The 540,501-nt window shown below is 39.1% G+C and overlaps 4 protein-coding genes and 1 long non-coding RNA gene across 14 annotated transcripts; 2 read left to right on the top strand and 3 right to left on the bottom strand.

The window, feature by feature from the left end:
• Positions 1 to 93,688: 93,688 nt before the first annotated feature.
• Positions 93,689 to 94,761, bottom strand: LOC116793225. The gene is made up of 2 exons (XR_004359406.1): positions 94,697 to 94,761; positions 93,689 to 94,472 (listed from the first exon to the last, which is right to left on the bottom strand). It is a non-coding gene; the product is annotated as an uncharacterized LOC116793225 (long non-coding RNA).
• Positions 94,762 to 94,901: 140 nt separating this feature from the next.
• On the top strand, positions 94,902 to 423,219 carry RARB (retinoic acid receptor beta). Of its 7 annotated transcripts, XM_032678227.1 has the most exons (12): positions 94,902 to 94,950; positions 98,583 to 98,624; positions 103,648 to 103,743; positions 228,636 to 229,131; positions 328,853 to 328,939; positions 355,008 to 355,156; positions 376,312 to 376,453; positions 401,727 to 401,887; positions 409,403 to 409,579; positions 416,710 to 416,914; positions 418,131 to 418,289; positions 421,797 to 423,219. In XM_032678227.1, exons 4-12 carry the CDS (start codon positions 228,954 to 228,956, stop codon positions 421,991 to 421,993), a joined length of 1,455 nt encoding a protein of 484 aa, XP_032534118.1. In that variant the 5' UTR covers positions 94,902 to 94,950; positions 98,583 to 98,624; positions 103,648 to 103,743; positions 228,636 to 228,953; the 3' UTR covers positions 421,994 to 423,219. The 7 variants fall into 7 exon arrangements, with proteins under 7 accessions (XP_032534118.1, XP_032534120.1, XP_032534149.1 ...); XM_032678229.1 differs by lacking the exons at positions 98,583 to 98,624; positions 328,853 to 328,939; XM_032678258.1 differs by lacking the exons at positions 94,902 to 94,950; positions 98,583 to 98,624; positions 103,648 to 103,743; positions 228,636 to 229,131; positions 328,853 to 328,939 and adding exons at positions 330,477 to 330,598; positions 331,156 to 331,287.
• Positions 423,220 to 423,273: 54 nt separating this feature from the next.
• TOP2B (DNA topoisomerase II beta) lies at positions 423,274 to 487,429 on the bottom strand. Of its 4 annotated transcripts, none has more exons than XR_004355114.1 (36): positions 487,033 to 487,429; positions 469,120 to 469,293; positions 468,347 to 468,437; positions 466,337 to 466,400; positions 464,988 to 465,133; positions 464,501 to 464,598; positions 462,876 to 463,088; positions 462,621 to 462,794; positions 458,200 to 458,301; positions 457,980 to 458,117; positions 456,250 to 456,388; positions 452,220 to 452,377; positions 451,378 to 451,503; positions 450,523 to 450,633; positions 450,310 to 450,415; positions 450,008 to 450,117; positions 446,606 to 446,698; positions 446,397 to 446,511; positions 443,340 to 443,461; positions 442,349 to 442,497; positions 440,902 to 441,133; positions 439,361 to 439,495; positions 438,716 to 438,916; positions 436,899 to 437,094; positions 436,650 to 436,741; positions 435,339 to 435,494; positions 435,126 to 435,209; positions 433,854 to 434,051; positions 433,386 to 433,530; positions 431,987 to 432,145; positions 430,937 to 431,144; positions 430,368 to 430,450; positions 429,957 to 430,065; positions 424,829 to 424,945; positions 423,970 to 424,067; positions 423,274 to 423,759 (listed from the first exon to the last, which is right to left on the bottom strand). XR_004355114.1 is itself a non-coding variant. In XM_032678197.1 (35 exons), the coding sequence occupies exons 1-35, from the start codon at positions 487,093 to 487,095 to the stop codon at positions 423,598 to 423,600; spliced, it is 4,758 nt and encodes a 1,585-aa protein (XP_032534088.1). In that variant the 5' UTR covers positions 487,096 to 487,428; the 3' UTR covers positions 423,274 to 423,597. The 4 variants fall into 4 exon arrangements, 2 of the variants coding, with proteins under 2 accessions (XP_032534088.1, XP_032534097.1); XR_004355115.1 differs by having other exon boundaries at positions 430,368 to 430,447; XM_032678197.1 differs by lacking the exon at positions 429,957 to 430,065 and having other exon boundaries at positions 487,033 to 487,428.
• A 6,101-nt stretch (positions 487,430 to 493,530) lies between these two features.
• On the bottom strand, positions 493,531 to 527,851 carry NGLY1 (N-glycanase 1). The gene is made up of 13 exons (XM_032688303.1): positions 527,614 to 527,851; positions 526,385 to 526,499; positions 524,092 to 524,334; positions 520,479 to 520,638; positions 517,053 to 517,275; positions 516,220 to 516,341; positions 515,654 to 515,799; positions 515,358 to 515,468; positions 511,265 to 511,429; positions 509,787 to 509,975; positions 506,250 to 506,427; positions 495,194 to 505,171; positions 493,531 to 494,613 (listed from the first exon to the last, which is right to left on the bottom strand). The coding sequence occupies exons 1-12, from the start codon at positions 527,739 to 527,741 to the stop codon at positions 504,996 to 504,998; spliced, it is 1,956 nt and encodes a 651-aa protein (XP_032544194.1). The 5' UTR covers positions 527,742 to 527,851; the 3' UTR covers positions 493,531 to 494,613; positions 495,194 to 504,995.
• Positions 527,852 to 530,680: 2,829 nt separating this feature from the next.
• On the top strand, positions 530,681 to 537,094 carry OXSM (3-oxoacyl-ACP synthase, mitochondrial). The gene is made up of 3 exons (XM_032709312.1): positions 530,681 to 530,866; positions 532,686 to 533,702; positions 536,127 to 537,094. Exons 2-3 carry the CDS (start codon positions 532,720 to 532,722, stop codon positions 536,527 to 536,529), a joined length of 1,386 nt encoding a protein of 461 aa, XP_032565203.1. The 5' UTR covers positions 530,681 to 530,866; positions 532,686 to 532,719; the 3' UTR covers positions 536,530 to 537,094.
• Positions 537,095 to 540,501: the final 3,407 nt, after the last annotated feature.

Raw genomic sequence — 540,501 nt, 5'->3', positions numbered from 1 at the left:
TTCTAGTTTTAACTGCCATCCACATAGCAAAACAAGCTCACAGTTCCCTTGGACAGCAGCTTTGCATCCCTCCCTCCCAGAGGAAAGTCTCCAGAAATGCCTGTAGCAGTTCAGCTGCCTACTTATGCTCTGTTTCCCACTCTCTTTTCTTGATCCTTTTCCCCAACTTTTCTACTAGCTACCTCACTTTTTGTGTCTTTCTCAGGCTGATCTCCAGATTGTGACAATTTGTGTAATGAAAAAAAATGTAATTTATCTCCTGCATCTCGACTTCTTTCTGGTTAATACTATCCTACGTCTTTTTTGTTTGATTCTCTTGAGCTGGTCAATTAACTCCAATATTACATTCTGAAAATGTTTGTGTTACCTGGAGCATTTCAGCTTCTTTTTAATAAGAGGTTTCCATCATTATGAAAAACATTTTTTTTGATTTCCCTTTTTTCCCCTGCCTTTTTGCACAAAACTTTTCATTCCAGCTTTTTCTATGAAAACAAAGCATTGCTGTATTGGCAGGTTCCCTTTCTTTCTTTCTGCTAGGCCTCATTTTTTAAGAGATTTCCTTTTTACATCTGAGACAATATGACTTTCTTCATTTCCCTAATAAATCCTGATACCATATCCCTAGCCTTTTTTACTAACAATGCCTTCTCATTTATCCTGTTCAAGTTTTATCTCAACTGCTCATATAAGTTTATATTAGAAGCTGTATATTTTTGGTCTATGTTTATTGATTCAATGAAAAAGACCAAGACTTTAAACTTTTGCAGACCAACATGCTGTTGTGCTTTAAATTCTTAACCAAGTCTTACTCCTTTTGGCAATCTTGCTTGTGCAGATTGACTTTACTAACTTTTTTTTAATGATACACAGTATCTTTCTGTTTTCCTTTGCCTCTGGTTTAGTGCTGCAGTCCCCTGCAGTATTTTCTTTCAGGTATAATTTCTGGGTAAAAAAAATAATCTTTAACGAGTCAAAGAACTGTGAATTGATTATCCTTTATGTTCTGCAAGTGCTTTCTTTTCATTGAGGCTCTTTTTGCTTTTCACTGCCTCCTGACTGCTCCAGAGCACAACTGCTCCATACTGCGTGACCTAGGAGAGCATCCTCCTCTGATGGCAGTGGTCACCTCACAACATATGCCTTCAGGAGAGCCTCAATTTCCTCACCAGAACACTGCTTTTCTGGTCATACAGTCTGAGCACAACTTACAGGGACATTTTTTTTTTTGCTCAGAGTTGCTTTCCCTGTCTAATAATAATAAAAAATTAATTTTAGTTCTTTATCACAGTTTTGGTAAGCAAGAGCTCATCCTGCCTTCCTTGCAGCTGATGGTATTTTGTCACTGTTTTGGTGAGAGGAAGCTCTACCCTTTATGGGAGGAAAACTGTGCTACGACAGATGCAAGACAGAGAGCCAGGACATGCACTCTCTTCTCCTCAGCTCTGCCACCTGTTGCTGCAGGACTTAAGCTACTCCATATTCCTGTGCCTTGCATTTTTCACATTGTGTATTCTGTGTTAGTTTGTTTACATCTCTCCTGCAGAAGTGTCCTGCAGTACACCCTATGAAACTCCCAAGTTTATTCCCATGAGGTATTGACTTCACTCGACTAGGAGGCCAGTAGTGTCCATTTTTTAAAAAATATTGGTTTGTGATCCTTCGTAGTCACAAGTACGGTTAACAGTGTTACTATATTTGCAGTGAGGTTCTTACAACTTGTCTCAATTCGTCAGTTGGTCACAGAGTGCAGTCTGGAATGATAACACACGGCCACTGCCATCTGTGGCCCGAACTCCCCAGCGTTTCCCAGCCATCTCCCATGCTGCCATCCCAGCTGAGCTCAGCGCTCCCACACGCGCCGCGCAGGGAAAGTGGCTGAATTCCCTGGGGAGCAGCCTGGACCCTCCTGCGAGGTCTGCGCAGCTCCTAGGAGTGGGAGGAACTCTGCAGAAGCAGCAAACGCGTCGTAGCCCTTCCTGGAGCCTATATTCTTTCCGTGTAACCAGTAAATACGTCTGGCAAACCGTAGGGCCGGGGACACTCGGTAGCTGACGCTGCCCTTGCATCTCCAGCCCAGCCCTCGCACGGCCAGCGCGGGGAGCCCGGGGCCACGAGGGGAGCCCCGGCACGGCCGGGAAGGGGAGGGAGCCTCGTTCCCCGGGCGGCGGCACACCAGGGCCTCCCCGCCCCGGCGGCAGGCCGGGCCCCGGGCTGCGGGGGCGGCCGGCGGCGCCGCTCCCGCCCGGACGCCTCTCCATCCCCGCCCATGCGGGCCGCCCCAGCCCAGCACCGGAGAGCGGCCCCGGGCCCCCGGCCGCGGAACCCTCGCTCGGGCTTCCCGCCCCACACGCCGGCCCAGGGGCGCTCCCCCCGGCCCCGGCCCCTTGGTCGGGGACCGGCGGGGACACCGTGCGGAGCGGCCGCCGGGGGAGCGGGGAGGGACGCGGGGAGTCTCACCTGCCACAGGAGAGCGCCGAGCGGGAGGCGCCGGGGCGGCTGCGGCGCTTCCTGCGGCGGGAGGCGGGAGCTGTCCCTGGGTGACCCCGCGGGGGGGCGGCGGGACGCGGGGCCGGGGGGGGCCGGGCAGGCGGGCGGGCGGAGGGAGGCGGGCGCGGGGAGCGGCGGGGCCGAGCGGCGCGGTGGCGGCGAGCGCTGCGGGCGCTGATGGCGCGGAGCGCTGGGCACAGCCGCGGGGACAGCGGAGGCTCTCGCAGCTCCTCACGCCTCTCCTGGGCGCTTCTGCCAGCTGGGCCGGGGATGGCACCCGCAGTTTCCCCGTCGCTCGGCGGAGAGAGGCCCCGCCGCTGGAACGCTTGCTTTCTGCACCGCTAAAACTGCCGGCGAGTGAACTGTGCTAATTCCAGCGAGCTGGAGAGGTGCAGGCAGTTCTGCGGTTGCTAGCGAAGTGCCAAGGCAGCGCTCAGGGCTATCGCCGCCCGGCGCCGAGCCCCGCTCCGCAGAGCCGCCCAGCAGGACAGCAGCGGGTTGCGTAAGAGGAGCCGCTGCGCCCGGGCTCGGCGGAGGTGGTTTGCAAACATCTCGTGGACACTGAGCACCGTGTTTCTTCCAGATTGCAAAGAAGTTTGTTTGTTGATTTGTTTGTTTTTTGTGGGTTTTTTTTGTTTTTTTGAAGGGTGTGGGTTTTTTTCCTTCACACCTCCGTTCATCAGTGGCCAGGTGTGGAGGCTGATCTACGGGGCTGCCAAAATACACACCTATTTGGCTTAAATGTCTTACTTCTTTCTGTTTTCAGCTTCTCTACCAGCAATTTTTACATGTGATGAGGTATAAAGGGAAAGAAAAAGGTACAATGACGAAGCACAGTTTAGTTATCACAGTGCTGCCTGCATTAGAAATATAGAAATAAGATAGGCACCTACATGACTCCTACAAGGGGATGCAATTAATTTGACTAGACAGCCTCATAATATCACAGCTGAGACAGGAGTGTGGTTCAAAGGCAGTAAAAGGATTAAAGCTCCAACCCAGTTAGCATTTAAGCTTCTTGAACATGGCTCCTCTATAACGTGATTCAGCTCTCAACATGGGATAGCACGTACTAACTGTGTCTCAGTGCTTTCTGCATCATGTTTCTGCTCAGTTTACATATAGATGTTGCTGCTGAATAACAATCCTACAAGGCCAACTGAGATCTTCAAGGAACAGAATAATTATTTAAGTATAGCCTGCTGAAATGGGTTAAAAATCTAACTTCTGTACACAACACAATACCTACAAGCCTTCACTAAAATTACTCAAAAAAAAGTATGACTTCTCATAATCCATATGAAACATGCTACGTCTTTAAATTAATTCAGTCACGTGGCTCGACAAATGACAGCAAAATGCAACAAACATATTGGCCTGAGCAGGAAATAGTGCAGGTGAGCAAACAAGCTTCTCTATTCAGATCATCTAATACTTTGGCCCCAACTCCTGACAGCACACTGCAGAGGACCGCTCTGTATTATGCTTGTGGATATATCAAATTAGAAACTGACTGTAATGATCAATGATCTAGAGAAGTTTTAATGTATTCTAAAGACCTGAAGAAGGACTGCTCTTACTCTAGAGGGAAAAAAAAGCTATGTGCTCTAAAATATCTAGGGGCGATGAACTGGATTATATTTATTAATTTTTATACAAACTTAACATTTTTCCAGCTAGTGCAGATACACAAGGTGTGATTGAACCACCTTTGTCCCCTAAGTCTAGTTGCTTTATATAGAAGGAAGTCTGTAGACTAGGACTATAATAAACCGGGAAACAGATGCTGTTGCACACATTATTAGTGACAGAAGGTGAGGAGACTGATGACAGTGAAATCAAAAAATCAATGACAAAGGAGCAAGGTGAAGGCAAGTAAAGACAAACTTCACCTTAATGTAGCAGGGCAAGGGAAGTGAGCTGGATGTTCATAGGGGTGTTGTAACCAGCAGCGCAGGAAAGGATGGTGACCAGCAGGAAAGAAGAGTGTTTTCAAGACCTTTCCTGAGATATATTTTAAGGATTTTGTTTTCTTAGGATTCCCCATAGTTCCATCCAACAGCAAAAAAAATGGATCTAACCTATAAAGGACTTTACTATTGATGCAGTTTCATTTTTTTTCTGTGCTAAAGGACTAGATAGGAAGACACAACTGGCTGGAGCTGGGAAGAACTGAGAAACATGTTGAAGTAGACAAAGCCCAGTGTAATGAAAAACAATGTCTGGAGTAGGGTCTGAAACTTTGCTATTCATGCTTCCTACTAGACTGTCACACTGTTTTCTAGAATGATGATTTTTTTTTGAAAGTATAGAAATAAAAATGGCCAGAATTGTGTTTCTGTATTTGCTTACAAAAAAGGCATATCTTCTCCCACAGACTTTGCCTTTAAAATCTTAAGTGGAATGAATCTACTGGAAAACTCCCAGCCATACAGTGCAACCAGATGAAGCAGCTGTTTGATGCATACAGCCACTATTTGAGTCTATTTGAGCCACTACAGTATTTTTACCCTTCCATACAGACAACACATGGTAGCACTTGGTTAGCTGTGTTGTACAAACTAGAAGGAATTCACATACACTCTCAGTTCTCATGACTTGGTTTTCATAAAACTCCATTTAAAAGATACTTATTTTCTGAGATTGTTCCTCAGTTTGGAAACAGCAGCCCAGAGCTCCCCCATGCTCCAGGAGCTCCTGCAGTGGGAGGGGGCAGGGAAGGTTAGCCTGAGCTGTCCTTGGTGGGGGCCACCAGGAGCATCTTAGCAGCAGCCACATGGGCTCCACACACAGCAAGTTTTATGATCTTCATGGTAGGGAGTCCTGTAAGCATTGCCCTTTACAGTGTTCAGCAGAAGGTGTATTTTTAGCTCTCCCCTTTTGCACATACTTCTGTATATACTTTTACCCAGTAGATTCTTCATTTTTATTACCAACATATATCTCAGGTACAACTTTCTTTTTTTTTTTTTTGGTTGATATCTGACAGATACTGTTAAATTTTGAAAATCTTGTTAGAAATTCACTTATTTTAAAAAATACTATTTTTTCTAAGTTTAAGTTTTCTGAAGTCTTTTATCAGGCTTCTTAGATGACTGCCTATACTTTGGGTAGACTTTCAGCTTTCTCATCCATCTGTCAAGTTGAAAATAACAGGAGTTGAATATTCAGTTTGTTCTTTAAGTTGTAGATTTTCAAGGATTGAATCTTATTTAAGCGGATAAATGCAGCTGCTGCCTTGCCAATTTGTGACATGATTTCATTCTGGATATCCCCACTGGCTTGCATATTACTGCCAAGGTATTGAGACTGACTCATCTCTTGCACTCCTTTGCATTCTAAAGCAATACTTGAATTTTAGGTTTCTTGTTCGAACTATTATTTTTCATAATATTGTCATTAGCCCTGTGTTTACTATCATGCTTTCAGCTCACCTTTTTGGATGGTTTTACATGACTGAGTGGACGCTGAAGACCTAAGTCACCAGCCGAATAAAATTTCAGCATGTTGCTATTAAGCCATTTGTTATCTAATAAGCTGGCTGCCTCAGCATTTCTGACAGTAAATCAGTAGCAACCCCAAAACATTTAATAGTTTACACTGTCATTTTTTGTTGATGTGTATTCATATAAAAACTTTGGCATCTCTTTTTTTCAATACAATCTTGTTCAGTTCAGTGTTAATCATCAAGCAGAATATTTTATCTCATTTCACTTATGCTTTATCTGTGCATGCTGCCCCTGGATATAAAGCTGTGTTGATATTAGTTACTTTCCTTGATAAAACACATTGTATCAAGACACAACAAAATAAAACAGGATAGAGACTGTCAAATGCTTCTGTAAAATGTGTGTGGTTTTGTATTAGTATTTTTTTTGTCATTCAGTCTTCCTCTGATGATTGTTTTTAGGCTGTGCTGATACACACTCTGAGAAGTTAGAGTAACACAATTAGTAGAAAAATTATGCATGACAGAAACTGAACATAAGGTAAATGCCCTCTGTACACTACCAAAAAAAAAGCAGCCAGAGTTTATATGGAGAAAGAGGCGTTTTGGCATACTTGGTCATGCACTGACCACTTGGCTTGCTCACTACTGTGAGCACTACACAGTATATACTGGAGCTATGTGTAAACTATTTATCTCTAAACCAGCAATAATCCTCTGAAGGAAATATCTAGTAAAGTTAGTCTGGGCGAAAGTTTCTGCCATGAGCTTTGCCTCAGGCAGCTCACCATATGAAAAGATTTATCCACCAAGAAGAAATAAAGGAACAGACAAATTCTGTGCAGATTAGTCAATGGACTCTCCTGGCATTGTTACTCAGAGAACATAGGCTTGATAGTTGAAAAATTTCAGAAAGAGAAAAGCCCTGAACTATGTAGTGGTTCTCATCCAGTGAAGGAAACATGGGCTGTCTTCACAGCTCCTGTCCTCACGCAGCTCTGTCTTGGCCATCCCTTCTCTCTCCAGCCCAGTAACTCCCTGTCACTTTTCTAGTTAACTTTCTCATCGTGTGATCCTTCCTTCCTACAAGAAGTGGTATTAAGAGACTAACTAAGCCCCTAAGTGATCTTCTGTTTTTTGCATCTATAGGAAAGCGTGGCTGGTCATGTGTTAAAGTATGGATTTCGGATAGTAAAGAAATGTGGGTTGTTGATGTTTCTAGTAAGAGCATATAAAGCAATTTCATTACTTTGTTCTGACCCAAAGTGCATTGAAAATTTCCATTGCTATCATTCTGCTAGGGGGCCCCATTGGCTTAAAATCAATATTAAACATGCAGTTGAAATGGCAACTTTATTCAAGATTTCTTCTGTAGTAATATGCTGTCATACATGTTCTGAGAGGACGTATGACAGACATCCACATACTGTCTCCTTTTAAGCAAAGTACATATAGATATATTTCTTACAAATCCCTGTAGGAACAGTAAGGAGGAAAGCCTTTCAGCAGAAACTTATTCTAAACTCCAGGGTTTTGCTAGTGGGTAAGGAATCTACTTCCCTTAAGTGAAGGCATCATTTGTTCATTCCCCAATAGGGAACAGAATTCTCTGTAATTGGAAGAGAGAGAGAAAGCACAGCCACTCCTTGTGTTTGGTTCTATTTTCTGCCCATGTTAAATGACCCATGTAATGAGTAAAGAATTGTTTAGATCGAGTAGTACACAAGCATGCTGGATCAATGACTACTCAGCTGCTAGCTGGAGTCTGAACTGACAATGATCAGAATTGGTGCTGTCATTTCACAACTTTTTTAAACCGATGCAGCTACAGAAATACTTTCTAGAACAGACAGATTTCTTTGCAACATGGTGATTCACACCAAGACCTGAAAGATGCAGAGAGGCCCAATGTGTTTTTTTTAAGAGCCCAGATGTCTCTTGGTTTGGCCAATGACAGCCCTACTGGTGAATATAAGATTCTTACAATAGTCCTTCAAGAATGTCTAATAAATAAATAAATAAACAAACAAAACTCCCCAGACAACAACCAACTATTGAGGCTTCTCAAGATGTACTTTTGAACAACCTAGTTTTACATGAATGTGTTTTTTTTATCCTACCTCTCCTACTTACTGCACTGATTTGCTGTGAGCTTTTAAATTACCTTGCAAATTCCACAGGATAAGAGCTATAAGTGGGTTTGCAAGACACCTAGCCCAGAAGAGACAAACCTAGAACTGGAAAATAGCATTTTTACAGAGAGGGAAAAAGAAATTATATAAAAAGAAAAAAAAAAGTGAGAAATGTGACTACTCAAATCTTTCAAACTATGGACATCCTGACTTTTGACTGAAGTCACAGTCCAGCAGCCTCTGTGTTTTGAAAGATGGGTTGTAAACAGACATCAGGGTGACACTACTGTTATTCAATGGGAACGTGTGTCTCATTAGGGGAAATACCACAGTGGTCTCAGTGTGCAAGAGAGTATCAGGAGAAGAAAAGGCTTTGCTATACCACACCATGTCTGTTCAGAATCTTCTGGTTCAGGTCACCTCTTATAAAGTGTCGTTTCTTGACAAATCTTACCTTTTTTTTTGTTAATATTTTTTTAGGCTACATGGACAATTAACAGATGTTTCCATGGCAATCATTGACAGCTTCTCATGGATGAAGATAGATTTTAGCATTCATAGACAAAGACTCCATTCTTCCTTTCTGGTTATAAAGTATTTTTAAGACTAACCAAGGAGGATCATGTAGGAGTGTGCTCTATTACAGTAACAATATCACTGTGAGGATATTTAGGGAGGTCCAAGTTAAAAGTAGTCTATTAATAACTTAAACATCCATGTTAAAAACAGATTCAGATGAGATCAGAGTGTATGCAAGTCAGTGAGTTTTCTTCTGTAGAGAGGGAAATGTCTTACGTTCTTCTTTCCTCAATTGAAGCTGTAACCAGAATAAAGTCAAGGAAGGGCTCCCCTGCCCAGTTCTCCCTGTACCCTGATGCCTGTTGGGACCAACCAAAATCTATGACAAGGTAACCCAGTAAGGGGGCAAAACCACATCAGCAAATTATGTTAGGGTAAGGGACACTGTGAAAATATAAATTTAATTGGCTCAGTTGTTTCAGAAAAACCATAAACTGTTCATATTCTGGGATAGGAAGGCTGACACTGGTCTGACAAGAAAAACTAGCACCTCACAGTTAGTATCTTCTTGTCTGGGCCAAGATCAGTGCTCTACTGGGAAAGAGATCTGGGATGAGGAAAAAACCCCACCTCAGCCCTCCAAAATAGGGTTAAATTTTGAAGCTTCAAAGAAGACTAACAGTGTGAACCCTGGTACAGTTATGGATGGATTAAACTAGTTTAAGAGTCAGTCATTTCATTTATTTCATTTCAGACAGACAACATGCAGTGAGACAATGCGCAAGTATACTTAGTTCTCACTCTTGAAGTGCATTTGGAACAGTCCACAGGATATGTCTTGGAAATGAGAACTGTAGAAACAAACAAAGGAAAAGCATGTCAAGTTGCTAAACAAGTGTCAGACAGAAAAAGCCTGCTTATTCCTCTTCCACAGGAAAGTCACTTGATAAGAGCAACCCTTTGTGAGGAGGAGAAAAGGAGGAACTGCTGTCACTCGCTGCAAAGTGGAATTCTGATCGCCTAACCTATGGCTATGCCTCCATTAGTACTTTTGCATGTGAGCAACTGAATGAAGACAAGCAAACAGTGGGGGAGGGGGGTGAGGGAAGGGCAGGCATAATAAACTAACCCAAACTCAGAATTTTAACTGAAGTGTCAATCATATCTATAAATTATTTGACTATTTATGTCTAAAAGTATAAGGTTAGTTTACCTTCTTGCCTTTCTAACCACCTTATTAACTTAGCTCTTTCTTTTTTTTTTTTCATTTCTTATAAATAAGAGATAATTTTTTGCAACTACCGTATGTTATAAATAGTCCTCTTTGAGCATCCAGCCCATATTCAGCATATAATCGGAAGGGAAGCATGAATTATTTCCAAACTTGTGGTATGGTGGGTTTTCCAGAACTACTGCATTTTTCACGATTCTGCAGGCTCTAGGAACATTCAGGAGAGGCATTTTGTCTCCCATGTCATGGGTGTGTTACACCTTTATGTACAATCAGTTCATGCTGGTTCCATAGGCACCAGTGTTTGCTGCTCAGGGAAGCTGAAGCAGTATAAATTTTCTTACAAGCAGCTTTGTGGTAGAGACTGGTGTTTCTAAAAACACTAATTTTGTTTATTCTTAAAAGTAACTTAAATGCAGATGAACCATGCCACATTTTTTAAAAATCAAATTTTTTTTTCTCTGTGAGATAATGGCTTTTTATTAAGGTTGCAAAACTAGTGAAACCGCTTCTTCTTATAGGAACTGCATAGACTGCTGTGTAATCATGAGCATCCACCTGAAGCCTTACAACAAAAACTGAAGAGTCTTAGATTTGGTTGCACAGACTGTTTGGCTTCTCAGACCAGTTTGTTTCCTTGATCAAAGCTGAGTTTTGGAACTAAGCCTTTATATACATGTGTATATATTTATATTACTTTAAAAAAAATCACATAAAACTCCCTAAAGTAGACTAAATATATATATATTTGTGTTTTTCATGAAAAGCAAATAAGTTTAATCTTCTTCCCAAAGCAGTTTACACAGTTTACAGGTGGACTTCTGTATTGAGAGAGATTTAATACTTTACCCTTCTAGAAATAGAAATGAATGGATGTTGCAGAAAATTTACTGTGGAGCAGAATATAAGCCTCTACAAGCATGTTAAAATAAAACTGTGCATCTATGGTCCAGCATCCTTCCCATTCGTGTACTGGAAAGTTTTCCTTGAAAGCTAGATCTTCAAACCTGCATCACTGCTAGCCCATCTTACAGTAGGAGGTACCGTTGGTTCTTTTCAGGTGATGCCAAATAGCATCACGATCAAGGGCAGTGGCACAAGACTGAGCGCCAAGGGACTTAAGTGATACTACTAGGACTGCTACTACCTTCCTCTGTGTTCTTATACAGGCTTTTAGTTCCTTCTGTTTCTTGTTTTCCCTGAGAAAGGAAGTGAAACCTTTTAAAAGCAACAAAAAAAAAAGACAAGACAATAAGTATACCTATTTAATAAATTTAGGTGCATCTTCAGTCTGGTGCTCAAGTCTGATAAGCAGGTAAATCAGTGAATTTAAAGAGCGAATGAATGCACTGCATTATCTACACAGCAAAGACCACAGAAACAATTAAAATTTCCTGAAATTCAAACCTACTCATAGCACAACATGATGGTGAGGAACTGAGGTAAAGTCAGTTCTGGTATCTAGTACCTCGCTACACAATAATCAAACAAAGCCTTGTAAACAGTCTTATAAACTCTTCAAAACAAAATACACATTAATAGTCATAGAGCATCTGAACAGGGTGGAAACAAAAGAAATTATGTAATAATTTTCACACATAATTTTCAAATTAGATCTGCATGACATGCTACTGTGGTTTTTTTCACAGTAATAAACAAAGGTTAATACTGACAGCAGATGCTTTTCCTTCATACTCAAAATAGTATTATAATACACTGCTGCTGCATTTTCAACTCATTGAGAGTATTACTGCAAAGACTTCTATAGAGAAAAGAGAAAAAATCAAAAAGTATAATATTATTTCTATGCTATGCCATTCTGGAGGCAGCTTTTATAGTTGTGACCAAGAATACAAACAATTTTGTAGTTTCCACCATCAATTCCTTCAACTGATGTTTATTCTAAATAAATTATTCCTCAATGTCTGTATGTGTTTTCTTCTCAAGTGTGGGCTAAACAGAGACGTAGTGAAAAAAATAGCTACCACATTGACTGCAATGGGCTTGAATTTCACCGAAGTGATCTTAACCCAAGGATGCATCTCTCTCTGTAAAAGCACTGCTGAAATTCCTGTTCTTTCACTTAAGGTTAAAAGCAGAAGTGTAGCGGGTTAAATTTCAATCCCACTGAAGTTAGCAGCAATCCTCCTGCTAGCTTCACTTACATGGACAAAACACAAACATATGGCTGAATTAGGAGCAAAGGAAAATAAGGAGGAACAGAGGAAATGTTGTCACTGACAAAAAGCAGGGTGGGTGGGCAGTACCCAACCTTGTCCACACAGGTTTCCACTGTAATTTTCCGATGGACTGGAAGAGCTATTCCTTCTTCCACCAAAAGCAATGGTTTGTGCCTAACAGAGTTAAGTACAATTACTAGCTGCCAACGTGTCAGGAGAGCAAGGAGATGAACAGCTGAAGGATACTCAGGCATGTACTGAAGGCTGTGGGAGAGCATAAGAAGGTGAGGTGAAGAAAAAACAAGACAGTTCTTGTCTAGAATGAGACATCTCAAAAGGACAAAGCTCAGCTGACTTCCATGTTGCTGTATGTGCCTGCCACAGCAATTGCATTATCCGTAAATTTGCCCATATCTTTGACAGTTAGGAGAGGAGTAGCCTCTTCTTCTGCAGGCTTGTAAGACACATAACTATGCTAGAAGGAGTCCAGTTGGAGAAATGGATGGATAGTTTTTTAATATTGCTATTTTTCGATTACATAAAAACTAGGACTTCTGGGGAGTCTGTTATTTTAAACAAAATGGTAGATTGCTTCTTTCTCTTGCATGCATAAAGCTGTGTCACGATGGAAAAATAAACACATGGTTGAGAGATTTCTTGAACTCTTGTATGGTGGTTAATTTTTCAACAGTTCTTTTAATGGCTTCGAGAGCTTTATACAGCAGAATCCACCAAGAGTCAACTCTCACTGTCAGTTCTTCATCACACTGTTGAAGAAAATCCAATCTGTCTTCCAATGTTTTAATTTTTAACTATGTTATTTCCCCATCTCTCTCTGGTCAGCTTTTGAATGAATTGCAAATTTTGAATCTGGTTTTTGAAGCAGTCTACAAAAGCATGGCTTTTTTAGCCATCTTTGCCTAACTCTCCATCTGACTAACTTGCTAAATTCCTTGTCCCAACGGACATACAGAAATGACCCAATTTCAGTGGTGTGCTGACTGTATACTTAAGGACTGCGTAAGTTTGCCACGAACAATGAACTACCTCTTGATAACCCCTGGAGTTTTTTTATTGTCCTGGAATGAAGCCTTTTTTTTTTTTCTCTTCCAGAGCAATGGAAAGAAAAAAATTGAATTAGATTGGAAGACTTGATGTCTTAGGATTTAAAATCCAAAACCAGCTCAGTTACATGTGGTGAATCATTTTCGGTTTATGATAGGCTATGGAAGACAATAAAGTTCTCATACTGTTCCCAGTGGCCAGCTATTCATATCCCAGCCCCACCAGTGTATCTGAATTACTAGCATGCTTTTTGGCAATCAGGGAAGAAAGACTGCAGGCTGAATGGGTGCCAAGATGGATGTATATTATGGACCAGTTCTCCAGGAAAAGTCTGATCCAGCCTTGCTGAGTGGACCAGACATTCAGCAGAGCAATTTGAGAAGCAATGAGGGGGTTAGGGGGAGACTGCCTGTGCCTTAGGAACAGCTTCCCGTTGCTTTCAGAGGCAGGGCAGCTTCCCATAGGATCCTTCAGAAGTTTGGTCATTATTACTGCAGCCTTGGTCCATGTGTGTTCATGTTGATTTGTTTGCCTGGAGGTTAGGGAGTTTATTTTTAACTCCCGTTAGCTCTGCATAAACCAGAAGTAGTGAAATGGTTTCTGTTATTTCTCTTGTACAATGTCAGAATCCACTGTATGTGTTCAAAGCTACTGAAGACAATCTGATTGCCAAATGTTTCTGGTGGCAGAACTGGCCTGTTCATTGCAACACACTGGAAAAACAAGAGAAGGAATCCAAAAGTGACATTCAGCTTCTAAGCAAGCTGATTGAGCCAAGTATTGGCAAGTTAATACATTAGGACTTAGAAGGGAGATAGCTTTCCTTTCCACTTGTAAATTTGATATGTTTTGTCTGGAACAAATCGGAACAATATAAAAGTATAACTTGGTTGTATCATTTTTCTAGCATCATTTTTTTGGGAAATAGATTTGTAATTTAAGGTTCTATGTAGTGTCTGGGACCTGCTCCATCTGAAGCACCAGGAGCTTGCTAGTTCACCGTAGCTGACCATGGACTTGCTTCACCACAACCAAAAGCTGAGGAGTACAAAGTCTTATCGATCTGGCTACCTTTTGAAGCTTTATTTATTAATCTCATTATGCAGACTTGTGAGAACATGGTGGGAGAAGATTTAGATGGGAAGGAAGCTTTTATCTGTGTAGTAAATACAAATAAGAAGATAACATTAAGCCTCTCAATGGGTCCTGCTGAGCAGGAGGGATGCTGCACCACCCCTCTCTAATAGAGCAAGCTGTGGTTGTTCTTGTGAATAGAACCTTTGCATCCAAAGAAAAATTGACTTTAAAAGTAATTAGTCAGACCTAAACAAATTATTTTAGTAAACTGAGTTGTTTTGTCCTTTGTGTTCTGAGGCAAATGCATCCACAGTGACTGGTTTTCATAAACCTGTTTCTCAATTAAAAAAAAAAAAGTGTAATTCCACAAATGTTATGATTTCATCATCTTCCCTGCTAAAGTACTCTTCCGGACACTGGATCCTTCTGTCTGCCAGCGGCTCAGTGAGCTGGACAAACTACTGGACAATGACCCAAAGGAGAAATTTAACTGAGTTAATAGAGGCAGTGACTGAGAAGTTATGGCAATAATTGATCTGGGAAGAATGAATTAATGGAAATACAAACTACATCATCAAGGTCTCCTGACACTATTTTCCAATAAGAAGATATCAGTATTATATCAGGTGAAAGACAAACAAAACGTAAATTAAAACTTAGGACTTTAAATTTCTTTGAAACTAATATTTCCTACACAGATTAAGTCTCTTGGGTTTAATGAATTTAATGGTGAAGAAGGAGCATCATTCTTGTTAATGGATTTTACAACATAACAGATTCAGAAACAGACAGTGTAAGGGTAGTTAGTACAATAGGGAGCATCAGAGAACATTTTGTAGCAGAAAGAAATTTACTAGTCAGAGTCAAGCTGAAAAAAAAACCCACACAAAATCCAAGTCACTCTCTGTTCCGAAGTGGAAATACAATTAAAGATATGAAGTGCCATAATGTGTTGCATGTCATCCTTCACAGCTGTTGTGCATCCAATACTGGGCATCTAGAAAAAAATATTTTAGTTGCCTGTTAAAAGTTTTAGGGGGGCTTTTTATTGTTTTACTTTTTCATTTGTAGTGGCTTGTGAGGTTTCTTTCTTTTACTTTAAAAGCTTGGGAAAGTTTGGGGTTATATTGGGATTTTTTTTCTACAGGAGCAGACTGACAGCTGTACACAATGGCCATACCTGCACTGATTTCAGCAGCGGGTGGCAAAAGCTGGGTGCACTTCTCCACCCAGCTCTGCAATGCAGCTTGCCACCCCATGGGATGCTGGTAGCCAGGACTACTAAATTCTGTTCCTGTTTGTAGCAGACAGCATAGGGGAGAGATGAAAGATTCCCTAGTAGCTTGATGTCATCACCTCAGCAGATTAACTGACGTGGTGCCATTGCATCAAGACTGGGGGTAGTTACATGGTTATCCTTGGAACACAGACCTGTCTGGTCTATCACGATAGAGCACGGGCATACAGCTTCCAGCAGGGATATGCATAAGAGCATTGGCTCCAGAGAGATATTTCTAAAATAAGGCACCACTTAAACTTAGCAAAAGTAGCAGATTATGGACTTCTGTCACTTTCCTCAATTATTTAGGGCAGGTTTGGACAGCCTATTCTATATGGCATATACTGTAAGAAATTAGAGGTCTCACAATTACAATGTGATTGTTGAATTAGATACCAAGTACTATCAAAGGACTGAACATTTCCAGTACTCCCCAGTTATTTGCAGGAGAAGGCCTCAAAATTGGAATATAGTCAGGCTGTGTTCCTCATTTCCATCTGAAGCTTTGCTGTACAAGGGGCTTTATTTCCTTAAAAATGCTACAAATAGGATTTGCCTCTGTTTTCTTCTGAGCTAGTACTAAATTTGCAAATTAAGAGAAATCCAATGGTAATTGCTGACAATTCTTTTAATTTGGTTATAGTGTTTATATTTGCTCAGTCATATATTTATTTATGTTTCACACATCAGAGCAGATAAAAAGAAAACCCCTGAATGAAGTCAACAATCAAAGGATCTGCAGGAAAATATTTCAATACATGCTTTTTTCCTTTGTGAATTTTGCAAAATGGATCTACCCTAAGCTTAATTGTATCAAGTGCTTTAAAATTGTTTTTTTAACATTGTTTTATCCTTCCTGCTTCTGAAGCAAGAAATCTTTGTGACACTGCAGTGAATCTGTGCCTAGGGACACAAAGAATGACTTGGAAATCATCCAAAACAGGACCTCCTTCCACAAGAGATGGGTCACTATTAATTATATATTGCGTTTGTCATATAATGGCTTAGCATGGGCTATGGTTGTTATTATCTGTGTCATGCTACATTTGTGTTATTCCTACATTTTGTATACAGGACAGGTTGCAGAAATCATGTGCTCAAATTCATTAAACAGCAAACTTTTATTCTGATGTATTATTTTTTGGCATTTACAGCTATATGTGTTTAAGTCCTAACAACATCTGATTCCCCAGAAGCATGATTCATTTGACAGATCTAATAACTAAGAAGGGTAAGATTTCACCAGACCTTGTAATTTTGTTTGTGGGACTTGGCAGGGAGGTTTCATGCACTGTATTTGGAATGTGTCGGTTATTCCACTTTAAGTCCTAATATGACAGAGGAGAAATAAAAAGGAAAAAGTGCAGATCAAGACACTGACCAAGGAAGATCATGGTGGATTTGTCAGGGAGATTATAGCCTTCTTTGTACTGCCCCACACAAAAATCCATCTGGAATTGTTTACGGAGGGACCATCCCTCACAGCTTCCCCCTCTGCTGGAGTGCAGTCAATCTTAACCAACCTCTCACAGGCAGCAGCTTGGGCCTCTTCACAGCCATCCTACTGCCCTGAAGGATAAACCCTGGACACTAAGGTATTCACAGGAGAAGCTAAGGAATAGTGCTTATTGCTTTTCTTTAACGGAAAAGCAAAATATATCAGGGCTTTGTTTGATTTGTGTTTTTTTCCCTCCTTTATTAAAAAAAGCCAGTAGGTCTTATACTGACACACCTACTCATGGGAAATTTGCATAAATAAAGTTTAAATATTGGCAAATACTTTGGTCTTACGGAAGGGCAGCAAAACACATACTTTGCTAGGGAAAAAAAGTAAAACAAACTTTTCTCAGTATCATAAAGAGCTCATCTCTGTCCAAGGGGAATTAAAAGTTATTCTATTGATTTAAATAGAAGCAGGATCATGTCCTTTTTATCAGGGACTGATTCACAGCCTAGGAAAAGAACTAGAGAATCTTATGAATATTTTAAGATTTCTGCTGATCTATGTACCTATGCATAAAATGAAATGCCTCAGTGTAGAAGGAACTGCATTACCTAAACTAAAAATAGATGGATCATTTATAAATGCAAAAGTAAATATAAAGCAATCAAATTATTACATAAGAAAATCCTGCAAGGAATACTTGAACAACAAAGAACATATTTCAAACGACTTGGCAGTAGCATGCGAATTTAAAGAGATGGGGGAAAGGAGAGAGATAAGTTTCTCACACAGCACTTTGCCCAAACCCCACAATTCTGGTTCTGCAACCACTCAAATCAGAGGTGGGACTTAGGACTACAGAAGCACTTTTCCATGTGGTGAACATTCATTCTGTTTCCACAAAAACCTGGACACTTAGGCCAAGGACCATGTGGCTGCATATCAACAACTTTTCTGAGAACTGGTCATGAATTCGTCTACCAAGCCTCAGGAGACTGAAAGTTTTCAACTAGTATGGACAAACCAAAGAGAAGATCCTAAAATTCTTTTTTGATTCACTGACCGCTGTGAATTTTGTTCTGTGGACATCAATGACTGATCCAGCTCCCCACATAATGGAAAATGAAAAATGACACTCAAGTTTGGACTTGATGTCCAAGTTTGCACTCAGCTGGACTTGATGATCTTAAGAATCTATAGATGATCTTAAGATCTATAGAATGATTCTATCATTCTATAATTCTGTTCTAAGAGATTTCCCCAATAACATAGTCTTAGATTACTTTGTAAAAACCAGAATCAGCACAAAGTTTGTGAGATTTGATTTCAAATATTCCTGTGGAGGCAACACAAAGTCTCTGAACTGAACTCATGAATCAAATACCAATTTGATTTAGGGATTTTAAGTATACAGATGTATTTATTACTAAATGTTTCAATCACATTGATAGTGACCTATTATTTCAATATTTACAAACTCTTCTTGCAAAGCTGAGTAATATGATATTTAAAATACTTACTACATAAGAAGTCAAGATGGTTACTATTTTTATTTAATTATGGGTAATATCTAGTCCCCATTGGAGCTGATAGAAATTACTTCATAGAACTAATCTTAAATGATGTGTTCAACAGCATGTTTAATGCTGAGGATGGACAGTAGCTGCTGAGAAATTTTGAGAGCTGGCAGTGATTCAGTGCTCCACAAAATCTCGCCTCATGCTCATCAAGGAAGGAAGTTACTCTCTGGGTTACTTCTTCACATGTGATGTAGTGGAAGAAACTGCTGTTTCTGAGTCTGCTTCAAACTCCTTCCAGGATAACTCTCTTTCAAGCATATGAAACAAATGATTCTATGAAACAAAGCTTCTTTTTATTCCAACGGTCCAAAGCATTCACTGCAAACAACTAAAATTATGAAATTCTGAATTGTAATGAGAAAATCTGAGAAAAGACTAAGCTAGGTATAATGGTATTAGAAGGATCTCCTCAAGAGTTGGCACAATGTGGATATATTTTACAGGCTGGAATGGGAACTGTTGAAATCCAGTAGGTTTAGTGTAGGAGTACAGTGTTATGATGGGTTGTTTAAATCAACAACTTCAGAAGCTGTTATAGCCTTAGTCATTCTGAAGAGGACACTTATTTTTCACTCTTGAAGGTTTAATCCTATCAGTTGCCAAGAATTTCCTATTTAATGTACTTAGAGATATTGTTTCTGGTTTCTACCTTTGTAAGTTTTAATTAAAGGGGAAGAATAGGAATAAATGTAGCTTGCAATTATACCATGTTCAAATATATGAAATTTCACTAAAAGATCAGTGAAGAAAGCAATCTTTCTATACCCCTTCACAGTCCTTCAGAAATGCCATGCATTTATTCAATGATGGGCTATCACATAATCTGGAGTTATAACTACTGGGTAGCAAATATTACTACATCTTCATTGGCCCACATTTGCAGATGGTAAATTAAAGGTTCAATTCAGCAAATCTTACTGATGTGAGTAATTCCTATTTTCACGTGTCTTCTCACTTCGAACACTTATTTATATAGATCTTTCCATTGCCCTCAATAGTACTAACTGGGAGAATAAGCATCAGTTTTTAAATTATTTGTGAGGGGGTTTTCATGAACATATGTCATAAATTCTACTGATTAAATTAGCAGTTATAGATTGTTTAAAGGACATGTGTTAAACGATTCTTTGTTGGTGCCAGAATTATTCCTTATTGTTTTTTGTTTGGAGGTTGGCTTTTTTTTCTGGAGGGATGGGTAAACCCTATGGACTTCTCCATGTTGCCACTCTGAAGAGCTTAAAATTTATATGTAGGATTAAAAAACCCCCAAACCAGAACATGTCAACAATAAACAAGGTATTATAATGTTACAGATAAGATAAAATAGCAAAGAAACAGTAAGACTATTTCAGAAAAGTAAGGAAATTGAATGCAAACACCAGAAGTGGGATTTAGGTCACCTAACTTTAGCTGTGTAAAAGTAAGGCATTTGGTCTTAGACACCTCAGCTGCTGCCATAGTCCATGGAGAGTGACAGATCCATGAAATGGGCCATTCATCCAACATATTTTAGAATATGATGAATCATTTTCTGCACATGGTTGTGTCCATTGGCTGCAGTAGGCAACTAGGTAACTAGTCTATATTTAGTGCTTAAATGCCATTTAGATGACTAAATTAGGTAAGAGAACCCAACTCAGCTGCCTCGCAAAGGTCAGTGTATACATCAGGGTGGAGGTGACTTCTAAGGAAGGATTTACAGGCAATAAATTCAGTTAGGTCATCAGCACAAGAAACAAGTCATTAAATGAAAATGTTCCATCTTGGGTCAATAGATCAGAGATTAAATATATCAAGTATTCCCACACTACCTGCTTCCCCATCCATTCTTGACATTTCAAACATTTATTTAGGCTTTTAAAACTGTTTTACTTCCTCTTGTTGCCACGTACAAGGAAATAGAAACTAGACTTTATACTGAGACAGTGAAGGTGCTGCCTTATGCTCAGAGCAGAAAGCTGAAAATGAGTAGTTTTCTTTTTAGGTACAGTTTTATAGAAGACAGCATGCAACAACAGTTGCATACCTAACCCATAGATAACTTACAAAAAGATAACTTTCAAAAATGTTTCAAGTGGAAGTGAAAATCAGATAGTGCGAGAATGGTGAGAGGTAGAAAATACCAGAAGTATGCTAGATACAGACATCAATGAAATGATGGCCATTGATTTCACAGGTCTCCATGCAGCTAACAAAATTATCACTAGTTGTTAGTGAAATTTTTGGTAAAAAATAATTCTTGCATGAGGTCTGCAAGTCCTTGTAGTCATAGGTTTTATGGAAGAAAAGTCTAGATAAACACAGGAAAGGTATGTGAAATCTGTTTTATATTTAGAGGAAGAGAAAATAATGGCCTAAGTTATATGTTCTTTTGTCAGAATATATTTATTTATATTTCCATTGTTTTGCTTAGTCTTTTTGTAGTTGATGCAGTTAAAAAAATTTCTAGAAATGGTAATTTAAAAAAAAAATAAATTAAAGATTTTATGTCATTTAAAGGAAATAGTTATTAATAAATACTCTTAGAATTCATATTATATAAACAATAAATGAATAATAAAATCATGTTTTATGAAAACATTATATAAATTGTTCTCCCATTTACAGCAAGTGAAATCCATAATGCTATGATAGCCAGCAAGGAGCCAGTCTTAGAGACTACAGACTCAGCAAGAGAGCAGATAAATCAAATCAAAGAGGACTGCCAAATTTGCACATGACATTGAAATAAGCCTGGATATCCTTTGGGTCTGAAATCTATTTTTGTGTTTGCAGAAGCATCTTGATATTAGAACAGTTCCAATAAATCTCTCTCTTGATGTCAGCCCCTTAATATTGCTAAACAGTAATAAACCTTATGTCAATCCATAAAATGCTACAGACACAAGCCTCATAATTTTTTCCACTTTGACTTTTCCCCAAGTGCTGATAAAAACATCTATCACACAAGCAGTAAAGCCTGGATCCCTGGTAACAAACTTTCAGACAAAAGTTGATGAGGAAAAAAACTTTGGTAGTCTAATGCTTTCTTGATCTAGTGACACATTCAATTCACTTTCTAGATATAACTTCAAATTAGACATAACAACCAAATCCATTATTCACAGCATTTGTTTAGTCTCTGAAAATATATGGACTATTATTACAGTCAAGTTTGCCTAAGCCAGTAGTGAAGGACTTCATCATGAAGTCCTGCTGTAGTCTCAGAACAGGGCTGGCACAGATTAGAAAAATTTACTATAATGATCCTTGAAAAAAAGCCCATTTTCTTGCAGTTTAATTCTAGTCTGTGTGCTTGTGGCTCGAATGGGGAATTTGGGATCCTTCCCCATACTGGCAGTGTTGCAAAACTAAAGAGCTCAGACCTTAGAGGAAGGATGCCTTGGTCAGTTATGTATACAGTCACCTACAAAAGAAAATGGGAAGAAGGCAAATTCTGTCCTTTTTCCCCACAAATTCATCAATCCAGGGAAAAAAAATAATATCTCTCTCTTTTTTTTTTTTTTTTGTTCAGATAAAAATACTCGGAAATAACTAACTTCATAAGCAGTACTCTGATTTTAGCTCCCCCCTGTAGTAGCCTTGGACACAGCCACTTCAAGGAACAGACTGGAAAACACCCTGGTCCAAGCCTAGCTCTGCTGAATGCTGTGACTTGTGAACATCTGTCCTGCAGATTGGAGAGTTCAGTTGAGATACTCAAGGTAGCTTTACACAAACTAGATCAGGCATCAGATATAGTCTGGCATAATGCAGAGCTCGTCAGCAGAGGCTAATTTCACGTGGCAGTGGCTCTCACTGTGTAAGCCGCATGTGTGGCTCCTCACTCAAGGGACACTAGACCCTTGGCACTGGACCCTGCCTGCCTTGTTTTCACCCTCAACACAGCCAGTTCTCACCATGTCGTGACATCAGCAGCCCTCTCTATGTCTTCGCTTGCTCCTCAGCTGGAAAGCAAAAATGTTTTGCTGGGGTAGGTGGGCAGCTGCATAAGGCGTACAAGGAGAGGAACCCCAACCACAGCAGGAGAAGGCTGAGGTAGCCCACTGCCTGGAACAGGCACAAGGACATAGGAGCAGGACAGAGAGAGAAAGAGGAAGAAAGAACGGAGAGAGAAGAGAAAGGCAAACACCACCTAGAAGATGAGTGTAGATGAATGACGTAGCAAAAGATCAGTTTCTTCCTAACCACTTGGGGCAGTTAGCACATGAGGTGCAACCTACTGCCTGAAAATTCGTGCTGAAAAATCCAGAGGAAAGAGAATAGACGGAGTCCTGTGCACCACAGAACTTCCGTGTGTGCTTTCACTCTTGGCAAGCAGATAAAGTCTGCGATGGCTTCTAAAAGTGCATGGATTCGACAGTTGTTTGTTAGTACTTTGTTTTGTCTGTGCTATATATTGCTATGTAAATACATGAGAAAGAATAAAGAGTAATAACATTGCATGCAAAGTTGTTAACATTATCAAAATATTGTAATTACATAACACCAACAGGAAATAGACTGCAACAGTGCAAATTATCATTTCTTTCCCCTGATGGTGACAGTACATTTCCTCAAGAACCTCTTTCTGTATGGTGCAAGGGTATGAGCATGGCAGATGTGCCTTATTTCCTTTTGCTTGAGTGCTGAGTGATACATTTTCTAGGTGCTATCCAGAAGTATGTCTATTGAGGCAGCAATTCCCATCCATGTCCCAGATCTCTCAGTTCCAGTTAGCATTTCAGCAGGATTGCTAACCTCCTCTTTCCTCTCTTCCCTTCCATCCCAGACCTTTGGTAGGAAGTGCCTTAGAGATCTCTGCTACCAAAGCATGGGCAGCTGATGGATCAGTGACAGATGGTCTAGCCATTAACCTGACAGCTGGAAGAAAAGTTGTTCCTTTCTGGGTTTTACTCAGCTGCAGGTACCCTGGCAACCCTGAAGAACAGGACTGAAATGCAACAGGGCTTCACGAACTTCCCCTGTGTTACAAGAGTAGAGTCAGTCTAGCTGATTGGAACCCTAGATGGAGGTATGTCCAGAGAGATTTTCTTCTTTCCTAGCCAGCCTTCCAGGACATAGGCTCTGTATCACAGAGATGATCTCTACAGTTTTATATCCTTGTCATGTTAGATATTTTTAAGGGCCTTCTTTTTCTTGAGGTTCCCACAGACCTGTACACATAATCTGAGAGGCTCTTCAGGGGCAGACCTTGGTACCCTGTGTGCTTGTGGCATTACCAAGTGTTAAAGAAATACCAAAACCGTAGCAGCACCAAAGCAATGATGCTAAAACTTGGGCTCCATTCACACTGTACAGTTTATATTAGCATCCAAGTAAAAAAGAAGAAAATAACTTCCTCTTTAGGGGTTCATGACTTAGTAACTCATGCATAAGTAATTATAAAGCCATAGTTTATTGAGATGCATGAGAAGAAATTAAATACAAGTCTTAACATATGCCAAACATACTAGTTCCTGCCTACATATAGATAATGAATAAAAATGTAATTTAGCTTTACTTAATTCCTTTTCAGCAAACTCTTAGAGAGTCCCTAAGATGTTTTCTATACACTAAATCAGATTTTTCCTAAACAAAAATACAGGACTGAGTTATCTAGTCCAGTTCTCTGTTGTCACAGGCAACTACATTTTAAATGGCAAATCAATCTTCATTCTTCAAAACAGCCTGAAGTTTTTACTCTTTTTCCTCCTAGGGGAAAAAGTAATAATTAAAAAATATATATGATAGCAAAGTTCTGATTTCCCTGCATAAGCAAAGTACTACTTTTTTTGTATCTGGGCTTGTTGCCACAATATCTGATTGCTCTGGAATACTGTGGGTTAGGTACAAGTGTTCAGAGAAAATATGAGTAAAAACCATATGCACTCATTAGCGAAAAAGATCATCATGACAGATTGCTCTCCATATGTGGAATTTCTGTACAGTAACCTTGCTATTTACATGACACATGAAAAATGTATCATTTTCTAATGAAAATCTTTGCTTTATATAATATCTTATTAATCATAAGACATGAAAAAGGTTATTTCATTAGAAATGGCCAGCCATAAATTTATTGTGTTATATTTGTTGCTTTAGCCTTAATGTATTTATTGATACCATTACAAAACATGGACATTACGATACTAGTTAAAGTCAACCAAAATTAAACAGGCCTATATAATTAGCCTATAACCGATGCCATGAAGCTCAGACACTTCTTCATATTTCAGAAGTTTACCTCCAGCAGTTTTCTGATCTACTGTATGTGAGAAAAGGGAAGTATTTATTAGTCAAAGAAGTCAATTAAATCTTGCAATGCAAATGCCAGAATTTACTTATACTTAATTAAACCTTACTGAATAATTTTAATTAAATTAATCATTTGCAAAATATTAGCAATATTGAAATATTAGTCAAATAATTCCATCAGTTTTCTTCCTTGACATTTGAATGTTTTTAGATGTTAAATATTTATGAAGAAAAATGTCATTTAGGAGAATAAAATAATAAGAAGATAGAGCAGAAAAGTATGCCATCCGGTAAGCAGATTACTCTTTCTTTATCTCCACTTTTTTTTTTTAGTTTTGTTTAAGTACTCAGTTACTCACTTGTCCAGCAAAAAAATGTTAAATGGAAATCTCTTAAAATAGGCATTTTCTTAAATTCTCAAAATAGAATCGTATTCCTGTAATCTTTCCTTAGGCAGAACCTTAACCAACTTGAACACAAGCTGTTCCAAAACCCATGTAATCAGTGGAAACATTTCCACTTACTTCAGTGAATTTTGGAAAAGGGAATATCACAAATATCTGGCTGCTATTTCATGTTTTCAGACAGTAAGTACATGACATTTTTGTAACTGTGTCTGAACTATTTTAAACTACAGCACAGACTATTGCACATGGTGTTCAGACACTTAAACTTTCTTTTTTGGAGGAAATTGAGGTAGACTTAAAAATCAATATTTTTTTTCAGATACTTTTGGATGAAAAAGGGAAAAATGAAGTTTTATTACTTTGTGGAACTGCCATGTACAACTGCTTGTCTTATGTGATTTTCCTTCATGGTGATTGAAATATACCATAGGGACATGGAGAAATACATCTGTTTCCACATTGAAACTGTTGGCAATGACTAATTATTTAGTATTTTGGGAAAAACCGTAGAATATAATGGTCATATTACAGTATTTTTCCATAATGATGAAATCAGAAATCTAACTGACCAACAACTAATAACTAACTAATAATAAATAACAATAATTAATCAATGTATTTGATTATCAATTGAACTCTTTTAAAGATTAAATGTAACTTTCTCTAAATGGACAGCAGTTTTGTGAAGTTTGCACCTTTTTAGTTTTCTTACCTTTGTATTTATTGTATCCAGACAAATACATAAAAAAGCAACTGCACCAAAAGGTGATTTCATGTGAGTTTCATTAAGGTTCTCAGATAGACACCTGAAGAGCATCAAGGATATTTTTTTTGCCACATTACTTCATCTAGCACATCCAGTATAAGACTGTTTTGTTTTCTGGATAAATGTGTATATCCGCTATAATAAATCATTTTCTGATATTAGAGAATAAGATTTTATGGTGCCATTAATTATATACTTCAGCTGGAGGCACTTTTGCATGAGTTGTGGAGAGATCTGTGACAACAGTGAGAAACTCTATTAATCATATGCAGATATTATTTGTAAGGAACCTGCTAGCAATTCCAGATTTTATATGTAGCACTCCAAAAAGACCTGACATGTACTTTTACTTTCCGCCTCTTTTTTTTTTTTTTTTTTAAATTAAAACTCCCTGACAATAGCAAGAGCTCACTGCATGAAACAAAGCCAAAGGAACTGTCTGTTTGGGAATTACTACATCCCATTCATCACTATTCTATCAACGTACCTTAACCAGTATTTACTGATTTAGAAACAGGGCTGGTTCTTAGTAAAAACATCTTTGTTGAGCACAGTGATGACAACAACTACAGAAGCAGAAAACAAAAGTGATATCATAGTTCACTTGCAGAAATCTCAAAATACCTCATCAGATTTTGTAAATTTAAAGAGTTGAGTCTTGTTTTTTTGTTTGGTTGGTTGTTTTTTTAATTTTATTTCTGAGCTGTTAATACTTTAAAGATATGAAGACCCCCTATCTTTCATGCTCAGATATCTGGCTCTACCATGCAGCAGCCTGGTCCACGTTGGCCTTGAGGAGCTTTTGCTGTCTTACCATTTGCTAACAACAAATTACCAATTAAATGTATTCAAAAGGCTTTTTGATCTTATTAGTTATGAAATAATATTAAAGTTTTTTATGCAGCCTCACGAGTTTATTGGGATTTTATTTGAACGTGGACATTGATTTCTACATTGATATCTACATTGATTTCTCCAATGGAGAAAGAAATAGATTGGGGTGTTACATGAAATTTCATCTGTATTGCCCTAAGAAATGCACTTATTTTGAGAGGACAATACTGAAACCGTACTCAGAATGACTTTTGGGCACAGAAATCAGAGCAAATAATCAAAAAAAAAACCCAAACCACAAAACCCAAAAAAACAAACAACAGAAATAACTCTTGTAGATTAATTCTTTTCCATACACACAAAAAAAAAAAAAGACAAAGAGTTAAGTGTCAGAGAGTCCTTGAAGCCATCCAGAGTTTCCACTTCTGCTGCTATTTAAAGGAGGAAAGGGCTGCTTGGATGAGAGGTGACTAAAACAGTGGTTCTACCCGGGAGGGGTCACCATTACTAATCACTGCGACTCATATTCCTCCACAGCATGGGCAGCCCATGTAATATTACCCTGGGAAAGCAGGCAGGCAGGAAGGGTAGGAGTATTTCACACAAGCTGGCTGCTTTTGCATGTCTTTTATCTTGTCCATGATCAGCTCTTAAGTGCCTGATACGTACGTGTGGTTTCTTAAACATCCTATTTTGTTGCTAGTACTAATTCAGTCTTAGTAATGTTTTGTTTGGCTGTGATTCTCTTTGAACAAGGCCTTTCAGGAAACCCCTCCAAGCAGCTGCTCTGCTCTAAGGCCTTCTGCTAACAGACTCAAAATTCCAGACAAATTTTCAATAATTAAATTCTATTTAATTATTGAAAAATAATTATGAAAAGCTGGCATCTGACTAAGTTGGATATAATGTAGGCTTGAGATAAATCGTGACTCGATGCATCTGATGCCATTCAACAGTTAAATTTTTACTGAGAATTGAATTCCTTGGGTAATTCCAAAGCTATAAAATACAAGGATTCTGTCTGTAATCTCTTTTACTTGGTACCACTGAAGTCAAGAGATAAAATTCTTGCCTTACTTGGCTCTACATGTTACAACGAAGACCCATGCGATATTTAGAGTTTCTCACATATTTCTGTGCGTTTGAATGATCCAGGGCTCAAAGCTTCTATTCTGACTCTGAGCTATTGTCTTTTTCTATTCAGTCCAGATCCCTGGACTCTCTGAAGGAACTCATTATTTTAAAGAAGTTTGTTTTCCACTAACAAATGTGTATATTCATCTAAACAAATGTACCTACTGATGAATATGTGTCAGCACATAACACAGAAAGTACAGTGGGTGTCACTCAGTGATAAGATTCAGTATAGACAATATTTCTCACACAGACCCCCTGACAAAGGAAAGTGTCTGTCTAACAGTGTCAAGCTTATATGAACTAGAGGAAATACATGGATTTAGATTTGCTTTAAGTACAATTAGAACAGATTTGTTTTAAAAGCTACAAGGTATGCATTACAAAAAGCAAGATGTTGGCATATAGGCGTTAGAAATGTCCCTTGAATGTTAAGAAGGTCTTTCTCTGGGCAATGGTGTCTTGCAGCTTGTACAGTTACCACAGTAACTTTTTAGTTTTGCTCAGAGAGTCTCAGGAGAGTATCATCAGGGAAAAAATAAAATTGACTTTTTCCCATGTCAGGTTTTTTTTCATGAAAAGGAGACCTTTCAGACCCTAACCAGATTTCTCAAAATTCAATGGAATTATTTTTGGAAAACCAGCAGGATTTTTTCATTGCTTTCAGACAAGGGGCAAAACAGAAATTGTATTTTCTTATTAATATCAACTACTCTGTAGATTTGTAACAACAAAGACCTTATATTCTTTTGAAAACATGAGACATTGAACAAAACTTGTGCATTGACAACAGTCACTATCAATTGCCATCAATTACACTTATGATTGAATTAATTTACCATATTAATGTGACCATTATGGAGAAATACAAGTTATTCCTCCAGACTAGACTGAAGCAACTTTCCACTATTGGCTTGAAAAATTCCCCCCATATCCCTCTCCCTAAATTTTGAATTTTTGGCTGCTTTGTTTTATTGAAGTAATAGGGCTAGTATTTTAGGGCAAAAGTAATAGCTGTCTGCCTGGAAAAATTCAGACAAGGACCAGATCTTCATCTGGTGTTAATGAATCTAGGGGTTTCAATTTCATAGGAAAAAAAGTTACATTAACCAGATGAGGATTTGGCTCATGGAATTTTGTACATTAATTTGTCATCCATTTTCTGAAACTTTCCCAAATGTTTCTGTCAATCCATGAGATCCCCACAATGGCTTCTTCAAGCCTATTCAAATTTACTTCTTTGGCTTTACTTAAGAGAAGAATCTGTAATGTGTTAGGGACATTACTCCTAGATCTAATGGTGTCACGAACTTAAGAATCATGAAAAACATCATCAGACAACTTTGTGAGAGAATACCCTCCTCTCTTACCAACCCTCACTTAATGCTCATGCAGAAAGGAAAAGAGAAAATAGATGTGCAGCTCCTTTGTTCCTCCTTTTTTTCTCCCCCTGACTCTGCTGAAGGCTCTCTCACCAAAGCCAAAGCTGTTACAGACTTCCAATGTGTTTTGACTGCAGCAATTCCCAGCAGATCTCTCAGGCAGCCAAAGCATAAGTAGAGCACAGTAATGCTCCAACCTCATGTGTTTGCACTGTGTTCCTAAGCAAGGGGGTAGAAGAGATGCTGCAAACCCATTAAGCTGCTCTGTTCCTCTGTGGATCTCTCTGAAATCAAGTGAAGTCCCCATTACCATTTCATTCTAAACTTTATGCTTCTGAAGTAACATAAAGACTATGTATGAATCTCAGATCCAGTTCACAAAGGCTACAGTGATGACAAATGGTAAACATCAGCAAAGAATCATGACTCCGCCTACCAATTTTTAGATAGTTATGAAACAATTTCTTGGTGAATTATCTTTGATTTACAAGCTCAGTATCAAAGTTTTCAAGCTAGTGGCACAAACTGGATGGCAGTGATGAATTTCAGAGATTATGTGCAGGTTAGTGCAATGTTTATTCAGATAATTTGAAAAATAGATGAAAACTTGAAATAGTTGTAGAAATCAAAACCAGTAAGTGTATCATTTTCCAACTGTAAGATTCTAAAAAGCAGATGTACTCAGGGTTTACAAGGTCCTTATGGATTTTCTCTATCATGTATTCTTGATATCTTTATTAAATACCTTCAGAGCCATATTTTATATGTTCCTGGAGGAATATACTGTGTCCACAGAGTTTCTATGCAAAGCACAATTGGGTAAACTTTTAAAGTACTGACATTTTTAATGCTATAAACAATTTGCAACCCATGCCAAAGCATAATGTCGCTTACAAGAAGATGGAGAAAAGTCTACATTTGTACATGTCAAGATACAGATAATTAATTTTAATCTCTCACAAACCACGGCACAGAAATATATATGCTGGCAGTTACTTTTTGGCTGGAAAGTACTGAAGAATTAGGAAAAAGAAAGCAAAATGCAAATGTCTGGAGACTCGGGGAAAAAAAAAGCCTTCAATCTTCCTACTGAAAAATGGAATAGCCACAGACAGAAACCATCTGAGAGGAAGTAGGCATTTTCCTTTAAGTGGCAAAAGAAAATCAGATTGTTGAATGAAACAAACTGGCAAGAAGTTGTGTTCATGCCTTCCACTGGAGGCTTGTGTCAGACACAACAAAGCCCTTTCCCAGGGACCATTTGTGTGAGTAAAAACAGATTTCCACAGCACACATTGAAAAATCTGGTGGTCTACTGCTTTGTAACATTGATTATAGCAGCGGAGTTGGCCCAGTAGCTCCTGCACGAGGGTGGTGATGTGGACCACAGCCAGCTCCTGTGGGAGTTCCTCTGCCATCTGTGAGTGAGGGCTCTACCCTCCTTCCCATCAGCAGGGGTCATGCAGCCTCATGGGCATCACTTCCCAGCCTGTGGGGCTGCTAAACTCATAACAGATACCTCATGACTGCACACACCTACCCATAGCCCGAGTGTCTTAATAAAATAAACAGCTAATGTGACAAAAAAGTTGCAAGCAAAACAAACACAAATGCCTTTTGATTATACTCGACAGCATTATTTTATCAGTGTTTTTTTGGTATCTCCTACAGTTCTTTTGAGTGTCCTGTGTATACAAGTCAGAGGCCCAGATCTTACAGCAAAATGAGATGCTCTCCACCTACCCTGTACTTTGAGTTACTTCTCTTTTCGTTGACTTCCATTTGTATTCCATTGAACACAGTCTTTGAGATACCAATGCAGATTTTTCTCTCTGGACAGCATCTTGACCACATTAGCGTTATTCCTCTTTTCTGCACCAAAACCACCAGTGGCTGTGTGAACCATCTATGTGGTTATCTAATTGCTATTGCCTGTTTTTCCTGAGTCCTTGCACTGCGTGAAAACAACTCCCTCTCTTCCTCTTTGACCAACTAACTGCTGGGTGGCTCCCCTCTCATTTTTTAGCACCGAAGATCAGTCAGGGCTGCTAGTACACTGAAAAGATTGCATAAAGCAATTGTTACATACATGTTTTCTTGGGAATGCTTTCTGGTGTCTCAGTGGAAAATATGGCATTAAGACAAATGACAGACTTTGTCAGAAGGGCCAGTTGAAGGCCAAAGACTCCAGTAGCTCTCGAGTCACTGCTCATCCTGACACTGAAGACAGCTACAGCCCCAACATACCCATGGTGGCTGAGCACGTGCAGTTAAACAGGATAACTTCAGGTCTTGTTTCTCAGCCTACACGTCTACATCAGCAACTTCTTCCTCTCCAGTTTTTACCAGTATTTCTGTTGGACCATAGAGATCTCAAAACATGTTACAAAACCTTTTATGGCAGGAACACTATTTTAGAGAGAAAACTGCAGCAAAAGGTGAACTATGAAATCATGCAAAGGGTCTCTCTCCCAGTCCCATGTCTTACACCAAGGTTCAACCCTCTTTGCTTCACCCAAGAAGCACATGAGACTCCAAAAGAGATGACCATCCCCTCTTCCACAAGGGCTATCCAGAGTGGGGAACATGCACACTACAGTCTGTGTTGGGCTTTCCTCCTCTCACCAGGGGAAACACACCTTACCTTTAACCTTTACTTTGTCTTGTGCACAGATGTCACACAAATGGCATCTCAGCCTATCTGCCTGAAAATGCCACATCATCTGGGAGGACACTTGCACTGAGGAATAGGGGAGACCCAATGTTTTGGGTCTGTTAGGTGAAGGACTGGCTTAGTTCTGGCAACAGAGAATATTAGAAACTGTGTCTTATTCTGACCACTAAACATCATTGGTTTTGGCTAAGTGCTTAAAGCAGCTAGAATCTTTAACCAAATCCCTTATTTCTTCCCAAAGTTTCCATCAAAGGGATTTACACGTCTTTTGCTCATTTTGAAGGGTGGGGTAAATTCCTCACTAAAGTCAGCAGTCCCACTAGCACAGACTGGTGCCATTTGCATGGGGTATTGCCAACAGCAAGCCCTGAGAGTGATGAACATGAGCCCAAACATCACAAGACTGCCTAAAAAAATATAAAATAACAATAAAATTTAAAACAACATTTTAAAATAACAAAGGGAGGCTCTTTTCATTATGGCTCAGATGCTGGAAATTTAGGTTCCTTTTTTTCTGCTCCTTTTGCACTGTCTTGCAGACTGGAAGTATTATGTAGACATGAAAGCTGAGATTTACACACTTCTGAGTGCCAGTACATTGCAGTTTCTACCAAATTTCATTATAAGACCCTGGAAACTGATAATATTATGCAAATTTCACTCAAATAATTACTTTGAATTGGCAAATAAAGTTAAGGAAATGAACTCAACAGAGCATTTCTTGCTATTTTAAAATAATTTAAATATTTGACATATATAATAGACCACACTTTAAGTGATGCAAGGCTTAAAATGATTCCTACAGTATCTGAAAGTGAAAACGTGGTTGATTTGACTCTGAATCTCTTGCCATGCATGTGCTTACAAGTGACTAATAGATATGCAAACCCTGTTTTCATGTGAAAAATAAATTGTATGCCCATAAAAATGCAGTAGCAAAGCATGAGACTGTTTTAGAAAAGGCAGTTTGTTTCCTTGGTATTGTAAATGCAGCAATTGGACCCTTTTTCACTTCCTAGCTAATATATTCACATTTTTAATCAGTTTTTCATACAGAAAAATTTTATTTTTCTATATAACTCTATAACTGAAAACTGTTGTTCATATTAGTACTTTTAGTGCCTAAATTTGACTATGTATTTTTCTCTTCTCTTTATTCACACCTTCCACAGACACAGATTTCCCATAAACACTTCAAATTTGCTTTATTTTTACCAATTTTTTGGACTGTGTTTTGTACCACTACATTAGATTGAAAAAAACCCTAAAACACTGAATTTTTTTCAATTCTGGTCTTGAAAAGTCCCAGAAAATCTTGTTACCACCTTCTTAATTTTTAACAGTCTGGTTCAGGGTTGGTCCAAAACAAGCAAGCTTCCATTAAGTGGCACCAAGTTCTATTAAAATGCCATTAGCAGCGCTGAATCTTCATGCCTTTTTCACTGGAAGACTTGTCAGTTTTAAAAAATTCCTCTGAATTTCACTTTTCCAGTTCTAAATGGTTTCGTTGAGGTTCTCATTTGAATCTTTGTCACCCTCTAGTGTCATGACAATGGAAGCCATAAGCAAAAAAGCCAAGTTACAGTGTATAGAGATCATCTGAAAACTGTCCACACTCGACCGAGGATTACAGAAATAACCAGGATACAGACAATAGATGTAGCGAGTGCAGTCATGCGATTGCACGATGCATAACAAAGAATCGAGAGTCAGCTGTTGGTGCGGATTAGGGGGAGATAATCATCTGTCCCTACCGAGGCCACGGGGACTTGCTGCAAGCTTTGTGCAGCTGTGTCACAACACGGGTGTGCTGTTGCCAAGCACAAGCGGCTGTGACACTTTGCAAAGTGCCTGTCAAATCTCTTTGCCTGGGCTTATCAGTGGCTCATAAAGACAATTTTGAAAAGCAAATGTTTTTGTGTTTGAAAGGCAGTGGCATCATATCCAGCAGACTCCTGTGATGGTGTCTAACACTGGATCTGCTGGATGCCACAGACTGCAACTTTTGTCTGTGGCCAAACACATTCCCCTTTTCCAGCACAGGAGAATGCTGTTCAGTCTATTTTAGATGGAAGCAAACAAAACATGGGTCCTAACTTTCCCTCACAATTTTCCGCAATTACAAGAATGAAACAACTTTCCTGATGTGCATCAGCAAATTTGTTTCCCTCCCTCCAATTCTTACCTTTGTCTCTGTCCTCATCAAAATCCCCTAAGCTCTCTGTCTTTGGCACCAACACTATCTTCTCTCGGGTCTTGAAACTCCATCTTTCTCCTCCCCATGCTCACTAGATACATATTCTTTGTGGTAGATAGATAACATGCATAGATGGCCATGACAGTCAGGAAGAGGGTAAGGGAGTGTAATAGGTAGGGGACTAACAGGGCTGGGTGGCCAGAGCAGGAGGAGTATCAGGCTAAGATGGGAGTTCTGGCAGGGAAGTCAGGAAGGGGCAGGTTAAAGGCTACACAGAGCAGGAGGCTCCTCACTGGGAGCTGTGGCTGTTGCAGGGTTGCAGGATGAGAGTTGGGAAGTGAGAAGGAATGGAAGACTTTACAGTGGAGAAGAAAGTTGGAGGTAAAAGCCTTTGGATGAAAGGAGCAGAGGGTTATGCAGTATTTACAGGCTTTGTCAATGGGATCCAGAAGAATGGAAAGCTCAGAAAACTTCATCAGGAAGCAAAGAGGTTACCATCAGCATTGTCCCCTGGGAGCGCACCTACTCAGGCTCTTAGTTCAGAAACAGAGACATACCTAAGGTTGTCTTCAGGTGCAACCAGAAATGTGATAGACATGCTGTACTGCTGTGTTAGGAGCCATTCCAGTGTCTTGTCCACACCACTGCTCTTTCCTCCCTGAAAACCTTTCTTAAAGTAGATGTCAAATGGAAGACAGCCCCAGAAAGACACAGGCTGCTTTCATCACAGTTAGATCCATTTGATTTTGAGAGCCTGTGTGGCAATGAATATATTTCAATTTGTATTTTGTAAAGGTCCATTAAACCAAGAATAATTAATAATTAGAGAGAATAATAATAATGCTGTTTTCTGCAGGGTGATTATGCACATTGCAAAACTACTCAGAACTGAGCTTGCCTGGCGGCATCTGCCATAAATAGTCAGCACCAAGGGGCACAAGCAGAGCTTGTAGGGAACCAGGATTGCCCAGTGCTACCCTGTCCTTTTTGCAATCAAAATTAATTCTTCAGCTATAACATTATAACAGCACAAGCTGAGTCAGAGTTTCACATCCAGGGAGATAACCATCCCAATAGTTTCAACGTGATCCTGAGTTGGGGTGTGGGGTTTTTTTGTTCCTGTTTTTTTTAAATCTGTCTTTAAATGGTACACAGATTTCCTCTTTGTCACTATTTGTCACATTTCATTGTAGAAATGTTCTACTGCTCAATGCTATAGTTATCTAGCATTTTGTGATCCTCCAGGTGAAAGAAAAAAATTGAAAAACCTTATGCCATTAAAAATAAGCACATTGGGAAATGTGAAAAATACAGATTATCTCATGCAGAATAATTTACCATATAAAACCCATGTTTCCCTGATCTGGAAAATGATCAGTTAAATAGATCCGATGGTTAAATTGTTTAATGGTTGATTAAATATGAATTTCAGGATTATACACAAGTATATTTTTGGATCTTGATATCTAGGAACACAAAAGCACCATTTAGTTAATCCACATCTGGTATTAAGTGCATAATTCTGCATGTTTTATCCAGCATCATGACAAAGTTTTAAGAGATCAACAGAAACAGTGTCTGCAAACTGAATATACAAGGACATAAATTATAATGACAAAAGACTGGACTTTTAAGAGACCAAACACAGCGACCAGATAAAATTGATGTATTGAAACTCAGTGCTCCAGGAGCTGAGTACCTGATTTGCAAGGTTTTGACAGATTTGGGGGCTGCTTCATAGAAGGTAATTGATACTTTGCAGACTCAGGCCAACAGAGAAAGAAGTGTCAATGATATTAAAGATGTAGCTGAAGCTCCTGCATTTAGAAATCTGAGGAAACCTTGGCACATGAATGGGTTAGAACTTCCCAGAATATATTAATTCCTCTGTTGTTTACACAGCACTAATTTTAAAATGGTAAACTGATAATGTAAAACACAAGGATCAACTGCAAGATTTTTTTTGTCATAAGCATTCGAGAAAAATATCACCCTACGATGTGTTTCAGAAACATAAAATCCAGCTATGACAGAAAAAGTACAGAATTCACTATGTGTGAATTGCAGTAAGAGGTGGTACTGATAGCATCAGCTATGAGTATGTTTGCCTGACACTTTCTATGATAATACCCTATATTGTCTTGCTATAACTTATCAGTGCTTTAACAGTTTGCTATTTTACCATTACCATGGGTTTGTGTCTGTTCACAACCTTTTCTCTGAACAGCTGCAGCACTTCACAACTTAGAAAAGTGATCTGAAATTTGTAAGGGGACAATTTCTGTGCAATGAATATGTCCATTCTCATGTTCAGTGAAAAGCCTACTAAGCTTGACCAGGGTCTAAGCATTAGTGCTCGGGAGGGACTCACTTGCACTTTGCACCTGCAATTCCACAGATTATTCAGAATGCAACAATCCTGTCAGCTTTCCCTAACCACAGTTGGAGCTTTGGGATTTTACCAGTTAGGACCAAGAGATTGTTTTTCCAGAGGTTTTATCCTCCCCTTTTTTCCTTTTTGTTACAGGTAGAGGACAAAACTGCCTGATAGAAATGTGGGGTACAAATGAGTGTGGAGCTAATGCATAAAGAAACTACTGAGAAAACCTGGTAGAAAAAGGAACTGTAATCTTGTGGAAAGGGAGAAAAACTGGGTCAAGAATTTATAATAGGGAGGAGAGATGGAAGAAGGAAAGACTAAACAAGGAACTTAGTGGGGATATCGGGACTGGAGTCAGAGGTCATGATGGGATGTGCCATGAAAATCACTGAACAAATTATAAATCTCTGGAAAATAATTATTTGCAAGTGCATAGCAGTCCTTACTAGTCACTTCCTAACTTTTCAGAATGTGTTAGTATTTATCACATTCTCCTAAAATCCTCTGCATGCCTGCAGTTACATATATGCTCGGTCATGTATTCAACTCTGAAATTCAAGTAACATGGACATGTTTAAACTTTTTATTTCTGTTTTACTTGAATTTACCCTTTGTACAAAGAAAAAGTACACTGGGTCAGGGTCCAGGAACTCTTAGTTCTAGCTTCATCTGTGACTAATGCATGACTTTTTACACTTCACGATCTTTGTTACTGTGTCCTTTCCTCAGCAACTCAATCACAGTAAAGCTAATATTGTTTTGTATATTTATCTTGTGCAAATACACCCTGAAGAGATGTGTCACAGGATTTATGTTACTGCAGCATATATTACCATTCAAAAAAGGCAATATGGCAATGTATCTTATTGGAACCAGGCTCTCAAATAATTACTTCTACAACTTCTGCATACATAATGCTTTTAACCTAGAAACAATGACACAGCAAAACCTCTAGCTTGCAAGACAAGAGCATTTTGAATTGCATTTGTAGTGTGTTTGGCTAAAGCAGGTGAATATAGAAAAGCTACACAGCAATATGCTAAATAGACAAGAACCTAAGTGAGAAGACATTTAGTACCCGGCAAGACTATGTTCTCAATGCAGAATTTGGACAACACTATAAATCAAGGCATTCTGGTTCCCATTCCTCTACTTTAACAGCTAATTACAACACACTGCCCTCTCCATTTTTTTTGTGATGCAACCCCTTAATAGTTAGTTAAACTAATTTCTGGTTTATGCAAATAGAGTTGCCGGTTTCACTTGTCATTCTACCACCTTTGCACCACAGCCAAGTATTTCTCCCCCCCACCAAGCATCACAGTAGTGCATGAGGTAGACATGGCTGTGCTGCTTGGTCTTCCAGCTTTCTCTGTACTAGGTGGGAAATTTATGTGTTTAAAATCTACCATGTTTAAAATCCCACTAGCATTGCCTGAATCCTTTTTTTTCAGTAGCAGACTACGTTTAGAACAAGACAAGTAAATTCATTTTTACTGGTTAAATTAAAAATAGTGGCTATGCTGTGACAATAGCAGCAGGGGAAATCCCAATTGGTCCTTTGGAACATTTCAGGCTTCCTTCTTCACTGCCTGTGCTGCAGTATCCCCCCTTACATAACCGAGCAAGCAGCACTGACACACTCATCTGAGCAGGCACATTGCCAAGAATATTTGGTCTATTGAATACTTGTGGTACACAGACTGAAGACTTTTGTGACTCTCCTCCACATGAACTTCAACTTTAAGTGGCGAAGAAGTGTTTGCACTCTTCTCCCTTGAGAAACCCAGATTTACTTTTATGAGGCCATCAATATTAATGTTCATGTAGTATTCCAAAAAGCTATTTTTCCCTTCCTCTTACTCTGCCAAACATGAACAATGAAGCAACTTCGTAATCAATGTCCTATTTAAACTATTTATTGTTTCTTTCTCCTCCTCCCCTCTTCTCTTTTCCTATTTCTTTGAAGGGTGTATTTTTTTAATTTTTTTTTGGCTACTGAACTCTATCTTTACTTTTTTTTCTAATGTTTCCCTTGTTCAAGTGGTCTTCTTTGCTTTGGGCTTGCATGAAGTTCCTCTGTAGCATGTAATCCCATAGTTTCACAATGTCCCCATGATGTTGAAATTGTTACATACATGCCAGATGTCAAATCCAAAATGCTATGGGTTTTGAGAAGAAAGACGGGAGGAGCACAACAGACTGAAGCATCTGAAGGGAATTTGGGAAGGTGCACATTCCCTGTGACGCCTTCCAGAACCACAATACTTACTGAGTGCAACACAGCCACTCACTAGAGCGGAGTTTCTGCTGGATGGTCCTTCTCTTCTGAACTATAGATGCTCCTCAGGCAAAGATGTGTTTTTCAGAGAAGAGTTCCTAGATTTTATCCTAGATTTTATCCAGGCACAGTTTGTGTTGCACTGGAGATTGATCAATCCATAGGAATGACAGGAACTATTGCCTTTTATCTTTCTTCCATTCTAACTGCAGTCATTTTCCAGACAATCTTTATTTTAAGGCGATAAGCAAACAGAGAAAAACTTTTTAAGGAACCTACAAAATTCAGAAACTACGCTGTGTGTTCCTGAGTGCTCATCTAATGCCCATCTAATGACTTTCATGTAAATATAGATATCCAACTCATCCTGCTGCAACTGCTTTACACCAACTGGGAAGTAAGAGTAGTTGACAACCAACTAGTGTCAGCAAGTTGAGGAAGGGCCTTGGTCCAAGCTATACTATGAAGGCATGTCTATGTAGTCAAGGGGACACAGTTGTGGAACAGCTTAGCTCATTTTCTAAGGTACAAAATGGAAGATATATTCAATCCAAAAGCTGTTTGGACATGCTGCTGTGGAACTGTGCCCAAGTTAATAAGTTCTGTTCAGAGGCAGGTTATTCTTTTACGTTAGTTGGCTGGTCCCTTATTTGGGGAGGTATATATGCTAAGGCTTGAAATAACACAGTTTGGCCTTTAATATGAATGTTGGTTGCCAGAAAAAGGCTGCTCAAAATGACAGACTTTCTTTTAGTTTTTCGTATTCATCTTCCTGAAGATCCCAGCAAACTAGTATAGGATATATTATGCTTGCATGGCAGAAGTAAAGCAAAAGTTAAGAGGCTAAACCTTTTAATGGCCAGTTTCTTTTTCATATTCACAATATCTTTCAGTCTGTAGGAAGAAGTGAAATGGAACTACTACCGTTCCATTTGTCAAAAAATGCCCCTTTTTCTCTTGTAGCTATCTAATGCATACATTCATTTTAATTTATGGGGTAATATAAGTCACAATACATTTGTGGGTTATAATTTTTAAAGTTAAATATTTTTTTCAATTGAAAGTCTCATTATAGTTATCAAATGTATTTATTATAAGACCTTAATCTTATATTAAGATGCTTGGTGTCAGCATATCAAGACCTTATAAATGTCTTTTTAAAGAATTTGATGATATTGCACTTCTATTTCCCATTCTACACAGACTACAATTTAACAGATTCACATGTAATAAGGTTTATTGCTTTACTATGTCATTAACAAAACTAGGTGACCTCTCTGTGTCAGAGGGAAGCCATTTCATGTACCATCCTACTCTTACTTCTGCTGTAATAACTAAGTACTTAATTAGCTAGGAGTCTCAGCAATAACTTAGTAATCCTTTACTTGAAATTGCTAAAAGATCTGTAAAAATATAAGTAAACTCCAGGACTTACCTTGGACATAATCCTGAACTACTCATCTAAAATGTTGTTTTGGACTGCACAGAACTTCACAACCTCCTTGCACTGCTTGTGCACACATTTATCTTAATTAGTCATTCAGGCTGTATCTCACAGTGCCTAGCATTTTGTTTTCCACAGAATATGTTCACTCTGATTAAGAGGAAATGCTATGCAGAGACACACATTGGAAAAACACTGATACTCAGGTTGTAGGAGCTGTTTTCACTGAAAAGTTAAATTGTAATAAACATTGCATTAACTCCTCTCATGTTGTTTTGAACAAAAGCATCTGCATAAAAACTGAATGAAGATATCACTTTAACTCAAGTTAACTCTGCAGCAAAAACAACAACAGGACTGTGGTGCTGTTAAGAACTGAATGCTCCCTGTCTCTAGTGGGACTCCCATGCAAAGAGTCAGGTACCGTTGGAAGTTGGTAAGTCACACATCTGGCTTATACTTTAGGGCAGGAGAAATCCTGTGGCAGGACCTATTTCTGTGTACAAAAGGAATGTTGTTCTGTCTGTTGGGTATTGAAACTACCTTAGACTAGATCCACCTAGTTACAAATTACAAAACCTAGGTGGGATACATCCCATCCAATAGTAACAGTTAACATTTTGGTGAAAAAATTCTCCACATTTTCTTAGGATAATGGCAACTTTTGACTGAGATTTGACTATTGTAAAAGAGAGAGGTAAAACTGAACTGGGCAACTTACAGACTTCTTCCTTAGATGAACACAACACACCATTTCCTCAAACCTATGGATTTCAGTCCCCTTTCACAACACAGCTCCCTGAGCTGGTGTCTATCTTTCATAAACAGTTGATAACCACATTTGTTTATACTTGACTGAGGTACAGTTTAGCTGTTTATCTAATGTCCTTTTGTCTCTGTGGGCTTTTTCAAATCTCTGTAGAGCAGGAGTTGCTGCTGACACAACTAAAAATAAAAAAATACACGCTTCTTTTGATTTCAAACATACTATCCTCAAATGGCATTTCAGGCAGCCCAGTTCTTATGCTGTGAGAGAAAGAGAAGAATCCCTCCCTATTAATTTTTTCCATGCCACTAATGATTTTATAACTTCTGTTAATTTATATCCCAAATAGATGTTTCTCATGCAAATTAAAGTATGCCTTCTCTATTAAGTTTCATCTTGTGTTGCCATACCTTATCTCTGGTCACACTTACTACCATCATTACTATCTTTCCTAGCTCTACAATATTGTTTTAATAAGCACAACCAGAACAATGCACAGTTTTAAAAATGTCGGTCAAATTTATAACTCTGGATCTGTAAATTGTATCATGATTATAACTGCATCCTAGTTTCTGTTTTATTCACCAATTCCTTCTCCAAATACTTTGGGGTTTTCTTGGTTTGCCATTGCTGAATTTGCCATTGCTGAATTTGCCATTGCAAATCTGATATTTGCATACAGCATCTCTTGAAGAACTCAGACACTTCCTTCTATAGCTGTTATAACTTATTTAAAGCTGCACGTATACAACTATAGTGAGCCTTTTTTGTCCCCATGGATATTCCTCTGTATTTAACATCGAATTTCTTCCACCATTTATTGCCAATTCCTCTGTCTTGAGAGAACATTCTGCATCCCATCACAAGGGGGATCTTGGTTTGCGTTATCTTCTCATCTTATGACCTCACCATTTACTTCTTTTCCGAATGTAAAGTAGCACAGGAGTGAACATCAAACCTTGAAGAACACATATGAGTAAACTCCTGCTATTGTGAAAATGGAATGTTACCATTTCATTTCCTATGTTGATTTCTGAAGTTTTTCTTTCAATTGCATATGGACACCTGAGAAAACATGCTTTATCCATGCTTGCCTTTTTCAGCATGTTTTGTTGAAGGATCTTTGCTGAAAGATTTAGGAAATCCATCTATAATGTATCATCCAAATCATTCTCCTTCACTTGCAAGCTGAATCTTTCAATAAACTAATAGTTTGTGCCTTATACCCTTCTTTAAAAAAGCTTTATGAACTTCCCCTTTTCATGTAATGGTTAGCTCTAAGTCTGTCTATATTTCATCACAGTTGGTATCAGCTTGCTTGGTGCAGGAAGTCAGGCTTGTAATTCCAGGTCTGTAATTCCTGAGATGCCCCTGAATTTAAAAACAAAAGCAATGTCACATTTGGCACATTCCATTCCTTTGGACCAGAGGCCAATCTGCATGTTTAGTTACATCGCAGTTAATAATTTGTCACATATATCAGACTTCCTTTAGAAGTGTTTTGAAAACCTGATCTAATCTAGTTGATTTGTTACCATTTGGTTCTATCTAATCTGAAATTTCTTCTCTGATACTCCAATTTTAGATAATTTCTTTAACTTGGACCCATAAAAGAGATTCTACTGTGGAAACTTGCCTAAGCTTGTCCATGTAGAACATTAATGTGAAAAATTCATTTAGCATTTCTGCTCTGGGCTTATCTTCTTTAAATACTCCTTTAATAGCCCAAACATTATAGAATGCCTATAACTGTCTGGAACAATTCATGCTTCTGATGTGTTTAGAAAAAGTTTTATTATTCATTCTTTTGCTTATCACAAGGTATTCCTCAAAATATTTTTGGCCCACTTTATAAAGGGTTTATATTAAATGTGTAAGAGTTTATGTTCTTTTCTGTTTTCCTCATTCAACATAATTTCCACTTTTTGAAGACTGTTATTTCTAACAGCTGCTTTCACATTTCTGTTTAGTCATGCCAGCTTTCTGTGTGCGTGTGGTCCTTTTAAAGTCTTTTTTGATAAGCAGTAAATGTTTGCTGTTAGTCTCTGGTATAGCATCTTTAAACAATCAGCATGCCACCTGCAAACTTTTTACTCCTTTGGCTACTCCTTTGAATTTCTCCTTAATAGTCATGATTTGCATATTTCAATAATACATAATAGCCTAATGAGATACAGCAGACATATGCTTTGATATTGCCTTTTTGTTCCTAGGCAAATCCTCATAACATTGGAATTTTTTTAAATTACAATTTCTAATGACATCTGTGCATTGTTAGTTTCTCTCAGAATCCTACTTTCTTTCTTACAGAATTTGACCAGCTTGTCAATGAAATGAGAATCAATCAGATATCAGATAAGACAGCACAGAGTGAATCTCTCTCCAGCTGGTCTGAATAGTACTGAGTAGGTCAGCAGTTCTAGGACTGATGGGCTTCCCCTCCTAGTCTGGGCTTGCTTTTAGGGTTCACACAGTTAGCTGCAAATGATTTTATGAATGTGAGGAAAAATGTAAAAATATTAGGAGAATCAGTAGTGAAGCCAGGTGCAATGTAGAGAAGTTAATTTTGAAAGTAATACTAATTAAAGCAAACAAATCAAAAGAATGTGAGATCTGAACTCACCACAGAGATTTAACTATCATAGAATTGCATAGTGAAGTTTGTGGATTTTCTAAGCAAAATGGAATAGTTTCAGTCCATCAGCTCTTGCATTACCCTTCTGCTGAATGTGAGCCACACACAGATTTCAAGACACTACTTTCTGTCCCCAGTAACATTCAGGAGCAGTAAAATTAATAGCTCACGATATAGAAGTTTAATACAAGAAAGCTGCATGTGTCGTAGGAAGGAAAAGACTATTTCAGCAAGGTGCAAGTGCCCAAAGAATGAAAATGAATGTTTCTTTTACTTGCCAAGGCCCTCGAAAACGTTTTCTTTCTCTCTCCTGCAGCACCACCTGGTGGTACCATTTAGAAAGAGACGAGGCTGGTGCAGCCATGAAGCACCGATTGGAGCAGCCATGAAGGATTCTAACTCCATTCTGTCTTTCTCAAGCTCTCTGTGGCTGCATTACCTGAGTAATTTGGCTGCTATAGACATAGATGTTTTTTCGTTTTAGTGCACAGTACGTCTTACCTGTGTTTATTTTCAAGGGCTTTGAGTCCCATGGCTTAATCTTTAGACACATGCAAGTACAATGTTAAATAATTAAGTTATTTTAGAAGAATAAGTGAAATCTTTTTTTCCCCCAGTAGTAATGTAATTTTTTTTCATCTAACAAAACAAAAAAGCAAGCAAACAAAAAAGTTTCATATTTCAAATTGTAGGAGGAAATCCTAGTCACGTTTGAACTTTTGGGGGAAATAATTTGGCTTTTGGAGGCAAGAGCATGGCTCAAAGTTGGAGGGTTTTCTTAATAATTCTGGTGGAAATAGCAAAGGAAGTGTTTGTCTTGCATGCTGTGGAGGAAAATGTACTATGTCTCCAAGAGCAACTTACACCTGCCATCTTGTCTCTGGCTGCCTCTCACTACAGATGTACAGCGGCAATCAAGAAGAGAGCTTGAAGAAGTCTCAGGAGACCTATAAAGTCAACAAAATGGCTTATGACCTCTTTTTTGTTCAATATTTCATGACGTATAAAAAACCCAAAGCGTTGAGATTTTCCATTTGATTTTCCATTTAAAAGACAGATCTTGTAGGAGTGTAAGGTTTATCACATCAGGGAAATGGGAAAAGTGTAATTCAGTTGAGATTTTTTTTTAGCTTGGCTGTTTTCGTCTGTTTTCAGCTGTTTGGTTTGTTACTTTATTTTTGAACCACTAATTCCCATACCTGGAAAGGAAAGTTCGATATCCCCATTTCTCTCGAATGAAAGAATAATCAATACTCTCACCTCAGATTTCTGAGTAATCCAGATGTGAAAACAAAGTAAAACAAGCCTTGAAATTTCTGATATTCAATGTAAACAATTGGGTAGGTAAGAGCATACAAATAAAATTATGTCATTTAAACTAAAGCTTTAGTTGTTTTGGTTCAAATCTGAGTGATCAAACTAATCACGTTATCTCTTACTCTTCTCACATTTAGGGTCCCATTTTTACTGTCAGTCAAACTGCTGCAGGGAAATAAGGGGTTTGCATAGCCTCAGCCTAAATCAACTTCTCTTTCAGATGGAGGAGGTGAGCTGCTTCATCCTCTCTTTAGTTTAATTCCTTTCATTTCCATTCCTTTAGTTCCATTCAACATATACTCTGAACAGGATGTTCTGCTTCTGCCTCTTGTATTTGTAATGCTTTTGTATTCCTAATCCTTTTGTGGGAACTGTTCTGCGTGTCTCTTCTGCCTAATTTAACCACAGTTTATATGGCTATAAGATAAAGATGTTTTATACCTCACTGGTCAAGTGTAAACTATTACAGTAAATCGTGTTATTTTCACAAGTTTGGTAACAAGTGCTAGCTGGCATTATAAGTGTGGAAGTAACACTTTTATTTCCACATTCCAGCTTTCATCATTCACATTTATTTCTTCAGGGGAAGAACGATACTTGATGTCACATTGAGGAGTGTCTCTCTCTACTGTATTTAATTCCTGGGCTGGGAAAAAACATTGCCTAAATACGAAAGGTCACAATTAAACTCTGAAGTGTAAATGTGCTCCTTCCAATTTCTCTTTTTTCTTAAGCTTTAACAGCATCTGACCATAACAGAACAGTGTCCTGAGGCCACAGAGAACGTTTTTTTCAAGCACTGCTTTACTCCTGTTTTTCTTTGTTTTTCCTCGGTTGTTTTCTGAGCTGCTACAGCAACCAGGAGAGGAGCTGTTGTGCCTGTGCTTAGCTCTCCCTTGCGTTGAGGCTATGTTCTAGTTCTGCAATGATTCCGGTGGAAGTTGTGTAATTGCTACCCACACTTAGACCTAGCTGTGTTTCCAGGCCAGAGAGGTGTCTTTAAGTACAGAAAAATCAAACTGCAGTTTTTAATAAGGAAGAGAAACAGAAGAGACTCCGCAAAAGGAAAAGGAATGATTTTTAATGTTTTCTTCCCCATTCATGATATAATTTCTGCAGCAAAGATCTGTGACACTTACTGTAACACAAAATATTTGTGGACAAATAATATTTGCTACCTAAAACCTGCTTTGCCAAACATCGATGAGCTTTTTCATATCTGTGCCCTAGGGTCTTTTTCCTACAAGAAACCAAGAGCTGATCACTCTTCAAGTGGAATAGTCCCTCATTTTTGGGATGTTTCAGTATTGCTCAGCACAAAAGTTCTGCATGTATTTATGGGAATACCTGAAAATTAATAAACAGTGCCAACAGGACTTGTTTCAGTGGAATATGGAGTACAGATGCTGCAGCTAGAGTGGAGGATAAATGGAACACAGACTGTTGTCTCACAACAGTGTTTTTGTTCTTGAAATAGTCTTTTAAGGTTCAGACTTTGCTGTATAAATATAATTCAGAAAAGTATCTTAAATACATTCTGGGAAAACCATTCATTAGATTAATATCCATCTATTACTAAATTTCAAACACTGTGCTCCATCTTTTCAAAGGCTCCACAGCTCTGTTTTTCTCCAAACACAAAGAGAATGCAATGACTAAAAAGCTATCAGACCGAAGCACAGACAGTGAATGCAGCATATTTGCAGAGTGCTTGGAGACAAATGAGATTTTGGCATAGTGGTGACTCATTTAATTGCACAGCTATCACAAGATAATGTGATAGTATTAACATAAGTAACTATGTGCTGCAATTATTCCTCTCAGAGTGCTATATGCTAGCATTTATAACAGTGTTCACTGCTTCTAGCTTATAAAAAATATCCTGAAAGTATTCTTATCAAGATTACTTTGCAAGTGTTCTGAATAAGCTATTAGATTCTGTGTGTCTACGGCACCATTAGTACTTCTACCCAGCATAAGTGGCACTGGATCTGACAATTACTCTCAAAAGCATGAGTGGACAGTTTGGTGCTCAGGGCTGAAGAGCTGTCACTAAAGGCAGTGCCAGTCCAGCAAGTGGGAAGCCTTAAACCAAGCGTTCCCGAACTACAGCACACGCCACTAGTGAAGCACAAACACTGCCAGTATGGCAAAATGTCTCCCTCTATGCACACAGCCCTGAAAAGCCAGGAGAGACTACTGAAAACTAAATTTAGGAACACACTTCATAGACCAGTTAACTGAGGACAAGTGGCCAAACTGAACCGAGCAGAACTACTTGGTAGTGGAAAGAAAATGGGTAAGAGAAATGGGTGCCTACAATGACATTTGCTAAATTCTAATGGTCTGCTGATATTCATTATTTCTGACCCTAAAATTGCCAAGGGTACACCAAAAAAGGCACAGTAAATGACACCCAGGCAAATAATTTCTTAGTCAAAGCAGTAGGCAAAGGACCCTGGAAGATGATTTGTTATGAAAGTGATCATGGATAGGGTCAGCCTTATTTTGACAATGTATGCTTTCAAATAATGTTTATTAAACTGTGTTCATTTACTCCTTGAATTATGGTAGGCCCTAAACCAGGTCTTCACCTTTCAAAAATTCCATCTGAATATTACATTACATCTGAATATCTGTGATATTACAAATTTAAACAAGCAGTCATATGTAAATCAGAGTTAATAGAGCATCCCCTTTGGTAGTTGGACATGCATTATTCAGGTCTGGGTATCTTCTTTTTCCCCTGCAGGCTGAAACCGTGATTAAAATGTTACTTTAAAATAAATGTCTCCACAGAGACAAAGACAGATTTAAAACATAATGGATTCTCTCCCACCACGCTATTAAGGAAGAAAGTTACCTCAGCATGAAGATTTCATTACATGTCACCGAAAGACTTCAGATACTCCACTGCAATCTCAAAGATTTCACAAGGCCAAAATGAATTAAAGCACAGGATCTCTTTGAAGAAGACATATATTTTTTCTTTTTTAATATAGAGATGTAAGATGATGTAAGATGTCCTGTGACAATAGCTGTCAATGTACATGCATGACAAATTTTTTTTAAAAACACAGTCTATTATTTTTATAAAAGAGGCCTGGTGTTGTGTGAAGCCTGGAAGGCCATAATACATGGTACAGTTCAACACTGAGTTTTCTACTGTATTGTTTGTTTGGGAGGTCATTGTGATTTGCTGGGCACAGAATCAGATTCCCTTTAAGAGCATTAGATGATTCAAAGCCTTTGTGGTCACCACCATACAGTGTTTGGAAGAAGCAGGATTTGGCCCAGATAGCTTCGGATCAGCACTTGTATTTCAGTACCTTCTATACAAACAATAAAGTAAGTTCCAGCTCCCCATGGACACTGCCTAGAGAGATGTTCCAAATAGACTATGATACAATTAACTAAGATCCAAGCAGTGGGAGTCTGAGGTTAAATAGAAATGACATCTCTATACATGTAGAGCCTTTCAGGTTTATGCACAGTTATTTTCCTAATCTAACCAACAGAAAAGTAGGTCCATGGTCATGTTCCTTCCATTCCGTAGAGCTTAGCTGCCCTGATGCACTGCTAGACAACCACAAATAAGGCAACCTGCAAGCCCTAGGAATTGTCTATCCCAAATGGCAGGCGCTCCTCATCTCTTTCCTCTCTGAAGAAGCTCATGCCTGCCCTACCACTTGAGTCTGCACTTCACAGAAACTGATTTTTCCTCAGTATCAGTAGAAGTCAAAGCCTTTCTCTCCAGATATCATCACTTCAAACAGGCCTAGATTAGAGCAAGAAAATGCAAGTATGACTGTCTGCTCAAGATTAATTCCTTGAAATCCAAGCTGCTGCCTGACTCTTCCAGTAATTCTTGCTGCAGTGTAATCATAGCAAATTCACAGTGTCTGCAGTTTCAATATGAAATTATAACACAGCTGATTACTTAAAATACAGGGGGGTTTGTGATATGGTCACACAGTAATTCCCTGGGACTGAGCTTTAAAAACTTTAGTCTATGTCAGAATTGCTGGAGTCTGTAGAGCTCATATGTAAGCTATCAAAAATTGCACAAAACCAAAGCAGTACTAAAATAACTTACTTGAATTTGTCTTCACATCCTGAAACATGAACACTCCGAAGAAAAATATCGAATTATTTTGGGGGAAGTTCTTACTTTATGCTTTTAGTATATGGGATCAAAGGATTTTATTGTGTTTTTGTTGAGCAGAAAACTATGTAAGAAAAATTATCAACCTCCAAAATAGCAAAGTTAAATAATAAAAGGTTTAGGATGTTTTGCAACTATAGATAATTGTCAAATAAACGCTATGGAATACAGCTGTGTTTGTTTTTGGTTTTCATTCTATATTAATTATGAGACTTTTCTGTCTTATATTTGAAGTTAAAAGGGTGTTAGTGGAGCCAAACTAATACCCGAAATAATTTTCTTAACTACTGAATATGCTTTATCTGGGTGTGCTTTCTATTGGCTTCTGCCAGTGCCCTGGTAAACAAATGTACTGGCAGATCACAGAGGAACATTTGACCTCAGAATGGTAGAATTTGCAGTTGTGTCTCAGATCCACTTAGAAGAGACAAATAAAAGACCACGTGAATGATGCTGTCAATCAAAATAAGCAAATCAGAATTAAAAAATGTAAAACTTGCAGTGATCTGCAGATGAGGATGCAATGAAAGCACCAGTACATGGTTCTGCTCTACAACCACTGACTTATATACAGCGAATATGTACAGGAATGAAGACAAGAGCGATGTAAAGCATTGTAGAGTTATAGAAACAGATCTGCAAAGAAAATGCATTAGTCAAAAAAGTTCAGCTTCTGATGAAACACAGCTCAATCATTTACCCACAGTTTTACTGCAAGTGATGTTACAGAGGCCTGTGAGCAGACCAGAAGGAGCCCTCCTCTACCCCAAATGAGCGGCAGACCCAGATTAGTTAGCCACCATGCAATTAGCAAACAGCATGCATGACATGACTGAAAGATGAGCAACGCGTGAGACCAGAACAAATGGCCTGTGGGACAATATGGGGCAGCTGTAGGGAAGTAAGCCAGGGTCTCTGGGTCTGAGGCAGGTTGTGAGATTTCTCCTTCTAGGAGGGAAAAATGGATGAATTATAAAGGAAACTGTGATATATAGGGTTTACAGAGCTCTCCGGGTTACTGTGGTGAATACACATAGATATCTAAATATCAATGCATTCTTTATTCATTTTGTTTAGATGTAAGAGAATAGTATGTCTAGAAATAAACGAGTACTGTTGTTATAATTTTTTTCTGACATACATTCTCTACCATGCCCAGAGGGAAAACAGATTGATAACCTTAAGTACTAATTTCCGGACCTCCAACAACATGGTCCTTTCAGATCAGTAAAAAATGTAACCAGGGTTCTTGCACACTACCTAGAAATAGTTTGCAGTAGTTTGATGCCTCTTAAAAATGATAAGTTCCATTTCCACCTACAAAGCATGAATTCTGCCTGTTTTGAGCTAATGTGATTGACCAGCAATGCCCTAATTCTCATCATGTTTTGTTTTGCTGTAAATGTTGAAAAAAAAAAATGAAAAAATCAAGTAGTCTTTATCTGAAATTGTATTAAAAACAAAATCTTCCATGTGTCAAAATTACTAACAACACCAGCAACCCAGCTGGATTCCGTCTGCTCCCAGAGGAAGATCAGAATTAGGATGAATTAGATCCCTTCCATACCATTATACCACTTTGCTTGTCTGAAAATGTGGGAGGAAAACTGTTAACGCTGAGGCCAATTTGTTGTTTATATCATCTATTTGCATACTTAATTATGTAAATTGCCAGCCGCTACTGAAGTTTCAGACAATGACAATAGTTACGCTCCAGTTTTTCAAGTAAAAATCTCCAGGAGGAAAACATGACCAGTTTGTGTTTTCCCTACATCAGTGACAGCAATTTCCAGGTTTTATTATTTGATTTTACTTTTGGAATTAAGAGACAAGCAATAATTACTTAAATAGTGGAAAAGATATTATAATGAGACTTAGGATTGGGAAGATTAGAGTTACCAATGGGAAACGGTCCTTGTTTCCATAGAGCAAAACAAGTAATAGTAGTTCTGGGTATATCTTGGAAAACAATATTGCACTGTGCAAAGAAGCTGTTTCTGTGGTGTTGGCTTTTTTTTTTAATGCTCCTTTTCTGAAAACAGTATGATGTGAAAGAATTTTGTAGTACTAAAAGGATAATGGAAGTCACGAGAGGGCTTTGCAAAACAAGCTCAGTGTGAGTGCTGCTAGAATAAAGCCTACAATGATTAGACTTCTGAATAATCAGGCAAACAGCCCACATTGTAACAAGCACTGTTTATGGGGCTGAAGCAAACAGACAAGTTTGATTCACATGCCTCAGTAAGCGCAAAAACACTTGTAACAAGGAGCCTTGCAACCCGAGCAATTAGGGCTATGGCAACAGTCTCTGCCCTACCAAGATCACAAGCCGAGTGAGAGGCGGGAAGTGCTCAGACAAGCTGGGATGTTCCGGGGGGATGGGGTGTCAGCTCCCAGATAGGCGACAATGGCAAAACCAGACCCTAACTGGGGCCATGTTCCCTATACAGTTGCAAAACATTGCCAAAGAATGTCTGAGCAGAATTACATTAAAATCAAGCAAGAGAAAGCCCTACAAAAAGCAGCTCTAAATTTTTGAGAATTTCTAAAACCGTTGCAGAAGGTATAATTTTTGTGAGGGGCACTTTGTTGGCTTTATTACTAAATTGTTATATAAACAATCCCAGCTGCAGCAGCTGAGGCAGTTTTCTGCTTGCCATAAACATGAATGCACAGCATTACGTGGGTCTAGAAGTACCTCACAGATATATTTACTCTACACAAAGTCAGTAGTCTACTACAGTGCTTCAGAGACTGTTTTAGGAACAAAATTCTCACAAGCACAGCCTCCTAGGGGGTTTGTTTTGCGGACAGCCACCTACATAATGCTGACAGCCATCGATTAACAAGGCTGTAGCCATGAAGGTATAATCAAGGTGCGGTTGCTAACATCTTTCCCGTGTCCTGGGGATATTCCAAATGCGTGGGTCTCTTCAAAGACCCCCAGTGCTTTCATGCTGTGATTTGGGCCAGCTGCAGTTACTATCATCATTCTCCAAGGGAGAGGCTCACCCTGGTTCCAGTACAGATCACCAGGGCTTTGTGCTGTCCTGTAACAAAGCACATGTAGGGGTAGGAGTGCTCAGCTGTCAGAGGTGACAGTTTTCCTATCCAGAAACGCACCCTACTCCTGGGTGCAGCTAAAGGTAACCCTTTAGCCACTACTGCTTCAGTATCTGACTGCTACTGCCAAGGCTGACCACAGCAAGAATTTCCTCTTCTAGGCCACAGAATTCATGGGTTGCATATGATGTAGGATTCTCTTTCAGCATCAACATTTTTTAATCACCTCCTTTCTTATCCTTTAACAGAAGAAACAACAGCAATGTGTTGTGTAAAATACAGTGGAGAAGCTTCAGCAAGATTAAACTCACTGTCCTAAAATATGTGTAGCCATTAGTTTTCTCCTTGTCTACACTGTAGTAATGTTGACCTGGGACAGTGTCAGCTTTTTTCTACCAATTCCTTCTTTTCCTGAAGCCTCAGTGGCCCTGACATCATAAAATCACTTTGCACTTGTTTCTGATCTCCTTAATGTACTGATTAGGTGTCTTGTGCGAATTTGGTTGTATTAGAAATTACAAAGCACAGAATGGTACAGAGAGACACCTCCTCTTAGTTCCTTATTTTAACATTACTAAGTCCAACAGGACTTGAAAATACAAAATAAACACAGAATACAGTTAACTGGAAGAATCATCACTGTTGTTTTTGTTTCAGCTTTGTGAAAGCAGCAGCGCCACAGATCTCATGATGATGCTCTGCAGAGAGCCAGGCAATCTGTTCATGTAATAAAGCAGATCACTGGATGTCAGAAGTTGCAGACCTCATTTCCATGAGCTTGTTGTGTGGCCTCATCATACTTGTTTGTCACTTGGGGATGCTACTAAAATTCAATAATTGTTTGTGAAATGTCATCAAATATTCTATACACATCCAGGTCAAAACAAACTGGTTTGCATTTTATCCAGTTTAATTCTGTTATATTTCCATGTTACTGTACTAGATTTCTCTGCTAGTCAAGACGTGTCTCTCTTGAAAATCATTACACTTTGACTCTTGTTTCTCCTGTTTCTCCTGTTTCTTTTCTATAATTAGAAAAGAATTTGAAGATAAGTTTACAAACCCCCTTTTGAGTCCCAAAGCTTGTTCTCTTCTTCCAATGGCATTGGATAGTCCAAGAAAAAATTTAACCCCTACCTGTAAACTTAGCCATTTTAATAATTCTAAAATATTTTAAATATGTATTTAAATATATTTAATATGTTTAAACTTTTAACATACAGTTCTTTACTAGAAGACTACTAGGAACTGTCAAGTGAAAAGCAGAATGTTTAGCTACTGTCTCTGAACTGTTAATGATTTCCATTAAACTCCAAGGACATAACAGTTTTCTTTCACATTACTCATATTTCAAGAATAGTTAAAAATCAGTTCCTCATAGCTTGTTGCATGAAGGTTGTGTAAGATTAGGACTAATTTCCAAAAATAACATTGCCAGAAGATGGCATCTGCTATACATATTTGATGCTGCTGAAACAACAAAGATGTACAGGCTGCTCCAGAAGAAAGCGGATACATAATTGATTTCGCCCACTCTGAGTTCCAGGGTCTAGAGACTGGAGGATATATTCATTATATAATGACACTCAGTGACTTCAATAAAAGCAACCTCAATCTTAAATACAAACACAAGAAAAAACACTGTTTGTTGCACAGTGAATGTGTATTACAGAACTACCATTTCCTCTAACCCATGATAACTTAGAATTTCCATGGCTCCACTTAAATTTTATGTTTGTAGCCTTTTTCTCACAAACTGAACTGATGTGTCTGTTTTCAACACCAAAAACTTAGACAGGAATATTTTGCCTTCTCAAGTAAAGCAGGTGTTTTATTTAAAACTGAAACTTTGAATTCTTAAATATTAGGATTTTACCTTTTCCTCTTCTGTTCCCTTTCTGCTCATTTTATAAGACAGAAATCTCCAGTTTTCCCCTTCTCTGTAGCATCTTGAAGCATTTTTTTTTTCATAGGAATCATAGTGACAAAATGAGATGGAAATTATTAACAATGTCAGAAATCCAGGCACTATTTGTTTTATTTCTAAGAAGTGAAGGTTTCTCTAGAAAGGATCTTTCTGTTGGTACCTAGTGCCCATAGATTCGATTATCCCCGCAGACTGGTGGTGATCATGGAAATTCGTAAAAACATTCCTGTCTTAGCAACCATTTTTTTACAAGTGTTCAGGATATCCTTAACTTTGAGACAGAAGCTTTTCTCTGGAGAACTCTGAGTTAGCAGTGGGGCAGAGGTTTCAGGACATCAGCATCTGTGAAACCTGAAGTGAAGCAACAGGAATTAACAATGTCCCTGTTTGCTTGCATATGTCCTGCACACTGGCAAGAGCTTTCAGTAAAAGAGAGCCATGGGGAGGTCTGAAGGCTTTGGAAAATAGGATTCTTGCTAAGTGGTACTGGGAGGAAAAGAGGAAAAAAAAGTAAGTGCTTTGGGAATACCTTCAGAACTGTGAGGTTTTTCTTGATTCAAATGCTTGAAGGATTAAGTTTGTTATTCCATTTCTGGGAAGTAGACACTGTCCACTTCTAATATTTTGTAACCTATTCTTTTCTAAATACAGATGTTTCATACATTATTATTTGGAGTAAAGATTACAAAATACCATTGGGGAGCAAGAAAACTTTTACGGACCTCTTTGGACGGTATGGTTTAAATGATGTTCCAAGATGTGTAAGGACCTGTGTAAGGTTCTGTAAGGACCTGTTAAACTGAAGGCTCCAGAATACAGGCATCTTTACCTCTTTGCATCTTGCAAACTTAAAATGAGAGGAAGCTACAAGAAATGATCATTTACTCTTTTCTACTGTTGCTCTCCAAAATCGGTAACTCCATCTCCTTGCTTTCAAACCATTGCTCTCCCAAATCCAGAGGCTAGGTTTTGCCCTCTAGATTACTGTTCTTTCCAGGACTCTGAAATCTCCACCTATATTCTTGATTTCTGTCTATAGTCTAAGACTTGATGTGATATCTTAGATTTGCTGGGTTTTTGCACTACTGTTTCAAAAGGTTCTATAAAGTCAGAATTAGTACCTTGTATTATTTTCTTTCCTTTTAAGTCACTACTTCTAGATGCTGGCATTTTCTCACCATATTAGGACAGTGACTTCAATGGAAAAACCTCAGGCTCTTTTTAATGCAAGGAAAATCTGTGAACTAACAGTCAAAAGAGTTTTCATTAAAATCCATGTAGATTAAAAGGCTAAAACATTCAAATTAGTAGACAAGGCAATCTTCCTGGGGGAAAACAACAAGGCAAACATTGATGCTCTGAACAGCACACAAAAATGAGAAAACATTGGGGGTTTAATTTTGACAATATACTGAAAATAAACTAGCTCAAAATGTCAAATGGTGAACATACTTCACTTTTAAGCACTTCAGTAAAACATCTTATGAGATACAGCATGAGAAGAGCATGGAGAACCAAGCAGTGTGGTTTAACACCCTATTAGGAAGGTCTCATGTGCAATTCCTATCTGACACTATCCGAGAACACCAGCCAAACAGCGATAAGGCTAGAAAAATAGTTTAGTTATTTTGATTTCCTGCCCCCCAAGCTGTTAAATCACAGTTACATCTCAGCCTAGTGGTATTTTGTGTTTATCTCTTCCATTTACATGCCTTCAAGCATCTTTTTACAGTACCTATAGTAGTACCTGTTTGTTATTTCCACTTAGCTCATTGGGAAATTGAAGATATTTGTCTCAAACAATGTAACTGCTCATGAACAGTTCAAGAAGTAACACTGAATCCCCATTCACAGTCTACAACTAGGTGCAGAATAAATGATCATGGATATAGGTAAGAATCTTGACACAGATTTGCAATCTTCTATTGTGGCAACAAGTGCAAATATTGCAGCAAATTTCTTCACTTTTTTTGAGCATAGATCTGCACCCAGGTATTCTTTCTTTGGGTTTGAGGCTCAATCTCCTTAAGAAAAGCAGTTCCTGAAGACCCCATATAAAGGAATATTTAATCAGTAACTTAATTTCAACTGCTAATCAGGATACTTATGTGATAACTGATAATTAAAACTATAACTACATCTTTATTGTCATTATAATTGAGGGTTTCATTCTATACCAAACAGACATACAATTTGCATATTCATAAAACTCAGTGGGTGTTCTTTTAAAAGTCAACCAAATTTAATAAACTTAACAAAAACTAGCTTATTAAATACAAATTAAAGCTTGAGACACATGATCTGTAATGTCACTCTGTTTTATGTTCTTGGGTTACTGCATCAAGGATTATTTTTCAAAACAAGTTCACAAGGCTTTTAAACAACAATCCCAGCATGTGATGGGAAAATAGGAAAACCAGAGTGATAATCATTGTGCAACTTAGTAAATCTCTGTGGAGTAGCTCACATATTTATAACAAGCCAAATTTGATTCTTGGAGACATCATTGCAACTAGCTCCATATTTCAGGAATTCCCTATAGAAATTACAGATTTTTAAATAAAGAAAATCTACATATATTTGGAATATTACAGTTTATTAATTGATAAGAGGGAAGATCATCTCATGGATTAATGTCAAACTAAATATTAATACCTAAAAAACACCAGAAATAAATTACACATACCCAGTGGAAGAAGCCTACATGTGGGAGTTTCCTAAAGATCTGTAGTATACTAAATTGTTTGGAACACAGTGTGAACCTTGAATGAATAAAGTTGCAGGTGATACTACATTATTTAAAGTAATTAAACCTAAAGGTGAGCATGAAAGTTACAGAAAGGTTTTCGCAGTCCTGAGTGACTGGACAGCAAAAGTGCTGAAGGATCATTTCATTTCTGACAAGGTCAGAACTAGCAGTCATGGAATTAAATTATTAGGTAACAAACAGAAAATGAGGTGAAGTATTTTTCACAAAGGATGAAAGAAAAATATGGAATACCATGCTACAGTAAAATATAGACAGCAAAAATACAAAAGGTATTGAAGAGGAGTTTGTTAAATTATGGAGGATAAGAACTTTGGTAGATAATAGATGTGATGCTTCAACACAATCCTGAATTGTTTATGCAAGTAGGAAGTAGCAGGATTTTTGTGAAATACTAGATTATGAAATAGACTGAATAAACCTCAGATACACACTCAAAGTATCTATCAAACAGCTTTGATGAAGCTGTTTGAGCCAAGCACCATATGTACCATGGACCAAATTCTCCACAATATTACATGATGAACATGCCTTTTGCTTAAAATGCAAAATGAATCAGCAGTAGTACTCGTCATCTTAGACTGTAAAAAAGGAAAAGGCAAAACAGCCATGAATCTCCTACACCCCAAAATCCCCATATTCTTCTTATACCTTGCAGATGAAGTGAAGGTAGATGCTCTAGAATACAATGCTGCAATCTAGAGGCTGCAACAACACATCCTATTTAACATTGTAGGTTAGAGACCAAGCAACACAGGAGCTAAAGCAGATTAACTCACATTAGGCTCCTAAATCTAGGAGCCTAAAAATAACATTCTGTATGTTTGGTTTTCACAGTCGCATAAAATACGCTTTGGCTTTCATTCACTGGCGCTTGGGTAGGATTTTATGCTAAGAGGCTGCTTACTTTCTGAAACAGGCCCTAGCTGGAATCACAGGGGCCTTTTTCTTTCTCTCAATTGATGTTTTTGGAGCCTCTGTTATTGTTTTCATTACATTCTCAGATGTACTGCAGAAAAGTAGGTTGCAGTGTACTGTTTGTTGTGCAAGGGGTTGTATGGAGCAGTCTCTGCGGTAGAGTTGTCCCATGAGCTCATCTCCTGAGAGGATGCCTGTCCTGGGACCATGACCTGGACTCTCTGCCTGTCACACAGCTGCACGTATGTCATGCTGTCCTCTGAGCCATCACACTGGCCTGTGGGGCAGCTTTTAAAGCAAGAGCATTGCATAAGCTTGACATGTGACACACTTAGAAAGCTATAATTTTCATATTGTATCTCCTTACCAATTGTAAATCAGTCATTTTAAGGATGTTTTCCATTCTTGCTTCCCTTCAGGCGTCTCTTATTTCTCTCTGGAAAAAGAAAAGATGTAGTTTATAGCTAACTGCAGGACTGAAATGACATATATAATAGCAACAGCAGGCAACAAATGTGTCCCTAAAGTGGCAATATGGTGCCTTTTGTTTTGTTTTAAGACTTTGGAGTGATAGGCAATTTGTCTTTTCGAGCTGCTATTTGAATAGTTACAGGAAATTTAGAAAGCAGTGTTATACATGTTCAGTAATGAGGACTGCATAGTCTGACCTAGGCCTTTTGAAAATTAGATGATAGGAAAAGACAATCCAGACAAAATACTGATTATTAGGCACAGGGTTATTAATGATAAAGTTTAATAGTAGTGGAGTTTTTTTATTTCCTTGCAGTCTTCTTTTATTTTCAGTTAAAAAAGACAAAACAAGCCCATTCTGATCACCAGATATTTTTACATAAAACTGAACTCTGGCACATTTTGTGGGAACAAACAAAGCCTGCATGGCACACTTTTGCTATTAGAAAAAGAGGTGTTTTATGACTAAATATAATGGTTTACATATATGAGAAAATAAAACTCCCCAAGTAGCTATTTAAAGGACTGGTATTGTCACTCTATCCACATGACTAATCCAGCTCACATCTCTCTGAAGGGATGCCAAAGACAGAGTAAGTCCCTGACAATGTCCCAGTGCCCAGACACAGACAAGTACAGCATAACCCCCTCATCACACACAGGACAAACCCCATTCCAGGTGCAGGAATGCAGATAGGAGATATGGAAGCCACAATATGTTTGCAGCTTTGCAGTTCTCTTTCCTTTCCCTCTGAATTCTGAGAGCACCTCATAGAGACAGGTGCATGGAAAAGGAAAGGGATAGGGGATGAGACAGCTGAGCACCTGCAGCAGTCACTGACTTCAGCTGCAGTTGTATGAGCTCATATTTCTAAAACCACTGTGCCAGGAAAACTGATGCCATGGTGCAGATCTCAGTGTCGGCTGATCTGAAGAAGGGATCTCTGTCTGAATATTACCTTGTTAAGAATTTACGGGGGAGAAACAACAGGCACCCAGCAGACATCCCCTGGCATGGGGATGGGGCAAGAGGTGCTCTGAGAAGCATCAGTAAATGCTAGCTGAGAGCTACCCACCCGTGCCTTTTTGCCTCTAGCTCATTACTCACTTGGTAGCCCCTCTCCTTCTTACTTCCCTTTTGTCAGTGACTTCAATTTCATTTCTCTTTCTGTATCATTTGCTTTCTTTCTCCCTCTCCCCTTCTCCTTCTTTTAAAACTTCTATAATGTCTCCTTATACCTCCCTTTGCTTATTGAAAGGAAAACCTTGGATGATCATGCTGGAATAGTATTGGATCTTTTAAAACATCCACCAAAATTTCAGCAGTGTTGTGAGTGACATTTTATCAAAATTATTTAGTAAACTGATCTGTTTCTCTTTGTAAATGTGTTCTTAAGGGGACAGCTCTCATTAACCAAAATGCAAAAATTAAAATTAAAGCAATAAAATAAATATTAAAACATCATTAAATCCCTGAATACAATATTTTCAATATAAGAACATTTCAACATTTGCCATTATTCTAGGCTCTGTGTGTTTTCACAAACTAAAATAAACTAAGATGTGATTGATGTTAAGAATTTATATCAGTATTTTAGATTAAGATGATTTAGGTAGATTACATGTTATCCTTATATTGAGTATTCTAAATGAGAGAAATTAAGGTTAAGAATTACAACAACACATTTTAAAGGATGAAAATGCTTGAATAGGACATTTAAACAACCTTATTTCTGTCCTCCTTTGCTGGCATGAAGTTATTTAATGTCTGCTACCAGACCTAAATTAAACTAAACTGCCTTTTCCAAGCAGATTACACTCTAATTCTTTATGATTATTATGTCAATATTAAATACTGGGTTTATCTTCTGAATTTTCCTGTTCTCACATGCTAGTGGGGGGAGCTGAAAAACCCATCATGGATCAGTTTCTCTCTTCTAGATCTCTGTTCTTTTCAGATAGGTGGGGTGAGGGTCTGGCTGTCACAGGGCCACAGGCGACAAGGCAGCAGGGGACCAAGTGTCTCCAGCTGAGGGCAAAGAGGGGGAGCTCCTCTGGTGGTTGCCATGACAATCAGGCAGCCAGAGCCATCCCTACACCAGGCTCCATTAACTGGCAGCACCTCCCACACTCACTGCCTTCCACTTGCTCCTCATCCAGCGATCCACTTCCTGCTTAAGGTTCAGCTGCCAGAAATCAGTATCCCCTTAAAGTTACTGTGGGTCTTCCATTCAAATTACACAGTGTACCATGATATGCAATATATTCGGAATTTGCGCCTGGTACGAGGTTCAAGCATTTCTATTACCCCCTTTCGATACAAATCGTGTTGCCGGTGGCTTTACGAGGCTTGACTATGGTCCTAAGCAAACTCTTTTACTTAAAACAACTCCACTAGATTCCATTACTATCTTTCATTTTACTCAAGCTTTCTCACAGGCTCAGGGAGATGACAGTGGCCTTCTGGCATAAATACATCAATAATGTACTAATCATTTGCTGTAATTTCACTTGAGAGTGTAAACTGTTTTTATTGACCTTTGGTAGCATTGGAATTCTTGGACTTGTTCTGTTTTCTATAGAAATACACCACTGGTCCCTTGCTTGGTTTGTAGACTGTACACTGCTTCTTGCATAAAAAAAATCACAGAGATATTAATGTAAGACTACTGCTGTCTCTCTTAGTGCATTATCATTGCATTATGAAGCTTTCAATAGATGATCTTTCTCATGTTCTTAGACAACCTTGACCTTCAGTTTTTACTGAGGTGAGTAATATTACATCACATCTAAAGAGAACAGTGTAATCATCTTTTCTATTTTCAGCCAAAGACAGTCAACACTATTTGATACAATCAGCATGTGTCTTGATACTGAAGGCACATGGTGACAAGTCTAACTGAATGTAGTTATTTGGCTGTCATGAAATGCACCTTATGGTGATAAACTTCAGCCATAAAAGTGGAAGACTATCACATAAACATGCTTCATGAAGAAATACACTAACAGAATTTGCTGCTAGTTTATAGTTGGAAAACTGTGTTCTATTTATTATGCTGCAATTTTTACAGTAAGTCGGGTTCCAAAGCTCATTACATTTTACAACGAAGTAATTACAGGGTGTTGATTCTTCTCCTTCAACCAACAGGTCTATCTAATTAGTGTACAATAAACTGAAATGCCTCAATTAAGGATGTATGAAGGGATACTACGACTGGGTGCAGCTTCAGTGTACTTAGAAGCAGGGTGAACTGCACAGCTGGTCCCTCACCATGTGCCTGGGTTAGGTACTTCACAGGGCAATGCTCATGGGGAAACTTCCTCTGTCTTTGCACCCCCTCCTCTGTAAACATCTCCTAATGTAGACAATACAACAAGTATATCAAGACAGTCAAGGCAGTTCACATTTGTATGCATTAAATCTTGAACTCAGTACAAACCCAGCATTTTCTTTCCATTACTTATCAGGCATTTTATATTTTAGATAAATTCCTTCTCCCTGCAATCTTAAAGGATATGGTGTTCCTAACACTTACTGAAGGTTAAACTATAAAACTACCCAAAACAGTAGCTTCAATAAACTCAGAGACATTGTCTTATCTTCAGAATAATTCAGCCTCACTGCAGTGTAATGTTTCTAGCTTGGCATTTTATTGGTTACAGGAGATGTTCTGAGGCACAAGGAGTAGGAGGGTTTTTCAAGTCCTGCTGGAAGTCAAAGAGAATTTGAGACTTACCCTCCATTTGTGCTTTTGAAGATTCCCACTGTGTGTTTGAAAGGTTACCTGTGAATAAGTTTTGAAATATGGGGCCACTCTCCTACTGGATCATCCATCCTGCCATTAGCAGTAGCAGGATATGGTATTACTGTGCTTATAAAATATTCCCCCGAAGAAAGATGACTTTACCTAAGAAAGGCTATGATCATGGGGTGTTCTTAGGCTGCACAGATAAATGGTGGAACACAGATAATATTTCAGGAGTATTCTCAAAGCAAGGGGTTTCTTGGTACATATTTGCCCTGCTCCACCTTGAAATATGTAAATTGGACAGTATGCAGAGGTGCCCTGGAATGGCAGAAGAAGATTGATGCAAGCTATGCTTTAACCATTCAAGAAGCAAAGCAGCCCCCTTTAGGCCATTGTAACTCAGAAAAAAATGTAAACTAAATAAATCTCAGCTGCAGTTCACGCATCTGCTAGAAGAAGACGAAATAATTAAAATAGTGCTGACTTTTTTTCAAATCAGAGAGGTTACCCTTCTCTAAAAATTATTTAATCTTTTCAGACCTCTTGCAGCCATTCATGGCATTAGACAGCCTTATGATGATAAAGATAAAATTAATGCCTCACTTTTATGTAAGACTTATCAGGCCAACCGTAATCATTACTTGGTTAATTCAACAGACAAAGAAAAATAATCACCAAATCTCAAAGAAACAGGGAATGTTTTTACAGGCCCGTTATATCTACACATTTGCTAACCTTGCTAGAGCTACTGAAGCTCAGAAGAGGTGATTATAACAATTAAAATCATATTATTCATTGCTAAAAAGCAGGTTCTATTAGATGAAGTAAAGTTTCTGTTTTCAGAGAGGCAAAGCTGGGTGTTTTGTCATCAAATTAAGAAAAAACTGAATCTTCATGTTAGCAATAAATTGGAAAACTTAAACAATTCTGGTGAAGAATTGATTAAAAGAAGGTTATTTCAAGATTTCTAGGAAGATTATTTTTCTTTCCTTTTTCTTTCCTTTTGTATTGATTCATATCATAGAATATGATATTCATAGTATCATAGAATAGTTTGGGTTGTAAGGTATCTTTAAAAGGTCATCTAGCCCTACACTCTTGCAATGAGCAGGGACATCTTTAACTAAATCAGGCTGCTCAAAGCCCCATCCAACCTGTCCTTGAGGATTTCCAGGGATGGGGCATCCACCACCTGTGTGGGAAACAGTATTTTATCTACCTAATTGTAATAAAAGTTCTCCCATGTAAATATACCCTCTTTTAGTTTAAAACCATTACCCTTTGCCCTATTGCAAAAGGCCCTGATAAAGAGTTTGTCCTCATCTTTCTACTAGGCCCCCTTTAAGTACTGGAAGGCTGCTCGAAGGTCTCCCTTAAGTCTTCTGTTCTCCAGGCTGAACAACTCCAACTCTCTCAGCCTGTCTTCATAGGAGAGGTGTTCCCTTGTCCCTGAGGGCAGTTCCTCACGGGGACCTCGGAGGGTCCCCAAGGGGTCTTACTGACTGACTCCTTGAAGAGCTGGAAGTTTGCTTTCCTGAAATTTAGAGTCCTGATGTCCCTCAGGACTGCAAACTACACCAGTGCATGAAGTAGAATAACTAGAATATCTATCCATACTATGGTGCTGTTTTGCCTTTTGTCCACCCATATTTGAAAAATCTGTATTAGTCTACACTTAGAAAATCAGAAATGTCATTGTCCACAAAGTGGGCAAAGCCTTCAGTTTCATTTGTATCCTATAATGTACCAAAAAAAAAAATTAGATGGGAATATTGTATGAAAAATTACAGTACAAGACAGTCTGACTATAGATAAGGGTTTTAGAAATACGAGATTGCCCTCATAGAATTGGGTATATTCACATGGAGAAAGTCATTAGAAAATGACAGATAAACATCAGGGCAGAGATCACTGGGGAATTATGATAAATTTCTTGTTCCTCTGATCATTAATCAAGAGATATAGGTATTGTTGATCTCCTGAGATAGGGGAATCCTGGGTTTCTTTCTCTGTTCTATTAATTATTTATGTTCTCATGTTATCTGCCTTTCTGTTCTACTGTAGATCTGACAAATTCCATATAGTTAGTTAGAATAAATGAAATACTAAGAGATTAAAACATATACAGATATTAGAATGGCAGATGGACAAGGCAATGTAAGACCATGCATCTGGTAAGAGAATATGGTAAGCATCAGAAGGTATTTTTTGCAAAATTCCTACCACACCAGCGTAAAAGGCTTAACCAGGTAATAACACAGCAGGTTAGCAGTTTGGAATTGTTTCTTTTTAAGGGGGCTTTCAAATGTTAGAAAGATTTTTGAATTTTGGCTTTCAATTATACTTTAAATTTTACTTTTCAATTATACTCGATTATACTTAGTCCTAGGGGAAGTAATCATAAATACGAAATAAATGTACATTAACAGATAGGTCAGGACACAGTTTGAACCTTTTAACTACAAGATTAAGATTGCTGCAGTCTAGACCTGATTAGAGATGAAAAACAAGTAATATTAAATGACAAAATCCCTTCGTGGTGTAGATGAACTGCCCCAGGTGCTCCTTATGCTGTGCCATGATGCTTAATGAGTTCATTAATGACTTGGAAAGGTGAAAGGATAGCACTGCAACAAAGTCCATTGAGGAGACCAAGTTGTATACATATATAAGGCTAAATTGTATACGTGTCCTAGGATGACTGTAGAGAATATTAAGGAAACTTAAATAAAATAGGTGAAAAATCAGCGTGATAACAAAGACTTTCAAAATCTGCAAAGAAAAATAATCTCTTCAACCTGGAAAGCTCTAAGCTGACTATATCATCTAAAGGAGACCTGGGACTTCACTGTACACAGATCAACATGCAACTGGAGTTGAAAAAGCAAATCAGCTATGGGACTGTGCAATGGGTTGTAGTAATCATGAATATGGAGACCAGTGGAATGGTACTACAGAAACAGAGACATAGCGTGGTGGGCTATGTGTCACTCACTCTCCAAATGGATGCTGAGCGGGAAAGAAAAGAATTTTCCTTGTTCTTCACACATGAATCTGTATGATAATGCATGTTCTAGAGCAGACAGTCAGGGACCCACAGCTTGGCCTTGTTTGTAAAATAAAGGAGCCGTTCAGTGCAACTTAGCAGCAGAAAGCTCAGAAAGCCATTTCAGGTGTGAAATTCACCGCCATTAGAAATCATTGAGACTAAGAGTTCAATAAGATAAGAAAGGACTGAATAATCATGTAGATATCAAGGCTATATAGACCTATCATAACTAATGATTTTAAAAAATGATAAAGAGCTATCATGTAACACTCACTAGCTGTGAGGGCTTTCAACTTCCTCTAAAGCTTAGAGTGGTAGACATACTATTTGGACAGTGGAAGCTGGGGATAGCTTACATTTCTGAGCCTGATACAGAAAAAAATATTTTAGTCCTACCATACCATATTAATAAAGACAACAAGTATATACCAAGATAATTTTTAAAATTACTGACCTGATCTTTAAAAATCCACTTATTTGCTTATGCCTATCTAAACGCAGACAATCATAAGCAAAACACCACCTCTTCTCAGCAGAAATCCCTCTCAACTGTCAGTTCAGTTGGAAGCCAAGATACCCAATGTTTTCTTTTCTGACTTCGTAATTTCTATATGTATTTTTTTTGGCCAAGGACAATCCCTTTCTCCATATCAATGCCAACATTTGAAAAAAAAAAATGCTTTTACTGATTTGAGTAGACCTTTACACGACTTCCTCACAGCCCCACAACTTTCTCCTTAAGCACTCAGCAATACTTCCAGCAGGCTGCCAGCCACCAGGTTTCCACACAAAGCTTACAGCTGGGTTGGAGAGAAACATTGATGCAGAAACTTTTAATTCCCTGGCATAACATGATCTCTCCTATAGTTCTGTTTACTGGTTCTCAGCATTAACCAGTAAACATTTTCATGTGTGTGAAAGCTGGGGAGGGTTGGCCTGGGGGAGGCAGAAGATTGTTGGCTCTTGGGGAGAAAGACAAGGTGTGTCACCTCTCCTCCCAGCCGCAGCCTGCATTGCCACAGTTCCAAACCCAGATAAAGGTTTCCAGTACCACTCTGAAGGTATGTCTCATGAATGCTGAGGTGGGGAGAGATGGTAGTGTTGAGGGGAGGAGTATTTCCTCAGAATTGTACTTGTTGTGTTTTTTGACATAACTACTTCCCTGTGCTGCTCCAACCTGTCAGAATCATGAAAATGCCTTCTGTTTGCATCTCAGGAAGAGATGCACAGCTGAATCAAGGAATGCCTGCATAAGTGATGTTGGTTTCTATGATCTGAGCCCCAAAAGGTCTTAAACTGTCATATTTATTGTCTATCCAATTTTATGACCCTTAGTTGTATTTATTCTCTGATGTTTACTATCAAATGTCTCTTCGTGAGCTTCAGTTTGTAGGCTTTCATATTGCTAAATCATTTTTTAAGCTTGAGATGTAGCTTCTGTTCAACATCAATCCCTTAAGACACACCATTAACATGAATCACTTCTGAAAGTATGTTGTGCAATATGAACTTCGTGTTGAGTCAGTCATTCACTGTGATTGAAAGAAGTGATGACCTTCACGGAAGCAGCATATCACAGCTGAATATCCCAGGACCCTCTTCTGTACTGTCAGTCGTGGCTGCTTTTGGAGCACATGCAGACTTAATCATCGCACAAAAATAGGTTGAAGAATAATTTCCTTTATGTGGTTAGGTCAGCGAAGCTTTAAATGAGGGACTGACAAAAACTGAGGCCTTTACTGAGTCACAGAGATCACTTTATCACTTCAATGCAGGTTTCACAGTGCTCTTGAAGAAAAATGTAAGTTTTACTTTGTTTAGTTTGTTTCATTTTCCTCTGTGCCCATCAAGTAAAATTTCTTTTAGAAGTCATGGCTCCTCATTACAGATATTATAGCAGCAGATGTTTTTTGGTCTTCTTATTAAACAGGCCTAGATTTGCAGAGGTACCGGGGCGTCTCCCTCTGCTGACTGTGGATCCAGATCCGAGGCCTGGATCCTACAGATCTGAAATTGCAGCGATGGATGAAGGCATAAACTTGATCAGCCTATTAATCTGATGTGTACTTAGTTGACTAATGCTTCAGCACAACCATCTTATACAATTTTACACTAGCACCTGTTCCTGTACAACTACTGCAAAAGTGAATTGGGTAAAAAAAATAGATTTGCTGTTAAAAGGTGCAGGTTTTTCATAACTGGTTCTGGTTTGGGTGTCCCTTGGGATCTTGGATTTGTCACTCACCCCTTATATCAGTTCTTTCTTCTGTAAATTAGCCTAATTATATGTTCCTGCTTTATAAAATCAGTGGGAGGCCTGGTTCAGCCTGATTCAGCCTGGTTCATTCATTAATGATTTAAAGAGCTTGGAGATTACTGTATGTAAAGGGACATAGAAGGGAAGTTAAATTCAAAAGCGAGATTTTAAAAAAGAGAAGAAAAAAGAAAACAAAACTGTGTCAGTTCCACACACTTTCACAAATTAATTTTTCCCACTCCTTATGTGTTACATTCTTCAATACAAAATATTATAGGTATTTTCTTTTTCTTTTGGCAAGCAGCCAAAAGTTTGGGGAAACTCTTCCCTGTTTGTGAATATGTCACTGTATCCTGAAGATAGTCTGATTTATAAGAGTAATTATCTGCTTCCTAAGCAGTTTTTCTGCTACTATTATATTTCAACCAATATAAATATCTCAACAAGACTAAATATGTATTTGTCTAGGTTCACATTTGCTCTTTATTTCAAAATTAATCTGTCACTTGCTAAATTTTTGAAGGAAAAAAATCAACATTTCCATGCAAGATTTGGCCAATAAATACACAATAGTCTCAACAGTAGTAAGACTTATTGACTCCACATGGATCTCTTCAGATCAATGTCTTCAATCAGTATCAATTATTGGTCATGTAACTTGAAATAATTCAAAAGAAAACACAAAAACCTCTTAAAAGGTGATTACTGAGTATCTTCCCCATATGAAGAGTTTCATCTCAGTTCCTTCTGTTGAATAATCTGACACAACATAAGAGTTTTGCAGCTCCAAATTTAAGAAAATATATTATTAATGTGATTCTGAATAATCCTATTAGTTGCATAGTTGGATAAAAGAGTAATATGCATGCAAAACCTTGCTGACAATTAGGCAAACACTAATACGCTAGGACTGCATTTGGGAACATATTTTTGTATAGTATGTTTGATGTACTAGTGAGAGAAAAATGAGATGGATGATAAAGAAAAAGCATTGACATAGTCTTTAAAGAGTAATAAATTGAGGGTTGTTTCCAGTAGGAAATGCCATGCCCAAAGGTAGTGATTTCGAATTCTGAATGTTATCCTGTTCATTTCTCAGAGCAAGCCAATGTATAAGATATGTCCCACTGTCATACATACTGTTTATACCCGAAAGCAATTTGATTTTTTTCCTAGTAGATATTGAAATGAAGGAATATTTTTTCTACATCATCACTTAGGACTGTGGCATTTAAAGGTCATCATGAAAAGCATCTTCCAAACAACTACTACCAACAGCAACCCCTCTGAGTATTGACTGATAATGATTATGTATTGTTGAAAGTATTTTCTGTCAAATAGAAATAAATGTTTTTCATATTGTTTCCTGCTTCTCGGATAAATAGAAAAAGATAAGATTTTCAGTATTTATTCTACTGTCTGTTCATGGATTCGAACAATCCCTTCAGAGTTTAATCTTTGTAGCAATATTTTCTTTATAGATATTACAACCTTGAGTTGAGATTTTAACATCAAATACAGTAAATTTGAGTGTTCAAAACTGACAACGGTAATAATAACAAAACATCCCTAAGGCTGTGTGGCAGCAAAGAATAGTTTTTAAAGTAACAAAATATGTAGCATATCATCAAAGACAATTGTCCCCTTCCATTTCTTGAGCCTCTGTCGTCATATTTTCAGATTGCCCATAGAAACCAGAGGAAAGACAGGATAGCTAATTGATAGCAGCCAGTTTTAGGTACAAGCAAAAACTTAGACATAGTCCAATGCTGCAAGATGCAGCTCTGTTGGAGGTTGGCTGGTTCCTAGAGAATGTTTTTGATCTTTTGACCATCATAAACCTTATGGAACCTGTAAATATAATTGCTACTTTCAAGTCAGGTTAAATCAGGTAAGCCACATTCATCTTTATTTCGGAACAATATCAGACTGTGTTCCAATCACAAACCAGTACACAAGGCTAGGACAAGCACTGAGTTACAAGTGCTGAGAGTGTGTTTTGGCATTGTTTTTTTTTTCTTTCAGCAGACAAAATAATTACACTCCTCTTTGCTCCTGTTTGTTTCTACTCTTCCTGAATTTTTACCACCCCAAGCTAGGCAGTAAGGTTGTGTTCTAAGGTAAATCCATGAAACAATTCACTTGTGGTGTTTTCAAATCTTTTTTAAAGGCTTCCAAAAATGGGAGAAGGAGTGATTACCTCCAAGCATTTCAGTGATCAAGGATACACTGTGATCCCATAAACATTTGCATTGGTACTAAATGCAGTGTAGAGGGCCTAAAGCCCCCCCCCCCCCCAAAGGGGATGTAAACAAATAAAAAGGTGTAGACAGTGGAAGGATCCTTTTAAACTGTCTTTGTTGCTGGAGAAAATGTCCACAGAACTACACACTTATGAGTTTTTCCCTGGAGTCTGAATGGAAATACAGAGACTGAGTGTTGTTTGTAAATATGACAGATGCCACCATGAAGGCAGCAGGAAAGCTCAGAAGATATCAAAAGAATCGTGGTAGTATGGCTAAGGGACAGTGTTTCAGGACAAGGTAGTGGGCAGAAAAATTTGGAATTATAATTAGGGATTATGAGCAGTCTCCTGTTGACTGATTCCTAATGCGTTCAGGCAAGCAAGAGTTTATGCCTATTTCCTGAGGATAAATAGAAATATGGGGCAAATTTCTAATTATATTTCATTTCTTATACTGCTGAAAACAACTCACCAAACTCAAAGACTTTAATAGCTACTTAGTCTAAAAGATTAGCACTATTACATGCAACAGAGCTGACAGAGAAAGCACAGTAGCCAAAGGAAGTAGCTTCATGATTAATTACAGTAATTATTTATGATGTATTTGTTAAGCAGTGACAGTGCACTTAGGACTGTATACAGCCGAACCAATGCCTGAAGCAAGCAGGTGCTGACCATCTGTATCTCGTGTCTTTGGTGGATATTGAAAGTGTTGACAAGGGACTCTTAGCTGAAAAGGAAACTATTCATATACTCATAGAAGATGTTTAATCTCTTGAAATAGTTATATTGTAATAATACCTAATTATTACAAAGTTTGAATGCTTTCCAATCATTTAATCTTACAAAGAAACAGCAAATAATAACCACATTAATAAATGGAACACTGAGATTTGCAGGACTAGGGCAGTGATCCTTCCTCTGTATTCAGCACTGGTGAGGCTACACCTCTAATTCTGTTCAGTTCTGGGCCCTTCACTTCAGGAAAGACATTGAGGTGCTGGAATGTGTCCAGAGGATGGCAACAAAGCTTCTGAAGGGTCTGAAGCACAAGTCTGATGAGAAGTGGCTGAGGGAGCTGGTGTTCATTGCTCTCTAGACCTACCTGAAAGGAGGTTGTAGCAAAGTGAGGATCAGCCTCTTCTTTCAAGTAACAATCAATAGGACAAGAGAGGATGGCCTCAAGTTGCACCAGGTGAAATTTAGTTTGGATATTAGGAAAAATTTCTTGACTGAGTTATTAAGCATTGGAACAGGCTGCCCACGGAAGTGGTTGAGTCCCCATGCCTGCCTGGAGATATTTAAAAGATATGTAGACATGGCACTTAGGGACATAGTTTAGTGGTGGACTTGGCAGTGTCAGGTTAATAGTTGGAGCTGGCAGTTTCAAAGGTATTTTCCAACCTAAATGATTCTATGATTCAAAGGAATGAGATCTCTATGGTTTAAACCCAGCTGCCCACATAAGTTCAGTTCAGTTTGCTCCTTTTAGCTGACATCTACTCATTCTTGTTCCCTCCCCTTCCAGTCTTGCCCCTTTTCTGCAGTCCCTTTCAATGAGCCAGCCATCTGCTTGGCCAGGATTTTTGTTGTTGCTGTGCTGTAACTTACCTCTAGCACTGATGTGTAAGGAACTGCTCTTGATTTATTGGAAACTAGTGGTACACCCAGTACGTTTACTGAATTCCTCTATTTAGGATACTTCTCAGGTACTAGGGTACATGTATTTTTCTAAACACTAGTCATGACAACATTTCTTATCTTAATGGATTAACATAATTGGAAGACTTGATACTGAAGGAGGTATTTGAATGACCAGAGGATCAGAACCGGAAGGAAAATTCACACTTAAATGTATCAGCAAGAGAAATACAGTATGATTATGGATGATGTAAAATGGTGTAAAAGTGGTATTTAGACAGGATATTTGTGAAGCACAAAGGTAGGAAGACTGTATTGATTCTCTACTGGCTATGAATGAATGAATGACAGAGTAGGACAATAATATGGTAATAAAATAAATATCTTGTTCACAACCTCAGATGCACAGCTGAATTATCCCAGCTGTTTGGGATATTATATTTCAGTTGAGCCACGGTGACTGACTATCTACAAACTTTTCACTCATGGGGAGCATGAAGACAAATGTGCTAGCTTCAACCCCTGCTAGGGATTTTCAGCAGGTTCAGGAGATGCATATGGTCACGTACTCAGTAGTCATTTAAGTCATAACAACACAGTTGTTTGTCCAAGTCCTTAGATACACAGGTATGGGCACACCTAATTCTGCTATTTGCTATCTTCAGAATATGGGAGTTTGCAGATTCACCATTCTTCTGCATAGTTTCTTAAGAAGAAACATTTTGATCAATGATTTCTTAAAAAACCACCATAATTCGGGCATCCTGAGACAAATATGTGGGGCAGAAGCAAATGTAGCGAGTACTTAACAGAGAGCTCCCTCATGTGTCAGGCCTGTAGCTGCCCTGGAGAGGCAAAATGCCCCAGAGCTCTTCTATTCAGTTGTCTGTGAAGGTTTAACACCATCAGGCTAATCCAGGGAGGAGCAAGCCCCAACATTTTCATTGGCACCAGTACATTCCACATGCTTATTTACTCTGGCTGCCATCAAACTACAGATAAATCCAGCATCAATATTGCTTTTTTGAAAGTCCTACCAGACAAGATAAATTAAATACAAGCTGCAGCATTCTTTCTGAGTTTACATAATGGGGGAATTTCAAAAACTGTAACACTGCCTCTCTTACCAAGGATTTGTAACTCATAATTACATTGATATATGTGCCATGTCAGCAACAGCAGTGAAATTCATAGTATTTTTTATGTGAAATGTACTGTTTTATTGCATTAATTCACATTTAATGTGTACACAGTAATAACCATAAAGTACGATAACCAAAGTTATGTATTTTCTTCAGAACCTTCATTTAGAGATCTTTCAAAAGAGTCCAAGGAAATTAAAATATCAGTCAGTTTACCTGTAGGATATAGAACCAAAGCACTATGCACTATAATTTCTTTTACAAGCAGCCCCTTCCTCACACAATATCCTACCTCTGATAAAATACAGTAGTCATAATACTTGTACGTATTGTTAAAACTGCTGTGCACAAACCTAAGATTTTAGAGCTAGAGGAGAATGCATCACTAGAGAGAAACTGTGTTACTCATAGTGGGCCAAGAAAAGGAGGATTGTAATGAAGGTACGAAATTCAAGAATTTCTTCTCCATAGCATCCATAAGGCAAGAATGTTGCACTTACGAAACAAGTCATCTCAATAAGGAGCATAAACAAAGGAATAAGAACTAAATGGAGCCAGAGTCTTGAAGTCCCCTCTCTTGAAAAGAGAAACAGCAATACTAAGGGGTATGTAAGATTAAAAAGAGCCAATGTGATATTTTTATCTTTTGTCTAATTTTACTAGCTGCCATTGCTACATTACACTAATGTAATGATCTAAATTGTACACAAACCTTCATTAAAAAAAGGAAGGAAAAAAAAAAGAAGTGGAACACAGTACAGTCCAAGAAATGCACCCTCAGTAAACAAAGAAGTAAAAATAGTTATAGCTTTTCCTGCTAGTGGGCAAAACTTTTGTTAGAGGTAACACAGTAATTAACTCTTCTTCACAGACATAAAATGAAATTTCAGGAATATTTTTGTTAGCCATTTAAATTGAATTACACCTGTGAAAACCAAGTGAGCAGTGGAATAGTTAATTAATAACTTCACTTAAGATTTATACTGGGTATAAAAGCAGGAACCAGAGGTACAGAATAGATATCACTGGAATCTGAAAGATAAAAGCAACCTCTGATAGATTATGATTCATGAGTGGGATGGATTTACTTAGAATGACAGCAGCATGCAATATTTGATGGCAAGAAACAGGCACTATCAGAGCCGGCTTTTATCAGCTTTGGCTTGCCAGAACTTTGTGCCAGTAGCCGTCACAGATCAGAAAGAAGAATTTAGATTTCCCTCTATTGCAACAAAATATCCAGTAAGAAAAGAAACTTCTGACTTTTCAACTCCCGAACACTTAAGTCTGATGTAAAGAGAGAAGCTGACTTCCCAGAGAAACTTAAGAATTATCCTCCCAACTCCAAACAATACCAGTTCTGGTATACAAGAGAAAGGTTCCACAGGAAACTCTTTTCAGGTTTTTAGATATCAGCTAACTAAACATTCTTAGCTGTATGGGAAAATCACTTTCACATTGCACAAGAAACCAAATGACAGGAACTATAACAGAATTAAGTATATATTTAATTTGGAGAAAAGTTCCATGATCTGTTACTACAGTTGTCACCTTTCCACTCCATAGAATTCTTTATTATTATAACCAGTCCTTAGAAGTGTTTCCATTTGAAATTTCTGTGACAGCTCTGCAAGGTTCAACACTTTTCTTGTGCAGAAATCCATGGTAACTGTGATGTCTGTGATGACTGAATGGGATTCCTGGTAGAAGATGGAAATGGAGATTCATGTCCACCGCTGCAAGATACCAGAAGAAAGCACTTAGTACAAGGCTGCAGGGCAATGACACAGCTACACAATGACACTCCTACACAAAGCACTGAGATCTTTTCTGCTTTCCAGAGAAGACTCTTGATTCTCTTTGGAATTTGTTACTCACCCTTGTGTTCAGCTCATTAAATTTGTTTGTAGATGTCCTGAAGATTATATTGACAGCTATTCCTGCTTACATCCTAAGTGTCAAGAAGTTGACGTGTATGAGTTGACATGATACGACAAATGGAAAAACTAAATGCTCTGCTGTGTAGCACTTTCACTCATCTCCTGCCCACCCTGTGGCATTTGGACTGTTTTTAGACCAGAAGTCAAATGAATGGATGACATTTGGTTTTGCTAAGTTCCTTCATAAGTACACAGATTAGTAGGGAAGGGAAATTTAACAAGTCAGATTTGTAGAGTTCTTGAGTCTCAGTGGTAATTTCTTTGGAAAATAAATCATGTAAGATATAAATTTAAAACAACTATGAAGAAGGAAAGGAGGTGGAATAAAAGCCTGATTGAGAATGACCACACAGTGGATATGCCTGCAACTATAACAAATTATAGTATCTCTTTTAGGTATATTTGCAGATTTAGGACCTGATTCTGGTCTTACTTCTACTTCAGCATAAATCAGAAAAGCAGACTCACTGAACTTATCAAAGTTAAGCTGGGTTAAGAAAAAAATTAAATTTGCATAGTAAAAGCAAGCTAAGAATTGGAATGTTGATACTTATATAATAGAGAGTACAATAAACATCATATAAATTTATTGCAATTTTAGGTAGAAAGGGTCTAAATCTTGGTAGCTTCTTTTTTCTTTTCCAGTAACTGTTTTTCTATTGCAAATAAAAGTAAGTACACTTTTTGAAAATATATTATTTTACCTAAAAAGTGTTACTCCTGTGCATGTTTATTTCTGTGAGAACATTTTTAGGTATCAGAAGTGACTAGTTTATGGAGCAGCTACCAAGGGAACAGATATATATACATACAGAGTACCCTGATATTGACCACATTTATTATCCTTATAGGAAGGGGATAGGTCACAAATTTGCCACAATAACAAAATCTTTAAAAATAGAAACAATATAAAGTGGTGAAATAGTGAAACAAAAATGAAAAGCAGCAATCTGCAGGAAGACCATTTAGAGAATTTCCATATTAGAGATACAGAGAAAATATATGCTATGATTAAAAATATAAATCGGAAACAAAAAATCACCTAGCCTATGTTAAATAGTAAATCAGAAACAGCTACCGGAAGTGAAGACTGGGAGCTGCATCCAAACAAACAGAATAGAAAGGAGTATAAATGGCAGAAAGCTAAATACAGAGTTGCCATATGACAGGCCAGAGGGATTTGAAGGAGTAACAGTAGGACAGGTAACCTATTAATAAAACTTTTTTCAAACATACCTTAACCAGAAAACCTGACAGAGAGTCAGATGGGACCAATAAGCAATCAAGGTATGAAAGGAATGTTCAAGGAAGATGAGGCTATTGCTGGAAAGCTATATTAATTTATTGCATCAGTGTTCATTACAGAGGAGAATGAGGTCCTGATATCTGTCATTCCTTATGGGAGATAAGGCTGAGGAACTGGCTTAAATTCAAGTGTCAATAGAAAAGGCTTTAGAGCAAATTGACACACTGAGCAGTAAGAAATCTCCAGGAACAGATGGTATTCACTGAAGATTTATAATGTAGCCCAAATATAAAATTGCTAAACTACTAACAGTGGTGTCTAACCCATTGCCAGAGGAACAGAAGGTAGGAAATGTGACACCAATCTTTATGAAGGACTCCAGAGAGATCTTGAATCTATAGACTGCAAGTCTGCTTTCTGAACAGGCAAAATGGTAAAACTGTAATATAGGATGAGATTAATAGACACCTGAACAAACACAGTATATTACATAATACACAGGGAAGATATTCCTTAAAAATGTATTTGAGCTTTTTAAAACTGCCAACAAGCATGTGTATTACAGTGATCCTAATGTTATAACAATACTTGAATATTTAAAATGCTTTTGATATATTCCCTCATTAAAGGTTTTTACAAAATAAATTACCACAGGACTAACGGGAAGCTGTTGCCATGGATTAGTAAAGACTTAAAGGCAGATGACGAAGAATTGCTGTAAGTGGTCAACTTTCTCAATCAAAAAGTTCCCTAAATACCAGTAGTTGGATCTGTACAATTCATCATTCTCCTGTGCTACCTGGCAGAGGCATTTTCTGAGATGTAAAACAGCAGGGACTTTCAGAGCTCACTGGAAAGGATGGTAGAATAAAATGGCAAATGAAGTTCACTATCAGTAAGTGCAGGGTAATACACTTGGAGTAAATCAGTCCTGATTACTAGAAGAATGGACTCTGAACGAACTGTTTCCATCGTGGATAGAGAGCTGAGGTTCATTTTACAAGATCATCTGCAAGTTGATGGCATCACTAATGGCAATAGTGTTAGGATTTCTTAGGAAAGGAACTAAGAATGAAGCTGAAAACAACTTAATAAAAGTCATACGTGGAAGAGATTTAATGCTGCATGCAAATCTAGTTACCCTGTTTCCAAACCTTTCAACAGAACTAACTGGAGGTAAAGATGGTAATAATCTTGACAAAAAATAGCTACAGAGCAGCTTAGGTTAAAAACACGACAGAGATTTATAAAGCAAAAAATTATTTCAAGAGTGTAGGTAGTGAGTATTTATTCACTGTTTTTCACAATATTAAGAAATGGAGCACATTCAGATCACAGCAGTTTTAAAGCAAATAAAAGAAAATGCTTTTATACACCATATAATTGTGGAAGTCTTTGCTTCAGGGTGGAGACCAAAATTAGAATGAATCAAGAAAAGGATTAGATGAGTCCCTGGAGGAGAGGTTCATTAATGAATTTTAAACACAATTCTACAGATGCTGCCTCTGTTTCAGGGAATCCAAATAATGAACAAAAACTGGAATAGTCTAGGAGATAAAAAGATGCTTCTACATACTTTGTTCTTTCAGTACCTGTCGTTACCTTCTATTGGAAATCTTCATGTCACCAGGAAGGGAAGGTCTTGTATAATTAAGAATTAATTGGCATTAATATACACTGTAAAGTTTTTTGTCCTGTGTTTTCAGCAGGGTGACATTAATAGTGAGCTGAGATAGAACTTTAAGTCATGAATACTCGCTCTTCTGCTTTCACAATGTAAACTTAGTCTGTGCCTAACTGAAGGAACATTTTACTTTGCTTTTTTACTTTTACTACTCACTCTCATTTCTGTTAAAGTGTAGACTGATAACTCTTCTGCTATTAGACTGGGTTTAGTAGATCTGGTCTAAAGAAATGTTTAAAAGAAGAGAAAATATTGAAGAGCATGTTGTCTAGGTTTAAAAAGGCCTAAAACACGTTACAGGGTTAAATACATGGCAGGAGCTGTATCAGTTCACAGACATATGTAGACAGAATGCACAGGTAAAACCAGAGATGCCAACACTACCCATAGGGTGCCAATCAGCTTATTGGAATTCTCCAAGTCTGAAAAAAGGGCTAAGAACATGCATCTTATATACTTCCTAATAACATATTCTAATGAGCAAGAAACAAAGCTGCTAAATTTGTTGTCTTATGTGAGTCATATTCCCAAATTCAGACTTGATAAATGAGAAAAACTTCTTAATTTTCCACTATTTTTCTCAGAAGTATGCAATGCCCACAGCCCAAAGTTCCTCTCCTAATTTGACTGCCAAGAGACTTTATCTGCAGCACTTCCTTTCTTGAGAGCTCCTGCTTAAGTTCTGCCTCTATAAGAGAATAAAAGCTGCATTCCAGCTTTTTCTCTATCCACAGTGGAGATAAGAGGATATAAGGAGAATCCTTTAACATCTGTCAAAAACCTGAGATGCTTTGGTGTAACACAGACACAAATGCAGAATTGCAGAGACAGCAAATTCCTCTAAGTGTACATCTTGGATACAAACAACTATTAGAAAGCCTGTTCAAGCAACATCTTCCTCAAACAGCTCCAGATTGTGTAGGGTTATCCTGGAAATAAAAGTTTTCTACACTTATATGGAAGGTATTTACCACACTCATGGATCAAGTTCTTAATTTTAGGACACAACAGATCAGGTAAACTAGGCTACTTCCCTGAATGACATCTCATTTGCACACCTGGACTAAATGGTGTCACGTGCTCACAGACCTGATGTGCTCACAAACACGTAGTGAAGGGCAGCTGGGGCGGGGGGGGGGCATGGTTACTGCACAGAGGCTAGAAGGGGCACAGCTGGCTGGACTCATTTCACTTCACACTACCCTATAAAAAAAAAATATATTTTGACTCTAAGGAAGCCTTTTAGGCTGCCTCTAGAGTGTACACACCCTCCATAGGGAGTTTCATCCCCTTTTCTTGGGTACTATCTAGGATGGGATTAATTGATCTGCTTTTCTCCACTGGGTATTAGAGGAAGCCTAGCTGAGGGGTTTACATTGAGTGTGTTTTGCTTGATTCTGTGAATGGAATCCTATCCACGATTTTTAAAAAACCAGCATAACCTATGTCACAGAAATTACTGTGTAAATGGAGTAGATACAGTTTGTACCTCAGAATGTGGCTTTCTCAGAACATTCTAAATAAAAGATAAATGGTGCTTCTTGAACAATACTTGTAACTGTGTAGTGTAAATGTTGAATGTAAACTGCACGGTCTCAATAAAACAGAGGTGAGGCTGCTATAACGAGCAATTCAATTCAGCACAGAGCCCAAAGGTAGCAATCAGAGTGCACTTCAATTCTTTAGTCCCCCCTCTACGTAACAGCAACAGTACAGGGCTGCCATCAGCATGTGAATGATGTTCTTCTCTCCTTATCTCTTCCTCCCCAAAACTCACTGTAACATATGAACTACGGCATCTGGCTCTACAGAAGTTGTAAAGAAACACCTGAAAGAATACCCAAACCCTCTTATTCTATATTCTGCCTCAAAAGGACTTTTCTGAAAGCTGAAATGTGTAAAACAGATAGGAAATAAACTGTGACATAATCTAGGGAATTACCAGAACTCTGACAGCTGAGTACAGGAGTTGCAGCTTGGTTTAATCTGTGAGAGAGCAAAGCCAATCCCTGATACCACATCTTCCCTAAGTTTTAGTTTGCTGTGCCACTAAACTGTAAAAATTAGTGCAATAAAGTCTAATTTAAAAATATGCAAAATATGCATAGTGGTGTCACATAAACATAGTATCTACTACGAGATTTACACTTTGGAACTGTGCGCTTGACAAACGTTTTTCTTTCTTGCTTGCAATTGATACCCAACAATGTTTTCTGAATGTATTTTGGTCTCACAAAATCATAGTGCCATGTCCTATTATGTTCCACATGCAAGCAGTTAGAAGATTATATGCCAGCCACCAGCATTGTACAAGTCAAAAGTGATTTACCATGGATACATGTGCCTCTTGATGAATATTTCTAAGATTATACAGCTGTTGTTTATCAAGTATCATTTATAAAGCATTACACGACAGTAAGCTATAAAGAATGCATGTGCAAGCTTGTAAAATGAAACATAATGCTTGGTAATTTAAAAAATATATTCATTGTAGATTTAATTGTTGAATAGTTATGTTGATTTATACCACACAAATGGGGACTTTATGATTCACAATGACTTAGCAGACAGTGAACTTCATTGCACCACTAAACTTGGTTTATGGGATTTAGTTGCAAAAAAGGTTAAATGTGTTCAAAGAGATCAGTCTTGCATTCTCTTCACTGTTGAAACACTGCACTGCTTTTGACTCCACTTGTTCAAAAAGAAACACCACTGCATTCAGTCCCACCAGCCTTATTGAGTCTAAAAATCTATGAGATGACTAGTTACAGACTTGGATTAATTTGGTTAGTAACACCAGTCCTTTTTCTAATAGATCAGTAATGAAACTTTCTTTAGAAAATTATTTTGTAGTTAAAAGTAAAATGGACTGATAACAAAACCTTCTCCAGAAACTTATGCTTTTAGTTAAAAAGGAAATAATTTCTAAGCAAAAAGGTCGATAGTTGGAGGGGATTAATGAAATAAAAAATTGAAATTGTAATTATGATACATTTGTGCCTTGCCTCTATTTTCCACTACGAACTGGACTCCATAGAGAGACGGTAACTCCTGTAACTCCTATGCTACGTCAAAGCAAAATGCTGCTAATATGAAACCTGTGTACCATGAGAAAAGTAATCCACTGAACTGACAGAACAGGGTCACTCAAGCTTAATGTTCATAAAGCCCGTGAGACAATATGACAGTATTTTGAATATTTTAAAATTTTGTTTTCAGATGGAGTATTTTTAATTTTTGTTATTTTTCATAAGCTGTCTAAATTTCTGGGGTAGTTCTGGGGAAATTACACTCCCTGTTTGTCTGTGACAACTCTGTGGGCAGTCCTAGCTGAGAAGTCTATGGGTATGGAGAATGTCTTTCCTACATATTCTGTGAAAACAAACTTATTCAGTACCTTACCTATTTGAATGGACAATATCAAAACTTCAATGCTGAAAGTCTGTATTCTTCACAAATGGTAAACTCAGTAAATGAAAATGCTTTTTTCTTAAAGCATTAAAGAGTGGGTCTGAAAAGTGTAGTGAGCCAAAAATAATCCATTAATGTTGGATCCTAAGTGAATGTATAATTGGATGCAGTTCATCATGATGTCTGTCTATTTTTTTTTCTCGTAAGGAAGTGGTAAAAGAAAACCCTGTTAGTTTTCTGAATAAGTGAACAGTAACCTTGTAAAATGTGTATAACTGCTTGCATACACAGAAAAGTAAATATACACAGCATTCATGCATATGCTTTTGTCATGTGTTTGCACACCTGTGACTGCAGAAAGAAAATAAAGCTGTATTATTCCAGGCTCAATGTTAATGCTCAGTGTTTACTTACTGAATATGTATAATACAACCTGAATTTAAAATACCACCAAAAGAAGAGTGAAATTCTTGCAAAATACGTGGGTAGGATAATTAGATCTTTGCTGCTTTGTCAGCTGATAACCTACATGCTTTTTACTGTTTCTTTAAGTTATGAGGAATTATCAGTATAGAGTCCATGTACGTGTAACGTGTATTTTGCTCTTTCTGTTGCCTGTTTATTTTGGAAGACTGAATGTGTATTTGTCCTCAGACATTTGAAAAATGCCAATGCCCTGCATTAACCCACAAACCAAATACCAAATGCAACAGGAATTTCCTACAAAAGTGTTGGATGATGAATACTTGGCTCTGATCTCACAGGAACACTTTGAGTAGAAAAAATTAAAAGTACTGGAATTCAATTATTATGGTAGTTCAATTAACCTCTATTGAACAGATGTAGAAATTATACCTAATTATACACGTAGCTGACTTCAGACATGGACCTCTGCCCAACGAGGACTAATCTAAGATCACCAAATTCATTTCACTTCAGACCTTTGCTCTCAGAAATGAGTACTACAGTAAGTGATTTCACCATTAAATATCCCTCTAGCACCATAATCTTTCTAAAAGTCTGTTCAGTGCTCAATTTTATACTAAGAAACTTAATGTGCTATCCCAAGTGTTATCATAGAAATTCTAAAGGAAAGGTCACTGATAAAAAGGAGCATTTTAAGTACGCTTTGTTGAATATCACTGTAAGCCTACCTCACTTTGGCTCCACAGACATACATATCCCAAAATACGTGAATTTGTACTTACATTTTAAATACATCCTTATCGTGGTGACTAGAAAATGTTTTGAATTTATTCCTTTGCACAAGGTCCAGTGCAAGGCTTTATTCTGAGAACCAAAGTGGTTTGTATAGCATGAGATGTCTCTGTACAGGATGGTGTTTTCTGTCTAACCATAAAGTATGTTTCTTTATGATACAGCAAGTTTGTAATCAGTTATGCAGCTATGAACACAAATTCTACACTAATGTATTCTAGGAAAATGCTACCTTCATTGTCTGGGAAACGCAATTTTTGTTGTTCTCATATAAAAGCTACGTAAGAAAGAAATGAGCACAAGGTTTAAAGGAAGTGTTTCTTTCTCCCAAATACGTTTGGTTTTCCCACTATCTTGCATATATTACTTGTTCACATAACTTTTCTCTTGCTAGCCCCATTGCACAGGGGGGGCAAAGTATTTTCTATTCCTCCATGACATTTATTTCTGTTTCTGTTTGTTGTTGAGATTGACTGCCCTGATCTTCCTGCTCTCTCCTCAGCTATTTTTATGAATACTCTCATTTTCTTACAGTCGCTGGTTTCCAGAGGGAGCCTGTGGGCTAGCATCCAGCAGGAATATCCCTGAATATTCACCACTGTCTTCTAAATAAGAAAAAAACTGCTTTGATGTAACTTTTTGGATCCCTCTTGATGGGGAAAACCGTCATAAATTTAGACTCCTTGTCAGGTGCTCACCCACTCATTTAACTTTTCTTCCTAACATTCCAGTAAATGGCCAGCATTGGCTGGAACACATTCCCATGGACATTACTTAATTCTATTCTGAACCTGTGCATCTTGGATTTTCAGTGGTTGTAAAATTTAGTTGCTGTTGACCATAGCTTTCCTATGTTTGAGGTTACTTTCTTCTTTTGGGTTCCTTTGGCAAATATCACAGACTCACAGAATACTCTGATTCGGAAGGACTCACAGAAATCACCGAAGTCCAGCTCCTGGCCCTGGATGGAACAACCCCATGTGCCTGAGAGGGTTGTCGAAATGCTTCTTGAACTCTCTCAGACTTGCTGCTGTTACCATTTCTCTAGGGAGACCGTTTCAGTGCCCAAACACCCTTTGAGTAAAGAAGCTTTTTCTAATATCCAACCTAAATATGACGTTACTTAGACAAGCAAACCAACAAGCAAGATGGAGAGAGTGGAAACTCAGATATTCCTCTGTGACAACATTGTATCTACACAGGGTCCCTAAGGCCTGAATACAGTGTATTCTTCCTTAGAGCTGTCAGTATGTTACTGGTAATGGGATCTAATCACACTGGTAAAATTAGTTAGTTTTGATGAGACAAAGTATTTATCTTGAGCCAGAGAAAGGAAAATCTAGATGCTCTGGCTAAATTTATACCATAGGTGTAGAGCTGGGGGTAGATGAATATTCTCCAATAGTTAATATTAAAGTGAAACGTCTTTCAGTGTTTTGTGCTGTGCAGTCATTATTTTAATGAGATAGTGTTGACCATGCTCATTTTTATTTGTGATTACGCTGAACACCTAACCTATATTTACTGCAGGTTAATAACCTCATGGAAAGCCAAGCAATTTCAGTTTTTGAACCCTGGAAAGTATTTAATGTAATTATAGTTCCTCTTAAAACAACTAACAGCTTGAAAACATGGGAAAACTGCAGAGTGGATAAGTACTTGAATACTGCTGCTATGATTGTTTTCCCCATAATGTATCTCTTTTAAATAAAGAAACTTCATTATTGGCATGATAATCAAGTAAGACATTAAACTTCAAGCCTGTTAACAGGGAGGATATTGTTTCATATTATATATAAATTACAGTTTATGCATTACATTTAGTAATTTACAATTATTGTCTACAAGCAATTACATTTACAGTAAACAGGTTGTAACAACAGTACTAAGACAGCCTTGATTCCTATAAACTAGTGTCCTACACCTTCTCCAAAATCACCTACGCTATCTGGTTTTCCTGTTACATAAGTCCTTCTGCTGTTGTACCCATAGTTGCCTCTCCCTTATCTTACTGCCTTCCACTATAACATCCTTTTATTCTTTTCAGATCATTAGCTCACCTACTGCAGAAGTTCCCTGATATATCCACCAGACAATCAGCTCCCTCCTATGTTCCCCTTCTAAATTTTATTTAGGCTGCCAGGTGAAGAAAAGTCTGCAAGGACTGGCTGGCAATTGCTAAGTGGTTAGCCAGGTAATGGGCATGTGTGCTACCAAATGCCAAATCCCACATAAACTGACAGTCCTGCCCACAGCAGCAACAACAGCACAGTCTCTGTCCTCCACCTAGGAGGAAGTTCATAAAATCTGTAACAATTTACATCTTTGAGACTTCTAACAAATTTGTTTGAAGAAGATGGTCACTGGATTAAAAAGTTACTGTGAAAGGAGAACTGGCAAAGCAGATAACATCGCCATGCCAGCTTCACATGTGGAGAAAAACAGACTAAATGTGACTTTTCTACTTGTAAATTGAAATGTGAAACTTGAAAAGGAGGAGGAGTTCTTTTTAGTTCTTTATATTTTTTTTATATGCAATGGAACCTTAAATATCCAGTGTGGTCAAGATTTGTTTCCCGTAAGACTCCTGACTATTATATTGCCTGCCTCTCTGCCTGGAAATTTAGGATGTAAACTTTTGAAACCTTACCATTGTTTTTCTTAGCACATTGCTGCTGAGAAATTTCAAAGACATTTTCTCTGGTGTAGAATAAAACCAAATGGAGAAGACAAAATGAAAAATACAGCATTTTTCATTAATTTGTGGATGTAAAAATACAAGACAGTGGGCTTGCCTTGAACTCCTACACTTGGGAAGGAATTTGGTTGGCTGAGTGTTCAGAGAATTTTGTGGCTGCTTAGTCTTAAAACGCACTCTGGGAAGGCAGAGAAATTGCTGGTTGCACAGTCCAGAATTTTCAAATATAAAGGGACAAATATTCAAATAACGTGTCTGTCCCCTTTATTTTGTTTGAATCTCCCTGAAAATACATACTCCCTGTCTCGCTCTCACACACAAATATGCTTTATCATCAGACACATCAGTTCCTATTGCAACTGGACTTTTTGAGGACAAATGTATATCATAAAACCATTTTTATGTGGGGCACTTTTACTACTGTACTCTCATCAGAGGTTCAGGATTGAATAAGCATGAAAATTGAAATGCCTTTGTATTCAGAATGATGTTCACTCATCCTTGGTCAGAGTTGAAAGAAAGCAAACACAGAGGAGCATATACTGATAGTAGTGCTGTAACTGCCTCTAGACAAAATCGGGATTTTTCTTCAGCCACTTGCTATCCAGCAGAATCCCCAAAAAAGTGAAATGGCATCACGGTGTATTGTTTGTGCTGCCAATTTTTGCCATGATTGTACTGCAGAATCTGCTGTACTGTAAACCTGACACTCTGAGGGCAACCAAGACATATTTAACTAGAATAAAAAAAATAACATTCAATAAAATAGGAGAACAATGGAAATTTTCCATGATATATTACACACAAGAATGATATATAACAAATTCCTGTAAAATATTCTAAGGCCAAAGACCAGTCAGGTCAGGACCCTTCCATGCTGTGGGCTGTAAAAGCATTTAGCAAATTACCCTTCTTTCCCCAAAGACTTAAGTTGATGTAGCAGGCAGTTGGGGGAAAAGGAGAAGGACATAATGCCACAGAAGAAGGTAGAATAATGGGAGATAGTAACACAACTTCCAAAATAAATAGTTCTTACTGAAATTATTCTTTCTTATATTTGAGAGCCAAGTGTTAAAAAGTCATGTTTGTGCTTGGACCTTATTAGATAAACAAGTTTCAGATTCACCTGGTGAGCATATTGAAATGAAAGTAGTAAATAAATTATTTAACTAAAAAACAGTCTTGTATGTATTGTTAATTATTCCAAGAAGTATTTTCCATGTTTACAAAAACTGATGACACTTTAAACTAACCTTCACTGATAATAAATGCCATACAACTGGCCATAGAGAAAGCTACTCATAGTATGTTGTACGTTCCTGGTTGATTATTTTTCCTTTCCTTTTGTTTGTTTGTTTTTGTTTGGTTGGTTGGTTGATTTTGGTTTGGTTTTTTGGTTTTCCCACACACACACACTTTAATTTAAATGGTGCCTTGAAGATTGCATTATTGCATTCAGCCTATTCAGATTTTTTCTGTAGAAGAGATATTGATTTTTGTATTAGTCAACGGAAAGCCCAAGCAATGCCACAGTACGCAACAATAGCAGACAGCAAAAGAACAGAACAGAATAACGTTAATTTAAGATGGAAATGCGAGCTAAGTAGAGCAATGACAAAATCTAGCAGGTAACCAGATGTTTGGATTAAGACGACAATATGCCCAGTGATGAAAGTTATCTGCGACAGAAGAGGGAGCTCTCACTGCACCGGCCCCGCCAGCCGGGAGAGGTGGGGCGCCTTTTCCAGCTGAGGCTGTGAAGGTGGTGGTGCCCATTCCCTCCTCCTTTATTTTCTCTTCTGAATATGATTCAATGCAGTTTTCATATTAGTCCTTATAGATAGCTATAGCAGAATTCTTCACAGAAAATTAAAGTCAGATATGAGCAATGGATGAAATTCAGGAACGCTTCCCAAGTCTAGTGGTCAGAGGGATATTTTCCTGAGTTAGGAAGGCACATAATATCCCCATAGCGATGTCTGTTTCTTCCTGTATTTGCACAAAACCCAAACACACTGAGAAAAGTATTACAGCATAAATAATAACAAATATTAACTGTGTTTATGACAACAGAGAATGCAGACTGAAGGCTGAACTCACTGAATTTAATTAGGAGATCTGACCTCATTGTGTTGAATGAAACAGTGACAGTGTGATTTTGCAAACCTCCTCAGAGTAGCTGTTACCTCTATACATCACCCTTTCTTTTTTAATAAGTTGTTCCATGTGACTAAGAAAGTAGTCAAAGGTTAACATAGATAAATAGCTGTGTGTTATCCTCCATATATTATGCCTAATTAAGCCTAAGATCTCAATTACAGACACAGTAGTGGTATTCTTGTTTGTTTGTTTACTCATTTGTATTGTTTTGAAGATAATTATTTCCAAATAAGCAGAAGAGAATGAAATACTTAAGATTCAATGTGACCCACTGAAAAAACAGGCCAGAATACATCTAGATATTTGGTGTAAAAATAAATTCTAAGTTAGAGACACTAAAGGCTTGCTGTGATGTAGGTGTTGTGACATTATGAGATGCTCTAGAGCATTTTCCTAATCCTCAGATACCTCTCCAGAAGGAGACAGAATCTTATATTTCAGCCCATGAATCGTGGCCCATCAGTCCACAGTGTTTGCAGGACTGCTTACAAATCTGGAGCAGATCCTATGATGAACCAATAACTTACAGTAGCAATGGACATACAGTATCTTTACCAGTTGAGCACCTGCTCAATCTTTTCTTCAGCCAGTGCTACCCACTTGCAGCATATCCAAGGATACATTGAAGAACAATAGAATGTGGGTTCAATTGCCACTCTTGATTCTCTATTACATGAAATATTTGTTGCTGACACATAAGGTCCCAGGGAAGGTAGGTGCAATCTATGCATCCATGCAGCAATCAACCTGTAAAAGACCGTAAGAACTAAGTGTTAGAGTAAGTCGCCTAAAGCTTCCCTTCCACACTGTACTCCATACTATTTACTTAGGAGTTAGATTATAGGAATGTCATTTCACATGTAATTGCAGGACTGAACATCTGCCCTAGAGGCTGAATTCAAGAAATAGTACCAGGGAGAAGCATGTTAAGAAACTGCAAACAAGAACTTCTACATGTGCTGGCAGGAATTAACTTTTCTGTATTTTATACACATATACATATATGTGTGTGTGTGTGTGTGTGTGTGTATGTGTAGGTATATTTAAAAAAACCCTATGACTGCTTGCACTATTACAGCTTTTTATCCATTTAGTTTTACAAGAATTCTAACCAGCAACACAAATATAAATATCATAAAAACTCCTAGAAAACCGGGAAACACACCATGTACAAAGATTTTGAATGTTGTAGTTATTCCCAGTGCAGATGGACTAAAATTACGGAGCAATACCAAGTATGTAACATATGGCCCATGCCCCTTAGCTGGGCATGTACTACGCTGAAAACTTAAATTTTTTTTAAGTCCTCCTATAGATTCAGTCTTCCACTATTTATTTGCACCATTTCAACTCTTCTTCTTCTTCTTTTTTTTTTTTAATCATGTGTTTGGTATGCTTGCATCTGACTTGTATATTGGTCTATATTTGAAATATTGTCCCATACTCTTGACATAAAAGTCTTTTACATCTGGCACCTGTGCAGGTGCACAGGTCTTTGCCAGTTTTTGATAAATATGAAAGTTTCTCAGGAAGCATGAATCCAAAAATAATTTTATCAGAAGAGTATTGGATTGTTGAGGACTGAGTGGTAGTACTTAATAAGATGACACAGGGACCTTTGTAACACAGATTTGTTGTTCTTCTCTGATCAGAAGTCTAAGTTTGGATCACCTATGTGATTTACACAGTATATCTCTTCCATTACTTGCAGGACAGACACTAGCTCATACTTGCCCGGAGATGTCTAAAGCTTTGACTTATAGCAGCCATTCAGATTCCTTTGCCAGAGCATGTAGCTTGTGCATATGTGCAACTCTCCCCAGTCTTTCACCCTTCAGTGACTGGGCTACCAAATCCTCTCCCTAAGCATACTTTGCTGTTGCATACTATCAGCAAAACTTGTTTCTACTCATTATTCCTGGTAATACCTTTTTGGTGGTGCTTTTTAAAGTAGCAGGCACTGTAATCCATGCACTCTATGAACTTACGTACTGTGATCAGCCTTAAGGACCTCTAGGAGAATGAAATACTCCATTTTTACAGTCAACTACCTGGGTTCATTGTTAATTTGTCAACTTCAAAAAGCACTAATCTGTGCCTACTAGATGTATAATTTCCTTCAAGAGAAGATCTAACAGAAATCTTGGAGGAATTCCATGTTATCACTAGTATATGGGACAAATCCAGAAACAAAAACACAGCTTGATTTATACATCTATCTTTCCATAACTTACATTTTTGTTTTTTCTTATTAGCGAAGTCTGCAGTACTCTAGCCAGCTTTCATTTTTTATTTACCTCCCTATTTTTAACAATTTTTCTGCCCTATACTTTTTTTCTGGTAATTAATGTTGCAGTTCATTGTCAGTGATTGTATGCCAAGGTAGTATGATTTCTTACAAATAGGCATTGCTTTCTACAATTTTACGTCTTAACTCCTTAGAGACGTTTACAGTCTTTTTCACTCGTACCAAATGCTCCTCCCATGTTCTTCCTATTGTCTTGTCAGTACACTTGAAATCTGATACTCCCTACCAATCCATCCTGAGGACAACCTCCAGGAACAGTTCTTTAAACACAATGCACCAAATTATCTCTTCCAATCTTCTCATTACCATTGAAGACAACTCTCAGGTAACAAATGGGTTAGCTGTTCTAACACCTTCCCTCTTTGTATTTTATGCATCACCTTGTTAAGCCATTAGCAAGCTCCGTAAAGGAGGGTTTACACTATCAGTTATACTGCTTGGAATTTTCCTTAGCTTCATTTTTTACTTCCTTTATCAAGCATTCAAAAGTCAAGGCACCCATGTGTTGCTCGCTTCACTTCCCAAGGAGATAACAGAAGACCAGCTGATACACAGAAGCCTAAAGGAGTCCCAGCTGAGTATTTGTAGCTACAGATGCTCCTATAATCTCGTCTGCCACCATCAGTTATTATTAGATGATGATTTGAGTGCATCACAGCTTTATTTTTTATCTCTAAAGGTAAAATATCATCTCTGTTACCTAGTAAGTGTGGCAGACACAAAATAAATAAACTCTGTGCACAGGCTCTGTGTTCTTTCTTACCAGTATCTTGCAGAACAAAACAACCAAATAACAACCTATCAATATTGCTAGGGATTGAATTGTTATTATTATTAATACCTTGGGGTTTTTATCATGTCCTTAGGTAAGCACAGACTGCTGCAACAAATGTTCATGTAACTGTGCCCCAAGCTTAGTGGGATTCTGGATTCTCATCTGCTAGCTGATGTTTAAAATCCTGCAGGATATTTTTTTTTCTTCCATTCACTAAAGGAAGCTTTTCATTAAGGAAAGTAATTTTAGATTCTCAGTCTAAATATATGCAGTTTTATATGAGCTGATGTCTCCAGCCCATCAAATATCTGGGAGGTTCTTTATGTGAGCTTGTTTTAATAGCTGCTGATGCTGACCCTAGTGGATCAGCACACACTTATGTATAGCCAATTCTGTTTCAGATAAGACATCACTGCCTCCGTATAGCCAACAAATATTATTGAGCTTGGGATCCACCTGGGAATCAGATTCTCTCACCTAGACTCTTAGGTCCACGGCAAGTAACTCAGAGCTGAAACTCCTCTAGTTTTTCACTCGGTTAATTAGCAGTCTCTCCAAGTATGTGTCTATATATGAGGCTGGCAATTAACAGCTGCTACTTTTAATAAGACTCTAATTTTTGCTTTCACATTTGTAAATATATAAATACATCTGTTGTAGTCTTATCCATCATGTTATTGACCTTCTCCAACAGATTGTGAAGTTCTCTGTGTTAAACTGTTCTTCAACCTTCTTTTCCTAAAGGATTTGATAATTTTTTTGCGGTTTCCTTTTTACTGATGGATTCATGTGTGGTATAGAAATTGTCAAGGGATCTCCAGAGCAAAAAGTAGAGAAACTGATGATAGACTCCTGTGGCAGTTTAAGCCACATTAGAAAATCCAAAATCCAATTCCCAGGCCTCCCCCACTCTTCTCCATGATTTATCTCAACACCGAAGAGAGAACTTTCAGGCCAGAGGCTTTTATAGGGGGAAGGGGAAGTATTTACATTTATTTTACACAAATAGATACTATATATATATTATTAGACTTCTATCAGTCCTTTTAAGCCCCTCCCTTTAACTTTAGTCCAGGAAAAGCCTTTCAAGGCTGATGTGTAACACAGTCTCTCGTGGGAGTGTTTGGGGCCCCCTGAACACTCCCTCACCAACCTTCAGCTGTTTGCCGAAGTCCCTTCTTCTTACGAAGTCCAAGAAGGTAGCTCTGAGTCCTTTCTCCTCGGTCCCATGTCAGTCTCTGCTGTGTCATTCTCTCTCTCTCAGTCTCATACCTCGGTTCTGTAGGCTGCTGTAGCGTAGCTTATCAACGTACACATCCTGGAATGTTGATTCCTCCTCCGGGTTTTCGGCTGTCCTGCGTTTAGATCACTGTGAAGGACATCCTCCAGGCCTCTCTCCGGTCGTCTCTAATTTTGCCTGGGATTCTTCTCCTGAGCGACGAGCTGTTTCGTTATCAGCTTTGCTTCAAATGCCGAGCCTCTCCTCCACTTTACAGTGGAGGGAAAAAAAAGGGCTCCCTCCACAGCTTAACTGCAAAAGGGGGGGGAAGGAGGGCTTGACTGCAAGCCTGCCTTCTCCTTCCTCGCTTACCAGTTGTTTGTGAGTCGCGTCCCTCACAAACACTCACTCACTCCAATGCTGTCTCTAACTCTGGCCTAGGCAGAGTTGGGGGGCCGCAGGGCTCCACTCCCCCTCAGAGGGAGAAGAAGGAGCCCAGCCACCCCCTGGCCTTCTACACCTACATGCAGCAGACACCAACAACAGAAAAACTGCCAGCAGCTTCCAGTGGCTGTGTATATACGATTTTTAGCAGAAGCGAACAAGACTAGTGGTGATTGGCCTTCCAGGGAACACTGCCCTGGCACCCAATCACCTCTGAGCCCCTGACTCCCAGGGGGGCCATCTCAAACCATGACAACTCCTTAATGTACACAAATACAAATTTTCCTTCCTATAGTACAAACTCGACTTCCTACAGAGGTTTTCAAAGCTACATCTGGTCATAGGACTCAGATCACCTTGTTAAGTCATTAGCTTTGTTAAGTCATTAGCTGTCTCAGAAACGTTGTTTTGGTCCGGAGTATTTTGAAATGTTTTGTTTTGAGGATTTTTTTTGTTTATTTTTTTTCTTAAATCCCAGGTGACTTTTCTAAAAATAATTCTGAGCCATAGGCCTGGGAATTGGCTAATGGTAGAAAAAATATTAAGTAGAATTTGACCAGAAAATCCACTTTCAACATTCTCCCCTCTCTCTATTTTCTTTCTTCTTTATAGTATAAAGGAAGACTCTGACTGATCTGTCAGGAACTGTAGGGAAAACCGAAGAATCTTGAATAGAATTTATATGAAGTATTCAATCCCCTCCTATGACAACTTAAGAGGCGTAGTCATTTCACTTGAAGATGGGAGACAGGTATGAAAGGATTATCCAGAGTTCTTTTGGTGATTTAAGAAAGGCTGCCCTACTTAGCAGGATAGTTAGCCTTTCTGGTACTTGAACTGGGGGATATAAAAGAAAAAGTACCCAGGGAAGCCTTAGGAAGCAAGGAATTATGAGGACTTCCAGTGGAGAGCACCTAAGAAATCAATAAAATATTCCAGAAGTTCCTCCAAGCTATGAGAAGAAGGAAACTTCTGAGGAAAAAAAACCTAGGGATCTAATGTCAAATATCTGACAGAAACCCAAAAGACAGCAACATTGACTTCAGACTCTTCTGATCTCTACACCTAACTTCTTAATGGGAAGATTAATGGAATGTGAAAACCAGGAGTGTTTTCTCTGGGAGCACTAAGGGAAAGAATCATGCTTGGAGGTACTGGATTAGGCACTGCTCCCATGTTTTCCCAACTCATACTTACCACCACGGTTGCTACAACTCCTGTCTGTCCATCGCACTTTGGGTAGACCAAAGCACTACGCAGTGCGGAATATCACTCATGGGTGGTGATACTCATCCCACAGGATTTCTGATACCGTCCCACTGTGGTTTGGGCTCTGCCTCCAGATCTTGATTTCCTTCCTTAGCTTCAAGTGACCATCAGGAAAAAGGGGCTCCTAGGATTCTCTAGAACTACAGTGTGCAGGGTGAGCACTGAACCCTAAGCTACCATGTGATTAATGGAAGGGCTGACCTCCTGACCTGCAGAAAGGCATTTAGGAGAGGGTAACCCACAGAAGGCAGCATAGATGGCCCAGCTTTGTCAAAGACTCTGCACCCTGGCACTGAAATAAGCAATGTGGGAAAGGTGGCTTTAGGCATTTAAATAAGGCAAGAAAACAGTGCTGGAGCTTTGAAAACTGATTAAGCAAGTAGAATGCAGAGCTGAGTCACTCTGTATTTGTCTCTCCATGTGCATGTGTACATATATAGATACATATTTTTGTAAGCGTGCGTGTGTGTTCGAGTAAGGATATGAAAAAAAGAGGCATACAGTTCCAAAATCCACTGCAATAACGAATTGTGAGCTGAAGCTGTCACATCATATGAAACAGATCGAGAGAACACGTGAAGACGCACTCACAGATATTTTAGAACTTCTCTTCAGTGTTTCGCTCACATTTGGTAACATTTAAATCTGATATCCTTTATGTTTTTTTTTTTTTCCCTCTGAAACCGACATGAAGCAATGTTTGATGAAAATGCAAAAATTCTTGGCTGGCAAAATATTTTTTTTTTTATCTTCCAAAGTCATATCATGCAGATTCATGCAGTGGAAAAAATGCTGATGTTCTTATGAATAAAAGAAGGATTAGGAAGATTAAAATGCACATCATCGGACTCATTGAAAAAAGGCTCAAGTATGATATAGCTTTCTGCACAGCTTTGCCTTGAGGATCACAGCTGAAACTGTTCTTGTCTTTATTTTTGGGTAGTTCAGAGAGATGCTGGGTCCAGATCCCCCATACTGAGCTTTTCATAAAAGTTGCAGTAAAAAAGGACATTGCAAATAGAATGCTGCTGAGTGAATGATCAAATTTTATTTTATTTATTTATTTTTGTTATTACAGCCAGATGTTGCCTCAGGAAGTTGAAACAAGGAGTCAGGAACTGACAGTTTAATAATTAAATTGGGAAAGTTGGCAGGCCTCCTGTTACTTCCTCTAATACATAGCATCTATGAATGAAAGTGTGCAGTATCCCAGTGGCACTTCTTCCGAACTGGCTCATCTGTTACTGGGTAATGATTTTCTGTCGAGGCAACAGCAATGCACAGGGCCTATTACACCAGCTACATAAAGTTAAAAAGACATTATGAATAAAGCGTTCACTATGGCTTTTACCAACATTTCTACACAAGACTGCCTAACGCTGACATGTGTTTATTAACACTTAATAATGTTTACATAATTCTTCCTTGAGCTCATTACAGCTGTCAAAAATCTGAATAGAGGGTGTTTTTGCCTGTGTTTAACTCTTGAAGGCTTTGCAGTCCCTAAGCTGAGATAAGCAGCAGCAGAGAGGATGCTGAAGGCCCAACCGGTTGCTGTGCTGCCAGGGTGGAAGGCTTAGAGCCAGCTGCCCACCTGAACCTGAGCATCATTGCACCTTTCCTCCCTTTTTTGGGAGTTCTTCCCTAGCAGGTATTCTTAACGTTTCTCACTGCATGCTCTCGGGGCTGTCCGTCCGGCCCACACACTTGCGGAAGGCATGGAGAATCACTCCAGCTGTCAAGACAAGAGGAGGCACACCGGCACCGAAGGCACGACAAGCAGGTGCCAGCTTGGGCTGAGAGTTTGCTGGAAAAAAAACTTTATTCAGGGGCTGCGGGCAGAGCAGCTAAAACACAGAGCACTTGCAGGGTGAGGGTCCGTCCCGTGCCCCTGCCCTTTGCGCCGGGCGGGATGGGGGCCGGAGGGACGACTTCTCTGGCAGGGCGGGACCGTGATCCTACTCGACCTGACAACGGCCCGGGATCGGGGGACGAGCCCGTAGGGCCGCCGTGCCCTGTCCCGCCCCTCACCTGCCCCCGCCGCAGAGCCCCCGCGGGGTTTCCGAAGGGGATGCGCGGCGGGGATACCCCCGCTCCCCAGTTCCCAGCCCCGTGCGGGCGGGAAGGACCCCGCGCTCCCCCACACCCCGCGCGCGGCAAGGGGGCGCGCGAGCCGCCGGCGGCCCCGCCAGGGGGCGGGGCGGGGCGGGGCGGGGGGTCCGGGGCTGCCGCCGCGGCTGTCGGCGGCACTGGCGGGGCGGCGGCGGGAGCGGGAGGCTGCCGAGGTAAAGCGGGGATGGCGGCGGCCCGGCGGGGTCGCTTCCTTGCCTGCCGCGCCGCGTCCGGCGTGGGGGAGGCGGGAAGGGGAGTGGGGCGCGTTGCCGGCTGTCCCCTCTCGGGGGGGGGACACGCACGCCCCCCGCGCGTGTCCGTGTCCCCCACGCGGGGGCCGCGCTGCCCCGGGCTAGCTCCGAGCGGGTCAGAGCGAGGTGCCCGGGACGCTTCCCCCCGCGGCTCGGCGGGACGCGGGGCGGGCTGCGCTCGGCGTCGCGGTCGCTGTTTTGGGCTGCAGCCCGTGAGTGAGGCGGTGATGTGGCGGTAGCGCCCGGGCGCTCCGTACCTTCCTCTCGGCAGACAAAAGCGCGCCCCAGGCGCGCCGGGGACTGGTTTGGTAACCCGGGGCGCTGAACTGTGCTCGGGACCCTGCCAGCCCGGCACCCACTCTGCCGCCGGGGCTGCTTTCCTGCTGGGCGGCGTTGGCCGGAACGAGCGGCCGTTTTGGCGGAAAATAAAATAAAATAAAAAACAAACAAACAACTTGATGTTTACAAATGTGGCTAAAACAAGCCCATGGGACTCGGCAGCGCTTGCTGTGCAGAGTGGCTCGATGTGCGAGAGCAGAACCTTAGCGATGTGCGCCTTGTTAGTGAGATTCCTGCGCAGGGAGAGCCGCGGTGCCCGTCCATCAGCCGACTGCTCGCTTCAGCTCCCGGTAGTTCTGTGCCCCAGGAACTCGGGGAAGGGCCGGGAAGGCGTGCAGGGCGGCTCTCCTGCGCCTTTTCGAAGTGGAGTTCAGTTTTGCGGCTCCTCGCCTCGCCGAAGGATATTGTTGGGACGTGGTGGCAGGGAGCTGTGCGGCTGGAGCAGGGATTACTTCTGGGTGAGTGAGGCTGGCGGTGTGGAGGTCTGCGGGATCCCTTCTGCTGCCTGCCAGGGAGAGATCCATGGTTAGCAAATACAGTGTGAAGATTCGGCAGTGTGTGTGCGTGTCACAGGCGCTGATACAAGGAGGTAATAAGAGTGGCTGTTCGTGCATTTCTGATGTTTTCTAGTGGCATGTTATTGTTGTATGTAGAGTGACAGTTTAGTCAATTGAATCTGCGGCAGAATTTTTTTGGTTTGGATAGTGTTAATGTTCTGCCTTCTGCCGAGATTTAACACCATTTCAGCCAGCTAGGTGTAACAAAACAGAAAGGGCTAAATTATTGGCAATGAACGCAGTCTATGCTTTGAAGAGATCTGTAGTGTGGATTCTGAAAACAAAGAAGTTAATTGAGCAACATAAAATATTACTGTCCAAGGACTGTGCTGGATCCAAAGGTGACCACCAGGACAGTACAGCAGCAGCCCAAGGAGAGGAAATTCACTGAGACTGCTCTTCGGCTCTTTCTCTTGGAAGAGTTCTCATGAGGAAGTTTAGCAAGCATAGGTTAATTATATATGATGTTATGGCTGACTGAAGGAATTGGATACCTAGTGCAAAAGCCTGTGCATGTGGGAGAAGCTGATTTAAGGTAAAGTGGTGTCAGTGTAAATTTAGACTGGTTGTGTCATTGTGGTAAAGTTGCTATGTGGACATCACTTGTTTGCAGTTCTGGTTATGTCATTTGGGAAGAGTTGGAAGCAAAACTGAATAAAAAACATCGCTCTTAAAATAAAAGCATTGGGAGTTGGTGCGTGCTTTGTTTTTCAATCAAGAAAGTTGGTTTTGATTTAAAATATTAATTAAATCATTCCTTTATGAACCAAGCTCTGGGTAAGAGCTTGATGTGTCAGCATCTGCCTGTGTCTGTTTTAATGATCAGAGAAGGTTGATCCTCCGTTTTTTATGTGGGTCAGCTTCCAGTAAAATACGCTTTGCTAGATGAAGGGTTGCAGGATTTGTCCTTGTATTAGTAGTGTCATAGTGTTAGTAAATGAGAGTGCCTCAACCTGAGTTGTCATTATTTTGTGGCTAAGTGTGCTGGTGAAGAATGCAAAGTGGCTTCCCAGCAGATGGTCGCACTTTGGGGTATCTTGCTTCTCTTCTGCACCTTCTTGCAGAGCTGAGGGGTCTTGCAATGCTCTTGAATTCTCAGGCTAATTCACCCTAAAATACCTAAGTATGGTAAAGTGCCTCTGTTACATGTGAAATTTGGGTTCTCTCTAGGTAGAAGGAGTGGCACCACCAGGAACTGTTTTTTGGTTTTCTGCTGAGATAATTTTGTCTGTGTCTGTAGTAAAAGTGATTTACTGATAGAGCTTGCTTTGGGGGTAATGCGTCTCTAGTGTGGGCAAGATGTAGAAAGCTCAGAATTCTCACTTATCTCACATAGAATGAATTATTCTAGCAAATTCCTAATCATGAAGTGCCCACAGGTGTGTACAGTTAAGAATTCGAGCCAGGTGTGTCTGAAAGGGATCATCCATTTTCACACTTCTGTCAATATGGATATGGTGGGTAAGCAGCATAAACAAAGTCCCCATTGACTTCTGTGGATATACACCTGTAAGATCAATGTTCCAAGGAGTTTAAACCAGGGTGGCATTCTCCTAGTAGGTGATACAAGCAGTGATTAAAAAAACTACCACTCCTCAGTAGGATAAAATACCACTCCTCAGTAGGATAAAATACAAAGTCCAGCCAGTGTCATCCAGCTGTTGCGAGCAGTTAATGTGCTTTTTTTAGAGTGAAAGTTTCTCCTAACCCTTCTTAGCTAGGAGTAACTTTATGCACAAGATTTTAATATCTTCTTGCCTGTTTTTATAACCTGTTGTTTCAGTAATATCTTGTAGCACTGAACTCTGTAAGTTATCTGCATTAAATCTGTTGTCTTTAAATGTCATCAACTCTCTCCTTGTTTATCTATTAGGGGGAGACAGTAGTTATTGAAATTCCCTAATACAGCTTAGCTGATCTTAATTATAATAATGGAGTTCATTACAATGACTATTGCAAGTAGAAAATATTGTTAAAGCTTAGGCAAGATATCGGGGAGAAATTATGCCCAATTTCTTCTTATTTGTAGGTTGTGTTCTAATTAAATATTCAATATTCTAGGAAACAATCTTTTAGTTCCAAGACACTGTTGAAATGTCAGTTAAATTTCCCTCCCTCAAAGCAGTGTGCAGTATTCCGTTTGCTACAATACTTGGAAATCTTTAAGACTTAAAGAGTCATTAAACTTTTCATTCTCTGTAGTCTATAGTTGAGTTTGTATTCAAGGTAGATAGATTGGTAAATGCTGAACATGTAGGAAGTACAGACATAAGAAAATATAATTAGGCCTCCTGTGAAAAAGCCAAACAAAATATAAGAAAGTGTAAAGAATTTACAGAATAAACATTTACCTATAAGGAATGTGTTGGTTTTTTTTTTTTTTTAGGAGCTACTGATATTATTGAAAGAAAGAAAGAACTTCATTTTATTAAATACTTATTCAGTTTGTTGAAGTAATACTTTGTAGATTTTGGATTTATTTTCTACACTAGCCAAGCTTTTCTCTACTGTTCACCTCCTCCTTTTATCCTCACACAGTGAGCTTATTATTATTAGTCTTGGTTACAGACATATGTATTTTTGTAGAACTTTACAGCAAGTCTGTAGGGCATCAGACCCTATCATATCACATGTCTAACTTATAACTTTATTTTTCAGCAATTATAGCAAGTCTGCTGCTCAGATCAGAATTAAAATTATGTAAGTATAATTAATATATGCCAATATGACTGAAATTATGAAATGCCTTTGAGCTCATTCAGGTTTTCTTTTCTCTAGTTTTTTTTTTATTATTATTATTTTTGGTTTTAATATGGAGTGCAAGCTGTTGCTAATTAGCATAGCACTGTGGAGGTGGTCTCTATGTAAGCTAAATGGAGAGGATAGGATGAAGGGGGGGGGGAAAACCAAACTTGGAGACGTAAAAGTGCCAGTCTTGGAGGTGTTAAAAAGCTTGGCACATAGAGTGAGTTTTGTTCTTTTTGTTAGACAAGTGATGGCAAGGTCAGGTGTAAAACTTCAGAGCTGAGTTGAATCCTGTGCCAATGTGTATGTTCGTGCTGGGTACAGGAAAGGGCCTCTCTCTTGACGGGCACTAGTTTCTCTTTTGCTTCTTGTGCAGTGCTACAATGTCTCCGGCTTAGTGGGCTGGAGTGGGGAGTTTTTGGATGGCGCGGGCTGGGTGCACACATATTTCTAGAGTTGCAGCAGGCTCACTGAAGTGGTGCCACTAACATATGACAACTCTGGTGCGTTTGCCATGGCTTTCCTCTCGTGAATGCAGAATATTTGCAGACACTGTTGTTTGCTACTGTACTTAAATCGCTGAAGGCATATTTGCTTCAGGTATGTGTATGATATGCACAAGTCTGCTTACAGTGTACACAAACAAATGTTCACGTGTGTTTATGTGCATAAATATTTCCATGCCTATTTCTCAATGTTAATACATCTTTCATTCTTGGGTGGAACTTCTGCATCTGCTAAGGGGACAGGTTTTGAACTTGCACAGCATAATCTTATGGTCTGGGCTGCTGATTATTGTTGGAGTACTTGGCAGTCATGATTCTGGAGGTTTTTGCTTTTATCTAGGCAGATATGAAAAAGCTGCTCCCTGCGGCAGCAATATGTAGCAAATAGAAGACAAGCTTTAAATAAATGATAAATAGAATCTTTATTAAACCCATTCTTGCATATGGGGAACATACTATGAAGCTCTATGGAAAGCTGTCTTCCTTGGGTCTCTGAACGAAACCTGATTCGCTCCCTGTGAGGCCATGCTTTGTGCTGCCAGGCAAGGAAGAATGCTCTCAGTATCTCAGTGCAGGTAACAGATCTTCCTTTTCTCACGTATCCTTCATCTTGTATCTGTTTTGACCTATATCTAGATTCTGTAAAAACGCTTTGGAATTAATGCTGTTGAGAGAGTGGCATGTACCACCCCTTTCATCAAAGTAAAACAGAGCACCCTATCTCAAAATAATGATTAGAAACTGTATTTCTTTGAGAAGGTGTTCTAACCCATTGAGTTGGTACATGCAAATATGTTAGCATTAGATACTATTTGGAAATTTAATTTAACAAAAATCTTACACATAACTAATAAAAGTGATCCTGCTGTTTAAAGCTTTCAATCTGTGGTTCAAAGGAAAGTCAAAGGAAGCTACACATAACGTCTTTTATTTTTCTGGGGTCAACTGCAAGAAGTTGTTTAGCTACATTCTAAACCACATTAAATTTTCTTTAAATGTTGATATTTTTTTAATTTGGACGCTGCAAAAAGCACTGTCCCAGAGTGTTTAGGTGGTTTGAGATGCCGATCATGAAGCGGTGCATTACCCTCTTGAATACTTTATGCTGCTTCTCTGAAGAAGCTTCGTCCTCAGAAGAACTTGTTTTGGGATCAGAAAGTAAAGTAGTCAATGGTCTTCTCGATGTCAGAGGACCCACAAAGCAATGTTGTTTGCTCAGGGTGAAATATGTGAAAGGCTTTGTTACATTTTCATAGATAGTTTAAAGAGTTTTAACTTGGAGCAGCCACCTTGTTTCAGCTGGCACCTGGAGTACATGGCATGCAAGGAGATACTGAGGGACCTGAGTTTACCCAGGCTGGAGATGAGAAGCTGAAGGTGAATTGTTGCCTTGCATTTCCTAATGGGCTGTTTTGGACCAGAGAGCAATGCTCTTCTCTGAGGTGTACAGAGAAAGGGTGAAGTGCAGTCGTCACATATAGAAATGGAGAAATTCTGTCTGGGCATAAGGAAAAAAAAAGAACAACCAAACAATCAAAATGCTTAAATTGTGACCTGAGGTCTTTGGAGGTTGCAAGATTTCCCCTTGGAGATTTAGAAACTTGATAAGGCTCTGAAGAACTTGTTCTAACTTTGAAAACAGCACTGCTTTGACTAGGAATTGGAGGACATGGCCTCCAGAGGTCCTTTTCAGCCTAAATTATTCTGATTCTGGGAGAAGATTTCCCACAGAAAAACTAAGCACTGTAAGAGTTATGCTAAATAGCCTTTTAAATTATATTCTTAGAAGCGAAGAGCTGTTTGTCTGTGGGATCAGAGGAACCCTTTGTGTGGTACTCATGGCCAAGATAATTTAGAATTAATATGATTTTCTAAAGAGCACGTGCAAAGGAACAAGTTTAAGTTGTTGAACAAAGTACTTCAGCACTGTGCTCCTGCCTTGGCTAGTCACAGTCTTGCTGCTGTGTGCTGAGAATAGCTCTGACATGTAAATGTGATGCATGTTAAGTGGTAGTCTTTGCTGGACTTGGCTGCAGTTACTGTAGGTGAGTTCTTTGCAAGTCTGGGAAGCTATGTAACATACTAAATTTGAAATCACTCTTATGGTAAAAAACTAATAGTGGTTTGTGGTGGGGTTTTTTTTTGGTTTTTTTTTTGTTTTTTGTTTTTTGTCAGAATGGCTACTGAAGCTAAGATTGATTGTTGACATGTCCTTTGTACCTGATGTGATTAGAGTACTCTTTGTTGATGGACTCACTCACCATGGCATCATGTTTGACCGTTTGTTCTTTGTAGTGTACAACTTGAATTTAAGATGTTTTTATCAAAGAGTCCTTTTGTATTTCTCAGAGCTAACTTTGTGTGAAGTTCAACAAAATACCAGTCCTACTTGTCTTGGGCATCTGTGTGAGGTCTTCGTGATGTCACCAGAAATCCCCACAGATTTGGCCTTAACTTTTCCCTTGAGTTGGCAATGACCAAATAATGTGTGTTACATGAATTGTTTTTCTGCCAGCATTATTCATTCAAACAGTATCTCACTGAAATGGAGTGAACTTTATATGTTGATGCCTCTATGTTCAAATTGGAAAATTCAGTAGTGGAGAACAAGTTGTACTTGTTATCCTGTATCCATGTGTGAGACATATATGTATATATGCATGCAGATGTGGTTACTTGTAGGAGAAGGAGGAAGGAATGTATCAAGAATAGTGCCCTTGCTTCTCCTCCAAACAGATAGGTTCTGGGGTTTTTTCGCAAATGATATTAAATGCCTTTTACCAGTACTTGAGTTAGATATGCTAGCTGTAATTCAAGCCTAAAGTTAAGACTCTTGTTCAGCTTTTCAGAAAGACTGTTGGAGACAGTATCTATCTAATCAGCAGCAGTGTAAGTAGATATTATCAATTTTCTCTGGGGAACAGATTGAGTGTGGCCTTTCTGCAGAGGTACAAGGGGCTTGTATAAAAGACTGAATGATTGCTGTTGGTGCTCTGTAGGATGCACAGACTTCAGAGGCTTTTCTCTCCAGGGGCTGCCTACCTGTTCAGGCCACAGGATGGGCGTTGAGGAGGCTCATTAAGGAAAGTAAGCTGTTGCTCAAAAGAGTATCATGCAGGAGATATGCTATCTTGTACTCCCTGCAGGGAAGGGAAGCTACAGTTTTTTACTGTGCTCCTTACATTCCTTCAGCCCCACTTTTATCTTTAGTATTCTTAACTGTATATATATATATATACATGTTTGTTTGTTTGTTTTAATTTTAACATTGAGGTTCAAGCTTTTCAACTCTAAGTCAGACTTCCAAAAGGACCTGAGAGTGATTTAGTAATCAGGAGATATTAGAAACTTGGAATGCCTTTTAACTGCTCTATGTATTTAAATCATACTAAGCATATATTTTCCCACATTGTATACAGATTAAAGGAAAATAAGATTCCATTAATTTTCAAATGAAAGCTGAAATGAGTTGTTGAGGAAGCATAAGAAAAAGGGCAAATATCACTAGATTCAGATGAGAAATCTAGGAGCAGCTCTATAGATTCTAATAAGTGCCATATGGAAACAGAATATATACAAAATCGGGCTGGGTTTTTGGTTACATTGTACAATGAATTTTAACAATGTTAAATGTCTATCTTTGATTTAGAGTATTTCCTTATTTGGGAAGCCAGTAGGGAAGTGTTTTCAAAGTAATATTATGAGTACTCAGGACTGGACAGACAGAGCACTTTTTTAGTTTTAACACTCATTGTTTTGTAGTGCTACTGATGGGAGAGAGAAAAATTATCTTTTTTGGCTGAGGTTTCTGCACTCTGGTAGAATCTGTGGCAGTTCTCTGCTGAAAATTAGGAAAGGCAGTACAGAGCAATTCCTTTCATTTTTCTCTCTTCCCCTCTTGACTACTTTCTCTCTTGTCCTGCTTTTCTTGTTGGGCAGGAATGGGTTGACAGTGCCCAGTTAGATCAAAATGATTGGTAGAGGCCATGTTACTGAAATCACATTTCCTGTTCTTAAAAAGGGGGTAGAATTTTCTTGTGTTGATGGTTCAGATGCAAAGGTGTTGCAGCTTCGTTCAAAGTTAAGTTGGGTAAACTGGGGGAAGTTAATTGCATGTGCTTGGTGATGATGTAAACACCGTTGACTGTCCCTGGAATTCCTTTGGGTGCTCACAGGGAATTTTGGCATAGACAACTATTTCTTCCTTCAGATGAAACTGAGGAGGAGGTCAGTGTTGCAACTGAGGGGTGGGAAAAGGAAGAAAGGAAGCACACCGTGAACCTGAGACACCACATTCAGAGACTTTAGTGAAGAAATGGTCTGGTTTTGATTTCTAATTTGTGGATATCGGAAATAACATTAAGATCCTCTGATTTTGCCCTGAGAATCATTGTTCTGGTGCTGAGTATGTTTGCCTTACTCCTTCAGAAGTAACTGCTCTTTGTAACTGCTCTTTCCCTGTATTCTTCCAGGATGTCAAACTGGCTTAGGTCCATGAAGACTATGCTGATATCAAGCTCCATCTGACTTGCTTCCAGTTCTCAGGAGCAAAGGTACAGTTAACAGGGGTAAGTTAAAATCCACTTACAGAACCCTCTGAAGGAAATGAAGACTTTAATTAGCACCCTCTCCTTTGCATGGCAATCTCTGGTACATTTCTCCTCTCCAAGTTGCTTGGTCTATAACAGCAGGCTATCAGCAATAGAGAAAGGGAAATCCAAGAGTGAAGTCACTTTGAAACTATAGTGAAAAGTTAATGAATAGGGCACTTACAGGACAAATACCGATGCAGGCTGTGTGTGTCAGGAAAGCACTTTGAAAGTGAAAAGTGTCCCCTTGTTTGTTTGTTCTCCTTTTAACTGATGTCTTTGAAAATCCACTTGGAATCACACTTGAACTACCATGATAAAATAAGTTTTCATTAGATAAAGTTGAAATAATACACATTTAGCAATTGTGAGTGTTGCTGGAAATAGGAAACCCATGTAGCAATGAACACAAATTCCTGTTTTTTGTTTCATCCTAAGGGCAAAGTACCCTTGATGCAAAGCCCAGGGGACCTATATTGTCATTAGCAGATGGAGGGGGACATTAATCTTCTACCCACAAATCTGCCCCGGCACATAAAGCAGGGAGCGTCTGTTGTGAGGATTGCTAGAGGTTGTATTAAACATGATAGTTTATAATCACAATGCTAGCCACTCTTTCTGTTCATTGCTGTGTTTTCTTGGTACTCTGTGTCTCTGGATTTCACTTTTTCTATCTATGTATAATAGAGAGTGACAGTATTTCTTCTTTTTGAAGTGCTGGCAGAAGTTTCTTCCAACACTCTTAAAATCTCTCTTGCTGTAAGCGCTAGAGTAAGTTAGGATATACTTTAAGTGCTTTTTTGTGCATAGGGAGAAATGTATGATTTTTCTGTGTCATTCAGTCTTTCTCGTTTGGCAGTCAGCTAGGAGACAGGCATGGTTAATGAGGTATCTCAGCAACGCATTTTTATGGGAGTATGGTTAAAGTTAGTAGTATGTCCAGTCTCCAAACTGCCTAGTGAGCGTTCTGTATTTGGAAACAAATGCCAGCTGGCAGTGGTTAAGGAGTGCATGCTTATTCTGCTCATGATAGCCAAAACATGCTCCCTGCTGTGTGCTTTTGGCAGCTTTGCACTGGCAATATGTCTAAAGTGCCACTTGCATGTCCTCCTTTCCTACTCCTAACCGTGTCCTGTAAGGCATGATTTAGCCTAAATAAAAGTGTGCCTCTGCTAGACTTAGTAATGTATGGAAAGAAAGAGTGTGCTTGTTTTCAAAAATCAAAGTCTTTCTGAAATACCTGGAGTACATTATTTCTACAGTGGAAATAAAAAAATAAATATGTCTTCCTATAGTTGGTGGCAAATTGACCCTACATTTCTGAAGATCTGATGATTTTTGTGACACCAATTTGTAGGCAAACTACACTTCAAATTTTGTATAACTTATTCTCAGTGAGAGCTCTTGTTGATTTGAAGCTCTAACTCTACTTATCTGGTCAATGTATTAATTACACTGGTGGTCATATTAATTGTATTAATTTGTGGTGTGAGCGTATCACCACAGCTTTCTTTTTGTTGAATTGTTTTAAGTCAATAAACATATTAAGTGTTACATTTTATTGAAAAGATACTTTATATGCAGGCAGACTGACTTTTACAGTCAAGTGTTGCGAATAATAGAATAGTTTGAGTTGGAAAGGACCTTTAAAGGTCATCTAGTCCATGTGCTTAGTTGAATTATTTGAAGCAGTTCATGAGTTATGGTACATTGGATACAAGTTCTTAAGGATCTTCAGGTAAATAAATCCAGTCTACGTTTCTTTGTCATTTGTTTCTTTAGTAACAGTATAGCAGGTTAAAAAAACCACGGTTTGACAAAAAAGGCAAACAAAACACTGAAGATTTTCAATGCAATACTCAAACAACTACATTTAAGGTCAAGTCAAATGTAGGGTAAGCAAGATGTGCTTATGACTTGGATTTAGAATTTCTTTCAGTTGGTCTCTCACCTCCTTTGTTTGTAGCAGATCTCAATATTAGAGAAGATGATAATTCTCAAACAATGAAAATACCTTTTTCTTTTCTAAATCAATGTAATTAAGATTTAAGTTCTTAATCTTAAGATACGGATATGTTAAAGAAATGAAAATCTAAAAATCAGGCTATCTTTTCCAAACTGGGTTCCTCAGGAAAAAGGGGTCACCTTGACAAAATTGCTAGCTTCCCAAATCTGGGATCACACAACCACTAAAGAAGGGAAGGAATACTATCTTTTGCAAAGTGCTAGATTTTCAGTTACCGTGCTTCCACTTATCTGCTGAAGCCTACCTGCAGTAGCTGATTTAATGCTCCTGTTGCCCACTCTGCTTTCACAACAAGCACAATCTGCATTTCCCAGAAAGGAGGTAAAAAAAGAGGGTGTTACTGTGACCCTTTCCTCAAACCCCTAAGCTTACCTCAGCAGCCTGATATCACTGTCACACAGATTTTTTTCTCTCTCTAGCAAGAAGAACTCAATTCAGTTGCTTTTAACAACTGATCTAAAATAGTGCAGGTTTTCTTGTAAGTACTTTGTCACATCCATCATCCAGCTATATCCTGGATATTCAAGGGCATGGACACCTTTGTTAGGGTACCTGAATGGTTTCATCATTGTCTGTGCTGTGGTGGAGTTGAGAATCAAATCTTGCTGTGATCTGTGTTGTCAAAGCACTGCTGCACATTGGTTAACGCATTCATGCTCTGAAAAAGCCTTGGGTATGTCGTGCAAAAAAGGTATTTTAGAAAGTAGGTTGCAAAATCAAACCCTCGAAAGTTGTGAAATGTCAGATTTATGTTATTTTCTTCTGTGCCTGTAATTGATGCAGAAATATAGATATTGCAACTTCAATTTGATCACATCCTAATTGGATAACTTATGTTAAAAAAATGTGTGGCATGGCCGTGTACTTTGTAAATAGCACAGTACCATTTCTGTAGGAGGGAGAACAGTATTCACAGAAGAATGATTATAGAGTTTGGTGCTAAGTTATTATGTACATGTAGAAGATAAACAGAATCCGTTCATCAGACTTCAAATTCCATGTCAGCTAAATATATTTGCATTACATAAAGTTTGTGCAACACAACTGTTTTCAGTGAAATTTCTCCCATTTATGCTGGTGTTGAATTCTGCCTCTAGTCAAAAAGAACTTTTAGAAAAAGTTCTGCCAACACAGTTTGTCTCGGAACAGCTTTGAGGCTTGCCAGCAGTGTTATTTCTTTTGAGTTGTAGGAGCAGCTCTAGTTACATGCCAAAATATGGTCTTATTTTTAAACTGAAAAATAAATGAAACCTATGTAGAAATGGAAACTTCATTGAATGCCAAATTCTGACCACGTTACTCCCATTGGAACCACTAGGACCAATTTTGCAATCTACTCTGTCTTTATAGCATTAAGAGTTATTTCGCAATGTGGGAAATACTGGAAGAAATGAGTGTAAAAAAGGCAGGAAATCTGCCAATGTCCATGTCTTTTTTAAAAAAGTAGTTATAACTTACTTGCTGAGATATGTTTTATGCAGATACCAAATTTAACCAGATTTAAGTTATGGCCAGCCAGCTTCCATTTCAAAAGTGCTATTCTGTAGAGAAGAGGCAGACCAAAAAAATTGGGCAACTAAATATTTTCAAAATAATCATAATTACATTATTTTTGTCTGTTTTTTCAGTATGGTAAGACGTAGGAGCTTGGAGGCTCTGTCAGTCTTCTTTTCTTTCCATTTTCTTTAATTTTTAAAGTGTTTGTCCAATGACCAAAGCAGAATTTTAAAGTTAGTTCCAGTAAGATGGGGGTTAAAACAGATGGAGGGGGTTGGGAAGGAGAAATACAGTATTCGAGAAGTGATTGGTTTACTCTAGGAGTACTTTACTCATATACTAACCCTGGTAAGAAAAGGCCCAGGTGTTTTGCCTCCAGCAGTGTGAAAGCACTCAAATCCATTGAGGGCTTTGAGAAGAGGCTCTAGTGATTTTGGACAGTTGTTGACTTTCAGCTTGTGTGAAAAAGACAGAACAGGTATGTTATCTCACCATTCCCCAATAAAAAGGAGGCAAAAAATTATGTTATTAATGCAGAAGACTTCCTGAGTGTTGTATCTGGAGTCTTAACTTGGTCTTGAGCTTAAGTGTTCAGAGCAGTTGCCAGAGGTAAGTATAATTGAGCTGAACTCTGCAAGTATGAGAAAGCAGTTGCCATTCTAGCATTTTGAAAGCATATTCAGCCAGATAGTACAGATCAGAAAAAAATCTAGTAAAACCTGAAATGTTCACTTGTTTTGACAACTGAACAGTTGTTCTCAATGCATCACCAGGCAGCTGTGGTCCTGCTGTCCCTGACTGAAGGATAGTATATTGCTTAGCACAACCCTCTGTGCACTTGACAGTAAGTTGTTTGTAGATCAGTGTAGCTGAGCAGTGTTATAGTGACATTCAAGGTTTTTATAGTGACATTCAAGATTTTTATCATCACTTCTCAGTGATGATTTGTAAAGAGCATTATTAGCAGTGTACCTGATAGGGTAGCGTTCGAGGGTGAAGTTGATAATTCATAGGATTACAAAACAGGGGCCGATCTGATGGGCTGCCCTTCCAAACCTGTTGTTTCCTGGTACCAAACCTCTGATCAGTTTGTAATCTGCAGAGCAAAAGCTCTTATTTGAGGAACTGAATTCACCTTGGGCGATGCACAGTCCTTCTTAGAAATGGAAAATGGGCATGATGGATATATGTTCTGAGCAGATAGCCCCTTCGCTCAGGTAGCAAGTTGTAAACATAGGCTTTTTGTTTTGTACGTTTACACCACTTTCGGGATGGAATCGTTGTACTGCTTCTACTTGAAATTGTCTAATATTTGCTACTTTTTTCTCAATTCATAATATGGATCTTCATTTTGTACCTAAAGGGAATTAATAATAGTCTTCTGTAGGCTTTCTGGCAGGACATGGTCAGCCCTAGGGATCCTTGACTGTAGTAATCTCATTGACGGAAGATGTAACTTGCCATAAATTGGATTTCCTTTTTCTGAAGCCTGAAATGACCAGTATCTATGAGTTTTAGAAAGAAGATGAAGATTCAGGATGTAAAAAGGCAGTTAGAGACTAAGCTGTAACTGGAGACTTACCGGATTTGGCGCATAACTCGTATTTGTACCTTTACAAAGCTTAATTTTTACTTGGTGTATATGGTGGTGTTGAAGGAGGTGGCAAAGAAGCTACTTTCTACTACCTGGTTCTGTAATTATAAATATACTGACTTTGGTATAAGAAACATCAGACAATAAGTCTTGGTGATGGTTAAGTTAATTCACTTTCAGAAGTTCAATAATTCATCTGAGAAGTGTCAGCAGCTGGGTCTTGTTAATGGTAAGCCTTTCATTTCTGTTAAATCAATTGTGAATAATAGGATCCTTCAGAGAAAAATGATGAAGTAAGCATTGATTTCCAAATTGGGTGTCTGATATTGGAGCATTAATAAAATCTAGAGCAAGCAGGCAACTAGGACCTCATACACTCTTATCACCTAAGCAGTAATCAGAGAAAATCAATATTTTTTTTTTGTATGGTGCTAGATCTGTTAACATTTCATTTGTCATCATTCATCATTGTGTCTATAATTTCATTTTGATAATTGCTTAAATTTTGGGGGGCTTAATAGTATGCATTGAATCGAGCATCTACTGTCACGCTTTTGTGAAACAGATGTGGCATTGCCATATTGTCTATTGTTTTCTAGCTGTCTATCTTGCTATTTTTGGACTATTAAAGCAATGGTCAAAGTAAATTCCATGTATTTTCAAATGAGATCAAATTTTCTTAAACGAGTTCCATTTAGACTTCCTGGAGTCCTCTGTTATTCTCTTTTTCTAACCTATGAGGAGCTGTGTTGCTTGTTTCTATGTAGTTTCATTCAGTTTCACAGGAGTGTTATGAACATCTCCAATAACGATGGTAAAACTCTGTCAAAGAGGAACAGTTGTAGAGAATATCTTCAGAACAGTCAGATTGAGGGTATGGCTTCCTCTGCAACATCTAGCTTGGATTGTTGTTCTCCAACTACAGCTTCTGGCTCTGCACAGTTTGTTCCAGCCTGTCTTGTACTGTTGAAGAGGGCTGTGGCTGTCTGGATGTGTCAGGGAAGCAGACTGATGCTGACATGGCTGCATTGTGGCCTTTGATGGCTTTAATACAGAGGACCAAATTTTGGTGACAGCAGCATTAGAGAGTGATCTGAGAGGGAGTAGTTGATGGTAATACATCCCACCAAGCCATTTGTGGGTGGGATACCTGCATGCCTTGTACTTCTGGTCTCAGAGTCAGTCAGGTTTTGTATTGCAGTGTGAAGGTTACAGACTTGTGAGTGTGGGATTTAATTTGTTAATTGTTTTTAATAGCATTTGAAGACTGGGTTCAGTGGATTTTTAGAGCTGCTATGTGCCACTATTGTGCTTACCAGTGATCCCATTTTGTTTAAAACTGTATTGATTTCATATGGAAACCCACATACAATAAAATCTGCTTCCTGTTGAAGTCAATGGCAGTTGAGGCTAAAACTGGACCATGATTTGGCCCATAAAGCATAGCAAGAAAATTTAACAGTTATAATAAAACTCTTAAGGCAAATAAAATGTTCTAGCAGGTGTTCATAAATGTGCTTTATGCTCATAGACTCTGTTAAATGCTAATACTAAGGTCCTGCAGAAACTGCACATAAGGACTGAGTGAAGGAAGCAAATGTCTGTTAAATGTGCTGTGCAATATTGTAGCAAAGGTGGGTGGCAGTGCAATGCCATGCTACCTATTAGACTGAAATATGAAAGCTATTAGAGATTCTGCTGAATTTTCATTTTGTGAGGGAGTAGTTTTCAAGTGAGAACATACCGTATAAAAAAGCCATGTGTTGTGCAAAACTAGAAGCATCTTTGTCAGTGTATGCAGTTTTCTTCGAGGTATGCAGTGCTTATTAAGGACAACTGCTAACATACTGTATTAACAATAAATTTAAAATAAGACAATACTTATGAGGAAAATAATAGCTGAGAAGCAGCTTTATTTTTTGCATATTTCATTTTTCTTGAATTATTTTCTTTTCATATTTCTTGAATTATTTCCGCCTGTGGTCCTTAGATGAACCCACAGGCAGAAGTCCTATCATGACCTAAAATATGTTTTGAGGATAATGGGTGTTGGCAGGATTTTATATTTAGATCTCTGTCTTATGCTAACTCTTTTTTTTTTTTTTTTTAATTTATTTATTCCATCACTTCACTATCAAAGCACAATGAGGTCCATTTTAGATTTCCAGGAGCTTTCTGGCCTTCCTCCTTTCTGTCTTCTAGGGGAAGCATGTGTTGACTTTTTCAGTAGGTTTTGCAGCATGCTTTGAAAGCTGATGGCTTGTACTGGCTTGTTTTCTTCTAGTACTTAATTTCATTAGGATTCGAGTCAAACTCATGGGACAAAAATTACCTGTGTGTACTCGAGTCACTTGGTACAATGACACCATGAATGCGGAAGTCATTGTTAGAATATGTTTTATTGGTGTTTGAGTAATTGAGTGAGTTATTGTGTCATCAATATTCAGTTATTGTGTTGCAGGATAGAAGCAATCACATTAGAAAGATACTCTTTCACAGTTAACTTCTGAATTTTCTGTGCCAGAGAAGAATGCATTAGCTTGGAAAACAATAAGATAGAGGAGTGAGGGTAGGGCTTTCACGACGTTTAGATCTACCAAGTTACAAGTATCACAGCCATTCTTGTAGTGCACGCCTCTGTTGGAATGCCCATATAATGTCAGAAAGAGACTTCCACTGTTGCTTTGGTCTTGTCCTCGAGTGTTTGGTTTGTTTTTTTTTAGCGAATGGGAGCAGGGTTATCTCTGGAAAACTTGTTTTGTTCTACCTTGTAAAAAGGATTGACTCATGCACTTACACAGTGAGTTCTCATCACTTGCTTTCTCAACAAAATCACAGGGACCTCTTTCTCCTCTGTAGCAGTACTGCACTAGTGTACTTAAGGATTTCAAAAGCAAGGCTGGTGGTCATCATCAGCCAGCAGGTTGGGAGCTTCCACATATAGTAAAGTGTCTTTTCTTTCAATCCTTCTAAGACAAGGATACCTAATAGAGAAGGAGGGTGGGAAAAGACTAGAAAATTTTTAATCGAGTGGAAAGTATGTCTGTACTTCTCTTGTAAGTTGTGGCACTTCTAGTATGACAACAATAGTGATATTCATGCAGAACTTTAAATGCCTTCAGTACATTACAAATGCATTGTGTGATAATTAAATGTTAATTGAGGCCATTATTAGATGAGTAGACTATTTATATAGCAAAGTTATTTGAAGTAATGAGCCATGAATGAATTTTGTTTATTAACTTCCCCTGTGTTCGTTCTTCTATATCTTGTCTTATCACAGAGAAGGATTTTTAAAATAGAAGGCTCTCCAATGACATAAAGACCTGCAATATATAAGGTGTGTTACCTATAAATAGTGTGTTTTGTTGATTTCAAGAAATAAGCAGAATACAATCAAGACCTGTGGAAGATGGAGCTTTTAGGTGAATTTCTACCTGAGGAAAAAATAAAAAGACAGAAAGAAAGGATATTTTTTTCCTCTTTTAAAACTTGCACAACTCAGGTACTTAAATGGTCTTTCCCATTTTAAGGATGAGAAACTAGGGAAAGAAAAGTTATTTACTTTGCCTGGAATTATGAAGGGAAGTCTGGCAGACACGGAAATTAAATTGAGATCCTCTAAATGTCAGGCCAGCTCCATAACTACCAAAATATCCTTCCTTTTTTTTTTTCTTTTTTTTTTCTAAAACGTCTGTCAGAAATGTATAGTAAAGTTTGATTTTGTAGGATTTCCATAGGTCAACTGCTATGTGGCCTCCAGGGTGTGAATATCCACAAAAAAAATTCTTCACCCTTTGAATTTGAGAGTACTGTATCTGTTATTAAATCTGAAAAAGAGACTGTCCCAAGCCAACATACTTGTAATAATATTTTGGATTTCATTCTCTAATTGTTTAATGGAATTAATATGAATATTTTAGCTGTACAGTTGGACAGCTGCAGCAGGATGTGATTTAACCAGGACACTGACTCTTCTTTCAACACATTCTGGCAAACTTTACAATATGCAATATTATAAAAGTCCCATTTATCTGTCATGTAGCTTTCATACACTTCCTTCGTTCGCAGTTATTTATCTTTTTTCTTTTTTAAAGCCAAATTGAAATTGCTCCTCAGTTCTTGGCTATGATAAAATGCCGTGCAAGGCAAAAGCCTTCAAGAGGTTTCACTCTCATGAAAGATGCTGGGACTTTGCATAAGCGGTGGTTACCTGACAAGCTGCAGCACTAAGCTGTGCAGTGTGTAGCTCTACCACCCTACTACCCGTATGTTCATCACATCTTGTCACGGTTTCTAACACATGCTGAGAGACCATTTTTGCAGTTCATTCTTTTGCTTGTTGGATCCAAACTCTGTTTCAAATACTTTTGTTCAAGTAAGGAAAACATGGAATCATATAAGTGTTTGAATTGGAAGGGACTTTAAAGATCATCTGGTCCCGATCCCCTGTCATGGGCAGGGACACCTTCCACTACATCAAAGCCCTATCACATCTGGCCTTGAGCACTTCCAGAGATGGGGCATCCACAACCTCTCTGGGCAACCTGGTCCAGTGCCTCATTACTGTCACAGCAAAGAATTTCTTCCTAATATCTGATCTAAACCTTCCCTCTTTCAGTTTAAAGTTGTCACCCCTTGTCCTGTCACTGCATGTTCTTGTGAATAGTCCCTCTGCGACTCTGTTGTAGCTGCCTTTAGGTACTGGAAGACTGCTCTAAGGTGTCCCTGGAGTCTACTCCTTCTCCTGGCTGAACAACCTGTCTTAGCCTGTCATTAGAGGAGAGGTGCTCCAGCCCTCTGATCGTTCTTCTTCTTCTCTTACGTGGGTTCTTACAAAAGTGAAGTAGAGGGGGAGAACCAGTTACCTGCAGATCCACGATAAACTCTCATTTTCTAGTAGAAACTGTTTCGATTTTGTTCAGGTGTACTGTGTGCTTATGAACTCCTGTAACCATTTATCATCCATTGATGTATTGCAGTACCTTTAAGCGCTGGACTTTCGAGCTCTGCCAAACAAATACAGCAGAAAGAACTGGCTGTTTATCGGGAGGAATATTATATTTATATAATAACTGTATACTAGTGATATAGTGAGAATATAAAAGTATAATGAGTTTTCAATACCATTGGGCTGACCTGATCATCTATAGTGCTCATCACAGCATGGCCATTACCTTCTACGCGTTGCTTTGTGCCATGCTGGAGGCAGCAGCTAGGAGGGCCATCATCACAGCTGGCTCCTGGGGACGTCGGATGCAGCATGTGCCAGTGGGACTCTGCCAAGCATTAAATTCTGTCTCTACGACTGGGACAGGTTTGTGCACTCTGTATCGTCTACTTTCTTACGAGGCGCTGCTTTCTAGCCCTTGGTAATTGTGTGGTGTTCCAGAGTTGCTTAGCTGGGAAAGCTTGTACGGCTTTTGCAGACCACCAGGTTCAGAGTCTGGAGACAGCTGGCTATAGCAAAGAACTGTGATAAATGTTAACTTGACAAAACCACACATGTGAGGTCTTGAATGAAGTCAAGATTGAAGTAATTTATTCTGGATAATTTGAACAAAAAGGCAGTTCTTGCCATTTTAAAAGAATACCGTATAAACTCATCTTCTAAAGATGAAATCTATCAAGCACAAAACCACGATATTACACCAGATAGCAATTACTGTGGTTTCTTAATGTGCTTGTGTTTTTTTTGGTTATCGCATTTATTAAATGTTTAGAACTTCAACTGTAGATATTTTTAATCAAAATCAGAATTTTCTTACAAAATGGGTGATTACATCATTTGCACATTTATATTGTAAGACATTTTAACGATATAAGCATTTTTTCATTTAGACAGCAACCATAATAAATTGAAATAAAATTCAACCTTGATTGATGTTCTATGTGTCATGTACAGGGCAAGTCCCATCTATAAAATGCGGTTTGCCAAGGCAGCAATATTAGTAGCATTTGAATGTTTTTCTTATTAAGGAGAAAAATGGTCAGTAACATCAATACCGTCTGCTCCAAAGACCATGGTAAATGGAAACTGCCTGCAGCACATTTGAATTCCTCACTGTATTTGGGATGAAGGTACGATGCAGGCAGTGAGAATTTTTTTTTCTCGAAAATTAGGATAGACTATTACAGTTCTTAGGATGAAAGAGAGGGGCTGATTACAACATAATGGAGTGTACCATATTCATCTCTTTGAAATATGACCTCACTCGGCCTTTTCCATTTTACAATCGATTCTCTCATTCCCTTAATGAACCTGTGCGTTCATGAGTCTTCCCTGGAAGTATGCACGTGAAGTATTACAGTAGCAGAGAGTAATTGTCTGACAAGCAAGTGCAAGTAAAGTGTCTCTCTTGTAGTCTTGTTCAATAACATTATGGATCGTTAATGCATCAGATCAGGTTCCATATTGTTTTGTTAAAAATTATGCAGACATGTTTTTCTTAGTTGTTCATAGTGTTTCTAAAATGGTAGCTTCAGAAAACCGGTTCAGCATCATCTGGCTCTATTTCTTTGCAGAACAGTACATTTGTCTAAGAGATGAGCTATCAAAAAAGTACTCCTGCGAAGTCAGTTCTCTTACCAGGTACTGAAATTGGATAAATTGTAATACTATGTTAAAGGAAGAGAAGAAGGGCTTTTTGAGAAGAAGAAAAACATAAAGTTATATAGAGAATTACTGAAGACACCATCAAGATGTAATTTTTAAAGGATCAAATACCTAGCATGTAACTTTTGTATCTATTGGGTTCTTTAGGCTATCAGTGTGATTACATGTAGTAAGAGAATACTGTAATTATATGTATGTCTTAATGTGTATTTTGGAGGGGTTTTTAATGTAAACATAGGTTGTTTATATATCTGTTAACTTTTAACTAATTCATGGCTAACATAGAATCTCTTTAGAGGTGGTTTAAATATATATATGTGTATGTATATACTTTTATTATCAACCCATAGCTGCTAACTGGCTGTCGATCATTTCAACTTGCTACAAAATATGAAGCCACCCTCTGGATGACAGTCACAAATACCAGATAACCTGGATGGTACCCAGGATCAAATTGCAAGCATAGAGCTTGCTGCATTCACCACTGGGGAATCAGAAGAGGATTCCTGCTAATCCAATCTTGCTCTAGGCAAAGAGGTACCAAGAGAGCTGAGACATACTGGGAACTACCCAGGAGAGTTGGCAAAACCTTATGGAAAGACATGGAGACTAAACCACAAGCAAAATAAAACAGAAAATCTGCAGAACCCTGAAAGTCTTTGTAATGACAATTTCACTGAAATTCTAAGCATTTGATGTATTGTCACCAGCACTGATTTGATTAAAATGGTGGTGAAATAAAGGTTGAGCTCAGAGAAAAGCAACAGTCCTGAGCGTCATGTCCAAAAAGATAATTTGTCATGTCAGAAAACAGCATTTGTTTTTGATCAGGCCAAAGTCAGTGTCCTAAGGTGTGAAAATTGCCTTGACCCGCATATTGCCTTGACTGGTCCATATATTGGACTATGGACTGTTAGTTTCTAGCAGTTTCCTTAGATTAAAGTAATGTAGCTGACTCCATGCAGGTGGAAGTAGCTTTCTCCTTTGTCTGATGGAAAACTTACTCGGAAGCACTGCATCCTCTTTTTCTGTTGTTGATTTTTTTTCATGGAAGGAGCCTGCAGTGTAGCATCACGATATTTCATTGTGATAGTTCATCTGTAATATTAGTGTTTAGCTGAAAACTGACAATTGGGGTGGTGGAAGTGTTTGGGGTTTTTTTATACTGTAAGAGAGAAAACCCGTGTTAATAGGTTCCTATTTTTGTTCTCTGGGAAATTGTGACCTGGTTGAAAATTTGATCAATTTAATCTATCAAATTTATTGCCAGTTCTTTATTATGTCATTGGTGTTGCTTGCACAGGAGTGAGACTTCTACCAAGTGAAGACCTTGAACTTACAGAACATGATTTTACCTGGAGGAGTCCCAAGAAGTGTGTAGGAGGACCTGTGCTAGTACATTGACCATTGCCTGCTTCGGGGCATAAACTCTATTTACAGTATTTTTGTAATGTTTCAGCATCTTCGTTATCTCATCATTCACGTAGAATAGATGCCCTTCTGTTTTCAGCACCTCAATGTACAAATTGACTGAAGCCCCATTTTGAAAGCATATATTCAGTGGGAAAACTTAAGGTGTGCTTGGTGATTAGACCAAAGTCTCAGCTGATGTCAGTGGGATTGAATGCATGTTTAGTTGAGGCTTTCCAAGAATAGGAACAGGTTCATGCTGAAATGCCTTTGAGTAATGAAGAATGAAATGGTCTGTTCAATACTACATCGTACACTCTTCAGAGGACTTGCGGATAAGTTTTTAACCTATATTAGTGATGAAGAAAAGTGAACTGTTTGCTTGTCTCCATCTGATCAAACCCGTATTACAGCAGGTCCTCAGAAAACAGACTGTAAAGAATCAATGTCTCTGTCCTGAACAACTTCAAACCCGTGATAGGACAGCCTCATGTGAGGGCAGCTGGAAAGCCTGACGCACATCCTGATGAGCGATTTGCTACCTAGTGTTATTAAGAAGACTTAAGGAGACTCTTGGTTAAGGTCCATCTTTCAGAAGGTTCATGTGTGCGTAGGTAATTCACGTTTTGCAGATAGCGAAAAAAGGAACCATTATTCTTCTGCAGAAATTCTAACTATGATGTTCAAGAGTTAAATGCACAAAGACTTCCTTATTCTCAATTATCTGTTATTCATCTTTTTTTACTCCCCAGAGAATTAAAAATACAGTTTTTTTGGTCTCCAGCACTTTTAAGTTAAACTTCAAAGACTATATTTATTTTTTTATTTGTTTTCTGATATTTATTAGTCCATAAGGATCAGGCAGTTTAAGATTTTTACTTTGCAGTCACAGGGCTGAGAAACCTAATATTTAAGTATGTGAGTGTTAAGGTGTAACAGTACAACAAAAACTATGGACTGAAATTAGCAGAGTTGGCAATTCATTAGATGAAATCTGAAGGACCAATCTACGGTTGCAAGGTGGTAGCTCAAGGAAGAAAGGAAGTTACATACCTGCAGCCAATCTGACTCTTACATCCAGTGTTTACTGTATTGATCCACTCTACAAACAAAATAAAGTACCTTTCTTCTTCTATGGTATTCAATTCAGAATTCTTTCTCTAAAGCATTTTATGATTGCATGGTCTGCACCTTAAGTTACTGTATGTCTTTTCTTCCCAGTTGCAGTAATGTTTCTGGTTTGTTACTGTCACTTGTTGTGATTCTTTAAAGCTTTTGTTGATAATAAGTACTAGAAAGGTGAAATGTATTGCCTCCTTGGATGTATTCAGATGCTGTGCTTATAGCTATGGAGATCAGTGCTATTTTTGCTTTAGCAGACTGTTTCTTAAGATAAAATGACAGTTTGACACTATTCTTTTAGGAAAAAGAATTCCTATAGGAGTGCTTCAGAATCATTGATTCTGATGATTTTATATGGAGATACAGTAGCTGAAATAAGCAAGGACAAACTGTTTGTAAAACCATGAAAGAAATTTCCCTCTCAAAAAGAGACAAAAGGAGTGAGAAAGGAGTCTAAATGTAGCACTTGCTTCTACAAAATTGTCTGACCCATTGGAGCAATTTCTGACTGTAGGCTGACTACAACCTAGTGTAGGAGAGAACTTTCTGAAATCCTAGAAATGGAAGTGCTTCTTTATATATCTCAGGTGCATTTGTGAACTGACATTTGTGTGGCTTTGTGTGGAATGCTTGTGAGCTATTTGAAGAATTGCTGTTTGCAGGCTTTTGAGGTTAAAAGAGTGTCATTTGGGATATATGCTTTTTCAGCAATGGGAGTGAACTTCGCTGGTATACAGTATTTCAAGCTGGCTTGTTGCTTCACTTTTGAATTGCCCAGCTAAGGACTGAGAAGAAAGAAACTGTATCAGTTAGTGGTGGTAACAACATCCCAAACAGGCTTAATTAAATATTGTAAGAATTTGATGTTTCACATCAAAGCATAACCTCTCCTTTTCTTGGTTATATTGCTGCCTATTGAAAGGGTTTGTTGGATCACAGGATATCTGGGGCCCTTTTCTTGTTCAGAGTAGAATTCTCCTGGGAAGAATGGTAAAGAAAGGAATGCAAGATGAGAGACTATAATATACTGTGTCTTATTATGAGTGTTTCTACAACTAGATCTTGTGAAGAAGATATAACTAAAGCTAACCCAGACTATTATTTTGGGTTAGAAGACTTTATTGGGTGTAATTTTTTTTCTTAGGCTTTCAAAAAGTTCTTATGCCAAACAGCTATCCTGTAAGAAACATTTCAGAATATCTAATGGAGAAGCATGAGGCAGACTTATTGGAACTGTTCTTTCTGCAGGAGATGCAGTGTACTGTAATTTGGGGTTGTACTGTCTCCTAAGGTCTGTGCACTGCTCAGAGCTGCTTGGAGACTTGGCAACTTGTACATCATAGGATATTAACAGGAAGATATATTAATATGCATAGTAGGCTGAATGCTATTAATGTTGTTGTTGTGCAGTGACTCAAAAGATGAATAAAAGGATGGTAGAATTTTAGGGTGATAGAAAGAAAAAAATGAATTGGAGGAAGGCTGAGAAACTCCAGGGTTTGTCCAGCAAAGCTTTGGGAATAGACATGGTGATGGTAGATGAAATTCTCCCTAACAAATCTGAGTAAAATCTTCTGAATATGTAATTTGACCTAATTGCGTGTTGCTGAATATTAAATTAACTACATTTACTGCATTAGAAAAGCAGGCAAGTTAGGCTTTTGTCTGTCTCTTTAGAAAAAAAAACAACCAAAAACAAAAAGAAGACAAAATTAACAAAAATAATTTTATAAAACAATAACAGTATTTCCTGGTTAGTACTTAGTGCTTGTTTGTATCATATTGCTTTATAACAGGAATTCTTCATTTTGTTCTGCATCACTCTTAAGAAAATACAATAAAAATAAAGAAGGACTGCAGGACGGGCAGAACTGCTTTGTACCATTGGAGGCAATTCCATGTGTCAAGGTACTGAAACAAATAAAAGCAGCCTAGTTAGGTTAGAGGATGAGCAGTCATTGGGGGGGGTGTATAAATAAATCATGCACTTTAACTTACAGGAAGAACAAAGAACTGCATTGAAAGGCAATAAATGGAGATAACTGATTTTAAAAGAGTGGGTTTGTTTTTTGTTTTTTTACAATGCGTAATTAACTTTAGGAACTTGTGGCAAACTAGATACGTTGGTCTAAATGCATAAATTCAAAAAGAAAACCAGACATTTACATGGCTGATTAGAACATACACATTAACAGAAGTTAGGATAAATGCCCTCTCCTTCCACAGTGTTTTAAGGCGTAGTTATAGGAAAAACCCAAATGTCTTAAGGCCAGGTTATTCTGTACTTATGCCTTACAGTATACCTTTATTCTCTGCAGTACTAGTCACTGTTAGGGCCAGAGGTTGCATTAGACAGACTATTAGAGTCTGACTCTCCATTTTGGATGTTGTTTGGTTTGGGGCTGGTTTCTTTCTTTTTAGGATTCTTATGTTTTTATGCAACTGCAATGTAGCAGAACGTATGTAGTTCTTCTGTGAATACGGAAGTCTCAAACTTCTAGTAATTCAAAAGGGAAGAAATGGCAAAAAAAATAGATTTTTTTTTTTTTTGAAGTGCTTATTCACAGAAGAGGAATTGCTTCTGAATGAGAGAAGTCTCTCATAAATACCTAGTGATACATAACATTTATGTAATTGAGAGTGTATTCATGGAAACATCCTCAAGAAAAGCAGATTTTGGGTCATACCAAATAGTATGTTCAATCAAGGATTCCCTAACAGTTGTCAAAAGTGTGTTCCAGGATAAAGTGTGTACTTGAATGTATTTATTATGTTTTAACTGACTGTGGATTATTTTTTTCCTTCCCATGCAAACTGACACTGATTTCAATGAGCCTTAAATCCTAGATTGTTGTGTAGCTTGTGTATTCTTACAAAACAAAGTAAATGCGTGGAACTTGTTCAAGTCCACTAGCTGCTATGAATATATATGCTTCTCCCAGGGCAATGAGCACAAGCAGCTACTGCCCATTCATAAATATCTTATTCTTCCTATATGTAATGGCACTCTAAAGACATTTCTGTCCTTGTGACCAGGGCTGCATTTGCAGTGAAACCGCATATATTGTGTAGTGTATAGTTATAGTTTATGACATTTGCTTTTGTTAGGATTTCTTCTGAATATTCAGCATTTCATCCACAACTCAGTTTATCTGGAAAATACAATCCTCATACAGAAGCATGTGATTTTTTTTTTTTTCCACATGAGGGAAAAACAGTGGAGTCACAATCACATGATTACACTAATACTGATTTGGAAATTTGTGCAGGATGGAAGTGGAGGTGTATGGCCTCCCTGATCGTAATGTTCCCCATTATTCCTTCAGAGCTTTTTATCAGTTGTAGCTTTTCCTATGTTGGAGGATCTCAATGTTTATGCAAGGTGAAACTATTGCTGTGTGACCAGCCCCACTTAAACACATGTAGTATTTTCATATTGAAAATCAGTAAAAATTACCTGATTCTGAATTCTTCTGCTTATTTAGTGCAAGGACTGGGTTTTCAAATCATGTATGAAATCCTAGTCTGGCTCCAGTTGCAAACTTCTGTTTCCTGTCCGTATGTTAATCAATAAACAGAGAATGTGCCTTACTGCACAGAGGATTTGGCTGGACCCAGACCCTGGTGCTGATCAGCTTTAGCAGCTTTGTGAACTTCCATCCTTCAGATTTACTGTCTGCCTTTACCTTTTGAAAGGCCAAGAATTTTAGCATTCAGAATGTGACCACAAGTGGAGCTCTGTGAAAACTGAGGGATGCTATCACAAGAGATTATGGGGAAAATTCTCCGGTGTGCATCCATAACTTCTTTTAGCATTAAGGGAAGCTATGTGCTCACACTGAGGATATAATAGAGCCTTTTGCTAATATCAAAGATCCAATCAAGAATGGTTGATTTTTTTTTTTTTTGATGTAGAAAGCCTCCTGCTGCTTCCAAAAAACTGCCTTTTGCAAAGCACACCGATAAGTAATCTTGCTTCTTGAGTCATTGTATTACCAAGGGATACTGTTTTGTACTGTTGCATTCAGTGAGACATGTGAAATTGAGCTGTATTTTATTAGATGGGCCAGTAACATTGGGAAAGGTGATGTGCTGGGCTGGTTCTTTTCAGGCTCAAGCCTTGGATGCTTTAGCTGGGTAGTTCTCCAGCATATATTGCTTTGATGTGCCCCTCCAGCTGCCAAACTGTAAGAGTAGCAAGGGTTGGGCTTCAGAGGGAGTGTAAATATAGTGGGGAGGGGCATATTTGACAGATCTTCCTGGTAAGTGTGATAATTCTGACCTCATCTTGTAGACTGTATGTAAGAATTCTAATTTCTTTTGCTTACTGAAAGTAAGCAAACTTTCAGTAACATTTACTGAAAGTGCTGTAGCAGATCTGTAAGGTTCTGTTTTGTCTTTGAATTGGAATAAGGTTTTATTTTTTTCTACAAAACTGTTAAAAAGCACTCCAGGTATTTAATACTCTCTGAAAATACTGCTCTTTGTGAATAGACAGAAATTAATTTTAGATAACTGTGTTTTATTGGCATATAGTTTTGAGAATTTCCCTTTCGACAACCTAAATTTTTCTCAAAGATAACATTACTAGAGGTATATGTGAGGATACTTTTTCCCTGTTTTTTTTAGGAAATTATGGTAAAAGATGCTGTAACTGCTGCGGCTGTTTGGTGAAGGAATTGGGTATATTATGCCAGAAACAGGAACTGCCTGATAAACTGGAAAGAAATGAAATTGTAGCGGTGATATTGCAATGACAATATAGAACCAGTTCTAGAGTATTTACACATGAAATTAATTTTAAGCTCATGCATTCCCGATTAGTTTTAACAGAACTAATTGAGGACATAGCTCGAACTGTGTTTATGTGCTCTACTCGTTCTGGCCATATTAAAGTAATTTTTCGTGATAAAGTACTCCAAGCCTAAAAAGTCAGTCTCCTTAATATAGCTTCTTTGACTAGAGTGCAGTGGATGTGAAGGAGGGGAGGAAGGTGCCCATCTGAACACAAAATGCTGATTGTGCCAGGTGAACACTTTGGTGCTGGGTGAAGGTCACGGTCCAGCCTTGTGCTGTGGTACCCACCCTTGTGCAGTCACAGGGCAATGCTCTCCAGCCCATGGCTTCCAACTGGGAGAGCTAAGACAAAACGCAATATAGTTTTTTAGCAGGCTGAGGTGTAGGAGAATCTTCTGAGGATGAACGCTTGCTTGGGTTTGCTCACCAAAAGAGGGGAAAACAGGAAAGCAGCTCGTGCTCCCCAAGCAGTTCTTGTTCCCTTTATGATTCCGTTGGCTCAGTGTTGCCCAAATTCCTCTGGGAAGGGTGGTGTCACTTGCAATGGTAAAACATGTGAGGAGAGTGTAATTCAGTCTGTGTGCTCTTGGGGGGTGTTTGTGAATTCTGGAAAGGAGCAAGTTACTTCAGAAATAAACCACAACGTGAGGGTGGTCTGAAAGATCATTTCTGCACTCCCTGCGCTGCCTCACCACACCTCTTGTGTAGTGTTGCTGATGTGAAGGGCTGCTTGTGCTCTCCTGGCTTTTTGCATGTGCTGTAAGGTGATTGATGAGAAAGTGGACAGTGATTTGAGGCGTTCAGGCAATGGCTGACATTTGAGGAGCCCCTGAATATTTTTGTCACATGTTATTTTATTGCCATTACTTTTGGATATGTGCTTCCACTCGCTGGAATCTGTGGTGCATAAAATGTACATAGAATTTTCTTTCTTTCTTATTATTAATAACTTATGTTACTGAAAATGGGGGACCTTACAAAAAGTTATTTGATTTTTGGCTGCAAAACTGTTTGGTTATATTTTCAGGCACATCTTCAGTTGGCTTTAGGTTCTTGTCCAGATGCCTGAAGTTATCAATATAAGATGAATTTGTAGGGCTTTGTAATATGGTAGGAGTGAATTACAGTTCTGGAAATGAGAATCCCAAAATTATTTTCAGTAACAAAGAATGCCCCAATTTCCAGAGAACATCAACATTAATGTTTGTCATTGAAGAATGCTTTTTTGCTTTTGTTGCTGTTGTTAATATTAAAACTATGCTTCTGTTGCATTGACTGGTATATTTGCATTATTTTAATCTCACTACAGTTATCTATAGTATTTCTTTGTAACTATTAATGTAAACTTATTTTTGTGATATTTAGTGTTTTTTTAAAATAATTTTTTAAAGATTTTTTGAGATTATTTGTGCTTCTCTAAATCGAAGGAATTTGTGCAATGATTTATGTGAATGGTGGAGTTACCTTGTGCATTTCAAAATAAGCAGTGACACTGCTAATTAAATATTAGTCATGTAGGCTGGGCCATGCCAAAACAACTTGAAATTTGCATGTCAAATATATGAATGCTCTTTACCTGGAAAATAATGATGAATACAAGGAATTGAAAGGCTGCTAAGATTGGAAGGAGAAGCAAATTCAACTGCACAGCTCCTTTAGCTTTTAGAGCTACATTTGATAGCATAAGAATTTAATTTTTTGTGTTTATGTTAAGTTACTTAAAGCATCAGAATCTATGGCTATTGGTAGTTCTGGTCTTCAGATTTCAGAGTGAAATCTGAAAAAATTATTTTCTCTTCATATTTTAGGAGAGTAATTAACTATACACATCCTGCATGCCCTACTTGTAAATAAAATATCTATAAAATTGTATAATATAATAATACATACCATAATATTATGTAAACAATGTATGTTATTTTCCCCAGATTTGAATATTTCTAGGTCTGATTGTATCCTTTATTAAAGGTATTTTGTTCTACTGTTGATACCTTGACAGTGTAAAGGTCTTAAGGATCCCTTTCTTTTACTGCAGTGATGTAAAGCACCCTTATTAATAAAAATAAAGATTTGGCTTAAGGTTTTAGGTTGTAATCTCCTTTGTGTTTTTGTGTCTTGTTTTGAGTCTTTGCATCCTTTTTCATGCTTTTTCTCTATTAAAGACTAGTTTAACTCTGGAAAGGATGCACATCATTCATGTGCTCTCAGGCTAATATTGCTGCTTCCCCGCAAGAATGTCATTTGTGTCACTACATATTGTGCTCTTAAATAATATTTAATTCTGTGACCTCAGTTCACCATGCCTTCCCAATTGTCCATTAACTCTCATCTTCAAGCAGAGGCAGTCTCTGCTGCATGGACAGTAGGAAGAGTGCCCAATAGAATTAAAATAGGTTTCAAAAATATCATGCATTGTATGTTTGGCTCCTTATATACAGTTCCTTTTAATAATGTTAATTAATGCCATGCAACCTAGGAGGCAAAAGTCAAGAACTGAAACTGCGGGAGGGAAGGGACTAAGAAGGAAGGAAGAACAAGCCTTTCTGGCATGCACACACCTAGAAAATGTAAAGTTGAAAGTACTGTTTCAGGTTCTATCACCTTACCATGCAATTGCTCTCATTTATTCAGTAATTGAGTGCCAACATGAGCACAGCACTTTGAGTCTGTTTCATTTCTTGTCACAGCAAACCAGTTCCCATCTTTGGTTGTTTTAACACTTAGATAACTAACAGTGGTAGTAATTTTAGAAAAATTCGAGTTGTCTGGACAAGTTAAGACATCAGCTTAGTACATTACTCCTTCTACCTTTGAAACTTGGGAGAGACAGCATTTTCAACAAGCTGCAAGGAGAATTTGAACAAAATCAGTAACCTGAATATAGTTAAAATAATAAATTTGCATGGACCTTTTTGCTCATCTATAGCTGGCTTGTTCTTATTCATTTGGGTTGGTTCTTTTACTTCAGACAGTAGAAAGGCCTGCTATGAAACTCACTGATGATGTCTCTGCAAACTTGTCTCTTTGCAGCTCAGTCTTAAGTGGTTCCTCCTTCTATGAGCTCCCTTCCCACCACCTTTTTTTTTGGCATTACATGAAGTGCAATGGTTAAGCTTTTTCTTCTATCCCTGTTAACACTTCTAATTCCTTTTCACAACTGCCAGTTTTCCAGCTTTGTGAAGCTCTTACTGTAGGCAAATGTGGCACGTTTGGGGCTCAATCCAAGATTTACAACAAATTTTATGTCAACAAACTGCTGTTCACACATTTAGAGCATGTTTTAGGCTACAGTGTTGTTAGGAATGAATCCACCTAACAACAAAAGGTGCAGAACATTTAGAGGGACAGATTTAGAGCTGAACTGAGCAGCGTCATTCACTGAAAATAGTTTTACCTGTTTAACCCAACTCAGCATTTGGTCCTTATTACCAGATTTCTGCATGTCTTTATATCTTTTACAGCACACTATTAGTTGTTTTCTAATTGAGATCATTAGTAACTTGTCACGGCTCACTCTTAGTAGACATGTCAAATGCCAGCTCTGCTTGTTTAGTGCATTTGGTTTGCTTGGCAGGTTCTTAACCACAGGGTACGGGGTTTTATTCAGACAAATTACTGAGCTTTTACATTGCTGAAGTTGCCTTTAGGAAAGGGTTTTCCTGAAGAGATTTGACTGTACTAACAACTGTTTTGAGAAATGTATAGCTGGTTCCATATTTCAGTGTTTATTCTGAAAGCAAATGACAGTGAAATTATTTCGAAGTATATTCCTTCCTTAATGTGGGATCATTGATTTCAAATTTTTCTTTTTCCAGTCTAGATAATGCTGTACTGAAAAGCAAAGTTATTAGTTGCACGTATAGGCTCTCTACTTCAGAAAGAATTTTTGCTGCTACACACGTGCCAGTCTATTCCACTTCCTTTGATCTGTGGGAAAGCCAGTTAAACTTCCGACGGAAATCGAATTCTTGGATCCCGTGGAAACTCTCCTGGCGCTCAGTTTGCTGTTGACACTGGGAGCTCTTCTGTGCATTTCCAATAGTGTTTCATCTAGATCTGTACAACTAATTAATTAACAATTCATTAATAAGTAACAGGCACAACTGTTGATCCTGAAGGCTTATCTCGGGAGTGAGATAATCTATTGCCAATGCATGGATGCTAGCTCTGATTCTCTCTGAATTGGTCATACCCCACGGTGGGAGGGGGGATGCCTACAGTCACTGCTCATAATGGTACCTCGTTTGAAACAGATGCAGCCTTCCTAGTTGGAAACAAGTGAAGGAGAATTAAATCTTAGCCCAGTTGTTTTTAGGGTTGTTGGGCTTTTGTCTCAAGGAAGAACTGGGGTTAGCGCGCATGAACGTGGTCCGTGGTGTTTTACTCGCTGCAAATATTACAAAGGTGTCTCTGTCCAGGGGACAGCTGAAGTTCTGAAAAGGATATGGCTTAATACAATCTTCCATGAATCCATATTCAGCACAGTGCATTAACTATAACTGGCATTTCACAGTGGATTTTGCTTTTATCTTCTGTATGGTTTTCCACAGCACTGCTAAAATCCTGGTGGCTGCAGAGCTTCTCTCTGCATGTCACTGTATATTCTGATTCGAACTGGCACTGACAGGTATAGAGCATAATAACCCACGTTTGATGCAATGAACAAGTGTGCCTTTTGGGCTAGATTTCTATTTCCTTTCTATCCCTATTGTAAGCAGGATTTGCATATTTAATTCTTTTCACTTAGTGAAAAATATATCCCTTTAGATTTGACAGCTTCCCAAAGAATATTTTAGATTTCCCACACTGATTGTGGGCCATATGTTAGTACTAATTATATAAATGAGACATCATAGGATTGTGACATGCTTAAATGTTCAGTGCTTTAAAGACTTATACAAGTGCATGCTAGCTTGGGTAAGTGCTGGAAGAAGAAAAGAGAAGCTGTGGGTTTTGAGCAGATGTTAGCAGCTTGGTAGGGCTATCCGTTGTCTTTATCACTCTATAAGAAGTTGCTGACACTTTGAAGGGCTTGGCAGACTATTTTGGGCTGCCATAGTGCAGAAAATAATTTCCTTTTTGTACCCGTGGATGTACCAGGGATTCATTATAAAATATTATGAAATGTGGGATGCAGATAGCCTCATTTTGCTGTTGGAAGTAAACATTAAGTATGTAGCTATAGCTGGATTTTCTGCACTTTTTTTTTGTGAATGTTGCTCTTAGGTGGAATAGCTCACAGACATGTTATTATGAATTTATCTTATTATGAGTTATATTATTAGGAATTAACCGTGAAAGAAAAAAAATAAAGGAAAAAAAATAAATAGTTGGAAGGTCAGAGCTGTAAACTGAAGGCTTAAGCATCAAGGAAGGAATTTTATAAGATACATTTCATTAATGTTAATTGGACAGGTACTATCTGTAAAGTCAATTATACCTTGTACAAGTTTCTATTAAAAAAAAGGGAAAACCCAAAACCTAGCTTTTGCTAATGCTGTCGTATTCTTTTTTATTGCTCCAAGACTCAATGATGCATACAATGCTAAAGTTAGTGTCACAGATAGTATATTATACCGAGGTTTTCTCTTCATAGTTAAAAATGGAATATGTATGCAGGTTATGCACGCCGTGCTGGTGAGACAAAATTATGTCTGTAAGCTATTTCTGTACATTTAGCTTTAATGCTGATGCATATTTAATTGCTTGGCCTGTTTTCCCCTCAGCAAGATGTGGCTGTCTTCCACTGAAATCAGTGCCTGAAGTCTGCAGCAGCCCTGTTTGATGTTTGTACTTTGCCTGTGAAGTGCAGTGTCCACATCTGCGAGGAGCAGATCGATGTAGTCTGGGGGAAAAGTGAAAAATCCACCCTGCTTTTAGAAGGGTGTTTCTGTGTGTGTGTATGGGTTCTCTGTGGGACTGTAAATGGGGGAATTTACAGTTCTAATGGCTGTGGCTGTAATTTCTTTGCCAGAAACAGCGATATACTCTATTTTCCTCTTGTGTGCAAAGACCTTCAACACAAACTAAATTGTTTTATGTTGCTTGTCTTCTCAAGCTAGAAAGGTATTTCTAATTTAATGTATTTAGTTGTTTTTTAAATTATGGTATTGCTTTTGGCTTTCACTTTTAAGACCTGACCTACACTACTTTCTGTATTTCGTGTCAGAACATGTTTGGAAAATGGAATCACAAGAAGGGATTAGTAATAATTGTGTTGAAAGATTACTCTCCGTAGTTAAATCTCAGGTACTTTGTGAAAGATGAGTATCATTTAATTTCACGTGAAAAAGCACCTGTAGTTTGTAAGTGAAATTTGAGTACCTGTTTCATATAAAAATCTTTTTTTTGATTTTACATTAATTCAGTGTAATAGCTTAGATAGTTAGTACCAGTAAGACAGGAGGGAGCAATTGGAAAAAAGCTTTGGATTCTTGTATCAGCAGAAAGGTATGTGTGAGCAAAGCTTCATGATACCAGATGTTTATTAGCTTGTATTCTCTAGTCAACTAAAACAACTTTTTAATGCTGGAGATACTGAGTAAATTCTTTTTCTGTTGGACTTGTGTCCTATTGTGCTGTTTTCAGTAATTTGTGTAATGCTGAAAGTTCTTGCTGTTTTATCAAAGGATAGCAGATTGTTTCATTCTGAATGAAGAAATCCCTTCAGATTATACATTTTCTGCTCAGCTGTAGATTAGCAGTTTTATCCAGTCACAATTGTAGAGTATATTGCCAGAAGATAATTTGTTCCCTCTGTGTCTCAGTCATGCTTATTACCTTCATTTTATTATATAGTTTGAGCCTGTGAAATGATTTCTTAACTGCACTTAAAGATAGTTTGTGTAGACAGCAAAATTACTGTTCCCGCCCTCAGGATCAATTTGTAATGTGCTTTTATATAAATATTATGTGCTACACTTCAATATTGTTCATAGTCCAGAAGATAATTGCCGTGATGAGTCTTACTTAAGCATGGTGAAAGCAGAGTCCATATGGAATTTGAAGGAAAAGGTACTTAATTAGCTGTGCTGTAATACTGCCATCCTGTCTCCAACAGGACTGCCAGTGCCCTCAAAGCTGCTTCTTCCCTGAAAGAAATATTTATTTTGGTACAGCAACATATTGAACGTATTCTGGTGGTTTATTTGAGTGGTGGTAAGAGCAGTCATGAAATGAAGATGCAATTTTTAAAATAAAATACGTTGACTTAGAAATATTCACAAAGAGAGGGAACAAGAGAGAAACCAAAGGGAAGAAGTAAAAGAGATATAGATGGATACGCAGGTAAAGGAATTGAGAAAGGAGGAGAAAATGAATTCATGTTGTCTTAAAGAAGATTGAAGGAAAGAAAAAAAAAAGAAGGGAGAATTGTCAGAATACAGAACAAAATAAGTTGTGAACTCTCAAATCAGGTACCCTTACATACTGCTCTGTTAACATTGGCCTGCTTGTCTTCATTTTTTTCCTCTTCCTTTAGCCCTTTTTTCCTTTCACCTATGCTGGAAAAATAGTTTGCTGGAGTGAGACCATGAGAGGACTGAGTGGTGCAGCTCAGAGGTGTCTTAATATATATACCTTTACTTAAGGTAGCAAGGAGATGAGTTCACGTGAGTTTAGTTATTTCATTACTATCTTTCAACTTCGTGCTAAGTTAAAGCATCATTGGAGCCTCAACAGATCATTTCTTATTTTTTTTTTACCTGCTTCAAATATCTATGGGAGAAAATAGGGTATGTCCAGAGAAATCTGATGCACTATAGCTTCATAATTAAGTTGCCGCACACCATTCTTACTTCACTTTTTTTTAAACCTTTTCACCATTCCTGTGGAATCAATGTCAGGCTTTAAAATACTAGCATGTGCAAGCATTGACCTTTGCCACCTGAGTTAAACTGAATTTTGTAGGCATGGGAGCCAGACTCCAGAGGGATAAATACAGGGCAGCACATTGCTAAATTATGGCTCAAAAAAAAAGATACAATACAATATCATCAGTATTCATATGTTTGTCTCTTATTACCCTTGCTACAAATAAAACCACACTTTCCCAGTGCTGCACTTCAGATATGAGCAAAATCTCCAAGGTATCATTTGTTAATTTTAAAATTGAAGTTAGTATCTTTTTTTAAATCCACACGACTTGCCCTCCAGTTACTCTGGATGCAGTATTACAGATTTTAAGATACTCTCAGGCTGTATAATGCTCTATCAGATATAAGGGAGCCTTGAAGCAATCAAAAATTCTAATTCCTTAATGACTTTGATGGAATGATAGGAAACCTGTGTTGCTCTGGCACTGTTAAGTCCTGCTAGCCTCATTAATACTTGTGGTTTTTACTCCTATTTAATGTAAAGATTCTTTATGCTTCTTGGCAGTATAAAAGAATCTTTAAATAGCAGCAGCAGTAACCTGAACCAGAGGTCCATGGGTGGCATCGGTGCTGCTGTGCAGGATGGGACTGGGCTGTGTTTTCCTGCAGTCTGTAGTATGGTACCCTGCCTGACCTGTGCCACCTCAGTGCTGGCAAGGTGCTGTGGTATACCTAGGCTCCCTTAATTATTAATTAAATTATTGATATTTAATTTAATTAAAGATATGTCTCAGGCTGTCAATTGCACTGATTTTTTTTTTTTTAATGATGCTTGGCGTGATTTTCTTTTTGATTAAATTTCCCTTTTAGTTCAAAGGTTTTTATATTTTGTTGTGTTATTCTGGCAGCATTTGTTCTACATTGCAGGAAATAATGTTCAGTTACATTGATTTGTTTCAGATTGGATCTATGCTTTATTCCTCCTTTGGTCCTTAGTTCGTTCAATGTGAGTCACTCCATTGAATGAAATCCTTTACTTCCGTCTGTGCATATATGTGTGTCACCTTCCCTCAGCCTTACCCTTAGTGCTTGTTGTGAAGCTCATTGAGGTTGATCCTGATCCCTGCGGTTTAATGCTCTCACTGCAGCTCTACAGGGTCACCACAAATCATGCCTTTCTCCAGGTGCCCCAGTGCCCGGGGCTAATGCATGCTCTTTGACATCTACTGCTTAAACACAGTTAAATGTTAATACTGTATCAATTTAATACTGTTAATACATCACACACCCTTTAACATCATGGGGCTTTGGGTAGTCTGCGCTTTGCAGGCACAGATTGTGCCACCCATACTGACATGGAAGGACGTCTCGCTCCTTTAAAAGTCTTCCTGAAGTTAATGCAACTGCATGAGGAGCAAGGTGGGCTGAAGAATCGGTCCTAGATTTGACTGTCTACAGGTTTGATACTACATGTTTGGCATGCTGCTCTCAGTTTCCCTCTTTCAGGGAAGCTTGCTTTGCTGAAATATCAGTTAAATACTGTACACTTGCTTCATAATATATTTTTGACTAAGACTTATGGCAATTTATTAAAAATAACGTCCACCCTTTGTAAGTGTTCTGCCAAGAGCTTGGCTAGCAGATGTTCAGTCTTCTCCAAGCTTTAAAACCTATATTTTTGTTCTCATAATAGTGGTTTTAATGTAAGTGGAAACACTGGTCTTATCTTAAATCTTCAAAATTAAATAGAAATGTTTTCTGCTAGTTTTCATAGAACTTGAATCTTTGAGGTGTGTTTTACTTTTTGTAAGCCAGTACAAGATGTTTGTAATACATCCAGAAAGTTCTTTGTCAGAACTATCAAATGATGAGCAAATGATGAGTTTTAAGTATTAACATGTTGTTGTAATTGCAGTTACAGCTTTAAGCTCATTTGTTAGCTATGTATAATATTCTTGAGAGAATATGACATGGTACAAGTTACTTTCCACAGGATGTGATTTGTCATATGATTATTATTATCTTTTTTTCCTTTCAAAAATGGTGTTTTAAAATTATGTCTTTATACAGACTGGCCAAAAATCCCCATTTCTGTAAAACCACACTCTGTGTGGATGTGATGCCTTTTATTTAATGAGCCTTTAATGCCCATTTCCTTCTCTACTACATGGAGGACACCAGCACCCAAGGGGATCAGTGGAAAGGAGAAGCGGGAAGCCTGGACTGAATAGGCAGAAAGAATTTGTGTCTGCTGGAGCAAATTCCTGCCAGGATCTTAGGTTGACACCTATAACTTCTGTTCCTGTCCTGAGAGGAGATAGAGCAGTTTCCTTCTTGTCTGGTTGTGGTCTGAAGGACAGCAACCCAGCAATCACCTAATAAAAGACTGTGTGTTGAGCCTGAAGAATCAATCCTCCTGTTGACCTGAGTAGTTGTCAATGTAACATAATTTAATAGAAAGTCTGTTTATTATTGAAAAAATTCTAGGAAATCACTCAGGAGAGTGTTGTTGCCTGGGGTATAACGTTAGATGCTAAGAAATAAGAAAATAACAGATTTAAGGTATCAGCAACTTGAATTCAGTGCACGTGAATGAGGCTATTGGATGCTGCTGTAATAATTTGTAAAAAAAGAGTGATGACCTGGGAGTCTTACTGTAGGTCATTCAGATCTTGAGACCAGACTACTGGATTTCCTGTAGCAGAACCTCCTTGTGTTTGCATTCACTTAGTTCTTCCATGGAAAATGATTCAGCTGCTAGCTAAACTTGGATACATGGGCAAATTTTGGTACCCATGAATTTTTTTGCTGCTTGGATAAACATTCCGGTTTGCTCACTTATAGTACATAAATGTGGTTCTTAGACTAGCATACAAAATATACATTGGCAACCAAGCAATGACCAGTCTGGTATTTACCAGCTGCTTAGGGTTACACAGGTGCAGAAGTGGTGCTATGCTGGTCATCACCTTTTTTGTCAGAAGGATTAATCTGTAAGTAATTTATAATATCACTAGCTTAATTTTTAAGAATCCTGCCATACTGGATTGTAAAATAGCTTTTAGGGATATCTTGATAGCAGGGAGTTTTTTGGTGGATGAGCTGTATTGCTTTGATTTACTGTTTGGTTGTTGGTACAGATTTAGAAATATACTGCTTCCCCCACATAGCAAAATTTGCATATGTAGGACTGCCCATGATTTGATGTCTTTTATTTATGTATCTTCATCCACTTCTTTATTCTGGATAGATTTAAAGATGCCAAACATAAATGCACTGAACTGCAAAATTGTGGACCAAGAGCTTTGGACTAAGGTGTGTGAAGACGATAATTTTACTTTTTTTCAGAGTTTTTTTATATCCTATATGCTGAATTTCCAGTAGAAATGGTATGGATGGAGGATCAACCTTTACTGTTAGTGCCTGAATGAAGCACTAGACTGTAAAGTCTGATTCTTGACTGAAGTCCCCTGGCATCTCGGTAATAACAATAAATAAATAATAACAGCTGTAGGATGGCGTTGAGACAAGGAATTATGTGTTTGTGTACTTGTTTGCATGATAAAATCTGCGTATCCAAAGACTGACTTGTCTATAGAGGCTCTTTTTTTGGCTGGAACAAGCCCTTGATTTCTTACAGAAATCAAGAATTAGTTCCTTCTGTTGAACTTGAGTGGTGGGTCTAAAACATTGTTACTTACCTATCCCTCACACAAAAATAATTTCACTTACGAACAGGTACCAAAAATACAATTATCCCCAAAAATACAATTAACCAATTTCAATACCAGAGCTACCACACCTGCTCATAGTCAGAGCCAAAAATAGATTTGATTTGCTTCAAAGACCAATATTCTCGTTTCATGGGAAAGTGAGATAATGCATTTTTTTATGCTTAAACATAATTTTGGAAACCTAAAATACAATTCAAATGTATAATAGCAATATTAAATATTTAAATTTTTGAAAAATTTAATGCATTTAAATATTAAATACCTGTGCTGGAGAACAAATTGCAGGACTGAGTACTTACCTTGGTAACATGGTTTATTTGAACAGTTCTTGTCCTTTTTGCATGGACAGTGAAAGAGCTGCTGAGCGTATATGTGATGTCAGCACTGTTTAAGTCATGAAGATCTTTTAAAAGTGATTACATATTTAACTATGGGGTGCACAACATTTTTTGAAATAACAAAAAAAGTTACCCAGTTAATAAGAATTAAAAAGATTTGATTGCCGTAATCTTCTTGGCTGATTTTTCCTCAAAAGGAAAGTGAAATGCATTCTCGCATTTCTTATTCATGGCTCTACTTTTGTAGGAAAACCAAGGGTAAATTAAAACCTGTGTGCATTTAGTTGCTGTAAATCATCTTAGAAAAAGCGTTGACCAGCAGAGGGCTTCCGTCCCTGGGAAATAATCCCTCTCGCTGTTATTGCCAGAGAAGCTTTAACCACACACCTTTCCACAGTGTTTTTCCTTCTCTCATGGTCCTGGGGACCGGCGAGCTATGGAGAGCTGTGCACGATCCCATAGTCTCCTTTGTTTCCCTTCAGCTTGTACGTGATGCAGTCTCATCTCCGTAGGGCAGTGGCCCCGTCTTAATTATGTTAAATGCTTTTGTTATCAAGATATAAATGTGAGGACAGGGAGGGATGTTATGAACATCTTTGGAGTTCAGGCTGTGGGATAAATATAATATCAATGGTCAACTTATAAAAAAAACCTTTTTAAACCAGAACAAATTTTTATTCTTTCCATCCTGCTCCCGCACAGAATGGCATCTGATAAATCTCACTCTATTATAATTTATGACCTTATCGGGGTGAAAGGGGTACACTGATGTGGGTGCACTCAAGCAGGTTTTTGTAATGGCAAGAGCACTGATCCTACACACTGCTAGAAATATATTTTTAATCTGTCTTGCTGCCTCATTACTGAATATTCTTCTTGACACCGAGTTTTGCATTTTACCTGGCAGGTATTAGCCTTTCTTTTGGCTTGGTTTTGCATTCCTTTTATCTGCTTTATCTAGAACTCCTCTCTGTTGCTTGTTCTGTAGCCACAGCATGCTAAACAGCCTTAAGTCAAATATTGCCACATACTCCTCTCTTCTTAAAATGCCATTAACTTCGCTTGGTGCTGTGAGCCACCTAGTCAGAACCAAGCCTTTCAGCTGGGTGACTGGCAGCATATGGAGCGACAACCGCTTTTGGACACATTTGGTTAAAAAGATAGTGTTTGTTCTGCCTTTCTGTGTTCAGCAGTGCTTTTTTTTCCTCGGCAGAATTGGAAGATAATAGGATTTTAAAGGGTGAGTAATTGACCGACAACCACTTCCAACTGTAGCATTTTTCTTCATATTGTGTGGCCTCAGTGCTTAGGTGAGGCACAGCCTGATTTCTTATTTCCACAGCTCACTGCACTAAATCCCGTGGCAGCTTGGTTGTTCTGGTGGCAGCACAGGAAAACAAAAAGATACATAACTGTCCTGGGTTGGCTTGGTTGTTTTGTTTTATTTTATTTTTTCATTTGTGTGTTTGTTTTGTTTTAATTGCATTGTGCATCTATAAGGGCAGTATGCACTATCAGATGCTAAAATCAAACCAAATACATTCAAAATGGATTCTACTGTAGATGCCAAAATTAAATATTTTGAAAATCCCTTGTATTTTAATATATCCATTTTCCCCCTCACCTAGAAATAAACTATTTCTTGGGGTTTTGTTGTCTTTTTCGTGCAAATATTTGTGTTAATTGGTGATGACTTGGTTGCAGAAGGATGAAGGCTGGAGGTTGTAGATACTCAGGAGCACAGCTGAGTAAGGGCTTTCGCAGCTGAGAGAGGTTTGGGAACTTGGAAGGAAGATGGCAGTGACAGTTTAAAGCTTTGGTTGTCATGGGGGAGGTTTGTGAGAAAAGGAGTCAAAGGCTTTATTCAACCAGGAAGGAGTGAATGAATGCTCTTCTTTTTAATAGGGATTTATTTTTTTATTAGATGTAGTGTCTGTTTTCATTTAATCTTTTTCCTTTTTCAGTTTTTTTATTACCCAACCTTCCCTCCCTCTCTCTCTTCTCTCTACTGCCTCTTGCTTGAGCTGGAATGGCTCTGACAGTAAATGGCCATTTGATGAGTCTTTCCTCACCATCCCCCCACGCCTAATTTACCAGGGAGTGCTCTTGGTGTGAGTGGTACCCCTCTCCTCTTATCAGGGTTTTAGATAGACTCACAGCTCATGATGCTCATAGGCAAAGGGCACATTATCAAAAATGTGGGGAAGTTGCACTAGCATAGCTTAGAGTTAGCTTAAAAGTGACTTAGTCAAAGTACTCTTACAACTGTCTGGAGGTTCTCCCTGCAGCTTGGGAGGCTTATACTTTAGGTTAATAAGTGATCAATATAAAACTACATTTATGTATAACAACTTATTTTTTTACGTATTTGCATATTTAAGTTATCCTAAATATTGAAATGTGTGTCTGGGTATTTTTGCATCAGATTCTATATATGAATATAAGGCACAGAGATGTAGGACTGCATTTTAAAGGAGAACAAAGGGCATCCAAAATTATTGATAACACCTTTTTTTTTTTTTTTACATTTTGCTGTGTCTGCAGGAGCAAATGGTATCAAAACTTAGAGCAGTTTGTTGCTTTCTGATTATTTGGATCATCGTGGGTTTTGTTTTGGCATCGCTTCTGATGTGTTCTGTAAACAATCCTTGGTAATGTAGGGACGTGTAAGCATATAGCAGTTTTAGTGCATCAGGGTTTTAGAAACTGTTCTCAGATTGCTCGGTTACTTTGTTATGAATTTTGAAGATTGTAAGGGTGGTGTATGCATTAGTGTTATGTAAGACATGCGTATTAAATGCAATATAATGAATATATTTTTCCTTTTCTGAAGTGACTTAGAATAAATAAAAGCACTTGCAACTGAAGACTTGGATGTTTTGGTGGAAAGGAACAAAAAATCAAATATACGTTATTGAAAAAACGTATAGCAATTGAACTTTGTGCATCCCTTACCTCAGTGAGTTCCTTGCTTAGTTTAAAAGGTCAAATAAATTAAAAGACAAATTAATGTTAACATGTTGGTGAACTACTTACTGACTTTAATTGTAACTGTAAAAACAGATACCCTGAGGCAGATTTAAACAGTGGTAACTAACATTGTTATGATAGCCTCAGGAAGCAAGTGTAACAGACAGGATGTTTTGTAATAAAACTGTAAAACAATTAAAATAGCTGCACAAAGGATGCTGCTTTTTAGCCTGTCCAGAGGAAAGGGCTGCAAAGGGAGTGTCAGCCAGTCACAGCATCATAGTTGTTATAAATTGCCATCTACTTTTGGAAGGGGCAAAAGATGGATAACAAAGTCGACAAGTAAATACATGCTACATAAATATGCATAAATCCATTACCATCTGCCACATTGTCCAATTTGACTGGGGTGTCTACCACATAAATCAGTTTAAAGCAGTTCCCCTCAAGCAATATTTTCTATAATGAATGGTTGAAAGATCTACATTCTTGGGTTGTGACTGTAGTTCTGGTATATAATATGGAAAATACCATATTTACCATTTTCTCAAAAAAAGAAAGCTGTAGTCGAAAGATTTATTTGACTGTGCAGCTACTAAACTTTGCATTAGTCTTTGGAAGCCAAGCCAGGAAGTTAAATTATCAGGCTTTTTGCTTGGCTAGGAATTTTTAGTGGTTTATTTTATACAATCACTACTGCAGACATTAAGTAAAGATTAGAAATACCAGTCTGCAAATGTGTAGTTTTGTATCCCAGCATTATGATCATTTTAAATGATAATTTTTCCTAAAGTTTCATTCCTTGCTTGGTAAGCAAAGATAGCTCATAGTGCTGCTGTTTATTCTTTGTGTCGTCACTGTGATATGTCTCACTTTAGGTCACAGTAATTTTATTTTTCTATCCTCTATGTGTACAGCACACTTACATTTAATCTTTTATCCAGATGTGGCTTCTGTCTCCTTAGATTCAGCTTGTACAGTTTTCCTACATCCTGTTCTGGATTTCTCCTAATAGCTGCGACTATAGAATCACTGTGCTCCTCTGTGCATTCATGTGGGCTTCATTTCTTTGACAGAGAAACTGCTTTACACTGTTCTGGCAACGAAAAAGGGCCCCAGTGAGAATGGGCTCAAAACCCAGCTGGCTTGTCTTTTTTTTTTTTTTTTTTTACGACATACTGAGTAGATTGCACCAGGATAGATAACATTTGTGTGTTTATTTTTTAATGCAAGAAAAAAATATTAAAATTTCCTTTTTTGTTGGTTTATTTATAGGATAAATCTCTAAGCCAAAAATGGTGAGTCTTTTTTATGTACATTGATGTTCCCTTTTTTCCCCCATTCCATTCTCACTGTAGACATTTGTAACTACTACTGAAAGATTTTATAATACTCTGATTAAGAGTATATATTAAGACTTTACATCAAGATATTCTTTCTGGTATGAGGTTTAACTCTTAAAATGCACATTTGTGATGGAAAAAGACAAATCTGGGGGTCCAGTAGCATTCTTACAAAGAAACTGGCCTGAGTTTATACATGAAACAGTCTGATAACCCATCTTCTCTCTGCGAATATTTGCTTTCATTAAGTCAAAGGTCAAAAATCTAAACTACCTGTCAGGGTGATTCTGTGGAGTTTTGTTAATCACATAAGTATTTTTAAATATATATGTGAGGTTACCTTTAGTAGGTTAGAAATCTAACTTTGCATTTCCGTTTTGTGAGAAGTGCAGGTTTGTGGTGTAAGAAAGTGACTTACAATACAGTAATAAAGTAATTGCACATGTAATTTATAGGTTGTACTGAAACATTTCTTTGATGTGGTAAAGATTTTGTAGTGTTAGTAAAAGAGCTTCTAATAAAAACACAGCTTCACCCCTTAATGTAGCAGAAATTTAATGTTAAAACTAGAAATGTATCCACTTGGGAAAAAGTCTGCAAGAGTGAGATTATTTTACACTTCAAATTAGCCATCTTAAAAATAAGACATCATCACATGTAAGCTAGTTGTGCAGCCTTTCAGCTCAGTCATGAAAGGGGAAGGAGCCATAAAGATAAGGAATCATATAATTTAAAGAAAAGTGTCCAGTAAAGGTGGGATATGTTTCCCCTGAGAGGGCAGGGTGGCTGTGTTGGCTGGGAAAGGAGTCTTCACCTTTTGAGTAACTTGTAGTTAGTGCTGAACTGGCTGAGTCCCGTCCTAAAATGATATGAGCTTCAGTGGTCAGTGGGCTGCATTTTTTGTATCTGTATGGCAGTGCATAAATCTCAGTGTGACATTTTTTGTGTATGTGTGGGGAAGGGAACCATGTGCTCATAATGAAAAAAAAATGGACATTTTTAATATAAAATATCAATCTATGGCATGTTAATTTTCAGGTGGGCTTAGTAACAGCTGGGATACAATTTAAAGTAAAGATTCTTTTAAAAACAAACAGTTCTCCCACCTAAATACACATTTTGAGTCTCTGTATCTTCCTTATTGACATGAAATAATAGACCAAAGTATAAAGGTTTGAGAAAGACCCTTTTCTGGTCTAAAACCACTTTTTCATCAGTTTTTTGAGTTGGTCTGTTTCCTCTGAGCACATTTTGTATGTATTTAGAGGAGAGAAGATAATCTGGCAACTCTATATCAAGGCAGGAAACCTATTTCCAGATCTGCCCCAGGCTTCCTGTACAGCTATGGAACTGATCCTGCTAACCAGAGCTGGGGGGGGGTTGGGGAATAAAAAAAAAAAAAAGAACCCAACCCTCCAAGACCCCAAGAACTTTGTTTTTAACATGTAAATTTTTAATGCAGTATTTTTGCTACTGGCCATCTTGTTCATAAGATCTAATACTTACCTGCCTGGCAGGATTTTAAGAAGGTGAATTTTCTGACTAGCCTCATGTGCTTTCCTGCAGGATCCTGTATACATGTAGAAGATAACTTTTAACTGTTCCTGCACTATTATTCCTCAAGCAAGACTTGAGGAAATTTGTTCAGGGTGCCAACCTCTGAAACAGTCTTTCTCCCCGCTCTTGATAATGAAGTAAAGAGATGAAACTCTTCTTAGAATTGAGGTAATTCGTTGTTATTTTCGAACAGGGATGGCAGGAAATGGGAAGAAAACAATTGCTCTGAAAGCGATTTGAATGTTGCTCCAGACAAATAAAAGACCGAGGCGGTAGCTGACCTCTCCTGAAAAACAGCTGGAGCCAAAAATGGCCACAGAGTTGTCGCTTAAGGACTTAATGCAGGAGATCTTTCAAATCAAAGAAACAGTAAACAAGGTAGATGGAGCTTTAACAGAGGTTAAAATTGAGATAGCTCAAATGAAAGTCAGGCAAAATGAAATTAAAGAAAAGGTGAATCAACAGCTCCGTGTGTGTGAGGATGAATTGCTTACGTTAAAAGAGACTTCTAATCAAATCAAGTTTCTGGAATGATCTTTGAAGAATTGGGAGAATAAAAGGAGGAAAATCAAATTTGAGACTGGATGCCTAGAAAAGACTTGAAGGACATCACCCAGGGGGAGGTTTTGAAAATATTGCACTGGAGCTGATAAAAGTGAATGCCGAGAGAGACCTCTGAAGTGAAAGGTTGCACCTGATCTTCCTCGTGGGTGTCCGGTAGACATCAACCCCTTGTATTGCAAACATTGTGCTTGTCTTGTGTGTAGCAGATGACAGCGGTAAAGTTTCCTACCATTAGTTTTTTTCAGAGCACTCTCACTAGACCTTAGCTGGATGCAGGCTATCTGCCACTTATGGTTTTACAGCCTCCCTGAATGTAAGGCCTAATTTATGGCACCCTAGTGAAGTGGGGGTAGGTTATTGCATAACAATGTGGTAATTATGGGATGAACCAGTTGGCCTGTCTTGGGGCTCAGAAAAGTACCTTTTCCTACCACCAAAGAATTCAAAGGTGTTATATTTTGTAAAACTACTCTCACTTCTAAAATGTAGCGACCTACTTAGGAATTATTGTGATTGCTAGATTATCCATATGTTATTTTAAGAAATACTAAAAAAAAAAAAAGGAGTATACAGGAGGGTATTCCTCTGGTAGTTCCCCATTTCTGCTACTGATTCTGTTAGCATGGTGAAATATGAAGCAGATGAGGAAGAATGAAGTTCTACGGTGTCTGGCTGTACGCTGATGGAATCTTGCATCAGTAGACAAATTCAGGATACTTTTGTAGGTTCAGCTTAAATTGGGGTCAGTTAGCTAAGAGTAACATTAATTTGCTCTAGAGTTGAACCTCAAGTGCTTGGTTTGCAGCTAAGTAGGACAGATACAAAAAATAATAAGAAAGGAAAAGATTATCTCCTTGTAATTCTTGAGAAGGTAAACATGTTTGAAATATCTAGGCAAGAAAATGGTGGGATGAAAACCTAAAAGTAAGGTCAAATTAACTTGGAATCAGTGTTGTTGCTTGTCTTGAATGAACAACAGCTGACCTTAACTAGTTGCCACCCTATTAAGGATGAAGAATGGTAAACAATAATCAGTGGATGATACAAATAAGCAAACTCTGAGGAGCTAATATTTCCCCTATTTCTTGGTTTGGGGAATCACTATTTTATCTTCCTACAAACTAGTAGGAATAGGCAACCAGTTAGTACTCTTGTTGGGCATGATCTTAATGTGAAGGATTTTTCCCACTGGATGAAACCAAAAGTGTAGCTGGAGTATTTAACAGTTGAGAGAGCCATTGTTAGCAGATGTGACAATCTGAATAGGTGAGTGAGATTTTACTCCTTATTTACAGAACCCCAGTAAGTCAGTTTGGTTAAAGTAAAAGCTGCAGATGTCTTTTCCTACAGATTCTGAATTGCATTATTTAGTGGACTGACGTGTTGTGTAGCAGCAGTCCCAAAGAAGTTGAACAGGGCATTAGGATTCAACATTGTCTTATAAGAAGGTACTGCTAAAGGTGAACTGTAGTGAATTAAAACTTTGAGAATTAAGAAAGTAATCTTCAAATATTTGCGTGAGTTGGTTTGTTTCAGGGAAGAGTTACAAAGTGTATTGTGGGTTTGGGAAATGCACTAAAATGCTGTGCTTACAAAACCAAAGACTTCACAAAAATCACTCTTCTAAAAGGGTTACAGGAAAGGTCAGTACATTTCTAGGTCTACATTTGTAGGATGGTCTTCTAATAGAGAGTTCTTCTGTTTGTATCTTTCTCTCTGCTCTTAACTTGCAGGGAATGCAGTCTCTTGAGTGCCTTGAATGTCAGCTTCAATCGAATTGTTTCAGCTAATTGGCTTCCAGGTTCATGTTCCATTGACACCAGAAATAGATTTAGGTGCATCTCTCTTAATTTGCAGGTTTCTGGATAGGTACCCTGGGTGAAGTATTTAAGGAAACTTCCATTGTTCAGATACTTCTGAAAACAAAATACTAGTGTAGGATTTTTTCACCTGGATCTTGACTTTAACAGGTGAAAGAAGATTGTTTGATAGTGTTGCCTAAACATGCCATTTTGGTTCCACTCTAAGTTTGCAAGCAAGTTATCTTGTATCTTTCTGTCTAGCTACAAATGCGTGAGTGTGTATATAACGCTGGACTAGATATGTATTTATATTATGTAGTTTTAATGACAGTAGACACTAGGGTGGTACTTAAATCCTGGGAACTCTTTCAGCTGCAGTAGCTGAGAGTATAAAAGGCCAGGTGGTGTTAGACAGCTTTTCTTTCTGTTTTTAATGGTTATTGCTGTGAGAACAGTGACTCTGCAAAGTTCAGATCCTTAATCAACAAATAGAATGTAATTTTATTTTATTTTTTTAACTTCAATAAATTGTATTCAGAATGTCTTACTGTACCATACTTGTTTCAATTGCTTGTATTCTAGAGCATTTGGTAAGGTTTTTTTGTAGTAGCCTTACCCTGGACCAATGTCTAGATGTGCTTTTGAAATGAAATCTCCAGATTTTATTCCATGACACAGCTGTGCCCACAAGGTAGGCACATAATTAAAAAGGGCTCTCCTCTGCACTCTTGATCAATGCGGTAAAGAAAATCCTGGGTGGCATGTGCTGAGTACCTTGACACTCCTGACTCAAATGCTCTCATCCAGGAACCACTGCCTCCTCAGTTCTCAGCTGAAAATGTAGGAAAAGTCTGACAACCACTTAAGAAGAGCAAGCAATTTCTTACCTGATATAGCTGGGTTAATTTCCATCTGGCACATGAGCAGAGGTTCTTGAGGCTGGTGAAGGACTAGAGAGATGGTTGAAGCTACCATGTCTCATTTATCCCAGCTGCCATGGTCAGGAGGGTTCCTTGAATATGCATGTACTTCCATTGGATGTTCTTCTTCCAAAGCAATTAACTGATTTTCACACATATTTACCATCCAGTGTGTCTGTGTGGACAGCACATCTCAAAGAAACTGGGTGTGATGTTGTTCTTTTTTGTGTCAGTTTTGTACAACTGACTCATTTTGAGGGCCAGCTCTTGATAAGCAGGAGATGTTTTCTAAATTATATTTATTGAAGTGTTCATATTCAATGGATGCATCATCTTCAACCTCAGTGAATCGTTTATTTTTCCTCCTTCCCTCCAGAGTGCTACAAAATGACAGCCTGATAAACATACTAGTTTGTTTGATTTTGATATTATGAGCTTTCAAGGAAAAGGCAGTATCCATTTGTACTGGGAGATGTTCCTGTTTAATGTCTTATTCCACAATATGCAGAAGGACTTTCAAAAATGGACACTAGAAACACAGGTAAAAGAACAGTGCCACCAGGAAAGGACTGCTGTTGAATTTTTTTTTATTCTAAGATTTTTCTTCACATGCAGATAAATTGCTGATTTTATTCAAGTTAAAGGAAGTGGATTTAAAATAAGAAAAGATACTTTTAAAAGTCTTCAGTGATATTATATGGTATCTAACTGAATGGTAGAGGCCTGTCAAGGCAGACAGAAGTGCATTTATCTGTATTTTTTTCAAGCAGACTTTATTTGTGTTTCATTTTCCAAGTGGCACTGTAGTTTTTTTTGTTTTTATGAGTTCTGCTTTCCAGTATGGCACCATTGCTAGGTACTTCACACTGTAGATAGAACAGCTGTGTTAATTAAATAGATATGTCACAGCACTCAAGCCAGTGCCTGCTGCCATTGTACACAGGCAGCCAAGACCTACAGTAAATAGAGACTCACAGAAGCATTAGCAGTGCAATACCAATTGTAGTAAAAAACCTCCAAGCTGTGGTACAAAAAATAGTAGGACAAAAATGATTCTTTGTGTGCATTAATTACAAATAAGTATAAAAGAGGTGAAATGTGCATTCATTATATCATAAACCAGTTATTATTGACTATGATAAATGAATAAACTGCATTTCAGATAAATGTTAGCAGTGTCACTATGGAATTTATGGAAGATTTTCTTTCCCTGTAATCTTACAACATCCCCCTGCCCCGTTTTTTTTCCCTTTTCTTTTTCCCCCCCTCCAAGACATGTGAAACAAAAGATCCTGTAACATTTTCAGGAGGAAGTTTGTTACCTATAGTGTGTGGACCAAATTTGGAGACATTGTCCTTTCGAGCTTCCTGTCTATTTACTGTCAATTATGAAAGTTATACACCACAGTCCCCACTTTGTCTCTGAAATGCTAATGAATGATGCCGTGTGCTTAAGATCTGCTCTACCTTTTTCAAAAGTGGCCGCATTTCAGTTACTGCCAAAGTACTCCTTTTGTACCTGCTCCTAGTTGTCACAATGTTCAGGTTATGTTCTATGGGTCATTGCAGATGCAGCGGTGTAGATGGGCTGTGACTGAGGAGACAAGGTCATCTTGATGAATATGATGGAAATTGTTAATAGATTGCAGATTTTTTCTCATAAATGGATCAAAGCTCTATCTACAGCTGCTGGGAGGGCTACTGGGGACAGCAACAAAAGCCAAAGCTCCAGAAAGGATGGATACAGAGTAAATCCCACACAAGCTCCTCTCTGTGGTTTGGAGGCTGGTTGGCAGGTTTCCAAGGAGCAGATGGTGCCAGCAACATTTTGTTGTTTGTTTGCGAACTACTTGCAGCATTGCATAGCACAGGCAGTGTAGGGCTGGTCAAAATGGCTATACTGCTGTGGCAGAAAATGGGTGGCTGCTGAATTTCACCTTGAAAGTAAATCTTGGCACTTCCTGTATGAACTGGTATTGACCTGTTGTTCTTAGAAGGTAATGAAAGAGCCACATAAACATCATTAATTCTGCAATACATTGTTCAGAATTCTATAGTTATAAGGAATTATTATTTTAAAATCAGACCATCTTATGCATGATATGAGAGTTCTCAAAGCATGCGGAGCTGTTGAACATGAAATCTCCAGATATTTTCTGGAGAACCTCTGTGTAAACATATGAAAAGCCAAAAGAGAAATCTTATTGCTGAGACATTTTAGCTGTATGGGCTGTCAAAAAGCATTTATTTTATGAGTCCTCAAATTATTGTTTTAAATGCACAATTTGAAAAGCAAGCACTAAAATACAGACCCAGGTCTCAGTTCTGCAAGCTCCCAGATACGCGAGTAGCTGTCTGCACATAGTCACCACAAAGCAGGGAGGTGGAAGGCAGGTGGTGACTCAGACAGCTCTCCTCCTCACTGGCATCCATGTCCACTTGTCCATCATGTTGGGGACAGCCCATCATCAGAGCTCTCTTCTCTTCCTTCAGAAACCTGGGGGACAGTGGTTAGGATGTCTGTGCTGTGTGGGTATCGTGGGAGGCAGAAATGTCCTCTGCTTGTGCTCTGCTCGGCTTGTGTTTGGAAATACGTGCATTCAAAGCCACTAAGGATATACAAGGATTTTGGGTAGTTAGGCATGAAAGGGTTCATCTAAACATTTTATGTGTCTGAACAGAAGATAAGGTTTAGGGAGTTTTGTTTTCTGAGTTTTTTTGTTTTGTTTTGTTTTGTTTGTTTGTTTGTTGGGGTTTTTTTGTGGAATACTTAAGTCACGAGAGAATTTGGACCCAGAGACTAAGGGGACAGTACTAACAGTTTTAATTTTGCCAACCATATGTTGCTAATTCAAAAATAATTGTTTACAAAGTAACTAGATCTCCCAAGTACTGACTAGGATTTGAAGAGTATCTGGCATAATGCAGCTGTGGGCCTTAGGTAGTCAGCTTGGCAAATATGTGCCCTAAGCTTACAAGCAAACGCCAAAACCAGTTAAAATACATGCCCAGAGTACGTTTTTGGGAGTCTTTGAGAAGTGAGTGGGATACAGCAGTGAAGGGATGTGAGTAGGACAACAGACTGAATGACTCACAGGCGTTGGGAACTGAGCAGGCTAAGCCCCAGACTTGGTCTATGATGACTCCAGTCATCACCTCACCTGTAAAACGGTTGATGGCGAGGAACTAGTAGTTCAAAGTCATGACTTTTTTGAGGTGTTTTTTATACTATCTATGTTGTGAAGCAGACGCTGATAGGTGACCATTCTTTTAAGTGCAATGTACTGGTTTTGTGCAAAATCACTATATTCATTGTGATTATAACAACTCTCTGCCAACTCACTGCCTTGTTTTCATTTACGTACCACTCCTTTGGTGTTGTATATGGAATAAATTAAATTAGTTTGTTAAAAACAAAGAAAAAACCCCAACAAAAAACCAAAACAAAACTAATTTTAGTTAGCCACAAAATACAAACACTCATCTTCATCAGTCTTGAGTGTCCATGTAATCTTGTTGCTGTGAGCTTTGCCTTTGCCAGATGTTCTTTTGTCCCATTTCTTCTTCCTCTCATTTTTATTTTTGCCCATAATTGTTGTCATACTTTAATTGAAAGCTCTGTAAAGGTGACTGTTTTGCAAAATAACCTGTAGAAAATTATTTAAAATTGTAATCAGTAGCCATAAGTAACAAGGAGGAGTAAGAATAGCAAACAGAATCATTCATGTGGAGGGTTGAACATTTGAGCACCATGACGTGGGTTGTAGGTGCATAGGTCTTCCCTTTTCCTACCTCTTTTGCATTTGATGAAAAATTATGGTGATCTCAGAAACAGCTGAGGCAGATTGTCCCTTCTCTTCTGTGGGAAGAGCCAAGTTAACCAAGCCTGAGCTTCCAAGGAGTGGGGAAATCTTGAGATTCTCACTCCTGACCTTGTGATAGCTTCTCATTTTTTATAGACAAAAAAATAATATGCTTTAATGCAGTGTAATGAATTTTTAACATTGACATATTGTGACTCTTTTTTCCAAGAAGCTAAGAGGTTTAAGGCTCTCTTGTACCCTCACAACTGTTTTAATGAGAGATGCCTTTGAATTTCTTTGACATTAAACACAGTTTGTGATTATATGAAGCTAGGTAGGGTGAGGAGAGGCAGGTGTTTTATATCTTTTTGCAATTTCTATTTCTGGAATTGGACAGCATTTTGAATTAAAATATTCTAACATGGATTCTACTACTGTTGTAAGTACTGTAGGTTTCACTAGACTTCAAGCTTAAATTTTTCCCCTCACTCTCAGTTCAGATCTGCAGCAAATTCAAGTGCACTGTCCTACACGTTATACTGAATTGTGTCTTTGCACATGTGATACAGCCTGAAATTATTCAGTGTGACAACACTTAACCTAACATAATTCAGTTCAGTGCACTGAGAAGTAGAATGATAGAATATTTGTTTCCCTAGGATGGGTACCCATCCATTGTCACTCAAGTTACTGCAGATTATCTGTTAGGAACATAAGAATATAGGACTTGCCATACCAGATCAAACCAGTGGTCCGTCTAAGAAACTGTCCTTTCTCTTGAGACAGGCTGGAGCTGGGTATTTCAGACAAAAGTGCATAAAACCTTGCAATAAACTTTCAAATGTCTTTCACATTACATTTTTTTAATCCTGTCAGTTAGACTTTGGTCTAAAGCAAAAAGTCCTAAATCCCTCGTGTTTCCTAAATCTCCTCTGATGTAACACTTCATTTTCATGTTATCTATCTAAACCTTATCTGAATTTTACTGTGCTTTTGATGTCAGTGTGCTGTGGTAGCAGTGCATTCCACGAATTAATTGTATGTTATAAATAGGAATGTCTAATGTATCTTGTCTTGTTTTTCAAACCTCAAACATGCTTTCTATTAGACATCTCATCTTTAAGCTAAAAGGATTCCCATCAGTGTTTCCAGTCCCTACCCTGCAGGACTATTCCAGTGCCTGTAATCATTTTAACAATTCTTCATATCTGTGTGCTTGTGCTGCTATCTATATCCTTGTGCTTGTCACAAGAACAGATCACAGTGTTTAATATAAAGAGTATGCAGTAATTTTATATAGTAGCTGTGCTATTCTTCTGTAACATTTTAATGTCAGTATGAAGAATTAAAGGGAAAGGAGAGGTTCTTACAATCAGAGTTATTTTTACGTTTTTTATTTCCGGTACATGAAAATGATACCAGAATCATTACAGCACTGAGAGATTGGTTCTAAAATGTATGTTGAGCACAGACAGTGATAGTAAGAGCCCCTTTCACTTTAAGGCCTTTTTTACATTTTAAGCTAATAATTCTATAGGTTAATTTGTGCACTACTTAAGACTTTATTTCTTCTTGTTCTTGATCAACCTACTTGAGTTCATTTGGAATTTGGAATTATATTAATGTAGATCACACTTATTAGTTTATATCCTCAGCACAGCAATCATAATGCAAAAGGTGGATTTTTTTAAAGAGATAAAAATATTTACTTTTATCCTTGAATGTTTCTTCTATCCAAGTATTTTTAAGGAATAATGCTCTCTAAACTTTTTTTTAATTCCTTTTTCCTTCCTCTTCCCCCTATTCTCATGTGCGCCGTGAACTTGCACTTTTTAAAAATTAATCAAGGACTGGTAGTTTTGAAAGCATCAGGCACAGTCTAACGTAGTTGGTGTTAATTTGCATCTGTGCTGAGGTGCGTGAGCATGAGCATCTGAAGATCGCAGCAACGCCCTCTGCTCCAGCTGCAATCTGCAAATTGCTTGCAGTGCCCCTTGAAGGCAGATATACCTGTGTGGGAGCCCTTACACTCCTTACACACACTCAGTGTTGGCTGTAGTGTAAGGACTAAAGTAATTAGATTGAGGTGTAGTAAGAGTCTGTGGACTTTTAATAAAAATGTTCTGCTTATGGTGAACCGCAATGATTTCAGGTGTTCGAGGTAAATGGTTTCTTTTGTAATGTAGTGTTTGACCTATAAATCTCATGGCAACTTTGCAAGGTTCTTTTTCTACAAAACTGGCAGCTTCCACTGTCCAATTCTGTAGGCTCTAAAATAAATAATGAAAAGTACCGTAAACACAGGATTTGGTATTGATTTTCTGGAGTTTAAGATAATCTGAGGTCTTCAGAGATCAGTATCCTTTACTGTGTCATACACTTATGTATGCTGCTGCTATAAAAATAAATAACTGAAGCTCTTTAAGGTCTAGTTTGTGAAAAAGATGAAACATTTATTGGCCACTATATTTTGAACATTGTATTTCTGAAGCTGAATTTGATGCTTTGCGTCCCATAAAATAAAAATTATGAGATTGAAGGCAGTAATCAAAAGAAAAGGGCTCAATGTGTCACTCTTGCTAGAATACATGTGGCTGGTTGAACTGAGCTTTACTTCTAATATACTTTTATAAATTTTTAATGATGGCTAATGGATCAAAAGTTGAGAGGCTTTGGAGATGAGTTATTTATCAGATTTTTTTTTTCCTTTTGATGCTGTGTGCAGCATCTCCTGGATCCCTCGGGTTGCAGGCTGTTTCTAAGATGTGGCTTGCAGTTCAGTCTGTTCCCCGTCCAGCATTTTGCATCTCTTTAACAAATACCAGGGTAGGGTTCAGCGATATTAATTTTGAACTTTTCACAGCAACAGATGTTAGAAAGACCTGCCAGAGTAAAACAGTGCTAATTTTGGTTTCGTTGTGGATGTCTGGGTGCTGTCAGGGCCGCAGGGCGGGCAGCGGCATTTTCCAGCCCTGACCTGTCCCACCAGGTGCCGCTGTGATGCAGTGATGCCTGAAACTGGCCAGGAAACACAAGGATACACAGTCCCCAAACTCCTGATTAATACAAATAAAAAGGCGAAGGAAATTGTAGCCTGCACCCTGTGACCTCACCAAGACGTTTTAAGACATCAAGGAAACTGTGATGAATCAGGAGCAGTCTTCTAAATATCAGAGAGCTGTATGGCTCCACAGATTATTGTACTGACCGGGATACAGATTTCTACAGTGTGACCGTATTACAGCATCAATTTGAAAGGAGAGGGAAAGGAAACTAAGGATTCAAGCCGCAGAAGTAAAAATAATTCACAGGGAAGTGGCTCAGCAGCTTACAGTCAGCTTTGCCTCTCCAAGTGTAGGCATGTCTGCATGGCACAGAGGAGCCTTCAGTTCCCTGCCTGCCCCGAGCATGGTGGTCTCCATTACACAACACGCATTGCTGGTGGCACCTCAGCAGTGACATTTTGGCAGGGAAGAAATCATGATGTAAATTGAAAGTGAGCTCTCTGTCAGCCACCCAGGTGGAATCAATTGCGCCATGGGTTAGGTAACCTGGATTACTCCTGCCTGTGGATCCCCCAGGTCTCCAAGCAGTATGGCAGGATTGTATGATGCTGCTTAGAATGGTATGCATATACTAAGTGTGAAAGGGAAAGACACAATGCTAGATTTAAATGGCCAAATATGGAGAAAAGATGAGGACAGTAGGTGTCTTTTAAAAATTGGCTGTTGAACTAATGAGTTGCTGGCTTGTAACACTACCGTTTCAGGGAAATTTTCTCCAATATACTAATAAGAAATATGACAATAGCATTGCTCAGTTATAAGTGGATCACATCTAAGTAGCAGGGTTTGATTCCTCATACTTGCTTACACTTGTACATTTCAGTTTCTTTCTGCTTCTGGACAATTAGGTTCCTGGTTTTGGGCAAGACCTATCTACTTTCCCAGCATTTGGCTCTGTATCCCACTCAGGCAGGTGTCAAGATATAGTATCCTCATTTTGTCTTCTCTTGCATGAGTCTCATTTCCTGACCATGTGAAAAATAGTACATCCAGTACTTCACTTTGTCTTTTCATCAAAGTTCATAACGATTTGAGGCCCCTCCAGCTTACTATACAGATAGCTAGTAGGAGAGCCACAACCTTGGAGGTGATTACGTGAGAATTTGGTGCGATTCACCAGCTAAATGTAAGGTGTGCTGGGCTGTTGTTGGGGCATGCATTTATAATTATTTTTGTATTTTTATCATAGGATGCAGCTTCAGTTCTTGAAAGGAGTGTATGATGCAAGGTGAATTGAACTCAAATTTCAGAAAAATCAATTAATGATGGCAAGGTTGAACTCATTCTTGATTGTACAGGCAGAAAGCATGAAATGTTCCTTCTGTTGAGACAGAGGAATGTGTCGGAAGAACAATTTATAGCACCTGTTTTTCAGGTTGTTTTCTTCCCATAACTCTCCAGAAATAGTGGAACCATGGTAAGGATCTTGGAATCCTACTTCTGGGAATCTGTTAGAGTATGTACTTCTTGGGCGTATTTAGAAGACTTTGCGGGATGAGCTCATGTAACTAATCAGTGAAGGAAAGAAAAAGTAGATAATCACCTTTCAATACAGACAGATAATGGTAGCATCTTCAGAAATCACTTGTATGCTAAGTAATGCAAGGGAATTTATTTTATTTCAAGTTTTAGAGAATCCTGTGTATGAGGGGATATTACTTGGTCCCAATATTATGGACTTGCATCACTTTTAATTGGAAGTGCACGTGTTAATCTGTAGCCTGCACCATTGTAGTTGTGAGGAAATTGCACTTGAGGCTGCAAGCCTACATGTTACATTTCTTTTGGCAGTTATATTTGAAAACACTATATTTTGACAAAATTATTCACGATGTACAACCCTAGCTGCCTGACTGTGAACAATTTTACATTCATGGAGTTGGAAGGTCTAACGTAGTATGAGTAATTGGACTGTTGAACGGTTGAAATAGCCCTAACTGGGATATTTGGGCCAGACGTTCTTTTGACTGACATAATATAATATTCAGATCATTGTTTCTGAAGACTTGAATTTCAGTAGGCACACTGTACATGAAAAAGTGTGCAGTATATGTTAATGACTTAACTCTTAATAGTAAGTAAACTTTATTGAACTTTATCCTGGAAACTTGACAGTGGAAGCTGGCTGAAGTTAAAAGTGAGCTTCGAAGCCCAAAGCAAAATTACTTTGAACCTGAATGTATGGTATCAATCTCAACTGCTAATCAGAATATGTAGAATATATGCAACCTTTAATTTTAATTAACATATTAATTAATTTTTTACTTAACAACAACTGCAACTTTAACCTCTACTGCTCTTTTAGCTGTGTTAAAGTATCCATGACTGCACACAGACATCTCGATCTAGAGACTCAGCAGACTTTTGAAGTCGGTGGAGTTGTTCTGCTTTACACCTTTTGAGGATCTGTCCTGTGAGATCAGTACCAGTCCAGACTTATGTGTTCCGGGTCAAATTTATTGAACCTGGAAGAGTCAGAGGACTTCGGAGTGGGTATTGTTTCTTTTTAAAAGTTGATTGGACCTTCCTTTATCTACGTTGAGTGCTCCCCATAGTCTGATTAGTGGGGGGTGTGCATTACATATTTCTAGGATTAATTCAATTTCACTTTCATCTTTCAGCGTTTTCCTTCTGAGAAATCAGATGGCTTCATGGTAATTCCCTGCTGCTCTCTAAATCCCTAAGTGTCTTTCCTGTTTCTCACTTCTTTAAGGTATTAAGTGTTACTCCATAAAGTAGAAGTTAGCGTGTCTGACTCTGTGTTTAATTTCACCATGTTAAGCATAAACAATTTAGAAGTCATGTTATTTCAAAGTGGATATATTTTGCACAACACACTATCAAGCTCAGGGGTAAAGTTAGCTGGTATTTGTTGGCTTCCAGCTGCGTTAAGTACTTCAAAATACCATAACCCAAATGTAAAATTGCATCTTACTGCAATACTGAGGAAGCCTGGCCATGGAAAATCTCCAGGTTAATGAACTTTCTGACTGAGGATATTTGCCTTTCCAGCTGCTGAATGTGAAAATTGGAAGTGTGAGCTCCTAGTATATAGGTCCCCAGCCCATACTAAACCACCCTATAACCCAGACTGACATGGGAGACCACAGTAATGTTGTCTGTAGCACGCTGCTTGTACAGTATGTGCACTGTGCTTTGTGGGACTATGGGCTTGTTAAGGAGGCTCACATGAGGTTACCTTGCAGTGTGGGATCTCCTCATATCCACTTACCCTAGGACTGCTGCTGCTGTGCTGCTACCAAGTATGAGGCAAAAGATAAAGTTCACGTGTCTGGAATAGGGTCTTGCTTTATAAGAGAGGGTCTGTAGTAGACTAAATCAGGGAATTTCAACGTCATGTATGTTAAACTTATTAGCCACTTAACTGGCTTGCTTTTGGGAAAAGTTAAGAGTCATCACTGGATTCACTGGTCTTGGGTGCACTGTCTGAGGTTATAGAAAGGATTATCTGCTCTGAATAGCATCTCTTTATTTTTGTATCCTTTTACTTTGGCTGTGTGAAGAAGTAAGTGAAAGACCATCATCCAAACTTAAAAAAGCCAAAAAAAACCCTAAAAAACCCCAGCGAACAGAGAAGAGCTGTGTTCCACACAGGCGTACTTTCTTGAGAGCCTCGTGGGAGTTTTTGTATTAGCAGGGCTCTTGAGTACGCACACAAAAAAGTTTTTTTAATACTTGCAATATCTGAGTTCGTGAATCTGAACTGTCTGATATGTTATGGGATATGTCGTGCAGTTTGAACTAAGCAATCTAATAGAGTGGTTACTGGGAAATGTATATTAGTGGGAACATTAATGTGCTCTCTTTATATTGAAACCAGGTTTGACAATGTTTATGTAGCCCATGGGCTGAATGGTGATGTTAGTATGAAAGAGGCAGATTGTTTAGCTGAAAGGAGAGTTGAAACTTGTCATGTCTGCATTACTGACATTAATGTTTTATGCACTCGGTGCTTCTAAGACTGCTTCTCTGTGTGGGATTATGGTAATTCCTGATCAATTGTGTCTTTGTAAGAAAATACAACCATGTATAATATAGCTAAAATGCAAGGTAGCTCTTCATTGCGTAAGGACTAATTAGAGAATAGTTTATTATGGAACTGAGGTATGAAAAGAAAAATGTTCCAGTAAAAAGGCTCTTGATCAACAAAATGTGAAAGGACTTAGCAATTTTAGTTCACTGGGATCTAGCTAATGTGATTGTCCCCATTTCAGAGCAAGGTGTAAATCCTTTACATCAAGGAACAAACTTCAGCTTCTATTGAATGAAGACATATGTCTTAAAAACACATTACACAGCTGTCTATGAGGAGTGGAGGGACAAAGGACTGCAAGTCTTGGTGGTTTTGGTTCTCTCTGAGGTGTTGCAAGGGAGGAAGAGCACCACAGGAAGCCTGGAAGAAGATAATCAGAGTGCAGTTGCCTCACCCCTTGATCATAAAACCTTGCCTCCCATGATTACAAAACCTCCAAAATGGAATGTAAAAGAGAACTGAGTGAAGGTTTGGCCACCATAGTTAGCACTGATTTGACTAATTGCCATGAGCTTATTTTATTATCAGAATTTTGCAGTGTATTCTTTGTTTGTTTCTTTTCCCCCAAGGTACAAATGCATCTTCTACTGAATTTATTTTCAGTGTTTTGTTTTGAAATGGCAAAACTGATCTCAATTATGATTTTTATCCTGACCACCAGTCATGTCAGAGCCCAGCCCAACTCCTTAAAATAAATTCAGCATTGCTTGGTTTATTGACTGCTGCAAGAGTTCCATCCATTCAAGCATGTTTATTTTGCATTATAAGTTTGATATCTACTTGGAAAAGTAGATTCAGTTACTATAAAAAATAATTTTCCTAACATTTTTTGTGTTGAAAAGATTCTGAATGAATCTTCCAAAATGAACAATATGCATGAGAGTAGTAAAGAATAGAAATCAAAAAATCTATGAGCTCTTTTTATTCCTCACCCAATCCCCCAGTGCCAGAATGACACAAATCCATTTATGCACACACACATTTTACACACAAATAAATGGATGAATAGGTAGTGTAGATAGAATGAAAGAACCCTGCTATTTTAGATTGAAGTGCCTGTCACTGACATTAATTTAGATGTAGTATTAGGGAGCCTCTTAAAGGTCAGGTTTCCCCTGGAGCGTTAGTTTACCCTGGACATTTTTACAGATGATGTGCTAAAGATGTAATGCATCTAATAACTACATCTTGGCTTCATCTACTTGATTCATCAAATTCCTGCCTGCTCAATACTGAGTTTTTGGTGACATGTTATATGTGAAATATTACAATACAGTATATTAATGCCATGTTGATTGCAACTGATTTTTTTTGTTTGTTTGTTTGGAGGTATGTGAAAGTAAAGCTCATCTATTGCCTAATGCTAGTGACCTATGGTTTCCTGGAAATAGGACCCCCTCATTTTTCAGCTAAGGAAAGATAGTTATGAATGAACAGCTGCCCTTGCCTGGGAGAGATGGCATTCAATGCTAGTGCAGCATCATGACTTCCCATGCAGATGGGTTTATCACATTGCATGTAAAACATTGTTTATACAGACAAATAATGTTTCCTGGGTTCATGCAAAGTCACAGGTAGTTAAGTGCATTGATATCACAAAGATAGAGCCTAATTCTTGCCCTTATTCTGTGACCTCTTGATAATACAGTTGCTTAATCCTTTTTAAAGGGGTCTTTTAACTTGATTGTGAAGACTGTAGTTGACCAATAACCAGATAGGGCAGCCCTGAGGTTAATAAGGTTGTTTGCTTTAGAACAGTCAGTTTGTCTTTCCTACTTGATATGAATGTTTTGTAGTGTAACACTTGCATTGAGCTGTATGCTCTGCCCTTGTCAAAAAGAACTTTGCACAAAGATCAGAGGCACAAAAGATAATTTTTAGAAACAAACTGGCATTGCAATTAGATGAATGAGAGTGGCATGTGCCAAAGAGCTGGCAGAGACACCGTTCAGGAGTTCGCCTGGTTTTCCCTCTCCATCAGTGACTCTTTGTGGTAAGTTGCCCATCTGAAGAATGAGTTTTTAAGTTTTAAAAACAAACCAATGTAAAACCCCCAAAGAACTCTTAAGATCATCATGTTGAAATAGAACACATGTGAAATATTGCTATTTGACCAGGATAAAATATTTTTTCAGTGTTGCAAAGCTAGAGCAGTAAATTTCTGCAATGTTGGATGGGCTGTGAGGCTTCTGAGGCAGCAGGGCAGCCACCGCTTTGCTGGATGGGGAGAGGGACCCAAGTACAGTGTGATCCGTGAATAGGCTCTACATCCGTCTTCTGAATTGCAGATCTCTCACTCTGTAATCATTATGCTAAAGGAGAGTTGTTTCTTATCTACACTGATCCCACGGATCATCTGGTTTTCTCTTGCACCCAGGTGAGCACAAAAGCGGCGCAGTAACAAGGATTGTGGTCTTCTACCCTGAAAAGCACCCACACCAAGTTCATTTACTTTAGCTTGGGCTGAAGACTGTGTTCTTTGTCCAGACTTTGTTCTTAAACTCTGAAGCAGAGCACAGCCTCGCCTTTGTGGGTTTTTTCTTTTTCCTAGAACTGCCTTTTGTGTGTATTGGCAGGAAAATAGCATTGCTCTTAAGGATCTCAAAGTCAGATCTGCTTCTGCAGCCTTGAAGGTGCTGTTACATTAAAGAGAGGGGAAAAAAAGCTTTTAAATATTGAAACAGTTTCTAAAGTAAAGAGATTTGAATTTATGATTGATTTCGAAGTGATCTGTGTTTAAACTTTGAATGGGAATAAAATAGTGTCTTGTTCAAATATTGAAATAGTTTTAAAGTTAAACGGCTTGAACATAGAACTCTCTCATGGGAAATTGTATTCTCATTTCAGCCTCTGACTTCTCTTGCATATTGTACTCACACGCCAGTGTTTGCTTAGGCTGCACTGGAAAACTCTCTGATACGATTTTGTTAGTTGATTTAAAGAAACCTAATAACAAACCACAAAATACACTGAAAAAATTGATAGTGGCAGATATTTTTTCATGGTAATGGAAATTCAGCAGAATGATGTAAGCAAAGACTTAGGATAGCTCTTTAAAGCAGAAGAGTAGGGGAGATAAAATAATTAAAAAAACATTGACATGGAGATGTGGTCATTGAAGTATGGACGATGAGTGAGAACTGTGTAACTGGAGAAGATTAGTCTCTGGATCTTGGCCGATAAACAGTCAACAAACCATTACCTGTTATTGCTCACCAAGCCGCTCTTAATTTTTTGGGGTGGTAGTTATTCTTTATTGACTGGCATGCTGCAAAAGTTGTTGTTTTGTGGCTCACATAAGAGGCCCACAGTTGTATTTTATAGCATGTGCTGTCAACTTATTAGTGGCTGTCTTCGAACGGGTTTGATTCTCCGTCTTGGCTTTCACATTCAGGTGTATAATAATGGCTAGTGAAAATCTTATACCAGGAACAGAGAAAGCTGCATAGAAGAACTAGATAAAATGCAGGCAGGTAATGTGTGTGCCATTGTCTTACTGACCGTAACATTAGGATTCCCTGTGTATTTTATAGCCAAAATGGCTTTTCAGTTTCCTAACACTTGAGGGCATAATTACTTCAGCTGACTGTTTGAGTTGTTAGCCACTTCTGCATATTCTTAGTGCACCTCTTTCCTTGGTGTAGGGTCATGCAATGGATCAATGTGACATTGATGGTACCGTTGGCTTGACCCACTCTATTTGAAGTTTGCCAAAGCTGGAGGAGGAGGCAAAGCTGTAGATGAGCTGATCTTGCTGGTGTTCCCATCCCCATTGCAGCAAGAAACTGATTTGAGATAGCTGGATATTTCAGTGGCAAATCCTGTGTGTTGTTAAGTATGTATCTTCATGGCTGCAAGCAAGGGGGTTGAGAGTAAACTGTATGTGCAGTGTTGGATAACAGTGTGAAAAACAATATCTGCCTTGATCAAAGTTTAATGAACCCATAGTGGAATGTGAGTTTTTTGTTTATTTAAATTTTTCATGAACTTGAACCACTGGAAGAGGAACTCCATTTAGGATTGAACTGGGGAGGTGAGTATTATGGCAAGTTTTCAAAATTTGAAAGTTTGAAACAGTTTTTTCAATAATGTCACTTTAGAGGACAACTAAGAAAAATCTCAAGAACTTAATGGACATTTTAAGAACAGTGTTTTTTAAAAAAATTACTGTGGTGCAAAACTAGTGGAGAATCAATGGAAGCTTTTCTGGAGCATTAATAAATCCATGCAGCCATAGCTGAGAAATTACAATAAATGGAGAAATCTGGATAACTGTCATATTCCAGAAGAGAAATAAATTATGGTCAGTCTAATCAGTAGACTGTCTAATCAATCACTACTATTAATCCTCAGGAGCCACTTATTCCACGATTTTAATAAAATTAGAAACATGGAATGAAAGCTGGCAGTGGGATCTGTGTGCTACATAGTCAGTGCAGTTGTCTGTCCCAGGAAGCATCCTCATCCTCCTCTCCAAGGGTAAACAGCCTGTTAAACTGAGCTGGCTGGGGCTTTAGGGGCCCACTGGGAACAGAAAGCATTTTGCCCCATAGTTTGCTGGTAATTATTGCTATATGATAAGTAAAAATGTTATTCAGACTCCATTTGCCAGATTAGAGCTTCATTTTCTCATGTTTTTGGTATTTAATGCCACTTATTTTTCTTAAGACAAAGCTTTTTAAATAGTCCTTACAAGAAAAAAAAACAAAGAACAAAACCCCAAAGTACAACAGATGCTAGGTTGAAACCTCTTAAATGGTTGAAAACATAGCACAAACAATTATGAAGTTTTGATAAATTGTAAATTTTTGTGTATTTTCCTCTCTTTTGATAAGGCCTTTCCTTTTTACAAGAAGGTTTGATAAAGACCATGGGAACAGAACAGGGAGATTAAACCACATCTTCTTGCTTAGGGAATGATATACTCATGTAGCAAAAAAGAGGGATATTACAACTCATGGAAATTTTGGCTCTCTTTAATTTTTGAGCTTCGTTCTTTCCTATTACAGAGTGCATTTCCATTAGCTTCAGTTGTCCAGAGGTTGCCCAGCCCTAATCTGGGATGAGACTCTTGCCTTTTATCTGACGTCTATTAGCACAAATCATGGTGCACTCTATGTAGGGCAGCCAGTTTCTGAGCTTTGCCTAGTTAAAAAATGAGATGTATGGCTTCTCATCCTGAGGCTACATGATATGATTAGGCTTTGCTGATATGGAGTCTCTTGAATAAGTATCTCCACCCAGCTGCACATAGGATTCCCTTGGTTGTAGCAAAATATTGGTGCTTTGCTCTTAAACTTGGGAGCATTGACCAAATCGAGATGAAGTAAAAGAGCTGGCCTGCAAAGAGCTTGGCATTGACACTATAATGTCATGGTTTATCCAGTATATTTGCATGACATTGCAAATTTGTTTTGCTGGGTTGAAGAGTGGTATTCACTGGAACAAAAAACCCACTCTTCTTGTTTTTAGAGCATGTGCTTTCTCTTTTTTAATTGTGACGGACCTTGGAAATCTTCACATTTATTGTGTTCTATGAACTTTGAAATAGTCGGTAGGCCATTCAGACAGGTCACCTGTCCTCAGATTTTCTCATTTGGTGGAGCTTCCATTGAATTCAGTGAAGCTACGCTGATCTTTATCCGTTCAAGTTTTAACCTCAAACAGTGTGTATGTGTATGTGTGTGTATACATGTGTACACGCCTGTGAGTATGCATAAACAGTGTGTGCACATTTTTCTATATGTGCTCCAGGTGCTGGACCATATTCAGAGAAGGGCAACGAAGATGGTGAGGGCTCTAAAGCATAAGTCCTATGAGGAGCAGCTGAAGGAGCTGTGGATGTTTACCCTGGAGAAAAGGCTCAAGGGTGACCTTATTGATCTCTACAACTACCTGAAAGGAGGTTATAGCCAGGTGGAGGTCAGTCTCTTCTCCCAAGTAACAAGAGGACAAGAGGAAATAGCCTCAAGTTGCACCAGGAGAGGTTTAGATTGGATATTAGGAAAAACTTCTTTACAGAAAGGATTGTCGAGCACTGGAACAGGCTGCCCAGGGTAGTAGTTGAGGCACCATGCCTGGTGGTATTCAACAGACTTGTAGATGTGGTACTTAGAGACATGGTTTAGTGGTAAATATGGCAGTGCTGGGTCAATAGTTGGACTTGATGATCTTAGAAATCTTTTCCAACCTTAATGATTCCATGACTGTGAAATATATTGCAAAAGACTTAATGTCCGGAAGATTCATAAGAACATGAGGTGTAATGTGAAACTCCCAAAAAACTGTCATTAAGGTCATTCCAAAAAAAAGTCAGCACAGCAATTTTTGAAAGTGTTATTAGCTCTGCTGAGCATACTCCAAAGTCCTAGGAGTGTTCCTGCACCATGCATGGCTATGTCACATATGTCATTGGGTGGTTTTGGATTTTTGGATCCCTTTCCTGGCCAAGATCCAAATTTGGAGAAACAAATCCATTTGAGATAAAAACACCAGAAAGCTGTACCAATGAAATCTCAAAAAGAAAAGCAGAGACTTAGACATATGATGACAAAAATTATCTACAGTTTATGCAACCTTAACTTCACCTTAGTTAAGATTTTATTTTTTTTTTCTTTTCTAATTTTTTTTTTTTTTGGTGGGGACTGGATATATAAAATAAAGTATTGTATGGATGAGTGTAATCCAGTGAATGGTTTATGGACACACTCCTCCAGGGAGTGTTATAAGTTCACCACTGAGTGCTATATTTTGCATTTGGATCTCTGATTTAACTGCAAGAGGTGTAAAAACTGATTCATCGAGCCAACTCCCTACTGGTTACACATCTGAGACTCAAGTGTTTCATTTGTTACTTTTAAAGCTATAGTAAATAATTTTAAACATGAAGTGAGGTTTGTTTTTTTTTTTTGAAGGCCTATTGTTTCCAATAAAGGATGACAAATCTAAAGCAAATAAAACATTGGATGATATTGGTAGAAATTATTATATTGGCTCTAAACCTGTTTGTTTGAAACAGTAGCTATAAGAGATTGTATATTTTGGTAACTTTACTGACTTTTGTTCTCCTTCTATCTCTTTTTGGGGGTCAGCCATCACAAATGCAGAAGCTATGCAGATCTGGAGATATGGTACTTTTTTTTGGATGAGAAGGATGGGTTGAATTAATAATCTAACATTTAAGCTGCTGGCAGCACCATTGGTGCCTCAGAAGAAACAGCACAGCTGTAAAAGCACAACAGATTCACAGAGTTTAAAGCCAGTGATCGTGATTAGTGTCAGTTATAATTGTCACAGTTATTTTACTTTTACTGTAGGGGCTGATGCCCTAAGTTCTAGATTCATAAAGTTTGGGATCTAAGTGGAAAGCTTGGTGCAGAGTTGAGGGGAAAACATTGTGCTTTGGTGGAAAGGATACAGTAAGGATTATGAACACGGAGTAAGTAAGTTACTTCCTTTGGGTGTACATTTGTCTTTATTAAAAATGTGTGGGCATGCTTTCAAGAGAGTGTGGCGAATTTGGAGGCAGTGTGGTAGGTCTTTACAGTGAGATAGGATGTGAGGAGAACTTTCTGTATAAATTTTGGTCGTCTGAGGATGTAAAATAGCACGGATTGAGGTGCAGTAAAGTTTATGGAGGGAGAAGGTTTCTGAAAGTTGATGTCATTGCTTGAGTGGAAGAAAAGGAAGAAATACACTAATAGAGAGATATCACTGAACAACAATTTGTTGCCCTCTATTTATGGCTTTAGCAGCCCCCCAAGCTTTTCCTGAAAGAGTTACATGTCTCTATCTGGAGAACTAATGCAATGAAAACACCTGACTGTCTAATAGGAGCTAGGAACAGAGATGTGTCAAGGTAGGCTGATGCAGGAGTGCAAAGCAGCTTGTGCATCACCAATCTGCTGTTGCAGGACACTGAAGTCATACAAATTTCTCAGCCTCCCATGTGGAAGGGTTTTCCTCCATCTCATATCCCTGGGATATATCTCACCCTCCTCATGGTCAGACGTGTGCTTGTGAATTCCATTCTTAGCGTATTCATGGCCAAGTCTTAATCATTTGTTCTTATGCCAAAATTGCCTTTTAACTTGAACAGCTTCTCTGCCTCTCGTTTGCTTATCTCTTCTCCAACCCCCTGCAATTACACAGAAATTACATTCCTTCAAAATAGGTTTTAAATCCTTGCTTAATGTTTGGGCGAGACTGATATCTCAGTAGTCGACTAGATAGATTCCTCCCCCATTCTTAAATACGGGTATTATGTTTGCTGCTTCTGTAGTCATTCATATAACCTCTCACTGAAGAGATTTATTAAAAATTGAAGTATTCCAGTAAGTTTAACTGAGAGCACAAATCTTGTTTGTAAAGTCTTTCATTTTTTTCTGTATATATATACAATTTGAAACTGGAAATACTGTGTCTTATAAAATTTGCTTCCCTTCTCTGAAGGTTTTAACCCAAAATTTAAATGCACTTCATTGTGCATTTTCTGCCTTTTTTTCCTCAACCTGTGTGGTTACAAATGAAAGTCTATGCTATGGCTTGGCCTGAGAGGGAGGAATGTTCTTCAGCTCCATTGTAGGGATGGTCTTCTAGACTTGGAAAAAGGTAAGGAACTGAGGGAAGGCAGAGGAAATTTTTGTAGTAGAAGGCAAGCCTCAAGGGAAATAAAAAGGCAGGGAACTGAAGAGTAAAGTCATTGTACGTTGTGATTTTTCTGAGATGTTTTTAATTCCCCAAACTGCAAGCAATGATAAGAAAATTCCCTGTTGTTTCTCACTTACAAAAAAACAGAATTAAAACTCTGAACATTTATACATAAATTGAACTGCAGGTGCACTTTACTGGGGGTGGGGGTAGGGGAAGATCTTAATTAAGTCTATAAAAATCAACAAGAAAATTCTGTGGAGACTACACAAAAATAATATATTTTCCTGAAACAGCGTGAGATAACTCCATAGGTCATCTTTTCATCTAAATGCTGGTTATTCAGTTTCCCCAAATGAAGACTACTTTGATTCCAATGGCTGTATGTCGCATGCAAAACAACTGATGAGGATACAGTTTCCAAACTTTTTTCCTACAGCAAGAATTTATTTCCACACCCCCCCCCCCAATACCCTGGAAGATTCTTGAATAGAAGTATTATTGCAGTCAGTGTGTCATTTTACTGTACTCAGTTCATTTAGTCCCAGGTGTACTACGTGTGTGTTCGTTCTAGGGGAGGGCATGGGAGCCTTGCCAAGCCCTTTAGTTATTCTTGGCTCAGAGCCTAAGCACTACATTTTTCTAACTTATGAAATGAATTTCAACTTGTAACCTGTGGCACTTTCAAGGTCATGATTGGAAGGTATCAGGTGTGCTTTAAGAATAGCTCAGCAAGAAGAGGACATATTTTAAAAGTTTCTTCTTTTTTCCCTTTTTTTCTTTTCTCTCTCTTTTTTTTTTTTTTTTTTTAATAATTGCTGGCTAACAAATAGCCCAGAAAGCAAACTAGCATGAACTCTTCAACACCTCTCCAGATTCAACAAGACTGACATTTATAGCTTTATTGTAGCAGAGACATGGCATTTGGATTCAGATTGTTTGGACTGCAGAGTGTCAGTATAAATAGCTATGATTGACTTTTGTATGGAGCACATCTGGAAGCAATTTATGGCATTCCAGCTAGATTAAAGCATGTTTTAAAGGCATTTCACCAGTCTTTTTTTTTCTTCTTTTTTTTTTCTGGCTGTGGTGAATAAAGTTTCAAAGACAGCTTAGCTGCTGTTTCTGTTAATGTGGACCATAGTGAAGTCAAATTAAGGGCAACTGGGGAAAATGGTACATTTGTTTGTTTTTGTTTGTTTTGCTTTGTTTCCCAGAATAGAAAAACTCTGAAGTGTGTGCAACTGGAGCTATATTCTCCTTTGTAAGGTAAGATATAGCATTTGACGCCTGGAAGTTTACACTCTGAAAGCAAGTGAACTAAACAAACTCGAGGTGCTGAAAGTATGGACTCAAAGCACAAATTTGAGAGACTTCTGGTTGCTTTATAGATATTCCATGGACACTAGCTCTTTAGACCTTATTTCTGTGCTCCTGGAGATGGAGCTGAAAAGTACACTGTCTGGTTCAGTCCCTCATGTCCTTGACCAGTGCTACGAGAGTATGAGCTTTGGTTTTGCCTTCAAAGAAGTATTTAAGAAGATAACATAAAATGGGGGAGAAAAAAAAAAGAGCATCTGAAACCATTAAGGTAGAAAAATGCAGTTTTAAATTAATATAGGGAAGAGTATGAGAGCACATGATTTCTTGGTAGGAACTGTTTGGTGTGAGGATGAATAAAGAAAAAAAATAATTGTAAAAGTCATGAAGGGGGGATATTACTTTGGCAGCTGGTTTGGTGGAAAAAGTGCTCGGTAGATAATTTTTTTTTAAATGCTGTGACTTAATTTTTTACTACACTTCTGGCCTACCTCACGTCAAATATGAGGTTACATATATTATGACAAATTTTATTTCAATTTATTTTATTTCAGTCTTAATAAATCCCACTTTTAATTAGGCCATATGAATCTCAAACTGCCCTCTAGGAATTTTATGCAGACTACAGGGGAAAGGTTAAACAATATTCAGCCTTCAAGAAGTGGTAGTGACAATGAGCTCCCAGAGCTTAACCCACTTGGATGTTTTCCCAGCCAAGACAGAACACAGACGAAATTCATGAAAAAGACATCAGTGCTGTACAAGGGTCTGGAGTCTGGCAGGTGCATGATGCTTGTATAATTACTCTTGCAGTACTAAGTTTAAGAGTTCATTGGCATATTGCATACATGGAAAAAGTGTGTTTGCATGAATAAAATCTTCATTATATAGCAATAAAAGCAGTTGATAGAAAAGTTTTTATTTGGAAGTACATCTTTTTAGAGTCCCGCTCACTTGTCACAGTGGGCTCACTTCCCTCGTTAAGCAAGGAGTTTCTGTACCATTTTGTGTGTTACCTCGGCTCACTTTTATAGGATCAGAAGGCTGTATTTCTTCAGATATTGCATCTCAATAGTTTGCTGTGAAATTCTGTGCCATGACAGTGTGCCTTGCGTTTCAGCATCTGAGCTTTATTTGTTAAAAAAATCTTTCTGTTTCTCTCCCTTGTGAAGATGAACATAATGCCTTAAACCAGAGGAAGTAAACCAGTGCATTGCTCTTCTCAAATTTTCGCAGCCTGGAGCAAGAGGCATCGAATTTGAATGGTTCGCTCTCTGTTAGCATGGGAGCTCTTGACTGGTACTTCGCGTGGTACTATTGCTCATTGCCCATGTTTGGAAGCAACATCATCAATATTAAAGATTTTTCTAGCAGTTGAAGGGAAGAGGGGAATTGTGTTACAGCTGGGTGCTGCCTAAACAGTGTTGGGATACCACTGAGTAACCTCCCAATTCCCTCAGTTTAGCCATAGCCATTGGCATATATTGCCTTGGCTACTCCCAAATATGACATTTAGATACTCGTAACAACAACATAAGTCTTGTAGTCACCTTCTATGTCACTTCCTGACAACTGGAAAGAGGCTGGGCTACACTTGCAAACCTATTGACACGCTTGAAATTTTCGTATTGGGTATTTTGTGATACCTTTTAAAGCGCCAGAATGACACTTTGTATATAGATTTGGATATACTTTTAAAAAAAATAAAAATTAAAAGATAGCACTGTTTTGGTGCTGGATCTCCTCTGGCATGAACAGTACTTCTGATGGCTTCAGTGGAGCAGAGATATTTCTCCCCCTCCTTTCAGCAGTGTTCCTGCTCACCTCCAGCAGCCTTTCTGAGCAGTCGGCAGGAATAACCAGCGCAGCCAGTACTGCATTCGTGTGTGGGTCCTGAAAGAAAACACAGAAAACGAGTGTAATTGGTTTATGCTGCCTGATTAATTTATTACTTATTTCCTGACAAGTTCATTGAAATGTAATTTTCTGAGTGGTGATAATATCCACAGAGTAAAAGATGGAGGATGGACAAGTTGAGAATACTAAATCACAAGCAGTACCGTAGCCAGGTAGACTTTGTTCAGCTTTTAATTAGAGGTTGCATTCTGTTATTATACGGCCTCATTAGTTATGCTGATCGAGGCAGGGGAAACTCTAATGACTGCTAAGTTAGGCATTGGAAGCATATTTTAATTTACTGATGTAGAGTACGGAAAATAATGGTTAGATCTGTATTAGGAGAATTGATAGGGGCACCTTAGACTCTTCATTACTTTCAGATATGGAGAGTTCAGATACTGTTCTCATTATGGATGGTAGTTGACTTTCTCAGTGTTTTTGTTGTTACAGGTTTATAGCATACACTTTTTATTGTTTCTGATAGCTTTATTCTTTTTAATGGTGAATTCACAGGCTACCTTGTAGGTGGTTATTAGCTGTCCTATAAAATTCACAATCTGGCTTTGCATGATGCAATTATTTAGCAGTCTCATAAAAGGTATATCTGGTCATCTCTTATCAGACTAATTTAAACAAAGATATTTAAAATTGACATTCTTACACAAGTGTCTAATTTACAAATTGCAATAAATAGTCCAGGCAGTATGCCAGAGACACTACGGAGACTTGTAACATGATGCTGGTTGCAGCGGATGAGGACTGTGACAATTCCATGCTTTTTTAATAATTAAAACATTGAACTGTTCTTGTCCCTGATCCAAACCAGTGTTGGTAGGGTCGATCTTTAAATCAGATACTATATGGCTGCTGAGCCAACTAACTCCTATTGTAAACTTACCAGCACTTTTCAAGTAGTTTTCTGTATGGATTTTCTTAGTATAATATTCTTTGGGATTCAGATTAGTCTGCCCAATATATATTTTTTATATACATACATGAATCAGTGGAAAGTATTATTTCATGAGTTTTAATTAAATAGTAACATCTATAAGCATAAATTTTGTCTGTTCACCAAAAAAAAGTGTAATACAAATTAAAATCAACGTTTTATAAGGAAAGAGTTGACAAGAGGTCTGTGAGTTTGCTTAATAAGAGCTAGATTTTTTTTTTAATATTTCAAAGAGGCTATTTATAATGTCAGGCAAAAAGCTTTATAAATAAATGAGGCATTAGACTTACAGCAGAAAGCAGTATAAATTACAACAACAATGATGATTACCCATTTCACTGACGGGCATGTGTAATGTTTTATTTGTGTTTGAACTGAAGGAGTCTGATAGTATATTTTAGAAATAGGTAATGAAGAATTAATTGTTTTTTTATTAATATTAGTGATGTTTAATGGTGATATATCCTCTCACTCTTAGAATGGATGTGTGGGTGACATTGTTCAGAAGTGCTTTCCAATTATTTTAACAGAAACCATATGTACAGAGGGTAGGTGAAGTGCACGATATCAAGTCTAGGTAATTGATGCTATGCAGAGTTTATAGACTTTCTCATTTTGTTTTTAATTAAAGTTTCAGAGCAATAGAATCCTTTAAAGCAAATTAAATTAATCATCAGTAGGTAAAGCTGCTCTGCGAAGAACATAAAGCCGCCAAAACTGTTTTTCATACTGTGCATATATTGATCAATCAGTCAATATTAATTGATTTATATGTAAATGTACCATGTGAACTATTTGGAAAACCTAAAAAATGTTAGATGTGAATCCTATTAGGGCAACAGTTATTTTGTCACGGGTGTCAATCAATAAATACTTAAGTAGATTACAGATCCAATATTATTGTACTAGTTCAACTATGTGATTGCATTTCAAAAACTCTACATGATTATCTTTCAAAAGATATTTTTATGCTATTTCCTTTTTTTGTTCATCTCAATATTCCTTTCTGCAATGACGATCTTTGAGATCATCAGTATTAAACAATACATGAAAATTACTTTTAAAAATTGCCTTTTGTACCCATGTATGTATTTTGATGAAACTTCTTGTATGCAAGGTACTTCTTTTTTTTGTTAGGAATCTGTATTTTCCACTGAATGAGATTCCCTTTAAATGAAGTTGTGAATCAAGTTAACTTTTCAGTAATTCAGTTGTGTGAGATAAAATATTGTGAATTACTATAAAGGAAAAGTCCTAGATTTTATTTAGATAAAAATTCTACTGACGTTAGAAGATGAAATCCTGACACTGTTGAAATCATTGTAAAATATCCTGTTGAGTTCAATGGCATTAACAGTTTCACCTTCAGAGTTTGTTGAAAGTAAGGGTAACATGTTAGGAATTAAGATAAGGTGATCTGGGCATTAAACTTCCTCAGAACCTTCTGCAAATCCAAACCATATTTCTTTGCACTTCAATTGCCTGGATGGAAAATGGAGATAATGATTTCTTACATCATAGAAATGTTGAGGAAAGAAACTGAAAGCTGCAAGGTTTTGGTGAGTTTGGAATCATGTGAATATGTAGGTGGGTTCAACGAATACCCACAATGTCTGGATGTTGCGTAAATAGCAACCTAGGAAATCTATGTGTCGTCCAGATAACTAGATAATTCATGGAAAACACAAAAATAACTTTGTACCTAGGAAGTTGTCACAATGTTCACTGAGTGGCATAATTTGACTGTGTCATGAGATACAACAAATACTTTAAGGTGAGAGAACTTTTCCTATGTCTTTCACATTTGTTCTCTATTGAGAAGGAGAAAGATGAGCAGATGATGAGCTAATTTAAGCACATGCTGAAATTCAGGCATATAACTAAACCATGTGTTTAAATGCATGCTTTCCTGGTCTGAGGACCTGCAGCTCTTGCTCAGTGAGCAGGATCTAAAGAGATCCAAGACGTGCTAAGACATAAGGACTTAGCAGGCAGCCCTTTTTCACTGAAGATGTAAATTTTAAGGTAAAATAAAATTTCATTCTGCAAGGCCCATGGTTTTTCTTTGTCATATTAATAAAGTTCTACTTGGCAATGGTAAAATACCTCTCTTTTGTTCATGCACCTGTGAGAGGTTTAATTCAGGTTAGAGAGCCTGAGCACCGTGGGGGTTTCGGGTTTGGCGGTAATGAAAAACAGATAATCCTCATGGTTTTGTGCAAACATGAAGGGCATGTAGAGGGTGTGTGAATGAGTGAGTTGGGTTGACAGTATTTTTAATGATACAAAAAGAATAAAATAATTCTTTACTTTCTACAGTCAACCATTTATTGGGCACTAAGAACAATTAAATATGGGAAATAAAATCGAATGGCCTTTTAAGCAATCAATGTAAACTTCTGTACTAAATTGCTGAAGAATAAAAATATACTGTGTCATCAGTCTTTAAATACTTCACTCATTAAAAGGTTGTGCACTGACCTCTCAGCCCTAATCCTCTGGATTATTAGTATTAATTTCTTTTTCTTTTTTGTCTTTTTCATTTTTTTACAGGACAGTGGGAGTCAATTTCCACATCTATCTAATTAGAGCATGGCTTTAAGAAAACAAGGTACATGACTTTTAGTTTGAAAGGAGAAAGAATGTAGTCCTGTCTCTCTGTGTTGTTTGTGTGGTGTGCGTGCGTTACTTATTTTTTAAGGTTTTGTGGTTTTTTTCTTTGTTTTGTTTTGTTTTGTTTTTTGTTTTGTTTTTTTTTTTTTTAAGAAGAAGAAGAACTTGAGTTTTTCAGGATGTCAGGTATCCATCCAAATGAGGTTATAAGCCCAGGTTTCAGCCTGTCCCTGCTCCCCAGGCTGCAGGAGCTCAGGGCGGGGGAGCTGGTGTGCTTCACTGGTCACAGAGGGGACTCCGGGAGCCTGAGCAGCTCTGGCAGCCGGAGGGTTTCTCTCCCATGTGCATCTGCCCATCATATGACCCAGCTACTTGGTTCCTCAGTGAACTATGGGATGATGGGTCACAGCACCGCAAGGAACAAATCTTCAGCCTTAGTGAGATCTTGGTGACTTGCGAGTACACTGCTGCTGCTGGCGGGTTGAAAGCTGGTTTGTTTTTCAAGCCAGTAGCTTGCAGTGTTGATTTTCATCTGTTTTTCCACAGCCCTTGTTAGCAGCCAAATAGGTATTTTGTTTCTCTCTGTTTCTTGCCTGGTTGTCATATTACAGCAGTAGTTTCAGCAGATAGAGCTTATTGATGCATGCCTCACATGTTGTGGCACAGCATTGAACTGTTCCACGGTGGAGTTTAGGGGAATCATAAACCACCTAAAAAACCTTTTCTTTGCAGAGTTGAAGGTGGTCAGCAACTGAAGTGGCAAGTGGGGTGTTTGGGGGTAAAGAAAAACCCATTTTAGCCATACCAAAACAGTGAAGAGTAGGGCAGAGTACCCTTTTGGGATGAGAGGACCATAGATCACTCCCTTCGTGGTTGAAGTAAGAAAGATGGTGGTGGTGGTTGATGTTCCTTTTAGTGATCCATATGTTCTCCAGGGGTCAATCCATCTGTCTTTGAGCTGTTCAGAGGCTCAAGCCATAAGCGCTGTAGTAAATTGTCCCCAAGTTCACTTTTTGGAGGAATGTCTTCTGTGACACAGTTGTGGCTGTGCCTTGATTACCCTAATCATCTTTGTGACCACCACTGGTTTCCCTTTCCAAGTCTAAGTGATTGCTAAAGCATTCTTTTCTACAATCAGTATTGGCATTGCCTGCTTGCAGCTGTAGCAGGTGTGGGTATCCTTCTAGTGTCTGCAGTGGATTTGCAGTGGGATGGCTTTGAAGGGCTTAGGAATAATTGCCTGGTATTCATTGACTGGTCTTCTAGTTATTGTGATGACTTAAACAAAGCTGATCTCATTTCATATTCATTCCAGTGTTCATACACAACGTTTCAATATCCTTTAATGGGATTGTTGCTCTGAAACCATTTTGCTCAGAGGGAAATCTGAAATTGTCTCATCACTGTTTTACCCATAGCTAGTTTGTCAGTCAAGAAAATGTTACACAGAAATGCTAACATTGATGTGAGAAATAGATTTCATCACTAAAAATCAGAATAGAAAGGAAAAGAAGTTTGTTTCTTCATCTGAGAACAGAAACACTAGGAGACAAACTATTGAAGAGCACTTACAAACAGGCTTACGAAATAGCTAAATATATCAGTATAATTCACTTTTAAAAGGCATATTACCTATTTCTAATTTCATTATCCAAATTCTGAATTTTAATTAAATACATTGCATTTACTTTTTTCTGATGTTTTTCATAGGTCAGTGACTTGATGGTAAGTAATATTTCAGATATTTCACAGGATAAGAAGCTAAGCAGTTGTAACAACTGCCGGTCACAACTGCCCTTGCTTACAATGCATAAAATATTTACATTTTATTTTCTGCCTATTTTCTTAAACACTTGTGACATACTCCTGGAATTTTGAAACTGAACCTTCTTCTGTTCTTCATACGTTCATATGGAAATTGTTATTCATATGTTGAATTACCCAAGTATTTGTCCCAGAAGTCTTTTGGGCTGTATATTTGCATATTTTAGTTTTTCAATTAACTTTAGTGAACATTTGATCTGTAGTCTAAACATAGCTTAGTGCTGCTGTGATCAGGAAGAAAACTTCAGCTGACTTCAGCTGAATCGGAAGAGCAGCATCTTTCCTTGTTCCTTCTATGGTGGAGTCTTAAATGGGGCCTGACACAAAGTCTTTGCCCATCTGTTTGGAGGCTGACATCGATGTGAGTGTGCTTTTCATCAGACCAATAAGGGACTGTTTGTTTTAGGCACTTACTCCCTTTTTGTGCTAGCATCTCTATAAATGGAGTTTCTCTATAAATAGTGCTACTACCTACCTGATGCACTTTTCCTTTCAAGTTTGACAGCATTTCTTTTCATTCCCTGATAGTCCAGGACAACACAAAGCCTGGCAGTTTATTTCATGTGATGTCTATTTTTCTTCATTTTCCACTGTCTAAAGTGCTCCAGTGTTTTGTCACTTGAGCTTTAATTCTCTTTGAACTCATTATTATGGAAAAAGTCTGGGCCTAAAGGTGTGTTTCAAAAGGAGAGGTCCTTCAGGTTTGGAAATTGCCTTTCTAAAATTGTAAGTGAAAATCTTGCTTGAAATTATTTCTACATCTCTAGAGGAGGGCCAGCTTTCTGGGTGTCAGGTGCTGTGGGTGCTTAGGACAGTGGTCCTGCCAGCCAGGAAAGGGAAAGAGAGAGCAGCTCTCCAGCTTGTTCCTTCTGGGACAGAGCTGGGCTTAAACACCTGCTTATCTTCAGCACAATTTTATCACGTCCTTTATTTCTTGGTAACTTCAGCATGATATTTTCCTATAATGAGCATAAAAGACATTATTGAATTTTTCTCTTTGAAAGTGATGTAAAGGCTTCTGCATTAGAGTAATACTAATGATGCTTGGATTCCTCAGGGTCCATCCTATGAAGGTCGTTATACAGCAGCAAGTTTTGAGAATATCTTGAGGCACCTGTTCACGTGAAGGGTCAAGAGCACAAGTGGCCTTGAAGAATCCTTCACCTGATGAAGGGCCTAAAGCACAAGTCCTGTGAAGAGCAGCTGAGGGAACTGGGGTTGTTTAGCCTGGAGAAAAGGAGGCTTAGGGGAGACCTTATCACTACCACTATCTGAAAAGAGGTTGTAGCCAGGTGGAAATTGGTCTCTTCTCCTAAGTAACAAGCAACAGGACAAGAGGAAATGGCCTCAAGTTGTACCAGGGCACGTTTAAATTGAATATTCGGAAAAATTTCTTCACCAAAAGGGTTGTCAAGCACTGGAACAGGCTGCCCGGGGTAGTGGTTGAGTCATGATCCCTGGAGATATTTAAAAGATATGTAGACAAGGACATGCTTTAGGGGTGGACTTGGCAATTCTGGGTTAACAGTTGGACTCGACGATCTTAGAAGTGTTTTCCAACCTAAATAATTCTATGATTCTATGTATCAAGGACCCTGAACATCCTTCAAAACATGAGCCTGGATCTGCAAAGTGAAGTAAGCAGCAAATTCTCAAAGCTTCTTGCTGAGGTTTGTCCTTGCAAACATAATCCAAAGCACAGCACATCTACATCTAGCCTGAGGACAACTCCTGCTTGTCTTTGGGTAGTATTTTGTAAGCAGACGTAGGAGAGTAGTCAGGCTGCTTGGAACAGAAAACCCCACAATAGTCCCATCTTCCCACTTTTCCAGCAGCTGAGGCAGTAAGGCTGGCAGGTGCCGCTGGTGCTGATGCTGGTGTTAGGTCTGGATCTGCAAAGGAATGGGTGCTGCTTGGAGAAGACATAGTTCTTGAAATGGTAGCAACCACAGCCTGTGCTAACAGGTCTTCATCCTGGCTCTCTCCTTCTTCATTTTTCTCCCCCAGCATTTCAGCTCTTCATAGGGCAGGAGCAGCCCTCATTTTCAGGCTGCAGAAGTGCCAAGGTGTGCATGTTACTGCTGTTACAGAGAAGGAGAAAGAACAGAAAAAAAGAGCATTTTCCCATTAGTTCTCCCTTGGATGCACCGAAGAGATAAGGAGTTACTGAAAATCATATTATACCTTGCTAGCTAGGCTACTCCAAGACAGTGTGGTTGGCCTGTGCCACTTTCCTTCTCAGTCAGCTCTAACTTAAAAAAAGTAAGTGGCAAACTTAGTTTTATCTTTGTTCTTGGCTTGTTGCATGTCTCACTTCTGCTTGTTGTCCCTTTGCTCAGGGCTGCAGGGCTGCTCTGCTGAGGGAGACTTTCTCATCTGTCAGTAGTCGGAGAAATTTCTGCAATCCATCACTGGTCTCCTATGGGGTGACCCTCAGGTCTAGACTCCTCCTGTCAGCATGTTGTACCCCTCCCAAATGAACCTTTTACTTCTTTCTTGTTTTACTTTGCCAGCGAGGAAAGATGGTAGAACTGCAGCTCTGTTTTAATTTGTAAGCTGTGCAATCTCCTGGCCAAAGAGGATGCTTGCCTTGATAATGTGGTTGAAGATTGTGATGTGCAGTGTATCATCAGCTGCATAAATTATGTGGACTTTCCTTGATAAATTTCTTCTTCAGCTTTGAGGTAGAGCATAGAGACACAGGTATGTTTTGGACATCCTTAACTCCCCGTTGGTGTAGTTAAGCTGTTGTGCCAATTGTGAAAGCATTACACACATCTTCTATTCTAAGGCATGCCTGTGTGTGCATGCGTGTGTGTGAGAGAGAGTAGGGTCATGGCAGAACCTGTGCAGTTTATATGCAAAAGGAGGTACGAAATGGTGATGGGCAACTGGCTTTGGTGTATATTTTCATGAAATGCAGTTTGGTATTTCTTCTGTTGCAGATTCACCTGGGTGGTTTGTGGATTGCAGTGAAATGGTGTGAGAAATAGGAGAGCAGGATATTCCAGGGAATATTCCTGGAGTGCATGGAGGGGTGGAAGAAAATATGGCAATGATGAGTATACTGCATGCATAGCACGGGGTCATCTATACTACATGTACCTGTGCCTTTATATTACAGAGAGTAATGTACAAAGGACAATTAGAGTACACGTAACAGTGTACTACCTGGTTTAGGTGAAGTGGGACATGATTCAGATAACATCCAAGTATGAGAGTATTTGGCAAAGTAATGGACAATACTGGTATTGCTATTGATGTCCATATAAACATCTCAGTTTCCCTTATTCGTGTCAAAATGTAGAGAAGGGCTGTTACTGAAAAATGTGTTTTTCTCCTAAGCAAGCTGTGTTACTCACTTTGAATGTACTGCTAAAATCCAGTTAAATATATATTGTAGTGCTCTAGTGCTGGTGGTGACTATTAATCATATTAAAAGAAGATTATCCAAAAAAAACATTTCTAGAGCAGTTTAAGTAATGTAAGAATCTGTGTTTGTAGTGAAGATCAATAGCCTTATGCTGATCAGAACACTGGATATACATTGAAGCAAGGCCTGAAATGTCCCAACTTGAACCTCAGAATGGCATGATCCCCTATGAAATATTATCCCATGCACATGGTGGGATTGGGAAAGTGACTTTTTCTGAAAGCCCGGCAAAGATTTACAGCCACCAGTGGTGTTAGTAGAGTGACATGAAGTAAAAACTTATCAAATTAAATGTTTTAGCTGGTTTTAATTTGTCCTAATTCCTTAGAAAAACTAGATGAAACTGACAAGAGATGCAGGCGTGTTACGACCTCAGTCAAAGTCCAGTAAAAACCTGACACAAGCTGTAAACTGGCTCTTGCATGTTAAGTTGCAGGGGAGGGCTGTTCCCTGCATTAACAGCACTGAGCTCGACTCCCTTGGCTCCTGCAGGAGTAGTAAGTCATCACTGTGATGATATGCCTCGGTGATTTTACTGTCTATGAAATAGAGACCATCTTCATATGAACCTCTAGGGGTTCTTTGTAATAATATTGTATTTTTAAAAAATGGCTGTACCACTCTACATAATCTCCACTAATCGGTACATAAACCCTGTTTGGCAGTTTAAACTGTATGCACAAAATACGAGATTTGGCTCTGCCTATTCCAATAGTTAAAAGCTTTAGTCTGGTGTGAAGCGCTTCTTTAATTGTTTTTAAGCACAGTACACAGGCTTTTGTTTTTCTGTATGCCAGATATTTTCTATTTTTTTTTCTGTTTCATTGTATCTCAGAGCAAACAAAATCTTGGCTAAATTGAAGGATTACTTTCTGAAATAAAGCCTTGTTCTGTGGAGTTTGCATAAACTAATCTCCCCTGTTGTTCAGAGTTGATCAAATAAAAATTCTGTGTCTGTTATTCTGGCATTTTGGCCAAGTAATCTTGTGTCTGGAGCCAGTTTTCAGCTATTTTTAATATATCCTTGATGGATGGGTTTATTTTCTACCTACATATGGCAAAAATGTATCATTTCGTGCAAATTGCCCTGCTCCCTCTTTCCCTGTAAACAAAGGCACTTTCATTAATCTGCTTTCAGAAGCCTGAAACAAGAAGTTCCTCTTCCTGTGCCTGAGTAATTATAGGTGTGCCATGGGTTAAATAACCTACTGTAAAATCTTTCTTCATCCATAGCACGACTGAGAAGGACTTTGAGAATGAGTCCTGTGTGTTCAAGCCTCTGTACTATGGGAAAAGGCACAAAAGCCATTGGTAGGCTGGAAAAATAAATTGATTTTCACTGCTTGGCCATTTTTGCCCTCCATTTTGCAGCTGGCATTAGTAATGGAAGAGGGAGTCATATGATGCTACTGCTATATAATATGGTTTCCTTTAATTTGGGAATTTTAGGTCTCTGTTTTAAAAAAGTTGGAGTAAAATATAACATTAAAAACATCTGTTTCTTTGTCAAGTAGAATCATAGAATGGTTTAGGTTGGAGGGGACCTTAAAGACAATCTAGTTCCAAACCCCCTTCCATGGGCAAGGACATCTTCCATAGCTAAGAGAGACAAATAGTCTTCAAAGGTTTCCACTGTTCCATATTCAAGAATCATGAAAAAACATACCTGAATTTTCTAGAAACAGATTTTACTTCCTTTTCACTTGACTTTTTAGGAGTGAGAGGTATACGGAAGGAAATGGGCTTTGTTTTCAATTTATTTTTTTTCTCCTGCATCTACACACAGTTAAGGAAATGAAGCTCCATCATACTTTATTCAAAATCAGCACTGCTCCTTCATTTTCTGGTGGTGTTTCTCTCAGTATGTTTCCATCAAGCTGCTATTGCTGCTTGCAGATCCAATCCTCTGGAGGCTTGCTCAATCTTACATGTGACACCCATGGTATCCAACCTGAAGTGGATGAATGAGCCATGTTCCTCCTGTCTCAAGGAGCAGTACTGCCCCAATCAATATAGATTGTCCATGGCCCCCACCTCTTGCCACCACATGGTCAAGAGTTCATGTTCCTGACTTTGGCAATGAAGTGATACAGGTGATACTCTTTATGATTGGAGAATGAAACTCTGGTGCATGTCCAGAGTGAGGCACCTTGTGTTTGGTTTTAGATTTGGATCAGGATGTGGTAAATATTGCTTTGATATTTCTGAGGAGGTGTCTGCTTTTCACTCTTTGGGCATCTCACACAGATAGCTTGTTTCCTGGCATAGCAAGTGTTTTGCTTTCGATTTATACTTTGCTGTTGGTGTCCACAACTGCAACTTTTGTAGCTGATGTTTTTCATATTAAATCTCATAATTTTCCAGAGTTGAGATTCTGTTTTTTATTAAAGAAATGCTGCTTTGGCATGTGGTCTGGCTGGCACATAGCAAATCTTCAGAAAGAAGACCAAAATATTTTGGTGGTCCTCCTTGTCCCAACCCCACCACCCGAAGCCAAATGTCTTTGGATTGTTTCCATAAATATGCTGCACATCTGTGAGCTACCAGACTTGTACAGTTACCTGTCTGGTACTAGATCATGCCAATCCTTCAGACAAGAGTGTTTGTATAAAACGTAACTAATTGCTCTGTTGATTCTTTTTCTAAGTGATGACACTATAACATAAGGCTAAGTAAAATTTACTCTTTGTCCTACCTCCTCAGATGATTTACATACAAGGTGATTCTCATTAAGGAAGTTGATCAAATAGCCCAGTTTATGTAAAGCTCAGTCACAGTTGGTAAGGATTATGTATTGAAAAAACCTGATGTTTGTTTTCATGTGTTTAAATTTCTAAAAGCCATTAAGGAGACCTAAGCTATGTTCTGGATGCCCTTTCTGTAATTAATACATAATATAGAGAGCAGTGGAATAGAAAGGACTGCTCACCTCACCATGACAAATATTCAGTGGCAATACGATGAGCTCGAAACATTCCCAAGTCTTCAGGGTAGAAAGCAAGACTGGCCTTGCAGTACTTTGAATACTCACAAATGGAGAGTTTAGTATCCAAAGCATCCAAGGAGTCACAAAGCTGAGACTCTGGATGGGAGCATGCCCTACCAGCAGCTCCATCCAATTCACAGCAAGAGGTCTCCAGGTTGCAGCTACTGATTAATTGCAGGGGAGAGGAGGAGTGGTAAGAAGGTGAAGGAGAAGAGAAGGGTTGGAGATAGAGATAAATAGTGGGGCAGATGTTCAGCACCATGCAACGTAGACCAATAGCGTGACATCATGTTTGGAAATTTGCTGGCAGCCAGCAGAGCTTGATCATCAATGCCGCTGGCATTTCACACGAGCCACCTACTCTCTAAGCAGCAGCCATCTGCTCTTGGGACCGCTGTGTCTGTGCAGGTGTGTTGCAGCAATCTGGCACCTTGCTGGTGAGGAACAGCCACAGAGGAGTTTGCGTGGGAAAGATAGCATTGTAGAGATGGTCACATGGAAAAATTTGTCGGTGATGCTTCTTGGACACTCTGGAGAAGCAACATTCTGTTTGAATGCCATAGTAATGTACAAAATGTCTACAGAGTGGTGGTTCTTCTCCCCAGCCAACATTTGGCTCTGTCTTGGTCCAAATCTGTCATCAGCCAATCCTCAAGCATATGTAGTACATGTCTGTTAGAAGCATTACTGTGATGTTTTTTGCTAACAAGCTTGTTATAGTACATATATTTTATGAAGATGTGACAATGCAACTTCTAAAGCCTTTTTACACCAAGGGTTCAGCCATAGAAGAGAATTTTTTTACTATGTCTGAATGATAAGCCTGAGAGGATGGGGAAATATCTACCCTGTGAGCATCTATTTCTCCTTATGCTCTGCTAAGCAAAGAGAAGCAGATTAGTGCTTGTTTCAGGTTGTTAAGGGAGAAAACAATGGACTATAGGTGACAATTAATTAAATAGAGATAAAACTATTTTAAATGCAAATATTTTTAATTGCTAGTTAAAGTTGAAGGGGTTCAATTTATAGCACTTGGCAACTAAAACAAATGAATACACTTGTTTTTCTTCTCTGAAGTATACACTGTTTTCCTTGCTTGAGAAGCATCCTGTTTTCTTTAGGTTGAAGTATGTTTCAAACTTGTTTTCACACTGAGGATTCACTTTGCCCTAATAAATTTTGTTCCTCACCAACTGCAGATGTTGAGGCTGGTGTCATAGTGGCCAGGATGTTTTCTTTCCTTCATCTGTCTGTCTCCCTTTGCCCTCCGAGATCTTATTTATTTTTTTTTAAACATTCACTTTATTATATTTTCTGTGGGGGACAAATAACCACCACTCTTGCACAATTCTGCTATCATATCGCTTTATGGATTTGTTTTATTTTATTTATTTTCTTATTATTTACTCTGTGACTAATACAGGCCTTTTCTTATTTGTCCTGTAAGAGGACAAATTCCTGTCCCAGATGACCTCACTTCTTGTCAAACAGGAGGCTGCCTTGCAGTGTCTTTTCATCTGGACAGAGGACATGAATACAAAATGAAAGCTTTCTGGAAAGCAAGTGGTTTTGTCTAGTAGTTGTCATTCACCACAAGCTACTCTGCAGAACAATATGTGCGAGTTAAAATTAGGTTGCAGTTTTTAATAGTGTGCGGGGAAGGATAGAAGTGGCAAGGATACTTTTAGGGTCTACTCTGCACCTTGCTGGGTGGGGCAGCGTGGGTTGGTGCAGGATCATGTTTGTATGCTTGTATATGTAAATTTGGGCACCTGTATATTCACTCATCTGGAAAAATTTGGGCTCACATTTTCATATGATCAGACAAATAAACCTGTGATTGGCAGTCATGTCTTCGATGTCTATTACCTAAGGCCGAAAACACAAGCTGGCTTTCCACTTCACCTCTCTTGGAATGATGTTAGGAATGGTACAAGATGCTTGTATTCAACTAGTCTGTCGATACACTAAATAATACTCCTTATATCCAGCAATAGTGTGACTGTAATACATGTTTAAATGCTCAGTTGTGACTGTTGTGCCTGCAAACAGTTACAACAACTCGTTTTGTTGTTTAGAAAGAATATTAAAAAAAAAAAAAAGAGGATGTAGGTTTCCCCTGGATGAGCTGCATTAGAAATAGCAGTGTCCTGACACTGGTTCTTTGCAGTAAAGAACTTATGCTGTTACTGCAGGACCTATGTGTGTAGGCAATGTGCAAATACCCCATAGCAAATACTCCTTGAGCTCAGAGGGTTTGTGGTGTCAGTAGACAAGGCATGCACTGGGAGAAGGAGCTCAGACCAAATAAACATGGAGTGGCAGCAAGTACCTTGCCAGGACCAGGTTTATTTATTGCTATGTTTGGTTTTTTCAGGTCTTTTTGTCTGTTTTGTGATGACAGGGAGTCAGTTACATTACAAGAGGACAGAAGTGAGCTGAGGGAAGAGAAAGAAGGGCAAGTAAAACATGGAGAAGAAGATGCAAGGGCATGACTTCTTGGCAGAAGGAGAAAGTCAAGGTTGGCATGCTGAGAAGTTTGGAGAGAACAAAGGGCGGGAGCAGAGGGAGAGGAAGGTGTTGAGGCAGGAAGTGGGCTTAGCTGGAGTCACAGTAGTGATCGTGCTGGGGTGAAGAGAGGGAAGGAGACCTAGTCTCAGGGTGGGATGAATGCTCTGAAATGGTCTTGAGGGACATTGGGGAGCAAAGGAAGAGGGAAAGAGGAAGCTGACTTGAATCTTGAGTAGAAGTGGAGCAGGGATGGACTGCTTGATCTCACACTGTGCTGGTGTCAGGTTCAGTGGGGTACTTTACTGAAGGCAAGGTGCAACTTTTTACATTTAAATAATGATTTACTGATCACTAAGGTTAGTGCTTAAACAAAACTCATCCTGGTAAGTGAAATCCATTATGAGAGTACATCTGCATTGATTGTCATGCTGGATCTTTATCCTCTCCCAAGTGTAGGATGGTACATTACCTCAGCTTTCTTGAGACAGATGGTTAATCCATAGTTTTTTGCTGTCTCAGCACACCAATTGGTGATGAACTTGAGGCAGATGGAAAGTTGAAGTCAAGTTCTACAAGTAAAGAAGCGTACATCAGTTAACTATGTGGAGGCTTTTCCTCAGTGAAAAAAGCTTGCCATGTTTCAACTGAAACATTCCCAACATCTAGATGGCAAAAAGAAGCCCAAGCAGAGGAAACCAAAACACAGTGGTCTATGTTAAGCAGAAAGACAGGTAGTGTTATCACAACCATCCCATCGGACTTTCAAATGTAGGGGTTATGTTTCATAATCCATCTTTTGCTGGAAACGGATCCAAAAAAAAAAAAAATGCTGACCACAAAGCCTGCATGCAGGATTCTGCTGAGCTCTGGGCAGATGACTTGCATGTTTTTCTTCAGACAGAGCTTTCTGTAATTTGAGTCATCAGTAGCTGTTTAAAAGCATACAGGTGCATGTTCTCATTTTGGTACTTCCAAACACTACATATAGTGTTGTTCTGTATCATCTTGAGTGTATTGGGGAAAACATTGATGAGGTATTCTTCCCATCTTAGATAGCAAGCCAAAAATTATTCTTCCTGCATTTCAGTATTGTGAAATAGTCCAGTGAAGATCTGGGTGTTTTCTTCCATTTACATTCGGTAACATTAGAGATGAAATAGAGGAGAATACGCTGCCCCAGGAGGTGTGGTGACAGTCGTAGTTGTTTGGCATTGTGCTCTTTGTTCCAGTTATTTTTTAGAAGTTAAAGTAAATAAAGAGATAAATTTTCCCTTGAACCAGGAAGGTATTTCAAGAGACTTTTACGGTAACTAAGAGGACAAGTTGCCTGAGTACACTCAGGGGATGAGTTTGTTGTCAATGTCATTACTGTCCTGTAGTGAACTGAGCTGCAGCATATAGGTGGTCTACAGAACCTGCTGAATATTAAATACATGTAAATGTAGGAGGCATGTGTGTATATACCAGTAAATCTATTCCATAATGTATGTAGTTTTTTCCTAGATTTCATATAAAACCATGAATATAAGGACTCTAAACAGTAGTGTTTTCTTCCAAGCAGATAAAATTACATTCTGTTGTACTATTAAAGTACACTCTCAGGGATGCTCTTGAGGTTGGTTTTCTTGTACTTTAACAGTGCTGTTGCTTTAAAATATTTAAAGTAATTATCACTGTGAAGACAGTTTTAAATATGAAGTTGGAAAAAAACGATTACACTTCACGTTTGATTTTTGCGTATTTTTCATCCTCAGAAAATGAGGTGATGCTTCATTAAAACTAAGGCAGATTATCTAGACAATGCATGTAAATACTTGCAATATGTTTCAATAGCATTTTAACTTAGCAGAATATAAGATTTTAAAAAAAGACTGATTTACTTTGTTTCTGCCACAACGAGTTATCTGTAATATAATATTTAACATTCATGTTATACTTGCCTGTAATTCACCCTACTGTTTCTCATATTCGTATGAAATTATGTTTATTTTCAGCACACAAATATATAGAGAGAATTTAGTTCTGAATATAGTAGAATAAAAGTATTTGAAAATATTTAGGACTTATATAAGGAACAGTTTGAGACCTGATGTTGGTCTTGGATGTAGATCATAGAATCATAGAATAGGCGGACTAGATTTACCAGCATTAAAGATGTCACTGTAAACAAATACCACTGAAAATTATGCCCCACAAAATAATGGCAACTGCTGTTTTCTCTGTGATTGAGGTTGAGCCTCATTGTGATAGATAAGGAGTGGATTCTGATGGACTGTGCTGTTGGTCTTGTCATTTGCATATTTGTGGGTTTTATTGGTAAAATACAGATCAGCATTTTATGGTTAGAACAGCTACTCAGTGACAGCTTGACATGCACTCATATTTAGTGCTATCAAAATGACACTTCTGCTTATGTAAACTTACATGCTTATTACTTATGTCTCCCAAGATAATTGTTCGCTAAACAAGGCAAATGTAAACAGGAGGCTATTTTTTCAGAAAGTTGCTCCTTCAGCTTCCTGTCCATCCCAAAGGTCAAATCCTTTTTTTGTGAGACCAAAAACAGCTGCTGACGCAGTGGTGACAGTGAAGAATGACAATATTATGATCTATGGTACGGTTAAGAACTCAGAGTTAAAGGTTGTAACAGAGAAACATCCTTTCAGCAGGTTTCTGCAAACCTTAATAAGTGGCAAAAGAAAAATGCTTTTGAAATGGGCACCTGTTTAGAATGCTTATTTCTTCATATTTAAGTCTTTAAGCATGTTTTTTCCTGCAGAGGTATTTACATGATAGGGCTCGTTTATATTGCTTGCATTGTACAAATACCTGAGGTATTGAATAAAGCTGTGCTAGTATTGAATCTGAACAACTCAACAGTGTTATCCCTGGCTCTAATCATAATGCCACTGTGTGGTAGAAAGCTTTATTAATGTTTTGCAGCACACTGAGGCTTGTAAAAGCTCACATAAAGGGCTGATGATGGAGTAGGGCACTCAGCCCAAACCATAACCTCTGATAATCCGCCCCCACCTCCTCCTCCACCACTGCTGCTCAAGTTGGTTCTGATATGTGAAAGGATTTGGGATGGAGGCCCAGGTCTCTGGAAGTGCTGTAGCCAAGGTGCACCTCTATTAGATAAATTTTTTTGGTGTAGTGGTAGGAACAATCTTGGTGGCACTACTGTAAGGACAGCAGCAGAAGCAGAAATGAAACCACACATCAGGTGCTCTTCTGTGATGAGCTGTTGTGGTTTAAAAATTAACTCTGCCCCAGAAAATTAACTCTGTCCCAGCCAAACCCAGTAGCTGAGGTCTGGCCACAGACTTTTAAAGTGGGCTGTGGAGCAGATACTTGTGCTGCATGAGGCTGAGTTCCCATGCTAGATTAATCTCCAGCACTCAAGGCCATTTTGGGTTTGCACAGTTGAGTTCTACTGATTTCCCTTCCAAGTAATCCTCTACAAGCCTAGTGGAAGAGGTTGTGTTTGTTCATAGCTGCCTGTTTGTTTGTTTATTGTGGACCTGGGGGAAGTTTATTAAACTTATAAAACATCAAGTTTATTTTTGTTTTTAGCTTTTAATGCTGGATGTTCCACAGTTCAGGATGTTTCACTGGGCACTTTTTGTTGTGTTTTAAGAAAGCTTTACTTACTTTTCTCTTGCTTCCTTTCTGTATTTTTTTGCAGAATGTCACTGATGTTTTTCTAGTTATGCTATTAATTTTTTTTTTAAATCAAAAGAGGCAAAAGGTTTCTTTAATGTGTTCATTTTTGTCTTAAAAGAAAAGACATTTCATAGAATCATAGAATGCTTTTGGTTGGAAGGGACCATAAAGATCTTCTAGTTCCAATACCCCACCATGGGCAGGGATTTCACTGATCACTAGATCAGGTTGCCCAAGAACCCATACAACCTGGCCTTGAATGCTTCCAGGGATGGGGCATCCACAACATTTCAAGGAGAAACAGGTTTTCTGGAGTATGCTGGAAGCCAATGTCATGTCATAGTAAACTACTGTGTTCTTACTTGCAGTTAGGAGTTGCAGAAGTTGAGTACTCTCAATAGATAGGTAAGAGGGATGGGATGTTTGCTGGAGGGGATGGTAACTGACCCTTTTGCGATGTTAATGGTCAAGGACAAGAGATATCCTACTGTGGGACTGCTAGTTTTACATGCCAAACTTTGAGAAAATGCAGATAAAAGAAAATGGGAACTTTGAGGAGAATTTCTATGGTAACCTTGTTCTGGGATTCCAATACCTAAAGGGGGCTACAAGAAAGCTGGAGAGGGACTTTTTACAAGGATATGTGGTGACAGAACAAGGGGTGATGACTCTAAACTGAAAGAGGTTAAGTGTAAATTAGATATTAGGAAGAATTCTTTACTGTGAGGGTGGTGAGGCACTGTAACAAATTGCCTGGAAAAGTTGAGGTTGCCTGGAAGTTTACAAGGCCAGCTTAGATGGGGCTTTGAGAAACCTGGTCTAGTGTACCTGTCCATGGTAGTGATGTCGGAACTAAATGATCTTTAAGGTCCCTTCCAACGCAAACAATTCTATGATTCTATGAATTAACTGTGGCAGAAAAAAATTTATTTGTTTAGAGAAAGAAGTTAGAGAACTACTTGCCTGTTGCAAGGAAAGAAATGGCAATTTCCCGTATTTTTCCAGCCCAGTTATTTGTACATATGTTCCTTGTTCCAAGCAGTTAGCTGAATTTCATAGTACTTAAACTGATACTTAAGAGCTAAATGGTGACAACAAACAAACCTTTTAAAGTAGCAACCAGGCCGGTGGTACAACTGCCTCAATGAGATGCACTGCTAAGGCTAGAGAAGCTCAAAAAGAAAAGAAGTTGGCTAATTCTCAGTAGAGGGTAGCAATGGAAGGTAAAAACATTGTCAGTTAAAACATATTTTATCATGATTACCACAGAACTCATTATTATGATTAAAGATGTACTAGCCATGACATGCCAGCTACATGCTGGTAGCAGAAAATACCTGCTGTTTGTAGGTTATTATCAACGTCCTTTGAAGAAAATCAGTCTTTCTTTACATTTGCAATGCAATGAAACCCCAGGCATTTCTTTGTATCTTTAATTTAAGCGTGCTTTTCAAACGCAGATACACAGCTGCAGTGAGAAAAAAAAATGGGTTTGTCATGTTTTGTGGCACCCCACTAAAAGAAAAGGGAATTTTTGCAAATACTTGTGTTAACATTTTGGGTTTGATGCATTGTCTGTTGAAATTCCAATACATATAGATCAATGAAACCAAAGAAAATTTGTTAACAGTGCTTACCAGGTGCTTACTGCACCTTATTTTGAACCATAATTTTAAATATAATTTCTAATGTTATATGGTACCATAAATAATATTTGGGAAATTGCTACCAGGAAAAAAATCACTAACTGTATCAAAGTCATTGATTTTAAACTGCAATTTACCTATTATAGAGTCTGATGGAATAAAATGACAAAAATGCAAGTAAAATGCAAGTTCAGATATAACTAAGCCCACTGAAGAAGAAGTTTATTCTAGATGTTTGCAGCAGTTGTTTTTTGTGAAGATATATATATATATATATATATGTATATATATATATATATATGTTAAACATCAGCTTCAATAATTAGCTCAAGTTATGTGGTCAGATAGATACTGTGTAAATATTAAACTGACTGCTTTGTTGGTGAACTGGCAGATATGTCATACCTCCTATCTTTATTATTTTTTAAATAATTCAGCACATGTGCACTGTTAGCACTGTAACGTGAACACTCCCATGCTGAGGATTTTATTTTGCCTGACAAGAAAATGATCTTTGTGTTTCAAAAGGTTGTTGATATCTTGCATTTTATGGCCAGCTATTGTCTCCAGATGAACACATCTCAGTAACTAGGTAGTAGTAAACCTAAATATTATAGGCAGAGAAAACTATTCCATTTGCAGTTGTATATTTGTAAACTTACTGGATTTACTAACCACAGAAACTCCAAGACTGGCTAGTCATGTCTTAAGAGGTCAGCCTATGCCTACTGCTTAACATAACATTAAATGACAATTTCTATTTCTCTTTCCAGTGTGGCTTAATTTTATTTAATTTCTTTTAGAATTTGATCCTTTTCGTGTCCTCATTTTTTCTTTATTGACTGATGTAAATCAGCTTTTTATCTCCATTTTTTTTCCTATGCCTCTCGCTGTTGCAACTTACCTTGGATGGCAGGTTATTGGTTACTGCCTACGGGAGCCTTTTCCATGAGCTAATTTAGCTGTCAGTCTGAAATTGGTAAAAAGGATGAAAGATGGATCATAGGCCTGGGGCATGCCTAGACCAATATCTAGCATATCCCTATCTGGAAGTACGCTTATTAAAACAGATTTGAAAAATATTTTTTCCCAATCTTGCTCTGCCATCATTTCATCCAGCTAAGAAAAACATTTTCACAGTGACACTACTGATTCTTTGGCAGCTCTCTTTTTTTATGAAAGGAGAAAACAGTATTTAGATACAAGATCAATAGAAAAACAAATAGACTATTATATTCCCTGGAGAAACCCCTAGAGAGAAGACAGATGTGCAGAAATTTAATATTCTTGTAGGCAAAAATCACCAACATGGGGGTTCTGTTCAGCTGAAATGAACTGTGCTAAACGCGCATGAAACAAACATTTGAAAAGCAACACTTTCAGGCTAGGCTAAGGTGCTGTATTTGAATTTGTGACCCCTTCCAAAAGTAATTTTGCATCTAAAAATAATGGTTACTTTAATATTATATGGTTCCGGCATAACTTCATATAGTGAGTGAAAGGAAGATTTTACTCCATCTGCTCTTTTTAGATGTACTCATCCATTCACAAAGTTCATACAGAGAACTGTGTCTTTAATATTGCCTCCATTTTTATGATGATAAATATATTTTTCTGCATGACCTCGAACCTGTTGTTATTAGAATTAGGTATGTGCTTTTGTTTCTTTTCCATAATAATTTGTCAGTAAAAATAATCAAATTATGACTATAATTTTCAATGACAAGTTAAGTGTGTTTGTCTAATTTCTGTCCTTACAAGTAAAAACCTATCGTTGTATCTACTTGATCTATGGCTTAGGCTTTCTGTATCTACTGTATCAGGCATCTTCCTGGAGCCTCCTGAACTAAACATCTAACCAGGAGGATGAAGGGTACCCTCCTGTTGGAGGAGCTGCAGGATGAGCCTTGAAGAAATGAGGTAATTGGCTGCTGTCACAATGCACCTAACCACAAGTCTACTGGGAGGATTACACATTCAGCTTTTTGAAAATAACACAAATTTTTCCTTCCACCCAGTCCTTTTTTCTAATCATGTTTGTGTCAAGGTCATCCTTCTCTTCTTCCACTTGGACTGAATTTGCCCAACACTGAAAACTAGCTGTGGACCAATAGACATTGTGTTTAATTTTGAATATTCAAATACTACTGAGCTTTGAAAGCAGTTTTAGTTTCTATTCTTAATATTTAGCAGGTATCAGAAACAGCTACAAACTTCTGCCAAACTTGGACCTCGTTTGTATTGGACTGGATTTTCTACAAGCAAAATGCTATAGTGCCCTTGCCCTTAAGGAACATATTGTCCAAAGTACAGGATGTAATAGGAGTGTGTGTCAAATGATACAGGAAAGGGGGCAGAAGTTTGTGAGAAACAGTGCAATAAAGCAGTAGTGCATATAGTTCTTAAGCTACTTTTAAGTATGTTGAATCATACCTGTAACATCATCTTCAAAACAACAGTAATTTACTTCTATCGACAACTTTGTATAATTTAGATGTAAAATTGATTTAAAGGGAGTTAGACGGGCATCTTAGAAGTTGACATATTAGCATTTTTGGTTGTATTTTTCACTTTCTATCTCATGATTCCTTGAAAGCTTGAAACTGAAATCTACTTACTTACTGGATATTTTTAACCTAAATGGAGTATGTACATGTGCACCACCTAAGTTGTTATTGTAGAGGTCTTTTGTGACTGGCTGTGACTCTTGATTATGGAAGTCCTTAATGGCAAAATGTTTCTGAAGAACAGCAAAACGTTGATTTTGCTAACTTTTAGGTATGTGAGTAGATTTATTGGTATGTATTGTCTGAATTTAGAGGGGCACTACTTGTTGAAGCACATTCCTGAAGAAAGTAAGCATGAATCTGGATACTACATGTTAGCTTAGGTCATAAAAGTTGGTCAGCACACCCACAAGGGAGCATTAAGAGACAATGGCAAGAGTAGAACCTGAATATTACCCTACCAGCTGCTCCCAGGCCCATCCTCGGAGCCCTCAACCCATCAGAGGCTTAGGGGGCACAACAACAGGTAGGAACCCGAATGAAGGACTTGGAGGATGAGACACCTTGTATGGGCACCACCTTGGGCTGTTCCAGGAGTGGTTCATCCCTGTGATCCAGGTGTGATATAGCTCAATATACATCAATGTTAGAGCACCTGTGGGACTGCAGGAGCACCGACCTAAGGGTGTAGGGAGTTCACAGGAAGAGCATTTTGAGATTATATAGGACTAGTTATGGGATGCTTAGGGGAGGCTTTATGGAAATTACATGGAAAAAGTTAGTAATGTATTGTTGGTGAAACTTCAGACTCAGCAGTACCAGTATAATGCAGTTAAAACTGCTACCATGGTGGCGTTTTCACATGTCATGAAGTGAATGTTGAATCCAGTCGAGTTTCACAGCACTGGCTGTGGAGTTTCCTCTCAGCATGGGCTAGTGTGACAGGGCTCGCAGATCTTCTTTGTGTCTGAGGGTCATGAATTAGTAATTCCATCATTTTGAGGATTATGTAAGACATCTGCCAAAGAGTTGCACAATGTGAAAAAATGGAAAAAATGTCTGCTTACTCTACAGGCCGCAAGTGAGATGAAATTGTTTTTCTTAAACCTATGTTGCTGTTTAAGAAAAGACAGAATTTAACATCAGAAATTGAAAAAGAAAAATACCACTTCCTTGTGTGCTTGTATGTATTTTGGCAAACGTCTCCTTTATTAATTTGAAAATACATAGGAAAAGAGGTCCACTAATGTGGATGTATGGATCATGAACCTGTGGATACCAAATTTTGTTATTCTTATTTGAAGACAGTCTTGCCAGGAAAAATCATGTAGGTTCCCAGAAGGATAATTTGTACTAACACTAGAAGAGTATCTATAAAAAAACCTTTTGTATGAACATCTTTTTCTTCTTCTCCGGATTCAGAAATCTGGAAAAAACCTAATGGTAAAAAGTGATTATTACTATTTTTTTCATACTCACAAATGTTAAGCTATGCATGCCTTCAAGCCCCTGGGAATCCGATAGAAAAATTATCATCGGACAAGAAAACTGAGAAGGTTTATGAAGCATGAACACACCTAGGAGACAGAAAAGAAAATTCAAATATGTACTAGTTGGTCGTGTTTCTGTAGAAACTGATCTTCTGCAGTTTTGTTTGGTTGCTGAAGGATGTAGACTTAGGTATTTTGAATTAGGTTGTACAGAGCTAGCAGCAGAGCTGGGTTAGAGTTCCAAACATCATGTCGCTTCTATACTCTATTTGGCAGTCATTTATCCCCATAAAGAAAAAAGGGGGAAAAAAACGATGAAGGAAAAAAGCCTCATTAATCAATAACCAATATTGTTGATATGTATGTTACAAACCTGAAAGACACTAAGCACACTTAACTGTTCTGGATTTTTACTGGGAATTTCTCAGCAGTCCTTGAGGGGATGGTCCATGTTTCTCACCACACCTTTACTTAGGCAGGATGCTTACAGAGCGCATTATACTTTCCTTTTTGTGCATCATGCCTTTGAGCTGCTTCTGTGAAAGACACTAGTGTTATGAATTCTATGTGGCAGTGCTATAAAGACAGGAATAACTTGGACAGGAATAATTAAAAGACAAAAGAAAGCAATGACAGAAAGATTAGAAAACCATTCTGATGGTACAGATAATAAAGCTCTGGAGAAGACCTCTGTAGGAGATTATGAACTTCCCATCACTAGAAGTGTTTAAAACCAAGTCTGTCAGGAGCAGTGCTGATGTAGTTTATCCTGTGCTGGGATGAGATGGCCTCTTACAGTCTGATCTCACCCTCCTGCATGGCGTTGTGTTTAGGTCTTCAGTATATTGTGTGTTGCAGGAGTAACCTGGAACATCTGCCTTGCCGTAGTCATCAGCCCTTGCCATGCCCCAATGCACAGAATAGGGATCCCACCACATTCTGGATTTTCCGGGAATTCTTCCTTGGAAAGCTCTTTTCCTGTGAAGGAGTGGTTTGGCAGACAGACTCAGGCACTGCTTGATGTCTGTCAGTCGTGGGACTGGGTGTCTTGGAAGTCTTTGTTTCTGCATGACCCATAGGAATCCTTCAACCTATGGTGGGTGGTGCCTTTATACCATTCTGAATGCACTGGGCATTTTTCAAGAGAGCTTTGCAGGAGTTTGTGTGTGCATTAACATAGCTCTGGACATCTGTGCATTTGTGGTACTTGGGGACATGATTTAGTGGTGGGCTTGGCAGTGCTCGATTAACGGATGGACTCAATATTAAAGGTCTTTTCCAATCAAAATGATTCTGTTCTATGATTCTATATTTCACGTGTGACCATACTTGGTCAGAGGCGCAGGAACTCCATCTAACTCCAAATTTGGGATGCTGATGCCTCTTGCAAGCTGGAGGACTGTAGCACAAGGAGGGATTGGGGAAAATATGGTGTAGGACAAGGTTTGTCTCACAGGAAAGTGCAGTCATCCTAAAGGCTTTTGCCTTTGGCTGTGCAGCTTTAGTCAGAGTTGTAAAAATCTAATTTTTCACTTGCTGAAAATTAACTGAGCGCTCTTCTTAAGCATCTCTTTTTTTCAGAGGGAGACAAAGTCTATGTGAAATACATTCTGCAGTGAGGACTGGGTGCAATAGCAAATATCAACTATTTCTTGGCTGGAACTTGTTGGATTTTCAGGAGCTTACTTACATTTTGACTGATTTTGGCTATATTATTTGGCTTTCCAAAAATTGCTGTGTATCAAAAAATGGAATTTTAAATGTCTGAAAAAAAGGGGACCCAACTCCTTGTAGATAATTCACGTTGCCCAGAAGGGAAGATACATGTGAGGAGTGATGCTAACAGTCTTTTGTCTCCATGTCCCCTAGTGTTTTTTTCTGCTGTCTTCTTTGAAAGCAGATTGTGTGTGAAGGGTATTTAAAAATATCCAAACCGATCAAAATCATCTATGGCACAGAGGCAGAAATAGCCAGGAAAACAAACAGACCGGAGATGAAATATGGATGAGATAGACATACCAGCATTTCGTAAAAGAGAGAGCTTAAAACCAAAAACCAAGAAACACAAATACAAGGAGTTAAAGTACAGATACTTTATGATTCATTTTACTGTCTTCAATTAACTATGATATAGAATTGCATGATTTTTTCCTCTCAAAAGGGAAAACTGTCTCCTTGCTTATTTTTCCACTCACTGCTTTCTGTTTAAGTTAATTCAGCAGTAATTGGATACACTGTGTCCAATTCTTAATAAATCAACAGAACTTTATAGTGATATTGACAGTGGCTTTGCTTGCCCCATTGTTTCTATCAAGAGTTTTATTCTGCTTCAAAACAATTTGCTGTGAACGCCCTTGTTTGTTTGCCACACTAGGCTTTGTTCTGGCTGAAAACTTTGATTTATAACTGTATATAATTGATGGCTGTGGGGTAGGTGGACTATAGCTATTGCTCCTCCTCTTTTAATCTAGCTTTGCGTAGAAATCCATGTAGTGGAGCATTCTCAAGGGAACCAGGCTGGGAAATTTTCTGTATACCCAATGGGAGGCCATTAATCATAGTGAAGAGTCTCTTACTGGCTGCAAGCATGTTTGTGAAAGTCAGGAAAACAAAAGTAGACCACCTCAAAATGACTGATCAAGAGAATAGATGTTAAAGCCAATGTATTCATTGTGATACATCAAAAAAAAAAAAAAAGGAATAGTTTATGCAGTGCTAATTATGTTGAAGTATATTTAATCAGATAGATTTGGCACATTTAAAGATATTTTATGCACTAATAAATGAGTATAATTGTAGATGTTAGAGATCAAAATCCTAGAAGAATGAAATAAAAGTTTTGATGATTGCTACTGTGTATTTGAAAGAGAAACTTTGAAAACAACAGATAAGAAATTCCCAAAATGTTTGCTGGATGTGAATTGGAGCCGAGCTCATTAAAGAAATGTGCTAAAAAGTCTAAAATGTTATGTGAAATTTTGATGAATATTTATCAAAAAAATGTCTCATTCAAAACTATAAAAAAAATTGAAAATTTTAAAAAAATTAAAATTTACTTTTTTTAGGGAAGTTAGAAAATAGTTTTTCCTGGAGCTTGTGCATTCTGGCTGTGGTCCAGTGCAGAGGAGGAAGCACCTGAGAGCACCTGCAATCTCTCAGAGGTGGCACTCACCTGCATACTGTAAATCCCAAAACCCCTTGTTTTCAGGACGAGGGTCTCGGTGTCTCTACTGGTCCTCCTTTCTTCTCGTATCTTTCACAAAAATGTGGTGCTCAGATGTGAACATAATGGGTTCTGGTCGAGTCTGCTCAGAGGATATTTTTACAACAAAGTGATTGTACTTGAATTTGAGTATAAGTTGGATATGAGATGGAGTTACGGGAGGTATTTCTGTGATTAAAAATTTCTGCCCAGCAGGGAGAAATAAAGGAAGTAAGGAAGCTCAAATGTAGTTTTTGAGCACTGACAGTCTGGACTTTTTCCCATATAAATAGCCATAAAGTATACAAAGAGAGATATTGTAATGTGACATAAAAACATTAACTTTATTTGCTAGACAAACAGTTGGGTTTTGTTGTTTTTTGTTTTTTGTTTTTTTTTTAACTTTAGAGGCTAATTTTAATGCAGTCAAAGATAACACTACAATTTGTGTTCTCATGAAGCTATGGTAGAGAAGCACACTGAAATTAGTTGATTTACCTCACAGAAAGTCTTCAAGTGAAGCTTCCTACCCGATTTCAGCCTGTGTACTTTAAAAGGGTTACTAAAATTCATAAATAATTTCCTTGAATAATGCTTAAATGTGAAAAAGGAAATAGTGCTTCAATAAATTATATTATTTTGATCTGATAAAGATGGAAATATTTTCTCCAGAAATTGATATAGTAGAAACTACAACTTATCCTGACAAAGGAGTTAAAAAGTTAAAATTGGCATTGCATGTAGTAACTTAAATCTTAATTCAAAATGTAGAAGCATCAATGTTCATTCTGAAATACTAAGTGTAATTTCTTTTCTTAATTTATACTAAATTTATGGTAGTGGGGAATAGGAGTAAGGTACTAACTTACATTTGGTAATTTATTTAAGATCAAGGGAAAAAAAATTTCTTATGATTAAAAGAAAAGAAAATCTCAACTTAGTCTGTCTTTTTCACTGCTCATGGAAAGGGATTCATTTCAGCTGTATATTCTGCAATTTCCAGTATTTTTATCTCATTTTTATTCAATACTATTTTATATATTAACATGACTTCATTTTTTTCTCATACTAAGTTGAAACAAAAATACAGTCTGTCTCCCAAAGTTGTATATTCATACTTGACATAAAGCACATGTTAAGATATGGTTACTTCAAGTTAAGCATATCCTTAAGCTGCTCTCAGCAAAGATGACTTTTCTGAGCTGCCATTTACACCCTTATGACCTTTATTAAATTACAGTCTTGTCAAACTGAGTGCTGTGTCCTATTTTAGTGATATTCCACACGTGGGTGTTGCACTGCCACTAATCTTAAATCCCTTTTAATTACTGCCCCTTCACTTGTTTTCTTGTTTCCTGGCATAGTAGAAGTCCAACTGAAATGAAGTCCAGGCTTAAGTGCTCATCTCGACTATTCATCTTAGCTTTCCCTATTGTTATGTTTATACAGAGTTTTATTAGACTCATGGGATCAAAATGTATTCCTTTAGTTTTACAAAAAAATGAATAGCTTTTTTACATCTGTAGCATTTAAAGTAAACAGAGTGAGTTTTTAAAGTGGGGATTTTTTTCCAACAACTAAAATACAGTCTTATATTCTAAACATAAATCATAATTTCATTATCAACACAGAGAAGTCCAACACAATATATATGTATAGCTGAATGATATAAGTGGCATATCTGTGTAAAATGTATTCCCTTGCCCAAGTAAACACTTCATAACCACATGAGTGAAAAGGTGTATTTAAAAAATGAAGGCTTAAAGCATGTTGCTTTTAAGTTATGCGGAATGCAGTTTTCGTAAAATATGAAGCTCACTGGATAGGATCCAAACCAGCTGAACTATGTTAAAAGGTATAATAAACAGTGATAGCTTTGCATGCAGTTATTTAATTGGCAAATAGATTTTTCTATCACTGTCACTGGCAATAGCAGCCATTTGATACCAGGGCTTGGATTAAATGTTTCATCAGTAGTGCCTATTTAAGGATCTTTATGGAACAACAAGTTAGTCCCCTGGGCAAGCCCATGTCAACTGCAATAAAGAGATCCACACAAGTGAACAAGATGTATTTTTGCAGGATTTACAGGGAGACTAGGATTTGCTTTTCTGTCTGGATGCTTTGAAGGCTGCTTCCCATTTTGTTTAACAACAGTGTCTGCTGGGGACAAATATTGAATACCGAGCATTGCACATCCAAAGGATTTTTATAATTTTCTTGTGGAAATGGACTTATAAATGGTTGTCATCTTTCTGGAAATAGGTGAGTCTCTGATACAAGCAGATATTGCAGGATTTCAGTAGGTTTAATTTTCTGGTAAATATTCTGCTTCTAGACTAAACCTACTGATTCTTCAAGCATCTGCTGTATTTTTTTCTCTCTCATTCAGAAAAAAAAAAAAAGAAACCCCTGAACACCTCACTCCCTTTTTTAGTTCAGGGAAAATGCAGTGTCTGTGGATTTCAAGATTGCTTGACTTTATTTAGTTCACTGTCCTGCTCCCAAGGTGCTCGTGAGGTCTGTGCATGTAGTTAATACTTGCTGCAATGTTTTATAATTGGTGCGTATAATATATATATTTGTCATTTTATAGCACATTAGTTGAATTTAGAAGCATTTTTAAAGTTAATTTTGAGTATGTATCTGTTTGTCATGGAACCTGAGTCAGTTCTTCTTGGCACGTAGATTAATTTTTCCATGGTTGATTTTAATTTCGGGTTTTTTGTTCCATATTTGTCACTCTGAAACTCTTCAAGAACAAGCAAATATACATAACTTAGCTGAAACCGATTATATCTACTGTTCATTTTCATGTCCATGTAACCTTGCTGGGCATAAATTTAAGTCTCAGCTGTTCATTGGCATATATTTGATCTGAGTTGATGATACTGCATCTAACCTCCTTAGCTAGGTTACTGCTTTCTGAGGTTGAAAAGTGGAGAGTGAATGCCTCTGAGGTTGAATTAAATGAGCCGTTTGCAATGAACTGATGAATAAGCATCTTTCAGGCTCACTTGAAACAGTTTAAACTTTTGTTCACTGACTGTTCTCCAGTGTGAAGCAGAACTCACACTACCATTACTTCAGGAATTGATTCTGGGATTTCTGGTGAGAGTAAGAGTTGTCCCCTTATGCACACTTGGTAATTTGTATTCTCAGGAGGTTTTATATATATATGTATACTTTTTATATCTCTACGTATAGCAATTATAGCTGTATCCATATATATTATAAGTATTTGTGTTTATAAATTTATGTAAATTGTGTATTTCAGTATATATGTGACAATTAGTAGGTGTTTTTACTTAAACAAGCTCTCTTAACAAGTCTCATCATTGTGTTTTTATCATACATAGGGAAATGAAAATCACAGCTAAATAAGTTCCAAAGCTAGAGATATAAAGTCAAATTCCTAACTGTACAAGGGCTCCTTTTCACCATCTGGTACTACAGAAATGCTTCTAAATAGTAGTATAGTATTTTACATCAACGATAATGTCTTTAGAGTCATGTCAATGTAAAAGGGCATAAGTTTAATGTGCACTTAAAGAGTTGTAACTGTGCAAATTTTTCTATGTGAAATGGGAAGGGGAAGGAAGGGAGCAGGTGCATTGCTTAGCCAACCCTTCTTTCCTCTTGCTTTCCTTAGTCCCCATTGTTTCCTGAAGCCTCTGAAAAGGTGCCAGCCAGTGTTAACACAGATCATGTTTGTTGGTTATATAGTCATCATGCATTTAGATGATTTACATAGGACTGTTCTCGTTGCATAACTTGCCTCACATGTAGTTCTTTTCTGGGCTGGTGTTAAGTGATGGGTGTTTTTATGACAGAAACAGTGTCTGAGAGATATGTCTTTCTGTCCTGCTTCGGTCTACCCTGTTCATAGTTACTTTAAAGAGAGATTTTAGTTTTTGTCTAGGGACTGGAAGAGTAAAATCCTTTCATGCCTGCAGTATTATCAGTATTAAATAAATAAAAAAAAGTTTCTCTTTTGAGCCCAAGCTTCAAAATGCTCTGCTTTATTTACACCATTATTAAGGAATAGCATCCTGTAAAACTATGAAAAAACTGCTGGTCTGTCCTTGAAATCAAGACCTCAAGACTGTATTTTCTAAAAGACTTGGAGGGAGTCATCTAACTAATCAGCTGTTTGACTGGACATCAAGTGGAGATTGCTTAGTTTATTGAAAAATCATCAAACAAGTAGAAGAAAAAAGATGTTTGTGGATAATCTGTGTGTCTCTGTGTACTTAAAACTTTGAATTGCCTTCTGCCATTGTGGTTTTGTGTGCTAATTCAAGGTGGCAAGGATTTTTGTAGTAAAACAACCATATTTCTAGAGCCAAGCCATTTCAGGATGTGATCATCTCTGAATATTTGCATGGTGTTGCAGAAAAAAATAATACTATGTCATCATCACAGTGACTGAATAAATCTGTCCTGTTCCATTGCTCCTCACCAGGAGTGCACATCCCTGTGTTTCTGTGCTCTCTCCCCTGCAGGTTGCTTGTAACTTCCTCTGTGACTCGAGAAGGCGAGAGATGTGTATCAATTTGCATGATAGTTCAGCCTTGTAACCTGGAGTGCGGTGACTGCTAAAGTGTTTGTTGGGTAGGTTTTTCTGCTTGTACAGATTAATGACCCGATTCGGAAGCCGTTCTACATGCTGGACTCCTGCTGATTTCTGTTTGTGCAAAACTGCTAGGGAAGCTAACTTTGAGCATATATCCTGGCATAATTTATTCAGGGTCCAGTGCTGGTGCCCAGCCAGAGTTGAAATAATAATAAACTGGCCTTCCCACAAAATTCTTATTTCTCTCATCTTGAGGCAGAGATTTTTCGTGCCTGCCAAAGGAGGTGCACTCTGAGTACTCTGGGCATGGGTAGAGGTCTCTGTGGACCTCTGTTACTGCTCCAGGCACTTCTTCAAGCTGCCACAGAGCACACACTTTGGAGACAAGAAGGGAGTATTTGCTTCTCTCTAATTGCCATGTCATGAAAGAGAGACTGGCTGTGGTATTTTAAGGAAAAATTTAGCATTTCCTCCGTACACTTACTGCACCTTTAATTTGTGCCTTCAAAACACTGTAGGTTTTCTTGAAGTTCAACAACTGAAGGGTGTGTTCCCCCTGTTGAGGCCTCAATTTTCCATGCAGCTGATGGTTGGTAAGGAGCCTTGCATGGACTCTAAGCTGTCAGTGAGGGCAGTCGTGTGATGGGTCTGTCTGGCTTGAGGAAATGGTGGTCTTGTCTGTGGGTGATTCAAGAACAGCTGTGCGTTTTGTCTTTTTGTCAGTGTCTGAAGGAGTTTACCTCCTGACCCCATCCTTGGCTGTGTACACGTATACGCATCTCCAAGTCACTTAGTGACCAAACTATGAGTTTTCCTTTTAGAAATCCTGTATTTCCATCTCCTAGAAATAGTAATAATCCTGAAACCCCATAGAAGCCCAGTTTTCTAAGAATGTCAAAATCCTATTTCTAACCCCATTGAACTGCAGTACACTTGAACTTAAATCTTTCCTGGCTTCTTGGCAATACACTTTTGAGAAAGGTGGTTGTTTGAAACACCTTGGAGATTTCTAATGCTAGAAGTAGCCAAGGTGAGGATGGATTAGTAGGTAGAGTGCAGGTGCATGTTAAATGCAATTTATCACATGGATACCACCTCCAGGTATGTGGGTGGATGGGTTGAGAGATGCCTACCTAAAGCTTTAACTTGCTCAGTGAACAATTACTTCAGAGGATTTTCAGTTTTCACTGCTTCTAACAGCATTCTGCAGTCATAGCTTCACACAGATTAGCTATTCTTGAATAGGTTTTCCATTGTGTTAGATGTAGGTATATTGCTCTGCAGAATCACTCAAGAGTGGATGCCTTTTTTTTCCATCTAGTTGTTTCAACAAACATACCTATTGTGACCACTGAGAGGTTATCACTGCCTGGTAGATAGTCTTGTCAGTTCTTGTGGAGGATGTCATCTCTAGGTTTCATGCACACATTTAGGGGGAAGACTTGTGAAAATCCTTGTGTGTCTCTACTGTCTCTTTTTCCAGCAGCACCGGACAAGTAGATTCTGATTTTACATGTCTGTTAGTGTGACACTTTTGAGATATCAGTGTATTTGGTTGTGTTAAAATACTTAAGATCAAGTTATCTGACTTTGTAACTTGCATTTGGCTTGTACTGCCTTCCAAGAACATCTATTTGCATTTTCCTCAGAGATTTCAAAGGCAGTTTCTTTTCATATATGAAAAGTAGCAGCAATAAACTACGTTAGCAAATCCTCCCACAAGCTGCTTCTGTTTCCTCAAGTTTCATGCTTAATAATTACTGTAAATATTCTCTCTTTTCATCAAAATAGCTTGAAAAGATCACTGATTTTAAAGACTTCATGATAAAACTGCACAGATCTGCTTAGTTAGCTATGTTATAGCTGCTAATTGACTTCAATATGAAACTAAACAGGGGAGGTATAAATCTGAAAATGCTGTAAAAAGGGGAGAGAAAAATGACTGAGATTTTGAAATGACACTGTGTCTTTTTTAGTCATGGGTGGGTGAGACCGGATTCATTTAATGCCAATAGCAAAGCGTCATTGTCTTCAACGGGTCTGAGATTTTACTGTAATGGGTGTGGTGAGAGACATTTGACATTTTCACTTTGCTACCTGAAACCACCACAAAAAAAGAGTAAAATACTGTGATTTCTTTTTCTGTTACCATGTAGCCTCTACCTCAGTTTTTTTCCAAAGTTCGTTTCTTCCTTCACAGCTGAGCTGAAAAATCAAATACCAGATCTGATACACTTACATTCCATGTGGAAAAGACAGCCTGGATTTGGAGTCAGTTCTACCTCTGAATAAATAGAGACTACTTTTAAAACAAACCTATGCTGATTAATAATGCACTCCTGTACTGCGCCAAAGTAAATTTTGCATAAGGGTAATGAAAAAACACATGAAACCTGATAATCTGCAGTGAGTTTAAATTTTGGTTAATGTGAACTTAAATTTAGGGGCTCAGGGCTGTACTGAAACAGTAAATAAGCTTCATCTGCTGCTGTCTATAGGAACTGCTGCCTTTTTTTTTTGTTGCTGCTATTCTTTCAAGATAAAAATAAGGTCCAAAGCTTTGATTCTTCTTTTTCTTTTCTTCCTGAGCAAAATACCTTTTGAAAGTATTTTTTTCCATAAAAGAGAAAAAACAAAGAAGCATAATAGTCCATAAGCTGTTAACACATGTTGTTTATTACGTATAGTTAAAGTGCGTTTCTCCTGATACTGGCACTTCTTAAGCCAGAGGCAAAGCCTGAGCAAGCAAGTGGATGCAAGTCAGGGCTTGAGCATTGTGGGGAGACTAACTTGTAGTGCTCTCTGTTGGGAATTCACGCTTCTGCTGAATTCTTGAGCTTTGAGCATGGCGTTATCATTGGCTTTGTGCAGTCAGGATTTTGTTTCTTTGGATTGAAGTGTGTATCCACAGTGAGACTGCAGTGGAAAGAGCTGTGAGTTCAGAAGAGTAAGGTAATGCAGTGATAACATGGGGATAGTAGTAAGACAAATGTGTACTTTGAAGTGGATGTAAATAGTTTGAAATGAATACATTTGCAATCCATGATTTTTCATGGTAGGCCTGAGTGTAAGAACACTAATGCATTATAAAAAGATAATTTCTTTAAACACTGGCAGCACCATCCTCAGTGGAGGTGAGAAATCATTTTGCAACTCTTTGTGTATGAGTTTGTCAAGCTTGACTGTGTTTTGTATTTATTCAGAAATTATTACAGTGTAGGAAAAGGTGAAATTTTTGTTATGATGTGTAATCAGTTAATCTGTTGGTTGGTGTATCAAGCTATGCAGAGAAGGAGTTAAGACATCACTCTCCTCTTAGCTGTTTGCATTAGTTTTGCATCCAGCTGCTTTGGCTCAGCTAGTGCCCAGCTCTGTTGTGCTCGACTCAGTAAATCATGCCTAATAAACAGCAATTTGTTAATGTGACGCCGTACAAAAATATAACAGTATATATAGGGCTATGGTTTTTACATGTTAATGAGCTTGTCATTCCTTATTGTATAATTCTTCCCTATTGCCTTTCTGTGATGGCAGTCCTCTGTTCACAGCTTCCGCCATGTGCAGTGTCCCCATGGAGACCGTGTGCCACGTGCACCTCTTTTTTTTTTTTTTTTCAGCTAATAAGATCCTAGATGCTTATAGAAGCTTATCTGAAACATTGTAAGAGATACCACTAAAACAAATACTTGCAAGTACAGAGGAAATAGTGATAGATGATTTCTACTTTGTGGAAGAAGAGGGGAGCTGAGGGGCCACTTAATGATACTGTGAGCTTTAACAGAATATATTCAAAGAACTATTTTTTCCTGGTGTGATGCCGCCTGTCCTATTTACATTCCTTTTCTTCTTGCCTAGAATTGTTTTCTTTTGTTAAAAAAGGCTGCTGTACCTGCATTATTGACTGGAGAGGTATCCAAGTGCTAAGTTTGCAGTTTTTGTGAAAGCTGTTTGGTTCTGATTATATCCAGTTCAATCTGTTTTGTAACTTGGTCTCCTTTCCTATTTACTGTTATATGCCTTTATTTATAAATATCTTTTTTGTGCTCTTTTTTTGTATGCCTGGCTCATAAAATCACAACCAGACATACAAGCTTTATGACTATAAAACAAGTCATGCCTACCTTGTAGACTGTGTCATCTACTGTGATGTTGTATTCTATGTATTATCAATTTTACTGTAAGAGGAAAATTAGAGCATGCATTTTCCACATGAAGAAATCAAATGTAATCTAAATGCAAACCACAGGTTTTATTGCACAGTAATATTTGATAGCACTGCTATTACTAATCCCAGCATGACAAGAAACATAGCATAGTTACGAAGTTCGCAGCACTCATTTTTTAGTGGTCTTTTTTTTTGTTAGGAAAGCCACAAAGCCGGGACAGATTGTTTGCCAGTTGTAGTCTCAGACTTGCAGAAATGTTAATGGAATACTGTACATTTTTACAAATAATTTCAGGTCTGGCAGGAATACATATCCTTTGTAATTTCCATGAAAACATTATTGAGTAGTAAAAACAAAATGAGATAACTAACCACACCCTGTAAATACTGTTTTATCAGTGCCTTTGCTTTTGTAGGGTACTTTATGGGGAGTTCTAATTTTACTTTTTTTTTTTTTATTTAAGGTTTTAACATCCATAATCAAAGAAATAAAAGGTAAATGATTGCCTTACAATAGAGTGCATCCACCTACCAAGTGGGGAACACACTGCCACTTGTCTCGTAGGTTACACAGAACTATTAAGATGACAGTGAATGCGCTTCTTTCAGTTATTTTTAGTGAGCTTTGGTAAAAATGCCATGACTTTATAATGCAATGATAACTTAGGAGAATTAGGCAGGTGTGCTGTTTGAGAGTGTTGAATATTAACTGACACAGACCAGAAGAGAATATATTCTGCCTTCTTGAGATATGTTGGTTTTTCCATGACAGCTACTTAACTGTGGGTGCAGTTCATAAAGGCCAAGCTGGACTCAACTGTGACTAAATCAGTTGCAGTTAAAAGTGCATTCAGTATGTTTCCCTACATACTAGTTTTTTTAGTATGTTTTCCTTTTCACGCCTGAAGAACACTTGGTATTTCTAGTTGTACTTGTGATGTATAGTCTCCTTATCATGTTTGTATATGCTCTGCAGAGTTACAGTTATCAAAGTAGACCACAGCTTGGGATGAAAAAACAGATGCATTAGGACATGGATTTGCAACTGCAGGGGAAATTTGGAAACTGTTACGGCCAGAAATGATAAATAGTATTGAGTGTAAATACTCAACAGCTGTTGTGAACTCATCCTGAAATAAGAACCATTGTCCTGTCTGATAGTTACTTAAAATGAGGGATACTACCTACCATATCCTGGATATTGAATTGATATTGGATAAAATTTTCTTACAGATCTCTCTTTTTGGAACAGAGGTCTAAATGAGGTGTATTTGACACATCAGACCAGAAGAAAGTCAGTGTTGCTACAGAGGCAGGCACTTCATGGGGCGTGTTACCACAGCATGGGCATCAGATATAGAGTTGTTCCCTAAGTATGCACACTGAAACTATAAATAGAGAAGAAAAGGGAAGAGTTTAATAGGAGAAATGAGAAACTTGCCACCATTTGAAGTATTTTCTTTTATATATGTACAGAATTGCATTAGTCCTGATTCTGGGGGAAAAAACATGCCCCGTGTTTATGATAGGCCAGACTGTATGATAATGGTGGCCTCTTGCTAGGAGATTTGTTAGCTATCCTGAATTTATAGTGCCTTTCTATCTAGTTAGGGGTGTTTTTTTCCTTTTCCTTTAATCTGTTCCTGTCTGGGCATCCAGTCCTGTTCCTGTTAAGGGATATTAGCAAGATACCTGGAAGGAACTGGCTTGCTTAAATGATATACACTGTGACTTAAGATAAAATAAATCAAATTCAGAAGTAATATCACCAGTACTTATATACATGCTCCTTTGATCATATCTGATTGGTTCAATGTTATTTACTTTTGGTGATAATAGTTTGTCTGCTTTATCTCCTCTGTTCTGTCAGTAGTTTTGCCTCTGTCCATATTCAGTTGTCTCAATTAATAATGCTTTTAGTTCATTGATTTTCCTTTCCAGCTGGCTGAATTTATCTGGCTAACTTTTCATTTGTGCGGTTTTCCTAAATCTACCTTGAAAATACTCGTCCCTTTCTTCCCGAGAGGAAGCTAAGAAATGTGAGTTGCCTCCAGTGACAGTGTCCAGTTAAAGGACAGGGAGATTTTTCAGAGAGTTAATTTCTGTGTGTTCCACTAAAACCCTTTCTAAGGAGATCTTTGTTTTCAAGAAGGCCATGGTTGTGTCTTGGTCTTCTGGATGCAGGTATAGCCAGCCTTTTGGTTGTACTGATCAAGATAAAGTGATGGACCACACTGGTTTTGTTAGTTTGTACTATTAGCTTTCCATATGAAAGCTATTCTGAAAACTAAAACACTGTGTGTGTGCATGTGCGTGCATGCATCTTTTGTGCTGGGTGTAAGTTAAACCAAGGATTTTGGATCTTCCCAACTTCCTGGAAAAATGGAAATCTCTGAAATGCTGTGTATGAGACTGCTGAAGATGTCACTGTGGATGTTGTCAGTAGTACACCCCTATCCAGTGACCCTCTCTGAAGCTATCAGTCCCCTAAATGTGGATTCAGTTTGAAAAGTCCAGCTGACTTTACAACACACACCTGGGGATTTTTTGACACCTTCTAAAATATATTCCCGTCATGTAGTTCTTCTGATGGCTGTGGGAGTAAGTCCCTAGTTCCCAAAAAAGTAGTGTACTATATACAGATGTGCCAGTTGAACTATTTTTAAATGTTCTTTATTTTATCTAGAGTTACAGTGAATGTTGTACAAGTACCTTGAAACATACTTTCAGAGCCTACGTCTCTTTTACAGATACCAGAGAGAACATCATGGGTTTTCACTTTTTTTCAACTGTCTTCTTGTCTTTATCAGAGCCAGTTTTTGGCTTTGTTTGTTTTTTGTTAGTTGATTGGTTGATTGATTGGTTTGGTTTGGTTTTCTTTTTTTTTCTTCTTTTTTTTTTTTTCCTTCTTTACTTGGTTTCTTATTTTTTTACTTTCCTGAGTTTTTTCTTTTCTGTTTTATAGGTCTTCATATTCTGGGTCTCCTGGTTTAAGAAGAGTGAATGAATGGGGCAGTACATAATGTAATAATATCAATTTTTATTTCAATTCATGATTAACATTTTGAAGATAAGTTCAGCAGGCAGTGATTATAATCAACTGAGGATGTCCAGAATACAAGAGAAAGCAGAACTTGATTATAGCAGTTTACAGTTTTACAGTTAAAAGATATGAAAAAACACAAATAGTCCCTTTGGGAAATGAAATATAATGGAAGCGTGGTTATTAAAAACCAGATATTATGTACACTAGTTATTACCTATTACAGTAAATCACCATGAGATGCAGGAAACATATCAGATAGATAAAACAGCCTTCTTAGAATACCTTGCCTTATTTTCTAGTGGATACTTTTGTCTTCTTAGGCATCAAATTGATTTGGGGCGTGGAATTCATTTAGGAGCATGTACATTGCTCTTTTCAGAATGGCTATTGAAATGAAGTTGTTATCTGTACTGAATTGTAAGTCATGTTTCCCCATGCCCCTAGGAAAACTGCTTAAAGGGGCAATCATGTACACCAGGTACTAATAGATATTAGTTACTTATGCTTAATGATGTTGCCAGCCTTGAGTATTTCTCTTATCTGAAAATGGAAGTGCATGTTGATTTCCACTTCACAAATGGAAAAATTGAGTCAGATGGAGTTCAAATGACTTTCCTGAAGTTACTAGCAAATCACTGTCAGATGTGAAGATACAATCCAGCAGCCCTGTCCCCTGTGCTCTACGTGGCTATGTACAACTCTGAAGTGCCTAAGTAAATAGTTTTGGTTTATTAATGCGTTCATGCTTATTCAACAAACATATGAACAACTTTATAGCTCTCAGGGTCATTACTCTGGCATCTGCCAGTATCCTGTCCATCACATACAACCAACACAACTTAATTGTGTTACTACTACCTGGATCAACCAGGGATCTTGAAGTTCTGTCTTTTCTGTTGCCATGGGTAGAAATGAAGGAAGGTACATATAAATGGAGGTGGTTATATCACATTTGTACCATCATTGTCTTCCCTTTTCCTAAGGATTGCCTGAAATTATTCTTATAAATTAAAACATTAAATTTATTCAGTGGATTAAACAGAGAGGTTGGCCTGAGGAAGGCATCCAGCTTCAGCCAGTAATCTTACATAAATCTGTTGTGATTCCAAGCATGCAGTGATACTAACCAAGTCAGCTGTTATGTCAAGACATTTCTTTGATCTGCTAATTTAATATGGGTTAATTAGATTAATTAAACAGAAGATAACTAGAGATGAAGAAGGAGGTCGAGAAGAAAATCATTGGCAATTGTAGCCTTGATTTGGGTTAGCCCTGGCTAACAGCCAGTTGGTCACCCAGCTGCTCACTCCTGCACTCTACCATGAGACAGGGAGAAAATAGAAGGAAGGTGAGATGATTTGTTGATCGAGATAATGACATCTTAATTGTGACAGCAAGATCTGTACACACAAGCAAAGTAAAGAGAGTAATTAATTTGCTACTTCAAATCAGCAGGCAGATATCCAGCTCCTTCCTGGAAAGCACACATGGCTGTTGCTTGGGAAGACAAGCACCGTAACCATGAACATTCTCCCTTCCTCCTCTATTCCATGAGTGTTCATTGCCAAGCACAACATCGTGCCATCTGGAATATCCCTTTGGTCAGTGCTGTTTCACTGTTCCCCTTCCAGTCTCATGCCTGCTTCAACCTATTCACTGGAGTGGGATGGTGCAGGGCACAGTGGGCACAAGAGAAGGTCTTGCTGCTGCGCAAACCCTGCTCAACAATAACGAGAACATCAATGAGTTATCAACTCAGTTTCAGCCACAGACTGAAAGCATGGCACTGTATGGGCTGCTGTACCAGTAAGACCCAGTAGAGCAAATAAACATGGGTCTACAACACCACAGGGTTGAAGAAGTATTTTACTTTGATAGAGTACTGAAAGTCTCAAAAAAAGTCACCAAAACTGACCAACCAAAAAAATAATGCCCCCCAAACCTTTTTTTTTAAGGAGTGAAGAGCAGCAGGCTAACAATAGCCATTCATAACACTAAATAGTTGCAGAGAGCATTGGGTAAATTGGACATGAACAAATTGCCCACAATGAATGAAATTCAGTCTGGGTGTCTCTGGGAGTGGGGCAAAAATGGCAACATCAGAGCCTCTTTGAAACACCATATGCTATAATGGCAAAAGAACCATGGATAGCTGGAGAGAGGTTGGGATTACAGAACATGAGACCATGGGGGGTTGTGTCAAATGAGGATGTATTCATTTCTAAGAAGAGACACAAAGGTGAAATTGGTAGAGACATTTTAATAAGCTTATGTGCCAGTAGGGTTTTTGTTTGTATTTAATTAATCTCTTGATCCGTGACATGGTTATAGAAAGGCCTGTGTTTGGGCAGCTAGCAAGAGAAGGCAGTGGAAAAAACCTATAACTTATTTCCAGGCACTTACTTAATTAAAATACAAAACAGGCAATGTGGTCTCTGGATTTATTTTTCCCATGTAGACTATAAGCAATAAGCTGAGATTGCAGAACAAAAGAAGTACACTTATGCCTTCTTATCTTGACCTTTGAGCTGCTTCTTCTCTGAGATGGATTTAATTCAGTCCTAGCTTTAAGATGAGAGCTTTGTGTCTGCCTAACAGACATTTCCACCTAACAGACAGGAATACCTTCCTCAGATAGCCCTTAAATCCTGCTGGGAATAATAAGCATTGAAGTTTGTTAGCTTGCCAGTGTTTCTTTTCAAGTCCCATTGAGGTGAGATGCAGCTTTGGGGTTCCCCTTATGAGGTATAGTCATCTCCCTCCTCACTAACACCTGAAAAAGAAAAAATTAGAGTTGTTTCCTGGTCTTTCTGAAGTGTTCTTCTGTGGCGAAGTCATGATTTGTAAAACTGCCACTTCTGTCTCTGTGAATTACAGTTTTTCCATCTGACTGACCCCATGAGCTCTGGTGGTCTCACTGTGCCCTGGTCTGTCATTCTGGATGGTGCCTTGGTACTAGTGAGGCTTGCTTCCAGCCCTGTGTGAACCCCTGTTAGTTGGCATTTTTTGGCTATAAGAGTAAGAGAGGAGCTGTATGAAGAATTGAATGGTCCATAGATGCGATTTCTGTCCCTTGAATCTTGGAGGCTGTTAGATGTCCTCTGATGAGAGCCGATCTGAAGGTGTGGAAAACTTAGATTTGGGGGTTGTATATACAATTTTTTTATTTCAGTTTTTCTTAGGATTCCTTTCTTGAGCTTTTAGAAGCTGCAGTTGCAGGGATTACTTCAGTTGGTGTTTATGCTCTTGGCTCATACCCACTTCATACCAGCTGCTTGGAACCAGAATGGTTTTGCAGCAGCAGGAGCTTATGCTTACCCTATGGATCAGCACCATCCATCCTCTCTTATCTGGGACTCCAGACTCCAGCACTCCCAAAAGACTCATGTTTTAAAAGTAGCAAAACCAGTGATAGAGGACATATTATGGTTTTAAATGTTAATTATGTAATTAATAGACTCAAACTTGGGGGCTTTTTGCTAGCAGGTTTAAAATGAAGCTTAAATCAACAATTAAATTTTAAAACAAATACTTTTTTTACCCATAACCCTGTTTGTCATAATGAAAAAGTATTTACATCCTGTAAACAAAGCAGAAAACATTTAGGCTTTCCTCAATTTATTGTGATATACATTTATAATAGAAGAAAGCTGAGCTTCTTTTAAAGTCTGACTAAAGGCTGTTTCGCTGTGCAACTGGAAACTGCAAAAGTGAATTTGTATAAAATCCAGTTCTTATGTGTACAATTAATTAAAACATAATGCAACTACAACCAACCTGTAAAGAAACACATGGGACACTTGTGAAGAAGTAGCTATGATGCAAGCTGAGGCTAAAATGATGGATTCCTTGTGTCTGAGAACAAGAACTCTCTCAGAAATCAGCATGGCTCAATATATATATATATATATATGCATTCAGACATGTCTTGGAAGTTTGGGGGCTGTTTCTTTGCTGTAGGTAGTGTGGCCAGGTGGAATGGGTTCATAGGGCTGCTCACAGAAGTGAGCCTGCTGATGGTCTGGAGGACTCACTTGATGGGTGGGACCAGGAACACCCTCAGCAGGCAAGCTGTGAGCCCAGCATGGGGAGAATCCTGAACCTCTAGTCCTCTGAAAGTGTTTCCATGTTATCTGAAGGGACTTGACCTAGGTACCTGTGAGAAAGTTTGGAGTTACGTATCTGCAGAGCCTTAGGTAAGACAGATTTTTGGGCTGACCTGTCATGGGACCTGCAGCTTTGGGTGGGTGTTCAGAGATCTGCTCCTCATCTGCATCACCGTGTGTCATAGTTTACTGTATATATACACCAGCAGCAAAGGACACTCTGGTTCCTACTGAGCATCAGGGAGGTGGCCATATCAGATCTACTTCTCAGCAGAGTTCTGTCTGGCTTTAACCCTAAAGGAATGTGCAGTCTATTGTAGGGATTCTCCCATTTGTAGGGAGCCTGCTGCTTGAAGGCTGCAGCTGGACTGGGAGAGGGTTGACATCGTTCCCAGGAGCAGCCCTGGGGTGGGTGTGAAACCTCACTGCCCTGCATTGGTTTAGGTGGTCAGGAGGCCAGACATGAAGTGGGTGCCCTGCACCAACACTGGGTGCTGTTTTAAGTAGGGGTCATGCTTACACCCCTGGGTCAGCCACATCCCATGCTTCCAGCATAGCTACTAGGCTCTCCTAACCTGCATGGTGAACATTACCAAGAAAAATCTCAAAGCTGCCCAAGTTGCAAGCAAAAGTGCATGCTAAAGTAGTGTCTTTTATTCAGTCACTGATGTTGGTTGCTGCGGTGCTTCTGTGATTCTACCTGTTCGTTTTAATAACCATATGATAACAGTTGCAAAAAAAGTCTCTATAAATAGAGGAGATCATGTTAAGCAGTCACAGAAGAGTGAATATCCTGAAAAGCTGTGAAGTTGGAAGTCAATGCACCACTTTCAGAAATTACTCCTCCTGAACTGAGGAACACACATCAGTGCCTCTCTGTAACATTTATACTGTACTTTTTTTTCTAAAATGTGTTTTGTTTTTCATTAATGGGTATTTGTATTTTCTCTGCTAATTAAATGTGTAGACTCCTCTATCCTTTTGATCCTAAAATAAAGCTTGTAGTGGGGAATATGCTGCTTTTACTGTTAATTTCAGAAAAGATCAAAATACTGTTCAGAATACCTGCAGAGTTAATGAGTCAGGTTTTTTGGGTTGTTGGGGTTTTTTTGGTATCATAGTCTCTGTGCTATATTTTGCTTCATTAGGAAATTTATGGGAAAAGTTGTTTTATTGTTTGTTAGAAGTATAAAGACCTTACCTATGTTCATTTTGTAACCTTTGATTTTTTCCAGTCACTGGAAGGATGAGGTGGTAATATGTTTAGTGAAGAGGTCCTTTATTCAAAATGCTAATTAGCCTTTGAAACCAAATAGGCTTAAAGTCTTGTTAAATGTTTCAGATGAGTTTACCATTCCCCCAAACCCTCTCCTTCCTCCTGCTGGACTTTCTCTGTTGTCTTTCAACATCTGCTCCTGCTCCAATCCTTGCAAACTTCCAGCATGTGTAGCACCCCAGTGTTCAGCAGAAATCACGGGCAAACCCCCCATTCCCTTTCTTTCACAGATAAATACAGAGAGCCTGAGGTGAACACTGAAATGGAGGCACATTTTGCCACATACTGGTGTGTTGGTTTTTTTCTTCCCTCTCCTGTTTTTTTTTGCATGAAGAAAGGAGGTCTATAAGAAGACCTAACAATGCCCTTACTGTTCTGTCAGAAACTGCCTGCCTGCGTCTTGTTTTATTTGGCCCTGGCTGAATGGCAGTTTCATTTATATTTTGGGTGTTTGGCAGATATTTCATCTTTGTCAAACTTCACTTTTAACATTTGTTTAGATTACTTGTCACAACACTTTCCTTCCCCCCCCTCCCAAACTCTTAAGATTTCAGCCAGCTTGATGGTGCTCAGAAGGGGTTTCTAGTATTATTGAACTCACTTTTTACATGTTGTCCCTTTTAGAGACATCCCAGTGAAGCTGGTGGATCTATAGTTTCTTTTTCATGTTTTGCTGATAGTGCAACACTGTTATTTTGGGCCTCTGACTCTGATGATCGTGAAGTGTCTCCTAAATCATGTGAATAATAAAGAAAAATATTATAGTGAGGTTTGTAAAATCCTGAATGCATCCATTTTACTCGACCTCGCCTAGTACATAAGAAGACACTTTGAGAAGCTCTGTTGAGATCAGGAGCATCATTCCCTCCTATTCTGTCTGAAAGGTGATGGTATTTGCTTTTTGCACTCGTGGTGAGATCCTGCAGGTGTCCCACAGTGCTGATCTGAGTTGTCAGCCCTGAGACCACCAGGAGCCCTAGGATGACAGTTCCCTGTGCTGGGTTCTCTTGTATTTATTTAATATTTGTGAGGGGTAGATCACATGTGAGTATGAGCTGGTCCTTCAATATAGACCTGTTTCCATTTCTTATCTGCCCACATGAGGTAGTCTTTCCATTGAATTTGTTTGGAAGGTCCTGCATTGAGAGATAAGAGGAATAAAAGTGAGTCTTCCCAGCTCTCCATCAGCGTCTGTTTCTCTGCATTTAATTCCTCTTTTAGCCTGAATCTCAAGCAGTGGCAAGACTTAGAGTTTCTGCTGTTTTGACTATAGTTAGGGAGAACTGAATGGAAGAATGTAATTTTAAATGAGACCAGGGAACCTGGAAGTATGATTGATATTCACACTGTGTGTGAATATGTGTTTATTAATGTTTGTTTATTTTTGTTTAAATGAATGTTTAAAAATTTGTTCAAAAATGAAAATTAAAAAAAAAATCCTCTTTAGCCTTTCCTTGCTCAGATATTCTGTAAGAGCTGACTTCAGAGGACTGATTTGCTTATGCTAGTGTTGTTTGCAGCAATAATGTTTGGAGGATTGCCATCTTCCAGACCTTTGTGAACTCATACACTTTGAAAAGTTTTTATATTTGGAAGTTGCATTTCTGAGATGCAGATGCTTTGGTTTGGCAAAAATCAGTCTACCAAAAGTAATGTGATTGCTGAAATAATTTAGTTTAATACTTGCTCATGCTCTAGTCGTTTCCACGCTTGAGCTGACTCGCAAATGAAGACATATGGACATGGACAGTGTGAATGTATTAAGAAAAATTGCAAATGTTCAACCTTCTCCAAAAATCCTAGAGCCAACCCGCAGACTTCAGCCAGCATGGATGAATCCCAAGTGACCCTAAAGCCAACCAGAGGTCAATGGATGGGACACGCTGCAGGAGTCAGTGTCCCTGCTTGTCTGCAGCTTCCCCATTAGCTGCTTGCTGTGGCTCAGTTGAGAGGATGGTAATGGCTTGGTGTTTACAGAGTTTAAGTGTTTACTTGCAGATGCAAATACAGGTTTTGGACAGCTTGAGCCCATATTATTCCCCTTCTGCCTTCATTTGGACTCTGACATTGTGTTTGTCTGGGGAGAGAATGGGGTCCCCTCGATAGTGTTTATCTGTCAGCTGCTATTATTAATTGATGTAATTGTTTTTTTACTAATATTTACCTAGGGTTTTAACAAGGAAGTGACTATGCAGATAATTTCAGTGAAATCTCACTAGAAAGTCAATGCCTTAATTAGAGAAATGACTTGTTATTCTTGACTTGTTATTCAAGAATTGATTTTTTTTCCTGCCCTAAAAAGTGTTTGCCCTGAAATCCAAGGAAGTTGTTAACTAGAAGGGTGACATTTGAAGAAGTGTATACTAGCAATTAAGATGAACAAGTAAATTTGACAAAGAAACTAATATTTGTCCTAAAGGAAACCCGAAACATTTGGAGTAGGGGAAGGAATTTTGGAGGCATTTCTGCCTTCTCCAAGCTGCTTTCTGAGTAGTCACTGCAGTAAATTGTGTTGAGAAAAGCAGAACAGAAGGGACTCTTGAAGAAGGTGAGTAATATCCACTCAACTTTTCTTTTACTGTGCTACACTAGGTCCTATGACTACACAGGATGATCCAGGGAAAACGGGAGAGTTTTTTAAAAGCAGAGTAGAATATTATTTTAAGCAGCCAACTGGTGATTTTGAAACTCAGTGCCTCTCAATTCTGCTAGGAACAACAGTTTTTAGGATTAAAAACATATGGGCTATAGATGTAGAAGATATCCACAGTGCTCGGAGTATTATTTAGTGTTATTTGTATTATTCAGGCTAGCAAAACCAAACAAAAAGACAAGAGGAAAATCTCCTGTTACAGGGCATAAGCCATCCAGTAGATGATGTGAGTTGGAAAGAAATTTTATGGGAAAATTTCTTCTGTAATTGCTCTCCTGGAAATTTCTTCATCCTTTCCCTGAAGCATCTGATGCTGGCTGCTGTCAAATAAGAGGTTACTGAACTAAATGTACTATTAATCTGACCCAGTATGGCAATTCCTCTGTTCCTATGTTTACAAGCAGTCTTTGTCTGCTGAGGGTTGTCCCTCTGGAATAAACTCTCCATTGGAGGCATGGAAAAAGAAATTGTCCAGGAGCTTTTACACAGTTGCTATGTAATTTTGTATGTTGTTTTGAAAAAGTGTGTCGTGTTTTTTCCTTTCCCCTTGTATGTGTATGCATGTTTTAAATCATAAAGTTTAGCTTCCCATCTGATCCATTTGCTATTCAGTAATATTCAGGACCATTGAGTAACATAATTGTTTAGAATTATGTGCATTTAAAAATTGAGGGACAAAATAGTTTTGATTGGCTGGTATATGGTTAAATTGTGGGTTCTGTTCGGAAGGATGCAAACCAGGTGCCTTTATTGCCACTTACCAGACCTGCTACCTTTTCTGTTTCTTCTTTAAAAGTGGAGAATTTCTTAAAAGAGAGTATATTATTATTGTGGTTCTTATCAGTCAGGTTTGGTGATGTTCTAGGGAACCCAGCTTGTTACCTTCACTCATTTTATTAAAGATCCTTCTATTTTGCTTGAGCTGAAGAGGTTCAGTGAGCAACCAACCTACCTCTGCAGTGAGATACGTGAAGCAGAGTTGTAACGTCAAGGAACTGTATGTCTTAAGTTTTACGTGTAAATCTTAAATTTGATTTTCTTACTTTTCAAAGGCTTAAGAGTGGATGTGGCACTCAAACTATTTAACTCAAATCTTTTTAGCACATCAGATGATATTGCTTCATGTAGATGACTTTCAGTTCTCCTTAGTGTTTTAAAACGTGCCTTAGAGGCATGAGCTACGACTGTGCTTTGTTTCACCCAGAAAAATGTGAACTTCATATAGGGAGAATGTGTTTCATTTCCTTAACATGTGTCAACAACTGGATTTTAAACCTGTGTTTATCAAATGCAGAGCTGGTTTTGGAGGATTATCACTAAATCAAATGCTAGAGTGGAATTTAACTACTCACTATAGCATTTCTCAAGTTTTCATATTATTCTACTTCTAGGCATTTGGTCTTTGATGCTCAGATCTAGCATGCAAGGGCTACATTTTTACATTCCTCTTTGTACAAGAGAATAGATATTTCTGTTTCAAAACCCTTATACCCTCATAATAAAGACAATACACCTGATTCTTTTTTATTATTATTATTAAGGCCCATCATTAACGTACAAACAGATGCAGCAAAAAATTGTCATAGCTCACACATGGTAAAGCTGTAGTCTAGGTGTGTTACTGTGGTTATAAAATGTGTTAAAAGGGAGGAGATCCTATGGTTCTCTTTAACACCTGGACTCCCATTATTACTGTAAGAGTATATATCTCCTAATATCTGATCTATATTATTAAAAAAGAAACTCACAGGTTTTTGTCTGGCAAAAACAGGGGCATAAGTGGTTGCATGAATATGAAACCTAGTCCATGCTGTAAATGCAGCTATTTATACAAAGGAATGTTCCAGAGGATGCTTTTTCTTGATCATCTTCAATATCTCTTCCATCTTTTGCTATATTAGAGCTCTGCATTATTGTTCTTGGAATATTCTTTCACGTGTCATTCAGTCAGGTATGTTGCTTGTAGTACGTCCTTGAATATCTAAGTATTCCACACAGTTTAGTAACTTTTCATTTTACGTAACTATTTATATAGGCTGGGGTGGTTTTTTTTTCAGGCTGTTGCTGTGAATCTCAGATAGCACACATAAGATTTGCATTCATGAAAGGCGAATCTTCGCATCTGTTATCAAATCAAGCAATAGTGACTGTACACAGCATGGTCGTTTTTCTTCCAACTTCTTCCCCTTCCCCTCTCCCTCATGAATTTGGATATGCAGTGTGGAGCAACATGATTCTCTTCATCTCACAGTCCCTGTAGTGATGGACTCCACATTGGGAGTTGGAGAGCCATATGGGTGGAATATCTTCAAGAACCGTGGCTTGTATAAAGGAAGTGACAGGCTTTACAGAAGTTACTTATTTTGAGAGATTATTTCCATTAGCTGGCATCTTTATTGCATTCTCTTGCTTATGCATCGTTTTGAGGACACAAATTATACTTTTCTGCTTACTTTGGATTTGCTTTAGCATATGGTACTCTGTGAGACCCCATTTAATGGACAACTGTCTGAGCCCCAGTTGGCACAGACAGCATTAGCTGGAAAAAGGATGCAATTGGAATAATACTGAGGGATGTGCATGAATCAACATGTACTTTTCAGCCACTTCTGACTGGACTATTCTGCTTAGTGATTTTTTGGCCTGATTATAATCACAAAAGACATGAGTGGATTTTGAATGGCTCTCTATTAGTAACTAAGATCCTGGTTGGTTGTTTGTTTTTTCTTTTTTTTTTTTTAATCGAGAATGAATTCAGTTGCTCACCTAACATGTTCATTTGTTGAAGAAACTTCAGGTGCTGTTAGAATAGCTCTCTATGTTGTGACATGTCTGGTTTGACATTCCCAATTCCAAGATATGCTCTACTTGGCTGCTGGTATTTGCATGGTTAAATCAGATTGTCTTATCAGCCTTGGGCACCCATCTGGGCTTCCAGGCTTCTCATTCCTCTGTGTCTTTTGTAGCATGTTGGGCTGTTGGATCCTGACTTGTAAAGTGCTGCTGTCCTGAAAATTATGCATAAAGAACCTTGGTAAGGTCATTCTGCTGCAGTGGGGAAGGATGTTTACCAGACATATAACAAATGGTATGGAATACATACCTACCCAGCTGTCTAGCTCTGCATATATTATTATTATAGAATGCATACATATAATATTATTGCACAAATCTGGCAAAGTGACTCAGATTGCACAGCCTGGTAAGCACAAAGGAAGGATGGGCTACTACAGCAGAGGTGGTGCTGTTGGTACCAGGAGATGGGTCTGTGCAGGCTTATACTCAGCAGCATACTGGGCTTCACTGCTGGCACAGATGGGGAAGGTGCTGCTGGGAGCTTTGAGCCAATGCTCTCAAAGCTTACATTTACTGATATATGTGTTGGTTGGAGGTTGTAGAAAGGGGCATCTTGTTGCCAAGGCTGAATATCTTTGCTGTTGTTCGGCTTGTGATGGTTTAGAATTGGTTGGAGTCTTGTTGGAGGAAGTACTGCCTGAACCACACCATCTTTCCACAGGAGTCATCATCTTTGGCACTGTTAGTCAAGTTTAGACACTCCTATGCGATTCCAAATGTTGAGAGCTTTACTCTTAACCCATATCTCATGAGGTAATTATGAAAATGTTCATTGTTACTTCTATGAATGTTTTAAAAATTCAAAATTTTAATAAATTACTTTGCCAGTCAAGCTGAAAGATTAGTGATCCCACTGTATTCAGAAGCTAAATGCAACCTTGATAAGTGTTTGATCTGGGTTATGGCTAAAATGCTTAAATATGACTGTAAGTGCTGCATGGTGGCATATGACCTGCCTCCATCCCTAAGAGTCTGAATGCAACTTCTTTCTGTACAGTGAACATGAAGTAATTTAGGCTGGTTTCTCTGCCCACAGAAGTGGGAAAGTTGTCTTGCATTTACCAGTGGAAAGATACTTTCAGAAAAGAGCTGGTTGGAAATGATTGCTCTGCAGTTAATTCACATGCTTGCTTACACTGCAAAAATACCTTTCTGTTGTATCAGGAGTCCTACCTTGGAGACTGGCGGGCATGACACAAGTCTCCTCAAATTTTGTCAGTGCTTAGGCTCCTCTTAGGTTGCTTTTGGAAGTGAAGTGTAAGGTCATTGGTCTTTCTGACAATGTAATCCATCTGTCCAGTGTCTCTAGCAGACAATTCTGGAATATAGATCTTCTGAGTGTTCGAATATGGAAAAGATGTTCTAGTTTTGTGGCTACCGTGATTGATTATTACACCTCTGTCCTTATGACCTGATTTACAAGGTTTTTGCAACATTTTCAAATGATTCAGAGGATGGCTCTGAAGGTGCTTACATGTGCAGTGTTATCTCAGCTTATTATTAGCATTTTGCAATTGCTTTATTGGCTCCCTGTTAAACAAAATATTGACAATAAAAATGCTATTTTTGTTCTACCATCCACTCCATGGCTTTGTCCCCTCCTACTTAATGGCTGTGCTTGTTCCTAATTTTGCTACCCTATTGTTCTTGTGACAGGGAGCTACAGAGAACAGAGGTTTTAAAATAGATGTTCATAATCTTCACCAGCCCTCTGGCATATTCTGCCGACCCTCAGGGAGTCTTACTGGGAATATATTGAAACTTGTGATATGTAATAAGTAAGGTTCAGAAGCCTGACGTAGATAGCGGAAATGTCGTCTTCTGGGTAAAGTAGGACAGAAGACTCTAATAACTCAGAGGAATTACAGAACCTTTCAGCAGATATACTACTAGACTTGATGTATATAACAAAAGGTGATAGATTATATGTGTTAAGTTATTTTGTGTTAGCACAGCGTCCACACCTCTATGATATTAAGATGATAGATGAACCTATAGCCTAACAGACTAGTCTTCAGAAACAAAGTTCACAACCAGTGCTTCAACCCTCTTTTTCCTCCTGTTCCACTTGGATCACCGTCCTCACTTGATAAATGGGTGCAGCAAGGATGAAAACTCCTCTAGCTCAGAGGAAGTAGAACTTCCAGCCTTGAAATGCAAAAAGCTGGACTGCTAATAGATTGAACCTACCTCCTTGCCTCCCAGCTCTGTCTGGGGGATTGGGAAGCCTACATCATTTCACAATTCAGGCACTTCTCTTACAAAGTCCTTATTCAGGTTTCTCAGACACCCTCCTGAATAAACATTATTCATTTTGTGAGTGAATCCACATGCTCATCCTAACAATGAGTTTCGATTACTCCAGATAGCAGAATTTTTCTTTGCAGTTAAGTGGAGTCTTGCAGGATCCTTCTCTGTGTGACTTTTAAAGTGAAGTGTGCTAAGCTGAGGTGTGGTCTCCCTCTGTGGTGCATGTTTTCCAAGTTAAACCAAATTTTGTTTTCCTCTTTGTTTATCTCGGTGACTTTTGAAGTCCTTCTGTTTCTTTTCACAGTGTGTGAAGATCACATACTGCACTGACCCTTCAGTGCATTTCCAGGTAGTACATCATTGCCATAGTGGGGTACTAAAAGATCTGTATTTACTGGTTGTGCAGATATTGAACAAAGTGGAAATTGAAGATGTAGAATATTTTCTTCCTTTATTTGGTGAAGAAAGCAAGTCTAATGCCACCATTTGCAGCTGTGGCTAGACATCCAGGCTGGATGAATTTGACTACGAGGTTTCATCCTTAGTGCCACTAAAGATACCCTATACGGGTCCATGTAGAGGAAGACTACCCAAATGACCTCAGGCAGGGGGAGGGTGTGCTGCTTTTCTTTGTTGTGATGGTTCTGCTAAGGCCAAGTCTTCTCAGAAAGTTACCTGTAAGTCTGAACAGATGGATGAGGCTTGCTTCTGTGCTTGGATGGTCATCTCTAGCAGATCTAAATTGCCCTGTGCCTTCCCAACATAAGCCTGTGCTGACTTTATATCACTTACATTGATGTACAAATAAAGCTTAGCCATCAAAACTGATGTTTTCAGCATCTACCACTTGTAGAGCATTTGATGAGCCATTGTCTTTGACTCCTGGCTTCACTGGCTGGGATTTTGAGGCCAAAACCCACGTATTTTCATCAATAAAATTGTCACTGGTCTTGCATATCTTCATGCTCTCCTTTAAGGAAATATCTTGTCATCCTGTTTCTGCAGTGCATGTTGTGACCATAGAGTGTTGGCCTCCCAGTGAAATGTACTTTTCTGTCAAGAAACAGCCCTCCAAAGCTGCTTCCCTCTTCAGCTTCTGAGCAAATGAAGTACTCCATTCTTGTAAGGACTCCCAGGCCACGATCATTTACTAGGGATCTTCCATCTGTCACCAAAACAATAACATTACTTGACCCCCTCTTACTGATCTCGGAGGCCTCTTAAAAGTTATAAACAGTCAGTATAAGACCTTTTTAGTAGTTGCAGTGATGGTAAGTGCTGTATTTGCCATTGGTCACCATGACATGTTTCTCATCAGCTAGAAGGTTAAGGATGAGCACTCTGAGAGCATGCTGGGGAGGCTTCAGACAGATTCCTTACATCCTTCTAGCTGTAACACTACCTGGGAAGTGACTGTCATACTGGTAAATGTCTGCATGACCCAAAATATTGGATGACATTACTGGACATTATATTGGACATAGGCAGCAGGATTTAGTTTTCCTTGATAACTCAGTCTCCCTTCCCCTGGCTTACCATCTCTTTCCAAGAGCTCTTCTCACAAAAACTTGCTTTGGCTGGGAATCCATGTGATGCTATCTTGGGATACCTTGTAGCCAGGCTTAAAGACCAATTAATTACCAGTTAAGGGGAAGATCTTCAATGGAAGATCATTTTGCTGGACAGGAAGCATATCCCATTCTGAACTTAATTAGAGATGCTACCTTTCCTTTACAGATAGTTGAGTATGCCATCAGTCTAAGGTGCTCCCTGCTGGCCTGTTTAAATCTTCCTGAATCTTAGAAATGTATTGGCTCTGGTTGCTGCTTACCTTTGTTATCTGTTGTTCTTTTTCCCTGTCTTGATTTGATGATGATGAGGAAACCCAAAGGATAGGTTCCTTAGTCCTGTAAATGATAATTTTTCATCTTTATGGTTAACATCTTGTATAAAAGCAGCTAGGAACAAAACAATCTGGTTGGATACATAGGACAGTAAAGGATAATTTGGATTGCTAAGTCCAGTCTAGTTTTTCTGGAAACTGTTTTTCTGGGGGGAAACTGTGCAGGAACACAACACACTTGCTGAAAAAATGTAGTTGGAGAATTAAAGCAATAGGCACAGCACCTTAGGTGGGAAAATCTTCATACTGGAGTTTCTGGTTTTATGTGACTTGAAGGACCAACCTGCTTTCTAAGAGCTGGTTTTTGCTAACTACACCGTGCTGCTTAAATTGTGGGTCATCTGAATTGTGTTTGAGAGAAGCGATGCGTTTGTCCCTTTGAGTTTTGTGGATGGGCAGGAACAGGGAAACAGTGTTTCAGTCTGCAGAAAACCCCCACAGGTTTGGTCTGGCGAATCTCTGATCTCCTAAACCTCTGTAGCACATGGGATAATCTCTCATTTAGGATATTCTCATTATGGAGTTACTGCTTTACATCCTTTTAAACACTGATAAGGAACAACAGAGATGACAATGCAATAACAGAAGTGTTGATGCCGCTGGAAGAACAATTTTAAGCATTAAGAAATAGCATTTAAATTTCAGGGAGGAAAATCAGTGGAAAAGTTCACTTAAACTCAGGGAGCAAGAAGCTCAGTTACCCTTCCTTTGGTTTCCATAGATGAAAGAGAACTCTTTTCTTGACTGTCCTTTGGGATTTTTTCAAATGTGACAAAGTAAGGAATGCATTTAGTTACAAAGCAGAGTGTCCTATATACTAGCACAAAATGTATTCAAAGTCCTTTGAATTCTCTGCAGAAAACTGCAAAAGAGTCCCTTACAGAGGTGATTGAAAGCCACTGCACAGGAAATCAACTTCTCATCCTGTACATAAACATGAGCCAATTCTACTATATCTGGCTCTCGGGGCAGTACACACAGTAAATTGTTAACCCCATCACCTGACCTAACCATTTATCTTTACTCTCAGTATAGTTTTGGCAAGTGCTGAGTAATGAAAGAAACATGGAATGCAGATATCTGTAGAAAAAAAAAAAAAGCAACAACCAACCTCCCTGCCCCCTTCCGCCCTGCACTCCCCCCCAAAAAAAACCCCTGAAACCCAAAAAACTCAAAAACCCCAACCACACCACACTTCAGTTCCAAACAGGCCTTTAAAACAGCAAACAAGAGGAGAAGATGAGAAATTGCCGGATGCAGTGGCAGAATCTTAAACACGGTTATTATAGAACAGAATTAACATATCTGTAGAATAACAGACGTGAAGCATGGATTTTCAATCCTTCACACCTCTTGGTTGTGCTAGCACAAATGAATTAATAACTCCTCTGAACCTTTGTGGAACAAATAACCGTAGTACCTTTCAGATTTTGAAATGTAAGCTCTGTGTGTTTTTAATGTTAGATGTTATACATGAAGGTTGGCTGAAATAGGTTATTCTGCTTATGGAGTATTGTTCCCATATGAGGATTCAGGCTGTGTACTCACAGCTGCTACTCTCCAACATGGACTCTCAGTTCCACTAAAATCAATAGTTGGCACAGCAGGGTACTGTTGTATGGTGTGTAAATAAATGGGTGTCATTGTGTCTCACTTTTTTTTTTCCTTTTCCCCTTTCAGATTTAGATTTGCTCTTTTTCAGGCATATGCAGTATGTGTTTGCAGTGCAGGCAATTTGAAGCATAGCTGTGCAGGGAAGAAGGGAAAAAGAAGCTTTTTTCCCCCTTCCTTTTTATACTTCCCAATAGTATTTTCAAATAAACAACAATTGTATTAATTATATTCATTATCTCTTAACAATGTCGGGGAAAAAAAACCAAATAAAACAGAAACCCATTTTGCAAGTGTCAGCTTTATGACAAAAAGGAATTCACAGTCCCCCAGCAGACAGCTATCTTGCATACCAAGATGCTGGAAAAGTGTCATAGTAAGAGTGTCTTAATTTTGTTACAACAATTTATCTTCTCTCTTCCCATAAGTCTTGCACCTATAGTTGAAAATATATGACAATTGTGGTTATGGGGTGTAAGAGCTACAGATCTGCTTTTCAATAAACTGACTTTGAAGTTCTGTTTCATGCATTTTCTTTTTTATTCATGCATCTGGTCATATAGAGTGGTTTACTTTTTTTGGCTGCAGACTTGGCAGATACAAAATGCAGATGTTGTTCTTCTGACTTAAGCTGCTATTTTAAGCTTTTTGGCCAGCGGTTGAAAATTTTAGGTTCGGTTGTTTATTTGCTTATCATCAAAGTGGGTTTTGTCATATAATTCATATGCGAGTATTAGCTTTCTGTGTTTACTTTCAGAGTTTGAGATTAAAAGTATGGTCTTTTTTTTCTCCTTTACTTTTTTTAAACCATCATGCTCTTTTGATTAATAATACAGTAGAATATATTATGCTTCAGAGAGCTTTTATTTGCAAAAAAAACCCCCAACAGCCCAACTCTCACATTGTGCTGCAGTGCTTTCCCTTTAAGAAAACCATATCTCTCTCCAGATGCCTGCATCTCTTTGATACAGAAGGGTACACTAAGTTCCATCTATAAACAGAATCCACTAATTAAGAGTAATTGCTTCGGAGATTGGTACAGACTATTCAGCATCAGATGCATGTTCCTCTCAGATATCCATTAGCCTCTAATAAGATAATGCAGATGTGCCAGTCTGTTTCCTGTTTCCTTCTATTGTACCTTTATTGCCGTATATGGACCAATGGGATGGGCTGAACAATAAGTGGATGTCCTTTTGCTCCCAGAGCCCTTCTCAAAGGAATGTTTGTTATTAGATTGCTTTTTCTGTTTAGTTTCACATCACTATGCTAATAAAGGAAACATAACACTCTGAAGGATTTTTTTTTTTTTTACTCTTGCCACGGTAACTAGTTTATTGTTTAATTAAATCTCATTGGATAGCCAAGAAAACAAAAATGCAACATCTCATAGTCAGTGAGAACTGGTGCAGAACAGAGTACACCTCTTTATGAAATAAAAGTTTCCATTCATTTTTAAGAGTTTAAAGGCAGTGTGGTTATTATGTTACTGTATCTGACTGATTTACACTTGAGTCGTGCTAAATCTGCTGAATTATTCAGTACTGCTCAGTGCAACACCATCAGCCAGCATAATAGAAAGCATATGCATAATCAGGGATTTCAATACAAACTATACATTAAATACAGTAAGGGTTCTCGAAACTTGCCTTGTTTTGAAAACAGCATTAGAATATGTCTTGAAGCCACATAATAAATAAGGACTCCACCAACTCTGTCCCTTGGGAAAAACATGTAATATATTATTGAAAGGTTTTGCATGCAAAATTTCTCTGCAACTGTTTTTGTTGCTCTGAGAGGAGCAACTTGCCTCTCCTGCCTTACTGCCCAGGCTGTCCTCCCAGTCCAGAGGTTCCTGTTTTACCCTAAGACTTAAGAGGGGGTGATTTTTTTTGTTGGCAGGAAAATGGGAAATGAACTTAGAAGAGACTTCCTCCATGACCCTGGAAACTTCGGGGACAGCTATGCTGCAGACTGCTGGGCTTGGAGAAGCAAATTCCCCAGCACCCAGCTCTGTGCAGAGCGTGTCCTCATGTCGGCGTGCCTCTCCTGCATTCCTGGTTTCATCCCCCAATTGTAAAGGAAGAGCAATAGCAGTTTGCTGCTGCAGAAGGGATGGTGGATTAAGCTTAAAAGTTTTCTGGGTGCCAAAGCTGTGGATATCTTAAAATGACTGCTGAATTTCAAACATTGCCATAGGTAGGGCAGAACTCCCCACTGACCTTTTCAGAAGTTAGAGAAGAAAGAAAGGCAAAAATTCTGCTTTACTTGCAATGCTGACAACTTAATTCCCTGCTATAGATAGTGAGAGGGGAGGAAGAGGAATGTGGAATTGGGGTGGTTTTGGCAGAAGGGAGGACAGAGCGTAACCTTCCTACTGACATAGAACTATTGGCCAAGCCTCCTGCCTTGGCTTCTTGCCTGTCCAGCTGTTGATGTGTGTCAAAGTCACCTGTAACAGCAAAGGGGTTTTAGGAATTCAAATAAATCTTATCCAAGTGAAAAATTCAGAAGGATGAGCTATGTTACAATAATACCAAATATTGTTACCAAATGTAAGCTAAATAGCAATATAATGAATGAGGCTCAATACATTTAGTACATTCCAGGAGAACTGACAGATGTCTGAAGAGCAAAGCTGTTTTCTGTAGTAAAGCCTGTGCATAATGCTTGGGAAATTGAGACAATAAGAAACATTCGGTCACTGTTTATCCAGTAAAATTTTGAGCTTACATGTGAAAATTTTTAGTTTTTAACTTCTGCTCAGTTGCACAAACACTGAGAAGAAATTTGGAAGAGACAGGTACACCTGCTGCATTAATCGCAGTTGATAAATATTCTGCTCTGCACTAGAGCTACTGTAGCCTCCTTCCCTTGTGGCCATCTGCTTTATCACCGAAGTCAAGTCAATAAAAGGCCTGTAAAAACCAAAAAGGAGGAGGCATATGTTCTGTCAAAGAAGAGTCATTGGCCGCTGTTCAATGCAAAGTAGTGCACAGTGTGATCATCTCTTGGTGAACCTTCAAAGGAACTTTTCTGTATGATCCTTTTCCATACTGCTTGTACTAAGGGCCTTGTACTCATGAACAGTCACTAAGGAACAGTCTAATGGAAGAGGATTTGCATCATATGCAGAGTAGATCCTCTGAAGTGCCTTGATGACAGCCATTTTCTGAAGATTTTGCCTTCTGCCTAAAGGGCAGAAATCCATGCTGTTGCCTCACATGAATGGGTGATCATCCACCATCAAGGTCACTCTGCAATCAGTTTGGCTTGTTCCTTCTGAGTTGCTCCTCAGCTGTGGTAGCTGGCTCTTCCTGTCCCATTTGGAGTAAGCTTGTTAGTTCCCTCCTCGAGAAAATCCAGGTGTTGGCCAGAGGGAGGATATGTTCAAAGTCCACATGGCATGGAAAGGATGGGACTTGCTTCTGGGCAAGTGTTATGGTCCAGAGAGGACATGCTTCTTCGGGGGGGGGGGGTATTTACCATAGCAAGTGACAACAAAGAAAAATCTCCTTCTCAAAGTTGACACCCGTACAGTGTTTTGCTCTGTGGTACAGGTTTAGTTAAGCAAAAGGGATGTTTTCACCTTGGAATCACATACAGCCTAGACATCGGTGGCTGACGTCCAATGCTGGGTCTTCACCTGTGAATTCAGGGCTATGAATGTGTCAGTCTGGTAACACATGAGGCAGTGTGCCTTGGGAGTTGTACCATGGAACTGGTGTGAATGGGAACAACTGATCATTGGGTTTCCTGTGCTGCAACATCTACTTTGTGATGTCCTCTGCTGTGCAGTGATGGAGGTGATGGGTCTGTAGTCTCTTCAAGGGAAGTCTCTTGGTAATCAGAGAAGACAAGTGGTATTTGCTTCTTTACAAGAGACTAGAGTGCTGATACATAGGTGTCTGCCTGCAATTTCCTCCTTGACTGTTGTATAGATGTTCAACTGTGCGAACATTTGTAAGAGCCTGATGCTCCCAAGTGACAATACCTGGAGTCAAATAGTACACTATTAGAGTATCACGCCTTTTATGCTGTCTTCCCTCTCTACCTATATTTGGAGAGAAAAGTTCTGAAGAACTTTGGAGAGGAACAAGTCCTGAAGACTTATCTCCAGCACAGCTATCTGCAGGAAATTTCCAGCCAGGAATTGTGAAAGAAGGCCGATTTTTGAGTAAGGCAAGAGAAACTCACTTTCAGGTAGAAATTTCAGTGTATAAATATCGCATGCAGAACTATAGGATTAGAACCTAGTTTTGGCACTGTTAGATATATGTATTTGCACACTGAGGAGCTGTAACACTGCTGCATTTTGTCGTCACCAGGTCTATCATGAACCATGATCCTCCAGTAATGAAATGACCAAAGAGTTTCCCCAAGTACCCTTTTTCCCCTCTGTCCTGAAGGAGTCGCTTCTTTTCTGCATACTTTTCACTTAAATATGCAAATATATCTGATGTGGTTCTCGGAACATTTATAAATTATGATGAGCTCTGCATTTTTCTGTCTAATAGAAATATAACTGAAGGTATTATATAGTTTTATAAGACAAATTTTAGTTCCAAAGCCCTACGTCACTTAAAAATAGATTACCTTGTTCTGTGTTTAATTTAATGCACAGATTTTTAGGGCTGGTATTCATCAGCATCCCTCCCCTCTTAGTTTTTTTGCAAACACTTAGAAGTATGGTATTTTTGCCAGCTCTTGTGGTATTGCTTTAGAAAACATTAGTTTTTTGCGTGTTCCTTTGATACTTGACTTTACTTGTCTGTTAAGCTTCATAAAGCCTTAGCTAGGTAAAACAGGCACCAGCCAGAGGTGGTTCATCTCATTTTGTGTTTTTAATAAGTCAATATATTTTAGCTGTTGAGGCTCCCTCAAAAGATATTCCTGGTTTCACTGGTATCCAGGCACATGGTCCTCGAGCTTGGCATGGTCAGCATCTGTACCTTAGCTTGCTATGCCCACCCTTACAGCCTCACCTCTGGATACATCTGCCTCCATTAGCATTAAAGGTATTTTGTGCATGATTTACACAGTTATCAAACACTTACAAGCTATATTTCTGTTATCCCCAAGCAGACTGCACTCAGCAGAAACTGCTGTCTGAAAACATGCACAGCTGGTAACCTTTGCTGGTATTCCACACAGAGCAGAAACACTCTGCTGCTCTCTGACAGGCAAACATATGCATCCGGGCTTGTTTTTTTTCTTTTTTCTCCTTGCTCATTTGAATTCTTACTGACAACTAGTACACTGAGTAGCAGTACTGATAGTCAACGTTGCATTGTCACGTTTTCCTCCTCTGGCATCAATTTTGCTTTGTGACCTTGACACATCATTTCACCTCTCCCTTTATTTTCCCACCCAAAAATCTTCTTGTATTTTGGTTTCAGGCTATAATTTCAAAGAGTTACAGATAAAAGTGCTATATAGCTCTGGATGTGGTTACTGATTGCTGACTGTAGCAGATGCAAGAGTGTAGTATGTTGTCTCAGGAAATAAAGCCTTTAGGCAGCTATGGACTGCCTTGCTTTTGGATGGCTGAGTTTGCTGTTGGGTCCTACTGTCTTCCCTCAACAGCATGTGTTGGAGGAGATGAGTAACTCCTAGTGCAGGGTGCTCAGGAGTTGACTGCAGTACTCCCCAGCTTTTGCCTGGAATACTGCATGGGTAACTGCATGAGCAGTGTTTACAGCAGTGGTTGCAGCTTTCCCAGTAGAGTATCTCTCAAGACAACAGTAGCCCTTACTGGTGTTGCACAAGCAGTTTGATTCAAAGACCACTGGCCATTTGCTGTATATAAACAGCTATGGCGGGAGCAAATTTCACAGTTGAGAATATCATAAGTGCCCTGTTCTCAGCCTCAGGCTTTTGGTGCAGAGACTGAAAAGAGGAGGACTCCTTGAAAGGCAACAGTCATTTGGGTGAAACACTGAGGAAGGTGTGTATAGCTCTGGATGACTTTGAAGATGAGAACAAGCAAGTTCCCTAGCAAAGCACAGGAACACTGTATGGCCATCACGTCAGTCACCCCCCCAGCTTATAAAATAACAGGTTCTTGTTTCTTAGGGCAGTTCTCCCTTCCTCTCAAAAAAAGAAAAGAAAAAAGAAAAAAAAAAAGGGAGAACAATCAGTGAGGTGTCTCCTAAGTGACAATAAGATAAACTAATTTATAAGATTCTTTGTGAAAACAGTCATTGGAAAACCAGTTAGTGCTTTAACAGGCCAATCTAAAATCACCCTCAGACACGGTACCTCAGTGCTCTGCCTGAGCCATGGTGCTGAAGTGAGTAGAGAGCCTCCTCAGTACCATTCGTTCTATAGCTTCTAGGGGGAAACTGAAAGCTTTCACATACAGGAAAATTTTTCAGAAGCTGATTTTTTTTCCTCCCTCAGTGTCAGTATTTCAGGTAATTATCAATGCATTGTTTTTAAATCTGGCAGTTTTCAAAACCAGGTTGCATCAGACAGACCGGAAACAGCTTTTGTTGTAGCAAATCGAGCAGGGAGATCAAGTTAATGGGGTTCTGTTAGTTTCAGTAGGGTGAGAGTTTTACCCCTAGGTAACCATCAAGGTGATCTCAAGGGGTACTTATGAATAAGTTATGACTTTACAAGAATAACAAAGAGATAAAGGATTTTTCTATGTGTATGCATTAAAAATAAGTTTACAATAATCAATATATTGTTTTCTTCCCTCAGTGTCAGCATGCATCTGTAGAGAGCAACTGTACTCCCAGAGAAACATTTGCATAAGCAACTGAATTGCACCCTGATACCAGAGTAAAAAGACTTTTTATCCACAGTCTGCAGAGCAAGAATGTCCTAGAAAAGAAAACAGTAGAAAGCAGCAATGAAATATAGGATGGACCTGATCTAGTGAATTACGTCTTCTTCATCACACAATCCAGCTCAAGAAGTACCTTCAGACTTGACAACTCTGTTCATTCACAATTTGACGTATATGTTTGCTGACCTGGAGTGATGCAACATAATATTTGTCCACTGTGAGGTGTTATCATGACAACCAGTAGCCGTACATGTCCAGTACCAGCCGTGAATGGACATATGACTCACTATCCAGCAGCACCATATCCATTACTTTTTCCTCCAGTCATTGGAGGACTGTCACTACCTTCTCTCCATGGACTCCAGACTCACCAACCGACTAGCGGATGCAGCACCCCATCACCTGCAAGTAAGTGTTTGGCATTAATGGCTTTTATTGACTAGTTCTCCTCTAACAGAGACTGATTGTGTTCATCCTGAAATTATTTTAAGAGTAATTGCAGTTGTTCATCTATGATGTATTTTTCTTGGGCAAAGAGCATTCATTTGTTTTGAAATGCCATTTTCACTTAATCTTGTTTTTATAAAAATAAACACACTGTATGACATAGAGAAGCTGTGGAAACCAAGAGTGACAAAACCTGCTATAGATTTTGGCATATCCTGCATTATTGTATTAGCTCCAGAATCCACTGTAATTTTTAAAGAAAAATTGGTCTTTCTCTATTCATGAACAACTATGACTCCTCAGTACAGAATTCTCTTAAGTTGTACAGTAATTATTACTGCTTTAGTTTTGTTCCACAAGTAACTGCTTTCTTCCTGGGCAGCTTGTGAAGAGCAACCAGTGGACAGCTGGTAGCTGTGAGCTGCCAGTGGCTGCAGAATGAGCCCTCGAATCTGTGATGGAGTTTCTGTTGTGGTTTTACTCCAGACAGCAACCAAGTATCACTTGCTCACACTCCCTCACCCCTACAGCAGGATGAGGAAGAGTATTTGAGAAAAAAAAAAGGTAAACCCCATGGTTTGAGATAAGAGCAAGTTAATAATTGAAATAAAATATAAGAATCATTGTAATGAAAAAGGAGACAACAAAAAGGGAGAGATAAATAAAATGCAAGGGAGACAAGCAATGCACACCACAGTTGCTCACCATGCACTGACTGATGCCCAGCCAGTCTGTGAGCAATAGGCAGCTCCCAGCCAATTCTCCCCAGTTTATATACTGGGGATGGTATTCTATGGTATGGAACATCCCTTTGGCCAGTTGGGGTCAGCTGTCTTTGTGCACCTCTTCGGTGGCAGACGATGGAAAACTGAAAAGCCCTTGACTTAGGGTAAACACTACTTAACACAGTGATGCTTTAGTTGTTGCTATCAATATTATTCTCATACTAAATCTAAAAAACACAGCACTCCACCAGCTACTAGGAAGAAAATTAACTCTATCGTAGCCAAAACCATGACAGTTCTACATGCAGCACTGCTGAGTATATTAGCTGGGCATGGTTTTTCCACTGCCTTACAACAAACACAAGCTTTCTGCTTGGTCTTAAGTTTTATATATAAGTGGCTCCAAACAAAGCTGTCCCAGGTATAAACTCTCTAAGTAGCATCACACAGACAAGACACATCTCTGGAGGTCTTTGCAGTGGATGACTGATGTATTTGTCACCCAGGAAACCCAGATGTATACAGGTTTTCAGATCAGTTTGTTGTTGAAGGTGCTTGTCTAAATACACTACTGTGACTGTTGGATGTGAGGTCTTGACTAAACAGCAATCTGCAAAACAACTGCACTTTCTACTAAAGGAAAAGGAGACTTGTTATAGCAGTGTCCCTAATATATCTTTCAACAGAAATCACACAAAGTTTCAGCTCTAAACTTGAATGGGAAATCACAGTGAAGACAAAACTTCGGAAGAGTAAGTTATAGGATTTGTGCTGCCTGATGCTAATTCTGGCTTCATGTCTTACATACATATGTTGGAAGACTGAGCAGTCTTCAAGGAAATTGTTTTCTTCTTGTGTGGACATATTTCATCTAGTCACACGTGGAAAGAAGTATAATTGGGTCAGGCTTTTATTTGCCCTGTTTTATTGCTGGGTGTTTATCTTTATTGAAGGTGAAAAACAAAACACTTTCAGCCAGAAGGTCTACAAGTAACTACAATTTTCCAATCCTATCAGAAATTATCCTGGTTGATATAAGATTACCATCCTGAATGTATCCCCCAATACATCAAGAACACTCACCTGTTGAAGAAACGGTTTTATTAGTTAATGGGAACCTTTTCTGAGGCATACGTTGGTAAATACCAAATGTATACAATCAACAACACAGAGGTTTTATTTTCCATAAGTTATTGTTGTGGAATTAAGACTGTGTTGCAGATGCATTATTAATGATTAATAAACCAGTCAGTGTTCAGCCTCTCAGAAAAGTAGTGCCAAGTATGAATTTCTGTCAATATGCAAAATAAGTGGCTATTTGTGAATCTTGGGGTTTGTGTTTTTAGGCCACCTGGATCCCAGCATTTTCGGGGCAGTATTTTTGTTCAGGTGCTTTGCAGCACTGGCTCGCTGTGACTGAGCATGAAAGCCTGTCAGTTGTTGTGCACAGCTCAAGGCAATAGTGTTTGAAAATACCAACTAAAATTAGCAAGATAGGATGGATGATGACTTGGGTAAGAATTTCTTTTCAGACACAGTCCACTGCAGGATAACTCTTCTGGTTTGTACTACTCTGTTTTCATGTCTGTAGTGGTAAGACTGTCTTGTTTGGAAACCTGTAGACTTCTGATTCGTGAGCTTGAGGTTTATATCACTGGAGTTATAGAGACAAGTTCCTGGAAGCATGCAGGTTGAGCTTTGGGTTATAGTTCAGGGTTCTGTTCTTTATTGTGGATTTTGTTTGTTTGATTGTTTGTTTTTCCCAATGAAGTCACCCAAGGGATGAGGTCAGTATGACTTATGGCCTCTATTAAAGTTAGAACTTATACTGAGTGGTGGAATATAGAATTCTCTTGCAAAGTCCTGAAGAAATTAAAGTTTGACCAAACCACTGCTCTTTATATGCTTGAAGCTAGTGTACTATTTATCTTCCAGATTCATTCCGTTCATGTAAAATTCAATAGAAATGATTTTACATAACAGGAATGCTATAAAGATCTTTTTAATATTTTTAAAACAATGCAGTTCAACAGCTTTTGTTCAAAGTTACCGCCATTTAAGCATTCATATTGTTATCTTATTTTGTTCTGTCTTGGTTTTAGACTTTTAATGATGGCAGATAACCTTATATCAAGTTGCATTAAGTTATCCTAATCTACAGTTGGGATAGATATTCCCATACCCATTAAACAGACAACAGTATATATTAGATGTATGAATTGTGTGAGCACAAGGGGCTTACTATAAACGTTTAGGTTGGAGTGATTTAGTTTCATTGATATTAATAGTGCTCTTGCCTCTGTGACCTGTGACTTGGCTTCTGTTTTTATACCAAGATACATAGTGCAAAATACTTAATAATTAGTGGTCTGGTCACAGTTCTAAGGAGGTCAGAAGACGAAAAAATGTCACTTTTATGCGTACGTGAACTGTGCATTAGCACCCAACGAGATCACGGTCAAGAAGATCGTTACTTTTGTGAAGTCCGATTGATTTGCCTACCACTGTATTATCCTGTACAGCACAGAGTGGGTATCTCCACCCCTGAGATCAAGTGATATGCAGGTTTCTCTGGTTGCATTAATAATGAGGGATTTCTTCTACACAGCAGAGCTTGCTTCAGGAAGTAACTGCTTAGCTCATTTAGAAATGGTAAGGGAATGTGAAACTGAAGGCATTTCTGTGCTTTTTGCATCACATGCCAGCCTGTCCTAGACCAAGAGGGTTCAACTTTTTGCCAGAATGGTAGCAGCTGTGGAAAATGGGTAAAAGTCCTGCAGAACCCAACACGTTACAGAACACTTGGGAAATATTTGGGGGAGGAATAAATAAATATGGGCATAAGGGCAAATATATGACATTTTATTAAAGTAAAAGGATCTTGGGTTCAGGAGAGTAGCAGCCACACAGGCAATTCTGGTATCTGAGTGACATCACTTTTCATTGGCCCTGGAAGAAGGGCCAGAACTCATAAGACTGTTGGCAGAGACTAGTAGGAACTGTCACAATGTGAGAATACCAAATTTAGAAAAAGTTGCCTTCTTTATAAAACACCTGTTGTGGATGTAATTGCAAATTTTAATTTCTAGAAAAAGACTAATTATAAAAATTAGTCTTAAAAAGCACCCAAACTAAAAACAAAACAAAACAAAACTAAAAAAACAAAAACAAAAACAAAAAAAAAAAAAAAAAAAACAAAAAACAACAACAACAAAAAAAAACTAACTAAGTGAAGCACCACCTGAAATTTGAAAAGCAAGGTATGTAAAAGCCACACAGATAATGGTGGTATATCCAGAGAGTGGAAAACTGGTGAGGAAAGAACTGCAAGGCACACAGTGATGTTGCAGTTTCACAGGCCAATCTCAGGAGGGGGAAGGTGTAACCCTGCTGGTTGTTGGTAGAGTATCTTTCCAAGACTGGTTTCTCTAATGTTACTTCACCAGAATGAGTTTTACAGAATTAGTTTAATGTGGGTAAAGACCACTACATAACAAAACCAGCAGATGAGAACTGGAGACTGTGGTGGAAAATGCTTAATCTGAGCTAATGCTGTGATGAAAGGAATCCCTGAGTGTATTCTAGATCAAATTAAAAAAGGATCTGGACAATAATCACAGTGGGAGCCACTAAATAATAAAATACTTTGTTTGGCAATTGTTCTTTTTCTGCTTAGATTGAGCATCCTGCTTCAGGCATCCTGCTTGAGTGGGCATTCGGAGGGAGTAATCTGGTATTTTACTTCTAACCCCTCTACCCCATTTCGGTCCTTAGGCTGCCGACATGAACCTTTGGATCCTTGATATTCTGCCTTCATTTGTCGCAAGGGAGTAATAGGAGGAGCTTAATAAGGCGACAGGGAAAAGCAGCCATCCTGATACAGGAATGTCCTGGAATTTATATAAACTTAATAAGGTTGATTCATCCAGATCATTTGGAAAAAAAAATAATCTAAATGTGTTATTTAGAGGACTGTTGGAATGTCATGGAGAAAAATTCGTACTAAGGTCACTCATTGTATTTCAGCCAAGCTTTTCCATGCTTTTCTGTCTGGGGTGTTTTAAAAGTGTATTGTAGAGAACAAAGGACTTTATGTTTTGTTTTATGTAAATCTTCTAAGTATGAGAACATATATGGAAAGTAAGATCATCTGAGGAACTCAAAGAGGTAGACAAGGAGCTAAGTATAACATTACCTCTGGGTAGTGCTATGTAAATACTAATTGTTATATTTAGTAGTCAGTATTGCATCTCAGATTTTCAGACTTGCTCAAGACAGCAGTTTGTTGTTTTGGGCATTGTTTTCTGCTGGACTTGTTTTTTCTTCCATTAATGCAGGTTATTTACCACTTGAACTCCATCTTAAAGACTGTTTGCTGCCTTTTTTTTTTTCCCCATGGGAAATGGATTTTCCATTTGTATTATTAAAAGAGCACAGTTAAATCCAGTGTTACTGGTGTAGTACTGCAAGATATTTTTGCCAGCCCCACCCGTTGCAGGAATTCATTACTTTTCCAGTCCTGTTGTTAATCATTATATTGACACAGAAAGTCCTCCCAAAAGCACTCTTTGGCAGATTGCATTAAATATGAATAGCAGATATTCATTACGATGTGTTGCCCCCAAGAGAACTCTAAACTATCTGCACTACTCATGAACAGGCAAATACACTAATTCTCCAGCTATTCAAATTATTTTCAAATAGTTTAGTGTGTCTCTAATAAAAACAAGAATGTCTCTGTTTCCCTTAATTACTTAGAAGGTCAAGGACTCCCACATCTCACTTTACTTCACAAAATGGGGAATGTTTCTGTTGGAGATTGTAGTATGGTTAGTACATGATGGATTTTCTTCCATCAGCATAGTTACTGAGGGAAGTGCTGTCTGTAATGGACTAACAAAAAAGAAACCTTCATCACTCTTTGGCACTCTGGAATTGTCTAAAATAATATTACGGTAATTATATTGAATTAGGAAAAAAAATATATGAATCAACCTTGCTTGATTATGTTGTTGAGTTTTCTTATAGCTTCTAATCTTCCTGTAGCTGTCTCCCATTTTTTCCAGCCCTATCTCCCTGGGAAGGCTTACTGTGTGGTCATTTACACATATCTGCAATTAACAGATGACTTTCAATATACCTATTCAGTGCCTGTGTTGTCCATATTTATTGAAAAGACAGAACATGTGTTTGCATTCAGAGAGGGGGGATAAACAGAACATGAATATCAGATTTCTTAGCTATAGCCAGTGTAGCCTCATGCTGGCCAGTCTGAGGAGCAATGTCCAGATGATACCCTGTAGATATCATTCAAGACCTTGGAAGTCACCATTTCTTTCCAGTTCCTCCTTTTTTTTCATGTTGTGGGTTTTTTCTTGGTGGGGCTGTTTTTGCGGCTTGAAAGCATCCATCCTTCAGTTATTTAAACTATGTTACAGTATCGTTTTCTAATTCTAGTTGATCTGAAACTATCAAAAACGTATACTTACTTTTTCATGTTTGAGTTTCTTTTTTCAGTGTCATCACTTTCTAAAAAAACAGTAGTGCCTCTCTAGTTGGCACAATTGGTGACTCCTGCTGTAACTCTGCCCTACCGGGGTGGGTCCTCGGCACCCTGTGGATGCAGCTTGCTTTGGATTTTAGCGGACAGAGTGCTCATCTGTGACAAATCCATTCTGGGTGTGTATGGACAGGAATTTGCTTCCTGGGAGGAAGCCAAATTTAAAAATTGTCTGCTCTGGCAGGGGAAGCGCATGGTGTAATACTGGCACGTGCTTCATAATGGCTCTGTGTATCCCTTGTAAACTTGCTGTAGTCTGAAGGAGCCTGGTGTTTGGAAGTCAAATAGGAGCTGTCAGAGAATTGCTCCTTCCCTCCTCATGGGCCCCAAAGCAAGGAAATTCCCCAGCAAAATGCCTTCTTACCTAAGCTTAGAAACGAGTTTCTGCAGAGTATTGCAAATAACCTTTTTCTCTGTTCTGGCTACACAAAAATAACACCCAGGAGCTCCCAATATTGGGGATTTCAGGAATGAAGAGTGAAGGGCTTGTTCTAGTCTTCTATTGCCAGGTCATACTGGGTGACCACTCTGTTGCCCCTTCACCCAGTTGGTGATGATGTGTTTGGTGTTGATTCATCTACGGCATACGAAGCACACAGTATGTTCTTCGAAAGGAATGTAATGCCAGGCTTTAGGTTTGGCAAGGTAATGGCACCCAAAGTTATTTCAATGACTGATGTGTTTTCAATCCAAATCGATTGGGACAATCTTCTGAAATAGTTAATTGTGTGATCGTTCATGATATTAAAAATAAACATAAGCTTTCACTTTGCCAGCTTTCTGTCTGAAGGCATATGTTTAGCAGCTAACCATGTTCTTAAAGTGGAGAGTTTCCATTCAGTCATGTTGCTGTGTTTAAAAGATGTGTCACCATGGAGTTTGGGGGATTTTATAAATTTATATTTATTTTTTTTTTAGCTAAAATGTGCTTTTTATTTTGCCCCAGTACGGGCCTTGGTACGTCTTTCCTCCTTTGGTCTACTGAGTTATTAGTTTGTGTTTACTACACTTTTGGCAATATGCAGTGTTTAATTGGGAAGCCTTATTTAAGATTTGGACAGGGCCAGATTTTCGAGAAATTGATTTATGGTTTTACTCAGCTAGAATATCTTCCCCTTTTACCTATTTAAGGAATATGGGGAACAAGCTGTGTTATGTGGACTTTTCAGCTATATCAATGACAGCATGTTTCCCATTTAAAATGATAAATACCCACCCTATCTGATGAGCCCCAAAAGGGCAGGGAATCCTTTTTCCCTTCCTTTGTCCTTCAGTGCTCCGCTTCCTTTCTTACTACCCAGAATAGGCCTACATCACTAATATTCATAAATGATTTACAAAAGTAATTCCTGTGTAATAACTTGGGACGTCAAGATTTTATGATGCTGCCAGATGTGCTATCAAACAAAATTATCTGGTTCAAAAAACTTGTGATAAATCTAGTCAGGGAAAATTCCCTGGGGCAAACTCACCCTCTACAAAAGTAACTATGTCTCATAAAATTGTTAGATTTACCTTTACTACATATTTGAAATCAGACTTAAAGCAACAGTTTTATTCATGTGAAAAGTTAGATTTGGGATAAACTAACAAACAGGAAGGACTGGCCTTAAGCAACAGAAAACTCTTTTCCTTTCAAAACACTACGCGCACTCAGAGGAAATGTCAGAGTAAATATCAGAAATATTCGGAAAACCAGAACCTGCATCCCTAAGATACTCAACTGTTTTGTCTAGATAATGCATTTTTAGAAAGTAGTCATACCCTATATATAGTGGGTCTCATCAGGGTTAGGCTGCTGAGCTCCTGCTGAGCTCAGATCAGCAGGAGTACTCTGAGTACAGAGTACTGTATCTAAGTACTCTGAGTGTAGTGAGCAACTTGCCCAGCATCTGACCCATGTGTGTGTTTGTTCTTTCATGGTCTCAGTTGAGGGAACTGTTTTGGTAGCAGGGTGCATGTTTTGCCCAGTATTTCAGGTTTTGAAGGAGGGGAAGTGCTGCAGATGCACTGGAATTCCCTGTGTGACCACACCTCCATGCTGAAGAAGGCTGGATGAAAACTATGTGCCCTCGGCTTAGCCCTGCAGTTTTATGGTGATCCTTGCTCCTCAGGAAAGCTCCCAAGGATGTTTAGGTGCCTACACAAATAAGCTTTATGGGTATAAGTACTTCAGTTATGCCAGAGGAGCAAGGTTGAGCATGATTTTCATCCCATAGTTCAAGGTGTTTGGGAGAGAAGCTGAAAGTCATGGCTGGGAGCTTTTGGGGGAGAAATGCTGAGTTCAGGCAATGGAAGAGTTTGGTTCAGCATTTCTTGGGAGCCCAGAGCACAGCAGGAGAGGGTGATCTGGAGGGCTTGTGGTGTGCCATGTCTCTGGGGAATGTGCTTCTGCTTTCAGAGTACTCAGAGATGTTTGTGGGCTTGGCGTGCTGCCTGCCATTATACAACACACTTGCTTATAGCTTCAGTTAAGATGGAAGTCAGATAACTCATGCAAGCAATAGGTGTGGACCTCCAGGTGGAGCTTGATCTTTTCTATTTTTCAGTGCTAAAGGCCAGTCAAATTTGATTTAACCTCAGCATTAGATTTCCTGATATGTTTAGATCTGAGACTTGCACTAAGTCTCATACTCAACTTTTTAAAAGAAATATGAATTGCAAGAAATAAAGATGGACAGGAAAAAAAAAAAAGGAAGTACTGTGGAAAACTCAGGAAAGTACTCACATCCTTTTAGGATGGATTTCCTCATCCTTTCTCGGGATGGATTCAGACCTCAGCATGGGCACCTAGCTCCTGAGAGGACTGTGGACACTCTGCCTGTGGTCACAACTGGAGATCATTTTTTCCTGTATACATGCAAAAATTGTGTGTCACTTCTTAGTGACACTTAGTGACACTTCTTAGAAATTAAAGCCTTGATTCCTCAGTTAGATCAGTAAGAGCAGATAGCATTAATTCTGTAAATTTAAGACCTAAGACACTTTCTAAAAGTTGGCTTTTTCTAAAGATGTATTTTTATATTTGCAGTAACGTGGGGAATATAATTTCTGAGATAATATGGTGGGGGGGAATGTATGCTTTTGCAGTTCTCATTTCTCAAAGCTAAAAGTTTTCAGGTGTGTTTCAAGGCTTCATAACATAAATACCTAACTAGAACCCTTTCCAGCCTGTGATGTTTTTTCCAGTCAATTTCAAATACCTAAAAATTAGTTTCTATGAAGGAAATGTGAAAAGTCCCTTGAATACAGCTGTCATAGCATCACTTTTTCCTCCCTGCATTTAAAAATAAGAAGAAAACCCTTTTTACCAGTACTGAATACTCCAGGGAAAAAGGTGGTGTCCTGTGGCTGCTCTGTGCAGCCCGCAGCTGTTACCAGAGGTTCTGCCCAAAAATCTCCGGGCTCTAACAACCTCTGCAACTGTATTTGAGGGAGAAAATAACTTTGCTCCCTTTTAAGACTGAAAGCATCCAAGCCAAAAACCAGAGTGCTGTCCTGTCACAATCAGGTCACCATCAGTAGAAAATGCAGCACAATTTCCAGGCACTGTGATTTCAGTTGGGTACCATGCAAGTAGTAATGTTAATCCACTGTGAATACAGCATCTGACAGGGGTGTGATACCTAGCATCTACAGCAGAGCCAGTGGAAATCCCCATTCTTTCTATCCTTATTCCCTTCTCCTTCTCATTCCTTCTAGCCACTTAGTGATACTTGTTTGAGGGTAACGATCCCGTAGACAGATGAACAGACATTGGTCTAGAGCCCTGAAACTAGGCCACACTGTAAATCTGCAGTGTTTGGAAGAATTCACATGCATACCAGCAGTACCTAAAAGCTATCAGCGAAGGCGTGTGGTGGGAAATAGAACTGTATGATGTAACGAAATCTCTTTATTATATATGCCTTTCACATAGCAATTCTAGGATCAAGAGTTCTGTTATTCGAGAAATTAAATCCTGCGAGAATCATTAGAAGTATAGAAATAGTGATGTCATTACAAAATTAACTAGCTATAAACCCACAGGGCGACATGTTGATTCATAAAGGGAATAGCAAAACATAGTGCAGGGCACATCTGCTGCTCGGATTCCTGCAGAACCATCAGCCTATTGGTATCTGCAGACCACTTGAAATTTAACATCTGTTCAAAGCACTCAAAAAAGCAGCAGGAGAACCCGTACACCTTGCAAAACACTTTGCTGTCAGTACCATCGTAGTTTCAATAGTGTATTCTTGCAAAGATTGTTACAAGTCCCCTTCAAGTCCTAGATCTTCCTGGCATTGTTTCTTAAATAGCAACAACATGAGTAATAGTAAAAATAACATGGATTTTTCTAAAGGCTTTCCTAACATTTTTATTGCTTTTTATTTATGGTACCACTGCAACATACAAACTGCTATAGGGTTTTCAAACAAAGACGGATATGATCTCTTTTCCATGTAGCTTGGAATCAAAAAAAGGAAGATGTATGAAGAGTAAGAGAAAAGAATGTGCCTTCTGGGCCAAGTGATGAAGATGAAGAAAGACTTGGATCCTAGAAAGGGAAAGCTGACTTTGGGGCTTCTAAAAAAAATGCCTGGATGCCTAGAAAGAGAGCCTGTGGAGACTGATCTGCCTCTTTTGAAGACCAACAATAGGATACTGCAGCATTATTTCACAAAACCTGTGTGCATGGTCGACGATTGTTGTCGTTGAACTGTGTCATCTTACCTCTTAACCAGTCAAAATGACGGCATGTTTCCCCTAGCTGCATCATCCAGCAGAGTCCAAATAATTTGCAAGTTTCTTCTGTTTAACAAAACCAGAAAAATATTGAAGCCAAAGAGAGAGGGATTTCACTGTTGATCAGCGGTTGTTGGTTTTGCAAAATGACCTGACAGACATTTGGAAGGCATCAGCTGCCTCATGGCGTAGCAGCCAAACATCTTGGAGCATGGTTTGCTCTCCGTCACTTTTATTACTTGCAGAAGAACTCTGCCAGGGTGTTATTGGAAGGGATATTTGCCATTTTAATATGTAATTACCCGCACAAACTCGATGTAAACATGTTGCAACAGCTTTGATTTTTAAATAGGTAATTGTACTTACTTGTAGTGAAAAATGTCAATCGTTGTTTGTAAATTATTTGGGAAAATGAATGAAAACACATAACATAGGTAGCAGAAAATGCCCAGTTTTATTCCACAAGTACCAAAGTATTGTATTGGACATATTCCCCATTTCACTTTTTTTAATAACCAAAGAATTTTTTACCTTGTTGTCCAAGATGAAGCTGGAGCCTTCCATAGCCAAGGTGAAACCTAATTGAGGCAGTCTAACACTAGTGCAAGTGCATGGAGAGTTACTGATGCAGGCAGTTTAAACGGGGTTTTTGCCAAACCTTTGTTATCCTTCTGAAGTGCTCTGTGTATGTGCCAGGGGTTTCTAATAGTGCTGAGAATTTTATGCAATGGACAACCCAGAACTTAAAAACCTAGTGAAGCGTACATAGGAGGAGCATTAACACAAAAACCAGAGCGAGATATGTGCATTTTTTTTCTCCAGAGATTTTGCTTGGTAATCCACTTTTTAATCATCTCTGGGCCCATGAAACTTCTTTGGCTATCCACAAGACTCCACAGTTATAGTTCCAGGAAGAAAGCAATGAAGTGATAAGGAATATGTAGCCCTGTTTGATAAACTTTGTCTTTTCTGAGGGGGGAATAAAAAAGTGTTTCAGAACGTGTTAATAAATTTGTAAAAGCTGCTTTCTGAGGTTTCTACAGCTGCAAGGGCTTTTGGAGAGCCGGTGCCTCTCCTTTATCATCAGATGCACCGAGCATATTTTGGGGTCTGGCAGGTTTTTTCTCTTTGGAGGAAAAGTGTGCTTTTGGGGTCAGATCTGTTGTTCAAGGCTGGTAAAGTGGAGATATATCACAGAAGGAGCCCAGTGCCCGAAGTCCCTTTCCTTACCTGAGCTTTCAGCCACAGTCCATCTGCCCATTACCCAGGAGCTCTCCCTTCAATCATTTTCTTTACTTTCTTGTCCCTGCAGTTTGTCTGGTTGTGTCTGGTTTTATTTAATTGATTTATGTGGTGTTTGTATGCTTTTTTTGCTCTTAATCCCACAGATTTAATTACAGAAAATGTTTCTGCTCCCTCTTTCCGTGATGAAGGAATTGCTTTGTATTTATCCTTAAAGTGGAATAGTAGCATCTTCAGAGAGATATTGTGTTTGCAGTGAAAGAGATGCAAAAATAGTTTTTTAGGAAGGTTAGGCTGGTTATTTACAACCAAGAAAAGGGGGAGCACAGTCTGGGATGGGGCTCATGCCTGGATAAAGACACGGGAACTGGCTCCTGAAATACGGCATTAAACAACTTGTAAAAATGTGGGAGACAGTGAACAAATTCAGTTTCTGAGATTCTCAGACATGACTCCAGCCAAGGTGTGCTCTTCACCTGTGTCCGCCTAGTGCTGGTCATCCCGCAAGAGTAATGAAGGCGGCGTTAGAACCACGCTGCTGAGTCACATCACCTTTGAGTTTCCAATCAAGAGGTTGATGGTAAGTGTGTGTGATGATTTGCGAAAAATGCTGATCGTTTTCAATTGGCTATCGGTCCGGAAAGTTGGGAACCATTGACCTAACCTATGTCTCTAAGGTCAGGGAGACGTGTTTCTGAGAATTTGTGCCCAATCAGACATCAGCTTGCTGGGAGAAGCATGAAGAATGAAGTCACTATGAAGTATCACTTTTCTTAGGATGGACTACTTTTCCCTTATTTTTTCTCCAGAATACTTGTCTTGCCTGACCTGATTTCAGAATACCTTGTACTGTACCAGGCACAATGATACCTTGTACAATCCAATATTTTAGATCAAAATTGTATATAAGGATAGATGTCACAGGGCAAAAGTGGCTCCAACGAGTTTCAGATCCAACAAGGGGCAAATTTCTTTGTGATCCTGTTATTCACTTTAAACAAAATTGCTCCCCAAATCATTGGGAAACACGTGTTCATCTCTCCAGCCATGTATACCTATGCAGGAAGTGAATAAAATCGTGATGTCGTGCTTGGTGGCTCTCTACATGAGCATCATTGACTGCAGAACAGCCAAATTGGTCTGTCCATCTTGATGTTCACTGTAGGTCCTTGCAGATGACCTCGGACTGGATGCCTGTGCCAATGTTTTTGTGTTCAGGAGGTGCATTATTAAATTATTTTAGAAAATGTTAGTCTCAGTCAGCCCATGCAGTTTCTTTCCTAGTAAGAGTTTATTATTTTCTGTGCAGTGTTTGAGTTGAAGCAGAAGGTCTGGGACGACTGGGGGAAAAGGGTGAAGGAGGGCAACTGGGGCTGCTAGAAGGATTGCTGGTGTTTCTGAGGGACAGAGGAAACAGGCTTACCTGTGGCAGACATTTGTTATAGATTCCCTTTAAGATCAGGAAATGAGTACAGTCGTCGTTTTGTAATTAACTGTGAGGGGAAATCTCGGGAGATGGTTAAAACAGATTTGTCCACTTAGAGAAGAAACACTGGGACTTAACAGGTGTATGGTGCCTGTACTGCACTACTTAGGAGTTCTTCAGGCTCGGCTGAAAACAAAATATTATCCGACGATAATAACATTGTGAACCCAAAGACCTTAACTGGTTTCATTATCAAGTGAGTGCCTGAGGGGAAATACACAGATGGAAAGACATTCCTTTCCCTTGGTATAATGCTCTAGTGCCAGAGAATTTATGGCCAGGACATGGTTGGCCCTTGCGTTGGCGGCTGGTGGGGGAAATACATAAAGTCATTCTGGTCTTTTTCTGTTTGTTATCTTGCAGGCTGTTTAAGGGCTGAGTTTTCATTGCCATTCCCAGTCTTGGGGACAGCATAGCTGTATGCTGAAAGCTATAAGATGGGGTTTGTGCTTGCCCCTTCTCTCCTATGTGGACCTTATTCACTCCCTGGGCAACAGGGACGAACAGCCCTGCTTGGATAACACCCAGTACCCTGACAGGTGACAGGTGGCTTCAGGCTACTAGGTCAGAGGGATACTCAACTGGCATCTTAGAATGTAATTTATTGCAGGATGTGCAGGAGGGCTGATTAGAAGTGGTCCCCTAAAAGCAAGAGGGGGGAGGAGCATGTGTATTGCTTTGTTTGCTTTCTGTTTTGTTTTATGTTTTGTTTTGGGTGTTTTGTTTTCATTTTTACTTTTTCTGGTGCAGAGACAGATCTTGGAAAGAGCAACTCTTTCCTCTGTATTCCCAACCTGTTTGCTCTACTGACTGGAGACAACATCTACAAGGCAGAGTCCTATAGCTCAGGCAATCTGAAAAGCTACATGTGAGGGGAAAAAAAAATAAAGAAAGGAAGAGATATTAGCTCATCATTTAGCTAGTTAAGGTGTCTATACTCTTTTCCAGTTCCTGAGTTACCCTGTGGTTTCTCAATTATAGTTGTCAGGAGAAAGATATGAAAGCCTTGTATTTTAAATCTGTGACCAGAGACACTAGAGTTCCCTGGAGAGGAGTCTGATCTGTCCATCGTGGATGACTGTTTCTTTGGAGAACCTGAAGTCCAAGATACAGAGCACGTTAGTTATTTGTCTAAAATACTGTTTATGTTTTTCAGAATTGAACAAATATACAAAGATGGAAATTGCACACAGGATCCATGTTTTATTTGTGAGTGTGTATGAGTGCGTGCACATTTAGATTTAGTCAAGAACCCCAAAGGTATTGAAGCAAAAACTAAATGAACAATGAAGTTGTAGTTCAATTGTAAATGTTTCTGTGAGAGACTGGAGAATTTCTTTTATTATTCAAACTGGCTTGTTCCTTCCTTGTTTATATATGAGTTTGCCCTCTTTTGAACATTGTATATGGTTTCACGATGAAGAGTTTACAAATCTTAAAATGTTGCTTTCTTGTCAGTGAAACCGATCATACTGCAAAGGTCTTTTTAGAATTTCATACAGATCAAATAGCTCTGTTTGTTAAAAAAGGTCAGAAGAAAGGTCACCAGAATCTTTCATTATTGGCAAAACTACCTAATTTTTTTCTTAGACTGGGTCATAGAAATAGATGAACGTAACTGCTTTCACTGAATTTATTGACTAAAAACAAGCAATCACCCCCTTTTCCCACCCTTCCTACTTCTAACAGAAATCTGGCATGGAAAATATAATCTAAGTATTTTTATCAAGGCTATAAGCACCTGGAGTCTCTTATGATGGCTACTGCAGGCAAGCATAAGAGTAAGGAGCTTCAGCAGCTCTGCTTACAGCCACTTCTTAGTCTGAAGAGGATGTTTTGCACAGGTGTTAAAATGAGATGCTAAAGTGTGTCTTGATATTAGCATACTGTCCATCGAAACCTGTAATTAACTGCACCCACCTGTATGCTGGCATTTTTCTGACTCTTGCCATCCTTAAAGCTGTGTGTATCTGAAGATGTAATCCATCTAAACCCTTGGACACCCTGAACTACAAATGAAGTCAGAGAGCTGCAGGCGCACAGCTCCTGGCAGGATTATGCACCCAGTGAGCTATTGCTCTCATTATGTTGCACTGCAATATATCATCAGTGTGAAACATCATCCTAATGATGCATTAGTGTAATACATCATCAGGGGAGTCCCACCAGTAATGTATTACTCCAAGTATGGTGCTACTCAGTAAGAAAATCATCTCACAGTCCTTGTGTTGTTTCAGAATAGCATCAGCGAAGGCAAAATATGTTGCTTAAGATTGATGCAAATTCCCAATTTCATAACTATGTTAATGATGGGGGTATCTTCTGTATGCTCTGACTTTGTGACTGTATTTTTAAAGAGGTGTGTTTGGGCTGTCTTTGGTTGCATTTCTGTTTGGAAGGAGCAGGAATTGATTCTTTAGATGGATGGCTGGAGGGCTTGAATAGGAAGCTGTAAATCTGCTGCCCGAGTGCCTAGTTCTTGGAGATGGGGAAAGGGTTTATGAAAACTTGGTGCCAAAATTTGCAATTTTAAGGATTTTTCTACTGTCACCCTGATACATCTTCCTGTTTCAGTCACACGGATTAAGATAAATACATTTAAAAAGCTCTGTCTCGCGAAAAGTAAACCCCTTCGTTTCACGTATCAACCCATTGATTTTCTTTGGTCTGCAAGATCCTATAGCAAAACAATCCTTCCCTTGGGAGTTGTCTCAAAGGCAAGATTTACTTCAGGGGGCAAGGCAGTCAGGTGGCTTCACTTATGCTTTTGAATTACAGTGGCTCACCATAAGGTTGCAGCAGTCCCAGGGACTGCCAAACAGAGGAGTGTAGTTGTCAGTGGTCCACCTAATGTACACAAGGACTGCACTACTCCACATAATTAATCTAGTAGGATCAAAGAGAATGTTGTCTACAAAATAGGCAGTTCTGAAATGTGCTTTTATACATGGCCAGTGTTTTCTAGGGTGATTTTTGGATGCACCAAGTTTACAGGTGCAAGACAAGAAAACCTGAAGGGATTCCAAACTTCAGTGTGCTTTTGAGACTGTATTGCATATTTTCAATGCTGAAATGCTGCACACAAGTTGTTTCTTTAAAAAATCTTCCCTGTCACAGAAATTCAGCAAAACCAAGGGACGGTTCTCGAGTAAGTAGAGTAAAATTTGGTCTCCCTTTGCTTTGCTTTTTGTTCTCTTGTGTTAACCGATAACTGGACTGAGCAGCATGATTGTGGCCCTCTTGCAATTTGTCAGTCACCCTTTTTTTTCCCCCTGTAAGGCTCCTGTAAGATCTTTACCAACAGGTTCTGCCTGCTTGTACCTGTGTCAGTAAGATAAACTATGACAACGTGACTGTTTTTACAGGAGCACATACTGAACCTTCTATTACTGCAGGAATATGGAGACTTTTTTACTACCATACCTTGTTTCATTCATTCACGTTAGTTTTTCGTCCGGACCCAAAGTACAACCACATTGGTAGAACACAAGGAGCACTTTGCTGGTGTCATTCCTCTTTTACTGGTTAAGTGTTCTATGAGCTTATTTAGGCAGCAAAAGCAGTACTCCAAGCCAAAAGAACTTCAGTTGTAACTTTCTTGAAGCCTTATTTGGGCAAAGTATGAATGGCCTTAAAAGACAGTAACTAATTTATTTCTTGAAGTGGTGCTGGGTTAAGATCGTCATCACAAATCACACCGTCTTCAACATTGGTCTCCCTCACTGCTGTAAGGAATGCAAACCTGCTCTTTTCAAGTTCCTCCTCGAGATTGGTTTCAGGTCTCAGAGGTCCCAGTTCTCTTTCCAGGAGGATAGCAAGGCTGGCAGTGTAGCATGGCTCCTTCGTGCTAATGCAGAAGCAGCCGAAGGAATAAGTGTTTGTCTATATGACAGGCATGGGCAGAAGAGTGAAGCCTAGTAACTCTCTTCCTAGTAACTCTTCTTCTCCAGTGACAGCACCATGTCTGTCTGATTGTTGGCTTTGGTTTTAAACAAAAATGAAGATCAGCCTTGTTGTCTGCATTAAATAAAGAAGATTCAATAAAACCACAAACTATCCATTGAACAGTAGGGGTTTAAAGGCAGAGGTCATTTAATGAGTTGATCTTTAAGGTTTTTAAAGTTTTAAGATTAAAATCACTACTTGGTTTCCCTGCTGTTGTTTGACACTACTTTGAAGTCAGGTTTTCTTTCCCAGCTTGCCTGAATTCAGCCCCAATAGTTAATAGTTTTCATCCACAAAAATAAAAATTATTATAAACTTATTTTTCTGATTTGGCTGCTGCTTCGGGTTTGTTTTTTTACCTTAGGACTACTCAGCTCATGTCTAGGAGCCTACTTGTTAAAGTGACACTGCCCATTTCTGTGTGTACAAAGAATGTAATGAATCAAGAATTGCTGTAAATATTGTTTGCAAAGTGAAGTGTTTCTGGCAAATTCCCTCAGCTTATTGCATAGTCATATATAGCAGGTTGTTGTGTTAATAGATTATTAGACTCTGCATATGCACTTTAACCTTCTCTGAACTTTGTTCTTGTCTTTTAGAAGGAATTAACTAAATCCAAATTAGTGGTGGGCAGTCTATCAACAGTCATATGGAGGTTTTGACCTTACCAGTATGTCCTGTTGCATTGCATTGTTCTTTGTTCTTCCATCAGGCTGCACCATGACTCAAGCATAAACATGACACGTCAGAAATATAACGTGATGTGACATGGCCAACAAAAATATCAGCGAAGAGTTATGTGGATAGTTTCAATTCATTCAATTCATGGGTTATTTGTTGTCCATGTGTCAATAAAGGGTTCAGTAGTTTTAAACTTGCTGGCCATTAAATGAAAGGGAAAATAAACAAACAAAAAAAATCACCAAAGCAAAGAAAGGATAGTAAAACTCTTCGTCCTTCAGATGGTTTCCCTTGCATTCAGCACCCAGGCTGTGCACTGCAGTTCCAGCTGGTGATATTTGGAACCTATAAGTTAATTAGAAGAAGAAATTTCTGCAGCTAGCAATGTAGATATTCTGGGGAAAAAAAAAACATTGCCCTGGGGGAGGAATGATATTTGAGCAGATTTATAGGGCTCTGAGTGTGCATATGAATGAGACGATAGCCGTCAACATGGCTTTCTGCTATGGGGAACTGTCAGCTTTGCTCGGGTAGAAGGAGATCCATGGAGGAGAGCAATGAGGATTATGGGAAAATAATGATAAAAATTGCATCTGTTTTAAAATGGGATTAAAAAATTCTCCTGAAAGCAGACTCTCTTTTTCCTCTGGAGGGGAAGGAAAGAACATAAGTACTCCACCTAGACAAGCATCACAGATTGTCTGCTAAATATGGCAGGGGGGAGTCAGGTCGCTGGGCATAGAGGCCTCTCTGAATGATTAAGCCCCATCTCTGTCTTACATTTTGATGAAAATCACCCTGACCAGAGTGTGAAACATTCTGGTTTATTCTGCTCTAGCAAAACATGTTGCTGGTTTTGGTGCACATGGAAAGGTCATGTGCTACAGAGCAGTGAGAGGGACGGATTCACTGAGAACCACAGAGAGGCCAAGACAAGGGATGTGTCCCAACCTGGGCCATGTTTTAGTAATAAGTCACACCCTCTCTGCTGAAGCATGATTCCTTGCCGTGAGGGTGCTGTCTGTGATTGGCACCCGTGTGGGGCTGCGGCGCATCACCCACCTCGCTGTGCGGGCTGGAGCATGCTGGTGGCTGGCGTTCTGAGAGGGGCGATGGATGGGTAGGACAGATTCATTAATTACCTTTCTTTGAGAGAAGAATTGCATTTTCTGCGTAGATGCTGAGAGAATGTTAAGTGGCTCGGCCAGCAGTTTTAAGAATTGCTTTTGAATCACTCCTTTCACTTTTATCTTTCTCAGCTTGAATAAATCTCTAGAGGTTGCTAATTACAGCATGTTTTCTGTAGCACTGGAGTGGTGCACAGCACATTTTTAACCTCGCCTTCCATAGTGCATGCAGCTTCCCTTGGTGTGCATGTGGAGGAACAGTTGTGTGTTGCTAAACTCTGTCATTTAGAGGCCCTTCTGTTTTTAAATATTTGTCAGTGCAGCCTGCTGTCATTTACAGTGAGCCTTTATTGAGATCATTAAACAGAAAGTTTAAGATTAATTCCCTTTCAGGGCAAGAGGAGGAGGATAAATAACCAGTCCTGCTCAGTGTTCATTCTTAATGACTCCAGCACAGTGTGAAAGCGTAAACAGTTTTGACAAAAGGTGTAATTGATTGTTTGGGTTTGACTGATCACTCAAAAATGTAGCGTATCCTCATTCAGAAGGTGCTCTGTAAGGTAATGAATGTGATACTGTTAGAAAACAGGGTCTCGTGCTAAGTAAGAACGAGGTTTTGTGCTGAAGCTCAGCTCATGGCCAGGCTGGTGACTGCTGGGAGCTCTGGTGCTGCTCCAGCATCCTCAACCATGGTGGCTGCTGCTTCCTTTTCTTGGGTACCCCTCTCATCCTCGGGGAGCCATTTCAGAGAATCAAACCACTACCAGATGTGAGGAAGATTAAAAATTAAGTGTTTGCTGCCAGTCTAAATCCGTAAATTGTCATATCAATGGCCCAGGTCAGATGAATATTGAGGCTGGCATGGAGGGATGGGATCTTGCAGCCGTGAGTTCAGAGAGGAGGAAGGTAGGACATGTTGTTCAGTGTTAAATGGCCAGTAGATGTGGAAGCTGAATTCCACATGGTGGTGGGACACACTAACGGCAAAGGTAATGGTAGTGTAGTTATCCAAAGGCGATCTACATTTTCCAGCTGCCACCTCTAGTTTATTGAGAATGAAGATGAAAGCTTTAAAGACCACCTACTGTTTGCATCCTCTGATGCCCTATGGGCATATTCATTCTGTTCACATCATGTCTAGATCTAACCTTGTCTTTTTCTGTCCCTTTTTCTTGTGTAAGTTTTCCTAAATGCTTCTCTTTCATTCCTTAATATGCAAGCCTTTATGCTAATTTCTGTGGCTCCATGATTTCCCTGTCAGAAGTGTGGGTGATAAGCAGATCAGCAGTATGTTAGAGATGAAATAACTTGTTTTTACGTATCTGTGGAAGAGCGCTGCATATCCACAAAGGGGACGTGCAGCAATGAAAATAAGAAAATACAGGAGGAATGCACGGAGCACCAGTGAATGGGAACACCTGAGAATGCAAGTATTTGCTGTTAAATTCCTTCCATGGGAAGATGTTCTGGGTGCATACAACAGACAGAGGAATCGTATACTGCTCATGATCTTAGGATGTCTTTAAGAATTCAGGACTGCTTGAAAAGCTGAAATTGGGGCCAGACCATTCATGTTATGGCTTTGTAATGACAGTCTTGACTCTCTTGGGCTTAAATAATTCTTTCCTCTGTCATCTTACAGAACCAGAACACCTACAAGGGACCACAATTGAACAATTATCTGAGCAAATCAATGGTACCCATTTAATGTTTAGGTGATAGACTGAAAAGGATATCTATCTTTTTGGATATCCTTTGGATCTAGCTTGTTGTTGCATGACTAAATAATATTTTGTATTATTTTTGCTATGTATTTTTTTTCACAGATTACTTGTGAAATGAAGGGAGGAGCACTACTGCTGTGGTGGTTGAGGGTAGTAGGAGATCAGCCTTGGGTCTGAACAACATAATGAAAGGTGGCCAAGGTCAAGGTCATCATGGTTTAATCAGATGTGAAGAGCCCATTGGGTGCCCAAAGCCTGACTGTGGCTGTGGCTAGGTGATAAGTTTTCTGAATCTCTGGATCCTTGCTGCCTTGGGAATGCTGATGTCTTTTTTTTGGAAGGCAAAATAAATTGCAGGGTTTTCATCAAAAGGTCTGCTCAATGGTACAAATAAATTTTCTGGAAAAGAAAGTTGCAGGTAGAAACTGCTCTGAGCTTCCTCACCAGTCAGTGCACACATATACATAGTTTTTGTCTTCATTATAGATGGGGATGGAATTCTATGGCTGAAGAGTATGTTTATGCCTTAGGCAGAGGATTGTTGAATAGCTCAGAAAGAAAGCTTTCCCACTTATCAGAGGGATACTGTCAATGTCCTACTGTTTGTAGCGTCAGCACTTATGCTGTATCATATCTTAGTGCATGTTGCTTTGTACTTCCCAGTGCTGCTGCCTCCTCCTCATCATTCCTTCTGTACTTTGGGTTTTGGGCCATGGAGCGTGGCTGGATAAAAAGGCTAATATTAGAGGAGAAGGGGTGAGAAGTAGTTTATCTCTTTGTATTTCCTTTTCCTTCACTGAGAGTTCATCCACTTGAGTTTTCATTGCTGTGCACATCTGGGATTGTTTCTGCAGATGGTGCGAGGAGTTCCCAATTTATCCTTCTCCTCAACGAACTGAGACATAGCCTCAGGTCTTGGGCTTTTTTGTTTGTTTGTTTGTTTGATTGGTTGTGTGTGTTTGTTTTCTTTTTTGTTTCTTGTTTTCAGAATATGAAAAAGTACTCAGAGCACAGATCGTTGTGTTTGTCCTTTTCTGAGTCATGTTCAACTGGTCAAATTCCTTATGGAAGAATTGGGTGCCAGAAGTTTTGGTGTGCCATCAGTGCTTGACTAGCATTATTTACAGTCGCAACTATCAACTTTCTACCCATTTCTACATGTGAAAGATGTTCTTCTCTGTGACTGGTTTGAGTGGTAATTTTACATTTAACTGGTCAGCCACAGTGATTATAAATTCCTTTTAAGTCATAACTTTTCAAGTGCATCCTGTGTCCTTTTCGGGTGACCTGTATTTTGTATTTGTACATGTGTGAACTAGAAATGAGATGATATTGGGAGGTCGGTTGTTTGAGGTTGACCCTCCTTTATCAACTATCATGCTCTCTGGAACTGACCTGGTTGGGTGTTCCCTTACCTAGTGCTGTTCTTCCAGAAACTTTCGTAGGTCATGTTGTTAATAGTGCTGACTTTATCCCCCATTAACTGACAGAATCTGAGCAACATTGGAATGAGATCAAATCCATATAAAATTTCCATAAAAGTATCTGTAATTGCTGATAGTTTCCCATCTACAATTACTTTTCATGATAGATCAGCCAGCTTTTTAATCTATTTTCTTCTCTATTGATTATGTCCACTGATAATTTTTAATTGGAATGTCATGTAAAATTAATTCGAATGCCTGACAGTAGTTTTAAGTGTGTTATTTCCCCAAGAGTATTGCCAACCATACTTGTAATGATACCAAGCTTATGCAGTAAGACTTCTTTTCCATAATACCGTGATGATTTTCATTAGTTATGCTACCCTCCCTTAATTCTTTACTGATTGCATTTGTAACAGAGTTTATGTTATTTTGCTTGAAATCAATACCAGATTAGCTGATCTATAAATACCTAGCTCACCTGCTTGCACTCTTAAAATATTGGAAGAAAATCATCTTTTTCAGCTGGCTGCACCTTCCCTCCCTCAGCCTGGAAAACAGGATGGGATTACAGACAAACTCCTATCACATCTTGCCGCATCTTACAGGACCGTCCCTGCAGAGGCAGTTCTAGCATGTGCCCTGGTTCATGTACACCTTACAGCCTGGCTACAAGAAGCATATAAATCATCAAGAAGTTGTTGTTACTCTGTCTCTTGCAGTATGTTTTTGAAGTTGTAGTACCAATGCACATGATGACAATAATCCATACCTTCAGGAGTGGCATCATGCTCTCAATCTTATAAACCTGATCCATACGTTCAGGAGTGGCATCATGCACTCGATCTTATAAACCTGATGGCATCTCAAAAAATGTATGTGAAACACTAAGAGATATAAGATTGAAAAAAGTATAGAAAACAACAGGTAAAAGTCATGTACCCTTATCCATTAGCTCCTCAATTACTGAGGAGCTTTTTGTTCTGAGGGGCAGGTAGCAAGTGACACACTAATGAGCACACTTGCACATGGATAAACATAGAGTGATTACCATGATGGAATAAGAAAGATCTGGGAATAGAGATGAGAAAAATCTGTGGGCTTTGATGCCAGTACATTTCTGTATTTGGCTTGAGGAAAAACTAACGCAGAATTTGACACATTCTTTCAAGTTGATTGGAAATTTGTCCTCCCCCTTATTTTGAGAGCAGTTCTGAACTGGCCCATAATTGTCAAAGTGAAAAAAGGAAATCCTGTCGTCTTTGCTATTATGGCTTAAAGCACTTTTTCAATTAAATTATCATTAGGGTTACATCATGAAAGGTATCAACATAATCCGTTTAAGTATATCTTATAAGGCTCTTTACTACCAAGAAAAATCTCCTGTCTTTCAGGTACCAAAGTTACAGGAATTAATCAATCATAGACTCCAGGGGAAAATTCAGCCTTGATGTAACTCAGTAGTAGGCATTCATTTATTTCATGCCTCGGCGTGTATCTTTGTCTGAGCTAGGATTTTGTATTTGTATTATCACAGGACTTTTGTGCAGCTCTTGCATCAGGCTATTACAGCGAGCACAATAACCACTCTGTACACCAGCATTCCCTGCGATTTTGGTTTCTATTTGATGTCATGCTTTTACTTTACCTGGGGAGTATTTTTGCCTGGAGGAAACGACTGAGCAAAGAGGCGTATTTGAAAAGCCAGGAATCAAAGGAGTGATAAAAATTATTTCTGAGCACAGTGAATAATTAGGATTTAACTCACCGTGTCACAGCTGAAGAGTATTTATTGCATGTTATTGAAAACTTTCTCTGAGATAATACTAATTTTATTGAAACCTTTGTGGGACAATCAATCCTAGCATATCTTGTTTGTTAGCCTCAAATACATATGTTTTTATTTTCAGAAAACTTCAGTGTGGTGAGGGCTATAATTGTGTCCATGTTACAGCTGACGAACTGAGACATGGAAAAACTTATATTTAAAAACATTGCCATTCACCTTGTGTTTGGAAGTCATTCCTGCTTGTGTGGGATTTCTCACCGGGAGAGAAGTTGGGAGCTTAATGAGGGTCTGCTAACAATTCTGAGATTTGCAATCTTGTGAAGGAATAGACTTTCTTCTTTTTTTGTCTTTTTCTTCCTTTTTTGTCTTTTCTTTTTTCTTTTTGCTTTCATTTTCTTTTCGCTTTCATTTTCTTTTCTTGCCCCCCACCTGCCCCCAGTTGATAATTGCTTCACCCCCAGTTGATGAGCTGCCACTCCTGGGTGGGAGGAAGCATTGTCAAGCACTGCCCAATGACACAGGACGGTTCTCCAGCAGCTGACCCAGAATCTCCCAGTGAGGGAGATTGGGGTGGGATCTGCCATTTTCATTCTGTGCTGTTCCAGACAGCATAAACATGTCTAAGTTACAACGATTTGAATACGTGAATAGAAGGCAGTTTCAGAGTATTGCTATTTATGTGTTTGTTCCTGCTGTGTAAGGTTATCCATCATAAGTGGAGAGATTTTTGATAGACCTTATCTTTATGTACAGTGCAAGTACAGTATATTTTGGTTCTTCCTGTATCATTTTTCAGAGAGGCAAAATGCAAATGAAAGCCAAAACAAATCAAAACCCCCATGATTTCCTGATGCAAAATAACATTTCCAATTTTAGAGAACAAATGTTTAATCAGTCTGCATCATGCAATCATGGAAAAGGAAATCTAGCATTTTTATCTTAGAAAATACATAGTTCTGGTTGTGACCTAGAGCTAGGACAAGGCTGCCAGTCCTACAGAAAAAAAAACAAAACAAAACAAAACAAAACAAAAAACCAAACAAACAACCCTCCTCCCCCAAAAAAAAACCCACCAAAAAACCCTCCCAAACCCCAAAAAATTTTCAGTTGCTGGAGTATAGCACCTCTGCATTGTGTCAGAGCAGATTTTGCCTTAAAATGAGCTGTATTTTGACTAAATGTTTAAAACCACTAATTTGTAGCTGTAAAGATTTTCAGTTTAATGTCTGCCAAGTGATGGCATGTAGACTGGTTTTTAGAAGTAGGAGATATTCTTTAATGTTATCAAGAATCAATATCCCCCATGAGTCTCAAGTTGCTGTTATGGCATGATCCATGTTCAGAAGAAACTGCAGCTTCTTATTCTAGCATTCGTGTGATCTTTTGACATCTCTTTCTTCACTGACCCACACTCTGTAGTGCTTTCTGTCCAACCACACAGGTCTTTCTCAGCAGTGTCTCTTGGATTTGTGTTTTCCTCATTCTTTATATAAATTATGTCAAACCCTCTTGGTTTGCATACTTACCTGGAGAATTAAAAAGCAAAGGTGTTTGTGTATGCAAGAGTCAGTCAGTGCCAGGGAGCATCCTCAGTGTTGTATGTATGGAACTCTGCTGTTGCTCCCGTCAAAGCTGCTGATAGAGATGAGCAGGATGCTGTCAGCGGTTGGCACGCTTCTTGTTCAAAATTCAACTGTGTATTTATCTCTCAGAAACACTCAGGTCTTTTGTGAAACCGTGTAAGCTTAATTTCGAGCCTATAGCTGATCATTTTCTCTGTTTGATGTGAGCTAGTCTCTTGAGGTGGCTGGCATCCTGAAGTGAAGAGATGGAAGTGAGAGATCTGCTAAATCTGCTGTTGCTTAGTGTCCCTGCCTTTGATACTGTCTCCAGAGACTACACTGATCTCTTCTTTTCAGTCAAGAGTCTACATCCTCGCTGGGGTTTTGATGGGAGATTCCTTTAAGGCATATTGTACTGACAAGGTTATTTTTTCCGTGCACATGCAGTAGACTTTCGCAAAAGCTTCAAAGAAAGGGGGTTTTTTTACCCTACTTCTGAACTGAGTTCACAGTTGCTTAGGTTCTTTGTAAAATTACCAAGAAATAAATTATACGAGTGGCTTAATTAACAGTAAGTTAAGATGAAAGAGGCCTGTTGTTTTTCTTTTACAGTTACACAATTTTTTTCATAGATATCTATGGATGTTGAAAAGTAGCAGCTAGTAGAGCTGCCTGGTTTTTTTTCTGAACACAGCCCCTAGTGAGCATTGGCATTAGGCATACATTAAAAGAGGAACCTGTGTGTTGTGCAGAATTACTGTCTTTGCAGACTTCTGCCTTTGCTTATGGATGAGGTCATAGATGTTGAAAACTCCAATAAAGTTTGGGGGTTTTTTGACCCAAGAGTTTTATAAGTCTACTTTGTTACAAGCCTGGGAAAATGCTATTTTGAGGGATTTTCCCTCCTTTTTTGCAAGAAAGGTTTTACTTCTTGAAAAAAGACAAGACAAATCGAAAGTGGCAGAAATTTTTATTGACTGCTCTTCAGCTAGTGTCTTGCAACATCTTAGTCATGTGTAGGTAATTTTGTTTGTCTTTTAAGAAAAATCTCAATGCTTTTGCCTGAAGTAAAACTAGTTTGTGGTTTCATTGAAAATTTTTTCATGATTTGGTTTGAGACCCAGTGGAGGTGACTGCTCTGAAGAACAGCTTTGTTGATTTTCTCTTGTAAAATATTCTATTAGAGATTTTATCAAGAACAAAAGTATACTGAAGAGATTAATCTTTTTTTTTTTTTTTCTGAATTTCCCTAATTTTAGAGGTTTTCTCCATGATGTACCTGTATGTAACATGTGGCCAAGCAGGGCTGCTGATTCGGCTGCAGGCGCAAAGGGGAACTGTGTAACCCAGCATTATGTTTGGTCTGTGTTGATGAATTGCATTTCAGGGTCTGCAGCTATGGATAGCTGCATGACAGAGCCGTATCTATCCACAACAAAGCCAGGTCTTCTGACTTTCCCATAGGGAAGATTCTGAGAAGTTTGAGTAGTCAGGTAGTAGAATAGGCTGCAGCAATACAGCCCCTCAATCCCTGTCATGGTAATTATCTCTGAAGTATGGTGCACTGGTTTCCAGTCACTGCAGTTATTAAATATTCAAAACAGGGGATTAGAGATATCATGGAAGTGCAGATCGCTATAATGATAGTGTGAATATCAGGAGCATGCCAATATTATTCAGAGAGAAATTGCAATCCAGGCTATGTAGATCTGGGATAAGATCTTATTCTAGTGCCATTATAAAGTCTTGTGTTAATTGAGCAAATCTCTTTAGGAGTTGTTTCATTTCCCCCGTTATGTGTCAGACCAAATAATGACGATTCTAATGTGCTAATTAAATTTATGTATTGATCCACCCTTTATTTAGAGAAGACAATCCAAACAAGATGCTGCAGTATGTATTGTGGAGGCATGTGGCAAAACATGCCCACAATTCAGTATGTCCGTGGAGAAGGTACCCTGCCTGGGGTTTCATTTCAGAATAGCTCAGAGTAGTAATGCAGATGAGTACATTAACCTCCTTAACTACTCCAAAATGAAAGATTGGGTACAATAACTTATTATTTATTGGTCTTCCAACATGTTTGTTCCATAAGATTTGCCATTAAAATTAAAATATAGGAGCTGTAATGGCTGGTTTAAGAGAGTCTATGGCTTTGCCGTTCAGTGCTGGAACATTTGTCACTGTCATTTCCAGCAGGTTTCCTGCCACGCCAGTGTCCTCCACCAGTGGGATGGCAGAGGGTTTACACCAAAACCAGTGGTTATTTAGAAAGACCCAAGGGTTTGGCAGCAGGCAGTTCAGGTAAGTTGCATTGCAGTGTTGGTGAGCCACTGACAGCTGAAAAAAGCAGTGGGCACAATTCCTTCTTGCTGTGCAGTAGCTCCACTGAAACAAATGGGAGCAGTTGTTTCAGTGCATAAATGAATTCCTGCATTTCCCTTTCTATTTGGTTTTTTTTCAGTAAACAACAGCCATTTATTTTTGAGGTCTTGCAGAGGGATTCCCAAACCCACTGCTTTGTGCAGCAGTGAAACCAGAATTAGGTGTGTGGGCATTTTAATAGCTGCCCATGCCTCCAGTAGGCTTTTGTGTGTAATAAACTTTTACTAGGAGCATGACAATAATGACTATTCATATTCATGTTTATTACAAATTTAGTCCTAATCTTTTGTTACATACTTAAGCAAAATTATCCTTAAGATTCTTTGAAACAAATGAAGAAACTAAAGGTAGACCTTATAGTAAACATCTCTACCCACACTATGCTGTAATGTAACTCTTCTTACTATTGATTGATTTATTTCGCTGCATATGAACGTGCCAAATCCTATCAAGCCACACTGCTTGAAATACCATATGAACACACAGCCCCTGCTTTTAGAGTTCAACATTTAATCGGAGGAGACGGACAAACAGGAAGAACAGAGGTAATGGAGAAGGAAAGCATGGGGATTAGGTTTCCCTGCCCAGGGTAATGCATGGAACTTGTGGCAGAGCTGGAAACTAAACCCTAGGCATTCCAAGCTCTGCTCTGAGGCCACCAACCCCTCGCAGGATGTATCATCACCGCATATCTCAGGTGGGAGATATGCCCCCCAGGAGGGCCCCAGTCCAGTGCTCTGCTGGAAGGAGGGCCAGCTCTGAGATTAGCCCAGCTCACTACCAGCTTTTTCCAATCCAGACCTGATCGAGGGGAGGTTTGCATGGCCACTGTCAGGAGACCTGCCTGGTCTCTTGCTGAAAACATCCTTCTCTGTGTTTAGCCACCTCTGCCTACTCTAATCCTGCAAAGAAAGGATGATAAAACATATGGATTATTTCAAAGGCTGCTAAGAGTGGGTGGCCAAAATCAGACCTGTTGTCTGGGGCCAAAAATACTTTCAACAGGTGTTTGGAAAACAAAACATAACAGTGGATTTCAAAGAGCTTTCTTGTTTCCCAGGGAAGGCTCTTCCCAATTTCCTTTTGAGTTAACAGTTGGAATATGAACGCTTTTTCCCCCTCTTAGGCCGTTGTTTTCTTATGTTTCCTCTGGAGTACTGTTTCTTTACCAAATTTACAAAAACATGGTCAGTATTGTGTAACAGTGTATTCACCTGTTGGTGGTTATGTTATGTTGCCATTAACTAGACTACATATTCGTATAACTGATGTTTATATATAGATCTCTCTATCATTCTGCCATTTGAGCTGCCCTTTTATTCCAAATGGCTTTGAAATTCGATTTATCTTTAATTACAACACATGTATAAATCCAGGATTAAGGGTGAAGAGTTTCATTGTTGTCTTGGCTTTTTTTTTTTTATTCATTTGATGGGATTTGTGTACCGTCAGCACTGTTCAGGATTTTGTCTCTGATGTTTCCATTTTTTCTGTATAATAATAGCTTGTCTATCAGATAAAGAGCTTTAAAATTATTTTATTTTTTTCAGCTGTTTGTTGAAGGTATGTGCCCAGAGGGGTCAGGTTATGTGGAGGTTGTGTGTCATCCCTGCTTTCTGCGCAGTGAAGCTTTTCTCTGTTGGGAGAAAAGCTGGCATTTAACCCTCAGACTAAAAGTCCCCTTGGCATTCAGGCAAGCCCATGCCCGAAACAAGTGCCATGAGTGGTGTCTCCCCACCAGTCAAACGCTGCCAGGGCTGCACATCGATCAACAGTGAGCACAGCAGAATTAAAAAACCTACCTTACTTGGCCAAGGCAGCAGAGGTAACAAGGTGACATGCAGCCTGGCCTTGTATTTGTTTCACCTGTGAAACTGTTCACCATTTAAATTTAGCTGTGAATAATCTGGCAAGGATGTTGGAAAAAAAAGGAAAGCAACTGACAGGCTCTCCATTACCTGAAATCAAATATTTCACCTCTCTGTCACACTCTTGCTCTGGGAATGGGAGGTGACGGTCCTCGAACCTCTCCACGAGCAGAGTGGCTGAGAGTGCTGCAACAGATGACTCAGTGGTATCAGTGGTGCTTTCCAGACCCTACGGGGGTTTGGGTCAGTAAAGCTGCATGTGGGTTAGCTGTAGTGCAAGGTCCTGCATAGAAGATGAGCTCGACCTGAGGTCTCATTTCCACACATATTTGTACCTCCTGACCTCTGGCCTGAGAAAAGGTGCAATTGGTGCTGGCTCAGCTGTACAGAAACAGAATGGATCAGAGCCGTGGTGTCTTGTCTTCCCTCATTCCTTTTCCCCAGACCTGAGTACAAAGACTGTTCCCTGTCTTTTCCCTCCTCTCTTACCACTACTGCATTCCCAATGAGAAACAGTGTCCTCTCCTACCTTGCCCTACCACAGCACAGGTCTACCTGATCCCTTCTCAGGCCATTGCATTACCAAGGAGAGCAGAGAGGAATGCTGTGGACTCCTCAGTTCCCCAACACGCTTGATCCTTGCCTCCCTCTTTGGCACTGCTGGTGGGAGCAGAAAGCTGTGCAAGCTCAGGCATTGCTTGGCTGTGTAGCTGCACATGCTACTCGGATGCAGCATCTCACCAGTGCACCCAGGGTGTTTCCCTGTGTCCAAGACTGGAGTAAGGAGAGAGGTCTGTGGATGCGAGTTGCATCTAGACTTTTGCAGTGTTTTACTTCATTTTCGTCTGCTTACAGTAAACTGCAGTGAAAAATTTGTGATGAAACAACTGTTGTTAAGCACCTGCTTCCTTTGCAAAATAGTAAACAAACAACTTAATCCATGAATAGGCGTGGATGCAGTTGGCCAACAACAAAATAAGGCTGTTCAAGGCCTTATTTCTTTCTCAAATGGGTGAACAGGAGCCTCATCCAAATCTGGGTCTCCTGCATGTACCACTGTTTATCTGCTCTCTGATTAGGAGTAGATTGCATAAATCGGATAGTGCTGTGTTTAATATGTGTACAGGCATTTGTTGACACAGCATTGGCATGATGACCAGCTACAGGTCAAATTTGTTGCCAGGCTCCCCAAAGTCTGCAGCTGCTAAAAATAAACATTTTGTGCAGGTGGAGGCTTTGGCTGGGCTTGTGTTCTGGCTTAACTTGCAAAGTTTGGGATCTTTTCTGAGGTATGTAAATCACATTAGAAATATTTGGCAAGGCAAGTCAGTGCTTGAACATAAAGGAATTCCAGTTGAGAAGCTGGAGCAGCTCTGATGGGTCTTTTGGCACGGCATCAACTCCCTGAACTCGACAGCGTCTTCCATATTGTTGCGTTTTCCAAAGTTTTGGTCATCTTGATGAAGTGTTGGCTTCCTCTCAGAAAAGTTTGTCAGGATTGTGCTTGGTTAGTCTCATTGATTGATTGGTGATCAGTCTGTCGGGATATCTATTCAAGGCCCTGGTGTTGGAGCACCTGGACATTGCAATGATACATATACCAGAAGAGCCACTCGACACAGCAAATATTTCACTGAACCGTGGAAATGTGGCAGCTGGTGAAGCTGGCGACAGAAGGACCATGCAGGCCATCTCCAGAGATCAGGAGGTTCAGGGAAAAATAGCACTGCAGATCAGAAGAGAATCCAGTTATCTATGTTTTAGATACCAGTGCTGCAGCTGTTGTAAAATAAGCACTCAGGTTCCCTATGCGGGAAAGAAAAAGATGCTTTTGAAAGTTTGCAAATGGAATTGCCATTAGACAGATAGTGTTTAAGCAAGATTTAAAGAATAATACTTGTTTTAATATACCCATGCAAAAGAGTCCATGTGAATTAGGTGGATTGGATCTCGCTTCTATTTGATGGGGAGATGATCCGTGAGCTTGTGGAGATCAGAAATAGAAAGATGAAAAATGATTTCCTTTACTCTCAGTGCTCTCCATTGCTGAGCCAACAACTCCTCATCTAGAGACAACTTTGCATCTTGCAGTCTCAGGTCCCTTGGGAATTGGTTTGGGCCTCTGTGCTTGTACTGTACTTTCATACATTTCAGAGAGCACTGGAGCAGGTTCACACCATTTCAGTAAAAGTATCCTGGGTCAATACCTGAGATAAGCCTCTTGCTTTCACTGATGACAGCCAGTGTTGATAAGGGGTGATTGAAAAAGTTCCTGAGATTTCATATACTTGTAAATAAATAAATAAATAAAATTAGCATCCTTCCAACACTGGGAATCCAACATATTCAATTAAAAAAAAAAATCCCATTTTATCTTGTTACTGTGAAATGAAATTAAGAAGCCATTCACCTTTAAAAAGCAGGCTTAAAGAAACTGGCTTCTAGCTGTCTGGATTTGATTCATGTGTACTTGTGAAATGGGACATTCAGTGTGAGATTTAATAGCTGGTTAAGAGGAAGAAAAAATTATTGTCATAAATACTCATTCTTTTATTTCATTCTGTTATGGCTTTGTTCAGGGAGCTTTCTCGCCTTGCTACCTGACTGCACACTGAATTTCATTGTTCAGTAATCCAGTCCAGCTGTTCCAGCTGTTAAATATTCAAGCAAATACTGGGTGTTTTTCTTAACAATTCATTTGTATTTAGTTACCTTCTTCCAGTGCAGATTAGCTACTGAATAACCAGGAGTTGGAATAGGAGCTTGTAATTTTAGATGCTTCCATATGTACTTGGCTTAACACATTATTTTTCCTCAAAGATTGTACTCATAGGTATTTTATATTAATATTTTTCTGAAGTCTTAACTTCTAGATACTTTTTAGATTTTTATACACATCAGTACTTTCAGCTAGTATCTAATTGACACCACTCACTTTCTGTTTTTTTATTCTTTGAACAGAGTTTGCTAGAATAGTATAGCTTATTAATATAGGGAATTATTAAAGTACTGATTGATTTAAATTTTTTCTAGGAAATCATGTGAATAGTGTGTTTAAAGCCTGAGGATTGAGGATTTTTTTTTAAGTTATATTACATGCTCTGCTGAAGCTGTAAAAGGTTTAGTGTTTGTTTTTCTCTCTCATTAGTAGTACAAAATGTTTTATTGAACAATTCTGATTTTTCTTTGACAGTTTTGGAGAGAGGTACTTTTCTATAGTACAGTTATGGGAGTGCTGTGTTGTTGCATGGTGTCTTCTTTCCATGGCTATTTCAGTGTCTTTGAGTTATAGTGTTTCCTTGGCTTGCACTAGATGTTGCTTCACTTCAAGCCAAATCAGGCAGCCTGGAGAGCTATATGGGAGTGTGCAGCAGCAATGCTTTTTTGTGTATCCTCAGTCTAAAATCTCTGACTAGGTTTGGACCAAATTGTATTTGCTACAATGTTGTCCAGAGTAAATAACATGTGCATAGCAGCATTAAGGTGACTGCAAATTGCAAGGGATTGATTTGCTGAAAGAATTCAGTTTTGGTTGAAGCAAAGTTACTTGATAATTTGGGTCATATTTAGAGAATATTTTTACTTGAAGAAAGAAAAAACCCTGTTTTTTCAGAGGAAAGTGATTTTCCTCTGCAGATTAAAATTGGTTATTAGAAGGGAAGGCTACACCCCTCAAGGAGGAGATATTTTTCACGGATTTATTGGAGGGTTAGTAGGAAAGGCACTAAAGCTTGCCATTTTCTCCGGCATTCCTCATTACTTTGGGATTGCAGTAGTAACCTGGCATGTGATAGGCCTAAGTTTAAATTGAGGATTTTTAGCAGATGTTTTCTGACAGAGTGCTCTAGACATAAGGTATTTTCATTTCTGTTTGGCTCCTACTGAAGTAGTATTGAACTTTTACATATTCATTGCCTAAAAAGCATAGGAATTAGCATAGAGCCTGTGAAGAAGTCTGTGCTTATTGACAGAGAGATGGGATATTTGACTTACCAACAGAAATCAAAACACAATTTATTTTTTTACTACTGGAGTGGGTTTTTTTTCGGTTGTTGTTTGTTTGCTTTTGTTTGTTGTTGTTGTTTTACTTTTCATAACTTTGTTGTTTTACACTTGACTGCTAAAAGCAGTCTTTGCAAGGGGCCTTTCCTATGATGATCTTTGTGTGTGTTCATCTTTGCATGTGAACTACACTCTTTGAGATGAAATTTTATCATCTGGATGTAACTGTGCCTTTAGATGTTCTCTCTTAACACTGTGCATTCAGAGATCTATACCTGTAGTGACTGCAGAAGACATGTCCCTATTGAGGAAAGGCGAAGGGCTGTAGTCCCTAAGAGCATCCATTTTAATAGGGTACATGGCAGCAAAGTCCTGCAGTGAAACAACAAAAATGCCTATCAGCTCCAACAATGTGCTGCACAAAGAGAGGGCTTTGACTCCAGCCCTGTAAGGGGCTGGTGTTCCCTTTCTCCTTATGGTCCCCAGGAGTAGGAGATCAGAGTTTGTCCTGCTACCTTACATCTTCTTGTCTTCATTCTCCTGCCCTTGTTGCCAGCAGCAACTATTTTTACACAGCAAATCAGTTACAAGGAGAGTCCTGTGCCTTTTGATCAGCACACCTTTGGCTTGTGGTGTGGATATGGGAGGGCAGATTGTGAGCAGATCTGCCTGTGCTGCTGGGTACAGAAATTAATAAAAAAAATATCTACCTTGCTTTGCTTAACAGTGCTGTCTTAGTTTGCCAAGCAAAATAATTGGTTCTCATTTTCTTCCACAGTAGTTGAGGTTTAGGGAAGGAAGGACTTAAGAGACAGTTGCATTTTTCAGGGCTGTTTTCAATCAGAGATCATGCAAAATATCCATCAGTGAGATTTACATTATTTGTATAGCAAGGTAATGGAATTATCATCAGTCTTGAGACTTGTCTCGCATCAATAGGGGAGGAAGACATTTGCTTGGTACAGTTCCTAGCATAATTACCTGAATAATAGACTTCATACAGCCAGAAGAAAGAAAGAGTAAGTAGTTTATGCACTGCTTGTGACCGAGTAGTGTAGGAAACATATTGCAATGTGAGTATAAGAAAGGCTGTGCCGGCTCAGACCGAGGGTCCATCTGGCCCAGCAATCAGTCTTCCACCCTTACTGCAAGCAGACACCTAGGAAAGAACTGGAAAAAGAGGAGTAGGTTTGTCTGTGATCTAAATTTAAGTCCTGGAATATTACCACTAACATTAAACATAGAAAAGGATTTCAGATGCTCACAGAAGTTTCTCTTGAAACTGAAAGAGACCTGGTGCAGATAGGAAAGTGTCTTTCCCCGCATTCACTCTCCTCATGATCTTTCTAAAGTGGTTTGCTCAAAGAGTTGCAATAGGAATTTCTTTTTTTTAAACCAGAAATCCCTATTGATGCTTAGCAAAATGTTTTTGCAACACTGTTGACAGTTGTGCTGGAAGCACTAATGTAAGCTGCTCCCTGCTTTCAGAAGCCATTCTGTTCACTGCACTGATTAAATTTGCTTGGAGCAGGTTTAATTAAGGTGGTGTTGAAAACCATCACTCGAACCAGGGACTCGTGTGTTGGGGTGCCTCCATGCTAATAGCAATAGTTCAGTGGCATTAAAAAGGGAGGGCTTTGCCTGGTTTCTTATTTGGTTCACTTGTTGAGGGAGGATTACTAGGGCCTCAATATTTATGTACCAATTTGTGTTATTGGTGCCGACCCTGGCAGATTTCAAAGCATTTTGATTTACTTTCGAACAGGCATGGCTTATTTAATGCAGGTATATAAATGGAGGGGAAGACCGTTTGATAAACAGAACAACAATGAAAAAAAGGATTGATTGGTACCTTTTGTATCATAATAGAAGAGAAAACACTAGAATAGTTTTCAGTGCTGATGGGCTGCTTCCAGATGTGAATAAATATTTCTGCATTCCAGAGAAGTAGAGCTGTGGGTTGACCCCTGGCTCTGTGAATGGGCTGAATCAGCACTGCAGATCCCCAAAGCTTGTGCTTTCTGAATAACATCCAACTTGACAATACTACCGGGTAAGCTTCTACCTTCCCTTTTGCCCAGTTTAATTTTTATGAATTACCTGAAAAATAGAATAATTTAAAATAGCAAAATATTGTTTTTCTGGGTAAAGTCTGAAAGGCCATTTCTATCTGTGCTGTTAAATCCATTAAGGCTGTTAGAGCTGTGACAGCTGGAAAGCAGAATATAGCCTTACGTGTGCTCCCAAATGGCAAAGGCATTTGGAAATTTAGACATTTGATTTCCTCCATGCTTGAAGGTGTCAGCCAACCATATATTTTTAGGTCAGGTGTGCATACGCAGGCACAATGGATTGCTGTGGGCAGAAAGTGTGTCTCCATAAAAGGACTTGTTGGAGGTAAAAATGGGAATGGGCTGCAGGTCATGCTCCAGATCTTTTTGATCTGTTTGCATGCTATATGTAAAAGAGGAGGAGGAGGAGGAGAAGTATTACCTGGCAGATGATGCGGTAGCTGAGGGATCCCTTCCCCCAGCCTGGTTGCCAGTCCCTGCTGGTTACAGCTGCTGGTGCTGTAGGGCTCCTCCAGTGAGCCAGTCCAGGTCCTAGGTCCTGTGGAGAACAGCCCCTGTTTTTGCTGGCTGGATGAGTGGAGTCAGCTCATGGAGATGTCCCAGCTGCCTAAGGCCAGGACATAGTAAGTAGGACAGTTTACAGTGAGGCAGAGGTCTGGCGAGTGGAAAGAGAAAAGCATCTCCTCCTGTTCCCCAAACTGCACCCATAAAGTACTTTTCTTACAAAATGCACAACATGTTCAGAGTAAACAGTTTCCCTGTGTGTACCTTTAGGTGATGGTGGGGGGAAAACTGGGCTCAGTTGTGATTTTCCTGCGGAACCATCCCTGCTATACAAGCGGGTGCTGGAAAGACTTTGGTGAAGTTTATGGTGTGTATATGTACTTTATAATTCAATAATGCAGGAAGTATGTGTTCAGCTTTAAGCAGTTACTGCTTGAACTGGTGTTGAAACACGGAATGGCAGAAGAATGTCAAGTTAGTGGCCAGTTACCATGCAAACAAAAACATGTTATGAAATATGACATCTCATTGGAACAGAGGCATGCTGTGTTGGGAACGTTGCTGGAAATTTGAAGATACATATATATATAATTTCTTTGCTCGTGCCTGTATTGCATGGAAACGGTCTGGAATCAGAACCATCACAACAGTGACAGTGAAAAGCTGACAATCCCAGTACAAAAGATTTGGTGCCCAAACAAGTGAAGATGCAAAAAGCTAAGTCAGAAATAAAAACAGAAATAAGCTCTTGACCTCATAAGAGTACTGTAGTGAATGTTAGAAATAAGTACTCTCTTGTGGGCCAGGTGTCAGGTCTGGAGAGTACAAGTCCTGCTCCATTTTTAATGGACTTTTTGTACGATCTGAAGTCATCCAGCCTGGAATATAGGTTATTATTTCTCCATATACCTACCTCACTTTCCTTTAAGTTATTATAGAGATTTCACTTCTTAGATGTTCTGCTTGAGGCTAATGTAATCATTCTGTTTGAAATCAACCAACCACAGGCAATGTGGAAGTGCAAAATGATACCACATTCTGTTTCACTGACCTGTCATTTGATGGAAGTTGAATTCTGCCAGGAGCAGATTTGTATTTGGTAATCTCTGTTTTGTCACTAATAAAAACATTTTATTATGAAAAGGCAGAGATCCAGCTGCTCCTAAGAGATTCTGCTTCTCCAACGAGCTGTGTCCTTCTGCATGAAATCTTGTCCTCTCCTACCTTTTTTCTTTCTGATACCCCACTCTCTCTGTGATTGCAAGGAAATGACCCTCTGTTTCTTGCAGCTCACATTCTCGAAATTCACTGCCTGAGTGATTAGCCAAGGACATACACATCCAAAGTATTAGGCGTGAAGCTCTCTTGCCAGACAGCTTACTCAAAAACACTTCAGAAGAAAGAAGAGAGGGGGAAGAAACCCACTTGCCAGTTTAAGGACAAAGCTTATTTACTATTAAAACTTCTGCAGTCAGCAGAAGCAATACTGGCTGCAAAGCTGAATTTGCATTTATAGTACAAATATGAAAAATGAACTCTACCACGAGCATGTCCTTAAAGAGATTATAAATCCACTCCCTTGACTGGTATGCAGTGCAGTGCTTTGATTGTTATATCTAGATAGGTTGCATTTGAAAGTGTAGCATACAGTGTATTTGGAAAGACACTGATATAAGGATTTTGCAGTCAAAGTAATTTTACAGTGGAAAACCCTGTAATGAGAGCAACCTCGCTAGTACACGACTGCTGTGTTGTTTTATTGGATATCTGTAAAGTTTGGCATGTGGTGGGTTAATAATTAGATACTCTTTGTGTATAGTTCAAGTGAAGGCCACCAGCTATGACTTCACTTTGGCTGGGGTTTCCCTGTAATCCATTTAGCAAATTAAAGAGATTACTTTGATTGGTGCCATTATCTCCTATTCTCTTGCGGTTGAACCACTTAACCTGTGCTTAATTGAAAGAGATAGAGAGGGTACAGTAACAAATACAATCAAATGAAAGGGGCAATAGGATCTGTAGGCCAAACAAATGATCAGCACTAGGCTAACAATAGCAGATTAGAGGTGAGATCAATTAATTAGAAGCTATTGTAGGCGTTGGGTGGCTGCCAAGCTTTCTAATAGCCTAAGCCATCATGCCGTTCTGTTTAGGAGGATTTTAATGACTGGGAGTTGATGTGCTTATTTCAATAATTACCTATTTTAATAATTACTTCATTAGAATATAAAATGTTATGTTCTGCAGGCTCTGTGAGAAAGAAAGTTTTGTTAACAGTGCACCTGGATCCAGGGGTGTGTATGTACCAGCACCAGTTGTGTCCTGAAACCTCTGTGGACTGGAGCTGCCAGTATAAAGGCCACCAACCGCCTTGGGATCTCCAACCTCATACCAAGAAGCATGAGCCACCTGCCTGGGCATATCTTCGGAAGTGCTGCCTGCAGGCCTTTGGCTGATGGAGGTTTTGAGTAACAGGTTGCAAGATTTTGTTGTCCGTGGTGCTGTTGTGGTGCCCAGGTATGTTCCCATTCTTGCTCAGCACCTGAGGGTACAGGTCATGGTGCTGGGCAGCCCTGGTGGGCCCAGATTCCACCAGTTTTTGCATCAGTTGGAGCAGATATAGTGGCTGGTAGGAGCAAGCCAGACAGTGGGCAGAAACATTGTCTAGATGTTGGGAGATGAGAAGGTGTTTCTACCACTGGTGCAGAAACATTAGTTGCATCCCGCTGGAAAGCCTGGGGTGCTCTGGTTTGACCTTCATCCCAGCTGCTGGGATAACCTAGCTCCATACCTGGTGTATGTGCAAGTGAGCAAAGTTGTCAAAGAATGAGCATTGATATCATCAAATACTATGATTTATTAGTGCTCACTCTCCGTACTGGTATAGGGCGGATGATATGTAGCTTTACATTTGTAGTAGAAAATTATTTTTTAAATGAACTTCCTAGAAGTCATTGAATTTGATTTCAAAGGAAATAAGGTTGTAATTTAAGGCTGTAAGTTTGAAAAGTTTTTGAGGGGCAAAAATCTTTAAGAAAGGCTTGACTGCTAAACACTTTTAAATACATATGTATGATACATATGGTGGCAGGTAGATTTACACATAGCTATGTGTGGTATTAAATTTTTACTTTTTTTTTTGTCACATGCTTTAGAAGGCAAATGTTGCCTCTGGAGGTGTGTAATCTCCCAAGGCAGTAATATTTGGAATTGCAGGGCAGAATTTACCTAAAAGTTGATGTTTAAAATACAAACTGATTTTGTTCCATTGGGGGAGTGGGTGGTGGGGAGGGAATTGGAGAGGGAGAACATTTTCCAAGACATTAAAGTTACTTAGGTGAAAAATTTCAGCAAACCTTTTTTGTGACTTATTCAGGCTGGTATAAATGGTGATTTTATCTTCATGGAAATAGTGCCTAGAAACTTAAATAACGCGCAGGTTTATTGTAGTTTTAATTCTTGTTGTTGATGTTTCTGCATATTGGTAGATTATGTTCTTATTTTGAGTGTGGGCATGAATAGGTAACTGGGATGCCAGATTTCCAGGGGATTAGGATGCAAGGAAAACCTGTAATAGAATAATAGTGAGTGATGCTCTGAATTTGGACAACACCAAGTGGTAGATGTACGCAGAGGTAAAGAAGAGAGTATAGACCCTGTGAAATAAGAGTCCTGGTCATATCGTTACCCTGCAATAACGAAGAAGATTAGAGAGTGTGGTATTTTGGTAGTGCTTGGCGAGGCTTCATGTTTGGGTTTGTGAGTAAGCGCTCAAAACGTCTGGGTGTTTTCCAAACTATACAACCCTTCTGGAACACTGCATCATTAATCTCCAGATATGAGAGAAGATATCATGGAAATAGTCACCCTGTGCCATTTTCCATCTCTGATCTTGATCAGAAGCATGTAAAATGCACATGCATATGATAAAACAAAATAGTTATTTAATGTATTTGAGTTTATTGTAACCTCAGGACAGATCAGTTTTATCCGAAAAGTGGATGAAATCACTCTTTAATCCAAACTGCTTGCTCCATCTTTCTAAGGGAGGAAGTCAGTCAGTAAAGAACTTCGTATCCCTGGATGGCCTTGGTTCGGCAGAGACACAAGAATGGCTGACTTGATGCACAAAACAGACATACTGAAGTTAGACTATTGAAAGCAATAAGCAATCAAACCCATTCTAAAGTCTTTATGGTACTGAAGTTTTCTTCTACATTTGGCACTGACTATACTATTTTCTGCAGTACAAGACCGCTTGGGTTTTAATACATATTATTTTTCATAACTAACATCTATGTTTCTGAAATACCACATGCTGTATGAATGATTAATTTTGGAGAATAGGATCTAAACCCCTTAGCTGGGATGAGGCAATTTCTTTTAAATGAGTGGTAGGTCGAACAGGCATCAGAGCTAAATATCCTCTTACTCCAAGGAATACTAACCCCTCAGGGCAGGATTCAGGTCATTAGCAGGTCAGTTTAGGAAAGCATATACTGTTGCTGCCTCCATCTGTCCTGACCTGAAGATAAACACAAGATTCCAGTTTCCCTTGTTACCAGATCAGGAACCTTCACAGGCCATAAGAGCAACTTAACAATTGTTAAAATATATTTGTGAGTTTAAAAGCCTAGAAGTTTTATCAATGATAGAAAACATAGTGGGTTGGGTAGGTTTAGAAAGAAATGCATTAATAGAATCCTTTGTGTGCCATCAGGATTTTATATGCAAATATCTACTCACATACTCTAAGAGAAGTGTATGTATGAAGAACAAATGACGCACAGTGCACTGGTATGTTTAGGATTTATCAGCATGCATTTAAAATGACCACGGTCTAAGGTTACACACTAAAAGGACAAGTAATCTAGCCATACCAACTGTATGCCAATAAACTTGTTACACAACACTATCCTATATTCATTTATATGCCATATGGGCTATAGAAAAGCTATTTAAGAATCTTTTGGAGGTTTTAAGTTTTATTGCAAGTTTTTTTTCAAGATTTTGCTCCTGCAAAATGAGGAGGTATGCTTATTAAACAGAAAAACACCTCTAGAAATGACCTAAGAACTTTTCTCTTGCAAGGGTTGATGTTAAAACTTGCAAGTTCTAACTGGTGGGCACACTGAGCTTGGTGCTTGCTGGTGGAGCTGAAGGCAGTTGTCAAACTTCCACAGCAACAAAAAATCTAAATTCCCAAAGCTGTCCCTTTCTGTGCAGAGCAGGGACAAGATGGCCTCTTTCCTCACCTTCATTGCTTTTAGTGGAATTACAATACGCAGCAGTTGAAAGGTTCTGAAGTGAATTGTAACTAAAAAGAACGCAAAGTTACCAGGAAAAAGGGAGGCGATGGGTACAGTAAATTCATTTACTATATATTGCAGCAGCTTTGCACATGGATATTATCACCCTGTTGTGTTTGCTTAGACATACCATGTGCATGCATATTGAAGACCTAAATCTAGGATGCTGTTTCCTGTAGAATCGTCTAGAAGGTAGACAATGTGGTGTGTTCTATAATAAAGGGGTCTGCATTAAGTGTTATTTGCCTGCACTATTTAAAATCTCTAAGATACTGGACATATCCTCAGGAATTTAGAGACTGCAGGTCTAATACTGACTTAGCTGGGGTGTCAGGCCTTGTGTGACTCCACGTGCTTTCAACAGTTCTTACACATGTGGGTATGCGTGCACATGCACAAAGATGTTGTCTAGAACATGATTTTAATAGTAGCATTTCTTCCTGATTTTTTTTTCCTCCTTACTGACCTCTCCAGTCAAAAGGTGTACATTGACGGCATACAAACTGAAATTTTTGTAAAAAACCAAAATCTGTTAGTAATCTGGGTTGAAATCCTACCCTGTGGACATCAGTGACAAAAATCCTATTACTTCAGCGGGAACTGGATTTCAGTCTTTGTGCTTTTTATGTTTATAAGATTCATGGAAAAGCCAAGTTCAACACTAAAAACACATGCAAGGTATAAAAACAAAATGCCGACATGCAGACTTTCAATAAAACAGGGTTTAATAAGTTACTGTCCAATCTGGATGACAGATATTCTGTAATACTGTTTTAATGGTCAAATCTGCCTTGATCATGGTTTGGAGTTAAAGCAGGAGATGGTCAAAACATTGCCAGCGATTTTAATCTAAAAAGTAAATAACAGGAATTAAAAGAAATGTGTCAAGAGGATGCCTGAGACAAGGTTCAGCAGCAGAGTGCAATGGATTTGATCGCTCCTGCTTTCCTTAGGAGGAGTCACTGCATGTAAAGTATTTGGAGATAATATGAGCAGAAGGGCCACAGCCAAAGCCCTGTATTTCTTTCTCCAAGTCTCTGATGCAGAACATTCTTAGTTCCTTAACTGCCCCTTGAATTCAAATCCTGGCTTTGTTAGTCCAAATAAAATATAAATCCAGGATATATTTCAGTCCCATCTGTATGTGCTGGGTAAAGTACAACAGGTGGAATCCATTTGCCGAATAATTACTAGGATGCAAACAACGGAGAGCTTTACAAGGAAGTCATCTCTCTTCATCGCAGCTCTGGTGTTAAGGCTGTGTTTGTTCCTGATAATCAGCAGAATTTCAAAAGAGCAGTAATGAAATAACTTGGAGCCTTCTCCCCAAAAGCCATATGTTCCAATAGTGAAAGACTTGCTGTCCTTTCAGCAGAAATTAAGACAAATCCTTTGAAGGTTACCGCAATTATCCTCCTCCTCCCCTTTTTAACCATAAGCAAGATTTTGCAGCTTTCTCCTCTGACAGGGGTGTAGAAAGGGAAGTTCATTTCTGGAGAGACTGAATTCTGGGTGCCTGATGTCAGATCTCCTCCTACCCATCCCTCCCTCCTGCCCTCTCAAACTTGGTGGTAAAGTTCCATTTTGTTAACTTCAGCTGTACAGGATCAGACCAACCTTGACCCGCAAGCCATCTGCCCCTGGAGAGACATCTGTATTGACCTTAGTAAGAGATAACCTTTTATTCTCTTACACTTTTTAATGCCATATGTAACTCTTACCTCTATGTGTTGATAAGCTTTGGATTAAGTTGCCTTTGCGCATGGAAGTAACTCCACCTACATCCATCTTGTGCTGTGCTGCTTCCTTCCCAGTCATTGGTGGCGGCAGATGTTTGGTGACCCCAACATCATCTTTGTTCTGCAGACACTAAATACACCTCAGGGACTGAAATCAGGCCTCCTTGGGAGCAACTTTGTGCTGTAACTCAAAAAAAAAAAAAAGATCGTTTTTGTATTTTTCATTAGTGGTGAGTGCAGTTTGATTCTATCCAGATGAGCCTGGAGAACATGATGGGTTTGTGCAGGGTAGAGCAGCAAAACTGGTCACTTCTTCTAGCAAGAGGTGGGAGTTGCCTGTGAAGGAGCATGGGCTGTGAATAGAGAGATCCTAATAATTTTGGATGCGTAGGGTCTATCCCTCAGGGGAACTGTGGGACTGGCCCTTCCCAAGCAGTCCCATCACCTCTTATTACTTCTGTAAAATGATGGGGAGCCATAATGCTTTAATTTCTTGCTTTACTTGACCCCCTCTATTTCTGTAAAACTTTTAATAATACGATGGTAGTAATGTAAAAGATATTGATAAGTAAGGAAAGTTTGAGGCACTGCGTTCTTCAAAATTTTTGACCTTAAATTACTTTAGTGGTTTATGAAATGCAGATTCCTTTTTGATAAGGTATGTCAGTGGAAATTTCTTGTTGAATCAAGGAGTCACATAGAAATAAATGTTGGGAGTTTTTTCTCGTGTTAAATACAGTAAAAATTATATTTCTCATTTTTATTTTCTTTTTAAAATATTTTTTCTGTTCTGTATGTTTGATATTGTATCTGCCAATAACAAGATCCAAGGAAAGACCGGCATCCTAGATATTAGTTTGATTTGGCTTTGACTTGAAGCATATACTGCCATGCAGATTTGCCAGTTTTCTTCTCGGATCGCTGTTTGGAGCATTGCATAGGTTGCTAATTGTGCTGCCTTTTACTCTTCCAGGACTTCAGTTTGTGTGTAGCTACCTTTAGTCAGAGTTTAGGCAGAAGATCTGGTCTTATAGAACAACATTTACACGTCCAGGTCTTGAATTGCCTGTGACCTACTGACATGCAAAGATATTCCATCTGACTCCAATATGATATGTTGTTTCTCAGTAGCATGTTCTCTGGGTTTTTTTGCATTTCACAACAAGGGGATGATGATGATGATGATGATTATTTTTGTTGACACCTCCTTGCACACATTAGCATCATTTGTTGCAGAGTAAAGGTTCTTTCTTGAGAATGTGTTTGCTTTGCAAAAAAACCCCAAATAGATGTCAACCCTGTGATGCTGTGATGAGTTGGAATCCTGCGCACCAGTAATTACCTGCTGAATAAGAAGTGGATCAGTGACCAAACCCAACAGATCTGAAGCCACTCACTGCAATAAGTTTTTTCAGTGTGTAAAACATTTGCGGGAAAAGATTGTGTAATAACTACCATATTCCCGATAAACTCTTGGAAAGCCTTAAATCTGATCTTTAGGTTTGACAGATGTGGTATATTTGTGTGGTGGATTTTACCTACTGTAGCTCTATGTCCTCTGAGTATAGCTAAGAAAAACCTGTGAGATTGTTAAATGGGAGCTTCACCTGCCAGTCTGTACTGCAAGATCTCTATAGCAACCAAACATAAATCAAGAAAATGGCCCCTTTTGTAAGTTGGTTAATAGGCACAACATGCTTCTTTAGAAAATCCAACTATTCTTTCAATAGACTTTGATTGAAAGTCAGCCTTTTCTACAGACACATTCACATTCACATCTAGTAGCAGCTTGTATGGCTGTCCAAGGTCTAATTTATTACCCTTTAAAGATTGGGCAAAGAAAAAATGGTTCTCGGAACAATGTTTACATTCAGAGGCATAAGCACAGTGCCACAAAAGAGCATCCTTTTGTTCTGAACCCAGAATATTAATCTTTAACCTACTACTTATTTCAACTCCTCCTGCTTTTATTTGGTTAGCCATATTCTTCCCTTGTAATTGAAATCTTAACGATTTAATACCTTATTTATTAGCAGTGCTGGGAGAACAGATCTCTCTGCTGTTGTTTTTCCTAAATCTTGATGTGTATTGATACATTCCTTAGGCTCTTCCGCTGGTACTGGGAGATGACTCTTTTCCTGAAGAGGTTTCTGATGGCAAAGGGAGGCATTTTGGTTACTAGTGTTTCTGACGTAAAATTTTGGTGTGCTAACTGAGGTGTTCTGATAATCTTCTTCCTACTTAATTTAAGGAGTCATGCATTGGGAATATTTTTAATAAACACATCATGTTCAGGCCCCAAAAAATGCTAAAGGAAAACACACAAGTGCTGTACTGTAGAGGAGGAATTGGATGCCAAGGTGTTTTTATGTGAAATCTGGAGCTAACTCAATAACCAAAACATAGATTTTCCTTCAAAGAAGAAGGAAAACTTTGCAATTCCCCCTTTCTTTCTGGCTGGGGCCGAGGTGGGGGAAGTACATCTGGTTCAAATATATTGCAACAGGAATTAACCCATTTACTTTCAACTAAGACAGGAAGCACTGGAGAAGTGGTTTTCTGGGAGCAGATAAATTAAATGCATTCAGCTTGGCATGGGGAATTGCAACAGGGCAGTACATATCCTCCAGCATGGGGGCATCTTTCCTGGATGAAGCTAGAGAGCGGAGTGGAGCAGAGCACTTCAGGCACCTCATCCCTGGCCAAAGTGGGAGGGATCGAGTGATGCCTCCTTCTTCTGAAAGCGAACTGAAGAGAGTTTGGGAGGTGGTGGAGTGGGAATCTGTACTCCGAGAGCAAACTAGGACCTGTCTTCAGCAAAATCCTGAAAGCACCCCTTATGTTCTCCTGAGAAAAAAAGGGTTTAAAAATATTCTTTGCCTCATAAGTGGACCATTGATTCACACATGGATGCCAGGAGATCTGTGTACATACATATATATACAGATACGGATGAACGCGCACAGCGCGCACACACACAAGTGTTTGCATACCTAAAGCAGGCTCACTGCTGCCTGCTTCAGATGGAGGAACAACACATAATTTGAATCCTCATTTTACTTCTCTTGTAAAAAGTTACCAAAGTGTGCAAAGTTGTGTGTGAAGCTCTTAGCAATTCAGTGCTTTGTTCAGTGCCGCTTTTCCTTCCGGAGTTAGTGTGGGATGCTACTTGTGGGGGGTTCTGTGGCAAATGGTGCCAGCAGGCATGGCATCATCACTGTGCCAAGTGCCAGAATAATTTTCGCCCCTCTTGTTAATGTGCAAAAGGATAGTGTACTTTTACTTCATTGCATTAAAGGAATCACAGAATTACAGAATGGGTGAGGTTGGAAGGGACCACAGTGGGTCATCTGCTTCAACCTCCTTCCTCAAGCTGGGTCGTTCTAGAGCACATTGCACAGGATTGTGTCCAGATGGTTCTTGAATATCTCCAGTGAGGGAGACTCCATAAATGCTCTGGGCAAGCTGTTACAGTGCATAGTCATGCATACAGTGAAGAAATTCTTCCTCATATTCAGGTGGAACTTTCTGTGCATCAGTTTCTGCCCATTGCCTCTTGTCCTGTTGCTTGGCCCCACTGACTCCATCCTCTTGATGTCTTCTCTTCAGGTACTTATAGACATTTGATAAGGTTCCCTCTCAGTCATCTCTTCTCAAAGCTGAACAGGCTCAACTCTCTCAACCTTTCCTCATGAGAAATGCTCTAGTTCCCTTATCATCTTTGTAGCTCTCTGCTGGACCCGCTCCATGAGCTCCATGTCTCTTTTGTACTGAGGAGCCCAGAACTGGACACAGCACTCCATATGCGGCCTCACTAGGGCTGAGTAAAGGGACAACATCACTGCCCTTGACCTGCTGGCAATGCTCTTCCGTAATGCACCTTGGGATACCACTGGCCTTCTTGTCCTTCTTGCCCACAAGGGCACACTGCTGGCTCATGGACAGTTTGTTTTTCATGAGGACCCTCAGGTCCTTCTTCACAAGCAGTCAGTCCCCAGCCTGTGTGGGTGCATTGGGTTATTCCTCTGTAGGTGCAGGACCCTGCATTTGCCTTTGTTGAATTTCAAACGGTTTTTCTCTGCTTATTTCTCCAGTGGCATGCAGTATATGTCCTGGATGTCTTTATGTCATTAACTGCATCAGTAATATTGTAGCAGACTTTTGTCAGACATCTGTCACCCCTCAAACTGCAGTTGGTGAAACAATGCAACCTGCAATCCCTTCTCCTCCCAAAAGACTGTAGAAATAAATTAGCACTGCTCACATTGTGTCACATTCAAAATGGAAGCATAGGTAGTCTGTTCCAGAGTAGTAGGCATATGGAGGATGTTTCCTGGCATGTTGAGGGAGCTTTCAGTTCAGCTCTGCTTTCATTTCAGCTCTGGTAGCCTACCTGGTACACACTGTGGTGGAGAAGGTGTCTGCTGTATACTTTGAAAACAAATAACAACAAAGAACAAACAAACAATAACAAAAAAAACCCAACATATCTTTCAGAAGTGATCACAGTTTTCAGAACGTGGGCAGATGTGTCTGACTGTATGCTCAGGATCAGAAATACCTTTCAAAAATTATTGGCTTTACATATTAAACCTACCACCTCTCTATACCTACCTCCAGTTTCCTGTGAGGACAGATATCGCACACCCGTGCACATTAGGGCAACAAGCTCCTGGCATGAAACTCCATTAAATCAGCAGTTGACACATTCTGCATTTGTTTCTGCATTTTGTTTTGCCCTGTGGAGAGTGTGTTACAGCAGTCTAATTCCAAGTTGACAAAAATACGGATAAACTGTGACAAGGTTTGCGTGGAAGGGAATAGGTCATGCCCTTTTCACCGGTCTTGAGCAAAGGGAAATGCTCTTGGGCATGACCGCTCTGTGGGTACCCAAGAATAGTCTGCAACCTAATACGCAGGTTTTAAATCTATTAGGAACTGACAAGTTGTTTTATTAGTGGCAATGACATAATTTTTCCCAGCTTTTCCAACTGCTTTCTTCTGTGCTGCTAACACTATCTTAGTCTCATCTAGGCACAGGGGCAGAGTCCCACATTAAGATGATGATGTGAACAAGGGAGCTTGAAAGCAAAGCGTGACCATAAAACATTTCTGTTCCTTTTGTACTTCTGAAGCTTCCCAGGGAAAGTAATATTTTGTACCTAATTTTTTTTAATGTTCCAGCCTAGTCCCACATGTGGGATTAATTAGACAAGACAAATGGCTATGAGGAAACCTATCTCTTTCTGGGAGGTTGTTTTCTGATGTTGTCATCCCATTATTTCCACTTTTCAGTTGCTTGTTTGAATGACTGATGGACTCAATCACTTCTTATGTTTGATAGGCAAATACAGCACTCCACTTTGCTGGTGTGTGTGTGTATGTGTGCGCCTACGATAAACATTCATTTTTAATTTACTCTGTTTACCTTGAGAGACTGCCAAGAAGTGATTCAGATATTCCAGCGCAAAGGGTTTTTCTATTGTGATACAGGACAAAGGAATGTTGAGCATATGCTCTTTCTTCAAAGAAAAAGAATATTATTTATTTGTGCAGCTACAAGAGGGCTGGTTTTCCTATGTAAACACTAGCTTGATTTTGTTTGTCACACAGTCTACTAAATCTTTTATTTTGGTGTTTAAAAAGAAAAGTTTGCTGTGTGGTGACAAAGAATTTCACCACACAGCTCCAGTGTTGCTGTCCTCCATGTGCTGTTGCATGGTGAATATTGCAGGTTTCATCCATCTCATGCTGCCAGCAGTTTGCTTTGGGGCACTTTCCTAAGGGACCAATTTATGAAAAAATGCCTTTTGCAGCCCTATTTGGTCCTGTGGACAGCTGCACGTGGTACACATCTCCACTGCTTCAGAAGGCAATGCTGACCCAAGGCTGCAAAGCCAAGGCTGTTCGCTTGTGTTTGCGAACAGGTTACCTGTCTAGCTGGTGACATGCCTCAGTGCTGCTGGACCTGCACTGACACCTAAGAAAGAGATGCAGATTTAGAAACAGTTGCATAGAAAATTGGTCTGAATCCAGATGGATGGATGGATGGATGGATGGATGGATGGATGGGTAGAGAGAGCTTAGAGAGAGCAGTCACCTACCCTGTTGTCAACAGTAGTCCTGTGCTAATTTAATGTGGAATCTCCTTGGTGGCTCAAAACTAAGTTCTTTTTGGCTGTGGCTGATTTTGAACTTTTTCCTTTGAAGTGTGCTTTGGAGTTGGTTTCTCCAAACAGTTTCATTGTTTGGGGGCTGTGTTTTTTGAGTGACAAGGATTCAAGGGGCGTGTGTCAGAAGAGGTTTTTCAGGGTGTTGCATTAAGCCTTTGGATGCAGAGGGATGTTGTGCCACCCTATTTTTTCAGAGGAGACTTTCAGGTGTTTAGACCTTGCTGTGATCCAGTTTAGTCACCTTTTTTTGCTGATGGAGGGAAGTAATCTTTGTTTTCAGAAGCACATGGGTGGTATCATTGATGTCTGATGCCAATATTTACCAAAAAACGAGCAGGTTGGCTGATGTTATATCTACCGCTTGTACAGCAGAGAGTGACATTGACTGAAAGACAGCTCAAGATCTAACAGAGCAACAATACTTTGTAATAATATCATCTGATTAAAGACTTTCTTGATGAAAAAAACTTATTATCAAAGAGTGGCAATAAAAATGGCATGTTAATTGGAAAACAAAGTCAGCACTGCAACCTGTCCCATTTAGCTTCCTGGAATTGCGGTGTTCATGGATTTCGTTCTGAAGTTTGAATACGGGTTGATGATGGTTTACAGTTATATGGTAAAGGACTGACTTCACACTCCAACCTGCTTTTTCTTCTTTCCTTATGATTTATCATCCCAGGAGGTGATATAACAAATTGGGGATGTTTAGTCAGACTGCATAAAGGATTTCTCAGTGTATAGGAAAATAGCTTTTTGAGAACAGGTTATTTTCACCTTTTTCTGGTTAAGTTCTATAAAACTTTTATTTGAATGGCGCGTAGAGTTTTTATGAACTATCCCCAACCATCTATTAGAAATTGTCATTATGATTTGTTTGATACAATTAAGGAAGAAGCTTTGTCAGAAAATTTAAAAAAAATATTCTGTAAGGTCACAGCAATTACAGTTTAGCATGCAACAAACAACATGATGGATGGAGAGGGATGATGACATGTCTTTTCATTCAGATTGATTGAAGAAAATTGCTATATGAAGCCTCATTCTGGTGGATGTTGGAATAGGAGCTGAAGAATACAGATAATTTTGAAGGGAGGATTCTAAAACATATGTAAACTGAAGACATGATAGTTATGTCCCAGCCTGAGAGAATGGGATGGAACTGTAAAAATCCAGCAGTCCGGTTTTGGTGTCTTTTTGTCATATACTGAGATTTTGTAAAGCTACACTTTGCAACTGTGATTTTGTTTGGAGACAGACTGCAATTTATAGTCATGTTTAGTAAATATTCCTTGAAGTATTTGCTTGGTAACAGTTCCTCTTAAGATGGGTGTGACATACCAGACAAATATGACAAGGTGCAATTTTGATTTCTTCATATAAACTAGGAGTAAGTAAAATAAAAATCCATGACTAAATTAACAATGAAACAATGACTTATGTACTTACTGCTTTTGGGTCCTAAGATTCCTATAGGTTTTTCTTTCAGCCAAATATCAGCACATCCATAACACAGATTTTAAGTCTATTCTTACTAAACAGGCCATTACCATTGCCATTGCTATTATGGTTTCCTGGAGTTCAGTTAATCCCACTTCTTTTTCTTTTAATATGAAAAGTACTGTAGATACAGGTAAAATCCATCTTGTTCATCCTACCATTTAAATGTGTTATTTTAATGTGTTTCTAGTAGTAAGAATTATTTCTATAATCTATGTTACTCTAGTACTGGCTTTAAAAACACATGGGTATTTCTAGTGTTTGCACTGTTAGTGCCATGGTCATGTAAGGTAAAAATTGAGGTCAGACTTGTACAGATTTTTAATTGTTCATGTGTGACACTGTTTGCTTGATGGTGGATGCAGAAAAGTTTAAAGCTTGCTATAATAAGTGTGTGAGAAAATCCCCAAAGCAGTGTATTTTCTGCTGAAAGGTGTCAAACAGACTTCCTTGGAGAGGACTAACTCCTCTGCTTGGAAAGAAAATGGTCAAGCTTTTGTTTGTTTGTACTTGCATAGGAAATCACTTTTTGTTCTAGTTCTAGGAGATACCAAGTAAAAAGCCCTTAGTTTGCTGTGTTAAAAAGTAAACTGACACAACCACAGATAGCTCAAAATATTTACCATTTAAAAGAAAAGGCTTGTGACAACAAATAGACCATAGTGATGAGCTGAACACAACAGCCATATGTGGGGAATGAAAAAAACTGACAAAATAACAGAACTGAGAACTAGGCAGAGGGTATTTGCAGCAGGGAAGTTCCCGGCATATCTGCGTGTGCATTTGCAGACTTCTGTGGGCATTTCTGCATGCCTCTGGTACAAGATGGTTTCAGCGTCAGCCGCTTCAGAGACCCGGTATTGGGACACCATTTCTGAAGTATGGCTTTGTGGGCTTCACACACCTATGCGTTTGTCCAGGGGAACAGAAAATTAAGGCCTTAAAGCAGAATATAATATGTGTGTTTGGCATATGTGGCAGTGGCTTGTCAGAAGTCTGTGCCATAAGCTGGCCAGGCCAAGCCTCACACCTTCAGCAAGGATTTGCTCCCCTGACCCATCCCACAGCTCTCCCTGCCCTCACCCACTGCTCTAGGATCTCCAGGGTTTGCAAAAGCCATATCTTCGTTCTTCTCCCTCTGAAGTCCCTGTTGGGAGGAAGATGGCCTTGGTGTGTTGGGCAGAGGTAGGGGGAACATGCATAGCCTTCCTCTGATCCCACAGGCACTGGTCAGAAAACTGAGCCCATGCCAGGGAGCAGGAGATCCCAGTGGCACTCCAGCTGGTAGGTGGCTGTGGCTGCTCAGAGCCAGAGCTGGGCAGGAGCTCTGTACGCAGAACTACAAGTCTTGCTGCATGTGCATCAGACACAGGTAAAAGCTGAATTCTGCTTGACTTTAGAATAATAAAAAATAATAAGAAAAATGTGCAGATAACTCGTGTCATTAGAAGTTAATTAGAGAAATGTGGATAATATTACACCCACAGCTCTGGATTCAAAGTGATACTAAAGCAGCTGTTTCACTCGGGGGACACAGAAGAAGACCAAGAACTGATTTTTTTAAGTTGAGGAGAAATAACAATAAGTTCAATATAAATTGCTACCAAAAAATATATTTATTGCAAATGTTTATTTTGCTTGATTGCCTTTGATATGTTCATACTTGTTAGGAAAGGGAGAAGGAGTTGTCTGCAAGGAATTAGGCAAGTGACATGGTGAAGGAATTAGCCTCTGTTAGATCCCAGCCCTAATGGCTCCAGCTCCCTTTTGGTAGAAGTCCTTGCCCTACATCTGGCTGCCAACTCTGTCTCCTGCTTTTCATTAGTGCTCCAGCCTAAGTTGCTAGAAAGAGTGACTGCATAATGCATCCTCTGCACTTCCTTGGAATGGAGCAGGGATTAATCCAAACGTGAAAAACAGTTAGGGCCTGAAAAAAACAGTTAGGGCCTGAAAACTGCTATTTTTTTTTTTTTTGTGCAATCTGTCTTTCTAGAGGTGTGTCGTGCAAAGGGAAAACCAAAAGGTGGGTGGCTAACAAGCACACAGGGAAAGTCCGAGCAAGTAGAGACGCGACCTACGAGGCGCTGCATTCATTTTCCCCTGTTTTTGCAGTGCCTGGCTGGGCCTGCCCTGGGTGAGAGACGAATTTGTTGACTCTGCAGCATGGGAAAGAGCCGACAACAGATTTACTACGGAGATGACTTAGCAGCCCCCTCTAAGTGTTATGAAAAGAGTTTAAAATGTTTATATTGGCCCCTCTGATGTACAATAAATTGTTATCCGAAACAATTGAGAATAAAGAAGGGAAAAGTCATAATTGCCTCTCAGGAAATGCAGGGGCTGTTTCGTCGCGCAGGAGCAGGAGGGCGTTGGGTTTCATTGACTTGGTCTGGCTGGAAAGCAGCCTGCCCCACAGGAAGGCCGTGCATTCCTGTCCTCTCGGTGAACCTGCCTGAAAGGAATACAGGAGTTATTGGGTAATCAAGGCTTGTCAGCACCTTGGTTATGCAGCGTGGTTCAATCCGATAATGTGAATGGAACCTGTAATAGCGCTGATGAAAAGCACGCCAGTTTGAAAGGGGCCTTGAATGATTTTTTTGTTCATTTTCTGTTTACATGTAACGCATTATTGATGTCGTTGCCTTCTAATGTGCCTGCTTGTTTCATAGAAAAACTGGGAATTATTCATTATTTTTAAAGAAGAGGAAGAGAGAAAAAGAGAGGGAGAGGAAGGAGGAGTGAAAGAAAGAACCCTGTTACGTGAAGAAAATTGCATTCGAATGCTGCGACTGAAACATATTGATTTTCTGGCACAGACTTTTTAGATTAAAAATGCCAATACTAAATCCTTTCATGACCTATAGTTCATATGAAGTTCACGTGTCATTTACTATTATTCTAGAAAAAGCAGAATCTTTAATGAAAACACAGTTTGAAAGAATGTCCTGCCATTCTGGCATTTGCATGCGATTGTAATAAGGCTTGATTAAGAGATAAACAAGCTACCGAGGTCGAGGTTTAGGGTGTGTTTTGTAGATTGAAGTCCATTTATCTTTTTTAATTGCTTGCTTGTCTTTGCCATCATCTAGAGCTTTATATCTCCTTTCTTTTCTTTTGTTTTTCTTTATTTTACTCATTTGTTATATTATGATAGGAGGCCAAAGAAACTCATTTTTCCCACCGCTAAGCACAAGGATCTTGCTTCAGATTTTATGGCATTCAAGGGATCAATGAGTCAAAATGCTATTTTGATCTGCAGTACAGCAAACATTTCTCGTATAAATTCCCAGAGATGACCCTGACTTCTCCAACTGTTTTTACCCCTTCTTAATGGAGACTTTAAAGGTACTGATGCCATGCTACAGTCAGATGGGAAAATTGAAGGCCAAATCCCTGGCTCAGGTGATTTCAAACTGCTGGCTATTTCCTGCTGCTAACAGGGCTAAATTTCACTTCAGTTTTTTTCAAGAGGCCTTCATATTTGTGAGGGGAAGATATGGCAATAGGAAGCTGCTGCATATCTGCTGGCTTCAGCAAGACTGTGTGAGGGACACGTTCATCTCACTGTGCTACACCGACCTTTTTGCTCATGCAGGCTGGTCCACATTATACCTAATGCTGGCTTCTAGGTGGGAATGCTCCTTCACATCGGGGCTTTTTTGTATTTTATCCTGAAACCACACAACCCTCTATCACCCGTGACTGCAGTCACTGGAATGGGCATGGGAGCGCACATTTATCAATGATGTGGCTTTGGCGTGGTATGGGTCTGACTCAGGAAAGCAATTGAACCCTTCCTTATTTAAAGAGGGGCAGAGGAAATCTGTGTGATAAACGTATTTACTTTTCCACAGGTTTGTTTGCCAGCCGCGCTGGCAGGAAGCGGCTGTTGGAATTCAGGCAGCCAGCTGCTTTGCTGGGGTGGCGGTGGGAAGGGCCTCAGCGCCCTGAGCACTGGCAAGGGTGTCTTCTGGGAGATCTGCCTCACTCCAGCCTCCGGCACAGCCTAGCAGGCTGGTGAGAGTCCCTGTGGGACCTGCTGGGGCCAGGAAAACTGGTCTGTTGACTGTGGGTCATTCACTCTGGCAGGGAGACCTTCTTCCTGTGCGGGGAAGGGGCAGTACCCAGTGCTATGGGAGTGGGCAGGGCTGTTCAGGCATTGCCACTTCCAGGGCTGACTTTTGAGAGAACTTAATAGATACCTTAAGGGCTTCTGTCTCTGTTTTAAAATATACAACATTTTATGCGTAAGATCCGTACTTGCTGTTTATGAGCACTCTGTCTCACTAAACAGTTTGATACGTCTTTATGCAGTTGAAAGTGGGAGCTCTTCCCTGGTACCACCTGTGCCATACCATCTCAGGGACAGCCTTTACATGCCTCACCGTGCACAGGCCCCTCTCCTGTTTGCAGTCAGCGTTGTGCTGGAGATCCACGGCAGCAGTGGGGCGGTGCCTGCATGGCACGAGGTATGGCTGGCGGGGCATGAGATTGGCCTTTACTGGGCCTTTACACTCCCATCTAGTGTGCCATGGTGGCCACCGGGCTGCTGAGCTGTCCTGGCCCTAGTCAGTGTTGGCAGTGCTACCCCCTGAGTACAACCTTCACTTTGTCCGCCTTTGGCCAAAGTGTGCCATGCCACCTGGTTTTGTCGCTGTTGCTTTCATCTCCCCCTTCCATTTGTTCTCTCAGGGAGAACCAAGAAGGAAGGAGAGACCCACTTGATCAGTTTTTGCTCTGTAAATATACCAAATAACAGAGCAAGGTTTTTCTTGGCAGGACTCTTCAGTGGCTGCCATAACTCCTGAGTGATCAGAGTTCGTGCACTGCTTTTCTTTTTGGCACCGTACTTTGGAAAAAAGTATGGTGCCATTTCCCCTTTGGAAATGTCAGATAGAGGTGGCTCACCACCTGAATTGCTGGTGGAGGGGCAAAGCACAGCCCAGGACGTGAAGCAAGCAGGAATTGAGGTTCATCTGCAGCTTGTCTCTGAGGCTCTGTCCTGCTTCAGATAAAAATTTACAGTGACTTGGTTAGATACACACCTTTCATGTCTCCTTTCTGTTCCTATATCACACTTGTGGGTGAACGTGAGAGTCACAGGGAGCAATGCAAGGCCAAAGCAGGCTGGGAAAGCTCCTACCTTTCTCAGCTGCTTGTTACAGAGTTCTGCTGGACGCCTGTGGTGTAAGGTTATCGCAGAGGTTTGAATTCTTCTCATGATATATACAGATTTTTGGTGCTTGTTTATCAAAAAGAAAGTTATTTATTCAACAATCGGCAATGTACAAAATATTTACTTTCTCTCTGAAAACACACAGAGCTGGGTGCATTGTTCCCTTCTTGGTGGCACCACAGCAGCTCTCCTCAGTCAGAAACCCCAGAACAAAAACAAACAGGTCATCTCATACCCAATAAGAGATAGGAAGAACATTTAAACCAGGGCTGAGGTTTCTTGCATTCAGCACACCCTTCACCACTATGGCTCTTGTACCATAAAGGAAAATATGAACACATCACTGAAAAAGCAAGCTCCTGCCTCACCTTGGTTTGGATGCCCTTATTTGTCTGAGTATATTTAATGATTTTGAGCCAAAGCAAAGTTTTATTTTGAATTTGTAATGAATAACATGGACATTTTCTCTTGCTCATGTAAGGTCTCATGAAAGGTGCTGGAATGGCAGCTGGAGACTGAAGTCTGCATAAGTGCAGGGCAGGCAGCAGAAGTGCACCTAGGGCAGCAGTGGTTTGCCTCAGCCTCCAGCTGGACCTGCATAATTACTTTTAGAAACTGCTCAAGGAGCTACACTCATTATCCAGTCTTAATATTAAGCCTCCACGGTGGGGGAAAAAAAGGAAGTAAAGAAGTTGATGTAAATAGACCTCTAGTTAAAGCACATAGAACAATTGGAAAAGGGAACATCCAACGTGCATATCTGCAGATACACCCCTTAGAAAATTATTTAAGAAATGTAAGTTAGCAGTAGTTATTTTGAAAGCATCACAGAAAAAGCAGGGGTAATAGAGAATTGAGACTAATAGGGAAGAGCAGCTACTCTGGTAGTAGTGAGCATTTAGTTGTTAAGTGTAATTTCTGTTCCTGGGAAGAAAAAAAAAAACAGGTAATATACCCAGAAAAATATCTTAAGGACCATGGAACTTATGCAGAAAGCAGCATAGTTTTATAAACACAAAGCAGCACATGTGAATTTTGGGCATGACATATGTCAGTTCTTCATGCGGGCGATGCCTGATACCCCTCAATCTTTGTTCTCCTCTGCACCAGGCTAGCAGCAGGCATCTTCAGGAATCCCAGTGGTCTGAAGTGTTGGGTCCCCCCTGCTTTCTTTAGCATGTGGTTGTTTTTAATGTTTGGCAGAGCAGTAGTTCTGCTAAACTGTGTTCACAAGAGTTTGAGATTGCTTCTTGGTCTGGGGCCAAAAAGTTTCCAATAGCCCCATTTGCGGGCCTGTGCAGAGACATTGTGTCTGGAGGAGACAAACAGACTTTGCCCTTTGTTGTTACTGAGCCTAAAGCTGAAACACCAGGAAAATATAGGAAATTTTCACATGATGGGAAGATAATGTAACCAATAATAATGGAATACTAATATTTTAGTAGACACTGGTTTATAAGCATAACATCCTCTCCTCCATACATGGGGTATGGTAAACTATCAGAACTATAGAGAGAAGGTTCTGATTTTCCTCTGTGACTTGTTTATTCCAGGACAGTTATCATCCTCCCTAAATTTTATTTAAAGTTCACAGCAGTCTATGCAGCTAGTGCAGTTTTAGGTTAAGCATATTTTATCCATAATTGCTATATTTGGTTCTCAAGTTATTATTGTAGTTCCTTGGGGTACATTTAAATCCACCTTATTGTAATAGATTATGGAATATAGTGGCTAATGTGTCTAATGTAAAATAAATGACTATAATGATTTATGATCCAGCACTTCGGTTTTATTGAACATAAGGATCATTGTACTAAAATGGATGGTGTATTGCTGGTTTAGCATAAAATACTGAATAACATATTCAAGGAAATGAATGGATTGGCCAGTTCATAATATTCTGCCCCTTCAGCTGAGAGGTCTTTAATAAGCAAGAGTGTCATTACACTTGAAAATGTATGTGTAGGTAATCCATTATCCAGAACAATGACAGTGATCGGATGAAGCTCTTATTAAAGAAGGGCCCTCCTTACAGGGAAATACAGAGCACATCCCTGCCTGCTGGAGGCTGTGTGGTGTGTCTGTGTGTTTCTGGTTTTGTTACAGATGTTAAATCAATCTTTAGTATTGTTGAATTTAAAAGTATCCATTTTGGGGGGTGCATTAAATGTGGTTTTAAAGGTGGAAAGCAATAACACGCCAGGATCTGGTTTGCATGGGTTCATGCTGAAGTGCATCTTTGCTGGTTGTACCACATGTACCTATAAGATGCATTTTTCAGCTCTTCATTTTTATCTCATTTGAAGGCCAATGTAAATTACACCTTTGTACGCACCTTGCTTCTGTTTACATCCAGGTTTAGTAGTATTGTCTTCTACTAAATGTCAGGGAGATTGATGAACACCCATAAGGGGTGATACCACTCGGAGTATTGCTGTGAGTGGGTGTTCGGCTTGCCTCAGTGTCACCAGCAATGCTTGCTTTTGGACAGTTACAGCCAGCAGTGTCCGAACTTAAATCCTTGAATTCCTGGGGTTTAGCCTCAACTCTTTAACTCTTTGACCTTAGAAAGGAAGAAGTTTTTATTAGCAAGACAGAAAATTAATAGGAGTCATAATGTGGACAGAATACTTGAAATTTAATCTTTCTATTAAAGCGTGTCTTGAAAAATAAGGAAACAAAGCTAAAATTATGAAAAAAAATACAAAAACCAGGGATGCTGTTTTAAAATGCATAACTGAAACTGTTAAAGGAACACAGATGATTGTGTACTTTAGTATTTTCATATTTTCCTACAATCAAAATAGGACAGCAGGTTGTAAAAGACTAGCTTCCAGCAGTTTGCCTATAATAATTTGTAGTAAAACCCACATTTTGTTATGTATTGGAAGAGGAAAAAAATAATATGTTTTGGGGATGTTATCCTGGAATAGCTAGACATCCATTTTCTTAATAGTGCTTGGATAAAGCTGAAAGACAGAAACTATTAAAAAAGGTATATTTGCATTCATTATATCCATAGTAAAAATAAATTAAGAACTCCTATTGATATAATTACAGCTTAAAGTCTTAAAATAAACATTATCAAAGTACAGTAGTTCTGTTACAGCACTTGCAAACAAGTCATCTCTCCGTTTAAACAAGACCTCACCAGCATTTTGAGTGGGAAGGAGTTTGTTGCTATTTTGTCATCTATTTCTAGCTTTTCCAGTCAGTGAGCACATCCTTTGGCAGGCATGCAGGGAGACTTTTAAACAATTCAAAGTAATTTTGGCAAAAACTGAAGCACCTACAGTTGCAAAAACACATCTTCAAAATTTTTATGTATCCAAAAACGTTCAGGCTGGCTTTGACATGTAATTGGATCCTGTTTTATAGCTGAGCCATTTCAAGTTTTTAATTTCTTACATCTTAGTCAGGGTTTTAAGTAGATCAGTCATATCAGCACACTCAGAAAATCCTAAACTAGCTGCAGCTGTGTTTTTAATGGAAGCATAAGTTGTATCAATAGCTGTGGTGGGCTGATCTCCTGCTTTGGTGCAGGACCTGGCTTCTTCTAGTCTTTTGGGCTTTCAATTATTCTTAACAATTTTGGAGGCAACAAAGTTAGTGATGCTACTTTACTGAAGCCTGCCATCAAAGCTTTCTTGCTACCTTAAGCTTCCAGATAGTAAGGTATATGTTTTGAACATGAAAAGTAGTTGGAGAGCATGTTGGCTCCTTGTTGACTCCAAGCTTAAGGTCTTAGTATCGTTGCAGTATAATAGCATGTGAGGCTCTATTTTAGTGACCTAGGTAGGCTTGAACAGAGGTACCTAAAGAGCTCCGAAGACTAAGCGTGTTGGAGCAGCATCCCGTTGCCTGCTCGTGTGTGGTTGTGTTGCAGCTCAGATCCCCAGTGGAGTAATGAAGCACCCCCTTGCTGGCTTCATGGTCTGTTACAGCTGCTGTCACCACATAGTGACATCTACAACATAGTGACTAAGGCTGCATAAGCTGATGCAGGATGATGCCCAGAGTTACTGCCATGCTGGCTATGCCCCTATTCATTCCTGGGATGAGGCTCATGAGCACTAGCAAGGTGGCAGTGCTGGGATGTGGCTGACTGCAGGGAGAGTGGGGCCCAACCATGAGCCCCAGCTCACCCCATTTCCCCAGTGTTTGAGCACAGGCCCATCCCACAGTGAGAGCACAGATGTGCTTTATCACATACTCCTGCATGCAACTGTGCAGCACCCTGCCCATCACCACGACCCGTTGAGAAGAAGAATAACTCAGTCTCTGATGCCGAATTATGACTCTCCTTGTTTCTGAAAACCCTTTGAGTCTTTCCTCTGCCATGGACATCTGGTTTTCACATCACGGTTACTTCAGCCCATAAGCTTCCACAAGAATTTTAAATAAAATATCACTACTAACCAGATCCGCGGGGGAAAGCAGTGGCTTTGCTCACAAATAGGCACATTGTTGAGGCTGGAGAAAAAGGGGGTTCTTTCATTCACACTGGGTTACATCACTGAGCGCCAGCCAAATGACGGAAAATAGCAAGAGCTGTTATAGGAACAAGTTTATGTGCTGCAAATGCAGGAAACATCATTGCTAATGGTGCACATCTGATGTGAATTCAGGCCTAGGCTGTAACATTGCAGGAGATGGGCCTAGTGATGGCCTGGGAGCTGTGGGCATCAAATTGCAGAAAGGCAGTGGTGGTCACCCTCAAACATGGCGTGCAGGTCGCATGGGTTAAAAAGAACCTTTTCTGCACCTCTGCAAAGGCATATGTGGATGTCTGGATTTATCTCACCCAGTTTTAGACATCTCTAAAACTTATACACTAATTCATTACTGTAAGCCCCCTTGAGAGGCAGTGAACAAGCACTTCCAGAGTGCCTGTCTAGACAAGGTGATACTGAGGCATCCTTACAAATATCTACTTAACTCTAAGCATTGATTGACTAGCACTGAACTAGACATCTAACTTCTAGATGCTGAAATTAGGCCAGAAACTTTCTCTTCTTTTAGCTTTCTTTGTGCTTCTTTGTGTGTATTTTGCAAATCTTGGTAAGTGCCTGCAGAATAAATTGAAAGGTCTGTAGCTACCTCTGCACATAACTATGATTTTAAAATAGAAACCAGATCCTGCCTTAGGAAAATTGTGTTAAATCCCTGCTTAGTGAAGATCAGTGACAGCTTAAGCACATATATATCTCCAGATACATATACACCCATATTTACAGATACATATATATCTCCAGATACATATACACCCATATCTTTAAAAAAACCTCATATCTTTATATTTTGTAACAAAATTTTCCTGTTAGTATGTTTTGTTGAATGGGTTTGACATTTATTCTTCTGAATGAGTACAATTTAAAAAATAGACATAAAGAAATAAAATAGATATTTTCTTTTCTGATGCAAGAGACATTTTAGGGCCCCAAGATTTGTCACAGGATGAGGAACATCTTCGTGTGTCTGAACGTGGATACAGTACTTAGGTGTAGAATTCCTTGTAACAGAAAGAATTTTATACTCTGTGGAATCAGCATAAAATAATGAAAATAAATGTAGTGGTTTATTGTTTGCATTAAATATGAGATCATTTCTTTGAGATATTATGGATCTTTGTGAAACTGTGTTGTGTACATCCAGCCTTCTGAAATTGAGTAAGATTTACCCAGCAATTTCCATGGTGTTTTACAGAAACTTTTTGTTACAAAACATACATTTGACTGCCTGTGATGATATAGAATATTACAGCCAACTGCTTAATTTTCCTTACATACTTGCAGGGTTTATCTGTGTGTGTGCAATGATATGTGTGAGTTATGCACTCTTTATTATTTAGAACACCTATCTGTGCATGCACAACATATATAAATGTGATGATTATTGTCTTATTTTCAGGTTGGTTTAGTTCTTCTCAACACGCAAAACCCACCTTTTTTTGCGAAATGAAATAGTGTCACTGTGTGGGCACTGCACTGAGTGTCACTGCAGGGATGTTCAGTAGGCACACTGCTGCCTCTGTTACCTCATTCATTTGTATCCTTTTCCCTTTGCACCCATAACTCAGTTGCCAACATCTTCCTACTGAAGGCATTATGAAAGACTATTTGTAAAACATCTGGAGTGAAATGCCCTGTGGACACCTCATACTTTGCCTTTTTTGGCTGAGGCTGGTGCTGCAGGTCCACAGGTAGCTGCCATAGGCCACTGCAGTCTCCCCAGCTCTGGCCACATGCCCCAAGAACTACCTTTCCTCTCTAATTTCTGCAGAAAGGGATCACACCTCTTCCAGCACCTTGTCCTGGTTGCTCTCCTGCTCCAGCAACTGTCAGCCACAGAGGGACAGACTGGCAGGGAGCGTTGTTGGTCTAAGTTCAGCTTGCCCATGTAAGACCTCACCCTGCTTTCTGCTTGTCAATAGAGGCATTTGCTGATACTCTAATTATTTAAATGATCACCTGACAATATCAATAAGATTTTGTAAAGTTACCCACAGCAATTTCCCAGATCCTCCCACTCAGCATTTGCTGCAATTTTTGCCTTTGCATTTGTGATTTCCTCTCAGACCAGTGCATTTCCCACCATGCTCAGACGAGGCAAGTAAAACCTGCAAAATGCAGCATGCATGGTTAAAAAAATCCCTCACAGGTTCAGAGGGCAAAGGAGAGCTTCATCACTCCTTATTGCTTCCCTTTCCTATATGGCCTTATTTGAGGCCGGTGGGATGTTCAACTTGGTCTACGAACATAGAACCCAGCCAGGTCTTTTCCAGGCTGTGGAGCCCAGTGGGTAGATGGAGTTAAACAGTTTCACATTCCTGAAGAGAACAAGAATGTTTTCACAGTGGAATCTGCTCTGTGTGAATTACAGGAGTTTATTTTTTCAGGATGAACTCCTTGGACAGTTTTTTTTTTTTTTTTCATTCACTTGTTTTTTTAAAGAGGAGATGATATGCTATGAAAACATCTACTGTGTTGTTATTAAGGCTTGATTGGGAATATTTGGGTTAAAACCTCCAACAGCTATTGAGGAGCAACAGGAACAAACATCTTGCAGTATTTTCTCCCTCTCATTTCTGTGCATAGAGCTAGCTATGGCAAACTCAGACAGTTGTGCCATGTGTTGGTTGCTGTCAGGTATTTCCCGTTGGTATTTCCTGGGGAGTAGGGAGTGATGATGTTGCATGGAGTGAGCGGCAGCGGCTGTGTGGCAGTTCAGGCAGACTGGACCATGCACTGCTTTTCTTTTCAGGGATTGCACAGTCACATTTTATCTTGTGTGCTGCAGCTAGTAGTTGAGATAGAATATTACGACCTTGGTTAATTGTTTTTGCCTGTATTAGTGCTGCTTTTGGGTTCTCATTAAAGTGTATGTGTGTTGGGGACAAAACCTATTGAGAGTGCCTACCAGAAGAGGAGCCCAGGGCACATCTCTGACCAAACATGCCTGTTACTGAGGGTCTGCCAGTGAAGGGATTCTGTGTCACTGAGGTTCCTGAAATGCTTTTGCTGAACAGGGTTTATTTCCAACTTAAAAATAAGACAAAAAGCACTACATTAAGTTCATACTAATTTTGTTGCTTTTCTAGCAAGAAGGCCAAGGAAACAGTGAGTTGTGCTATTCCATCATGCAACATTATCTGCATGTCATGTGACTATATGTGGAGCGGATTTTTATTATCTTTTAATTTGAGCTGTAAGGGTAGGATTGAGTTTTACCCTCAGATAAGTTCTTCAGGCTCCCTGTGGGTCTCCATGGGAGGTTTTACATGCTCATCTATGGGCAGAAATCACCTACAGCTTTGGAGCTTCCACACACAGACATGCTCTTGTGAGGTCCCCCCAGTTGCTGTGCATCACTTGAATCATGAGGACTTGCCTCAGCACCTTTTGCAGAGGAGTTAATCAGCCTCATCTCTACCACAGGGTACACAGAGATACCAAAGAGCATCCAATAGAAAATAACCTTTTAGCACAGGTAAATGGTTCATGCGGTCACATTGGGGTCCTGTTTGAATTGACACATTCTCAGAAATGGTATCAATCGGATACATGCCAGTGATGTCTGGGAGTTGAGTGGTCACTCGGAAAGACCTCAAGTCCCTTGGTGAAAGAAGTTGGAAAGTTGTTAGTGGCACCATCTCCAGTTCGGGTGTCTTGAATGATCCACAAGAGGACTTTCTCCTTTTAGACAGAATTGCCAGACAGCTGGGAGATGAGAAGAGTAGAACAGGACAAAGAAGCAGCAGTAATATGTGTGAGCCAGGGACTACTCTGAACTTGTGTAAGAAATGGTATGCTGTCCTCTGTCATGGATGGCAAAGATGACAACAGCTCTGGGCCACAGAGCAAGATTTTGTGCTCATCTAAGCAATACTGGCACTTTGTAGATGTTCCATCTTCTTTTCTGCTCAGTGAGAAGTATGGAAGCGCTGCCTTGACCTTCTCCTGAAAGAGGAAAAATCTTTGAAGGAAGTAAGCTTAAACAAACAACAAGGAATGCAGGAAATCTTTCTTGAGGGATTTGTGTATTGCATGTGGCATTATCCCGTGTATTTCACTGCTATGCTTCAGTTAAGGACTTTCTATGCTGTCTTTTTAACCAAACCAGTATACTGCTTATACTGACAGAAAAGTGAGTTATATTCTGTATCATCCTCTTTTCCACATTAAGCCTAATATGTATTTCAAGGCAATGGCAGAGAAAGTTGAGTTGTAAGCTACCCCGTCTGTCTTTTTTTAAGCTTTTTTACCTCCAGGCAGTGACATGACCCATTCTGGACACAAAAAAATAAAATTAATGAATTCCACAGGTTATGTGAGACAAGCTTCGATGTACAGAGGCAACATAATGTGAACTTTTGATTTTGCTGCATTAGACATTAAAACACAGTCTTAATCAGAAACCTTAATCAAAAAGCTTATGGTGGATATTAGCTTCTATTCCAGAATAGCAAATGCTTTACATTTCATCATAGAATCAAATGATCCATAGAAGCAGAATGTTTTTTTATATATACTGTATCTTCACTAGTTTGGGTCATTTTATATGCGTAACTTGGTAGCAGGCTGTTTCATAAATGCACTGTCTAGGGTAGCAATTTTTTTTAAACAAAACCAAGAAGCCGAGTGCTCAGCTCTTTCCACACATTAAAACTGGAAGAGTTGAAATTTTATGCAGTACAGGACTGGAAGTGTGTTGTGCAACAGGAGAACGACTGTCAGCTAGAAGCAGTCAGGAGAGGAAAGACTGAAAGAATCGGGTGTGTTTAGTCTAGCAAAGTGTGTGCTAAGTACCCTAGAGGAGAAGGCTGTGAGAGGGGAAAGTAATTACTTAAATCTAGAGGACAGTGTTTGCATGAGAGCATTCTGGGAATGCATAGGTCAGAAAATGAATGCCTTTTGTAGAGGAAAAGAAGTTCTGCTGACCAGCAGAGGAGGGAGATTCCAGAGTAGCCTCCCAAAATCAGCTGCAGGGACGTAAGGTGATGTCCCCTGTGTTTTGTGAGTGGACTTCAATAACACGATTTTCTTGCAGTGATGCTGGTTGGAGTCTATAATCTGGCATGTCCTCTATCATCCTGCAAATCCATAAGTCCTTTGTAGATTCACTGGATTATGGTGCACACAAACGTGTAAGTTTTCTTCACTTAAGACTTACAGTTCGCTGAAAGGACCAAAGTCATTGATATGTGCTAGTCTTTCCCCCATAAATAGTTTTTGGGAGGAAGAGGAACAGATGGTGTGGGAAGATGCCTTCTGCTCATTGCCACTAACAAAGCAGTGTAGGGCATCTGTGTGTTGTGTGCACATTTGTGTGCCAGTGATGGACATGTCCTGTTGCTACCACACTTCTGCTGAAAGATTGTGCCCCTTCATGTCTTTGGATTGGTTTGTTTGTTGGTGGGTTAACACACAACATAGAAACACTCATAAAGCCAGTAAGAGCGAACGATGCTCCTAACTATTTGAGTAGCACAAGTGCTATTCATGAAGGTGTGACTAGTCCACCACGGTATGTGTGTGTTTCCCAACGACATGTAGATACATCCAGGCTATGCTCTAGGCTCATTAGTATCCTTCTTTTCATGTCTCCATGTGATTTTTCTGACCTGAACTGGATGGCCTGAATTATGGTACTCATTACCTAAAGGTTAATGTTAGTATTGTGAGGATTTTGATTTTTCCCTTCTGTACCACAGGCTGTTCCGGGAGAGAGAAAAAAACTGCTCAGGCCTTAGTAAATCACTCATGGACCTGGTGTTAGCATGCCTTGCCAAGAGACCCCCTGTGTATTGCAGTGTTCCCAGGGCTGTAGGTAGAAGAAAGCACCATAAAATACCATCCAAACAGTCTGGCTCAAACTGCAAATGCAGGAGTGCATGGAAAAGTAAAAAGCATTTTGACAGATATGGTAACACCAGAGGTTCTCAGTTTTTAGGTAAAAAAATCTCACTTTAAAAAATAGAACGTATGCTCAATAATACTGGTTATGGAACCAGGCCACTCATGCAAATAGAAATATGGTCTTTTTTTTAACTACAAAAAGCAATTCAAGAATCCTTCTGTGTTGCGATGCGTTGTACTGTTCAGCCTATGCAGTAAATCCCACTTCTGGTGTATTTTTCTGTAAACAGAAAGTGCTGCAGAGCATTTGGCTTTGTCACCATGGGGTAAGAAGTGTCTCTGTTCCCTTGACTAAACAAATAACACTGAGTTTTTCGAGGGAACTGGAGCTACATCATACAGACATTAGGTGGACATCTAGAGATGGGCTACAGAGAGCAGAGGCAGAAAGGAAGGAGGTGTGAAATCCTGCAGAATGAAAAAGATACAACATGCCAGGTACCACTGCACTTGCAGTGTAGTGTCTATTGTGAGGGTTGCATTTACTGAATACAGGATGAGAATATGGGAATTAGGGGACACTGTGATGGATTGATTTCTACTGCATATGCCACAAATACTGGATAAAAAAATCCGACTGTGGCATTTCTACACAAATGTTTCATATGTTCCAGGTACTTGTATAATTACCTAAAAAGCAGGGGAAATAAACAGCTTCTCAAATGCACAGTAACGCTGACATAAAAATAATAAGCGAAGACGTGTAGGGGTAAAACACTAACCGTATTTGTTCTCAGCCATATCTGCAGAGAGTGTATGGCAATTTTCAAAACAGGCAGACAGCTACCAACATTTTTCTTCAAAAGGGCAGAATTTGACTTTTACCCTTTACAAGGGCATTGAGTCGCCTGTCTGAGGAATCTTCATTTTGCCTGCAATCAGAAGGGGCACTGTGTGGACTAATGTTGATGTCATTTCTCAGCTGAAGCTTGTTCTGTCTAAAATATCAGGGCCCAGACATCTTTATAGCAGCAGAGCAAATGAAAATACGTGGTTCTGTTCATAACTTCTCAACTGTATTCACACTTCAGATGCCAGTTTTTACAAATAATTTCTAGATACTGCAAGAAAAACATTCTCTGTAAAGGTCAAACACTGGATGAAGCTTGTTTGGCATCATATGCGTGATTCCATACGTTCACATGTACAGTGACCCAAATTTAACCTTGGCCAAAGATAGTAAAGCGCTGTCAGAGTCAGTACTTGCACAAGGATTGCCTTTGACATGGTATTTCCTAGATCATTGCAACCTATGGGAGCTGCTAATTATCTGTGGATAAGCAGAAAGGTAATACCTGTAATTTCCTTATCACCCCAGGCTGTCTACTCACAGTTGCAGTGTGCTAGTATGGGATGCCAGTTCTGTGCAATGTGGGTAAACTCTACAGTGACAAATGACTTATGAGCCATTTTCAAGGTGAGATTTTGATCAGGTAGCTTGTACCAAGTGTTTTCTATTAAGCATTTCATTTCACTGCATGGTTAATCAGCAAAAGATTCTTAAAAAAAAATCCATTATGTCATATGTAATATGTCAGAATCATTTCTCCTTGCTCAAAATGAATGAGGGACCATAAATGCTTAAAAATAGTGAATCTTATTTCTGCTTAAAAGTTTTTTAAAAAAAGGCAAAATAAACATATAGCTTTGCTTCTGACCTTGTTCAAAAGCTATCTAGATGAGAAGCCAAAAATGTAAAGGTTTACACAGCTTGACATGTTATTCATTATGCAAATACTTTCAAAAGCAATGCTAGCCTGTGTAGTATTATGATATTTGATAAAATCAGTATTAACTATGTGTGTCTTTTGAAGCTGTAATAAGTCTGGGTCATTTTATATGACTGCAAAGACCTTTTGGAATACAGATCAAATCCCCAGCATGTTTTCCTTTCTTAGCAAACCCTTTTCTACATCTAGGAGGCTCAAGTACTAAGACGACGTGCAAGCTTTATCAGAATTGGTCTTTCTTTTTCCTTTCTGTAAATGAGAACTGAATTTTATATATGCTTACTACCATTATGTTTCTCTTTCAAGTCAGAGTCAGTCTAGATTCAGTTTTAAATGTGCTTGAAACTGTTTCTTGACTAGTTGATTCTGACAGGGCTACACATGTATCTTGTTTACTTAAGGCAGGAGGTAGGCTGAAACTTTGGTTTTCTCTTACTGACCATCACAGTAAGATGTCTAAATAGTTTCCAATTTGCCAGCTTTTAGCTCAGGCTAAACTCCTTTGAAATCTTCAAGAACTGTACAATCCATAGATTCATTTACAGTCTTCACTTCTGGTATGAATGTCAATAACTTTGAAGTAACAAACGACAGAGCAGACTGGCAAAGTGCCCTTGTGAAATGGTGACACAAAATACTCTAAGTCTCACCCATCCTGCTATGCGGTAACTGCCCCAAAAGGGCAAAAAGAACTTTTGTCTCTTCTGCTTCAGGAAATGCACTTTTCTGGGACTCTCAATTAATGGTACCAAAATGGGAATAATTTCTTAATGTCTTTCGATGCCCAAAGGAAAGAAATAGCCACTTGACTCCTGAAATAACCTTATCACAAAACATGTCTTCCCATAAAGGCTCTGGTGAGTCTCAGGCATTTTATTAAGGAAAAAACCTGATAGTTTCCATGTGTCAGTGACAAAGACCCGCAAATAGACACACTCTGCTAGCTTAAACACTGTCATTTCCAAAGGCTATTGTCAGTGGTGCTGGTCTTGAGAGAAGAGACCTGGACAGAACCAGATGCTTCCCAACAGTAGTCCCACCTCACTGTTGAAAGTGGATTATGCTTTAAACCCACTGCTGGAAGCTGTGTGCTTTCATTTATATTCTTCAAATATCACCTTTTCCCTATTGTCTCCTGACAGTCATTGCCTCTGAGATCTGTGAATGATGCAAATGAGGAACCTCTGAATTTCCACAGAATTTAGTTTTGAGTGCTAGCTCTGTCAGGTTGACTGAGCAACACAGGAGCCACCCATAGTGGATGTCATTGTGGTCCTCCTTCCAGAGGTGGAAACCTATATTCACATGCTGCAGGAAACTAGCATCTGCCATAAAAAGTTCCCCTACCCATCCAGTTCTTCACTCGAACAACTGAAAGGGGAAAATCAAGAAGCATGCAAATCCTTTGTAAAAAAGTTACGATCCTAAAGATTTCTCTTGATTCTCTTTGAACTAAAAACTATTTTCAGCATGAGAACCACTGGGGAATTATTTGAAACACTTTTACAATTGCCTTCAGTTTTACAGTTCTCCTTCAAGACCAGGCTTGATGGGGCTCTGCATCACCTGGTCTAGTGGAAGGTTCCCTGCTGGTGACAGGGGGCTTGCACCTAGATGATCTTTAAGGTCCCTTCCAACTCAAACCATTTTATGAGTCTATGATTCTGTGCCATGTGAACTCCATGAGACTTTGTACGGAACAGCTATTGCAGTTTTCCCTACTTTCTCCTGGCATGATGATTACTCCGACATCAAAAGAAATGAGCGGACGGTCACCATGGTCCATCTGTCCATTTACATTATATCCACCCTTTCCCCTGAGCCCTTGTCAGGAATTTCTTTCAGTGAAGACTTTGGTGGTCAGACCTCACTTTTTAGTGAAGCTGCTGCTTCTCAGTGTTTATTCATTCTGAAGAGGCTCAACTAGTGCATGGGAGCTCTTTTATATGGGATGGAAGTGCTTTCCTGCAGTATCCTACCTCCCTCTGAAACCACTTTCTGTACTATTCCCTGGAAATGATCTGTAACACAGTGCCTATGTCTTTGCTTTCTGGGGACATAGACCCTCTCAAACAGTATCCTCAGCTAGAAATTCGTAGTCAGATTTTGCTCTCTTTACTTTGCAGTTGGAGAGGACAGCATGGCTGTCTTAGGGTCCCCAATAATGCAAAATAAAAACCAAGGGTAGAAGTCGCAAGGGCTGTTTGGTCTGGGACCTCTGGAAAAGTAGAAACAAGTGAAAAAAACCATTACAAAAGTATGTAACTTATTCTTTCTCTATCTGCAGGAAAAAGCAGGTTGACCAAGTGTATTCATGCAGGTTATATTGTCCTGACTCTGCCTTTAAGCTGGGAGGATCATGGGGCAAAACTGCACCACAGTAGAGAGCGATACTTAGAGAAAGGACGGCTCTTACCAGGAAAATCCTTGTTGCACTTGTGCTTATTTGAGAGGCTTTGCAGACACTTTGTGTAGAGCTGGTTTGAAATTATTTGGGAGAACTCAGATTGAGGTCGCAGCTGCTATAAGGAATCTTATACAAACCCTTGAGATATGTAGAAATAGTGTTCAGATTTTCATAAAAAAAAAATAAAATAGCAAAATTTATCAGTTAAATGTCAAATAAGAAAATGGAAATAGGACAATGGCCAGAAGAGAGGAAATCCAGTGTGGCTTTTTTTTTTCTTGTGACTAACTATTTTTAACCAACCAACAAAAGTGCCTACAGCACGTCCTCTTGTTTTGCAAATTACCTTAAAGAATGTGTTCATACTCTCATCATTTGTTTCCTCCTCCTAAATGAGAGCACGTTTATGTTTTCATGCTTTGATACATCCATTACTGTAATTTTTTTGAAAAACCCCTTGCTAGGGTAGCTTAATTGATGCAGGTAATAATACTGTCTGAGCCTGGCAGGGTGAATTGGAAATCTTACTGCAATCTTTGAAAGTAAGTAGCAATTCACCTTCCTCCCTACTGGGTAGTAAGTAGGAAAACATACCTTCACATCCACCAAAATGTTCTTTCCTTAATATCCTTGTCTCTGGCCCCAAGGATAAGATTTGTTTGTTTCCAAATTTGTTCCTGTGCTACTCATAAAAACACAGTCGGAGCAGTATTTGTATGATAGATTTGACAGGAACAAATATTGGGCATACTAGATCCATCAAATCCATGCAAGAGACTGACTTGGGAAGTGCTGTGCCCTCAAAAGACCTGATCGCTTTAGGAGATGCCAGAAAAAACGTTGGCAGAATAGGCAGTTATGTTTGAAGTTTAGGGTGCCATTTCAGCAAGGGGAATGAATTTCCTTCTCTGAGAAGGGAAAGTGAGTGGTTGCTGAGAAGGTAAAATAAAAGAAAACAGGGAGTTGAGGAGCTGCTCTGTGTATATGATGATGGATTATTACTGCTTTTTCTGGCTATGAGCGAGACTGTTTTCCCAAGTGTGGGGGAGAGTGGGGAGTGAGCAGTTTGACAGGGTAGTAAGATCACTTAAGAGTAGAGAAGAGATTCTCAGCTAGCTTTGCCAGACAAGGATGAAATGAATAGGATAGCTACGTACAAACCTCTTTTTATTAGATCAGATGTCAGTCAACTACTTTTTTAGTATTTGTAAGTCAACACAAAAGTGTAAGGACATTTACTGCATTGACCAATGCTTCTCACAAAATACTATGGGGTGAGGCATGTGAGGAGTTTGTGCCACCAGCACAAGACTCCGGGTATGAAAAGAGCAGCAGGGCTAATGTCCTTCCCTAGGGGAAAACATGATGTCCTCATTAAATTATTGCTATCCATATTTCTTAATTATCTTGTACTCATTATATAGGCTGTTATTACTGACCATTTATACAAGAATATCTTTGAAACTGTGTTAATCTTTCAGACATATACATTTTGAATTCAGTAAGCTAGTCTTGATTTCTTTTAATAAGTTTTAAATGGTACTCAGATCGTTGAAAACATCTTCTGTGATTCATGTTATTATTTTTTATTCCATCTTTTTTTTTTTCTTTCTCTTGGAAAACTAATGCTGGCATTACTGTTTTTGTTAGCAATTGTTGGTTCTTTCCCACACGTCTGGAACTGATTTTGTTCGCTGTGTTTTTAATGGAGCTGGAGTGAATGAAGCTCTTTGTTTAGCTTTCTTTCTGTGCCTCAATATCATTAGGTGTCTGAAAAATGTAGAGCTTCTGTGGCACTTCACAAACATTAACTCACTGACCATGCCCAGCTTTGCAGGAATTTTAGTGCTGGGAGTTGCCTTCACCTGGCACTTAACTCAGGCTTGATCCAGCTGTGTTCCAGGACCTCTTTGTATCTAACAGAACCATGGGGCCCTGTTGCACATGCCTGCATAACCAGTATCCTCACTAATATCATAACTCATGATTTCAGTGTCTGCTCCATATCTGCTGCTCTCCTAGTGCTGCTTTCCCAATAGTTTCTTCTCAGAGAGCAACACTCAGAGGGCCTCTGTTCCCACTCTCTGCCTCTCCATCCTTCCACCCTGCAATGTACCTCTTGGATGACACAGTTTCTAAAAATCATATTTAAAAACAGAACTGTATTTTATTAGGGGAAACACATTCAACCATGTGGAATTTGAAGGCTCAGTGCTTGCCAAACAACTGTGTTGCACTCAGCTTCTTGGCATCAAAATGCAAAGGTGAAGGCTACCTTCTACAGGTAGCTAGATGGTGTGCTGAGAATCTGCTGGGAGGGGGCTGGTGTTAATCATTGCATTTGCTGTGGCAGTCATTGAATTCTGGACCTTTCTCAGTGACACATACTGATGTGCCTCTTCTCGTGTCATTCTTCTCTTTCATCTCTTCTCCTATCACGCTTTCCACTGCCCTCACCCCTCTTCCCTATGGTTCTCCACTCTGTGGTCCTCTACCCATTCAAGCCTTTCTGTTGCTTGATCTTTCCTGTGGCACTGCCTTTAGTAGCCTTGTTTTCTTTTTCCAGGGCCTTTGCATCCCAGTGACAACTCCACTGGCACTGGTGGTTGGGTCTGTCCATCTTAGGTCACTATACCCACACAGCTGCCTTTGCAGCAGCTCTTGGCTGCATTTGGCAAGTGCCAGAAAAATTCCTTCTATTTCTACAACAACAGTTGGAATTACCGAGGACAAGTGGTGTCTTGTAATGCTCTAGTTCTTCCTCATCCTTTTGGGGCTGCAACTGTGTGAGATCTTCCACTCCGAATGGTTGTCTCCCAGAAATAAACCCCCTATTGAAACCTTGCTCATGGTTATGCCAAGGGCTTTGGGTATAAGAGTTCTATCATGAGATGGTTGCTACAGTGCTTGTCTGTCCTTCCAGCCTCAGCTCTCCTGGACAAGTCCTCTGCAATGCTGAGAAGCACATGGTGGTGATTGTCTTCTACCTTGTCTGGAGATAGCTGTTATTCTTTCTGTTTCTTCTGCCACTTTCTTTTCTCTGGTCACTCTTTTCTGCAAATGCTCTCCTTAGCATTTATCAACTGCAGGAAAATTAATCAAATTTTCTGAATTGGTTAATTTACTTATGTGTGACTGAGTGACAGTCTACATTCTTGCTGGATTTGCTGTTAATGCCATTTGATGCTTGTTCCCAAAACATTGCAGGGAGTGGTATGATTGTGCTTGTCTTTCTGGTTTCTTCATGTTAATTTAATTTGAATTAGATATTACGGTTGAAAACTGAATTTTTATTTCAGATCTTTTGCTTTGATCAGATTATTATTCTGGCTGTTTGGTTTTTTTCTTCTCAAATTCTTTACCTACATGAATCGTCATATTTTATTGTTTGAATTCTTGGTCATTTCCTCTCCTTGCCATCTGGCCTTTCTCCATGTTGCCATGGCCAGCTATGGGAGGGTTCCTGGGAAGATCTCCCACAGCGCTGACTACAACCACCCCAACCTGGCTGTACCTGCAGGTATTTGGTGCTCATGGCAAAGCCATGATGATGCCCCTGGGAACGGTCAATGGTATCCACGGGGCCATGGGGATATTTTCTTTCTCTCTACAATCATGAACTGTTTCACATGGTCCTGCTGCTCTGAAGCACGTGTCTCTGCCACAGCATCCTGCTGTGGTTGCCTTACATTAGCCTTCCTGCTCCATTGTGCTTCATTTCTTAACTTTCTTCCACGTGTGTATATTCTAGAGTTTTCTTAATGGGCTTTTTCCCCACAAACACTTGAGAAGACTGGCGGCTGAAGGGCTGTTTGGACTTTGTGAGTAACGTTGTTATGAGCTTGGCTATGCTCTCCTGTAGTAAAAACTGCTGTCCACTGTGTTTAAAGGGTTGGGGCTGCTGGGGAACATCTGATTTATTAATGGTCTCTTTTCAACTTCCTCCTCATCTTAAGAAGATATAAGCAGGTAACTAGCTAGTTGTCAAGAAAACAGTGGAAATAAACTTTAAAATTCCTCCTTGTAAAATGATTTATTTAACAGTTTTATTCTGACGTGTGTTTTATGTTTTAATCATCTGTCTATGACTGAGAAACAGGCCAGGTCTCTTCATCTTCTGCTGTTAGATTTTAGAGGACTATTACTATATAGGCTTTTTTTCTCTTTTGTTGCTGCATGTTGAGTGTTTATGTTGGCTTTCTGGTAGATGCTTAATTGGATTGTAACTGATTTTACACTAAAGACTGATGTCCAGTTTTCTTTTAGTCCTATCTGGATTGCTCTGGTTTCTGGAAGGAATCAATATTCAGAAATGTATTGAATTCTTTTGCTGTGGCTTTCCTTCAGGGACATTACTTACATTTGATCATCAGTGCCAGTTGCCCAGGGTGATGAAGGTGTTCAGGTACCTTGAGTAATGTCTCTGTTCCTGTAATGGTTGCTGTTTGGAACTGGAGTTCTGGTATCTGCAGATATTTCCACCTGAATGCTGATAAAAAGGAAAAAGACTAGCAGCTGTTGTCAGGGCTCTTCCAATCACCTTTCATTCCCTTTCATCCTTCCTGATAATTTCCTTTGATGGTAATTCTATTTTTCCAGTTTCCAAAGCTCATAATCTCAAAGTCCTTTTTGAGTCTGAGCCTTCTTCAGAAGCTCATATTAATCAGATTATTTGTGAAACAGCCTTAGTATCACCCCAATAATCTTTATAGGTATTGAATGACCTGTACCCTCTGTCAGGAACTTACGCTAGGTACACAACTCTCATGAATTATCCTCTTTTACCTGCAGGCTGTCGTACTTCTGCTTCACTTAAGCATTTTCTGTTTGTATAGGTCTCATTTGTCTTTCAGATCATCAGAGGCTCTAAGCATCTTTCTCCTCTGTTGAAACAGACACAATAATGTTTGAAGAAAAAGATTCATGTCTGTAATTCATCACTTGCCACTTCTATTCACTGTTAGAGCAAGAATGTGAAATGACCAAAAAGAAAAATCTCTTCCCTAAAACAGGAGCCTAGAAAGGCCCTTGTTTGAGGTGCCGAGACTCATATTTACAATTACACCCCCCAGGGAAAGCCAGAGGGATTTACAGTAAATATCAGGGTTTACATCCAGAACTGCTGACAAACCAGCTTCCTTTTGATAGATGGATTCATTATCACTTTCTAATTACAAGCAGATTTCCAGGTGTGTTCACCATGTTATAAATGAAACCTGTCCATTGTTATACAGAGATGGCCTCTGGGTCAGGCGTAAGGGATCTATAGCTCCTCTTCTGTTGTTGGACCAAATTAATCAGATGTATTTTTAACAGATAACCTTTACAAAAGTGACTGATTAATCACTTGGTAATGCGGACTGCTATCAAGTTCATCATCTCCAAATAAAGGAAGGAACTCAGCAAGACTACAATATGTCAAATGCATCACTCTCAGTGTGTTAAAATACTTTCAGGGCCAGATGCTACTTTTGTGAAAGGATAGAAATCTGCTACATCAAACATAGATGTTTTCCTGCATCTGTGGGTCAGATTCTGCTCTCAGATGAAGGTTTTCTGCTAACGCAAGCTTGCTGCCAAATCGAAGCCCCATGCACATACATCTAAGGACAGAATTTGATCACTACAAAGTAATACGATTTCCAACAGATTCTGTGTCATTTGATTTTTTTAGAACTGTGATTTTTAAGGGGGTATTGAAAGCTGTACAAATCAGTGAAACACAGTCAGTCTTTGTCTAATCCTGTATCCAGTGATAGATTTAAGTGTGATTTTTTATGTTCCAGTCACTTCTTTTGAAGATAAAACAGCCTGTCTTTTAATTTCATATTGAAGAATATGCTTGACATCTCTCAAACTGAGATTAGGTTAGCGAAGGCATACCCTCACTTATGCTGCAAAATGAAACAAGTTCCTAATTGTCAAAAGATTAATCCTTGGCAGTCATCCAGGGCAATATTTGCTGTAGCAACTTGGTATCCATCACAGTTACGGACCAAAGGTCTTGTCATATATGTATTCCTGGCAGCAGAGCTGTAGCAGGGCAGTGCAGCCTCAATACCCTGGGCTGTTAGTCTCTGGGAAACTCTATCCATTCCTCAATTAGTGCCCTCATGGGGGTCACAGTCTGTAATGACTGAGCTATTTCTAAAGACTGAAATATAGAGCTCAGTAATACAAAAAAAAAATCTGGGGGTTGCTTTTTGTGTGTTGCAGTTTCTTTTTAGAGGTTTTATCATTTACTAGAAGTATAGTCTATCAGTACTAATAACAATAATATTATTGAATGGTGAGGCTTTTTTTTAATTGTGAAAATCACCATTATCTGTAGGTTGATACAGCTTAAATTGGCTAATTTTTAATTTTGTTTTTTTTTTTTAACTCACTTGGTATTGAACTGCAAAGCTGCTATAACAGCATCTTCATCTGTCAGCATGGCCAGTTCTGTCCCTGGTTTTAAATACTGACTTTTTCGTTCAGAAATTCATGGGGGGAGCAGAAACAGGGACAAGCCTTCGTTGTCCTGCAAACCTAACAGAAGAGTAGTTCAGTATTAGAAATGGCTCACATAAGTTACCAAAGGTAGCACTCCTCAGCCTTAGCATAACTAAAAACACCCGAAACAGCAAAACACTGCCCCCATATCCCTCCTTCTGTGTGAGCCACCTCTGTTGTGTTTTGGGTGATTACTTCAATGCAGATTTGAAAATTCTTCAAAGGGAGTTTTATCTCCCTTATTCATCACAGTAATGACAATTCAGAACATGATCTCATTTGGTTCGACATTCATTGTTGCTGATGCTGTGTAGCCTGTGACTTTCCACACTGCTAGCTGGCAAGAAACTCTCCACACATTTGCATGGCAGGGGAAAAAATGGAGAAAAATTCAGTTGCTGCAAACTGATAATTTGGGGCAGAGGGGTGGGGAAGATATTAAAAAATTGAGTGCGGCTTTGTTTTCTTTGACTCCCATTTTGCTCTGCTGAGGCTGACAGGATTATTGGGGTGCGGGTAGGATCGCGACTTGATCCCTCACTGATGAGTCTCTGCCCATTTAGTGCTTTATAGACCCAAGGGAAAGGGATAAATTGATAGTGTTCTGGTGCACTGCTGTCTATATTTGGATCCCTGATTTAAAGCTGACAGATGTGTAAAATCACATGCAGTCAGAAAACTCCCTGTGTGAGGACACAGCTGCATATATCAATGAGGCAAAGTTACTCTTGTTAAGGCTGGCATTAATTTATATGGGGCAAATTCCCTCCAGATCTCTGTTCTTGGCTGTGTAATATTGAGAGTAGTTTTGGGCTTGTTCCACCCACTTTGGATCCAACCATGGGCTTTTTGGATATGAATGGAGAAGACTTGTAAATTCAAAGCACTGCTCTTCTCAGTTGCTGGGTAAATGCCATCATACCCTCATTTAGATGTGGCAGCTGTTGTCAGTTACTTAATATCATAAATAAAATAAAGCCAAATTTCCACAAACTGAATCCACCTCTATCACATGGCCTCCTGCAATGCCTTAAATGAAGTGCGTATTTTTGTTTCTCAGGAATCTCCCTTTATAACCTACTCTACTGCTTGATTATTTCCTCTATGTCATACAGGAAACAGTAAGTGATTAATAACCTGCCTCAGTTTTACTTTCCCCTCTTGCTGCAGCCTTATTGTGAAATAATGTGACCCACAGATGTCTGAGCAAAACAATCCACTGCGTTAGTGACAGATGCTGTTGGGGCTTGCTCAGTGAAAGTGAGCTATCACAGGCAGAGAAACTCAGGTATTCCTGCTACTTTGATCATCTCTTTTTTTCTTCTGCATAAATTTTGAGTGTGCTGAAAAATCCCAACAAGGCACAACACAACCTACTCTGGAAAACAGCCTGAGGTGGCTACCAGTCCCAGAGGCTCAGGAAGAAGCTAGGAAGCAGATTTGCTGAAGAAAGGCAGAGTTAGCACTAAAAATTGGCATTCACTAGCTGTAGAAATGTTGGGAGGGATGTGAAGTGCACCATATACATCAGTGCTTGCTTGCTTCTTTCTCTACTAAAAAGGAGATAATGGAAAACAAGGCCTCTGCATGTAAAAAATGAAAACTTTCAGTCATAGTTAAATATATCACACGTCACCCTTGTTTAACATTGTCTGGAGTGAGTGAGTGATAGAAATTAAAATCTCAGAAATTAAAATCTCAGAACTAGTTTTAGTAGGATTTAGTTAGGAGGCTGGTGTATGGGGATAGTTGGCAGCAGAAATTTCCCAGTAGTAACATTCATAGAGTGGGGAAGATTCAGACTGACAGTCATTTTTATAGAGCACAAGTGTGCACTGAACTAAATTACAAGCTGATTGAATCTTTTAAGTATTGCTAATTGTTTCTACAATCAGTCTATAATACACTCTTCAACCATCAGCTAATGCACTGGAGTCAGCTGAGCTCATAGCTGGAGAGTGCAGGCAGCCCGGGTGTGTGGCATGTGTCAGGCTGGCTAATGGAGGCATGTCACCCAAACACTCTGCCAGATCTTTGTTTGCCTGAGTGGTTTTTACCAAAGGCATGTTTGAGCAGTAAGGAAGAGCAAAGTTATATTATATTTGGTAGAAGCAGAAGTATGAAATTGTACTATGTAAAGAAATAAGATTAAGTGGTGATAGTGGCCACTCCTTTTTATAGCAAATCAGAAAAGGAAGCAGAACTCACATGCACACAGATTACTCATAGTAGCTGGTTTGAACCAAGATAGGGAAGTCTGCATTTAAATTCACTCTGTGGAGAGAGAGGTGGTTACTGAAAATTTAGATTCCAACTGGAGAAACCTAGAAAATGGTCTACAAGCTCAATAATTTATCTGTTTAGTAAAGAGTTAACCAGGGCCCCAACTGCTGGAGGATCTGCAGGGATTTCTGATGTTCAGGGGGAGGGGTGTGTGTGGGTGTGTGTGTGTGGGGGGGGGTGTGTGTGTGTGTGTACCTTTTCCACCTTTTCTATTTCAGCAACTTTCCATTGCTGCTCAGAATATCAGTGCATACCAGCACATCATTTGTAAGCATTTTCTTGCCTATCAACTTTTTTAAAACAGCAAGAAGGAAAAAATGTTAGTTGTGAAAAGGAAAGGAGAAACTGAGATATAATTCTACAATGGATAGAAAGAATTACAGTGCTTTGCAACCCTACAGTTGTGTGCCACAGTTCATACAATCCAGTGCTTAATATAAGTAGCCAGGGCCTTGCCCTCTTGTTTCCAAAAGCCTGAGGGTCTTTTTCAAAGTCCTTAGCTCAAGGGGATGAAGGATGTTCTGCTTCTCTGTGCTCCCTCCTTTCGCCCTTATGCCATTTTCTTGCAGTAAGGAAACCTGAAAACAACAGTGAAGAGTGAACATCAAGGACTTCAGCAAAACCACTGACAAAATAATCCACAATCCTGCTCTAAAGAGGTTTCAATAGAACATCTGAGTTAAGCATGCCAATTACAAAGAAGCTCAAGTGGTCTTTGCTTGAAATTGCAAATGTACCACATTGCATTATCACAAGAATTCGCATGCAAGAACAGTTTGCAGATGGTTTGCATTGGCATACTTTATGTAAACGCTCTAGGGAACAGATGGCATCATGGGTTCTTGTGGCAAATGTGAATTTATAGCACTCACAACATGCTAAAGTCTTTTGCCTGTAGCTGAAAAGCAACAAAAATGAAGTGGAAACTCATCCCTGTAAATCAGTTTGCCAGTGTCTTTGCCATTGTAGCTATGGATAACATTTAGTTTAGTCTTTATTGTGAAATTTGAGTTCTTTTAATTGTCATCTACTTGCAATTGGGTGTGAGTATATGCAGCATGTGTCTATGTTTATTTGAGTGTGCATATGAAGCTTTTAAATTAATTGATATTGTGTAAAGAACAGAAAGTTGAGACCTCAACCATCATTTAATCCAAAGCTTTTGAATTTTTGATCCAAAATTGAATTCAGATAATTCTAATTTTCTGTTTATGCAGAAATTGCTCTGGGTAATCAACTGATTGAAAAAAAAAGTTGGCAAATATTGTCAGAAGGGATAAAATAACAACATAGGTTATAATTGTGAATTACTGACCTCAGTAATTTTGCACATACATATGCAGTGGTACGAGCATCAGGGCATATTAGTATAAAAAGTTACAGTTCTTTCTTGATTGGACAGAAATTGGAATTTGAACATCTTCTGTAAAGAGGAGGAGTTGTATAAGAAGCCAGACTTGGGAGAGGGGAGGGGGGAGGAATTGTGTAAACAAACAAGGGATTAGTTTAATTCCTTTGGAGCTATTATATTGAACTTAGAATATAATTATTATTGCGGTATATTCCCTAATTATTTAGATGCTTGTAAAAATTGATTTTATGTAAACACAGCTTGTTCTAAAACAGCCAGGTCTTTGCGGTGTACATAAGTTGTCTAAAATTTATTGACCTGTCGTTCACATGTGTTACTTTACTAGCACTTAATGGTCTGTTTAGATAGTCTTGGTGTGTATGAACTCCCAGTGCGCTACTCCAAGCACCACACGTTGACAGGTAGCTGCCATGTAGATAAAATAAGGGGCCCTACTCCAAAGCATACAGGGACACACAATCATTAGTTATTTTCTAATCTAAAGCAGGGATTTCCTTAGCAGCCAGAGGGAAAGAATCGTTCTGATTTTGCATTATCTCTGCAGCTGAGTTCGGCCCTAAGTCCTGAACCAATATGCAGGAAGGCCAAAAGCAAACAGGCAGGAAACCCAGCCTTGCACCAAATGGAGTTGATTTAAGGAGCCTGAGCTTTGAGGGTTTCTTTTTGAATGGGTCATGTAGACAGTGGCCAAGATTGGAAAATTATTTTGGCCTTCAAACACTCAGAGAAGATTTAAGACTGATAATGGAAACGTAAATTACTTTTGTAGTAGATAGAGAACATCTTAAAAAAATGGTTGTGTTAAAACTTTCTGCGGTGTTCTTTATCCTGTGTATAAATAAAGCTGTCCACAAAGAAAAACTTAAACAACATAAAACATTAATTCTTATGGTACTTATTCTCCTCCGGCTTAAGTGTGATTTTTGCCTTTTTTCTTGCTTGCTAGGGCTCCCATGTATTTTGTGAGTTGATACTGCTTTTTTTTCTTGTTTAGATCTCATGAAAAAAATTGTGCTAATGATCAGATCAGCCTAGCCCAAGTAACTAACCAAACCGCTACTCTGTTTCCACGTTTATGAGACTGAGTATCTCTAGACACACACAGCTTTTCTGGTTGTTGTGATTCTGGATCAGCAGCACAGTTATCTTATTTCGATGCAAGCAGGAGTTGCACCCCTAAAATCCACTGTTGGAGTGTCATCTGTCCTGCCCGACTCAGTGGTTATCAGTGTGTCTATGAACCATGAATACTTGGCCCATAAAGAGGTATTTATCTTAGCATTAAATGCTTGGTTTGAAAATGCTGGCCCAAATTCATACTAATACTTCATCATTCTATCTGAAAGCCTACTCTCAGAATGTTTGTGGCCCTGGGAATTCAGCAGCAAATTTTTCATAGGGAAACTATTTTATGTCAGTGTTTAAATATTTCATAGGACTCTTAAGTAAAGAATATATTATGTAACTATTTTCTTTAATATATGCAATTGCAGAATTGTTTTTCTGCCTTCATGTCAGGCCAAATCCTGCTCTATTTGACCAGCAATAATTTAGACTAAATATTATTTCCAGTGGATTTACATCTATGTAGCTTGACATGACAGGTACAGTAAGGATAAGAAAAATCAGAATCAGATTTTGTTTGCTGTGGCAGTAAAGATGTTTATCCATCCACTTTTCAAGCTACACTGACTTCTCTATAGACTGAGCAATCCCAGTATCCCTAACTCTTAAAAACAACAACAGAATCCCTGAAACTGTTAAATCCTTCACTCCTGTGACATGTACTTGGCTTTAAAAGCATACGAATTTAAAACATAAATAGCTATGGAAAATGCTGTAAAAATACGTTTTGCCTGTATTATTCATATAATTCTGTCTATACTCTTTTTCCCTAACATAGTATCATAAATTTTGTTAGTAGCCATCCATTAAAATTGACAATTAGAACTTCAAACAAGCAGGCCATTACCTACCTGATATATTTTAACATAGTTTATCAGGAATGGAAATGTCATGTAGACCCAATAGATTATGTATTTTGAGATCGGAATGGAGTTCACAGAAATAGTTAAAAAAATTTGAGAAAAGTTCTGCTCAATAACTCCATCTTACCCCTCTGCAAAATACGTCAATTTTGTGCTTAAGTTTAATATTTCTTTCATAGTTTTTTCCCTAGCAGCATCATGATTAGCTCAGGAGGGTGTTTAAGCCTAGATCATCAACCTCCAGAGCTGTCTTGTTTTAAATGGTTATATTCAGTGATAAAGTATTTGCCATCAGCCCTGTTCACTAACAGGTGGTCTCATTTTAACGTGCTGAACATAAGAAAACGCGGTTGAAGATAAGAAAGCTGCAGTAGTGCTGTGCCTCTGAAAGGTTTAGGTTTAGAGATTTTGCTGTTAAAAGTCCCCTTTACTGAAAGCTACACAGTTGTGTCTCATTATGCCAGCTTTTTCCTCTCTGAATATGAGGTACGCACAGAATTTGACTTTCCAGTGATTCCTACTTTTGGGTGGGATCACTGAAAGGATTTAAGGATTTCTTTCCCTTGGCCATAGTGCTCAGCTCTACGCCAGTCTGTTGCACTGTGCTGTACCTGCCTTGTTCCCTGGGGGATACAGGGCAAGTGTGAGGACTGGCTAGCTGTGGCTCCTTGGATCTCTCTGCTGCTGCTGGGAAATTGGCTTCCATGGCACCTGCTAAGGAGTGTATCCCTTCTCTTCTGTCATCTTGGCTAGGTAACCAACATCCTTATCCTGGAAGTAGTCCTGTCCCCCTCTTGACAGCGGACATTCAGGGGAGGGTAAGGAGCATATAGTAGACACATTAAAAAGCTTGCCTTTTTGGCTAAAGTTCTTTTAGCTAGACAGGTCAATGGTGACTGTGATGACTAGCTAACAGTTAGACAGAATTGGGACCAAACTAATGAGAGACAATAGGGTAGGGCCCTCCCAGAAGGGAATTTGTTATTGGTGTGATAAGTTTGGGCATTTGGGTTATCTCAACACCAAATTTTACACTTAGGCAAAACCCAGCAATTTTTACTAACCAGGATGCCACTTTTTCTTGTAACTAATTGGAAACCAGTAAAAGCTTCATTGTACTCCTGAAGTGTGAGTGACCATTAAGCTCACACCAGTTTAATGTCCCAGTGGGGGCATTGAGAGACATGTTGTCATTGCAGTTAAACTCCAAATAGGTGACCAGAAATCCCACGTGATAAATTGTCCTCTTGGTGTGTTCAAGGGATATTTTCTTAATTTTTGACTGTTTAAGAATGTCTTCAAAAGAGGCCTTGCGTCACTCCTACCTAAGCTGAAACCATTTGAGACATACATGCAGGAGAGAAAACAAAAAAATCTCTTTCCCCTCTTTCAGATACAGCTCCATATCTCAGCGTAAGAGGAGGAGGATATCACTGAAGGCACTGACTTATTGCATATATACTTAAATATTAGGCAGTACAAAACCCACAGAAATTCTGTGTTTTTACTAAGGGGATGTTATATAAGATATGTGAGTACCCAAGGATGGGCAAGCGAGTGAGGTAACTGGAAACTCCCAAAATTTTTGCATGGGCCCTGAAGGTAGTTGATCAGATTTCCTGTGTGAGTCCAATGAGGATATAAAAATGTTGCATAAATGTTGCTAGCCAAGTGGTGCCAGTTCTTCCACAAACAGGGAACTAACAGCAGCAAAGAGCTTTTGTGCAAGGACTCCAGCCCTCTGCTAACAATGCTGCTTGAAAAGATAGTGCCTGTCACAGTTCCTGCTTTCAGCCCACAGTTCCTGCTTTCAGTCCACTTCTCATGGGCTCGAAGTCTCACACCTAGTCACACAGGCTCTGTCTCCACTACAGTGTGTGATGAACCACCCTGAGAGGAGCCATAGGAAGCTCTTTGACTTGCTCAGTTCCTACACATGTTCCTGGTTAGAGTGGATGCTGCAGGGCTTCAAAGGCTATCAGAAAAACAAGCAGGGTCAGGGCAGAGACTGAGGTCGTGTCCTGTGATTTGTCCATACTGACAGCTGGCACACAGGCCTCCTCTCCCCAGCAATGCCAGGCATGGACTATGGGTCAGCTGAGCAAGGATCTCCACAAGTATTCCCAAGCCAATGCTGTGGGAAGTGCTTTGAATGCAAGCTGAGCCTCAGGGCTGAACAGAGCTCTGGCCCATTGTATTTGTACGTGAAGGTACAGTCAAGAAGAATTGCTGTGCCTGTGCACAGACCCTTTGGAATTAATGTGGGAGGGAGTTTGTGCTAAAATGTTCTTTTTTTGCTGCAGATTCCCAAAATGGACAGAGGGTCAGTTGTGATGCAAGGTGGTGGCTGCACCTTGGCTAAGGCCAAGGCTGATAGACAAGGCAGGTATACTTTGCTAAAATGCAGACATAAATATCTGTGTATTTTCTTTTGGCTGTGACAGTGTGGAATACTGAGCAGAAAAAAATATTTCTTTTTCCCTGTGCTTAACTGGCTGTTGCCCTGTGGTCACTAATAGTGGAGAGCTAGGCCTGGTATCTTCACATAAGCTTTGAATATGCTGTCAACTTTCGTGACTACAGATCTGGACGTTGGGGGGTAGGCAGGATGGACATGCCACCTTTCATAATATTCATGTTTTCCTATGTATTTAGACATACTTATGTCTATTGTTAGATTCAGATCCCACATCTATAATCTTTTTATTAAAAATTTTCTGGAAAATTGTATCTTCCCACACTGAAAGCATTTTTTTATGAAGATACTCTTCTGGTCTCACTGGCAGGACCTTACTAGCAGCATTCAGAAAGCCTCCCAACAGGAAAGTCATGAGCCCTGAAGCTGTAGCTTTACTTATATAGTCATTCCCTGCTCTCTCTCCACCATTTGAAGGCCTGTAAGATCTTCCCCTGTATTGTTTTTAGGATTATGTTTGTTAAAGCTAGTAAACTGAAGGATAAATCAAAGGGATTTTGTGATCATAAAGATTTACAATCATCACTATATTACATACTTGAGTAGGGTTAAAATAACAGCTCAATTTTAATTTAAAGGGGGGATGGGAAGAGTATATAAAGAATACTAGTTTTTATGTAGTTGTCTAGTAAACAACAACGTACAGGATTACACAGCTTGGACAACAGTTAGTATGGAATACAAAGCTGGTCTTTTCAGACTGTTTTCAGTACCTTTCTGTTGCCTCTGTTGTAGGTCCTGAATTAAATTTAGTATGTCTGAATTACTCAGTGTTACCAGTCAAAAATATAAAATAAATCATAATACTGACATACAAATTAAAAGGCTTAGTGATAGTAATTTAGAGTATTTCTTCCTTATCCTTTAGTTTCCTAGCCTTCCAACATGCCCGTCTGGTCATGTTTGTAGGCCATTCTTCTGAGCCCTCAAAGCTCAAGACTCCTCAGATGAAAACTGAGTTGCTTGCTTGACTGCTGAGACTTAGGTAAAGAGAATAAAAAGGGGTTTTAAATCTCACTATGAATTTTATACATTTGGCAAAATTTTTTAAGATTCTTCCCTTACCTTAATACCTTTCTGTAAGAGTAAGGGATAAGACAGGAAGTCTTAATAAAAACCCTTTCATTTAAAATCATCAGAGCATCCGCTGTGACTCAGCCTTGCAACAGCCATCACAGATCCTCCCCTTTGCCATATGGTTGCCCAGTGTAGCGCACATTACAAAACTTCCCTTCATACAGTCAACAACTCTAACACACAGAAGATATTCAGCCACCAAAAATACCTTCTGTAATGAGGAAAGAGCATGTGAGCTTGTACTTGGCATTTGTTTGCACCCTCACTGTCACCGTGCTGCAAGTGGTCCATGCAGCCAAGAGTAATTACGAGAGATGTGTTGTTTCATGAAGTACAGTGCAGGCTCTGTACAACTCTGCAAATGGCTGAACAGAAACCCAAGCAGCGTAAGGTCATGTTGGGATGAGGTGGGTGTGCGTTCAAGGGTAATTAAAAAAAAATTAAATTGAAAAGTGTTAATGTTAAACCAGCAACCAGCAAGAGGCTTTGTGAGGGTTCTTTTGGTCTTGTATGATGGAACTGAAAAACGAGAAAAAGGAAAATTAAAGAATAATGCAGTTCCATTAAAGGACCGTCTATACCTTGCAAAGGTGCAACAAATATTTCCAGCGTGGACTTTACCACTTCCCAATGAGTGATGCACCCAAGTTCCAAGACTTCATAAAGTCAGATGATGCAACACTTGGATCCAGTTTTTGATAGACTAGCAGAAATCTCACATGCAGGTGCAGGTCCCTGTTGTGAACTTGCATTTCATGCTTTGTTGACTCCATATCTAGTGCTTTGGAGAAAGTGAGGCACACTTTGAGTATCTTAAACCAGTCTAAAATCACAGGCTGGCTCTGCATTTCTGTGAAGAACATTACAAAATACTTTTGTTCTGGACCTTGTATGATCTCTTACTAAAGCCTCTAGCTTCTAGTGTCTAATATCCTAAAGAAGCCTATTAATTCTTTAAAAAGCTCTGCATTATCAGTTGACTTTCTGTGGTTCTTCTTGTCACTCTACTGTCTGTTTTCCTACTTGTCATCTTTTCTCTCTCCTTTAGTTGGGTACGTGTTTGAAGTTAGTTTTAAAGGAATAAAATTACACCCATTTATTTACATAGCAGCTGTCAAAGCACAATACTCTGTTCTCGAGAAGTAAGCACACAAAAAAAGGTTCATCCCCTGGTTTGTTATCTTGAAATTGCAGGGACTTGGGTTTTCTAAACCCTCCTCCTTTTTATGAGTAACGATTAAAAGGAAAAAAAATTCTGCCAGGAGCATGAAACCTCTAAGTTATTGTCACACTGGTGTCACTTGCGAAAGCCGTGTAATAGGTTTGTCGGACAGACCTTCACAAGAAAGAACCATCTCTGTATCTTTCAGTGGGAACTTGAAATAGAAAAGCTGTAGCTTAATTCCTTATGGTGTTTTCTTGGCGTCAGCTCTATCTCCCCAGCTCTGATTCAGGCTGAAAGAAAGGGCTGTTTTGTTTTGTTGTGTTTTTGCAAGAGAGTAAAATAAAATATTAACTGTGTTTTTCTTTTTAATATTGGGAGCATAATAAGGTCGCTTAAGAAAAAGAAAGCCAACTAGTAAGCCTGGAATGTCTCTCATTTCTTTAACAGCTACATAGTGTGCGCAGCTGAGAGCTGCCAGTTGGATCCTAGCAGGGGAGAAACCACTTTAGTTTGTTTGGTTTGTACATGGAATAACATTTTTCTTGCCGTGGAATACTTGTTTGTCATCACTCCCCTTTTGTGTTTATGTTCTGCTTGGAAATAGTCTCTGTGCTGTATATGCATTTGCCAGGATGTGCACATAAACAATGTTCCATTATGGCCCGCTCTGCATAATCCTTATTTACACCATATACATTCAACAGTAAACACGGTGGGGAATGACAGAGAGCAAACTCTTCTAGGCCCCTTTTTTTCAGTTAGTCCAGACTTTCTGCCATATGCTTGCTGAGGTCCCACTTCTATTCATGTTTTTATTAGGTAGAAAAAAAGTGTCCAGACTTCACACAAAGCAGCTTTTGTGTTCTCTGTCAAAAAAAATCTTCTCCTATGAAATGTTGATAGAAGTACCCAGAGCCCTTGTGGGGGTGCAGAGTTTGAATAGGCCCGTGGTGAAAGCACAGGAGGGGAGAGCAGGGGAGTTCTTGCTTCTTATGTGCCATGAACGAATATCACTTAACTTTCTTTTTCTCTACTTTTCTATTTGGCAACCAGGGTCGTACCCCTCATCCTCATGCTTGTTATGAAGGTGACATCTTTAAAGTGTTAAAGTCTTTCAGAATTTTATCTGGAAGGGATGAGGGAGGCAAAATACTGTTTACTATAGCATAAAATGGAAGTTTGACTTAGAATATACACTGTTTAGTAAAACTACAGAACCATGGAAAAAAAGTGTTAGAGTGGCATAAATCATTTTTAATGACTCTGTGCATGAAAACAGTCCGATTAGTTCTTTCTCTCATTGATTTTGTATTTGGTTAATGATTCCAGTTCTGAGATCATAAAGCTATATAAGATGTAAAAGATACGGGAAAATATCTTTAACCTCTACATTTAAACCATATGTTGCTTTTGACATTGAAATACTGCAATGACCTGGTAATGTTTTCCAGTGGTTTAATTTTTGCTGATGTACAAAAATATCACAGAAGAGCTGAATCGTAATTATTACACATGGTATTGCATAAATTTCTTCCTAATTAAAAAGCTTCTAAATTCTGAATAATCAATTTATGAAGGCATGTGGTTTTGACAAATTATACATTTAATTTCTAAAGATTTATTGGAAATTTGACCCGCAGCTAGTTAATTATGGTTATAGTATTCATGCAGTAATACTGGAGATTGATATAATGATATGGTTGCAAATCTATTTTGGTATCGCCTACCTTTGTAGCAGGACATGGGACATGGGACCTATATATTTTACCATCTTGTTTATGGTGCAAGAAGGCATTAGTTTAATGAAGAGCACAAATATTGGATAGGTGTTTGTGGCATTTTTATGAAAAGGTACTTTCAACAGAGCATAAGCATATTGAACTTAGTCCTTCAAGTTTTACCCTTTTAGAGGCTACATTTCCAGTGGCATCAGTGATAGTTTTAGATGAACGCAAAATATGAACTTTTTTAAAAAGACCATAATAAGAAATTAAATTCATTCTTGCTAATTAGTTTTCAGATCACAAAATATTTCTGAAGTATTCCTTTTTGGACTAATCTCCCATCCACTGTCTTGATACTCCTAGTTTTATAAAAGTCAGGAGGTAAGTCGTTGAAGATGAGCTTTCAAGATATCACACAAGAAGCCAAATTAAATAATAAATATAATTTTAAATGGTATCTTTCTATCCCATCTGGATTTACAAGTGATCTATGGGAACCATAGAAAGAAAATGCATAAGAACTTTTAGAGTGCAAATGTTTGGAAAAGCAAGGCATATCTTAAACATGTAGGCAGTCCTTTTAGTAACATACAAAGGTTACCCGTTTTTTAAAGCAACTAAGAAAAAAATAAACTCCAACAAGACTGTGCTATGAGAGCAAATTAATTTCTGGTTTCCTCTGACTGGTCTAAATGGGGCTCAGGAGCTGATACTGAGCAGCGATTATGCTTCATGAAGAGATGTTGGTGGGAGTTGTGCATTACAGGACCTCCCTGTGTTCATGGGTGAGAATGGTGGGTGAGGGAAGAGGAGCAGTAGAAGACCTAGTTCAAGGCTTTTCTCCACTGAACCTTCATCTGCGAGTGTCCTTGGGTCTTACTGAGGAAAGGAAAGGTGTAGCCTTAACCTGCTTATCTGAAATAGGGCAGCGCCTGCAATGCCTGCCATTCCAAGCCTTTGGTTAATGCCTGCACTACCAAGAGTCCCATTTTTTTGCCTGTTAAAAGAAGGAAAAGAGGAAATAGACAGATCTGATTTACTGTGACAGAAGATGGACAGAAGTTATGTGTATATCACATCAGCCTGATCTCTTATTCTGTCCACTGGATGCCTATCACCTCCTTTTTCCTAATAGTACACAGCAGTGAAGTTTGACCACAGGAGGGACGCCCTGAATGAGGACATGTGCCCTTCCTGGTCCCCAGGGACCGTCTGGCTCTCTTACAAAGGGGAAAACTAATGCAGCTGAATCATAACATTTTAAAAATAGAGAGGTTTAGGAGTCTTCATCTTAGATTTTGGCATTTTTAGATTCAAACTTTGTTATTTCTGATAACCAGATTCAAATTTTGTTATTTCTGATTACCAGGAAAACAGGAATAGTCACATTGAGTGACATTATATAGCCATCATAGTATGCTAATTATATATAATCTTTGTCCTTACATTTGTATAATATTTCTGCTTATACTTGATGTGTATAGACAGAAGTGTAATGCAGTTCTAAAACCAAAATGAAATGTAATGAAATAAATAGAGATTCCCATGTAATTACTTGATGCCAGTAATTAGAAAGGACTATTAGAAAAAAACCAGCTAATTTTATAAGATTTACAGGAGTTATCTAAGAGTTTACAATAATCAAACTGTACAATTTTGGATGAGAGCAACACACTCTCTGATGTGAAAAATTCTCTCGTAGATTAATTAAGTACTATCTCTACCAGCTGAGCACTTTTTTATGCTTCAGTAATTGCCTAGAAGTCAATGAGCAGGGAAAATTTGGGTGAGAGAGACCATTGGTACTCGATAAATGCAGTCCAGACAGCAATCCCACAAAGGATGAACTACTTTATAAGAAATACATTTTATGTTTTACATATGTCACAACACCTGATGATACAAAATATAATTTAGACCCACCTGAACTCCCTGCATTCTCTGTTCATTGTACCATCAGTATCCTGTGGTGAGTCAGATAGCTTTGCTTTTATTCTGGTAGCATTCAATGTATTTTTTCCAAAGTATTTTTGCAAACCTATGAAATTATTCTGTAGCAGGAGAAGGAAAAGGTCTCTTAAATCACTCCAGAGACGTTAAGTGGGAAAGAGTTAATCTGCCCTCAGGAGTTGCTATGTAACTGAGTCCTGCTGGGAGAGTCAGGGTTTCCAGCCAATGGGACTCATCCCTACAATACAATGCATCTATCTTGTGTTTCTTACATGTTGTCAGTTATTGGAGTTTTTTCCTGAACTGGAATTACACTCCTGCTCCTTTCATACTCTCCCACTGAGTCTTAAGTAATTGTATTCCACACCAAAGTCAGAAAATAACAGTACAATGGTGTGCATTTATCCCTGAAAATGTTACTTTGGACAACTCTGAGTAGTGCGTAGAAAGACCTCTCGTGCATCAAAACTAGGAAACTTTTAAAAGATGAGATTTCCCAAAGAACTTCAGTGTACAACACAAACACTTGCCTTAGATCACTTTCAGTCCTCCGGAGAGCCTTCTCCTACCTTTCTGTTCTCACCTGTGCATGCAGCCTTCAGCATATTTACTTGTGCAGAAAGAGCAGCAAAATGTCTCAAACTTAAATTGTTATTTCCTGCTTAAGGTATTTCAAGAAGCCAGCATTGATTTTCCCTGCATCCTGACTAAACTCTCTCCTTAGCTATTCCTCTTCTCTAAGGCCACTCAAGGCTTGAGGGCTGAAGTGCGAATTCTTTAATTTCTCCTTTAGAAGAGCCAGGTGTGTTTTCTCAGCTCAAGCAAGCTCTGTGGTTGCGCCAATATATTTGTATGGAAGAGGTGGCACTTCTGAGGGTTTTTTTGTTGGTTTGTGTTTTTCTTTTTTTCCTGGAGGAGATCCACCCACAGTCCCTTTGAAGGCTACTGATAAGATGAGGGAGAGACTAAGCTTGGCCTGTAAAAACACTACTTAGGAATCTCTGCTTTGGCTGTTGGCTTCTGATAGAAAGCAAGAGAGTGGAGTGGTATTTGTCAACATGTCGCTCAGCTCTCAGTAAGTTTTACACTTCACTTAGATCTTTGTGCCTCATTTTTTCCTGTGAGGTTCTGTCTGATAATTTGTGTTGGCAAAGCTCTTAGCCTTTCTTGCATGCTTGTGAAGTCTTACCTCTGAGCGACATAATGTTCCTGCATTGTTCAGCTAGCAGGACAGGCTTTACTAGCAGAGGTGTGCGCTTCTACTCTGAGGAAGTCTGTTTTAAAAAAAAAAGAAAAAAAAAAACCAACAATTTTTAGACAAATTTAAGAATCCAGCAGGTGGACCTTTAACATTTTTAAGTCTTTAAATAACATATATTCACTATATTGTCATTTAGTTTAGACATTTAGGATCTGATTGTAGGTAACGTCATGCTGTACTTTTTAAGGATAATTACAACATATTTCTCTGAATTGGGAATGTGCACACACCACATTCATGTTACTAAACTACCTATAGACTGAGACTTACTTTACCTAGTCATCAATCTTGATAATTCCTTGAAAAAGTTGGGCCACAACCCTGTCTTCTGGCATATCCTTTGGGATACTTCGTGCCAAAGACAGAACGGATGGATGCAGCAAGGGTGAGATCTCGGAGGCGTTTTGCAAAGGAAAGAGTATCCTTCCACACATTCTTCTTTGCATGTCTCTGTATGAGATTGAGTAAAGTCTGTTGTTCTGACAGTCTGATAACTATACATGCAAGATTAGTGTCCCATGAATGAGAAGCCTATTCTTGAAGATGTTTGCCCAAAACTCTGAGTGGATTAAAATAAATGCCTTTTTTTTTTTTTCTGTGTGATGACAAGGTCTGTGCAGAATAGTTCAGTCAGAAGAAGGCTCAAGATATCCAAATGAAGAGTTTTGGGCTGGTTTATGCAAAACCAATTTGATAGTTTTATAAATTAGTTTTATAATATAGTTTTATAAAACTTTTTATAAAAAATTTTTATTTGATAGTTTTATGAAGCCTAATATGCTACCTTACATGCTTAGAGACCACCTTGCACATCCTCCACCACATTTGGCACTAAAGGTCCCATAAGGGCAAAATATTCATGATACCTCACAATGGCTGGGGCAATATGCTGTTGACCAGCACAGTCTCTAACTGCAACCCAGATCTGTAAGTCCTCTTTGATTAAAGCATGTGTGTCAGTTATGATTCCCTGAGCGTGGACATAATATGTCTGGACAGTCGATCCCTTCTGTGGCCCAATATGGGAATCTTGCAGTCCAAGGGTATGGGAATTTGCAAATCTATTTAATCATGTGGGACTAGCTCACTGAAGCACGTTGAGACCCTGCAGACTTATCTTTGTTGGCTTAAATTTCAGAAGTCAAGTAGAATTTGAGGAACACACTAAAGAAAAATTTGATAGGTGTATTCCAATAGAGTTTGAAAACCAGGAACATCTTGTGAACATTTCAGACCAGGCATCATTGATCGTGCCACTGCTTGTTCTGAATGCGAGGTCCAGCCTAGCCTGATTTTTCCTGAGATCTCATCTATGTTTCAATGTTGCACTGGTATAACAGTGTAGGTGAGAAAGCAATTATTCCTTTTTGAAAGAGTTTTACTTGTAACAGCCCAGTCGTGGACAGTGACTGTAGTATAAAAGGAATATACAGAATCCTTTACCTGCTCAACAGTAGTTACACTATGATAACCTGTAAGCTTGTAAAACTGACCCTGTTAGTAAAGTTTACTTTTCAGACTACATCAATAAAGTTACAGTGATAACAGTGTACCTGAGAGGACATGTGCCCTCAGCTAATTCACACATTACTGATGGCATATGTTTTACAAAAGAAAAGGAACACCATTTCACCAAATATATACCTTAGTTTCTGAGTAATTCTACCTCATTAACAGCAAAAATTTATGCAGGCTGTTCCCAAACAGAAGGTACATCTGCATGATAAAAACAAAGGTGCGAATGTACAGTGTATTAGCATAATAGGCAGAATAGAGGTGTTGGCTTCATGACTGTCATTACTGGCAGATTTCAGGCTGTGTCTACACATTGTCATTGCTGTCATTACCTCTGCTAGCCAGGTAGCTATACTAGAACATTTTCCAGTCACTCCTTCATTTTGCTTTTTAAGATGCCCACAGATAGGATACTGGACTCTTCTTTCAGTGTTTGATGTAGGTTTGGGAATGAGCTAAGCAGGAACTAGATTGTCATCAATACACGTGTCAAGCTGCTGAGCACGGGTATATTGAAGTTTACATTAATGGCATAATCCAGTCCAATCTGCTTTGGGCTTTATGTGACCAGAGCTCCACTCAAGTGTTTCAGCTACTTCAGGTCTCTGGGATCCCTCTACATAGGTTGTCCTTACCAGCAGCACAGGAGCACAAGCCTTAAATGCTGCTTAATTCGGTCTTAAATAGGGCTTAGGTAAGGTTCAGTCTTTGTTAGAATATATGTATGTACTGAGCTGGAGTTCCAGTTTCTGCTTGGTAATTTTGGTCTTTTGCTGGAAGAAAGCCATCGAGGCTATCTTTACACTAAAAGTTTAAGCTGCCATTAGTGAACCTATAGAAACAGTTGTCCCACTTTCTATTCTGATTCTGGTTACAGCTAGGGTTGTAAGTCATCTATGTTTGGAACTCCCATTTATTCCGCATTTTCTAACATTATTTATTTATGTATTCCAAGACACCTTCCAGGATATCAGAACATCAGGAAATACTATCCTTTTGTTAGGTAATTTCTGTTTCCTTCCTTAAAGAAGGCAGAAACAAAGTAGCTACTCAAATATCCTTTTTGAATCTCTCTTTTAGTTTTAATGGACCTCTGTGTTCTTTTGCTTTCAGCCAAGCATGAGCATATTCGGCATATAGGAAACTTTATTGTTAGATGTAGTATTCTCTGCAGTTTAATATTCACCATTTCTACTTGCTCTTCTGCTCTTTCATACATCACACTTCTACTTTGGTTTTATAGATCTCACAAGCTTCATTCTCTCTCCATTATACAATGCAATGTGTCAGTGCCATGCATGGCACTCCAGTTACCTCAGCATTTCCATTATAACTCTGTTTTGAGGGATTTATAGGCTAGCAGTAAAAACTCTTTCTTGGCTAAGCCTTGAAACAGCAGTTTCTGGTCATTTAAAAAGAAAACAAAATGAAACAAACCTTTTTTTCCTCACTTCTGTTTTTTTCTGACAACCATTTAGCAGAGATGTTTGTACTGCAGGATCTTCCTAAACAGCAAGTGTAGATTCAGTATGTAGCCAATTTTAATCTAGTAATGCTTTTTCTTTTTATATCCTTCAAAAATACATATTGTTCTCTCTTTATGCATATGACATCATTCCCTCTTTGCCAATCTTTCTGGAGCCTACAGCAGTCAGCCTTTGTGGCCTCAGAGTGGTGTAGTTTGGTCTGTCTTCTTTATTTGTAATGTGGATGAGTTTTACAGTGGGTTTTTTTGGTTTTGTTTCGGTTTTGTTTTGGTTTTGGGGTTTTTCTAATAATTATCCTTTGTCTCAAAGCCCAGTAACTTACTATCTACTTCTGTGTCAAAGAGCTACAAATTTATCACAATCCAAAAAGACATTGGTTATATATGAATATCTAGAATATCAGGGCTATTACCAAAAACAAATTTGGAAGGGATATTAAATCTCATGCTTTAATGCTTAAGTGATTTGCTGTTAGAGAACCGGCTATTAGAGGACCTATGGGTGAGTTATACTTCACCATTCACTAGGGATTCCTGTATTTTCCTTAGAAAAGTCTAGTAGCAGTCACTCTTAGAAATAGATTGCTGAGCCAGATACACTTCCAGTTTTATCATATAGGGCAGTTCTTTTCCCCTGGCTCCAGGCCAAAGAACTGTATGGATTCTAAGAAACATGGTTGTGTGTTTGAGTTTGTGGAGATGAATTATTTTTATAGCCTTTAAGTTAAGCAATCAGCTTTAAAGGCAGCTTTACGAATACATACCCACTGATTAAGACAGACAAAAAGCCTTTATCAGTAAGTGATTCGCAGACTGCTTGCCCAAGTTCTGGTCTGGAGCTGCTTTTCCCATCTAAAATAAAATACTGCTCTGCACTGAATAGTCTTTCGCCAGTTGCTGTTATATTTCAGGCCTGAAGTAATTCTTCCTGTTATGTGCAAATTCCTGTTTTGGTCGTTGCAAGCTGTGTATAGTAGTATATAGCAGTCAGAAGAAACCCTTTTTTGACTTAATTTCACTGTATTTCATGTTTTTCTGAGTCATTTGCGCCATTTCATGCCAGTAATTTTACTGTTTTATTTTCTTCAGGGTGATTCTTGCTCAGGATTGATACTCATTTACTAGGCCTACCTTAGAGTTTTAAATATTCAGCCATTCTCTTGTGACCTAGTGATTTACTTCCCCATAATCTTTGACATCATTCATGTGCTTGAGACACGAGGAAAACATCCTTTAACACTAAAAACTACACGTAGTGAAGGGGGATTTCAAGTTTTCAGATTTGAAACCTTGTATCCTTGTATCACCAGTTTGGGGGGAGAAAAAAAAAAAGAAAAAAACCATCAAAGCAGACAAGTACTGTTTCATATTAACATCTATCGTCAATGAAGAGGTAAAAATCAAAGCCCATGTGTGAGGCAGGGTTAGTGAACTGCCAGTGATTCTCCCAGCAACTGACACAAAGGAATCTGTGAGTATCAAAGCTGAGGCAGCAAGCTTAGTGTCAGTTCTTGCCTAGGGAGTAGAAGAAAACATCACTTTGTCTCTGCTTTCACTGCTTAAACACACACATCATTCACTAGTAACCATTTACTCTGCTGTCAAAACTGTTTCAAGAGAGTGCTACATTTGATTAATAGTAAAATGGATGCAAAGGAAAAAAAAAGGCTGCCTCCCCTGAGGTACTTCTATTGGGAGAATTTTTGCATGTATTTCTTAATTTTTCCAACCTATAAATATGCCTGTAATGTTCAAGTACTCTGTTGCTTCTAGTAAAGTAATTTTTATTAGAGAGCCTGGTGTACTCATCCTAATTCTAGTTAATGCTCTCTCTCTCTTGGCGAACCACATTATGGCATCCTCAGCCTCTTGTACTAACGAAAAAGTGACCAGCACAACCATGTGTGCAGTACATGATTCATAGTGCTGCTTTCTGAATTGTCCAGTGGGTAATTGTAGTACAAAAACCAGAGAAACAGATGTAGACCCTAAACCTTGGCTGTAAATTTTTGTTTTATGATTATGGGTTTCAAATGTGCTATGTCACACTGACAAATATACAGTAACACCAAAGGAAATAGATTTCTGACTTGAGCTTGAGCTTTTTATTTTACTTATAGCTAAGAATATGTTTATTGTAAAGTTTCTGCTATCACAGTCTGAGAGAAAACAGATCAAAGCAATGATGTGAAATCACAATTTCTTTGCATGGATAAAGTGGAAGATATTGGAGAGTTGTTGCCTCCTTTGCCTCCTTGCACCTCTATGGGAGCTGGGTAGGCATTTAAAATATGTGGCAATACTTAAAGTTTCATCACATTTGACTTAGAGGGCTATTAGTTATCACAATAATTATGGTTAGTTCTGATCTAGATTAGAAAATACCCCCCATTTTATGATTTTTTCCTGATACTCTGTTTAAGAAAAATGAGTATCATACTATTTCAAAGTGAAATATGAGATGCATAGATTACTGTGTTATAGAAATAATATGAGAGCAAACCATTGGACTGTTTGAGGAATTTGCTAATTACATGTGGGTTTAGTAACAAGTATAAAAATTAGTGCAACTATTATTTGTAATAAAGCATGAGCTACCTGGCTCATTTAGATACAGTGAGAAAAAGTAATCTTTTTTCAGTTCATACACAGTGAAGCGTGACTTCCCGACATTTACTTTCAGAAGTTGCCAGTCTATGTTTTGAGTATAACCAACAGGTTTTATTTTTGAATACAGTATTCTAAGACTGCTAATAGAAAAAAACATAACTGTATGTTTCTGTTTGTCTGATTTTGTTTACTTTAACTCACATGGGCAACATGTTTTGCTTGGCATAAGCTTAAATTGTTCCAAGAACCTTGGTCCACACAAAAAGCTGTTTTCTCCGTAAATTGGAGACTGACAAAACATACGGTGTTTTATGTCATCCTTTCCAGTTATTTTTGTGGTGACACATTACATATTCCAAACTTCTCGTGTGTCCTGTGTCCTCTGGTTAGAAAATACTGTCTTTTAATTTAGCTTTGCTATTCAAAACAAAATTGTAGCAACATAGCCAGCTGAGATATAAACAGAAATTTAGCTGCTTTTCCACTTGCCTTTTGAATACAACAAACACTGTTTACTGTGCTGAAGCAGTTTAAACAAGCCTTCCCTGAAGGATAGGTTTTTTTGTAAGTGTATGCTGTCCATAAATTTTGGATTAGAGAGTTTCAGGGGCTTCTTCAGCTGGAGGGGTACAGGCTAGGGGACGACACCCCAAAGGACTCAGAAAGTCCTTAAAAAGTCCTTAAAAAGAAGCTGTTAAACTCTAGCATTTGTAACTCTTCTGCCTGAAGAAAAGACGGGAAGAGAGGCTGTGTGCTGCACGGACAACCACAACTCTCCTGTCGAGGGGAAGGAGGTTAAGAAAAGCTTTTGTTTTTATCTCTTCCAAAGGATTCGCTTACAGATTGCAGCAGCTCTTTTTGCTGGCCTCTAGTTTTCAATGTGGGTGTATCAGTTTCAGGGAACAAGTGTGTGTGCTGTGGGGGAGGGGGTTGTTTTGTGAGTTGGTTTGGGTTTTTTTTAATTCTTGAACCTGTGTGAAAAGTTTTGTTAATACAATCTGCAGGCATTGTCAGAGAGCTTTCGGTTCATCAAAGGACTTTTTGTGGAGAGGGGACACCACATCCATTAAAGTGGCTGCGCAGGTCCCAGGGTGAGTCTCTCTCCAGCATTTCTTTACGGTTGCCAGTGGTGCGCCATGCCTGCGTACAGTGTCCCCTTCTCTGCCCGACCCCCATGTTGGGCTTTGCAAGAAACAGGCAATAATCAAGCGTTTTGTTTTACAGTTTCCAAATCTGAGCTTCCTTGGAGCGGGAAGCAAGGCTCCTCTGTGCCTTGCTCCTGGGTGATGCTCACTCTGCTGGGGCTGAGGTAGCTTGGCTCATTCATTTAAAATAGAAGCATGTATGTGGTTATTGAGCTCATGTTCTTTCCACTGGGGCAAAGGGCTGTTGGTTTTCATTTTTAAATTGTCCATAGGAATGAGGACTGTTGGAAGCCTCGATGGAGTCTTTCTCAACGAGCAAGACTTTGCAGAAGGTAGTTATTTGCCTAAAAAACACAGAGCTCTCTGCTGGCCTGCTGCAAATGGTGGGTCAGCCCAGGGCTTGCTGTGGCATCCTGGCCACACACCTGTGAAGGCTTTGACACCTACTCCTGCCATGAGGGAGAGCTGCCGCCACTGTGTTTTCACAGAGACCTTGGTGGGTGGCAGCAGCCCCTTGACTCCAGAATGGCTGCGAAGGGGTGGCTGGGGCATCCTGCCCCAGGGAGGGGGTAGCCACAGTGTCCCTGCTCGGCACCATGGGCTGGGTTCTGTTCCCCATGGATTAGCTCGTGGCCTTTGTCCCCTCCCGGGGAGCTGGGGCTCATTAGCCCTCTGAAAGCTGATACAGCCCCTCCGGGGCCACGGGAGCGGCCCCAGCCCCTCTCTGCTAATCAGAGACAGGCAGGACCCGGCGGCGAGGCTGAGGAGGGAGAAGAGGCGATGCGTGGCTGCCTCCTGCCCTAGGCTCAGTGGTGGGGACGAGCACTCCCGGGCACTGCCAAATCCGGCCCATCGGGGAAGCCAGGGAGTGCTGGGTGATTTAGAAGCCAATGTGAGGGAGGAATGGTGAGGAGAGATGGGGCCTGACTCCCCCCGCCTCAGGAGGGACGGGCCCCTGAGATTCCCCGCTGGGAGTGGGGCTGGCACCGGCCATCGTCTCTGCGAGTGGTATTGAACGGGGTCCCTGCGGGTGGCATTGAGCGGGGTCCCTGCTGGCGTGTGCCGGGGCAGCGTTGGGATGAAGCTGCTCCGAGCCCAGACCCGCCGCCCCAGAAGCCGGGGCGAAGCCCGTGTCCCTGGCTGTGGAACAGCGGCAGCGCCTGCGCCTCGGTCTTGGCCTCTCCGGGGAGGAAAGGAATGTGTGTGTGGGGGGGGAGGCACAGAAGTTTTAGAAAATCGAACTGGAATTTAAAAATCCTCCCTTCCCTACAACTGCTGAAAACATCGCTGTTTGTTTCCCACCCCGTTCCCCTTCTCCTCACTGTTATGTGTTTTTGTTTGTTTGTTTGTTTGTTTGTTTTAATTCCTTTTTTATTTTGGGTCTTTTGGGAAGTTGGGCTCCCCGTCCACACCCGCCCGCTCGGGAAGTTGGGCTCCCCGTCCACACCCGCCCGCTCGGCGGCAGCGGGGCGACTCCGGCAGAGCTGAGGCTCGCCTTTGCCTGCCCGCCTGCCTGCCTGCTTTTTTTGCAGGGCTGCTGGGAGTTGTGAAGGCGTGTGAGAATCCTGGGAGCTGGTGATGTCAGACCGCTTGGGTCATTTGAAGGTTAGCAGCCTGGGAAGGGTTCACGGAAAGTTCACTCGCATATATTAGGCAATTCAATCTTTCATTCCCTGTGACACAAGTAGTAGGAAGTGAGCTGTTCAGAGGCAGAAGCATCTATTCACGGCCGAGGGGGATCCCGAGCCTCTACCGGAGCTGTTTTATCCCGGGGAGGTGGGCGATTGGCACGGCGTGGGACGCGGCACGCACCCGGCGATTGCCGCAGGAGCTGGACTGACTCTCAAGAAATTTTGGGGGAAATTGGTGGTAGCTAAAACTTGGAATGCGGCTCGCATCCCCCCATCTTGCTGGATTGGCTGGGCAGCCTGGAAAATGGTAAATGATCATTTGGATCAATTACAGGCTTTTAGCTGTGTTGTCTGTCATAATTCATGATTCTGGTCTGGGAAAAAGACCAACAGCCTACGTGCCAAAAAAGGGGCAGAGTTTGATGGAGTTGGGTGTACTTTTATGTGCCATTTTCCTCCACACCTAGAGGAAAGCACTTTTGCAGGCATTCTGTGCAAGGGGAATCATGTTTGACTGTATGGACGTTCTAGCAGTGAGCCCTGCTCAGATGCTGGATTTCTACACTGCGAGTCCGTCTTCCTGCATGCTCCAGGAGAAGGCTCTCAAAGCATGCTTCAGTGGATTGGCACAAACAGAGTGGCAACACCGGCACAGTGCTCAATGTAGGTCCCAACTGTTATTTTTCCACTTTAAAGCAATTACTATAATTATTATTGTTGTTGTTATTATTTCATTTATTTATTTATTTGTATGCGTTTAAAAAAGAAAGACTCGTAATTAAGTGCAGAGGTAATGAGGGGTGGGGTGAGTTTTTCTGCAAAATGTGGTTTGCAAGCTTTTTTTATCCATTTGGCAAGAAAGGAAAAAGGAAAGAAGCACCGGACTTCTTTCTGTTTATCCCTTCTCATGTGGCACATTGATCCTAAGAACAGTTGTGGAGCCAAACAGGAACACATAAAATTGTAATGTAATACAGCAAATACTTGCAAAACTCCAGCTAGTGAAGGATGAATTTATATAACATCTCTGTGATAGCTTTTTTTTTCCTCCTTAATCTAATTTTGTAGCACGTTTGATAATCAGGATGTATGTTGTCTTGAAGTGCATTTTAGCAGAGCAGCCAAGCAATTAAAATACTGCTCTCTACAGTTCTTGCAAAGATGTGGAATTGCAGTGGGTAGGTGCCATTCCAAAAATCAGACAGAAGTTTTAAGTTTCCGAAGAAAAGGCAATATTTCTTTGTACTGACCTTGCTGCCACCTTTCTTCTTCACTTTGTTGCTCTAAGAAGTTGCTGTTTTGCTAGAAAACTACTTACTGTGAACACCCTTTGAGTTTAACCATCAATTATTTCTATACCTTGAAATGCAGACAGCGTTGCACTGGTAACAGAGGAGTGAGAGTTAGTGGTATGACACTTCTGAAAATGTACTATTATTTTATAAGGCCTTGATTTGTTACTGAAATATATAGATGGTAAACGATAGCAGTATTTTAACACCCCAGTTTCAAGTTTGAGAAATGACAAAAAGTGCCAGAAAACACTAGCTTATACTCTGCATAAAAACTTGCAGGATGCTTCACTGCTCTGACGGTGATTTAGATAAATGACTTGGCTATCTATCAAAATGTTTTTAGCACGCTCTCGGGCACTTCAGTATGCCATTAACTGTATCAATCTGTTTTAAATTTTCGTTTTGCAGTATGTTAAAAAGTTAACTAGGAATTAGAAGAGTTCTCCCTTCAATATCTCTGAGGGGTGGAGGGAGGAATTGAAAAATAAATGTAAAACTGTTTGGTGAAATAATGCGTTTCACTCTGCTCAAAAGTTTTCAGTCACCATATGACGTTTGCGTGGGTTGAGTAGTGAAAACAGAATTGTAAAGAACGGTGGCTACCAGCCTACAACACTGCAAATGATTTGATATCTTTACAATTAAAAGGAGACTGTGAAGTTCAGCACGGGATATTTATTTTCTTCGCGCTGTTTTCAAAATGCTTCAAATAAATTATGAAACAAAACTTTTACTTCAAAATAATGTTACTAGCTACAGGAGAGCTTCAGTTAGCAAAAAACAAAAATCCAAACCAGATGTTTTACTAAAAATGTGTTTTCCTCCTTTTGTGGTTTAAACTTTAGTATAACTTCAGCGGTGATATTGCGGAAACTTGGAATTAAATAAACTTTGCTGGAGTAGGAGGAATATACTGTTGTTAAAAGCTTACACTCACAAAATATTCTTTAAATAACTTCTGGTTTTAAAACGTCCTGCTCGTTCTTTTGTATGTTGTTAATACCTAGAAGCAGGATTCTTAAAAACAAAATGTATGGCGTTTGTTCTTGGGCAAGTTAAACACAGGATTACCCTTATCAGAATGGAATGAGTAGTAAATATGTCATTTGCCTAGGGCCTGTGATAAGAGACAAGTGTTGATAACAGCAAAGTTTAGCTAATCAAAGAAACTCATATTAACAAGAGTAACTAAAAATACAGGAAAATGCATTCAGGAATCCAGTCTTGTAACTTTGTAAGCAATAGGATTAATCTTCACTGCATGGGAATTTAAAATTGGGCCGAAACCTGAATCATAATACGATGGCTGTAATTTGAATTGTGAAAGCTAATGTATAGAAACATGGAAAAACAATTTAGTTAGGATCCAAATTAAGATTACTGTTTGATTACTAGAGCAAATTTTGTTTTCAATTTTGAAGAAAGTGTAAGCAGCTTATGCATATGAGTAAATATATAAATGGATTTTAAAATACCAAAATTCTCTCAAAGTGTAAGATTTTTATCTGGCATCTCATGAAAATAATAACAAAACCAGATTTTTTGTGGTCCAGAAAGCTTTTAATAGTTTAAAGGTTGCTCCAGTGCTTATAAATACAAAGATAGCAAAGTTTAATTCTAACTCAAGCATTTCCTGATTCTCCTTTTTTTAAGAAAATCTCTGTGATTTAATGGAATGTAATAATAGCCAAGTTTTGTAATTGTTAGATGTGTGATAGATAGGGTTTTTTTTGGTCTACTTTGTTGTTTTATTTTTGGTTCTGCAAAAAAAAAAGGCAGTACACCTGCAGCCTTTGCTTTAGGCCTTGGAAATATTGCTTTGATAGAGACGTGATTGTAGAGTAAAGCATAAATGGCTATTGAGGGAATAGTACATGGATAGTGCAGACTCAGAGCAGGCCAGTAACAATCCCAGACAGCATCAGGGTTTCAACTGAAACGCTGGCAAAATTGGCCATTGCAGGGTTTAGGGCAGAATGCTGTAGGTCTCCAACTTCAGCACATCTTCAGTACGTTAATCCTATTACGATTCACTAAGCTAGCGCACTCCTGCAGCATCATGAATTTTCTAGTCCACGAGGGTCTGCAAAGTAAAAATAGAGGATAAGGCACAACCCAAACATGACCTTAACTTGTGTGGTATTTTTTTCCTCTCCCCTGTGGGAGGAAAAATCTGCCATGGGTTTACAGTGCAACTGTTAGCCATTGAGTATTGTGCGATGTTTTACAAACACGCAGAAATCGCCCCTAATTTTGCACTCATATATGTTGATGTTTGATGTGATATTAGTTAGGAGATTTAAAATGAAATTATTTGTTTGCAAAGAAAATTATGGACTCCGAAATGAGAGTAGAACCAACTGCACTTTTAATCATAATTCATTCTCACTCCTTTTGTCGTAAGATAAAAATCAGGTCAGTATAATCAAATTAGACAAGGAGGGTTCTTAAAAGAACAAAAGAATTGAGATTGCAAGAATGAATAATCTATAGTTTCTTAAGTAAGGTAGAATTTTCTGCTCCCTTGTAGTGCAGCGGCAACAAACACTGAGAGAAAACCAGTAACTTTTGGTGAAACATGAGCTAACTAAATACTGCAGAAGTGGGAACAGGACAGGTCCTGAGAGAGGAGCTGCAAAGAATGGTGATTTGACCTTGGAAAAGCCTATTAAAAAAGTCTTCATTAGTCTTCATTAATTAAACAGGCAAAAAAACAAATGAGCAGGCCCAAAACAAGAGTAAGTTTGTTTGTCATTATGTAGTGTTTCAGCTAATTATATCAAGTAGAAGACTACTGCCTACTGCATTTCCTTAGGGTTAGAAGCATGAAAAATTTGATGAAGGCAAAAGTTATGGATATGGCAGCAGAACACATTGGGATGTTGAGGCTCGTGTAGTATGCAGTTCTTATTTCAGTTTGGTAGGAAGTGTTTGCCTAGAGAGGAGCTAGCGGGTGTTAACTTTTAGAAAGTTCGTGAAGATGGGACTCCAGAAGGTGTATGTTTTCCTTCAGAATTCTGGATTATTGCAATGTTTGGGTCAGGTTCTCATTCCCTGCAAGCGCTGGAAACATCTGTGCTCAACAAAAAAAAAAGCTCACTACTTTATTTTCTTTCATCTTTCTGAATTTAAAAACAAACATTTTGAAGTGAAGGACTTGTAATCTGCATTCCCAAGTATCAAATTGCTGCAGGTGTGTTTGCTAGTGCCCAGAAGGCAAGATCTGTTTGAACCAGGTTATTTTCTTTAAAGTTCATCTATAAACTTTACAGCTAAATTGCTTGGATTGATTTGCTTAGGGATACAGTCTTTGTTTAAATTTTTATACTTCTAGCTTAATGCCCTGAAATATGTTATTAAAAAATGTTTGTTTCTGATCCACTACATAAAAAGAAAAATTGCATGGGGATATTTTTCTTCCAAATTAATTGAACGGAGGAAACTATTCTCTACATAGATTCTAATGCAGTTAGCCTGATTCGTCTGCTGGCACAGGAAAACTCTAATGGACACGCACCGCTGTCAAAAACTCCTGCAGACAAAAATGATGAGAGGCGTTCGCTGGTGAAGTCAGGGTGGGATAAGCTTGGAGGAAAAGCAATGTATCTTTGGGTGACTCCCTGCTTGCCTAATGAGTCTGTGCAGCAAAGGTGCAACTTGTAAGAACAAAGCCAGGCTGGTGAGGCGATGCCTTGAAGAGGGTGAGTTAAGGAGTTGAAAGACCGAGATAGTGTTTCAAACAGCGAAGTTAGTCATCCTCACATCCAGTTAAATCCCCACTTACTGCTGAGCTGTTTTTGTTAACCATGTGTGCGTCACACCAGCACTGCAGCCCAGCCAAGGTGAGGGGCTTTGCTCAGGGGCGCACGGGGAGTGAGGCGCCCTGGTCGGCAGATTGTGGTTTCACCTCCCCTAAACACGCCAAAAGACTGGTTTTGCTCAGGTCTAATTTATATACCGCCCTTTACGCAGCCGATGAAGTGCGGCTGTGTTACACAGCCAGCATTTAGATTTGGGAGTGGGGTTGTGAAAGGGACATTGTGCTCAGAAGGACTGCTGTCTGCCGCGGTCCGGCCGCGCTATGCCCCATCCTATTGAGACCTCAGAAGCAGAGCACAGCTGCGATGAGTTTCCAGATCTGTTTGGCCGTGGGGACCGGCACTGGTATGCGTGCGAGCCGGGGGGGAACTTCCCTCTCCCCTCACAGTTTCTGCCTAGGGGGCTGGCAGCAGCCTCTCAGCAGTGAATTTACAGGGGCGGGCGACTGGGGCCAAATTAGTTGTGGTTTCAGAGGGCTTTCCAGAGCTCTGCTAGGCTGTAGCACGCAGCCCCATGAGGAAGGATATCAGTTGATGTATAAAATGGCCAAGGAACTTTGGTAAATAGACTTTACCCTTCAAATCCAGAGGTCCTGGCAGCGGCTGTGTGGGAGGGTGGGGTTGTACTTTTCCCCTTCCTGTACTTGGACACTTTTGATTATCCAGACTTTCTGGGACTGAGCAGGGCTGCCTAATAACAAAGCCTGCATAATATAATTGCCTAAATAGGCCTATTGTCCTTTTCAAGTCACTGTGCTGTGAAATCTTTCAACTTTTTGCTGAAAATGTTGTATCTAATGTTTAAATGGCTTAGTGGCTACGGAGAGGAGGGGATTCTTTTCCCTCATTTCTCATTGCTCAGTGGTTGAGAATCTGATTATATTCCTGCTCCTATTGATGTTTACTCCTTTTGGGAGGCAAATATTTTAGCCCCTTCTGGCAGGGTAAACTGCCAAAAGTAATAGGCCTGGAAATACAAAGCTATGATTGATTTTGACCTTTGCTCACGTGCATGAAGCCTGTCCCCATGCACTGTGACCCATGCCACTTCTTGCTGAAATCCAAGCCCTTTCAAACCAAATGGAACCACAAAAATACAAGCCACAAAATGGTCAAAACTATTTTAAACTAACAGAATAATAATTTTGTCAGTGCTGCAGAAAAAAATATAGGCATGAGGGTAACAACGCTGAATTTTCTAGCAGGCAAACCAAGAGTAATGTCTTTCGTCTACTGCTGCCGCCTTTTTATGAGAACCATATTCTAGGTATAAAATAAACAAACTGGTATCATGTGGAAATGATTCTGTGCAGTTTTTTGGTCAAAGTAATCTTAGCTGTTCCTCCTAATTGTAATCTGTAAACAACTTGCATCCAAAAATGTGGATTTTAAACTTTTTAAAAATAATCTAAGGTCTGGGATTTTACTAATTTGTCGTTGCATGAGCAAATGTGTTTCAAAAGTTAAGAATGTCAGAAACAGTAGCCTAAAGTTAGCATCCTAAATCCACATTTCATGGCTTCATTTCCAAATATGCTGAGCATCTAGGAGCTCCCTCAGCACTTTTTAAAACAAGCCATGTATTTGAATGACCAATTACTATTTAGAACCTTCATTTAATTATTAAAAATGTTTACAGGACTGTTACACTTCCCCCAAACTATAGGAAAAAGTAATTCAGTGACAGAGTTCACAACATCAACAGTGAAAATAGAGACATAGGACAAAGTAGGACTTGTTTATAAAAACATTTTACTCTCTTTCTATAAATTTGCAAGTCAGCCAAGGTTTTTTTCCCCTTTATTTTGCCTGATTCACAGGTTTCTCTGATTCTCTGTTTGCTTCCATGCATTAAAGTCTGCTCATCACATATTAATTGTGGTATAGATTTTAAGAGCTAGATTATCTTCTTCATATACTCACTTATTGTTAGCAGCTGCTCAGGATTGTTTTCCCAGTGGCAGTGAATTAATATGACTTTGGTCACTGTGCATTTTGCTTATTTTGGGGAGGAGGGAGGGAGGAGGGGAAAATCTAGCTTTCTTCAGCTCATTTTAGTAATCTGAATAGGAGCGTAGAACTTGCATCATGTGACAGGGCAGCTCACCAGCATGGGGTCCCTGTGTGAGAACCTCCCTTGTACATGACAATCTGATAAGGATATCATGTGGTTTAGAAACACATTCCCACAATGTTCACTTCTTTGTCCCTTTACTTGGGAGTGGGTAGGAAAAAAACTTTTAACAAACTAATGCTAGCCCTTATATAACTGACCCCACTTTCTTTTAGTGTTCTGTGTGAGCCTTACAGCTTCTTCAAATACTTTTGTTAAGAGAGATGGAAATATAATCCAGCAAGTCTGTTTTAAAGAATCCTAGACATAGAGTATATAATATACCTTCTATTCCCCTTGGACAAGGTGATTTTTCTTTCCCCTGCTTATACCCTATGTAAACTGAATATTATAAAACTACATAAGTTAAATATACACATGCAAGTGACACTTGTATAGGTTTAATAGGTTAAAGCTTGAATGAGTATTTATAAATTCTGAGAGTACTCTGGATCTTCACTGCTAAGGACATGATGTTAAAGTCCATCCATATTTTGAAGGGATTTCCGTTCTATGCACTTTCAGTGACTTACATTTTGCCCTCTAAGTGCATCCCCTAAGAAAAAGAGCAGAAAAATGTCTCACAACAAAGAGATTTTTTAGCACCGCTTAGTTTCTTTTAATGGTTTGGAGAATCTCTTTCTGTTGAACCATAATATTTTTCTCTAGGCTCGCATTGTATTTTTAGCAAGCATCTTTGAACAATGAAATGACAAATTAAGTACATCTTTGTCTTTTACAGCCTTATCTAGTGAAGCACTTAAATGCACTCAGCCCTCCACCCTTGATTTTAATAAGAGTTTCAGACACAGAGCGGTTGTTTGAGTGAGTCTTTAGTGTATTTATGTACCAATACTTCTATGATATACTAGTAAAAGTTCATGCCACTGTGCTGCAGGTTCAGCACAATGAACATCCAACATTGCTTCTTAAAAAGAAAGAAGGTTCATTTTTCTTTTAAAGATATATGACAGAGGTGTGGAGCAATCAAACAGGTTGACTGCTATTGTACCAACCGGACACAACAGCCACAGTTTGATTTAACACAGATTTCCTTCAGTGGTGCTTTGATTCTAGAAATCCATTTGTGCCTGTAAGATACAAACAGTGGAAGGAATAGTTCAATTCTCCCTGCCCCTCCCAAGAAAACCCCCCAAACCAAAACAAAAAAAACCAAAAGAAAACCAAACAAAAAAAACCCCACCCCACCAAAACAGCTAAAGAACACAAAAGGTGTCTTGAATCCTGCGATTTTTTTTTTATTATTTTTTTTTAATCTGAATGCAGCTTGAGGTGTTCCCGAAATGACCATTGCGCCACTCTGGTTGTCTTCTCTGCCAAGCTGGCTGGTGGCACAGCAGCACATCCTATAGAGGTGTGTATTTCATTTCCTACTGGACTTCCATGTCATCTTCCAGTCTTGTCCAAGAATCACTTCTTCTGCCAGCTGGTGACTGATACCAAGAGGATTCCTAGGTTCCTGCATGATAAGTGAATGTAACAGCATCTGAGTTGATTTAAATTTTTCACTTGTTCACAAATCTGGGACAGAGGTGTTCAGGCACAGTGCAACTCTACCCTGGCTTTCAGGGGTCTCAGAGCCTCCAGCACAGTTCTCAGGGACTGTCCATGGGCGGAGCCTGAGGCAGGGAGCAAGCTCTTCTGCTGCTTAAATTCCTCATCTTCTACCCAAAAACTCACAAGGAAGACCCGTGTTGCCTGTCTTTCCAAGACTGAACGTTCACTCACACAGGAGAAAAAGGAGTTGGAAAACTGTGTCACAGTGCCATCTGGCGATACCTGATACCCGGACCTTCCCCTGGGCAAGGGCTGTGGATCTGCAGGCAGATGCTTCCCCCCAGGACCCTGGTTAAAGGCGCAGGGAAAAGCCTGTGCTCCCCAAAGCTCGACTGCCTGTGGGGGTTTTGCATAACTCTCTGGGTTGCTCTAATCAAAGATCCTAACTTCTCTACAAACCTTCCCTCCTTCACAGAGATCTGCCCTCACTGATCCACCAGGCTGCAGTTTCTGGCTTAGGGGACAAGACAAAAGACTAGCTAAAATGTCACGCATGGCTGACCTTTTTTATTGTTAAGATCAGGTCTTGAGTTTGGGAGGTTCTTTGTTTGGTTTCAAGTCATTGTTCATTCTTCTGCCTCTCAACTTTTGGTCTCAGGAGGTCTTTCTTTTTTCCCCTCATGATGCAGAGTATTCCTTTGCATTGCTTTGTTCTTTGATTTTTCTCTTTTCATTCAATTGAGGAAGAAATTTTATTAGTTACTGGATCAGGGTATAAGTCAGATCCTCCTTAGTGGCTGGCTGGAAGGTCTTGGAGACCTGTCTTTCTAAAGATCCTTCTGATTCCACCCCACACTTTGAACCAAGGTGAAAAGTGCAGAACAAATGGCAAATCACCTATGTCTTTCAGTGTCTTTGATGATGGGGGGCTAACAGAGAAAGATACTTTTCCCAAGGCTTCATCCCACAGTGAACCTCTGCCTTCGTCTTTCCGTTTGGAGAGCACATTCCGGCTGTGTTTTTCTAGTTGCCTATATAGTCACATGCCATGCAAGTTATGTGAACTGCTCATCTTTCTATGCTTTGCACGTATTGCAACACTCGCTAATCTTGAGACCACACCAAGAAGGATCCATTATCTCCCTGAAGTTTTGAAAAGAAGCCTTCGGCTGCCTGCAAGAAGTCAAAGCTGACTCACATCCTTCTGTGACTTGTTTTGGTGGTTTTGTTTTGGTTTTTTTTTTTTTTTTTCAATCTTATCCAAATCCTTTCCTTTCTCTCTGTTTTAGAGAGGTCCTGCAAGACTTCACGGTTAAAGCAGGAGCTGTGTGCTAGGAAGCACTGCATGTCTGGAGGCAGTTTGGGAAAATAGCTGTTCTCCCTGAAATGGAGTCCATTATGAAAGCTGCAATTGTTCGCAGGGGCTGTTTTCACCTTTACCAAAATGTGAAAGCAGAGCTCAGTTACAGCATGGTACACTGGCACTGCCCAGTAATACCATGTTTGTAATGCTTTTGCTAACTTGAATTTCTGTGCAGAGCAAGAAAATACTCTGACGAAAAGAAATGAGGAAGGAATGACGCAATTAAAGGAGATTAAATCAGAGTATTGGTTTCCTTGGAACACGTATTTGGCTTTTTATCAACAATTTTTTCCCCATTTTTCAAATAAACACATATTTTCACATGATAACTCTATTTGAAATATTAATGCTTCCAGGGCTGCATTATCTTTGTTTCTTCATCAAAGTCCATTACTATGAAAAGGCTGCTGTTCCTTAGGCTGTTTCAGCTTCAGAAGAATTTTAGGGCCTGGTCTATTGGAAAGCTTGGGGGTATAATTAGTGAAAATGGAAATAGATGCAAGAGAAATTTAGTTCCTGATGTTTTAATTTAGTGTGGTACTGCCATGTGTTGTTGAAGAGGATTCTTAAAGGCAAACATAATTATTTCATTATGGTCTTCAGAATGCTTTCATTGGTCTTAATGACAAGAAGCTGCATAAGGAGTCATACATTTTAATTAGACCTTCTTATATTTACATGAGATAAATTACAAATAATTGATGAAAAACAAGTCTTCTGAATGGATGATTTCACACAGAGCTCTGGTTACAGTTTAATGATAAAACATTTCTCTTATTGCTTTGCATTTTAATTATCTAGAATTATTACTCTGGCAGAGTTCTCAAAATACTGGTATTTCCATCCATTTCATTAGATTCACAACTAATTTCTATGAATCTAAAGAAAGAAGGTGTTTTTCAACATATATACCTTAAAATCAGTTTCCAGCTTTATTAATTTCATTTTGCATTCATTTCTTACACTTAGATACTTTTTTTGGTGATAAACTCCAGTAAAAACTAGTAGGAAGAGGAGTCAGACCTGTTCCTATGTCCTCAATTTTCTACATAGGTGCAAGTCCAACCCAAAACTCCTGTAGAGGTCAAGGAGCAAGTATGAAATTGTAGGACTTGTAGTGGAATTTTCTAAGGAAAACTTGGGTGCGTCTTTCTCACTAGCCTGGTTGAAAGTTTTATTCCTTTGAAAACCCCACCAATACCTTTTTATAATTGTGTGTAAGCTTGTGTGTGCATTTCAAATACCGTTTTTTTCTTTTCTTTACCCCCTTGATTGGACACTTTCTAATACCAGGATAAATTATTTTAGAGTTTGGCTGTTTGCAAGAGTCTTTCACATTTGCAAGCTCTTCAGCCTTTCATTTTTGTAACAAAACATACTTCACATGATTCATTCCTCAGAGTGTACTGAACGCTAATTGTTGTTATTGATTTTAAATTTCGCAACCATTACAAGTAACCCAGATGAGTGGCAGATAAAGAGTAATAATCCATGGAGTTCTGGAAGTGTTTCATGTTTGTCTGTAGTACTTTACGTGATCAATAGTAACTGCCCCATTGAAACTAACTGCTGTATCAAATAACAGTAAATCAAATGAATGTGCTTGCAGATTATTTATTGAAAGCTTTAATTGTTCACTGGGGCCCTTCTTATCTCGGGAAACAATAGAAGGCAGTGATCAGGCAAACTGGTTTGCAAATGCCGGGGGTGCCATGAAACAGGGGTCTTCCCTGTGCCTGGGTGGTATGAGAGCTTTCCAAAATATGCCCCTGTCCCACTGGGATTGCTAGTCCCAGGGTAAGGTGATCAGAGGTGAGTTCTGAGCATTCCATGAGTTCTCACAGGTTATGATTTTTTTTTAATTGCTGTTTTTATAGATTGTCATATTTAGATGACAAACTTGTATCTGGTGGATAAAGTGGAAAAAGAACTAAGAAGATTCCCCCAAATTTCCAATAGGTCCACATAATGAGACACAAAACAAGATCAGAAAGGGAAGTAAATGAAATCATGCTAAACTTACTCTGTAGAAAGCTTACCTAGATATATTACAGTTTGGGGCAATTATATGCTGCTGTGCAGTGGTCAGACTTAGACATATACTAAGAAATTAAAAGCAATGTTTTCTAACAGCTCTCTGGCGCTGTATTTTACTAATTCCTTAAAATGGCTGCTCTACCTTGTCACAGTGATTCATGAAATACTAAAGCCACAGGTTAGAGGTTTTCTGGATCTTAAGATAGTTTCACTGCTATCTAATTTTTTTTAATAGCCTTGGCATGTTGTCAGTAATACTTTGGTGGGGCTTCAGAATCCTTTCAGTATGAGCAGAGGCACTAAATGAGTCCTTCAGAAAATTTGGAAAGATGGCATTGAATGAATTTTCATTTAATAGTATATCTTTCTAACCATGACAATTGGAAAAGCATTTTTAAAGAGAGTTTAATTTCTACAGTAAATGATGACCCAAATTTCTCAAACATGGCAGGAAAAGTCCAGTGTCCCCCCCCCCAAAAAAAAAGGTGTTTTGTGAAACATGCTTATGTGCATATGTGTAATATTGAATATTCATAATATAGACATTTTGAAATTATTAGATCATGTTAACCAGAGATTTTCTGGATTCTAATCCCTTTGGAAAATAGTAACTTCCCTTTTTTTAAGAGGATGAGTTTTGCCTTAAGTTTCTTGGGACATCAGGGATCAGGACAGAATACTGCTTTTCCAGCTCTTTGGAAATAAAGTACTATCTTTTTGCCATATTTTGTATAAAGTATGGTTGACATTTTTCCTGTTTGCAAGACTAGGATATTGCAGTTAATTGTGAGCAGCTTATCTGGGGGAAAAAACCCCAAGTCACTGTTGAAGGTAGGTATTGAATAAGAAAGACCAGGTCACTAGGAAATGCTGTTAGCACAGAGGTGTTTGCCTGCAGTACAGTCTGTGCATACTTTTTCTCTTCTGAATGAGAATGGTAATGACAGACAACATACAGGTGAAATTATGAGCATTCCTCACTCCAAGGGTTTAATAGGAAAATTCACTGCAGGTAGAGAATAGGAAAACAGAATACTGGAAAATGTGCTCTCCAGTCACGGTACTCGTCTCCAGGCTCTTGTGAATGTCTTATTTTATTGATCTTTGCTCTTCTAGGCAGAGTGTGGAGGTGTGCCCTGAGCCACAGTTAGAGTGCTGCTACCACTTGGCTCGAGGACACCACGCTCCTTCCCAGCTCTTGGCTTCTGCTGCACCTACTGTGAGAGGGGCCGAGGGATGTTTGCCAGGTTAACTGTGACGGTGGAGAGTTAAAAGAAAAAAAAAACAAACAACAAAACCACAATATTCTATAAACTCAATATCAAGGTACTGTGAATTCCAAGGAAAGGAAATATGGTAGTGTTTTAGTTTTCATGTTACCTGGTTTAGTTTACATGGTTACCTACCTGCGTTACCATTTTTTGTCTGGCAGGTATTCAATTCAGAAGTATTGAAATTCTGATCAGGTGAGCATTACAGGTTGGTGAACTCTATATTTTATTTGTCCCCTCAAAAGATAGTGGCAATGTGCAGTTCTTAAATATTCCTTTCTTAAATATATTGGGGTGAGCTGCTCTTAGAACATGGTCTGGCATGCTATGCCCCTGTTTTGGTCTCAGATATTGCAAATATATGTGTGCTGGAGGATGTCAGCAAGGTTAAGTTTTGGTCTCACTGCCCTTCTAGTTGCAGATAAGCTCAAGTGATGAAAGCCATTTTTTCCTGTTATTGTGTCATGTCTAAATGGAAATAACGTATTGTTTCAATTATACCCCCACAGTTGCAGCAGAGCAGCAACGTGGGTGCAATTAGGCTAGTGTAAGGAATAATCTTAACACTTACTCGGAAAGTAAGCTACATGGATGTAAAACATCTATTTACAAGCAAAGGTAGCCCAGGGTTCACTGCAATAACGTGGGGAATGGGAGACATATCTGCCTGGTTTAAGAAGCTACCTTTGCTTCTCCCAGTCTACACACTGCCCTGTCTTCTTGCAGGAGGCTGCTGCTGAACAGCAGGAGGAAACTCGTGGCTCCATTTCATGGCCCCGAGCCTTGCCAGCTTTAGCAAATGGCCCTGTTTTGCAGCAGCGTGGCTGGGAAGCTGGACGCGTGCTCTTCCCCTCCCTACTCTGCCAGAGTGTTGGTAACCTCTGGGAAGGGGCCGGAGGGCGGCTGCCTGAGGTTTGCTGGTTCAGCAGGTTTCATCCCAGCTTCATTGTGGAATGAAACCTTACTCAATAAAGAATCATACCTCTGGGTGGCATAATGCCAAATAAAAGGTCTGCAGCAAGGGCCGGAGAGTGAGATCCCGAGCAGTGAGATATTAAGCTTCACAGTTGTCCATTGCCTTGTAAAAAAGGTGAGTGGCTGTGTGACAGGGGGCTGTCAAAGAAAAATAAAGAGTTAGACCTCCTTTTCCAAGGAAATCAAAACTTAGAATTAGCAGGGCAATAAAAGTCTTCTAAAGCAAAAGCTGGAAACAATACATTTTTAATAAAATGGGCAGTTACTCTAATTGCTGAACCCCTACTGTTCAATTTCTTTTAGTGCCCTTATTCATTAAGTTCAGCATACTTATGCTTATTATTTACAGATGTATGCGTTTTAACTTGTTTATAGAAACTGTGCCTTGCAGAAAGCTGTGGATGGTATGATGCTAATTTGTGTTTATTGCTGCCTATAATATGCAATTTTAAAAACAATTAAAGATAGCGGTGAAGCTCATCAGTGGAATCAACCTCAAACTGCCCATGAAAAGTAAAATATTAGTACCGCGTGCTGCTTTGAAAGGTTATAGGCCATTTGTAGTGGATTGATAGCATACCCATTAATGAAGAATTTACCTGTTCTTAAAGATTTTAAGCTCAGCAGTCAAGTTTCTAGATACTGTTCTAATGTAACCCATTTAAACATATGTGATGGAGTTCATAATTGCCCTTGTAAATGGGTATAGAAAGTAGGGTATATAAATCAATTAGTGATATCCAGCAGTGTGGCTGTAATACAAATTAATTGGGATGATAAGCATTTTAACTGCTACTATACTAACTTGAAGTAGTTTTGATCACTGAATTGGCTCTTGTTGAGTCACTCTGTTAATTTTAAGATTTAAAAACACTTAAAGATCAAAATATTCTGAACTAATGGTCCTAAAGTTTGAGAAATAAAATTATACGTGAAATATTACATAGCAGGTAATTTTTACTGCATTTCCAAGGAGAACACAACAGTTTTATTTTGTCCATGTGGTACTGAACAACTGTGTAATAGTATTACATGATTAAAGATACTAAAACACTCCTTTTCTTGCTGGATTCAAGCCACAGCAGAAAGTCATGATGAATAGTGTCATATGTTGAATATATAGAAAATAAAAAATTTATTTGGCAGACATATTAATACTGAAAACTAATACCAGCTTGGATAGGAGGTAAGTTTTGAGGAATAAAATCATTCCTTTAGAATAATACTCTGAATTATTCTGTTTCAATGCTTGAAAAGATTTAAAAATAAAAATCTGCAAAACACTATAAAACATTTAATAACTATAAATGGAAACTTTATGACTTAGTAAAATATCTGGATATATGTAGAGATTATAGCAGCTCTTTCACTGCCCTTGAAAGTTTTATTTCTTATTGAAGATACTGGATCTGAGTTTTCTCCCATTTATGTTTACGAGTCAAGAGTCTTTAATGGAATTGGTGGAATAGCAACACCATAAAACATATCTGAAAAAAGAATCAGACCCCTTTTATTTTTAAGTGTTTCGTTCCTCACAATGGGCCTTTTTTTCTAATTTTTGATCCTGTAGGGAAAAAATGCTGAATTTGTCACACCACATTTGTATCAATAGGCCACAGAAATAGGCTTCCATTTTCATAAATAAATAAAAAAAGGGCCAGAGTTCTCATCCTCTTTGCATTTGTGTCTCTTCTTTGCCTATGGTACTTTTCTCCACATGAGAATCTGACCATAGGAATTTACAGGTAAAGCAATCAGGGCCTGAATTGTAAGAAAAGTTAATTTTCAAAGGAAAATCTAACTTCGTGCAGATGATAGCACAATTATGCATTTTTGTTTAAAGAAGATCCTATTTTTCAGTTTTGCAGTAATGCGGAATTTTCACTTGAGACTGATGCAGCTTTGCATGGTAGTGGACAGGCAGAAAATCACCGACCTGAAAAAACTACAGAGCTAGCATCTTTCGGATGTTTTTCTTCAGTTTTCCATACGATTTATTTTTTTCATTTAACATGTTTTCTTTTCCATTTTGAAGGTAGGCGCTTAATACAAAGTGATGAGCTGCTGCCCTGTAAACTCTGCCTGCCAAACCCCGCGGCCATCCTGTCTCTACTCTTACTTTCACCCTGGCTCGCTCATGGTCTGTGCCTGGCCATTTATTTAGCGAAAGACGCTCCTGTTCTCAGTTACCAGCGCGTCATTAAGTCTCGCTGTCTTGAGAGTAACACAGGTATAACCAGACTCAGTTCTTGGCCCTGATATAATTAACCCTGACAAGCTTTCTGCTTTCCACGTTTGCTCAGGTGTAAATGCATCTCTCTGGATACATGAACACATAAACCCAAATGTTGCACAGCTTTGGTGATATAACTGTAAAAAACGAAAAAAAAAAAACAAAACAAACCAAACCACCAGCCTGAAAGTCAGTATCATTTTCTTTGAAAAGGTGATATTAGTTATACGTACTACCCCAGGGTTTAGTGGAGCTGCTTGAGAACCAGGAATTGCAAACCTACAGAGCAGCTGCAGCCTCCTCGTTGTCCTTTACTACTAGCTGTAGTAAATATGTGTGTACGGTATGTAGGTGCCAAAAGCCCTGGCTTTACTGGGAGGAGCACCAAAAGTGGTTGCAGTGATGGTTCCTCCCAGAATACCTGTGGGACACAACAAAAAGATGCAGTAGCTTCAGAAGAAGGTTTTTAAGGGTGTTTTGATTCAGAAATACATAATTGTGTTTATTGGTGGTTTCCAGGTCATGTGTGCTCAATATGTAAGACCAGTCTGCTAGATGCAGACTTATATCTTGGAGATACATGAGGCTCAGACAGTATAGTCAAGAGTAGAGGTTTTTGTGGCAATTTATGGTGTTGCTTATGCCTGTGTGGTACAGTGTCCATGTGCATGGGTGCTGCTGAGTTGCCTTCAGGAGAGGATTCAGGATTCCTCTTGGGCAAGTCTGTTATCTGCCAAGACATTCCTGTGTAGTTGTGTATATGGTGGCATAGTCTTACAGAAAGTTGATTCTCTGCTGACCATGGAGATCAGAAAATGAAGGCAGGAGTTTCATCATCTCTCCCGAGTTCCCTGCTAGCAGCCCTCTTGGGGGCAGGAGGCATCCAGGCCTGTCCTGCCTCGCAGTGGGCAGGTGAGTGGGGTGCACATGCAGACTTGGGGGTGCATCAGAGTCCCCACAATGGAGGGACTGAGAACAGACTTAACAGAGTTCCCAGCTTTGTTATGCATCCGATGTGTAACGTGGGGCAAGACACATAAGGCTAAATTTGAAGATACCACTTAGTGCTGTGTTCTGTTGAAAATCCCAGCTGGTACTACTTGCATTTCTTTACAAATTTAAGACCCAAGCAAATAAAGCTCTTTCACTGTCAGTGCTTCTGTTTCCTGTCTGTAAAGGAAGAAGAATAGCTCTTCCCTGATCTCACTTAGGTGTTACAAAGGTAAAAATGTGAATGCTCATGGGTTATTCACATATTGGAGTGGCAGGGACCATGCTTGTAGATCAGGTAGGTAGAAGAGGGCAGTATCTTTCATGCTGCTAAATATGGCAGAACCAGAAGCAGTGCTGGCTGTGCTGCATGGTGGGGACAGCAGGGCCTGGGGAGAGTCACTCGAGGGTCTGTGACCTGTGCAAGAATGTCATGCTGGAAGATGTGCTGGCAGATGGGGCTCCTGGAGTGCTTTGTTAAATGTCAGTGTAAAGTCAGGTGACTGAATTTGCATGCTTAACAAGTGGGTTAATAAGGAGGCCAGAATGTGTCATAACAGAAAAGTATGTTACAAAAGAATCCCCAGTCTTCACTGGGCAACTGAGAGAGGACATTTCTGGAAATAATAAAATCTGTGCTACAAATGAAGATGTTAGCTGCTAAGGAACAGAAATTGTGTTATGAGAGTAGAACGGGAGAATAACCAAAAGATAGATGCTCTTGTCTTCTGATTTACAGCAAAAAATCTGGATAGCTCTGCTATACTGGTAGTAGGATGCAAAACTTTATTTCTTGGCCCTAATCACCTGATATAAATACAGGTTTCAAAGGGCTGTACTCCTGTCGTGTGGCCAAGATCAGTATCCACTGACTCTGTTGACTTACGTTACATGACTCTGCTGGTTAACATTACAGATTTGCAGTTGAAACTTGGCAATGTTGTTGGTGAAAGGCATGAAGGAGTATGATGCAGCTTGCTCTCTCCCAGTTTTAAGCCAGGGAAGATGCAGCAGATGAGTGTACATACTTCTGCCATTCCAGTTGGCAAATACAGCTTGGTGTACACAGCAAGGCATTTGCTGAATATGAAGAAACCCGCTTTTTTTTTTTAAATCACACTTTAAATTTAGTCTGTGTTTTAACACTGAAATGCTAAAATAGTTAAAATGAAGGTGCTCCAAGGACCTGCTTTGCAAGTAATGGCTCCCCTCAAGGCTGTGGAGGCCTTTCAAGGTTCATTCTTTCAAATATCTTTTGACTTGGCAGGATCATGATCATTACCATTATTTGCATTGGAGCAGCACTGGAAGGTCCTGCAGTGCTGGTTACTGTACAGCATATTCTGAGACCCTGCCCAAAATAGTGTACTGTCTTAATACATGAGATGCAAGAGAGCGGGGGAAGAAAATACTGTCCTGATGGTATGTCTGCCTGCAGTGTAGCAATGGCCAAATTTGTACTTGGAACTTCATTAGCGTGAGGATATCAGAGCAGAGAGTGTGCTTAACTGCTTCTTGTACTCATGAGGCAAAGGGCAGAGTTCAGCAGCACCCCTCTTCTCCCAAATGCTTCGGGACAGAAGCCAGCTGTCCATGTCGCTCTTTAACTGACAGGAGTTGTAACAGCAAAAGTCCTTCAGCTTTAGAAAACTCCTGCCAACTCAGCTGCGCCTATCAGGACTTGCACCTTGTCTGAGATAGCTGTTGGCAGCAACAGCCTGTGCCCTCGGCATGGCCCTTAAAGTGACCTGAGTCTGAGGCTCCTTTTAGGTGACCTTGTGTGCAGTTTTGCCCATTAATCCAGTCCTTGCAGATTGGGCTTCTGAGCTCCATAACCTCTACCTCTTGCTAGTTTTGTTGTTATTTTAATCATACTGTAGGAATCCTGAGCAGCACATAGTGAAAATCTGTGGGATACTCTTTTAGCTTTTAAAATAACAGAAAAGGATCATTTTGAATTGGGCAGCCTCAAGAAGAAACAAGGTCATGGAGCCTCATCTTCTGATGTCCCTGTTGAAAGCGTAATACCTCTTTTCAGACTGAGTGCAAACCTGACGATTTAGAGGGTTTTTTTGGCTTTCACCCCAAATACCACCCTTTTTTAAGGACAGTCTTGTAGAGATGAACTACGACTTGATTAAAATTAATGCTGGAAATATTGTAACTAAGAACTATAATAGAATATATTTAACATTATAGCTTTAAGGCAGCTACCAAGATGCAAATAATAAAACCTTCAAATGTGGAAAACGAACTTTCCTAAGTACTTCTGAAAATCCTGATAATAACATCTTGATCTGAAGTTATTGTATGTTTTAATCTAGGTGTGTCATGTTTGCTTATAATAAAAAGCATTTCTTCCTGAACCTCAGTGCATATCCAGCTCTGTAAGGAAAGATTTTTGACCGTGGTAATTCATTCTGCTTTGATTAACATTTGCATGTGGCTTCCTCTGAGCCTTTTCCTCTGTCCTGCCGCCCTCAGCCCACTCCATCTCCATGCATCCACCCCCTGGTAAAACAACGCTCCAGCGCAGCAAGCGCCAGTACGTGAAATAGTAGCACAACTTCTTTGCTTTGTGCTGTTTTCTTTGCAAGGGAGAAAATGGAAGTCTTCCCACAAGGGAAGATTTTGTTTTCCTGTTTCTGTTGCCTATGATTCCCACCTGTTGTATATATGGTAAAAATATCTGGGACTTATAACCCAGCAACAGTACGCAGCTAGAGTCATGTGTGACCGGGTCAAACACACACTCACTGGAGGGTCATGGCCAGGTTACTAAGTCAAGGCTGGCAAGTCTCCACGATAATGTTTTCTTTCTCTCTCACTCTTTTTTTTTTTCTTCTCCCCTTGTCTGTCTTCCAAACAAGAGTTTAAAAAAACCCAAACCCTCATAACAATGCAAACTATTTAAGCATGACAAATTCAAAGAAGTTTTTTATTAAAAAAAAAATTGGAGGGGGGAGCGAAGTCAATGATATTTTGGATTTAATTTTATAGTATAGTTTTATGTGGCACATGAAAGAAAGAAATTTGTATTGAAACAATTGAGACCCACTTTCCCAGTTCCTGGCTCTTTCCTGGAAGATGATTAAAAGCAGACTTTTTTTTCCAGACGAGACATAAAAATTAAATGATCTACAGTATATAGTTATTTTTTCAAATGTTTGGAGGCTTATAAATAACTTCTACAATCAAATGCACACATACAAGCAGCAGAGAATCTGGTTCTAATTACTTGTACTTTAGTTGAACTTTGGCGTTTCCTTTGACTTTCTGCCTAATGTATGTGAGCTGTGTGCCTTGCACTCCTGCAGTGAATTCACAAAAAAAAAAAAAAAAAGGCAAAAAATCCAGACTCTTGTTGGTGCCAACAAAAATGGGGGTTAACAGAATGTTTTGACCAAATGCAACACTTTGCTATTCACCCTAATTAGCTGAAATTGCTGCTTCCCACCAGGGACCCTGAGCTCAGTATTCAAAATTCCCTTGAGGCTATCCAGGAAATGCCATTTGCTTTACAACTTCTTATTCTTTTAAAACTCAACTGTCCAAAGTGTGCATTAACATGCAAGCTTAATAATCTAAGTTCAGAACACGAGGCATTTCATAGTGCCTGCCTGCTTCTAGCTGGTCTCAAAGTAAAATACCTTCTCCATCTGTCAACACGGTTTAGCTGGCAGTAAATTAGCTCTCACAAAGCACGCTGTGCTTTTAAAGATCTTATCTGCTACTTTATCTAACCTTTAGAAATATTTCAGACATCTTAAGAATTGTGAAGTGACCGATTGTTTGAGAGTCCCTGTGTGCTTAAGCTGCATTCAGGTGTTGGGTGACAGGACTGAGGCTCTGTTTTCTCAGGTGAGTAGGGACCCTGAAGTGTCACATCCCACAGGACAAGACAGTAGGGCATGGAAAGAAGTTGCTTTTTTTCTATTTTCTTCCCCCTCCCCCCTTGAATTCCTCCTAAAACTGTAAAACTGCTTTAAAAATGCCTTTTCTGAAAATGTCAACCCTTGGCCCCCCATCCTTTTCGTTTTTCCACCTTGCATGTGCAGACATGCATAGAAGAAAGCGCTTCTGCTTTTGTGCATTCACTAGCTGCCAACATGTTACAAAAATAACACTTTTTACCTGCTGAGCATGAATTGCTACAGGTACCTGCACCAGACTTTTGCACTTCCATACTGGCAGTACATACATTTTCAAATAAAGAGTTAAAAAAGCTAAATCCAAGAAAGAATAGTAAATCAGCTGGAGTAAGAGCTGAATATGTGTATCTTGGGTTCAAACCTTCTCCAGAAAACTGTACATCTTGCCTGTGATCAAAAGTGAATGTGACCAAACTAGGTTCTCTTACCAAAGAAACCACACCAAACCAACCAACCAACCAAAAAAAAAAAACCCCAACCCAAAACCCAACCAGTCTCTCTAGATGGTTGTTCAGCTGATGCAAGTATTATATTTAGTAGATTAGGTCCTTTTAGTAGTGCAAAAATATATATGGAGGGAGAGAGAGAGAGAGAGAGAGAGAGAGGGAGAGTGTTCTACGGAGGATCTTCTGATTTCCATTGGCTCTTTCATTGTTGTATACAATTTCAAATTGTCCTGAAAAATATTCTCCAGCTTTATCTTGAAATCCTCACTTGCTGACTATGTTGTGTATTTATGAACTGAGTTGCTTAATCTCTTCTGGGTATCGCAAGCTCCTGGTGTTTCGACAGTGCTTGACAGACCTCTCTGAAGTACATATTGTTCGTGGTTTGAACAGTACTATTGGACGCTGGTGCTTTTTAGGATGAAATTATGAATAAAGCAGAAGTGTATCAGTATTATTCCTCAAAGACTGCTTTCCCCAAACTGAAATCACAGAAGGATTGCAGGAGTGCAGTTGTTTTATTGAATGATACAACCTTGTTTTCCTATGGGGAGCCTAAAAACTGCCTTTTAGATGGACTGGGAGAGTTGAATGAGCTAATATGAAACACATTGTCTGCTGGTATTAGAGTTTTAAAGCTAAAATTTTATCATTCCATAGACTCATTGGAAGCCATCATAATTCATGTACGAGTATGGAATAAGGCGAGGAATGTTTGAGGCCTCTCAAGGGCATTTGATGAATCTAACTTTAATTTAGAAGTACTAATAGATTATCGATTCAAGCAGGGTGGCTGTGCAGAGATCAATAACAGACCACTCTCTATCTCAAATACCAAAAATTACTGTTGAAAAGAAATTATCATTCTCATCTGAGTTTTCATTAAGAAAAAACTTCATTAAAGTTTTCTTGGTGCAGTAGGAACCTGTAGACTTTTGGTCTGCCAAGTTCAGTTTATTTAATACTGAAAAAGATGAGTATAGTTCTGGATGTTGTCTTAATGGCACAATTTGTGAAGCCATGTTATTTTACTTTTTTTTGTTTTTTCACAGCCTCCTTATTGTTATATAAATAAATTGGTCCCAATGGAAAGATATTCCTTTGCTTAGAATCAGACCCTTTAATACTTCACTTTAGCATTTATTTTCTTTTCAAGAAATGTCCGTCCTTGAGGTTGATACTACATTAACCCAAGGAAAAATGAGGCCCTCCTCTCACAAGTGATCAGAGGTTGCATCGTGCTCTGTGATGCCCTCTGTGAATTCAGTAGCACGAGTTGACAATGAATCATGACTTTAATACAAATGTATCATCTTCGTAATCTGAAAAATATCATGTACAGTAAATCTTGTCTGAGATTTTTCCATTGAGTAATATTCTTTAGGGTCTGCCGTTAGTACTTTTGAGATTTAGCTCTGCTGATAGTGCCTAATATTTCTGGATAGATCTGAGTTCACAGATCCTGTCATTCCTGTATATTTGTTGAAAGTTAGAGGGATTTATCTGAGAAGCAGCAGACGGCTAGGTGAAACATGAAAATGTATTGCACATCCACAATAAATGTGAGGAATGATGACAGCATATCACAGAAAACTAATGCAGATGTTTTGGAAAGATGTAGTTCACATGTCTTATCTTGCATCGTAGAGCTTTCACGTCCTTCCCCTGAAAGGGGTAACTGGCTTTTCAATAGGCTCAAACAAATGACCATCTAGAAATATTAAGGCAATAAAAGTATGTGGGGTCGTAATATATAAGTTACTTTTTCTCAGCGAGGTTTCCTGATGTTACAGGTCCTAAGGTAGGTAAGGAAGTGTTACTGGGTTGTGCTACTTTTTTACAGATTAAAAAAAAAAAAAAACAAAAAAAGACAAGTTCAGGTAATTTTCACTTCAGGTCTCACACTTACTCTTTACATATGTCCTGATACTTGCTGCTATCCTGCTATATCAGAATTGCAGATTGGAAGCGTTACCTTTTGTAGAAAAAGGCAGGAGATACAAGAGCTCTCTCAAGATTAGGTACTGATTAAAAGGGTACATGCTACAAAGAGTTTCCCTTTGAAGGCTGATATCGAGCATGCGCACGTGGATCCCATGGCTAAAACCAGAAGATGAGCCCAAAGTCGTCCATTTTTGGAGCCTAGTAAGAGATTGAAGCCATATATCTAAATTACTGGGTACTTTAAAATATACTTTGAAGCTATGGGATGTAGTCCTGTTATTACTTGCCTTACTTAGTTCCCCTTAAATGTTTCTAGGAAAGACAGATAAATGTTTATTACGTAAAGAAAGATATGGGCCAGTTTCATACATGGAATATAGTTTTATGTAATATTTCATTCAAACTTTATTAATAAATCATTCAATTATTATATTTTTTTCTTTTGTAGCAGTTGAAACTCAGAGCACCAGTTCTGAGGAACTTGTTCCGAGCCCTCCTTCACCACTTCCACCCCCTCGTGTTTACAAGCCCTGTTTTGTCTGTCAAGACAAGTCATCTGGATATCACTATGGTGTCAGTGCTTGTGAGGGATGTAAGGTGAGTGCCATCATCTCCCTTTCCTTCATTTCGTCTTAGAAAGGGATAAAGCAATGCAGCGTGGTGTGACTTGATTGTCTCCAAAGGCAGCTGTACAGTTTCTTGTGGGAATTAATTCTTATTCATGAGTAAAGCCAAGTAAATTACCATCATTCCTGGAAATATTTCCCTTCATAACTTCTTCCAAATTATGTCTTTCAAGGACTTCCTTAAGTGTTGACTAGCATGAGAATGTGATCACAGATGTAGACATAATCAAAGAATAAACTGAAAAACCTTTGAGACTCTTCACTGTCCATCTGTAGGTCAGGTATTCCCTGAGATCTCACACGACCTTTGGCTGCTCTCAGCCTTTTCTGTTTGCTGCTACCTCTCTGTATCCAGGGGTTGGAATTTGGGAACAGGGATCTGATCGTCTGGAATTTTTTGGTGTAGTCTCTAACTATCTAACTAATCTCAAATCAAATTGGGAATTTAAGGATTAGGAGGTTGGTATTTAATCTGTCAGCCTACATTGCTGGCACATCTGTTAGCTGCTTCTCAGTGCTGTGGTTGTCAGAGCATGAATTGACTGTCCACGGGATGTGGTAATAAAATACACAATTCAAAAGTAGACAATGTCTAGGCAGGAGATACCCATCAGAGAAGCAATGTCAGCTAAACAATGCTTGTATGGCAATAGTTAGAGGTGTGCACACAGTGAACAGAACGCATGTGAGGAAGAAGGTAGTGTGAAAAATGCTAAAGAAAAGATATCATAGGGCAGATGCTCTCATAGTTAACTTAGTTAGAGTACCCCACTGCGATGTTCTTTTTTAACAATTAAAGACCTATGATTTTCATCCTTCGGCTTAAAATAGTAGTGTAGTGTTTAGTACAGTGAAGATACTAACGCATGCTGAAAATATGACAGGTGCTGTATCTATATAAATAAAGTTATGAGATTAAATTAACAAATTTGGTTTATTTTTAAGAAATGTTATAATATTTTTCAGATAGTGTGAAGGTAGCCATTTTTACTTTATCCTTTGAACCTTCAACTTCTTCTGTGCTACTGGGCTCTTGTAGTGACATAAAATATCATAGTCCTGGGTTTGTGTCTTTAGATAAAAAATTAAAATATTGGAATCTGGTCCCCCCCTTATTTTGTAACTGTAGATACTGAATTAGTGAAAGTAACTATTTAATTTCACCTCAGTTTTAGAATCTCTTTCTTTATTGAGGTTTTCCTTGGGTATCATATCTGTATTTTTTTCTTTTAGATGCCACAAAACTATCAAAATTTAGGAAGATCTATGATAAGAATATGCTGTAGCTGGCTTTATTAAATAGGAAATCTCATCATACCCAGATGCTAACACGCAAATGGTGGTGTCATTTGCTCACCCACATGTTACCTCTAAGCAGAGATGTAATTGCAGACCATGGCAGAAAGGTCACATGTTCCTAAGAGTTCATTATTTTTGAAAAATATGCAAAAATATACTCTAAGACTTTTACTGGCATACTGCAAAGCATTTTCATAAATAATTAAAGCAAGATCACACTTGTCAAAACACATGAAGAAATCCATCTTGTAATGTGTTGGCCATTACTCGACAACAACAAAAAAATCATCTTCACTTATTTGCTAATTTGCAAGATGGTGTAATTCAGCATTTAATGATAGCTGGCTGTTAAAAGAAGAAGAAGAAAAAAACATTAGTTACATACAAAACCTGTCAGTCTGTGAGACATAACAGGATTCCAAAGCAGTAACTTGGCTGCTCAGACTGATAATATTTGGGTTTGTTGATGCTAGCTCTTCACCAGGTTGGACTAGGATTTTATGGAATCTCTTCCACAGATTGAATCAATTTCCTTAGCGAGTGCCAGAAACTGGCAAGAACATGATGAGACTGCTGAATCAACTAGTGCTCCCTTTGGTGGACAGTCAAGTACTACATTGGTTGCTCAAAGTTGTCTGAGCTTTCAGGTCAACAGAAGTAGTGAGCTGGATGTCAGCAGACAGCAGTATGTGATTGCAACACCAGACACCACCTCTGAAACCTCTCTGTTGCCGGTTTCTACTCTTTCTCTGAAGAATGTTACCTTTTTTCTTTTGAGTTCTTTTTGACTGTTTAGTTTATTTTTCTTTTACTTCATCTTTATTCTGCGCTTGCTTTCACACTGTCAGTTCTTGGTTTTGTCTGATAAGAAAATTGCCACCTTGTACTTCCGATTTCTAACTATCTAGGCTCCTGCCTGTCCTCGAGTCTGCTTTTTACCCTGTGTTCCTGATGCCAGTTCTTCATGCATCTCTTTCTCTGCAACCTTCGTACAAAAATTTAACCAGTTGCTTTACAAGTTTCAGTAAGCGCTGAGCGTTTAGCACTAGTGCTGGGGAAGCCTTGTCTCCTGTGGATCTCTGCCTTTCAGTTGTTTAACCCAAGTTTATTAGAGAGTCTGTCTTTCACTGAAGGCTCTGCTCGGTATGGAGCTGCAGTTTCATGCTGATTCTCTGATGAACCAGGGGAGTAATAATAAGGAAGAATTTGTATTACAACCTTTTGTGTAGTTAGGAAACTCAAATTTAATTCCCCTTTACCCTGAAGACACATCTCCATGGAATGTCAAAGAGCTCTATTTTCTTCAAGATTTGGAGTTTCACTGAAGCCGACCGGTGTGTTCAGAAGCTGTGGGGATGGGGAGAGGGAGCCTCACTTATGGCCGGGTTGGACAAATCTCATTCCATAAGAAGCTAGACTAAAATATCATTCAATCCCTTTCTTTCTCTTTTCATCTGACCTTGTAGCAATTTTCTCCTTCTTCATTCCTATTTTCCCTGTTTCTTTCTTCACCTGATTTGCAGTCTCTGTTCTGTGATGTTAAACCTTAAATTCACTCATTTTTCCTCCTGCATTTGCATGTCCCTCTGTTTTGAGGTCCTTTTCTCAAGTCTTTTCTGACTCATTTACCTTTCACTTCGAACTCCTGGCAGTCTTCTTTCTCAAGGGAAGCACAAATGGAAAACTCTGCTCATATCATATTTATCTAATTAGGGCCCTGTTCTTTTGTTTTTCTGTGCTGGCTTTCCCTTGTTTTTCTTCTAGTTCCGTCTCTGTTTCCTTCTCCTTTACCTTTCTCCTTTGAGCTCTGGTGAAGCTGCTGCCACACTGATCATTAGCAGTCTTCATCTAGTGCAAGGGACAGCCTTCTGTCCTCCAGGTTTTGGGTTGATGTCTGCCTTTGATTCATTGGGATTTCTTTTTCCTGGCTTTTGGGACTCTTTAGATTCTCATCCTACTTACTGATTATTCAGTGTCTCTTACTTAGTTGGCTTTTTATCCACTTCTGATGCTGTTCCCTGAGGTTCACTTCTTTGGTTTTCTGTCTCAAAAAGCATCAGTTACTGACCTGTTTTATGGTAGAACAATGGGAGATATCATGGCAATATTCTGGTCATAACAGGTGTATTCTTAATCCAGCCAGGAGCCTTTGGAGAGCTGTGGATGGTGACTGTGACCTTGTGATGTTCAATTTGGGAAACTCTGCACTGTAAAATTTGTCTTCCCTCAACTGTCACCAACCCATGGATAACTTCCAAAGCATCCCTATCTCTGACTTCTCTCCTTCTGTCTTTCTCTGATGTGTTATCTTGCTCACCTCACTGTTACCTTGGACACAGAGTTCACAGAGACAGAACTTTCCATCCTCTTTTTGTGACATGACCAACTGTAATGTCATGGCATGGAGTTCTTCCAGACATCATGTCATGATGACATAATTTCTAATCTGCAGTATTCTAATTTACATGACCTGTTGTCGTTTTTCCTCCAAAATCTGAAAATCTGGCTTTGACTGCCTTCCTTGTCAAACTCTTGCTGTGGTCTTCTCACATGGGATTAGATTGATCCCTTCTTCTGTCCTCCCTTCGTCTTTCCCACACACTGTCATCCTTGGACCTTATATTTTCAGGTACCTGTGAACAACCTCCTTTGCCAAGTACTTCAGTGATTCTTCTGTCTTATTAATTAACAGTCTTCAGTACTGTGCCATACTAGAAAGACTGTTCTGTGGCTTGTGTTGATATACTAATCATTTAAGGTTTTTAGACAGTGGAGTATTTCACAATAGGCACTTGTGAACCACAATAGAAGTTTTAAACTGGTTTAAATAAATTCTAAAAAGTGTGGCTTTGTGTTTATTTCTGGATGTTACACTGCAAAAGTGTATGTTCTTCATAGCCTGTCACTGGCTTTGTGCACATATTAGTTTCAAAAGCAAACTGATCTTCACAGTGTACTTGTATTTTGTAAGAAAAATTTCAGAGCCAGTCCATCTTTTTATGCGTAAAACAGTACATTGACAACATTCAGCTTATTTACAGCTTTTCCATTTTGTAAACTGTGTGGCATTTCAGAGGTGGGTTTTGGAGTCTACTTGTGTGTTTCATGACCTCAGTTACAGGCTTCTGAGATCTTTTTTTTTTTTCCCCAGTCTCTGGGTGTTGCTAGATAGCACGCAAACAAATTCCATAAAAAATGAGCAGTTTGGATTTATCCAGCTGGTACAAGTGGTTATAGGGCTGGCTGTCACCAAAACCTCGGCTCTTTGGTCCTGACTTGACTCGTGTAGCCGGGTTTGCAGAAAGGGAGACTGAGAGTAGTGGGCTGGATTCCCCACACAATGCCATTATTGTGTGGGTGAGGAGGAGAAGCTGGTGTTCTGGCAGCTTCAGCTGTCTCTGAAAGCCTTGTCTCTTGTTCTGGGCATTTAAAAGACAGCATTCCTCTGCTGACAGTCCTGCCCGGATTACTGGCTTGAATTTGGTGGGCAGCAAAGATGCCTAAAGCAGTTTCATTGGAGTGGACAGCGCAGCATATAAGAGGGTAGGTTTACGGTCCAGCACTTTTGTCTAAATGATGAGGATGCCTCTTTGCCTGTTATTGATGGTAACAGACAAAAATGTAGATAAATCTACTTCAATACTGAGTGATCCCAGGTTGGCTTTTATCATAAAGTAAGAATAGCTTTCCTTCCATCAGAGTTTTCATATAAGATCACATCTAATGTAGGATCATTAAATTAATATATTTTCAAAGCATTTCAGCTATGGAAATACGTTTATTTGTTTGACATCTTCCTGACTCAAATATATAATTTCTTTGTTGCAAAGACTTTAAGCATTATGGAAAAAAGAGCATTGATATAAACCGTGAAATTTAGGTCTGTAATTTTGTGGGACTGACTCCTCAGAAAAGCGAAGATACACACAGGAGAAGAAAAGAGTGAAAATGACAACAGTTTTTGCTTTGTCCAAATTTGCTGATCCACATGGGTGTTAAGCTTGGGACAAAAACTGTCATTTTGTTATAGGTTTAACTTGCTTACAGATGCAGTGTCAGGCAGTCCCACCACTCAGCTTGAGGCCCAAAATTAGTTGCCTAACTTTGAAGTCTGGGGTTTCTCAGTCTGTGGAGAGAGAGAAGTTCCTCTGATGGCTGATTCAGAGCATCTAAACCAGATCTGCTCTGGGTCACCCTCCAGAGGAGCCCGTCCCCATGAGCCTTTGGGTTAGGTGCCCAAGCACAGCTGTGTTAATATTCTCTGAGATGATGTCCCCCATGGTTATGTCCTTTTGGACACTGAGAGAGTTGGGCTTTCCCTGTTGCAGGCCATGAATTCCTGGTCAGCACTGGTCAACAACTGATTTACAAAATGCTACTGACAGAGAGAGAGGAACTGGCTTTCATTTTATTTATTTGTTTGAAGTTTGATGGAAAGGATATTATTTCCAACCTAAATGATATTATGATTCTGTGATATTATGCTTTGGTCTGTGAGCAATGTTGCTGAGAGACCTAAAATATTTTATGGATTGTCATAGCAAAGTTCCCTTTATGGAACAGTGTCCTTTGGGACAGATGCCTTTTTCCTTTTAATAACATCTCTTACATCATGTGAGAACAGATTTGCATTTTCTTAGGCAGTTTTGGGATTGTGGAGGGATCTTAAGCAGCAGTTCTTTTTGATAACACCACTTTGCACATGTTAGCTTCTAGCTATAATATAATTATATTTAAGCCTGTATTTATGCCCCTTTACTGGGAATTAAGAATCCAGACACAGAATTTTCTCAGCTACTTAGCAGTTAAAAAAAAAAAAAAAAAACCTTCATAAAACCAGGTAACTAACATTCCATGCATTTGTTCGGCTTTGTTTTCCTGGCACGTTTTAATCACTTACAACTGAAACAGAAAGTAAGAAATGTAGACTTGAAAATAGGTGCAACAGTATGGTTTGTATCAGGGCAAGAAGTAATATTGTTTGCAGCAATGCAATTGTAAAAGCTTCTGTTGGTTCAAAGAAAAATACAGATCAGCTTGAATGATCAAGCTGTATTCGTCTCCATTTAAGCTGTATTAGTGACAGTGCCAGCAGTAGAGATGTACGCTGTCATCCATGCACAGCTATGAAAAATTCCTTGAATCACTGAAAATTGCTCCCAGTTTCAGTTAAATCAACAATACTTTTTTTAGAAGGTGAAAAATGTATTTTGAGATACATTTCTGCATACTATTAGTATCATCTTATCTTAAACTGTAAGCACTTCACAGCATAGCAACATAACGAGTCATTCATTTGCAGAAAACAGCGCTGTATACAGAAAGACACTAAATGAGTTGCAAGTGCTTTAAATGTAGTACTGAAAACCTGGAATTTTTATGTATTTATGCTAGCAGAGGACACCTGATTGTTTTAATGCCATCTTTGAAATTTTAGTTTTTCAAATAACAAACCCAGGGAAAGCCAGGTACCCTGTGAAAAGCTGCTATCTGTTTCAGTAAGTTCTTAATTTTATTTTTTTATTATTTGTTTGGAAGATAAAACTTTTCACAGATCCTGAATTTGTTTCAAAATTTTGAAGATGGGAAAGCATAAATTTATTGGAAGCTTCTTAAAGCAATCAAGCATGATGAAATAGATGGGATCAGAAACAAAAATTTTAGCTTACCATGTTTATTAAAATCTCTTTCTGGGTTGTGTAAATGCCATGGATGAAAAAAAAAATTACTTGCCAACCATGATAGATAACAAAAATGTAAATTCTTTGTACGTTTGACTGCCATATTTGCTTTCCAGTGCTTTGGGCTCAGGTTGTGGATTAAGAGCAGCAGCGTCCGTATGGGGGTATAGCACATACATCCACAGCTAATCTTCCTCTCATCCTGCCTCTTGCCTGGTCATAGGCCAGGGGTTTGTCTTAAGCTATGAGAATAGTTGGTTTTTACTAATTACTGTAATTTTTTTTCTGGCAGCACTATGAGTACTATAGAAGCACAGAGCTTATCCCAAATTAGCTTTTTAACTGCGCTAACCATGCCGATACAGTTATTTGTGAGCACAAAGGCTAAGGGCCTGTGGAAACAGGAGCTGGAAACTACTCTCTTATTTTCCATGAACTGTCAAATAATGACATATAATTGTTTGTCTTAAATCTTGCACTCCTTTGTTTTGTAAAATTCCCAATACTGTCAGTGAAGACTTTCTCAAAAGAGAACAGCAGTGTCAGACTCTTACACTCTGATGTGTTTTCGGGCGTGGCTTTGTTGTGCCATGTACCTGGAAGGTTTCTGGCTGTACCAACTAGTGTTCCTCCTGCAAGCAACCACCTCCTGTGTGCAGTTTGGATGCAGCCCTCCCATTTCAGGGGCCAAAGGAGTTAACTAAGGTAGATGTGGATTCTCCCATGATACATCAGCAAGCCATAGTGCCTGTGACTGTTCCCAAGAGCATTTCCTAATATAAATGTAGCCTTCATGCCTGCTAACCTTGCTTATCTTTTCAGGATCTTTGGCCACTAACCATTTCATAACAACTACAGGTTTTTCATTATTAGTAGTAAAATAAAATTATTGAGTCTTACTCTTCTGGCAGTGTCTACACCTTCCTCTACCTGAGAACACATACCATAAAAGGAAGAAACTTCAAATTTACATGTGTATGTATCTGTCCTTACTGAAGTTGAATCACAAAGGTAAATAATGAAGAGTCATTGTAGGTGTGTTTGTCACATTTCTATCCAACTTTCACCTGCCCATAGCTGTTGTGGCCTATTGGCAGATGAAAGAGAGAGCTGAGGCTCACACCTGATCATAATGTGGGGATGGCTTAGAAAAGCTTCAACAGAATTAAGTAAATTATATGCACGTGTGGAAGTGCTGTCTCTGCAAGCCACGTCATGTTGTACTGACCAGAGATGCCAGAAGCAGGTGGGCTGTGATTCAGGCTGGTACACTTGCCTGCTGAGAAATCCCCTGGTTGGCATGCGGTGGATGTGGAGTGTATTTTTATTTTCCTGTAAGTAGGTTCTGATGGGTTTTACATTTTCAATTTTCTTCTTAAGTATGGATAAAGAGAAACCCCATTTATTTTGTTCTCATGTTGTCAATCTATTTCATACCTCTTCATTATTTTAAGGACCACATATGGCCTTTGATTATACATGTGGAGTACAAGCCGTCCTGAGCACAGCCAGAAAGCTGTACAAGTGTAGTAAAAAAATGCAGCTTTCCACCATGTTTAATACAACATTTCACAATATGGTCTTTAAAAGTACTGTCTGCAGAGGTAATTTAGCAGATAAGGAAATAGGGATATCTGAGTAAACATATCAGAAATTAAATACTCTTAGATTTTCTGTTAACAGTACTAGCCTACCTTTTTTTTTTATACTGGGCCATATTTATGTGTACTGAACAGCAATTACAGATGTGTAAAATTACAATGAACTAGCTTTCATTTTCTAACTGTGGAACTTTTAAAAAAGAAACGGGTTGATGAGAAATTGATAGAGAAGGATATACAAGCAATTCATTTATTGAATTTAGATTTAGGGTAGCTTGTAGCACTGTTTTCCCTGGAAGAAAGAAGAGTAGAATATTTTGCCAGATGTGGTTCTAGCTGAGTGTGACTGATGCTGGTGAGATGGTTGGGGTCAGTGCTGTGCTTGCTTTAAGCATCTTTTTAAATTGTAGTTTGTGTTTTTCTTGGCAAGTACTTAAAGATTTGCTGATTGGCACATCTTAAAGATCCAAAATTAAGGGGTTTCATAATGGTACAAAATGGAATTAACCATTTTTTAATTCTGTTCACTTATATGTTAAGTAGATATTCAAATGCTCTTTGTTTGCTACATATTTTGAATTTATTTTGAAAGACACACCTATTTATACTTTCTGGCTGTTGTAAACCATCACCTAGTTCATAAACGGTCAGTTTCCCAATTTGCAGAAATACTTTGGCCTTGGAAAGTAGCCTTCCATTGCCATCTGCACTTACTGACTGACCTGATAATGGAAACAGGGGTTCTTTCTAATCCAGAAGGAAGTGTTCCTGTGAGGAAATTTCCTAAAGGGGTATTTGCTTTAGATTCTTCTGGAAATAGAGGACAATTGAATTTGCAGCATGAATCCCAGGGCTGTTCTGATTTGCAGAGCTACTCTTCGTCTGTGCTGTAGCAGGAAAGACAACTGGATGTAATTTTCCAAGATTCAGTATTTCCAGTGCAGTCAGATTTAGAGATTCTTTCTCCAGTTTTATTATGTACATTCTTTTTTTCCTTCACTCTGTAAAACAAAACAAATGCCTTACTAAAAAGACTCTCTCACTCTTGAGTACCCATTCCAAAGACCAGAAACTCCCAAGGTTGAGATTATAGCCGTGTGCCTATCTTTCCCTTTTTGTATCTGGATTTTGCTATAGTCTTTAAGTATGAATGCCTTGTTTCTTGAGAATCATGTAAATGACGTACATGTTGTGTCCTTATTTCTGTTTTATACTATTCTGATCGTTTCAGAGTAGTATTAAATCAGAGTTAGTATTGACTTCCATATGCAGGGGACGTCTCTAGGTGTGACACCTGTGCACCTCAGTACTCCAGTTATGAAAACTTGTAGTGTTAAAGAAGCCATGCATCCAATTCTGTAATTGGTAGTTTTGGTATGTTGGCGTAGAAGCTGTTTAACTGGTATGCTGCTGCAGCTCGTTTGCCAAATATTCAAGGTCCCTATTCATAAATTAGTCTTCCTTTTGGTAATATATAGGAGTCCCCACAATTTCCACAACTCAATTCAGGAGACAGATGAGAGGTAGAAAGACATTTTTGTGTATAAAGTCCCTTATGATTTCATGTGGTCATGCTTAAAATTTCTCATTTAATATACTTTAGTGGGGAAAAGTTACTGTGCAATAAAAACTGGATCATAATACCTACATTTTAGGGGGAAAAGGTATATTGTTTCTGGCTCCCCTGTCCAGAATAACAGATATGTAAATTACAAGGTGAGATGCAGTTGCAAGTAGTGCCAAAAAATGTAGATTTGGCTAGCTGTAATTGCAGTCAGTGATTTCACTCCAGCTATTTTAAACTTAGTGCTGGAGGGGAGAGCCAGCAGCCCCCAGCCACTGCACGTGAGCAGGGTCTGCCATTGCCTGGTGTCAGGGAAACTGATCAAAAGCTTACGAAGCAAGTTTGTTCTCGTTTTAGAGACTCTTTAAAAGTGACAATTTAATGGGACCCATTACTGTCATCTGTGGCTGGTTCCCTCTCCCTCCTCCCAGGCGCTTAACAGGGAAAGCAGAGATTTATAGCCGTGGTGCAGCTACTCCAATGGACTACTGTTCACTCCTCCCACGAGTGGCCTGGCTGGCTGCTCTCCAGATGAATCTTCCAAACAGAGGAGAGGTCTTCCCTGCCTCTAGAGTGCTTGCCTTACTTTGGAGCCCTGTGCATCTGTGCTAAATATATTTGTAACTTATTAGGTCCTTGCTTCAGTGCACACTGTCATCTTCACATGCTTTCTGCTGGTCCAAAAGAATGGCAGCACTCCAGATTTAGGAAGATATAAGCAAACCATTTAAGAGAGAGCTCTGCAACTCATCATTTTTTAAATTAATAAGCACTACCACTTTTTTACCTTTTTTTTTTTTTTTTTGAATCAGAGGATCAAGGCATTTCTCAGATGCTGCTGCAAAGGGTCTTACCCAGTCCGCATTCATCCGTAGTGATGCCCAGTGACTATTACATGTACAGACACAAAAGTGAGAACTAGGCATTTTTTTGAAAGGAAAGAAAAGAGAGTGTTAAGTGAACAGGATAGACGCAAGCACAGCACCCAGGAGCCAAATGGATGATCTAACTAAGAAGACCTTTCATCTTACCCTGCGTCCATGTGATTTTTGTAAACTGAAAGGTTGATCATCATGTGATTATATGAGCTCTGTGCTTGAATCTGGCCATTGACTGAAGTCTGGCAGGGGAGGGAGAAAAAAGGAAAACATCTTGCTAAGATTTTCCTGTGTTAGATTAATCAGCTCCAGTTCATTCACTCGTCTCTGAAAGGTCATGTTTTCTCCTCGTCGAAGTTGCCCAATCCTAGACTCTCCCTTGCTTCCCTACAGCTTGGCTGAATGATCAGCAGTGGCCAACACTGGGCAAGGTGGATGCAGTCCTGCATTTGTCCTGAAAGCTGTGATGCTTTTTTAGCATCTCAGTGTGATTTGTGTTGGTGTTTGCAACAAGATACATCTCTTCAATTGGTGTTACCTTAAGAGTCCTTATTGCTTGGAGGAACTAGTCAGTTGATTTCGCTGGCTCTGTTTCTGCAGTTGCTAATCCCTTGCACTGGCACAGACTGCATTTCATCCACCTTTCTCAGCCTGCTTTCTCATGTTTTTGAGACCATTTTGTCTGTGGGTACTTTGTACAGAAACTGGGCAGAGTGGTGTGGCCGCCATCTCACTCTTAAAAATGGTGGGTTTTCCAAGCTGGTCCAGCTCCAACTCATCTCTCTGCTGTCGCCTTCGGTAATGAGTTTCAGCTGCAGTGTGGAAAGGTAATTTTCCTTGACTACTGCCAGTACTAGAGAGCCAGACTTGCATATTTCTGGGTGTTTACTTGAACTCTGTTTTCTAGTCTCCAGGCATCCAAGTTTCACCAAACTCTATGCTTTGCAGGGTTTTAGTGGATAGTTCTATATTAGCAAAGTTTCTTTGTTGCTGAATGCAGTGGATTGAGAGTGTAGCATAAAGTAGCAAGTCCAAGATATTACTTGCCAGATTTCAAGAGATCTGGTACAACATATTTGTTTAGATGTCAACTGTCAAAACTAAGAGCAAAAAAAAGATTATGGGGAGATAATGAACTTGTGTTGATGAGTCATTCAAATAGATGCCTGAAAACTGTACCAGGAAGCATAATGCTCAAGATATCTGGTTTATTTTGGCATGTTTATGTCCATGTTATTTCTTCTGAGTATTTTTAGGTTGCTTTCTGCATTGTTTTCATATGGCACTTCATTCCTCCTCAGAAACTTCCTTGCTTGCCGTGGGTCAGGCAGGTTTTAAAACTCCTCCCAGGTCAGCAAAAAGAGAATAGAAGCATGCTGGGTTTTGAAGACCAGAGGGAGCTGTACTGTGGCATGGCCAGAGCCATCTCTTTGCCAACCTGGCAGGTGGGCACTGGGCCAGCACCCACAGTCACCCACCCAGCCAGCCAGGCTCAGGCTGGGGAGCTTCATTGGCTCTGGATCAACTGGGGAGGGAGCAGGGAACAGCTGGCTGTGCAGGCAAACTGTGCGGATCTCTCTGCTAGTGCGAAGGGAATTGCACTTCAGCCAGCTTGCAGGCATGCATAAATATTTGTGGCATAGTTTGCGTTATTATTTCAGCTGAGCTGTAAACATTCAGTTGCTGATAGTGGGTTAGAAACTAGCGCCTCTATAAATTTCAGATGGTACAGAAATGCAGGGATTTTTGTGTTGCCTGACAGTAAATAAAGTCCCTGTGCCTTTTCGGATGAATAACCCTGGAGCCAAGTTTGTGCGGGAACTCTGCGAGCCTTTGTGAGGAAGGCTGGGAGGGGAAGAGGAGGAGGATACAAAGCCTGCCTGTGAGGGGAATTTCCGTGGAGCATGCACACACCTTCTTTCTCCTATGTAGGTTTGTGTTTGAGCTTGCCCTTTCCTCTTTGCGTGTTTCCATCTCTGCCAGCAGCTAAAAGGAGACGTTAATTTGAGGGACTGCTACAAGTAATTGCAGCATGGTAATTGCATAGCTAACATGAGTCTTTTCCTTGTCCTGCCTGCTGCAGGAATCTGCATGTCACTGCACGGGCGTAGCTTGGTGGGGATTTTTTGTTTGTTTTTACTAGGAGGTCCACTACTTTGGTTAGAGTAGCTTTTGTTTGCTGTCTTTCTGTTGTAGTTCTGTGCAAAAAAATCCCACATATATGTCCTACTAAAATTGTGACATTGTCTTCGGAAAATGGTTGCCCTGCTCCAACTGCCCAAAAATCCAATGGATAAAAACGAAGATGCGAATTATAAGTGTAAACCAAAATCAGTCATACAGTTGAGGGATAACAATCTGGAAAGTCTTCCGTGATGTTGTGATTCCATGCAGGAGGGCAGCTACGTAAATGGTTTGGAAAAGTGTCATTCTTTACGAAGAAATACTGCACTTAATTAATTCTTGCTCCTTGGAGGTCAACCTGGGGCACTCATTATTGTCTTAATTGGTGGTATAAATCCTGAGGCACTGGAGGGGAAGAGAGGAAAAAACCGATGAGCAGTTAACAACATATAGCCTTTTGGATAAGTGCTAGCCAGTTGTACGACCATCCTAGTGACATTTTATGGTTTTATTGGGTTATAGGTCTGGTCCTTCACAAATTAGGTTAAAGGTAATTGATTTGCATAAACAAAAATATAGACAACAGCAAAATGCGATAATTCATTCCTGAGTTCTCCATTAAACTGTGTGAAATAACTCAGTGTGCTGCAACTCAGAAAAGCGCTTCTTTGATCTCCTGTTATTTGTATTAAATTGTGTTCATTACTCTTTCCATCTGGAGTTCCCTAGCAGGCCAAAAATCATCCTACAGACATGACTGAAAGGAAGTTAACTGTAACTTTTTAATTATATACATTCCATCTCTTTTTTTTTTTTTTTTAATTTGAAGAAAGCAGATGGAAGCACATACCAGTGCCTTCCTCTCTGTTTAAATCACTGAAGTGGAGAAGCAGAAAATCTCAGCCGTTCTTTCCCCTCACATATTGTTTCAAGGTGATGACTGTTCTGTCTGGAGACTTTGACATGTTTGCTAAAAAGGTCAGGAGTTCAGTGAAAATCGAAATTGTGGAAAAATCCGTGTGTAGTTGTAGGGATGCCGTGGTATCCTCGCCGGAAGAATCTGGTTGCTGCAGATTTGTAACCGATGGATCACATCTCCCCTGTTTTGTTGTTAGCTGCCTTTCTGCCAGCTGGCCAGCAGAAGTGTTTCAAACTCCCTGGAAAAAAAAAAAAACAATGGTTGTTTTGGGGCATGGTTTTGACATTAGACCAAGGTTTGTGGAATCAGAAGATATGTTGGCATGGGGCTTCATAAAAAGTGGTGTTTGTTTCCAGCCTCAGTAGTGGCTAATGGCTAATCGGCATTAGTAGCCCCATGAATAACTTTTTTCAAGCTCTGTCATCAGAATTTTTTTTCTTGCCCTCTGAAGCCTACAAGACCTTTTTCACCTTAGAAACTATTAGGATTTATCAAGCATGGCCTGCCCTGTCTTTGCTGGAGAATTTTTTGCAGTTGCAGAAGAACATCCCCGTTGTGGTAGCTTAGAGAGGAGTGACATCTTCCTTATTTGACTATCCACATCCCTTGGGCCCTTTTCTCTCTTTCAGAAATGAGAAAAACCTGAAACATTTCAAACTTTTCCATTTGTATAACAATAATGAAAAGATAATAGACCTTTTTGTCCCCATAGTGGGTTGTTCTTAGGTCCACAGGTCTGTATTTCTGTATGCAAGCTGCTTATTTTTATGAAGTGTTTTGAATTCTGTCAATTAGAAAGAATAAAGATCACTGCCACACTGGTTTCAATAGCAAATTTGGGTTTCTTTGGCCATGGAATCTTATGGCTGCTCTCCATCTGCAGAAAAAATGGCTAGATGAGCAGAAATGTGGATGGCGAGCAGAGAGTTTCTGCTGGAAATATGAGCAATGACAGATAAACCCAGAGCCCTGCCCAGGTCGGGCTGGAGCCCAGCTCCTCCTCTGCTGCCTGGCTGGCATCTCTAGGTGCTCTCTACAAGCTATTGGCATTTAACAGCATTTATTCATTTGTTTTTGCAAAGATCTGCCTATCCCGCCCTGACGTACATCATCAGCACAGTTTCCCTGCTTTCTGGCAGTGAGCCTTCCTTTACTTATTGTTGTAGCTGCTTCCATTTTGTGCCAGGGGTGGTTTCCAGCCAAAATGTCAGACAATTAATTTGTTTATTCTGTAAGCTGTGACTTCCAAAGTGTGATAGACAGTGCAGACATCCTGGAAAAGTGCTGTGCCGCTGGGAATAAGCTCATTTTGAGCTTCCTTTTAGATAGCTGCTTTGGTAGCTTTTATTACTTGTGAGCTGCAGCCATTTTGCAGTTTGTTTTGCCTATATGGTATCCCTGAACAGCGTATGCTGGGTTTTAGGTCCTTTGCAAGCTTTTCTGTGCAACTCCACTTGTGAGTTTGCATGTTACCATGGCCTTTCAGAGCAAATATTCCTGGTTAACAACTAAAAGCTGTGTGTCTCTGCCCTAATGACTGCTCGTCCTACCAGGACTTTGTGAGGAACGTTTTTTTTGTTCCTTGACTCCTGCTACCTGTTAATAAAAGTACTGCAAACCACATTCAGTTCATGAAGGTACCTGGGCAGTTCCCAAGTCACAGAACAAAGTTGTTTTGTGCAGATCCCATCACTGAGAGATACCTTAAATGTCTGTTGATGCTCTAGAGAGAGTAGAAATGGGGTCTTTACCTTATCTAAATACATTTTACGGGATTAGCAAGGATTGAGGGTAGCTTGAATGATTAAAATAGAGAGACTGAAAAGAGGCTATGCATCACAGATTTCTTGTGTAAAAAAAGGGTATGTATTTGTCCAGCCCCTATTTCAGAATAAAGCTAATGGCAGAGGTTTCAGGTATGTGGTAGGCTGGATTTGCTTTTCGGTTGTTATTGGTATTACTGGTATTTATCTTTCCTCTCAGAGCTCAGCCAGAGTTTATAAATGGCTGATAAACTGCACCATAGAAAAGTCCTTCCTGCCCCTTTGTTTCTTTTACGATAAAGTAGCCGTATGCTTCACTCAGAAGCTTATTTTGCAAATTTACCAAAGAATGGCCTCTAAATCTGCAGCAGTCATAGCTGGCTGCTTGTATTTGGGGGTAATCAAAGCTGAACCAGATGAACTGAGCAGGCTGTTCAAACAGATTGAGCTCGCAATAGCCCTTCTCTGCTGATTACTCTGTCCCTGGCTTGCAGTGCAAGTTTTCAGCTTGTAAGCCCACTATGCCTGCAAATAAGATTTGGCATGCCCTGTGCTGGCAAAATGTTTTTAAGACATTGTTGAGATCAAATGATCCATCTCTTCATGCAGTGTGCATAACTTGAGCTCTAAATCATCTGCCTTGCCAAAATCAACTGGACAGTGAAGGAGAGGGAGTTGTATAGATTCCCGATGAGATACGTAAGGCTAGCAATTCATACTAACAAATCCATAAGACTTCATAAGCTTAAACACTTTACCTTATCTTGAGGGCTCATCCTTAAAGAGGTCTTTTGTATTCAGATATCCAGTGGCATAATAGCATTCAAAATATTACTGAAATAGTTAATATTCTCTATAGGCATCTGTGTCTATATACATGTCCTGTACTGAGCTCTCAAAGTTTGGTGCACTTACAGGCAAATGCTACAAAAGCGGTGAATGGGATGAGGTGTTTTTTTCAGCATTGTGTTGAAGTTAGATTGACTAAGTAGATTATTTACTTCTAAGCAATAGATGTAGGAAACTGGGTTTATTTGCTGCTTGATACATACGTATGGTTTCACATATCACTCTCTGCTTTCAGTGGGGCAGATAAGATATCAACACAATTAAAAGTGAAAAATAATCAGTCTGCTCTGCCACTGGTGGATGCTCAGAGAACACACGCTGATACAATAGATTTCTGAATAATTTATACTCAGCATTTTTTCCTTGCACTCGGTAAATGAGGATGCCTAATGTGGCATGGTCAGAGTGATACTCTATCTGTCATCCATTAAGATAACAAGATTGGTGAGCCTGGGAGGAGCATGGCGTGGTACACAGAAAAGATGAGATTACAAATTGAAATATTTGTCCAAAATGTTCAGTGGAAAGGATACTGATAAAAACAGCTGAGAAAAACAGAATTAATTCAGAAGTGTGATTTCCACAAAGCTTTGTCTTTGCTAAAATAAAAACACAAAATCCATGTTCCTTTCAAAAGCTGTGGATAAAAGGAATATTGGAGCAAATCACTGTTCCCGATAGGCCTTCAGTAGCTTCCTCTACTCTAAATTCAAGTGCTTTGTAGGTGCTATCAAGAACAATTATGTATGACAGTACGTATGTCAGTAATGCTTTATGTCTCACAAAATGGGATTTTTGTTTTATATTCATAGGGCATTTTAAATTACAAAGAAAGAATCATTCATGATTGTTTTTGGCACAGGAGTGTCTCATCTCCCATCACAGGGTGTTAATTTGGACGGGATGCTAAAATATTTGCATAAAAAATGGCTCATGTAAATATTCAGCCAAACAGATTTGTTTCAAGGTAAATGTATCATAGTATATAGTAGATTGTTTTCCAAGAGCCAGTAGGCAGCAGAAGTTGATTAATTTATAAGCTGTGGAGTTTTGCTGTCTCTGAAGTTTCTGACAACTTCTTCAGGGCAGGTCACATTCGGATTTTCTTGGTTTTTGAAGAAACTGTTGGGATGGTGAGATCAAATGAGAATCACTTGACAAAAAGCACTTGGAGGAGAACTTAGGCTTGCTTCTAATTTTGATATTTTTAGTGAAAAGACCAGTGTTATACCTGTGCTATTTGGAACCCAGCCTTGACATGGTTTAAATGTGCTTTTCTGTTTAACTGGGCAGCAAAGACCCGCTCTGTCCATCCCTGTGTCCTGTGGGGTTTTCTTTCACTGCAGAGCTGCAGGCAAGGTCCAAACCCCTGCAGAGGGAAAGACAGGACAGTCTTTGTGTTTTTCAGCCCAGATTCAGGAAATGTTTCTGAGCATGACCCTGCTTGCAGTGCCACCCAAAACTTGTGGCTGCAGGGCACCAGGCTTATGGAGTTGTGCGGGGAAACTGAGCCCCAGCGCCCAGCAAATGCTTCTCACTCTCTGGTGCCTGAATTCCTGTGTCTCCCCCTAGGATGGCTTTGGTTTGGTGTTTGTCTGCAAAGGTATTTATAATCTGGGCATTTTTCTTAGTGCCTGTCCACAGGAAAATTTAAAAATCAAATCTTTCTGGTGACATATTGCTGAGGTTTAAAAATGAGTTTACCACAAATCTTAATAGGAATACTATCCCAGTGTTGTCTTGGGAATACTTGGGAATGGGCACTACTATACTGTCAAGAACCATGTCCTTAGTTTTGAGCAGGACCACATTACATCTTTTTTCACCTGAATATTTTATGCAAACAAGTTCATTTTCTTTCTGTTCCTTGAATAATTCCAGGAAGAAAGTCAAACACAGGTGTCAAAAAGTAATTTGTAAAACAACAGTCCAAGCTTCCACGATTAATGTCCTCATCTATATCTTTCATTCTGTGGAAGGCATTGCTTGGGGAGGTTAGGCTTTTGAGGAAACTGTCTTCATTTTAACCTGGAGATCTGCTTTTTCCAAAATTGTTCTTCTTAAGCCTTTTGTATTAATAATGAGCTCATGAATGCTTTATACTTGCTGTCTGCAGAAGCTGGATTGTGGTTTTCTTTTGGGCTGTGTGGTCAACTTTATATGGTAAGGACTGAGGCAACCTCCTGTGCTTTCCTTCCTGATGGGCTGGAATTGAACCCTAGATTATAAGGATGCAGAACCTGTATCTAAATATCAGAACAACTGGTCGATCAACCGTTAGCTACCCGTTATATTTTGGTGAAGTACAGACACATTTGGAGAAAGCTGTTTCTTCTTTTACTAGTATTGAGTGACTTGTTCATTTGGGCCATTTTATTTCCTACCCTGTCAAGCTGGTGGTAGGAGAGTGATTCCATCGGTGGCTGTGGGTGTTAATTCCCCTGTAGCACTGGATTAAGCTGGGGTGGCTGCCCTGGAAGCTACCAGTCTTGGCTTCCCCCAGATCTTTCCAGCTACAAAGTGGTGACTGAATAAGCTGTAGAGAGACCCTTGAACCAGCACAGGTCACACTTTCTGCCTGTTGAATTAAACCAAAATAGATGCCATAGACTCCTCGGTCTCATATTTAGCATCATCAGCAATTACCACAGAGCTGGGCATCACAGTTAGGGAAATATCAAAGCAAGAAAGGAATAAGTGAATATTACCATAGATTTTCTTCTTGGCAAGTAAACAAACGTACACACATGCTTGCCATACTTGCCATTGCAAATATTCAAGCAGTGGTAATGATCAGAAGAGTGGAATACAAAATAGCGGTGTTATGGATAACTTAAAAGGTTTTAATTGTCTAAACAAATAACTTTAAATTTCTCTTCTGTGTCCAGTAGCTTAAGGAAAGAAGCGGAAAGTTTTTATTTACCTTTTTGATGGTAGTATGAAATATCTCCTAAATCAGAGGAGCTAACCTCAGGATGAGGCTTGTTTGTACAAGAGCTGCAGAAAACTTTTGCCAGGGGTTATGTGATTAAGGAGGCATTTTTCAGTTCTGAGTGAATCTGAGGTATTTTCATAACATTAGCATCTATAGCATGTTGGCTGTGCAAGGAATTTATGACCAGCCCTTACTGCCTGCCCTACCACTCCCTGATCATGTAGCCAGAAACTCTCCCAGTTAACTCCGACTGATAGGGTTTTTGGCTTTTGAACTGCTTGCATATCTCAGTGAGCATTTCTAGTAGAGCCAATTCTATAGCTTACCATGATCACATCTTTAGACAAATGCATTGTGGGCACAGAGCTATCGTCTGCGGCATCAAGTTTACGGCTTTCCTGTAAGGTGTAAACATGTGGCTGGATGAAGAGTTTTGACCTCTCAAGCCCTCCAACAAATATTAAATTGCTAACTATTCTTCCATAATGCTGCGATGTTGACTGAAATTTGACCCTGGTGCTTGCTGAAACGATTTTCAAAATCTGAGTGAGAAGGTTAAATAGTGCTGTCAAATTTCCAAATGTCTGTTGCAGAAATCTTTCACTGAGTATCTGTGGGTTGAGCTCTAAAATGCTTAAAGTAATCCTCTTTTTTTTCTTCATTATTATATGATATTATCTAAAGCTTGGGATTTAGTGCAGATAAAGAAATTAACTTGGGGTTTGCCTTTTTTCTGTGCCACCTAACCTTACCATTTATGGCTGTTTTTTTCTTTTTCACTTGTTGGAGGAGGAATCCAATGAAATGCTGTTCCTTAAGTACAAACCAGACCTCTAGGTTTCTTTAATTTCTGTTCAAGATCATTGTAATTACTTGATTATTTTCACAGCTGTATCTGACTGAGAAAAAATGTGCTGTAATTGGCAGCTTTTACAAGTTCACAACTCAATAACCTGATGCTGGAACTCTTCCACCTGCAGAAGCCTCATTAATTGCTGTAGGAGTTTCAGCAGTTAAGAAACCTGGGTTTGAAATCATTTCTCTTTTGACATGTAGCCTTCGAACTAGAGAATCTCTGCAGTAACAAAATACACAGGACCTTTAGGCTGAGGGAGTCTATTGGTTATTGGACAAGTGTTTGACTTTCAAGTGGATCTGTTAGGAAGGCTCTTTACCCAGCTCATTAATTACATTCATAAGTCCAAACCATTTTTATTTGAGCTTTTTTGTAAAATCTGGAACTTAATTTCCTGAATGCTCTTACTAATTCTTATTTATTTTGGCCTTAGGTTGCATTGCATAATTAGTTTTTATTTAAGAGATGAGTCACATGTTGCAAGAAATAGTAATATTTTATTATAGTAAATTATAATAAGACTGAGTCTTTAAAGATGCCATACTCCAGTCATAACTTCGAATTTATTTTTGTTATTTTAAGGCAACATTACTGCCTGTCTCTAAGGGTTATTGGAAGCTCAAAAGTTTACTTGATTTCTTTTTTCCTTAATTTCAGGGCTTTTTCCGCAGGAGTATCCAGAAGAACATGGTTTACACATGTCACAGAGATAAAAACTGTGTTATCAATAAAGTTACCAGAAATCGCTGCCAGTACTGCAGACTACAGAAGTGCTTTGAAGTGGGAATGTCCAAAGAATGTAAGTTGTCTTCAGAAACAATTTATTGTTTGTCATATCCTATGTGTATGTGGCAGTCCTAAGGGAAAAAATTATTATGCAATTATGTGATTGAAGCCAGTATCTACATTCATAGGTCAAGGAAGGAGTATGAATTTGGTACACAACTTTAGACCTGTACTTTATAAACTTCTAAGTCCTTAACTTTGCAGCCTAAATGCGATCAGTTAAGACCTTTTAGTGCAACACGCTGCTTGTGAGGCATGGCCACCCCGTGTGAGTGCGAGAATGCCAAGTGGGTAGTTTTACCAGGTTTTCTGAAAGAACAAACCCACAGGTACTTGCTTTAAGATTGGATTATCTCCCATCTGCTCTAGAAATGGCTTTCTGTGACAAGGGTGTAAGGGGATAAGTAGTGGCTTCTCAAGCTTGGTTTCAGTCCTTCCTCTGCCCGGCGGACTGGCTTGAGGCTTTGCTGGGCTTGGGGTCAGCCTAGGCTGTCACTTCACAAGGGCTTCCCACTGCAGCAGCCAGCAGCCTGCTTCAGCCCTACACCTTCTCTCTCACACCTGTGCAGATGCTTGTGCCAGAGGGCCCCCTTTTAGCAGTAGCACCAATCTGTGCCATTTTACAAAACTGATGGTATTATGGCCTTGAGCCTTCTGTTTTTGCTGCCTAGACCCTCGCTGAAAGGTGAAAGGAGCCGGCAAATCCTCTTCTAAACCTGCAAAGCCAGTAAACCTGACTATGCAAAAGTGCTGCCAAGCACACCAAAAACCTAAGGGATTTTCCTCTCCCTTCTTTTCTAGAAATCTCTGGTTTGCCCTTTAAATTACCATTTTAAAGTATTCTTGTAAAAATATGTGATTTTTCTCTTTTTCCAGTTTATTGATATCTGCATCAAGCCTGAAAATATAGCTTAAAAAGCCTTTCTCAAATCCCTATGGAGTAATGTTTCTGAAACTTTCTCATTTTTATGGGATTGATTGCAGTAGCAAAAAAGTCTTTGATGTAGTGATTTGTTGAATTGTTGAGGGTTTTGACCTCTGTCAGTGATGTTCCTGATTTCAGTAGGTCAATTCCAATAATAAACAGAAATTTACAGTGTGTGCGTAAGAGAGGAGGAAAAATTGCCCAACACCACTTTTTAACTTTAATTTACCCACAAGAGCGATTTTTAAGACCAAAGGAAAAGAAAATTGACAGTGATTAGACATTTATATCTGAACTGCAATTCAAACCAGTTCTCATCTTCAGCATTTTGTCTTTTTGAATTGTGTGGGACTTCCCAGTAGTTCCATTCTCCATACTTGGGAAGGAGCCAAAGCAGTCCTAAAGTCACACTTGTCCGTCCTTGTTGCGTACTATTTCTCTCTCCCACCATCTCTTTCTTCTCAGAGAAAGAATGTTGAGGAGTGGAGAAAGAACCAGATATATCTCTAGAAACTTTGTGCTGTGTTTCCTGCTCCTTTTCATGGAAACCTGAAATTGTGGTTTTTGAAAAGTTTCAATTTACTGGGGGAGGAGGTCTTGGGATTTTCATTATTTCACTATCCTTGTTGGGTTTTCTAGTTTTCTTGTGTGCCTGAAGTGCAGTTATCTATACTTAGGTATAGATCTGCTGGAGTGGAAACCATGATGGGAGTAAAAGAGAAGATAGGCTAAAAACAAAGATGAAAGAGGGAATGAGGAGGATTTGATTGATAGGTATTGACTGCATATGTATCTGTGCACATGAAGCTTTTTTCTTTGATAAAAATAGTGCGATGAGGTTGGTAGAGAAAAAAAAAGCACTTTTCTCACCTGAGGGCTTGTTGGTCTTGAGTTCTTAAGGATTTTATTGCTGACGTGGAATAGTAATCTTATTAAATGCTGTAACGTCACATTGGAGTAGGTTTTGGAAATATCAGCAGTATTTCTAACATGTTAACCAAAGTTACTTTGGATAAACTATAAAGGCTTACTGCCTTTTAGGTGATGGATTGTTTTCTCCCATAGGGTAGTTGGAGCTTTGCCAGCAAGAATTAAGGTTTTGCTCTGCCTGTTTCCTGGGGTGAACTGAGTGAAATTGCCCTTTGGCAGTTGCCTTTATCTCAAACCACTACAGGCACTGAAACGGGGATAGCAGGTTGGAGGGGGAACAGAGGATCCTGGGGAGAAGTGAGGGATGTCCTCTGGCTGCATTTCTGTAGAAAGCATTTGCAATGGAACAGAGAAATTATTTTAAATGTCATCAGTTTGAATGCAGTGTGTCTTGTCTTCTGGGTTTAAGAACTAAGTCTGAAGTGATTCTGTGTCATCCCTTCATAAGCAGGAGCTTTTCATCTCTTAAGAGACTTGAGAAACTATTTTCTTATCTGACCTTCTTTCATACATATCTCTAGATTTCAACTCCATTTCTTTAGAAGTTTATGTAAACAAAGACACATCTGTCACTCGGCTTTTTCTTACCAGATATAGGTCTTTCTTTTCTCCTCAGTGCATTATTCACATTTTGTTTTTCTGTCTTCTTACCATTCTGTTACCTTGTAATGTGAAAGCCATGAACAAAGGACAGAAAAAAGTATCAGAGAAATCTCACAGGGCAACAAGCCTACAATGCTCAAACCAGTCCCAAATGGGGAAAATAATCGAGGTGGGCACCTGCAAATAGGGACCCCAAGGTCTGTTCCCAGGAGCTAGGGAGGAGTAAATGCTGATTTTCAGTATACAATCTGTGTTTAAAAGCTACAGTCCTGTGTTTATTTGTTCTGCCTTTAAAGGGCATTCAAAAGTACTTGCATATGCAACTTCCTTTGAGCTTAATGAGCCTTCACCAAACATCAGAGAAGAGATGGGAACTGGGTGCCTACCCAGTGTGATAAGTAGGGTTTTAAGAGTGGGGGTACAGTGTTTTGAAAGAGAAGAGCTACTGAGCATTTCTTGTATGCTTTTATCTTGTTTCAGAGAATGAAGTGAGATGATGAAGGAATGCACCGAATTTGCATTTCTTTATAGGTTGTTTTGTTCGTGTAGGGGAAAAAAAGTTATCTTGGACCCCTTGTTACTCCCCAGATCTGATCAAGAGAGGTCAATAACAAGACTGCCTCCAGGGCAGGAGTGTAGCTATTTGCCTTGTGATAATATCTGCGAGACCTGCTGAAACTGGATCCCACTAGTGTAGGGACTGGCATTCATTGTATAGTTCCTGTTGCAAAAAGTTTGTGCTCCAAACAGACCTGAAAAAGGGTGTGAGGGGAAACGACTTAGTGATGACCGCCTTATCTTCCTACAACAGGGCAAAACACAGCTTGAAATAAAGCCCTGTTGTCTCTCATCAGATACCCTTCCTTCAGAAACTCCTGAGCTGTCTCTGCAACCTGAGCTGCACCTCTTGGTGTCATGGCCTGGAGTCAGCCCATGTACCAGCACCGCATCAGGTTTGGGGACTGCTGTTTGGCTGTCCCACCTCAGTTCATGTGTAGGTTCTTAGGGGTATGTAGGTCCAGCTGAGGCTCTTGTCCCCGCTCCAGACCACTTCTGTCCTTCTTACTGTTCCAACCCCTTAATTTTTTAAATAACCAAGTAGAGACAAATGGTGATCACATAGGATTCTTTTTTTGCTGCTGCTGAAGTGAGAAGGCCACTAAGGCTGACAGTGGTTCATTATGTGATGGAGAGCCTTAGGAAACTAACCTTTGCCCTTCTATTACGTGATCTCTAAGCTGATGTTGGAGCACCATCCTTGGTCTGACCCCAGGTGTCAGCAAGCAGCTCACTGTTGCCTGGATGCGTGGACCTCGGTGCTCAGGAGCTGGTGAGGGGTCATACATACGGCGCTGCCTCCTGCAATTAAGGGAGCACGCAGGAGGCTGGGCAAAACTCTCCAACACTAATGCTGGATTCTGGAACAAGATGCTTTGTAAGGTGAAGCCTGCCCTTGAAGAAAACCTAAACTGATTTTTTTGTAGGTACAAGCGGGAAGAAAAGGGAGTTTCCTTTTGCCATAACTGCCCAGCTTAGCCCAGCAGCTCTTCCATCCTCTTTCATAAAATTTGCAGGCTACAGGGACTGTAACTGTACTTGATGATCTTTTGGATCCCATCAGACACAACTCAGCCCACATAGCAGGGTGCAGTGCAGAGAAGCCCTCTATACTGGCATAAATGTTGTCTGCAGTGAGCTCTAATAAAGCAAAATTATGTTTATAAAGGTACAGAATTGTTCCAGATTGCTTCAGTGCACTGAAGCAATGTTCAGATTTGTAAATCTGCTTACAATTAACCTCTCTGGAGGGAGGGCAGGAGGAAGGGAGGGAATGCAGGGAAATTATCGTAAAGAGGAGAGAATCCAGTTTCTGTGCTCTGTATTTGTTTTTGTTTTTTTAAACTCACACAGAAATGTCTGTTACTCCTTGTCAAAGGCTTAAGTCTTATAATATATAAATGTTCATGCTTCTTAGAACATATGATCACATTCTGCTACTGAACAATAGAATGAATGGATTTACTTATTTTCATTCTGGTTTAAATTGGCAACCAGGAAACATCGACTTGAAGAACTGTCATGTTTGTATTTTATATTTTTATTTAATTTTTTTTCAGACTCCTTAGGGAAGCATGAGTCCATCCTCAATGAGTGGCTAAGTGGAAGGCTAGTCTGCATAGCTGCATTTGAGACATTCATGCAGATTTCACTGATGTAATTTTAAAGCAAATTAATTAGAATGCATGAAGTCTTTATTTAGATGCTTTTAGTCAGAACTGAACTGGTTTATTTTTATTCTTTTTAGCCAGCAGGAAGCACTGGATTTAGGAATTGTTTCTGCTTTGCTACAGTTAGATTTTTAACTGTATGCCTAAATACCACACAGTGGCTGGGGGCTTTTTCAGAAATTCCAGTGCAGTTGCCTCACCTGTTAACTTGCCTTGCCTTTCTCAAGGGGCAGGAGCTAAATATCAGAGTGGAAATCACAAACCCATGAATTCTGTTCTGGGACTAATTCCTCTCTCTAAATGCTATGAGCTGATTACACTGTCATTCCTGACTTGAGAGGTGAAAATGGTGCTTTTTTACAGGGACTGGGAGACCTTGTATTGCAAGTGCTTTGAAGGTAGAAAGATGTAAACTGTAAAAAATACTAATTAAATTAAGGATTTAAGTATATAGATAGTGGGGAAGCTGTGCCCCAGCCATAGAGATCACATTTTTTTCCTTTTGTTCATTAAGGTTGGATTGGTTTGGAGATTTTTTTCAGTTGCTGATCAGATAGGAAAGGTTGTATTTATTTTTTTCAGACTGAGAAATTGGTAACTTTTAAAAGTTAATGCCAAACTTTCAATATCACTGGCAGGGAGACTTTTTTTAAGATGAGAGCAAAGCCAACGGGAATGGTCTTCCCGCAACAAAACCTAAGTGCTCCAGTGTCAGCCTGTGCTCTGCCAGAGATAATGCAGACTTTGTTATGCTGGGTGGCTGAAAATGATCTATATACAATTAAAATTCTCTCGTAGAGAACTGAGTTCTACTTGTTGCACATTGTTTCCCATGGTTAAACAAGCATCTCTTGATTTTCATATCGGTTTGTTGTCTTCAAAGAAGCAGATCAGCTTTTCTTTTCTCCTTTTTGGGGTCTGCCTCTTTTGTGTTTTAGCCTTTCCCCCTGATTTTGCATAGCTTTCACTTGCCAGCTTTAATGTTTAAAGGAGCAACTTAGATTGAATGTTATTATCCATAATTTACTCTATGTTCTGTGAAGATGGTTATGTAATAGCAGTAATTGCATCAGCTCACCTAATGAGCTTTCCCTCCAGTGCCATGTACAGCAGATTAATAGCCCATGAATTCATTTGCAGCTCGTTGTCTCTCAGAAAAGTATTTCAGGCAGCAATTAATAAACTGCTTAAGAAAATAACATAAAAAATGATTTTTTTTTTATTATGTTAACTCTCCAACTGAACAATTTATTGGCACCTTTCATGATGCGGCTAAGTAAATTCTCTCCTAATTCCTCAAGCAGAGCGTGATTAGTGAACCCTGCTCAACCTAGGACTGTTTGGTAATTAGTCTGATCCTTATATCCTAAAATGTTGGGGAAAAGTATGTGCAGCATCTAAGGTTCTCTTTTTCTTCTGTTCCTTGCCTTTCAGGCATTACACAAATAGCTATAACTTTAAACTGTAACACGCTAGTGCTGCAATTTTTTTTTCCCCTCATTCTTGCATAGAAAACCATAATTGTGTAAGCTGAGAATTGAAGACCTCAGCCAATAAACAACCCCTGGCACTGTTTCTGTGCTGCTTCTTGTGGGCTCAAGCATCCCATACCTCCCAAGTGGTGGGACAGAGCCCAGAGCTGACCAAGAAGGGTCAGGGGGCGCTGCTGCCCTGTGAAAGGTAAACCAGCGGTCAAATGCCACTGGAGAGGGAGATGCCAGGAGAAAAGCATGGAGAGGGAAGACAGAGCAGGGAAAGTCCCATATGTAGCAGTGTAAAAGGGAATGAGGTGATTAAACCCGATGGGAGAAGAGCAGCAGTGAGATGCCAGGACCGTGAGCATCTCTGTAGGGAAAATGTCTGGGAAAAGAGGGGGAGACACTGGCACACGTGGCCAAACTTGCCAGGCTGCCCTAGAATTACTATTTCCAAGTTGTTTGGTTTTTGGGGGGTTTCTTTGGTGGTGTTGGTGTTTTGGATTTATTTTTTTTTTTATTGAATGTCTTTATCAAGTTTTTAATGTTTTATTTAATTTCTTTTTCAAAAGAGACAGTTATCTTTGTGCTGCCACCACCCCTACTCCCCCAGTCCAAAGGAAGCACTAAGGCTTGGCTTGTCTTTAAAAGTAGTAAAATATATATTTTAAAACCTTTTCCCTCATTTTGGGCTCTTGAGGACTGAGTAAGCATAAAGGGAATTCCTTCAATAAGCTCATACAGAGATTGATTACATGTCCTCAGCTGGAAGTTACATTAAGACTTATCCACTAAGGTATAGCTACCGTGGTGAACTTTTCAACGCTCTCTGCTGTCTCTATGACAACACAGATCCTGGCAGAAGTTACCAGGGCTCGTGTGCTCTCTGCAGCCTTTGTCTGCATCCATCAATCCTAGTCCTCAGTGTCTGTAGATGTGTGCCTTTCTTACGTTTTTGCTTAACAAGGTGTTTTATTAAATTTGTGACACTTCTAAAGTTATTATGCTAATCATTTGTACTGCAGTACCTGACCATGCTCTGAAAGAGAAGTGCTATAAGAAAGGATTTTCTGAATGGCTTTTAGTCTTGTCCTGTGGAAGAAATTCAGCTGAACAACACAGAGTCCTTGTGCAAGTAACTTTTCTTTTGTTTTAGGTGAAACGTGGAGATAACTGGAGCCAGCAAAAAGTGTCATGTGCATACAGTCTGATTTCTAGTTACACCTGCAGCACACTCCGGAGAAGTGTGTGCTACTGTTCAGTGCTCTAGCAAAGCCTCAGACCTTATTGAACTCTTCCTTGTTTTAAGGGCGCACATGTTGTCAGAGCCCATGGTGTGGCTAATGCCTGCCTGTTGGTGCTTGCAGCTCAGGTTTCTGTGGCGGTCCTGCCATGTGCCACTTTCTCTGGAGATCTAGCTCTTCCTTGAGGACAGTTGGCACTGAGACAGGCCTAATTTTAATGTTTCACACCTTTGGGGTGTTTTAGGGATCATAACGTGCTTTCTTCTGTCAGTTTCCCAGTAAAAGGCATTTTAGGCAGACATCTTTTACAAAACCACTTCTCAACATGGACCTCGTTCTTTCCATGGCCTTTTTCTGTTATTTCATGTTCCCCACTTTGGTTTATAGCATTATTCCAGATTGTACATGTGGAGATGTGGAGACACTGGCTCTATGCATTTGTGTTGCCATTGCAGGTAGCTTTTGCCTGTTCTTGAGTTTAGTATCCCAACGGCTTTCATGGCAAGGAAAACCCTGGATTATCCTTTCTGCCCTGTGCTGTGCTGGGCAATGCTGCTGTAAGAGCAGATGGGAAATCTGGAGGTAGCCAGTCCCTACCCAATCCCTGCACTCCTAAGCACGATGCTGAGGCCACATTTGCTTGGTCATGCAGACATAACTGCTGAGACCCCAATCCCATGACCTCAAAGGCTTTGTTTCAGAGCTCCCATTCTTCCTTTATGCACTCAGTTCACTGCTTCGTATTCCTCATTCGGATCATCTTCTTGTTTAGGGATACAGGGCATCTTTGATGCATCTCTTTCTCCTAATTGCCGTTGCGCCATGCGGCTTGTGCTTTCTCTACTGGCACCTTGTGGTTTCTCTGCCATCTTTTTTGCTCCCTGTGAATGCCTTTTTTTTTTCTTATTTTGGGATATTGAATCCAAAGGATGGAGAAATGTCGATGAGATAAATATCAGTCTGGGAACGAGCAAATTGCCAGTGTCCTGGGCCTTGAAGCTAAACATGGCTTATTTGGTTGTCAGGCCAACCTGAAAATGTTATCTACAGTAGCCAAGGTTCATGAGAAACGCAGTAAATTGTTCCCAAGAGTTCTGGGAAGTCTGAACTACAGCAACCTGAATGTGCCTGAAGGACTCATATCAGAGGAGACACATGTTTGGTCCTTCCCTTTAGAAGAAACATATGTGAGAATGCATACATCTTCCTGATGGTTTATATCTGCAAACTTGCTTCTTTGTTTTCCTAGTGATCCCTTTGCTGGAGATGGTCTTGCATAGGGTAGGTGCCTCTGCAGCAGGCAAAGAAACAAAGCTCATGCTGGCCTGTCTGCAGAGAGCAGCTCCTGTGCTGATGGTGTGGAAGACAGAAAGCAGAGGCTCAGTAAGATCTCACAGACAGTTTGGAAGATCTCTACATAAGTAGATGAGGCTGTGGATTTCCCTCTGCTGCTGTCAGGTTCTTAGGACTTGCTTTCATCCGGTCTATGAATTGTTATAGCAGAGGGAGTTTTCCATTGCCGTGCCTGAGATAAGCCAGCTGACACGTTGCAGCTCCTCCTGCTGGGATGCTGGCCCTAGGACTGTGCTCTAAAAATAGCCTTGATTTGTTTTTAGTTTGACTTTGAATCACATGCTCATTTTAAAATACATTGGAACAGTTAATCTCTAGTTCTTCAGCGCTCATGTGGAAAGTGTAAAGGATTTTTTAAAGTAGATGGTGTACAAGCAGAAGAAATAACACTTTTTTTTATCCTGACTTAAATAACACTCAGCTGGTAATTCTATAAAAGGGAAAGCAAAGATCATAAGGCATTGAGATTTCTAATTTCCTTGGGTCCAAGATGAACAGGAATGGTTTTGCCCAGTCTTACTTTACTCTAGTATTTGTTTGCATGCTTGCATGTTTTTGAAAGCTCTTAAATGTTTAAATCTAGGTCTCATGAAAAGTCTGTCAGTCAGACAACAGCTCTGAAACTTGACTTCTACAAGTTGTAGCTTAAAGCCCTACAGGCTGTGCCTGTGGCTGATCGGCATTTAATGAGCTGTGGGATCATTTCTCGGTACTGTGCATCCATAACCAGTTGCTTGTTGTTGATATAAACAGATTTGGTAAGTAAATGTGAGGAAATTGTCTGACTTTGGAGAGATTTACCTGAATTTCAGCATTAAAACTAAGTGGAATTCTTCCTTTCCCCTGGCAAAAAGTGCAACAGAAAGCAAACATGCTTTTAGTTGGATTACAGGCATGGTTAGTCATCTGACAGACAGTTTTAATGGAGTCAGGAAGACATGCTGGGGAAACATGCTGACCTACTTTTCTTTCTTTCTCTCTTTCTTTTTTCAAACTTTGAAGCAAGCGAAATGTTAATTTTAAAACTCCCAATAAAGTTAGACTTTGCTGAAGGAGCTCATTTGGCAATTTAATTTATTTATGCTTCTGCTTGGGGTATGATAGATCATTTTGGTAACTGAATTTCATCAGGTTGTTTTTGTTTCTGGTAGGAAATTGGGTTACATCTGAGAAATCCATGTTCTTCCCCCTTTCCAGGACAGAGCAATCAGCTTCAAGTTAATGAATGATTTAAGTCCAATCCTCTGAGGGAGGACTTTATAAACCATTTAAAATGACAGACTAACAAAGCGTATTACAAATGTATAATTTTCAACGCATTATATTTTTAAACATTTCTTGTCTTTAAACTTGTGGGAAGAAGGATTACTGGCAGTTAGTGGTGTGCATTTTGCGCTTTGGATTGTTTTTTCCTGTGTTAAGTAGGTCGATGCTCCACCATAAATATTTTCTTGGAGGCAGAACTTGGTGTATTTAAACTTGGGAAACTCTTAGCGGTAGAACTTGAGAGCCTGAAAAAAACCCCTTAAATTAGATAGGAAAACTTAGCACTGAGGATGGATTAAGACATCACAAACAGAGATACTCAGCTGAATAACACTGGATGATAAGGGAAAGCATTTCAGAAATGCTGCAGACATCACCTCACTCTCTCCTTCAGCAGCGGGCACACTTGCAGTTTGTCAAATGGCTGGGGTGCCAGGTCTCTGGCAGAAGCGTGGGCTTTATTCCCGTGGCAGGTAGTTTTGGTGAAGCCGTCACTGCGCGGTTGAAGGAGCGGGAGAGGACATCACTCCTTGACACAGCGGTCGATCCAGAGACACTGTTTTCACCTGCTCTGTCTCCTCCTATTTCCATCATTAACAGATTTTCTGCTGTCAGTCAGCCCTGGTGGCAGTGGGTGCTGCTGCAAATCCTTTGCTTCTTCTCATGTCTCCATGTTTTTATTTTAACTCCCAACTACCTGATTACGGTTTGTGTTATGGAAATAGTAACAGAATGTAAGAGAGGTAGAAAAAATGGGAATTGTTAGGAATTGCTGGACTTTACGGGGAGTAGTATTGTATTTTAAAATCAAAATTATATTTCAAAGTTATGTGTTCTCTTACAAAGCATAATACTTTTATATATTGTGTACTTTTAGAGGATGTTCCAGTAGCAAAGATTGAGTTTTTACTTTTTAGGGTTTTAAAAATTAAGTGTGAGATGTTTATATTGGCTAATGCATGAGACTTTTTTCTGTATCTCAGAAAAACGCTGATGCTGGCATTGCACGGGTTTTAGCTATTTGGTAACCCAGAGACATCAGTAGAGGAGGCATCAGCCCAGGAAGACAAATCAGCAGTAACTGAACATCCTTATGTGCTGAACTGCTGCACCTCGCGTGTTCAGCATCCCTCACTGCACCGTAGCTGTGTGAGCTGCTTCTTACATGCAAGAACTGTCTTTCCCCTGTTTTTCTTGCCATGACACTTCTTCTAGGTGACCCATGACATGGTTTGTTTTGCTTCTAGTGGAGGCACAATGGGAAAAGCCACTCAAAAAAGCATCACATCTGAAATTTCATAAAGGTGTGTTTTTTCCTGATCCAGAAAAGCTATTGATGCTGGAAGATGAAGCATCAGATTAGGGGAGCTTTTGTTGCTCTCTGTTGGGCAGGGAGCAGGCTAGGGCTCTTGTGTTTCAGGTTAGATGTCTCTTGCAGGTGTGGAAGTCCTAAGCTAGTGTGTATTTGGTCTCATAGTTAGTGTACTGTGCCACACAATCTGGTTATCCCTTAGAGTAGCTCAGGGATCAAACTCGCATGATCCGGATCCCTGGAACAAGTGACGTGGACAAGTGCTAGTTCATAAGAGTCTTTTGACAGTGCTTTTCTACAGGAAGGATGTTTGATTTGTCCCTTTTGGTAATTTGGAAGAGAAGCTCAATGCATATTTTTTTCTTTTTTTTCCCCCTCTTTGGATGTCTCTTTGGGTGAACAGTGCTATTAAGTCAGAACATCCAGAACACAATTTTAAATTGAAAAGGAGTGCAAATAATAATAATAAAAAAGATAAAAAGTAAAAGCAAGAGGATAGCTGTTATTAAGAAAAAGAAGCCCCTTTATGTTCAAACCTCTCTCACAACACAGGAAAAAGTACACAGGGACAGAGGAGAATAAGCATAAATATTTTATTCCTTTAATTCTGCAGAAGGCTTAAATTCTGCCTGTCCTAAAGAGAGTCAAAGTTTTTTCTTGGCAACTTTTCCTCTTGTTTTCTGAGTCAGTTATAGCTACTTCACATGTTTATTAGGAACATTTTTCCTACTAGAATTAAAGCACTGTAAGCCATGAAAATACACAAAATTGTACAGACATATCAGCTGTCTCTTACAGGGTATGCAGTATTAAACCCCATGACTTTTGGGGTCTTCTTTCTTGCTGAGGGGATGAAATGGTGAGGTAACCCCATGGTAAAGGGGCCTTGCACTAATGGAGGAGGAATATTTAAAAATATTCCCTAGAAACTGAGGTGTGGGAAAAGCGAGGCAATTAAGAGGAATCACTAGATATCCTGTCTTAACAGTTTATTATATATATTTTTAATGAGTATTTAATCTCTAATGCTGTGTGATGGATTAGAAAAGAGGGGGACTCAGGCCTCTTTCTGTACATACTTTTATGTTTCCCCTTCATTGAACATTTTCTCTGGGCAAATTGTTTAACTTGAGCTGGTTGGAGGTGTTCCAGCACAGCAAGGCTCTGCAGAAAAATAACACTGGGTTGAATCCCAAAATGCAGAGTTGTCCTCACTGTTGTGTTTTGCAAAATCTCAGGATGAGTTATGAGGGGGGCTGGGAAGGAGCCTTGTCTGTTCCTGTCCTCCACGATGTGCATCGCAGGCCCTGGGGGACTTGCCTGCGCTGTGTCTGCCACGCAGCCTGGGGCTCTGGAGCAGTCCTGCAGCTGGCTGGGCAGGTGGATGTTCGGCAGCTCTTTCAGGAACTGAATAAACCTCTGCTTTTGGAAATCTGAGTTTTCAGCCAGTGCATCCCATGACAGTTGTAGCTCTGGAATAATATTCTGAGGACCTTCTAGAAACCCTTCTGTTAGTGTGTCTTGCATCTTGCACTTACCAGTCTTGGAGAAGACCATCCTAGCTACAAGGGGGCATCCAACCTGTGTATGATGAGTTCAGGGCCTAAACCCACAGTGTTGAAGGACATGAAAGATTTGTCATTGGCACGAATGGGATAAGATGGGGGTAGGAACCACTAGTAATGCCAGTTAATCCTGTGCTCGGTAGTCATTTCTAATGCCAACTAGGGACCACCACCCTCATTTAGTTAACGACCAGCTCTGTGTTGAATTCAGTCTCCTTGCCCAGCCCTTGGCTTCCCTTTCAGATGTCATCTCATGTCCAAGTTGCATCCTTTGTTTTCATGGAGAAGTCTGGGAAAACTAGGTCAGTTTATCCAAGTAGAAATTATTTTTTTATTGAGTTAACTCTGTGTTGACCTGCTGCCTGTTTGGCTTCTCAGAATGAACTCCCTTGTGTGGACTAAGTCTTGCCCTGGAAGTTGGAGAGCCCTCAGTAATCACTTTGATTTCAAATCAACAATAAAAAGGCTGCTTTTTTTAGTATCTTGCTGTTTCCTGGAAAAAAGTGTCTGTCTGCTTTGCTCCTTGTATGATCACTACATCAGGCTGATCTGGTGTACTGTGAAAGTGCTTAATATAAAAAGGTTATGTGCTGGCTTTACTGGGGATATTTAAAAGATCTTACAGAGAAATCAGGATTTCATTCTGCTTGACCCTGTCTGACAGAATTAAGCTCTTTAAGCCAGTCCTGTAGTTACTAGCATGCCTTCTTTTTAAAATAGTCTGGTCCACTTATTCCTGCTATTTTAGAATTACAGTCCCAGACAAGAAAGCAATTTTTTTTTCTTAAATGAAAGAATAGTTGGAATGTATTTTAGAAGAACTTCTTTGGCATTGTACATAAAAGATAAGATATATCAAAATAGACAGTCTGATAATTAGGTGCAGGCTTGTGGAGTGATTCATGTCATAACGTGAGTGCTGAAACAGCTGAGGTTGCTGCAGGTGTGTTAAGGGAATTCGACCCCGTAATGCTGTGATGCTTTTGCCTCTACATAAAGCAGGAGTATAGATGTCTGGAGAGCCTGCATTAATAGGTGAGAAGCAGTATTTCTGCATGTGAGTTATGGATGGAGCAATGTTTATTAAAGGTACAAACAACAGCCTTTGTCTCCCAGTCACCATTTGCTTCGAAGAGCAAAACCGGCTGCTGTCCCAGGCACAGAGATCCTGGCCGTGAGCTGGGGCGTCAGCTGCTGCAGGTTGAACCTGGCTGGGGCTCAGTGCCGAGTAGTGCCATGCATGGGCAGAAAGAAAAACCTGGGAGGGAAAGGCCTTTCAAGTGCCTCAGCTCGTGGGTGTAGTGCTTCAGGGTGGGCAGTGAGATGCTAAAGCTGAAAGTGAATAAACTTGTTTACCTGTGGCAGCAACCAGCTTCAGCAGGGCTTTTATGGGAATCCAGTGATGTTGCCAGCCTGACGCTCCCTGAGCCTGCTGGCTGGCTCTGTGCGGCTTTCCTGAAATCCTGAGATGGAAAGAAAAAGAAGTCCCCTGACCTCACTCCTTGCTTTCTCCTTAAGTTCCAGTTTGTGAAAAGAGGACGATGTAATCCTAAGAAAAAGTACTCCACCCTAACAACAAATCTTCAGATTGTTTATTCCAGTTGCTCAGCTTTTGGGAAGGGAGAGGATGTAAACAACACGCTACAATGCCGTGAGATGCAGTAGTGTTGTTTGAGCGTGCTATTTTCCCGTTTGATGAAGTTTTTCTTGTAGTAATATGGCAAAGCAGTTTAAAAAACAGGGACTGTTCTTTAAAAAATCCAACCCACCTGCAGTCCAAGGCCCCTGGCCAGTGCTGACCCACCAGCTGTGTTGGACTGTGCATCAGTGCGAGACTTAAACAGGCAATTTTTTTTGGCTGATCTTGCAGTGCTTTTAGGTCCACCTGATTAAGTGGTACAGTTCTTCCCTTCTCTTGCTGCTGGGCTGCCTCTCATGGTGGAGCAGGTCATTCAGCAGCAGCTTCAGGCCGTCGGGAGGGAAGCCCAAGCAGGGAGGTTGAGTGTGGTTGTGGGGCTCACGCTCTGTCCCCCCTGCCTCCACTTTGGAGGCCAATCCTGACACCTTGAGAGATGGAAATAACCTCCCAATCTCAATTCTATTTTATTTTGTTTTAGTAGTAGGAGTATCAGCAAGCCTTTGCCCTTAGGAAGGAATGTGCGTAAGTTCATAATGGCATGTTTTGCACATTTGCTTCGGAGGAATAGGTAAATAGTAGCTGAGCTATTTCTTTGCTTTTATTATCCCTGGCCTAGTGGGAGGCCAGGGCTGCAAGCTGTAGTGCAGGCTAACGCTGCGATTCAAGACTGCAGCTCCCTTTCTTAAAACATGCCGGGAACAACTGTTCCTCCGCCTTCATGAGCTCAATTTACGGTTGCGGGAGGCGATGTGTTCTTTGTGCTTGATGAAGTACACCGCGCACGCAAGCCTCTTCAGACGTGTTGTCAGTTGGCAGCTCTCTCGCTAGATGCACCTTTACACAATTGCACAAGGCACCAGGAGGTACAAATGTGAAATTTAGCCTTGGGGGCAAAACAAAGAAATGAAACTTAGGTATGAATGCGGTGTTATCCATCTGCAGATACCGATATTAGACCTGATCTCCCACTACGCTACTGTAGTTCTGCACTAATAGGACTCCGCTGCGATCGGTGGAGTAGCACCACTACAAGACAAAAACAGCAGTGGGGATAAGTTGGGGCTGTTATTTTTAATTCTGGTAAGTAATGTAGGAGTGAATCCTCTTTGGGGAAAGCTAGACTGTGTTCACTGCATGAAACCACCCATAATAAAATGGAGAAATGCAGTGACACGCTGTCTTGGTATTGTTACTGAACTTCTGCTCTTCCTTCTGCGGAGCCATTGCCCTGGGTCCTAAATGTCCATGTATAAGCAAAGGGAAGGGGTCTTCCAGCTCACCTCCTTTTTTATTTTTTTTGTAGCCTTTCCATTTGCTGTCCCATAAAGTCAGTTTTATCATACGTGATCGGAATTTGTCCTGTAGCTGAGACTCAGTCATTATGTTGAATGAATGCGCTTATTATGGAAAGCTGTTTAGTTGAAGGAGTCTGTTAATGGTGTTGTCAGGAAAGAGCTTGCAATTTGTCATGGTGGGTAGCTTTCCAGTTAAGTAAAACACAAGTCATGTTCTTTTCTTCTGTGTGTGTTAGGAGGAGAAATAAAATAGCTGCAGCAGGTTGAAGTGTAAAGTGCTGCAGTCAGGCCAGGCAGTGGGCAGGAATAGGGTGCAATGTCTGGTCTTAGCTTGCAGCCATGCACTTCTCTGGCCATCAGTGGTCCTGGATAATGCCCAACAAATTGAATTGAGGACTTTGGATAACCCCAGCATCTCCCAGTTGTGAGGCATTGTACTACCATAACTGTCTCCTAAGAGAAATTCATGTAATACGTGTAGATGAGTAGACTGATTTACCTTTTGGTGACCTGGAGAGAAAGGTCAGGTTCAGGGTATTTTTACCTGTAATCAGTTATCCATAAAGAGTTAGTATACCAGGCTTCAAAATTGTAGCTCAAAAGGGCAGTTGCTTTGAGAAGGTAGCTCGAAAGGGCACTTGAACAGCTGAAATCAGATGAGACAGATTTAATGGCCTCTTAGTGATTTCTGACTGAAAGTTCAGAGTTTGAAATTTAGGGGTTTTTTTCTTTACCTGGCCTATGGTAAAAGAAACTCACTATGGCTTAATAGAAATTTATTTTCAAGCTGAGTATTTAGAAATGTTTTTCAGCTGCTGTGTATACATTTGGTCACTTCAGCTGTAAAGAAGAGAAAGAATAATCACATTGCACTTGTGGTCTTGTATATTTTTAGCTAACATGTTAAGACACTGCAATTCCAGAAAAGCTGTCCTCTCGTTCCCTGGAGTATTTCTCTTTAACCAGCTGCATGCAGAATTTTATCTAGACTGCCACAGAAGTTACTAGTAAATCCACTTGGATCTTGGCAGCCAAAACAGCAGATAGTAAGCGCAATACTTTGTTTCCCTGAGGGTTTGAGTTTCATGGGGATTCTGCTGCAGGCTGGCATTTCATGGTGGGTTACCCACAGAAGCCCTGTAAGTTTGGGAAACCTCCCTAGATGGAGTGATTGATTCCCAAAGCTCCTTCCCATTCCAGCACTGAGTAGGGAAGGGGAGGATGCTATTACTCTGCAAATCTGTTGCAAGTGGCATGGTAGATCTTAATAAAAATTGCAGGTTTTTTGTCGAGAATAAGGAAGTGACTGATTTCATGCAGAATACTGAGAGAGATGGGGCAGGACAGGAACTGGGAGGGAATGACAGATGAGTAGGTTGATTCAACAGCAGCACAAGATGCACAGGGACATTGCAAGACCTGCCTGTGGAGATGCTCCATCTCACATATGGGAATTTCTGACTATATTAAGTAACTTGAGGTGTTGCTTATGTGAAATACAGATAGAAATCTATCAGTGAGTAAATTTTATCCGAGTCAATGAGTATGGCTAGGCTATTTCCATTGCAGGTATGTTGGTGGGTCTTCATGGGAATATTAGTTATTTATTCTGCCTGCAATTGTTAATGCTAACAACCTTCAATAGCTCTTTAAACATCAGCTGCTAAGAGAGTGTGGATTATCCTGTTTCACGCTGTCAATTAGTTGATGATATTAAAGCACTTTGAAAATGGAAATCACAGGGCAAATGCTATTTAAACAGTTTATCATTAAAGGTATAATCGCATCTTTCCACCTACTTTGGTTGCAGTATGTAGAGAGATGGTAAGGGATACCAAGGAGTCTGCTTTCATTTCATTTCATGGTATAGATGCTCTGCCCTATACATCCTGGCTCTGACTCAGCTGCTCCTTGTGCTCTCTCCTCTGCCTGCCCACACTTACATACTGCAAAACACATTTTCTTCTGGTTTTGTTCCACTTGTTTGCTATATTTCTGTTTTTGCAACTTCTTCTTTTCTCATTTGTTCTTAGAACCTGTTCGGGGAGGTTTCCGTTTGTATTTCTGGAGTCCTGATTTTTATTCTTTGAGCAGTTATTACTGTGTTTGGCATATTCTTCAGAACTTGAACCAGTCCTGAAATACTATAGTCAATATAAAGGTCGGCATTAGTGGTATATTTATACACTTGGAAACAGGTTAAGGGCTTTCGGTGTTTGGGTTGTTTTTTTTCGTCCTGTCCTGCAACATTCAAGCCAAATCTGTAGAAACATTTGTTTTCCTTCAGCAGTGGTTTTGGGTCTTGGATTGGCAGTTCTAGATATCTCAAGTATGCTAGCTGCTCTTTTTGGCTTCTGGATGTCTTAATAATAATAAAAAAAAAGTGAAACAGTATAATTAATAATTTAAAATAAATAGATAAAAGAATACCAAAGGCATACCTTTCATCTATTTTCAAGGGATATTTTTCTCAGCCTGTTGTTGTGCATTAGCTTTCCAGTTTTGGTCCTAAGTCTGATTTCAGTTGGTAGTGTTTTTCTTCAAGGGGCTAGAAACTCCTTTTTTTGCTCATTCCCTTTACCAATATTTCAGGAATGTGACAATAGCAGGTGCCAAATTTCATGTCAAAAATAAAATTTTCGGTCTGATGGGAATCCTTGAAACCACAGATCAAGTTTCATGCCAGTTAAATAAAGCTGTAGAGCATCCATTTGTATCATTCATTCATATAATGAAACCTGTTCTTATAACTCAGTTCTTGATATATTAACCCCGCAGTTATCCTCATACATAAATGGGAGATGTGTTGCTTTCGTCAGTTATAATAGGATATAACCATATAAATCCCCTGTGCATGAATGGAAAAATAGAGGCCCTTAGGCTATGGGTATCAAAGGTCTCCCCTATACTTACAATAGCCTAATAAGGTTATTTTGAAGGCATAGGTAATTACTCACAGCCTCCCTATAGCCAGTGATTCATTGTTCACTTCTGAAACATTTCTAGATGAATTATGTTTTAAACAAGCAAATTCTTGGCCTTCTCCTTTATGGGGGGAAAGAAGAGAACTGGAGGGACACAGAATTCTGCCATTTTCTGTGTTTAATAAAGTACACTGCTTGCTGGTTGAAAGGTCCCTGGTATTTGAAGCAATTTAAATACACTACCATGCTTCTTGCTGCTTTGATTCCATGAATGCCTATTTCTGAATTTCACATTTTGATGAAAATATTATTGTTGTCATTAATTTGATATTTAGAAAAGACTGTGGATCCAAGAGCTCAGTGCAATGAATAAAACAGTTGGAGTTAACTGTCCCTGGGGATAGAATCAATCACTGTTGTAGAAGAGGGTGACATTTAAAAAAGAAACTCAGAAGAAAATGTCATGCTTAAAAAATTAGATTTAAACACAGTAGCTCCTGATTGATTTTTATTGCACTCAGATGGGTACACTGATTGATTATCAGCCTTACAAATGTTTAGTACCTTTCTCACTTCTCTAATAATCAGAATAATCTAATTTTCAATGTCATTTAAGTTACCGTATTCAAGGTTATAATAGATCATATTTCTAATAAAACATAGCAATTATGTAATGAATAATACAAAGCTGCAAGGCAGAGTTCAGATTCACCTTCCTCAAAAAAAAAAAAAGAAAAAAAATACCACCAGTGGCTGGAAGGGCCAGTGTACGTGAAGGCAGCTGACAGGACGATGTCCTCTGGATTTGTGGTGTGTTCCCCTGTGGTTGAACTGAGGTTCCTGGCGCATGGGCCGGGGCAGGTTTGCCATAGCTGAATGTTATTTCTCAATAGGAAACCCGGGGGGGGCTTGAATTCTGTAATGTATGTGCTCGCTCGGTGCCTGGGGAAAAATGATAGCGTGCCAGGTGCTTATGAAATGTCTTCCATGATTGTTTCTCTGTGCTCCCTGTTAATTTTGATATGTGTCTGTAGAGAGATAGTATCTCACTTAATTTGAGATGTTTTCTCGTGGCAAATGTTACCCAACAGCTGACATGGTTGATTTCTCTAAATCAGCTACAAAGTATGCAGGTTTCAATGTGTTTTGGTTTTGTAAGCCCCTTGTGCAACTGTGTTCTTGCTATTGGCTTTGTCCATTAGAAAGGAGAGGTTTGCGTTTGAAATGTGCTTTGCCTTCAATCGTTCTCCACACGTCAAAGCCCAGTTTTGGCATGGGAATTTGTTTTAAAATAGTTTCCTGGGTTTTTTTAATACTGAGCTGTTTTGCCTAAAAGAAAACATTATTTCATCTGGAAATCACGACGTAGGAAAATCAGTCTATTTATAACTACCTGGTGTTCTGCATATTTTAATATGTTTGGCTTGCGATGGCACTGCTGTTAACGTGTAGACGGGAGTCTCAGTGTTCTGATTTGATGGCTGTCTGTTTGTCAAGCATTCTTGTGTGGCTTTCAAGGTGGTTATTTTGTTCCTTTACTTACACTGGAGATGGGAAAATCAACCTCCTCGAATTTTCCCATTTCTATGCCTACTTCTGTCAACTCCTGGGCTTGGGAGCTGCCTGGGATGCCGAACTGCGTGCTGGCTTTGACCATGGGGTCAGAGAGCCTCGTTCAGCAGCAGAGCAGTATCAGGATTGCTAAGTCTCCCTTGTTTTGAGGTTTACCAAGGTAACTGTTGGGAAAGATATCCTTATGGACTGCCATTCAGTACCGCTAGCGCAGTTTATTGAAGAGTAATGCATGGTGTATGTGGGGCATTGATCCTGATGGAGCAAACTTGGCACTGGCAATAGGTAAGCGTTATGCATATTTGACTGAAATTGTCCACAGCTGCTAACTTGTGCAGAATTAGAAATTTTTAAGCAACCACTTCTGGAATTGGAGAAGCCAGAGTGTGAAGGAGCCTTGCAAGGCTTGTGGGTTTCCACCCTAGCAAAGAGCTTGGTGCTCCTGGAATCCCCAGCTGCAGTGCTGAGCTTTGGCCCCACTGCCACGTGTGGCACCATTTGCCTGCCAAGGCTGCCTGGTGTTCGGTAAGGGACAGATGGGCTTCCCAAGGGGCAGGAGGGCAGGCGGGAGAGCAAACCTCTGCCCAGAAGGGAGAACTGGCAGGTCTGCAGCGTTCCTGCCTCAGTTCACCTCCCATTTCTCTTCTCATGGGGGTTTGCAAACAAAAGGAGTCTTTCTGCAAACCTACCTTGCGCCCAGCGCTGTGCAATTACTGACTTGCTCTGTGTGCTTTATGGTGCTTTTGAGGTTTGTTAGCTTAACGAGTAACTTCCAAAATATTTGGGGACAAGAGAAGTGTGGTTTTACAGGAATGTGAACTAACTGGAAGCACTAGTAGTTGTTGCTACAGGAACAAAACTAGTTAACTAGTACACAGAGCTCTTCAAAGGTCACGGAGATCTCAGAGAGGCAAAACTGCAGTGGTAGCATTTCAAGTCATGAGTTTATAGCTGATTAATCATTATAATATATGAAAGGTTCTGTCTGTCTATCTTCTGGGCATCTCGGGAAACACAGGGTATGCAAGTAATTGGAAAAATTGCATTGCAAGCAGCAGGTTCTTCTCCCTTGGAAATGTTTGTGCCACCTTTGAGAAAGGAGTGTACAAACACTGGCTATTCCATGATTTTACTTGATTATCTAGAAACTGTCTAAACCTCTTGAGCCGGATCCCAGACTTTCTTAGGCCAAGCAGTAGCTAAGTTTGGTGGACCTGAGGGGCTTGCATTTAAGACTGGCCGATTCCCTGCATTATGACATGCTTGAAATGATCCTGCTCAAGCAGGAGAATTGCTACATGGTTACTAAATGAGAGCACCAGGTTCTCAGAGGGAAGACATTTGTGTCTTTCCTATACTTAGTTTCATCTACAGCAGACTCTGCTTTCCTTGAAAAACAGGTGCATCCTTCCTGCAACTTTTGTTTTGAAGCCCATCTCTTCAAGCAGAAGAAGGAAAGTGTATCTGAGGCTCAGAAAAACATGGCAAACCTGGGCTGAGGAGAACAGATTGAATGGGACAAGAGATGATGTTCTGCCTCTCTACCATCAGGTTAGGGGGTTGGACATTTGAAGGTAGAGGCTGGTCCTTAAACCTAAGGCAGCCAAAAGTGCCTTCTCCAGCCTGCAAACCCTGCTGCTACTGCCTGGAGGTTTCTGGGTGTGGAAGTGCAAGTTCTAGCATGTGTGTTGAGGGGACAGGGAAGCTGTCACATGAAGATGGATCGGAGCAGACGTGCTCAGGTGTGGGTATGTGTTGCTCAGCTGTCCAAGCAGCGTTGAGACCTGGCTTCCTCACGTATCAAGATACATCTTTTTTCATTCTCTTTCTCCATGCCACCACTTTATTTGTTTGTGTAAGGTTTTTTAACTTCCAGAATTTCTCTCAGGGCAAGAGAGCTTACATACTGTCCCCTGTTGGGGGCTCCTAAATAATGCAGCCATCAAGTCAGAATTTAGTGCACAAGTAATGAAATTCATAACCTGAGTTTTCTATGATAGCATTAACTGTGACACAGATTCATCACTGGCGTATCATCATTAAAAGGCAGTGGAATTTCATCAGGGATTGATGTGATCATATGCATGTAAAGATCAAGATACAAAAAGGTGTGACTTATGTAATATAAGCATAAGCTGTAATCCAAAATCCTTCCCACATGCGGTGTGACAGTTCCTGTTCCCAGAGCAGTGATGGTTTTTAAATTTACAGGGTAAATGTGTGTGTGTTTGTGTTTTTATTTAACTCTTTTAAACATAGTGTTGTCTTAATATTTTTCTCTTTTTTGAGTTGAATTGTACTTGTAGCTAAATCTGCTTAATAGTTCAGTGTTATCAAAATTCTTTGTATTTTTGGAGCCTGGGTGCACGTTATTACATTTTCTTACAGGGAATATAGAAACACTACTATGTCTAATGCAGTCTTAGTGAATAAAGCAAGAAGATAAATGTTATTCAGGGTTTATAATTATTATAAAAGCTATCAGAATCGTATGAGAAAGTTAATGATGAACAAAACCTGTTCTTAGTGTTCAGGGTGTGTTACTTCTCTCCTTCGTACCCTTTAATGATTTGCATCCAAAAAGAAAGAGGACGGAGCTGGGTCAATTTGCTGATGAGGGTTGACCAGCAGAGTTCCCCTCTGTTGGCCTTTGGAGGGGATGGGACTTCAGGTACAGCTGCAGAGGGAGCAGTGCTGGGGCAGCACAGGAACATGGCACGGTTCCTGCCAGAGTTATCTCCTAGTCTGTGGGAGCTCTTGGCACCTGCTTCGAAGCCTGGCCTAAATAATGCATTGATCTTCCATGAGGAGTTCAAAGCTGTTGAGGGAAGTAGCTGCTGGGGCCACCTGTTTGGCAAATTTGTCACTCAGCTTGTAGAGCTATAAGTAAATGGGGCTTTATGACGAAGGCTTATTGCTCTTTGCAGTTGTGTAGGAGTTTACAGAATTTTCCAAGGAGCTCTTTTATCTCCCAAGTACAGCAGTGATTAGGATTTGCTTCTGAAGTGCAGTGGCAGTTTGCAGCACTTGAGATGTACCTGTTGGTCTCGGATGTTTTTACAATGCAAAATACCATGCTTGTTCTCTGATCTGGGATCCAGCAAACAAATCAGGGCACTGGCTTTTGGAAAATATTTGTAAAAGGAAGCAGGGGAGATCCAGTCTACTCCTCTAAACCTGACTACACTGCTAGCATTGAACTTTCACGAGAAGATGCCTTTTCAATCCACCCTTCCTGGCCTCCTTTGGATCTGTGTTCTCTGAACACCAAAATTCCTGGTGTTCAGGGTTAGGCTTTAATCCAGTGGGGTGCTCAACATCCAAGCCCTGATCCAGCCAAGCACATGACTGACTTCAGTGCAGGTTTGTCACACAGTTAAAGTCAAGATTATCCCTAAAATATGTGAATGATCTGGGTCAGAGGTCTCTCGGTTGCAAAGTCAAACCTTTAGTGAGAAAACCAGAGCTGTAGATTGCATGGAGTATGTGCCTAATGGCCTCATGAAGGAGAAACAATATTCATCACATCTAATCCTTGTTTTCTGTTACATACAATATGTTATTTCTGTAGATGCCCCTGACTCTGATGCTTTCCCAGCCCACTATTTTGTCTGCTCCTTCTGATGATTTGTGGTTCACTCTGTTGCATGTAGGAAGCAACCACAGAAGATGTGGAGATGGGCCTGGGGAACCCATGGGGGAAAAGAGCTGGCATGGAGATGGCTCTGTGCTTCCCTCCCTGCAGCACAGATAGATACACTTTCTGGGGCAGGACAGTACAAATAAGAATCAGCAGATCTTTGGCCATCCAAAAATCCCTGACTACCCTCACATGTGCCAAAACCCACCAGCCACACCCTCTGAGTTTAGGGCCTTGTTTTAAATATCATGAGGTTTTGAACACTAATAATGTTAGGATTGGTTTTATTTATCCAGTAACATTTAGTCTTCAGGGTGTTTAATATTGACATGGGGTCTCTGGGGAGAGGGATTGATTTTGCTTGGCTTTGTTGTAAAGCCTTATGCATCTGGTTACACTTAAGATGTTAGCTCTAGCTAACAACAAGTCTCTTGATAAAATTCACAATTACTGGCAATACTGTGGACATAGGCTTATCTCTTGGGCACATTTTGTAAAATTAAGCTATTTTCATTAAAAGAACAAAGAGTAGCATGGTGATGGAGCAGCTGTCATATTTTATTACAAAACACAAATATGTGGGAAATCAATTACAGCACGAGTGCTGCACGATGCATATTTCCAGTAATCCCCCACGGCCGGGGGAAGGTAGAAGGCTGATCTGAGTGCAGAAGCAGATGGCAAGCAACTTTAGATAGCTTCACTGCCATTTTTACTCTTTCAAGTGTTTGTGCTTCTCCTTTGATCTTCAGAGCTTGAGTTTAACGTGTTTCATCTTCTTTCATTTACTGTTTTCGCATTTAACTTTCCTTTTAAGTAACTTTTGCTTGGTGGAGCTTGTATTAGTATGGGGGTTTGTTGTCTTCCATACTGAGATATTTAAGAAGAAAGACAGTTGTGGTCTTTTTTTAGTGTTGTTCACATCCAATGAAATACCAAATGCATCACTACAGAGAACTTCACTGTTCACCATGCACAGCTGTACTGATTCAGTGAAAAAAATCCCACCTCGCAAAGTTACTGAGACACGTAGACTTCCTTGAAAGTTAGGTACTGTGGGAGTGTGATGGTACCTCCAAAACAAACACTGGTGCAAGTTTGGTTTCATCGTTACCTGTTACATTTAATTGTTAAATTATTCTTAAATAACTAAGCTTGCATTACTGCTCTCTCTGCATATAACATTTTTATCTTCACTTAAAATAATTCATGTCTAATATAAAAGCATCTTGCAGTGTTTTGAAATAGAGCAGCAAAAGCAGCATGGGTTGATCTGAATAACCCCATGTGATCTGTATCTCTGCTTTTTCTACAGCTGTCAGAAATGATAGAAACAAAAAGAAGAAGGAACCTTCAAAGCAGGAGTCCACAGAAAACTATGAAATGACAGCAGAGTTGGATGATCTCACTGAGAAGATCCGGAAAGCTCACCAGGAAACCTTCCCCTCACTCTGCCAGCTGGGAAAATACACTACAGTGAGTATGGTTTGAGTCACGCACATTCTGAATATGCCTGGAATTTATGTGAGTTTTGGAAGCTTCAGGCATTCTAAATAGATGCAGTAGTAGATGCACTCCTCACACCTCTTTAGTCATGAAAAAACACAGATATGTGTGCAAGCGCATGCTGGGGAGGAGAAATTGGACTTAACTGTAAGCTTTACTTAGCGCTATCATGAGAGACTGACTGAAGGATTAATCCAGCCAAATGACGAGCTTGGAGTCCATGAGTCAATTACATTCCATCATTCATTAGAAATTTGTTGGCTTCCAGAGACGTGATCTCTGCTCGTGCGTCAGCAGATTACAACTTTGCAGGTGTAGGGAGTTCTTAAATGCTGCTGGATTACTGGTGATAGTCCCAAAGCTACCAAGGTCAAGGAAAATATGAAATGTCTAAGTATAAACCAGTTTCCAAATTGCTCATTTGAAGTTTGTTCATACAATCAAAGAATATCCTGAGTTGGAAGGAACCCACAAGGATCATCGAGTCCAACTCCTGGCTCTGCAGAGGACAACCCCAAAAATTACACATCCTTTCTCAGTCTACCAAAATACCACAAAGCAGCAAAAACTTCTGCTACTTTTAGAAACAAAAAATCAGCTCACCCTATCAAGAAGTTCAGTAATCCGGAGATGAGTCAGGGAAACCATTTCTTTTCTATATGTATCTATGTTGCTAAGTTCAGGGAAGTTCAGTGATAATTATTGATTTCAGAGAAAATTCAGTGTCAAATTTGTAAATGCAGTAATAAAAGAGATGCTAAAAAGTATCTACTAGGTCATGTTTAGAGCCTTACCAGTGGAGGAATGACTTTGCTGGGTCTGGTCTTGCTGTGGGTTGCAGCAGCACTGGCTGTTTCAGAGGGATGTGCAGAAGGTTCTGAAGTAGTCAAGCATGTTCTCTCATTGCCGAGAGCAGGAGTTCAGGAGTGGCATGCCTGGGGCAAGGAGACACCTGCCTCCATGGTCCTTGCCCTCCAGCCCCAGCTGAAGATGTGGAACCAAGCCCCAGAGGCTTTGAGTAAATTTTCTGCTACTGAAACAAACATTAAATTTCTCAGAGTGATGTAGGCAAATCCCTGTGTGGCATCAATATTCACTTTTTTAGCAAGCAGGATGCTGTTTTGTAGCATACTCATCTATTTACAAAACAAAGTGCAAGGCTCAAAACTCTCAGGTCTAAGTGTAAGACTTTGTATTTAAGTGCAAGAAAAGCAAGCACATGTGGTGTGATGTTAGAAAAAAAAGTGTATTTTTCATGTTGCTGAAAGTATTTTCACAAACATTTTTCACATTTAATTATGAGACCCATGTAAACTGGTTGGCACTGGAGAAGATGCCTGTCCTCTGCATGCTTCTCTGGTCCTCGTCCTGCTTGGGTGGGATGTAGTCAAAGCAGTCAGTGTAGGCGTGCTGGTAAATATTGCACAGGCAGACCCACAGGGACTAGTGCAGCGTGTGAGGCTGGAAGCTTGGAAGCAGCCAACTGGTGACATAACTGAAGGCAAAGCTGGAGACAGTGGGACTCACAGTGTGTCTTCAAAGAAATTCCTGGCTTAATGCCCTCCACCCCTCCTCTCTGCATGTGCTGTTGCATCCTTGTCTTGGAGTGAAGAATCTTCCCAATCTTCCAAACAGGCTGTCACACTCCTGCAAATCCAAGGGTGCCTCTAAGTATGAAAATCTTTCCAGTTCTAAGACAGTGAGTTTATGCTGTGTAGGAGATGTGATCGTATGTCTGCAACTGGGCCATGTAACCAGGCTGGTACGTGTGCCAGAGTTTATTGCTCCCAGGCTGCCCTGCAAGTGGCCTGGTTATCCCAGAGTAACCTATCAGTGTACTTTCCAGCAGGAATGTGTTGTTATGTGCTTACATGTTCTCTCAGTTAGCAGAGTGCACTGCAGCTGATGTGATGGTACTGCATACTGGCAATTGCCAAAGGTCCTGGAGGGATGAAAGATAAACCTGGGCACCTCTGTGCTTGTGTTAGGTATTGGATGCTTAAGTATCATTAATATTTTAGCTCTTGAAATGATACAAGTGGATGAAATTGGAGCAGGTCTTGTTGCATATCACGCCCACCACTGATGCATTCATCCTTAGGTTCCCTGTGACCCCCATGGTGAGTCTGTGTCCCTGTTGGAATTTCAGAGCCCTTACTGACAGCACCTGGATCTCAGTAATGAACGGATGAATCTGGTCTGTCTATGGAGCACAAGTAGCCATGACCTGACCACACTCTCTCTGAGGTTGGGTATTGGTCATTCATATCTCAGGCCAGATCAGACAGCCCGAGGAAAGAGATTTCGCGTTTTAACATTGGTCTGTTGGAAGGCTACAACTGTAGACTGCTGTACGTGGCCAAAATCCCTCCAGCTTCGTCATGATTTGGTGCCACACAAGTTTCAATAACAAAATTACACTGGAAGAGTTATTTTTGGCTTAGATTGAATCTTTGAGAATGATGCAACTTCCTTCAAAAGTTACATCAAAACTAGTAGAGGTGGTACTAGATACTGTCTTCTTACTGCATTCTGATAATCTCTGTGTGAAATGCAGGGCATTTAAATCTCTCACCTAGCTAAGCTCTGGCGGCCACTCCAGCTTTTTAGGTAGGAATTCAATGTTAATTCATTTTTATGCTGTCTCTGCCCAGATGTGGCAGGGACAGAGTACCACTGGGGCTGGACTGAGGGTTATCTTCACCTCCAGTTGCTCATCAGCCCAGGAGCAGGGAGAAGAAGCCTTTCTGCGGCAGTTGAGGATATAGGAGAATCTGGAATGTGGAAGGTGTGTGTGCTGCTCAGACGAGCACAGCTTTGGTGCTTGGACAACACCACTAGCTGCTGATCAAACGGCAGCACTCTGGCAATAATCTGAGACACTTGAAATACAGATCAGAAGTCAAATAAAAAGGAGCACACAGCCCTTTTTCTAAATGTTGAGTCCAAGGGGAACTAGAAACCTATACGACTCTGCTTTTCTTGATAGTAACAATCTAGTACAGGTAGAAAGTTGCCACCAGTCCTGCTTTTATGCCCAGTTCTGCAGGCTGTCAGTCATGAAGCATGGCACTCTCACACTAAGGAGCACACAGATTGCTTTTATGACCTTAGAGTTTTTAATTTAATTCTCTAAGCGAGGGGTGAGAAGTGAGTGTATTGAACCAATGTGTATTCCCTTGAATTTCATTAGCTTTGCACTTGCGTACTGGTAGAAACGGTGGATGGAAGAAACTGTTCTGCAAGCGTGGCTTCTGTGTGCCTTTGGCTATGTGAGGCTGTTTTAAAACAAGATTTTGTTTGTTGCTAAAATGAGCAAAGAATTTTAAGTATAAGAGTGTGAAGTAAAGAAGACCTTACAGAGATACAATTAAAAAAAAAATCTATTCAGATGTTTGGCTTGCGTATCTGGCTCCTCTCGTTCTTGAGTACTGCAGCCTGAGTTTTCCAGAGGGAAAGGTTACGTGGTGATTTCCTCTCCCCCCCTCCTCCCCCCCATGTATTTTTACCTGTTAAAAAATGGTTTTGGAGAAGCATTTGCAATTACGTTTTTTTATATCCATCTGCTCTTTAAAAAGAAAAAGTGTCCCTATCTGTAATAATTACCATACTTTGCATAGTTAATAGAAGTCTACTTAAAATAATGGGAGAATAGCACTCATATTAAATTCCCTGGGTCATTTGATTTAACAGTTGCATTCGTTGGGCAGCGACAGGCATAGTTCTGCCAATGGTGAGAATCAGCAAGCTGTTTAAATGTAACGGATTCCAAGAGTCCATCATAAATAGATCTGTTTTATTACTGTCATCCAGGTAAGAGAGAGTGCCATAGTAATTTCTCTGGAGATGTCATACTTTATAGTATAATTGAGTGTAACTACAGTGCTTGTCCCTTGAGACTGGTATTATTTGTAAGTCTACAGCTGTGTTACATCCAACCTCGTGATACAGGGAGGATAAAACAGAAAATAATTTTGGCTCTGCAGACCCTTGCTGCGGGTTCATCTGGGTTGCTGGAAGTGAGGAGGTTTCATATCTTGGCAGCATTTGGTCCTTTGTAAGTGCTGGGGTTGAAAGTTACATGACTATTGTTCTGTGCCATTGCAGAGGAATATATATCTAAACCTATATATCTCTATATAGATATATCTCCCGATGCTGGGACTGAGCGGAAACATGTGCTGTGGTCCTCAGTGAACTTACTGGAGCTGGAGTGCATTGCTGCTTTTACTAAAGAGGCATCGAGAGTGTTCTTGATTAGGGCAGAGTGCCCCTGTGAGCCTTGTTTCCTTTGTAAAGTGGATTTTAAAGACAGTAGGGATTCTGCTACTGTGTATGTTTCCACGAGTACCTCATCCCGTATCGTTAATGTGGAGATAGAGCAGCCTGCAATGAAAAAACAAAAATGATGGAAAAAATGGGATCAATTTATGTGGCAAAAATGGCTGTTTAATTGGATTTCATAGCAAGGTTGGGCTTTTCCACTGATAAAGATGCCACTAGGGTGTATTACAGTATTGTTCCACCATATGTGCGCTGGTGCATAGGCCTGAAAAACATGCGAGACTGCTCCTGGAAAAGACACCCAAAAAACCTCTTCAGTAAAATATTCAGGAAAAGTCATAGCATCTGCATCTTTTTCACAGCATGGATAGAGGAGATCCCCAGGCAAATTTAATCAGAGTTTCTATTGTGCATTGTTTTAACCCCGTGTTTTATTGTTCAACCTCTACATTGATTTTTAGTTAGTTTTGGGGTTTAGATATTGAGAAATGTTGCTAAAAATTCATTTTTTTTCTGTGACACTTGCATTGATGTTTGTTAACAGATAGAATGTTAAAACTCTTTGCATTTGTAGCATGTCAAAGATAATGTGTAAACCACATTAGCTCCAACGCTGAGTGATCTGGCACTCGGCATAAAAAAACATCTGGTTATTTTGAATTTTATATTTTATATTTTATTAACTGCCCCTTCTCTTCAGTTTGCATAATAGTGAGTTAGATTTACATTTGTTAAGATGGCTGTGCATTACTCTTAATAGAAGACACGTCAAACTTCCCATCTCCAGCACTGCAGCATGATAAAGTAACCTCATATGATACTGATGAAGATTTCGTTCACACTTGCTGGTTTCATGCAACGTCTTTTTTTCCAGATGGATACCCTATTGTAAAATGATTTCCTGCTTTAGGCTCTGCTTTGTGTAGCTCTCTGCTATGCCATCTTTCTATGAACTGGATAAACTGCCTATTAAATTTAATTACAGCCTGAATGACTGCACATCTTGATCTTATTTTTCCTCCAATGTACTGTATTTCACCAAGGTCCTTGAGGATGAAATAAAATAAATCTGAGGGATGCATACTCCAGTAGCCAAAAGAAATGTTTCAAAGGGCATTACAATGACTGTTAACCCATTAGTTTTGGACCATTTTGAAGGCAATTCTTTAGGTTTAGCATTATAAAGACATTTTCTTCTATTTTTCCTTCTGTCATTTAAAAAAAACCAAAACAAAATAAGGATGTTCCCAAAATAAAAATTCAAATAGAAATGATGAAATTAATTTATTATCCCTTAAAAAGAGGGGTAGCAGGAAAGAACACATATTCTGCTTTGAACTGTTCAGTATGATTAGCATATATTTTTTGCAATTAGGGCATAATGTAAATATTACTGGCTTGAATCTCCGCCCTGTTCCAAATTAGAGGGAATGTTGGGCTGGTGGCTCACTGGGGGCCCGTCAGGACTTTCATCTTTGCACCTGATGGTGGTGGTGTCTTGTGAAGGCAGCACTAGGAGGGGATCCAGAGCTTCACAGACAAACTGAGCTCACTCCACATCCCCTCATCAACCTCTTCCAGCCCTGTGTCCTTCCTGTGAACCGAAGAAAGCTGACAAGATGATGGCTTCCCTGGTTTCCAAGGAGGTGGATGTCCTCCCCATCAGTAGTGATAGTAGCGGGCTCACTGGAGATGTTTCCTCCAAGGAAGTGTGATCTGTGTAAATTGAATGCTTTTTGATGGCTATTTAATTTGCCATGTCTGTTAGACTTTTAGGTTGAGACTCTGCTCATTTAACTTTAATTTTAAAGTTAATTTAACATTTTAACTTCAGCCAGCTAAGACTGAGGCAGCTGATCATATCAGCTTTGTCAGCAGCTGGAGAGAAAACCACTGTCTGAGGGGATTTTCCTTTGCCTGCCTCAAGCACCTATTTGGAGTAGGGGAGCCTTTTTTTCATGATGCCTCTCTTTCTTGGTTAGTCAACAAGGGCAGATAAGAGCTGGAAGGGAGAAACTGCCTTTGGTTTTCTGTGGCTGCAGCTCCACACCTTTTTTAGATTTGTTACCAGCATATTTTTACAGGTCAAACTCCTCTTGCAATGAAGAGGAGATTACCCAGAAGCTGAAGGCAGCTGCAATGTACACTAAACTTGGTGGCTCATGAAATAGGGAAAGGGGACATCATCATGCTGGCTGCATCCTAAACAACATTGGATCAGATGCTGGCAAAATGGGAATATGCTGCACGCAAGGGCAGGAGGAGAGGAGCTTTGGGTATTTCAGAGCTCCGTTGTTACCTGTTCCTTGTCACTCTGTGGGAATCGTGGGTGGATCCGGATCAACTCACCAGGTCTCTTCATGACACCGGCTGTTGTTGGGCTAGTGTCAAATGGGTCACAGCAGCTTTTGAGTCAGCTGGTTCTTGGCTGACACATTCAGCTTTTTCAGGGGTTAAGTGATTATTCTGAATGTATGAAAACGTGAGTTTAATCACAAACTTAACACAAGTTTGCTATGCATCCTAGCAAACTTTTTGATTGAGATAGGTGAATATATAGAAACAGTCTCTGAAAGATGCCACTGGAATGTCCTTGTAACACTTCAAAACAGTGTCAGATGCACCATCAAATAAGCATATAGCATTCGTCAGCACACATGGGGTTTTTCTTAATGTCGTGTAAAGAAATGCTCTGTAAGTCATGGGAGACCATAGCTTCAGAAAGCTGTTGCAGAGCCACAGAGCAGATAAATTAAGTAGAACTAATTTGGTAAGACCTTAAGTATGTGAAACTGTGTTCCGAATATTGTGCTGCTTTTTTCAGATGGGGGCCCGATATTCTTCTTCCACTGTTCATTTATATTTTCTGGGGTACAACTGTAAATTGTCTTTCTCAATGCACTTATTATATAATGGCAAGGAAGAATAATGATGGTGGCATTTGGAAATGTTTAAGTTCGTTTGTATTCCATGTACAGATGACCTCTGCAATCATAAGTAACAGAGAAATATCCAAGGAATTTTCAGGCTATTAATCCAAGTTTAAAACCACCAACATCCCAACAGCAAGCTGCAGAAAATGCCTGGAATGTTAATAGAAAGTACTTCTGGAAGGAAAACTTAGTTGTTGTTTCCTTCCCTTGAAAGCCGTTTACTGAAAGGGACATGTTGATTTATGGTGCCTTCTGTCTGTCTTTACAGAACTCCAGTGCAGATCATCGAGTTCGACTGGACCTTGGGCTTTGGGACAAATTCAGTGAACTTGCAACAAAGTGCATTATTAAAATAGTGGAATTTGCAAAGCGATTGCCAGGCTTTACAAGTTTGACCATTGCAGACCAAATAACTCTACTTAAAGCAGCCTGCCTGGACATACTGGTAAGTATTTTTAACATCATTGTTCTCCTACTAATGTGTTTTCTATTATTTTTACTGTAATTGACAGGGATAAGGGGCCAAATACTTACGGTTGCAAAATTGAACTTACCAGGTAGTCAGGAGTGGACTCTAGCACACCTACAGAGGTGTGTTATATGGGATGAAATTGCTTTTCAAAATAAGTCCTTACAGTTCATGGGTCTCAGTAAAAAGGGCATGTTGTGGTACATGGCAGTAACTTGTGCCAGCATGCCAGTGCTGCAGACAACTGTGAAAGTGGCTGCTGTAATAGACTCAGTACAGATTTTAGCTAAATGTAATTTAATTTTAAATAGGCAAACATACAACCTGCAGGAGGAAACCGTGCAGGTGAGCTGGAAGTTTTTCTCCAGACCTTGCCTTGCCACTATGTCAAGGCAATATGTCTTCCTCCCCCTTTGTCTCTAGTTGTTTCTGTCACACTGACCTTCAGAGAAGCCCTCTGGGATCTCAGCATTTCCTTATCAAGACCCTAGAGGTCTTCAGGCTTTTAGTGGTGATATGCTTCTTATTATTGGTTGTAGCAATAACTTTCACAAAACAGTATTTTCAATGTAAACTTATTTTATATGTTTCCTTCTGACCACAAACCTTCAGGTCTTCATTAAGTCAATCATGGCTAGCCAAGAAGCCCATTGTAGGATGGCTACTGTAGATACATTTTTGGCATGACACAGGAGTTTAAATTACAGAATTTGAAGTTGAAGTAATTGATCTTGGAATTTTTAAAAGTGCATTTCTTCAAACAGGATCATATTGAGGTGGATGTTAACTGCTGTGACCTTTTCCTCTTTTTTTGTCAAAAACTGTTTGGAAGAATCGCATCAAGAGAGGACATTGATGAAGGAGGAAGAGGGGTAGGAGAGGGGAAAGGATATTGTTGTTTGGCCTATAGAAAAAGGGAAGGTAGAGGTTGCCCTGCCATGCTTGAGAGTCACTTCTTGTTGTTCTCATCATCCAGGTGCTCATTCAGACTTGGCCATCTCACTGTTAATGAGAGTGGTCCCTTTGTGGGGCAGGGCCATTCGTTACCAATTGCACTGTATCGCCAACTCTGCCCTGCTCAGACACTGTTACGTTCCCCTTACACCAAAAGGCAGATGGTAATCAATAATCTGAGTGTATTCTGCCAGAGGTAGGGGAAAGGAAGAGCTTTGTGCTTTGTTGTAACCAGTAACAAATAGTTAATACAGAAACTACCCCAAAAAGATAGGGAAGAGCCAAGATATAGCAAGAATCTGCACATCTAAACTCTTTACCCCTAAAACTTCAGCCTTGAAGCTGCCGCCCTCTCTTTGCTTGTGCTGTGCCGTGCCCTGGCTCCATAGCTGCTGGAAAAAAAATACCCTAATTCTGTAATTGCTCAGGATCCTGCAAGCTCCTTGTGCTCTTTTTGGGATGAGTAGTGGGAGCTTGCCCTGGGAGAGTGCACAGCCCCTCTTGCACCTTAGCAGCTCCACTCGGTGCTTCCATCCCCAACACCAGCTGGGCAGTACCAAATATTGAGGAGAGCCTTTCTGTTAGGGATTTTATCTGAAGTGCCTCGATAAAGGCACTTCACAGCCTTTGATCAAAGTGATTAAATAAAAACCTAATTGCCAGAAAAGAGAATGAAGCAGGTGATAAACAGTGACTTTATTTCAACTAATTAATGGATAGAAAAGGTTGATTCTTCAATACAATTCACCCCTTTTACTTTGTGGCCATGTGGCAACCTTCAAGCTCTAGTTATAAACTTTATTGAGACCTGTCACTCCTGATCACCTGCTTGTTCTCCTTTTTATTTTTCACGAAGCCAGAGAAGGTGACACATCTGAATGAGCAGGGCATAGCGAGCGCCATAGCTGCCCACAGCAGGGAGGAGCTGAGGCTTTTACAAAAACAGGAATAGATTCGACATGGTTGCTGCAAATAGTCCTAAGTTTCCTGTGTGACGTTTATGTAAACTTTATGTGTCTATTTTATGTGCTGCTTAAAAAGAAAATGGGATAATTACCATGACGCAGTAATGTGTACTGCGTACGCTGCCTGTGAAATGCTGTATCCATTAAACCCGCATCACCTGTGCATAATCAGAATTGTAATGCCTCTCTCTATCTTTATTTAAGCTAAACTTCAGTACTGGAGCAGTGTTTTAATAGCACATATTTTCCCCCCAACAAGCCAGTTGTCCTAGTTATGAGTGTTTCAAATGTTTCATTTGGTTGTGCCTTGAGAGGCAGAGCGAGTGCTGTTTCCCCTCCTGCTGCATGAGCACCCGCTTCCATTGTTGGCCTGTGGGCTGCTGTGTGAGCACTGCCGAGCAGGGCCATGTACCTCACCAGTGTGCACTCATGATCCTGATGCTGTGCAATTCCCTGGGCATGTTCCCATAGCTGTGGCACACAGGAGGATCAGCGTGGGGCTTCCAGGTAGGGTGGCCAGGCTTCCCTGCCAGCAGAAGGTGGTTTCACTGTCCACCTGCCCTTAAGCACCAGCTATGGGGAGTCTTAAGCATTTACAGACTGTGCTGAGGGCACTGCTCAGTTGTTTCCTGTGGCTGTGGATGCTTAAGCCCCTCTTAAACAGGCTGACAAGGGAAATGGTGCCAGTAGCTCAGTCAACTCTGCTGGGTATGTGCCAAAGAATTGTTTTATATACAAACAAACAAAAACTCTGGAAGGGAAATAACATCAAGGTTTGCAAGGCAGCTGGAGGCGCCAGTTGAGGATCGTGGAATTTATATCTGCTCTGGTTCCAAAAGTTTCAGGGATAAATATTACTAAAATTCAGTCAGTAACCCTCGTAAAAGCGAGTGCTTCTGTCTGCTGGTACACTGGCCCAGCAGCAGTCAAGCATCCCCAGCCTCACTGAGCTCTGGCAAAATGAAGGTGGAAAGGGTCCAGGGCCTGTCTTAAATTCAATGGATAAAAACTGGGGAAGTCCTTGAATGCTAATCCTTAATGATGTAGTTCTTGCTTTCTATTGTAAAACTCTATGTGTTAATGTTAGGAAGGCATTTGTGTGTGCAGAACAACCTGTGCTCGTGGGGTTTGGCAGCGCCATGGGGCATCATTTTTTCAGTCACCTGCCTGGTTTTCTCCTCTCAGGGAACTGTCCCAGCCAGCTAAGGCAGCTAATGTCTAACAACAGAATTTCTTAAAAAAAAAAAAAAAAAAAAAAGGCCCAGCTTGCTTGCCTTACTTGATCTGTTTAAAATGAGTAACAATTCTGTGGTAGCAACAATTTTGTAAATGCAGCTTTCTGGGTGACTTTGGTTTTGTGCCTCTGGTAGGGTTTTTGCTTTGCACTTTACAGCTGGCTCACAGGAACCCCTAATGCTTTAATATCTAAATATTCCTTAAAACAAAGGATCCTTTAATCACAAGGAAGAACCATATTTATGGCTGCAAGTGGCATTTGAGAGCAGAGTGACAACTAAAATACTTGGCTTTGTTACAAAATCTAAACAACATTGAGGACATTAGGAGTTCAGTTTAAAATGGAGAAAGATACCGTGCTTTCTTATTCTGAAGTGCTGATGTTTCCCATATGTTCTTCAGTGAATATGAGTTTGAAATCAGCTTCACTTTGACACTGGAAGTTTGCCCAAGAACAGTTTAGCAGCGAATCAGCAATATCCACGGCATTTTGCAGATTTTGATGAAGAACACAATTTAAAAAAAAAAAAAAAAGAAAAACACCATTCCAAATGATCTGTCTTAGAGTTTAATAACAGCGTGTTGTGGGATAATGTCAAAGGAATGCAGGGGAAACCTGAGACCCAATTGCTGCAGTCAAGCTAAGTGCATTGCTGAAAACACATAGTTGATCTTCAGCTGTGCCAGTGCCCAGCAGAGCCACTCAGGGTACAAAGCATTTGGGGTACAAAGGCCTGAACTCTGCCTTTTGCAAAAACCTGTCCTACTTGCTGCCTGAGCCTGGAAGTAGCTAAATGCCATGGGTTCTCCATGTTATAATGATAAATTTTGCAAGGCTTGAGGTCCCTTTCTGTGCATGCGCACAGAGGCTGGCTCAAGGCTGAATAACCTAACCCCAAATTCATTCCTGATGAGGATCCAGCCTGGAAGTCTTTCTCTGTATTAGCCCTGGGGAGGCAGTGATCTGGTAGCTCTTTGCTGAGCCCCCCTGGCATACACCCCCAAAAGAAGTGGGGCTTATGGCACTAGGAGACAAGCACAGAGAGCTTGGCTGCAAGGGAGCCAGCAGCCTGTTGTATGTTGGGAGGCATACACTGGGCCTCTGGGTTGTTTGGGATCACCACTCCAGGGCACTCCAGTCCCTCTAGGCTGTGAGTCTCTGGGCAGTGCAGTGCTGGCAGCTGGTGTCCAGACTTGCCGTCTGAGGGTGGATCTGGAGGATCTGTATTTGCCAGCCCTGCTTGGGCAGCTGCCGGGAAAGCTGCAGGCAGCCTTCGGAAAAAAGGCATTGCCCAGTTTAGCTCCAAGTCCTGCTCTACTAATTTGTTGGGCTGGGAGTCCTGAGGGTATGGAGGGGAGAAGCTCTTGTTGCTAAGGGTCATCAATTAAAATAGCATTGGAATAAAAAGGGCTGCCTTTCCCCCTGGCCAAGCTGAGGGAAAATCAGTACCAGGTAAGAAGTTCCTTGTTCTTCCAGAAGCTGGATACTTGATCACTGCCAGCCACACACCCTTACTGGAAGGCAGCTACTGTACGTGCAGGCCTCAGATAGGAAGAGACACACTGCAGTTTCTCTTTCATGCCATTAGAGAAGGAAACCAAGTAATCTTGGTTTTCACAATAAACACGCAGTTTTCAATCCTCTCTTTTCTTGAAAACAATATATTCTCAATGTTTCTTCTTGCTATACAATCTTTTAATGATTTAAAAGGGCAACCCGCAGTGAACTTCAAGAGAGAGCACAGCCAGAGGTTACTGGCAGTGCCAAATGTGGTAAACATGCTGCCTCTTATTGACAGGGTGCCTTGCTTTATAATGTTAATTTTTGCTAATGATACTGAAATACACATTGGCTATTATATAAAACCTTTGGAGCAACCAGCAGCCTTTTAAGATTACTTATATTAGTGGGGGATTTGTGGTCACTGAAGAATTCAAGTGCTCTGTGTTTGTGCCTCTCTTGGTCATTGATTTAAGTAATGTCAAGAACTTACTCTAATTCAGGGGTAAGGAAATGATGTGAAACCACATAGAGTTTCAGTGATTCACTGTATACCCACAATGTGGACAAGATTATTGCTGGGATAGAAAATAGTTGAAGATCTTTCTGCAGAAGTACACCCTTACCAAGGAACCAAAGAAGAGAAATACAAGCTTCCCTATAGGTTTCTTACAGACAGTGTTCTCCTCATTCTCCTCCCTGCTTATTTGGAGCGGTGTTGCCAGGCAAAGATGAAAGTGGGAGAACCAAGCCCAGACTGGTCAGCTGCCAAGTGCTGGGGCCTCTGACTCAGAGCCTCGGCGGCTATAGGAATAATTAAGTTCTCCCAGTGCTCACTTACATTCATGTAAGTCTTTTTTGTTGAATCTTTAAAACCAAGTAGGATGGCTGTATGGGAAATAAATACAGTCAAGCCCTGAAAAAACACAGCTGTAGTCTTAGCTCAGCTAATCAGCTAGATTTCAGAAAGGTTTTAGTTTAGTTTAGTTTAGGGATAAGCCTTCTCCCACCTCTGATTGTTTTAAACATTAAGCATTGATATATATATAACAGAAATATGTCAACATGATGGCCATCTCTTTTATTTGATCCTTAAGGCAGTGTTCATTAATTGCAGCTGTACAAATGATCCCATGCTGTAAAGAGTCTATCACAGGACACATCCTGGGTTTGCTCCAAGAGGCAAAAGCAGTTCATGCAGGCACTCACTCTCTCTGGCCACGCTGCCACCTCCGCCGTGACAGCACTCTTGGCGCTGCGGTTACCCCAGAGGCATTTACTAACAAAATGCAGAGCATCCTCGGTGTTTTATTCATGTGTTTTGCATTCCTCCCATGTCCAGTTAGAGGTGTGAATCCCCATCCTCCCCTCGAACGCTCTTTCATCTGGGGTCAGCACTGGGTGGTTGTTGGCATACAAGCAAACTTGCCAAAACCAGCCCTGCCTGGGCTTGCGCAGGAACGGATGGCACTGTCAGCAGTGGGAAGATAGGCTTTGCACCAGGGAGGCAGGGTGTGCCACTGCCCGGGGCTCCAGAGGGGGAAGTACCAGAGCCTGCAGGAGGGCTGGAGGCCAGTAGGCTGGTGAGGAGGTTTGGTGCTACAGCACGTGGAAGTAACAACCACTATGAAAGAAGAAAAGCTGGGCCAGCTCCTCTGGCTGGGCTGCCCGTAGTCCTGTGCGCTGCCATTGGGAGGTTCAAAATTTGATAATCTGCTCAGGTGTGAGTTCCCAGGCTGACAAGGCAAGCAGTGCTCCAGAGACTGTACCTGCAGCTGCTGGGGAGATGGAAGGTTTTGCACAGCTCTCCAGGAAGCGCTCGGATGGGGTGGTGTTCCCACAGCAGTGTTTGCCTGTCTGCTCTCACAGAAGAGGGAAAGGCACCCAAAGCACAAGTTATGTTCTGCCTCTTTTGGCAGCTCACAGCTGTCCACACTCACCACAAAGCAACGTTGTCCTTGCCAAGGACACAACCCAGAGAAGCACTGTCATGAAAAACTGGTCCCCAAAATTGATGAGATATGCCTGTGTTCTAAGAGGTGAGATACTTTTAAGATCTTGTTGGATCAGATCAGCAGTGCAGTAGCATTTTATAATTAGGTGCAAGTGGCAGACTAATTAAAGAGCTGTTTAGGTGCATGTTATGGTAATGTTAGTGACCTGAGTGGTGAGAATTGCAATGAAGTTTTGGTTATTTCGTAACTAGAGGGAAATTTCTGTTCTTAATTTTCTGTTACTAAAAAATATCCATAGTCTATAGAGTATATTTAAGTTGTACCAGACAAGTTTTGTGCTACCAGAACTGAACAAACTGGTGTTTGATTTCAGACTGTTTTGATGTGACCAAGTACTGCAGTTCCCTGGAGTCATTCGCCACATCAAGAAAATGCAACAAACCTCTCATGGATTAAATTCTTCAGTTTTCACTTTTCTGTTTTACCTTTCCACAGATCCTTAGAATTTGCACAAGATACACACCAGAACAAGACACCATGACCTTTTCAGATGGCCTTACCCTAAACCGAACTCAGATGCACAATGCCGGATTTGGCCCGCTGACTGATCTCGTGTTCACCTTTGCCAATCAGCTCCTGCCTTTGGAAATGGATGATACAGAAACGGGTCTCCTTAGTGCCATCTGCTTAATCTGTGGAGGTATCGTACAGCATAAACTCAGATGCATTTGGAAAGGACAGACATGATAAGATCTTCATATATGTTTCACACGTTTTGCTTTCCTTTACTTAAACGTGTATATATATTTGTAACATGTTATATAAGCTACTTAATGCTAAAGGCTTGTTTTCTGCTGGTGATAGTTATTGGTTTTGTTATTGATACTTTAAAAAAATGAATTGAATCATTCTGTGAAGCAACCAGTCCTATTATTTGCCTGACAAAGGACACTGAGGTATCTCACAGAATGGTTGGGGTTGGAAGGGACTTCTGGAGTTCGCCTGGTCATGCTGCATTTTTTGCTAAGTGGTATGTGGGTACCTGTATGAATGAGCTTTCTTAGAGCAAGATGCCCAGTAACACAGCTTTTACTCATAAATATAATTGTATGCCTTTGCATTAGTTACATTTACATGGATGTCATTGGTGATAACTTTCTTTAGAAAAAAAATGTATTATACTTCCAAACTGGGGCTGATTACAACTCGAAAAAAATCATGATTTTAAAATACAAAAAGCGAAGTCAGATAATTTTCAAAATCCTCTGTAAGTTTCTGTTAGTTTAGCCACCTGGTCTCTCTCCTCCTTTGCAAAATCTGGACTAGCAATAGAAGCACACCTTGTCTAGTTGCGCCATTTTGTTGAAATACAAACTGGGTGCTACTAGTGAAGGTTTAAAAAACAACACTTTGTTGGCAGTGGCCCTTTAGTACAAAATCATTTCAATTTTATGTGTCTCTAACTGTAACCCATCAAAAGCATTGATGGGCTCCAAGATGTCAGTGATATGTGACTGGTGCATCCTGGTTTAGGGGGGACGTTTGTTGTCACTCAAGCCAGCACTGCCATCTGCTGATACCAGATGGTAACTCACTTTATTGTAGCAGTGATCACAAAAATTAGCTGTAATCTCTATGTATACCTGGGTAGCTTATCAGTTTATCAAACACATACAGAATTAATTCCAAAATATGGTTTGCAGCAGGGTGTTTTCCTCTTGGAGAGGTAGGTACAAGAGCAAACTGGTAATTCTTGTTTCAGAAAGGTTTATCCTTTTCCTACGGAATGCTCACTGCAGAGTGTAGGTTGTTAAGTGGAGTTCTAATGAAGAACATGGAGGAGCTTCTGTGATTTGCAGTTTGTTTAAAAAAATAAATACTTAAAATGAAATGAGTGATATGACACTTTTCTACAGATCGCCAGGACCTTGAAGAACCAATGAAAGTGGATAAGCTTCAGGAACCCTTGCTTGAAGCACTGAAAATTTATATCCGAAAGAGACGACCCAACAAGCCTCATATGTTCCCAAAGATCTTAATGAAAATCACAGATCTTCGTAGCATCAGTGCAAAAGGTACAGTGCCTCCTAATAACTCAGCAGGAGTGACCCCCTTGCATTTCAGAGGAAACTGTCCTAGAGACCTGGGTTGCTATTTTTTTTTACTACAACTGAGACAGGTCCTTGTGACATTTCTCTTCCTGTCTCTTTTATGTAACTCCTGCCTTTACATTGGTTCTACTTGAAACATACATGGTGCTATGTTCTTCAACTGACAGTGAAAATGATGTTGTAGGTGTAAGTAGGTTACCAAATCATTAGCATGAACTCTTTGTTAGTCATTTTAAGATAAAACCATGAATGAAACCTTTATTAATGTTTACAGGGGGGTTCGGATCAACATGCACTTTGTACCACGAGTGGCTTTCTAAAAAAAAAGTTTGGTTACAGACTGCAGAAAACACTTGTGCAACCAAAATTCCCCTAAACTGTGGTTTGAGGTATTGAAGATTTAGAACTGATTTGATCCAGGATTTTGGAGATTCAACCCCCTAATCCAAACTAACCATGCCTAAATGTGGATCTAACGTTTTGTGTAGTCTTGTATGTGATTGATTGATCCTGTGAAACACACACAGTGTAAGTGCTGTTACATACATTCTCTAAAGCACAGGTGTGCATTATTCACAACCTGAATACAGAGGGTAAAGTGTAACAATCCTTATTTTTATAGTGGCTGATGCAGTTCCACAACAGATTTGCTACCCCTGCTAGATAAGCAAGCACACAAGCTTGTATGTACAGGTACCTGCACAGCTATAGGTTGGACTTAACGCTTTTGAAAAGATTACTGATTTCATTTCATATGTTTTGGGGGAAAACTTCAGGGAAAAAAAACCCCAGTAGTCAATTCATTCAACTAAATAGACTTCTTTTACATTGAAACATAAACCGTTCCACTTTAAACAATACATATCCAAGTTAAAAGATTAAGTTATAGGTATGTTTACAAAAACAAGCGAGCAATTTAATGGATTGATTAGAACCAAAAGAAGTAACTGGGAAGGGAAACACCAGAGCTGGAAGCAAAAGTATCCTGAAAAGGAACCACTTACCAGGTTATCTAAAGCTTGCAGTTTATCCTTAAGTAAAGCAAGCTCCATCCAGCTGAATCTATAAAATAAACTTAGAGCAGTACTGAGCTATAAAAATATTAAGGGGAGCCCTTTTGTTCTGCTGTTCTTGCGTGTGGGAAATCCATTTCCACTTTCCTGCTTCTTCACCAGAGCCTCAAGAACACTACTCTTGTGTCTATATTCAATTCACAAGAAAGGCTTCTTTTCATTCTGACATAAGTATTTAACTTTAATTATATCATTAATGTTTTATAGTAGAACTAAATCATACCAAAGGATGGTGATGTCCTGGAGGGGTGGGTATGTCTTGAGTTTCATTTGAAAAGATGTACATTAGACGATAATGCCTTTGGATGGTACATGATCCCTGAAAGCAATTACCAAAGAAAGCGTGAATCTAAAAGACTGAGAATCTTCTTATGCTGGTGTTCCTGACACAACTGCTTTCTTCTGTGGCATTAGAGGTATTGTAACTAAAGGATGAAGTGTTTGTGGGACTGAAGCAAGGCAGTTTTGAGTTCTTCTCATCTTCTGAGTTCTCTTATCCCCAAATTAAATTGGCAGTCTGCAACACCTGAAAAATTTATCTGGCTCTACACTGGAATAACCACACAAACACCTTACTGCACCTGACATAACAGCAGAAAGCAGATGTTTAACATAGTCAAAATCAATTCATCAGCACTGCTCTATGGTTGGTTGTCAGAGAAGCTCTCAGCGTCATTCTGCATTAATTTCTTTCCCATTACAGAGCTTGTCTCTTTGTTCCTAGCAGTTACTTAAGAGACTTTTAAATCAGCATTAATTTGGAAAGTTGGTCATTGCCTTTGTAAATGATTTTTTTGATGCTCCTCATTTAAAGCATGAACATAAGTGCCTCCTTGCAATCTGGAGTGACCAGTGTGCTCTCTAGCGTGTACATTACAACAGCCATGGACAAGTAGAATATTTTCAAAGGCTGTCTCTTCTGGAATGGTTCTTCAATAACCAGACTACTTTCTCTTTAATTATTTTTGGTTCTTCATGCCTTCTTGTTTGAAAAGCTCAGGTTCCTCCTCCATTGGATTAAATTTTAAGATGATCAAGAGTCCTATGCAACATGAATGCTGTGGTTTGTGGCCATAAATTGCTGGATGTCCTGATAAGAAAATTCTTTTTCCCATCAGTACCAAAATACGTAAAGCACATTCATGCCTCAGTGTGGAACCAAATCTTTGCTATACATCACTTTATTTGAAGTGTAATTTCAAAATGCTCCTGTCCTCTCCCCGCAGTAGCTGAATGGTGATTAACGTTGCTTTTGCCTAGTGGTGTAGAGCAATCGCCACAGCTGAACTCTCCTGCCTTACAGATCAGGTTTTTCCCAGAACAGCATTTATTGTTCCTGACAAGTTTTGTCCATCCAGCATTTAAGGATTCCGATGGTTGCATAACTTTTTCCTCCCTACACAGTTCCCTCAGTGCTGCCTGCCCAGTGTCAGGCAGGCTCTCAGCTGTTTTTAAAATGGAGGCTGCGCCGTGAGGGAACAGAGCAGCGTCTGCCTGTTCACACAGGCTCCCCTTTGCCTGTCCTTTTCAAGAACACATCATAGGAGCATCAGGCACTATTATGAGACTTTGTGTTGGTTTTCTTTCTCCCTAAACTAGTAGTTGTTGGCTCACAGGCTGAGCAGTCAGGATTGATGTAGTAATTTTGTATAATCCTGTGTGCACTCACCTGCAAAGCACCTCTGCATACAAGTGGCTGTTGTTACACGTGAGATGGCCAAACACCAAACAGCTTCAGCTAAAGCAGATGTGAGCAGTACTGGTGTTTCTGCATACTTTGGTGGCTAATTAGCACAAGGCAAGATGCCTGAAGAATACAGAAAATCAGCTTCCCTCCCAAAAAAGTGTCCTTTTGCCTGAATTTGTTCTTTTATAAAGTAATGATTTGTTAAATTCTGTATCTTATTTCACAGTTTTCTCTATGGGAAAGGCACGTTCTGACTTAGATCACAGTAGTTCTCTTGCCGGATTCACCTCACCTATTTAATACCAGCCAGAATTTTTGTCATTCTACAGTCTTAGCTGACCCAGTATAGATCAAAAACTAAACGTTATTCCACTTTATAAAGACATCTGTATGATCACGGTGTAATTTAATTTTTCAGTATAATTTAATGCCATTTTGGTTCCTTCTATGAAAGTAAGCAACTCATCCAATTTACCTGTATTGAAGCATCAGTTGCTATGTAATAATTTTGAATTAATTTGTTAAGGTGCACTCATCTAACTCCTTTTTTTTGTACTGAATGAAGCAATTCACTTACTTACTTTTGTATGCAAGAATTATAGAAGGAGACACGAAAGCCATTAAAATTATATAACCTGAAATTACTACTGCAATGCTAACAAAAATGAAATTTTATGAATCATACTCATGGAAAGTGTTTTCTTTTTAAAGGTGCAGAACGTGTCATTACATTGAAAATGGAAATTCCTGGATCCATGCCACCTCTTATTCAGGAAATGTTGGAAAACTCTGAAGGACATGAACCACTGACACCAACCTCAAATGGAAATACTGCAGAACACAGTCCCAGTATCTCACCTAGTTCAGTGGATAACAGCAGTGTCAGTCAATCCCCTATGGTGGAATAAGACATTTTCCAGCTACTTCAGACATTCCTAATACCTTATGTACAGGGATGAAAAGCAAGAAAAACATTTTTACTGCTGCTTAGTTTCTGGACTTAATATATATCTATATATGTGTATATATATATAGATAAACTCAACAAGGACCAAGAAATTTTCATATGTATCAATATATATACTCCTTGCTGTTTAAACTCTTAAAATAGAAAATGCAAACTTTTGAAACTCTAAATCAGCCATTTCATGCAAAAAAAATAGTTAAGCTTGTTTTCTCCTCTGAACATTCAATATTGCATGGTGACAAGACAGATCTCAAACTTAAAATTCTGGTTGCATTTCTGATGACTTTGTACATACAAATGTATGGCTGTACTCTCCATACTGGATGTTTGGTGCTTTCCTTTTGTCTGTCATACCTAAGATGATCAAGACACCAACATACGAAATGGACTACTGTACACATCCAGAGAAGGAAGTTTAAAGGACCGTCTGATTGAGTTTAAATATGAAAACTTGTCTTTGATGCCCTCAGTTTGCATCTCCTTCCTTGTAAAAAGTATACAAAACTTCACTGCCCCAGCAGAAGAGATACCGGTATCAGCATTAACTGCCAGATCAGTTATTCAGATGTCATTTGTTCCACTGTTAATGTCACTTTAAATTCTAAAGAAGTGGTTTCTTAGCTGGCTGGTGATCTAGCTACACAATTAACAGCTCCATTTCTACAGCAGTGCTAGCCTCCAAGGCAGAAACACTTTTCAGTGTTACCATGTTTTTGTTTACTTGTTCACAAGCCATTAGGGAAACTTCATGGGATGATAACCAGCAGACTCATTTACAGCTTTTGAATCGCTGAGTCTAGGGTATTTCCTTAAGAATCAACTGCCAGGAATCAGCTGGGTTATCCAGCCTTCCAGGTGCTAGGGAAGTACAGCTAAGACTTCCAGAAACACAAGGAGAGAATCTGCCTTCTTGGCCTTGTTAAATCACCATGAAGCAGAGTGAAAACTGTGGTAGAATGGTTAACAGATTTAAAGTGTCAGTTTCTTAGGTTTCATTTAAAGCACTAGTGGAATTTTTTTTTTATATATTCTAGCAAGTCTGTGATGTACTTTCACTGGCTCTGTTTGTACATTGAGATTGTTTAACAATGCTTTCTATGTTCATATACTGTTTACCTTTTTCCATGGAGTCTTCTGGCAAAGAATAAAATATATTTATTTTAAAAACTGTGTAGAAGTAGTCCCTGTCGTCCACACACACACACACACACACACACACGATAGTTTTCCATTTTTTAATGTTTAAACTTCATTTCAAAAAGCAGGTTTGCTGTTTGCAACCATGACAATTAAAATGTGCTTTAGCACAGCTGTCTAGAACATCTCTACAAGCCAGTCAGACAAATACATGACATTTCAATGAGTAAAAAAGAGCATAAAACTGTAGGTGTAAGAACAAAATGTTAAAATGCCTACACACAATAATAAAAACCATCAATTACATTATCACATAAAATAAGTCAAATGTACAAAAGTTTGCGACAGAGGGGACAAAAGGACAACACAAGATATTTGTTGGAAAACATTTGTGTGCTCTTTGGGCACTTAATTAAACATATCAAAATCATCATCTTCATCAGACTCTGCAAAATATTTAACTTCTTTCCTAGCCCGGCCCGTCCGTGGCTTTGGGGCAGTTTCGGAGGCAAAGCCTGACTGAAAGATTTCCACATCAGAATCCTGGTCAAAAGCAGCCTTTTTGGATTTCTTAAGAAAAGAAAAGACAAATCAGTTGTGATGCTGTGTATGTTTTCCCTTTTAATTTTCAGAATTGAAGGAAACCTCTCTAATACCTCATTTCTGACCACACCTACACCCCCATTACCATATTAGCAACTTATAATAAGATGCTCCTTTTATGTAAAGTAATACATTAGGTTCTTTTTACAAGGAGAAGAGAGCACAGAGGAAACTTACCTTGCTTGGTGTGGACTTGGGTGTTTTCTTTCCAGGGTTGTATTCACCTTCATTTTCTGAACCAGATGCTTTCCTTTTCTTTGCCCCTCTACCTTTTCCTAGATGAGAGATTACGAGTTAACTTTTTCTTTTTTTTTTTTCCTAATAAACTTCAGACTTCCTCAAACTGAAAAGAACCCTAGTGAAGTTACTTTAGTATATCTACATGTTAAAGTTCAAATCCAACTGAAGCTTTTTCACAACAGCAGTAAAATACAGTATCTTTTCTGTTTTAAATCTTTTATACTTCTTTCATAGTTACCCTGACAATTCAAGCTGTCAGTTCAAGACAGGGACAGACTTCATGACATCAGATAACTTCTAGACTGCTGAAGTATTACAAGTCCTTGATCACCTTCTGTACTCATTACACAGCATTAATTCATATTTAATATTTAGTAAATTTCCTCTAACCTCAACCAGCAACACTGACACATCCTTTACAGACTCCTCCAATTACACCACTTGGTGTGCTGTGGTGTGAGGACTCTCAGAAATGGGATACCAAAGAATTGGTTTAAAAAGCCAGAAATTGCTACTTACCAGAATTTTACTGCCTCGGAAAAAAAAATGAGATCAAAGAAAATAACTAGTATCCAGTAGAACTGAAGAGGAATGGGGGGTGTGGAGTGCATTTCCAACAGTGAAGATTAGATAAAAAAGTTCACACATTGTTTCCCAAGAAGTCAATACACTGTATTTGTCACAAAAAAGGCTCATGGCTGAGTAGTCTACTTGTGATCAATTTACTAATAACTCAGTATGGTTCTAATAATAATTGTGAACCTTGTGCTACAGGGAGTACAGATGTGACTCTTACCTTTGGGTGCTGCAGTCTTCTTTGGAATGCCGAATTCTGAATCTGAATCAGAGTTTACAGTTTCCACCTTCTTGGCCTTGGGAGCTCTTTTAGGTTTAGGGGGCGCATCTAGTTTTGCTGTTAGAAGTTAGAAATACTAAATATGTTAAATTCCCATATTGGTTAGAAGCATTAAATTGTATTAGATACTCCAATTACAGCATAAATGGCAGACATTATAACAAGATGAGCAGTTTCTGCACTCAGGGAAAACATACTTCAGCTTTTATGCTAAAACTGTGTGGAATAAACAGGAAGTTTCCTGTGTCATGCTTTGAGAATATTGGTGCATTCAGTAAATTCCAGCATTCTTCGTTGAATATTTTTTCATCTTTTTGATCACAAAACAGGTTACTAGCAGCTAAAGCTGCAGCAGAAGTTCTCCAGGTTGGATACTTTGAACATATCTGGATACATTACAGTGTTTACAGATACAAGCGTTTGTGACATTTTCATCTTCAGGGTGGCATAACTGCTGGACAGCTTTCTCCAGGATTACTGCAGGAGTTTGGAAGATGGTGCATCTGGCTCTGTGACATAGTTTTCTGTCAATCTCAGTGAAAAGAAACTTCAGAAAAAGCAGAAAGAATAGGAAGGGGACATATCCATGCATTTCTTACAGAATTTCATTTAGTGGTACGCATCTAGTCTTGCTGTCTTTAAAAGATGACCACTGGAATGTTCACATAGTGGGAGTTAAGGGATAGAATCATAGAATCATTTAGGTCAGAGAAGACCCTTAAGATCATCAGATAATGTGTTCTATAGGCTTACAGATGAGTAAGTCTTTTGCGGAAACCTCAGATACTCTACTGACCTACACTCTTATCAGCCACAAATACCTCAAATAGACACATGTAAAAACTCTAGATATTAGGAATGTGGACATTTGTGAGACTCAAGCTTGCATTTATAGTATCGCTAGAGGAATGTGTTTGGAGAACAAGAGAGCATCTCCACAAGCTTTTTGGCTATGACGCCTTGAACTGCCCACTGGAGAGTCACTGCAAAATGTCTTTTCAGCTTTTTATGATAATACCTACTGGGCAGTCCACATATCAGGTCCTGCCAACACAAAAAATAAGATCACCTTTGGCATCATGGATGGGGAATACAGTGGTGTTGGTTATGGCAGTATTTCAGAAAAGATTTGGGGAAGGAAGCAACAATGCTCAGGAACCACAGTTGAAAGCAGCTTGAAATAGGTCTCTCTAGGTATCTCAGCTGGGAAATAACACCTGTATTAGCATAAAGCAAAACTAAGTCAGTCGCAAAGACCTACCACTAAGCCTGAAAAAAGTACACAGCAACTAAAAGCAGGAGAAATACTTTCTAGAAGCATCACCAAAAGTAAGTAGCTAGTGATCAGTAAAGGAAGGGGAAGTCCTACCTGAAGATATATGATTTTAGGTCCCATTAGGCAAATGCTTCATACAGGAAGAAGCTTTACCACGGTAAGAAATGTAGACTAAGGGGCAGGGAAGAGAAAGATTCAGAAGTTTTGTCAACTGGAAGATGATGAGCAGAAATTGTGACTGAGAGGATCTTAGTAGAAGGGATACATTTTAGATCTAGGTGACATTCAGCATCAGGAGCTGAGGTTGAGACACTCTCCCACAGGATTATGTGTGCTTGGCCAAGTAAATGTAGTGCCTCACACAGTTCCTCATGCTGTTCATGTGAAACCTGCACACCAGATGCTAGCCAAGGATGCTCTATTGACAAGTACTCCCCAGCACATATACCACGAGATGTAACTATCTGCAGCTGGCTCTGAGTCCTCGAGTTTGTTAACCAGTGTTAGAAAAGGAGCAGACTTCTCACTGGTAAACAAGGAACTGGGAGAAGGAAATAACTGGGGAATGAAAGAAACACGCCACACTGCCATAAACACTAGATTTTGTTCTTCCTTGAAAGAGAGCCAATAATCACTGTTTAACTCCTGTGAAGTCTACTTGCAGAACACCAAGTTGAAGGGACAGCAAGCCTCTTAATTGTTATCTGGTGCTTAAAGGAATAGTCTCCAAGGCTTCCAGAACACTTATTTCCCTCTGTACTAAATATAGGGGGTTCTCATCTGCTATCTTAAATTATATACTTAATGCCTGCACAAGTGTGAAGGATCTCTGACAGCAACTAGACTGCAATCAGCTCAGCCAAGCTCTCCCCTAGAGACCATGACACAAAACCGAAGTCTGCAGTACAATCAATGTACACAGGCTCTCAAGAAGCCCAAGTTTTTGGCAGGAAGTCCAGGTATGTCTGGTATATCAGTCCTACAGCTGATGCAAAGAGTGTCTCATTGCTAGAATCTCAACAGCTGGGCTGTTCAAGGTGAACAGCTGCTTATAATCATGAGTAAGGCTGTTTGTCAGATTTTCCTTAGGCTTACTATAAAGCACGAGAACCTCTAAATACCACACAGGCCTCTAAATAATCACGGAAAGCAAGCTCAGCAGTCTATTCATCCTCTCTAGTGAACATCAAAAGTCAAGAGATTTCATCCCAAACTCCAAAAAGAAGCTGAATTCATACCTATTCTTTTATTTCTTCTCATTGAGAAGGGAATGTGGCTGTACAGATAGCAAGGCACAACAAATGTTTCAACTTTCCATCCTTAGAAATCCAAGCTCTGAAGTCACAGAAAATCAAATAACTCTGGAACAATTGCTTCAGCCACACAATAGACTTTCCCAGTGTGAGAGTGAGTGGATGAAATATTACATTATCAGAAAATGGATTTTGAGGAGGCTGTTGCCAAGACCATGACGATGGACTTAGACTCAAAGAGATTACTAAAAGGATACCAGATGACCAATGAACTAAGCCTGCTAGTTATCACTGCACTGTTGACTGTGATGATGAAACTCTGGTCATATCTAATCTGGGCTGAAGAGATGAAAACTGGTGAAAGCAACCTGTGTTACTGTCATGCACTGAGAGGGAGACTATCCCTAAGGCTACTCAGAAAGCAAAACTTTAACTTTTGCTTGAAAGAGAGCCTGTTTATATGTATTTTGTGAGTGTAAAGGTTAATGACCAACTCAGAAACAGATCACAGCTGTATTTTAGGGTTTCAAGTTAGGCTAATGACAACTCATCACACGGGGGCCTTCAAAAAACAGAGAGGGAGAAGGAGATTGAATGGTCAATTGTATCCATGACTAGCTTCAGCATGCACAGTTCTCTCTTGTATTTACTGCAGTACAGAACTTTGATATAAAAGACTACTCTATTAGAGATCAGCTATCTCTGTAAACAATTTTTATCTACCATAGTATAGAATTTTACCAACTGAAAGTGTTCGAGAAGCATTCAGGCATTCACTGATTCAAAGAGTTTATGAATTAAATTAGACACAATGCATCAAGAGAAATTAGAAACAGGGAAAGGAAGCAACTGGGGAGAGGATGAAAAGATGCTGCAGCTCACTGGTACATAATATATAACACAAGACATTTTTTCCTCATTTTTAAGAGAGTAAGCTAACTATTCTAAATGGCTGCTTTCTTGCAAATGTCCTTGAGGTATCTTCTTTGGAAAAAATTAATACATTAAAGTTCAGATGCAAGTCAGTCAAAACAAGTTTTAAAAAACAAGGGCCACAGTATCATAGGGAGAAAAAACGCTTTTGAAGGACAGAAGATTGAGCAGCAAGAAAAAAAGAAAATTATCTGAGAGACAGAGGAAAAAAGGCAAAGATCTGAAAGCAACATAATCGCTGGTCAATCAAGTGGTAAGAACTATATTTTATAACCTATTTAAACAACTACTAGGTAAGAAAAACCCTTATTTTTGCCATTAATTATGGCAGTATCTACCATAACCTTTATACATTTAAACTAGTGTAAGTCTTCCTCTTGAAAGTAGAGCTAAAAACTCATAAACTAATATTACTCAAGGTAGGCAGTGCAAAAAAAACTTATTCCTACAAACACTCAAGCACAACCACAGAAACAAATCCAAGTAATAAACACACTCTTCTTGGAATTGTCCTTAATTGCGCAATGTAAGGTTGTGCAAGATGCCAGTTCTAAAAGTAATAATTCGAAGAATTTATACCTCTGAAGTTTGAGGAGAGCCTTTCATCCTCTGTTTCAATAAGTAAAACAACTGTGCCAAGTGGAACTTAATGTGATAGCCTACTGTGCTGGTTTTCAGCTGGGATAGAGTTCATTTCCTTCATAGTAAGTAGTATGGGACTGTGTTTTGGATTTGTGCTGGAAACAGTGTTGACAACACAGGGATGTTTTCGTTACTGCTGAGCAGGGCTTACACAGAGTCAAGGCCTTTTCTGTTTCTCATACCATCATACCAGTGAGGGGCTGGGGCTGCACAAGAAGCTGGGATGGGACACAGCTGGGACAGCTGACCTCAATTGACCCAAGGGATATTCCATACCATATGGAATCATGCTCAGCACATAAAGCTGGGGAAGGGGCCGGGGGAACCGACATTAGGAGTGATGGTGTTATGTCTTCCCAAGTAACAGTAACATGTGAGGGAGCCCTGCTCTCCTGGAAGTGGCTGAATACCTGCCTGTCCATGGGAAGTGGTGAATAAATTCCTTGTTTGCTTTACTTGCATGCGCAGCTTTAGCTTTACCTATTAAACTGTCTTTTGTCTCAACCCATGAGTTTTCCCTTTCTCTTTTACTCTCTCTCCCCTATCCCACCAGGAAGGAGGGAGTAAGTAAATGTGTGGTGCTTAGTTGCTGATTGGGGTTAAATCACGACACCTGCTTCGGACATAAATATTTCTTGGGGATTCCTCCAGTTCACTTGCTCTCCTTCCTTTCAAAATAAATAAGTTAGATCCATTATAGAAGGCTATCCTCAATCCCAAGGTCACCTTATTTCACATATTCACCGAGGCTAAAAATCTCCCATTAGTTAAACTAACCGAAAGCTGAACACCAGCTCCATACGTGGAATGTATTAAGTTTTGACACTACAGTAGCCAGCTGAATTTCACTGAATTCAAAATAAATGAATGCAATTCCCACTTTGAAGACTGAAGAGACAATGGCAAAGGTGGTGAAGATGACTTTACATAAATGGATTGGCTCATAGGCCAATTCTATACATACCCTTTTTAGCAGCTACTGTTTACTTGGAATTTTCTCTGTTGTTTTGGGGCAAAAGATGATGAGAAAACAGGAGCAGAATCCTCATCATCACTGTCCAATTTTGTTGTATCTACAATCACAGAGTACGGTTAGAATAAGATTCATTCACTGCATATCATCAATGTTAATTACTGTAAAAATTATTCTCAAAGAAGGGTTTCTGATACTACAACTAGGCCATGGATGTACTGTGACTTTCTTATGACACAAGCTTTGTTCCTCTAAGGATCAGAACCTCTTTCCCTTTTCCCCTTTATGAATGTGGACATCCTTCTTCTATGACTACTGTGTGAAGTTTGTGTATATCAATCCCTAATATATTCCATCAATAACTGCTATTAAGATTAAATAGAACTGTGAAGAAAAGCTCACCATCATCTGTCTTCTGAGAGTAAGATGGAAAAGAGAAGATGTTCCCAAAGTCTTGATTTTTCTTGGCTTGAGACGTTTTTCTACTTGCAAACAGAAAAAGAGAATTCTATGAGTTGCATTAACTACATATTGAAGCACATAGACATCATAATATCCATATAAGATTAAATTAATGTTTTAGCATTTCTAGCATTTTTGTATATGCTTGCAGCAGTCAAACCCCTAAAATCACCATCCAATTGAGAACTTCAGGCATCTAAAATTAACAGAACTACTTTTTTTTTCAAAAATGTACCAGATGGCACAAGACAGAAAACAGAATCTTAAAAAATGCACGTTAACAGATAATATTACAGTGTATCATAATTTGGTGAGTCATGTCTACCTTTGCATAAGACAATTGCAAGGCTGAGATAACATACACTTTAATTCCTCCACAGAAATGTACACGTTTCATTTTACATGGTACATGTAGAGTAATGACAGGCTGACGTTTCTCAGTTTTGTTCAGCCACTTCTGCATTGAAAAATTTATTAGTAAAGAAATCCTGCTGAGTTACAGTACTTACTCTGGAGATGGCTTTGATTTGGCTGGGGAGAAGTCATACTCATCTTTTTCTAAACTGTCTGAAGGAACAAATTCATCCTCTCTGTCATTTATAACTGGAGAGGCTTTTACTTTGAGCTCATCCAAATCATTATTATTGTTAGCATCATCATCGTCATCGGCATCATCTTCTTCTTCTGAGAAGTCAAAAGTATACTTGGGCCTCTCAGCTAAAAAAAAATCACACATATACACATTTCAAGATAGTTGTTTATGTTACATAATACACATACATAAATAAATCAAAGTGGAAGTCAGTAAACAATCCCAGTCTCAGACTACACAAGATGAAAGACTGGCAGATAATAACTTGTTTCAGCCTAGAAGAATAAACGGACATAATTTAAAGTGTTACCAAACATCTAATACCATCTGTGGCTTGCTCAGACACCTTCAGCTAATGGCATTATGCAGACACCACTGCATAAGTACTTTTAAGGAATGAGAATCCTTCACTTAAAATTGAAGTTTTCTTGAATCCATCATTAGAATATTCTTCCGAACCAAGTGCTTGAAAAATTGATCAACAATTTTCCAGAAAAGTCTGTGTGTTTTTTTAAAACTACACAATATTTACCTATTTTCCAAACTTTTAGTCTTACTTTTCATGGACTTTTCAGAATTTTTTTGATAAATTTTTAGTAGCTTTTTGGGCCATATTTGACAGTATAATTGCATTAGAGTAATTTTTTTGTTTGTAATTATATTATCTTATATGTTGTATTTATGTATGTTTCTTGTATAATTCACTAGAGTTTTGTAAGTAATTTCTATTTTAGTGTTTAGAATAAGGGAAAAGATTTCTGGACCAAGTTACAGAATCTCTCATATTATCTTTCAAGTTCCTAGTTCTGACATTAAGAGTTTTTTTCACTAACCAGACAGTGAAGAAAATGTAATGCAAGCTACCTATAGGAAATAAGGTCCTAAAGAAAGGCTACAGTCAAACAAAAATGTAGTTTTGTAGTTGAAACTTTCAGTCACAACACACAGTTCATAAAAGCTTGGGTACCTGCAGCTCTCCTAAGCAGAGAGTCTCTTGGAATAATCACAGGCTCATTCTCTTCTAAATCACTTTCAGACTTGGATTCATCATCTGACCACGGGTTTCGTTTCTTCACTTTTTTTGCACCAGATTTTGTAGATGATGGTGTTCTTCTTACCCTAGTACCTGCCACAAGTGAAAGCATTTACTACAGTCAGGTTAAAAAGTATTTTCATCTTTTCTAATTGTTTATGATGCATAAATTTAGCATAAATTTTAATCTTAAAAAGTTCTCTTTTAAATGATCTAAATTTTCTTTTCCTCCCTGCAGAAATATTTAACATGATGAAATTATTTCACACAGAACCTGACCTCCTGCTGCCAAACAAATCTGTTTCAGGACTGAAAAACATAAAGTCTCTAATTCGAAGTTTTAGCTCTTTTGCAGTCAAACTTTCATTTTTTTTAACAGTTGCAGCAGTTTTCCATGAAAAGAACATGCAGTTTTTCATTATTCAGGGAACATGATCAGAAACAGTTATTGGAAAAATACAATAAGCATGGGAAGCAGGGCTACCCTATTGTGGGGTGTAACAATGTGGTCAGTCAATTGCAGGGCAAGCTCAGGTCAAGCTGGTCTAATTTGCTCTGGGCTCATCACTGGCTAAGGTAGATTTGAGCTGCACATAGACAAGTCTGTCATAACTGTAGTCAGTTAATCTATTCAGGTGGGATAATCCCCTGAATAATCAAAACCAGATCTTATCTCAGAATAATTATTTGCGTAACCACATTTTATTCCTTCTTCAAAAAAAACTCCTCATACTTCAACTTCTCTTCTGACTTAAGCTTTCTTTTTTATTGCTGCCTCCCCATTACTATATATTTCTCAAACAGCAATAAGAAATTCCTGCTAACAGAGGAAAAAGGTAAGTGAACACAGACATTGGTCAGTCTGCCAAGCCATAGCACCCATAACTTTTTAAAAGTCAGAATGACTGAGTATGGCAATAGGAAAAAACATTAATCAAGTTTTACAATCTATACCATTACTCAAACTGAAGGACTGAAGGTCAGTGCCATATCCTTCAATATCAGAGAGCACACAAACTAGAAATTTCACTTTGCACTGACTTGCCTCAGTATGTAAAAATAAACTATTTTTCTATTCACAAATTCAAAGATTTAGACACCCCAAAAATTCAAATGTAGAAAATGAAAGATCCACCACCCCCAGGAAGGCAGCTTACAAAAAGAAATTTTGGCAGAGAAGTTTCAAATATTTCTACACATCTTTTTAGGGAAGAAAATCAGATGAAATTGTGATAATTTTGCTTGTATTTCCCGCTTACTATGTGTTAAAAATTTATTTCGTGCCCAGTTAGTGTACACAACTAAGGTAACTATGGATGTGTAAGGATCTTACCAGGCTCCTTCTTCTCTCTCTTAGGTTTAGGGGTTTTAGCTGCTGCAGCTGATGCATTCAGTGAGTCATCCCCACCACCCTCAGCTGGCACACCACCAAATTCTTCATCAAATTCCATTTTTATTGCTAAAGAATCGCTTTCACCCTAAAATGGGCAACATAAGATAAATTACACTTTGAACTGGAATGGTTTTGTAAATGATAATAAATGAAAGTAGACTAGTATATTGAGATTGTTGAATAGTCCTTGCAAAGAAGATATTCAAAAAACACCTGAACAATAAGCAGTCACAAGAGGCTTGCGAATGTAAAAGAAAATCCAGTACAAACTTCCTCATGTATTATGTCAGCAAAACAATATAAATACAGCATTAATGATGTCTAGTGATTTGGTTTTATGCTACCAGACTAGAAAAATATAGCAGTTCAATGATAAATAATCTAACTATAGCAATTGTTTTGGTTTACCTTCTTCTTTTTCAGCAACTTCCTACTGGCATCAGCTTTCATGGCAGATGTAATCTGTGGAACTATTCTTCTGCCAAATGGTGACGGCATGGTTTCTTCCAACTGAAGTTTCTTCATCTTGGGTTTACCAACTTTCCCTTTTATTGGTTTGCCAACCATGCCAGCCAAAACATCTTCTCTCTCCTGTGCTTCTACTTTCTAACAAACAAGGAGAGGCAGGATGGAGGGGAACACATTATTTTTTAATGAGAACAAAGCAGAACGCGGTGATTATTTAAGATTCGACTCCTTTTTACATGGAGCATAAGGCTTCCCTTAATTCTCTCCTGAACTGAAACATTCCAGTAATGGAAAACCGACCACTTAATCTTGGTAAATTCTTCCTTATCCTGTACAGTTAAAAACTACACTTGTATTCACGATTAAAGAAATACGAACCTTTGGACACTGCTAGACTGAAAACCTATTTCTCATATATGTGTGTGGGTACAATGTAACTTTCCAGCATTTCAGCATTAAACTTAAACATCTAGTTTTCTAGAGTCATTTTTAAGGCACATTTTCCAATCCTTTAATCACCTTTCTTCACAGTATGCACATATAGCCGAAATACAGACACTTGAGCAGAACATTTCCAATTGCAGCTCTACCAGTAACACACAAAGAAATAAAACAAATGTCTTACTTGTATTACCCTGTGTCACTTCAAAAGATTGCATCAGCCCTTTTCAGGCAACATAGGAAGCTGAGGCTCAGCAAGTTATTCACCAATAGGACCTTATCTTTTTCCAGAGTTACTGATGAGGCAAAGTAAGGGCCTCTCATATAGTTTTTACTGTTTGCACACTCCATTCCTAAATGTACAGCCTTGCATTTGATAATACTTACTGCCTAACAAACAATTAGATCACGTAACTATGTAATTATGTAACTACTGTAATTATTCACATTACCAGTTCCTAATCCCAAGTTTTTGTGTCATTTGAAAACTAACTTTTCTCCTGGTTACTTTTCTTCTCTCATCACTGAGTTGGAAAACACATTAAACTGTATAGATGCAAGAGACAATCCCTGAGGAACACAACTAGGAACACAACTAACCAATACTGATTTCCCAGTTACCATTATATTTGGAGATGTATCTGGTTTTAATTCAAAATGTAGTATTTTTAAATTCTTTTGTTTAAATTTTAATAATCTCTGTTAATTAATGCTTTTAGTTAAATTAATTTAAATTTAACATTTTAGAAATATATGTAAAGTAAAACATACTTCAAGCTCTTCAACAAAGGCCGCTAAGTCTTCTTTCCAAAGATCTGAAGGAGATTTCCTTTTAAGGTCATTTAGTTCTCTCTCCTAAAATACGAAAGTAATATGTAGAATGTAAGTCACAATTGAAGTAAACGCCATCAAAACTGAACATTCCCATTAGGTACATCAGTAATTACTGCATCATTTCAAATTAGTCTTCCATGGTGTACCAACCTTGGAATCTCTGTGCTTAATTAACTCTTCCACTTTCTCTTTCGTGAGTGACCACAGAGACATGTTTAAGATGTAGTTAAAGTCAGGGCCAGAAGTTGCACCAGAAGCAGAGGAAGCATCATCATTGGCATTCTGTGAGTCCTCCTCTTCGGCAGCCTGGAGTGAAATATTCACAATTACAAGTACTAATAATCTTAGCTCTATGCATGAACTGTAACACTGCTCCAAAGCACTGTCATAAAGTAGTTAGGTATGCCCTCACAGACTGAGTAACCTTAACATTTTCTGGACCTTTCCAAAAGGCCATGTCCCTGTGACCTTCTATAGTTGGATTATTTAATCATTTGATTTAAGAAAACAAATTTGAACCTGATGCTAAACCATACGCTTTGTATGCTATTGGCTACAGATATTGGTGCTGTCCCAGCTGTCTCACAGGGCTGAGACCTTTGCCCTTCGGATATCCATGCATATCTGTTCCTTCAGAAATGAGCACAATCCTTTGGGTAAAAATGGGTATCAATACCCTGAATGTACAAACTGAGATTTGTAAGTAAATCAAAATTTCTCATCATAATACTTTTGTTGTAAAATACAACGCACTGCATAGAGTTAAAATACAGTATTAAAAAACCAAATCAAATCAAACGTGAAATAAAAACAAATAGCTAAAGCAGTAGCAAAGTCAAAGAAAAGGGGTGGCTGACAGAGATCTGAATCTGCTTTTCAAAGTGGTTCCATCTTCCCCATAGTAATGCATGAAATTAAACTTGTCACATATCTCTTTTGGAACAATAAAAACTTCTCGGGTTTTAAAAAAACAGAAATAAATATAGGTCAAGATCAAATTTACTAAAATAAGTTTAAAAGTCATAGCTTTATAATACTCATGTTTCATTACAGAAAACTGATGAGTAAGTTATATGGAAATAATGACATTTAGCAATTAGTTTTATATATGGGGTAACTGATGCAACACTTTCTGGATCAGCCAGTCAGAAATCAAGTTGCCAGTTTTGATCTGGGTACATTAAGAAATTTGATCCTCTGCATTCCCATTTTTCAGACTTGTATTATCTAGTTTTCTTCTAAGAATTACACACATACAATACCAACATTACATGACTGTATTTTTGTATAAGTTTAATTCTTTTTAAAAATGGAAGCCAATAAGGAGTAATGAATAATGTTTTTAAAGTGCTATGTGCATTATAAATTAAGTTAGACTACTGCAAAACAAACATCTGAATCAAGTAAAAGAATTTATAATACTAACAGCATCAAATATATGCAGAGATTTCAGATTATTACCTTTTCCTGTGCTTCTTTCCAGGCTTTTACTGGATCAGATTCATAACCTCTCTGGACCAACATCTGAATCAAATCTCGTTTTGATCTGTTCTCTACAAGACGCACACACACAACCAGGAGGGGGAGGAGGAAGGAGAAAGGGAAAATTAGTGTCACGAAAATCAATGTCTTGAGTACAAATACTTTCTACTACACTTAAATTTCCAGATTTTCCCCTGCTGTTAACTATTCTAACTTCTGTTTACTCACCGATGGTAATTTTCCCTTGTATCTTCTCCAGAATGAAACGAGCTTGATTGTTAAGCTTGGTAGATTCTGCACCCAACATTCCCACAAGCCATTCCTTGCGTAAACTATAATAATGTAATCGCAGATCAAAAAACTCCTTCAAGATGTCTTGCACAGTTTCATACTTCTTCAAACATCCCATGTGATCAAACAGCACCTATAAAATACATAATATACTTCTTGAGAGAGAGTGCATAACTCAAACTTTGTTAACCTTTGTGTACAAGTTGATTTCTATTGCATATAAAGTCACCATACAAAAAGTGATACTTTGAAGACTGTGAACTCAAACACTACTGTGGAACTACACAGCACATAGCTAGAGAGATTTAATTTTTATTCATAAGCCGTCTTAAGATGAGATTTATGGTAACACAGTGAAACAAAAAGACAGCTATGTAGAGAAATATGCCTAAATTGACTGAATGACTAATTTTATCTAAATATTAAAGCACAAGTCAAGTAGCAACTAATGACTCACAACTATTTAACGTAATAGTTGAAAAGCTTAATGATGCTTAATAATCTTTCAGTTCAGTTGTGAAATCTGTTACTTTTCAGCTGTGAAAACTACTATCCTTCAAGCTCAAGCACAAAGTAAGAAATCATTTTTACTTGATAGGTGGAATCAATCCTGCCTGACTTGCGACATCTCCAGTTTAGACATTTATAGGTGAACTAGTCACCCTCAGTGCCCTCCACAGTTAACTGAAAGAAATAAACCCCTCTAGAGGGCAATTCATCCATCCAAAATAGCTATTTGAGAGTTGGGGGACAATGACTAGCTCGCATAACTTTTTAAGATGCTTACACTAGAGCGGATTAATTCCTGCACACGCACAGAAAACAGCCCTTACTTATTTATGTCAGTAGGAAGAAAACACAGGATTAAGCTGCAAAACATTTTGTAATCTGTGAAACATAAAACTGACGACGGATTCTCACAGCAGTTCATACAGCTGTTTGAACGGGTGAGAAATACCATCACCTTGATTTGGTAGGTTTGCTTTTCAAGTACAATATACAAAATGGGTTGAGCAAGGCCTGTTTCCTCTTCCAATTTTATGGTCTTAAATTTATTTTTTAGCTATTTTCACATAGCTTTTGATGTATACAACAACAGCAACAGTAATGATATTTGTGCTTTGCGATAATATCTGAAAGCAGCATCTGCCATAAAAAAAAAAACCAACTCTTTTTTCAGTATCTGTAAAGACAGGTTGTTTGGAAATCTTCAGGCAGAAATTATCTTATAATGCAAATCCCTCTCCTAATAGACAGGCATATTTATTCACATTCTTAGTATGGTTAGTAATTTAAAAAACTATTATGTCTTTAGCAGCTTAAGTACAGTGTTTGCTATACCTGATGAGCTAAAATTGGATTTATGTTGGTGGAAACATTGGATTATTTAACTCCTATTAGAAGAGTAACAGCCCTGCATAAAGTGCCATTTTGAAAACATAACTTGACTCAAGTTTAAAACTCAAATCTCATTATAACATGGCAGAAAGTTATTTGTATGATCTACTTTACATTAACCACTTTTGGTTAGCTGCACAGGAAATTTTCAGTCACAGGAAAGCAACCACCCCAGGCCTGCCTTATTTGAAAGACTCATCAGGACTCATCATATGTTTGTCACCACTACAATTTTCTACTATTCAAACAATTTCAAACAAACAGTGCACTACTCAATACCAAGGACCAAAGTATACTACAAAACATTTACAACAAACAACAGTAGGGATTCTGATAGCCAAACATGAAAAAGTTACCATAGAATTACAAGTAAGACTTGTTTGAAGCTTAAAGACTTTGTGCAATCCAGCAGCTTCTGCCTGTGCAAGTTTTTCTTCTGTCATCTTCACAACAAACTTCACAGTTGTATCAGTGTGGTATTCCTTATAGTCAGAAATTAATGCTGGAGTTTTTTCAGTCCCATTCAACATAGGTTCTAGAACCTGTTCTTTGTACACCTACGAAAAATAGAGCCACAAAACCAATAAACATTTAAAATGCCTTAAAACTGCAAAGCAACTGAACAACATAAATTTTCAAAGCTTTGTACATTACATCTGATATCAGTTATAATATAAAGAACCAGTATAGCCTGCAAAATGCAGGCCCAGACCAGCACAAACATAAGAGACAACTACAAGGACAGAAAAGGCTCCTCTAAAGTGGTTTAACTATGAATTCAGCTGAAGAAGCATGTATTCTTTATAGTATGGACAGTAGATGGCACAAGTAGAAAAAACCCTCTTCTACAAAAGCACATGAAAGAATGAAGCCATGTTCCCTTCCATGTATAGTCATTAGAAATTGTGTTAAAAGTTCATGCACATGTATGATTAAATAGTTTAATGAGGAACTCTTCGTTGCTTTTTCATTTTATTTAAATGTATTTCACTTTTACTTACCTGGGTCCATGTCCTTACAGGAAGCTCTGTAATTTCTACTGTGTTCCTGTCCACCACAAATATTTCACCACTGACTACGTACTGATTTTGACCAAGTTCCTGAATGGTTCCTTTGAAGTTTTTGTAGTTTGGGAGCTGAAATTGGAAAAAACAGGAAAAGTTGTAATAATCTTTTTAGTAAAATGATGGGAAAATATCTGTTCCCCATACTCCATACAGTTATCACTTTATATTGCACTAATCCATCAACTAGCCTCTCATGCCTGTGAAAATCTGAAATCACACAAAAAATCCTACAGAAAAAATAGAATGCGCACGTGTGAGTGACAGGACCAAATATCCTAATGTCCACAGAGCAGAAAAATGATTAAAAGATACAGTTGAACCCAGTGAGGTGGTGAGGTTTTGGTTGGTTTGTTTGTTTTCTCTCTTTTAAAGAAACCTCCAAACACAAATAAGGCATGACAGAAAGCAAATTAACACCCCAGGCTCACAACAACTTTACAGAAGTGGTGCTACCTCCCCTAATAACTTTCAATTCTGTGCTGTTTGGCAAAGATAGTGGAACTCATCCAGTTTAAAACTTAACTACAAGGGTGGGGAACTTTTTTTAACTGAATTGTTTCCCTTATCCAGCTTACCATGTGGACACAAACACATACCATCATACAGAAAGGAGCTAGATGGAGGCAGAACTGCCTCTTTCAACCACAGTGAAGCTTCAATTGACTGTGAGACTACACAGAAGGCCTAGGAGTCCTAAAGGAAGGGCAATGGATTGCATTAATTTTAAAAAAAAAAGCTACTCATTGTTCCCAAGAATTTGCAAAAGGAAATTCACTACGTCATGAAAATTGATACTGCAAACTTAGTGAACCGTGATCTAAGCAGAGAAGACACTTCTGCTTCTCTGACTTGGTAAACACAGAAAAGTAGCAATATTCATCAGTTGTAAAAGAAAGGCTGCATTAACTGTATTTCATCTGTTGGTTACAGATATTATGGGTTCACAGGTATCTTCCTGTTCGCAATTTTTAAGTATACACCACTTCTGGGACTTCTTATAAAATTTTAAATAAAGAAACAGAAGGTAGATGCAGTTCAGAAGCTTGCTTGCAACAATAATATCTTGAACAGCAGCAATATCTTCTCCTCTGCTCACAGATATATAAAAGAGAGAACAATTCTGACAAGACAGAGAAAATATTAAGTTTGGCTGAAGATAAGTAGCAATACTTCCAAAAAGAAAGAGTGGTACAACTTTTTACTCTACTGTCATGCCATAACTTTCAACTAAAAAGGCTTACAGTCAGCAGACTGAAGAAAAAGTCCTCTAAAATAATTGGAAAAATTACAAATTGCAATGGTTTTGCTTCAAGGTGAACTTCCCCACCTCACCCCAACAGTCAAGTAAAGCTTCTACACAAAATTACTGGGACAAACCAGCTCAGATATTCCAATAATCATAAAGTTCTAGAATGACAGGAATTAATTTTGTAGGTACAAACACATAAAATACCAATATATGCTGTTATTTTTACCATTGGGTGGGGATCTAAGCCATCCAGCATTCGTCTGACATTGTTTACAATCTCTCTGGTATCGTAGTTTGGAAGTTTGCATGCCCATCCAGTACCAATTCCTTCAGCTCCATTTACTAAAACCATAGGAATGATGGGAATATACCATTCAGGCTCCACACGTTGGTTGTCATCATAAAGGAATTTAAGCAAGTTATCATCCACTGATGGAAAAAGTAGCCTTGCTAAAGGGCTTTGAAAAAGAAAAAGAAGAAAACCATTTAAACTCAAGTCCAGCAAGTAAAGTACATATTGCTTTAACAGTCCTTGGGCCTAGGTACGATCTTTTTGCAGATTTTTATGTCTTCCTTTCTCTTTGCCATTCTGATGCTGAAAATCCAGTGTACATACCTCCTGAGAAAAGGAATTTCTTTCAAATGGAAGAGCATGTTCATAACAGATGAAGTTTATTTCACAGTAACACACATACCTGATACACTAGCAACTGATGACATTTAAAATCCACAAAATATCATTCTTTGAAGCATTCAGAACACACGGCTCAATGTGACACTGAGGCACCCAGCAATAAAGCAACACAGCATGCAAAGAGTAGCAAAACTGCCTTGCTTAAGTGTAGATCTAGCAGTTTCTGAAAATGCTACAGAGGTTTTGCTGGTGACTCTTTTGCTCATCTGGAACATTGTCGTGGGTGAATACGATTTCCAGCACCTCATGCAAAAAGGGAAATGTACTAAACTCGGTTGCTACAGAAGGAACATGGATAAGAAATGGAATAAAACTTGATACTTGCATATAAAGCTTACAATTAGAGGAAAAGAAGAAACTACAAGGAATTTAGGCAAAATATCTCACTGAAATTAGGAAAGAAAATCAGCAACATAATTTATAAAATACTGTAATTTACATTAAGGAACACATTCTAACATTCTGCACACCAAACTGAATTTCAAGTTACTAGGTGTGAAAAATTAGCAGTATAAAATAAGGTCTTCATAATAAATTATGTGCAAATTAGTTTGATATGAAGAAACTCATCCAAAAGTAAAAGAATAAATCTGAACTTTGAAGTCTAGGTTGAATGGCAGGACTTCTCACCAGGTAGCAACACCTTTCTATTGTGAAACTGAATAGAGTTCACACTGAACAGGGGGACTGAAAGCTACTTCTGCAAGAAGTCACGATTTAAGATTGGTACCTAATTTGAGTGATCTACACCTTCAATCTTCAGCCTTGCACTTTTATGCATGGAAAAATCATATAAAAAAAAATCAATGTGCAAAACCACACTTAAGAGCTCCCAAAGCAGAATTTGAGCTTCTATCAAAATATTCCAATCCTTCCCTGTTCCTCTTGCACAAAAAAAGAAAAAGTGTTGTGAAAGGATTCGTTTCATGATAAGGCTTTTCAAAAGCAGGTATTTTACATGCTTTACATTTGTAGTTACCTTAACATGGTGAAAATATAGCGAGGACTGGCAGCATCCTTTCCACCATGAAGCCTGGTGCCAAACTGACCAATAGGTTGTAGCAGATTCACATTGTTACTTCCAACAAAGTTCTGAGCCAAATTGACGATAGTCATCATTAATGCTTGCTGCAAGAAAACACATAGTAATAGTAATAAGAATAGGTAGAGACAGTCTTTCCTAATTAGCCAGTAAAAACTATTTTTTAATGCCCCAAAATTGTGTGAGTAACCTGAACTAAATTTTAAAAAAAGTAGTCTCCCTGAGAAAGGAATGTTGTAAACTTATTACAAGGGTTGCTGGCAAAACATGATGCTTCCTCTTCCACAGCCACATTGCCTCCCTGATTTATACGTCCTTACATTTTATTCTTAGGAAAACCCCTAAGCTTCTCAATTTTTTCTAAAGCACTTCTCTGGAGGAAGCAAAGGGGCATAAACTGACTGCACTTACTACTGCACAAACCACACCGCTCATCACTTTTAAAGGAAGAATAGAAAGGATGCCAGGACTGCTAATACGTAAACTCTTGCTAACACTTCAGATAAATATAAACAAAAGGGAGCTAGAAATAACCTTTCTTCTGACACAGTATCAAGTTTGTGAAGAAGAGTATCTCTGCTTCTTTCCTTAAAATACTGTTATTTCATGTTTCAGACAAAAATTGTCCTAGCACATAGTTCCTATATCCCCTTGATTTGAGAATCTAGAAGTTACCTAGGCAATTAGTTATCTAGTATCTTTCCATAAGCCACAATGTATTTGGGATACCACTGTGCACAAAGACTTGGAAAGAAAGGAAATACTCGGTCTTATTAAGCTACATACTGTTTGGTTCCTTTTCTTTAAACGTAAATTTGTGATTAGAAGACTTATAGTCAATAGGTTTGCAATTTCAATACCACAAACATTTACGTAATATTTTATGTGGGCTAAAAATCCTCATAGCTTTACTCTCCTTCATACTCACCTCCCCATGGTGATAAGCTGACATTTCAGCCACAGAACCAGCCAGCTGAGCAACCTTTACTTCACGTTTGTCATTTCTCTTAAAGCAAGTGAACAAAACTTTGCGTTGCCCCGGTTTTAAACCTATTAAGAAGAACGATCCATTTTCAACAAACACAAAAGCATATGTTCTAAAGTAATAAACTTGTTTTGCCTTATTATCATTTCTGATCTCTCAAAAGAATTCCAAACATTAAATGGAAGCAAATTCACACACTCATATCAACAAAATAATCAACTAATATATCAAATCTTTTAAAATAATAAAAAAATATTTTACCAAACTCAGAAAATTACCAGGAAAGTAGAAACATAACCCTTTCAGCCAATTAGTATTATACAGCACAAAATACATCTTTCTAATAAACAGCAACTTGATCCTGAATGTATGACTTCCACAAGTCAAGAGTTCTTTCTATTCTACTCAGCAATATCTTTTTTCTAAGAATATCAACACAAGTTCAGTAATGACAAGTGTAACTGTAGCTTATATGTATTTTAAAGCACTCTGAATTTTTACTTTCTGTGTGAATATCTCAAATATTGAAGAAAATTCAACAAAAAGATATGCCACTTTTAGATATTTTAGAGTTTTAAGGAAGAAGCCAGTCTCTTAGATCTTCTGGTTTGCTTTCATTTCTTAGGCAACTTTAGGTACAACATCTGCGTAGGAGGGATTGCATCATATTTTCTGTATATTATCTAGAACTGATAATTAGTTCTAGATTATGCTTATTGATCTATTCAGAGTTTTAACTCACATACATTTACGAAATGCACCAAAGTATTATTATGTGTTACCATTACTACCTTGGGTCAAACATAATAATAAGAAGGGGGGGGGAACAACCCAAAACCCAAAAAACAAAAACAAAAAACCAAAACCAAACAAAAACCAAAACAAACAAAAAAAAAGAGACACTGACTCCAATCTCCATTTTATTCAAATATGTAACTTTTTTTTACAATGGGTCCACATCATGTTTTTCTACCAAGTCTGCTGAATATAATAAAATGACAGGATTTTCTTTACACAGGAGGATCCTCAAGGAGTAAGAACAGTTAACTAGTAACTGTGAAGAGATAATCAAAATATTCTTCCTCTTCATTTTTTTCCAGAGATTTGCCACCAGACTAGCCTGTTATATTTCACCAGATGATACTAAAGGACAAAAACCATTGCTAGAGTACTACACCTGCTGAACAACTCACATATCCTTGCCCAGAATGCAGAATTACAGCTAAAGTTGGCAGAAACACTGATAGTAATTATATATAATATTCATAACATTATATATCCATACATTATATTACAAATATACATAGACACACACAAATACATGAATAACTATGTTCCTTTCTTATTTTCTTACACTTTTGTAGAAAGAGTCTTGGAGAACTTCAATTCAAATTAACAGTTGTCTACTGCAAGTTCATTCATTATTTTAAGTTTCAGCAAAATCATTCTGCTGTTTCTGAGAAAGCAGTTGAGAGTACAGTATGTTAAAATGAACAATGACCTCTTGAAACATACATCTTTATAATTACCCACCTATGGGAGGTAAGGCTGGAGAAGCTGAAACAGACTGACATTCTTTGACTCCCTAGAGATGTATCTGCTATACGTAACTCAGCCTCATTCTGCAGCAAAGCTGAGGATCCATCCTTCCAGGAAGTTACTGACCCTATCCCCCTGTGAACTATCTCACTCTCTCATCTAAAATACAAAAAGCTGTTGCTGCATGAATATTTTGGTATGGGTCTATAGTGTCAAGAAGGCTGACCACCTCCATTGTAAAAAAATATACTGGAAAGTGGAGATAAATGTGCTCCCCCCACCCCTACTGCCCCCATGAAGCCTCAAGGCCTTTATTCTGACCTTAGTAAGCTTATGCATATGGACAATAACATGGACGGAAATTCCAGCTCACACTGTCTGCAGACAGTTTTACAAATGAAGCTCTAGTGTAGTGTAGTGAAGCTGCTTCTTTTAATGTCCATGCTATTGCAAGGGGAGAATTAGTAAACCTGATTGACAGAACCCTAGCAAGATTACAGGTCAGTAAACACTAGATCATTGCCTGTGGTGTAAGACTGAAGGGAGAAAACATTTGCATCTTTATCTGCATTCAGCTGCTGTCTTGAATTTTGATTATTATTAGCACTTAAAAGACCAGCTTTCTCTGATGATTTGACTAGAAACAAAACTTATAGAGTCTGGTGAATAGGTCTGGTTGCATAAAAAGGCCGAAACAGCTTAAACTTCCCCACTGAAGAAACACAGCAATTAGCACATAAATCACAGAATGGGTCAGGTTGGAAAGCACCACAGTGGGGTCATCTGATCCAACCCTCCTGCTCAAGCAGGGTCATCCTAGAGCACATTGCACAGGATTGCATCCAGACAGTTCCCGAATATCTCCAGTTAGGGAGACTCCACAACTGCTCTGGGCAACCTGTTCCAGTGCACGGTCACCTGCACAATAAAGAAGTTCTTCCTCATGTTCAGGTGGAACTTCCCATGCATCAGCTTCTTCCCATTGTCTCTTGTCCTATTGCTTGGCATCATCAAGAAGAGCCTGGATCCATCCTCTTGACACACTCCCTTCAGATAGTTATAGATATTGATAAGGTCCCCTTAGTCGTCTGTTCTCAAGACTGAACCGGCCCAGCTCCTTCAGCCTTTCCTCATAAGAAATGCTCCAGTCTCTTATTCATCTTTGCTGCCCTCCACTGGATCAGCTCCATGAGCAACGCATATTGAGGGGCCCAGAACTGGACACAGCTCTCCAGATGTGGCCTCACTAGGGCTGAGTAGAGGGTCAGGATCATACCCCTTGCCCTTCTGGCAGTGATCTTCCTAATGCACCCCAGGATACCATTGATATGAAATGATAACCAATATATAGAAGTTCTCATATTCTCTACTTGAATGCATTAATTCCAGTAAAAATCACAGTTTTAAAAATCATCAATAAAGAGGAATGTTATAACAAATCATAAGGAATTACTAGCTTACCATCAACAAGGGACGGGATAGACCTCTCGTTGTCTGAATTTGAGAAAAGGATCAACTCCTTGTTAATGAAATCATTGTAAGTCAAATGTTTTGTTGCTGTGCCATATAAAAATTGCTGAAAAAAACCACATACATTATTAATTCAATACAAAAACTACATCACATTTAAATCTCACCCTGCAGATTTATTACTGTTATTTAGGACTCACCTCGGGAAGGCCATGTAGCCGACGCTGTCGTCTGTCTTCCATGAAATTTGTTAACCATTCTTTTCGGTCATCAATCTTCTTCTTACTGAAGGCCTGAAAAGATTCCAAATATACTAAATTATCAGCAATATAAATCTTTGTGTAAATGTATGTTACTTCAGTCAGAATTTTAATTATATTGCACTATCTGATCGAGTATTCAATAAAACTTATTTGGACAAGCTAATCCATATAACTAATGTTTACATTTAAGCAGCAGTACCAGTACATGACTTTTCACACATTTTTGCGCAATGTTTTTGAACTGACAGATCTTTTGCAGATTGCAATTTAAATTTATATTACTTTCCTGAAATTTGCACACATTTGGACAAATCTTATCATTCTTCTTCCCCTCTTCACATCAGAGTTCTCCTTTGATACATGTTTGAAGGTCTTTCCCCACAGAGCTTTAAGGTTGGGTTCATCATTTAGACTGAAATATAACCATCTCTTATCAAGAAAATCAACTGAAGGTATTAGAAAAAATACCCTACTCTTCTTGTCCTCTCCATGCCCTGGAGCCACAGAATGCCAATAACTTGTAGTTGTTCCTGAATAGGCATTCCTAGTCCTCTTAAGAAAATTGACAAATTGACAAAATCAAAACTCCGTGAAAAGACTAAGACAGAGTTTAGGCCAGCTGACTGAAGGCCTCAGCCTTCATGATGACAAGGTGTTACTTTTAAGCAACCACCCTACGAAAGGACACAGGAATGTTCTGACTCTGTCATGTCAGAGAAACAGAGTTCCCCTTCAGAGAGTTTCTTCTCCAAAAGAGTACAAGAACACACAGAAACTGTGTATGTGGTTGCGAGACACTGGATTGTTATATTAATTATTGGTTCGGACCAACTCAAGGCAGGGGGTGTGGCAGGGAAGGGACAGGTCAAATTTCGTGGAGGGGAGATAATGGCCTATCCCATATCTCAGCCCCTGCCAGCCACCCCGGGACACCCTGGAGCAGCGTCAGTCAAATGCAGGCCGGGAGCCTTCACCACGCCCCCTTTTCTCCCTAACCCAGCCTCAGAACCAAGAACACGCTGAGAGCAGTGCCCCCCACCACACACCCTGGAGCCCCTAACCCAGCTCCAGGATGGAAAACACACTGGGAACACTGCCCCTCACCCTGCCCAGAGCTCCAGAGTGGTCAGTGGGCCGCAAGTCCAACCTGGGGGTGGGGGGTGTGGCCACAGGGGCCTCAAAGCTCATGAAAGCAGCAACAAGCGCTCTCCACGCTTGTTCCGACCCTGCCACCTGGACACTGGACTTGCACACGACTCTGAACAGTAGCTGTAATTTTCTCTTTTTCTCTCTTTCTTTACTTCTTCTTCTCCTAATATCCTTTCTTAATATTTTGAGTAGCTTGAGACCAGATGGGCTGGATTTTGCTAAGTTGCATGGGTTAGCACGTGCTAAGTCAAGGCTTTGTGGAATGCTTTGTTTTGGTTGAATGCTACCCTTTAAACTTTTGCCAAGTACTCCTATTTTCTAAAGTTTACCAGTAAGAGTACCTTGTGAGGAAACATGAGCAGCTTCTCTCTTTTGCGCTCTCTCTTAAGGGTTTTAAAAGAACTGAAGGCTCCTCAACAGATCTGGCAAGCGGATTTTTGAAGACTTATATATTTTTAAAGTAAAACCCCTCCAAGTGAGCTCGTAGCTCGGGTGCTGCGGTCTTACAGTGATTTAAGAAAGATTTCGACTACTTTAGGAAAACTTGGTGAGTTGCTGAAGTACTGCCTCTTTTTCCTCAGGGAACAACATATAAGATCATGTCCTGATTTCAACCACTCTGCTGCATAAGAAGATAGTCATCAGCACTATCTTTTTCAAAGGACTCTAACTGGAGCACTCCAAAAGAGCTCAATGAGTAGTTTCATTTCCTTGGAGACCATGATATTACATAATAAATATTAAGCCTTAGTAATTTAGTCTCTGAGAAAGGGACTAAGTGATATCATCCTGATTTGCATCAGACTGACTTCGTTTGTGACCAAAGCTTGGTAATTCACAATGTCAGACTTATGAAGGCTTAAGACTAGGCTTTAGTAAAAACACATTACTAAATTCTTACAATTTTCTTCTGTCTCCTTTCAGTTTATCTATACCTTTTCCAGACCACTGAAGTGAAAAATGACCAAGAGCTGTATCAGCATAAAAATTCTTTTAATAGAATTAAGACCTTGAATAAAAACTGTTCTCAAATATTTATTCTTGACTAGAATAAGGAGGGTTTTTTTCTGTCTCCCCTTAAAACTGATATTTTAATACCTCCTGGGCTAGCAAAAGACTTCTTCAGAATGCTGACAAATTTGCTATGTGAAATAACTTTTGCTTTCCTAGATTACAGCTATCATGAGGCCTGGCAGGGCCCATAATCTTACGCCCCCTATGCCCAGAGGTAATCTTGGGCTGGAATTACAGCTATCAGCAGAAGAAACGTGGGTAGAAATAGAAGTGAAGCTTCTGCTAACAGCTCCAGTACTGGTCATAGCTGTCCAGGTGTAACAAGGATGACCAGCTTCATCCTGAATTCACAGAATACCATTTCAGACAACAGCAAGGATCAGCCATAACAGGTTACATGGCCTCAGGTATCAGCCTGTGTAGGGAGGTCTACTGGCAGACGTAGAGATCAGAATTCTATTAGTAAAAACACACATTTTACAGCATCCATGGTATAAGGAAAAAGTTTGTCTAAGATGGGTATTTTTCCATTTTTCTTCTTTTTCTCTCCTACCTTTTTTTTTCTCTCTAATACGACCTACAATTAAAATAGCAAATTAAAGTAGATAAAAGTTGAAATACTTCTTGAAAAAGCAGCTTCATTCCAGACACTTCATCCTTTGTCCTCCCACAAACTTTCTTTGAAACACAAGTACTTTCCCATATTCAACTACATACAAGATTGCAAATTCAAATATGTAGAGCACATGCATGACTACACATATGCCACGGTGATATATCTTCAATGAATAAATAATATTTACCTGATCTTATGTGCTCAGAAACAAAATAAGGATGTCTAAGTAGATGTGAAACGTAATTTGTCTGGGCTCTATTTTCTTACATAGAGTACTTTTTTGCATGTTCTGTCTTTAAAAGCAAGTCTGACTGTAACATTTCTTGAAACCGACATTACACAAAACTATCAAAGTTAAAAGCAGAAGGTAGAGCTGATTTTGTAGCATGGATAAAGTTTATTCCAAAATTTAAAATATTTTCCAAAAGATTCTTTCTCTCCTAGAAGTATTTTTTTCAGGTACTCCAAAAACCATAACAACCCTTCAAGGTCTTTCTCATGTGCCATTTTCAGCAAACAATGGAAACTAAAACATATCATATAGAGAAGCACTTTCTTACCAGTGTAATGGCAGCATCATCCTCAGGACCAGCATACCGAAATAAGATCCTATGTCTTTCCATGTCAGCAAAATATTCTTTTGCTTCTTTTGCAGTGCTGGTACCCAATCCTGTACAATAAAAAGAAATTGTTACTCAATATTAAAAATTTAAGGTTTATTATCTTACCCCATTAATTTTACTGGGAATATTATAAAATCATTACATAAGATCCTACCACGAAAACAGTTACAAATAAAACTTCATAGCACCCATTTATTATTATTTATTAATAGGGTTCACTTATTTGTTTTTAAACAAACCTTTGTAGTATTTTATCTTCCATGCTTTATGATTCTCCATATGCTTTTTCCACTCATCAAATTCAGGGATACTATAGAATGAGAGTTCTTGCTTATTTTTGCTCGCCTTTAAAAAAAACAAAACAAAACAAACAAAACAAACAAACAAAAAAAAAATCAACTTTTCTGTTGCACTGTAAGTAATCCATAAAATCTCAATAATAGAATCTGTACCTTCACAATAGGGGTGATGAATTCCTCAAGAAAACCATGTTTCAACAGTGATGGCCAATTGTGATGAATAAAATTTATCAACAAGCCCTTTATGTGAGATCCATCCTGATCCTAAGTGAGAACATGAAAACATGAGGCAATCTTTTCAAACGTCAGATTTCCAAAACCACCAAAAACCCACTCACTGGCCTGGATACATCAAAACAATGTCTGTTGACAGAAAGTATAGAAGGGTACAGCTAGTTTTAATTTGTATTCCAAAATGGACCACGTGTGACATAACCACCTGTGAATAGCACTATCCCCAAGCTAATAATAAGCTCTTCCAAGCCAAGTGCATGGTTGCAGTTCAAAGATTCTCTGCCTGTGTTATGTTTTCATGGAGAGCTACACAGCTCTCCCAGCCACCAGAGAGCTGAATTTTTGTGGAAGATAGTCAAGCCTGGCCCACAGTTCTCATCGGTGGAAAGACGCTTGACAGTTCAATCATGAGATTATCCAACAATAATTGCCTTTGTTCTTGTCTCCACCTGACTTGCTAGCAATACCACCTCATCTACTGTTTCCCTTACTTTCAACCTATTTTTGAGTTATCAAAAGTATGTTTTTATTATTACTTTGCCTTCTCTACTATTTTGTGCAGCAAAGGCCAGTTGTTCCTTTGGAGCAACCAAAACAACAACACAGATAAATTAATCCTGTAAAGAAACCTCATACATTAGGGATTCCCCCTGAATGCATCCATACTGTCATAGCTGGGACAGGTTGTAATGCACAAAAACATAAACTGTGAAATTGCAGCAAGACATATCATAAGAAGCTCTGTATATTAAAACCTGTGAATTTCAGACTTACTTGATCTGTCATAATCATAATTTTTCCATATCTCAAGCTTTTCAGAGATTCTGGATCTTCATAGCTTTTCTTGTATTGTAGTCCAACTATTTTGATGATATTGTTGATTTCTGCGTTTTCCATAATCTGTATAAAAAAGTTATTTTTGAAGTCAATGTAAAAAGTAGAAATTTAGAAATATCCCAGTCTTTTTCAGGTGGGCTTGAGAGCTTCTTTTTCAATGCATCCCAGCCTCAACTTCATAACCCTTTTACGCCCAGCCCCTTGCAGCCTTTGCACTTGTAAATATTTCTTCTGTACATGCAAATTCTCAAGACTGCAGCACACTCTTTCTCCTCTACGGGCAGAGCACTTTGGGTCAGGAAAGCAAGAAGAAAACTGCATGCTTAACAAAAAGTCATCTCACAGAGTTGCTTTCTCTTTCCACTGTTTCTGTGGGCATATGCAACACATCTCTTATTGCAGACAAATTATGGAGGGCAGCAGAAATAATGAGATGGGGTAACACTGCTGCACTCAGGTTGTGAGCCAATAAAATCACATGGCAATAGAGAGTATAAAAAATTTTAGGGTTTTTAAATATTCATATGAAATATTAATATGAGTCACAGCAAAATTTCCTCCACTTGTGAAGAAATTAACTTTATCATCCCAGTACTGCATTACTACACTTAGTATTTCCAGGCTTATCCCAGGTTTTAAGTAGCTGGTACTTTATGAAATCTCAGCCACAAAATTTTCGTGAAAAAATAAAAATTCAAATATGAAGATGTAAATCTAGAAATCAAAAATAAACACAAGACATCCATTTGTCACCAAAAGGAGAGGAAAAAACTGCATACCTGTTTGTGAGAAGCTTCTCGAACATTGAGAATTTTGCCCCTGAGTGGGAATACTCCATATCTGTCTCTACCAATAACACCTAAGCCAGAGACCGCTAAAGATTTGGCCGAGTCTCCTTCTGTCAGTATTAACGTGCAGTCCAAGGAATGTTTGCCACCTGCAGGCCAGGAAGAAGTAGAGGGAAGGCAAAAAAAACCCAGAAAGTATAACTCAAATAAAAGAAATACAACTGAATTCTTCCTTCTCCTCATTTAAATACATTGAATTTCTATTTTTAGGGATGGCCCTCCATACAACCAACACTGCACAACAAGAGCGAATATCCTTGCCCTTAGCAGTACATTATGGATTTCTATGGAGAAGGAGCAAAATAGACAAAATGGGATGTAATGGTGGCACATCTTATGCAATGGTCCCTACATGTCTGCACAAAAAAAGTCCAATTGCTTCTGTACCTTTACCATTTCATTTTTCTAGCTGCAAATTTCTTACACACATACATTATGCATGTCTGACTTACATACAGGAGTTATTTCCCATTCTGTATTTCCCCTTTCCTCACAGTACATTTTAAAAAATAATTTATTAAATCATTTTTGTGGGTATCCCTTTTTATTGTCCATCAGCTGAAGCCAGACAACTGTAAGAAAAACTTGACAGAAAAGCTCAAAGGATGAGAACATTTGCACATATTATATCTCACAAATTTCTTGAACAGAAAAATAAATCTTCACTAACAATGTAATTTTGACTCTACAAGACACACTGCATTTTGGTGCCTGTATGCCCACTATATTCAAAACTAGAATGACATTTATGTTCTGTTTATTGCAACTGCAGTAGTGGAATAGATGTTCCAAACAACAAGCAGGTTGAAAAAAGGAATCTATCCTTTTGCAAGGGTGCAAATGCTCATTTTTGCTATTTTATCAAGGCTAAGCAGTAGGAAAGACTACAAAAAATTTCAAGCTGGTTAAGTCTCCCCTATTGCTAATAAGGTAAATTTTGAATATACTGGAATTTAAAATAGGTGCTGTGATTTGCTTTTACCTGGTAGGTAAAACCCATCCCATTCTTCCTATTACACAGAATTTACATTCAACATCTTTGGTTTTCTGAATCAAGAAGTTTAGCCTAATAGAATCTAAATTAGGCAGCTATTCACACTGTCAATAACTACCTGTCAACAAAATGGACTCCAAATACCAAGAATAATACTAGTCTGCTGTTTCAGAATATAAGACAGCCAATATTTTTCCCTAAGTGAACTGCAGAAGACACATCTGAATGTAATGCAGGTGGACTTCCTTCTGAAATGGATGCAATCATTAGCAATTAATTTCGTGGAAATACAATGTGCCAGCTATTTTCCTGAGCATGGCTCTAAAGAACTCAAAGAACTATATCAACCGGTAGGTTCAAAAAAATGCTCTTATGCTTCACCAGATTAGGTAATCCTCCTAATCCACCTCCAACAAGCCACAGAACTATGCATACCTCCATCAAGATCACAAAAAAGCAAGAATGACCAGGTATAGGACTCATTCTTTACAGTGGGGGAAGAAATCTGCAGCAACTACATCACTGTACAGATACATCTCTCTCCTATTCTTATGCGTTAACAAATACATCAACTACAACATACTGGATTTTGCTCCCAGGCTACAGTGACACATAGGAATGTCTTGAAACAATCTGTATCTTCATGTATCATTTAAACCTTTTCTCCATCTTACTGCGAGGTCTGAAATTCTTTTGAAAAGATGATTTATAACTCTTCACGATACTCACAGTCGTGCACATTCTTAGGCAATATTCACACAGAAAAGTTGAATTTTTTGGACCTAGAAATACTGATCTGCCTCTCACACACAGAAAGAGGACATACAGCCCTTAATTCACCTGAGCCTTAGAATCCCCCAGTCATAGAATCACAGAATGGTTTGGGTTGGAAGGGACCTCAGAGATCATCTAGTTCCAAGCCCCCTGCCATGGGCAGGGACACTTTTCACTAGATAAGGTTGTTCAGAGCTTCATCCAACTGTGACACTTCCAGGGATGGGACATCCACTACTTCTCTGGGCAACCTGTTCCAATGTCTCACCACTGTCACAGTAAAGAATTTATTCTGTACATCTAACCTAAATTTCCCCTCTTCCAGGTTGAACCCATTACTCCTTGTCCTTTTATCACAATCCTTTCTATTAAGGTCCGAAAGGCAAAGACTGATAGTTCTACAATGTTTTTTGTCTGTGTACTCATTAAAGAATTTCCATGGTACCGGTACTTCTTTTTCCCCTTTATGTTAAGAAACATCATCAGTTGGGTGCCATCAACAACTGAAGTTCATTGAGACAAGTTCTCAAGAGCAGATCAACCCCCTCAGCCACACTGAAGGAGTTACTCTTTCATATCACCTTCTGCCTTCCCTTTCTCTATGAAAGCAGAAATCAAAGATCCTGATTATTTTTGATTGTGCAAAAAGAAAAAAATATTCCTTTTCAAGAATAAACAGATGATCCATATGATACCTTCACTCTTTAAAAAGAAATTACTAAAGAACTTTTTACTAAATGTATTATTAGTGATCCTCCAATTTAAAACATCTCTTCCAGTATAGATAACACTTCAGAAAGTCAGGCAAAGCCTGCATATGACAATACACATTGTACTCAGAAACTGAAAGCCTCTTTGCCTCTCTAAGTGTCCACCCCAAACATGCAATGCCTTCAATGTGTGAAACGCAGTATGTTCTAGATCTTCAAAAAACCAATACCTGGGTAAGCCTCCTTGGGAGATGCAGAGTTCCCACTCCCCATAGAACTAGGCAGCAGAGAAATACTTGGGTAACAGGGATTCAAGACATGCAAAGCTTTAGGCTGAGCCCAATGAATCCCTACATGCCTGCTTAGTTGAGGAAGTTTCAGGGTCCCCCCATTAAAAAACTGTGTAAGAAGTGATTTTGAAGGCTGATCTCCAAAGTAGAGCTAAAAAATCCTATGAAGAAAGTGTGCCCAAAATCATTCATTATATGATTTAGGAGCATTAGGCTTAATATCCATAAAATATATAATTTCTCCAAGCACACCATCTTCTATGGAAGAAAAACACCAGGAACTTACATCTGATTAGGGAACGCCAATTCCACAAACAAAACACTAGTTAAAGGAGACATGATTACCAACTTTTGAGGCAAAATATGACATCTGAATAACGGGAAAAGTAATAAAATAGTGAAGAAAAAAAATTAAAAAAAATCAATACCAAGGAATCAAAAAAGGAAGAAAATCAAACAGGTCTCATCATCTCATTGAGATTCTTTACCAGTCTTACATGCTTTTACCTACTCAGCCCACCCACCGAATCATTGCAATTTCTCTATCTTTGTTTAATGTAAGGATGTGTTAAAAATTAAATAACATTAACAAAGAGTGGCAACATTTCAAGCTCTTTAGCCATATGTGCCCCTCAAATAACTCAAGAACAACTCCCATTGCTATTGGCACAAAGACTGACGGCTGATCCTGATCCCTATCTATGCTGAAGAAGCAAGCCAGCAGAGATTGCCAGTTTGCCCTATATTCCCAGACAGGAACCTAATGGCATTTAAAGTATTATGAAAAAAGTCTCTTGAACCATTCCCTCAGGTGTGCACACTATGTGATCTACTTCCTATAGCTTGTGGTCCTATAATGATTCTGATATTTTTACATTAGAAAGATCAAGAAAACCTCCAAAACAGAATACACAAAATTTAGCAGGAAACCACAATTAGAATATACACACTCTTCCAGTATCAAACTAGACTGTTGCTTTTGTTCAGTGTTATTAAATCTCTGCTCTAGACAGGATAGTGTTCCTGATATTAAACTCACCATCACGCTTTAAATTCTACCTCCAGAAAGTTTAGAAAACTAGAAAGACTTTTATTAAAAATCCATAACGATGAAAAATAAAGTCAGGTTTAAAATTATCATGTTTGTGAAAAATTTATGAAACATTAAAGAAATTAAAAATAAGTGTTCTTACCAGCATCATTAGCATCATCCAGTTTCGGAATGCCCTTGATTTTACTGTGTTTCACTGATGAACATTTCTTGTTCAGCTGAGTCTGTGCCTTAAATTTGACCCAATTCAAAATACTCTCTATGATACCACAGTTAGAGGCCTACGAGTAACAAATCAGAATTGTGGATGAGAAAAATAAAGCTTCACACAGCAGATTCTTACATCTCAATTTTAAGTCACTGATCTAACACTGCTTCTCAAAGCTCTCTAAATTTTAAAAACTGCAATATATGAAAGTCAAGGAATTAACGTATACCTTACTCTTTAGCATTTTAAGCACATGCAACCAAAACACATCACACACAGAGCATCCTTTTCCACCCCTTATATAACTGGCAGAAAGAGGAAAGGAGGTTTGAGAACTAACAAGAGGTTGTCTTATGTTGTGTGGTCGATGTGCTGAGACATTTTAGTTTCTAAAGCACCTGTTTCCTGGACTTGATAGCAAAAAGCAACCATATGGGATATTTATGGCCATTTAAAGTTTCTTTGGAAATGACTGGAAATGGCTGAAAGACAATCAAAATCATTTAAGAATAAGGTTTTATATCAACCATTTGAGAAACTGACATCATTTTTAGAAACACATCTGCAGAAAAAGTGGCATATAGTATATTTTCTAAACTAAAACTGCTTTAGGTTTGGTTTCACATCAAAACAAAATACAGGTGGAACAAAATACTGTGAGCTTTGGCTTTTCATTATCCCCCACAATACAGCATTCATTGCAGAGATTCTGCTGCACATTTAACACATCTGGAAATCAGTGTTCAATTCAGGGAATATTAGAAACACTATAAATCGAACCTGCTGATTGAAATACAACAGGTATTCACTCTTCAGATTTTGTTATACGATACTGTGTTGTGGGGTTTTTTCCCTGTAAGTCCTATAAGAATGTCACTTGTAATACAGAATTAGAAGTTGAAAACATTACACAGCAAGTGGAGTTTTGATGCCAAAGAGTATGAGCAGTAGCACCATTCTCCTTACTACTGGTATTCCATTTATGCTACTGGCCCTAAATAGGACACATTACATTGAGTTCTGGCTAACAGAAGTCTTCCTTTGCTTCATTGTATAAAAATGTAATAGAGGAAAACCCTCTAAGACATATTTGTACTAGTACATTAATTTAGAATATCAATTCTTAAGCCATCTACAGAAAAAAATTTAAACCTCTTGCCCAACAATAATGACGACTTTTAATACTACAGCCCCAGTTCTGCGTTTCTATGATTACTGGAAGAACAAGTACATGTGACATATCCTCTCCCTCTCTTTTCACCTTAGTGAAACAGAACAGGACTGATACCAAAGAATAAGGTAGACAATATTCTCAACTTCAGAAAAATATTTTAACACAAAAATAATTGGTCAAGGACTATGTTTAGGTTTTAAGAGTCACATTCATTTCATCAACATAAATACCAGAATCTCCAACAAATGAGTTGATCAGGTCAAGCTCGCTTTTAAATCCAGGGCAAGAGTCAAAACACAGTCGTTGCTTCCACTATTCAGACCAGAGGTTCCTCCATCCCATTTTAATAGTATGCAAATGTCACTAGAATACCATAATGCACTAAAATTAACCTTCTGCTACAGAGCATACATACACTTGGATCCAGTATGTCAATTCCTGCTTCACAGGGGGGGAAAAAAAAAAGGAAAGAAAAAAAAGGTTTACTTACTGCTTTAAAAAATTTCTCAGATAGCTGGCACTTTGACCCAAAACTTTTAGGTTGCAATGTCATGTTTTCCTTTGTCTGGGAATCAAATGATGGGTTTTCAATCAAGCAATTAACAAAAACCCATATATGATTCTTCACCTGTTGAAAACATAGAAACCAATTTACTCAATAAAGTTCCCACATTCATATTTTTCAATACTTTTTTTATAAAGTAACTTGCCTGAAATGGTTTGACTGAAACTCCAGCTTTATTCTTCTTTTTCACCACTTCTATCAGTTTGCCCACAACTTGATCCACCACGTAATCAACATGCCTACCACCCTGAATGAAGATTAAAAAAAAAACAAAACAAAACAACAAAATAACTATTGAATTTCCTAATAACTTTTATCAGTATTAACTAAGTTCCTGTAGTCATACTTAAATTCGGAAATCCATGTACATTAAGTTTATCATAAGAAAGAGAAATTTGGTTTGAAGTTTCTCTTTCATGTCATTCAGTCTTCATTCAAATGAGGATGACAGAAGTTACACGGAACAGAAGGAGACCTTTCATTCACTGTACAGTGATGGACTTTAAATGCAGCTGCTTACAGTTTGCAAGAGGATACAAAACCTTAAGAGTACGGCATATCTAAAAATTAATCTGCAGTACTGGGAGGTACCTACAACACCACACAGCCGTTATGTGCCTTTTTAACTGGCACATAAATAACCTTGGACTAAAAAGCCCACATATTTGTTCCTCAAATTAAACTTTCCCCACTAGGTTCATTAAAAAATGATGTTCACGAGCTTACCCTCAGATTACACAGCACCCATGCCTATTCCTTCCCACAAGTGATCTCACCTTTTCTTAGCCGTATTACAGAACTCTTGCATAAATGCTACTAGCAATAATTCTTTGCTAGCCTGGGACTTCAGCAAATGGCGAGAAAACTGCAAATAGCCAACCACAAGACCCAGAAAACTTTGAAAGAACAGAACAAGACAATCTTGAGGAGATGACCAGTTCTTCTTAAAACTCACCAGAGGCTAAACCTGTTCCAAATTCATATCTGATGAGGCAACAAGAGATCCATATAGAGCATGCAGTTAACCATAAGTTGGCAAACCAAGGCCTTAGGAGACCACAGGGCAACAACTTGTAGCTACATAATCATGGTGCCACCACTCTTCTAGTAAACAAAAGCAGTCTGCTGGACTCCCTTACAGTTACTACTCAAATGCAGAGGGAAAAAAAAAAAAAAGAGGCTTATAAGCAACTTCTTGCATCATCACAGTGATGAAAACAAAGAAAGAAAGAATATATAGGATTTTTCTTCCTCTGTTGCACCATCAGAGCTGAAAGTGAAACATTCAGAGGGTCTGTCACAATTCTTCCTTTTAGCCTATAAGAAAGAAGCCTGAGCACTGGTTATCCTTGTTTAAGGGCTTTTCAACCAGGTGTTTCAAATGAAGCCTTCAGAGCAAGAAAACTTTTGGTGGAGGCAATGTTTTCAGATCCTAACCATGATCCCTACCATAACAGACCCCGCGGAAGAAATACTTATTTATTTACTTAAACTTTGGAAGTAGTAAGTCGGAAATGTTATCTTCTTGAAGCTATATACACCTCAAGCTTTGCAATACAGCAGGATGATGAAAATACGTTTCTAAGTGTGCAGCCGTGGGTGAGCCACGTTCAGAGCTCGGAGTTGGGAACCTCTCAGCCATCTCACCAGCAGGTGGCACAAGTACCCACTCTGGAACCATAACAGCCTAGAAGTGACCCCGCTGTCACAGCAATTCCGTACAAGACACTCTAAATCTAGAGGGCTGCCTGTGATTATTATGACTTCTGCACTACGGGAAAACAGCGCTAAGACTGTGTAACCTTCTTTTTCCAGAAGCTAGTGACTGGAACCCCAGTCTTGCATATTTCAGGATGCAAAGGCATCTAACAAAACACTAACAACTAAAAATCTTAAAAATGGAGCTTTGACTGCCTCCTATATACATTCTATTCTTATCATCTTGAATAGCCAACAGCCCCAATTGATTTGGAGGCAAGCCAAATCTAAATTCTACAGACAGACAGACGGTTTATATGGCAGAAAAGTTCAGAAACTAATTATAAATTTGAAGTTTTAATTTAATTAAATATACAAATAAAATACTAATTTATTTTGCATTTGTTTTCTATTGTACTTATTTTATTAGAATAAATCTGAAATCTGGAATAGTCTTGAATTTCTTGCTGAACTCCAGCAAATTTTAACAGGCTGGGATTCTCCCTCCATCCAAGTCTACTCTCTGACACTGCAACTGTATTAGCTGAGCATTTCTGCTAAAATGATTAGCAGTATTCGAGTTAGCAGTGACACCACATTAAAAATATTATTAGATTGCTATGTTAAGAACTGAAGTTTCTACTATGATTTCTACCACAGTTAATGTTTGAAATTCTGAACTTGAGAAGACTATGTTTAATCAGTTTACAAGTCTCCCTCTAAAGGTTATTCGTACAACTGTAATAGCTACAAACATTCTTTCAAATGCTGCCTCAGAGCCTGAAGTCAAATTCTGTGTGCTTTACTGTAGCAAAATTTTGAATAAATGGGGAGCTTACCAAGGTAACAAATTTACAAGAACCAAACAACAGAGCTGTGCCTCAACACACTGCCTGACCTTCCAAACAACCCTCAAAAAACCAACCCAACAAACCTAAAAAAAAAATTTTTTTGGAATTTATAGGAAGTTTAAAAAGGACGGACGAGAAGTTATGACTGGATGAAATTTAACCAGAAGCAGAAATGAAAAGCTTTCAGCAAAGACCTATAAATAACCAAAACACAGCCGAAATGAGCTCCTCACCTGTCAGCAGTTGACAGTGTTAGTTTCTAGCCATTATGTCTCATTAGTGGGTAGTTGCATATCAATTGCTGGTGAGGTGGTTCACTGGCCCTGAACATTCCACATCCAGTCACACACATAAGGCATGGATCAGGAGAGTGGGAAAAACTAGAAATTACACCACTTACCTTTGAAGAATACACAGTACTTTTTTCTATGAATTTTCTTAGAGAATATATGATAACAATGTATGTGAAACTGCATGATGGGTGAAAATTGATCCAAAAAAAGTAAAATTCAAAATTTTGAATAAATGTATGCAATATATTTGACTTAGAAGTCAACTAGTGCTCATTTTTTTCAAACACATTTTCTTAACCTGGTATCAAGCATAATTAAGTTTCTCTATATTGGCAGCTTCCTCATAGAAGTATTGTACACATCTTTAAGGTCATGGTTTTATTCTTCTTTATGCCGCATAAAGAGGTCTGAATTAAAATTAAGTTGTAACCTTTCAAATACCAGATACATTTGTCATCCCTAGTTTTGAACAAGTATCAGGTAAGAAGTAAAATGCACACTTAGAAAGTAAATATTCTAGAATGAAATAAAACTGTCCCCACTACCACTCAACGCTTGTTCAGCTAAACTGAAAATGACTGAAAAGAAGTTACGTAGTAAAAATTATATCGCACCAAAACACCGGCTCCACATCACCAGCTACCGAGGCTAACACTGGTACTTCTAGGCACCTGCTGGCCTGGGGACTCCACTCACTGTAACCACTGGTGCTTAGGAATCACTTGTGCTACTATCAGAATTTTCTTTTGACTCTCTTAGAAGAGATCTGAGCAAGGAGAAGTTTTCAAGGTTCTGGTTACCAATTCTTACCATTCCCATCTTTTGGAAAGCTCACAGTTAGGATTTTCTAAAAGCAGTCTCACCAATGACTAGAACTGCTTGTTCTATTCTTGTTAGATCTAGCTTGTTAAATCTGCTAGATCTAACAACTAGACTGTCTAGTTGCTAGATCACTCATCAGGTGCAACTTGCGAAGAGCAGAAATGACAAAGACTTTCTTTCACCATGGTGGATCTCAGATCCCTAAACCTGGTCCATGCCAAACGGGAGTAAATGAGTGTTATGCCAGCTGATTGCAGGCGACAGCCTCGGTGCCTGACCACCCTGGCAATTTAAGAAGCACAAAGTTGTACTTTAGTATGCTGAGCATATTGCTGCTTTATCATAACTGAAGGTTTCTCTATGGTCTCATTTCTACTACTACAGTTGCTACTAAGTACAAAGAAAACCTAGATACCTCAGATAGGTAAAAGAAAATCTCAACACTTCAGGCCAATTTTATACATCAAAAAGCAGTAAACAGATAGGCATTTTTTCAAGAACACCAAAAGCCATTTTTGTCCTCCAAAACTTGTTACTGGTAGCCTCAAAGAGGTTTGTATTATTTTTTACCTTATTTTCAGAATTATCTTACTACAATGTGTTAAAAATGAAGGAAGGAATAAATTACTTCCATTAATTTTAATCAATACCATGTATGCTCACATAAAACATCACCGACAATGATTAGTAGTGTTTTCAAAACCAGTGCATATGTAGAAATACTGCTGTGAATGTATTTTGATTCCATCCAATTGCTCTGCCAGTTCCTCTCATGCAAAGGATTCTCTCACCCGTTTATTTGCAGCAACCCAGTTTTATTTTTTATCCGACCCCTGAACTGGGCATAACCTCAGCACGTATTTTATCATTTACATTTTTTACCACTTGATCTAACCGCTCACCTTTGTGGTAGCTATACTATTTACAAAGCTGATTTGCTGGAACCCCTTTTCACTCAGAGTGAGGCACACGTCCCACCGTTCATTCACAACTTCGTGAATAACTTTGAGCGCGACTCCAGTTTCATCCAGCTTGTCTTTAACGTAGAGATCTACGTAACTGCGGAATCCATTCACCTACAGGTAACAAAGGTAGAAGTCATTGCTCTTCGCATCAAATACCCAGTACACTCAAGATATTTTATATTATGCTCTTACAGGTAATTTCTTCCCATTCAACATGACTTTGACTCCTTTGCACGACCCAGCCAAATCATACGCTCGTCTTGTCATGAGGGCCACGATATCCTTATCAAGCTTTTCCATTTTAAATTTAGATAGGTCTGGCTGGAATGTAATGCATGTATAGTCATCACCATCAAAATGCTTAATCTTGGGTTCAGAGGTCTTCATCATGTTGTTCATCCAAGTCTTTTGAAATAAAACAGTTTAAATGTTAGTTTACAATATATGTCATTCTCCTCCTTTGTTCCCTTTTCCAACTATGCTAGGATTGCAACAGTTACAAAACAAAAAGCTCACAAACTTCTCTTAGAATTTTCCTCTGGTAAAACACTACACAAAATTAATTGTTTTACAAAGATAAGCATAAGCATAGGTGACAGCACATCTGTGGTTTCTGTAAACCTGCAGGTATTACTACACTGGTGGACATGATTCTAATGCAAATAGAGCCTCTCCCAGAACTTACTAAACTAGATACAAGTGAGCTGGCTTTATAGTCCTTATTACCCATCTGTTTAACACTTTCAATCTACTACACACTTCTACAGAGAGGCTTTTTGGTCCCTGTGCAGAGGCTTGGTAGTCTCCAAGACAGCATCTTGGTGGTTGACCAGTTTGCCAAAGCATGCCTTTTGGAAAAACCAAGGTGCCTAGACTTGACTCAGGAGTCTTGTGTTGTTCCCTATTTAAGAACATGGGCACATTTATGTGATCAAGCAGAACGTCTGCTCACAGCATGTATCAAAGTTCAGTTGTACTAAATTTTCAAAATTTTGAAAATACTGGAAAATGTAGCACTTTTAAGTTATAAAGCATGTAATTTTCAAAAAGTAAAATTAAATCAATATTGATTTGCCCTTGGCAGTCAGTAGAAAATATTACATTTTTTAAGAGACAAGCGTAACGGATTAAATGTATTATTTATGTAGTGACATGATGGCATGACCAGAAATTAATTCTTTGTCCAGAAAGAAAGAGAAGGATTTACCAGCTGGGAAGGACTCCAAAACCAAGGAACTTTGGTATCTAATACTCTACCAAAGTTCTTTAAACTTTTAGAAAGGTGGCCATCTCAAAGTTGTATACAATAAATCTGATTACGTTCACCTTTGGTCTGTAGGTGAACAATGAGCAATGGGTTCGAATGGGGGGTCTGCACTTAAGTCAAGTTAGGGCTAATGAAATTCATGACATAAACACTGAAAAATCTGTTTCTTAACACTATACAAAATTATACAGATAATTGCTTCCATGTTTGCATAGCTAAGTAGAAAGATTTTTTGGCAAATTATACAACAGCAATTATAAAATGTTGCAACTGAATATATTCCTTTTCACAGGAGTATGAATATACTTTAGTTTTAACAGAAACTTGTTTTTCATTTTTAGTCACCTAACCCTCTGAAGAAAGTATTACTTAACCCAGGAGGTCTAATACATAGAAATACCAATTTTACTGACTGAGCTAACCTAGCCTGCAAACTCTACACATCCATCTGAATGATAAATGATTAAGTTCATTAAATATTCCTGAAATATATGTGCTAAATTTTAAATTTATAACTACAGCAAAAAAAATTTTTTGAACATTTCTATACCTGCTTAAAGCTGTGTTTGTATTCCTTGCAAGCAGTTTCAACTGTAAACTTTGTACTAAATATGTTACAAAGTTTTGCACCATAGCCATTGCGCCCACCTGAAAAAACAACATATAGTAAACTAGGGTCAGTTTAAATTTAGGATAATAAACCATGTCCTAACTTATTAAATTTATTTTTCCCTTCATTTCAAGAGCACAAATGTTTAAGTGCTTACATAAATAGAATCAAAATCTAAAACTATGTTGTTTGTTACTCAATAACGAGTGCTGGCATTAAAGATGTAAATGTAAAGTTGCCTGTAAATATTGGTATTAAAAAAGAAAAAGTTAGATACGTTCTTTAAGTCTTTTTACTCTAATAATGATGACTAAATAATCATATGTTACAAAATAGAATAGAAAGAGAAAAATTAAGAAGGGAAAGCATACTGAAGAAGCACACAATAGCCTAACTGAATAAAACAAAGCACATTAAATAGTCTTGCCTGTAACTTTTTTCTCATCATCATCGTAGTTGCTGGATGTTAGCAGCTGCCCAAAGATTAAAGCAGGTACATATACTTTTTCTACTTTGTGTTCCACAACTGGTATTCCCTTTCCATTATTCCATATGCTGATAATGTTTGATTCCCTATAAAATATTGAAGACACTGGGAAAATTAATCTTGAAAACAGACTTCACCATACCTATTTAAATAACGACCTAAAAATATAACAAAAGACCATATTCTTACTACATTTACTCACAGCTCTAACAACTTTAATTACACTCATTTGTGCTTATTAGATGTCTTAGAAGAAGGAGCTTAATTGTCCATACATGACAGTATTTCATAATGTAAAAATAACATCCAAAAATCTCTCTGAAGAGCTTTCACTATCAACATGATCTGCAACAGGATCCTGAAGTTTAGTGACAGAATGACACTCAAGTTAGAGATACACCTTTTTAGGTTTCATTGAAGTCCATCCAGACACAGCCAAATTATCATTTGTTTCAAACTATTCTTTCTGACTTATGATAAACATTGTAACTTACTTTATGCATTGGTGCCAAAATCCATCAATATCTGGCATCATTAATATTTCTAAACCTTACACAGAACTTTCATTTTTGAGTATTAGAGAGTTCAAAATCATGATGGGTCAGGCAGATTTACACTACCATTTCCTTCCCACTCCAGGATGAAAGCAGAAAAATTACTTCTCAGCATATTTATCTTAAAGGTTAGGTCTGAAAACTAGCTTATTATTCAGTTAAATGTCACTGAAAAGGTACTACTAAAGGAACCCAATCAGCATCTATTTAACTGCAGTACTTCTCATTAGAAATTATCTCTAAGTGTTCAGTTTCAAAAAACACTGGTAATGATGTGTTTGCAATACGAAGTTTCAGGGTGATACAGCTGACTAATTCAGAACACAACCTTATCCTAATGCTAAAGGGGTTAACATAGAAGTTCAAGAGGTGCAAAACTGTGTTACAAAACCTCAAAGCTGGTATTTAAGATTTATAAGTAATCTAGCTGGCTATAGTTATGCACTGCCAAATTTTCATCTCATCATGAATTTTATGATCCTCTGGTTTTAAGTTTCATTCAACCAAACATTAATGAATGGTTTAGGAAAGCAAATTATTATAAATTCAGAATGGTAGCACTTACTGCTAACCACTTTTAAATCACCTCTTCATCTTAAAATATGAAGCTAACGGAAATAATTCAAAAAATATTTTGTTTTAAAGAAATCCGATTTCATTAGTAAAATGGTTTGTACCAATCTAAATTACAATAGCACTGGCAGGGAAAGCAAATGAAAACACGCTTTTACTTACGGATCAATGGATATTTTAATACAAGTCATGTTCTTGTCCCTCTGTTTATTGTCAGCAGCATTTACTATGAAACAAAGTAGCACAAATTAACACTTCATAGGGGCAATAATTAATTTCTTGGTCTGTAAAACTCTTTATATACATATTCCACCACAAGTTACAATAGTCTAGGTGTTTCTTAATCTGGTAGCTCTTTGTATATTCTGTATCTTAGTACTGAAGTCTATAAATATGACCAAGTATCTCCAAGAAGATATTTTCAATCTTCTTATAATTACTGACTCTATTTTAAGCAGTTAGACTATCTCAAAAATAAATATAGAAGTGTATTTTGTGAACCTGTTCTCCTAACTGTTCTTAACACACTGAGCATTTCATTCTTCTGTTGCTGTTCTTGTTTGGCTACATATTATATCATGTATCTGAAAAACCCTTCAAAATTATATTCATCACCAGAGCACTTTACACTTTGTTTTGCCACTGAAACACACCAAAGAAGCCACATCCATTAAGGAGTGTTCTGACTGCAGCAAAAGTTATCTCTAAAGAGCCTGTGAGACTTATAACTAATGGTCTACACAGTTTAGGATCATAATAAGGACAACTGGAAAATAACATTTGATCAGAATTTAATTAAACTGTACTCCCACGTATACGAACTACAGAAATCAGAAACGTGACTGTGGTCACTAACCATGAAAGCACATTACAGTCATTTTCAGTATTTGTCTCATCACCCATGAAACAGATGAAGATAAAACCCCAAAACACCAAAGTACAATATCTTAATAGATGGCAAGGATCTCAATATAAGATCAGATATCTCAAGGGGTTTTTGCCAAAATCATTAAGTGCAGTTTCATTCAAAAGCATGCATAACTACAATGTCCCATTTTCATAATGTTATTACTCTGACCCTTAGGTCTCACACCACACTCTGTGGAGTACTTATTAGTGCTACATGAAGAAGCAATAAGCCATACAGTACTACAATAACGACAGGATAATGATCTTCCTTTTGAATGGGACAATATGGTCCATATAACATGAGAAGCCTAAAAATTACATCAGTGAGGCAGCACTCAGAACAGAAGTAATTACAGATTTTCCTTCCCATATTTATCAAATTAAGTAGTCAGTTAAAAAAAAAATTAAAAAAGCATTCTTTTCCACCTGGCAGAGATTTTTTGCCTCAAAGGCAGCAATGCTGTAAAGCATAGATTTAGAGATGTGGAAGTTGTGAAGCTAATGAAGGTCATGACAAAACTTCCATTGACCTCAGCAGACCACAGTTTAGGTTATGAGGTAATCCTGCCAATCCTTACAATGAACTTCATAAAAAAATTTCCTGTCAATTAGCCCAAAATATCAGTTCAGCAGACAGCACAGTATTCAGATGTTGCACATCTCTCCTGCTGGCTAGTCTTCAATGCATCCCAAGAGAATACCACAAACTGGTAAGTCATAGTAACTCAGTGACTTGTGACATAATTTTCTAAAAATCATTTGTTTGTGCCTCAGTCACCATGTTTTGTAATGGCAGTATGATACTTATTAATTTCAAAACTGCCTGAAGTCTAGAAATGATCCATGAAAGACCACCATTACTATCATTCTGTACAGAAGGAGGAAATTGTAATGATTCGTGAAATGATGATTTAAGTGAACGCTCAGACAACTTAGAAGTTGCATTTTTTAGGAGGAATAATCTTCCAAATGTTACTTAAGATTTTAGCCCTCATAGACTACACAGATCAAAAATCTTGTAACAATATTGGACATAAAGAATTATCTAGTTTGGACATTCAGTAACAAATATTTACACTTTCCTACAAGTTCAACTGAAAAGTCTTCCCTGTTTAAATTGTTCTGTAGTCCTAGAATGCACTACAATTTAGTGGGGCTCCAATTCTGTGATTTAAACTTAGATATAAACAATGTAGTTTGAGAGCACTTGGAAAAGCGTGTACTCCTTAATGCTAAAGCAATATCATTGTTAAAAATACTTACCAAGAATTTCATCAAAGATCTTGTACAGGCCCGGAACAAAGGTAACTTCTCTGCAATTCATTCCTACATCTTCATCATAAACCCACATTAACTACATGTAAACAAAATAAAATAAAAATATTGACTGTCTTGGTAAAGCAGTCTATGTTTCTCTATTTCCTTAAGGAACTTTACTCTTACAGTCTGATCGGTGCTGTCATACAAGACAAAAGCAGGAGCAGAAGTTCAGCAAAAATTACAACTGTACCCACAAAGAATTCCATAACGAAAATCCATTATTTTCTGCTTGGCGGGGAACTCCCAACAGTAGAGACAGTGAGGTTTAAAGCAATTTGCAACTTCACAAAGCAGCTGAAGGAAGTGCCAGCAGGAGGCTTAAATTCTCTGTTCTCTATCTAAACAAACAGACCAAAGCATTTCTGGACCTAGAACAAACGCTACTTACAAATATGCACATCTAGGTGTGTGCACAGAGGCCTGTTTGCAGACACAGACATATACACACAAAACTGTGTGTTTACACACATAGATGTGTGTTTATGTTTCGACTGGACTTCAAGATTTCCTGAGTATGTCTTTCCTGATGAACTAAGCACTACTTTAAAAAGTCTCCTCTCATCCCTTTCCTACGCGTGCATGCACAGACGTGACCAGTTTTTAACATTATAATTCAGAACTCAATATAATTCAGATACGCCTGTTTATTAACCAGAGTAGTAATTTCTTCATTAAAACAGCAAAAACTATTAGATTCTAAATTTAGACACACTTACCTGAGTTAAGGGTTCAACTGACCCGATGTAGGTATCTGGACGGAGGAGGATGTGCTCAAGCTGTGTCTTTTTCTGATAAACTCTCTCAACAGACATCTTCTTAGAAGTGTCATTTTTATTAATACTTTCTGAGTCTTCTTTTTTTGAAGCATTCATCTGATTATCAAATAACGTCTAAAAAAAACCCAAACCAACAATCAACCTCATTCATTCAATCTGTCACTCTCAAGATACAAACAAAATCTGGCAGAGATTTAAATTACAATCAAAGCTTGTCACATAATTTAAATGTTCAGTTTTCAGATGTATTAAGATCAAGCTATCCTTCCGGAGAAAAAATGCAACAGATTATATGACAGATTCTTAACAAATTGTAACGTATTCAAACTTTAGTTTGAATTGATTTACTAAGCACGATAAACTAAAATAAGAAAACAACAGCATATTACAAAAGACACCCATCTCCTCAGACTAAGCATTTATAACGCCCATTTTGTGCTTAAGCATTTGAATCCAAACCATTGATTACTGTTCTGAATGATAACAGCAAAACCGTTCTTTTACAATTACAGTGTGGACAATTCATTCAGTGGGAATTAAGAAATACTGTAATGATTCTCCTATGGCTTCTCAATTGCTATAATTTCCATTCTCTATTGAAGTGATTAAACCTGGTACAATCCCAGTTTGGAATGCTTCATGATAAAAGGGGAGAGGCTATTTACAAGACAAGAGCATGGAGGGAAATGACAAGGGGGAATGGCTTCAAAGTGAAAGACAGTAGGTTTAAATTAGATTTTAGGAAGAAATCCTTGACTGTGAGGGTGGTGAGGCACTGAACAGGTTGCCCAGGTAAGTTGTGGATGCCCCATCCCTGGAATTATTCAAGGCCAGGTTGGACGGGGCTCTGAGCAACGTGGTCTAGTGGAAGGTATCCCTGCCCATGGCAGCAGGGATTGGAACTGGATGATCTTTTAAGGTCCCTTCCAACCTAAACCATTCTGCGATTCTATGAAATAAGCCAAGGACTGTAAAAAAAGAGAATCATATAGGCTAACATAGCAATTTAAACAAAATTCAAGCCTGATATGTTTGGATTTTATGAAAAATGTCTCAAAGAACAAGCAACGCTACAGTAAAGTAATCCACCTTGGTAGGGGGAGGATACAGGGATTTTCTGCACTTTCAACAATTTTTTTTCTGATAAATATCTCCTTGCCATTGAATGAAAACCACATAAAAGTTAAAATATCTGAGAACAACCAAATATAGAATAGCCCTATTCTGAGACAGTAAAGGCGTATAAACAAAGAGACCAGGCATGACACTTTACAGTACGTATTCTGACCTGTAAATTGGAATTATCTTAAAAATACCAGTAAAAATAACTTGAACTCAAACAATTTATTAGGTCCTGGCTAGCAGATCTAATAAATTCTGTCCCCAGCTGCCCAGTACCTGAAATAGTCTCCTTCTCTTACAGGGAGTTTACCAAGTTTGAAGCAGGTGTTACAGGACTAGTAAAAACAATCAACAGACAAATAATGAGGACAAAACCCACTTGCCTCTCAGATAAATCTTTCTCCTCTCATTTAACTGTTCCCAGTACATATTTACATAAAGTAAATACAGGCTAAACTCTAACCCTTGATTAAGCAGTCATCATGCAAATTTTGCAGCCAAAAAGAAAGTTTCATCACTTCTCTCTCAGTCTAGCCTTTGTTGAAGCCTCAGATAGCACTGAAAGCAAAGGGTGAGAAACCATATAAACTCACAGGAAAAAGGAGCGCAGGATACTGAACTCACATAAACAACTTCAGCAGAATCAAAAAGCCAAAAAACCAACCTATAGCATACAATTATCCACATATTAATCCAATTTGTCTTCAGCTTCTAGTATTCAAGTTTTGATGCCTCTACACCTCCCCCTGCCCAACCCACCAGGCACAGGAATAAAGCATTTCATTCTATTCAGAACAGGGGAAATTACCTTTTTCTTCAACATTTAGAAATCACTTTTTTCTAGTTTATTTATGGAAATGCTAGGAAACACGTACTTCCAGAACCTTAGAGACAAGCAGGCTGTGTGCACCAGCAATGACAACAGCCATGAGCAAATCTGAACATGCCAAACGAGAATTAAATTCTCTACTACCTAGTCCTATATCTGACAGCATCCAGAGTAAGAGAGAGAAAGAATCCAGGGAACCTCACAATCCTGCACCAGGATTACATGCAGCAGAGTTGGAACCACAACACAAACTCTCATGACTATTCTTCTGGATTCCATCACACCTCCTGCCAAACAGGGAGGTTGCAAAATCACGTGTGATTAGAGGGCTTTGGTATCCAAGTTAATTTAGCCTCCACTGTTATTTGCTCTTAAACCATGACAACCCCATAACCACCAACCAAAAAAGATTAGCCATGTATCAGCTAATCCGGCAGAAATGAAACAGGAGTTTGCAAACAGATACATGAAACTGATACATGGAAGAGAGAAGGAATGAGAATTGTTACTAAAGAAGCAGTGCCAATAGTTGCAACATAAATTTCATTTCACTGAAGTAGTTCTCTAAATGATGTCCAGGCTTCCAGTGAATTTAACTGTATGTGTATATATATGTTTTTTACTTTATGATAATTTTTGACATCATACCTCATAGGAGTCACCCTCAGCTCACTTACAGAGCAGTTCTACAGCTCTGTTAGCACAGTTTTACTATGCTCACTTGTTCTAAAGGGACCAGTAAATGGCAGGAGAATAAAATAATACTTCTGAGATGAAGTAAGTATTGAAAAAAACAGAAGAGAGGAGATGTAATTCATATAGAGAACAAAAGAACTACAGGTTTAAAGACCACCAGAATCTTGTTCAAACTGAACTGTTTTATTTGCTCCCAGTTCTTAGGCTACAAGTTTTTACAATCGGTGAAATACATGATGGGCAGTGATCACATACCAGTTCTTCAGCTGTCATGTACATCAGTACTGTATTCTCAGGATTGTTCTGAAACAGCTCTCCAAAATGCTTCCACCGGTACAGCAACTGAGGACTAGGGTCTAACCACACACCACAACTCAGCAAACACATTAACACAAAGTAACAACTCAAATTTTAGCCTCAAAGATTTAGGTTACAATTTTCCTACCTCCAACAGCAAAAGTGTTGTGGGACAAGTAGAGTAAGAGTCAGAAAATTATAAAAAGTCAATTTTATTATGACTGAATGAGTATCTCTAGATTGTAAAAAATTAGTACAGAATAGAATTATTGGGAAGGGATTCCTACAAGCTATTGCCATTAATACAACACTAGGAAATACATTTCTGTTTTCCAGTGAAAGCCTTACTGACAACTTGGAGTTCATACTTCCCAATTTATCAGTAATAAATATAGAGTATCAAAACTCCGCCTTCTCTTGAGATGCTTCCAAATTTTTGTAATGTTGACGGACAATAGAGGTCACACCAAGACAAACTTTGCTGCCTAAAAAAATCTAGTCCTGTAGAAGTGTCACCTCTTGGGGAACAGGGAGATTGCTGTAACCCAGCAGTAGTAAAGATCTCGTTACTGTACTCCCTGTGACAGCTACGTCTATTACCATTTATAACACACTAATTGGAACATGTTAATGTATGATTTAAGAGGGGAGAAAAATACACAAAGGATCAGCACAACATTTTCGTGGTCAATGAATATTAAAAAAAAAAAAAAGTAATCTTAAAGAATTTTAATTCTATAGTTTTTACTAAGATAACACAAGTACTTTTCCAGCATGCCCTACTTAAAAGTTTGTTTGATTGTCAGAGAGATTTTATTTGTACAATACTCCAAGTACAGTATATATTCTGTATGCAAAAAATACTCACGTTATAAACATTCAGAATTTATTTAACACTCCATTGAAATACAAGCATAAAATCAAAAGCCAGAAAGTATTCAACTACACAAATGAATGTTATTATGCAAGCATGCAAGGATCAGAAGTCCACAGAACTGCAGTTTCCCAGACCAAGCATTTCAAGCTGTGCTGTACTCAGACAACCAGTTCTGAATCCCTGTGTGTCCACCTTGAATGGGCATTTTTACAGTGCAAGCAATGTTTAGAACTTATTCCAAAAAAGTGAAAAATCTTCATCAGGAAATCTTCATCTTCATCCAGGAAACCCTGGATATAGATCTATGGACACAGACATCCTCCACAGTCTTCCTACTATGTTTTCCTGGATAACTTGAAAAAAAAAAAAAAAAAAAAAGAACAAACAAAAAACCACCAAAATTTAAAAGTGCTTTCAAATCCAGAGTTTTTACTATTTAAAATACAAGTAAATTTAGCATGAAAATCCTCCCTCACCCCCTTTTTAATTTTTTATTTTTTTTTAAACTGGGCAAGTGCTTAACCATAATGTTGTTCTGTATTTTTTGGAATTGTCTCAAGAATGCCTTTTGTATTCTGTCCTGTATGAAAGTTCTTCATATTGTTAAAGCTCCAATAACACTTCTCAAAACAGTACCAGGTGTTGTTTCATGAGAAAACCCCTAAAGAGAATTAACCAAGTGTCACAAAGGGCTTAAGTCTTCTGCCTCACAGTAAGACTGCTTTTTGCTTGTTTGTTTACAGGTTATCCAATTTTCAGGGTCTGCTTTGCAACTTTAATGTTGCCAATTTTTTTTTTTTTTTTTTTTAACACAGTGTGTGACTTTCTCAACATTCTTGTGACATTCAAGACTTTACAGATTCTTCATAATTTTATGGACTTTCTAATCCTCCAGGCTGAGGACAAACATTCACGTTCACATGTGCAAGTCAGCAAGATGACCATCCTTAAGTAGTTTGGAAAGCTAAAACCCATTGCACTGTGCATCCTTCTTAGGAGACATGAAGTTAATACCTCATACTGTGACCTCAGATGGTGCCAGTTTCCCACAAATGCTCTTAAACACAGTACAGTGGTAACTGTATGGGGAAACACAGCGATCCTCAGCTGACAGGAGTTGCTACATCAGGACTATTGTGCACGCTCTCAGAACCGTGTTTTATGATGATAACTGCTTTCTCCACTGTGATTGCAATGACTGCAGAGCTTCTCTTTTGCAGTTGTGTTTGCCATACATTCATCTGATGCTGTGTGAAAGCTGTAGTCATTCTTTCCTTTGGTGATGTCAAGAGTCAGAACCCAAAGAGCCTTTAACAGACGACAGTTTGGCAACAAAATTTTACTCTCTATCTTCAACCTGTGAACTCACATATTTCATTCTGGCATCTTCTTTCTTCCAATTTTGTCTTTTTTTTTTTTTCTTGTTAGTCTCACCTGTTGACATTTCAACATATAACACAGCATGTGTGACATCCATATTAAGTCAGAGATTTTTATTGCCTTTTTTTAATGAAAACTGGGTCATGTCATCTTTCTTTGCATTTTGAAATCATGTTGAGCCACCATGCTGAGTTTGGTTATTTATGCTGAAAACAGCTGTACTTAATAGAGCTAAATCTTAATACACATTTGACCTGGAGAGTTTGGCAGTACCAGAGAAAAGCTATTCCTATCTAAATACACAATAAAACGTAAAGCTACAATGAAGAAGGCAGGTTTCATCATCAGTTTCAATCCTGCCATAACTGGATTATACATCTTTGGTGTGACTCCTTATTCTAAGCTTAACTTTTATTTAAGTGGCTGAATTCCACACCATCGCAAGAAGTCGAAAACCCTGAAAAATGTTAATGTCTCTCCCCACTTAGAGACTTGATTTTGTACTGGTCACTGTCATCTTCTCCTCCACACTCCATACAACAAAAAAAAACCCAAGAAACCAACCAACCAATCAATTTTTCTTTAGTCTGCCCATTTTTTCTTACCCATACTAAATGGCAAAAAAGGGTTCATTTTCTAGATAGGCAGACAAGCATAAATCAACTTAGAAGAGAATATGTATGTGAAAAAGAAGATACCTTCCCTTTGGCTTTGTCTTTCCTGCCTTAACATCAAAACTACTCCATATAATGAATATTCCTGATACACACTCCTGAAGAGGCAAACGCAGCCCTGGGACAAAAATTTAGAAAAGCACTTGCCATGTGTCCTACATTTCCTTAAATAAAGTGTAAGATAAGCACATTTAGTGGGACAAGACAGTAAATTCTGAGTCTAATTAAGCTGTAGAACCTTGGGAGGTTATTAAGCAATGAAATCCAGTGATTACAGTTCAAAACGAAACTACCTCTTCTGAGGAAGATATGCTAAAATAAGAAGTGTATAGGTGCAATATAGTAATTACTGGGTAATTCTATAGATAACATGCACTTGACTGCAGTGTGGTGTTATAAATTGGATCACAATGGCCTCTTCTTGCCCTAGAAAAATAGACAACTAGTAAATTTTTACCTAAACATTTTGCAATTTTCCCAAAGAAAACTCTGGATGAGAATACCTCCCACCATGAAAACAAAACTGGAGGGAGTTTCAAAATAAACCACTCTCCTGCTGTGTTTAACAAATGGTTGGTCTCTCCTGCCAAGACGAAAACACACAAAAGTAACAATTCCCTCTTACCACAGCAAATTTCCGTAGACTGTTGCATACCATTAGTGGCATGAACTAAATCTCTCTATCACATCTTTCCCAAAGCTGATCATGGAAACAAGCTCCTGGTACATTCATCCAGAACTAGCCTCACTCCAGTGACACTAACATGTTTGTTTGTTTTAAATTCCTCATGTTTTGGGGTCTTTTTTAATCTCCTGATTCTGACACTTAGCTCTTGACTCTGAAAATATCACATTACATACACTTTTGTGATGATGATTCAGTTGTGGAATGGCTTCTGAATGGTCAGAATTCCCCATTGTAGAAAAACGCAGCAGTTAATTGTGGCCAAAAGGGAAAAGTTCCTTCTTTCTTCCCTTCTCCCCCGCTCCTTAGAGTGGAATCAAATCCACCTCCCGACAAGCCAGTTCAGAGAGGAAACACAGTTTTCACTCCATTTTTCATCAACTACAAGCAGTTGTCCACTGGATCATTTTTGTGAACAAGCTTGCTAGAGAATCAGACAACTGGTGGTGCAAGGAAAAGAGCAGAAACACAGCTAGGAGGATATGGTTGAAAAAAACCACTACACTTTTCAACAGATATCATTCAGATTGCTTAGCTGCACCATGAAATGACGCTCTTGGAATTAAATAGCTTCATCTTCCTAATAAATAAGTACACAAAATAAATGCAGCATCATTCGTAATTTAGGATTATTAAGACAGTATTACAGCATACTAAATTTTAAAAATGTAGGGATTTGCTTTCTCCACCAGTCTTTGAGGAATACCACTTTTGTACAAACATGTAAGCTCACTGTAATTGCTTGTGACCAGAAAATTATGTATATTGTTTTAAATATGAATTCACACTTACATGAAATTAGTACAGCAACAGCTCTGCTTTATTTGGTACAGGTCTGCATGCAATCAGTGGCACATTCAGATCCTCATCTTAGCACACACTATGTTCTTTAAAAGGAAGTGTCTAACATCTGCCCTCACATGATGACAAATTAACTGAATTTTACTGCTAAATTTTTTAAGGGTCTGAAATGTTTTAGTTGTCTGTCTACCGAAAAGTTCTATTCCAATACTAAATTTTGATACTGTTTACACAGTACCAAAAATTACATCTACGAATACTTAGGTAACAAATTGATCTTTTAAGAATCTCTTTTTTTTTTCCAGCTAAAAATCAGAGACAAGCAAGGGAAAAAAATACACCCATAGAAAAGGAATTTATTAATGTTAAACTTTAAGGTAACGTATGACAGTTTTCTTCCAGATTCTTAGAACAGTGGTCCTTAGAACCACTGAATGAAGCCTTTGGACCACTGAATGACCAAATCTGTTTGGCCCACTGTTCCATCAGCCAACTCATACACAAACTCTCCACTAGCCAAGAAATCAAACTTCAGGTTATCGGTATCTGGCAGCACCTCTTTATAACCCAGGGTTTCCCACATTCTTGACCTTTTTTAACGCTTTACTGCATTACCAGTTTGGGCGCTGTGAAAGTATTCCAGACTCCCAGCACATTCACGTTTCCCCTTTGCAATGATTACCTGACACAACCTGATAGATTCTTTTTAGATACTGAGGATTTGTAACAAGGTATTTTTACTCTGCTGACCTATCTTCAGATTAGCAAACAAATTTTAGAGAGTAACTGTAGAAAAAACTTCAGGCATGAATAAGACAACATTCATGACTAAGACATTCATGCTGCAAAGAGAACACATAGAGAGAACAAATCCAACAGGGTGGCTTTTCAGCTCATGTTGACTGGCACAGTAACACACGTCAAGCTGCAACACATCGGCAGCAGTGACTGAACCCACACATGAGGATTTTATTCCTAGCACCCCAAACCCTGACTTTTCTAGTCAGCTTGAGGACTACTAGTCACATTGCATTAGTAATAGAGGAGAGCACAAATATCACCTAGAGGTTACTTATCCAAATGCAATGGGAAGTAATTCTCCATTATACAAAAGAAGCAAATTCTTGAACTCTCATGAATGTAACAGCCATCAGTATATTAGGACTGATGTACCTTTATGTTATTTCCCTGTCAACCTTGCACTGAAATACTAAAACACCTTGACTGTGATCCTTGAGCTTTTCATACTTCTAACATACAGGGTGCCCTAAAAATGAACACTGTATGATCAGTAGTAACCATTACAAGTCTGCTCCCTAGAATCTTCAACAGAAAAGCAATAGCAACATACTTACTTAACACAAGGCACCTTGTAAATGAAAATACACTTGCTTTCTTTGTTGTTCTTTGTTTGTAGGGGTTTTTTGTTTGTTTGTTGGGGTTTGGTTTTGTTTTTGTTCCTGTCCCAAACATCAAACAAACTTTAAACATTCATACAACAGTTTGCTCAACAATAAAATCTGCTTTTTTATTATTAGAAGCATCCATGGTAACACAGCCATATTTTCCGGTAATCTCTATTTTCAAAAATCTATTCTTTTCTACCATATTAAAATAAATATGAATCCAGTGCTCTTTAAAAAACTAGAAAAAGTAGCTGGAGTTTAATTGCTCAGCTCCATCTATACAACAGCTACTGCTCCTCTAGAGACTTTACAAATCTTGAAATGCTTTACAAGTCTCATAAATATATTGCATATTCTAGTCTCAATCCTGTAGTAAACTCCATGAGAAAGGAACAGAGGGTTGGTGTTCCAGACATTTACAGCAATGCAGAAGGAGGAAAACAGAGGCATCAATGAGTCAATAAAGCCTAAATACTGTTCCAAAACTCCCCCCCCCTTCCTCAGCCACTCATCCTCCCACAATAACATTCCTACAGAAGTAATTAGGAAAAACCTTTCAGGATTGTTCACTAAAAGTGCTGACAATCTTGGAGATCATCAAAACTCTACCCTTTAATTTGCAATTTAAGAATTGTGCCTTGGCAGGCAGAAGAATCCACCTATCCATAAAAGATACCATATAAAAGATGCATAAAATAACTTCAAATATTTTTAAAATGATTTTTAAAATTGTTCTGCATTTTCATCATCTCTCTGTTACCTGACATGTATGTTTATCACTCAACTGGTAAAGAAGAAAGTCTACATGGCATATTCTGAAAGTATTCTGAAAGATTTAACTGGTATCAGGAAGAATAGGTTAATATGATACTACTTCAGGATTGTTTTCTCAAGCATCTGGACTACCTCCCTTCCTTCCCACCAGCAGACCAATAAGGAACTTCCCCCTCAGCCAATTTCTCACATGCTTTTACAGTCTCTTATGTATGATTTTTTTAAAAAAAAAAAAACCAAACCAAACTCTCCTGGGGCTACTTAATAACAAAATAGAACAGCTGCCTCACTTCTTGCAACTGCTCTCCTCCAAGCAACTTGCCTCCATTTTTTACTCCAAGATTGTAACACAATACCTAAACGTTTTCATGACAATACTGTAACATAACAGTGGTGGAAAATACTAAGTTAGGGTCACTAAACAGTGTAAGACACAACCCAGTACCTCAGCCACCATAAAGCTCTGTGCTGATGCCTGGAGGAACAGCCTGAATGACTGCATGCAGTAGAACTCTCTCTACATCAGCAGGACTAAGACTGTGTTATTTTTCCCCAGATACCTTGTCATTCTTGTATCTTTATATTATGGTACACAACTACCAAGGGCATAAACACAAGACTGAAGTGTTCATACACTACTACACTATCTTCACTAAAAAGTCCAAATAACCCAGAGCTGCCAAAGCTTACACAGTTGGAAAAATCTCCAGTGAAGCTCACACTTACCTATTTCTCATAAGTAAAGATGCTCTGCTTGGGGGATGACCCCAGAATCCTAACTGCTCTTATGGGAATATTACATGCCAAATTACCTGGTTGCAAGAGTGCTCTTTTAAATTTTTTTTTCTCTACTTTATCTCAGCTTCTTTTGATTTATAAGAAAATTACTTCTAAATGTTACCTTAAAGGTCCTGTGATTTTGTCATGACAAGAAAATATTGTTCCTTGCTCTCTCCTCAAAGATCCCCTCACAGATGGAGAGAGCTGGTGTGACCCTGAGATTAGCTCAGTTGGTTAGAGCATGGTGCTAATAATGCCGAGGTCATGGGTTCAATCCCCTGTATGGGCCACTCACAAATTGGGTTCAGTGATCATTGTGGGTCCCTTCCAACTCAGAATAATCTGTGATGGAGGTGCTTTTAACACTGAGATTAGTTCGGTTGGTTAGAGTCTGGTGCTAAGAATGCCAAGGTTGTGGGTTCAGTTCCTGCAGGGGCTGTTCCCTGAAGAGTTGGATTTGAAGATCCTTGTGGGTCCCTTCCAACTCAGAACGTTCTGTGTTTTTGGCACCTTACTAGGGCAGATATTTATCCCGTTTTTCATACGCCCGCTCTTCTCGCAACTTTTCAACATCTTCAAGAAGGAAGAGGAAGCCCAAGTCTAACCAGGCTCACTCATACACTAAAAAAAGAGCAAAAGAAATCAGTACCTCTGCAAGACATGCTGCTTCCATGACAGGAGGACAGCTTAAGATCTCAACTGCAATTCTACTTCATCAATCAGGAAAAAATACATACTAGATCAAGCAATTTAATCCTCTTCTATATATTTTTTTTCTTTCTTCTTTAAGGTAACTTTTTAAATTACGCCCAAAAGAAAATATAGACCTGATGTTTAGGTCTGAGGCTTTCAAACATGTTTTAACTCAAGCAGCCTTTGTACTAACTAACTTTGCTAACACCTTTTTTTTCTTACCTGCTGAAAAAAAAACCACTGAAGTTGCTTAGATGTGGAGAGTGTAACAAACACACAGATTTATCATTTTAATAACGTAAAAATTAGAAGCAGCACTTTACTTTCAGTGGCAAACTGCATTTCTAGGTAAATTGGAATTGCATTAAGACAGACAGGATATTAAAATAGCTTTATTAAATGAAACTAGATGAGCTGATATCATAGAATAAGTTAATAACACACATTTCAAACACAACTGAAAAGAATTTAGTTCATAAGAGTAAAAGCATTTTTAATCACACTGAAATTTTAAAACTAGGAGATCTGATCCTCACCAATCAGGGAGGGGAAGAATGTTTCCCTCCTTTTCACATCAAACTTTCAAGTACTCATTACTGAAACATCTGAAGAAAATGGCAAGGAAACATTTTTTGAATAAAAATTAACAAATATTTTGTATGATTTGATCTTGACACCTCTTTTGGTTGCTGGAACTTACAATATACTTCAAATTTTAGTATTTATATTCAAAGTTATGTAATAACATTTTATATGCCTTGGTTTAGTATTCACTTTAAATCTGGAATGTTAGCATTAAAATACATTGTTCAAAAATACCTGGGTTCCAACAGAAATACTTGAGAGTACACTACTAGGTTTCCAAGCATTCAATTTTCAAAAGCAGTTATACACATGCAGAACTACATATTTTTTGCTCAATCTGCTTTTGAATACTTTCAAAACACCTATATAGTGCAAAATAATATTTTCACTGTGGGTGACTTGCAAAAAAATTTACTACTTTAAATGAGAAAAATTAAGTTTTCTGCAATGGTTTTCATTTCTAAGTTCTCTTTATATGACCTATAATATACATAAAACTCACTCCCAGGGATGGAATCACTCACATCCATCAGCTATGAATTACATGTGCTGCTTGTCATTTATTGAAACATAAACATGCATTTGAAGACTGCATTTGCACATAGACACACAAGACAGTTTAGATGCAAGGTAAAAATCTACTTCTGGAAAAATAAAGTCTATGAAAATTAAATACTAAATTTAAATGGTAATTTTTTCAACCCTAAACTGTCCATCTTAGACTACTTATATGCTATTTTATTTGGAAAGGTTACTTTATCTGTCAAAATAAAGTAATTCCTTACTTACTCTTTAATACAGCATGGGCATCTCAGAAACTAAACATACACACACAAATCCAGACAGGTAGAACATTAACAGAGGACACGTGCTCGAATGTGCACCTTCTCCATCAAACACCTAAAATAATCCCCACATACTTTTAAAAATCAATTCCTCCCCAATTCCTAAGATACACATTCCTTCCCAGACTTGATTACAATTTAGTTCCCCGCTTCTGTGCATTCATCATTCTTTCACCCACACCAGAGCAAGGTTTGCTCCCAGCTCAGAGTGCAGAGAGTGAAGATGCACACTACTGAGCTGTGAGACTGGCCCCAATCCTGTTCCAGCACCAAGCCTCTACCTCATATCACCTCTATCACTTCTTTGATCCTGCATTATTCAGCACTCCAACACAGAGAAGACTGGGCAATAAAAGAATTAACTGAATGGTGTGTGGACGATGGAGGATAGGAGGCAACCACATTTTCTTTGCAGGCAAATCATAACATCTGAAGAATTCCTCTTCAGAACTATTGGGTCTGACTCACCTAACTGAGCTACAAACATTTCCCTCTAGGATAGGATCCTAGTGCTAGGATACTCAGGAGAGTCCTGACATCTCTTTGCAACACTGCTTTCTTAAGGGCATCAGAATCAGAAATTCTACAAGGGCAAGAGGGAACACTGCTTCCCCTCAGCTGCTGATATAACTACCTAGCTCAAAGCCTACAGAACACATTATGTTTAATAAAAGTAAATATTAATACATTTCAGGTCTGACTGTCCTTCCGCCATATAACAGTAAAAAAAAAAGAGGGGGGGAGGAAGGGTGAAAGACACACAGGACAAATAAACCTGGCAGTTCTCTGGTCAACATAATAGCAAAAGACAGATACTCACAAAAAGCAAGACAAGAGCACTGAAACAAGACTTGGCAACACCACAAGAGCGTTTTTCCCCCGCCCCCTGCAGATACCACAGTGTAGCAGAGGGAAGATAAGAGAGTAACTAACAGTATATATAACAACTGTTACATATATGACAACTGTGCCCTAGGCCCAGCTTCAGCCAGCCGAGAAACAGAAGGCCCGAAACAGATAAAGAAATGGAAAGTACAGAAAGTTAATTCTGAGCTTTAACGTGGGTTTGGAGAGGCAACTAAAGAGGTCTAGAGGACTCGGGGCAGGAACTTCAACCACCTACTTTTGCTCTGAAATTAATAAACTGGTAATAAACAGTAATAAAAATAATAACTATTTGCACTTTGTTTACCTCTAGGAGAGTATGCTTATTTCTAAAAAGGGAAGATTTGATTAGGATTTGGTCATATTTCATCATATTTGTACTTCAGACCCTAATAGCTTACAGAACCAGACTTGTGGTAGAGCAGTAACACACCACAACTCTTAGGCACACTGTCATATCCTGACACTCTTCCTCTGAGCACTGTAATGGCAGAAGGAGGGAACTCCTGTGTTGTTCCTGTCCAAAAGCCCCTGCCCCCAAATTAGAGCAATGGCTGAAGCTCAGAACACAGCAATGGTGGGCAGATCCTTGGGGCAGGAGAGATCCAGTTCAGGTTTCAGATGCAAAAAACTTACCCATAAAGTTAGAAAACACCTAGTGCAGAAGCCATAACAAGTGAATTATGGCATATACTAGGAGTTATCAGACATTATTCAAGAGGAATATTTGTTTTAATCCTCTCAGAACAAATTATTAAAAGCCAAGTCAAACTGAAAGCCATCCCTTTATTACAGTTAAGAGTATTTGATTTCAAATGAAACAATAAAAGACAAGTTTCCTTTAACAGAAGGACTGGGGTGGACTTTATTTGTGGGCAGGGTTCTTTTCTTTAATTTTGAGTCTACTATTTTATTGATTACATACATTCTCTACGTTTTAAAAAAATAAAAATAACTTTTAACTTAATATTGTCAAAGTAAACTAAGGTGGTAATATCTGAATTTAAATTATTTGAAAGGTTATTGTATCTTTTCACTTACCAGTATACAATTACAGTATTTATTCAAACCAAGTATGAATCAGTATAAACTAAATATGTAATTTCCATCTACTAATAATGTACATTATTTCCATTCTGCTCCATCTCAGAAGCACACAGATCTGATATTAATTATATTCTTTAAAAAGAAAAGTCACATTGACACTCGGTCAAGATTCACTTAAAGCTAGCATTTCCTAGACCTGAAATCTATCCCTTCATAAAGGGCAGGAAAATGGAAGTTGTGTTCAAAGTCTTCAGGAGTTTCAGCTTCCATTTATCAGGCTCGTGTAGCAATTAGGGTCAAGGAGAAAGTCTTGAAAACACTGACAGAACTAAGTGATGAAGTGTTGCTTGTTTGAAACACTCTTACGTAGCTTTGTTGGCATTATCACTGTATCACAATCAACACACTTCACAGTGTTACTTGGAATTACTTCACCTTCAACATAAAAGGCATATTTATAAAAAAATAGTAAGTAACTATTACTGTACCATTACAACAGTTCATTTTCTGTAGTCCCTAAGCACACACAGAGGCTAAAGAATTATTTCTTTTGTTCAAATAAGTTTTTCTAGCATTAGAAAATGTCACTATATTTCACAAATGAAACTTCTTCTAGTTACAAAACCATGCTTTTGTAACTAACTCTTAATACAATTTGACACTTTTGTGAGTGACGCTTGGAGATCATCCACCAGAAGTAATTTATATCACTCTGTTGGTCAAAACTCCACCTTCTACCAACTATTAGAGTGGAGAGCTGCAAGCTGATTCCAAAAAATCATCAACCAGAACAAGGAAAAAAAAAAGGCAATTAAAAAAATAACAACTACATTCTATAAATCAGAGGTTATCTTGGTTTATTTTCAGTTCTGTAATGCTAAATTATTTTCCCAATAAACATACTCTCATACCCTCACTGGTAATGGTTCCTGCTTACCAGGCAACCTGTTACATTTCTTTAAGTTCTGCTGCATTTAGCTGAAGATACAGACAACTTGGTGTTTGTTTCCATAAACATTTAATTCCTCTTGCTTTCAACAGTAAAAGCAGGTATCACCTGACACTTCTATGATGTCTCGTTATGAAATTCACTCTAAGGTAAATTCTCTACCACAGAAAGTACCTTTCCTTTTTCACAACTGCATGTAATTGTTTCCTAACTATTTGATGCATGAACAAGTGTGCTGTCTGAATCTAAAGCTAAACTTACACATACAACTCTTTACTAAAATATGAGCACCAGTTTATGTACATAGGATTTGCTAGTTTGAAACATAAATTAACATCCCACCAAGTTTTAACTATTTCCTCACCTTTAGAGCCAGACTTACTTCTGTTATCCTTCCATTGTTTAACTCGTGGTCTTATTAAGAAACCACTAACAATGCAAAATACGTTACTCAGACAGAGAAGCACCCTAGTGGTTTCAACATATTCATAAGAAGTCTAAAGAAACCAAGGTAGTTGCAAAACAACTTACAATCAAACAGCAAGTGGTTGCACATCCAGCAGATATATGGCAAGCAGATTAAAACCAGACAGCTGAAACTATTCTGTCCCTACCTCTGCACCTCTCTCCCTCAAGGACAGCATATGATCATCTACACATGAGCCACCACCTCAACTAATATCGGATTTTTTTTGGCCTGGCACACTGGCCACAGCCCCCATCCATTTCAGTACTACAACATTGCTCTTTTGTATGCTATTATTCTGCAGCTGACATGGAACAGGTCTGGTTTTTGGAGCTGGCTCAAAAGTCCTACCTTCACCATTTAAAATGCATGTGTGAGAGAGAAAGAAACAACCTCCTACTATTTTCAGAAAAAAATAAATGAACACAGTTTTAACTAAAATCAGATTATTTCCCTACAACTACTCTGAGTTGACAAAAACACAAACTCTTACTGTTTTTAGAGAAAGAAAAGTTTGATTATTTCCAGTTGTAGGAAACTGTTGACTCACCATAATTTCAACCCCATTTCATTTAAGAACATGTTTCATTAAAAATGCCTACTCAGTAATTTTCACACTTCATTCTGCAGTTCTCTATATGAGCTGTAAAACTTTCAATTACTTGATCCAACCTAGATGGTAAAAACCTTAATTCTGAAGAGCTACCCAAAGACCACAGTTGATAAAGATCACAGAGTATTGCAGGAAGGAAAGGAGAATCATTTTAGCTTCTCTACTTAGGGCTGTTCCCACATCTAAACTGTCTAATTTCAAGTGGCACACCCAGAAACTTGCTCATAATTTTTATATACCTTTCCATGCCGCCAGCTTCTTAAATTGAAAAAGAGAACTACCAACATAAAATGCAGTAATTAGAGCCACGGAAAGAGTCCACCATCAGAATACACAGGATTTGTTCACCTCAATAATGCTGCTACATTCTTTTCCAACACCTCCAAGATGTAGAGAAACACGAGAACAAGTTTGCTGTTACTCTTCTTTAACATGACTTCTTAAAAGTTGCTACCTCTGTAAAGGACATGTATCTGATTAAAGATGCAGCTATCTCACCATCTGTCAATCAAGATTCATTGTCTTCTGCTTAACCACTGAAGAATTTATCCTCAAAGCTGAGCAAGAGAAAGGCAGGTAAGTTACTGATTGGCTGAACCAGACCCCTTCAGGTCACCTTTGCTCCTCCTTTCTTTCAGGTCTCACGAAAACCTGAGAGCATCCACTGTTACTACAGGAGGGGAGCATTTCTCTGCAGTGTGAGCCTGGGCTTGTGCTCTCAAAGGACTTTAGGGCGGCTCAAAATGATTCAACTGTTCTAGAGTCAGTTATCACCAGCACCCTCTCTAAACTTATTACTTCAGACCAATTCATTAAAAGCAATAAAACACCCCCTTCTTGGGTCTATTACAACTTCTGGAAGATGATAAAGTTCAATTCCAAGACACAGTAACAAGCTGACAGCTCCTGCTCCCTAAGTGTCTCTGAAACTTGGGAACTTCAGATATTGTCCTTTCAGACAGCTGGAAAAGAAGATGGGATCAAAACAATGCCCCTCTGGTAGCCCGCAAAGGCTTTGCTCTAGGAACAAGAGGCAATAAGTGAGACTTTGGCGGGACGACAGACAGCCCACATCTCGCTCTGGAGGACAGCGACCTCAAGACAGTCCTGCTGACCCACCCGCTGCCCCTAAGGTAGGAGGCTCCTTTCCATCTCCTTGCTCACAGATCGACCTTTTCCCTACGGTCCCGACCACCCCGAGGACGCCCTCAGGGCTGCAAGCCCCTCCTGTAACACCAATTCCAAGCCCAGGCTTTCTCCTCCTACCCCGGACCCCTCTACCGAGCAGCTCTACAGCGCTTCCCTTTCTACGACACCCCTCAGCTTCTTCCCTCCTTTCAAAGCCAACCCGCGCTCTTTCCACATACGCAAGGGACGCAAAAAGAAATAATGATAATAAAACACAAGCAGCAAAACCCACGAACGACAGAATGCAGCCCCACAACTTACCACCCAAGTCAGTCCCCCGCTGCCGCCACCGCCGCCTCCTCCTCCTCCTCCAGACTTTGCCATTTTCTGCCCGTCTCTCCTCAGCCGAGGCGAGGGCGCTCGGAGGCGGCCGGGAGGGCCGGCACCGACACCGCGCTGGGGCCGCTCCCGCCCTCAGCGGCACCGAGGAAGGGCGGCCGAGGGCCCGCACAAAGAGCCCCTTCCGCCGGGCGGGGAGGCAGTGAGAGGGCGGGCGGGCCCGGCCGGGCCTGCGGCTCTCCTCAGTTTAAAGGGACGGGCCGGTCCCTTCGCCTCACGGCGGCGGGGGCAACAACAGCCGCCGCTATCGCCGCCGTAGCGCTGCTGCCTCCCTCCTCCTCCTCACCCCCGGGCCGTCCCCCCCGGCAGCCACAAAGGCCCGGAAAACAGATTAATAATAAAAAAAATCTCCCCTTCCCTCCCTCCTCCCTTGTCCCCTCCCTCCCTCGCTCCCTCCCTTCCCGCCCCGCGCGCGCGCGCGTTCCCGCGCAGGCCCCCCCCCCGAGCCGCGCTCCCCTCGCACACGCACACCCGGAGCTGGCCCGGCCCCCTCCTTCTTCCCCTCCTCTTTCCGCCCCGCGTCCCGGTGCCGGTGCCGCTCCCCCGCCGCCGCGGCCGGGCCCCCGCGCCCAGACAATAAATAACCGCGCAGTCCCCGCCCGCCCGCCCGCGCCGCGGCCGCTTCCCCGCTCGCAGCCGGCAGGGCCTCCGCTCCCCCAGCGCCGCGGGCCCGCCAATCACGGGCCGGCCCGCCAATCGCGCGCTGGAGGCGGGAAGGCTGCGCGGGCGCCGGCCAATCGGAGCAGCCAAAAGGAGAGGCCGCGTGTGACGTCACTGCGGGTGGCAACAAGGCGGGAGCCGCCCGCACGGGGGCGCTGCCGCGCGGGAGAGGGGCGGGGCGAAGGGGGCGGGGCCGCCGGAGCGGGAGAAAGGAGCGAGCACCTGGCGGGTCAGCTGCGGGCTCCCTGAGCCCACCTTACCCCTCTGCCACCGCGAGGAGAGAGAGAGGCTTCACTTCCCCGTGCCCCCGCAGGGAGATTGGTTTTGGAATTGGCAGGGCACAGCTATCCCGTTGTCCTGGTCTGTCAGGTGGATGATGCTGCGATCCGCGAGCGGAGAAGAGGAGATGCCGTAGGTGGGACAGGCGTTTGGGGGGACGGTGGTCAACTGCCCCCTTTCCGCCAGCCCCATAACTGATCCCTGCCACCAGTGCGCCCTACGGCGGTTCCAGCAGGATGGAAGTCCCGATGCTCCAGGCAGGAGAGTGTTTACAAACCACTGCCCTCTTCTGGGCCGCAGGGATCGGCCCAAGGAGTTCTTTAACTCGGAAAGCTAACAGAACTTTATCCTACACTTAAGCATCACCCTGTGAAGTCCTTTAATAGGGTCACAGAACACAACACCCTGTTCTGTACACAATACACAACCCTATTCTAAAATATTTGCCGTTTTGGAAAAAAAAAAACCCTGTGTTGTAACTTAGCATCTACTACCTAGGCCTAAACGGCGTGTGTATGAAGCCCAAATTTCATGTCATTTTAGGTATCAGCATGAAAAATATGTACCGTTTTAGATATTTTCCACCAAAAGTAAAATATATATATATGACCATAAGTATTATAATCATAGATTTTTTTGACAAGCTTTTTCTTTTGACATAGAAAAATGTTTCACCACGTGTAGCTCCTCAATTAGCGATTTTCATTCTGCTGTGTGAAATGCAAAGGACCTACCTAGTCCAGCCTGTTCCACTCCATGAATAATTCCAAATGTAAAGTCTCAAAAGGAGGGATTAGTAGGAGCACTGCATCTGAGATAGCAGACAAATTGATATCCAAAGAGAATAATTTCAAAGGAAGAGCAATAATTTAAAGATTTTTTCCTTTTGCAAAATGCTTTTCCTTAGAAGTAAAGGGATTGGAAATGGAGCAGCTGCTTTTGAGGAGGCAGTTGTAATGTTCAATTATGCCTCAAGGGAAGGATCAGAAGAATTTCTTGTAAATATTGCTTATTTAACATAATTTTACCCTGCCAGTTTCTAAGGAACTTATTAAACTAATATATAAGTGCTGCACAGGGATTATGGAAAATAATGGCATTTGCCTAGAAGGGACAGTAAGTTATCTGTTCCGACCCAGTTTTATTGCAGCTGCTTGTACCTCTGAGCTGTGTTTTCTTCTACTTTGAGCAAGATAAGAAACAGTGTTTCTCGAAGATCTAGAAGAAGGTAACAGTTGCAGGGTTCTGGCTAGTGCTTCAGAATTTGGGTCTTGCTGATTAGAACAGTGCTGTGTGGTTTTTTTCAAACTCTCAAATTTATATGTAGGACCCATTAAAATGAATCATGTACAGCAAACCAGGACTGCTGCAATGAATATTGTGAGGACCAGAGAAAACAGAATGAGTGCATCTGTTCAAAGCTTTCTGCATTGGCAGAGAACCACTACTGCATTCAGCAGAAACAGAGCAAGTCACAAACATTAGTGTACTCTGGTCTCATTAGCTCCAGCTGTTTAGTAAATAGGCTGTTCTTAGTGTGGGAAATGTGCCTTTTGCAACCCTCTATCCTTAGCCAAGTAGCAGATAGCGATCTAGTTTGAAGACAGCCAATTACATATATATTAGAGAAAGACAGAGGGAGGGAGTTTCTTCTTGGCAGTTACTGATCTTTGAATGTGCATGGTCAGACATGTTCAGTCTGTGTGTCATGCTGGAGCAAATATAGGAGAAATATTGACGTTCCTCCAAGCATTTTCTTTAGTCTTTGAAATTACTTCGTTCAAGTTGGTCTCCGTTTAATTCTCATCATATACTACGCCAGCTGCATGGTATGTTACTGGCTTATTGTTGATGTTGGTTTTATCCTAATACTTACATTTGTAGGCTGAGCGGGTGCATTCCTAGCCATGTAGAACTGTGGGACAAAGTTCTCATGAGACTACAAGCAGCTGCCTCCGTGGATTGCAGAGGTAGACCAGTGAAACAAGACTGCTCATCACATTTTAAGTGATCCCTGCTAAAACAAACACAGAATTAAATTTGAGCATGAATCAAATTTAAGCACCATAATATTTTGATAGGAGTGGAATTTCTTTACTGGATACCACCTGCCTTATCATGCACTACCAGTTTATGTCAAATACTTCACACTTATCGTGCGATATTTTAAATTAATAGTCTCCTTGAGATAATATACATGAAGTCTATTTCAATTCATTGGAGATTTACTTGTCCTCATAGTTAGAGACCATAATAAAAATAGAAGTACCCTATATATTTTCAAAACAATCATCTACTTAAACCAGTTTCGCTACTGGTTTTAGTAAGCAAAATATTTATTGTAACATTACTTTGTGTTCAATCTTTTTAGCAGTAAGGCAGCTGTACATATGGTCTTTAAGTATTTCTGTGTACATTTATCTACTCTGAGAGCAAACCTGGATACAACCACTTACCTAAATGACCAATCACAGCTCTCATTTTTCTGCAAACTACACAGGAAAAAGTGTAATTTTGTTCTAAAATATTTATGGAACTAAGTTGATGCCCATTACATTAGACATTCCACATTGTATGTAGTTGTAATAAGGTGTAAACAAACGTTGCATACTTTAATATCAAATATTTACATTTGCAATATAGTAATTTCCATATTGTACTGCATTTAAAAAAATCATCATAATTCATTAACATAATTGTGAAATAACAGATGAAATTATTGAGTAGGATTGTGGTAGAACAACACGAGAGTGATCAACATACTTGTACCACCTTCTTTGTGAATGAGCTTCAGGCCATGATTCCAAGGTATTTAAGAAAAGTCTACCCATGTCTGGATCATCTAACAATATAAATTTAGCTGGGTCATGCATATTTACACAAATGTATTTCAAATACCTTTGTTGCATTAGCAAGAGCCCACACTAGTGGTTTTCTGTGGCTATTCAAACTGCCAATGCACTGCCTGACATTCTCATCGGAACCTTGCCCAGGACTTACTTACATGCCTGATGTATCCATGGCATGTTTGTCAGTAGCTTTTCCTGGGGCCAGCAACCAGTCTCTTGGAAAACACCAGGTCTTTTCCATCTTAGTCCTCCAAGAACAATATGCCACTCAGTGACAATTTGGCAGAGGGATTGAAGGGGTTAAACCCTGCTTACTCTCCAATTACTTCCCCATAACTAACCTGTTAACTGCTGTTCTATTGCCAGGGGTGTGGAAGACTTTGGAGCAGGGCAGGTTGTGAGCCTGCTGCTGACAGGTTGTTGCTAGGGAAGAGGTCCAGCAGAAGCCCCAGGGTTAACTGCAGGGACTCCAGGGCCCTGCACCTGGACTGCCCTTGGGACCGGCTGGGACCACTGCACTGACTTCTCTGACTGTCCCCAGGACCGCACCATCTCCTGCTGCGGGAGAGGCAGGTTGTGTTAGAGACCTTCGCGCTTACATGCCTGGCTTCTGCCCTGAACTGCACTCTCTCACACAGAATGTGGAAGTGGTGTCACTTGTTAACATCAAATATTTATTTAACTGTGACTAGAAGTGCTCTAGTATCCCAGTCCATCTAGTGTCCCCACTGTCAGCTCAGTCTTAAACTGTGACACACTTTCTCTGAGCAGCATAAACAGAGTTGCTGCTAAGGCAGGGGCTGGTCATAGTAATTAAATACATTTGTATTGAAGTTCCTTTTCTAGGAGAAAGCTTCCTTGTGCAGTGAACATATAGGGTGAGAGAAGTTGCATGCGGAGATGAAGCAAAGGAGGTTGAGCTGGCCCTGCTGGGGGGAATTCTCAATGTGAATAAAATTAATATCCACGCTATTAACATCTGAGGCTCTTAAAAGAGTTGGTGACAGTGGGAAAAGCTGCAAGTGCTGAGGTGGGGCGAAGACAACAGAAGGATACACATAAGCGAGAAGGCGATGTGTTTTGAGATCTGCGCTGAACATCCATGACATGGCAGTGGCCAGCAGCAGTTATCTGAGCTGAGGTAGATTGCTGTGATCATTTGTGGGCTGGGAATCACCAACTGCATTATGGCATTGTTAATTAGTGTGGAGAATGCAAACAGCCAGCCAGGTTTGGACATGGCATGCCATTCACAAAGACACTCCCTTGAGCTCAGGGTGCTGAACACAGCAAAGCATGCTAGGCTTGTCTCACTCGAGTAGCTTTCCTCTGTGTTAGCCACATAACCCCTTTCTTCCTGTCCCTCTATGCCAGCCCTGTAAATTCCTGAAAATGAGCTCTCTCTTTTCAAAGGGCAATATATTTTTGGCTAAGACATGGAGTTTTGTTCCTAGAAGTTCATCCAAGACTCTTTGGGCAAGAAAATGTGAGTGGGAATTAATTTTTACCCAGCAACACTCTCCTTGCTCATTGAAGGTCCCCATTACCAATGTATTTCTATAGCCTTCCAGACAGAAATCTGTGATGGATCCAGAGTGAGTATCAAGACTGCTTCCTAATAGCAGTTTATCTCTACTCATTCCTGGGAGGCAGGAAGGTAAAGGAGGCATGCATGGATATATTGAATCTGTGGGGAAAAGTGATGACTGATGTAAACAACAGACAAGCCCACTATTCTGGGAAGTGTCTAAAGAGATGGTATTTTGCTTTTTTGAGCTAAAATTCAATCATCTCTGATAAATTATGTTTTATGATTAGTAGTTATGGGGAGGAAACAGGAAGGACAAGCTTTTCTGCACAGCTTCATTGTACCACCAGTTTTGACTGGAATTGATGATGATTAGGTCAGGATGAGCATTTGCATTTTCTTTCTCAGAATGGCATTATGTGGTTCTCGTGGCAATCCAAGAAGAGGAAAGTCTCAGAGAAGACCCAAGAGAGGCAGATGGCTCAACCTCCATTGAGGCAGAGCATGTTGTTAAGGTGTGGCCAGTGCACTCACATAGCTTACACTGAGGTCAAAGGCAGAAAGAGAAGGAGGGTACAAGTTTTGGAAAATTTGGATAAGTAAATAACGGAGGCAAAGAACAACAGAAAGAGTTGAGTGAATGATGTGTAAACACCCAACTGAAAGAAGGCTAGGGTAGGCACACATGAAGACATCAGCAAACAATAAACCTGAGCACAGAAAGTGGGGAAGACAATAAGAAAGAACTACCAAAAATAAAATTCTGGGCTAACTATGAAGGGTCCAGTCAGGCGCAGACTAGCAGAACCACAGACAGTCAGACAGTTTGAAGTTACCCATCCAACAAATTAATGAACAAACCCTTTGAGCAAATTTGTACTGGCAGCTTGAGTTTATACTGGTTTAGTGCTTTGAATCATTAGATCATGATGGGTTTGATTTGGTACTAGATATCCTAAAATTTGAATTACTCTTTTATAGTCCACAACACAGGGAACATGCTCACTGTGTGCTCCTGACAATTACAAAGTAGTTTAGAAGAGGAAGTTTATATAATAATATGGTTTTGCGAATACTCTTTTCTAGCTGGCTTCAGTTGTTTAGCTTTCCAGGAACCTGTTTACTAAAAATTCCCTTTGCTCAAATGCATTGTTTCAGATTAATTATGTCAGATGTACACTTGAACTAAAAAAATTAAAAAAAAAAAAAAAGGTTGACCTGAACAGGTAAAATGTGCACAATACTCAGCCACACACTTAAACATAAGCATTATCCAAATTTACAACTGCCTAACAAAATTACTTGTTATAGATCAGCTACTCAACAATTTCTCAGGTGTCCTAATTTGTAACAGAGCTCAACAGCAACAGTTCCTATTTATTTCAGTAGGAGTTGTGTATTTCAACAGTTTGTATGATTAAACAAGCAATGTTTAAAAATGGTCACTGCTAGCTGCTTCATGCCCTTCTCTATTTTCATTAGGTGTTAATATTAAGCAAAGAAGATCAGAAATGCATCAAAAATCTTCTATTATTCCTTTAGATCCTTTAACACATTGGTACTTCCAGTTCTTGAATGTTTCTCTCCAAGATATCAGCTGTCCTCCATTATTTGCTTCAATAGTGGTGTTTCTCCTTAGTATTTTAGTCTTGCTGTGTTTATTACAAGAATGGGTAAATAGAGTAGTAAATGCAACACAATAAATGTTTATATGTCTAGGTTATGGTCTCCTGTTCTATTTTTACCCAGCTAGAACTGCTTATATTCTCTTTCCACTACCTACCTTATATTGCTCCAATTTACCTATAGATTCTTCATGCTCCTTAGGGCCCTCCCGTTTTAATTTAAGAAAATAAGAACACATTACCTCAGTCTTTAGTTGAAGTAAAATCATCCAAATCAGTGGTTGTTATATGCCTCTTGCTCACTATGACTGTGGCCACTGCTGGTAGAGGTAGCAGAAGCTGCAGTAGCAACAGCTTTCAGTATTGGCCAGGACAAGATGTTTGACTATTCAGGAATTATTTAGCCAGCACTTTGCTATGGCACATTTATATTAGAATCTGGGAATCTCAATCTAGGTATTCAGCACAGCATGGGTTCCAAAAGCATCTCTCCATTTCTGAGCACTTCAGAAAGCTGCATCCTGATCACAGCATTTCTTTCTTTAAGATTCATGTCTGTCACCTGTGAAGAAGGAAAACAATCTTTTGAATGACTTCAAATATATGTGCCTTAATAATTTTTTAATTCATTTTAATGTTCTAGAATAAAATTTTTCACCTACAGGATGCATTAAAAGCAACTTGGTTTGATATACTTATATTTGTGAGGGGGTTTTTTAGCCTAAAAAATATGGAAGCAGTAGTCCTCATTATTTTAAAAATTTCTTTTTGAAATCTACTGTGGATTTAATTTGTAGAACAGAAAATAAAAATGTTTTTCATCACTGCAGTTCTTCTAGAATATTCCTCCATTCCTTGCAAACTATGAAGCAAAGAACCTTAAAAAGAGGTACTGTATGTTTTACCTTAGTGACAGACCAAAATATAAAAGAAGGCAGCGTAACCACTTTTGCAACACATCTGTTAACTGTTACACAATAATCATATCCCCCATTCTTTTAAAACTAATTTTACAAAGAACAACTTGGCGTTCTGTCTTCTCATATAACAGTTAGAATAAATTTTCCTGTACTGTGCTTCATAGTAAATTCTTGCCAAAGTTTTTAGCATCATGCTATTGAATTGTTGTAATAACAACTCACCTTCTTTTTTATTTAGCTGGTTTTCACTGAGCTGTATTATTCCACACATGTTCTTCTTCTGGAAGTTTTTATTCCAGAAAGCCTTTGAAGAGTGGGAAGCTCTGAAGCTCTTGAAATTTATGTGGATGTAGTGTGCTTTCTTGTATGTTGGCTTTTACTGCTGCTCACATTCTTTTATTTCCGGGTAATCGGTGCAATGAGTTTGCCAGGTTTTCATGAAAAGGCAATACACATTATCCAGAAATTGCAACACAGTATCAGTTTCTGTCGTATTTAACATTTTTTTCCCTCTGCTGTGTCTTAAATTAGAAATGCAATTTATGCATCAATATCTTTTCTAGCAGATTTTAAAAATATTGGACACTGTCAGAATTCCATTTACCTTGTAATGAGTACTGAAGTTAGTTCTTTGGGTCAAGACAGAGATATTATTACAGATTCTGCACCCTTTGAGATATATTTGACATGCTACTGAAACAGTAGCATGAGCTCATTTCTCTTGTGGCTCATGCTGGGAAACATGGAAGCTCTTTTTTTTACTTTACATCTTGCAGTCAGTTTATTGAAAAGGCACTTGTTAGTTCCAAAGGCATGCATGAGAATTCCTCAGGTTTGCTAACCTGTTTTTTTCAGTTCCTAATTATTTTCTATCATTACTCTCAAAATATGTTGGACTCAGTTTTCTGGGACATGAGCAATAATGATGAAAGAGCACACGAGCATAAAGACTGAAAACACAATGAAACTACTTGAAGTCACAGAATAGCTAAAATTTAAGAGATCAATTACATACATATGGTTCTTTGTGACATTTAATTCTCAAATCATAAAGTTTTCCTCAGCTTTCTAATCACGTTATCCATTCTCCCAAATAATTAAAGGTACTAATTTTGAGTCGCTGTGCAGAATTGAAGAGAATTCAGAGCAAACAATGTTTTCTTTTCTGATTGTTTTTGTTAAAGTACAGCAAAGCAGAAACCATACCAACTCTCTGACTACCACAAGGACAGAGCACAGTTACAGGCCACATAGGAAGGCACATTAACCAACCCATGGGAACGTAGCAGGAGCTACAGCAATCAAACATAACCCAAGGCACATGCTCCAGCTCTGAGGTGCTTCAGCAAACCAGCATGACTGCTTTTAGCCACAAAGCCAAACACCTCGTTGTGCAGCACAGCACACAGCACTCTCAAGCTACCCAGTACAAAAGACATTCTCCCAACAGAGCACACACACACAACATGGCACTCCCATGTCTCCATCCAGCTTCTGTTTAATGTTTAAATCCGCCCTGATAACTTTTGATCACTTATCAAATGCTGTGTTTCAGGAGTAGAAAGAAGATTGCAGCACCTGTCATCCCACTCTTGATCTATGCTACTCCTATGCTGGCCATGGTGGGATATTCCATGATTTGTAAGGTTCGTGCTCCCTACAGTGTTGTTAACTATGCCAGGGCCATTGCTTGCTTAACAGGTTCTGTAACAGAATAGCATGAAGATGCAAATACCATAATAGTTCAAACTGCTTTTTCAATTCCCTCTAAAAGAATTAACATGTTAATGACGTGGATGCTGTGCTTTGCATTTCTACTCCTACAGGCACATTTATAAAAAGCAATAGTTAATCCTTCAAAATACGTGAAATAAAAATTTTGTTCTCAATTCAGTATTTGTTTGGGTTATTCTCTGGAGTTAAATTGAAAGTATAACCTTTCAACAGGTATTTGTAGCATAGCATGCAAACTTAATGCAAATTGAATGTATAATCCTTCATTTGAGTTTTCATGGCAATTTCTTCAGTTGTCCTTCTGTAATGTTTCTCTAAGGTGTGAGGAACAGTTTTCCCAAGAAGTAAAATCTGCTGATTTATTTTGGTCAGGAGCCTCATTGCCTTTCTGAACTGTATTTATAGACATACAAAAACATTCTTGGTTCTAATGTTGGTCCTAACATCCTTCCCTTTGAATGGCTGCAGCTTCCCTTTCCCCTGCTTTGTGGGCCCTACACCACTCCCCTCACTTCTTAGGCTCCTGGATGACAGTGGGTCTCAAAGTGGTGTGAGGAAAGGCCTCTGTTACCAGGTCTGCACCAGGCTACCATTGGTGGCCAGTAGGCTTGCTGGGAACAGGAACTATGCTGGGAAAATAGGAGTGAGGAATCATTATTGGACACATTACTGGAATGATACGGGGTGAGGATTCAGTTGTCCTATGAATACACCAAGGCTGTGGACACACCACCACTACCACCCCCAAAAAGCAGGTAGGAATTAAAATGATAAAAGAGGTGAACAAAATCTCCCAGCAATGAAGAATGTGGCAGATTCAGAGGACCACATTCAAGGAACTCCCTCAGCAGACCATGATACTGTCATTCTCACAGCTTCCTTTCTCCCACTGCCCATTAGAGAAGGAACAGCAGCTATCATGAGCTGGGGAATACATGGAAGCTGGAAGGGGGGGGTTGGGATATCAGACTGCAATACACAGGGGAAGCAAGAAAAGGACAGAATCCAGCCATGCTGTGGAAGCCTCCAGATCTTACCTAAGAGTCACTGGAACATTGCCTTGATCGCCACTGCAGAAACTGCTTCAGAGGATGAAAACCACTAGTTTAGAAGAAGGGAAATTTGGAAGGGGTTTTAACAGTGAAAACAACAGGGAGGGTTACCCCACAGGACAGTGGATATCAGATGTTAAACAAGCATCTGATTATGCTGCCCTGTAGGATACGTCCATCTTACTACTAATACAGCTAATGCTCACATATAATACTAGTGCTGGTTTTCTCATTCTAAGGTTTTAAATACAAAATGCACTAACCAGTACTGCTGGTGGTTACTCCTGCTCAACCCACAAGTAACACTGCATGACTGGAGTGTCCCTTCCCTACAACTTTTTCAATAAAAATATCCCCCAGTTATGGATTTAACGTTCAATCCTAGGTATACAACCGGTTCCGGTTGATTTCCACTGAATTTATCACATGCCAGTAAAACACATGTTCTGTAAAAATGAGTGGTTTTATTTCCTCTTTTTTTTCTACACACACAATTTTTCAGCCACTCTTCCACCAGCACACAATGTTGCCTCCATCCTCTGCTCACAGATGGACCTTGTATTTTTCACTGACTATTTACAAAAGGTTGGTAATCAGTCCTGTATGTGAAGTAAATGAAATCAAAAAGGTAAATGTACTCTGGCAACTGTTTCTTAATCTGTTTCCTATCATGGGGGCCAGAAATGCATGTAAATCTCCCTGTGTCTTCAGAAAGTTATTTATATATTGGGACTGGCTGAATGCCCATTTCTTTATATCTTTCTGTCATTCATTAATTTTTTTCAGCAATAAACTAGTGTACAAATATGAATTACTGGCAAGCCTTAAAAATGTGATACATAACTATGAAGTTGCAGATTATAGATAGTCACAGCACATACTCAAGAAAAATTGCAATGTTTGTTGCAGTGAATATGAACCGTGGGTTTTCACCCTTGTTAAAAAAAGTCAAATAAATTTTTATTTAAAAAAAAATTATCAAAGACTGACTGAAGTAGAGGAATAACTGATACCAATAATAATGTTGTCAAGGGACGAGACAACTTCTTATAAAGGCAGATGATACATAGTACTGACACTAGAGCAAGAATTTGCTAAGATGCTGTTTCCTTTTGAAAGGCTCCATGATGATACAAACTCCTTTCAAAAATATTTATGAAAAAATGAAACAATTAGCTTGTTTTGCTAAATAAATCCTTAATGATGCAAATTTTACATTCATTTATCAGTGCTAACTTGATCTCAACTTTTTTCTATCCTCAAGTGTTAAAATCAAACTGCAGCTTCTAACACTTCCTGTTTGTTCTGTTACCTCCTTGGTGGAGGTGTTGGTTTTGGGTTTTTTAGTCCAATCTTTAGTTTTAATTTTTAATGGGGGGGAACTATTTTCTTTGAAACCATTATTGCCAGCATCATGGAAATCAGTAAGCATACTTAGGCAAAAAACTCCTATCTAAACAACCCAACAAAAGAAAACACAAATCAAAACCAGTTTGGCACATGCTTCTTACTAAACCAAACGAGAATGGCTCCACAATTCTTAATGCAGTCCATAAGCAGGCACTTCCCTTTTGAACAATAAAGTTTTACATCTTTTTTGCCAGTGGTGTACTTTGCTTTTTAATATACTATATATTTCCCTGACACTTTGGCTAAAAGTAAAATCTGCTGCAGTTTAAGTATGTTATTTAGATTTTTGATATAATGCCAGCCTGGACACACATATATTCCATTATCTTCTATCCATCTCATCACAATGGTAACGCAGAAGCAAGAAGTGAGTCTCTCTCCTTCCATTCTGTACTTCGCTGGTGTTTCCATCTGCTCTAAAAGGCTGTGACCAACTGTTCCACCTACTTTACTGTGAGTTTGCTTAAACATTACTCTTGGATGTCTTCATTTTCTTATGTCAGCTGGTGTCCTTATGACTGCTTCACAAGGGAGTTTGTGTATTGTTATCTGAACTGTTTATCTAAATTAAGTTCAGCACTTCCTCTTGATTGTGACAGAGATAAACTGCTGGCTGATGTTTTTCAGGGAGGGAAATATTTTCTCCTGGGACTTCAAGGATATGGGAGACATACACTATATTACTGAAGTTCCAAGGATATGAAATAACACATAGCATTACGTAACAGAGGATCAAATGAACAGAACGTACATTGAAACATCACAATCAAAACACGTAGTGAAATCATCTTTTCCCCCAATTTTTAAGACCTCTAATAGAAGGTCATAGCTAACCAGCACTTAAGAGTCAGTCCTTCAAGTATCTGTAGGTGCTCCATGCCACACTGAAATTTCATAATCATTACAGATAGCATGCTCCTAAAGCTCTTGGCTACAATATGCCACTAAACACACTTTTTCCAAAATCAAAGATCCCAATTATCCACTGGAACGAAGAAATAACCTGTAACAAGCAAGCAGGACCCTGTTCTTAATTTTAAAATTATACAGCTTAGATTAGTAAAAATAAAAAATATTTTAAAACAGATATTCCTTAAATCTTAGACTGCTTTTCAAAAAAGCTCTTCACTACTCTGAGCAATTTTCTTCTACTGAAAACTTTAAGGGACATAAATATAAATGAACACATAGAAAAATGCCTCAAAAACAGGGTCAGTCATGGAAGCTACTTTTGTTGGCACTACTTATATAGTCCATTACATTTTTATTCACCATAAAATTTTATTAAGTCCTGTTATTTTTGTTGGTTTCTAGGTGTCATCAATTTTAATTACAATTGCTTTTTTTTTGTTTTGTTTTGCTGAGTTTGAATATTTTTAATCTATCCCTTTTATCAACCAAAAAAAGAAATCAACTTAATTTCTGTCACAGTGTACTTACCATACAGCTACAATTCTCCACATAAATTAAAGCAAATTAAAATGTATTTTACATTAGATGAAAATGTGTAGAAAAAGATAAAGCTACAGAAACTGAAGCAGGCTAATTATAAACAAAGCTAATAGCTTAATTATAAAGCTTACCATAAAAAAAACAAAGACTAAGAATAAAAATCTTAACAATGGTAAAACCCCCATTCTCTTATTCAGACAGTCACATGTGAACCCTTACACATTTCATAATATCTGCACACCTAAAATACAAATATTTAAGGCTGTTTGCCCTTGGCTTGTTCCTTGGCCATTTTTAAGTGCCCTAACAGAGTCTCAAAATTCTGCTCCATACCTTTAGGGAAGAAGAAACTGTATCAACCTACTGAAGACTTTTTTCTTCTTTTTACTCTACTGTCCTTCTGCTTGGGTTAAATATAAGCATAAAGAACATAGAATTGTCCCAGATATTAGTGCTATTACTCTTTCCTGCTGCTTCTGTTCATGACACCATATGGCCAACAATCCTATAGTTACCTGTAATATACATTAAATCACTGATTACTGCTTAGAGAGGCCATAAGCTACAAGGCATGAAGCACTGCCCGCAACAATAGCACCCCATAAAAGAACCCTCAGAACTAGCACGAAGTTGAATAAATGGAAAAAAATTATTCAAATTCTAGAAAGGACGTAGGTCTATTCCAGCAACTCTGTTTAAGGAAGTCACCTGTCTCCAATTTCTTTCTTGACCCTCCATATGATGCGAAGCAGCAACAGAGAAGTTCCTTCAATATTGACACATTTTTTTATGTTGAATTACTTGGCAAAATTTTAAATTTTGTCCAAAACCAGAAGTTTGAACCTACAGCGGAAATTAGAGATTTATTTTAAGTAATATCAATACTTAAGAAATTATAAGTTTTGACAAATACTAAGGAGGTCTATTAAATTCTTAACTAGCAGTATACTGCCATTTCTAGCTTTACCAACTGAAGGTAAAGAAATGGGGAGTGTGCACCTGGAGGACAGATATCCTGATATCTGCCTGGAACAATCTCTGCTCCCCTTTGAGTTCCTTTGTTTTGGCTTGTTTAGTTTTGAGCTGCAAGAACTCTGCAAATGGGTGTTGCCAGCTTCTGGCAGCCATATGTGTTGCCTACCATCTGTTTTCATTCCACTGCACTATGGAGACAAACATACTTTATTTTTAGTGTTCTACATTTCCTGATGTTGCACATAATAGGGATATCTCACACATAGGTCACTAGACGTGAAAAATCTTCCATGGATAACAGATGAGTAAAGGCAACAGATTATCATACAGGACCAGATAAGAAAATTTTCATTACTTACTTCTCAATGTAAGCAAGAATATAATTTACACTGAAGTTTGCTCGATTCCTGCATACCTGTGCTTTCCTTCCACGCTGCCTAGAAGGGGCTTCCTTCATATGTTTTAAAGACATATCTTTTCAGCAACTTCCTCCGGTGTAGGAAATTACTACCAATAATGAAGTGGGTTGTCTCTAATAGTTGCTATTTTGCATGCAGCACTCAGCATCAAAACAGGATACAAAGAAATTAATAGTACCATCAGCTCTAAGACAGAAAACTGTGCTACAAATGCCTGCTTGAAAGGAGGAATTCTGTGCACAGGTTCCCATATAGTTCTGTTGGAAACCACGCACTCCAAAATCAGTTTGCAAAAATTAACTGGGTAGTATAGTATTTATGTAAATTTTGATTGAAAAGATTTCACTGTTACGCCTCAACTTTGGAAGGCACCCATGGCACGCTGGACAGCTAGTTGTTCTTTAAAATGTAACAGACTAAGCTGAATTCTTGAAAACATTGCTGATTTTACCTGTATTAAGTCATACATTTCTTAATTTAACCCCATTTAACCTCCACCTCCTCAAACTTGTAAGAAGTTGAGTAAGCACTGACTTACATGTGCCCTGATCAACACCTACTACTCATCCAGTATCATATCATTGCCAGCATAACTTAATACCCATACTTTTAGAGTAGACTGCAGTACAGATCTTTCCACCATGTAATATTGCAAATTCAGAATAGTGTAAGTTAATATTAAGCAACTATGGATGAGTAATTACCTCCCGTTTAAAAAAACAATACAAAAACGTATTAAGATTTGCACTAAAATGGAGATCAGCAGAGAAAATTAGTGCCTTTATAACAGCTTATGCAGGAAGAGATTCAAAGTGTTCACTGTTTATAGGGTACTCCAAAAGACACCTGAAGGAGTTACATTTAAATTTTTCATATTAGCTCTATACGGTCTGAGCGTTTTACTTATTAATCCTTTCATAAAATAAGCACTTCTATTCATTGCATGTGATCTTACAAACACAGAAGTACTTTTTCATTAAATAGATTGGTAAGGCATTTTTCAATCTTTCAATTCATTTAAGCATTTTAATAATGGACTTCAATTACTCTCCTCTTTTATTAAGTTATCTGCAGCTCTTACTCTTCCCCCAGAGATTCTGACCAAAAGTGAGAAAATTACTTTATCTTACTACTTTTAAATTTATTCTGCCTTCTGTTTTCAAATTATCAGACGCAGTTAAGGAATTCTGCAAGTGCTCAAGGTCCTTATAAGTAACAGAATGCAAAAACATAATTTCTGTCTTAAAGCAGTAACTTTTTCAGCTATCAAAATATGAAGTGGAAACATTTTTGTGGATTGGTTTCACTGAGTCTTCTTTTTCCTTTTTTTCTTTCAAGACAGTATATATTTTAGTCTAAAATACTTTTCTGTTGGTTCCCATCAAAATGTCAGAAAAAGCATTTAGCTGAAACCAAATGCAGGAGTTTTGAACGGAGACTGGCAAATTCACCTTGCATTAGCCAGGTACTGATGAACAACCTTCCACACAGTACCCTGTCACTGTGTTGCTCTGTCTAAGGGAGCGAGACCCTTCCTTTCTAATCCCCCTCATCAACTGTCAATTTACATTCAGAAGTATATAATCCATCATACATCATTCTCTCACTCCTAAACTGCCATAATCTACCACTTTTTAAGATGCTTGTGTGATCATTTTGATGCCTGCATTCACTGTGCCTTTGCAGTTTCCTAATAAAATATGAATAGTTTTGTATTTCCTTAGATTTGTTGAAAGGTCAGTAAGCATTTATTTCAACAAAAATTATTTTTGACAATAATTTCAAATATACAGAGGTTGGAAAGGTCAGAAAATATAAGAAAAACTTTAAAAACACTCATCTTGAGAACATCAACCCTAATTCTCACTTATTTTGAAATAAAACTACAGTTTGAACTTTGCATTTTAGTCCTATAATAGAAAATTTCTTGTATCCAGCCACAGCCTTCCTCAGATTCTCTGATAAAGACTATCTAATTTGAACATTCACTCCATGCTTTATTCACAGCATTGCAACATCTGACATCTCCTAGATGGCATTTTTTCATTTTTTTATTATATGACTGAAAATAAATTTAAACACTGCATTAATGAACAGAAAATTTGTATATATTTTTACATCAAATTTAAGTATAGTATTCAAAGCAACTCAAAACAATAGCTTAAGAAGATTTCAATCTACATGCCTACTTTTAAAAAGATTTATTAAGCAAATCTGAATTTGTATCATTAAAAAGTATTTATAATTAATAACCTATTTTTTCATAGAAAAAAATTGTGACTTCTTACTCAGTTTTTAAGTCTCAATTTCATACCAAAAGCTATGACAATTTTAGGTACATGTGACCACTTCTTTCAAAATTAGTTTCTAGCAACCTTCAGGCTTCCAAATATTTCTAGGTATTAAACACAGTTTTAATACTTAGATTGCAACAAAGAAATTTTGAAGTAATCTTGAAACTAACTTAATTTCAGCACTTCTGATATTACACAAAATCACATTTTTCTTTAAAATGTCTAAATTTTCTGTTATTCTTTAAAATATTTTAAGATCATCAAAAGCATCTGTTGTAACTGGGAAACAGAATTCAAACTGTTTTTCAAAGTAGATTATTAAAAAAAACCCCCAAAAAACAGCAAGCCAATCCCAAAACTCCAAATTAAAATCAAGTACAACTGCTTTGTGCTCCTATAGTCGAGTTTTGCTTCCTAAAAATTATTTCGTTTTCATTGTAAAGTTTAAGAAAAGATACTTTATGGTTCAATGCCTTAATTTTGGTGTTTGTTTTTACAGACAAAGAGGTTTTCATTGTGATGTTTACCTATTCAATACATGTGCAGTTTCAAGTTGGTTTAATGGAAGCAGTGAAACAGGAAATAAGCTGCCAGCAGGATGAAGAAAAATTGCCAACCAAATCTTCATGTTGTATCCATAGTATAATGTCTTCAAGGAATCCAAAGTACATCTCTGCAGTTCAGATTCTCAGAGGTCACTGAGCTTTATAATTATCTCCAAGCAATTTTCTCCACATCCTGTTAAGCTCTCTCTAAACAGCTGTGTGTGTTGCCATGCAGCTTCACCATCCCCTCCATTTAGAACTGCTTCCAACATAACTTCCGTTGCACCAGAAAAATCTGAATAGGAGCAAAGATTTTTATCTATCGGAGGAAAAGATAAATAATTCAGTAAGCCACTGTTCCAGATGGTATATAATGCTAGAATGCATGTTAAAAAGTATACTTTGTAATGGATGTTTAAGGATCTCAGTTGCGCCTACTCAAATTCATCTGTCCATTAGTGGCAGGGAAAAAAACCAAACCACCAGCTACAAATTTTTAGTTATTATTTGTTTAACACTCATGTTCAGAGGACCTAGTCAGGATTGATGCCACCAGACATAGAAGCATCTGTACTCAGCATTGGTGAGGCCATACCTCGAGTACTGCGTCCAGTTCTGGGCCCCTCAGTTCAGAAAGGATATTGAGGTCCTGGAGCAGGTCCAGAGGAGGGTAACTAGGCTGGTGATGGGACTCAAGCACAAGTCCTGTGAGGAGAGGCTGAGGGAGCTGGGGCTGTTCAGCCTGGAGGAGGCTCAGGGGAGACCTCATCACTCTCTACAACTCCCTGACAGGAGGGGGGAGCCAGGTGGGGGTTGGTCTCTTTTCCCAGGCAACTATCAGCAAGACAAGAGGGCATGGTCTTAAGCTGTGCCAGGGGAAGTTTAGGTTAGATATTAGAAAGAATTTCTTTACAGAGAGGGTGATCAGACATTGGAACGGGCTGCCCAGGGAAGTAGTGGATTCTCCATCCCTGGAGATTTTTAAAAAGAGACAGGATGTGGCCCTCAGTGCCATGGCCTAGCAACCGCAGCAGTAGTGGATCTAGGGTTGGACTTGATGATCTCGGAGGTCCCTTCCAACCCAGCTGATTCTATGATTCTAAGATCTATCATTCGTAGTAAAACACTATTGTCTTGTATGCACTCTCTTGCTCTTGCCAGCCCTGCTCTGTTGCAGGTAGGGTTGTATATATTAATAAAACTGGTTTTGTACCAGTGTTAATTAAACGCACAGTATTTTCTTGACCTTGCTAGGAAAGAAACATTCAGTTGGAAAAGTGAAAAAGTATTCGCATTTCATTTTTAGTATTTGCACAGTACTTTCTCCATATAAACTATTTATTTCTAGTTACACCTCTGCTGCGTGACATAATTAATTATTTAAATTTTACACTTACCTCCCATCAGAGCAATTTCTGCTTTTGGAGAGCAAAGTCTCCACTGTATTCTTCCACTCTGAAAAGTCTGACTGCTTGTCCTAACTGAAATGTTATCTATTTTTAGACCGACTGACTTGCACTCAAACTTCCAGCTGATGGAAGCAGAGGATGATCCTTCTTTTCGGGCTAAATAAACCTAAATGGAAAGAAGACATGTCAAAAACTGAGATGACCAAATCAAGATTTGGTCAAAAACTGAGATGACCACAAACATCGAATTAACAAGGACACAAAAATCTTAAGATAACACACTTTCATTCTCTGTCAAGCCTCTGAACCTTTAAAACTGTACTAAATACAATTTTATATATTAAAATTCCTTCATCCTTAAGTTTGTTCTACAGTTAGGTAATGGTACATCTTCATAGCCCTTCACTAGGGAACACTAAACTATTTCAACATACACAGTAAAGTCCAAGCCACAAAAACATCTAACTTATTATTTTTTAAAGACGCAGACTTCTGGGGTTTTCTGTAATGCACAGGCCCCTACACTTAAGTTGCTCAGTGTTGCTGATGAAGAAAACTGTGTCATCAGTAGATTCCTCAGCTGTGGCTGCTGGTTGCACACTACTTCTCCTAGGACTTGACATGTCTTGGTTAAAGCATATCACCCATGACAGCCATATATAAATCCTTCATTAACGTTATTTCAACTGTTAGAACTTTGCATAACCTAATTTAGTCCCAATGCTGTTCTAAACTTCACCTGGCTGAACAGTCTCTCTCCCATATTAACGTTCATTAAAGTTCTGTGAACCTTCATAAGAATTTTGTAACAAGCATCTGACAGTTTATCTATTATTAACAAACCAAGGAAGCGGACATTACTGATTAAAGAGTGAAAACTGCTGTGATTCTTTTGGAAATATAGGTTAAGGAAACTCGGAAAAATTCCGTAATGTCCAGGCTTCTGATTAATGTCATACTGAATGGACTTAGCTCTTTATTTTTTAATCCTGAAAGAACAACACAGAATAAAATGATATATAAACACAGCAGTATGTTTTACTAAAGATCCCACTCTAATATGAGAATCTCATTGGCAGATTATAAAACAGAATTTAAGTGTTCTTATTTCCATGTTTAAGAAAGCTCAAAAACCCCAAAGGTGTGATGTGTCACACTGAAGATCACCTATGAAAATCTAATGATTTACCCTGTTTTCCTGTGAATATAATATTAATGTTCATGAAGGTGCTGATCTCCACAGGTTTTTTTAGAGTATCTCAGGTAGTTCTAGCAAGAGCTTTCCCTTGATCAGATCTTATTGAACTGCTGTATTTGAGCAAGGAAGCCAAAACATTCCATTAAATACTACTTGGTTGAGGTGCACTACAAATAGGTTTTTATCCCTAAAAGCCTTAAACATTAGCCTGTTTTGTCTTCCATTATAATATTCCAGCACTTAGTCAGAAAAAAAAGAAGAAGTTTTCTTTTGTGTCTTTTTGACTGTCCTCTAACTTTCAAACTCAGCTGTTTTGTTTCCGGAGTTATTTGAAAGAAGTCTGAATTCAGAGAAAAAACCCAAACCAACAAACCAACTCATTCAAATTCTCTTTCTTCGGAGCAATTCTTCTGGAAAACAAACCATTTAGAAATACATGGATTTCAGATCTACAGGTTCTTACACTCTTATTATCACCTACTGTGGTCTGCTTGCTTGAGCCCTGGATGCCAAGTTATCTCTGGGTAATCTGATTGAATCTGTGATTTGTACCTGTTTGCATTGTGTAGCATAAAGTCAAGTGACACTGAATAGCAAGAAAATACACAAATATGATGGAGATGGCTACTATCAGATTGACCAAGATGATCGTTTATTTGAATCATTCCGATCAACAACATCGCAAAGACAGAATACGTAGCTGATGGTTATTTTCTATTACTCCTGGGCTAATACCTACAGATACATTTTCTGTGGCTTTTAGATTTAAATTCCTTTCCATTCATCACATAGTAAATGATAAACTAAGTATTTCTGTAACGGTTCTTTTGGCTCTTAAGTTGTTGGACAGCTGCTGAACCAAATTCCAAAGCTGTATCTTGCAGAGTTATTAGAGGAGTCACAAAAATAACAGGCAAAAGCCAAACAACCTTTCCCCCTGCTGCTGTCTCCCATAATACAAACAACCCCTAACGAAAAGTCATTTTAAACTCCTAGATTCTTACACAAACTTTCTGCAGGATGTAATTCCTGCAGAACTAACACACCTTCCCCACAAGCTTGAGAGACACCTGGAGCTGTAGCTCCTAATTTCTCAAGGCCTTTGTCTCATCCTTTAGAGGTGCTGCTGAATACAAGATTAAAGTCTTTTCACCAGGCCTTTTAAATTGGTCGCACCCTGTTTCATCTGATTAGTAGAGGTGATCAGAACTGTAGTTTAGTTTCATTGCAAGGACAGTATGTTTCTTGCAAAAGCGAGGATGTGATCACTGCAAATTTGAAAATATAATGTGCTATCGGATTTTTAGCAGATCCTAGGAAAGCAAAGAACAGCTGTCACTCACTCTGAGTTTTTGTTACTTCTCTTCTACTGTTAGCATACCCTGTTGTGACACCTTTTATATTTTTCTCCCATTTCTTCCCTTTTTCTTTCTCCTTTTTGTAGCATAACCTCTCCAAGCTATTCCCTTGTTGGATTTTGCAAGTCAGTTTAGACCCAGCACAGAAAACCTTCAGAAGGCAGGCAGTTACATACCTAACTCCATTTTCATCAATGCAAGGTATAACCACTGCCTAAGCTAGAAAAATGTTTGGTCAGAGACCCTTCAGACTAGTAAAATGGCAGGGGAAGAAAGCAGTGACATGCTATAACCCCTGCCAGGAATGTTCAGTTCCACAGTTGGTTGCTGTTATGGGAAAAGCTGTTTGCTAGTAAAACACTCTTCCCATCTCACAGGATTCAGTTCTCAAATTTAGAGCATACGACTCTTCTGCTGCTCAGTGTCTTGACAGATGGGAAGGATTCTGGGCAGGGTATACAATAATCTGGATAACTGACAGGTTTTTGCCTTCTTGCAGATGGAACTATAATATTTAGGATGACAATTTCTTCCTTTGTGTATCAAGGAGATATGATACTCTGTAAAGCTATTCTCCAAAACAACAACAAAAAAATCCTTTTTTTCTTCTTTTTTTTTCTTCTTTTTTTTTCTTTTTTCTTTTGAGAGAAGTACTGCTTTTCAATAAAACAGCATTTTCCCAAAAGCATAAGAAGGAAGCCATTTTTTAAAATTTGGTGCTCTGGCGAGGACTTTGCCTATCTGTAGAGAATTTGGTCATCCTTTCTGAAAGACAAGCTAAATTTATTTCCAATTTCTTAAATCATCTGGCAGTCTTACCTGAAGCTTAACAGTAACATTTACTAACATCAGCTAAATTCTATGGGTACCAAGAGAGGTTTTGATACCAAACGTTGGCAAGGGTTTTCTATTTTATTAGAGTTATACTTTTACGGTAGATTATATACTTTTAATAATTGCTATTCTTACCATTTTCCAATCTGTTTCAACTTTTCTCCAAACAGATTCTGCCTTCCAAACACCTGCTTCCCAGCCACTTATTTTTTCATTGTTATTGGAAATCCGTGTATAACTATCATCTACTATATTGTAGGTGAGGTGGAAGAGTTTAGATGTCTTCTCCTTTTCAGAGGGAATAAAAAGTACTTCTTTTCTTTTCTGAAAAAGGCAAAAAATACAAGCACCTTCAGTCCCCTATGCCTAAATTCCCCAAAGACTATGATACTTTTAAACAGTATGTCATAGTTTCCCAATTCAGTTTTACTGCAAGTGAAAAAAAAGTCATTTTTAAGAGAGGTCATGGACAAAAGCATTCTGTAGAACAGAAGTTTTAAACCAGTTTCCTACAATAGACCTGCACCTTTTTACAATGGGGAGCGCTAATTTTATTTTTAAAGTTTTCACGTAATCATTTTTAGTAGTAATTTTTTAACAAGTTAACATAAAATTAGCACATTTAAGTAAGAAATTAGGGGTTAAGAATAAAAAAGTTTATATGTTGAGCATATTTCTTGTGCAATCAATAAGTAAATGTTTATTTGAATAGCAAATGTAATTCTGTGACTACCATACACAGGTGCTTTGGTATGGCAGTTGACAAACCAACTTCAAAAAACTTCAAGTACAAACTTTGTAACTTTACCCTCTTATTTTTCTTAAAAAATTTCATTGTTCTTATGAGTTTCAGCAAAGCAGAAATTAAGTCTTCTAAACTATGGAGAGTTGTAATAATCTCTTAGGTTCTCAAACTTAAACAATCCTATGAAAATCAATAATTTCACTTAACTGGTTCTATTTAGGATTGTCAGTCATTCACATGTCAGTCTTGTTCCAAGATTAAGGTCACACCTTTGCATCCTGACTCAAGTTAAATACGACTACAGTTCTGGAAAACTGTATCTTAGTATAAAATAAATAAAAATCAAATCTTGCTTTTGGAAATAGTAAAAAAAATATTGATATGAAAATCAATCAAGCTTATTATTTAAGAGATTGTTTAAAGTACAGAATTCTAGTTGCTCCCACAGTGTTTTCTTGACAAAAACAGTTGGTCAAAACCTACTATCGGTTAAAAGCTGGAAGTAACTAATAATAGAAACACTTTTTTAAAGTTTTCCCAATTGTTTTCAACTGTCTTAAATTTTCTAGTTCTGTCACACCAACTATTAAAAGGAAAAATTATTTTTTATTAATTTGTAAGAACAAAACACACTTTAGATCAAGGATTCCCAAACATTACTGGAATCAACAGACAATCATCAGTTGCCCAAATTTACTTGTGGACCTCTACTGAATTCACATCAAACGTGCACCTAATGTTTTTGCATAATTCACTTGTTTTAAATCTGCTAGCTACCTAACATGAGATGCTCTTCCTCTGCAGAGCATAATCATAAAACCTCTAGTTAGCTACCTCTAAGATGGTCATCAGTGCAAAAGTTAAATACCTCTGGACCAATTTCACCTCTGGCCATTCGCCAAGCCATTGAGCCTGATGTCCTTCCACCATATTCTCCAGGTTTAGGTGTTTTAGGAGAAATAAATTCAACAAGCTCCACTATAGTCCTTTCCAAGAGCTCTCTTTTTCTACTTTCTGACAAAGACTTTTGTCTCTGGAAAAAAACACATAAGAAAAAGTAAAAAATTCAGAAAAAAATGGTATTTGTAATTCTGCTCTGGAGTGACATCAACAGGGAAAAACAGAATTGAAAAACAGGCTAAGATTTAAAATCTAGACTGACTGTTAGAAATATTAATCTTATACCACATACACAAATATAAGCCAGTTATAATTGCATGTTATTCAACAGTAGTGCTTTCTCTATGAACTTGCTATGCACTAATTATGTGGATTTTTTTTAAAACGAGGTTTGTGCTATGTTTTTAATATATTTGCTTGGATGATGAGATGCGTCCATACCATATTTGATCTCTATTTATATAGAGATATATATTCTGTACCATAGCTGTTTTCAGTATTATTTAGGGGGAAAGGAAGGTAAGTATCATTTTTGGGTCAAACTATTTTTCTCTAAGGTGGAATGATTTGGTTGGCAACAGTCTTGGTTTTGTGATTAAGCCCAAACAAAAGATTCGGTTCATCTTCAAAGAGTTATTTCACTATATCATATATAAATATGTATATCATATACATATATATATATATCATAAACAAACTATGACATTTCTATTTTTGGCCATGTCAGAAAACTGAGAAAAACTTACTTCCAGGTAAATCAGTAGAAAATAAAAAGAACTACATAACATGCTTTCTTTCCTTATATCAATTAAAAAATGGGCATTATTTTGATGCAAAATATCAGAAAATTTCATTGAGAGGCTGGTATTTTGTCTGCATGATTTTCATGTCAAATATGCAAAGCTGGCATGTAAAGCCTTTTTTTTTTTTTTTTTTTTTTTACCTGGGATAAACTCAGATGGGGCTGGAAAATTAAGTTCAACATTGAGTATGTAAATTGTTACACATCATCTTTTTTTCTGTTTTGGTGATCACCCAAGGCATGCACACTCAGCCCACTAGGACCCAAAACTTTAGGCTGATAAACATTCCAATTATCTCAAAAGCAGTTCTGACCCCAGACAGTTTTGCTATTAGAGATCACAAAAGAGATATTTCAAGATTGTTGTCTAGAACAAAAAAAACAATGTGGAACTGGGTAAAGGGAAGTAAATACAGAGAAATGATGAGAAACAGCTCCAACTGAACAAATTCCAGATGCCAAATACCAGTTCTAACACAGCAAGGGGGGAAAAAGCCCTCTGCTTGTGTTGATGGATGACAAGCAGCGATTCCAGCAGTGAAACACCAGGCCTTTCTCAATTTAACAGTTGCCTGAACACTTTGGATATGCATATGCAGTACTATAGATCTTGTTCCAGCTCAGAGGAAATTTGATATGGCTTACCCTAAGTTAACAATACCAACTACAATGTTCTTCAAGCCCCTTTGATGTAGGGGAAACCCAGTGTCAGGGGGCATCACCTCTGAAATCAGTGATGCCATGCTGAGAACTGGATGCCCTTGCTGTGCAGTTGTTCTAACAGTAGGTGAAAAAAAAACCGTTAAAGAACAGTGCTTCAACACGAAAAGGCTTCAGCAAATGGACCTCTTTATGTACAATACAAGAAATCAGTGAGATCCTCAGCTATAAACAGTACAAGTATGTTAATTCTTGCCACCCGACAGACTCCTGCATAGAAATGCTAGCAGCATGCAAGACATGCACAATGCTCAGACTCTGCAGAGAACAACACTGCCTGTGCTGGGAAAACCTGTAACTCCATTTCCTACCAATGACATTGTCATGAATAGCATCCATGTGCTGAAACGGATTTCAAGAACTCCATTATCAAGTGCCACGGCTCAAACTTCCTGCTTCTGGTTTTGTCTTTTTTTTTTCTCCTAAGATATTACCCTCATACATGCTCAGGCCCCATCTTTGTTTGGTAGACAAAGGGAATGAGAAGGAAGAGGGATTGTGAATTGCACCTTTAAAACTAGTTCTGTATCAGGTGAGTTGTGCTGTTGATGCTTCCTGAAGGACTTAAACCTATGGTTTAAGCGGATCTACTGCTAGGTTTGACATAATTTGAGGGCAGAAATTCAATTTTAAACCTTTGACAAGGAATGCTGGATCATCTCACATTAATCACCATGAAATGCTTGCAATTCAACCTAAATTACTGGTTTTGCTTGTAAGAGTTGACCTGGCTATAACTATAACCCTTTACAATCACTATCAAAAAATTGGGGCCTGGAGAAAATAAAAAGATAATTTGCTTCCCTGTCCCACCATCCCATTTCCAGTGAAAGTAGTGGAAAGTTCAGGGTCCTCTCCCCACTATCTATAGGGGTAACATACAAGGGACTGGAATAGGACAGTGCCCATACAAAGTACGAGAAAAAAAATTGTAGTCAGTGCTATCACAGTGCTGTGGTACTATAGAATAACATCAGATAGTGGGTAGCCCAGAGGCTACACACTCATTTAGGAATGCCTGACCCAGATAAAACACACACAGTATTGTTGAAAAGTAAAACAGTGTACTGAGGAGGTTAAATTATCCTTGTCTGTTATCCATTTAACAGCAAGCCACTCAACATGCTTTGAACCATCTTTGGTCTCTGCTTGGCAACTAAACAGACACGCAGAAAAATAATGGCCACAGTCATTGTTCTTTATGCAGGAAAGAGCAGCAATGACCCCTCAAATCCATTTTTGCTAACCCTGCAGCACGGGTGATAATGTATACTGCATGGCATGCTTCTCTTTAATTGTAACTTAGAAGAACTGAGCTTAAAAGACACAGTGTTGGAGCTTTGCATCAAACAACACAAAAGACTATAATCCCTCCTAGTGTGGAGCCAGTCTCCAGGAGCTGATGGGAAAAGGGAAAGTTAGTGGAGGCCTCTGTGTCAGTTATTGACCGAACAGGCTGCAGTGAAGGAAGCCATATGAGCTGAAGTGGAGACTCGTAGCAGGTTTTCATTACTCCATTCAGTCACAAGACATCTCGATAGTCCCAGGGATGAGCTGCCTTCCTCCTCTGTGACTGCACTCTGGTTAGCCTTGTCAGTGCTCCACTCTGCTATGTGACTAACTTTTCATTACTGACAAAATGATTTCAAGCCCTGGGCTCAAACATGAGTTCAACTCAATTCTTCACACTCTCAGTGTGTCGAGCCAGCAGGCTCCTAAAAAGGCATAATCTGCTTATTAAAGCATCAGCTGTATACTACCACTGGAACTACAGTTTCCATGCACAGGAATATTAGCCCTGTAAGGAAGCGAGGCCAAAACAGAACCCCCCAGGTAGTTCATGGTTTTATGATATTCTGGTAAACTGATACAAGCAAAGTCCATCCTGTTCCAACTGAGGAGTGGAAAAAAGCTTAGCAGAGAGGTTCCGCAACTGTGATTATGCAGGTATAAATGTCTCCATGTGTTTTGGGGATGTTAAGCATGAACAGTGCATATATATGCAACTGAGTCAGAGCTCTGCTGATGGTAACAATGCTTTTTGAACGTCTTGGAAAACAAATAATTTCTCACATTTCCTGGAGCTTGTAAAAAGTCACAGAAAGCAAATTAAGCCTACATTTCTTACAGTTGTAAATGCTACTGTTTTCAAGTCATAGCATTACTGATGTGGAAAACACTCAGCCACTGTCAAGGAGTCCACACAGTTCGAAAGGAGTTGCAGTTTACACCCAGTATCTGTTGATATACAAGTCTACACCAAAGTCACTAAGAAAAATAACATATACACACATGTCTATGTAATAGATAATAGGATAATCCTTTTGCATACCATTCTTTATCTTATTTCCCATAAGTTCAGCACTGCATCTGATTCTTATGTATTCAGGTTAAAATGTATAGTTAATGGTATTTTTTACATCCACAGTGCATGGACATTCCTATCACGTTACCAAATGCATTCCTTTGTTCAAGGACTTCACATTCTGCAGATGCTTGTGTTTCACTTTAATAAATCCATTTAAGAAAAGCTACATACCGTTCTATTTAGTGCATTAATTGTCTCACGTAGCGTTGCTTCGCTGAGCGCTGTCCTTCTAGAGAGTACTTCTTCATGTTTACAGCTGTATCTCCAGGTGACATCAACAACCTCAAGCACAAGTTGAAGAAGAAAGTAAAGTAACCAAAATTCTGATCTATCTTGCTTCATATTTAAAGAGGCTAGCTAATCAAAGTATGATCTTCTATAATAATTCTGGAAATCCCACCAAAATGGAATACATAACATACTTGCCCCACAGCAAGTTTATTTATTATTAACATCATTACTCCTACCTCATCTTTGGAGAATGCAATTACATAGGAGAGCTTCTTTCCCCATCCAGTTTCATAGAGAAGAGGCTTATCACAGACATTTTCACAGGGATCACAATGAAGCCATCTTTTCTGAGATGAAGAATATACCTCAGTCCACACATGATCTATGTAATAAAGGCCAAGAATACACAGTGAGTTATAAGGATAGAGCATCTCTTCTAATCTTGCAGAATCTTTTAACTTTTTCCAATTTATCAAACAAAGGAACAGGTGTAAGAACACGTTTTCTGTACATATACATTCAGAAACATTACCAGAGCTTTCTCTTTCTGTCTTAGGATCACAGTCCCTTAGATTCAGCTGAAGACTGTATCATTTTGAAGTCAGTTATCTAACCTTACTTGCCGAACCCTATTTCATCTCATCGGGCAAGACAGAAAATTGAATGTGTGCTGTCTTTGTTAGCTGAACTGCATAACTCTACATGCTGCCTTGACGACTAATATAATCTGAGAAACATAAAATACATAACCTCATTTTGCATAGGTTTATATTAACATTACAATATTCTAGAACACTGATACCTGTATAGTCCCAGACATATCTTGCTTCAAACCCTACAGCTCTGCAACACAGTGTAAAACAGTTTGCCCACTCGCCACAGCGTCCACGTCTGGTTTCCAGAAGTTTTTCAGGGTTGTTATACCTACAGGAGAAAAACAAAGCAAGAATAACTGAGAATACATTTCACCTTTCAGAAATCTTTACATCACAACTGTTCTTCTGATGCTTTGAACAGATTTCAGTATTAATCAGTCCATAGATGATAACAGAAATGAATCACTGTTCTGCACAAAACAAGTCTGAGCAGGATGTTACTTCAGCTCATGTGATTCCATCATGTTTACAGCAATACTAAAATGAATCTTATTTTTCAAGATTTTAAGATTGATTTAGACGTCTTAAAATATTATTTTTGTACACTGGTCCCTTTGATAGCAAAAATAATCCAAAGATTGGATATTTGCTCTTTTGCTATAGACTCAGCAAAAGACGTGTATTACAATGTGATTTCCCACAGAAGTGAAAGTTTTCCCTGAAATAACGAAACCCTATCTACACATGGTTGGCAATACTAACATATTTTATTTAGAAGCTGTACTTCATCAAATTAACAGTGAAAAAAAAGTTAAATTAGACAAGTATTCAGAGCAAGGCCCTATAGCAGAAACCAATATATTGTTTTTAATCTGATGTTGTAGAGAAATTGCTGATCATCAACCATTCTATCATCATACTTAAAACAGCTTCACTAATCTTTCAACTAACAACTTATCACTTGTTCACAAAATGCACAAATGAAAAGCTGTTTGTTGAAAGACAAGAAAAAAGACAAAGGAAACCTCTGTGTGCTCACCTTGGGAATCTATTAGAGAACTGACACTGGTTGCAGTAGTGGTTTTCCACTCGACTGGCATTCCACCTTACATCATCCTCAGTAGGCAACAGGTAGTCACTTTTAGGTTCTGTCTGCCCACCACACCTGCTGCAAGGAAGACTATTTACCCAATGAAAAAAGTAAGTCTTAAACCACTCCAAAAGCTCCAACAATAGGAAGTCCTCTTCATTCACATGTGCACCTGTAAAATTTATACAACACAAAGTTAGTTCATATGGAAAAGTAATTTAGTTGAACTTGACAGTTTCTACGCAAATCAGCATCTCTGGGCCTTTATGATATTTTAGAAGTACATATATAAAATATATGTACTTCTAAAATATAAAAATTATATTAAACAAGCTTCATAATAATAATACTTAAGCACACATTAAAAAGAAAATCTAAATTGTCAAGACTGAATAAGGTCAAACTTAAAACCAAAAAACTGCACTCCTAAACACTACAGCTAGGACAAGAATAGGAAATCGCTCAAAAAAACAAGTCAGATATACATCAAAGCCTGGTGAAGTTTCTCATGTCTCTCATACTCTTGCAGGGCTTTGGGAGAGTGCTAATTGTTTTTTTGCTCCTATATATTATTTTCTTATTCTTAGCTATTAAACTAGGAATAACAATTGCTTTGATTTCAAAATCCCAAAGAACCAGATGCTGGCAGCAATCCAGACAACCAGGTGTAATAGGAACAGACTTTCTACAAACACAGCTTAATTATTGTAGAATATATGTATATACCATGCAAACAAGTTGAGTTTGTTTTAAATTCAGCAAATACACACCTTTCTCAGCTTATCCAAAGTAGGCACAGCATGTCTTTAATTTTCTGCTCTAGCTGATTTCACCATACCAAACTCTTCTGGCCCATTGTCCTGTTCACAACACGTCTTAGAATCTACTCAAACACTGTCACTGTTCTGACACGTGGAAACAGCCCCACTTTCCCTAAATAAAAAATGTGAAAATCCAGTCTCTCAGGAGAGATCCATTCCTTTAAACTTCTTGGAATCTTTATATGCACATTCTGCTCCAGTGCCCAGAGAGATACTCTTCTTTCGCAGATACATAAACATTCAAATAAGTCCCCTATCAACCCCATCATCACCAAAAACATAGGTATTAATACCTGGCTATTTTTATGTACTACAGCTTTCTTCTTGTCACAGTGAAGACAGGTTAGACTAATGAATATTAACAGACAAAATGAATGTATAAAAATGCTGCTTAAAGAAAGTTGAAAGCAGTTGCATTTGTGCAAGAGTTCCTTTTTCAGGATGGTGAAAAAAGACTAGGTAAGATGTGCATTTTACTTATTTAAGCTCAGTTCACATCTTCCTCTGAAACTGTAGTGGTCTTTGATACAAAAGACCCTGTAAGGGCCCTAACACTATTAAACACACATTGCCAAGACTGTGAAGTGCATGGGAAGAGATCATTTGTTAATCAAAGCAAAAACACCTGATTTCTAATTACAGTAAAATTTCCATTTTTACTTATGTATGCGAAAACTCTTTGCGCTGGAACACTCAGACAAGGGTTTACTGCTTGCAAAATGGATATGCTTGTATAGTCAAACTTTCTGCTAAAAGCTGAACAATAAGATTTCAAGCACAGGCCATATTCTCTTTTTCTGGATAACATTCAAACTAGAACCCATCAATGACAATATGACTACTATGGTATGGACATTCTTCTCTTGGTTCATAAAATAAATCCTTCATTGAAATATCACATGGGAACAATGACAAATGTGATTTATTTGAACAGAAAACAGCTATTTCTGACTGTGCAGTCTATCTTTCTAATGGAATGTGGTAAAAAGTAAAAAACAAATCCACACTTCTGATCAAATGACCATAATCTTCCTAGCAAACTCTTTATTAGTCAAAAATGCTTATTACACGTTGTAAGACAAGTCCTACAAACAAGTGTTCTGTAGCATTAAGTAGTTATTCCCACAGGTGGCAGTCAGTGCAGCAGTATAGATAAACCAAAGAAGTTGAAAGGGCCAATTACCCATATATGTCATACACAGTCCATTCCCAAATGAATTTCCTATAAAGCTCTTCAAAAATGCTTTCAAGTTGTCACAATCTAAAACAGTGAAATTCCATCTCTTCCCCATTATTTGTATCTAAATTAAGGTCTGGAAGCCATTTTAAATAGATCAGCTTGATGGCTTGGGAAGCACCTGGAAACATCACCCTCCTCCTTCCTTCCCCTTTTTAAACAATGTGCACAGCAGTATTAGAACACAGTCTAAGAGGAATGCTCATCCTTTTTTTCTTTTTGCTTCTTATAGGAATTTAATAGTTGTCATTTATTACTGCTAAGTCTCTTTTCTCCATTGCATGCTGAATGAGTATACTTTGTACTTGTTTACATGGTTTCTTACTTCCCAGTACAGTTTTATAAGAAAACAAAAACTACTAAGAAAATCCACTATGAAAAAGTTCCCTAATGCCAAAGGCACAACTGCATATTAGCACATGGTTGTATGAGACATCACAAAGTAATTTATAAAAAACCATGAGATTATTTCTGGTTTGCAAACCAACAGTACTCCCATAAAGTTAGCAGAATTGCCTCAAACAGTTTTCTATCAAAGATTCACAGTGAGAAGGATTTTTTATGTTTAAAGATTGTCTTGGAAATGTATTTTTTTTTTAATATTTATCACACGGAATAATATTTCACTATATCACTGAAACAAATCTAAAACTGTCACCTGAAAATAGAAATATATAATTTTAACTGACAATAACTTCATACATTCAAAACAAATTTGCATTTATGAAGAAAACAAATTTTAGAGACTGATACCACAAGTATTTAGGCCTATATTTCACATCTAGCTCCAAGAGGATGGCATGTGAACAACTCTATTAATTTAAGCATTAGCGAGAAAGGTGATTGTATCAGGTGGCATCTTGGAAAGGTCTCGCGAAAAATCTCACCAATATCACTTTTAAAAAGAGAAGTAGTATTTAAAATTTTTATTCTGAATTTAGAATGTAGTACATACAGGAAAATTGCAAGAATTGACAATTTCGAAATAGTGGCTACTCAAACAAACAGCTCCCCTCCTCTTGTTGTACCTATTTCACCTATTTCACTCTAAATCCAAACATTTTTTTCCCCAGCATTGTTTACTACTAATTCAGAAATTAAAAGTCCAAAATTTCTATGTGAAGCAGTAAAAGATGGATGACAAAAGTAAAATAAAAAATAAGAGAAGGAGAGAGTAGGAAATTAGGAAGAAGGTAATTCCAACTTAGAAACAGTATTTGAAACCTGCAAACATATGACCAAATACACACAGCCAACACACAGTATGTTCGAAAGCGTACTTCTAGTTTCATATACATCATAACTTGGCAGCATTACCTTTGTCCAGTCTTGTAGCTTGTGATAGCTTTTTCTGAGCCTTGTTCTTTAATTCCTGGAGGGGAATTGCAGCTAGTGCTTTCTGCTGAATAGAAGGATTCTCATACATCAATACGAGATCCTCAAATTTTGTTTGAAGTGTTTTCAAGATATTTGCAGCCTGCAAAAGGATTTTCAATTATAAGACAATTTATGAACTTTCACTTTAAGGCAAAAAACCCAAGCTCTCTTATTTTTTGCTTAAGTCACTCATAATTCTATATTCATACTTACATTATATGTATTGCAGGCAAAATGCTTCTGCGTAAAGATATCAACAAAAATCGCAGGCAACACCACCCAAACTTTAAGTCTGACCTTGTCATCTCTGAGCATTCTGAATGGTGTCCTCAGTGAAAAGTGTACTGACTCAGACAGAAGAGAAAATTGTTTCTAAGGACACCTACGACAGCAAAGCTTTTGACTTATTCCAGTCCCCTACTCCATCCCCCCACCTTTCTTTTGGACACATTTTACCTGAAATCCATAAAAAAACCTGTAAACACTTTAATTTCCTGGACACTGCTAGACCAATTCGTAGAACTCTTGTTATTGATGACTGCTGCTTTTTTATTTCTTATTTATGAATGCTGCCTCTCTATTTCTACTTTCTTCTCTCACACATCAACTCTGACACAGATTTGAACAGACAGCCCTGTGACTATAAAGTGAACATACTGTTTCAGTAGAAATTGTGTATGAGAACTAGGCTTGATCAGTCAGTCATCCTAAGTGTCACCTAGTGACAACTACAAGTTGCACCCAATAAGGTACACCCATAGCTAGTAAAATAAACAGCTGAAGTTAATAATAACGGAGTTAGTAGCTGAGCAAGCTACTTACCCCCATTTAAAGGGGAGTAACATAGAAAATAAAATGGGATTTTTAAATTAAGGGCCTAGCATATTTTGGGGGGAAGCCCGTGGCACTGCTAAATTACCTTTTTCTCTACTGCTATATCATGCTTCAGTCTTTTGCCTTGTTAACTACCATCTTAATTTAATCAAAAATCCCACACTTTCCTGAGATGCTGGCAGCAAACACATGTGTGAGAACTCTTCAGAAGATAATTTCTTTCAAAGGAGCACTTAAATTACAAGTGATTATTTTGATGCTGGAGAGTACTGCAGGACCAGTCTTTAATTTTCATAACTGCTAAAACAGAACAGAGCTGGTTTTACTCCTCCTGGAGGTCGTAAGCTATAGGTAACTGGTTTAACATCATGAACTGAATTGTGTCCAGATTCACTTTAATGCAAGTTGAAAGAACAGAAATAAGGGATCTTAGAGACTGCCAAAGGCTTATAGACCTTCATGTTCTGTCAGCTTCCTGAAAGAATATTCAGAGACATTGCTAAGCACAGCAGGAAGTCTCCTAGAAAAACTACTCCAGTTTTCCCACTGGCAAACACCCTAAGTGTTACAGTAGTGCTTAACTGGTTTCATGGAAGCCACTGTGTAATGATGAAGTCTTACGCAAAAATCTTAGAAGGGTGGTGAACCTCACGGCAGTTCTAAGTTTGGATACAAGTTTCCTCCTGTAGTCACTATGCCATCTAGGAAAGGATCAGAATCCATCTAACAGAATTAATGGCTAGCCAGAGCTTTTCTTTCCCTGAGTCTCAAGAACATTTTACGACGAGAAGTGCAGAAGAGATATATGAGGTAAAATAATGATAGGTTAGGTCCCTAGAACTGTGCCATTGAGGAATATTCCTGGGTTGTCTCAAGTAAGCCAATTTTCCCTGTGCTTACCAGGACTCCCATGAATGACAAATGTAACACATAGGCAAGAAAAAAATGCTTGCACTACAGAGACCACTCTAAATCTCTCTGACATCTGTCAGCAGAGTACACAACAATAATACAACTGTAACTCGGCATCATACTCACTAAAAACCAAAACCCCCATTGCTGTGCAAGCAAAACAGCCAAGTCACAGTCAGAAGGTATTTTATGGACTTCCTTCCCATCAACCCAGACTACACAGATCAAATTCAGTGGTTCAGAGAGCTATCAGTACAGTTCCCTGAAGAGATCAGCTGAAATACAGCATTCTAATAAAGCGCCAACATTGCATTTCCAATGTCTCTAAATTGTAGTAAGTTTGGTCCCACCATCCATGCTGAATCTCAAGAAGCGTGGAAAATTAATAGTTGCAAAGAAATGGATCCACTATGATGGCTAGTGTATGTCGGGGCAGAATAACTATAAATGGAAAGGATTAACATCAGAATACATTGTGTCAACTTGAAATCTGCAATATTTTTCTCATTGCAAGATCAACTTTTAAAGGTTCCAGTACTAAGCAACACAGCAGTAAGTCACTCTAGAGGTTTTATAATCACTTCTAAAAACCACTGCAGAACTGGCTGAAACGGTAAAAATCAAGAAGCAGGCAAAAAATCAACTCAGAAATCCCCAACCAAATTCAAATAAATCTAGTTAATATATTTCAGAGGCAACTACTACCAGGCTAGCATAATTAAACAGCTTAATATTCAAGTGTCTACAGCAGTTCCCTTCCCAAAGGATATTTTGGGTGATGATGGGTCACTGAGAGCTCTCTATCCCCAAAAGCCATCACTTCAAACCATGCTGTGCCATTTCTTGTCCACTGATCTTGGGTAGGTATTGGGAATAAACAGTATGTCATAGTTCAGTATCCAAAAATATCCTGATAACTTAAAAGTGGCAAACTGCGTTTAAGGATGTATGAGAAGCAAGCTTTTTTTGAAAGGATTCAACTTACACCACCTTTAAGACCAAAGTGACACTGATTCTAAGGAGAAAAACTCTTTGGAAAATTAAACCAAAGCATCCTTAAAATCTTCTCTCTAAAGGCATAACTTAATTTTTCAAAGCTGTATGAGATGTTGCATCTTTTTCCATTGGGTCAGTTAACACCAGATGAAAGGATACTGCCTCTGTCTTGATCAGGAACTTCATCTCAACCTCTTGGACAAGGGAAACTCAGCATAGATAACTACAGATTTGTCCTCTCCTGGCTAAATTCCTGTCTTCAACGACAGGCACATGTGAAAGAAGAAAGGCCTCCTCACAGGCTACACATAGAAGTCATAGTGCATGAACCAAGATGCCAACAACTAAAAACAGTACAATCACTTTCCTGTTCTTTCTCTGGCTCTCAAATACCAAATATAAGCCCAGTCTTTGCTTCCCACCCCTCCCCTTGTTCCCCACCTTGCTGTTCCCTCCCAATACAAATCAGCTTTTTTTCATGACAGCCTGATTAAAAAAACATTCATGGAGATCTTCAACAAAATCTCTTGCCAATATTCTACTTATGGCACATTTCATGTTTAAGTTGCATGGACACTGAGGAAAACACTCGAAAAATTTCAGAAACCATTGGAAAAAAACCCCTCCAGTCCAACCTCCTACTCAAAACAGGTCAGGCCAAGTTCCTCTAAGCTTTACCCAGATGGAGCTTATAAATGTGCTCATTTGGAGACTACTCCGCTTCTCTGAGCAACCTGTCCCAACAGTCAACTTTTCTTCAATCTTTATATTCAAGACTAATGAACCTATAAAGTTTCCAGGTTATAATTACCATTTCAAGAGACTGGACAAGTGACGTTTCTGGTCGCTGACGGGCAGGGGCAAGAACAGAGCTGGCAGGTCTTGAAGGCCGTTGTGCAGCTGTCTGAGTGCTGCTGACAGTTTCACTGGATCCTGATTTGGGGATTTGGTTTGACTCATTCAGTCTGCTGCTTCTCTCTCCAGCAATTAAGTCTCTGATTTTACGTAGTTGCTCAATCGAAGCTTCCTTAGGGAAAACCAGGTGAGTTTCTCCCTGAAATTTAGACAAATGAATTCAGCAGTTAATGCAGACCTAAGGTACTCAGTGGTTTTTAAGTCATCATGCTAAGACTTGGCAGGATTCAGCTTTCAGATTAGGTCCCTTCACAGCAGAAGCTTGATGTCCCTCACAGCTTCAGAAGCCATTAGATTAAGAACTTCTAGTCAATCTAGAGAAAAAGGGCCCATAATAATCATGTGTTAGTAACTTATTCTGCAGAGCCACACATGGGCTATGCAGTTATGGTTTCACAGAGAAAGCAGCAACAACAGAAATGAACAACAAATGCCCAGTTCTCACAGGAAAGCAGTGAAATGCTTGGCAACAAGCATAGGACAGCCAATGCTGGGAGAAGATGACCTTAGAATGGCACCTGCTGGGAATTCTCTTCCATATTAATATTTGTTAGGTTTAACTTTTCAGATAGGAAATATTATTTTTATTGAGACCTGCACCCAGGTTGATTTCTGGGCTCCTATTTTTGATTGTAACACGATTATTGGCAGCATAACAAAAAATCAGTAACTGTTACAGAAGCAAGTATCAGCATACTTAGCATAAAGAAACAGGTTGCTAAAAACATGAATATCCTGAAGCATTTATACTTTAACAGTTTCAGTTTCTACCACTGAAACACTTCTATTTATTAAGGTGAGTGATTTGTTTATCCACAGCTACCTCAGGTCACCTATCATTGCAGATGTAATGCTTCACATTAACACTTAAAATCACTGCAAAACTAAATGGAATGTATCAATCTCCCAGAGGAGTGAGGAAATACATTCCTCATTTTTTAACTGAAGAAGTTTGCTTACCAAGCAGAGACAAAAGAAGGAACAATTTTAGTTAACCAGCTGAAGAGAAATTGGTGAGCTCCAGCCTTGACTGACACAATAACCATAAGACTGAGCCAACACATTCAGAGATCTGCTTGAGTGCTCCACTAGCTACACCAACCACCTCCTGGCTAAAATACATCATTAGAAGTCTCCTGAGCACCAGCATGAGATGAATCCACAGATTGTTTCTCCCTCTGCAGTCACCACTTCTTTCAGCACACCTTTTCTTTTCTTTAATTAGAACAATTACACTAATTAACCCAAAGAGAAGGCAGAGGTCTCATGACAGCTTAGCCTAAGTAACATAATATATGTACTCATAGAGAAGTGTGGCATCAAATAGACAAAGCAAAGCAAGAGCTTTGCACTATTAAACAAGAGCTGAGTTTCCACCCCAGGTCTCCAATAATTACAAAGGCTGCTTCTAGTTTAACAATCTTGGCAGTTTAAGTTCCACCAAGACATGGATCACATCAGGACACAAAGCAATGTTCAAAATACATCTTTGTGACTGCAACAGAATCAAGATTCACTCCAAACCACTTCAGGATATAGTTTTCTAAATTTTTAAAATGAACTTTTAAAGACTCAGTCCTCCTACTACTATTTGAAGAGTCTACTGCCCTTTACTGCTGCTATGACAACACCAGTACTTATGCAGCTGCACTACAAACTATTACTCTGGTTTTGGTTTAGGGGATTGATTTTTAATCAAATCAGCTTCCCTTATCTACCCCACTATGGGGCCACAGAAGCCCTACTGATGGTAGGAACAAGGAGCAGAAATGCAGTGCTTTCTTCTTCTCTCTTCCAAATGACAGTTTCTACACACATTTACAATGTCTGATGGAGCAGTCTGATGTCCATCTAAAAGCGGGTTGCTACTAAGAGAGGGGGTTTTTAACCCTGCTTCCCACCATTTCCTTTGTGGAATGTATCCAGCCATTCAGCAAAACAGCAGTGCACCTGAGCAGCAGAAAACCAATCTTGTCACGGATTAGCTTAGCCCTAGCTCCACCAGATTTCTGAAGAAGCCTCATCTAAATTCACTGTTGGTATCTGTGAATATTTGCAAACAAGGACCGAAAAAAATAGCAATTGGCTTAAAATCTACTGCCTTGCCATTCTGGAAGCAGAAAAAAATTATCCATCAATTTTAGTGTGTAAACTGATGAAGATACCAGAAATTACTAAATTACACTCACCTCCTGAAACCCCATTTCAAATAAACATTCAACTGCTCCTCTGACAGGCAACAGCCTTGTGGAAAATGCTGGATTTCCAATCCGAATTAATCTATATTTTTCTTCATATGGATTCCTGAAGAAATAAAAGTCATAATTATGTTTGCAAATTAAATAAACACTTAAAAGTTAGGTAACTGCACTAATTAGCATTAGTCACTCATAAGAGATTTTTAAAAAGTTTTGTTTCCTTCACACCATGTAGGTAGAACACGAAACCTACCTAAAACTTTTACTTAATTCTTGTCCTTTTGCACTTAACTCAAAGAGTTACAAACCGGTGCTAAATTCTAGTTCACAACTTCAATTCATAAACACATGTTTTGTAGTGCTACCCAGCAGGTCTTAGTCTGCAGTGACACTCAGAGACAATTTCACATCCCCCTCTACCTGGTAGCATTCTAATTGAACTTCTCACTTTGATGCTGGATGGCTTTAGTCCCACCACGGAAGCTGTGCTAAAGTGCCTGATACATGGGTGAAACAACTGTGGTTTCTGCTTCTCAAAGGGCTGCCTCTCACTTCCTATTTCCTCTTTCAACTTTTAAAAACCTCCTTCTCTTGCTTCTTCCTTTGAAAAGAGTCAGCCCAGGATGCACCATTCTGTGTCACGCAGCAGCTTTTACAAGTATATATAGACAGGGAGGGGCAGCTCGTACACCTCGAGATGCTGGAAGAAGACATCAAGGTCAATCACACATAGTAGTGCGTATGTGCACCCTACAGGGCCACCTGCAGAAATTCAACTATAATTAACTCTTGGTACCAATCTTGCTAAGTCAGAAGGGAAGGGCAAGAGAAAAATCCGGAAAAAAAGAAAAGAAGATAGACTCAAAACGAAGTTAAAATCGAGTTAAAATCGAGTTAAAATCAGCCTTACTTGTTATTACCTGCTTTTAGGTGAATAAACGCTTGTAAAATCAGGGACAACGCATGATTTTGCGTTTAACACAAAAAAACGCCCCCCAAGCTTTCAAAACAAACCAACCAGCAACAAACAAAGAAATAAAAATCCAGGACACTACATCTCTGGCTAAGTAATCTTATTTTTACAACAGGGACAAAAAGACGCGAGAAGCTTCTGAACTTCGAGATTACACAACAGAAGCGAAGCCGCCGCTCGGTGCCGGGGAGCGGCCGCGGGAACCCTGCGGCACTGCCCGCGGAGCGAAGGCGGCGACCCGACTCACCGGAGGATGTTGTCGGCGTACGTGAGGAGCAGGCGCGACGCCTCCAGGAAGATCTCGCGGCCGTTCTGGCACAGCTCGCTCACGGCGGCGGAGCCCGGCGCGGACGACAGACCCAGCGCGGCCGCCATCGCTCCCCCCGCCCAGCGGCACCGCCCGCCCCCGCCACTGCGCCAAACGCATGCGCGGTGGGAGCGACGAGGTCACCGCCCTCCGCCGGGCAGCACCGCCCGCCCCAGCACGCATGCGCGGGGGGAGAGCTGCGGTCACTGCGCGCAGACGCCGAGCCCACAGCTCGTGCCTGAGGTGGGGGGGCCTTAAAGGGCCAGACGAGGGTTAATACATTCCCGACCCCCCTGTGCGGCGGGACTTCCCGGTCACACCATGTTGTCCCGAACTAGGTTCTTTCCCCCGGTGTGCAAGAGGCCAATCCACACACAGAGTGGAGGTATTTGATTTATTTACAGTTCTGCTCAGAAAGGGGTGCTGCGTGGCAAATCCACAAAGCCAGCACGACGACTACCAAAACTTTGCTATTTATACATGTTAGCGAACAAAGGCATTAATGTTCATTGGCGGTAATTTACCTTGTTCTCTTATTAATTAGACTTCTATTGGTTAATTGAGTTTCTTCCTTATCTAAGGGGTTCTGCCAAATGTCCTTGTGGCCAGTAAATTCTGCATTCTTTGTGTCCACTACCAGTGGTACATTCTTCTTCCCATGCTTTGTTAACCTTCCCCTAGGTCTGAGACCATTGAAACATGTCGAGCCCTAAACCTTAACAAAGCAATTCTTTCAACAAGCAATTTGTCTTCCTAACACCTGGACCATCACTTAGAGCTTGATTAAATCTCCTTTCTTGTTGATTCGACTTGAAAGTAGACAAAGATCAAACATCAAGAAACATCCTGTCCTAAGAAAATGTTTACATATTCCACATTTTGCAACATCGGGAGCCCCTTGGCAGGCAGTAATATCCTCAAGGATATAAATCCCCTTCTGTACTGCCCTGGTTTGGCAGTGCTCTCTGATGGTGCCAAACCTTCAGCCTCACCTGAGCTACCTGGGTGGAATACCACTGAAGCAACTCGCTCCTGCCCTGACACCTCGCCCAGCACTACACAAAGTCTGTTCCAGCAAAGCTAAAAAGCCCTGGTCTGCTGCTTCTAAACATTTGTGCTATCAGTGAAAGAACTGCAGTGAAAAACCTTGGACATAAAGACTGGTGAGGCTTTGCTTTCTTAGGAATGCAGATTTAAAGAGTTCCAAGCAAAAGAAGTCTTTAAAATTCAGCCTGATTTTGCAGCTGACATTACATTCTAGCTCTGCTGGCTGCTTCTGACAGGTCACTGCTCAGCTTCTGTGATTTTTTAAAAGAAGTGGTACATATCCCTCACAAAAGCTGAGATTTAACACTGGGCAATTCACTTTTGCTGAGATTGCACTTATTGTTCCTACTACTATTGTTGAAAAAAGTTACTAACACAGCCCTCAGAATCATGAAACTGGTACCAAAGTAATAAAATTTTAATTTAAGATGATGTTCCTCGGCTGCTGCTTCAGCTTTTAACTTCCTTTCCATATCTTTCACGTGGTTATGTGGCTCTGGATGTTGGCTGCGCTGTGAAATTTAATGATTAACTAAATTGCTATATGTGTAACATATATATGCATATAAGTATAGCATTTGTAAATAATGCTTTGGAAGTACTCATAAGAAAGCTGTATGAAAATTGAGAAGACCAAGTGCCAACTTCCAACAAATTACTAACACACAAATGTCCAAGGAATATTATTTCTAAAGGGAAATGAAATACAGATGCTTCATTTAAAAATAGTGGGTTTTTTCTATATTAAGTAGTCCATTTCCCTCCTTTTTGACATCTAGAGTTGTTTTTTTTCCCTTTTTTACTGCAGTAGGTGCTTCATTAATGTCCTATAGTTTGTATTTAGAAGTAGCTGTGATTGCTGCATCATCGTATTGTGTGTGAGTAAACAGATTTCAGTTTTCTTACTGCCCTACACTATAAAAGGTATCACCTAACAAGTAAACTCCCCATTTATGTAATTAATTCATGTCTGATGAGACTTTGACACACATTTTATGGTGTGCCATGGTAGCTTCTCAGTCTTCGTGTATTTTAAGTGAGATACCACTGTCCTAAGTAAAAATTTAGTTGTTCGTACACGTAATTTCAGGCACAGCTCGGTCTCGGTTCAGATCATCCATTCTTGCAGCTGGAAGCAGCAACCACAAATAGTTTACTCCTGTGCATTGTTGCTGTTGGCATATTTGTACCTGTATTTTCAAGACTCTGCTGTAAAGCCAGCGATCATTTAGTCTTTGTCTTCTCTACCAGCACTTCAGCATCTGTGAGGAGGAGCACTTTCCAGAAATCATTTAGACTGGAAAAGATCTTTACAATCACTGAGTCCAGTGCTCTCAAGTCCACCACTAAACCATGTCCCCCAATGTCATGTCTACACATCTTTTAAGCACCCCCAGGGACGGTGACTCCACCACTTCCCTCGGCAGCCTGGTCAAATGCTTGACAACTGCTTCCAGTGAAGAAAACGTTCCTAATATCCAATCTAAACCTCCCCTGGCACAACTTGAGGCCATTTCCTCTGGTTCTGTCACTTGTTACCTGGGAGAAGAAACAGACTCCCACCTGTCTACAGCCTCTATTGAAACAGCTGTAGAGAGCGATAAGGTCTTGCTATTACTCCACCGGACACCGTGTGTTTGTTTGAGAGGGGGTTTCCTTACTCTTCCTTTGCGTGTTGAATCACGTGGTTTGGGAAAGAAATGATAACCTCGCCTTTTCCAGCTCTCTGGGTTATTTACACCACCTCGCTCCCCACCCGCGAGGCGGGGCCAGACGAGAGGAAGCGCCGCTGGGCCGCGCGTACCCACACACCTCCTCCTTTTTCCCCCCCCGGCCTGTGGCGTGGTGCGGCCCCGCGCCGCCGGAGCGGGAGCGGGAGGCAGAGCGAACTATCGCGGAGCGGGGGGGGGAGGCCGGCCGCGGAGGTACCACTGAGGCGCTGGGGCGGAGGGAAGGGGCGGCCGCTGGGGAAGCCGCCCGCAGCGGGGCGGGGCGGCAATGGCGTCTGAGGGCCGTGTGTTTGGGCCGGAGTTTGACTGCTGATGTAGACATTAAAGTAGTCCCTGCCCTTTAAACAGCCGGGGCCGTCCGGTAGTGCTTGTTTCCGGGGGGAGGTTGTCCCGCGCCTGGTTTTCCCGCAGAGCAGGTATCGGGCATTGCTTGAGTTAAACAGGACGACTTGGCACCTGGCACCGGGTGACGGCGGGGGGATGTGGGACGCGCTGCTTTACAGAGCTCTGCAGTCATAGGTGTATGCACACACACCTATACGTTATTATACATTTATATGTATAATTATAAAACGTTATACATCACGTTGTATATGCTCTACTATACTATATATAACATATTTAGGATATATGGATATACATGTTATACATTATGTAATATATGTACATATAATACTGCAGAGCTCTATTATATATATTATATATAGTACATATTTATATGTACTATATGTTGTATATGTTACGTATATAATGTATTATATACTATATATAGTAATATATATAGTATGTATATATTATATACCTATATTTATATAGTATAAATAGGTATATAATATATACATACTATATATATAGTATGTAGTATATAATATATATACTTTATAAAGTATAAATAAATGCCAGGCTAACTGGCTTAGCTAAAATGGCAGATTTGGGTCAGGATTTAAACCAGCCATCCTTAAAAAAAGAATTTTGTTTCATTATAGATATAATTATTTTTAAAAAAATAGTTACATAAAATATTTATAAAATTTAATCTATAATTATTTATTAATTTTATTCCCCATCCCTGGAAGTGTACAAGGCAAGGCTGCATGAGGCTTTGAGCAACGTGTTCTAGTGAGAGGTGTCCCTGCAACAGGGTTGGAACTAGATGATCTTTAAGTCCTTTCCAACCCAGGCCATTCTATGATTCTATGATATTCTTTATTATTGCTGCTGCGTACTTGTGCTGCCACAGCTCGGGGTGTTTTAGCAGGAGTGCGTTAGCCCAGCAGCCCCGTGTGGTCCCGATACAGCTCCCTGTATTTTACCAAATTGCTGGGGATGCCAAGTTGCCCTTTTTATGAGTCAAAAAGCAGGTGACCAGTTGCAGCCTGTATTGTAGGTGTTGACAGAGCTGTACTGCAGCCGCTGCCCTGTTCCAGCATGCCAGATGTGTGCAATTGGACCAGCTCTGGACCTGGCAGTTGCCAAGGCAAGGGAGAGAGACTGCGGTGCAGTATGGCAGCATCACTGCTAGGCATGGTCCTCTTGTCCCACCTGAAGTATTCATGCTCAGCAGTGGCCTTCTGCCATCGCTTGACATCCCTCTTGATACGTGGGGTCTGCTGATGGGAGGTGGTGGTGTAGCACATCTTGCTCAAACCACTTCAGGTACTGTCCCCCGACAGTGTAAATACCCAAGGCTGATAAGGGATAGATGGAGGTAGAAAGATGAGGACTCTTGTCCAAGCTATGTAATTACATTGGTGGCAGAACCAGGAAGAATTTATTGACTTCTATTCTGAGTTTTTGAGACCGTTCTACCTGACATGAAGGTTGAGATAACAACATCTTTAACTTGGTAATGCTAGGACATACACTTTCAGGTGAACACACACTTTGGCCCTTAGAAGAATGAAGCTGTTAATGTTCATTGTCCATACTTCCAGCCATCTGGTGGTTAAAGCCCAGCAAAACCAGAGAGTGTGTTGCAGGCCACAGTAGTGCAAACTCATATTCAGTAGCAGCTTAAGGTAGATGAGGCCACTAGAGGAATTCCCAAAGTGACTGTGTTTCTGTGCCTTGTCTACGATAACTCATACTATTCCTGATTACAGACATAGAAACTACATCTCTTTCTACAGGTTTGAAAATAGACTTTCTTGTAAAAAGCAAGTTATTAATTTAATGTACTTGGAATGTTTTTCACACTGGCTGTTTTATTGTTGTGTTTGTGTCTTCCCCCTCCAATTACAGGAATGTGCTTGAAGTGATTATTGCCACCATGTTCTCACAGCACTCACAGGATCTGTTAAAGGTTGCAAATCTTCATCTCCGGAGTCTGAATTTAAATCTACATTTACAAAACCACAGAAGAGCTTTCAGCAAGTCTCTGCCTGCATGTCGAAGGAAAGTAGTGGTTACAGGTATTGGCTTAGTGTCCCCTCTTGGTGTGGGGACTCAGTTTGTGTGGAAGCACCTTCTTGAAGGAGGCAGTGGGATTACATCGCTAGATGGGGAAGAATATGCAGGCATCCCATGTAGAGTGGCTGCTTGTGTGCCAAGGGGAAAAAAGGAGGGTCAGTTCAGTGAAGAAAGCTTTGTGTCAAAGTCAGAGATCAAATCCATGAGTTCTGCCACTGTGATGGCCATCGGTGCAGCAGAACTTGCAATGAAGGACTCCGGCTGGTCTCCCCGGTCTGAACAGGATCGCTTAAGTGCCGGTGTGGCAATTGGGATGGGAATGGTTCCACTGGAAGAAATTTCTGACACAGCTGCCTTATTTAAAACAAAGGGTTACAATAAGGTCAGCCCGTTTTTTGTGCCAAAGATTTTAGTCAATATGGCAGCAGGCCATATCAGCATCAAGTACCAACTGAAAGGGCCAAATCACGCTGTGTCAACCGCTTGTACCACAGGCGCACATGCAGTTGGAGACTCCTTTAGGTTTATTGCTGCTGGTGATGCTGATGTCATGTTGGCTGGAGGGACTGAGGCTTGCATTAGTCCTTTGTCTTTGGCTGGATTCGCAAGAGCTCGGGCCCTCAGCACGAGTTTTAACTTGAGCCCTAAAACGGCCTGTCGACCGTTTGATTCGAAGAGAGAAGGGTTTGTAATGGGAGAGGGTGCTGCTGTGCTGGTCTTGGAAGAGTATGGACACGCCGTACAAAGAGGTGCTAGGATCTATGCCGAAGTTTTAGGTTATGGACTGTCTGGTGATGCTTGCCACATAACAGCACCTAATCCAGAGGGAGATGGTGCATTCAGGTAAGAACTCTATGTTGACTGTAATAGCTTCTTCATGTGTTAATTATAGTCGGTACATTTGTTTCTGTTACTGTGTGCTTTTCATAGAGAAAGGCTGTCCAGTCTTGAATTAATATTACAAAAGCTTGAAAATCTGAAAAATGAAAGAGCTTCTGGTACTGTTGTTCCCCAATACTTTTTTTAGTAGCACGGTGAAGGTCAGTTCTTGCTAGAATCAGCATTTTTTCATAGAGTTACAACAACTTTCTTGTGTGAAGACATTTTGTTTTTGGTGGATGCAGCTGTTCACATAAATCAGTCTCAATGGAAACCTCTTTTTTAAGATTTTTGTGGTGCAGTAGAACCTTTTTAGGTTCTCCTTCATCCTTTGTCCACGGAGAAGAGAGGCCGTCCCCTGCAAAAGCATGTTGTTTGTTGCAAGAAATCTCAGGTGGTGAAAGCTGTAGAGCACTTGGAGGATCTGGTTTGTTAGAGTATTCAGTAGTTCAGATGAAGAGCATTGGTGGAGGGGCATAACAGAAATACACTTTAGTACTGCTTAGGGAAATGGTAAAGTTTCATCAATGTTTTTCTCATCAAAAACAGTTCACAAGTAGATGATACTTATCATTATCATTGACCTAATTAAATTGTTAGCTAAATTATGTATACCAGTTGGTGAGTTTTATGTAGGCTGAGTACTATTGCTGAGTTGACACTGGAATCTTTAGCAAAGGTTTAGTTTGCCTTATTCCAAATGTATGTGAATATTTAATATCAAAATTCAATATATCACTGCAAAAATAGATCAAACTTCTTCATGGTATTGTAAAGCTGTGTTTGCATCTTTATTGGGTTAGCAGATTTTTCTAGAAATATAAATATACCATGTTGATTTATTTGATTCATATTTAATTCATATTTATTTGATTCATATTTAATTGTTCTGCAGACTTAGGTGTGAGATGAGTAATCAGAAGTATCTTATCTCAAATTTTCAGACTTGCTTACCCTTGAGATGATATGGCAATATATTGTAACCGAATTTTTGTATATTTTATGATTGCAGTAGCATATAAATTAAATTCACAGTAGGAAGTAGTTGAAAGTTAATCTTGGTATCTCCAAAATGTTGCGCTTTTCCACCCTTGAGATGAGATAATACATTTTAATACCGTCTTCAAGCAAATATTTTGTTACTGCAGTGGTATATGGATTAAATCTGGAATGTATATGCTTCTCTTACTTTTCTGTAGGAATTTTATTTACCACATCAAAAAAAATCAGCAAAATATATTTTTATCATCTTCTAATAACTACTTCAGTAGGAGGCTAATACATGTGTTGGAATAAACCAGCAGGAAAGGAGAGGCAAAGCCAGACTAAGGAGAGTGGATACAAAGATTGTCCTACACAAGTAATCTGGTATCTTCTTAAGTAAATATATTTGTTGCGGATGACCTATTTAACTAAATTAATGTATCTCATGGTTGATCAGTAATCTTTTTTGCCTGAAAGTCAGCTCACTGTCTAGTCACAGTGAGTGTCAGTGGCCTCCAATGTAAGCTAAACTGAATGCTTCTAAGGATAGAAGGCTGTACTAGAGACATTTAAATTTGTCTAGACGCCCGTGTTATCTTTTTTTTTTTTTTTGAGCTTCCTTTTATTTACTTATTTTTCATAAATTTCAAAAGAGTCGGTCTTTTGCTCAGAGGCTCTTGGTTAAGTTGTATGTGCAAGGAAATGTCTGACTAATTCCCTTCTTTCTGCGGGAAATCTGTGAGAAAATCACAGTATGGAGCTGTGGTGATCCTTATGTGTTTTTCATAAAAAACTGTGTTTTATAGAGGCAGTCACAGTCCACAAGTCATCAGGAGTCAAACAAAGCATACCATATTAGGGTAGAAGAGTGTGACTTTCAGTAAATTTCCTTATAAAATGAAATATAGGAATTTGTGCTATCTCCTAGACATTTTTGTAGTCTCTGGAAAGCATGCAAAAGAAGCTCATGAGAAGGGTGACTGCAGATTTTTGCTTTAATTTCCCAATATTTTTGTTGGGTAGAGCATACCTAAATTTTTGTAATAATATCAGGTAGTTATTTCTCTCTCAAATATTTTCAAATTTTACACTGAAAAGGGTCTTTGACATAATAATGTAGTCTATAGAGATTGATTGTTTTAGCTTCTTTCCTTCTCTTTGTATTTTTCCCAACAGTGGAATTTTTAACAGCAAGTCTGATTTTATATTGGGCCTCACATCTACTACTTTTCTTTGGTAGCTAAACGTAGATGCTAATGTATTTAGTTAGATGAATTTATCTGTTGTCATTTACGTCTTTGCTAAAGCAGATTTTTACATTTGATAAACATTTTTCTTTTGGTTTGTCCATTTGACGAAAATATATTGGGAAAGTCAGCATTCTGTTTTCTTTTTTTCCCTTAGGTGTATGTCTGCAGCAATAAAAGATTCTGGGATCAAACCTGAAGATGTAACATATGTCAATGCACATGCAACCTCTACACCTCTAGGAGATGCTGCTGAGAATCAAGCAATCAAGAGACTTTTTAAAGATCACTCACGTAATATTGCGGTTTCCTCAACAAAAGGAGCAACGGGACATCTCCTGGGGGCTGCAGGAGCTATTGAAGCAGCTTTTACTGCACTGTCCTGTTACCATGGAATTTTGCCACCTACTCTAAACTTACAGAAAACAGAGGCAGAGTTTGATCTCAATTACGTTCCATTAACTGCTCAGGAGTGGAAAACTGAAAAACGGCGTATAGCACTCACAAATTCATTTGGCTTTGGTGGTACTAATGCGACTTTGTGCTTTGCAAGTGTTTAACTTATGCTGAGAATGTTGAGCAAAAATGGCACCAGCGATGATTTTCTGTACTCCTACCCTTGGTGTGCACTGTAATCTTTTCTCATCTTTGAGAGTTGCTCATTTGATACATAAGAACTTTATTCACCCTAAAATTTACATCAGTAATTCTTTTAGAAAGAGGGAACTTCTTTTACTCATTTTAATAAAAATAAATAAAAGATCTGTTGTTTGTGTGGTGAAGAAGTTTTTGTTCTTGACTAGAACAGGAGACATTGTGATTTAACTTCATTAGGATAGATTTTTGTATTTGTGTGACACAGAAATTGCTCAGAAACATTTATGCAAAAGAGATGCTGGCTAACAAGCTAGAACTCCACACTTGGTGGCTTAACTGCATGATGATACAAGGTTTATGACTGTATGCTTTGTTACCCCCTCCATATATAATTCTGCCTTTTTCTTCATTGTACGTTGTCTCAAATATCATAGATTTTATGTGCATTCTTCCACACAAGTGGAAACTTGGAGAAACAAGGTGTCTTCTATGAAAACAAACAAAAAAAAAGTATATGCAAGAAACAAATCTGGGTCTTGTGTTGAGGAGGAGAAAGGGGAAGAAAGAGAACAGGAAAATTAAACTATACCTAAAGCTAACATAGTAATGGTGGTTTAGATTTTTCCTGCAAAGAGCAAGTAAAGGACTTCAGCTATTCCTTCTGGCACCAGCCAGCATCTCAGCCAAGTACTGGCTTGATTCATAGTGCAGATGTGAGTGAAGCTGGATATCCCTGTTGATGGGTTAGTTCATTAAGAGACTTTTTACCAGTGTTCTTTTTGAAATTGTCAGTCTTAGCCTTTGACCCATGTAAGTGGAAACAAAGTAACTCACTGGATTTAAAATAAACGACATAAAAAGTAGCTCCACTGTAAGTAAATTTTATTCTGGAAAGAGCTTACTAATGGGCTATCATGAGGCTTAGCTGTACCATAAAACCTCATTATTTATACAAATGGTCTGAATGCTGAAATCGAACTGCATAATTTTTGCATTTGTTCTCTTTACTGAATAGAAAGTTAAAGAGGCTGGTGTGAAAAACGCAGTCAGAGAATGATTAAGACTGTTTCAGAAGCGAAGCTCATACAGAACAACGCAGTCCAAAGTAGATTAATGAATAGCAAACTGGAAAGTAAAATAATATATTACCAAGGGGAAAATGTGAAAGCATGTAAGTGAGAGAGAGTATGGGAGTTTGCTGTCGGGGAAAATACTAACAAACCTCTTAGCTTATGATAATTAACAGTGGCAATACAATGAATGAGGATGTGGATTGCATCCAATATAAAAGGCAGAATGTAAAATTCAATGATGCTCTCTGCAAATTATATGCAAAAAGAAATTGATTCAAAGAATTCAGACTCCAGGAGAGAGCTAGCAGCAGGGTTATGAATTTGGAGGAAATCGTCCAGCAAGCTTCTTCTGGAGACAGTATTTTTTCAGTTAGTTGTGATCCAGGGTGGAATATGGAAAGACTAGATCGTTCTGTACTATTGTGGACCTGAAGTATGGTCTAACTAAACTTGCACAGGCTTGTTACATAGCTGCAGACCTTTAATTAATACTGTGACAGAGATGCCTCCCTTTCCCTCTGACAGCAGAGATCATAGCCCCAGGAGTGTTGGATGCAGACTGTAGTGTACCAACCGTGAAAAGAGAGATGATACTGTCACACAGAAAAATAAAACAGAAACTGAAATGATTAAAAGATCTTTCTCCTCCCTTCAGCCTACTGCAATTTAATCATCTGCTGCAGGTAACCTTTAAACCATGAAAGCTTTGTGACAATAGTCATTTTAGGTGTTTTGATTATGGATAATTTTAACAGGCCTAGATGCAGTAGTAGTGTGCCTTGTAGGAAATTCAGATATTTTAAAAATGAATACAGCCCAAATTTAACTCCTGTCCATTTGAATTTTGTTTATATAGGTTTCACTTTCATGTACTTGTTTGGAATCACCTCTTTTTATCACATACCCCGCTGAGCTGATCAGAGACTACCTACTGCTAATTACTGCTTTATTAGGGTAGCTGCAAACATAAAAGAAAAGCATATCTCTCTGTGTTGCTAAACTATTAAATGGGCAAATGGACCAGTGTTTAAAATAGAATTCTTTCATTTAAAATGTTCCTTTCATCTTTAATAATCAAGAGATTTAAGGGTCCAGAGTCTGGATTAAAAAAGCTTCATATTTAGACTCCTGAGTCTGGAGTTGCTTCTGTTCTGATAAGCAAAACTTGGAAATGGTTGTAAAGTGTTTATTTGGAAGCCTGATTCTGCAGTGGTGCAACACACTAGTGAGAGCCAAACGCTCCAGTCAGTATCACAGAGCGACTGAGGCTGGAAAGCACCTCTGGAGAGGTGCACCTCTAGTCCAGCCCCCCTGCTCAAAGCAGGGCCAAATAAAGCAGGTTGCTCAGGGACCTGTCCTGCTGAGTTTTGAGTATCTCCCAGGATGGAGATTCTACATCCTCTCTGGACAGTCTGTGCCAGTGCTTGTTTCACTCTCACTGTAAGAAGTTTCCTTCATTTAAATGAAATTTCCTGTATTTAAATTTGTTCCCATTGCCTCTTATCCTTTCACTGGATACTACTGAGAAGAGTCTGGCTCCCTCTTCTTCATTCCCCCATCAGGTATTTGCACACACTGATGAGACCTCCTGGAGCCTTGTCTTCTGCAGGCTGAACAGTCCCAACTCTCTCATCCTCTCCTTGTATGTCAGATGCTCCAGTTCCTTCATCATCTTTGTGGCCTTTCACTGGGCTTACTCCAGTGTGTCTGTGTTTCTCACGTACTGGGGAGCCCAGAACTGAACACAGCTCTGCAGACATGTCTCGCCAGTGCTGAGAAGGGGGGAAGGATCATCTCCCATGAATGCTGCTGCTGTTCTTCCTAATGCAGCCCACAACGCTCTTGGACTTACTGTGAAGACAGCTGGTCCGTCGGGACCAGGTCTTTTTCTGCCAAGCTACTTTCCAGCTGTTTAAAATATTTTTATATTTGAATTAGAGATTTTAACTTAAGTGAAGATTTTTAGAAATAAATGCATTTGAAACAAAAATTGGAATTGTGAGAACTTGCGTGATCTCATTTACTCAAGAGAGCCTAATAAAAAAATATGTTATAAAATATGCAAGCAGCATATGTTTGCTGAAATCTTAGAAAGGTCAAGCCATTGCTCAGAGTTAATTACTGCCTGTCTCTGGAAACAATTTATTAAAATTATAAACCTCATTTCTTTTTGGACTTCTTTACCCTGTTCTGCAAATGCAAAGAAAATATTCCTCATGTTAGTTTACTTAAGTCAGTTTAGTTCAGTATGCAGAAGTTTTTTTCTTAGGTATACAGCACATTTTTTACTAATGAAAGAATTTATAAAATAATGTCTTACCAGTTTCTAAATGATTTCAAATTAAATCCAGTTCAAGCTTGAAAGAAGTCCTGAGCAAAAGGTTTTATTTTCAGTAAAAATAGAATTCGTGGTTTTCTGATATGATAATAAAAATCAAGAATAGGTGTATACTAAACTATAATTATTTCAAGGCATCTGTGGCATCCTTTTGAACAAAAAGCTAACTAACAAAGACTACCTTTAGGTGTAAGTCAGCATGTTTTCCTGCTTATCAGCTGATGATAGCTTGCCTTTCTCTAGCATGGAAACTCTTGAGGGTACTTTGGATCATATTTCATGATTTCTCAAGCCATGAGTGAGCCTGTAGTGAGGAGAAGTGTGTATTGCAAAACCGCGGGTGGCTGATAAACCTTGTCCCCCTTCCCACCGTGCCTGACAGCCAGGGCCATGCATGGGACAACCATGCTGTGGGACCTGCCAAGTCCCTTGGCTCTGTCAAGGTGTTTGGGGTGGAAGCTTTGTGGGACCAGCCTTTTGAGTTTTGGGACCAGATGTGGCACAGGAAAACAGTTGGTGCAAAA

This window comes from Chiroxiphia lanceolata, chromosome 1 (genome assembly GCF_009829145.1).
Source record: "Chiroxiphia lanceolata isolate bChiLan1 chromosome 1, bChiLan1.pri, whole genome shotgun sequence".
NCBI classification, from domain to species: domain Eukaryota; kingdom Metazoa; phylum Chordata; class Aves; order Passeriformes; family Pipridae; genus Chiroxiphia; species Chiroxiphia lanceolata.
Note: the sequence above shows the minus strand (reverse complement) of the source record. Positions and strands in the feature narration are given on the sequence as shown.

Bases quoted from the DNA above. Each gene is read 5' to 3' on its own strand.
- OXSM (XM_032709312.1), top strand. From the start codon at position 532,720: ATGTTCTCACAGCACTCACAGGATCTGTTAAAGGTTGCAAATCTTCAT. The intron at 533,703-536,126 runs GTAAGAACTCTA...TTTTTCCCTTAG, and splicing joins GAGGGAGATGGTGCATTCAG to GTGTATGTCTGCAGCAATAA.
- RARB (XM_032678227.1), top strand. From the start codon at position 228,954: ATGACAACCAGTAGCCGTACATGTCCAGTACCAGCCGTGAATGGACAT. The intron at 229,132-328,852 runs GTAAGTGTTTGG...TACAATCTGCAG, and splicing joins CAGCACCCCATCACCTGCAA to GCATTGTCAGAGAGCTTTCG. The intron at 416,915-418,130 runs GTATCGTACAGC...ACTTTTCTACAG, and splicing joins CATCTGCTTAATCTGTGGAG to ATCGCCAGGACCTTGAAGAA.
- TOP2B (XM_032678197.1), bottom strand. From the start codon at position 487,095: ATGGCAAAGTCTGGAGGAGGAGGAGGAGGCGGCGGTGGCGGCAGCGGG. The intron at 446,512-446,605 runs GTGAGTCCTAAA...GGTTTTTTTCAG, and splicing joins GGCTACATGGCCTTCCCGAG to CAATTTTTATATGGCACAGC. The intron at 434,052-435,125 runs GTATGTTTTACT...CTTGTTTGTTAG, and splicing joins CCTTTGTTGAAGAGCTTGAA to AAAGTAGAAGCACAGGAGAG.
- NGLY1 (XM_032688303.1), bottom strand. From the start codon at position 527,741: ATGGCGGCCGCGCTGGGTCTGTCGTCCGCGCCGGGCTCCGCCGCCGTG. The intron at 524,335-526,384 runs GTGAGTGTAATT...TCTAAATTTCAG, and splicing joins TTGAAATGGGGTTTCAGGAG to GGAGAAACTCACCTGGTTTT. The intron at 515,469-515,653 runs GTAGGAGTAATG...CTTGTGCTTGAG, and splicing joins TTGCATTCTCCAAAGATGAG to GTTGTTGATGTCACCTGGAG.